Source organism: Calliopsis andreniformis, chromosome 6, assembly GCF_051401765.1.
Source record: "Calliopsis andreniformis isolate RMS-2024a chromosome 6, iyCalAndr_principal, whole genome shotgun sequence".
NCBI classification, from domain to species: domain Eukaryota; kingdom Metazoa; phylum Arthropoda; class Insecta; order Hymenoptera; family Andrenidae; genus Calliopsis; species Calliopsis andreniformis.
This window is the reverse complement of record NC_135067.1, coordinates 6,044,769-6,484,915: the sequence shown is the minus strand read 5'-3', so window position 1 is coordinate 6,484,915 and position 440,147 is coordinate 6,044,769. Positions and strand designations below refer to the sequence as shown.

The 440,147-nt window shown below is 33.6% G+C and overlaps 16 protein-coding genes across 29 annotated transcripts; 6 read left to right on the top strand and 10 right to left on the bottom strand.

Moving 5' to 3' along the window:
• Positions 1–1,606: 1,606 nt before the first annotated feature.
• LOC143180352 (speckle targeted PIP5K1A-regulated poly(A) polymerase) lies at positions 1,607–5,715 on the bottom strand. Its single transcript, XM_076380022.1, has 4 exons — positions 4,647–5,715; positions 4,480–4,562; positions 3,914–4,213; positions 1,607–3,745 (listed from the first exon to the last, which is right to left on the bottom strand). The coding sequence occupies exons 1-4, from the start codon at positions 4,889–4,891 to the stop codon at positions 2,286–2,288; spliced, it is 2,088 nt and encodes a 695-aa protein (XP_076236137.1). The 5' UTR covers positions 4,892–5,715; the 3' UTR covers positions 1,607–2,285.
• A 94-nt stretch (positions 5,716–5,809) lies between these two features.
• Positions 5,810–9,954, bottom strand: LOC143180434 (uncharacterized). 3 transcript variants are annotated; one of them, XR_013002129.1, is made up of 2 exons: positions 7,446–9,954; positions 5,810–7,367 (listed from the first exon to the last, which is right to left on the bottom strand). XR_013002129.1 is itself a non-coding variant. In XM_076380159.1 (2 exons), exon 2 carries the CDS (start codon positions 8,961–8,963, stop codon positions 7,611–7,613), a length of 1,353 nt encoding a protein of 450 aa, XP_076236274.1. In that variant the 5' UTR covers positions 8,964–9,008; positions 9,065–9,954; the 3' UTR covers positions 5,810–7,610. The 3 variants fall into 3 exon arrangements, 2 of the variants coding, with proteins under 2 accessions (XP_076236274.1, XP_076236275.1); XM_076380159.1 differs by having other exon boundaries at positions 5,810–9,008; positions 9,065–9,954; XM_076380160.1 differs by having other exon boundaries at positions 5,810–8,997; positions 9,065–9,954.
• Positions 9,955–10,207: 253 nt separating this feature from the next.
• On the bottom strand, positions 10,208–14,120 carry Tert (telomerase reverse transcriptase). The gene is made up of 10 exons (XM_076380522.1): positions 13,774–14,120; positions 13,519–13,691; positions 12,805–13,367; positions 12,404–12,729; positions 12,134–12,324; positions 11,798–12,051; positions 11,473–11,666; positions 11,164–11,388; positions 10,847–11,097; positions 10,208–10,757 (listed from the first exon to the last, which is right to left on the bottom strand). Exons 1-10 carry the CDS (start codon positions 13,827–13,829, stop codon positions 10,621–10,623), a joined length of 2,370 nt encoding a protein of 789 aa, XP_076236637.1. The 5' UTR covers positions 13,830–14,120; the 3' UTR covers positions 10,208–10,620.
• A 1,157-nt stretch (positions 14,121–15,277) lies between these two features.
• LOC143180928 (uncharacterized) lies at positions 15,278–26,220 on the top strand. Its single transcript, XM_076380988.1, is given in 3 exon segments — positions 15,278–15,518; positions 15,551–17,096; positions 25,042–26,220. Coding segments are annotated over 2 exon segments (585 nt in total). The 3' UTR covers positions 15,895–17,096; positions 25,042–26,220.
• Positions 26,221–26,362: 142 nt separating this feature from the next.
• On the top strand, positions 26,363–56,654 carry Mnb (minibrain). Its single transcript, XM_076379975.1, has 8 exons — positions 26,363–26,522; positions 48,036–48,298; positions 51,010–51,178; positions 51,556–51,723; positions 51,806–52,092; positions 52,164–52,310; positions 53,074–53,506; positions 56,037–56,654. Exons 1-8 carry the CDS (start codon positions 26,363–26,365, stop codon positions 56,492–56,494), a joined length of 2,085 nt encoding a protein of 694 aa, XP_076236090.1. The 3' UTR covers positions 56,495–56,654.
• Positions 56,655–62,432: 5,778 nt separating this feature from the next.
• Pms2 (mismatch repair endonuclease PMS2) lies at positions 62,433–65,124 on the top strand. The gene is made up of 5 exons (XM_076379578.1): positions 62,433–62,519; positions 62,915–63,074; positions 63,168–64,390; positions 64,486–64,735; positions 64,799–65,124. Exons 1-5 carry the CDS (start codon positions 62,433–62,435, stop codon positions 65,122–65,124), a joined length of 2,046 nt encoding a protein of 681 aa, XP_076235693.1.
• A 4-nt stretch (positions 65,125–65,128) lies between these two features.
• L(2)09851 (WD repeat-containing protein 1 l(2)09851) lies at positions 65,129–67,577 on the bottom strand. 3 transcript variants are annotated; one of them, XM_076380486.1, is made up of 4 exons: positions 67,326–67,577; positions 66,570–67,115; positions 65,969–66,376; positions 65,129–65,847 (listed from the first exon to the last, which is right to left on the bottom strand). In XM_076380486.1, exons 2-4 carry the CDS (start codon positions 67,097–67,099, stop codon positions 65,358–65,360), a joined length of 1,428 nt encoding a protein of 475 aa, XP_076236601.1. In that variant the 5' UTR covers positions 67,100–67,115; positions 67,326–67,577; the 3' UTR covers positions 65,129–65,357. The 3 variants fall into 3 exon arrangements, with proteins under 3 accessions (XP_076236601.1, XP_076236602.1, XP_076236603.1); XM_076380487.1 differs by having other exon boundaries at positions 66,570–67,099; XM_076380488.1 differs by having other exon boundaries at positions 66,570–67,080; positions 67,326–67,575.
• Positions 67,578–67,887: 310 nt separating this feature from the next.
• Aps (diphosphoinositol polyphosphate phosphohydrolase 1 Aps) lies at positions 67,888–69,959 on the bottom strand. The gene is made up of 3 exons (XM_076380489.1): positions 69,487–69,959; positions 69,196–69,351; positions 67,888–68,794 (listed from the first exon to the last, which is right to left on the bottom strand). Exons 1-3 carry the CDS (start codon positions 69,583–69,585, stop codon positions 68,498–68,500), a joined length of 552 nt encoding a protein of 183 aa, XP_076236604.1. The 5' UTR covers positions 69,586–69,959; the 3' UTR covers positions 67,888–68,497.
• Positions 69,960–92,349: 22,390 nt separating this feature from the next.
• LOC143180389 (netrin-1) lies at positions 92,350–352,964 on the bottom strand. The gene is made up of 7 exons (XM_076380084.1): positions 351,722–352,964; positions 201,553–201,741; positions 133,692–133,841; positions 130,656–130,751; positions 96,048–96,116; positions 93,918–94,128; positions 92,350–92,833 (listed from the first exon to the last, which is right to left on the bottom strand). Exons 1-7 carry the CDS (start codon positions 352,962–352,964, stop codon positions 92,689–92,691), a joined length of 2,103 nt encoding a protein of 700 aa, XP_076236199.1. The 3' UTR covers positions 92,350–92,688.
• A 15,595-nt stretch (positions 352,965–368,559) lies between these two features.
• LOC143181217 (uncharacterized) lies at positions 368,560–381,520 on the bottom strand. Of its 5 annotated transcripts, none has more exons than XM_076381546.1 (12): positions 381,252–381,520; positions 377,999–380,454; positions 377,776–377,909; positions 377,533–377,668; positions 377,307–377,465; positions 376,236–376,374; positions 375,914–376,143; positions 374,624–374,946; positions 372,930–374,357; positions 372,688–372,847; positions 372,440–372,608; positions 368,560–371,561 (listed from the first exon to the last, which is right to left on the bottom strand). In XM_076381546.1, exons 2-12 carry the CDS (start codon positions 380,313–380,315, stop codon positions 371,375–371,377), a joined length of 5,382 nt encoding a protein of 1,793 aa, XP_076237661.1. In that variant the 5' UTR covers positions 380,316–380,454; positions 381,252–381,520; the 3' UTR covers positions 368,560–371,374. The 5 variants fall into 5 exon arrangements, with proteins under 5 accessions (XP_076237661.1, XP_076237663.1, XP_076237664.1 ...); XM_076381548.1 differs by having other exon boundaries at positions 374,624–374,940; XM_076381549.1 differs by having other exon boundaries at positions 375,914–376,131.
• A 214-nt stretch (positions 381,521–381,734) lies between these two features.
• On the bottom strand, positions 381,735–385,611 carry Cin (Molybdenum cofactor synthesis protein cinnamon). The gene is made up of 11 exons (XM_076381619.1): positions 385,352–385,611; positions 384,995–385,143; positions 384,730–384,917; positions 384,445–384,658; positions 384,089–384,373; positions 383,930–383,996; positions 383,736–383,850; positions 383,386–383,661; positions 383,169–383,308; positions 382,896–383,083; positions 381,735–382,800 (listed from the first exon to the last, which is right to left on the bottom strand). The coding sequence occupies exons 1-11, from the start codon at positions 385,380–385,382 to the stop codon at positions 382,561–382,563; spliced, it is 1,893 nt and encodes a 630-aa protein (XP_076237734.1). The 5' UTR covers positions 385,383–385,611; the 3' UTR covers positions 381,735–382,560.
• Positions 385,612–386,364: 753 nt separating this feature from the next.
• Positions 386,365–401,075, top strand: Whd (carnitine O-palmitoyltransferase whd). 3 transcript variants are annotated; one of them, XM_076381617.1, is made up of 14 exons: positions 386,365–386,564; positions 386,791–386,942; positions 394,484–394,647; positions 394,722–394,858; positions 394,947–395,223; positions 395,316–396,044; positions 396,115–396,222; positions 396,297–396,322; positions 396,747–396,812; positions 398,139–398,253; positions 398,333–398,602; positions 398,923–399,072; positions 399,143–399,352; positions 399,447–401,075. In XM_076381617.1, exons 3-14 carry the CDS (start codon positions 394,507–394,509, stop codon positions 399,549–399,551), a joined length of 2,334 nt encoding a protein of 777 aa, XP_076237732.1. In that variant the 5' UTR covers positions 386,365–386,564; positions 386,791–386,942; positions 394,484–394,506; the 3' UTR covers positions 399,552–401,075. The 3 variants fall into 3 exon arrangements, with proteins under 3 accessions (XP_076237732.1, XP_076237731.1, XP_076237733.1); XM_076381616.1 differs by lacking the exon at positions 386,791–386,942 and having other exon boundaries at positions 386,366–386,564; XM_076381618.1 differs by lacking the exons at positions 386,791–386,942; positions 396,747–396,812 and adding an exon at positions 397,418–397,480 and having other exon boundaries at positions 386,368–386,564; positions 399,447–401,073.
• Positions 401,076–401,931: 856 nt separating this feature from the next.
• On the top strand, positions 401,932–407,683 carry Set (NAP domain-containing protein SET). Of its 2 annotated transcripts, none has more exons than XM_076381623.1 (5): positions 401,932–402,247; positions 403,953–404,142; positions 404,404–404,600; positions 404,802–405,066; positions 405,160–407,683. In XM_076381623.1, exons 1-5 carry the CDS (start codon positions 401,990–401,992, stop codon positions 405,183–405,185), a joined length of 936 nt encoding a protein of 311 aa, XP_076237738.1. In that variant the 5' UTR covers positions 401,932–401,989; the 3' UTR covers positions 405,186–407,683. The 2 variants fall into 2 exon arrangements, with proteins under 2 accessions (XP_076237738.1, XP_076237735.1); XM_076381620.1 differs by having other exon boundaries at positions 404,395–404,600.
• A 2,600-nt stretch (positions 407,684–410,283) lies between these two features.
• Positions 410,284–413,550, top strand: LOC143180947 (transmembrane protein 26). The gene is made up of 6 exons (XM_076381010.1): positions 410,284–410,477; positions 411,211–411,388; positions 411,465–411,872; positions 412,013–412,368; positions 412,545–412,895; positions 413,285–413,550. The coding sequence occupies exons 1-6, from the start codon at positions 410,284–410,286 to the stop codon at positions 413,319–413,321; spliced, it is 1,524 nt and encodes a 507-aa protein (XP_076237125.1). The 3' UTR covers positions 413,322–413,550.
• A 664-nt stretch (positions 413,551–414,214) lies between these two features.
• LOC143180051 (uncharacterized) lies at positions 414,215–417,339 on the bottom strand. Its single transcript, XM_076379577.1, has 3 exons — positions 416,927–417,339; positions 416,136–416,433; positions 414,215–415,861 (listed from the first exon to the last, which is right to left on the bottom strand). Exons 1-3 carry the CDS (start codon positions 417,337–417,339, stop codon positions 414,215–414,217), a joined length of 2,358 nt encoding a protein of 785 aa, XP_076235692.1.
• A 1,708-nt stretch (positions 417,340–419,047) lies between these two features.
• LOC143180586 (uncharacterized) lies at positions 419,048–422,956 on the bottom strand. 3 transcript variants are annotated; one of them, XM_076380431.1, is made up of 5 exons: positions 422,600–422,956; positions 421,541–421,698; positions 420,497–420,608; positions 420,171–420,382; positions 419,048–419,420 (listed from the first exon to the last, which is right to left on the bottom strand). In XM_076380431.1, the coding sequence occupies exons 1-5, from the start codon at positions 422,701–422,703 to the stop codon at positions 419,314–419,316; spliced, it is 693 nt and encodes a 230-aa protein (XP_076236546.1). In that variant the 5' UTR covers positions 422,704–422,956; the 3' UTR covers positions 419,048–419,313. The 3 variants fall into 3 exon arrangements, with proteins under 3 accessions (XP_076236546.1, XP_076236548.1, XP_076236547.1); XM_076380433.1 differs by having other exon boundaries at positions 420,171–420,379; XM_076380432.1 differs by having other exon boundaries at positions 421,541–421,695.
• Between the last annotated feature and the right edge of the window lie 17,191 nt (positions 422,957–440,147).

Below are 440,147 nucleotides of genomic sequence, written 5' to 3'. Positions count from 1 at the left end.
ACTTTGAGATTCGATTTTTCTAAACAATAACAGTTAAAATATGTCAGTCAATCTTAAAATGTTTGCGAGTTTTCATGGATTTTGTTATTACCTAAATGTAGCGATCTCCAAGGATCCTCCCTTGAGAATCACTACCTGAATGGACAAAACAATTTTGACGCTTATTAGCCTTTCCCCTCTTGTCATCAAACTGTCTCTTTGATAGCCTTTCAAGGTTAGACGAAAGAAAGGGACAACATTCGTTCAGTGACACTTGAAGAGTTAAGACACTGCAGAGACTTCTTGAATATTAAAGTACGTGTCATTTACCTATTAATATGGTATTTTTAACAGTAGAACTCTCATTTATTTTCTATTATAATTTCTAGATAACCTTAATGAATTCTCGATTATAAATTTATTTGATATTTTAAAAAAAGTTTAACCTGTTTCTACGTCTACTCTGTTGTCCATTGTGTACTAATTAACAGTCCTTATAATCGAGTTATAATGTTTAAGAATATATCTCGGTTTCGATTGTTATTTAATCTTTATATATTTATATTTATTTAAGTATATTTGCTAAAATTCACATTTTTTATATTAGAGATTTTTGAATGAAGTCGTAGTGAAAGAAATTGGCGCCAAAGTAAAAATGTCGCCATGACACTTGAAGATCAATTCAAACTTTCAAACTTATTTTAACGAAAAAGTGGTCAAACTTAGTTTTGTAGTGTAATTTTTATTGTTCTTAAATGAAGTGAGTGAATTATGTTCTGTATACAAACTTTTGTCATAGTTATTGTCATTATCATTATTAACATTGTTCATTAGTTAAATTTTCAATCGCGTTGGTAGCCTTTAAAATTTTGTTCTTCTTTTCTTACTCATTAAAAGATGTCGATACATTTATCAATATGTAATCATTGAAAAACAGTACGAAGATTGATCGAAAGTTTGAATACTGAAACGTGAAGAACAATATATTTTATTTTACTAAAAATTTTAATGAACGTTAGAGACTATCATATTATACACCTTAAAGATTAGATCTTGGAATTTTTTAAATTTGGTAATTTCAAAATTGTTTCATTCGATTATTTGAATATTTGAAAATTGAAAAATTTTTTAAATAACTTTAGTATTAATAATTATTTATTTCGTTTAAGGCCCAGGGGACATCCGTAGATAATTTGTCGAACTGCCTCTATCCAGTAAGTGTTAAGATAACGCATGGTTTTGTTTCCTCCGATTACTCAAACATGTCGAAAAACGCAAAAGCAAAGACGACAGAGGTAACAGGCTGTTCTTGCAGGTTTGTTCTTCACATTCCTTCAATTAAAGTGATGATCACTGAATCCACGTGAAAGCATTTTTGTTCAATAAATTATAAAGACTCATTAAGAGAAAGAAGCACGTTCCAAAATTAAAATTTTTTTAAAATCTTTAATAAAAAAAACATTTTAAAAATAAATACAGCGCCTTTACTTGGCCTATTTCAGTAGTTTATTTTTTATATGAATTAACGTTTTTTCTAGTATTAAATTTTTTTTTAATACATCATGTTCGGTTGTTGGTATCTTAAAATTGAAAGAGTGATTCTGATCGATAATCAAGAATAATAAAATTGCGTTTAAACCTTCATTTATTAATTACAAACATTCAAAGAAAACAGTAATTGCTATAATCTCTGAGGTAAAAAAACACTAGTCCCATTCAACTACGATAAAATTTTATGATACTCGATCCTCGTCAGTGGCTGACTGCTAACTGTTATCCAGTGCGTAACGCCTGCCACAAGCTTCGCGCTAACAATGATGCCATCCGATTTGCTAAATTTCAGGTGGATTTTATCCATTTTATAATATCTATATTATAATTAAAAGCAAAGATTTAATCGCAATTTCATTATTTTTGCTTTTCTTCTGATTTTGACGTCTAGAATCACCCCTGAAATTTTCGCCCACTTGTAGCTGAACAATCTGCAACTAAAAATTGGGAATAGTGTTCTTTCACTAACAAAGAATAAAAAATTAATATACCCGTTTCTTCGTGTATGCTACTATAGTTTTTTTACTGAATATTACATTACATGTATATAAACAGGGATGTTTAGAATAAATGAATCAAAATAAATATATTTAAATAAGAATGTACGATATATTGGTTTAATATTTGCATAGAGAAATTATATTTTATTAGAGATAAAGTTGTAATTTTCACTCATTTCTAAAAATTACACATGCTGGTCCGTAAGTAAGTATGTATTATGCTTTCTTGGTATATGTACATTATACACATATAATTTAGTAACACTTGTCGAATTGTTGCATATATATCAATGTTTTTTCTGTTATCTTAACTATCGTCTGTCTAGCAAAGCGCGTGAATTCTTGGAAAATATACTCGTAACAATTTTGATTGGTTATAGTTAATATAACTCTTAATGGACGTGTTTTCTTTTCAAATGTACACATAAAATCTAAATTTGTTTTGTTTGCTGATTTTTGTTTACCCCAACTTTCTATCGTTTGATCCGACATAAAAGCTTCTTTTTGTAAGCAACTCAAACTTGGGTCCAATACAATGTTATTAATTTTTCTATTACGCCAAACACAATAAGATCCTGTACAATGAAATATGATCTTCTGATGTTTTTCTGTGTGAACATCTGACAATACTTCAATTTTCTGTTGTTTCGCTTCGACGTCAGCAGTAAGAACTTCAACTTCTACTTTGAAAACCTTTTCAAAAATATCCTTCACTATGTTAAAAACTGTAAAATACCAATCATTCTTTGCAAGTTTCGCTTTGTTTATAATGTCTATACCAATTTGCGAACTACTTGGCTCTTTAACATGTCGGAAATGATTTGCAGATATTGAAATTTCAAACGTTGATTTCCTTTTTAACACCATGGTAAATAATATTTTCATTAAATCTTTGTAATCGTTTTTACTTGTCATCGTGAAAATTTCAGCACTAAAAGCACAACACTGGACAAAGTATTCTAATCTACAAAGATGTGTGCTTGATGTAGTATTATGAGTAAGTTCTATAGGATCTTGGACACACATAGGTTTATTAATACTAAACTTCAAACTCTCATCTTCCTTCACGCATGCTTTATATCTATCCATACATTGTGGTAGACTGTCTATGTTTTCGAATTCTGAATCTGTATGTATCATTCCATCTATGGGACAGATAACATTCGATTTGAATTCAAAAGTTGAATAAAAAATGAAAAACCCATTTAGAAGTTGTGGAATACTACTCTTATTTGTCGTAGGCGGTAATACTAAATTCTCATCAAAATTAACTTGCCATCCATTTACAATTTGTGGCTGACAAGTTCTCTGCAATTCCATTAAAGGAGGAATGATCTTAACCGATGGTTGTTGAAGATAAAAAATAATTAATAGCATTAAGCCATAATTCGACATTTTCCCTGAACCCGATATCTTAAAATTCCTAGCCCAGTATTTAATAATCATCATTAACGGTTTTACTCTATTGTCTAGAGAAATACAATGTTTTATCCAATTACTTTTATATATGCCTAAACTGTTTTTAAATGAAATATCACAGGAAACATTTGTCCGAACATAACGAAACTTTATAATTGGTGTCTTAGCTTTTGGAATTGACACTATGTCAGAAAAAACACAGTTCATTCGATACATCACTCTTTTCACTTCTCTAAAGATCTTTTGTGTAGTCCATACATCTGACGGTGCATTATTAGTATCATGTATTGGCTCGCCTAAAATACAAGAAATATTTTCTATTATTACTGTTGTCTATTAACCCTTTGCACTTGACTGTCCCTTCTAAGGGGACAAAATGTATGGATAAATCATGACTTCCAAGTGCAAAGGGTGAATATAAGGTAAAAAAAGAGAAGTCTCTTAAAACAAATCCTAAATCTTACCAATATCCATGTATATATCTAAATCACACTCCTTAAAGCCCAATCCTGTTTGAGTGGAACCAAATTTGTACGTTTTACATTTGGGAAATATCACTTTAAATATCTTATCTAGTTGCGTACAAATAGATCCATATCTTGATTCAATTTCATCATCTGTTAGTTGTACAGCATCTAAGAATGCTGCTAATTGATCATCAAATGATGTGTTTTCTTCAAATATATGTTTTATATTATCATAACTTATTACACCTGTATTTTCCATGGGGCCATTTTGCTTCACTGCTTTTGGCTTCCCTACAACTTAAAATAAAAAATTTTTTAAGAAAATGCACTTTAATTGAAGAAATATACAAATTATTATTGTTTTCATAAAACTAATCAATATTCTACTTTAATCTTTTCCAAATGTTAATATAAGTAACTAGAAGTAAACAATTTCATTTAAAATAAGTTTTGTGTAGCAACTATTTTTTAAGATAATCATATGGAATGGTTAAACTAGAACACATAGCATAATGTTTAATAACTGTACTCTAATATTTTAGCACTTCAGTGTAGATACCTACCTCTATGTGGTATTCTCTTTTTTATATTCAACTTTACATTGTTTATCCAAACAGGCTTAGTTAATAAAGTCTCTGTAATGTTTCTATAACATCAAATATTTATGTTAATGGTTTAAAATGAAAAACAAAATCACAGAAATAACATAAAGTAGAATACGTTTGATTACCTGTCACAAAACTCAATAGTAAGATAATTCGGGCCTAATTTATGCCATTTTATCTCACCATATTGTTGAAAAAAATCAACAAGTCCATGTGGAGGAATAAATTTTGGCAATGGTGACACAACAATTGATCTTTCCATAACTTCGACATATTGAAGTTTTTTCATATGCCTTTTACCTGCAAGATGACCTTGCAAAGCATAATCATCCATAAAGTCTAATGAACATATATCGCAATGTTTAGACATTTTTAACTGTATATTAAAACTTTTATAATATACTTTAATATAAATTTATAAAAGTTTCATTTGTTCTTCTAATTAGTACTTATCAACAAAATTTCACAAGTTGCAAATATTCCTCTTCAATGAATCAAAACATCTCATATAGTTGTTAATTCCATTATTTCTCACCATAATTGGTTTAAGGAACAATATTATCTTCAATTTATAAAATATTAGACAGTGTTAATCCAGTCATTTTTACATATCACATAGACAGAAAATTAATTCTTTTTAGGATATTTCGTACATAAAATAAACAGTTTCTTCTTTCTCGTCACGTTTTATAATAAATATCATATCAAATTTTTAATTCAAACAATTAACCTTTGTGCTTAAATATCCTTGTCGTTATAATTTTATTATTCATTAAGCTATTTTTCAGCACACTTAGCAGCACAAATTGCTTGACCTAACATTTCAGTTCTTTCAAATAACTCATTACAATAAATGCATGTTTCTTCTTTAATGTCGCATTTTCTAAATTATGGGTTATATTATCATCACTATCTAGTAGAATAATTCAATTTTTTTAATTTATCACATGATAATTTTACGTTTTTACTAGAAGCATCAGTTTTACAAATTTGTCGCAAAATAAAAATAATTAAGTGTTAAAGTTATCAAATCATCTATAACAATCATAAAAACCACTATTTAAGCTTTTATGACAAATGTTGAGTGATTATGCGTTACCCCACTCTAACCTAAGATTTGTTTTCGTTGCTTACAATTCCTACGCTTCAATAAAAGACACATGTATTGCACATCAGTATCTTTCTACCATGCTCTACATTCTCAATGCTCAACTCTGCCGGAAGTGACATTTCTATAATTGCTTTCAGTTGCTTCTGTAACAATACCATAATTTTATTATATTTAATTTCTAAAAATTTTATTAAGTCATTATTACAATTTTATTTTATTTTGAAATAATAGTGAAAATTAATGGAGTGAAAGTATAATTAAAAAAAGTCTTAATAATTCATAGGAGCCGCATGTATTAAACAGGAATAAAAATACATGGAATAATCATTTTTTAAATTAAACATGTATTTTACAAATATTATTAAAACCTTACTTTTATGTATTATATAAACATTTAATATTAATAAATAAATCAGTTGCGATGCGTTATCGTGCATAAAAAGTCACCCATGTGAAGTTAGCTCACACCAGTAACCAAATTCAATAAAACATAGGTCAAAAAATTGCTCTTTAATTGCCCATAATAAAAAGTCGGTCATTCAAATTTAACGGAATTGATTATGGAATAAAAGAAATACAAGAGAACTACCTGAAGTGACAATTATTAATTTGATGTAAATCGACAGTTTTATCGAGTAGCCGAAAATATTCGACACATATTTTATTATTGGCTCTTATATTCGTGTTAAATGGGTGAAAAACGCCTCCAATATACAGTTCGCATTAGTTCGTACTCGGCCAAGTTTGGCCAAGCTATATTATCGAAAAGTGTTTATGTGAATGCAGTCCCATAAAAGTTTCTATCATTTGTAAATAATGAATGATAACGGAAATTGTTGTGTAAATTATTTTGGTGTACGTTTCAATTCAGGGAATGAATACAAGTGTAATTGTTATTGAAAATGCAAGCGTAATTTGTACTTTGAGTCTTTCGCACGCTCTGCAATGGAAACATGATCTTATCCGTCATATTTAGCTCTGCATTTTGTTTTAATATTTTATGAACAATTAATAACACAGAAAAAAACATAATGATTAAAATACGATAAAAATAATTCGATCCAAAACACAATTTCACGCAAAATATAAACAACGTACAAATATAGTTATTTTTATTCTAAAATATCTTTATTCAGTATTTTGATTTACTTATAATATTTACATGCAAATTTTCGAAAAAATTGATTAATATTTTTTCTAAAACGATATTATATTTTCTAAATAAATATATACTTTCAAAAAATATTTGTGGATTCGCCAATCAAAAATACGTAATCGTTTAATTTATAATTTTTCCGTACATTCAATAGTTTTCAAGATATTAGGCCAAATACATATGTTTTTCATCCTCAACTTTGGAGGCAATTTTCATGCTTTTAACATGGATAGAAATCAATAAAAAATATATATGTATCGAATATTATCGGCTACTTTACGGCTATTCAAAATCGGAAATAATTACTTGAGATAGTTCCCTTGTTAATAAATATGTACTAAATTTCAGTAATATGATTTTAATCAAAATACAAGTCAATTTACAAATGAGTCGAAAAAGTGTCTTCTACGAAAAAAAAATTTTTTGCATTGTATATTTTAACTTATTGTATTAAACTTATCTAATATTAATTCACTTAAATTATATAAAAACTTTAGACACATTCTGCTCTTAAGAACTATATAAAACTTTAAACAATCACTCAATCTTTACATTATGTATCATTGAAATGATATAAATCTAAAACATAAAATACACTGTATATAATAGTAATACATGTGGAAGAAAATACAGCTTCAGATATAACTTTCAACTTACAGTATAAGGTGAGGTATAATTTGTAGTACAACCAAAAAATTACATTCTTTATGTAATACTAAATAAAAAAATTTTGCTTAACATCTTTTATTAATTTTTATCTGAAAAGTCAGTCACTTTTGAAATGTACTATACATTATACACCACCATGTATAATTTTGTTTCCTAACTATCATCAGAACTGTCACTTGCAGTTGTACTTTCTCCAAGTTGCATTATCATTTGATCCAATCTTTCATCCATTATTTTATCATTCATAATGTATTCATCTTCAATCTTTTCTACATGTTTGCAACATGCTTTCCATTCTTCTATTGTAAATTCAGATACACAATGTTCAAAATATTTTTTCTTCTCTTCTAAAGTATTTGTCAGGCATACTCTATCCACCTTACCTTTAATATCACCCCATACCAATTCAATTGGGTTCAGATCTGGGTGGTAAGGTGGAATTCTTAACACTGTATAGCCATGTTGACAAAGAAAATCATCTAAAATATAATCTTTTGGAACTGACACTGAATTAATAATACCTAATAACTCTGCTTTTGATAATTCTGGGCTAAAACCTATGCCCAGTTTAGTTAACCAGTCGTACATCTCTTTCTTTAAAGAAACACTAGTGGGTTTTTTATTCTTCTCCATGCCTTGGAATGGAGCATTACCAATAACAATTACTGCATCATCTGGTAAATTTGGAATAAGCTGTTCCTGTGTCCATGTTTTAAGATTTACATTACTTGTATCTTCAGAATAATCCTCTATCTCTAATTTTCCATTACATATTAACATTACATCTTTTAGAAAACCCATACTTCCTCCTGCATGGATAATCGTTAATTTTGAACCCTTAGTAATTGGTACTGTTACTTCTACTTCTTCCTCTGATTTCCAAGATTTTCTTGTCGTATATCCAGCATACAAATAAGTCTCATCTAAATAAACAATGGATCGTTGTTCATTTCTCAATGTCTTTATTTGTTTTAAATATTCCATTCGACTGGCTACAATTTCTGGATTTTCAATCAGAAGTTTCCTATTGTTTTGACACTTCTTCCATTTAAATCCAAATTCATTCAGCTTTAGCCGAAGATATTCCCTTTTGCAGTGTAATATTCCATCTTCGTTTAAAAAATGTACAAGTTTATTAATTGTTGGCCATTCTTTTTTATCAATATAAAATTCATGAATTTTCCTTCTTATAGCTCTTTCGATAAAAGGGGTCAATTCAATTTTATTATGTCCACCTTGATTTGTTTTGGGCCTTGAAAATAATTGTCCTGTAATGCCTGCGGCTTCAGCTCTTTTTCCTTCTTCCAAAATTCTGTGTACTGTTCTAATTGATACACCAGTTGCTTCTGCAGTGCTTTTTATAAGACCCAATTGTAATTGATGTTTTGCTTTATGGTTTACTAAATACTTATGAACATTATAAATAACTTGCCTAACCGGGGACGGTAGGCGGCGAGTTGTTCGAATTGGACCGTATGGAGATAATTGTTTGTTGCTAGATGCCATAGTATCGGTATTGTTTATGATGCATTATATAAACCTAATAAAAATCTAAAAAATGAATTTATTGACAAAACGACCACGCAGATTTGGCAGAGTCAACTAACCTTATTCTGGTTGAGAGAAACTGAGAAACGTTCAATATCAATGTGTTAGTATATACACCCGTTCAATTATTTAGGTTCTCATTCACTTTTACTCATGATCAGTTAGTTGCCGCGATAAATTTTGTTCATTCAAAGGTAATTCCAGAAGCAATAATTATACGGAAAATTATATAAAATTGTCTCTTCTATAGTATTTAACACGTAACAGTATACATTTAAAACTTAATTTATCATAAATTTAACACTTTTGATCATGAGAATCCCTTTGCAGCAGATCTCTTTGAACATAAGTGGAGGGGGATCAATGGTTCCCCTGTACTCTTCAATTTTCGACTGCGCAAACGCGACTACTCTGCCAAATTTATGTAGGTAACAAAGTAACAATCTGTATTGAATTTCACTAACGAATTTCTTTAAACCTCTCTAAATTATAAACCCTACTGAATGTGATAATGTTGCTTTGAAATAACTGAAGCGCTAACCCTTTTCAATTAATTTTTCCTTACCTTTTTTCACACCGTAAAAAGTATTTTTTCAGAAGAGGATGCAGGATATGTTATAACTATTTAATAGGGTGAAAACAGGTATGTAAGAAGTTTTGTCATATTCTGAGTCTGATTTGTTAAAAAAATGTATTTTCACATTAATCATTACTTGATCTTTCAAAGTTTGATCAAGGAGAAGATAAACAGTTGCTGGTTCGCTTTTTCCAATATCATATAAGAAAACTTTTCCTAAAATCATATTATTTCTCTGCAAAAGAACGTTTCTAGACTGAATATACAACATGAAGCGGGGAAACTCAAAGTTTCTTAGCAAATGTGCGAATGAAGCGATTCTTTGCAGATTTTCAAAATTACGTTAAATTACAGATACACATTGTTAGCAATTTCGAAATCTATTGATATAGCGGTACTAATGAACTTACCTAATAATATTTAACACGTTGCGAAATAGTTGATCAATTAAAATCGAATTTAAATATTATTGATATTGTATGTTATCATTGACAAAGTATATGAAAAAGATTAGAATTAATATTTTCTTTTCGAAGATTTGGTGTCCGATGTGCTCAATAATTCCTGTATTATTTTCGTGTTACTCTCGACGTTACCGATTCAGTTTAAAACACGATTCAAATCATTGTTGAACTATCGTTGCTGATTTAAATTAACTATTTCTGGGAATATTTGAAGGATAGGTGATTTTGGTTTATAAGATTATGTATAACAAGAGTATTGAATAATTAATTTTATTAATCAATTTTTATAACAAAGTGGTTTTCGCTTATTTCTAGAAATTCTATAGAAAATACGAACAAAAATCGGACAAGCGATAAAAACAGTCTCGAAGTAGGCAATCACAAAGTTTTAAAAGTATAAAAAAAATGGAATTGTAACTTGGAACACGAAAAAATCTACTAATTCTAAAATTAATTGCACTTTCTGTATATTTATACAGTAATATAAAATTAATGTTTTCTTTAGCTATATCGTGTTCATAACATATTTCATGAGATCGAATTAACTAAATATTGACGATTGTCAATATGTTGATTAATGTTTATAAGTTTCTATAAAAATGTTTCGTAAAATCTTATCCTTTTTAAAAATGTTTTTGTAAAATCTCCAAAGCATACAAAGAATTCTGTTGTTCCATTTCCAAATATCAGATTGGCTCATATTTTCTTCAACTAAAACAAAGAATTGTTGTTACAATTATTTCACACTCTTCTGTATGATAGTAAATAATTATTTGTTATTATAAATAAATTAATATTACAATTTAAAATCCCTTTTATGATATGTTTCGCAACTTTTTTGTTATTATTCTTAATTATTTTACGTATGTCTGGAACAATCTTGTGTATATCAATAAATAATTCTTTTATTAATATATAAGCACGTTTTACTTGAAATAAACATGTCTTTTGCAATATGGTTTTAATTGTTGTTTTAGAATTAATAGTATTGTCCATGACAACTTTTGATACTTTTAAACATGTCATATTGTTAATTCTTTTCTTTAAAAGCCTATAAGAATTTATAAATTAAGCCCGTAAAAAATAACATGTACTTAGATATGATGGAACTACTTACTCTAACGGAGTGAGATTATTTTTTAATGAAAATGATATCAAATAACGCATATCTGTAGATAGATCTTTAGGTTCTATTTCTAAAGTATTAGAGTTAATTTTATAGCCAATGTAATTAATGCTTTTTGTAGTTTTACCCTCAATGTTAGAGATATTACTTTGTGTTTTTAATTCTTTAAACCAACAATTATATTTTGGTATACCTGTTTTTATTACTTGTAAAAATCTGTTATACAAATTATGTAAATTAATTAAATATAAATAATACTCATTTATACTTTGCAATGGAATAATAAAATTCATATCTTACTGTTTCGCAATTATTTCATTTTCAGTGATATACAAAATATCATCTGTATACCTTATAATCTCACCAGATTTGAGAAATATTGACATTTGTTCATTTAACACAAAATTATAGTAGATATCTGATAAAATAGGTGATAACATTCCACCCTGAATAATTCCTTTTCCTATAATATAGATCTTTTTGCGTATTTTTACCTATAAATTAAAGTACTTTATTTTAAATGTAACAATTTTACAATTTCAAGCAGGACCTCAATTCTGCTTTATATGTATGAATTATAAATTGTAAATAAATATCAATTAGACTTTTCCAATTTATTTCATACCCTTTGATAAAAGATGTATTTCCAAATTTTCTCCAGTAACCAACTTTTTTTTATTAATTGACAATTGTTCCTACTAGTACATGCATATAGTGTTCCAGGTGATAAAGGTAATTCTAAATTTTGATGACAAAAATACTGTTTGTAATGTAGACTATCAGAATCCACGCATTTTCCACTTTTAATTACATAGGTTCTAAGTGTTAAAGTTTCAGGAAGTTTATTGCAAAGTGATAGTATGAAATCATGTAAATGACCTAAATATAGAGTAAACAGTTTTTTATGCCTTCTTTGAATATATTTTTTAAATACAGAAGTTGATTAAAGTTCAAAATATACCCTGTATAATGGAACCAAATGCATCCATTACATCACAAGATATAAGACATAAGCTTTCAGTTTTTGATTTATATTTTTGAGTAATGGTTTTCCATCTTTTGTAAAAATCATTAAATCCATATTCTGTAATTTGCACTTGTCTTAGAAATTGAAATACTATATTTAAATCTTTCTTCTCATTTGGCTGATGTCTAGTGCATAAAATATAACAAATTAAAATTCTAATAAGTGTATATTTTCAATTTATGCGTATGAAGTTATATTACTTACTGAGACATAAATATGGGTCGTACATTAGAATGTTTGGCACGTAATTTATAGATACCTATTGGTGGACTCCATTCATTGTACTCAACATCTGGTTGCAAGGTATTTGAACGTATCTTTTGTTTAATAAATTTTTTTTGAATATAGCACCAATTTGGCCGTGTAATATATAATCTTTTATTATTAGTTGCAGAAAGTGATGTGATGTGAAATTGAGTACGTAATACTTTTATAAGGAATCCATTAAAAAACCATTTTATAAATTTTGCTAAGACAAGCCATTGTACTTCTACACTTTGTATATTTTGCAGCCATGCAATACAAGAGATCTAAGGTGCATTATTTCTATTATAAAAATTTGTTTACTTTATAATTCAGCTATATGTAATAATCATAATACATACATCTAGCTTTTCAATATATGGCAATAAATTAAAAGATTTCAAACGTGGTGTATCCAAAAGATCAAACATAGCTTTTTTCATTTTTTTTATATTTCTTAATTTTCCAAACAATTTTAAAGGAACTACTTTAGCAAATATCAGATTAAAAAATACTTTTAATTGTTTGAATGTAAGTTCATATTGGCACTTCAACTTATGATCAATTTCTTGCTTTTCGTACAAGTGCTTTATAATGCTAAAATAATGGAATTTTTTATGTTGCTTCTGTAATTGTGTTAACAAACAAGAAATTGATGGAATAGAAACTTCATAATCAATAATAACAGTCTCTTTCATTGTATTTTTAATAATGAAATCATATATTTCATTTCCGCTTTTGGCAGTATTTAAAATATAATCTGCTGGAATTGTATTAACTGTGTGACCAGGTAAAACTGCAGAAGTATCATATAAACAAATATTTAATTGTAGATTGGTAAGGTATAAATTAGTTGAAACATCTGCTGTTCCACTATGGGCCTTTTGACATTTTAGTGTATTCGTCTTATGTTGTCGTTTCGATCCTAAAATAATTAGTTTTATTGATAATTTTTAGGTATTTTTAACTTTGAAGATATTTTATTTTTACTTTACTGATATATATAATTTATTTAAAAACAGAGGCTATATCAAAAGGTATTATTTATAATGTATTTTGCCAGAGACGATTCTTACGTTTGGAAACATTTGAAGACTGTTTATATTTCTGTATTTCCTGTATTCTATCATTTACATTTAGTTTATATTTCTCAATGACATCTATGCATTCTTTTAAGACATTAACATTAGGTGCTTTAAAAGCACCATATTTATTTTCTTTCAGTACTATCGTATGTCGTGAACAATATCTTATTTTAAACAAAAAGGAAAAAATTTCAATCATTAAATTAAAATGTAAGTATAATAATGGAAAATAAAGAAGATACAAACTCTTGAAAATCTGTGCCAAATACTTCTTTAACACTTTTCGCGGTATAATCATCCATCGTGCACACTTTTTCGAAAAGCAGATAGTCGTATATTATTCACTTTAATTGTTTTTATCATTAACGTGTCTAATAACAGTAACTTTAATTGTTTTCATCATTAACACGTTATAGTAACATCACTTTTAAATACCGGTTCTGAAATTGAGGAGAGTGAATCGCTCGCGCATGTGTATTAATTTTTTATGCAGAGTTATCGAAATTCCCATAAAAATATATTTCTTATATAATATTCAACTTGTATGTAATATTGTTTATTGCTAGTTATTAAGCAGATTAAAATTATTACAAAGCAATAAAGTTAATCTTTTATATGTATATAACCAATATGTAAACACTTTTGTAAAACAATGAATTTCCACGTGTATCAAGTTTTTATGAAATATGAACATTTATAAATTATTCTTTGATAGTAGAAAATTATTTGTCCAATAAAATTGACGTAATTTTAAAATAAGTTTGCGAAACTTGAATGAAATAATTATTGTATGAAATATTTCATGCGTATATATACAAATATTTACATTCATAGCAATAAATTCAATATTTCTCCATAAATTGCATAGAATCAATAAAGAAAGAAAAATAGAAATTGTTTTATCGTAATTTTAAAATACCACAGTCTCTAACATAGTTACATTTTCACCAATTTTTCCCGAATACTTATTCCTACTACATGGCAATTTATGAATGAATAATAACCAACAACGAGACGCAAAAAACGAAGCAAAAGCAATAATTAACAAAACTCCTACAAAGTGACTCTTAAATCCCAGGAAACAAAATCCTAAGAAAAGACGAACTCGATAAAACCATCTGAAAATTTCAATCTAGCAACAGAAACAACAGGCGAACGAAAATTGCGTCCGCGTCAGTTCGAGTTCGAGCGCGCATATTACATTCGGCATTGGTAAGCCTGAAAATTTCCGAAGATCACATGTAAAAGACGAAAGCACAAAGGGGCAGAGGGGAACGTCAGATCGGTAGCGCCACGGCCCTAGAACGCGGCCGTTCCACAAACCACTCGGCATGGATCGAGCTCCATGTTCGCCCGTGAAAGTGATGCGGTATCTCCGCGATTAGGGGATACAAATCTTGTGTCTAGCGAAAGGACGTTAAACGTTTTGCATGCGTTACTTCAGAAGCCAGCGTTTGCCGTCGGTCGTACCGAGGGCGGTAATATCAATCGAGGGAAGTGCGGTCTTCACGCGTGTCGGGGAGTAGCGTGGCGAAGTGATACTTGGTATCGTCGCGCAGCACGAGCAGAAGTCCGCGAGGACGAAACTGGGCGGCACGGGGCAGGAAAATTCCGCTGTGGAGGCATATCGAGGGCCGTCGAGGCGGAAACGCCATTGAAGTCAGGGGCGAACGCAACAACGGCGAAAGCGGTGGCGACGGCTAGAGTGACGGCGACGACAACGGTGGCGCAAGGTGTGAGGACGAGGTGAATGCACGGCGGCCGCGGTGTGTGCCAGTGGTGTGCGCGCTCGTCACTCGTGGAAACCCGCCAAAACCCGCGGCCGCGAACAACCACCAGCAAGAGCAGCAGCAACAGCAACAACAACAGCAGTCGGAGGAAAAGGAGAAGGAGGAGAAGGCGAAGGAGGAGGAGAAGGTGGAACAGTGTTAACAGTAGTAGTAGTAGTAGTAGTGGTAGCAGCAGCGGCAGCAGCAGTGGCGGCGGCGGCAGCGGCAGCCCGACCAGGACATTGTTAACGTGTGACGTTGCGTCGTTCTGACGATTTTCCGCCGCGTCGGGGCGTCGCGCCGTTTTCCTCGCGGCGGCGGCGGCAACGGCTGAAACAACGACACCAGCAACAGCGACTCGCCTCGAGAAGGTCGCTCGCGGCGACGCTGCTGACCTCCCAGCCCGCACGACGACGCTGGTGGCGGCTGCGTTCTGTTATTATTTTGTCGCGGTGCTTTTGACCCTTCGAACCGGGCGAGTTCATTGCGACGCTTTCGCGGGGGTGTCAGCCAGTTTTATTACTCCGGCCTTCTCCGTCCGCAGCAGCAGCGCCGACGGCGCCAGAACACGATGTGGTGTGTGCAGCATGTCTGCTAGTGTACGTACCCGATCGCGCCGATAATCGGGCACACATCGAAACGGGCCGAAGGGCTGTGATCTCGGCGGCCTGTGGATCCCGAGTCGATCGGAGAGGAGCCGTGTGTCAGTGACGTCGCGAGATTGAGAAAGGACGCGACGAACCACGTGATATACCTGTCGTCGGACCGCGTCATGCGAAGCATGCTCTCGAGTCCCCGATGGCCATAACCTGAATCAAGCCGATTCGACCCGATTAAGCCCGACTCGGCGTGTTCTTACGCGAACGATCCAACCGAGCAGCGAATGAAGGAAAACAAACGGTAGCCATTGACATTTTTCCTATCGCTCGTGCTGCTTCTTGCGCGTTTTTGTAACCCGTGGTGCGTGCCGTTTCTGTGCTGCCCCGACCTGCCCCGTCGGGTAACGCGTCACTGTTTCCTCGCGTGGACGTGAACGTTCGCCCGCTGCCGCGTCGAGAGTGTGCCCGTGCCTCGATCGTGTCCGTCTAACGGGAGGAGATCGACGAAAATTGTCGTGGAAGGAGGATCGGCACGGCGGCTCGTAACAGGTGACTAGGCGGACAAATGGATGGATTGATCGTGACCACGCATGCTATTTCCCATTCTTTCGGCGTTTCCTTGGACCGGTGATCGCTCGGGAATAATCGTGGCCAGGCTCGAGGTGCACGCACGGTGTCATCGATACAGTGCCGCGTACAGTGTCAACCGTTGTCGTATGATTGTCTGAAGGTGGTGGCGTGGGAGTCCGACATTTTAACCGCTCGCGTTCACGAAAAGATACAAGTGTCCACGTGTGAAATACGGTCGGTACTTCAGGGGCGTGGGAATCGTGCGTTCAGTTCGGATTTTAACGGTGGTTCTTCGCTGCTGCACGCGAATTGGAATTTTATCATGCGCCACAGTTGATATTTCGTTTCATGGTCACGATCTGTTTGTTTTTCCATTATCGCGGCCACGCTGTTGATCGCCGAAGGAAAAGGTGTCAAGCACGTCTTGGTTCAGTGAAATCGCCGGATACTACGGAAGAGACGTGTGTTATGGGGATTGTGTGATTGAAGTTGAGTAAGGAGAGCGAAGGATTCTTTCGAAAGAAGTACATATTGACAGTTGCACAGTAGAGTTTCGGGGATATACGTGTTCTGTACATTTTCGTGGAGTGTTTGACAGTGTCCTCGGTTCCTCGACAATGAAAAATACCTGGTGAGTTTCTGTATTTTTCTATTTCATTTTTACAGGCGACCGTGGTCATTTGTTCTTGCGATACACGTATATTTTAAGCGGTTAGAGACAAAGAGAAGGAGAGAGAAAGGAAAGAAAACAGGACGGTAGAGGAGGGGGGTTTAGTAGATGAAAGAAGTATATTTTCCGTTTCACTATGAATTAGCGTTGTTAAGCTGAGATATTCGTGAATCGAATGAAAAGATTCTTTTTGTCTTCGCTTTTTCGAACAGGAAGTTAAATCTTTGAATCGGGAAATTATAACCCTGTTTACTCAGAACACACGTATTGCATCAAGAAGGTAAATGAATTGAAAACAGTGGATTTTTCGTAGGATAGTTTTTATTTCGCTTGCATTTATGTATTTGTTTGTATTAGAAATTCTCGTAATTCTTTTTTCTCTTTTTTCTTCCCTGGATTGTTTAAAAGTTCGCAATTTGCTAGCGCTACTGTTCATACGCGACATATTAATGTCTTTCTAGGTTAGGTTACTGATCGTTACTACTTAACCTCAAAAATTGTCGTGGTTTATTCTTTCTTTTCTTCTAGTTTTTTTTTTACATTCAGTACTTTTAGTTAATAATGCATGCTAATAAAGTAGAAGTGGAGTTTATTTTAATATAGACTTATTTGTTTTAACGAGTACACATTAGAGATTATAAAGAACGTTTATTTGAAATTTAAGCTTGAGAGGAGTGTAGACAATATTAAATGAGTAGATAATTCAATTGTTCCTTTGTTATCACTATACAAAGAGAACAATAATGTTCATATTAAAATATTAAATGTTATTATGATTTGTTGTAAAGTTCCAATTTTATGTATATATATGTAAATAATAAACAATTATTTATATTGAAGATATTCAAGGTCATTCTATAATCAAAATATAGATACTGTAATTTCTTTGTGAAAAGTAGAAGCATTTTTAATAATTGTATTGTTGAAAATATAAAAACTCATACAAAAATGTATTGCACATATATTAAATTGACTATAAAAAGTTAAAGTTTAATAATATAATATAATGAATGATAATAGTAGTAATAGTATCATAGTTGATATTCTTTATTAATTCCAATATGAAATTCTTAATATTTTATATACTTCTTAAAATTGATTGAATGTTGAAAACTGGGTACAGAATTTGTAAATAATACAGGGGTTCAAATTCTTGGTTTTAAAGCAAATTCCTAGCTTTGTATTAAAATAAGAAATAAATGAAAATAAAATTTATGCTTTGTGATTTAGTTCTATATTTGATATTAATGTTGATTAATTTTTTCATATTCTGTGGAAATCTTTTCCTTTATCATTATTTTAGTTAATATTGATTTAAATTAAAGCTTAAAATTTTTATATATATATATATATTGGCCAAACTGTCATAGTATGTATGTCTTAAAAATTTATATATATATGTGTGTATGCTATTAGGTAATATTTAATTAATGTAATAAAAAGAAGAGGTAATTATGAAACCATAACACAATAGATGAGGTATGTTTAGGGTTATGTTCATTCAAGTGCTATTGATATATTGTATCATTAAACCGTGTTTCGTAATATAATCAAATTTTTACTTTATCATTTATTTAATTATACTTTAACTACAGTACTAAAATAAAAATTAATATATAATTTTGCTATTAAAAGTAACATTTTTTAAGAATGTAATAATTCTTCAAGAAATGTTTAACTCAAACTTGTTCCATAAATTTTAAAATGATATGACTTGTTATAGTTTGATACGTATGATATAATATTAGTCATATCTAAATTTTATTGTTAGTTATTAAAACAATGTTTATAAATCTACCTAAAAATATAATATAGAAATTTTTCATCAGCAACATAACTGAATTACATATTGATATATGTATAATGACAAATGCATAAGAAGTTTATATTAAGCTATTGCAATATCGTAATTGATGCTTAATTAAAGATCAGTAGCAGTACATCTGAATCTTACTGTTGTGTTTAAAACTTTGAATTGAAAAAGGTCTTTATATATATTTACGTTTAATTAAGTATTATAAAGGAAACAATATACATACTGAGTTTTGTTTCACATCCTTAAAAAGTTGCAAAAGTAATTTCAAAAATTAAGTGTTCTCATTGTACATTAAGTATCACAATTTACATTGCATAATAAACGAAATAAAAAGTTGCATTTTACAACTAATTAATTAATGAAAGAGGGATTTAAAATTATAACTAAACATTATTACAAGTATGAACTGTTAATAAATTAACAATTAGTATAATTAACTCACAACATATATTTTTTATACTAATATTTTTATATCATAACCTTTATTTTTATTTATGTAAAAATTTATGTTTATGATAACAAAAATGTATTACTCTTTATCCAAGAATATTAAAGTTGTGACATAAAATGTGCAAAAAGAAGTAATTTAAGCATTTAAATAAAATGTTATTTTTATATTTGGAAATCAATCTCTTTTATACAAAATGAGTTTTTTTATTTGTGATTATAAATGAAATACAAAATAATGATAAGCGATGATATCACTTTGATCTAAATTCTTTAGTTTCTAAATTTTTGTATGTGATAGATTATAACATTTAAAAAACATATAGTTATTTTTTATATAATCATATATAATCTATGTTAATTGAAATATGTTTTGTAAGAATAATAATAAATCAATAATTCATTTTATATTAAGTGTTAAGTTTTCTTAGTTTAACATAAATTATAGTTAAACAAAGTGCTTCAATTCTTACTTTCATGTAATAATCTCTTATTATCATACAACTTACTTTATCTTAACCAAAGATAACATTTTATGTTAGAAAGTCTAATACTTTAATTTATGTCAAGCGATAATAACATATAACAATGTTGTGGTCATTCCAATAAATTCAATATGGTTCTAAAGTCCTTAGAACGCTTTTTCAACATCGTATTACACTTTATTTGACTAGAAGATCAGTGTTGCTAACTCCTACCTGGTTTGTGAATAACATCTCACAAAATAATACAATTTGGTAATAATGTTTCTTTTCACATTGTTTCTACACGTAGCGTTTCAATACTTTTTTTCACAATTAAAATAATATAATGTAAATTTCTAAAATTATAGATATAATATATAATATTTGAATTATTTCTATCAAGGCTGTATTTCATCATATGTTTAAGATAGACATGAATTTTCTTCGTAGTAATTTCTAATGTATAAAAATTAAGATTAACATTTACAAAATTACAGTACGTGTTAATAGTTTATTAGATTCTTATAGACCATCAGTACATATGTTCATATGAATACTGAAGTATAGATTCTATATTGAACAAAATAAAGATCTTTTATGATAATATGGTAATCTTAAACTATATTTTATGCAACTACGTAATTTTTATACAAGCATTTTTTTACAGAAAAATATATGATTTATTTTTATTTATACACTTACTTAGACACTTCCATTATCAGTTTATTATATATTGTTATATATTATTTTCTTATTTTAGATTTTTAATTATTGATTGATAAATTTCCTATGTTCATTATTTTCATATATAAATGATATTAGGTATCTAATTGTTAGAATTATTAGCAGTTTATAAATTTTATTTTTAAATATTTTCAAATAATATTTTAAAGAATATTACAAATTTTACATAATTTATAAATGACCACTAAGATTTAATGCAACTATTATATGCATACGTAAAACTAGAGGATAGCAATAATTTATTGTGAAGAGTTTTATGCTTATAGTTAAAGTTAAATCTCCATCTAGTAAGCATACTGAATATCTTTGTATCAAATATAAATTGTTTTATATAATCTACATTGTTACAGAATTTTCAAAAGTACTATCTAAATATTGTTTTATTTTGATGTAATCAAGTTTTGAAATCTTATATTTTAAAGGTTGTTAAACTGATATATTAGCTTCCGCATGTAGTAATATTCATTAATAAATTAATACATCAAGCTTTTGAGTCACTTTTAGTAACTAATTAACTTAATAATATTTAATGAATGCAAATGTTAGTATTAGTACTAAGTAACAATTAACTACGATCTTAAATTACTAACAGATTGCAGTAAAAGTAGCTATTTTATATCTTTTGAAGTCTTGCAATATAATTTACAAGCAATGCACAGCATAAATGCTGTTCATTATTTTGACTTTTACTTCGATTAAAATATTCTTTCTTTTTACATGAATAATTATTTGTACATTTAGCAGAAGATTTTTTTCTTAATCAACCTTCTCAAATGTATTTTTATAATTAGCTGTTTAAGTATGAAAAGAAATATACATGTATAATTTAATATAATGTAATATTATGACAGCAATTTGTTTCAAGATGAATGTGACTGAACATAAATGAAGATAACTACATGACTAGTTTGACACAAGTAATACGGACCTTCATAATTTTCTATTGAGTCCATTGTAAGAAGCAAGAGTTCGTAAACATACATACAATTGAAAGTTTAAGCAAAAGTCCCCGTCATTCGGACTACCACACTTTTCTTTTCACTAAATAAGTCTGTGTATAATGCATCCTACGTGCGCGTATGCGGAAACGACGCGTCTAATAATAGGCGACACGTTTACCGTCGACATTTATTGGGTAGCTTACGAGACATATTCCGAAAGTAATGAGCTTGACATGAGAACTACATATTTCGATGACTATTTAAAAAAAAAATTAGCAATTTACATGTTCAAATAATGTTTTACGCTTTTTATAATCCCATATGCTAAATTTCAAATTGCCGCCATTACTGTATCTTCCTTGCGGGGTCTCCCCACTTATAACCTTATGAATGGAAGAAATCATAACCTCTAAATAATCGAAGCACATAAATATTTTTTTTATCAATGAAGTTAACAGGAAATACAAATCTTTTTTTTTTTTTTTTATTATTTAATTTGTTGATAAAAGGGAAGTTTAAAAGCTAAAAAATAATAAAAATATTGTTTTACATGGAGCTGTGCAATCCCACAAGATAGATTAGTAATACTAATATGACAAATAAAATTTAGATTTAAAGTTGCTTTACATGTATAAAAGAGTATTAATGTTACATGTTTTTTATCTTACCACTTTAATCCTTTGCGCTCTTTTGTGTCATTTCGAGCTCGCGGTTCATTGATGACGAACTTATAACAAGAGATGCATACATTTTTTGAGGTTAACTTATGTTCATAGATCACATTTGTTTGATATCAAATGAATGACTAAGATTAAAGATTATCAGTGAGAAAGAAATTATTCTTATTTCTAGCAACTATTGAAGATAAAACTTTCTAGATTTTACATAATTGCATACAGCTTTAATCAAAAGAACATGTTATTATACATAAATGTTATTGCTACAAAAGAATTATGTTATTCCTAGATGCTATTGTAGCTGTTGATTTTTTAATAATTAGACTAGCAATAATGTTTTTTAAATCTTTTTCTTTTATAGTTAAACCCTATTAATTTACATATAAATTAAAATCTTCTTTATTTTCGGTAACAGTTCTTTATGTTTTTAAAATTCCATCAAAAGACAATAATTTATACATCTTAATATTTAATCTTTACCAGTTAGACCTAAGGGCCAATGTACGAAATGGCACTCAAAAAGTCAAAAATGAAAAATTTCATTATTCACACATTCCCATTCAAAACCGAAGTTTCAAGTTTATCAATTCCATATTTTCTAAGGAGCAATTATCGATGTTTACATTCGAAGCAACTAACCCATTTAGAATACTTGTTGCTCGTGCACTGTGCACCACGAATTTTTCTCGTCTCTTTCGGAGGTTCTTGTCACGCCGTAAGTCAAGTATGTATCCAGCTGACGTTGACTCGCGCCATTTCGCGAAATATTCGATTGATGTTGACTCGTGTCACTTATATACGATAAGGGCTGTGTATTATTGAAAGGAACACGAAAGTATTGTACAGATACTTGATAAGAGTATACGGTTGGATGTCGCTCGGATAGCGTGTACAGTTTCGGAGTACGTCACTAGTAATCCCGCGACCGTCTTGTAAGGGTTAGAGTTGGATGAGCGTGTAACAAATTTAGTAACAAGTTCGTCTTGGATTATAAGCACGCGCATCGGTTCCCAACTTGGTTTCCATGTATCAGTCGATTCATGAAATGTATTTACAGCATTTACTTGCTATAAGCTTGCAGCTCGAAGCAGACAATGAGTTTATGGAAAAGAAGATAAACATTTTTAAAATCATTGTCTATGAGCTTATTATTAACTTTGCTTTTATAAGCTGTTACTTCTGAGATAAAATAAATGTACAGAGTTTTAAGTTTGTACCTATTCTTCTTATTTCATAGAAACAGCTATTTTCTTATTTTCATATCTTCTTTTACCAACAATAAGTTCATAGCGAGTAAATATCACAAAATTTTAAATTTCCAGTTTTTGCTAATTTGTCACTTAACCCTTTGAAAACTGAAATTCAAGTTTTTGAATTGAATACAAGCATGATTTACCGATATCTATTAACCATATTCAATGCTTAAAAATGTTTAACGCACACTCAAAAGATTAATAAACTTAACTATCGTTTCGTATATTTAAGTTTTCTATTGTTTAAAAAATAAGCACAATGATATATATTTTATCGTTTTTTATCGAAAAAATTGCAATTTGACTGATATTATGATTGGCGTCTTCATAAAGTTACAGAGTTAAATGTATTTTACAATTGACTAACAATGGTTCTAGTTCAATCTCTCTCCAGAATCATTTGACAAATGATCTCTCAAAAATTGAAAAAATAGAACTACTAATTTGACACGAAATTATGCATCAATTCAATGGAATGTTATACTATTTACAACATTACATTTATATTTATAAAAAATACATTGCAGAACAAATGACCAAGGTCTGCTTATGCAGTTAATCGACTGAATAACAAATTATTAAAGAAACACAAGTTTTTATGTAAGTTGTTTATTGCTATCATAAAGATTATAAGGAAACATAAGTACTGCAAAATAGAAAACACAAATCCATTGAAAGTAATCTTTATGATAATAGAACTTAAATTTTTATATCTATAACTTAATCCTTAAATATATAGTATTACCATTTGGCAACACATATATTTTCTAATAATTATGATAATAATTAATAGTTTTTTCGTTAAATAAATTTTTAATTTGAACGAATTATACATTTAGGTGTTAAATCTTGGAAATCGAAAATATAACAATTTTCTTGTGGGTTCAGATTAGGAGCTGGGACTGTTCTTATAATCATTAAGTACTTGACTATTTGAATACAACCTGCAATCGTTTGAATATGTTATATGTAAATTGGATGTGTAATTTAAACTGTATTATTATCAAATGATGAATTTAAGAGAAACAGGATTTTTTTAAATATTTGAACAATACTCGTGTACTCAAATTTGAATATTATTCAACTTATATACTTAACTCTCTCATAACACGGTTTTAAATGACACAATATTTTACATAATATTTTTATAATAGAATTTCCACCAAAGTTGCATAAACGCAACACAACAGTAACACGAAGGAGCAAAATTCAGTGATGTAAATTTCCTAAAAAACATGGCGAATGAAATGTTGCGTTTACGCAACCGTTGGACCTTACTGGGTTAATAAGCTTAAACGATTCTCATATAACACGACATTCTTATAACACAATTACCATACAGCATGAAACGAATTAACCGTATTATAAGAGGGTTGCCTCTATTCGTCAAACAATCCAGCCTCTAAATCGCCAACTTCAAACATACAAGAGCAGAAAAATTTGATAAGTAGTCCCTGCTCTACTTCGTAGGCCCTAGGACCACGTGGTCCCCACGCTTCCTCCGTAATTCCCCATTTCCATCAATCGATCATCCAACTAAACGGTTCTTCTCTTCTGATTGCAGACACCAGTGACGGGGATCATGGACGTTGAATGTGAAATCGAGTGAGGGGATCCTTCTCTTGAGAAGAGGAATTCGCTAGGCGAGGAAGAGTGAGCTGGTAGCGTTAGACGAACGGGAAGAGAAAAAAAAAAAAGGGGGAAACAGGACATCGTCGTCGCGGGACGAGGAGACCACAGCGAGGAACTATCGCTGAAGGAACGGGAAGGAAGCGAGCAGCGAGTGGAACCTGCCAGGGTCTCGGGGATAGCCAGGGGAGCCTTGTGCACGCGTTCGTGGATCGCGCGATAAACAGGGGGAGAGAGAGAGTGAAAAAGAAACAGGACTCAGCGAAGAAGTGTCTGTAAATAAGAGTTATTTTTCGTATGAGAGAAAAGGTGATACATCCACGTCGGAACGAGGGGAAACGTGCGGGAAAACGTTTAGAAGTCCTTGAACGTAAGAAGGTTCGAAGGGCTTTCTTTCTTTCTCTCTCTCTCACTCTCTCTCTCTCTCCCTCTCCCTCTCTCTCTCTCTTAGAAGGGCGCACGGAAAGGACGGAGGACCCGACGACAACGGAACGAGGAAGGAAGCAGAAAAGGAGGATACGGTGTCGCGATTAATGGGTCCCGTTTCAGCGTTCTTTGTCCAAAGTCGATTGTGTTTCTTCCGCCTCTCTAAAAGGAATCTCAGTCGTGGCGAGTGATTAGCTTGGATTCGAAAGGACAATCTTCTTCGCGCGTAGCGAGCGAGGAAGAAGAAGAGAAAGGGGGAGAGAGAGAGAGAGAACAAGAGGCACGCACAAACGGGAATAATATATATATACATATAATACGTACACGTTATACGCATACACAACACACACGTACACGGGTACATACACACAAATCGTATATATATATATATATATATATCGAGGAAGAGGGGAGGATCGGCAAGCCGAAGAAACGAGGGGTGTAGTGATTGTGAGAAGAAAGGGCGAAGAAAGGGACCGTGAAAAAGAACACCTGGGGGAGAAAGGCCGAGGCGAAGGGAAGAAAGGAAGAAGGGAAGAAAGGAAACGGCAAGAAGAGGAAAAGGGAAGTGTGTGTGTGTGTGTGCTGTGTGTGTGTGTCGGTGTGTGCGTGGGTGCGTGCGTGCGGGCGGGCGTGTGGTAGTGAAGAAGGGAACGAAGGAAAAAGGGGGGAAAAGAGAGGGAAGAGGGTATAAGGGGGAGAGAGAAGGAGGGTGCGCGCTGTGAAGCGGTATTGAGAGGGCTGGCGTGCCCCATGTTGTGAGCGTCTGAAGACTGCCGGGGGCAGAAGTGAAAGGGTGGGAGGGAGGGAAGGGTAAGGGTGCCGCTGGTATGGAGTATGGAAGCGGCGGGGGCGGAGGCGGTGGGGGCCGTGGGGGTGTCCAACCACCCTCTGCAGCTGCGAGGGGTATGGCGGGGACAGATACTACCGATGCTGCATGGCACAAACACGAACAAATGATCCTTATGGAATCCAGGCATAAGCAACAGTGTGAGTATGCTACGACGCAATTATGATTCTTATTTTTTATCTAGCCTTGCGAGATCACCTTCGCGACAACCCCCCGCATGTTTATTTTTAGGTAAGACGGTGATTTCTCGCCCCGTCGTTACCCTTTACCTTTAAACTTTTCTGTATCCTTTTTTAAACATTCGAATGGTTAGATGACTAAGGGATACGTGTCTCGAACACCCATAAGCGGTGGTGAATAATTAATGGATATGGCAAAGGTATTTCTGCACGTGGTACAGGCATAGAGAACTCGAGGAAGCATTCTCATTTGGAGGTCTAATTATACAATGATTTAGGTGGAGGGGATGGGTATTTTTAAAATTTATGTAGTGATTTGTTTGTGTTTAAACGATATTCTCAGTTTTTTATTGATAATGTGGTATTATGATCAAGATATTTTAGTTTTTCTTAAAATATGACTTTCCACGTGGTTGCTGTAATTGTACTAATAATTTGATCTATAAATGAGAATGTTTCCTTAATTCTAGTGCTCAAAGAATTACCTAAATAGGTTTCTTTAAGGCTTACCAGAAGGCATAAAAATGCAATTGAGTCTCTTATATTAAATAATCTTAAACGTGGGAAGATATGAGGGGTTAAAATATATTTTCAAATTTACAGAAGCTTTTCTTTGCAACTAGGGAATCCTCTAAGTTCCCCACAACCAGTTGCGTAGGAAACGTGGTCAATGTAAAGTAAACGAATGCACGTACTATTTTTGTTTCTTGAACAGTTAAATGTATACGTTAATTGAGTTTGTCCTTAATTTCCACGCGTGGGATAATGACAATCTTTCAGTACGAAGTACGTCATGGTTGTTCTAAATTAGGCGTCGTTGATGTCAATATGACACGTATACATAACTAGGAATTTGTATAAATTTCAGAAGTTATTGAAAGATTCTTGCTGAAATAATGGATAGGTATATACATGTACATATTTTCGGAACGCACTTCATCATTATAAGCACTTCAATATCTAGGTTGTCTTAATCGATCGAGGAATCAGTTGAGGGACATTAAGTCTTGCGTTACTAAAATTAACTCCAATATTATATTTAAATAGCTACTGTCGATATTTTAGAAATACGTACCTACTCCAATGTCCAGAATACATTAATAGAAACGATTGATTTGAGTAAAACATCTAAATGTATATTTTATTCTTAATAGTAGCAATATTTTATTATTAATTCATTAGAACGTTAACATTTAACTTTAGCAGATCACAAATATTTAAAGATTTGTTATCCTTGCAAAAATGCATATTTGGATTATCAGAAATACAGAAATCTCGTACAGTTATTGCGAAAGCATAATTTTCAAGGTATATGAATAGATGCACGTGTATGTGTATCTGTGTTAATATATGGACACCTACGATACCATAACGGTAACAACCGTGTTAAACATCATTAATATCTCCATATGTATTTTGAATTTCGAATTCCCATGCGTATTTCGAACCGATTATATTTATCACGAATGTATATTCGATTGTGTTTAAAATTACTGAAACTTCCAGAAAAGATGATTCATAACGGATTGTTTGACATTGGTCATCGTAGTTTCCTGTGTCGATCGTTTGCCCAAACAAGGTGATTTTATACACTTTAAAACAGAACGACCCAAATCAGTCACACTCTACAGACGAATCTGGCATACTTGTTCAAAATTTTCTAAAATTTTGATTAACTATTCATTGTCACAATAACTTGTTAACTTTTTTTTCTTTGGAAAAAACGCTTTTCGCGTGTAGATTTTTAGAATAGTTCTAGTTACAGACATGCCACTATAAAATTAGAAAAAAATATTGTGTTAGTGAGCAGTAAATGTATTATTTGATAGTAATTATGCTATTAAAGCATATCGGAATTACCTCATTTATGGATATAGAGTCAATCACAAAATACTATTTAGACTCTAGATGTATCTTGAGCAATATGAAAGTAGGAAATATAATGTCATAAATATTAAAGATTTTACCAGTTAATGTTAGAACTTTAATTATCTAGAATTTAGTGGTTTATTATTCAATTATTAAAATAAATAAATATCAACTGAAACAAGCTGTGATATCATCGAGGTTGCCTAGAGGTGCATTAAAATTCATCTGATTTATTCTCATGAACATACAGTCAGTAATAAGCCTCTAGGTACACTTAAGTGATTTCTAGTATCTATGTATAATAGCTAATATAATACTTTCAATAATAGCAAATACGTTAATTAAACTATAAATATTTTGGCAAAATAACAATATCCTTTTAATTATAAGAAAATATCAGTAGACGTAAACTATCATGCTCTAAAGAACACTTTTGTATTTATAAATATTGGAAATTCACAAAATGTAGATACATATCACTTATAGATTTTTGTAACTGGCTATAATTAATTTTACAGTAAAACAATACACATAATCATGTTATATGAATACTGGTATTTACGTTTTGACGTGATTTCGGTTCTTCCACAAAATACTGCAACATATAATTAACCTATATAGGCAACATTACATAAAAATTTAGGCCAATCGAAATAATAAGAAATATTCAAAGTCAATAAAGTAGTAAAATTCGAAAACATAAGTATGACTTTCAAATTCAAATTTTTCGTCTTGATTTTCAACAAAAATACGTGAATATTAAAATATCGTAAAGACTCTAGTACATTTTAGAAAAAAATATTTAATAAATCAAATTGTATTTTACAAATGCATTAAATTTTAAGTCGATTCATCTCTTAGCTTCTTCAACAGTGCTTTAAATCAATAAAAAAGGTGTAGTTCCAAGAGTTTGTTTAGTCTGTAGTCGCAAGAATAGCCAAAAAAGTAGTAAAGCGCTAAAACGTCCACAGTTTTTTTTATTTTCGCAAGTTTCGTCGGAACGTTACACAAACATAATTCCAACACTCTAAGCAGCGAAAAAAATGCAAAAAAGAAAAGAATTATTTTTCGGAGTTCCACGTTGGAATTCCCTCTTAAGAACTACTGGCACTCACTTGCGGTCATCCCTCGGGGAGCCTTCAGAGGTCCCATGTGTGAACATTGCGGAGTTACAGGCTCGGAAAGCTTCAGAAATGATTGTGCAATGGAAAAGTACCGGTGGTGCCTGAAGGCACCCTCAGCGAACCTCGGCGGCTCTATACGGGCTCAAATTTGCGATGCGTGCGACTAACTGTTGATCATTTCGAGACACGATAAGCAACAGTTCACACAAGTGACCGTATAAAACAATTGCTTAATCGTAAATCAGCATCCATTGCTTTTGCAGATAGTGTAAAACGTAGTAACACAGTATCACAGTTTGCTTTAAACGCTTCGCGTTATAACAAATAAATTAATTCGAACACAACAAAATTATTCAGTACTATGCAGAAACGTAAATCTTATGGAATAAAATATAAATTCACGGTGGGCATTTTATTAATTTATTCGATTAATAATTCTTTTCGTTTCATAAACTATTGATACAAATTAATACAATATGCATTTCTTGTTAATAAGTTTTCATATAATTCTATTATCACTAAATTGTTTATAATATCTCAATTATGAAGACATAAATCATAAGGATCATTAGAAATTAGAGATTAGAAAAGAATAATAATTCTACATATTTTGCCATTGTGCAAGTTTGGACTATACTATTAAAATGTTAGAAATCAGTTTCGATTTTTGCTAGAAAAGATAGTCTATTATTAAGCTCGTTTGAATTTGAGACCAATAGCATAAATAAAGCGGGAAACAATGAGTCATAAAAGTGAATACATCACGATTGAGAGGTGAGAAAGTCCGATTTATAAGCAGCAAATTGGCCGTCGATAATAGCATACAGGCGGGATCCATTTTTGGACTGATGCCTGATCGGCGACTCTCGAAAAATTCAAAGACTTTAAGGCTGGACCGTTCGGTCGGCTACTGACTGATATGTATTTTCGACTTGGCAGTCTGTCCCCCTACCATCATCTCTTTGTCTTTCTCTTCCTCACAACTTCATTTCGTATCTCTCGGTTGAAGAACCGACACTGGCAGCCGTTGAACTTGTACGGAGAGAGGAACAATTGTGTTTCTTTTCGAGCTGGGAGCTTGCTTAAACGATGACGACAATATTTTTAGATTGGAAGCTGGAGGATATTTCTCGTGCCTTCATGCACAATCGTTGAGAATTTATATAAATCTTGAGTTAAAAAGCTTCAAAATTCACGAGCATATATTATTCACAAAAATATAGGATATTATTATTATAATTAATGGACATTGGGGTTTTCCATATTAGTATTTTTATTGTCATCTTTAATTATTCGAAGTCAGGTTTTCGTTTTAATTTTTTTAAGTTTGTTCTATCTTAATATTTAGAAAAACTATGAACTACTATTTTGTGGATATGCTATTACAAAGGTGGCCAAACCTTGTCATAACGGGAGTTACATTTTGTCTAACAGAATACTTGAAAGCCACGTCCTCTACTGGAACAGTATTTTTATATCTGAATATTAATGATTATAGAAAATAATATATTAATATTATGTTATATTAAGAATGCATAGCTTTGTGTAGATATGCAAAGGAAGCCTATCTAAAACATGTTTTCCTGAGAAAATAGCTTTATTATAAATTACTTAGGAGCCATAATTTGAACACCGTTACTTTGACAATTACAGATTTTTTCAGTAGCTTACTAGTAAAATATCTAGTAATCGTTTTCCTTTGTCTAGTATCCTCTAAAATGTCGTATATATAAAATCGAGTTAGGCAACGTACAGCTGAGTCATTTGAGGGTAACTGCTTCAGTTTCACCTGATTAACCATGGAACTTAGAAAAGAAAGATATTAACTTGTTGCAACATGGCCCAATCATTGCATTCGTTATCTGCCACGTGGAGCAAAAATAAAACTTCTTTATACATGCTGGTATTTACAAGCAGTTTATAATATTCCTTTCGCGCGAAAAGGATAAAGATTATCTTGCTCGAAGAAATGTTTATTTTACACACTTGTCGTGAACATGACAAAACAACTCGTGAAAGTTGTGCGTTTAAATAGAGAATTCAAGAGATGAAAGAAACACACTCGTTATACATAAAACACTCTTGTTGGGTCCTTTTCTCTGTACTGAAACGTACTTCAGATTATCTTGGCAAAATAACCAAGTATTCTTTTATAACTGAAATTTCTCAAGTTGCTCCGTGAATCGTTTGTAACGACGTTTTTAAGCACAACAGAATCATTGTTTCACGAAAAATATGTTATTTTGATGCGCGATGGTTGTGTAACGATCGTGCTCCTTGCATGTCGATGATGACATTAATTTGCTATGTTTTTTTGTCTACGCGTCTCCTCTAATAAAAATTAGAAACATATTCAGTGAATGTACGCTAATCAACTACTTTTCAATTCGCGATATTATTATAGCATTGTTGTTACGATGAAAAGGCACATGGAGAATATCTCTCTATTCATGGTGGCAACGTAGTTCCAACCTCTTGGCACATAAAAATATTTAACTTCATATTAAAATAGTAATTTTGTATCAAAGTTAGTTATTAGTCCACTTGTTTCCTGTGTGACTTAATACGCTTTGGTTCTGGGGTCCAGGTATAATTTTGAAATTATTTGAAAATGGCTGATTTTAGACTTGTTCTGTTCTACAACTCGCCAATTCAATTATTAACAATCTTTTTGTATAAAATTATAGTCTAATACTACGTCATCGTATTTCTCATTTCCAAAAAATAGATGCATAAATGCATCACCAGTTGGAGCGACACGATTGCTCGGACGAAACCTATACGATTGGTCCCACGCGTTTCTGATTGCGCGTAATTGATCAAATTGACAATGCATCTGTGGTAGTAGCGTAGGACACTTTTTGTGCGAAGTATCTTTATGATATATCAGCTGTGACCGTGACTGTCACGGGCATGTACATACGTTAAAGGGTTTAGGCTAGGTGTACTATACTACTACATTAATAGTTTCGTTATCCTTACGATAGTCGTGAGTGATTTGAATTTATAAGTGAAGTTATTTGAATTGTGCACGATTAGTTTCAAAGAAACTCGTAGATTTTTCGTGAAACGGGATAGCAATGAATATTGTAGATTTTGCTTACAGTTGAAGTTGATTTCCAACTGGTAATTAAACCTTTCTTGATTATGAAGTACGTCATATTTCTGTGTTGTAATTTCACGTTCCTGGAGTCTGAGTACACTCAGCATGGTCCTTACCTGGTTAAATAGAGAATGGAGAAAAAGGTTGTTCGGTTAATGAAAAAACATTGAAATAACATGTGTACTGCTGTCTCGTAGAATGAATGAATTCAGAATCGTATCGTATAAGATTAAAGAAATTTCGGTACTTAGGAAATTATTTCATTAGAAAACAGTCAGTTTTTTGTTTCATGCTGATTAAAATGCAGCTCGTATAAAGGTAAATTGATTTCAAGTTACTTAGCGATAGTTATCATTTGCTTATTTCCTGTGCTTTAACTTTTCCTAGATAAAAGAATCTCATTCATAACAATTGGAAATTTAATCAAAATTTATGTTAGTAAATTTGATATTTTTCAACTCTATTGATTTTTTTTTAAATCAATCTTTATGATTGACCTTCAATTACTTTATCGAATTAATTTAACCAATATTTAAATATTAATTAATATTACTACATTTAGATATAACAATAAAATAATATTCAATAATAGAATCGAAAATCGTAGGCCAATCGATAAGGAAATGTTCCTCGTGTAAAAATATCTTGAAAATTCCATGCAATAAAGGACGATACTCAAATTTATTGAAATAATATAAATTATCGAATCTTCTTGCATTACTTAAGCTTGCACTAGGTTGTGGTACTGCTTACAAACACGAACAGAGACAGTGGTGTGTAGTGAGATTCGTTGAGTCGAGTCTTATTGTTCGTCAAGTGCACGTGTCCCCGACGATTCAAACTCGATCTTCTCGGAAATGAAGTTTTGTATGAAAAAAATTTCATTCTACATTTTTGACTTCACTTTCCCACGAAGAGAGGAACTTTCCATTCAACCTACAGTTCTTAGGCAATTTTATATAGTACTGTTTATATGATAAATATATTCCTTGAAGAAGTTACATATATTATAAAAGTTCATATATTTGATAAAAGTTATGATAAAATTTGAATTTTATTTTTATAAGAAATTTTATTTTTACAAGAATGGTGAAGATAAAAGTTTAAAACTTGAAATTGTCTGTTTAACACTTAAGTTTTAACTAGATTATTATGAGCTTCTATTTTAAATCAAGGTGGAATGAAATACTCAACTGATATTTCGTAACGGGATCATAAACATGGTTCTTAAGTGCAACTCGCGAATTGACTTTATGCAGTGGCAGTGTCGGGCGATACCAAAGGAAACTTCCCTTAAGGAGGTTTAGAGTCGACATTCGCGTATAAATTTCAACGAACAGGATACTGTAACGAAACAAGGAAAATGAAAAAATATGTACAAATGAATATTCCCATGAGGCCATGCGAGGATAAACATGCTTTGAAACATTTGATACAAAACTGTTTCCTGTCTTCGTATTTTATTTCTAATTGAGTCATAAAGACAAGCCAGTTATAATGGGAATTCACGATAAATGTTTAGTAGGAGGAAAATAAAAATAAATTGTGATATTTTTTATAGGGATTTAATATATTATTATAGACAGACTCCATTATAAATTATGTAAATTACAGTTAGTTTTTTTTGTTCATTCAGATTTTACTTGAAGTAATTTGAATCTTTTTTTGTACACTCTAATATGATGTAATAATTTAATTTCAGTTTGAATTAATTGATTTATGTTATTGCAAAACTTTAATTTACATATAATTAGAAAAAGTATAATGAATTTACATAACTAGATTTTTAGTATTTATTATTTGCTTCTAACTTCAATAAATTTTTCCTAAAGAAATTAGGATCGTTAAAATTTTTAAAAATGTAGGTTTACAGTAAAATCAGTTCTAAATCTAATTTGGGTAATAAAATTATACATATTTATATATGACATGTATGAATATGTATAAAATTATATACAATTTTTCTTGAACAGTATGCTTTATCAAAATTCTTCTTAATCTAAAAATATTAAAGCTTCTATACCCAAGATTAAAGAGATAATTGCGATAAAAATATAATTATTGCAAACTCATGTACTCTTTCAATTTTCTGAATACAAATTCTTGAAAATCTGTATTTGAGCTCTAACTCTACTTTGAAATGATAAAGGTTAACAGAATTTTCCAAATAATTTTTCAGTAATTATAAAATGCGTAGAACTTATTCAACTTAGAAAACACAAGCATTCTAATGTCAGTTTGCATAGTGTTTCTGCGGGTGAAAATACTCTATCCTTGAGGGGTCATTACCCAATATTACAGACGGTTATCATTCACGTGGTGGTTACCATGCCAAACTATTTAATACTTCTTTAACGTGTTACAATTTCAAAGCTCCTTTACTAAATAACAAAACGAGGTGCATCGTTCACATCAGTTCCCCAAACTTGCCCCAAGAAGCATCGAACTCTCGGTCGATTATCAAACCAAAGCGACTCTTTCCCGCGTGCGTCGGCTGAAAGGGATGATCAGCCGGCCTTCGTCGAGACGCTCGAGCCGGCCGGCGTCTCGATACAAGCTCGATACTGCATTCACCTTTCCTTGAAACTATTCTTCCCCTTTACCTCGAGCCACCTTTAAATTCAATTTGAACAAATTCAAGTCACTTCTACCTAAACTCATCTCACAATACATGTTAAATTCAATTTGAACAAATTCAAGTCACTTCTACCTAAACTCATCTTAGAATACATGTCCACCTGTTTTTCGCAGGTGAGTGCAACTTTTTCAGAACACTCGCCTTCGAGAGTACTCTAAAATACAGTTTCATACTTGCAATTTATAATGATAGTTACTCCGCGAGTATTTTCAATTTTCTCAATCCCTTATTCAAATTTACCCCTCGAGAATGGTTTTCGATAGTTGTACAGTATTGTCTTGATATAAGCTTGCAACTTGAAGCCAGTTACAAGCTTAAGTATCCTCTACACGATAGAACTTACCTTGCTACATATCTCGAGGCAAGTGATGGGTTTGAGATCACTTGGAATTATTTTGAATCTCCTCTCCTCCGAGGATCGAATAAGCGTGAAGATGAATCGAAGCGATCTGGTTGCATCACTAGTCACGAGACGTGTCTCGACGCAAGTCTCATCGCGTAGAGGATACTCTAAGAGACATAAAAAATCTCTAAGATCAATTCTCGCACCAGCGACTTGACTCGAAATGTTCGAAGCCAAGGATCACGCGATGTAAAAGTGTAGTCCCAAGGAAACTCGAATCTACTTCGAGCTCCTATCGAGACACTTCTCTGAACCAGACTCGTGCCCTCAGAAACCCGTTTCCTACATTCTCTAAGCTCCTAACTGATTCCAAGTCCCAAGCTGGTAGCCAGACAATACTGTAATCGTTCCTTTTCTCCGTTCTCTCGGGGGATGCTGAGTCCCGCGAAAACGCCGCGTCAAAGGCTGTAGAATAGAGTAACCGGTATAAGTCGCGGTCACCTGATTTCAAGGCAACGTTCCCGTCTTCTCTCGCCCGTCCTCGATACTTTCTATTATAGCCTATGGTGTTGATATACAGACAGGAGGCCCTGTCCTCTCTCTCTCTCCCCTGTGCACAGTCGAAGGGTTACTCTCCTCTCGCATTCCCCGTCTCATTCTCTCGACGCAACTCGCGCCGGTATAGAAGACAGAGCAGCCAGTCGGTCGGCGGTTGCTCCACCCCCGTGCGACACGATCAATACGCGACTCTCCTCTTTTGCTATCGCGCTCTCACCCCCTATCTCATTCACACAGGGAGACACACAGTGGCGCGCGGGCGACCGGGCGTTCGCGGCACGCGCGCGCGCACACCCAACTCTGGTGTCTCTCTTGGCCTCTGGCTCGCTCCGCTCCTCTCCTCGTTCAGCCCACGGTCCGAGAGCCAGAGGCACGAGCTGCTCTCCCGTAGTCGGTAACGGTAACAGCGAGAGCGAGCAACACCACCGGCAACGGCACCAGAACCGCTCAACTGTTCGCTTCGAGGCTGTCTTTCTGTTGCTATGCTGCCTGCCCTTATCCTCTCTTCTGCTTCCTCTGCCCGCCTCTCCCGCGCTCCGTCTTCCTCCTGTCCTTCCTCGTTTTCGCGCGCTGTCGTCCTGCAGGACGGATCCTGCGTCGCGACGCGTCATTTTTTTCACCCAGACGCTCGTTACCGAACGATTACCCGAAATTTCTTTTTAGAGGCGCGCCGCGGTGGACACGGGCTTTCGAGCTTCTTTGACTCTTTTTCTTTTTTCTCTCTTTTTTTTGGTTTGTATTTTGAGTTGAAAATTGCGCTGGTGACGCGCTGGGTGATTGGATCTCTTGGGAGGAAGTTTATATCCTTGTCTTTCTTTTTTTGGAGAGTTTGAGGCTTTTTCTGTGTTGGAGGAATGTTTCCTTCTTCTGTGGGTTTGGAATTTTATTGCATAAAATGTTGGCTTTTGCTTTTTACTTTCTTCTTGCGGTTTTTTTTGGTCTTTGAAGTTGTTGAGGATTGCTTTGGTGACGCATTAGTTGATTGGGTTTCTTGGGAGGTTGATCTTTCTTTTTTGGGGTAATTAACGTTTCTTCGTGTTGGAGAAATAATTTGTTCTTTGAGGTTTTGGAATTTAATTCTTCTATGAAATAGGTCTAAGTCTCCTAGATTAGGACATCCATTCACTGTCTTAACTTGAACTTGAAGTACCCTTCTGACAGCGATTTTGCCCGACTATGGATAGAATTAGTATCTACTAAAACTATTTTATTACTATTAAGCACTAAAACCAGATATGGAATGTTCAAGATTATTCAATGATGCAAAAAACTCGACTTCACATTTTCCTCTTGTTACTGCCCTTTCCCATTGTTGGGCAATGCTTTTACCAATTTATAGACTATTATAAACTTGAAGTTCAAATCTCAATCAACGTTTTACTGTCCTCTCATTGCCATTACACCAAGTAAAAGTAACTTCGAATAAAAAGGACCTAGGGTCGTACTTAATTGAAGGTCCACAGTTTGTTTTTTGGGTTCCTCTGTCTTATGGCTATTTGTGAGCTTGTCGATCTTGGTGCTCACACAGGAAAATGTATGCACAGTATTTCAGAAGAAGTTATATGGCGTCCGTGCTGGCAATATTTCACTTTTGCGGTTTATGTTTAGTTAGTAACTATAGCTTTTAGAGGCTGATTAGTTGTACTGTGTAGAGTGGTCCTAGACGAAATAGCGGTATATCCACTATTTGTATTTGAATAGGACAGTCTATTCGCACGTTTTTAGGATGTGATGACTAATTATCCCTCTTTCACTGTATTTATCTGTCTGGTGGTCAAATATTTACAACAGACTCTAATTTAAAAGATTTGAAATTCTTCATCATAAATAATCTGTGTTTCGTCTCTTAGTAGCGTTTAAAATGCTTGAATGAAATGAATAGGGTAGAGTACTTGCTCGTTCCTTACTGTTTCAAAGTCTCAATCATTTTCTGACATTCATTCCTCTTTTTCTTGAATTTAACGTAAACAAATTTATTAAAGCTATATGAATGCATTATTAGGCTATCAGCCAGTTGCGATGACAAAATATGTACTCACGTGAGTTAGAGAAAAATTAAACAGTTACATCTGGCTGATAGTCACGAATTTATGTTTTATATTTTACGTAACTTCTACGTTTATACATATGTGCAGTATCATGCACAGATGCACATAGGGAAACGGTGCGCTAACGATACAATTATCTGTGCAGCAGTACCGTTTCTTCAGTATGTTTCGATATAGAAAACTTATTTCTGCGATAGTGTTACAGTATAATCTATTCTTGTTACGTTTACTGCAATGCTATAGTATGTGATTGCACTATATCAATCGCTATTAATATCTAGTTATACAATTTTTACATAATTGGGCAAGTTATCATGCAATTAAACCAAGTTCAAACAACTTGTTACAAGCGACACTTACACTTCAAAATCAAATATTTTACTTGACAGTCTTCGTTTAAATAAACTCATAAGTTTCAGTGAAATGTTATTCAAGATCACAATTTTTAGAATATTTTCAATAACATTTTTATACGTCTTTTTCCGACTTAATTTGTTATTCAAAGTGGACAAACAATTTTTTTGAGTCGCTTCAATATATCGCAATATATTTTCTTATCTTAAATTGATGCAACAATGGGCTGCCATTTTTAAATAATTTTGGATAGCTTGAGAGACCTGTATTGTAGCTTTTGTTTAGTTACATTTACATTTGTCGTTGATTAACATTGTTATACAGAATTACAAAAAGACATACGTTTTGATTGTTACTATTGAAAACTCACCATAAAATGAAGATATATCATATTTGTTACCAAGAATGTGCAAAACATTACAATTGGATCTTCTTTTACACCTCAACTAGAAAATATTAAATATTTTACCACTGCTAAATAAAATTGTTAACTAATAAAGTTAACAAAATGTTTACTAAATATACATATTTATTACTAAGAAATTTACTTTGTCAAGTGAATTTCCTAGCAGCACTATATTTATGAAGTTCATATAATTTAAAAAAAAAAAAAAAAGGAGAGCGAGAGAGAGAGAGAGAGAGAGAGAGAGAGAGAGAGAGAGAGAGAGAGAGAGAGAGAGAGAGAGAGAGAGAATTTTTAAATTGAAGGAATAATGAAATTATTTCTAAATTTATTATTCTTTTGGTCAAAACAATATTTTCTCACTTTATGTTTGTTACCATTGCAATACACCTATCATCCAATCTTCGAGGATCAGCTGTGAGACAGTTCACGTCCGCCTGATATCGAAACGGACGAAGGCGTTTGCAATAGATTGTCGCGTATTCTGAAACAATGATTCAATAAACAGGCAATGTCCGCTTCGTACACAAGTGTTACGTTCGTGAAAATGCGTACGTTAACCGGATGTACGTTCAATGAACATATATCTTTATGGTATCTCAACAACAGTATTGTGTACGTAATATCGAGTAGCTTGTACGTACATATAACTTTTGGTACTAAATTCAAGCATGTTGTCTATGATTCGATCAAAAATAACGATTTCCTGTTTCTCTGATTTATCGATTAATTCTATTTGCTACTTGATTCGAGAAATAAATATGATAGAATTGATTGTGAAATTCAAAGAAGATAAATAGGGATATTTAATATGAAATTTTTACAGGCCTTTAAATCTTTGCTTTGACTTATAAAATAAGCAGCCAGTTACAATGCAGGGAGCATAAAAATTGTTAAAGAGAAGTCTGTAGAATATTGTACGTTAAAGTATAATTACTACGAGTTGTTATTTATGAGATAATGTGTTGTGATGAACGATTTCACTTCGAACGTATATTCTGTTAATAATTGAGCACGTTCGAAGCAAAGAATCTACATCGACAAATTTAAATAGTTGCTTTTGGCTTGATAGTGAGTTTAAAACGTCTCGAATCACAGTGAGATTTTAGGTTTTCGATGGAGACTAGGACACTATTCGAGTTATAAAGATTTTATTAAATTCATAATGATTATCATTACAATATTTATCATTAAAATAAGTCATGTTAAATAATATTACGAACATAAATGATATTTTTTTAAACTGTCATAACGCGAGAAACTACTTGAATTTAAAATGAGAACTAGAGACAGTTAAAGACATCGAATTCATTTTCACACGTATTTCATTCACCGCAACTTTATACGGTTTTTTAATACAGAAAGTGCATTAGGATAAAACAAGAAAATAAATTTCCAAAATGATGCAGGAGGTGACAGTAAGAAGGCTTTATAAAGAGAAAATACTGTACAGTAGGACTTCCATTACAACTCGAATAACAATTTAATTTAATTTAAAAAAAAAAAACATGAAGAGGATTAATCAATTCTAAATCCACCATTAAGTGGAGTTCCTGCAGTATATCTTAAGACACATAGACAATGAGCTTACAGCGCATACTTATCTGATATCAGTCACATATTAGCTTTTCTCGTTGATCTCACGAAATCTTTGACTGAAAAATACATAAAAGCAAAGTTCGTTTGCTCCGAATAATTTCAAAATAGAATGAATTTGACAACAAGCTTATAACGAGGCACAACTGCGCACCATTTTAGTTCTGAGACAAAGTTCGATGGAAGTTTCACTTCTTGTAAATGTCGTGGGTCGTGGATGACCCACGTGGCATGGAACGTGCTAATATTTTGAAAACATGAAAAGATTAGGATCGAAGTAGGTTAAAGGTAGCACGTGCCCTCTTGACACTCGTACCAAGCAGTTGCACTAACCGCTGGTAACGCAGCCTCGCTTCGACCCCTGCGCGAACGGTTCTCAACCAGTGGAACCGAGCTAGATTTCCGAGATTTAATTGAGATCAATTATTGGGTCTGTGGGAAAGTTCCGTACTTTCCGCGTTCGCTCTTTATAATAGCCTAACATGAGCAAATAACAGAGACAATTACCATATAGGGTACTTGGCCATATTTCTGTGCCCGTACCTATTCTATGACTTTGGATTAAAATCATTTATAAGAAAGAGAACGTTTATACATAAACTGGAAGAATTATTTTTTTTATTTAAGTCTACTTATTAACGTGTAAGATTTAAGGAAGTATTATACTTTTAATAAAAGTTCGTTTTTTATAAATGATTTACACCCGAAGGCACAGAAATATGGATATATTTCTATTGGGTCTATTGAAAGACAGATAAATTAACTCAATAGAATAAAGAATAGGCGAAGTCAATAATGTTACAGATATGGTAAAGCTTATTTTCTAAATTTAGATAAGTAAGGAGTAAGTGAAATAATTAGGTTTGGTTTCTGAAATATTCATACATTGTTGCAGTCTTCGTTCGTTGTAGTCTCGTGATCTCTTATCAGTAATGAGCTTATAGGATGTTTGAAACACATTTCTGAGATTAATACATGTGTCAACGGTTCGCATTTATCTTATCAGGGGGGAGACTGAAAAAAATGAGAGTAGGTAATTGTAAGAGAAAGAATAGGGGTGATAGAGGTAGTCACAAGTTTACAGCGAATAAATAATGCACTTAGAACCATTTATCACTTTGTAAATGTTAAAATTCATTAATTTTTCTCATTTTATACTAAATGATTCAGGCATGTATTTTAAAATTTGTTTTTAATTACGAAACTGTTAATGTCGACACTTTTGTAAAGAGAAATTTTATTTCTAAGTTTGAAAATATCGTTTATAAATTAAGAAGCTGAAGCATGATGTAGTCCATGCAAAATTGGGGAAGATTTAAGTCATTGTTTTAAACTTATGTATTAATTTATCTTGCATTTTTGAATTTCTTAGTCTTAAATATCGTTTCATTAATATCTGTGTCACTAGTAACGGACCATTCTGTTTGCTAAGCTCTGTCGCGTCATACAGAGCATGACTTTCTCACATAGCTCAGACTTTGCCAATGTCCGATATAATATTTTCAATATTCCAATAAGTATACTTACTCTCCTCATAAATATTATATTTTGAAACAAAACATAATTGTGAATAAGTAATTTTTCATTCTGTCCCTTTTTATTTCTATTTCTCTTATATTTGATCTAGTAATAGAATTGGAAATTCTCAGATTAGAGTTGATATAATTGTTGCTATGACATGCGTTCGTCTTTTCTTCATTTTTAATTGGATCTTTTACTTGGCTATCCAAGCATGCGATTAGTATTTAACTTTTTGAAAGGTAAACGTTTTGCCTGTATGATCATATTTCTTACCATGATGTGACAGAGTTTTGTACGGCTTCAGAATAACGGTAAATATATTTCAAAAGCCATTCTGATTAACTCTGGCTCGCAGTTAGGATTTAACATTTCAGCAGACCAAATTGATGGATCAAATATAGCAACTTCGTGATATAATCAACAACGAAAACTTATGATATTGTAAATAATATTCTTTAAAAGTTAGTTTCAGATATATGAACGAATTGATATTTTACAGTGAATTGTTTAAAATGTGGAATTTGCATTATAAGATTTAAAAGAAAAAACATGAATATGTTAGAAGAAATTAATAATATTTTAACGAATTTTTTGTAATATTGTGGAGTTAATTTACTTAACAATTGAAGATGTACAAATCGCAAGAAAAATAAATACAGTGAAAACTCTTTGGAATAAAAATAAGAATTTTTAATTTCGATAGAATTTCGATAAAATGTATCATTTTAAAATATACCATTGAGAATACCAGCTGATAATGAAAATTACTGTAACGTATTTTTTCTTCTATCTGCTTCATTTTTAACATATTATATGATGAATGATATGACATTCATTTACCTGTAGACTATAAAACATTTTTAGAACTTAAACATACGAATTCAACTCTTTCGATTCTTATTAAAATAAACGACTATTAATTAAAGTAAACGAGTATATATTACTTACTGCTCATTAAATTAAAATAACGTAAACTATGACTAATTGACATGTTAGCGAGCGTATTATGCTCATCATTATACATTTCTCAAAGTACTCATGAAGAATTTCTATCTAGATGAAATAGATTCGAATCTATTAAAAATTAAAAAATATATATCGGATGGTCCAAGAGGGAACTGAATAACTATACTAGCATGTTTAGTAAACTATTCTTAATAAAAATGGTCGTATACGCCATTGGTCTTGATCCTTAGTCTGTCTTTAGATCATTATTAGAAGTGTATTAAAACACTGAATAAATTTATGAATTCAAATATTTTGAACATTCCCTACGAATAAAAAGAAGGCTAACAAATACATAGAAAATAAACTATTTTAGGTTTTAGCTACATACGATATAAAATCTTCAATTGAAATAAATCAATAATGAATGAACCAAAATAGATAATACATAGGTGTGATCTTTTTGAATTAAAATGATATCGAATAACTGTTAAAGTTATTTCATCCTAAAGCATTCTGTGTGAAAAACGACATAAGTTAAATTTTCAAGAAATTAAGTGTATTACGACTTAAGTGAAATTTACACAACAAAATTTATTTCTACCTTCTGACAAAAACAGATTAAATTAAAGGTACCTTTTTCTTAAAAAGCAACAGAACAATAGGATGTGAATCCATAATATAGAATTAAAATCCAAAACTTGAAACCTTGATATCTCAAAAATGAAAATATGCGACATAGGTCATTTTGCCATAAAACCACAAAATATCATCACTTCTCCCGATTTCACCGACTCGCCATCAGTTCGGTTTCTGGGGGGATCATCGTTCAGAACAAGAGATTTTCGCACGATGCGTATCACGCAGCGACTTCTTTGCCCAGACGATGTGTACCGGTGTCTGGTTGTAGCCACTTGAGAAAGACAAGCTGGTGTACATTTACAAATACTCTCCGGGGGCAGTTTTAGAGAATGGTTGTACATATATGGGTGAAAGTCAGTCTATATCAAGAATCATGAATGAACCGGAATGCGTGCTGGTTATCGCACAGCCAGCGTTAGTCTTCGTGACCTCGTTGCGTGGATTCTCAATCACATGCACGGTGGTAACGTCGTGCATACGTGCCACGTGTACACGCTGACTGAACAGCTTTTAACCCTTTCTTTTTCAAATTATTTAATGGCTGTAAAGCAATATTTGAATCGGTCAGTTGAAGAACAGTACAACATGGAAATTAACCATTTCCAAATGTAGCCATTTTGGAGTCATTTTAGTGCTCCGTGGGCACACTGGGTCTACTTTGTCTGCAAGGAATTCCGAGCTTTTTTGTAAACTTCGCTCGAATTTTTAGTTTTCCTAATTAATCCTGCGAACGTTTGACTCAAGTAACGATGGTATGTTAAAATAAAGACTTCAATAGGTGCCCCAGAATTTTTTCAGATTTTTTGAAAGATTAGAACGGTAAACAAATAATCGTAGGCAAAATGGACTCAGTGTGTTCAGGGAAGGTGAAGCTATATCTGGATCCTAGAGCCAAAGTGTATTGTATGACACAGAAAACAAGTGGACTTAATATACTCTAACTCTAGGATAAAAAATAGACCATCGGCTAAAGTATTTTTGACTTGAAGTTAATACTTTCAGTAATAGTCACAATATTCTTTATGTGAGTACAGTTGGAAGAATTCATACAATCAGTTATTATTACTTGAATTGTATTTAGTAAGGGAAGCTTGGATACTTTAATTTAAAAAGTGATTTCAAACTTCTGGTCAGTAATGTATCTAAAATACTCAGAATCACATTGTTGGAATCAAATACCTCAAAATGTGATTTTTGGACTTATACTGTTCTTTAACTCACAGATTCATTTTATATTTTAAATCTGGGAATTTACCATAAGATGTATTAGGAACAAGTTGAGACCATATTCTCTATGGGAACATACTTTAAAACTTTATTTCTTATAAACACCAACATAAGAAACAGTCTAGAGTAGTACAATTTCTTAAAATATATATATATCGTTGCCCTAGCTTCTTGATATGACAGATATGTTTATTTTAACTGAGCAATTTAATTATTACTTTCTTTTTAAATTGAAATTCTAATCGATTTATTTTTATACTTTTTTAAATATAAATATATAGATATATACCAAAGTTGTCATTCCTGTTTTCTTAAAACGAGTTATCATGCAAATGTTGATTTTAGTTTTCGATAAACTTATAAAAAAGCGTGCATAGATTTGATTAACTAAAATAGACGTGTTCTTTTGACACCTCATAGTAATATTGCGTCCAGGGTTTCGAAAATTATAAATGCAGCCCTGTTTCGAGTATTTTGCATGTCAAATATGTGCTGCATAAAAATATTCTAATACTTTTGAAACATTTAAGTTCTCATTCTAATCATTGTTATTTCTCAACAGTGATGAATAAAGAACTTAAATTAGATTTGATAGACCTATACTTTCCTTCCGTTTGAGGTTGATTATATTTCGACAATCTAAACCTTACAGGGATCCAAAGCCCCGAATTAATCATGGTTAAACCCTTAAGGAGCAGAGGCCGCACGGTATCCGCTGCAACAAGTTATTCGTGCGGCGATCGAAGTGGATGCATCCGTCTCCGCAGCTTATCTGCGTTACAATTAACGATTTGCCAATCGTCGGCGAACGATTTTAAATATAATCCGTGTTTGTCAGTGATTCGCGGAATTCTCAGTGAACGTCACATCTCGTTTCCTGTTTGATGGCTTGTCGAAAGAATGTAGACACGCGTTTCTTCATTGAACTTGGCGAAACTTAATCCTTACGTGAAACGATAGCAGTTACATTTATGCTAACTCAACGCTCTTTCTGAGATTTATGTTAGTCTCTTGTGTCTTCTTCTTTAATGCCTTATTTTAGATGTATTTAATATTTTATTACGAATTTTTGTCTGGTTTTAAGTTTTTTTAGAGTTGTTGTTATTCTGTTTGTATTAATGAGTTTTCATCTTTTAAATGTTGATAACAATAATAATAATAATTTGATATAAATAAAGTATGCTTAAAAGTCTAGTGGCACTTAAAAATCTTATTTCTCTGTAGTATTGATATGTAGTATCGATAGTGTAGAATATTAGTAGAATTATTACATTAATAGTTAACGTTAATATTCATTATTATTAATTAATGATTATTTTATAAACACTATTTATACTTAACATATACGTATTATTCGAACAATTTTCAAGTATTTGGAATATAAACTGCGCTAAAAAGTAACATTGCTATAATCCAAGACTTAAAGAATTAAAAGGCTGAAAAGTTCTGAATTTTTTCTATCATATTTCTGTATTATAATACTATTCAATGATATACTAGTACAAAATGCCCTATGGGTCCAACTTGCCGAAGTTTTACACAATAGCCTATCTACGTGATTTTTAAATATGTTACTAAGGGCGATATTTTAAGCAACTTTTTCTTTTGCATTAAAACCAGAATTACACAGTTATTTCAAATATTTTTTTTCAACCCATAATTCTTCTGTACAATGTATTAATATGCTCTCCTAAGGAATAAAAAGTATATCGAATTATTTACTGCGAAGTATGAGCATCCGTTAAACAGAAATGCGTAATTGTACTTTGGAACCATGCGAATATACGCAGGCGTATGGCAGAAAATAAATAGTAACTGATAACAGTAAATAAACATTGAATTAAGGCGATCAGATCTTATCTTATATGTTATTTCTGTGTATTAAATCATTTTAAAGATATAACTGATTTTACATGGTTTCTTGTGTAAAAATGAACAGAAAGTATAAAATTACAAAATTACGCATGAAATCGTGACACTGCTACTTAAACAAATTTAATGGTTAACTTTGCTGGGTGAAGTACTTTACATTCGCTGTGATTTAATATCTCATCAATGAAACAGAAAAGTGTATAATATTATCCATGCAATGCAATTGTAATACACACCTTCACAAAATTAAAGGATCACAAAATTTTAAGCGAAAAATTGTCAATCTTTGAACAGTTTTCACTTTGTGAATAGAAATGGTACAACAGTCTACCTGGACACATTTTAAAGAGTTGAATCTCCACTTACATGACCTATGATTGAATTTTTCCAAAGATTTTTTCTATATTAGAAAATAGAGTGTAGATCTGAGAGTGTTTTTATTGTAGAAAATTTTACAAAAATTACGACAAAAAATTATGTTAAATTTTAGCAGTCGATGTAAAGGGGAAGCTTCCTCCCTAAAAATTTATTGTATTGTAAGAAGAATCGCTGAAAAATTTATCAAAGTTCATGTAAACCTTTGAGTTTGTAATCTTTGAATCTGTAAAACCAAGAAGAAAACAGCATTAGTTCCCCATTCAATTTTTTAATGAAAAGAGATCTTTAAGAAAATTCAGTTCTAAGATGTAAAAATAGAATCTTCACCCTTTAAAATATATCCAGCTGGATTGTTGCATATTCTTTCTCATAAAATTACAACAGTGTAAAGATCGATAATTTATCGATCAAAATTTAGTGCCCTTTCAATTTTATAGATGAGTGTAATTACATAACTAACTATCCCCTCAATTACACATGTATCCTACATTTATTCCATTCTACTCTTTACTGAACACCTAATAATAATATCATATAATACCATATCATAATATCGTCCATTTGCTGTACTAATAACGTAACTAAAGAAACCATGGTTCTTAGGGAAATGACATAGCATCACCACTTAATGCAGAACCTGTTCTTTCTATGCTACCAGCTCATAAAGGACAAATTTTTGAGTTATGTCATTGCTGCAGCAAATGAACGATATAAAGTCTTGCGCCGTTTAATCGTCCCTAACGATCCGATTGTTCGTAGAAATTGGAAAGCCTGCACGTACATAAATCAGCGGAACACTATCGTATCGTAGGTCTTAACGATTACGACTAATTTTACGGTGTTTGATTTTCAGTAAGCGGGAGGGCGGGAACGGGCGGAGGCGGCGGCGGTGGTGGCGCACCCCTTTACGGTCGTCTGGTAGCTGAGGAGCCTCTGCCCCCCTCGGTATGCGGAGGTGCTGGAGCCGGCGGGGGTGCTGGCGGGGTGCCCCAAGAAACTCCCGCGGATATCCACGCCATGCAAGCAAGGATACCCCATAGGTTTCGTGATCCAGCGACAGCCCCCCTTAGGAAACTTAGTGTCGATCTCATCAAGACTTACAAACACATCAATGAGGTAAAGCACATTTAGCGAACCATGTATAGGCAACAGTTTACGTGGATTAGAAATGAAAAGAATTCGTTTGTGAAGAGTCAGAGTGTGTTGGAGGATTACATCTACTTAGAAACCCGAGAAAGCTATGTGAGTTCAGGAATTTCTTTTTTTAACTATGAATGGGAATGACGCAAATGTTTTTCTTCGAGAAGATACGTCTTTTAACTGTGTTATCCTAGATTGTCATGAAGATATGTTATTGAGTGAAGAAAATATTTCTTTAGCTGGAACGGTGCACGTGAAGACAAAAGGACGAATGGATATTTAAAGTAGATGAAATTTAGAAGTTCTTGATGATCTTCAAATTTTAAGTTTGTATTTTGTTACAAAATGGCGGCCGTGTAAAGTTGAACTATGGAATTTCGATGGAAAGGTTGTCTTTTTTTTAATTATTGAAAAATTGGAAATAAAATTTTTAAAAGATCATCAAGGACAGTGTAAGATTCCTGAGAATATCTCTTACAAATTTGAAGCGAATTGGTCAAGTGATTCTCGAGATTTGACGTCCACTGTATTTGAAAATTGCGATTCCGCGCGACCGTGTTGTTTGAAGCTGTATAACTTCATTCATGTTTGAGATATCGATATGAAATCTTCAGCACATATTCTTGAAATCTTAAGCTTTCCAAATATATAAAAAACGAAAAACAGATTTTTTTTTATCCATCGATGAAGGTAGATGTAACCCACTAAGACCATTTGTTTTCTGTGTAACTTAATATCAGTACAGTTTAACTCTGGGTTTCATATTTGAATCGGCGAGTTGAAGAACAATCCAAGTCCAAAAACCAAGTTTTGAGATATTTAATCTCAATGTGCAATTCTATGCATTTTACATATCTAGATCTTAGGGCTCGAGTGTATTAAGTCCACTTGTTTTCTGTGTGACTTTAATTCATTTTGGATCTGGGGGTTCTGAGATTATTTGAAAATGGCTAATTAGGACATGTACTGTTCTTCGACTCGTTGAGTCATTTATATGTATTCTTCACAACCAAGTATGCTTTTAAGGGCGGAATTTCTTTTTCTTGATAAAAATTCTTTTACATACTTTACTAATTATGATAAATTATTTTTCAGTCTGTCTATACATTTTTCCTACATTCAAGTAGGTACAATATTTTTTAGAGAAGATTCTATTACACTATATTTCTATATTTCTGCTGAACCACCATATCATTTTTTCTCAGTCAGAGATTGAAAAGAAATAAGAAGTATAATCTCAGAGGTGGTAGAAATGGTGGCAAATTTACAATAGAAAGACAGTAGAGTTTACAGTTATTATATTGGAAACTGTCATATATGAGCAGTTAATGAGCCAAAGTCATTAACTTCGCTTTTTTAATTTTTTTAAATTTTCGCGCCAAAGTAGTATTGATGCTCAACTTTTTATATTTGAAATAAATATAAATATTTTTGTTTTGTGGAGTTAATCGATTTGGCAAATGAGCGACTTAAATACGTAAATCCTGGAGCAGGTAGGATGTTATTATCGTTCCAAGAATTGTATGTAATTGGGATTGACAAATTCCTTGAAAAATGGTAAGAAGTTCTTAGTAATGACGACGGATATATTTTAAAGCCGATTTAAATCCTATGTACCGCATTTTATTGGCAAGTCAATTCTATTTGTATTATTTGTTTATTTTAAAAAACGGGACTCATTTATGACTTAATCCAGTACTTTATATTTCAAGTCAGCGTCTGTAAAAAAGGGCCTCATAACCGTGAGAGCCCCTGAACAGGTGGAGGGGCCTGATGGGCCTCTGCTGCCTGAGCATGCGCGATAGAAGTACATATCACGTTTGCTCGATCAAACTGTACCTACCTATTCCCTCACTTTTCCTCCTACCTATTTATCTCTTTGTTGAAGCATGAAGCTATAATTAGCGGCTTCACCGTTAGCCAATATTATATGGTTTTCATTGCTTTTCGATTTCTTGTATTATGTGTTCTTATAAATTGCAGTAGAACTACTATTATCCGAGATAATAGAGAGATATATCTGTTCAAATAACAGAACACTAAGTTTTATAGTGTTGATCACTTTGTACTTAATATAGATTAATATAAATTTGAGTAGGAAGATTGAGAAATGGAAGTAAAAAGTATTAAATATTCTGGAGCGAATGTAGTCAGAGTTTAAAGGACTGGAAGAGTCAAATAGTAAAAGAAGTTATACATATAAGTACCATTTTAATTAATGAATTAATACCTATTAAATACCTAATAAATTAATTAAATATCTAACCGTTTTTGAAGAAATGATTGGAAAAGAGAAGAGTACTAATATTATTTTGTAGTTTCTGTTCCTTTTCCTTCATCTTAAGCTTCATCTCCGCTTTTGTTATATTTTACATTTTACATTTTCTTGTTATATTTTTCGCTTCAATTTTCAATGTTTCTCTGCTATTTCTCTCCCTCTTTATTCCTTACTCAAGTGGTACATCCAATTCTCGTTTTGAATTCTAGCTATACATTTTAAAAAGCTACATGTGTACATTTGCAAGAAACTCTGTTTAATTTAAAAATATGGTTTATTTAATATTTTCTAATTTTTGTATGAAATTAAATTTGCCTCATACATGGCATAAGTTACATTTTCTTAAGTTTTTATATTGTATACATTACATGACTGTGCGACTAATTTATTTTGTATTATTTATTTTCAGGTTTATTATGCTAAGAAAAAGAGAAGGGCGCAACAGGTGCAAGGTGAAGATGGTTCCCATAAAAAGGAAAGAAAATTATACAACGATGGCTGGGATGACGATAATCATGATTATATTATCAAGCATGGGGAAAAGTTCCTCGATCGTTATGAGATCGATTCGTTAATAGGTAAAAGAATTATGTTTATATGACATTTATTAATTATATTGACTATTAAATACTGATATAATATTTCCTTAAAAGATCTGTACACTTAACACGGTAACTAATACAAATCGATGGTTTATGATATAATTAGAAATAATTAAAAGGTGGCTGTGCTATTAATTCAAGACTATTAATTTGAGATTGATCGATTATTGTATAATTAGAAATAATTCAAAGGTGGCTGTACTATTAATCCAATTACTTCTGTAATTTTACTTAGAATTCATTTCTTACTTTTATGATTACATATTACTAAATAATAAAATTGAACACAAATCATTAGATAAACAGATATGGTCAGGATTAGAAATTTCTGATTATTTCATTTGTATTTTCAGGTAAAGGCAGTTTCGGCCAAGTAGTAAAAGCGTTTGATCACGAAGAGCAAACGCAAGTGGCAATAAAAATTATCAAGAACAAAAAACCTTTTCTAAATCAGGCGCAAATCGAAGTGAGGCTATTGGAAATGATGAACAGGGCGGATACCGAGAACAAATATTATATAGGTTTGTTTTGCGTACATTAATCGTCTTAAGATTAATAATATGCTTAACAGGACTATATAACAGCTTCTTTTTTTATTTACAGTTAAGCTAAAGAGGCATTTTATGTGGCGAAATCACTTATGTCTGGTATTCGAACTATTATCGTATAATCTGTATGATCTACTTAGAAATACGAATTTTCGAGGAGTGTCGTTGAACTTAACAAGGAAGTTTGCACAGCAACTGTGTACTGCCCTTTTGTTCCTGTCTACACCGGAATTGAACATCATTCACTGTGATCTGAAACCCGAAAACATACTTTTGTGCAATCCCAAACGAAGTGCGATAAAAATAGTGGACTTCGGTAGTTCGTGTCAACTTGGACAAAGGGTGAGTGCACAACAATACTTAACCACTCTTTTAACGTTAATACAACTAATTTCTGTTTTTTCCATTTTCAGATATACCAGTATATTCAGTCCAGGTTTTACCGATCTCCTGAAGTCCTATTAGGAATACCTTACGACCTTGCGATAGACATGTGGAGTCTAGGATGTATTTTAGTTGAAATGCATACGGGAGAACCTCTATTCAGTGGGGCCAATGAGGTAAAAAATACCGTCGTCGTATATTTACAAATTTCTCTGTCTCTAAAACCAGCGGAGATCTTTTTAGTTACAGTACAACTTTGATTAACCAGTTTATCACGTGACTTAAACTTGAAGCACCCTTCTGAAGACAAAATTTCATTATTTTCTATGGACTACTGTTAAATTATATTTCAAATCTCAATCGATGTTCTATTGTGTTCTTATTGTCACTAGTAGACTGTGGATCTTTATGCATATATGGGAAATTTCAATATACAGAAAAGTTATATTTGCATATAATATGCAAAAATGTACAGAATATCGGAAGTTAAATATATTTTATAATATTTGAAGGCCGAAACACATCCTCATTATGGCTATGAAAAAAGTAATTTGCATGAACATCTGCAGTCTAGTTGTTACACCAAATAACAGTAACCCTGAATAAAAGGAACTGTAAATAATTAAGACCTGGTTAATGGAGTTAATGGAGTAAGACCTGGTTATTTGTTTGTAGTATATCGTAGTTGTACATGTAGTATAGTTTGTGGTATATAGAGTCATTCAATTGTATCTCACTGTGTTGATTACATGGAATGGCTTTTTATCGTATATTTAGACTTGTACAGACTAGGGCTACAATAATTGGAAGTTTTGTATATCGACTGTCTTCTTATTCATTAAATAGAAAAAGAAGAATTGTTGCCATTTACAGCGACTGTATCCCAGTCTGTATCAGCTTCTAAAAATGACACAATACTACTATTTTTCTTTCTCGTAGGTCGATCAAATGAATAAAATTGTAGAAGTACTAGGAATGCCACCGAAACATATATTGGACCAAGCGCACAAAGCGCGGAAATACTTTGACAAAGTCCCCACGGATGGCTCGTATGTGCTGAAAAAATCTAAGGATGGTAAAAAGTACAAACCTCCTGCCACGAGGCGCTTGCACGATATCTTGGGCGTCGAGAGCGGAGGACCTGGTGGTAGAAGGATAGGTGAACCTGGTCATTCAATTTCTGATTACCTCAAATTCAAAGACTTGATACTGCGGATGCTGGACTTTGATCCAAAAACAAGAGTGACGCCGTATTACGCGCTTCAGCACAATTTCTTTAAGCGAACAGCCGACGAGGGGACCAACACGAATATCGCTGCTGCCAACAGTGCTAACACGAGCCCGGCAGTAGTATCAATGAGCCAGGATCACGGTAAGCTGTCAGAGATTGTTTAATCTGTAGCGCACTTTTTACTTAATCATTTGACACGCATCGCAGGCTAATAGTACTGGGACTTTAACCTATTATTATTAATTCTTATTCGCAATTTATATGTTTCAAACGTACAAAGGCTATACAATAATATAAGAACAGTTTGCGACACTTTTATTAAAAATTAAATTGAATCGTATTGAATTAACATTTTTTGAATTAATATATTGTTGAATAAGTCGTTGGAAAGGGCGTCAGAAATAAAAGATAGGCAGTTGAAGATTTCATGTACAAATGCTATCTTTTTAAAGTATTGTACTAATTACATAACTAATGGATGTAAATAAACTGAAATCTGAAATTTACCTATCGCTTGGGTTTATGTGTTGTAGATTATATCATGATTTTCTGAATCAAAAATACGATAGATTTGTAATTGTCACTTGGTCATTTCATTACATAAAAACATGTATAAATATCTTCAATTTTATTATCGTCAGGCCTAAACGAATCCAAAAACATAAATCATTACTTTTATTACTTGTATTAATACCAAGTCAAAGTGACTATCAAGAAAGTGTTCAAAGAATTGCTCCATTGTATTGAAGATTTAGGCAGGCTTTAATTTGTGCAGAAAATAAGAAACTCTTTTCTATTATGATTTGTGAAAGGAAAGATCCTCATAACAGAACGTAAGAACATTGGCAATCGTTATTTTCACAAAACGTGTCTGTTCTCGTTTACAAATTATCTTCTCGGCCATGTAACGACACACGCGCAAGGACTTAATAAATAATTACTGTTAATAGCGTGGCTGTAAGATATAGTTTTTATTGACATCTTTTATTTTCTGCGCAAACTAAACGATACTTGTTGTTGCCCGTAGATATGATGGGGGGACAGTACGTGGCTCGATGACTGTCGTATCCGCGGGGCGGCGACGACCTGTCCTAGGCCCCAACCCTAATCTTACTTACTAACATAAGTAAGTTCTGTCTAACAAACAATCCTACAAGCTAAAAAACTAACAATGTCCCTGATAATCATATCCTGGCCTCGGATGTAACATGCGAAGCCTTGCTTGCTTGACCAAAAGAAACTCGCACTCGGCTCTTGAAGCGAGACACGGATTCACATTGATTGCCCGTGCCTCCGTATATTGATACAGTATCCTCCTACAGTTATTACAACTGTATTATAAGGCTATTAGTCACCTAAGAATGGTCCTTATCGATATGACGTACTATAATACAATTAAAGACCCGTAAATAGTGAATATCAACGCTGGAATATGTTCATTTACATGTGCGTCAGAAAAAGTATAAGAATAATTATTGTAGTACTCGTTTGGTTCTATGCACTTGCATAGAATAAGCTACTTATTAATCGAAGAACATATTCCAACAAATGGTATTTGAATTGCATATCTGTGTTAATCCTTTTTATTCTGTAGAGCGATTACTTTATTGTCTTGTAATTTCTTTCATGCATGTTTTAATTGCTTGCGTACAGCACGATTAGGAGGTAATACATGCGAGACATTAGATTTTGTCGTTACAGCGAACATTTCGCGTTTACCAATAGCGTGCACATCCGTCACTTTACTTTTCTTTAATGACTTTCTCTTACTTTATGCATTCTTATTTAGGAGTACAATGAATATACGATAAAAGATGCAAATGTTCGTCAAGAACATATAATATTCAATGTGCAAGTAATTATGATTCTGTATTTGCATACCAGGTGTGACGAAAATATTTTTGAATAATGATAAATATCAGAATACTATGCAAAACAATTTTGAAGTGTAATCTATATTACTTTTAGCATTTTTTAGAATATACGTCATGTTTTTTGTTACACCACACATTCAGTATTCTTTAGAATATGATTTTATTATCTTGATAATTAATTAATTTAGTATATATTAAAACTACATAATTACATGAACATGTATAGATGGCTTATCTCAAACTAAACGATATATCCTAAATATTCAAGTCTAGTTTTATGATAAGTGTTATAGTTATTATATATAACAATCATTTAATACTGAATTGTGTATAATACTCTTCAAAATCGTTTTTCAAAGTAATAACTTCATACGCATGAAATATAATTTTCATAAAATGTATCATCTCATATAAAACATTGTGATGGAATTTAGTTATACTTCAAGTTACTAAGAGATGAAAACAATTTGCAAGTTATTATTCATATTCTAGTAATTTATCACCCCATATATCTAAGTCACAAAGACATGGAAATGTGTAATATATACACAAATATGTACATGTCATTCGTTAAATGAATCTGAAAAAAAAATAAGAACAAAGCATTCAGAATCAAATTCAATGCCTGGAATGTGTCCCTGTAGTTTTTTTGAAATTGTTTTTATTTGTTTTGACTCTCCCATAGTGATGTTCTATCGTAAGAGCTAGTAATACCAATGAGATGATCTTTGGATTAGTGTGGAGATTCATACGAATCGTTTTCAGATGTTTAAAATTGTGTCTCTTTAATGTCTTAGGACTGGTAACGATGTCAGGACAGGGAAGCAGCAACAGTGGCAATCCGATGCAAGGATCAAGTCTCCCTAGTGGCTATCAGCCGATGGAGTGCGAATCCTCGCCCCGGCATTTGGCTAGTCGACGCGTTGTAACAACAAGCTATCCGTCAACTTCGGCCACTGGGGTTTCAGCATCCGGGCCAATGTCCATGCAGTCTGTAGACAGCTCCCTGATACAAAGCTCTCTTGGATCGTATAATAGCCTAATTCTCCCTGGAATATCCCATCTGCCTGCGATGATGACCTCACCAATGATTCAGCAGCCGAATTTCTACAATTACGGTTACCCGACGACTGATGCGCACGGGATAGTCAGACAACCGTCGACAGTCTCGACCGGCAAACAAAGAGATCCAGAAAGGGAGGACAGTCCTATGGTTGGAGTATGCGTCCAGCAGAGTCCAGTTGCTATTCACTGAACGAAAAGAGGAGCTAAAAGAAACTACGACGACGGTCGATGATATGATGTACTGTCGCCGCGACCGCGGTACCGTCAAAATATGTTAGGTGATTATACATATTGTATATACAATGTTCACACGACGATACCGCAAAAACTTAACGTACTGTTTATGAGAATTAAGAAAAGAAAAGAAGGAGGGCAATGAGAACGGGCAGTAGGAACTTTAAGGTCCTTCCCCGTTGCGTTGCTTTGCATTTCGTCGTTTTGTCAATCGCGAAAGATATATCGTAGTAAATAATGTTACGAGCATGATACTAACGTGGAAACGTGTTGAGAGGAGATCCACTGGCATTATTAAAAGCGTACTGCTTTATTTTGAAACGATGAATGAACGAAAGGCAAAATTAAATGAAATAACTCGCCTTAGAAAAAATTCGTTTTATTCGTTCGAATGAAAAAAAGGGCTTTAAAAAAGACACAAGCCTGTTTCCAGTATAAGAGGAATGAAAATAGGAAAGGGAAAATAAATTCGGGGGAGTATCACGAAGGAATGCAAAGGAAGACACGAGGGAAGTCTCTTGATTTCCGTTTAGTTTTTCTTTTCCTTCTTAGTTTTTTGTTTGTCCATCTTAAGAAGCCGACTGGTCTTACATTAAGCAACGGATACGCCGCGTTCGACACAGAAGCTTATAATACTTTGCTTATGAGCGCGGACAGACAAATATGGTCTAGTGAGGATGAACCCAGCTGGCCTCTCGGGTCCTGCCCGATTCTGCAAAACACTCCAAATGCTTTAGTCGCGTGCAACGTCGTTAACAAATTTCGGCACCCAAACTGTGTGGCCTAGAGAGCGAAAAAGTGATAATTACTATTATAAAATGCATAAAACAGGAAGAAAATGTAAGGATTACCAGTGTAAGCATATACTCCAATAGAGTTTTATACACAATGTCACGAATGTAAACGGTTTAGCAAGTAATTGCTAGTAAACAGTCGCGTCAAATGCTAGTTATTTGTACAATATACATAAAATAAATGATAAGAGTGCAGCTTTAGGATTTAGCTATTAAGTGTGAGAAGAGGACACTGACATTGTAAACTCGACTCTTTTATTTACTTTCGATGAATAGAGAAGAGGACGTTGCAAACGTCAGTTTGTTGCTGATAAAGGACTTTAAACAAACGAGGTTTGCATGATTTAACAACAATACATATTTATACAGAAAAAAAACAGTAATAAGAAAGTTAAAAAGCAGTATACACGTAAGATCGATCAAGAATGATATAATCATACAAAAACCTAGATACTTTATAATAAACGATACGCGCGTACTCATATACATATGTTTCCAATGGCAGTCGTAATTGATTTTTGCCGTTTCACTTCGATAATTGTAGCATTATTTAATACATTATATTGTTACATCTTCGGCGTAAGTTTATAATCGTTTTCTGGCATTCACACTCTTTGTTTCAAATTCCTATAATTATATATTTATATGACTGTATCGAAAAAAATGTTCTGTTTTTCTTAATATTTCTTTTTTTTTTCTTTTTTGATTACATTATAAAGCACAAGTGACTTGAACCATGAATCTTACTGCCAGGATACGAAACGATAAACAGGAATAAATTGTGTCGATAAAGTTATGATGATATAAAACGAGAAATGAATGATCTAAATTTGCGATACGTATTGACATCATGTACTGCAACAAATAATCATCCTTCGAAATATTTTGCAGGCTTCTGATCATTGTTGTAACACATGTACGAAAACAGTTTGACTTTTTAAAATTATTTTACGATATTTTATTGATCGTTTTGTATTATTTCATATGAAACGAAATATTACAATATATATATATATAAATATATATACATATATATTCGAATGATACTTAAACATTTTATTGTATACAGTATGTCAGCTTAATGTCGGCTTACTACGAAGCATGCGATAGTATAATTTTAGCATCAATTAAATTTTTAATATCCTTTTTTAATGGTATCGATTTTGGATTATTTCACATGTAATTTTACAATTTATATCGAAAGAGTTCAAGTGAAAAGAATGCGAAACCATTATAAGAATATTTTTGCGTAACATATTTTCTCGAGGGAAAAACTTTTCTTATTGTACACCTCGGGAAAAACCTCAAACTTGTATTAATCTTATTTTTTATTATATGAATCATGAATGAGAATAGAATATGTGAATGATACAAAGAATTGTTTTTTTAGATAGACTTCTTAGAATTTTGCATTTCTTTTTCTTTTAACGTTTTGCAACACGAAGACTCGCCGATGAACTTAAACAGCTCGCGAAACTCGCCCGAATTCAACACTGAATGCTCGAGTGACGAAACATTTGTGTTATCGATATTTTTACATCACCATCAATGTATGACGATCATCGTTTATGAGATTTCAAAAGAACATCAACGAGTTTCTGTTTGAATTGGAATAAATGGGAAATGATAGACGCAATGGTGTAAATTCGATCTGAAGTCACAATCACTGATAATTACGAAGCTGTTGAGGTCCTACGTCAAAGGAAAGAATTTTTTACATCGACAATCTCTCGTGATAACTTCGGAGAGTATTAACTTAAAACCCTATGGTTTCTTTTCGAACCGAAGACACGTTGTTTAGATAAGGCTTTTTTCGTGACAAATTTTGACATTTCGATGATCCTGTTGAACGGCAAAAATCAGTACACGCTCTATAAACGTAGACAAAACTGTGTGATAACTCACACGTGCCCTCTTCCGAATTCACGTTAATTACGCGTTGTGCTCATTAGTCTCTTGACGAACTGGAATTTTTGCTTCTTTTTCTTACTTATGTATTTTGGTACAAGAAATTTCGCTTTTTGATAAGATTCTAAAGTGAAGGAACTAAATAGAGAAGACATCGTCTTTTAAGTCTGCTTTCGACGAACGTGAACGAGAGAAGATTTAGAAAATCGACTGCTGGGCACAAGGCGGCCTTTTTCAACGCATCATCGAAGCATTTTCTCATCTGACGATTGTTGATTCTAACGGAACGATTATGATTGCGTTATTTATAAGTAGCGAAAGAACTGATCGGTATCGTGCAATTTTTAACGAATCTGACAACAGTCGCCGCTTAAAAAAAAACAACGATCGTCACATAAGGCTTTGTATTTAGAGAAACTTTACTGAAATTCCGACAGTAGGGAAAAAAGGGAAAATGTTTGAACGCAATTAGTGCAATTATTGCGGGAAAGATCTTGAAAAGTACTCGGAAGAGCGGCGGTTGATTATTGGAGGGGGAAAAAAAGAGGAATATGAAGTCGGATAATGAAAGGAGATTAAAAATCTTTTTAGTTAGAGAAAGAAATTCGTAATTATAAAGCAATAGATTGATTTCTAAACGCGCCAATTAATTTTTCATACAAGAACTTTTTACAGAGACTACGTTTCAACATATTTTCATATTTCTCCATTCGTAACGTATGCGTTTCTTATAGCTTTTGTACCCCGGGGAAATTTGTCCACTCAACAATTGTCGCAAAATGCAGAGTATTTATGCCAATTAGCAAACAACAGAGATGTATACATTTAAATAGCGTAAGAACCGGTCGCGACTTGTGTTTCAAATAATTTTCTTTAATATTAATATTCTTTTAGGAATTATGTACATCAGTTAAGACTTTATGCATCAGTTCGCAAGCAAATTTTTATCATTTTATAAATGTAGTAGAATATACTTTCTTGTGAATCTATTCTAAAAGTCTGTTCGCTCTAACAGAAGTATATAAAGACTTTTTGATTTTATATTTTTATTATATGAAACATTCAGATACATTGAGATAACTTTTAAGTCGTATTAACAAGATATTGGCAAAAATAATTCTGTGCTTGTACTTTGGATTTGAATTCTTTGGAACACATCGTGACTGGATTAAAATAACATAAGTTTCCTAACGTCATGTGTAAAAACATTGTGTTCAGAAAATATACTATAATACGACTGATGTATGCCTGTTACGCGAGATGCGAGCGTCTTTCGAGAATGAATGGTGAAGGAGGCGTCGTTGTCCTCGGCGTCTCGCTTGACGATCGCATACGCTGACCGACATGAAAATATAAGGAATGAATACAGAGAAACAAACTGAATAAGAAAACCGATTTATTAAGATGAAAATACTTAACAAACCTCCATGCAAGATGAAGAAGAAGTTGTATGTACCCTGTAAACATTTTCATATTATTATATTATATTATTATTACTACTACTACTACTATTATGATTATGATGATTCTTATTATTATTAGCATTATTATTTTTATTATTATTATTCCCCCGCTATTACGTCTATTGTTATTTTATTATTATTATGATTATAATTGATATTTTTATTACTTTTATTATAATTATTACCCTTATTCTTATCATTACCACTGCTACTGCTACTCCTACTACTACCACCACCACCACCACCACCACCACCACTACTACTACTACCACTACTACTACTACTACTACTACTATTACTACTACTACTACTACTACTACTACTACTACTACAACAACTACTACTACTACTACTACTACTACTACTACTACTACTACTACTACTACTACTACTACTACTACTACTACTACAACTACTACTACTACTACTACTACTACTACTACTACTACTACTACTACTACTACTACTACTACTACCACCACTATTACTACTACTACCACTACTACTACTACTACCACTACCACTACCACTACTACTACTACCACTACTACTATTACTACTACTACTATTACTACTACTACTACTACTACTACTACTACCACTACTACTACTACTATTACTACTACTACTACTACTACTACTACTACTACTCCTACTACTACTACTACTACTACTACTACTACTACTACTACTACTACTACTATTATTACTACTACTACTACTACTACTACTACTACTACTACTACTACTACTACTACTACTACTACTACTACTATTACTACTACTACAATTATAATTATTACGGTTATCACAATTATTGCGATTATTATAATTTTTATTTTTATTTTTATTATATATAATAATGTAATTGAAAATTTGAAACGATATTACATAAGGTTAATAATAAACAAACGCATCTTCATTTTTGTCGTTACATTTTTGTTAGCCTCCTGAAGCCCTACTTTGAATGAACATTTTGAATGCTCTTAGTCTTCGGTTGCATTTATGAAGGGAACTGTAACGATAATATATCAATTTTGACATTTGTTATATATTTGTGAATGAAAACACAAATACATATTGTTTATGGAAACTGGCTACTGAAAATATTGTAAGTACTATAAATTAAATTTGATTACATTCTAGTGAAAACGTAATCTTATCCTGTATTCCTTACTCCATGACAAAATTAGTAATTACAGAACAGTAATAGGGAAAATTAGTGTGATCGCAATTTACAGGACTTATTTTGTTTAACCGTAAACTTTATTTTTTATTTGTCATTATATAAGACAGAGATAATCTACATTTAGTAGTAAGTTCATAATATATTATTTTTGTAATATAAAATTATTACAGAATAAAATAAGTTTAAATACATCAACGTAATCTTCAGTCCTTAACGAATGTTACGGTAGAATTTTGAATTTTCGCGGTATATTATAATATGGTCATTCTGGAGTTCTGCTTCTCACGTTTGATGACCAATCATAGCTAACTATTTGGTAAACAAACTAGTTTAAAATAGTGAATGAGACTTTCTGATTTTTAGAAAAATGTTTTGCTTAAATAAATGAATTATGCTTAAATTTGTATCAGAATACTTGTAACACGAGATAGGTACTGTTAAATATATATACTTTTAAAGTGAATACACTTGTTGTGTATGCTATGTTTTAAAACGCAATAAGGTGACTCTTTTAATGTATTTTTGTAAAGAAAATTAATAATGACAGAACCAATTGCAACAACGGAAAAATCAAAGAAAATTAGTGCAATAAATAAACAAGCAATTCATCAAATTTGTTCCGGTCAGGTTAGTAAAATTTTCAAGGATTTTATTTGTAATATTTTTTCAAATATTTTAATGAATATTAAACTGATTAATATATTAATTACTTTTATAGGTCATAAATCAAATTACCATTATTTTCCTATATAAAATATAATTTACTTTTTAGCATATACTTCAAAAATTTAGAATAATAGGTCTGTTCATTTGTTTTAAAACTAATAAGTTATTCATTAATTTGTTATATTATTGTATACATAAAATTTAAAAGAATAAGCATGATTTTGATATATGTGTGGTAATAATTAATGTACATTGGTACACGTTTCTCACAAACAATATTGACACTTTTATTTTTCTCTTTTATCATTTATTTAAAGAATATGTGATACTAATATTAATACATAATATGTTTACAGGTAGTTCTTGATCTTGCCACTGCTGTAAAAGAACTTGTGGAAAATAGTTTGGATAGCGGTGCCACATTGATTGACATTAAATTGAAAGACTATGGCAAGACATGTATTAGCGTCAGTGACAATGGAAGTGGGGTTTTGGAACAAGATTTTGAAGGATTAGGTATAGTATAAAAGTATAATTGTAGTTAAAATAGAATTTAAAGTAAGAAATTTATTGAAAATGTTGAAATATATTTTATATTTGATTTATCAGGTTTGAAGCATCACACATCTAAACTTAAAGAATTCTCAGACTTAACACAAGTAAACACCTTTGGATTTCGTGGCGAAGCTCTCAGTTCACTTTGTTCCTTATCAGAATTAAGTATCGTTACAAGACATTTAACCAGTGAACATGGTTTCAAATTAGAATTTGATCATAATGGTGTACTACAGAAGAAAGAAGCTTGTGCAAGGGAAGTAGGAACAACTGTACATGTTAAAAATATATTTAAATGTCTTCCAGTGAGAGAGAAAGAATTTCAAAGGAATTTGAAAAAGGAATATACTCGTACTATACAAGTATTATACAGTTATTGTTTGGTCTCTACTGATACAAAGATAACATGTTCTAATTCAGTATCAGGTAAATCTTCTAATCTTGTAGTTAGTACTGCAAGTTCCAATGATATTTTGAGTAATATTAATACAGTATTTGGTAAAAAATCAATTAATGGGCTTATCAAACTTGAGTTACTGCCTCCTGATGAAACGACATTGCAAGAATATAATTTACCAAGTGATATAGTTGTGGATTTTGAATGGGATTGCTATATTAGTAGCTGTGACCATGAAGTTGGACGCTCCACTCCTGATAGACAATTTCTTTACGTGAATGGACGACCGTGTGACCTCATAAAAATCAGTAAATTAATAAATCACACATACCATAAGTACAATAACAAACAGTATCCATTTATTTTTCTGAACTTAAAATTAAACAAACGACTGACTGATATTAATGTAACTCCAAACAAAAGAACCATCTTTTGTACACAAGAACATCTGATATTAGCAACTTTAAAATTTAGTTTAACAACACTATGGGACAAGTTACAAGGGAACTTAACTGTGAAATCTATAACGGGGTTAAACACTGGAATAAAAAGAACAATTTCGCCTACAATTATGGATCGCCCTGCAAAAAGATTACAAAATTTACACACATCATCAAATGCAGAACACAGAGAAGAAAAGAATGTATTATATGATAACAATGAAATAGAAGATGATACAAGTCAGATTAAAAAATTAGACAATATGAAAATGTCAATTAGTATTTCTACAATAAAACAAAAACTTCAAGAAAAACAGAATATGGCATCAAAACGTGTAACTACAAGTACAAGAATTAAATATAAAGCACAACTGGAATCAAATCAAAATACTGCAGAAGATGAATTAAAAAGAGAATTAACAAAGGAATCTTTTCTTCAGGTTACATTATTTATGTTTTATTGAATTAAAGTTGTTTATATTTAATATTATGAATGATTGTATATCTATTAAACAAGAAAATGAATAACTTACAGATGGAGGTCATAGGTCAATTTAATCTTGGTTTTATAATAGCTCGATTAAAAGACGATTTGTTTATTATTGATCAACATGCGACAGATGAAAAATATCGTTTTGAAAAACTTAATAATGAAACACAGTTAAAAACCCAAAGATTAATTATTCCTAAACCGTTAAATCTGTCTTCATTAAATGAAACAATATTAATTGAACATCAGAAAACATTTGAAGATAATGGTTTTTCTTTCAAAATTAATCCTGAAGGTAAATATAATAAATTCAAACGTGAATTGCTAGTTTTGAATATTTAATTTTTGTTTATTTTAGCTGAATGTGGACATCGCGCAGAACTCATAGGCATGCCAGTTAGTGGTTCTTGGCAATTTGGACAAGAGGATATAGAAGAATTAATTTTTCTTATCAGAGAAGGAGGTGTAGAAAAGAAAGAAAACCACATCTTCCGTCCAAGTCGAGTAAGGCAAATGCTAGCATCAAGAGCTTGTCGTAGTGCTGTTATGATTGGTACAGCTCTTAATAATAATGAAATGCAAAAGTTAGTTAAACAAATGACACAAATGGAAAATCCATGGAGTTGTCCTCATGGTAGACCAACCATAAGACATTTACTATCCTTACAACTTGTCCATAAATAAACCATGTGTTTGACTTCTATATTTTGTATATTACGTAAAGAACATACATGAAGTATATTTATCACTTACATATAATGTAAAAATAAAATTATATATTACACAGAAGAAATATAATTTTCTATGTTTAACGTAAACAAACTTAAACTTAGATTAACTGAGAATGGTATGAAGAATTACAAATAAAATTACCATTATTTTTTCGTAAAATAGTTTATAAACGCTTTATTATTATATTATATACTAATTGTACGAAATATGTTAAAACCTGAATGTGCTGTCGATATCACAACACCAGGACACTGAGGATGCCAATGCAATTCTTTAATATCTGTTTGACCTTGATGTATAAACAGTAACTGTGGAGGCAAATCTTTCAGTTCTTTGCTTTCCACTTCTTCTGATTGATCAGCTTCCACTGATAAATCCCACTGAGCAATCTGATCATCAGCTCCACCAGAAGCAAAAACAGTGGCTTCTTCAGGATGCCACTCTACAGTTGTGACAGGCGCAGTGTGCTGCTTAAAAATTGCTATTGGACTAGACCCATTAGGGCCAAACTGCCGTAAATCCCACACACAAACCAAACCATCGTCGCCACCAGATACAAGAAACTGATTTTCTTTCCGATTCCATGAAATGACATTAATGTCAGCTGTATGAGCGCCAGATGCTGTTAACATACAGGCAGATTGTGGACTTACTCTTGTATCCCAGATTTTAATGCTGAAAAAAATTATGCAGCGTCATGAAATTGTAATATATTGTTACTTATTTATTTATGTTAAATTTCCAAGATATTTTTCTGAATAGGTTTGATGGCCGATCGAAACATACTAATAAATACCTTTTATCAACAGAGCATGAAGCCAGTACATGTCTTTCGTTGGGAGACCATTGAAGATCTTCTACACTGAATGGTGCATGAGAGTTATATGGTCTCTGATCTACATGCCACGTTGCAGAGCCATTATTGTCACTGATTTTCCAAACGTGAATGTTACCTTTACAGTCACCTGAAGCAAAGGTACCTAGTTCGGTTGAACACCAATCAAGAGCATATCCTTCCGACAGATGACCTTTGAATGTAAATAAAGGTTTGACACCTCCATCGCTTTTATCACACTTTTTACGATATGCACGAAGCAATTCATCATTATCAATTACTTTTAATTGTTCTTCCAAGTTCCAGATATGTACATTTCCCAATTCACTCCAGCTTGCTGCTAAAGGTGTCTCACCAATCTTTGCATATCTGTTAAAATTTATAAACAAGTTTTAATTAATAACAAAGACAATTTAACTTCAATAACAAAGAATGATTCCACATGTAGTATGTTTAAATTTTCTTTTAATACTTTACACTAAATAAAAATACTAAATTATAGTAGAATACTAAATTAAAATTATAAAAATTATTTAAAAGAATTTCAGAAATATATATTCACCTTACTCGATTAACGCATCCTTGATGCCTTATTGGTGCAACGGACATTACTGGAGTTTTACTATCTTCACTGTCTGAATCATCATCATCATCATCGTCATCAGACTCATCTTCAGAATCATCATCCTTCACATTGTGAAGATTTGTCATTTTCATAACAAGAAGATTATTTACATGCGTTTTAGCAGCTTGTGTACCAGCAACAAGGTACATAGTCAAAGGGTAATCCTCTCTGTTGTTACCTAAGTTGTCTAAAATAACATCGAAGCTAAGGCAAGGTGCACCAGATTGTGCATAATGTAGCATTTGATATGCTGTTTTGTCAACAACAAGTTCTTCTCCACTTTTTAATGGTTTGCCAGGAAGATACACAGATTTGTCTCCATTCTGTTCTTCATTTTCATCTTCATTCTCATTTTGTTCTTCTGTTTCTTCTACATTATCAGTTTCCATAGATTCTTCTTCCTCATCAATCTCACTATCACTGTCCTCCACTGGTTCGTAATCCATTTCTTTATAAAATATAGTCATCTTAATAAAAGTACATCTATAATTGAGAATAGTTTCAATAACAAAGCATGATTCGTATTTGATAAAGTAACCTAACCTAATACTAATGCTTGATTATTTTATATTAAAATTAGAAATATTTTATAAAATATGTACCAATGAAAAATGTTTATTTGTTAAACTTTGATTAAATGTGAAAGTATATTTACTAGTTTACTAGTATCACAAAAACCGTTTTAAAAATTACCTTTTAATAAAAGCGGCTGCACGTGGCTACAATCCCGTCAGATGTTCAACTGTTTCAACACAGCACTTAAAAGCACATGCATGGATCTAACTATCCATCCTACCGACATGTTCGCTAGCGTTTTCTCATTGTATGAACTTTATTGACAATTTCTTGTGCGAAATGAAATCATTTCAATTTGAAACGATACAAGTTAATAGCAAGGATAAAGATGAAATTACAGTAATGCTTGACTTCATGATATTTCAAGAAGTTATAGAAAATTTAAATACATAATTACAAAAAAAAAATGAAATCTACAAAATTCATGGTATACCCATGTATCTATATTTCATTTTACATTAAATAATTATCATACTAACTTTTTTTTAGTAGTTTATAAAGAGAAAAATCTTGCCCTTCTGAAATGTATATTCTAAACAATCCCTATTGCGTATTCTTTAAACAAATCAGTCTGTTCGCTACATACTGACCCGTAGTATACAAAAAGCTATAGTGATTACAGAAACAAATACAAAGCATTATCACATACCAAAAATCTCGTTCGAAAGAAATAAACTCATGAGGTATAGATATGTTTCATTATGACATTTGTAACATTCTTTAAGTATATGCAAACAACATGACAGAGGTATTTTAACTCTGGAATTATTTTGCATGAAATACCATCCACTTAACGTATGCAAATCATGTGACATACAAGTATTCACTTGCTTCTCTAATGAAATTGTGACAAAAATGAAAATTGAGCTGGCAAAACTGCTCCTTTGAGAAGCAATTTAACTGATCTGTACGAACAAACATAATGTTGGTGGTAGCAATGGCAATGCTGATGATAATAATAGTAATTGTGATAATAGTTACAACAGTGTTCATAGTAATAATTGTAGTATTGATAGTTGAGTAGGAATATTAATGGCAATAGTAATAGTAATAGTAATTGTGTAATAGTAATACTAGTAGTTATAATAACAATATTTGTAGTGATTGTATTACTAATAACAAAAAAAGAAAAAGAAGGAACAGGGGGGAAAGGAAAAGATACAAATAGTATCCTTCCAAACATAAAATAGAACTGTAGCAATTATTATAACTGTATGATAGGAAAAAGAGCAGCAACAAATATTCAACATTTGATGGCAATTGTTCACGCAAATGGATGGTATTTAATATTAGCTGTGTTTATTAAGATGGGGATTGTTACTAGAATTATTCATTAACTGAATAGACGTTACAGTAGTATGCGAATGGTGAGGTGGTGAGATATTGGGATTATGTCGAGGATTAGTATTGTGGAGGCTGTGTATGTAAGAACGCTGGACTGGTTTGTGCTGAGCAAGCTGAAGCAAGGCCTCTGGTATAGAGAACCACTTTCGCTTCCGACCAATAGCACGTGAATCTTCCCATTCTGGTAGTTCTTCAGTGACCCGCATAACCCAAACTTGTGTCCTATGTTTATGTTCCACGTTCTACAAAAAAAGGATTATTTCTATAATTTTTATTATTTTTTCTTCTTTAACTTTATTAATGATCCTACTACATTAAAGAAAATTAAACTGCTGCATAAGTTCTGTCTGCTAGAGTACACTTTCTAAAAATTCAATTTTTTACAACAATTTATGTATTAACATGTTGTATGCCAAGAGAATTTCATACAACTCTCTCTTGGGGCCAAAACAAGTTTTTGAAAATAACTTTTCTGAATGCTTGATCATCAAGCTAACAAAAATATCTTATGCCAGTCTTATTCAGATTCTAGAATCATTTTTTATATCAATAGTTTCACAGGAGCGATAAGACTTATCAACTGTTAATAAAACTTACATAGTAATCCAATATTAGAATAAATGAATAACATGTTTTATATTACCTCAAATATGCCTAGACATCGGCCCAATTGTCCTAAAACACCAGCTTCTTCTCTAACTTCTCGTAATGCAGTTACAGCAGGTTCCTCTTCTGGCTCCACACCTCCACCAGGTACTATCCAACTATCCGGTCTTCGACTGGATGTAACCAGAAGTACCTGTGTACCATAGAAGGTAAAAAAAATTTTAATAGAAATTAGTTTATGTATTATACAGTAATGTAACACTTCATTCTGAAACAAGAATGCAATTATATTAATGAAAAAAAGATTAACTGCCATCTGCTGGCTTACCTCATCCTCAAGATCGTTTTTGACGCAGATACATGCAGCTCTACGTCTATAACCTTCCGAATCGTAAATACGGATTGAATTTGGTTTCTCTTTGACCATGTTCGATTACAAAAATTACGAAGTTATACCAAAAATTCATATTTGTCAGACGGCCAAAAAGGCCAGTCTGTGCACTCGTATTGTTTTAACGTTATTTGGAGCTGACATGTCATCGACATAGAATTAACTCGTGAGCTTTTGTTGCTCACATAACAAATTTAATAGTTCGATCTTCCGTCCACGGAAAAGGACGATTTCTTGCTTAAATAATATAATATCACGAAAACACCACAAATGTTGTCCTTGCAGAAACTGGATATAACCTCAAAACTTTCAAAGTATTCACTAAGCAACTAACCCCCTCTGGAGAACACTTTATTACGGTATTAACATAATTGTAAATACTCAATGCAACATGTATATATTATAAATTTATAAAGAATATTCACACTGTGAATAATTTAGTTCAATAAAAAACTTATTTGCGATTAAAAATGATTACTGTTTAAGCATATTGGAAATGTAGTGATTGAAATAATAACTTTCCCCTAGGAAATTTATTATTTACTAGGGTTACTATTTTCGGTTTTTTATGCGCACATCGGATGCTAAAATGTATCAATGTATTTTTAAGTTCTTATGATGACATTGTTTATTCTTTTATGTATATATATACTTATATATATTTCTTTCATATACTTTATTTCCATATTTGTTTTTGTATACTGCGACTAAATCAGCCTACGTACATAATTCACTAAAATTAATTTATATAATCATTATATTTGTTTATGTAATCTTTTTTAATATTTAATACTACACATTTAATGCATTGAAATAGTGCAGCGATCAGTATACAACGATATACCAAATTACAAATAATTATTTAAGTGTTATTCTAAGAAATTTGTATTTCTTAGTAAAAATGGAAAACTAAAATAGACAGAAGAAAAAGTCCATTTCTTCAGAGCCATATTAATTATTTTCTCTACTACATTTAATTTTATTATATGTCCAAATTAAATTTCGCGTCCTAAAAGTATACATCACATGCAGTTATACCTACGACTTACGATAAATAATTTATTTGGGAAATTGACTATGTAATTTCACTTGCTTGCCTATACGCATGAGTATTTGCATTGTCAAATACCGTGAGTATGTTGTTCAGTACTGTACATATATGTTCTATCTCGTAATATGTAATAATACTATACAGCATTACAGTACAATCTATTCTATGTACAAATAATGTTACATAATGGCATTTTAGGTGAAAATGAATTACAGTAAAATCTCGATTAACTGAACCTTGATTATCAACAATTATTGTTATTTAGAGTTTTCACTACTTGATGTATTAACAACTATGGTATAGCAATAAGACTGAGAACTGAACTTTAGCCACGATTTGAAAATAGTGTAACGAAATTAAAAGAATTCGATATCTAATTTTAATAAATAATGGTACCACTGTATTTCATTTGAGAAATAAATGTACTACTTTTGTTTCTAAATAAGAATAGATAATTTAGTGGGACACCTTGTATGTTAGTTGGTAAAGTAGGAATATTTGCTCTTATTACCTTTACCATCATCAGTGATCATTGTGTGTTTCCTATATCCACCGCTTGGAAAGCGCAGAGGACGCTCGGAAACCAGTGATCTTTCCATGTAGTCAATATTGCAAAGCCGAAGACAATATTAAATTAGAAGACATTAGCAGTTCGCATTTGTTCGCACTTGTGAGATCATCATCAATAGTAATTTCACTGATGACTGTCAGACAATTCGGCTACTTTACAAACCGGTCAGTACTACGCTAAATATACGACTTAGAATTTAGCAACATCAACGGTTAACAATTGGAGACATTATAATAAAAATAGCGCTTGATATATTTTATGAGTTTCTTAATTTCTCATTCGATCATTTCTACAAAGACAATTTTAATTAAATGTGTAATACCTACTCATTTAAATTTTACATCTTAATAAATAAATATATATAAGAGAAGAGTTTTTTATAAATTATTTGAATTCGACAGTATGATTCCAATTAAAGGAACTGGACAAGTGATTTCGCTGACGTTTCTCGAAAACTACAAAATACTTTCTCTTATATTAGATTCTATTAATACTTATACCTAATTCCGCCAAAAGCCGAACAAAATATTAGTAAGTATTAAGAATTTGAAAGACCTCCTTCGGTATGATGTTCTCCTGATACTTACCTTTAATTTCGCGAAAAGCCAAAGTACATATTGGTAAGTATTATGAACTCGGGATACCTCTTTCGGTATCATGTTCTCCTGGTACATAACTTTAATTTCGCCAAAAGCCAAGTTACATATTGGTAAGTATTAAGAACTTCGGATACCTCTTTCAGTATGATGTTCTCCTGATACTTACCTTTAATTTCGCCAAAAACCGAGTTACATATTGGGTAAGTAATAGGAATTCGGGATACCTCTTTCGGTATCATGTTCTCCTGATACTTACCTTTAATTTCGCCAAAAGCCAAAGAACATATTGGTAAGTATTAAGAAATCGGGATACCTCTTTCGGTATCATGTTCTCCTGATACTTATCTTTCATTTCGCCAAAAGCCGAGCAATATATTAGTAAGTATTAAGAATTTGAAAGACCTCTTTCGGTATTATGTTCTCCTTATACTTATCTTTAATTTCGCGATAAGCGAAAGTACATATTGGTTAGTATTATGAATCCGGGATACCTCTTCCGGTATCATGTTCGCCTGGTACATAACCTTAATTTCGCCAAAAGCCAAAGTACATATTGGTAAGTATTAAGAAATCGGGATACCTCTTTCGGTATCATGTTCACCTGATACTTTCCTTTAATTTCGCCAAAAGCCAAAGAACATATTGGTAAGTATTAAGAACTTCGGATACCTCTTTCAGTATGATGTTCTCCTGATACTTACCTTTAATGTCGCCAAAAACCAAGTTACATATTGGTAAGTATTAAGAACTCGGGATACCTCTTTCGGTATCATATTCTCCTGATTCTTACCTTTAATTTGGCGAAAAGCCAAAGTACATATTGGTAAGTATTAAGTACTTCGGATACGTCTTTCGGTATCATGTTCTCCTGATACTTTCCTTTAATTTCGCCAACAACCAAGTTACATATTGGGTAAGTATTAAGAACTCGGGATACCTATTTCGGTATCATGTTCTCCTGATACTTACCTTTAATTTCGCGAAAAGCCAAAGTACATATTGGTAAGTATCAAGAACTCGGGATACCTCTTTCGGTATCATGTTCTCCTGATACTTACCTTTAATTTCGCCGATAGCCAAAGTACATATTGGTAAGTAATAAGAATTCGGGATACCTCTTTCGGTATCATGTTCTCCTGATACTTACCTTTAATTTCGCGAAAAGCCAAAGTACATATTGGTAAGTATCAAGAACTCGGGATACCTCTTTCGGTATCATGTTCTCCTGATACTTACCTTTAATTTCGCCGATAGCCAAAGTACATATTGGTAAGTAATAAGAATTCGGGAAACCTCTTTCGGTATCATGTTCTCCTGATACTTACCTTTAATTTCGCCGATAGCCAAAGTACATATTGGTAAGTAATAAGTATTCGGGATACCTCTTTCGGTATCATGTTCTCCTCATACTTACCTTTAATTTCGCCGATAGCCAAAGTACATATTGGTAAGTAATAAGAATTCGGGATACCTCTATCGGTATCATGTTCTCCTGATACTTACCTTTAATTTCGCCAAAAGCCAAAGAACATGTTGGTAAGTATTAAGAAATCGGGATACCTCTTTCGGTATCATGTTCTCCTGATACTTACCTTTAATTTCGCCAAAATCCAAAGTACATATTGGTAAGTATTATGAACTCGGGATACCTCTTTCGGTATCATGTTCTCCTGATACTTACCTTTAATTTCGCGAAAAGCCAAAGTACATATTGGTAAGTATCAAGAACTCGGGATACCTCTTTCGGTATCATGTTCTCCTGATACTTACCTTTAATTTCGCGAAAAGCCAAAGTACATATTGGTAAGTATCAAGAACTCGGGATACCTCTTTCGGTATCATGTTCTCCTGATACTTACCTTTAATTTCGCCGATAGCCAAAGTACATATTGGTAAGTAATAAGAATTCGGGATACCTCTTTCGGTATCATGTTCTCCTGATACTTACCTTTAATTTCGCCGATAGCCAAAGTACACATTGGTAAGTAATAAGAATTAGGGATACCTCTTTCGGTATCATGTTCTCCTGATACTTACCTTTAATTTCGCCAAAAGCCAAAGTACATATTGGTAAGTATTAAGAAATCGGGATACCTCTTTCGGTATCATGTTCACCTGATACTTACCTTTAACTTCGCCGATAGCCAAAGTACATATTGGTAAGTAATAAGAATTCGGGATACCTCTTTCGGTATCATGTTCACCTGATACTTACCTTTAACTTCGCCAAAAGCCAAAGTACATATTGGTAAGTATTATGAACTCGGGATACCTCTTACGGTATCATGTTCTCCTGATACTTACCTTTCATTTCGCGAAAAGCCAAAGTACATATTGGTAAGTATCAAGAACTCGGGATACCTCTTTCGGTATCATGTTCTCCTGATACTTACCTTTAATTTCGCGAAAAGCCAAAGTACATATTGGTAAGTATCAAGAACTCGGGATACCTCTTTCGGTATCATGTTCTCCTGATACTTACCTTTAATTTCGCCGATAGCCAAAGTACATATTGGTAAGTAATAAGAATTCGGGATACCTCTTTCGGTATCATGTTCTCCTGATACTTACCTTTAATTTCGCCGATAGCCAAAGTACATATTGGTAAGCAATAGGAATTCAGGATACCTCTATCGGTATCATGTTCTCCTGATGCTTACCTTTAATTTCGCCAAAAGCCAAAGAACATATTGGTAAGTATTAAGAAATCGGGATACCTCTTTCGGTATCATGTTCTCCTGATACTTACCTTTAATTTCGCCAAAATCCAAAGTACATATTGGTAAGTATTATGAACTCGGGATACCTCTTTCGGTATCATGTTCTCCTGATACTTACCTTTAATTTCGCGAAAAGCCAAAGTACATATTGGTAAGTATCAAGAACTCGGGATACCTCTTTCGGTATCATGTTCTCCTGATACTTACCTTTAATTTCGCGAAAAGCCAAAGTACATATTGGTAAGTATCAAGAACTCGGGATACCTCTTTCGGTATCATGTTCTCCTGATACTTACCTTTAATTTCGCCGATAGCCAAAGTACATATTGGTAAGTAATAAGAATTCGGGATACCTCTTTCGGTATCATGTTCTCCTGATACTTACCTTTAATTTCGCCGATAGCCAAAGTACATATTGGTAAGTAATAAGTATTCGGGATACCTCTTTCGGTATCATGTTCTCCTCATACTTACCTTTAATTTCGCCGATAGCCAAAGTACATATTGGTAAGTAATAAGAATTCGGGATACCTCTATCGGTATCATGTTCTCCTGATACTTACCTTTAATTTCGCCAAAAGCCAAAGAACATATTGGTAAGTATTAAGAAATCGGGATACCTCTTTCGGTATCATGTTCTCCTGATACTTACCTTTAATTTCGCCAAAATCCAAAGTACATATTGGTAAGTATTATGAACTCGGGATACCTCTTTCGGTATCATGTTCTCCTGATACTTACCTTTAATTTCGCGAAAAGCCAAAGTACATATTGGTAAGTATCAAGAACTCGGGATACCTCTTTCGGTATCATGTTCTCCTGATACTTACCTTTAATTTCGCGAAAAGCCAAAGTACATATTGGTAAGTATCAAGAACTCGGGATACCTCTTTCGGTATCATGTTCTCCTGATACTTACCTTTAATTTCGCCGATAGCCAAAGTACATATTGGTAAGTAATAAGAATTCGGGATACCTCTTTCGGTATCATGTTCTCCTGATACTTACCTTTAATTTCGCCGATAGCCAAAGTACATATTGGTAAGTAATAAGTATTCGGGATACCTCTTTCGGTATCATGTTCTCCTCATACTTACCTTTAATTTCGCCGATAGCCAAAGTACATATTGGTAAGTAATAAGAATTCGGGATACCTCTTTCGGTATCATGTTCTCCTGATACTTATCTTTCATTTCGCCAAAAGCCGAGCAATATATTAGTAAGTATTAAGAATTTGAAAGACCTCTTTCGGTATCATGTTCTCCGGATACTTACCTTTAATTTCGCGAAAAGCCAAAGTACATATTGGTAAGTAATAAGAATTCGGGATACCTCTTTCGGTATCATATTCTCCTGATACTTACCTTTAATTTCGCCGATAGCCAAAGTACATATTGGTAAGTAATAAGTATTCGGGATACCTCTTTCGGTATCATGTGCTCCTGATACTTTCCTTTAATTTCGCCAACAACCAAGTTACATATTGGGTAAGTATTAAGAACTCGGGATACCTATTTCGGTATCATGTTCTCCTGATACTTACCTTTAATTTCGCGAAAAGCCAAAGTACATATTGGTAAGTATCAAGAACTCGGGATACCTCTTTCGGTATCATGTTCTCCTGATACTTACCTTTAATTTCGCCGATAGCCAAAGTACATATTGGTAAGTAATAAGAATTCGGGATACCTCTTTCCGTATCATGTTCTCCTGATACTTACCTTTAATTTCGCGAAAAGCCAAAGTACATATTGGTAAGCAATAGGAATTCAGGATACCTCTTTCGGTATCATGTTCTCCTGATACTTACCTTTAATTTCGCGAAAAGCCAAAGTACATATTGGTAAGCAATAGGAATTCAGGATACCTCTTTCGGTATCATGTTCACCTGATACTTACCTTTAATTTCGCCGATAGCCAAAGTACACATTGGTAAGTAATAAGAATTAGGGATACCTCTTTCGGTATCATGTTCTCCTGATACTTACCTTTAATTTCGCCAAAAGCCAAAGTACATATTGGTAAGTATTGAGAAATCGGGATACCTCTTTCGGTATCATGTTCACCTGATACTTACCTTTAACTTCGCCGATAGCCAAAGTACATATTGGTAAGTAATAAGAATTCGGGATACCTCTTTCGGTATCATGTTCTCCTGATACTTACCTTTAATTTCGCGAAAAGCCAAAGTACATATTGGTAAGCAATAGGAATTCAGGATACCTCTATCGGTATCATGTTCTCCTGATACTTACCTTTAATTTCGCCAAAAGCCAAAGAACATATTGGTAAGTATTAAGAAATCGGGATACCTCTTTCGGTATCATGTTCTCCTGATACTTACCTTTAATTTCGCCAAAATCCAAAGTACATATTGGTAAGTATTATGAACTCGGGATACCTCTTTCGGTATCATGTTCTCCTGATACTTACCTTTAATTTCGCGAAAAGCCAAAGTACATATTGGTAAGTATCAAGAACTCGGGATACCTCTTTCGGTATCATGTTCTCCTGATACTTACCTTTAATTTCGCGAAAAGCCAAAGTACATATTGGTAAGTATCAAGAACTCGGGATACCTCTTTCGGTATCATGTTCTCCTGATACTTACCTTTAATTTCGCCGATAGCCAAAGTACATATTGGTAAGTAATAAGAATTCGGGATACCTCTTTCGGTATCATGTTCTCCTGATACTTACCTTTAATTTCGCCGATAGCCAAAGTACATATTGGTAAGTAATAAGTATTCGGGATACCTCTTTCGGTATCATGTTCTCCTCATACTTACCTTTAATTTCGCCGATAGCCAAAGTACATATTGGTAAGTAATAAGAATTCGGGATACCTCTTTCGGTATCATGTTCTCCTGATACTTATCTTTCATTTCGCCAAAAGCCGAGCAATATATTAGTAAGTATTAAGAATTTGAAAGACCTCTTTCGGTATCATGTTCTCCGGATACTTACCTTTAATTTCGCGAAAAGCCAAAGTACATATTGGTAAGTAATAAGAATTCGGGATACCTCTTTGGGTATCATGTTCTCCTGATACTTACCTTTAATTTCGCCGATAGCCAAAGTACATATTGGTAAGTAATAAGTATTCGGGATACCTCTTTCGGTATCATGTTCTCCTGATACTTTCCTTTAATTTCGCCAACAACCAAGTTACATATTGGGTAAGTATTAAGAACTCGGGATACCTATTTCGGTATCATGTTCTCCTGATACTTACCTTTAATTTCGCGAAAAGCCAAAGTACATATTGGTAAGTATCAAGAACTCGGGATACCTCTTTCGGTATCATGTTCTCCTGATACTTACCTTTAATTTCGCCGATAGCCAAAGTACATATTGGTAAGTAATAAGAATTCGGGATACCTCTTTCGGTATCATGTTCTCCTGATACTTACCTTTAATTTCGCGAAAAGCCAAAGTACATATTGGTAAGCAATAGGAATTCAGGATACCTCTTTCGGTATCATGTTCTCCTGATACTTACCTTTAATTTCGCGAAAAGCCAAAGTACATATTGGTAAGCAATAGGAATTCAGGATACCTCTTTCGGTATCATGTTCACCTGATACTTACCTTTAATTTCGCCGATAGCCAAAGTACACATTGGTAAGTAATAAGAATTAGGGATACCTCTTTCGGTATCATGTTCTCCTGATACTTACCTTTAATTTCGCCAAAAGCCAAAGTACATATTGGTAAGTATTAAGAAATCGGGATACCTCTTTCGGTATCATGTTCACCTGATACTTACCTTTAACTTCGCCGATAGCCAAAGTACATATTGGTAAGTAATAAGAATTCGGGATACCTCTTTCGGTATCATGTTCTCCTGATACTTACCTTTAATTTCGCGAAAAGCCAAAGTACATATTGGTAAGCAATAGGAATTCAGGATACCTCTATCGGTATCATGTTCTCCTGATACTTACCTTTAATTTCGCCAAAAGCCAAAGAACATATTGGTAAGTATTAAGAAATCGGGATACCTCTTTCGGTATCATGTTCTCCTGATACTTACCTTTAATTTCGCCAAAATCCAAAGTACATATTGGTAAGTATTATGAACTCGGGATACCTCTTTCGGTATCATGTTCTCCTGATACTTACCTTTAATTTCGCCGATAGCCAAAGTACATATTGGTAAGTAATAAGTATTCGGGATACCTCTTTCGGTATCATGTTCTCCTCATACTTACCTTTAATTTCGCCAACAACCAAGTTACATATTGGGTAAGTATTAAGAACTCGGGATACCTATTTCGGTATCATGTTCTCCTGATACTTACCTTTAATTTCGCGAAAAGCCAAAGTACATATTGGTAAGTATCAAGAACTCGGGATACCTCTTTCGGTATCATGTTCTCCTGATACTTACCTTTAATTTCGCCGATAGCCAAAGTACATATTGGTAAGTAATAAGAATTCGGGATACCTCTTTCGGTATCATGTTCTCCTGATACTTACCTTTAATTTCGCGAAAAGCCAAAGTACATATTGGTAAGCAATAGGAATTCAGGATACCTCTTTCGGTATCATGTTCTCCTGATACTTACCTTTAATTTCGCGAAAAGCCAAAGTACATATTGGTAAGCAATAGGAATTCAGGATACCTCTTTCGGTATCATGTTCACCTGATACTTACCTTTAATTTCGCCGATAGCCAAAGTACACATTGGTAAGTAATAAGAATTAGGGATACCTCTTTCGGTATCATGTTCTCCTGATACTTACCTTTAATTTCGCCAAAAGCCAAAGTACATATTGGTAAGTATTAAGAAATCGGGATACCTCTTTCGGTATCATGTTCACCTGATACTTACCTTTAACTTCGCCGATAGCCAAAGTACATATTGGTAAGTAATAAGAATTCGGGATACCTCTTTCGGTATCATGTTCTCCTGATACTTACCTTTAATTTCGCGAAAAGCCAAAGTACATATTGGTAAGCAATAGGAATTCAGGATACCTCTATCGGTATCATGTTCTCCTGATACTTACCTTTAATTTCGCCAAAAGCCAAAGAACATATTGGTAAGTATTAAGAAATCGGGATACCTCTTTCGGTATCATGTTCTCCTGATACTTACCTTTAATTTCGCCGATAGCCAAAGTACATATTGGTAAGTAATAAGAATTCGGGATACCTCTTTCGGTATCATGTTCTCCTGATACTTACCTTTAATTTCGCCGATAGCCAAAGTACATATTGGTAAGTAATAAGAATTCGGGATACCTCTTTCGGTATCATGTTCTCCTGATACTTACCTTTAATTTCGCCGATAGCCAAAGTACATATTGGTAAGTAATAAGTATTCGGGATACCTCTTTCGGTATCATGTTCACCTGATACTTACCTTTAACTTCGCCGATAGCCAAAGTACATATTGGTAAGTAATAAGAATTCGGGATACCTCTTTCGGTATCATGTTCTCCTGATACTTACCTTTAATTTCGCGAAAAGCCAAAGTACATATTGGTAAGCAATAGGAATTCAGGATACCTCTATCGGTATCATGTTCTCCTGATACTTACCTTTAATTTCGCCAAAAGCCAAAGAACATATTGGTAAGTATTAAGAAATCGGGATACCTCTTTCGGTATCATGTTCTCCTGATACTTACCTTTAATTTCGCGAAAAGCCAAAGTACATATTGGTAAGCAATAGGAATTCAGGATACCTCTTTCGGTATCATGTTCTCCTGATACTTACCTTTAATTTCGCGAAAAGCCAAAGTACATATTGGTAAGCAATAGGAATTCAGGATACCTCTTTCGGTATCATGTTCACCTGATACTTACCTTTAATTTCGCCGATAGCCAAAGTACACATTGGTAAGTAATAAGAATTAGGGATACCTCTTTCGGTATCATGTTCTCCTGATACTTACCTTTAATTTCGCCAAAAGCCAAAGTACATATTGGTAAGTATTAAGAAATCGGGATACCTCTTTCGGTATCATGTTCACCTGATACTTACCTTTAACTTCGCCGATAGCCAAAGTACATATTGGTAAGTAATAAGAATTCGGGATACCTCTTTCGGTATCATGTTCTCCTGATACTTACCTTTAATTTCGCGAAAAGCCAAAGTACATATTGGTAAGCAATAGGAATTCAGGATACCTCTATCGGTATCATGTTCTCCTGATACTTACCTTTAATTTCGCCAAAAGCCAAAGAACATATTGGTAAGTATTAAGAAATCGGGATACCTCTTTCGGTATCATGTTCTCCTGATACTTACCTTTAATTTCGCCAACAACCAAGTTACATATTGGGTAAGTATTAAGAACTCGGGATACCTATTTCGGTATCATGTTCTCCTGATACTTACCTTTAATTTCGCGAAAAGCCAAAGTACATATTGGTAAGTATCAAGAACTCGGGATACCTCTTTCGGTATCATGTTCTCCTGATACTTACCTTTAATTTCGCCGATAGCCAAAGTACATATTGGTAAGTAATAAGAATTCGGGATACCTCTTTCGGTATCATGTTCTCCTGATACTTACCTTTAATTTCGCGAAAAGCCAAAGTACATATTGGTAAGCAATAGGAATTCAGGATACCTCTTTCGGTATCATGTTCTCCTGATACTTACCTTTAATTTCGCGAAAAGCCAAAGTACATATTGGTAAGCAATAGGAATTCAGGATACCTCTTTCGGTATCATGTTCACCTGATACTTACCTTTAATTTCGCCGATAGCCAAAGTACACATTGGTAAGTAATAAGAATTAGGGATACCTCTTTCGGTATCATGTTCTCCTGATACTTACCTTTAATTTCGCCAAAAGCCAAAGTACATATTGGTAAGTATTAAGAAATCGGGATACCTCTTTCGGTATCATGTTCACCTGATACTTACCTTTAACTTCGCCGATAGCCAAAGTACATATTGGTAAGTAATAAGAATTCGGGATACCTCTTTCGGTATCATGTTCTCCTGATACTTACCTTTAATTTCGCGAAAAGCCAAAGTACATATTGGTAAGCAATAGGAATTCAGGATACCTCTATCGGTATCATGTTCTCCTGATACTTACCTTTAATTTCGCCAAAAGCCAAAGAACATATTGGTAAGTATTAAGAAATCGGGATACCTCTTTCGGTATCATGTTCTCCTGATACTTACCTTTAATTTCGCCAAAATCCAAAGTACATATTGGTAAGTATTATGAACTCGGGATACCTCTTTCGGTATCATGTTCTCCTGATACTTACCTTTAATTTCGCGAAAAGCCAAAGTACATATTGGTAAGTATCAAGAACTCGGGATACCTCTTTCGGTATCATGTTCTCCTGATACTTACCTTTAATTTCGCGAAAAGCCAAAGTACATATTGGTAAGTATCAAGAACTCGGGATACCTCTTTCGGTATCATGTTCTCCTGATACTTACCTTTAATTTCGCCGATAGCCAAAGTACATATTGGTAAGTAATAAGAATTCGGGATACCTCTTTCGGTATCATGTTCTCCTGATACTTACCTTTAATTTCGCCGATAGCCAAAGTACATATTGGTAAGTAATAAGTATTCGGGATACCTCTTTCGGTATCATGTTCTCCTCATACTTACCTTTAATTTCGCCGATAGCCAAAGTACATATTGGTAAGTAATAAGAATTCGGGATACCTCTTTCGGTATCATGTTCTCCTGATACTTATCTTTCATTTCGCCAAAAGCCGAGCAATATATTAGTAAGTATTAAGAATTTGAAAGACCTCTTTCGGTATCATGTTCTCCGGATACTTACCTTTAATTTCGCGAAAAGCCAAAGTACATATTGGTAAGTAATAAGAATTCGGGATACCTCTTTGGGTATCATGTTCTCCTGATACTTACCTTTAATTTCGCCGATAGCCAAAGTACATATTGGTAAGTAATAAGTATTCGGGATACCTCTTTCGGTATCATGTTCTCCTGATACTTTCCTTTAATTTCGCCAACAACCAAGTTACATATTGGGTAAGTATTAAGAACTCGGGATACCTATTTCGGTATCATGTTCTCCTGATACTTACCTTTAATTTCGCGAAAAGCCAAAGTACATATTGGTAAGTATCAAGAACTCGGGATACCTCTTTCGGTATCATGTTCTCCTGATACTTACCTTTAATTTCGCCGATAGCCAAAGTACATATTGGTAAGTAATAAGAATTCGGGATACCTCTTTCGGTATCATGTTCTCCTGATACTTACCTTTAATTTCGCGAAAAGCCAAAGTACATATTGGTAAGCAATAGGAATTCAGGATACCTCTTTCGGTATCATGTTCTCCTGATACTTACCTTTAATTTCGCGAAAAGCCAAAGTACATATTGGTAAGCAATAGGAATTCAGGATACCTCTTTCGGTATCATGTTCACCTGATACTTACCTTTAATTTCGCCGATAGCCAAAGTACATATTGGTAAGTAATAAGTATTCGGGATACCTCTTTGGGTATCATGTTCTCCTGATACTTACCTTTAATTTCGCCGATAGCCAAAGTACATATTGGTAAGTAATAAGAATTCGGGATACCTCTATCGGTATCATGTTCTCCTGATACTTACCTTTAATTTCGCCAAAAGCCAAAGAACATATTGGTAAGTATTAAGAAATCGGGATACCTCTTTCGGTATCATGTTCTCCTGATACTTACCTTTAATTTCGCCAAAATCCAAAGTACATATTGGTAAGTATTATGAACTCGGGATACCTCTTTCGGTATCATGTTCTCCTGATACTTACCTTTAATTTCGCGAAAAGCCAAAGTACATATTGGTAAGTAGCAAGAACTCGGGATACCTCTTTCGGTATCATGTTCTCCTGATACTTACCTTTAATTTCGCGAAAAGCCAAAGTACATATTGGTAAGTATCAAGAACTCGGGATACCTCTTTCGGTATCATGTTCTCCTGATACTTACCTTTAATTTCGCCGATAGCCAAAGTACATATTGGTAAGTAATAAGAATTCGGGATACCTCTTTCGGTATCATGTTCTCCTGATACTTACCTTTAATTTCGCCGATAGCCAAAGTACATATTGGTAAGTAATAAGTATTCGGGATACCTCTTTCGGTATCATGTTCTCCTCATACTTACCTTTAATTTCGCCGATAGCCAAAGTACATATTGGTAAGTAATAAGAATTCGGGATACCTCTTTCGGTATCATGTTCTCCTGATACTTATCTTTCATTTCGCCAAAAGCCGAGCAATATATTAGTAAGTATTAAGAATTTGAAAGACCTCTTTCGGTATCATGTTCTCCGGATACTTACCTTTAATTTCGCGAAAAGCCAAAGCACATATTGGTAAGCAATAGGAATTCAGGATACCTCTTTCGGTATCATGTTCTCCTGATACTTACCTTTAATGTCGCCAAAAACCAAGTTATATATTGGTAAGTATTAAGAACTCGGGATACCTCTTTCGGTATCATATTCTCCTGATTCTTACCTTTAATTTCGCCGATAGCCAAAGTACTTATTGGTAAGTAATAAGAATTCGGGATACCTCTTTCGGTATCATGTTCTCCTGATACTTACCTTTCTTTTCGCGAAAAGCCAAAGTACATATTGGTAAGTAATAAGAATTCGGGATACCTCTTTCGGTATCATGTTCTCCTGATACTTACCTTTAATTTCGCCAAAAGCCAAAGTACATATTGGTAAGTTTTAAGAACTCGGGATACCTCTTTCGGTATCATGTTCTCCTGATACTTATCTTTCATTTCGCCAAAAGCCGAGCAATATATTAGTAAGTATTAAATATTTGAAAGACCTCTTTCGGTATGATGTTCTCCTGATACTTACCTTTAATTTCGCCAAAAGCCAATGTACATATTGGTAAGTAATAAGAACTTCGGATACCTCTTTCAGTATCATGTTCTCCTGATACTTACCTTTAATTTCGCCAAAAGCCAAAGTACATATTGGTAAGTATTATGAACTCGGGATACCTCTTTCGGTATCATGTTCTCCTGATACTTACCTTTAATTTCGCGAAAAGCCAAAGTACATATTGGTAAGTATCAAGAACTCGGGATACCTCTTTCGGTATCATGTTCTCCTGATACTTACTTTAATTTCGCCGATAGCCAAAGTACATATTGGTAAGTAATAAGAATTCGGGATACCTCTTTCGGTATCATGTTCTCCTGATACTTACCTTTAATTTCGCCGATAGCCAAAGTACATATTGGTAAGTAATAAGAATTCGGGATACCTCTTTCGGTATCATGTTCTCCTGATACTTATCTTTCATTACGCCAGAAGCCGAGCAATATATTAGTAAGTATTAAGAATTTGAAAGCCCTCTTTCGGTATCATGTTCTCCTTATACTTATCTTTAATTTCGCGATAAGGGAAAGTACATATTGGTAAGTATTATGAACTCGGGATACCTCTTTCGGTATCATGCTCTCCGGATACTTACCTTTAATTTCGCGAAAAGCCAAAGTACATATTGGTAAGCAATAGGAATTCAGGATACCTCTTTCGGTATCATGTTCTCCTGATACTTTCCTTTAATTTCGCCAAAAGCCAAAGTACATATTGGTAAGTATTAAGAACTTCGGATACCTCTTTCAGTATCATGTTCTCCTGATACTTACCTTTAATTTCGCGATAAGCGAAAGTACATATTGGTAAGTATTATGAACTCGGGATACCTCTTTCGGTATCATGTTCTCCGGATACTTACCTTTAATTTCGCGAAAAGCCAAAGCACAGATTGGTAAGCAATAGGAATTCAGGATACCTCTTTCGGTATCATGTTCTCCTGATACTTACCTTTAATTTCGCCAAAAGCCAAAGAACATATTGGTAAGTATTAAGAAATCGGGATACCTCTTTCGGTATCATGTTCTCCTGATACTTACCTTTAATTTCGCGAAAAGCCAAAGTACATATTGGTAAGTATCAAGAACTCGGGATACCTCTTTCGGTATCATGTTCTCCTGATACTTACCTTTAATTTCGCGAAATGCCAAAGTACATATTGGTAAGTATCAAGAACTCGGGATACCTCTTTCGGTATCATGTTCTCCTGATACTTACCTTTAATTTCGCCGATAGCCAAAGTACATATTGGTAAGTAATAAGAATTCGGGATACCTCTTTCGGTATCATGTTCTCCTGATACTTACCTTTCTTTTCGCCAAAAGCCAAAGAACATATTGGTCAGTAATAAGAACTTCGGATACCTCTTTCGGTATCCTGTTCTCCGGATACTTACCTTTAATTTCGCCAAAAGCCAAAGAACCTATTGGTAAGTATTAAGAAATCGGGATACCTCTTTCGGTATCATGTTCTCCTGATACTTATCTTTCATTTCGCCAGAAGCCGAGCAATATATTAGTAAGTATTAAGAATTTGAAAGACCTCTTTTGGCATCATTTTCTCCTGATAGTTATCTTTAATTTTGACAAGTGCCGAATTATCTTTTGGGAAGTATTAAGAATTCGAGATACATCGTTCGTATACTTCGAACGTGAAACACGATAGTCCTTTAAATTTTAAATAATTATAAATTAATGTTAATTAAGTAAGTGGTAACTAGGGATTAATAAATCTTTTATTTTTTAAAATGATATGTTGCCTTTGATTTACTCTCTCTAATTGAATTATTGCTTACAAAGGTGAATGATATTAAATTAACAAGGTTCAAATCTATCTACTGTTTATCTTTAACGGGCTTAATTTCGCATATTTTATATTTTATCGCTAAATATATTTGTAACAAATTTGTCTTAACTGCAGTTCGACACAAATGAATTGAAAAAAATTGAAAAATTTTGAAATACTCTACCTTTTTACTGTACAAAGAGAAAATATGTTTGCATCTGTCCACAAAGCAGGGAAAACTTTCAATTTTGTGCCGAAGCACTAATAAACTTCTGTGAAGGTGGGAGAATTTTTATTAAAAGTGTAACTCTTATTTAATTTTACATGTAAATAAGTAAATTTACATTAAAAAAGTAATTCCTCAGTTTATGTATAAAAATTGTTTTTTCAAAAATGATTTTAATTCAAAAGCACAGAAATTGGTATGGGTACAGAAGTGTAGACAAGTGTTCTAGACATGTCTATTGTAATATTCGGGCGCTAAAAGGATTAAGCAAGGAAATAAATTATAAGAACAGACCGTGTCTTCTTTATGCATTGTATTTATTATTCATACAACTAATCACATTTATTACACCACAATACACAACGGTACACTTAATAATTTAATCGAATCTAAATCGTAATCATGGTACAACAGTAATCGATTAATAATGCGGAGGTATAAATAGCACACTTACTGTGACATCGTGTATATACTACGATATACAACTGGTCAAGGATTTCGTGAAATTCTTGAACCCGGCTATGGCATTTTTTTCATCTACAATCTTGCCGTCGCGCGATCAATTCTCGAATGAATAATACACTTTCGATTCTCGACACGCGCGAAAGGGACCGAATAACGCAACTAGGGTTGCTTCATATCGTAATAATAATAAAAAAAATTCAGTTTCCACCCGTTGATCTTTCGCAATCTGTTACGTTACTACAAAGCAGATGTTAATCAATTTCTTACTACACTTCTCTTTACCTCTTCACGACGACCAGAACATCTAATTTTCGTTTCACAAATATCATACTCTATCGCAAAAAAATTCGCCAAGCGATATGTACAGATGTGTTACCTTAAATCGACGCACGAACCATCGCAATTGAAACGGAAGATTTCAGAATGCAAAAGACAATGGCGTCGAGTCACAATTTCGAAGCTTCCTTTCATGAAAAACGCTGGAAGATGTATATCTACTCGAAAATCAGTTTCAAACGATAAAAGGAAACCAGGAAACGCTTGTCTTCGCGATGACGCTATAAAATTCCGTCGACGTTAACGACTTCATCGAAATAACAAGCCACGCAATATCGATCAATCCTCCCTCTATAATCTGCTCGAATATATGTACTAGTCTTGCGAGTAGCTGATATATCCTTTACTTATACTAAAGCTATCTTTTACGTTGGTACATTTTATACACGTAATTGTAGCATAGGCGACGGAGACAATGAACGTTGGGGGGATACTTCGCGACAATGATATGGGGACAATCGAAGCACGATTTCTCTTCTTTTACAAAAATTCCTTCCTTGTCGAAGAGGGACTTCGATTCGAGTATAGTCGTCACCTTAATTCTTGGTCACGTGGCCCTTCCAAGTCGAAGTCGTAAGAAATATGTAATTTATTTTTTCCTATGTTTTATATTCTAGACTCCATCGAAAGAGTCAGTAACGAAGACAAAAATGAATTAATTCAATTCAATTCTCTTGCTCGTCTTGTTTCTTGCTAACCATGAATTCTATCTGGCTTTTATAGTATTTTCTCGTTGTTATCTTCGATATACTTTAAAAGCATTCAGAGTGAAGAAGTTTTGTTATAATATATTGATATTCACGGATGGAGCATGAGTGAACCTTATAAACGTGTGCCTCGCTATAAACTCGTAAGTGAGCAGTGAATTTATATCGAGGAAACATTGTATTTCTGAAAGCACAGTATTGTCTTCATATAAGCTCGATCCATTAATGGAATCACTTTTTCACTTCAACTGGTCTTTTTCGTTCCAGCTTTGAGAAGATAAATTGAAGTTCCTAGAGTTATTAGTGATCCTAAAAATGAATTTCTTACAATTTTTAGACTTTTAAGTGGTTTCAAGTCACAAAGAGGTTTCGAGACAACACTGTGCATTCTGTTAGGTATTTGTTTAGACGAAGCTAGCGTCGACAGGTCGCGGAAGGGCCACGTAAACCAGTACTCAAGGTATAGAGTCATATGCCAGCTCTCTTCGCAATGTATGATTGCATGGCTCGCTGGTGCGATTGCATTCAACGCTCGCCACGTTCGATACTTGTAAATATTATAAGTACATAGATACATCGTTGATTACGGTACATGAAACAGTTTAATCGTCTTCGGTTGGAAAGAGAACGCAGACGTCGCTACAGCGAGCCAGGATCTTAAAAGTGAATTTGTAGACTTTTTTCAAAAAGATGAATTATCGCACATATATCGTACGTTATTTTGTTCTGTGCGATACAATGAATTCTTTAATATCTTTTTTGTAATGACGAATCACTGGTATTAATATACTACAACTGATATAGTGGAATTTGGTATATTGTCGAATGCAAGAAATGAGAAATGTTGAAGAATACTTTGGGAGTGATTTCGATAATTAATTAATAAATAGACTCTCCTCGTTTTTTTAAGTTTATCTTAGAGAATGTACTTAAAAAGAATTCACAAGGTAATCAATTGATCTGACTTTTAGTCTCACTTGAAAGATCTTGGCTTTAATGGATCGAATAAATTCGTGCTGCCGTATATCATTTGAAATATTAGAAATATATAAGATAATTCGAGTTCACTGAAGTTTCAATATATTTTTAATACTGGACTGAAGAGAAATAAATGTAGCTTGGAAAATGATATGTTTTACAACTGATAGAAATTGGTATATGCAGAGTATCTTGAAAATAATCTGTTAATGTGCTTTTATAATGCATGTTTCCAGTTTTTAACGACACTATCATTTGATATACACCATGTTCACAAAATTAAAGATAGTAAGGCAATAAAACAATCAGTTAAACAACAAATTTTGTAGTAGTTTTATGAAACACCCTGTATATAAGTACATTCAATACCTAAACTTATAGTCTGCCATATTGGTAAACTGTTTTACCTTCTCACATATTGTAAACTTTTATTAATTTCTTGAATATTCAAGATTTCAAAACATTAAAACTACTTAAGATTCCACTATTATTTAACATAATTTAGTAAAGGCAGTAAGCTTTTAATTTCTTTTGCTTTTGAATTAGTTTTCGATACATGTAGCCCTCGATTGGAGTTCCAAATAGATGAAGCTACGCAATACGAGTGTCCGTCACAATTAGGAACTTATTTCTCGAGTATGGCTTATTTGTTTAAAATTCGTCGATTTACTTGTATGTTAATTCACCGTGATTTCGCACGAGAGTTTCGTTACAAGTACAGTTTTGCTCGTAAAATTTCCACGATCGGGTCATCTTTATTGTCGAGTTCATACACGGATGGTACGTGGGTAAAACAAGTCTTAGATATCGGAAGAACGATTTATTCTATATTAAGTGGTCACGAACGAAAAACTTCTTTCCGCCGCAGAACTTTCTTATACAGAAATTTTACGATAAGGCGCAAGAGAAATGCGCGTCGACTAAAATAAATATCGTTTCCTCGTTCTCTCGATTTTCATGGATAAACAGCGACGTCGATAATTCGAAAGAATTATCGTAATCTCAGCACTTATTACGATAATGTTCTCTCACAATAAGTAGTAACCGTACGATATCGATGAATGATATATTTCGACACATTTCGGGCTTAGCCTCTATTTTCCTTCGAATAAGAACTACATCTATTGCTAATGCTACCGCTACCAATAATAATACTACTATTAATAATACCAACTAGAAAAAAATCTTAATAATTTATATAGAAAATGTACAAGAAAATCTACATTCAACGCGTATATCTTTATAAATGTGATCGATTCGCGATAACCGATTCAGAGGAGAATAAATAAATAAAAAAGTGTATGTATGTGTGTGTGCGTGTGTGTATGTTGTATACGTACGCGTGTACGCGCGCGTGTGTGGGTACGTGTACGTATGTATGAGAAAGATGGGAAGTACGAGGGTGGAGAAAAGATCGTACCTTTACAAATGCTTGTAAAGCTTTGTTCTAATGAATGGTACAGTTGCAATAAGAGAGACATGGGATCATTATATGTCTCCGTTCACTTTGTAATATATTTTTAATCAGAAACTAATGAAGATTTGGTAATCAAAATTTGTCTGCCCGATTCACTATGTTGCACAAATTATTACACTGTGGGTGTTTATGCAAATTCATATTTTCTAACATAATTAGAGAAATTAGTTTAATTAATGATTCGTTTCATCCGTCATATTTATGTTATAAAGTGCAATCAATTTTTAACATTTTTGCACACTTTTGCAATTGATATAAAAATATCGATTCTGTATTTTTTGCAGATTGAAATTTCTCGTAATTGCATAGCAATCTGCAGTCGACAAATTATGTTGTGCTGAATAAAATAGTAAAACTTGTTATTCGTAATGTTTGTAAAAGTCTAATATTCTTATTTTTTCATTATTTATTACGAAATACGTCAACCAAGTAATATAAGAACAGTGTAATGGAAATAAGAGAAAATAAATTTTATTGAAAAAATTGTAACATATAATACCAAATAATTTTTTTTAACTTCTTAATTACCCATAGTTAAGTTGTTTCCATAAGCTGAGATTGAAATGTTAACGTTTTCATATAATTTGAAAATCGGGCAAACAAATTGCTATTAAACATACACAGTTTGACACATACAATTTCATTTACTTTTATCTACTATTTTGATACTGCATAGAAATAAATTTTGTCTCTATTATTTTTGTACGATTTATATTGTGTAGTACCTTTTCTTAATACCTCCTCAATTAAAGCTTTCATTAAGAGAAATTATGTTATATCGTAGAATTATTTGTTGACTTGACGAGATATCAGCAGTAACAAACTATAAAAATTACACATTTGTACGAAAATTTGTACGGTACAACTGATATGCGATACAATTAATTCTAGTTCCCTATCGAATACTGCAGTTTGATGAAATATACTCTTATCAATTTTTTGTTTACATTTTGAGCAAACGGAGACTAAAAACGTTAAATTTATCAAAAATTAGAGTGAACGTTGGTGTTCGATTTGCAACACCATTTAATCGTGTACAAAAATCAATTTCTAGAATTATATTTTTATAAAACGGACGTTTCTGTATACAATTTAACGTAATCGCAATCCTTTTTGATTCGCATTGTTGGTTAATTATAAAGGATTATACAAATTGTAGATTTGTATATTAATGTAAATACTAAGTCTAATTTAGTACAAGATATTGCATTTTTGGTTCGATGAAATGCACGTGGGAAATCTATTTTTTTCTTTTTAGTTTTTAATTTAGAAAAATGTCTATCTTTTGTGTACCAGTGTAAAGTGTAAAAATTGTAGACATTATTAACAATATAAATATTGTACAATAAGATTCATTCACTTATTTTACATATTTAATTATACAAATCGTTGAGAAATTATTAGAAAATAAAGTGGCTAATTTTTTATTCAAATAATAAATATACAAGGTGTCTCTAGTTAAATGTTCCATGAAATGCTTGGCAATAAGAAACACAGAGAAATTATTTTTCAACATTTTTTCCAGAGAATAGGATACTGAAAATTTCTTTCTTGCTCCTTTAATGTTATCTCAATGTCACTTTATGTCTCTTAGTAAAATAATTTTTTAATAATAATTCCACTAAATTTACATCTTTTTGTGCCATCGTGCTATCAAAGTAAAGAATTATGATACTTCATTCAAAAACTTTAAAGTGATTTTAAGATAATCCACGAAAACAGAAAAAAATTCTACACTGATATTCTCAAAATCTGGAAAAAATGATTTACAATTTCATTATGTTTCTTTGCCACTAAAAGCTACCATTTCATTAATTAACATTTATCTACAGATCCATCAATAGGATTTATTTAAGTTTTAAATAAATATCACATAAAGTGTTACAAAATTATCTAAAGTTTCTAGGATATCCTATTACTTTAACACAAAAGGAATCTAAAACAGTGAAGAAAGAAGAAAGAAGAAAAAAAAAAGTTTTCCGTTTACACCAGTAAAGCCACCATGCAAACCATCAATTCAGTCCACTTTTAGATTCTCCCTCTGCTTTCAAGTTCTCACTTGCATTTCACTTTCGCTCGATGCTTATCATTAATCTTAGGACGTTGTCGAGTATTTCGTGCGAAATTGTAGGTAATGCGAAAGTACGTACATATATTGGCATTTATTGGCAGTTTGAAAATGAACGTGCACCTCTTTCTACGAATACGAGCAAAGGTATAACTTCTAGTTTTCTCTATCTCTCTTTTCTCGTCCTTACCCTACCTCCCTTTCCTCTCTTTCCCTCCCTTGCTCACCTTCTGCATTTCACTATCCCACACACTCTATCTTCCCCTCTTTCTCCGTCTATTTTCCTTGGTGTGACGCGAATTAGTTCAATGGCACGATCTCGCCCTTCGCTGGAAGCGTCGCATTCGGCGGTGCCATTCGTCGCGCCACTCGATGACAATCGACCTCTGCGTCACTGTCAGTCCACCTTGACCTCTGCCGTCGCTCTCTTGGCCAAGAATCAGATATGACCTGGAAAGAACAATCACCTTTTTAGGATTTTATAGTCATGCGTTGCACCTTGCCTGTTAAGATCACAGAAGCTAATAATGTATGCCATAGATGGTATTCCTCATAATTGAGTTAAGCTGTAGCTTGAATCCTTTGGGATCCTATGTTCAAGTCTGATTTGACATTGCATTTCGTTCTAGTCAGTTCTCTGTTCAGGTCAGCTTCATATGTATAAAAGTAATATCTTGTGTATAAGATACTGATTTTAAGAAATCACTAAGTTTTTAAAGAATAGGGGACAGGTGCAATGAATGGGAAATTGTAAATATCTCAAAATTGTTAAACTTCTTTATGATGCAATTATATTCGTTTTGAAGTCACAGTACATTTTCAACCATACTTAATCTGCAGCTGTTACCAGTTCATACATATATAACAGAAACAGGCGATCAACTTTTTCCTTTTTTCTGAATTTTATAGTTATTAAGATACTGTTACCTGTTATCCAAACTGAATTGTTTTTTTTTTAGTTCTGTTATTAATGTTTTGAGATGAAAGATTGTTTTTTATTAAAAGAATTATATGAAAACACTTTCATTATTTTGTGGCTTTGAATAATTAAAATCATTCATCGACACCTTGCCCTTACCTTACCACACCAAGTATTTAATTTCCAGACAGCGGACATTGAAGCAAATCTCTAAATGTTACATCTACATAAACTTCATATTAAAATGTCCATGATATGAGTACATTGTATAGTAAACATAGCGATCCATGTAACAATGATATTGCCATATTAATCTTTTTATGCACAACAAGTTTAACAAATTTTAAACTACGTTTAAATGTACTTGTATCTCATCCTAATTTCACACCTTTTTTATGCGTCTACGGTTGGGTTGCACAAGATTTTGAAAAAAGTAAATGTCTCTTTTCTAATTTCTGGTTTCTAGTTTTTGTAATTCATAAAGAAGCAAGAATTATTTTATGGTACTTCTTTCGTTTTGAACTGTTTCATATACGTGGCATAATTTTTTTACTTTTCTGAAGCTTTTTTTATTGATTATTATTATATCTATAGTACGTGGAGTAGACAACTTACTTATTCGGTTTAATTTTCGGGCACCTGCAGGCCAGGTCAGTCGAGTGGACATAGAGGAACACGTCACCACGTCGAATCCTCGAGTTAGGAGCCTTCTTGTAGATGAAATTAACGTTTAAGGTGAAACGTGTCCAAACTGAGCCGGATACGCTCGTTCCAGACGGGGATCCATCGTTCTTTTTGTGCCTGTCTGTTATTCTGCCAAGGATAGCTGAGGAAAAACGAAGATTATTTTAATTTTTGTTCTACTGTTTAAGATATTGTTTCTTCTGGACAACGAGGAATATACATATAGGGTGTTCATTGATAATACAATTCAGAGTTTCTTTAATTAATGAAGTAATTACACAGAGTGTTGAGTAATGGTTTCAGGATATAAAGTATACATAGAGATACGTATAAATATTTCTGACATATTGTAGTTTTTTTCTATACTTCTACTTTTCTATTAAATTTGTATTAATACATAGAAATTATGTATATAGATACATATGTAATGAAAATATATATTTCTATAAAAATGAATATTTTTCTTTAATCTATCTTAATATTATAGACTCATCTGTCTTTACAGTGATAAATGCACTGACATGCAACAAGTGTCAGAAATTTTCAACAGTGATTCTACTAGCTAGTAGAATGAAGATCAAGAACGACAATATTGAGTTTGTGGCTTTGTTTTTGAGTTATTAATTATTGAAGATACACTTAAGATGCGCTTGAAAGGTGTTAGACTTAAGTATCTATTTTACTTCCGGCGTACAGTAGGCAGATCACATACAGCGCTGTTAATAGAATAAGACAATAAAGTAGGTCTAGTCAGACATATTTCACAAGCACTTTAGATATTCTTTCAACGATTAATATTTTGAAAATGAAACTTCGAACACAGTTTTACTATTCTTCATTTTCCTCTTAATTTTGACATATAGAAACAGACTTTAAAATTTCTGACATCTATTATAGAATTTTCTATATAATTAATATAGGAAAGAGTTGCATAAATCGTACCACTTAAAATATTATAAGCTATATTTCCTATTTGGTACTAATTTGTTTGCAATAGGATCTACACGACCAATCCATTTATCTGCAAAATGTTGATTTAAAAATTGCCTAACCATTACAGTCTATGGAAAAAGAAGCTGAATATAGAGTTTATTTTACTTATAGAATTTATTATATCTCATAGATGAAGACAGATAGGACATGTGTTACAGGCATGTGGACAGGCATACAATCAATTCCTGAAGTGGGTCTCATATCTTATGAAACATCTTATGTATGATACACTTAGAACCCAAGTCGATGTAATTGACATTTTTTTGATATCGAGAAAACCAAATTTAAAATTTAGATGCGTTGAAAAAGTAATTTCACGCAAAGTTTTAATGAAAATGAATTTATATTTAATGCTCGACATAATATTAAAGAGCCATATACACAACTTTTGAGTGACGTTCATTTGTCATCTGTTGTTTTACTACGAATATTTTATAAACATAATTTTAAAATGAAAATTTATTAAAAATATTAACTCAATGATTTTTAAGGTCAACACAGGCTCTCAGTTTTTCTCTTAAATTCAATACGAGGACGCGAAAGAAATCGTTCCACTTGCGGTCGCTTCCACATCGAAGTAGTAGCCACTTATGGTGAAGGGAAGTTATGCCACAACCATACGCAGCCACTGCCACTTGTAGCCGTTTCACTAGCGATCGCGGTTCAAGAAGTAGTAATGCCATTAGTGGTCATACAGTGGATAAATCGCGAGGAAAGGCTCTGAGGAACAAATTATGTCGATTTTCCTGCGACCACAAGTGATACCATTGCAATGTCACAATTTCAATAGAGGCAACTTTTATGAATTTCTGCCCATAGAAGAGTAAAATGTCTGCAGTCATAATGTAACACGATAGGAGCTACATATTTTTATTTTTATTTTAAAATTGTGTCACACAAGAAAATATAGCGGAAAATAATAATAAAAAACACTAAATTAAAACACGAATTTACATGTTGCCAAAAGACAAAAATTTGTGAAAGAAAAACTTTGTGCAAGAAAAACTTGTCGATAATTTGTACTTCTCTCATAAATGTGAAGATTGCTAACAAATTATTAATACTCACCGTAATCTCGTTTGCAGTATTTGTTCAAGTTTAATCTTTTGGTGCTGGCACGACATTTTCCACATTGATCTGTAACAAACAGAGTACGAAATTAAAGCTACGACTGTTTAATTAAATTTGCTCGAAAGATACACTTATGCTATACAAGATCATTACAACTCAAATCCCTTTACGTACACGTTAAATTCCCTTTTCTTCTGTTAATGCTAAGCCAATAATTTCCCCTTTTGTGTCCACAAATAGAATTGAGCGTTTTTATTGGCTCCATCTCTTCTCATCTAATAAATTAAAACGCAGGGGAGCATTGTATGGGATCATTCTGATTTTCTACATGACTGACACACATTGCACGATGTTTAACCCTTCAATGACAAAGGTCACGACTCGCTGCCTTGTTCTCATGGGCGTAAAAGATTCATCAGTTTCAAAAAGATTGATATCAGATTATAGATGATAATAATAGTAAGCGTATAACAAATGTCTTAATAGTGACAAAGTTAGAGTCAAATTCAATTGTTTAAAAATCATATAATTAAACATGTGTTCAGAATTGTATACATAGAAGAATGAAGATGTGTGCTGCACAGAAAGATTGGATGAGATTGTCAACGAAGGGTTAAATGCTGTCAGTTATTACTCGTATCATGTATCGTGTTTGACGTCTTTTCACAAGAAATGGTTAGAGGATTAATTATTTTACAGCACGTGTATGAACATCTATTATTTCTCGCATTGATTGAGCAGTATTTTGTTTTGGAAATTATTAAGGTTTTAGGAAAGTTAGTGTAAGATTTTATTAAGAATTACTTAATCTCAGTTTCTGGAATAAGTTTATAAAGTATCAAGCCTATAGGGTTTATTTGTTAAATTAAATGCATTAAGAATAAGATATAAAATTATGTAGAATTTGTAACTCGAACAATATTCCACTATCTTAATTACGCAAACAAGACTTTTCATTCTTTTATGGATACACCTACTACTTTTTGGACTTAACATAATGATTTCAGTATTTTTGATTTCTATATTTTTATTTAATTTTGTTACTGTAAAGATAACTAGCATTTTTACTTTATTTCCAGCTAAACGACTTATTAATTTTCGTTTGGACATTTAAACTTCCATTATGTTGTTTCATAAAGTTTAATGGTATTTTATGCTAGTATGATTCTAATTTTCATTCAAAATATAGAAAACTTATTTGAGAATTTTTAATTATCTTTTGTATATATTTATATGCATACTTCAATTTTTAGAATAATTTGCAAAAAATATAAGTAAAGGAAAATTTAATGATACTTAAAGCAGTATCAAACGAAGTGATAATTACTAATTTAACCATTTAATAATAAATGCTCCAAATGGAACATTCACACATTATCAATAAAGTATGAAACTATCTCTAGCACATTCCTGTAGTCTTACAAGGAGAACCTGCAGGCGTGGAAATCGCTTTTAAAATAAAACTGGATATAATTTGTAATATACATCTACTGTAATAAAATCCTCGTACCGTTCGACAAAATGGGCTTTAATTCTTAATAAATTTCTCTTTAAAGTTTTATCATAAATATAGACCATGTTCAATATGAAACTTATAGTCGTATGAATCTATACTTCTGATGATCACATTTTGGTGCACGTAGAAAAAAGTTTCATGTAGGAAACATTTTTCAAAAATGTAAATCATGTTTGTTTTCCAAAATTAGGTGAAATTGGTGCATGTGACGAAAATTTAGTATTTTTAATGTGTACATGGTGTTTCGAGAATTTATGTTTTTCATGCTTTTATGAAAACCATCTGAATTCTCCAAGTATCTCTTCTTCAAAATATATATACATAATGTTATAACCACAGTATTTATGCACAACATTGCATACATTTATAATAAAATTTTAAAGTGAAACATCACAAGAATAAAATCTCATTTTAAAACATGGTATGAGATTCTTAACACACTATGTCTACACTACAAATTATACTCAGTTTTATCCTCAAAGCGATTTCCATGCCCATAAGCACTTCTTGTAATACAAGAAAATAAATCATCAATGTTTCACGTTTGACCATATATGTATATTCCCTACAATGTAAATAAACACAAAAATTCTGGCTATTCTTTAAATTGTGATGGCACTCAACGAACAAATGATGAATGAAAAAGATTGCAAAGTGAAAGATTACCAAATCTTCTAAACTCAAAAACTTGTAAAATTAAATCAGTGATTTTGAGTGACAGTAGGTTCACTGTACATGGCCACTGGCCGTTGTTCTCTTTTTCTTCTCTAGCACTTAATACAGTCCATTATCGGTGACAGCTGTGGGTGCATCTATCCATTTATTATGTGGCCAACGGTATCCATCTATTATCTCAAACGGCGTGGTCAGCGTATAACGCGTCCTCGACTCGAAGTCGTGCAATTAATTTTCTCTGGAAATACGTTTCGGTCCAGCAGTTCTTAACCTGGCCGTAACTAATAATCTTCGTGAGGGGGCCGCGCAACATATATTACTGCACAGTTATGCCAATTTGGTGGAAGTGGACTTTTAAAAATTGAAGAAACAGAAGACAAGTCATGGCTTCAGTTTTGTCACATTTTTATGTTTCATAAATAGATTTTACATTCATTGAGATACGAAACCGAATGTTAGGAGCTTGTTCAGTACCTACACAGGTTGGAGGTGAAAGTAGGTTTTTAATCGACTACTATTTTTTTGTAATTAACAGTCTTCATTGGACCTTTACAAAAGTAATTTTAACACTTTAATATGGATTCATAAGTATTATCAAAGTTTATTTAGATAATAATTACTGTGTGTTGATCGATTATTGTGCTCCCCTTTGATTGTAATTTAGGTATAACAAGATGTAGCACTATTAAACTAAAAATATTTTATTTTATTAAAGAAAAGAAAAAATGTTTACTTTAATATTGCTACACTTTGTTACATGTGAAGATAAAAGGAGGACACAATAATTGACCAGCATACACTAACTGACACTTTTACCATATGTGACATTTTTTAAGACTGTTTAAGAAAATGTTTGAGAAGAAATTTAATAGTAACCATCAACGTGGGACGTAGGACAGATTCCAGCGATAGAACTGTTCTGCTAAAAGTAGCTTCTATAATAACCCTAACTTTCTGTAGGGTGCTAAACCCCTAATATTTGGAATACTATTCCAAGATTGATTTTGACATAAGTCAAAACAATAATTTTTTAACAAAAAAACTCGACCATATTTTCTACTCTACGCGATAAGATATAAATTATTATGCAGAATATTTAGCAACATTAATAATCTGAGGCAAAGAAAACATAATCTGAGGAATGCAAGGATGGTTGCCAAGCTACAGGAGTTTTTAAGAATTTACTGAATATATGCCTCGTTGAAAACATTAAATATAATCAAATGTATACAATCTTTTCTCGATATAAACTCACTAGTCACTATTCACTGTTAATTTTATAGCGTGAGATATTCTTTCGAGGTCAATTCACTTTCATAATATCCCAGTTAGACCTCATCGAAAAATGTGAGTGACACTGTACGCATATAAAACTCTTTCACTGTAAATAATTTCAAATTAGGGAAATATTATAACAATGAGGCAACAACGAGAAAGTACTATACGCTACACAATATAATTTTCTCAAGCATCCTACTTGACTCGAAAGTGATCATCCCAGAATAGAGATAGATCACTGGCTCATTCGTAACTTTTTGAAATCAAACATATTGTTTCATCTGTTCACCATTATAGATAGAATCTTCGCTTTATCGCGGTGCATTTTTAAACTGGCCAAGCGTGAGACCGTAATGTCGGGCGTAAAATTAATCTCCAGCGTCGCGACAGTGTTTTCTTTGGCGGGCGGTGCGCGGTTCAAGAGCGAATTTCGTAAATTTCCACGAAGTTATAGCGGTTTTTTAGTCGCTAAAGAAAACAGTGGCCTTGTAATATGGATGTTACGCGTATATCCGCCTACAGCTTTTCATAAATTATGTTTTACATCACGACTTCGCGATCTGAGCTTCTTATGTTTTACGTTACAATTATGTGGACACGTGTTCCCCTTCTTTAGACCTTGAAAAAGTGAATCGCTGAAGAAAATGTCCTTGAAACGAATTTCCAAACAAGGTCTGAAGTTTTTTAATGTGATCGTCTTAAGAAATTCGATAAGAAAAAGCCATTTTTAGAAATGGTAAAATGTTAAAACAAATTTTGTTGCTTTCGGACACGTTAGAGTCAACCCTTTATATCCTAAATTATGTTACACTTATCTTTTATCGTTATCTTCAGTCTAGATACTTTAAGATTGTCCAAATAACATATACTAGGTATACATACTTTTTACAAAATAATTATTAATGTAAGATACTATAAGGAAGTAAGATTTTTAGGATTTGTTTAATTTGTGTTAAAAATACTTATCATATATCTAAAAAATTGAAAAATAAAAATTTTTTAAGTCTCACCAGGGTTCTAAGCATATTAGATTTATGAGGTAGTATTTTAATGTGAATTATATAGATTCCTGTAATATTATGTTCTTTTTCTTTATCGTACATAGCTTTAAGGCATAAAGCTGAATAATTTCATGAAAAAGCTGTCTCTTACAAACTTAAAAAAAATGTCTTTGCAGATGATACACGAGTCTGAAAAAGTTACTCGTCATCACTATTTGATATAATTTGTAGTTAGCCATTTGAAAAATTTGTTAAATAGACTCACAATCAGCTAGTAAAATTTTTACAATAAACAGAGGCGTGTTTACTAAATTGCTCCGTGGTTGTATCCCAAAAATTGCGGTTTTTCAATTATGCCATTTTTAAAATATAATTGCAATATGCCTACCGTAGGACAGTTTTTTGTTATAATAAGCACGTTAACAATGACCTGAATGCACTACTGGAAAATATTTTCTGCTTTTTGAAACTGCCACAAGCTACAGGAACCGATTTTATACAATTTCAATCAGAACATTTTGTTTTTTCAGTAATCAATACGAATAGTGTGCACAAGTAAAGTATTTCTGGTTAATTAACAGTTATAGATAACAATGTACAATTCTGTAGACTCTGTGAAAAATAAACGAAAAAATGAAACTTTTTCATTTTAACTATCCAAACACGAGCAGTGGTTTTAATTTTCGACAAACGCTGATCGTAGTTGAGCTTTCAGTGCGTTTCATAGTTGATAGGAAACATCTTCCTACTAGTAATTTTTATTAGAATTGTTTGTTAACCCGTTTGGGTAAAAGTAGGCACATCCTTCATTTTAATTCTTATTTGAAATTTCTATTTCTTGCAGAAAAAAGATAAGTCCTGCCACACTGGGCGACGGTTAATACATTTTAAAGAAAAAAGTTAATATAGTTGCGCAAACGGGTTAATACTATTCGTGATCATATAAATTAACTCTTTCATCGTAAAGAACGCGTGTATAAATATCCGCTATGAAGAAATAATTACTATGAGAACAAGGTATAAAAAAGCAGTACCGATTTATTTATTTAAACACTATCTATATGTAATCATATATTTCAGTTTTTATATCTAGACATTATATTTTCTATTTCTATTATAATAGATAACGTGAGATTATGAAAAAGTAGGTAGAGATACATTTTCGTCACAAACACATTCCAGCGTAAAGGTTAATTTTATTCATAATACTCTGCAACACAATTCTTTTAAATGAAATAATAGCTCCAATTCTGTATCAGGATTTCGTGAACTACGTAAAAATGATGAAAGAATGGAAGAAAATGTTGTCTACGTTCAGTACTATTAGAAGCTCAAAAGAAATAGAAAATTATAGTTTACTATTGGTCTATTTAATATTTTTTATTGTTCTTTAGTAGCAATAAATTGTGGTTTAATATTTACGAAAAGTGAGATAAACAACTTTATATTTGAAAGATAAAATTGTATTCGTTATTTTCTGCAATGAAATGCTTAAACGTATAATAGTATGAATTAATTTTAATTGTTTTTCCTTCTAGTTTGTATAAGATTTCCTTTAGTACTACAATTTGTGAATATAGACATATTTTAATAGTGTTCTGAGCCTGTAGATGTGTTTCTGCACATGTGTGTAAATGCAAAACATTTGATGAAAAATAGCAAGGAAGTGACACATCTAAGTTTTGAAGCTTATCAAATGAATAAAAAATTTGATCAACACAGGCAACAACAATATCAATTGTTTAGTAATGGCAACTGAAACACTTTAAATCGCTTCAGATCTATATATGTATGACGAAAAATTCGAATTACTTTGAACATGTTTCAAATCTTGGAACTCTTGAAAACTTTAATAAGTCTTAAATGTTGAATTTTTATGGATATCGAGTCTTCAAAGTTTTGTAAGTCTTAATGTCTTGAAACTCCTGATTCTCCTGAAACTCCTTAAAAATTCTGAGAGATTCAACAGGTCCTCGAGCTGAGTAATAATTCAATATCGTACAATTAGAAGCATTTCCAACATGTATTTTTGTCTAACAAACAGGACTTACTATTAATATAAAGTACTAAAAAATATTTTTAAAATTCGAGTTGCTTTTCAACACATTCTAAAATTTCAGAATTATGTTCGAACTGCTTCGAATTTTCATAATCTTGAAAGACTTCAGGTTGCTTCGAAACTGAGACTCGAACTCCCATCACTATTTAGATCCTTGTATCAGAAAATCAGACAGAAATTACTCGTATAATAGCATGAACAACCAATTACATTTGAACTAGACAGGTGTGGTAAATTGAGCCATCAAATGTAAGTGTCGTCTAACAGAAACAGACACTAAAAACAAAATGAGGGTTCTGCAAAAAGCTGAAGTCCTCATCTTCCAATATTCCTGTCACTTCCTTACGTATTTAGTGTCTCAAACATGTTCATTTTATCCTTTGATTAATTTTACAACCACGCTGTATTTTTAAAAAGTGCCAAATCGTCAGTGTCAAATGTTAACAGTGCTAACGATCCAAATGTCATCGAATTCTCGCTTAAAATCGGTCCCCAGAAAGCAACATTCATTTAGCGCAACAAAGTCCGTTAGCCCAGCCGCGTCAACGAGTAGCAATCAAATTACGCCATACGATACGGGCAAATTTGCTTTGCAGCGAACGCGGGGATCAATGGCCTGTTTGTAACACGATGCAACATGAGCACAGGCCTGCCATAAGAGTACAAGATATCGAGACGTCACAGACAACAGCTTCAAACCGGTCATCAAGGAGAGCATCGAAAAGACGAAGTGTGATCGCAGGAGAGCTTAGAGGAAAGAAAGGCATAAAGACAGAATTTGTAATTTTTGTTGAGGAAAATTGTTGTTGCAACATCAACATGTTGGCTTGTTGACAACCAGTCTTGTTTTATTAAGTAAAAATTAGGTGATTCTGTCAAAAAGCTGTCAGGCGATTCTTGTTTATCGTCTGCTAACTTTATTTATTAAAATGAAATGCATTTTATGTACTAACGTCAGTAGGGAAAACAAAGTTTCTTTCCTATAGTTATACAAATTTAATTTTTAATAAATTGGTAGGGCTGATCCGATTAGTACACACATATATACACATTTAAATAATATATAGACTGACTTTTAATATATTGGCAGGACTGATGCTGCATAATTTATCTTAAAACAAATTCATAGATTTGTAACAAAAAAATACTCCCTCCACAGGATGTAGCAAGTATAGCCTTCGATATTTTAAGGGGTGGAGCATAAAATATCCTATGATATAGTGTTAAATCTCTGTCTTCATTTTGCAATAATAATGCCTTAAAGTTAACATACATTAATTTACGATCTATTTCTTACAAGTTCTACAAAAATTAAATTGTAAGAGATACAGCAAAATGTATTAAGACCTTTTCACTCAATTTCAGCCTTTTAATGCATCTTTAAAAATAAGATACATAAAAAATAAGGATTTAAGAAGACACAAATCCATAAAACAGCATTGAACCTGAAAACTTGAAACGCCAATATCTCGAAAAGAAAAACATGTGACTTAGGTCATTTTGCCTCACATCCATAGGTATTTGTTGCACCCTCTAACCACGGGAGTACGAGATAGAAGGAAATAAGACAAATGGGACTGGAAACTCTATTGTTTGTATAGTTCCCTGGCATGTTTTAATGAACCGTGGCTGCAGGTCGATAATAGAATCCGTACAACACACCGAATCCCCCGAACTACGAATCCAAACTGCACGCAACCAGTGCACACAGCGCTCCGCTCCACTTCGTTTCTGCTCGTTCGTTGGCTAACCGAATTAAACGTAATTTGAATTTCGTTTGAAATTCAATCGATGCCCGGTTGGACCCTCGAGCGGCCGCGTTATCCGATAAAAAATAATGAAAATTCCGTGCTCGTGCTCCGGTGGTCACGTTCACTCATCGACGAGCCTGACCGAACTGTCAAAAATTTCGAATCCGTCATCGAGAAGCGAGGAAACGGGAAAACGATTCGTTCGAGGGTTTGTCGAACCCATGCTTCTGTTTTATGACCGTTCGCTGATTCTGTAACGCGTTTTTATTAACTGCGATAGTTCGCGATGCAGCTATGGTAGTGTGTCCCTGGAGCTTTTAAACGAGGAGTTTTTGATGAGAGATGCATTTCTGGAGATAAATTTGCGTGACCGTAGTTTCTAGTTTGTGGGAGTATACGTGATGAATATAAATGAAATTAAAGTTGAGGGCCATAGATGGTGACATGATAAAATAGTTGAAATAAGGAATAGAGGAAATGACCAGTTTGCAAGGTAACCTAAACATTGACTACAATTGATACCTGTTTCTACTTTCCCTGTTGTAGAGCTTCGATCTAATAATTTCCACATGATTGTATTGTCGAAAGCAGATGAGTTTTGATCTTATTCTATTGAGCAAGATATGAAATCTGAAAAACAGTATTTTTGTTGTCTGATATTTTAATGGTGTAGAGAAACACCTGTTATAGCAAACTTGAGGAAGTATTTTACTTGAATTACAGTACCCTTTCAGTTAAAATTTATCTGCTCTTAGCAAATTGAGTTCGCTGTTCTGAATCATTAACCCTTTGCACTTGGGGATTTATGATTTAGCTTTCATAAAGTCCCCTTAGAGGCGACAGTTGAGTGCAAGGGATTCATTTATGGCGAATGAATACTATATACATTTTATACTTTTGATTAATCAAATTTCATTTTCATTAATGTTTCGTCGACAGACTTTAGTTTTTTATTGTGATATCTGTATCTAATAACCAAACTACACTATCTAACAATAAGTCTATAATCCTAACTACTAGACTACGTTAAATTAGACTATCACTAGCAATGAGTTTAACTTTAATCTTAAATAGATTTTCTTAGTTTTCTCAATTTCAATGTTGATTCAGAAGATTTCAGTAAGATTCATATCCATCATATTTCGATTTCGGTAATAGCAGTGGCTCATCGGTTTTGTCACTGAAACATCCTGTGTGCTTCAGATAACAGTCAACTACACGTATACATATACATTTTTAAGACTACTGACACCCCAATGTTAGTATCTACATACTTTTAATCCATTGTTTCAAGAAATAATTAAATTAAAAATTAGTCTAAAGGAGAGATTTCTTAAAGTATTATACTCTACTAATATACATACATATTTAGAAAAGTGATAAAACTATGATTCAGTCTAATAATTTACGATATAAATTCACTTCTGTAGCTATTCACTGTAGACAGAATTATATTTAAGTTCAAATAATTGTTTGGCAATCTTTGTGGTTTATGGTTAAACCTATTAATTTTTTTTTAATAAGATTAGATAAAAATCCAAGAAAAATAATACTATAAAACCAATTATTGCATAATTTGTATATCTACGTATAATGAATCATTATGATTATTTAGAAAAGTTCTTTTTTAACTGGACAAAATTACAAATCCACTCACAAAAAACAATTTATTCATATTCAATCTCAAACTACAAAAAAACAATATTTAAAAATCAAATGCTAATTCATTACGGTTAATTGAAAAATTCTTATCACCATGCTGTTAGTTTGTTATTTCTATTAAATTTTGCTTACCAGCGGAAAAGGGACATGATAGTTGAGAAGAAATACACTCGGAATGTGTATCAGAATCTTCTGTAAAAAAATATTATAACTACTTGAACATACAATAAAAACATACAGAAAAACTGAAAATAATTTACGATATACATAGTTCGTTCAATAAAAAATCTTAAAAAGAATCAATTCCCTCGCGCAAAGAAACGAAATTCCCCCTTCAATTTCTTCCCAAGCATTTGCATAATTGCGCCATTTAATCCCAGAATGGATAACCGCATTATAATCCCGCGAATGGTTAGCAGCGATGCGTTCATCGAGTGCATCCCGGCGTTACAGAGAATCAACATTCCCACTCGACCCGAGTGCGACCGCAGCACCAAACTTCTGCCAAGCGCAATTCCAAAATTCTGCCCAACCGCGCGGGCAGCGACGTCTGACCTCTGCCATCGGGTTTAGGTGGTCAGCAGCGCGTTTGCGAGATGTCGCCGCGGCGGTTGCACCGAACAGGGCAAAACCAGTTCCGAGTCGCATCTATTCGATCGATCGGATCGGTCGATCGGAAAGGAGGCCTTACGACGTGGATACGTTCGATGGCAAAGCTATCGGTCGGTCGGTTGATGCGGATTGGCATGGGTTAATCGACACAAAGGACGTCTCGTTAGCCAGGAATTAAACGGATTATGGTCTGAGGTCTCTGCCATCGCGATCGATTCGTGGCAGCTAGGTCGACGTCTCCTCTGGCTCGCTTTCCTCTCGTATTTCCCATTTCGTAATTCGGTTAATTGATCCGACGGCATGCTTGACGAGGACCGACTACGAAATTTCTTTTTTTCGCCGCACACCCGCGGAATCGCGATTAACCGAGGCCCGCTGTTTGCTTTCGCCTGGCCCGCGTGACGAGTCGGCCGCGCGCGATAACACGGAAGGTAAAACAAAACGTTAAATCAAATCATCGGATTCTGTTATCGATTTGGGGGAATAAAACGGTAATGAACCTTCGTTAGCTGGGACCGCGCGATATATTCCCTTGATGCGATTTCACCGAGCGCAAGTCGTACAAGTACAGTGGAGCAGTAGCGTCCGAGGTGGGCACGGAGGGAACGGAGACCTCCGAGCAACGACGTCCAACTGATACGATTGGAGTTTGAGGGGACTTTGCGTACGTGTGAAGCATTGGAGAGTTGAAGATGTAATAGATAAAGGCATTAGATTCAGGTTACACTGGATATGATTTCTGACGAATGTTTGAACTGGATGTTTGATCTATTTTTTATACGAGCTAGACAAGTTCAGACACATTCGTCAGAACATCAGTTTATCAGGAAACGCATTCACTGTAATCGCAGCCTTAGTAGGAGACTAAACTGTCTTTGTTTCTTTATCAAATGTAACTTTTTAACCTGTTGAAAGAGACTGGCACATGCAAGGTGGTCTGTTTAACTAGAAACACTTTGTTGGCAGTATTTACTGTAAGTTCTGTAAGTGCTGCTAACACTTATTAGAGGGTTTCTAGTTAAACTGATCACTCACTTTCTAGTTTAACTGGAAACACTTTGTTGGCAGTATTTACTGCAAGTTCTGTTAGTATTGCAAGTGCTGCCAACACTCATTAGAGGGTTCCTAGTTAGACTGATCACCTTGTATGTGTACGTTTAATTATTCTTGTATTCATATATAATTACAGAAGATGTAATAAAAACTCTTGGGAGTATACATATATATTCTATCTAGAATATATCCTCTTATCTGCAGAATCTATATGTAGAATCCTTCTTATTTGAAATAAATCAATAATAAGTGAATCAGAACTGATAGTGTATCCTTTAGATTGTCCAAGTATGCTGGTAAAGTTATTCGATTTCCTCCTTGTTACTTGAATCTGTAGTATCCTTTTATTTGAAATAAATCGATAACGAATGAATGAAAATTGATTGCATATAAGATCTTTTAGATACTTCAAGTAAATTGGTAAAGTTATTCGATTTTCTCCTGAGGCACTTTATACAAGGTGTTTGACATCAGGTGTCGGAAATTTTAAGAGATGATTCTCCGTGCTAACATCAGACGAAAATGAATAATAATGTTTCCAAATTATTAATTATTGAGAAAACACTTAAAATAAATAGGTGTAAAATGTGTCTGACTTAGAATTTATTCTGCTAATTGGTGTGTCTAGCTTAATGTACGTGACCAGTAGAATAAATTCCAAGTAAGACAAGGCTTAACTTTTTATGCTTTTTTTAAACAATTAATAACTCTGATACAAAGCCCCAAATGCAATTTCGTCATTCTTAATTTTCGTCCTATTTTGAGATGTAGAAATACCTCTTAAAATTTCTAACACTTGTTGTCGAATACCCTATATGTTTCAGTAACGTTTTTATAAGCACCGATAATAACTGTATAATATATATTAAGTATTAAGCTAATTGATCTAGCAAGACGTAAATTATCTAAGCACTTGGAATACGAGATTGAGTACTCGAGAATGTACTCCTCTTAAGAATGCTATTTTAGATCTTAAATACAGTAGTTGTTCAGTATAGAGAGAATGACCAGAGTCGTTATAATATTAAATAAATAATTCTGATATTGTATAAATCTGTACTTTGGAATAGAATGTGTGGTAATGTGTAAGTTGTTTGAAACGAAACTGTTATAAAGCTACAGTTACAAATGAAGTGCCTAGTGATTGATAAAATATTATTAAGAAGTTGATCATTCAACATAAAATTTGGACTATGATTTATCAGCATCATGTCAGAAATAATAAAATTAGAAATCAACAACATGCTTCAGATTTGATTCTTATGTTATCTGAGGACCTACTATAGTTTCCATAATTAACTAATACAATGCCTAAGGTGTGGTAACATTGGAGGAAGAACTGAGAAGGTGTAGATTATTCCAGACAGAGGGAAAGTAAACGAAAAGGTAATATAATGGTTTAGAAAAGTGGGAAGAAAAACAATAGAACAAAAAGGATGAGGTAATAGTAATACAAGCAATAGGAATTGTATAAAAGAAAAAAGGTTTTTTAAATTTAGAAAGGAACATATAATAGACTAGAATAGAGTATATAATAGGATAAAAATCGGAGTAAATTATCGTTTTTGTGAGAAGGTGTAAATAAGAGAGTGGAAGCACGAATGGAATATTTTCATAAAACCAATTTCATTTTTCTGAGCCAGTGAGGCCAAACAGTTAAGTTTACTTACTTACCAATGCAATGCTGCACATAAATGAATCTCTAAGTCATTGTCAAAAAAGAATCAAGTTTATTTAAAGTTATAAACCAGAAAAGCTTCAGCGTTAAAAGTTAAAACGTGAACCCCAAGGAATCAGATAACCAAACAAGTCGACGAGATAACACGGCGCGCTGATTAAATTCACTCAAAGATTGCGTCGATGAAGCAACATCGTATCATTCTCTTTGTCAGTCTAGTCTCCTGCGACGTTTTTCCTAAGCATTTCAGCCTCTTTTAACGCCTGCGTAGAAGATGCACGGAAGATGTACTCAGGACCGTAATGTAACGTCTTAATTATGAAAGGGCCTCAGTGGCGCGGTGCATGCCTTACGAGGCACCCTAAGTATCTTATGGCGGCCGAGTGGGACTTTAATGGACGCGTGGGTGCTTGCCAGCCGTGACAGCGTAGAGAATCTACGGTTTTTCGGTGCGATTACCTTTTGCAGACGACCCCACCCTACGCGGAGGATAAACGGTTAATGCAAACCACTTCCCCGACGAAATTAAAGGATCGCGATTATAGTCTATCGTTTAGGAGAAATTTACAAGGCCATGCACCTGTCGCTGGGTTCCTTAATGAGACACCGTGACAGATTGGCTCGAAATTTTCGCCATTTGCATATTTCTGAAGCGGTGCGTGTTTTATGGGCGTTAGAGAAGATGTAATGGGTTTCCTTTTCGTTGTCTCGTGGAAGTCGCATGGTAGGGTTTCTTAAAGGTTTTGGTTCATGGCGACTCATGAGGAGAGCTTCCAAAACTCAAGGCTCAGTGTTTAATAAGTTTGTATTGGTTTGTAGAGTTCGTCAAGGCGAATTCGATAATAACTGGATTGAGGATTTTTATGCATTTATGAGGATCTTAAGTGTATAAAAGGTTATACGATAAAAATTATATGCAAAAATATGCAACATATAGAAAGTAAAGTGTAAATTATAGTATATGAAGGGTGAAAGAAATTTTTATTTAGGTTCTATTTCCATATCAATTTTTGAGAAAATATACATTTGCATAAAAATTCGCAGTCTAGTAATAACTTGTTTTGGGGGAATATTTAGTTTCTCCTATCTTATGCTCGTTTTCTGAATTTCTTTTTCGATTTTAATCCTCAACTAGAATAATATGTCACTATTAATAAATAGATAATAGTACCTATGTGGAAAATTCATAATATTTCAATAGTTTATAATGTTTTCAATTAGTAACTTAATTATGCATATTTTTCATAGCAATTATAAAAAGTTCAATTAGCGTAAACACTTTGATCTCAGGATAAAGGTTAATACAAGAAGCAAATTGTTTTCAGAATTTGAACATGTGCATTTAATAATCCTTCGTGTATAAATTTCTATATCAGTGTATCTGCTGCTGGAGAGTTTGCGTTCCAAATGAGTGCTGAATATTCTGATTCAGGAGAAATGAATATATTTGCCTAGTTTAGTGGATTTTGTTGCGAAATTGTGATTTTTTGGGCGATTACTCAGAGATAGCTGTGCAATACGTTTATGTTTCAGCTTACAGTTTGTTCCTGGAATGTATACCGAGTATATGCAGCGCCATTTAAATGTATGGGATTACCCATTGTTGTGAGAGGAATTTGCAAATTTTATCTCCACATTGTCAAGCAACGATACGAGAGATATAACGTATGTATCAAGAAATTCTCTTGACGATTTTTTGAGAATTCTATAAAATTTGTGAATGAAATATCTTTCAAATGTAGGAATTATTTTTGATAATTAATAATGAAAATATCGTTAATACTACTAATTATAAATTTTCGATGATATATTTTGTTTTCAACAATTCTGTAGCACCTAACTTTATGAGAAGCTTTCACATTTGCATTGAATTATTACGATGAAAAGAAATTAAAATAATCATTAACCTTTTGCCATTAAATGACACGACATGTATGTGTTCTTCATGATAAAAATTGTTTCTAGAGAAACATAAAACTATCCATGAACAATCTGTTAATTCATAAAATTATTTCAGTTTTAAAATTATACAAAGTGTTTTCCTTTTAATCAGCGTATAGATGGAAACTTGAAATAAATCAAATGATATTTGTATGGAAATTTTTTTAACTTAATCATGCGCGAGAAGGTTAAAGAAATACCATAGAAATATTGTGCAATATTTCCTGTTCCGTGTATTTATGCTGTTTAGACAATTGAACTTTCACTCCTTTTAGTCTTGCAACCAGCTATCACGTAGTAAACGACTTTATAAAGTGTTAGTGATCGTGGAAGTACTAGTTGATAAATGGGCATGTTTTCGCTAAAGTTTGGGAGATGAAGAAGAGTATTCGTTTCCACGTGATAAAACCGAAGATGAATTAAAAATATTTTGTATAAACAATGGGTATTAGTGAGAGAAAGCAACAGAGTGCATAATTACTCGTTATTTTCAAGATAAAATGTTGTATATACATATATACTATATGTTATATTATATACTATATATTATATCATTCTAATTTATTTTAAGAATTAAATTTTAAAATAATCTTTTTTGTAAACAAATTATGTGACTATAAAATGCATACAAAGATAATTAAGATAATTAAGCTTTTTTTAACGTCGACTTATGTGTCATCAATTTCTATTTACCTTATTGTATACAAGACTAAAAGAAAATGACGACAATTTTAAGAAAGTTGAAACGGTAGAAAGTGACGAGTTTATAACGAGTAAATATAAGTATACCCTAAGATAACAGAGATTCCGCTTTTACAATTTCATCGTCACAACTCGATGTTCCTTCATCGATATTCAGCTTAGAATTCATGGCAATATTGTATGCAAAGTAGCCAGAGTGGTTTAATATTAATTGCTCTTATTACCATTCGCCCACGGATTTTGCGGCAACGCACGGATGTAATGAGACAAGTTTAGGGAAAGTTTCACGTTACTAGAAGCCAAGGCGCGAGCCGCACGAGTAATGGGAGTAAGATCACGGCGGTAACGGAGGGAAGAGGAGGTCAATTAGCCTTGATTTAAATTAGCTACGGCGGCTGGTAATTAACTTTGGTTTAGGGCCCAACTGGCGAGCCTGTACCCGTAATAATGAAGATAATAATTATTATACAGGGAGACATCATACACCGGGTGGCAGGATTTTTCAAGGCTGGCCTAAATGTCTCAACAAGTGACGCACGTCGTATGTTACAACACGAGGAGCCCTTTTGAGCTGATGGATATTAAATTAAGATGTTAATGGAGTGTCGTCGATAGGATGTAGCGTTATGGCGATAGTAAAAGGTTTTGTGTTGTTTTATCGCTTGTAAGCTTGCGAATTGTTATATGTATCTACATTGTATATCTTAAGTCTTGAAGAAAACCACATCTTAATTCTATTTGTATGAAAAATTACCAAATTTTATGAACCACTTTATCTACGTTTTCTGAAATTATTAAAAGGATTTAAAATTTTTACTGAGTGTTCTATTCTTTTATTAATCTTTTCAGAGAAAAGGTTATATGATGCTTAATAAATTAAGTAAAAAGTGTTGATGGCCATATTTGTTCTTTAAAACTTCATTCTTTATAAATTCTACATTTTGTATCACTTATTTTAGTGGTGCGTAAGTATATAATTCGCGTCTGACCACAGCCGATCCTTTTCCCCTTATCCGACTGTATTGTATTTCTCCTTTAGTGTTACAGTCAATTATTGTATGATTTCATATTATAATCTTATATTACTGATATCATATTAACGTTATATAGCTCATTAAATTAAAAACAAATATCGACTGTAAGTTATTTTGGTTCCACAAGGTAATACAATAAACTTGCATTTATATAGTAATACTTTTCTTTACTTTTTTTACTTGTTCTTAAAAAATGTTTCAAATTATTCTTAGTACACAGTCAACATGAAATATTATATATATAACGAAATTATTAGAATAGTCTGCATAGCATTAAAAACAATCCATCATTTCTTTCTTAAACCAAGAAAAATACAGTATATCATTGTTCATTTTCTTTCTTTTAAAAAAGATTCTATTCTGTTTCTACTTGTGATATTTAATTTAAACCAGCCTTCTACTATATTTATGATAACGTTGGTAACTCTATATTCTCAAATATTCAAAAACGAAAACACGTTCCTCGATAAAAGACTTTGCTCAAACAGCTAGACATTCAATTAAACGATGTTTTAATAAATGAACCTTTTCTAACATTATAATAATTCTATGTCTGAGAGCCAGACTAATCCAAGTCCACTTTTTTCAAAATTGAGTTTTTGACAGGATCTTATTGCTGTTTCTTCATTTTATTAGAATAACAAGAATTTAGTTACGTTACGTCATTACGAAATTTAATAGTATAAATTACTTCAAATATTATGTCAAGAAATGGGTAATAGCATTTAGTTTTTAGCTCTCCTGAAAAATAAGAAAGTGGACTTGGGTCACGTTGGCTCTCAGGTACAGAATTAGTATGTTGGAGACCAACGAGTAATAAACTGTGGACCTATTAAATGGTAAAGGAAGATAACGATACATTCTTCATTTCATCAAGGGTTCCCCTTTGACCAAATGTGTGCTCAGCTTTAATAGCCCACGAAAAACAGATCGATTGCTCATCGTGAGTACGTCGCACCGACGAAGCGAAAGGTCATTTCCTTCGAAACTTTCTTCCCTTCGCTCGGGAACACCCCAACTGCGAAAATCTTTGCGTAAAAAGGTTGATGTAATAAAATGTAAATAACATTAAACCGTTTACCGGTATCTTATTTGTATTTTGATGGTAAGCATCGAATCAATCCCCATGGAATGATAAATATAAATGTAAAACAGGAAAATTGATTGCAAACGTAGCTAAACTGAATAAATAAGATTTTAATTATTGTAAATACGACGTAGTTATTTTGGTTATTTATAATTAAACAATCGGTTTAAAATTGCAGACACAATTGAACTTGGTAATGGTGAAATTTTGTTCATGTATATGTATGTATTGGTAATTCTGAAATTTTGTCCATGTATATGTATGTATTGATTTGAAATAATTGCATTGGCAGTAATTGTGGTATAGCATTGCAATTGTTGTTCAAATATCACTGTGTTAATATTAATATTTATCATTCTTTAGAATACCTATTCAATATGAATTGTTTCACGTTCTGAGAATATTGTAGATATTTGAAATTTCACAGTAGGTAAATGTGGTATCATTTTAAGATATTATTTCACGTATTCACATTTTGAAGTCATAATACTACTGTGTTTATATTACTTACTCACCGCGAAACTTTAAATATTTGCAATAATTTCGTAACGCTGTATATTTCATAATAAATGATGAATATTTTAAAGAACAATAAATATTAATATTTGAAATTTAATACATTACATATTTATAATATTTAATTATTCTTCAAATATGAAATATAATTTAAAATATAAAAATATGTTACATCTTTAGCTATAACATATACATTTTTTATTCTATGCATTCTCTATATTTATTACTCAATTCAAACGTTACTGAGCCATGATACTACCAAACTGACAGGTTAATAATTATTCACACTAGTAGAACAGATAGAAAAGAATAATGCAGTACTTCAAACAAATGCATGAAAAAGTTATCAAAGCATGTTAGCAATTGAAATGAGTGAAAAATAATAATTCAACAAATATAAATCTTGTGTCTACTATTTTTTCCATAATTGAAATATACATCATTCATTTAAGTTGCATCGTAATCTATACGCCATTAATAATTTATTATGCAGCAGTCACACAATAGCGACATTTATATTCCCAAGTGCATTTAAAAAAAAAATATTAGAAAAATGATAAGGCAGAAAGACAGAGAGTAATAATAATAGGCGTAACGCGGTGAGAACGTATTGGTACGAAAGAAGCAGAAATAAACGTGTTGTCTGGTTTACAAGGCGAGTTAATCTGCGGTTCGTTTACCGTACCGATGCGTGAACTTATTGCTTGTGCGTATGCGCTCGGATAAACGCCCACTAAGGGTCCTTCCATTTCAGGAAACATACCCCTGGTACTGTTTGCACACCACATCGATTCGTTCTCTTTCCCGTTTTCTTCCTTGTCCACAATCATAGATGCATTTTAAAGCGGCTTACCCTGTTTCCCCTCGTCGTGTATGGAGACAGAAACCGAATGAAAATTAACAGTGGAACCTGTTCGTTTCCTTTCAATAAAATAGTGCTTTACGTTACCTCTTTTTATCAATCAAAATTAAATTTTATCTCGTATTTTTGATACGTCGATTGTCACTCTGCGTGTATCAAAATTTCTAGGGAATTTTGTGTTAGATACAGTAGTTCTAATTTCAAATAAAATTGTTTTTAAATAATAATTTCAGTGATTTTATAATATTTGCAATGTTAAATTTTATAGTGTTAAAGGAGTGTTTTTGTACTTTGTGAATTTTTCAGTGTCAATTTTTCTACTTAGACAATTCTTTTGTAGCATGATTTATAATAATGCGTAAATATAACTTTATTTCGTTTCTTCACTCGAAATTGTCTTTAAAATCTATTGTGCAGGCGTCTGTGTTTCTCTTTGAATCGGTCACATAACAGTTTCTAAAACGAACATATTTAGCAGTTTCGATACCGACGGGCCGATATTGGAACCGATATTGAAATCGTAAAACCACATCGTACGAGAACCATTCCTTTCTACAACAGTTATAACGATACTTCAGTTTTCTCGTAACTGTTTCAGCAAGAATCTTTACACGTATAACCGTTTCCAACAATCACTTTTCTATCGATCTTCCACTTACTATTCCTGACACCGAACGAAATGGAGTTATTCAAACTTTCTGATGAAAAAAAATTCTAAAAAATTTACAAAATATTTATAAGACTTTCAATCTTTTCTGTAGTAACAATTTACTTTGTAATACAAAATAATACAGATTTTAATATCAATAAAATTGCAATTTCTTTTTATACACAGTAAGAATGGGTGATCAGCTTTTGTCTATATGTAAGATAAGAAACAGATTTATTAGTATTATGTTACAATCTTTTATACGATCTCGAGTTAGCATTTCTTCGTCTTGGGTTTCACTTTACGAATGTAAAATTTCATGTTGCTCGACGTCATCACTCATAAGCTTCTAGTGGCTCGTAATTACGCTCGTAAAACAGAATGTTCACGGGTACGGACAGTACTCGCAGCGTTTGTGCGCAAGCTAAGTTAACAGCACATTAGTCTAGTATGACAAACCAACTCTACAATGGGCTGGTACTTTAAGCTCTACGTTCAAATATACATTGTGTCATAACAGAAGCACTCCATTCATGTTGAAAAAGCCTTCAATGAAATGAACAAATAATGTAACATATTTTCTAAATAAAACATGTTGGCAATTCTTCTAATTTGGCAATTATTTTTTAATGAAAGATTCTTTTTAATTTTTCAGATTAAAACTTAAGGCAATTTGATGAACTGTACTTATTTTTATAATATGTAGTTCTTAAATGACTTGGTATTTTTTTGCTTATTTGTTTACAAATAAATAAATGAACCTAATCTATTATTATTTTGATTTTATTTTAAAATTCGATTAATATTGACAAGTAGTCACAGTACAGACTCATTCACATTAGTCAAGTTAGCTACGTGAACTCAAGTGGTTTGAATGCAAGTAATTTTGGACAACTGGATTAATGCGAACCTGTTATACATTTGACTTGAAATATTCTTTCAACAAGTTTCTATTTCGTCTAGGCACCTTTAGATTAGACAAGTTACTTGAATTCATAAGTAGACAAGTGAGAACGTGACAGTGAAGTAAGTAGAATAAGTCCTGAATCAGACGCATGTCACACGTCATTTAGAGATTTTCTCAATAATTAATAACTTAGAAATAAAACCTGAAATGTATTTTTCTTATCTTTATTTTCGTTTTATTTTAACACGTAGTATCACCTCTCAAAATTTCTGACACTTGTTGAACACTTTGTATGTCACTAAATTTTAAGGTTTTCCCTTTGCCCTAATTTTTCCTAAATAAATAGTAGAAATAAAAAAGGCTGTAAGGTAAACGTCCTAGTAGTTGACCATTTTCTGATATTTAAACACTAATGTTAGTTTTGCTTAAAACTAAGTTGAGCTTAAATTCTACTGTATTAGGTGTATCTAATTAAAAATAAAAACTAGTGTCATAAAATAGTATCCTCAGTCCCAGGGATCTGATAATTTAAGTATCAGGACGTACAGTTTTAAGGTGTTCACTTACTGGAACATTTGACATCTTAAGCGTTCAGGTATTGAAACATTTACTTTAAGTGCCATTTAGAAAAAAAGTTACTTTTGCTCCATGAAAAGGATGTTTATGTGAAGGCCAATATCAGTAAATTGCTTTCCTCGCAATTTTGATTTTGCCATTTACATCCTGTTCTATCTCCACTCTTCAAACAAAATCCTATTCTTAACCCTTGAACGGTGTTTGACGAGTACACTCGTCACGAGGAAACGATCACTTCTAGAGTAATAACGAGTCTACTCGTCACATGAAAAAATAAAATCTCATTTGTAATACATGCCATTTTATTATAATTTTATTCATTCAAATTCACAGCAAGTATATTTATTCTGTGTCTGACAAACATACTCATCATCCCTTGATCTTACCTACACAAACGTACACACTTTCAAAAGAAAATTCCACCGTTAAAAGGTTAAAAAGTCTCCTCCTCCCCCCTAATCTGACGCTTGCACAAAGTCCCAAGCTCGCAGCAAACAAAAACCGCCTCATAAAGAGCGTCAACCCCATCGAGCTTCTTTCCTCGCCTCGTCATCGATTTCACGATTTCACCCGAGTTTTTCGCAAATTTACGAGTGGCGGTCGTAACTCAGCCGCCAGCTGCCTCGATACGACGCACCAACATGTTATTACGTTCGGTTCCGCGCGAGGGGCCAGCGGAGAGCAGCATCGATAGCCATGGGGCGCATCCCCTTTTTAGCGACGCGCCGCGCACATTGTTCATAAGCGTTGCAAACTAGTAGCTGGAGGATACTCCTTCGCTCCTTCTCGGGGAGGAACAAGAGCGTCGTCTGCATCGCGTATGTGCCGCGCCAGCCCCGTCGCGGGAGTATGCATCCCGCGTCACGGATCGCATCTATATGTTAATGCTGAGTGCAGCCGCGCGCGTAATTCTCGTTGCACGCACCCACGCACCGCGCGTCCTGCTCGGCCAGTATCAACGGCCGGCTGAAACCCTTGCGCGATCTATTGTCGAGCGATGATTGGGATCGTTTACCCTGCGACAGATTGATACTAAAGCTTCTCGTTTACGTGGCAATTGGGACTCGCGATTGCGATGGTTAACGAAGGGAGGAGAAACTCGATTGGCCAAATTTTGTTTGGTCGAGGACGAAGATCTATGGTGAGGCTATAGAGGGTGTTTAAAAAAAGTGTTTTAAGACTTTAAGGACCTATAGTCAGGGATTGTATTCGGTTTCGGAGTCGAATTTTTTTGTGGCTTCGGGAACTTATTTATTTTGATACTGAATTAAGTGAAAGGTATGGATAAAATAGGGTTCTTGATATTAGGTAATTAAATTAGAAGTGAAATGAATTTTCGGTTCTATTTTTATTCTCATTAACCCCTTGCCGTACTTTGACGAGTCTGGCTCGTGTACTTTTTACAATATCTTCGCTGCCGATTACGCGGTAATGCATGATGAGGATTTTTCGCAAGTAACCGATCACGCACCATCGCGTGAGACGTCTATGGGAGCTTTACTGTTGGCACTTTAAGATAGTTACACGTTTCAGAGCGGCAGCAAAGGTGATAATATTACGAAAGAAAATTGTAAGGGAAAGGGTTAAGCAGATTAAATTTATTTTGGGTTTCTATGTGAGATCAAAATTATTATCAGGAATGATATTCGGTCTCGAAGGACCGTTTATGATAGGAGTTACATTGAAGGACTTGTGTCTATAGGAGTCTTAACACGGATCTTAAACCGAAAAGAATTTCGGTTTTTAAAATGAGGCTACTTTGTAAAACTAGTGAATAAGGTTTTTAAAATGGCATCGAGAAGAAAGACCGAATTAAATGTATTTGGAAAGGTACACTAAAGTCAAAATGAATTTCGGTTTTGGGATTAAAAACCATCTCTGTTTATAGTACTCAGCGAGAGGTGTAAAAAATGTCCAACCAACATAGAATATAAAATCAATCCTTTCGACGAAAAATTGACTGCTATTATTTTTGTATATTTAATACCGTGAATGAGTTTCTCCACAACGCATTGAATGTGAATAGAGGAATTGATTGAGAAGTATCTTCCAGGTTGTCAAATCAAGATTATTGAACTAGTATTAATAAAGATTATTTCATAGCTTCAAACGTAGTACAAATTTTCAGTTTTCATTTAGTATTAAGCATAGTTGTGAGCATACTAGTGAGCCTAGTAGTGAGCCTAGTAGATGTGAGCTTTGCATTGCAACAGAAGGAAGTCATATCGAACATTTACAATAACAAAGTAGATTTGTATTAAATTCGCATATATTTATGAACTAATCCTTCTTAATGCTAGTCTAATAATCTTGTATTGATAACCTTGAATGTACTTCTGAATCAATTTTTCTATTTATATTCAATGCGTCGCGGAGAAACTCACGTTACTGAATATTCTTAGATATTAAAAGTTGATTTTTCGTTGAAAGGATTGACTTTTGGACCTATGTTAATTACATATCTTTTACTCGTCTAGCTAAGTACTATAAGTTGTTAAAGTCTTGAAACACCCTGTAGTTATGTCTTGGGGGCCCTTTGTAAAGTTATTTTCAACGAGATGAGTAATTTTGTAGGTAGGAATTAGAATTTGGTAATTGGAGTAAATAAGAAGACTTGGAAAGTGTTGTCATTTAGATGTTTAAATAGTGGAATACGTGTTCGAAAGTTGGAAAATTGTTGTATGTATTTATGTAGATTTGAATATTTAAAGAGTCATAATTTGAGAAGTGAAATATTAGAATGTTTAGAAATTAGAACATTGAAATATTTAAAAATTGAAACACTGAAATATTCGAAGATTTGGGCATTAGAATTTTTGGATATTTAAAAAATTTAATATTGGAGTTTTTGAAAAGTTCGGTAATGGAATATTTGACAATTATAATGTTGGAATACTTGAGAACTGGAATTTTGGAATACTTGAAGATTTATATAGTAAGTGCAACTTTTTAAATATTTATAATTTTCATAGTAGCACATTTAAAAAATCAAATATTGAAATATTAAAATATTTGCAAATTGTAATATTCGATTACTTATCACACAAATATATCTGAGTATTAGAAAATTTGAAAATTCGAATTAGTTTGCGGTGACGTAACAAAGGAATGATGGGAGTGTCACACATAACTACAATTCATGGTGATCAATGTAACTATAACCGTATACCTTTGCATATAGTATTTACTCGTTATAATCTCGTGATTTATTACTTTGTAGTAACGAGTTTGCAGAACTAAGTTCTATTTCGTTGGAAATAAAACTGGAAAAAGATGTGACAATAATTCGAAGAAATATAGTATAGAATAGTCATGAATAACGAATAAACAGTGTGGTCTCGTGATTCATTACCAGTAATGAGTTTATAGAATATGAAAGACAAGCTCTCGAGATTTAATTACAGGTCAATGATTCGTATGCCTTATCAAAGATAGTGCGTTTAATATAAGATATCCAAATATACATACGCTGTCACTTACATCATTGATAAGACTAAACAGCCAGACCACCATGCAGTTAAGTTAATCTCAAGAACATAACCCTCGCCATAAACTCGTCAATAAACCATGTACCTACCGCGAGGATGCGCTGTATTAATTCATCCCGACGTTATCATCCATCAATATAGAATTTAATCAGTTCTTTAATTTCAATCACTAAGTGCACCAGGACTCTTCAAGCCAACACACATCTACACAAAACTCGAGCGATCTTTTCCAACAACCTCAAAGTAAGGGTTGAAAACAGTTATGATATTGGTTTTACTTGGTTCTTGAAACAGTTATGAAGAACCGAAATGATACCATAACTGTTATCGATGAAAAAGATTCTAGCTGATATCGATTCCGATTATGATTCCACAACCTGTTATTACATATAGTGGATCTGAAAACTTGAACCTTCTTTGAAGGTTCAAGAAGGTTCTATGTATTGGATCTGTATAAAAATGGAAATTTTCAAATTGACATATTTCTGTCGATTCTATTGTTGTTAATAAATTTTAAGAAATAGATTAGAAATAGATATTATAAGAAATAGAAGTCACGTTTCTCGCTAATTCAGTTTATTGTATATTAAGATAATAACAAGGCTCAGCGAATAAAGAAACTAACTCCTATTAATTGTTTGAATAGAAACGATGAATTTTACTCATATAATTAATTTATTCACTCATTCTACTGAAGTAAAATAGTTTTGATTTTATAGTAAATACATGTAATAAAGACTGAAGTATGTTGTTTTTATGTATAATAATTATATATACAAAACCGCGCTAAAATTAAATGGTTTGAGTGTCGATATAGGTACGTTCGCTTTAGAATAAATTCTCAATGGGTTAACTTAAATATGAATAAATAGAGAGAGACCTTTAATACAAGATTCTTAGAGTCTAATAAAGGAGAATGTTTGCTCAATACACCGAGTAGTGGAACGTGGTACAGATGAATCTAATAAAACCGATGTAAAACTGTTTCAAAACCAATGCAGAACCATTTCAGAGCTGATATAAAACCAATGTATTATAATAACAGGCTGTAAAGCCGTAAGCGAATCGACATCGACCAGAATCATTTTCGCCTATAATAACAGTTATCGTATCGTTTTGGTTTTTCATAACTGTTTCAGTTGAAATCTTAAATGAGTCATTCACAGGCCAAAAACTCCGATTTTTGTGGAGTTTTGAATTTTTTTAAATTTTAATTCCAAAGCACCTGATTGATGTTCAACTTTTTATATGCGAAATAAATATTAATATTTTCGTCTTATGGAGTTAATCGATCTAGGAAACAGGCAGCACATACATGCACATATAATAGCTCTTAAGAGTTACTTTTGAAACTTTTCTAACCCCCGTCTCAAACCAAAGAATACCCTTCAACAACGTCAAAGAACCACGTGCTAACAACCTCCTTCAACTTCTTTTCAGCAAATTCCTCTCCACCTAAGCTTTCGTGCCCAATATCGCATTAACTCGATTACAGCTTCTACAACTCCCTGCAAACGGTACATACTACTAGTACGTGGTATTCATATGCATACACAAGCAGCCAACCCGTGCTTCTTAAAGCGGTCGAGTGTTCATTGATAAAATTGATGGGAACGGCAAAGAAGATCGATTGTGAGGTGGCATTAGGAGTCGAAAACCAAGCACCGCGATTGTGGAACGGTACATAATTTACCTTTTAAGTACTGTGCTATCCCATACACAACTGTGCATATTAAATTCTGTGACGAAAAAGTACCTAGTAAAAATAGTATTTGATCGTTACGAATGAAGAAAAGATAACTAAAATATTTCAAATATAAGCAGAAAAACGCTCGTCAGCCGCGGGCCTAATGAAGTGAATTTAACCACTGGACTCATGTAAATGCTCCAGCTTTCATGTTTCATTTTCAGTGCAGACGAATCATCCGCGATGATCACCCAAAGTGAAAAGTCTAAATTCGGCTTTAAGAAGAGAATCGATACATACAGTTCTAGAGTCTCTCTAGTCTTTGATATTCTACAGTCTCTGAGTACCGACAAAGCTGTTCGCCGATTGGCGGTGGTGCTCGCCTGGGCTAAGTCTGTTAGTCCAAAAAATGGAACCTCTAACGAGAGATTTGCGAGCCACCACGCACCTCGTCATCGCGCAGAGTGCAATCCCGCTCGAGGGCAGGAAAGCAGTGGTGGCTCGGTGACGGTTTCGGGTGCTCGAGCATTCAGCTGCCCCGTCGAGAGTTTTCCTTTGCTCGGCGTTCCTCGTGCGCCGCGTCGGGGCCAAATAATTTGCGAATGGTCCTGGCGCGCGCGAGCGAGCGCGTGTTGCACCCGTCGAGGGCGGTGAAGGCGCGTGGAAGTAAACGTCGGTCTATTAAAGGGGCTCCCGCCAGGAATGCGTATCTGCGGCTAAATAATAATAACTCGACGAGGCGAACCCTCTTCGCGTCCTCCCTCTTGCGTTCGAGTGGAAGGAGGAGGAACGCGAGAAGGTTGGCGAGGACAAAGAGGGTGAGAGGGAGTTGGGATGGTTGGAGAAGGAAATAGGGGAAAAGGGAAAGTGAAAGAGAGAGAGAGTGGGGTGATAGGGCGGGGGTAACAATTGAAAGGGGAAGGAACTGGAGAAAGATGTATGGGGGGAGCATTAATTTTTGAGAGACGACCGAGGGGGGAGAAGGACCTTTGTGACGGAAGTACAATCTGAAGTTATATTTTAAACGGTGGGTTTAATGTCTTATTTGTTAGTGTTAATGTCGGTTGTTGATTAGACAGTTTTTGTGACTTGGTAGGGAATTTTTAAGACAATGTGTCGAATATGTTGGTTCTAAGGACCAGAGATATATAGAAGCAGAGAGTTTTGAAATGTCTATTAAACAGATGCGTGTACGTATGTACACGTATTCGTAATCTATTTGTGAAACCATATTTTCATCCTGTATATTGTTTCTGTAGATGAACTTGAATACATCTATTAAAATTATAAATTACACGAATCACAAAACCTCATTATCAAGGAACTTGTGAAAATAATACGTAGATTTAGATACATGTGAAATGAATTAAAATGATACATGTGTACCTATACAGTCTCCGATTTTAATCTATAATTATAAGTTATTCATAAATTACTTGCTGTATAAAAAAATGAAGCAGGAGAACAAATATGATGAATTCATTTAAATGTTCAATGATACTGTCATCTATTACACAAATTCTTTAATAAAATTACGCAAGAAATGATATGGTTGATTTCGTCTTATTGTCCTTTATCTTGCTGTAGATATTAATCCATTATCAAACCATTATCAATTCAGAAAATGAAGGTGTATCAGAACCATGCTCGTATCTGATTTTGTCACATCAAAATGTCTTCTAAATTAATAATTTTTCTACATAACAACTTAATATTCTTCTGTAGGAAATAAGGAGCTGCATCAATTGATACATTAGAAGATCCTTTTATTTTCTTCTCGATACCATTTCATTCTTTTCTGAACTACTTTTTCATGCAAATCATGTACAAGTAATTTGTAATTACAAATTAAAGTCGGATACTATATACTCATGAAATAATACACGGGGACCCGTGTTAAATTTTTATCGTATTTTAATGTTTCACATTATTTAATGTGTAGGCAATTACAAATATATGAAATTTGATAACGACACGACACGATAAATAATTAAAAATTGCAAACTAATAAATTGGAAATTCTTGAATCATGGAAACTACCTTAACACTACAATTTCTATGATCCATTGTCCCTGATAGTTAATATTATTCACAAGTGTGTCACTGTGCAAGGGATGAAGAAAGTAGTACGATCATTCTTCAAGGACAATGATTGTATTTGCTCTTACGGAGTTAAGCTCGGCTTATCTGCGAATTATTTCGTCGAGATAGTCATATGTAACAGTAGGAGTAACTGGAACCTCGCGGCAATGATATGATACTTGATCCAACTATTGAACATGTCCACAGACAGGATAATACTCCGTTATTTATAGTTGCTACAGCCAACCACGTTCCCCTTGATAACGATAAGCATAGTTTACATTTGTTATTGTTATGATAATGAAACTGAGTAAACACGAGTAGGATATCATGACAAATATCTTGTTCTGATGTCATTTTATAGCACATACTTCACGAAATTTTGGATTATCAGGAGATTACTGAGATTCTTTAGATTCTTGTGACCTTTTTCTAATGCTAAATATAGTTATTTCATGGTATTTTATTATAATTGTGGGAAATATTTTAAAATTGATTTGAGGATTCAGAAATTTTCAAAGTAAAAATACTCAAATTTTGAAATAGATGCAACTTAAATTATTTACATCTCGTAAACTATTGAGTATATACCCCTAAAAAGAAGCATTGGCGTATTAAGTTTGATGAGTTCTACCAAATGCCAGTAACTAAACACAGAATAAGCGTTAGAAGCTGTTTTCAATAGTTCTGTATTTAAATTTTAATTTTTTGTTAATCGTTACAAATTAAAAATATCTATTGATATACAGGAATTTTTATTTAACAAAATTTTTTATTCATGATTTCCTAGATACCACTATATTTTACCTTCTGGATCACGTAACCAGAGAGTTATATTATACCATTAATTTTCTAATAACTCCCATATGCAAACTAACTGTACCCCTCTATTAGTACAGGTAATTGAGGCTATCTTGTCTCCAGTGAGTTACGATTCGACTGTACTATGATGACAATTCAAACTTTTCGGTCCTAGTTAGTTCGCAAACACTTCGATCAACAAACAAGAACTAGAATATTGCCCAAGCAACTCTTCCAAATATCACCGCTAAACCTTTCCATACGTCGTAAAATAATAACATAATCGCTAGTCCCCATAAAAAAATTGCCTCATTTAGTAACAATTCAGACGGTTACGAAGTTCTAAAAAGCTGACGTTGAAGGCACTAAAACGGCAGATAGCTGCGAGCGCCAAGCAATAACAAGGGTAGTCTGGTTCGATGGCACGATTTATTGCCGCCTGTGCAGGTCTCTAAATAATAATAATAAAAAGGGACCGTAAACTTTATGCTCATATGGTTGTACAAGTAGGCCGCTGGGAACTTCGAGCAAATGGGCAAGCCGCAAGTGACGGTAGTTTTAATTAAGCCATTAGGGGTGGCTGAGAGGCTGCGACCAAGCGGCTAGACATTCCAACCCTCTATTCCCTCCTTTCCTCCCCAGTCCCTCGCTCGCTCGCTCTTCCTTCTCGTCCTTCTCACTCGCTGCCTGCCAAATTAATATTGTGCTTACATTCCATACGGCCACGTGGCAAGGGAGTTTGTATCCGAATAAACTTCCTACCTTCCCCGCATTTTCCCGTCCCATACGCGTGCTGTAAGCGTTTCTGCTTGTGGAAATATTATAACAGAAATTACGAATCGGCGGGATTCCACCCCCCCTCCCAGTTATGCGAAACACGCTTTCGCGTCCTTCGCGTGTTGTCGCGCGAGTTGCTCGGAGGTATTTCTATGTGCAATTTGCGTGATTAATAATTATAGCGATTATTTAATTTAGAAAAGGGGAAAGGCAGACTGTACATATTTCTGTGGTTGTAAGACAAGATAATCTAAGTTACATGTTTCTGCTTTGGAGATGGCGCTTAAGGGTCTCAAGTTATTTGAAGAGTCGAAGAATTGACTTTTTTTGTTTTCGTATTTTGAATGAGTAGATATTCAAAATTATTATCTCAAAATTGTGGAACGATATGTTGCTGTCGTGCACAGCGAGGTTGGCGTGAGTGGAAACTTTAAATGAGCTTTTCTCGAAATGGTATTTTTTAAATTTGCTAACAGTGTAGGGAATAATAGTTGAATGGATTGATAAACTTTTAACGAATCATTAAAAACATTTCTGCACATAGTATATGTTAGAAAATTTTTAATCATTTGTTTCAGTACATCTTTTTTAGAAAAAATGTAAAGGGAAACCTAAGAGAACCTAAGGGTAGAGCTTAGATAAACGTTAAAATTGAAGACTTTGATTAAATTTTAAGTAAACTTGATTTGGACTACTAGAAACCTTGGTGTAAAATATGGAATCGATTTACGATACAATTATTAAGAAATTATTCATAAAAGTTGATGCATTTTAACACAGTCACATGTGGCAGAAACTAAAAAAGGCTGCTTGTCGTTTATTTTTTTGGTGTGAAACAGGAAAATTATATTCAAGGATCTTACCAAAATTCAATACTGTTTTATGGGCTTGTGTCTTCTTGAACCCTTATTTTTAAGCAAACAAATTTTTTTAATGTTTTTTCTTCTTCGAGAAATATAAATTATATATTCTAGATTTCGATTAAGGCCTTAATTCGAACTTTTTGAAAATGTGATAAAGGTCGTTTTGCCTTATAAATTTGTAGAAAATTATAGTTTATGAAATGAAGTTGCATGGAATTTGGAGAGGATTCTTTCGTTCTCTAAATATTGTAATGTGTACTTTACTTTAGATGTTTTGTGTATTTTCACACATAATGTACATTCTATACTTTCGTATACAAAATGTTAGAAATTTTAAAGGGTAATTCTACATGCTAAAATAAAATGAAAGTGAAGACAGATAAAATTGCGCTCCAGGCTTCGTTCCTGAATTATTGATTGTTGAGAAAACGCCAAAAATAGGTACGCCTGAAATGTGTCTGACTCAGGATTTATTGTACTGACACCGCTGTGTCTGCATGCTGGCAGTGGAATAAGCCCCCAGTCAGACACATTTCACACGAATTTTAGACGTTTTTGTAACAATTAGTAACTCTAAAACGAAGTCCCAAACGCAATTTTGTCTTTCTTGGTTTTCGTCTTACTTTGACATTTAGAATCACCTTATAAAATTTCTCATATCTGTAGTCGAATACCCTTTATACAGGGTGATTTCAGTAAGTGGTACATATTATAACTCTATTCTAATTGAAGTTAAGAAAAAAGCCCTAAGGGAAAATTGTGCACTACTTAATAAACTACTATTCCACGATATAACTTTTTCACAGATATATCAGTTGCAGAGTAAATTTCTTTTGACGTAACTTGATTCCCCGTGTCATTTTGTGTAGAAAAAAATATAACATCAAGTTATTTAAAACTCAACACTTATGAAATATTTCATATTTTTTTCAAATATTTACAATAAATATGTTTCGCTCTTACGTTATTAACACTTTCTAACATTTTAATTATTGCTCATAATTGAGTTTGGGAATATCCATAAAAATAAGTTTCTCTAATTAATACCTACTCATAATTAAGAGAAAATGTCCAGTTTCGTATGCTTTCCCTTAAATATCTAAAACTCTCCAAGCATTCAACTTCCAACACTTATAGCAACACTCAACCTATCAATTACACTCTAAGCTACACGATAACTTCATTACAATCTACATCTCATTGCAACCAGCGAACCATTTGTCTCTACTACTAATCCCCTTGGAATTTGGCAACGCCTCATACTGGACACCCCTGTAACACTGTTCTAGATAACTGGACAAGCCAATGTTAATCTTGGCGCGATTAATAAAAGTCATTTTCCCCGATCGTGACTCTGTACTTTCCATGGAATGTTAAGTACCCAGTGAAAACATTTCAACGAAATAAGTATGTCACTATGTACTGCACCTTGCTGATAAGTTGTCTAGCGAGACTGCAGTGGAAAGGGGAATACTTCACAAATTTCATGTGGCCCTATCTACATACATACATATATCGTTTTTTTAAGAATTGGCGATGAATTTCTAATCTTATACCTAGGCACACGTACTTTAATAATGAAACAAAAGGACATACTGACATATTCCAAGTTAGAAAAGGTAAATTACAAGAAGATCATATTAGGTTGATGCATAAAAAAGTTTGAAATTGATACACTGATATGGTGCATTAAATATTGACTAATTGTAAATTTTTATGAATTATGTTAAAGAAGAAACTATTTGCTGTTATACATGTGTGCTGCATACTAACAAAATTTATTATAATTTATAGTATGGTTATTAAGTCCATATCGCATATTTGGCTTTAAGAATAAATATATTAAGAATAATCTATGCTTCAAACTGGCAAAATGTACTGTGAAAGTCGCAGAAAATAAAAAAAATTTAAGGTCATATATTTTTAAAACACACGTATCTTGAACATGAATTAAACATTAATAAAAAAAATTAAGAAGAATAATATGTATTTAGAAAAGAATAAATCTACAATGTAAAGTAATTTTTGGGAGTTTAATTATTATATTAGAAATTAAACATTCTATAATTGTGTTAACAATAACCTGCGAGTGCTCATTTTATTTGTTTTAATAACACGATTAGATACATGGTTAAATTTCGGATCGGTACGAAATTTCACTGTATAATAAGGAAATGCATACTCTAATATTAAATTATCGCATATACAGGGTGTTTCTTTTATTCTACACATTCAAATATCTTCGTTATGTTTGCTGATACGAAAAAATGTGTCAGAACTATGTTTGGTTCAAAGCGATTTTGTATGGTGCAGCATTGTAGTGCACATCAAGACGAATTTAATGACCCGTGAAACTATGACCATTAAATGACCTTAAGTGAAAAAATCACGCTAGTTTAAAAGCAATCAAAAGAATGAAAAAATTTTAGTTTTTCATATTTTTTATTACCACTTGAATATTCTCTTCTCTGGTAAACTTCTCTGATCATGCTGAGACAAGCAAGGCAATACTACTCACGTGATTGAAGATTATTGCCATGTTTATGATTTCGTCTATGATATATTATGAGGTCAAGCGTACGTTGATATCTAATGTAAATACAGATATTTCAAGTCAAGTTATTTTAATCAAAAATTGAGACAAAACGTTTAAATGCAGAAAGATATCTTGATCGTTAGTGTCCATCTCAATTACATTACCAAGGAACGATGTGATTTAAACACGATGAGTGTCTAGCCCATTATGTGAGGATCTAAAATTATTGAATTTTTCACTCAAGGTCATTTAAAACTCATAGTGTCATAGGTCGTTGAATTCGTCTTGATATGCACTACAATGCTGCATCATAAAAAATAGATGTTAACGTGCAAAAAATGGTGGCCTTCAAAACTCGAAAAAAATGACCTTGAGAGGAAAGACACATGAATTATAATATTCCTAGTTTTTATTTTATTAGTTCTGACACATCTTTTCGTACCAGTAAAAATAACGAAGATATTTGAATGTGCAGGACAAAAGAAACACCCTGTACATGTAAATCAGAAAGTCCAACAGACTGAATTCTTTTTCAACGTTGTTGAACGTGTTACATCTCTGCTAAGAAAATCTACGTACGAACATATTTTCAGAAATATTTGTACAGTAAATAAAATAGTTTCCTTATGTATAAAACGAATATTAAATATAATGACGAGTATTATTTGTACCAGTGTCCAATTACTGGGACATATCAAGGTATTAGATTTTTTTCTCCCATAACTCATGAAACCCGCATTCCTTCCACTAGTCAATTTACCAGCTTCGCATAGTACATACTACTTATTACGGATCAGTTGACATTTACTTACCAGCTCGTCCGTCGTACCCGCGCTCGTCGTCATCGTCTTCACGCTCCCCGCTCTCTTCGCCAGCGGTGCCCTGGGTCTGCACAACCCTTGGTATTTCTGTGGAGAAGGAAAAGAAACGCGCGATCACTCCATGAGAAATGCAGAGTCGATTTAAATATAGAGCCATATCTCTTCTGAGGAGCTACACGATTCTCTTTCTCGAATTCGCAAATTTTGCCTAATTGGACGTGCGATGAGGCGATAACACGAGCCGTTCGGTCGCGTGTTCCGTTCGATTGATCGATCGATCACTTGCAAAGTCAGGACGGCCTGGACCGAGGCGTTCATTTTTTGTTTTATTTCATTTTATGTTCTTTTTTCGATTTCTTCGGTCCTTTGGCATGGGATTTGTTAATGGGACCGGATGGCGAGCGTTTTATGAGATACTGTGTGTTTTAAAAATTAAGCTTCTTGGATGCTGCATAGCTCTAGCGAGTAGTTTTCTTTTTATGAGGGTGAATATAGGGATAATGGTCCTTGTGATCTTGTGAAAATGGAAAATTTGGTTTTTGACATGCCTTCTTGTGTTTAAAAATTTGGTGTGATTTGCCAGTTTTTTGGATTACTTTGGACTGACTTATAGGTAAATGAATATTTGTGTATTAAATAAAGTAACTAATGTAGTTAAGTAATTCCTAACTGAGTGGATAATTATTATACATTTTAAATGCAATTTATACATTTAATACTATTTTAACTGAAATCACACTGAGGTTGCACCTGAAGTAAGTAATTAAATAGTCTATTGTATTTTTAATTTATTATACCAAACTCTCCTCTATTATAGACCTTTTTTTTTATTTTGAATTTAAGAAAATTGGCAATGATTTTACTATTTTAATAAAATTGGAAGAAGAATATAATTGTTTCATATTGCGAAAATTTATCTCACATTTCGCAATTTACAAAGTGCTTCTACATTTGTAAAATTTATTACAATTTTAAATGTAGTGTATCTTCGTTTATGATCATGTTGCCAATTTTCTTGGTAAATAACGTAAAGAAAATAATGTTAAGGTGATATCAATTAATGAAATCGCTTGAGGACAATGCGTGAATAGATAATAGCGTTTCAGTGGAAATATATGTATGCATTTTGAAAAAGCAAATATGCCTTCTACTGACTGAAAGTCTATAGTAGTCTAAGAAAGTCTAAGTACATCAGTCATTACTTCCTTCGTCTGATCACGTATTCTCTCTTCAATGTTTTTTCAAAAGTTCCAACAGAGTTCCAAGTACTTTCAGTTATTCTTCATCGCTTAAATACGTTTCGTTTTCTCCCTAAATGCTAACTTTGTAGCACAGTAGAAAATTTCGTAGTAGAATTTTATTGCAATCATATTATTCCATTTAAAAATTGTTATGTCATATATTTATTGACATAAAATCACAAAATTCCTATCTTAGCTAAAACCGAAAGAAATTAGTAGGAAAAATGATTTAATTTATTCTTTCATTTTTTATTCTTTTTAAACTTATTTATTTTTCAAATTGTAGAATTGCTTTTATTAAATATTTTGCTTATAATTTCGTTAGGTATTTTAGATATAAAAATAATGAGAGTAGCTACTGCAATAGTAAATATTCCAGAAGATATATATTATATTACAAAATTAATTTGCTTGCACCCATATTAATTAATTTTGCATATCATTTCGGAAAGAGCTTAAAATGATTACGAGTTAAATATGAAATAAGTACAGAATTTCGAATTGCAGCTTTTGAACTAAAAAATTAAATTGCATTTTTTAATGGTTTCTCAAGCAATGATGAAAGAGTCAACTATTATCTCTTTAATTTTGTTATGTTATCTACAGCTATTCATTTCATTTTATTAATTTTATTATTATGTTCAAGAGAAAAATCCTTGATTTTAATCTTCCTACAAAAATATAAATTATTTAGTACTTATTACTTCATATTTGTACATCAAGATTTTTATTGCCAAATTGTCAACTATTTTCAAGTATTTCTTGAACACCCAGTGTATTGGAGCTTCAGGTTTAATGTACGTATCTATACGCATAAGTCAAGATACACTGTGCAGGAAAGGAGGTAGTGCGATATGCTGGAAATAATTACGTCTGTTAAGCGCGCCGCCAACTTTGCTTGTCAACATCGTGGGAACTCGATAATCAGTTATTGCGTGAGACGTCAACAAGATTTTGAACATGAATTAAACGTTTATTCAATAAGCACGAAAATTCGTTACGAACATAAAAACGGATCAAAGAAATTAAATGTTCATATTGTGGAAAGTAATTAAGAAGTACCAATAGCAATACTGATCGTTACCTTGAAAAGTTTGAACAACTTTTAAGGATAAATGAAGGTCCTTTTTGCAATACGAATTAATTAATCTGTATACTGATAATAATAGTATTATCAACATGCATAATGAAAAACTATTGTAAATGCAAAAAGCTTATTGGTGTTTCTGTTTACAAAAATAAAATTTGATATTACAGGATCTAATTAAAGATAAGAGTTTTAAATACACAGAAATTATTTCTTTTCATTATACAATCTCTATTGTATAACAAAATTTACACGATTGCAGTTCTTCTATTTATAAATTATAAGTAATATTTTAATTTTTAAACGTATTAGTTATGTAAAATTTCTTAATGTTTCTTTGTTGCTATTAATCAAATGCATTATTTTACACAATTGTGTGTACTATATAGTAAAGCTTACTATAAAAAATGCAAAGAAAAGAAATCTTTGTTAATTAATACTTATTATCTTCCATCACCAATCAAATTTCTGGTTATCTTAGTTTAACAAAATTGATAAATTTAATGGCACCTCGTTTATGAAACGCAAACATCAATTCTGAGCAACTGTTATTAAGTTAAAGCTAATTGTTACTAAGAATTTTAACAATTTTGGTGTCTACTAGGCATTAACTCCGAATTTGATACTGCATATTTTCTACTTTGTAGATAAAAAAAAAATAAAACATAAAAAGGAAAAGCGAAACGTATGTTTACTTACTGATACAAGGTGCAATGTGAGATCTACTCTGCTGGTAACCCCTGGCACATCTGTTACAAGTGGTACCGATTACACCGTCTTTACAAGGACATTGACCAGTGCTTTGGTTACAGGTTTTTCCAGAGGCTCCGATCGGGTGACAGTCACACGCTGTAACACACAACATGCGAAATTAGGAGTGGTTAGTCAAAAGACAGCACGGTTAATTATTATCTGCGTTTTCACTTTTAATAATTTATGCAATGGAATGTATGATTAATGGTTAAAAAATGAAAAATATTAATGCAAATTCTGCTTTTAACACCAGTCGATACCTTGAGTTTTCTGACAACACCTGCTGGTTAATGACATTACTGTGTTTATACGAGAAGCAGACTAATGGGATGGTAACAAGGGTCAAGAAGAGGGATGGTATGAAACCTGCTGCTCGATGACGTCACGAGGTAGAAAGGGAACTTTTCGAATGGGGTGGGAATTGCTTCACCAACCAGTGATTACTAGGAATTCTCATCCCATTCGAAAAGTTTCCTCTTTACTTGATGACGTCACCAAGCAGCAGGTTTCATACCATTCCTGGTTAGAAAGGGTTCGTCTAATCCAGGGGTGCCAGACGATCAGAATTTTCTGACGTCACTACAACAGGAGTAAGAGTGGGGGATAACGCAGACCAATCGTATTGAGCCTCCACACTCTCCCACTTCTACTTCTATTGTAGTAACGTCAGAACGTTTTGCTTGCTTGACATCCCTGGTCTAATCACACCTCTGACTACCATGTGTCTCGCTTTCAACACGATGCATTGTCGATTTTCGTCATTTCTTTCAGCCAATACGGACAATTGGGATTCGACAAAGGAGCGGGACTTAACCAATGTGCACTAAATATGGCGAAAAATAAAACTGCGTTACTAAAAAAGATACACATAATTGTCTTGAGTAACGTGAAAATGTTAATTAAAATAGAAAAAATTTATTCTTGAACGACGAAGTAAATCCTTCCCACAGAAATGTTATCGAAGGAAAACGTGTTCTCGATGCAGTGTTAATAATGTTTTTCTTTTATATCACTAGATGTCGTGGCGTTTATGTCGAATCCTAACGTTTGGTTGATGTGTAAAACTCCTGAACTGGAATGGGGATCTACACGCCAATCAGACCTGCATTCCTTTACCTAGCCTTCCTCTCACGTGGACATCATGTAAGTATGTATTGTGAAATGTCTTATACTCTGAAATAGAGTAGAAGAGTGGGGGTACTGTAGACAATGCAGTCAAATACCGTGTGGTACCCCACTCTTTTACTCGATTACGTCACTGGAAGACATTTTATCTTGATATATCGCAATTCTGCTTCAGGGTTAAGTGAGAACATCTTGTCAGTTTCCAAAAATTTTGGTAAAAGAATTGTTCAAAAGTGGAATAGTTGATGAAGCAACTGCATTGAAAAGAACTTAAAACTTTAAATACGTTCTTCTCGGCACTGCATTTTCTATCTGACACCCAGCATGTCTCTGATTACCTTTAAAGTCATAGACATTATTATATTATATTGTCCCACAAGTCCTTTTTGTACTTTACACGCTCAGCCTAGTAAAAAAAGGAAAAGAACTTATGGGACAGTCTAATATAAAATGTCTACAATATAACGTATGATTTTTTTTATCTTTCTCTTCACTGAAATGTTATGAATATTTACAATTGATATTTTTCAACGAAAAGAACAACCTTCTTTCTTCACAAAGCTGCAGTTTCCTTATTTTTTTAAATTATTCAAAAGTTGTTAGTTATTACATTTTAGGTCCGTTTATAAGGAACAGAGTCTTTACAATTAAAGTTAATTGAATAAATAATTTCAGAGATCTACAAAGTGTCAGCTGAGAAGGTCTTACCAAACATAACAGTCAACAACATAGCATTACTCTGCCACTTCGTCAAATTGCGAAATACAACCTGCACAAAAGTGAAGCTAAAACCTGCTTAACATGACCCAAAAAAGTCCCCATATTTTACTCTCTAACTGCCACAGAACAAACGCATAAAATTCACCAGTTTTTCTAGACCTTCAAGATGGCGCACGATCTTAAAATACGAATCGAGATAGTAACGTGGGGATGCTAAGAGCAGAGATCGAGGGAGAAACGTTCGCTCGGTGCAGCTAGAGCTTGACACGTTCCTTTTTGCCCACTTACTTATGCAAGCTCGTATTTTTCATGCGAGAGAGACACTGAAAAGCGGTTAATTACGATTGCACTTCGAGCCGAGCGCATCCCCGCGAAAATCTAGGAGGAGACCCTCGAAAGCTCTGTCGGTCGTTGCTCGTCTGCTTTCCCATTCCTCCTTCCTTCCCATCGCCCTCTCTTCGTTCCCTTGTCCCGTTTCTTTTTTCCCCAGCTGCCACTTATCTACGGCATTACTATTTCGCGGCAGAGCCGTTCTTGTATTTTTACGCGAACCCGCGAGCCACTTCAACAGCTTGTTGCACGTCCGTGTAACGGTTGGCAATTATCCTCCTCGTGAACATATCGCGCGAATTTAACGCTGGAAATTTCGGTATTTTATCCCAGCTACTCGCGCTTGCGACCGTTTTTCTACGAGCATCTCGTTTTTATGGTGGTAACGCGTGAAAAACGTGGTAGATTATATTTTAACAATATAATGTTTCGGTAATGTTTCTATAGGCATGGATTATAATCATATTTCCATTTAGAGGCTGAATAAATTTTCTTTTAACCCTTTGCGGTCGGCATATTTTTCTGAACAAATTCCAAATGTCGCCACTGTAATGGCATTCTGTTGCAGAGGGTTAATCACTTATATTTTTTCTTTTATCATATGAAGCGTAGAAAATGCAGTTTTTATTAGATCAGATGCGCAACATAATTCTGCATATTTTGCATCACAAGTATGGAGCCTTTCGATAATATTTTTTGTCACAGATTTTAACATTTCTGCTTTCAAAGTTTCGATTTTCTCATGTATATTATTCTTACGGTTTTGTACTACTTGTGAATCATTGGCATGCATAGTTAGTTCTTACAAAAGTGATATGTATAGAGAAAAATTGTCGTTGGTAATAAATAAAATTATAGTAAATGCATGCATTACTAGCCAAAAGTTTGAAATGATTTTCTAAATTCAAAAAAACAAAAATTACTTCATTTGACTTACAATTTAAATAACAGTAAACAATTGTATTAAATTTATTGAATCATACTGAAATAAAGAGTATATACATTGTTTCTTCAAATGAACTTTTTTGTTGTTTCTTCCTTCCCTTTTAACTACAGACAAGAAAGATAGAAAACTTAAATATCTTCTGAAATTAATTTACATCATTACATCTAAATTTATTAAAAATTGTTAATTTTTGTAAGATTGAAGTATACAATGATCCTTCCACGTAACAAAGTAATATAATTGTACCTTCAAAATAGATAATTATACCTACTTTAGAAAAAACTGGGTCATAGAAAACTTCAAGTATCTTCATTATCTTTTTCGGTAGACAACTTTGCAGATAATTCTCTTAAATAACATATTTTTCGTATAACAAATCGAGTATGTTAAATACTACGTATCTGCAGTACAGCAGCTTATTAAGATTTAAAATGGATTAAAATTCATACAAAAAAGGTGGAGACTGTTGAAATAGTTTAAATATTCACGTTTCACTTTTGCAAGAACAATTACCAAGTGAATATATAAAGAAAACGACTGCAGGATAGTAGGAAAAAAGAATAACGTGAAGGTGAGAATGAATTACGATGGTCAGAAGAGATAAGCGTACAGCCTCGACAACAGGAGTACGAAGTGATCATTTGCACTTCCGCGAAATGGATTAATCTTGAGGAGAATGCCGAAGGGACGAACAACCGGTTCACGCTCCTCCAGCGTTCGTACCATGGCCATGGAGGAAAATCTTCAACACGATCAAGTGGAATGAGGTTCGCGAGAATCTACTAACTAAGTTGTCGAAATTTATTAAAGAAATGTCTTGCTTCTGCCTACAAGAACATATTCTTGAAAATAAAATTGTTAAATTTGAGGATTGCTCTTATGAGTCTTTTAATTATTGTTATATATTTTTTTTGACTTATGAGTGTCCTGTATTCAAAGTAAGGCGCATTTGTAAAGTTAGCGAAGATATAAGTTTGTTGATTAAATTCATAGCTTAGTTACAAAACACTTTTAAAAGTTAGCGAAGTTTATGTACGTAAATCCTTATCAGAAGAGTGTTGAAAACTTAAAATTAAATTTTAAGCTAGATTGTACTTAAGAGTTTACAAGTTTTAAATACAATCTGATGTTCATTCTTAAAGGTTTACACAAAATTATTTTATTTTGTAAGAAAATTGTATTGAAGAATGTAGAATAATTACTGATTAATCAAATATTTAAAGTGCTTAGAATAGTTCAAAATTGTAGTATTACATTGAGTGTCCCAGAATTAGTGGTAAAAGTGGAGAGGTGTCTCAAATGTATTAAGTTTATTTATTAACATGTAAGACTAAAGAAAAAGTATTGTTTTTAATAAGAATTCTTTTTTTAAAAATAATTTTAATCTAAGGGCACAAGAATAGGTACAGATACAAAAATATGGGTAAGTACCTTACCTCTCTTTGTTTGATTAGTAACATTGAAACATTTTATACAAACTGTCTCAGAATGGGTAGTAACAAGCAGAGTAGGAGTGATTTAATAAGTCCCAAAAAATATGTTTGCGTATAAACTCGCTCTCTATCCACTTGTAGCATGCTTCCTGAAGCAACCTGTATACTTCAAAACTCTCCTATAATCAAATATTCATAAATTACAATATAATTTATTTCAAACGAACAATTTGTAAAATTTCCTTCTTATATTACTTTCTACTCATAACTAAGAGAAAAATTAGCTACAGAGCCTTTAAATCTAATTTCAGTTGGCATCGAAAGTCGGTTGTATTGCATACTCAAATTGAATTCTACTTATGAAGCCATAAACATAAAAAACTATTCCCCACATGTTTGCCTCACGAAAGAAAATATAATAAATAGCCCTCGCGATTTTTTAATAACATCATAACATTCTTCAACCTAGAGAAGAAAAAATTGACTAGAAAGTCTATAAATCCTAGTTCAATTGGTATCGAAAGTCGGCCATATTGCATACATAAATACAATTCCACTTATGAAGTTATAATCTTAAAGAATTATTCCTAACATGTTTACTCTCATAAAATAAAATATAATACATAACCCTCACGTTTTCTTAATAACATTCAAACATTCTTCAAACAATTTAAAGAAAAAAGATTGGTTGCAGAGCCTTTATATTCTATTTCAATTGGCATCGAAAGTCGACCATATTGCATAATCAAATACAATTCCACTTATGAAGTCATAAACCTAAAAAGATATTCCCCACATATTTGCCCTCACAAATCAAATTATAATAAACAAACCCCGCGATTTTTCAATAACATCACACCATTCTTCAATTAAGAGAAAAAAAAAACGACTATAGAATCTTCAAATCGTAGTTCAATTCGCATCGAAAGTTGGCCATATTGCCTAATAAAATACAGTTCCACTTATGAAACCATAAACCTAAAAAGTTATCCCCCACATATTTGCCCTCACAAAGCAAAATACAAAGCATAAACAACCCCCGCGATTTCTTAATAATACTTATTCAAGCGTTCCCCAAACAATTTAAAGGAAAAAAATATTAAACTCGTATCGTAAACATCGATCGTAACATGTAATCAAAAACTAACCTCAACGTTCTTTCAATCGAAGCCGGTCGTAAAACATCGATCCCCATCGCGCTTCCTAATCGAGCCGCTCATCCGACGTGCGGTCGTTTTTGAATCCGCGCTTTTTCACCGTTCGTCGTGTCGTATTACGTGACGTTACGAAACATCACGTGCGAAACGTGCTGCTCCGCGGCGTCGATCTCCAGGAAAACGGGCCGCAGTCGTGTCCCACATTTTTTCCCGCCGATCCTCTCAATTATCAAGCGGCCGTTTAACGTACGTGTTCCCCATGGATCGGTCGGTAACAAGGCGTAACGCGAGTAAAATGTAAAATGGCCGTGATTTACGGTCGGCGTGTATACTTTCTTTATCCTCGTGGGTGTCTCGGAGTCATGTTTATATTAGCTAGCAATAAGTGACACGACGGTATGCCTGCTCATTTTACAGGCGTAAACGTGAGTTACGGTGCTCCGTTGTGCTTCCTGAGCACGCTATGCGACCGATCGTTCCCCGTGACCCTTGCGAAACGCGCCAAGACAGGGTCTGCGTATCGTGCATCGGTCCTTCGGGACCTGCGCGCGCACGTGGTTCTTGGGACGCGTCACCCGCGGGAAACTATTCAAATATGACTTCAAGATTGGGGCGCGCTGCTAGGATTGAACACTTTTTATTTGAAATATAGGTTAATTATGAACTTATAATTACTTGAGTTGAGATGGAAGTTTATTCCAGCATAAAAATGTGTGAATATAAATTCTGAAATGTTGTTTTGATGAAGTAGTTTTGAATGAGTTATTGTATTTGGTAAATATTTCGAGGTTTCAGGTAATGTTAGAAACAAACAAATATTAGCGTTTGTTTTATATTACTGAGTATAAATTGAATAAATTGAATATAGTCGAATTTTAAAGTCCCTAAAGTGATAGTTTTTGTTCAATAAAAAAAGTTGTTTAAGAAATTGATCTATGTTTTAGTTATCTTTTATTGAATTTCCTTTTTGTCGCTAGTAATTATTATTTATAGGCAATTTGAACGTAGGTACGCATACGTTGTTTAAATTTTTACAAGCTTGAGCAATTTTTATATAAAATAAAAAATAATATTTTGAAATGAGTCATTTCAGCCTACAATTAGCTTATTATTCTTATTTTAGAAAAAATCTAGGAAGAATAACTTTATTTCATGTTTCATGTTTCTTGTGATAAGATTATTTAAAATACAACATAATAAAATATCAAAACGGATTATTTCATTTAATAATTAAACAATGAAAAAACAAAATAACACCTAACTAACTAAAATGATATAATTTATATAATCATTTTTCAACTATTTTATTTATTTCATTCCCAAGCTTGTTTGTTTTAACTTTCTTCCTGGCACGGTAACCAAGCAAATTTATTTTATTTGTACGGACTGTTGGAGATATTCTATTCCAGGGGAGTGTTCGAGTAGATTTATACATTGAGTGTTCTTGTTAGGTCACACATGTACGGACCTCTAACTTCAATCGGTATTACATACCTTTTATCCGAATGAAATCAATCATGTTTGCGTGCGACTATAGTAACTGACGTAGTCTACAACGGAAAGTTGTGGGAGAATGGAATGTTTCGTTTAAATTTCAGTCGAAAGGTTTTTTAACTTATTCGACATCTGCTAAGATAGTTTAGTCTTGATAGGTAATGTTACGTAAGTGAGAGTTATGTATTTGTTTAATGCAAACTGTTGATAAACTCATACAGAATATTCGACGACAGATATTAGCAATTTTAAGGGATGATTCTATATGATAAAGTAAGATGAAATTACGTTTCAGGCTTCTTTTTGGAGTTACAAATTTGTTAAGTAAATGCCAGAAATACGTGTGAAATGTACTTTTCTCGGGACCATATTCTACTGATTTTGTTTAAGGCAGTATTTAAGTGCTTTTTTAATAATTAATAACTTGGAAATGAAGCCCTAAATACAATTTCATCTTTTAAAACTTAAAAAAAACTACAAAAATTGTTGACATTTATTGTCAAATACCTCATATAATAAGCAAGTATAGGTATGTTATAAACGTTGTTGTAAGAAATTTTAATTTTAATATCTTTATATATTTACATGCAAAATGTAAATGTTGGTTTAATTAATTTGTTGGGAACTGTTAACAATATACATTATACGATTAACACATGCAAAATTGTTTTCAGTTATTTATTTTTTTATACGTATTAATGTTTTCTCATACAAAGAATAATCACACTCATATATAATAGTCATATTTAAACAGTACACAAAGATGAAAAATATATCAAAGCCAATTGAAGATAATGTTTGAGTCAACAATAAAAGAGGATCTATAAATAGATCGTCGTAGAGTGTTACTCAACCCCCAGAAAAAGCTGCTAATACAGTAGACTCATACAAGTCAGACGTGGAACAACAATCTAGCACAGTGGCCGCTGTTTATCGCACTTTCCCCTTCAACGTCACTGCACTTAATGATTCGACACTGGCTCGCATAATCCTTTAAAGCCCTTTTGTAAGTTTGTTGACGTGCTCAACTCGTTAATGAACCATAACTTTTTTAACGTCTTAAAAGGAACGGTGGAAATCGAGGGGACGCCGAGGAAGAAACCCTAGCAAGGTCAACTTGACCCTCCTCGGTAATCGGCTTAAAGCGCCTTAACAATTTCACGTGGATATACGGATATAAATACGCGCATACTTCTGTTAAAACTAGCCTGCTAAGTTGAATTTATGAACGCCCCTTCCAGTGGGCAACCACCATCTTCCTTCCTTTTTCCCTTCTCTGATGCGTTAAACGACCGTAATCGCGAGCCAACTGACGATCCGAGCCTTCCACTATTACAATTACATTTTCTTCCTTTCCATATACTTACGGCGCGTGTCGTGGGCCATAAAGGAGAGGGTTGTAATATGTGATGGGAAAGAAATACGAGACATCAAGATTTTGATTTATACAGGGCGTCCCAGAAGTGGTGGTACAAGTGCGAAAATAGTGATTTGATATGAAAAAATAAATAAAAAATATACTACCCCTGATAAAAAGTTTTTGGTCAAATGCAACAATATGAAGCTATTTATAAATATTGTTGTTTTTTAAATGTAAACTGCTACCGTATGAATATAAAACATATATGTGAAAATTGGATGAATTTGGTACGGTAGTAACAATATGAAGTTATTTATAAATATTGTAGTTTGTTAAATGTAAACTGCTACTATATGAATATAGAACATATGTGAAAATTGGATGAGTTTGGTGTGGTAGTATTTTACAATTTCAAGATTTACAATATTTTTAAATAACTTTTTATCCTTGCGTTTAGCTAAAAATTTTCTGCTAGAGGTAATAGGATAGAACTTTTTAATATCGTGCTTTGGTTTCAAGAAAACTGATTTTGAATTATAATCAGATACAAGTATAAAAAATACAGTTTTGAGTGCTTGAAGGGTACATAGAGTGAAGGGAACACTCACGGTCTGACTACTGTGTTTTTTCTACTGCAAGTTAGAAACATTCCCCTCTATTATTTTACCACTAAAATGTCTAAAACTGTACTTGGGAACTCTTGTACTCGGCTAAAATTCGAAGTCAATTTTCTTAAAAACGAAGCATGATATCCAAAAAATTTTATTTTGTATTTTTTTCATACAGAAGCATTATTTTTCCATTTGTACCACCAGTTCTAGATCACTCTGTACATATAACATCAGTTATTCGAGAATAAAATATTCTCGACATAAACTCACTGCTCAATGACAAGTTTGTAGTATATGGAATGTTTTTGGGATCAAGTCATATTTATAGTAGTCTACTTTGGTTTTATTAAAATCACGCAAGTAAAATTATTTTGCTCTAAATATTTTTAAGCTACATTCGATATTGTATCAATATGGGAGAAGATTATAACGATACTAAAAAGGAATTTACTTTGATTTATTTTCTGATTTTCGATGTAGGAAATATAATTCATTCTGTAATAGTTGCCATTTTAAAATATTGAAGAGCGTTCAAGGTATATTGGGTTTTGAAATGTGATATGGTGGCAAAAGTGAAATTGCAAATTCGTAGTAACATAGGATACTAATATTTTAGTATAATGATATTAAGAAAATAGTAATATTAAATTATATTAACCTTTAAAAATATATGCTTTATAATATTCGAAATATGAATAGACCTGAGAATATAGTTAAAAAATTGTTCTTTCTATAAAAATATACTTAATCCATTTTTTTATCATTATCAATCGTTTGAAAAAATTGTGTTGTTTAATTATTGATTAGAGTTAAAAGAAAATTTTGTTAAGAGATACATTAACTGTTACAAACGTTATCAAAATTTGTTTAAGGTAAACAAGTTTAAAAGAAATAAATTTTCAGCCGTGATATTATGAGTAATTTTCATCAAATTCGTGAAATTGCAACGTTAAAAAACAATTCCATGGAAAGTTAATGAGAAACTGTATCAATAATCGTCGTTGAAACTGGCGTAAAATCGTGGCGTGGTTTCTCGATTCTTTCAGGGAGGAAGACAGGATAAATCGGGCAACAAATTTGCATACTGAAATCGCCCACTTGTTTTTGCTCGCAGCAGGTAGCACGTGGGTCGTTTGATGGTTAACTCTCTACCTACGTCCTTCCTCAGCCTCGTAAGATCACAGCACCCTCCGTTTCGACAAACTGCCGTGTATCAACAACATCCGGTCCCAGATTTGGTATCCCTTGCACAGCCTTCGGCACATGAAAGCTCACGAAAATACGCTTCGACGAAGGAGTTTGTCAAAATAAAATATTTAAACTTTTCAGTAATACAAGTTTATTCAATTTCAAAAGAATAATTTTATTTCATAGATCAGGAAAATTAAATTACTTCTCTTGTGGTGTTTGTTGAAATTAATTTTGAATAAGAATCATCTATCCTAACATTTAAATGTCTGTTTACTAGCGTTACTAATCACTCAGATCTACAGATCTGATCTTAATCTGATCTGGTCTTAATCAAATAACCGATCAATTTTTCGTTTCCTACAAATTAGTTTCTGCTTTTGAAAATTGTCAATTTTTTTTATCAAATTTCACGAAAATAATTTTCTCCTTTTATTAAGTTCTATTTATACTACCATGTATTTCTGAAATTTAATTTTTATCCATTCTAGCCTAAGATATTACATGTATGACTAAACAACTTAGAGTGATCGATATTGCATAATTTTTCTTTATAAAAGTACCCTCAATAGTCATCTAAACGTTAGATTCTGAAGTATTGCAAAGCCTTCCATATTTCAATCTCCATGATTCAAATATTCTAATATGAAAATCTTCTATTATTTAAACAGTATGTTTTATAATAACCTTGTTTTTTATGTTATAAATATGTAGCATTTACGTTCAATACCTACATACTTTCCTGTATTCATAGTGCGTAATTTAACAAAGGTAAAATAACAAATGAAAGTGATGATGAAGATGTGCTTTCTAACCCCTTCTCATGTAGAAGTATTCCAGACGTTTGAAAAAGAGTTTCGACGTTTTGCGACACACAAACAATGGAACTCTATAGAATTATATACTGTAGACCTAAAAAATCTAAGCCACTTATGTCGGCAAAACTATGCATAGCTGGTACAAAAATATAGCGTGGTGAATTAACGTATCAAGTGGTGATATACCCCAAATCGTGATCCTGAAAGAGGTAAAACTCCTTATCTCTCAATATTTTTGTCACTTCGCTTATTTTAGTATCCGAAATATCATTATTTTAGCGGCTGACTGATATTACGAACACGTTGTATTTCTAAGATAACTATTAGCTTAACAATTAAAAAATTTCAGGGTTTCTAAATATTCTGAAAACTGTTATTTTCATCTATCGCTAATTTTTATTTAAATAAATGAAGTCTGATATCAGAAAAACGATTGTTCTATTATATAAAAACCCCTTCACGTTTCAACACTTTTGTCTCCCTATTACTTCAAACATAAAAGGCTCTCCTATAACTACAAATTCCACTATCCCCCGCTTCACTATCACATTAACTCATAAACTCGACCATTTTCCTCCACACTCAATTAACCGTCATCACTAACGTCACTTTATGTCAACCAATTTCTAAAACCCTCACAGACACAGCATCCGCAGAAATTTCACCGTCGCCTTAAACACCCCAACCTATAATCTGCAATACGCCTCGCCTTCACGCAGAGACACGCGAGCGTGGCTAATGGAAACCTTGACTCATTGAAAAAGATCGACGCCGTCCTCAGCGAATATATTTCCATTTTCGAGCGAAAAGACTTGCCCGCGACACGCGGCGATATGTGGCAATAAAAAGCAGGGCTCGTAAATTTCACAGGGTCGCGAGATTAAAGCGGCCGAGCGAGCGGAACGCGCACGCGGTTACCGCGAGAGCGATAAATGGATCGCGGAGAAAGATAGTCAATTAAATGGAGAACAACGATCGGTACACGCGGCGCGTGGATGCCAGCCAATTTATTAATCGGATTATCAGGCTGATTTCCCTCGAGTAAACCTGGGTGCGGGTTGCTCGATAATGTCGATCCATCGAAGCCCGAACAGTTCCCCCTCTGTCACCCCGATCCCTTGCTCCCTCCTTCCACCCTCTCAAGGTGGAAATTCTCGTCGCCTTTCGCTGCGAGGATTCTTTCCTTACTCCTCCATCGAGGTTGAACAAGGGAAAGGCTATGGGAAAGTCCAGGCATTGTGTTTTGATTAGCTGTGCTAGAAATTGTAATTTCCAGAAGAAAATCGTCAGCTAATATGTATATTATACAGGATGTTTCATAACATGTGGGACCTACTTCGACTCCTAGAGTGGGTTCCACATGATATGAAACACCCTGTATGAAAATTCCAGGCGAAAAACTTGATAAATCCATGTTTTTCGATCTTCTGTTTTGATGTCGTTTGGTAGGTATGATGGAGTATTTTAATTATCCAACGCGGAAGGGGAGAATTCCTCGCAGATTCCGAGATATAAGCATTATCTTAGAATGTGTACAGGGAAATCACTTTACAGGTCCGTGAGAAACAGGCGAATAACATAAGTCCACGAGAAATTTTAATTTGTAAGAAGAAGTTTGAAGGTTGATGAGATTTAAAAGTATTTTGTAAACCTAGTAACTAAAGACTTTTTCGAGAAGCTTAAATACAAAAAGAGTTTTACTATACAAACAATACTAATAGCACTAAATTTTATTATTATTATTTTCGCATTATAATATTACTATTTCCTTTCGTTACATGATTTTTGCCCGTTTTTATTTGATATTTTTAATGTAAAATATTTTATTTTAAATAGTAACTGTATTAAGTAGTAGTTTTATAAAAGATTATTAAAGTACCTACTGTATGAAGTTACGGCGTCAAATTTTCAATATGGCATTGATTTCGAACGTTTCGAACTTTAAAATCGGTCCTCTATAAAACTACGAGAATGTAACTTATAAAGTTCTTCCCCTGACGTCTTCATATGAAAATGTAGAAAGTAAAATTAAATCACTGTAGTAAATCCAGAAGTCGAGGAAAATTTCTCTATTCTGTATTTTCGTCTGATGTGATGTACAGACTGCCTCAAAAGTTACTATACACTAAAATATATTTACACATTCGCACAGGATTTTTTGAAATACTTTTTACCATTTTATTAACAAATATTCTTTCCCTCGTTCCCCCCTTCCACCCCTTCAGGATGGATATTCTCGTCGTCTTTCGCTGGGAGGATTCTTTCTTTCCCCCATCCACGAGGATAAACAAGGGGCTATGGAAAAATCCAGGCATTTTGGCTGCCGTTTGGATGAAGAACAGGTTTTTTTAGATTAATGGGATTTGATGTACAGAGGAAAGGGGTTTTGTTTAGTCTGGTGGTAAAGATCAAAGGCTGGCTTCTTATCAACTGGGGGAAAAAAGGGAAATTAGATTTGGTTTCGAAAAATTGAACTGGGCGGCGAGATGCCTTTTGAATGGTGAAAGTGGGTGTGTCTTTTGTTTTGTGAGAAACGAGAGCATACGATGAAGGGTTGGCAAATGGATCACTGTTGGGTTACTTTCTCACTGTGAATTGTATGGCAAGAAATAGAGAAAGCATGTAATTGGTTAACTGAAATAACAGATGAGTTTATTTGGAAATACATATGTACGTGAATAGATTGCAAAGTTTTATTTTGAGAAAGCAATTATTTCTAAATGTTCATTTATTAAGTACTTAATTATTTTCAGATTATTGAGCGTAACTAGAATAGCACTGCAATTTTTAATAAGTGAAGATGAGACTAGTCTGTGATTTTGAATTAGAATTTACATGCATCATGCACATAGGCATTGATTTTCTCGGTGAAATTAAATATTAAACAGCTAAATTCTAAATAAAATAACAACCATTAAAATAATTCATTTTTCAAATATATCATTACTCAGATAACATTAATAAAGATAAAGTGACCGAGCAACTAGCAAATAAAATACAAATTTCATTTCATTAATTATTTCAATACAAATTTATTTCGATATACTCAAATTGGAAAATTTTTTTTACTGTACTATAAAAATGTTTAATAATTTTGTAAATAATATTCTAAGTGAAAATAAATGTGAAAGATTTAAATAGAAAGCTGATCAACACGTAGACCAAGAAATTCTGCTTTCATTCTAATTTTAGACAGTTATATGGAATAGCTCGATTCAATTGACAGTGCTTTTATTATTCTATTAGACCACATTAGCAATTCCTATTAACGTGATTCATAATGTAAATCAATATTATTTATAATTATGCAAATAAGACTGTCACCTACATATAAATGACGTGGCACTCAAGCTGTCAATGTTACAACGAATTGTCATTATCGTTATCGTGATTCCAGCTCAAGTCCGCTGCCATTCGACGTAACAGATAAAACTATAATAATATTTCTCCAAGGCAGAGAAAGGGAATCCATTATGCGATTCTGTGAGTGCTTTTCATAACAGACATTTCAATTTCAGTTTCTCCTAAAAAAACATCGCCATTAAAGCAGAGATAGACATTGTTCGAACGAGTATTTATTCAAGATAATTATCTGCATTAGCACTTGTTAATCGAACGTTTCATTCGGATTACAATTTAAGGGCATATAATAAAAACGATCTTTACCCATTTTTGTCTTGTTTCAGGACAGTAAAAGTTACTCTGACACCTTTAGTTCTTGTTCAATATAATAAATTCTTATAACAAAGAATTCATCATGTGAAACAAATTACTTTTAATAGTAAAGGCTTTATTACGTTGTGAATTTTACTTCTAATTACTAGAATATATTATTACTAAAAAAAAGTATAAAATTGGAAATAAAATTGGAAAAAAAATTGGATTACTGACCTAAATCACTGAGATAAATCCTTATTTATTAAAAATTAATTCTTCATAGCAACTGAAAATATTTATTACTAATTATTCTAAAAAGGATGTATTAAAAATTTGATTATCTCGGCACATATAATTTGTGACATGTATAGGACGATTGCTGAATTTGCATATCGTCCTTCCAGTACGTGAGAAAACTGTCATAAATCAAGAATTTTGAATTTTCATTCAAACGTCTTTTTAAATGTAGAGTTATCTAAAATTAAAAATTAAGGTAATAAATTTTTAAATCAATTTTAGATAATATATGTTTCACAATACATGTATTCTAAGATTGCTTAAATTAACATACAAAATAGTGCATTAACATATAAAATAGATACCATTACAAAATTCGCGGTGCATCATATTTTAAGCAAAACAGAATCTGACAACCCTTACCAACAATGTAAAGGAAGAATCTACGCATTAATCCTTTCGTGACCAAAGAACTGAATTTGAGTATTCTTATTCCTATTCTTTTCGTTACCTAGGCTTCTAACGTCACTTTAGTTGCGATAGTAGAAAGAAGCAAATGTGATATATACCTCATTACTTACAAAAGGGTTAAAAGATTGACAATGATAAACAGAATTCCACGAAACCACTAACACCGAAAATTTCATCAAGTATCCTCCCCCAGCAGCAGTTTAAGAAAACCTCACGGACACTATGCATCCATTCCCGTCATGGAATCGAATTTCGAGCAAGGAATCTCGATGAGAGCGCGCTTTCGCGGCGACGTTGAATGGACCCTATGTACACGGAGGGATAACAATTTGCTGACTTGTACGCATCGGTTGGAGACGAAAAAAGGAGCTAGAGAGGAGGGAAAATAGCAGCCTGAATTATGAACCCGAATTTCTTCGGGGCTGATTACGGGGGTTGGAGGCGCAAGACGAGTCGAAGCTAGAGAAGACGCTCGGTTCTGTCGTGACGCGAATACATCAACTGTTCCTCGAGCGTGTTTCGAATTGGATTTAAAGATTTTCCACGTCCACGCCGCGAGGAGGCTCGACTTAAGTCGAAAGAAGAGGAACAAGCTGGTCCCGTTAGGAGCGACGAGCGCGAGACGTGTTCCCGTTCCTGACGAGCAGCTTCCCCTTGTGCCATTCCTACTGCCGCCGTTCCCTATTTATTGCCATCGTATTTTGGGACAAAGGAGCTTCAGAAAGTTTGGATTAATGGAAATATTCGTTTTAGGGCGGATCATTAGTAATGGAGTACCTAAGGGACTGCCTTGCTTTTGTTGTTGTTTGGATTCTAGCAGGACTACTTCAGGAATGTTAGTGGATTTATTGTGTTGCTTCCATAGATATGAGTAAATGTATTGTGGACCATGTTTTGTGAGATTTGAAAGGAATGAGAAGAGTTTCCTGTGTCTGATATTCACGTTTTAACCCATTCGAGACGAAAGATTTATTTAAAGACGAGGGGAGGGGATCGAAATTTTTTGTTTGGTTCATATTTTACATATATGGCATGTTATTCGTATTTTCAGCTAGGTACTGCATTACATACTTGGTGTCTTGAATGGGTTAATTAGTGATTTGGATAATATTCTTAATTTCCATATTTTTATATTTTCAAATCTTCAAATATTGAAATATTCAAATTTCAAAATATTTGAATATCCAAACTTTTAAATTGAAGTATATGTGTGATATGTATCTATAGGTATGTACATATATTGCATGAGAATGTAGAAAATGCAATATATATGAAACCAAAAATCCAAAAAAACTTCTATTCTCTGTCTTTAAGTTGCTATGTACTAAAATATAGTTTTCTGAACAAGAATTTTCTAAGCAATCTGTATCATTTTATTAACAATTGCGATGTATCTGCATCCTTCTTAAAAGACCCTCCACCAAAACCTCGCACTAAGACTATTATCTATTTCAATTCACACACTAATTACAAGGCACCACCTCACTAGCAATAAGTACCTACTTCCTCTATAAAACACCTAAATACCTACTAATTATCTTTCTTGTAAAATCGCTCAACGTACAAAAACAGAGACCACAAATCTCTGACGAAGCTGATAGCTGAAGTATTAATTAAGTTTATTAAATGACGCGCAGAAATAAATGAAAAAGCAATTTACGACAAGTTCATATGGTCCCCTGGTATAGTTAGTCTCCTCGTCCATAATTATCGTCGCAAGATATAAGGAGGACGCGTTAGTGGATGGGAAATTATTTTTCCATCATCTTGACGAGGCAGAGAGGCTATCAATGACATCGCTCGATCACTCCCCGATGACAGGCACGGGGAAATAACGAAGCAATTTCATAGGATGCTGTGGTGATTGCTTTATTCGATATTCGATATATCAACGAGCGAATAATGTGAATGCTTCATGGGTCGCGTCGAAATTTCGGAAAATTCGGCTGCCAAATGAGCTGTGAGTCCTGGAGGGCTGCTTCTATCGATCGAGAAAGAGTACGCGATTTACGAGGACATTAGGTTCGAGTTCGAGACAGCAATTCGAGGTTTTATGGAGCATGTAGTAGAGGATCGGTTTAGGACGAAATCCCAGATGAAGCTATTAAGTTGTTCGGTAGCGAGGAACGATGTGTACACACTCTAACGATAATTCGTTTTGTAATTACCTAATTATGCAGGCATTGGCTATGCTTCTTGTTTCTGTATCATAAAAACGACGAGATATGATATACCTAGTTTTAATGATTCATATCCTGTGGATTTTACTCATGATTAGTTATTCATTATGCAGCTTTAAGTTTTTCAATACTGCTGAAATATACATAGGTACAGAACCACAGAATATTAAAATTTTTAAATATTGGGTAAATACATACTTTCACTAGATAGCAACAAATTTTTACTGTTAATACATATTTGACTTTGATTTGATTAGATGAAATTTATATTGAAAAAGTTAACATACAGTCACTCACAAGATAATTATTATAAAATTGCTAAACTCCATGAAATTATGATACAGTTACTTTTAAATCATTGAAACGAATTTAATCAAATTTTGTCTGAATGTTCTACTAATAGTTTTAAATAAATACAATTCTTCTTATAAATCTCTTCGAATGAAATTACACAACACTTCATAAATTGCTTTAAAAAGTGATAAACACATAATTATTTTTTTCTCCAAATACAGGTATTATTTATCAAATTCCTTCGTACAAAATTTTAAACAATTACTTAGGATTCATTACAAAAAATTAATTCAATTTTGCTTTCTCAGAATCACTAATAAATGGAATTTACTAATTTTTTGTGACTGGATTATATACTTCATTTATTTTTCTTTTTTCAAAGTAAACTTTTAGTAATCTGTAAAAGACCAAGAGCGAAAAGATAAAGTGAGACATGTGTTCCCAATTACAAGAGGGTTAAAAAGTTGAAAAAATATGTTTTTGTTTTTTCAATTATACTCCTTCAATATTTATTATCTTTTTATCGCGTAATTTCATGGTAAATATGTATATATATCATGTTTTATTATATCTTCATTATGTCTTTCGCAATACTATATGAATTTATACATTTACACAAATACGTTTATACACATATGATAGTAGGCATAGAAAGTTTTTCTTCCTGTAAAATGCAGGTTCAGTTATCATAACTAATTAAGCTATACTTAGCAAGTTTTGCTTCTGTTTGCATTTTCAACGGGAGCTCTACAGTAGTGTTCGTCTTTAGCATCAGTATTACGCAAAATTGTGAAAGGGACTGTGCGCACAGCCTAATTGCTTCACAGCAGCTGTATTGTCAGATGACTGTATGCTCAGCCGACAAAAAGCTCTTCTCAAAAGTAATTTGCGTTATAATGCTCTCTTGTGAATAATTTGTAAAAACAATGAATAGATATGCAAATTTTGGTACAAAGCAAATATTTTAGTGATTCTGAAGTAAAGGCAGACCACTGGTTTTTCTTCACATTACTAGATTTTGTTCTTTTGACTGTTTTCAATACAGTCAATAGTTGAGCTCTTTTCTTCTCCATGAATTTTGCAATTCCGAGATGTTTAAAGGTGCCAAGGTGTACTTTCAATCGGTACGCCCCTATAGTATCTTTTACAAAGGTTTCTTCTACCTATTTATGTGTTTTCATTTTTACTTTCGATTTCGAAATGTATTATAACAATATGGTAGAAATTCTGAAATTACTGAGAGTATCTAAAATTATACTAGGTTTGTATCTGTCAATAAGTAACTTTAGTTGACATTATCTGATAATAATTAAACTCAGAATATTTATACAAATTTTGATTTTGATAAATACAGCTAAATTCATTTCACTCTACAAATATATCTACTGACTGTTTTCTTACTTTGAATTTCTTGTGCATTTTTATAGACCAGGTGTATTGTGTATCTTTCGATTTATTTTAATTTTGCATAAATTAACAGAAATATTCACAATCTAGTAATAATTTTGTATTGTCACAGAACCTTGAAATGTGCTTCTAAGTCAATTTTGTTTGCATTCAATGTTTCCTGAAGAGACACACTTACTATAGCGATCACTATTCGGTAGTAGAAATTGATTTTACATCTAAAGGATCTATGTCTATCGACTTTAGGATCTATGTTGATTAGACATATTTTACTGCCTAGCCTGTAAGTAAATATTTATTCTATAACTGCCTACGTATTATAAGTCTCTAAAATTCCACACCCTTTTTGTAACACCCTGTATGTATTCATACAAGAATACATTTCCTAGAACAAATTAGTTAAATAATTCATGGTTATACTTTCTACATAATAAGATGATATCTTAATATACCAACAAAACTGATAACCAGAATTAATGTACATACACTCACTAACAACCTTTACCTAAGTTATTTTTCATTTACATGGTACGAAATGAAAGAGCTAAGACACACGCACTTATATTTAGAAATAGAGTTATTAATTTGAGCAATAATAATAATCATAAGTTATACCCACTGCAGCCATTATGCAAATGAAAAATTATCCCTTAAAAAGCATAATGGAGTACATGACTGACACAGAGGACGATGGCGTGTATCAGTGATGGCGTACATAATAAACAGCGGATGAATTAAATTATAAAGGAATTTAAATCGCTCAAATAACTGCATGAATATATTACAACCATACCTCGAGTACTAAAAGCTTGTAACATTAGATTGGAACAAAGGACACTCGGAGCAATCAGATCCAAGACCTTGCGAAGGCAGTCACATAGTTGGTTATTGAATTTACCACAACCCTTTCTTGTAGTCTTCATGAGCCTTTTTAAGGGATCATTTTTAGGTAGAATTTTGAAAATTCAATCTCTTCTTTTCTTGCTTGATAGCAAGCTTCATATCTTAGGATATCCAAAATAAAAAATTTTGATGAAATGCATTAAGAATTAAGAATAACGAAGCCGTAAACATTTCACTGATTTACTTAACACTTTAAATACTAGAGTAAGAGTATGTTTATTGAAAATTCAATCTTATGAATGGTGATTTTAGTTTTAAATAAATTATTTTTTAAATTTATCTTCATCTTCATTTTATAGTGCTCCCTTCTTCTAGTAACTTTCCCTATAATTTTTTGTTACGTATGTGTGCTATAGCAAGTGTTAATTCTTAATCCTTAGTCGGTGGTCCATAATTTATAATGTTATCAAGGTCTAATACCTATGTAATGGCTTAAATGTAGCATTCAGTAAGGCACAAGCAAATAAAAAAATTTTTGAATTTGTGGTGTTTGGAATGGCCTTATTAAAATATTTATTCATTAAGGATTGTGTTGTTAAGATCTATCATCCTAGGAAAAAGAGAATAAAATATAACAATTATTGTATGCTTTATAATTTCTTATAAGCTGAAAACTTTAAAAACAAATTTTATAATTTTTATCATTGTCTTAATGACAGAAATCTGCGACAATTAGTCTTAAGACGCAATTCCACTAAAGCAACTCTAGACTTGTACCATGCCCTAATCTTTTTAAAATTAAATAGTATTTTAATTTTAATTTTTAGTATTTTCATATTTTACAATAATTGAATGATTATTTATTAATTTTTCAATTACTGTAAAATATGTAGATATGTACTATTTAAATTAAAAAAGTATTGTGACATGTTACAAATTGCCTCATGTTGTCTCAATGGAATTGTACTTTTAAAAAACTGGAAAAATTACCAGATGCGAATGTGGTAATATTTTAGGTGCCAAAGCTATTTAAATTTTAACCATTAATCTACTATTCTCCTTTTCTTCTACCTATAACCAAATATCCTCTATATGTATAATATTTTCCCCCTTTGCATATCCAATTTTTTTATAATTTTCTTTCCAAGAACTGTCTATTATTAGGTTGTCTAGACAATTTGTGCCGATTTTTAAATAACATAAGGATGTATATATTATAATATATTAAGTATTGGCTAAAAAATGTGACGCCTTTTGAGAAAATAGAATTTTCACATTATCCCACAGATAGCAAAAGAAAGTAGAAAAAAATGGTCCATACTTGCTTCAATAAAAATACAAATACATTAAAATGTAAGGCTACTTATTTTACTCAAAAATCAACAAGAAGTTTTCCTACAACCCAATATTTTAAGTCAACTTAAAAATGTCAAGTATGACTCGACATTTAGTACCTCGACATAGGAGCACCTGTGAAGAAACCAGATGTCGAGTCACACCCCACAGTACCGCAAATGTTTAAATCTCAGGCACATTCTAGTAAGCGTCTTACAAAGCACCAAGTACAAAGGCGCAACAGCCGAAGAGAACCGTTTCGCGCAATATCCTCATTCGATCTCTGAACGTACCGCTCCACATTCGATCAAAGTTCCCCGAGTGCTCGGAGCACGCTGCCTGCTGGGCTCCCTTGTTAATCGGCCAGGGTACAGAGCGAGGGAGAAGAGAGTCCGTTCAAAGATTTGCATGTAAAAGCGCAGAGAGCTGAAGGGGGTGGGCGCGCTTCGTATCCATCGCTACTTAGATCCCATTTTGTGCGTAATCCACAGTTGTGTGCATGGGAGCAGCGGTATGGGAGAGGATAGCCACCTGTGGCGGGAGAGCACGGAATAACGACGGGCCTGGCCCATCTTATGTAAACACGCTCGCGTGAGGAGAGCCTCTCAGCCGCCGCGGAGACCTGGCCAGACCCACGGCGCAACCGACGCATTATGCACTCGATTCTCTTCGCAAACTTACATCTAGGTACGCCGTGTGCGCCTCGTTATATCCACGGAATGCCCGCTCGCGTCTTTCCTACTCGGGGAGATCTCGCTCGGTCGCCATTTTTCCGAGAATGCGAAAACAATGCTCGCAACTGGGAACAACGACGGCCTAACAGCGTATTTTCACCCGGAGGAATTCCTTCGGTCTTTGCTCGGCTCTGCTTTGATCCGTGCGAGTTTCGCGCGGTGGGAAGTGCTTTGGAGCAAAAGCTCGGTTACGTGGACGTGCTTGAATTAAATAGGTTCGCGTGGTGAATGGATTGTATCGATAGGCGTTATTTCGACGCTTGGCGATTTTAGAGGTACTGTAACTGTGGGAGAAAGATTGGTCTAAGTTCATTCTTTCAAAATTGAGTTTTATGCGCCATCTTACTACTGCTTTCTGTTTATGTTACTATGATAATAGGAATTTATGTTACGTTGCAAATAAAGATGATTTAATACTATTAATTACTTTAAATGCAATATTTAGACATTTTTACGGTTGTTTTTCTACTTTTTTGAAGAGTAACGAAAGAGAGCTTGGGTCTGCTGACTCTCAAGCCACATATAAACTCAGATATAATTGCTGGAAATATAATCACGATTGTAAGGTAAATGACCCAAGTAGACGACCATATCCCAGTACCTGAACACTATCTTTAGTTTTATTTAAATTTAAGCTTAAATACTAAACAATGAGTAGTATCATAAAATAGTATATTTAGTTGCTGGAATGCAATTTAAGTGTCGGGACATGCATGCTTAGGTTGTCTACTTACTGGATCATGTGATATCTTAAGCGTCATTTACCTTATCCCAGTTTATTTCAGGGTGTGAAAATATTAATGGCCAAGACTTTCAAGAGTGAATCTACACCTCTGGAATGATGGAAATGTGCAAAAATACACATCTGTCAAATTGTTTATAACATTGAAACTTAATATTAACTTTTTTATTGCGTAAATGTATTGAGTTTGTTGAGTAGAGAAAATGTTTGGAAGGTACCATATGTTGCAAACGAACTGTTTAGTCTGGATAAATGGTTAAAAATTTGGCAGTGGTTTGACTGTGTAGAGTCACACATACAGGGTGATCAGTTTAACTGAAAACCCTCTAATGAGTGTTGCCAGCATTTACAATAAATGGTGCCAACTATTTGCACTCTGCTATGCAGCAACGTCTATCCTGAACAGCGAGATCCAGCACTGTGGTATGCATACTCCAACACAGGACTAGTAAAGTGTATTTACTTGATAGATCTAATTGTAGTAACTTTTCTTTCTTTCCAATATTTCGAATATAATATAACAAAACTAATAACCGTGAACTCTAGGATAATATACACAATAATATATTTGCTTACCAATTCGATGTTTCAATCTTTTATTTCCAGTTGTTTTATCCTACTTTTCGGAACACGTTCCATTCAGCACAAATTTAGTCTTAAATGAAATACATGTAACAATGAAAACTTATAACATTCACTAATAATGGAATCACTCCAAATAACACTCATAGTCAAACACTGATGATTAAGCACTGAAACACTAATAACAAATATCACTGCTCCACTGTAGTAGATTATAAAATAAAAACTTTAAATAAGACGTGAAGGAAATTAACGTTCACTTCGACATCCTTTCGGTGTCGTTGTTAAAACGATTCTGACCTGACTTGCGTTCTACAAGCCCCAACATCTGAATCTTAATAAACGCTGCCCCATTAAAGTCACGGTTACTTTCCCTATTGTCCTCTGTTTTTATTAAGAATGTCTCCTGAAGGACAAGCCAAATCGGTAATTGTTTACTGTCAACGAGTTCGAAATTTTCTACAAGTTCCGAAAAGTCAGAACCATTTTATTGTGAGACTCTACATAGTGAACCCAATGCCAAATTTTGATTCACCCTTGAAAGCTATATCCACTAGTATTTTTACACTCCATACAAAAAATCAGAAGGAAGTACAAGTTCATCCTCATTAAAGGTTGGCTTCGAATAAAAACCCCTGAAAAATGAACATCCACAGTATGATATCACCTCCGTCAAAGATATGCTTCTGATACGTTAATACAAGCGTAAATTTCATCGGTATTCGATTCACATTCACAAAGATACGCACCTATACATACGTATTATTAGACTAGATTGATGCAGACTCCTTTAGCGCTCTGTCATTTAACATTATCAGCTCGGAATTATTATATGACACGCATCAGCGATTACTGTCAATGTTTGACAAAGCCGGCTACTACTTAAGGCGGCATAATAAGGTCTGTCTAGGATATATTCTATACGACAGAAAAAGTTCTACTATCTTTTCAAGAGATCGCGCATACCATTTCGAGACATTCCAATGAATGTCGAGGTGAGTTTGTATAGGTAGTTAATTGTAATTTTTAAATTAAAAAAAAAGAACAGGAAAGTAAAGACTAGCTTCTTATGCTTCTTATGATGAAGAAAAGGTTTTTAAGAAATTCTGAATATTGTATTATTCTGATATCACTGCTTGACTTGGAAAAAATACAAAATTTGAACACTTTGTACTATTTAATTTTTTATGTAATTCAGTTTCTAAATTTTGAGGATTCTTATTTAGACAATTTTTTAGTGTAGTTATCTTAGTTTCTGGAACAGAAGTTGCTATTTGGATATGCTGGACTCAAAATGTCACCATCAACTTGTATCTTCGTGTTCTGTTTTTTGGTTTTTTATACAAATTAATTACTACTTTTAGCTAGCGTTTAAATAATTCAACTTTTAAGCTAGTGAACAGTCTGCAAGCTGTCTACAAAGTAGTATTGTCTATCATATAGCTTAAAATTATTTGCAGATCATATATGAACTGCACAGAACATTTGGCTAATCCTAGAAGAATTATTTTCAATTCTATTACCAGTACAATTTTTATTAGAAATAAAATGGTGTTGCGTATTCTACATCCACAATTAAATTTTCAGATAATTAAGGATTATTCTTCATTAGTAATCTTCACCTGAAATCTCTTAAAAATTCTCAATACTACATTTTCAAAGTAAGTAACATATGTAATATTTAGCATTATAGAATGCAAAATTTCAATTTTAGGATTTATGATATATTTTCAGAATCTTCTTTTTCTTAGATTAAATAATTCTTGTAATTAAATAGTTCTTCAATAATTAGCAAATATTTCAAACGATACTAAAGCGCCTTGCTCGCAATGATTTTCCATGTTCTGTAGATGAAATATAATTTTTTCGCAGCCAGAGAGAAGCATTTTCCTTGAATTACGGATACTTCATGGGGCACGAGTTTCAATTGCGAACGATTAAAATTCTAATCAGTCGCACCTAATCCGTGGATATTAAATACGCAGAGACACGCTAATAACCCGTAACGAGCCGCGTTATTTAAATTGAACTCGGAAACTCGTCGCGTAACCCGTCACGAGGCTATTGACTTCAACGCTGCTTGTTTCTTTCCTACTTTTGGGAAAGGACAAGACGAGAGAAATATGCGAAAGGTGAACCTGTGAGAACCTTACTTATTCCGATGATTAAATATATTCGTAGAAAGTGATCTCTTTCGTAATAGTTTACGACTAATTTCATTTTGAATCCATTAATATATAGCTTATTAACGGAGGTATTTGAAAGGAGTAAAAAGTTGATTATTTTAATGAACTTTTTTAGAATATAATGTTCTGAAAATGTTAGTTAGACAAAAAGACAAAATTATAATGATTTGGTGAATGTGATCAATAGATCACCAAGGCACGTACGTTTCTTAGTAAATATTCAAATTCAAATATCTATGTGTATACACTCACAGTATTCATCTAAAACAGTAAAACCAGAAACATTTATAATCTATATGAGTGTGGTTGTAGTCCCTATTAGATTAAAACAAAAAGTCTATTTTAGCAAAATTGCTGCTATGTAAGAAAAACTATTAGTTTTATTATGAAGCGATTTTAATGTTAGGTAAATCCACATGCTATGAATTTCCATCTTGCTTCTTTCTTAAACTCTATGATGTGCAGGTACCATTTTTTGCAAACTTATAAAATTTCATCTAAATGCAGTAGAAAAATAGGATAAACTCGGGTTAGTTCGTGGTATATATGTTACTTCGTGATATTGTTTAAATAATTTATAAAATAGAAACTGTGCAGACCTTTAACACTATTTGTTCCTGTTTTTCTCAATTAAATTGGGCGCATAGTTTCCGTTTCAGAAACGATTGAAAAAATATCACAGAGTGACCTGTATCATGACCTAAATTGAATTCACCCTACGTACAGTATCATTCATAACATATACAGTATCACTCATTAAACGGTGTCACATGTTGAGAAAAATACAGGTCTCTTTGTAGTAACTGATGTATATTCTTTACATTCGTTTCGTGTTTCTATTATATCTTAAAATTAAGTATACAATACTTACAGTAATTGTATCTTTAGCAGTAATTAGTAATTAGCCTGAACAATAAATATCAGTTGCTACCAATAAATCTGTAATTTTCTAAATTTATGAAATCGTTCGAATACTTATGACTGGCACTGTATCTTAATTTTAAGAAAGTAATATATTAGACTTGGTATCTAACTTACAGATTCAATAATAAAAAAAAAAAGAATTTACAGATTTAGTCACAAACCTCTGGGCGCCAGCTGTGCTACTTTTTTTATCGCAGACTAACCCATCAACATGCATGTTTCCTCTATAATTAGGGATATGTATCACGCAGAAGATATCTATTAGACGAGACTTGTTCCTCGATTGTTCGCCACAACGTGGACGAGTGATCAACCATTTTTTCATACGATCGGCTTCTTTGAACCAAAGACGAACGCCGGTAGAGAATGGAACGACACAGGAGGGGAAACAGATAGAACAGATTGCCCAAGGCTGCGTTTACGTTTGACATTTATCGGAAACGACATTTGCGTTTCATATTTTTTCTCGCGTCGAAGAGGTTAAGCTCCCAGTTGCTCAAGAAATAAGCCGTGTACAAATTGGAGGCCCGAGAGTAATGGAACGTCACCTGGAAAATGATCGGGGACGTCTGCGATACGGTGAAAGTGCAACGAATGATACGCTTCGTATTTAAATTCTGATTTGCATCAATGTCGCCGTATTTCAATCGCGCGGGGAAATCAGACGAAAGGGCTTCAAGATGTCGCCGATGATATTCGATCGCAATACGAGCGAAAAAGTTGTTGGCAATGTTGTCTACGTTAGATGTTATGACTTTATAAATGATCATTAGACGTTTATGATGATTATGGTAAGCAGATAAAATTGCAGCTGCGTTTGAAATTAACGAGTTTTTGTGATGCACAGGGACAGGCAAAGACAAGTTTAAAAAGATATATACGAAGGGGAAGTACATTACAATCTTATGGGAAGGAATTATAGAATATTTATGATATATGTAGTAAAGAGATATCACGGAATTGATGAGTATTAGCTGTATGACATAAAATACTTAGTATGAAAGCTGGTAATAGACTTGTACACTGGTTGTAGACTTGGAATCGTTTTCGTAGTTAAGAAAAACGCTAGTGACCTTGTCAAACGTGCAATCAAGTAATAGTAAATTATTATATGAATTCTTTTTCTGTGGCAAAATAACGTTTCATTATAGTAAAATCGGTAAAAAATATTTTGCTATATAACATAACTTCAAGAAGAGCTGTGGAAGACATTAATTATGAACAAGGTTCAAATTAAAAATTTAAAAAAATTGAATTTATCATTTATTTTGTACGTAAAATGCGTAATAAGTTTTATAGTTACTGACATATAATATAAATGACAATTTGAAATTTTCTTTTGCCCCCTATTATATGTATTGAACGACTATTTTTATGAATATAGAATAATGTTGACTATAATTATAATTGAGTATTTGTAAGCGTTCTATGTATGTTGTAGCTAATAATATTTTTGCTAAAACTGGTTTTTACATGACCAATTCAGTGAATGTTTAAGTAAAAGTAAAATGAAGTTAATTGTGACTTTCATTTGATATGGTAATTATTCTATATTCCATAATTGATGAATAATAATTATCCTGTATATTTTATGTATAACTTATAATTTTTTTGTTTAAGGTAGAGTTAACGACATGTTATGAAAATGATTATTACGAACTTTAATTATATACCTACTACTTATTTGCAAAGAACGTTAAACACATGCTTCAAATGAAACTGAAACATAAATAAATACCTATGTGCTATCTTTTTTAAATCTCATCTTTTTCCTGAAACACTTTTATTTTGACAATATGTATTAACAGAAACAGATATATTTATATGTGTATATCAATTATTGGTAGCTCTAGTATCAAGATCCATAACAATAAAAGTGACTATGACTATCACTAAAGATTATACAGTAATTATTCCATATGTACTTTACAATTGGCGATTGCCTTATTAGAATTAGTTTTTAAATATGCACTAGGTGTACTCTTTTTTTAAAATAGAAACAAAATAAAATTGACCGTGACTGTCAGTCAAACATGAGGTTTGAAACAGGTTTGAAATTCATCAATCTTTGTCAAGGATGTCATTTGTACGTGCACAGGGTCAATCGCGATTGTCAATCATATTTACGGACAATCCTGAATAATGATACACGATCACATCTAAATGATAAATGTGAAAGTACAAGGATTGTGTCAAGTTGTGAACGTGTTACAAAATGGACAGATATTTTTCAATTTCCCTTTTTCCCAATATTTTTAGGTATGCAATCAACTCCCGAGATGAGCCCCACATGTTATGAAATATTCTGCATAGAATCACACAGCCAAATTTCTGCCACATGTCGTCGAACACCTTGTGCATACTCGAAAGTATCGCTTCTGGTTTTCAAAGTACTCACGAAAGACTTGTAACTATCCAGCCCCAAATAGTAGATCACACCCCTAAATTATCATCTTCTTATCTTATACGTAGTAATACAGTATACGTAGTAAAATCCTAATCGCTCAAGCAAGACAATAGAAACGAAATGCAAGGTTACGCAACGTGGCACCTTGAATCTAATTGCGCACGCAATCGTGTTCAATCGTCTACAACTTAAGGGATCGACGACGACTAATAACTCGACGTACAACAAAGGGGTTGTCTGGTTTTTCATCGAACGATCGATCGAGGTCGAGAGAGCCCATTCGTCGAACACTGTCTATTGATTAAAAATCTCTGCGGAAGGAATTAACGCTTAGGGGTGTGCAAAGGTTACGGCTGGCTATTAGCGTAATAATATTTATCTGTCCCCCAGACACAAATGGCGTACGAGAAAGTGAGTCACCATAAACGGCCGTCGAATTAAGGCCAGTGCACGCATAAGCACGCGCCAGGACAATCGAACAATTGCAAGCGCGATACTCTGCGGGACTGGTCAATGCCCTTAAAAGTCCAGACCCGTCGTGTGCAATGACCTTTGCTTCTTCGTTACCTAGATTATCGTTTCCTATGAATTTAAGCATCGATACTCGTTACGTATGCAAAGTTCTTCCAACTGAGAAACTGGTCACACGCTCCATCCACGTCAACTGATTAGACATAGTGTTCTACATGACATTTTTAGAGTATGTCATTCATAATTGTTATCAAAAATAATTTAACCAGTTGAGTGAAAATTTTACTTAGATTCAACAAGAAATGACTGAGGAAACAATTTTCTATTACTTGGATACATTAGGATTGATTCAAAATGGATTCTACGTGAATGTAGTTTAGGTAAGGAAGAGCGACGATGTGAGGTGACTATATCGTTGTTCACGAGATTTGAGGGGTATTTGAGATGAAAAATGGATACAGATTGTATTAAGTGTCATCTTATCTAAACGAAGAAAATTGTGAATTTACTCTAGGGAACCAATGTGAAATTAAAGGTTTATAAAACCAAAAAACGGTTTTATTCTGCATTTGGTGGAATGTAGAGGGAGTAGTATAGTTAATTGAAGTAACATTAGTGTGGAAATAATTACAGATCTTATTTATATTCTAACAGGTAATTGACATTTCCACCACCCTATAAATACTAAGAATTACAAAATATTGATAAGAACGACTAATCACTTTAATGATGTACTTGGGAGATAAAAATCGTTCAGTCCTCAACTGACTGGCCATTTTCTGAGAAACTATGAAATAATTAATTCTTAAACTGTAAATGGAGAAATTAGTTCTTCGAGCAGAATAGTTATTACTAAGTAATTCAATCGGCTTGAATTCGAATAACTTTGAATTTTACGTTTTTTTAATTTAACCCACAATTATTCTACCTCGTGACATTAATATATTTTTTATTTTTAGTAACAGATTTGACATTTTAAGAGAACGCATTAAAGCCATAACTCAAGTAAAACTACTTCAACCTTAACTATTAAATTATGATTTAAAAGAAAATTCATTCTTTTCCTTCACTCACATCGGAGCTATCCATTATATTACAGCAAATTTCGAAATTAACAAATGCAAAATAAATATAAGATACAGAAAATAATTGTAGGTTTTTAACTTCATTTAAAAAAGGGAATAATCCACGTAGATTCATCTGAAAAAGCTAAATATCCTTTTTACGCGAATCACTTTTTTTATGGAGCTTCCATTATCTTATTTCCACTCTCCAGTTCACGTACATGTATGTACATGTACAAACGGTGTATGCATCCACGTATTACTCAATCGTCTAGCAACGAAAATTTGTACCTCGAGCAGGAACCAGTCACAGATAGCAAGACGTGATGAAAAATATTCCGAATTCGCGAATTCGATTCGGTGCAAGCAAATCCGTACACAATTTTCTAGCTGTTATAGCTGTCGCCGCGCTGTGACTCGGTCGAGGGATAGGGAAATCACGTAGGAAGAGAAGAGGATGGTAGGAATGAGGAATGATTGGAAATTCTGGTGCGCGTAGTCTGTGGAGGTAACTGCTGGTCGGAAGTGCTTGTTATGCTTTTCCTTCAGGAAAGTTACCTTTGAGGCATTCGCCTCGCTTCTTTTTTGCGTGCCCCGCGGAGTCTGTTGACCGAGTGGGTAATCATGAATTAGGGGCACAGATTGAGTCCTTAATCGCATCGAACGAAGTTAGTCTACTGGTTCTTGCGAGTATCTTCATGATGGGATTTCAAAACCTTGGAAAAGAGTATTCTACTGAAGAGGAGCTTCTGTCATCGATAAGACGATCATTAGTTTCCTTGTATTTCAATTACTGTTCATGGCTTTAGAATCATTCGGAATGTAATTTCAGAATATTACAGTATCTTTTAATTTTTATAGTTCCGTAACTATGCTGAATAAAAGAAAATGGTTTGAGTAAATGTTACTTAGTTTGATGAGAACTATTTCAACAACAAGAAATTAATACCAGCTCCTAGTCAAGAAATGTTAGGGACATCTCCTCCCTAGCAGACATTTCAAAACAGTTACTCTGTCCTATTTAATTTAAAAGCATGATGAAGTTGATATCTTCAGTAGATTCTAAAAAAAGTTTGTAACACTTTATTTGGCCCACCCTATATATCTAAAGGTTACTTAAGAATTTTTAATTATTTCAAGCAAAATATTCTTGTATTTTTTATAAATGTATTAAATTTTAAACCATTGATTTGTAATAATGACTTCTATACTTGTAATACAAATTATGTTTAAAATATTAGAGCAGACATTGCTGTATCCCTAATATAAGTTTAACAAAGAAGGTAAAATTATAGAATCTTCGAGTAACTGATTGGTTTGTTCACTTATATTATAATGATGGTTTATCTACTAATTATATAAGTATTTTCATTTTGTATAAATTAACTCTGATAAATATACTCAAAGAAAAATCACAGGGCAAGCAGTTAATCGTGAAACAGTGACATATACCAACAAAATAGAAAGTGAAATAGAATAATTATCTTGATCCATGGCTCCTAGCCCATCCTTCTGTGTACACCTGGTGAACTTTTCACAGGTTTGCTAAGAGAGTTGAATATGTACATGTACATTTAGTAAGTACATTCAGACCTCATTAATTCCATCTTTTTGGCATATAAATGTGTGACCAAGTTACGACATAAAATACTGCGACAGGCAGACGACCAAGTTAACATGTATTCTCCATTCGGCTCGATATGCATTGATTCAAAGTACACGAGTGCGAATCACTAGCGTGCAGACGCGAGTAAAGTGTGTAAAGTGGTTAGGGCTAAAAAGCCTTGCAGGATTTCCAAGATTAATGGTTTTCACGGGCATCGATATTTGCTTCCTTCTCTCTCTTTTATTGTCGTTTTTTAATTCTTCCTACTTTTCTCACGTGGTTTATAATGTCATACTTTTCTTGGTCGCATGGCATGTGAGTTGATAAATAATACATGTATTTTAGTACTACTTGCTTTATCACTCTAAACGTTCTTTTTTTAAACAGAGTAAATTTTTTTTTAATATTTGTGAAGTTTCTTTTTGTTACTTTGGAAACTTCTTTCCTTGTATAATAAATGTACACGATATCTACTCATACGAAAATTAATGACTTTTTAATAATAAGTCTAGTTTATTTATAATGGAATATTAACGCTGGAATTATTTGATAACACGAAATTACACAATTTTATAATAATCAATAATTCGAAATTTTCTTTTAATTTTGTATTGTAATATAAAGATGACTAATTCAATCAATTTATTTTCTGTTTCTTCTTTCCTTTCGAAAATTATGTAAATAGTATATCTAGGAATAATTACTGCTTGTGCTTGCAATATTTTCTTAAAGATTTACAATAAAAAACTTCAATAATTATCTACTCTGAATTAAAATGAATGTATCACTGGATTGTAAAATACTGTAGCTTTAAAACCCAACTATTTTACTTTTTTCTAAAAATAATTTTTAGAATAACCATTTTACTATTTGAAAATAATCAAATAATCAATAAAGTATTCTATACTGTACTAAAACCTTAAAAATTGAAATTATTTTGTATAAATACTTCGTATTTTTGTTTTGAATAAAAAGTAAGAAAATACTAAAATCAGTAATTAAATATTTAAGATCGCTCTCATTTCAAACAAGTGTAGTGCTCCATTTTTCCAGCAACACTTCCTTTCAAGTAAAATTTGCTCACTTCTGTAGACGCTTTCGAACATTTTCTCCTAGACATCGCCTGACATCGATCACGTATTCACGTCTACTCTCCAGAAGTCTGAAGGCGAAGCGATCGATTAATCTCTGCTTTTAAAGAACGTTTTTGCTCTTCGCAGGTACGTCCATCGGATCAGTGGTCACGTTATTTCTTTCAACGTGATCCAGAGGCATGAAGGCATCCTGGTTTATTAAACAGCTTAATTTGACGCGATCCTCCGATCGACGGCTAGCATTAAATCCGCCAGAAAAAGAAAAACGGGACGTTTTATGCTGGAATGCTAATTAACTCATTTCTCGACATTCGCAACACATTACTTTAGGTCTCATTACGCGATGATCGATCGACTGCCGACTGTCCGCAGGGATTGACCGACCTGGATAGTCCTCAGGGTTACACGGTTTTGCGAATTGCCTTTTGTCGCGAACAAATTACCTTTTCTCACTTAGGTCTTCCACTTAACGAGAGAAGAGAGTAACGAGGGTTTTTGGGTTTTTTAACCAAACTGAATAGTTAACCTTTTCAAGATTAATTTATTTTGGGTCACGAGGGGAATTTTTTTCGTGAGTTGTGGATGATGGAAGCTTACATAAGTTTTATGTAACATTTGATGAATCTGGATCATCGAGTTTAATGTTATTTGAAGATCAGTGACATGTATATGCATTTTGTTTGAAACAGAAATATGTAGTTGTAGTTTTGGATTAAAATACGATGTGCGATAGGATTAGTTATAGCTGTCAAACGATGATGCACGATGGTACAATAAAAAAATATTTGAAACGTAATAGTTCTAACATTTAAAGTAGAATAAATTATATTGAAAAATATAAAGTCTTTAATGACCTTATTCTATATCCTCTGAACACACAGTAACACAAGAAGCTAATTTATGCAAAAGAAAATCGTAGGGATCCATTCAAAAATAGATACAAAAGCACTTTGTAACTCCACCGATCATAGGCTAATACAGCTTATTAAACATTACAGAATTTTGTGTAATTTTTTGATTTAATTATAAGACTTACACTGTATAATATACGTTGAGTACAATTCTATCTACAAGAACCTTTCTAAAACATTTCTCAGTGATTGTAAAATGTGTATGTACATATCTACTATTCACCTTAGAAATAACAAGCTTTCTAATAACATAATTTTCATTTTTATTTCTTCTACTTTTGCAGCTCAACATGTTCTATCGCTGAAACTAACTTTAGAAAATTAGCCTTCAAAAGAGCACTTTAGCTTCGAATATAGTCTCAAGCCCTTAATAGAGATCCTATTGTATTTACCACAATCAGTTGCGATTCCATGACATGCTGTACAAAACGTCCCATCAATAATCGAACTTATTGGATAATGCCAATTAATCTACGGCATTAGCCTCCCCCATTTGTTCACGTTTACGAATAACTTCTCGCTCGCGTGCTTCTAGGCTTATGAATGATCGCTCAGCAAGTGGGATCCACCGACGATGGAAATTACAGTTCTGTTCGTAGGAAATAGCGCGTTTCTTGCGCGACACTGACCGCGTGTCTCGATAAACTCTTGATTATACACTGCCTCGAGCACGACACGTCTTTGAGGGCAACTGCAGGCGTTAAAGGTGTGGCAGTATTGCACAAACTCGTATAAGCTCATTTCTTTTTCAAAATTAAGTCAAAATTATGGAATATGTTCCTTTTTTCATAGGAAGCTTAACGTCATCATTCACTCGACATTAACAGTCAAGAGGCTGCTAATTACGTAAAATAATTAGTTCTTTGTATTGATCGGTTAAAACGCAAGCTTTTATTATTTAATAAACTTTTTTACTTTTATGTAGTACAATCCTGTGATTGTAAGGCAGAATGTCCTAAAGCCTTGTTCAGATTAGTCAAGTTACTGATATTTGAGAGACATTGGCGTTTAAATTTTTCAATGTCAATACTATTTTATGGACTTGTGTCTTCTTGATCCCTTATTCTTAAATGAACAAATTCTTTTAAGACTTTGTCTATCAAAGGAAATTTTTTTTCTATCAAAAAAACTAGAAACAAGAATATAATAAAACATTAGTCCATAATAAATACTCGAGTAAACTTCGAACGCCAATATCTCGAAACTAAGATTATATGATTTACACTGTTTTGCTTTACAACCACAGATATTTTACAGTTTCCTCGCTAGTCCACCATGGGAGGTGGCAATCTGGATCGAGAAGAGCCTGGACATCGTCAACACTCTTTTCCAAGGCGACAGGGACCGTAAACGATCGTCGATGAAGCACAGGATTCGGAAATACATGAAAGAATTTCGTCTGGGTGAGGTGGACAAAGCGCAGAATACTTAAAAGACTCGTGTCAGTTAACACTTTACACGCATCTTTTCACCCTTCAACGGTGGTGCACGCCAGCGTTCTCGGCGTCAAGTTACGTCTACACTTTCAACAGCGTTGCAGTTCTTTTTTCTTTTTTTTCGAGAAGAGTTTCCAGTCACTACGATCGACTTCTTTCAACAAATTCTGAAAGACGACGCTTTGGAGTTAGCTCTCTGCGAGCTATGGTTACGCGTGCTGAGAGATACCAGTGTTTGGGAGACAGGGATGCTGCGTTTGCTGCTGAAGCGCTGAAGATAAGATGGCTAATATGATTATACTCTTTGGAAACATTAAGTGTTGCAGTATAAAGTCGATTTTTTTGTCGAAAGGATTGACTTTTGGACTTATGTTAATTGAAGATTTTTTACTCCTCTCACTGAGTGCTATAAGTCTTTAAAGTCTTGCAACACTCTTTTTATGACACCCCTTATATGCTAAACTAATAATCAGAGGTTTTTACGAGATGTACGAGTTAGAAACTGTAAGGCAAAACGATATAAATCAAATTTTAACAAAATTTCATGTATAGCCTAATTTATATTCATGTAAGCAAGTATGAGAAAGCTGAAATAAGCAAATGTAAACAAAAAAAAACTAAATGTTCAAATTTAAAAATTATTTTAGAATTTTCAAAGTTTCAGAATATTCTATAGGCGTCTCATCGACTTGACTTTCAACCCCAGTGGAGTCAATGGAAGCCACATTAAAAATCTGGAAAAACCCACGAAAGGATCCAGCCTAGCTGCAGCGAAAGCTCCTATGTTAGAAGTGATACCTTTACTCCTGTGATAAAGTGTGACACCTTTCCCCGATTTTTCTACCACAATTATCCAGATACTTTTGGCCAGTAGTGTACACAAAGACACGAAGTTTCTCCAAAGGCACGATAATAATTGTAACCCAGTCAACGGCAAACCCCATCGAACTCTTTCCCCAGCGAGGCCATTATTTCACGCGTGTATAGGCGAGCGTGTCCCAGCAATCGAAGGAATCCAAAAAAAATCTCGAGTTACAATATCGCGACGATTTCCCTGGTAACGGCGTAATTTCACCAGTGTGCGGTTACCTTCTAAAGGGAGATACCAGCACAGAGAGGTCACGTGTACGGGAGGGTGGGGGGCAAAAAGTCCAAGAAACCGATAAAACACGCGAGCTCGCGCATGTACCGCATGCTGTAGCGACGCGCAACGAAACACGGGTCGAAACGCGCGCGGTTGTAAATCACTGGCTGGATCTAAACACAATGCCGCGGCGATTCCCGTGGATCGTTTCAAATCTCGCGAGACATGCGGGATCGAGTGCAAGCCCGTGTTCTTCTGGAAACGGACCACGTGGAGGAGCGCGCCTCGCGCATATAGAAACAAATGGACCGTGTATGTATTATGAAAGTGGCGTACGTTCAGTTTTCCTTGTGAGATACTTATTTAGCTCTATGGAGTCTTAGAGGAAAGAAAGATATAGAGGGACCATTTGGAATCTTTTCTGAGAAAAATTTGTACAAGATCTATGTGGCAGTTTCTTGACAGTTTCAGCCTTGTTTCAGTAAATAAATACAAGTGAGTCTTTTAAAAAACTGTTAGGTTGAATTGGCAGCATTGATAAAATTAGTATGCTTACATACTGTACAAATTTAAATTTGGGTAAGATCAACTTGGCGGTTTGTTGACAATTTCAACCTTGTTTCAATAAATAAGAACAAGGTGACTCAAAAGCCAGATCAAAAGCCAGGTCAAAAGCCAGGTCAAAAGCTTGGTCAAACAGATGTCAAATTAAATTGGCAGCACTAACTGTTTATGCGTACACATACCAGTACTGAACAAATTTAATTTTAATAAGTTGGCAGGACTGATCTTACACAGATTACCCTTAAAGAAATAGGTCAAAACAAGGAAATGTTCCTTCTATATCTGTCTTTCCTCTAAGTTTGTAACACGTAATTTTGGAAAATTAGAAGACCCATGTAGCATAAACAGTTTATTATTTATTTTGATTATTAGGGAATTGTGCTATAAGTAATTTTAGTTTTTCAAGGTGATATAAAAAATATTTCACTGTGCATATTTAGGTATTAAAAAGATGGGACAGTTTTAACTTTAACTTTAGCATATAGTAACTTATCAAATAGTGAAAAATGAATAGAAAATTTTTACTATTATATTTAAAACAGATGAAATCTTACTGTTTTTTTAAAAACTAATTACTACCCCTAGCAAACAGTTTTTGACCACACGTAACAACAAGAAGTTATTTAAAAATATTATTCGTAATTTTTGAAACATATATAGCTACATATGAACAGAAAACGTATGGGAATGTTAGATGGGTTTGACACGATAGCATTTTACATTTCAAAACCTACAATATTTTTAAATAATTTCGTATTGCTATATTTGGTCGAAAACATTTTGCCACGTGTAGTAAATCAATATTTTTGGGGGAGATATCAGTATTAACTTGAATTCTGCTAAAGATTACAACGTTAAATACCGCACGACTACACATATCCAACTTTTAACAAACTCCAAAGTGTTACTAAAAAAGTAAGATTTGATTTTCTGTGGATGTCCCTAAACCGAATGGCACCATTGTCAGCGGCAAGCTCATGTCAGAGATCAGCTCATAGAGAACATTTATAATATCATAGTCATGTCGAGATTGAGAGTCACAGAATCCCATCGCAGCTGCGTGAAAGGGGTGTTCTCTTACATCAGTGCCTATGATAGCCAGTACATTCTTCAATCCTTTTAATACGATTTTTGACCAATAAAGTTAGGTACACATACATATATAAATAGTAAAAATTTGTTGGATGCTATAAAGTAAAGATATTCCCATGTACGCAACGTTTATAAGTTCAGACATAACATATAGTCAACATTTATGTAGGTATAAATCCAAACGAGAGCTCAAACATAATTCCGTTATTCTCGATTTTCTTCTTATTTTGACGGTTAGAATCACCCCTTAAATTTTCGCCCACCTGCAGCCGAATACCCTGTAGAAACAAATAACGGTTCGCCGTTGACGGGAGGCTGCGAAAATATTTATAGATTGGTCCACGGTTGCTTTCGTATGTGCCACGCTACCCTCAGTGGCCCCTGGCCTGTGTCCCCGCGAATTCACGGGGAATCGGGCGCACACGGTCTCATCGCGCGCCGAAACAGTCTCTTCATCGATCATATTTAATTGAAACCCAACACCCGGCCGGATATCCCTCTATAAATCTAGCTTCACTCGCAGGTACATATTTTCATGGGCCTGTGGATACTGGGTGGGAAAAAAGTAGCTATTGGGAGGTTCGTGGATAAGCCAACGTGCGTTGAGCCTTGTTCAGGTTAGTCAAGTTACTTGAGTTCGAGTGGTTTGAATGCAAGTGATTTGGCGCATTTGACCAATGTGAACGTGTTGTCTTAGGTGATTTGAAGTATCCCTTCCAATTTCTATTTTGTCTAGGCACGTTCAGATTAGCCAAGTTACTTGAATTTAAGTGACTTGAATGCAAGTGATTTGGCGCATTTGATCAATGTGAATATGTTGTCTTAGGTGATTTGAAGTATCCCTTCAAATTTCTATTTTATCTAGGCATGTTCAGGTTAGCCAAGTTACTTGAATTTAAGTGACTTGAATGCAAGTGATTTGGCGCATTTGACCAATGTGAACGTGTTGTCTTAGGTGATTTGAAGTATCCCTTCCAATTTCTATTTTGTCTAGGCATGTTCAGATTAGCCAAGTTACTTGAATTTAAGTGGCATATTACTTTACTTGAAATATTCTTTCAAGGTTCAAGTGAAGTTCACGTCTTTTCAACTTTTCCTTGCCTTGAAACATATTGATTGATGTATGTCACGGTGTATAGTGTCCACACACGGCAAATTTTAAGCAAATCTATGAACATGTGAACGTCAAGGAAGCTGTCAACAGTGCATATCTTTTTTTAAAAATACATAACCAAATATAACCAGGATGCACCACTTCTTTCGACGCAATTTTTATTATTTTCGCCTGACAGCTTGAGTTCAAGTTACTTTTGAATTCAGACCACTTGAATTCAACTAACTTGACTTGTGTAAACACAATCTTGACATCGTGTTACTTGAATACAAGTGGCTTAAATTTAAGTAACTCGACTAATCTGAACAAGACTTTAGGAAAAGTAGCACGTCTTGCTTGTCTTACGAAAAGTAGTATACAGGGTGTTTTCAAATAAGTGGGACATTTTTTGAGAGTATATTCCAGACACGAAGGTAATGAAAAAACTTCATGTGCACATGTGTTCAGAAATACTTAGTTCTTTAATTATATGCTATTTTATGTTGCATACGCTATTTATTATATGCTATTTTATGGTGTGATATTTTCTTTGAGACCTATCACTGTTTGCCACTCATTCAAGGAGCCAGAATATTCTTGAGCCTAGTAAAACCTTAAAGAGGATAACACACCATGCAAGCAATAAATAGGCCAACATTTTACGCAATATAAAATAACACGTAACTAAAGAACTATGCGTTTACAGGCATATATGCTTTTGAACTTTTTCCACTATCTTTGTATTTAAAACCTATTTTCCAAAAGTGTCTCACGTTTTTTATATTTCTTAAGGGATTTAAGCCAACGTTTTACGGAACACAAAATAGTATATAAGTAAGAAACTAAGCATTTTCGAACATATGTTCATATGAATTGTGTTCACCATCTAAGTGTATGTAGAACTTATCCTCCAAGAATGTCCCACATATGTGGAAACACCCTATATGCTGGCTATCCAAGAAAAAGGAATAGGTGCACTTTATCTTTCCTTATGAGTAGTAACATATTTCTACTCATTACGTGTACATGTGTAAAGGAAACATATTTTGGATCTTCTTTTAAGACTATTCGAATGCATTATAGGATGAAAGGTTAAGCATTTAAAAAATCGACACACTTGAAAATTTGAATATCTGATAATTTGAAAATTGTATATCGAAATAGTTAGCCATTTTAAAGTTCGAATATTTCATAACTGAAGGTTTAAGATTTGAAATTCGAGAACTTGAAACTTGAATGTTTGTATATTACCTATGCATCTGTATATCGTATCTATCTGCAAAGATTGTAATCGTTACTTTTTGTACACCTTATATATCCGTGTGAACAACCCAAGAAAAAGGTCACGAGGGGATATAGTAGCGTTGGGCAGGTCTAACAAGAATTTCCCTTTTCCCTTTGATGACACTCCTTTTTTCGAGTTCACATTATGTTGAAATAGAAAAGAATTTTTTAGAAAGGAACATTTTTTACAGACTTCGAAAATTGTATACATATTTTGTCTAATAAATTGAGAATACTTTAAAATTGTTTCCCTATAAGATTTCGCTGAACTTTCTTATATTCTTATATTCTAAATATTCTAAGGATAAATTAAAATACAGTTGATTATTTTAGATGAAACTTAAAATCGAAAATTAAAGTCTGAAAATTAGTAACTGAAATTGAAAGAAAATTATAATATTCATGATAAATATTCATTTAATCTCTTAAAACAATAAAGTAATATTGTATCTTCTCTAAATCATGTAATTGTAATATTTTATATTATTACTAATAAAAATAATTCTTCAAAGAGCAAACAAAACTACACATTATATGATTTCTAAAATGAGAAACTCAGTATTAAAAGACATAAATATTCAAAAATTCATGCCTTAAAAGTTAACGTTATTTTCAAACAGAAGACAAATTAAAAGATCAAATTTCATAAATAATTCAAGATAAGTTCATAATGCATGGCAAGATACATAACACTGTAAGTTAAGCAACAGCGAAAACTGCAAGAACCACTGGTACATTGACAATGTGACATGAGCCTTGTCAATAAAACGAATGCAGTTGAGGGGTGAAATCGTTGCCCTTGTCGCGTGAAACAAACGTTTCATTCATCAAGGCATTGCGTAAGTGCAACTGCAATACTGGCCATGCAATGTCTCATGGGTATTTTCAGTGGACTCGCGTGTTTTAATTACACAAAATGATTCTCTTTAACGCTGGCAATTAAAATAAAATTCCAGACAATTACTTTCATAATTCGTTGTCAAAAGTAGTTACTTGTTTCTGTCTCCGAAATTTTGAATCATATTTGAAAACGATCCTGAGTGGTGTCTGATAATCGGAAACTAATTTCATCCGACGCGTGATAATTAATTGCCCCCAAATGGAAACACGTTGATATTGAACATATGACGCGAATCTATATCTGCTTAATGTCGAATCGAAGATGATCCCTGTAATTTAGCAGAAGCTTTGAACGTTGAATATGTGCAACGTAGATAACTGGATCTATTTCGTCAAATATAACCGTATCATATTTCAGCTATTAAATTGTTTGCAAAATGTAATTATAATCCTCAATGTTATAGAATTGATTTCTCATTGTCAGTTTGAAAAGAAAATTTCAGTTTGAAGAGCCACTCAGTTGAAAATTTATAAATGTAGCCCTCTTTCGAGGAAACTGAAAACTTCCATTAAAAATACATTATTTATTAAACGTATTATAGTATTAGTCTTTCATTATAGATTCTATTTATTATAGTATTAGCATTGATGAGAGGCTGAACGAGTTTCTTATTGAAAGTAGGATATAATAAAAAGTGATAAACATTAGCTTTGGAGTCAAGATTTAAACATATTATTCAATTACCAGTAAACTTTTTGTATTGTTTAAGTCTATATGATCTGAAACTTAATTTTACTTTTTTTATAAGAATTCAATGTACGATCAATGTAGAGCTAGCATGTTTTAACATATAATCAATGCTTTTTCTTTTATTCTGGATAAAAACAATTGACAGTTTTGTATCTTCCGAATATTAAACTCCAATCATGACAAATCAGAAATTAGTATAAGGTAGTTAACCCAATAGTCGCTTACATAGTAAGAAATGTCGATTTTTTTAATGAAAAAGTACGTTTAAACTAAAAAAAAAAAGGACTTTCTTTAGTAGTCAATTTACATTGCTTAGGTTAATAATATTTACTAATAAAGATGAACTTAGTAGCTATGTCGAAAGTATCCAGTCAACAACTGAGTAGTAACTAAAAACTAAGTCGATCACTTCAATAAATAATGATTTTAAAGGACCTATTTATTTATTTATTGTATGATATAATGAGATATCTAAGCTTATTGCGTGATCAATTTGAGAAAATTCAAATTGGAAAAACGCTAATTTGTTTATTGAAGTGATTGACTATGGGACACTGATCGAGTACCAGGTTAATGACCTTGTACAGAAATTTACTATAATTCCTCTTTTCTAGCTTACTTTCATGACATTATATGACAATAAAACATGACAGTTTACTACAATTTTTATTGAAAGGTCAGAACATACCAGTATTAGGTGGTTGTTATATTTTCTAAACAAACTATAATTACATTAATAAATGTATCAAACAATCGACCCCAGTAAGATTAGCATAATGCCCTAAAAATATTTCCTTATAATTCCTCTTATTTCGCAAAATAAATGGTAACTTCATGGACACCCCGTACATTTCCACAACTAACTGTCCATCGTTCCCCAATCTCAACACTCGTTCCTCCATTTCTTCCTCATATGGGCAACCGTAACGAAAACGAGGACAAGTGAAAAAACTGATTACAGAGAGGGGCGCCTCGATCCTCGCTCGACAAGTGGATAAATTTCCTCGCCGTTATTTTCAAGTTTTCGACCCTCGACCATTATGACAGCTCGCCACGCGACGCCATAGACACCGTGGTAGGTTCCTCCAGCGTGGCTATCGAGTTTCGCCCCATTACACCTTCCATGCATTTATTACAGGGATCCCTGGTCCCTCATCCCCTCCCTCTTTCGTCGTCCTCATTCTCCACAGTCCGGCAAGGAACAGAGGAGACAGGAGACCAGAGACCTCGATCCCTTCTCACTCGTCAACGTCTCGTGTTCCAGTCATTCTACGCTCGTCCAATCGAAACTATGCGACCGATGACGTCTTCATTCATAAGAGGCCCGAGATCCGAATCCCTCTCTTTTTACCTTTCTTTTTGCCTCGTGCTAATTGATCCAAAGTGGCTCTCTGAAACCTTCCTACCCTTTGATACCAACACGCGCTTAAAAGGAAATAAAGGTCCAGCCAATCCACCGACATCCGACAGCAGTTGTTGGTAACCGACGAGTGGCGTCGACGATTCAATGTGCTCGGTTTAATTAGAAGAAAATGCGAAAAGCTAACGCTGGGTCGTGGCTGGTTGATGTTTGTCGTGACTGTTGAAGGGACTTGTGTGACTTGTGTCGGTGATATTGATGAATATGTTTGTATAGTAGAATCTTCGTTATTTGAATAACTGTTCCACTCTACTGTTTTATTTTACGAGTTTCCCTCTCATTTGATTGTTATATTATTTGAATAGTACCTTTTTTTGCTAGAACTTTATATACATAGATGTAGAATGTAGATATATATATTTACACACTATTTGTTTGCCTTTATAAGATGAAATCTATTGTAGAGTGATTAGTATTCATTACAAATTGTAGAGCAGAAAGTAGGAATCTATTTTATTTTTTGAGGTAGGATGTTTCAGAATAATTGTAAATAAAAAATCAGATGAATAACTTCAAGAAATTTCATGTAGGTACAGTATTCAGTATGTAATTGACAGTGACCCAATTATCTACAGTTTTTACGAATTTAACGTAAAATTAAGGTCCTAGTTGAAAACTTAATGCATACATACTTTGAAATTGATAAGAGTCCATCAGAGGATGAAATATCAGACTGAGGCATTCTTATGCATTTATATAAAATTCAAGTGTGCAAAAAAAACAAAATGCACGTAATAAGTAAAAATATATAAAACTTCAGAATTAAGATACATGTTACCATTAAATATAACAACACGATCATAATTTACCTAATTATACAATAATAAAATATATAAATTTTACTCTGTGGACCTGTGCATATCATCATGGACTCATAATTAAGCTGTCCACAGGATAAAGTGATTGACTCCACTTTCTAAACCTTGTAAAATTTCAGTGTCAAAGTACTTAATTAATACCTAACTTTATATATCTAAAATGAATATAAATATTTTTGTTTTTTGGAGTAAATCGATTTGGCAAATCAGCAGCTCAGTTAACATAAGAAGCATTAAATCCATAGTTCATCCTTCAAATGAAAACTATCTTGATACAACTCCAATTTCTTTATTGAAATAATAAATAATTTGAAAGCAGAATTTATAAATCAATTAAGTTTGCATCACATCAGCGGCATAATAAGTCACCCGAAAGTTTTGTATTCGTGACTTTCATGCAGAGTTAAATTCGTTGTTCGCCCGTTTAAAGGGGTAACATACTTTCGTGTAGTACATACATCAAGTCTTTAACGTCTAAATGTGCTTAAACTGGGAGTAACGTAGGCTATTAAGAGGTTAACCCCAGCTGCTACATATTTGCATGCAGTATCGTTCCCTTAATTACTCCTGAATTACGACTGCGTGTCGCGTACAATAGTTTTGTAACAGGAACACTTAATCGGCGACACGTCGCGATTCTAAAGATCTCACGTCATGATGAATTGAAATTACGCGCCGCTGGATTGTTTATGTCAGAGAAGATATTTACGATGCGAAACCACGCCACTTACTTTTAAATTGTTTCGTGTTTAAAATTGAATAGTTACGCACTTTTTTCTGTAGACTTATCAAGGAGTATTTAATGATAATAATAATAGATAACAATTAACACAAAGTAGATTTTATAATATTTTAAAAGAGGAAAATATCCTTTCCGAGGACAATTTTATTTTAAAGAAAGTTTTATCAATAATGGAATATATCTTATTTTTTTATTTTGGCAGTACTAAAGAATGCAATAAATCATTATGGTCATGTAATCATTAATTGTTACAGAGGCACAATACAAAACTTTTCAAATATTGTAAAGTATATCAAACTTTTTATATTTTGCACATTTTTTACAAACTATCTATATGGATTCTATATTTTATTTTGTATATTAAAACTTTTCATAAATACATAAAAATTTATAGCTCAGTAATAAATAAACGTACAGAATTGCCAGGATTTGCTAGTTTGTAAAACACTTTCTGTTTTCCTTTAGCATGTATGATAACTACATCCATATTGATTACAAGTTTCTTTGATTTTTCTAAGTCACATGAATGCAACAGTACAACGTGAATAGTGGCAGCTATTCAACATTATACATTGCGAAAAACATGAAGTAAGGTAAATGTCCTAATACCTAAACACCTAAGATCTCAAATGCCCCAGTAAGTAGACAATCTAAAACTGTCTGTCCCAATATTTTCATTACGAGGTACCAGAAACTGAGGATTCTATTTCATGACACTAATTCTTATTCTTAATTAGATTACCCAATACATTAGAAATTAAGACTAGAATTTAAGCTGAATAAAATTAACAACAACGTTTAGGTATTAACACATGGACCACCACTGGGACATTTAAACTCCACTAACAATAAAGATAATTGTATGAAAATTACACAGTGTAATTTTGAAAAATGACAAAACATCTAAAAAAGATTTGAAAACTCTTCGCCTGTAACCACACAATAATTCTTTGCTTCAAAAATTGCCAAAAATCGACGACTCCAAGTGACAAGATCCCTCAAAGGCAACGAAACTGACGAGCGCAACATTCTCCCCATGTCTCGCGATCAGATAAATCTACCTCGCCGAAAAATTCGCCGAAGCGGCGGTGATTGTCATTACCATCTCAAAGGAGAGATTTTTCCATCGCGAGGAACGAACAGGTCCGCCTGGGGCCACCGAGCGGCGTCAGTTGCTCGCGTGGTGGCGGGCTATCAATTTAATCGTTTCTCGATGAATGGACGGATCGGTTTTCTTAAAGTGCCGGTTTCTCCCGCGGAGCCGCATTTCTTGACCCCCCTTTACCTGGTCGCGCAACGTACTCTCGGTCCGCGAGCTGCTCGCCGAGGCTCGTGCATTCGTGCCGCGGCGCGCCCTTAAATTATGCGCGCAATTACGCGTACCTGCATCGCGTAAGTGCACCTTCGTAGGCTGTTCACGAGCAGCGGAGGTGAAATAGCTGAGGAAGAGACTGAGGGAGCAGAGCCAGCGACAGGGGACAGCAGAATCGCGCTTATTCTCGATCATTTGTTCTGCAGAATGTCCCTGAAAGTTGGTGTCTGACTTTGGGGACGTGTAATGCTCGTCGAAACAAGTGAAGAAATCTTAAATCGCGGAAGGCGAATGGTTTTCGACGAACGCGGGAAAAGAATGCAGGGTCATCTTGACCTATAATAGAATTTTTAATGCAAACCAGTTTTGGAAAGGAATTATATAGAAAAACGTATTTTGAATATTATATACTTTACTGCTTCTTAGTTTTCTGTATACTAGACACATGAAATATTTGTATTTTTGTATGATTCTTACAAATCAGTTTACTGTACTTTTGACATCTTGTACTGTATTTAGGGTCAAAGTGACCCTACATTCGTCGTATGAGTTTTGAAATTAATATTAATATTAGTTTTGAAATTATTAGATACAAGGTGATTAGTTTCACTGAAAATCCTCGGAGTGTTGACAGTAGCAGCATTTATTGTAAATTCTATAGTATTGTAAGTGCTGCCAAGACTCATTAGAGGGTTTCTAGTTAAACTGATCACTCTGTACGTGATTCCAGAAGTGTGAATTTAATCGAGAAGCATGAAATAATATTTAAACACTACGTTTCATGAAAGGTGGATTGGTCGAGGGGAATTTATGGAATGACTGATCCGATTATCAGATCTAAATCTCCTGGAATCGTCACGTCTCGTCAAAGGACAGGGCACTCCAAAACCACACATGAACATGTACTCGAGAAGACAGAACCACCGTATTGCAATAGTTATCATAAGTCCATAATGATCCACCATTTCCTATACGAATGCAGAAGGTTTGAATTTCATGGGTGGAAAGATAGGATTAACCCAGATACTGTTTTAACTTCACAAGAGAACATGTAAAGAATATCAAATGTTTGATCGAATAAAACCTATTTCATAAAATCTGAACATATTTCAGAGTCCCAGAGTAGTTAATGATCAAGCTGTCAATGCAACGTTAAACTATCACAAACAAATGTTTTGAATTGTATTTATACAGGGTATTTCCAAACATGTAGGATATTTTTGAAAAACAGGTTCTAGACACGGAGACAATGAAAAAAATGCAAATGCACATACGAAATACATAGTTTTTAAGTTACATTTAGCTCTAGTTACAGTAACAATTTAATATTGCTTAAAACACTGGCCCATTACTTGCCTGCATGATGTGCTATCCTCTTTAAGATCCTACTAGATCTAGAGATATTCCGGCTTTTGAAATAAATGGCACACAGTTATGAACAGTAAACAAAGTATCACATCATATGCAATGTAAAATAGCATATAACTAAAAAGCTAAATGTCTCTGGACATATGTATACGAATATGAACTTTATTCATTGTCTTCGTGTCTAGAATCTATCCTCCAAAAATATCCCAAATGTTTGGAAACACCCTGCATAAATGTGATAATTTTTCGAACAATGCCAAGAGTTAAACATTCGAATACACACAGACAAATTGGACGAGTAGTCCCAGCCCTCTAGAATCTCGAAGAACACGTGACATCGTCGAGACTGCGAGCTCTCTTTCTCTGCGCACACCGTGCCCTCTTAATCCTTTTTTGCGATGTGTTAATGACTAGTCGAAGTGGCTGTATCAGTTCACCGAGTGCTCTCAAGTTAGCGCGATATACTTGTGCCAGGACGAGCGTGTCGACAAAACGCGCCACGAGACAAATTTCTGATAGCGAGGACGTGTCGTGCAGCCAGTAATGCGTTTCGAAACGTCGATGCTGATAGCTCGACATCGAGCTTCGGGGAAGCAGAGGAGCTAATCTTGCTAGGAGGATAGCTGGCAACGAATTAACTACTTTACCGACGCCCTATTAGAAATGTTGTTAGGGGATTTGCTGGAGGTTGTTGGGTGTCTGCGTTCCTTTCCGAGGGACGTACATATCTGATCAAAGTTTGGGATCATTTTCTACATCGACTTATTGACTGCCTTATTGAGATAATACTGGCGTAGTTGTGTGTCAGTTTAACTCTTATGTCAATATCTAGATACATTGGTATCTTTTGCATATTTTTACTTAAAATCTGTTATCATTTTCTTTGTAAAAAGAGAACTTTTAAGTTCGACGAGATCTTCGTTGTTTAGCGAATTTTCTACTGATATATGTTTCAACTGTAAAATTTGGTTGTATCCTAAGCCCTAGGGTGTCTCAAAATCGATGTCGCCCACCAATTTCCCTAAAAGAGTATTTTACCAAAGATCTAGACATGTCAACTCACTCCATGTGCTAGGGCATAACACTAATGATCTTAATGGATATACAAATGGATTTTTTTAGGTAGTATCTTTTAGAGGATACTTTAGTTTTAAGCTATTTCGTTTACATAGGGTGTTCCTGATATATGGATGCACTGATATATTTAGAGGCTAGGTGGAAAGGTTCAAGCGGGGCAGAAAATGTATAATACTAAGCTAGTTTCACTGTACGAAACAGATGTCTTAACCTGATGACTATTAGTATTATGGTACATACGCATGAAATATTTTTTAATATTCCTATAAAAGATGCTCCATAACATCAAACAATTAGTCAATAGATGAGACTATTTCCTAGATTTTACATTTTGATAGACAGAATCAGCTCAATACTAGTTTGCTCCTAACTTCTCTATTTTGTAGTAATAATACCATAATGTTTTACATATTTGCTCTTATCGTATCAAGAATCTATCTAATTCAATTTTCTAATTTAATTTAATCTAATATCAGTATAATATTAACATGCATTTTATATTCCGAAAATTTTCAATAATATGCTAATAAATATTTCTATAAATACGTATGAAGCATCTTTTCACGTAATTCCTAATTAATTAATATAAAAATCCAAAAATATAATTCTTAAAAGAACTGTTTCTCTTCTGTTAAGAGCAATTCATTTATACACTTTAAAGACTACCTTGTCGACAGTATTGGCTACTGTAGCAAAACATTTAAATGCTACGCAGTGCTATTATTGTTAGGATGCAAATGGACTGAAGCAACACAGTAGAGAGCCGACAAGTTTGAATCTGGAGAGTGACACGGGTGAGGGGAACGCTTCTTAGCTTTGATTGCAAAAGGTTACCACGTAACACGCCTCTATTAGTCAGCTGTACGCATAATACTAGATAACACATCTTGCATGCTGGATAATAGAACTAGTTCCAAATCCAACTACGTATAACTGTGTCGTAAAGTAATGGAAATGGTTCTTAGACTAATGTGAAATGCGTTTTTAACGAGTGGCAGATTAGCTAAGAAGTTAACATATGTATATGATATATGATATCATTATTCAAGATTTTATGTTACAGCCATCTATTGTATGTTAGCGAGGGCTATTTCCTTCCAAATCAATTCTTATCTGTTCTGAATCGAATAAGTTCTGAAAGTAGAAATAATCAATATTTATCAAACAGAAAATACAACATCTGAACTTTTACGACCTTCTAAAACGTGTTCACGTATTACCCACTGCGCCACACGATCTCTTTCTGACTCTAGGTCCAACGCTATCTCTGTGTAGCGCGATACTCATATACTGAAACAGATTTAATAGCTACACCTGGATACAGGTTGGAAACCAGGGTTCATAACTTTTATGGCAAATAGTACTCACCAAATGGAGCAAACAATCCTAATAAACATGCATCGAAAAATCAGTGTTTTCAAAGTTGGAAACAATTTATTTTCATTTAAGTGAGTGACATGCTCCTTTCAAGAGCTATCATATCTTATAGAAACCATTGACTATCTGTCTTTCTACTCTACACATGTATCATAACACAGGATAACCTTAATTATAACATTTTATAACCAGAAGAAGAAGAAGAAACGAACAAGGTAATTCATTATTCCCATACGACACAGTAGCTCTTGAAGCGAGCAAGTCGCTCACTTAAAGGACAACTAAAAATTGTTTGTAACTTCATAAATCTCATTTTTTGACCTATATTCATTACAACTTCTCTGCTCCATTTGTCAAGTACCTACAAAATAGGGACCTCTACTCTGAACACAAAGAAAACTGTTACAATTTATCCCATTCTTACTGCCTAAGGAACATTTAGGCATCAGTAACAGACTCAAATAGCTCTGAACTAGCGGCAAGGGGGAAAGAGCAGTCAAAGTCACCGATCAATGAACGTCTCGGCGGCAGCCTCTGGCCGACCAGTGGCTGGATGTCTGTCCTAGCTGTCTTGGCCTCTAAGATTTTCTTTTGAGGACGAAAATAGCCGGGGATACTTAGCCAGCCGCGGCCGAGAGGCGCTTTTCAGATAGAGCAGTATCCCTGACACCGGCTGTGCACCGTGCGTATAAATTTCAACATGCACAGAGGCGCACACATAAATCCCGCGTAACCCTCGGGGTACGCGCGTGAACACGCGCGCACACCAGGCTCGCAGGAACGTAGAAGCCGTGCATGGACAGCAGGAGGAAGGAGGGAAGCGAAGGAACTCGGAAGGCGAGACAAGAAGAAGGAAGAGGTCTGGCGAAGGGGAACAGAGAGGTAAGGAGGAAAAGAAAGAAACGCGAGTCCTGCGTGTTCAAACAAAGGTGAGTCCGCAAGTTGCACCTCGCGGCTGCAGGTACTCTGTGTACTCCTTACTCCTCCTTGTATCTGCCGCTGGCTTTCTCTTCTTTTTCTCGACCCCTCGCGCGACTCCACTCTATGATTTTATCTTCGTTTCGCTGATGTTACCACACCGCGAAGGTTACATCCGGCCGAATGGCTTGTTGCCAGGTGTAGAGGCGAGCCCTCTTCCGACTCCTCCTGCTCCTTTTCTACTCTGCTCTCTCGCCTCTGCCGCGGACGCTGTCCTTCCTCCGCGTTGCGCAATCGCCGCGGTATCGCCGCGGCTCCAGGAAAAGGAATCAAGGTGAAAGGTAGGTGCGTTCGAATTTAGAAGGTGCACGGGGAGGGCCTGACCCCGCGGTAGTGATAGATAGGGTTACATTACGGTGATTAAACAGAATGTTATCGCGCGCTGGCTGGCTTTGTATTAATCCTGCCGGGGCTCGTTTCAGTCAATCTATTCTCGAACTTCTCACTGTCGATTTTATCTTCCATCTTCCTGGCCGTTTCACGGCTCGTATTAATAATGGCTGTCGAAAAATGGGAAAACACGACGGCTGGGAATGATCGGCGATCGGTGTGTAAGTACGTGTTCAATGGTTGCGAGATTCTTCGATCGAGGGGGAAAGAAATCGCTGCTTTCAAAGCTTGGAAGAATCCTGTATGACAGACTGTGGTAATCCATTGGATAGAGCTGAATTTTATAATTATATTTCTATTTTTTAGAAAGTGCTGTTCTTTTTAGGTGGCATGTCTTAAATATCTACCATGTTATGAATTTTGAAAAATTGATAATTTCTTTATTTACTGTTTCTTTATAATTTCTTTATTTATTGTTTGTTTGGGTTCATATGAGTAGAATATTTTGGTAAACGAATTCTTTGAAGTTGGAATACTCGATGAGAATGCCACATTCAGAAAGACTGCATGCTATTAAAAACAATTTTGATAGCTATGCAATACAATTTATCTACATATATTTCTAGGCCCTCAAGGTAGTGCATCTTCTTAAGCCACTCGGTTAAATTCTCACAGACCAAGAAGTATAAAAAAATCATGCTTACTTATTAATAATTCTGATAATACGTCATCTTCAAGTACAATTCAGTAAAATTTTGCTTAATCCTAATTGTAAGCACGACAAGAGCATACATTTTTCTCTCGAAAACTGTCTCAATAATAATGAAGGTGGTTCAAGTAAAAAACCTAAAATTTGAATTTATCACTTATTTTGTATTACATCGATTTACATAATACTACAAGTGATAAATTTAATTGTTTAGACTGACATGGGACAAAACGAATGAATTACAGCTGCCTTTTCAGAAAAATGGGTCTTCCTATAAAATTATATTTTTCACTTATTCTGGCTCTGGAAAAGTAAATTTGGTGATATTTTTTAAATCAAGAAAAATTACTCAATACAGAAAATAAAGAATTTTGAAAACTTGTGCCATCATTTTTCAAAGAATTCATCAAGCATAATGTAAGTTCTCGTAAAAAAATTTAGAGATGAAATTTTGTAAAAACAATCAACATAAAGTTATTTACAAATTTCAACCAATAAATACCCCATTCCAGTCTACTGCACAGCGTGCAGTTGAGGATTCGATATTCCTTCAGGGTATGCAAAATTGGATCTCTCTTTTCTTCGAGATTATTTGGAAGGCATGCTCCCCTGAAATTGGTTCTAAGCTTCTTATTCAAATTCTAATTGAGTAGATAGTTTCTTCTTGGGTCTGTGATTATGCCAGATCTTGTATTCCGTCAGCGTATTTGGTATCGGGGTTCCCCTGTCGAGCCTGGATAATTGGTTCAATCTGATTAACGAAATCCTTTGGAGCCAGACCCCCCACGGTACTGAAAATGTTATTCTCGCATAATTCGTACAAATATTTACCGGGAACGGCTTTGCTTAATAGCTTTCTTATATTTGCTGAAATAAATTCGTTATCAGCCACTGGAAGTTGATGGATACTCAATGAGATCGTTAGATATCAAAAACTAGTAAAAACATGATTGTTTTCTACTATATCTGTCTCTAATTATATTTCTTCAATTATTGTCACTTTATGTGAGCTGACATTTACATTAAATATGAAATTAATGAGGTTTTTCGAAAATTCTACTTTGCAATCAATTTTAGCAAATCTTTTACGACAAGCTTTTATGAATATTTTACTTTCTTAATTGTTAACATGTTCTGATTCCTCCCGTTTTTAATACAACTATACTGCAACTAATAGTAGGTGGAAGGTAAGGTAATTATGTTTCCCTTGGAACTGTAAATAAGTACTATAGGCTTTATCATATTATTTTGATCTTTTTGTAATTTATTGACTTTTTCTAATCCACTCATTGCTAATTTATTGAAATCCAAAAGACTAAATAAATAATATTAGTAAATTTTATGTCTTCTTACTTAGCAAAACATAAAAGAACTTTCCTACCACTTTTCCTATTTTCCTTTTCTTTTCTACTAAAATGTAATTACAGATTACCTCGCATGTAATTACAGAACAATATCTTTCAAAGAAAAAATTGCAATAATATCTGTTTAAGAATAGACACAGTCTTTTTTATACAAATTTCCCCGAAAGAGTTTAAAATAAAACGTCTACAGATATTTTGTTGTAATATTTTTGAACGTAATAATCAAAGTACTTAATATCAGTCTAAGAATAGATATAAACTCTTTTTATACAAATTTCCCCGAAAGAGTTTAAAATAAAACGTCTACAGATATTTTGTTGTAATATTTTTGAACGTAATAATTAAAGTATGCAATATCTGTCTAAGAATAGATATAAATTCTTTTCATATTTTCCACGAAAGAGTTTAAAATAAAACATCTACAGACATTTTATTCTAATATTTTTGAATGTTTTGATGGACCGCATATCGATCGCGTTCAGTGAGTTTTCAACGAGTCTTAACTTAGAGTGGGACTCGTGTTCTAACCGAAAAAAAGCATTTCCAAGCTTATTGAGTGGTTTCAACAGCGTGGTTTCATACGCGAACCGAATTGATCGAACGTGCATGGGACTTAACGTTCTATAGAGGAAGCATTCAGCGCAGTTGTAGTACAGTTCTTAACACGGCTTCGACTGTCACGTCGATGATACGTGAGTGGCAATTCTATTCACGCAATTAAGAGGAATATTATATAAAATTCCTAATAAGAACTGATAGAATAAAAAAAGCTCCATAAAATAAACGTAATCAAAGAAACTCTACTTTACGACTGCTCAAAATTTTCGAGTCAGTAAAACATTCTTCTTCATAGATATAATCAGTGATTTTCACCATTTTTAACAAATTGACATTAAGATAGGTTATCGTCTTTGATCGAGCTAGTAATATAAGACTTTTTCACGTTTGGAATGTCTTGCTGCTATTGTATATTAATTTTTGATTAATTAAATCTTGCATAATAGAAATATCAAAATCCCAATGGAACGAGAACTTATTTTAGTTCAATTTTGTATGTTGTAATAATTAATTATTAATTTAATTTAATTTAATTCTTACGATTAATCGTAACATTTTCATTTTAATTTACTTGAGAATTACAGTGAAACTAGTTGGAACGATTGGAAAGTCAATGTAGGTATTTATAACACCTGGGGAAATTAATGAGCACGAAGTGTTAAATGTTTCAAAGGTAGGTAGCAATCAACTAATTACTGTGAACATATCGATGTGCGCCACAAAAAACAGGACGTTTCATTTTTTCATTACGTGTTTGCCGCCTATATAGAAAAATAAAACGTGCTGCTTCTCACAACGCACGTCATTATGATCATTTACATATTTAGTAACAGTTTATATAGCCAGAGAGAATTTACTATTAGTCACATAGTACTGTAGCTGTAAGTCTAAAATCGATAGTTCAGTACTACACAATATCCTAGTCAATCATATCCAGATTAAGGAGGCACACTCAATTTGTAGCTAATGGTCTGGGTTAGTAAGTCGATACAATGTAAATATTATTATAGACAAGAAATATTTAAAACATCTCTACTCGAAACAAGATTAATTATAGAATTATTGATCATATATCATATGGTTGATTTTCTACAAAAGTGACAAATTTCAAAATTGTATCAGTAAAATTATAGATATCTACAATTTAGCAAGAAGAATATCACAATTCAAAATAGAGTAGTCTTAATATTTTTTAATTGTTAACAATGTATTTAAACACTATTTTAATAGAGATTTTTAAAATTCAAAGACTACATAATAACTGAATTACATATAAGACGAATAAACTTTCTCATTGCTAAATTACTGCACATTATAGTTGCAAAGAATACTTTGTTTGAAATTAATACTTTCAATAGTACATACAATACCTATTCTGTGCTTCAGTATAATAGAAGAAATTCATACAACCGTTTATTGTTACCAAAATTCAGAATACGAGAGTGCGAATATTGCTGACAGAATTACTAGTAAAACAGAGTAATAGTCAATGCGTTAAATACTCGACTCTGCAACACTCAAATACTACCATTCATATTAATTTCTCTAACAATTGTGTACCTAAGGACCAAATTAACTCAAGACAATTTTACTTTCAAAATTGAATTATTTACATGTATCACTACATTCCCTTTATTTTATCAGAATAATAGGAACCTATTTAACTAAATAAAAAATGTAACTAATAAAACATTTAATAATATAAAGTTCTTGTATAAGTACAACGCTAAAACGTGCGTAATTACAATTATCTATCGCTTTGCCAAAAAAATTGTAAAAGAGGACTTGAATTAATCTGGTTCTAGGATATAGAATTAGCTAACGTTGCGTTATGTTTACTTTGATGAAATATAAAATTCTTGCTATCAATATATTTCATAAGTACAGTTCGTTTGAATTTTATCTTTGGCAAGAGGAAACGCTGTTACGTTCGACCGCAAAGGAAAGTGAAGCGTTTTAGCCGAGCGCGCGTAATTACATGCGTACCGTGTATTTATCTGAACAAAGGGTAACGAGGGCCGGCGAATTCGAGTGCACTTGATTTCTTTGTCTCGTTTCATGCCGTCTAGACGATCGATCATGCCTACTGCACGCCTCGCTCGTCTCTGCAAGAAGAAACAAGCTGACGGATGCGCGAAAGGAAACTAATCGGTGAAATGTGAGCAGGAAGCCAAATGATTTTCAATTTCGCAGTTAAATTGCTGCAAAGTAATTTGTACTTCTATGTTTAATTTAAATTTACTCGAACGACACGTAAAATACTTGTTAAGTGCACCTGTGATATTAATTATCTCTAGAAGTATTTCATGGGGTAAACTTAAAAATAAATTTTCTAATTCTAGAATATTGAAATATTTAATACTTCAAAATTCAAGTATGCAAAGTTTCAAGTACGAAAGTATTTAGATTTTCAAATATTTGAATTCTGAAATTTTCAAATATATCAAATATTAAGATTTTAAAATATCAGAATTGTTAAATACTCGAAGTTTCATATCTTTAAATATTTAAATGTTAAAGCACTGAGATTCTCAAATATTCAATTTTTAATTTTTTAACATTTTCAAGTTCGTATTTGAATTTCAAAACTTCACATCTTCAAATTTGTGAAAAAGTTAAAGCACTCAGAGTAACCTTAACTTTTATAGATATCATAATTGACAATTGATAACATACTTAACGAGTCCCAGAAGCTGACAAAGCTACATTAACAAATAAGCGCTACTCTTCTCCACAATTCTTTTCATTGCAACACCATTCAATTCAACAAACTCACGCGAATCTCCTTCACACTCAAAGGGCCACAAAAGAAACAGTAGTCCACCGTACTATAGACCCAAAGCAAACCCCATCCTATCATCCAAACACAACCAACCTCCTTTTAGCCAATAAAAAGACGGCTACAAAGTGTACACGTATATAGTTCTACACCGAATCTCAGAAGAAACAAAGGACAGACCTGAGAACACAAACGCACGAAAAGGTGACTTAAACGAGACCGGTGTCGCGTATAGAGAAGAAAGAAAGAAGGCGCGCGAAGAGGAAAGGAAAATAACCGCCAAGGTTCGCCAGGGGCGAGCAAGAAACCAGATGAAAGAAGCAGAAGTTGAGGAAACAGGGCAGGCTCGAGCCAAGTGAGCAAAGTATCAGTTGAAAAGGAGGAACGAGTATGGAGGGCAAGGGGTGTCCCGCGAGGGAGGCGGGAATGATAGCAGAAGGCGGTGAAGGACAGAGGGAAAAAGAAATATCTAAAGGGAGTGAATGGGGAAGAGGAAGAGGGCGCGTGAGAGACTAATAGTGCTGATCCCACCGCAAGCACCGCTGGTTTAAGGCCCGACTAAGTGGCGGATAATGAATATGCTAACGTGTGCCGAGTACGCGAGGAAAGCTTTGCACTTGGTATCGGGTTCAAGCACCTCCCGACTACTATACGTGTGCGGCTCTATACCTCTTTTCGCCTGTGTACCACCGCGGTTTTCACAAGCTTCGAGCTAAGACTGCCAACCGGCAACGAGACCGACGACGACAGCCTAGAGAGCCATGCCATCGAATCCAATTCTCGCACTGACACTCGATTAGAGTCGAATAATAGAACCGAGCAGGCTCGTTATAGCGCGTTCATCCTTCGAGTGACTTAAAAACAATCGGGGGAGTCGCTCGTGGGATGCTCGTGGGACTCCTTGTCTTATAACAGGGGTGGCTAAACTGCAATGTTCTGGTACGTTTACTCATATGAGAAATTTTAGAAACATTCTATTGAGGCGTGGCTGCCATGAACAATAAAATTATACAATATGGTTATATCTGGATGCAACAAGCTTAGTCTACTTGTAGCTCATGAACTGTCCTGAGAATATGAAGGGTCCTGAATGTCAGTTTCTTTCAGTGTTGCAATCTTTAACAGTTGTTCAAATGTTTACAATTTAAATGTGAACAATTTATTTCAGTGTTTTAAATTATGCCCTCATGTAGATGTTGAACAAATTGTACCAAAATTGGTTACTGTAAAAGAGATGAAAATTGATGATATCATGTATTAAGATTGTACATTTAAAGTAGCTTTTTAACATTAAACTATTTATATTAATACACTATTATATAATTTCCATAATGTTCTTAGTCTTACTACATTTTCTTGACTATCTATCCAGTTACGTACTTAGCATCTGTGACCAGTCAGTATGACTGTCAGCGATATAGGGGTGATGTGTCCACTGGGAACTTAACGTGTCACCTGAATTTAGGCGACATGACGTTCAACATGTTAGGCACTTACTGCAGCTCCTAGGTTCTCGCTGTCAGTATTGAAACTAATTCAAATAAAATTGTACATACTAAATCTATTTTGTTAAAAGATACTTGTTTACATACTAATAGTATAAATACTTTTTTAGTTACTAATAGTACACATATGCATTCTCTATCACGATAACATAACAATTAATATTAATGACTTTCCTTCTATTCGAAAAATACAAAAATATATATGATTATCTAGTTGAGGAAAGAATTAATTTTTTAGTATATCATTTACGTCTACTATAAAAAATTTAGTTTCAGCCATAAAAATGATCAAATGAATTGTTTCCAAATTTTTCACAAAAGACCTACTTTCGAGCGAAAATGTTAAAAAATATATAGATAATAAAATTCCATTACTATTTAATCCAACCAAGTAGATAATATTATACTCCAAGATTATTATATTTGTAAACAAATGAATATTTTAAATGCATAGTTTCATATCGCCTATAAGTATAGTAAAATAACTTGATAAATAGATATTGACAAAACATTAGGTTTCAGGTACACAGAACATCAGTTTTCGTCCACTTTTTTCATCGATACCAACAGAATACAATGGCGCATCATAAGAAAGAAAGGTATTCTTCCACATTGGAGAAATATTCCAGAAAATTTTGGTAGAAACGAGTGTTGGTGCGCTGACAAAGTGGTAGGACCAGTAAGATGGCCCGAAGGGAGACCACGAACGTCTCGGTGACCGATTCTGTTTGAGAGGCAACCCTTGCCATGGGGTGTCATCGGGGTTAAAGTAAACACGGGGTGAAGCTTTCGGGGTAGTATATAGTTGAAACGTATCGTTCCGGTATGACCACGCGTACTATACAAACAGGGGAAGCTTCTAATATTACCAGCCACTGTGTGCACATGCAGGCTGTTCCAAGGGGAGCGTAACAATTTGCCACTCAGCAATGTTAGAACTTTAAAACGAGATGCAGAATAATAGGAAATAGTACTAGAATTATGGAATAATTATTGGTAATTGTAATTGTAATTTTGTTTAATTATTAGCTTTCGACTAACATTTGAGATTTAGAAGACCTGATCCTGGTCCAAATTGAAACAGACTGCATACAAGAGATGTTCAATACAAGTTCTACACATAGTACAGCTTCCTCTTTTATACATGTTTTCACAGACTACAAAACCATGTAAACTGTGTTACTATTATATCCTATTTATAATGTCGAACTTTTTTAGTAATTCTCATTGAAAACCAACAACCACCTCCATAATCATCATTAGACAATTTCCTAGCATTGAGCATTCACGATCTATGCTATGGTTTCAAGTGTCCGAGTTTGAACTGTCTAACTGTAAAAAAGTGCAAACAGGGTAAAACTAATTATAGAATCATGTCAGCTGAGTGTCACTATTGAATCCTATGTACAGAATCAAATAATTATTTTAATTCTTTTTACTCAAAAGTAATAACCAGTTCAACAATCCTTATTAAAAGTCTTCCAAAGATCAAGGGTCTACCACTTCAGCAATCACGTCAAGTGCTGGACTTTCAGTCGTTCAAGCAGTGGAGTCTGCAAAATTTGATTGTAGAACTACTTATGCTGAACTAAATCCTACCTACAGAATCAAACAATTTTTTAAATCCTTATTACCAAAAACTAATAAGCAATTCAAGAATCCCCATTAAAAATCTCGCAAAGATCAAGGGTCTACCACTTAAAAGTAATCACTTCAAATGCTCAACTTTCAACTGCCCAAGTGACAAAGCCTACATTTACATAATTATAGAGGCACATAAGCCGAACTAGATCATATCCACAGAATCAAACTCTTTCAATCCTTCTCATTAAGAACCAACAATCCTCCAAGAGAAAGTATTAGCTACAATTCTAGTAGATCCATTTTTCCAACTACCTTCCATCAACGTCCACCGCCCAAGCCATCGCTCCAATTCTCCAAACTTCAACTCTCCAAGTGCTAAACACCACACCAATGTCACGACCAGTGGCGTACGTTCGGGGTACCTTATGATTTCGAAAGAGATACTGGTGCGTTCGCGCGACACGGCCTGGCATCCACGGGTCACCTCACAACGACATTAGACACGGCTGTTGGTTCGTTGACGAGGCAACAAATTTCCCGGGCAATTCACCACGGGTGCAGCGAAGGCAGAGGAGGGGGTGGCCAGGGTGTGCACGGAGGCAGGGCAGAAAGAGGTGAGGCGGGCAACGCTTGCACGGGAGGCAGAGACGGCGAGAAAGGGGGAGAGAGAAAGCGGGCGCGAGGCTCGTCGTTCGTCGCGGTGGAAATCTCGAAACGAGGCAGCGGTTGCCTGACCTGACAGTACCTAACAGCCGACAGGGCCGTACATTTTCCGTGCAGTGGAAACTCCGCGCGCGAAATTGAGAGGGCTCGCCGAGGGAGCCATTCGGAGTTCACTAACCGTGGAAATGGCACGAGCACTCGATGCAACGTTGCGACGCGACGCCAGCGAGCGCGGGAAAAGGGACGAGAGGAGGCCTTTCGGAGATGCATCTCCTCTTGACTGCACTTCATTCTTCCCTCTTTCGAAATACATTCTCTGCCAGGGACCGTCCGTTTTGCGTCCCCGAGTGCCAGCACTTTTTCCTTGCTCGCTGTTCACTCGCTACCTTCCGGCCATCCAGGCTCTGCTAATCTCTGCCCCGCGGGCGCTGGGATTGCGTGATGGAGAACGTCAATCTAAGTCTTATGATAAGGCTGTGTTTGCGTTGCAATTGTCTGCATGCTTGTGTCCTGGGAATTTTGGAGATGGATGGATGTGAGGCAAGCGGAATGAGTTAAAAATGTAATTTGAGGGAGATAAAGGTGATCTGTGTGGTTGGTGAGTTTGGGGAAAATAGGTATCTCCTCTTGATTTTATGAGAAATATACTGCGCTCCGCTGACAAGAGCTCCGGGACCAATAGATTTGCATTGCTGCTAGGGTTCTTTCTCTCAGCGGAGCACTATACTTGTCTGTAGTACCTTGTGAAACACTGATGGAAAAGCATAGAATATACATATTTCAAATGAATGTGGGTACATAAGATACTAATTGAGAATTCCGTAGTATAATAAATGATCTTTAACTCTTTGTGCAACATAGAATTGAGCAAGAAGCTCTCGCAGTGAAGCTCTGAAATATAAAAGCCTCTAGAGGAGATTGTTGATCCACTATCTAAGAGAAGTCACTACCCTAATGACGTTTAGTCCCAAAATATTGATTACTTATGTAGGAAAACTATTACAGTAGCACTTGGTCACTAAAAATTTTCAAAAGGGAAGTCACTATATTGCTGATATGAAAAAATGTGTTAGGACAAACTGCTTCGATTCAAAGTTAAGAATATTATCATCCATGTTTTTCCACCATACCAGAAAATATGAAGGAAAGAATTTTATACGCTTGCAATACCATTCCTTCGGTAATGATTGACTGTACAAGCAAAAGTTTTCCCGCGCTAGAAAATGTTTCGAAACCAATGGACATCATGTTTGATATTTATTATAAAAGTAAATTTAAAACAATACAATTTGTTACTGACAGAAAACCAAAAATGTAGAAGTTTTCAATCGCCTTTAAAACAGTTCAATTTTTTTCATTCAAAATCATTTAAAGGTTACAGTGTCACACTTCGCTGAATTCGTCTCGATGTGAACTCTAAAGCTGCATCATAAAAATACAAAAAAATACAAAACTCGAAAAAGCTGACCTTGAGAGAAAAAACATGGATCATAATATTCTTAGCTTCGAACTAAACAAAGTCCTGACACATTTCCTTTTTAGCAAAAATGACAAAGACATTACAATGAGCAATATAAAAGAAACACCTCGTATACCTAGGTACCTCGGGCACACGAAATCATTTTGACGTCAAGTACCCAGTTGTAAGCTCTTCCAAATTTGCATACGCGACCGCGACCCGATGAAAATCAATGCTGCCGAAATCGACTCGGCTCGCGGAATGCTTCGAAATGAACTGGCTCGTATTTTACGAAGATTAGGAGGCACGAAAAGACGCGCGTCGAGGGGTAGAGACCAGGCGTAATTAAACGCGTTCTGAGCTAACAACTCACGGCCCCAGATATGGTGCAATCGTGGTTTCCTAGCGCTCGGTTGCCAGTGTCTCTGAGCTCTCGCATATAAAACACAAGTGTCGTGGCGAGGGGGCTTGCGCGTGCTCTTGCCGCGAAGATAACGAACAGTCTGTATTCTCGTTAGCAGCCATGGCAGCCGTTAAGATAACAACGAGACACGACACTCACCGCGAGGCCCTCGGCACGGAAAGAAGATTTAAAGTCGTCTTAGGATAGTAGAGCTTTCATAAATTAGTACCTAGAGCGAAGAAGCCACCATCGACGCGGATTGCGTGGGACGCGGCGCGGCCGTTATTTCGTTCTTCCTTCTCCCACCGTTTTGCCAACCCCTGCGAAACGTAACCTCGGGGCCTTCGACGCGAATTAAATTCATCGAGGAACGACCAGAACCAACGCCTTTTAGAGGGTAATTAACGTCGCAGTAACTGGTTTAAAGTTCATTAAATTTTATAATGTTAGCGGAATGCGGTGTCCGACATGAGCGACACGGAACGTGATATCCCGATAGGAAGGTTGTAATTTGTAATCGTGATAAAAATCGCGGGGTCTGTCGAACACGTCGGTGCTCTTCTGCTTTGTAATTTCGATAAGGAGAAGTCTTTATCTTCTGTCTGTGAATTTTGTAACGAGTGAAGTTTCTTTTTTTCCTTTTGCGTTTTAACACTCCCTTTACGAAGGGAGTTGTTTTGACGCTTTTCGAATTTTATGAGGGAAATTACGTAAACTGTTTACAATTTTTTTTTTCTGACACTTAACTGAGTTTTATCCATTCAACGAGACAAACATGTATCCAAATTCATTTTGTCTAAAACCTTGTAGTTTTTAAATTCTCTGTGTAGTACACACAATATTAAAATAAGCATTGATGCTAGTAGATTGGCTTCACTCACTAAAGCATTACTGCAGTAATAAATCGAAATGTAACAAAAGAGTTAATTCTTCAAGAAAGTAACCGACAAAAGTGAAATAATGATACTTTGGTGGTACTTTGAGAACCCAATACCTCACATTTGATAGAAGAGACCTTGCAACACTCTTTCTCCATGAATACATAAAATCTATGGAACCTCGATTGAAAACGTATGACCTGTTAGAAATTTCTTTCATTTAGAATTACTGCTGTGTCATCGAACTTCATGACTCATGATTCGGTGTCATCGAACTTCATTTGAACTATTTTACCGAAATAGTCTACCGAAAATAATTAACTTTGCCATGAGAAGAATGCTCCAAGCTCAGATTTCGCGTAAAACTATTTTTCTTTAATCTTCGATCACCTTCTCTCATTTTCACAGATCTTTCCCATTTTAATCGAGGTCTTACTCTCTATAGATTACGTATGCACATTATACCCCCATAAGGAAGTTGTAATAAATCGAGAAGAAAATGTCTATTTGCAAAATTACATAAGTAGAGTATCATAAAGCATATGTTATTCTAGATTTATTAAAAAATCTACTATTTAAAACTAAACCTGGTGCTAAATCATCCATGAGATGAGGTTTAGGATTAGATTAGAAGATGCTTTATACATATGTATAAATGATATTTGAAAAATTTACTTCCTTGGGAGAATACAATATAGATATATATTTAAAATGACTTCAGAAAAATGAATATTCCTTATCTACTCTAAATTCGTTATACGCACTGAGTGGCGAGTTTATAGTGAGTGAATACTGCTAAATGGAAACAGACTGCATTTTTACCACGTTTGTGAAATGGCAAGACTTATACACTATTAAAAATTGGCAATTTATTTATTATTATTTGCCTGAAGATATTTATTAGAAAAAGTTTATCAAAAGAATTTTACTCAAGTCTACATGTATAAATGATGACGAAGCTAAAGTCACAACGGAGGGAACGTTTAGTGTTCATAGGTGGGCATTTGATAAGCCCGCATGTTGCTTCACAAATGAATTTTTAAGTGAGATGAAGTGCGAACGTCTGAATTGACATATGAGGACATTCAATTGTAAACCCTTATTTCTTCTCAGGCCATATAACATTAATAAAATACCTGTATCTATTAGTTAATACACGATGTGAATTTTGTAACCTTTAAATTTAAAGTTTGACTTCAAAAAATAGAAAGGAAAAATAAGTGAATATTACTTTGTCAATTATAGCTTAAAGAAACTTTACTTGCTGGAATATTACTGTTTTATTTTTTTTTTTTTTTTTTGTAATAAATAAATGGAAAATAGTGTAGAGTATTCAAGAAATAAAATAAATGATATCAAAAATTTGAATTAGTTGAAAGAGTATCTACTTATATGTACAGTAAAGTAGAAAATAAAAGAACAAAAAAGTAGTCTAAAAACCATGACTCAAAACAATGATACATTAAATATATTCACAAAAACTGACGCATGATCGTAATCATAATAAAATTAATAGCACAATAAAAATTAAATTTGAAAATATAGAGGATGACCAAAAAGCCATTGAATACATAATCACCTAAGATCCTAAGATTAAAATAACGATAATATCAAATACTGTCAAAAGAATCTCAAAGTCACTTAACATACAAACTTTGTCTAATTAAAGAAAAAGAAACTAATTCAAGTTACTAAACAATTAACCAAGGTGCATATTTCCCCTCATTTCGCTCGAAACTCACAGTCAACAGAACCCAATCGACTCTCTGCCCACCCCCTAGCTAACCACCAGCAAATCTCAAGGAGAAACTCATCCATACTTCACGTCTCCAACCCAGTGTCACCCTTAATGAGAGAAGGCCGAGGTGCAGTATGGGAAACTATGCGACTTCCTGTTCATGAATGGCCGTTGCGTCAACGGTCCCGTGTGTCCAGATCCACGAGTCGAATCGGGCGCACAGGCTCGTGGTTGACTGCTAATTTAGTAGGTGCGGGGGAGAGCTCACGCAGCCACGGTGACTAGACAACAAATCCACTGTGCTACGATCACACGAATGGAATGTAGTATACACGCACGAACACACACGCACGTATACTTGGCCATGGATGCAGCGATGCTGGCAGACACACGGTGTACCACCGCGCGAGCATGAATACTCTTGGACGTGCTTTCTCGCGCCAGGAGATCGTTATCCCCAGTGGTGGTTCCTGGCCCTAGACAATCCTACATAAATCGAATGTCTCGAGGCTGGAGGGGCAAGACCGTGCTCGGCTGGTAGCCACTTTGTAACAGGACCGGGAAACAGATGGAATTAATAGTAATAACGGCCGTAATAACTGGACACCATTTACTCCGCGAAAGGTGGATGTAAATTTCCATGACGATCAAGCGATCGCCTGGATAATGGGGAGACCATTGTCCTGACCTGGAATCTTCTTCCTGGGGACATGATGCAGGTGAAAGTATGTAATGCCAACTCGAATAAAGCTGAAGTTCTTTTTAGCGTTGTCATTGTATGGAGAAGTAAGTGTTGAAGAAAATGCGAAAGATTCTGGGATGACTTTGAGAGAGATTATGAGAAATGTTCCTTGTAGGGAATTGGGTAATGGAAATTTTTGTCTCATGGTTTGATTTGGAAGAGTAGAGTACAAGTGACTGATTATGGTTAGGATTTTTATTTTGGGTTGCAGTTACACGAGATATACTGTACCATTGTCTGTACCACTTTACTTTATTTCTCTAGGGTGAGGTAATATCTGATCTTTAAATTTTTAAATATTTTTAAATAAATTGTTAAATTTTTAATTTAAATACAATTTTAAAAATTATAGTTCAAATATTCAAGTTTCCAAATCGTAAATTAAAATATTCCAAATTTTTAATATACCAATATTCAAACATTCAAATTTGTTACCAATACTAAGGCATTAAAATTTTTTGATATTCAAATATTTAGTATAATACAGGAGGACATCGATTAAGATTTAAATAGCGAAATAATGGTAGTTTGCTAAAGAAAATAAAACTAGCTATTAAATAAATGCTTCAATGGTATATACTGTGGATAATCGAGGTTCTATTGAAATCCCACTCTCAAATATTCCAATATTCATATTTCGAAATACATACTTGGCCTACTTAAGTTTTCAAGTCCTTTAGTATTTAACATTTCAAATCTTTTTAATTTTCAAATTTTCAGCCACTTTTTTCGTTTCAGATTTTAATGTTTAGTACACGCATATTTCTTTCAATCAGTTTTATATATGAATTTAGGAACATAACTATAATTGGATATTTCTATAATTATGTACTAGAATCCAGCCATAAATGAGGAGAAAAATATGAGATGGCAGTAGCACTAGAAAGTGCGTAGTGACTAACGTATCTACATACATAAGGCGACTCTAAATAATTAGTTATTGTTTCTCAAAACAAGAAAACCTTTAAAATAGATATACGTTGAACAATCCTACTCCTTAAATATAATTTTTGGAACTTTCTTTTCGTTAGAAGATACAGTCAACCCTTCTGTAACTCTATTAATTCGTACCGCGTTATAAGAAACTCAGAATTAGTAAATCAAAATAATTCGTACCGTGTTAAATGGAAAAGAGGGGAATTCCCCATTAATTTCAACCGTAAAAATGTACATATTACAAAGACATCGTGTTTTAAGGCTACCGTGTTATATGAAAACTGCGTTTTAAGAGTACCGCGTTATAGGAGTATATACTTTCTAATTAGCCTCTTTTCAGAAATAAACTTATTTATATTGAAAAAAGTGGTATTTTTCATTATAAATTTCGTTAAAAAGATCATTAAAAAAGTTCATAAAAAAATTTCATCATTAATTTAAGGATGAAAAATGATAAAACATATTCACCCTGTACGCTAAACAATCGTGCAAAGAGCATGCAATCAATCCCGACGAGTGATTTCTAATTAATAGATCACTGAGAACACGCTGTATTCTAAATTAGCACTGATTAACGTCTGTCAGAGAGTACTTACGTTTACAAGCCCTACGATGCGTGATCGGCCTCGCTGGATCTCTGTAGTAACCTTCCTTACAATAATGACAGTGCCTTCCTGCCGTAGAATGCCGACACTGCAGACAAACGCCTCCGCTGACACGACCCGACAGCTTGTACAGTTCCATGTCGAATCTGCACTTTCTCGCGTGAAGATTGCAGTTGCATACTGAAATAGATACACGATGCTATTAATTCCATCAATCAGTTTCACTTCGTTCTTTATTCGTACAGGTAATGTGCAAACAATATTTTAAATTGCTATGATTCAATCTTATTGTCAACTTTCGCTTATTGTTTAGAATGAAGATTTTAACGTGGAGAATGTTTTATGAACTATTAATTAATATTGACTGGACACTAAATCTTATGATTAGAATTATACAGAATTTTGTGGAGCCAATAAGCTTTGCTTTAATGTGTATTACTCTGATATCGTTAATTAGACAAAAATGAACTGGAATTTCTGCTTAGCCTTTTTTTTCGTTTAAGGAAATGCCTGTGTTAGTACATACCTTAATTTAAAAAAATATATAATTCAAAAACTCTAACATTCATAACACGTATTGTCTATGTTTATGCAACTTTCTCATTCAAGTTATTCGTCTGCTTTTTTATTTACAGCTATCTCTATCAGATTTCCTCGATAAAAAAAATAAAGTGGTTATTCCATATTTCTACCCTCTTTTCCATACATACGTAAACGAATATAAAAATACGCACAAAAGTATCTGATGGGACGAAAAGTGGTCCATAGCGAGATTATATTATAGATACGCAAAACAAAAACATACAGAATATACTCAACGTGAAATACTTTTTCGAACCTCTTTCAAGACATTAAAACCTCTTCAAGAATGCATTAGTAGCAGACTAATAAAAATTGGACTGATCCTGAATTTATATTACTGAATATGTATTCGTATAAGGACACTTTGAAATCAAAGCCAAAATATTCAACAATTATTCATACTTTTATTTAAATAACTTTGCAATTATTATTAGAATATGTTATTCGAATAAATATTAATAGCTTACTCAAATATGTAAACAGAGAAAATAATTTGTCCCAAATAATGAATAATGATCATCAAATTAATATTACTTTAAAAAATATCACTTTAAAGTTTTATTTTAAATATTTACAATATTGTGCATGAACACACTGTGGTTATAACATTGTATACATATTTTTTGAAGAAAAGCTACTTGTACAATTCCATGCAACTATTGGGATAGTACATATCATAAAAACATAAAAAAATATAAATTTTCGGAACACCATGTGCACGTCAAATATGCTAAATTTTCGTCACGTTCACTAATTTTACGTAATTTTTGAAAACAAACTTGACTTATATTTTTGAAAGCCGATATGAAACTATTTTCTACGTGCTCCAAAGTGTTAAATGATTAAAAATTATTAAATGAGTTTCTTATATTGTGAATGAAAATTAGAATCATACTAACATAAAATATTATTAAATTTTATGAAACAACATAATGGAAGTTCAAACGAAAAAGCGAAAGTTATTAGGAAAGTCATTTAGCCAGAAATAAAGTAAAAATGCTAGTTATCTTTTTCTTTCTCTCAATCTTATTCTAAACACAATTTCTACACCCGTAAGCTCTCCTAATTAGACATTCAAAAACAAAAACGTAATACTGAAAATTACAGGTTTATGTGATTTACCAGCTAAAAGAATATGGAATCCTTAAATATTGAAATAAATGAATTCTGCTGAAATAAATGAATTTCGTTAATTTCTGCTCAAATAAATAAGATCCTATTATCCAGCCACTTTTGTCTCCCTATTAGTTTGGACACGGGAGTCTCTACAGTAATGTCCAACCCCGACTATAATCAACCAGACCGATATTCCTTCCGTTAATCAACTTTCTATCTCCGCGCACCAGCTTCCTAGAGCACTTTAATTCCAATCTTCCTTTCGTTCGCATTATCCTATCCTGCGTACAATTAACGACCCATTCGAGCATTCTCGCCGTATCCTTATCACGCTTCGAATTACGAGTGAACTCGTTAATCGAGAAGACAAAACACAGGCGCGCCACGGTTCCCTCTACGAAGCTAGACGGTCTTTCCCGCGGCCTCATTGCTTCCGCTTCGCCACCAGCCTTGTCTCTCCTTCTTTCCCCGATTTACCCCAAGAAACTCGCAGCGGCGTTGTGTGGAGCGCGGCCGTCCATTGAATTCTCGAGAACCGAAGGAGAAGTATCTCGAGAAGAATCGTGCCGTAACTTGCTCTACTCGAGCACGCTGCTCCGACGTTGTTCTTCGTGACTTCTTGAAAATAACGGAATAATTGAAAGGCACCGAGTGGGAGGGATCGAAAATCATCGGGGAAGGTTGCAATTTTAACGACCCCTCTCGATCGGGCTCGTATACAATCACTCGACCCAATAAACCGTGCGTCGAAGAGAGTCGAGCGTGCCTTATTTTCCGCATTCAGATGAGCCACTGATGATTCTTGCTTATAAGGGGAAAAGTCTGACGTGCACTGGTCACCTAGATCGTGCCGCGTCAATTGACCTTTTATTGTTTAGTAGACGCGAGACTTGTGCTAGGGGTGTTCGCGAGACTCCAGCGTTGTGTATTTTACAGTGCAGGGTGCTTCAGAAATACATGACAATACTTCAGAAGCTGAATTTAGGAACTAAAATGAGCAAAATATGTAAAATAAGCATATGAATGTATGTTTATGTACCTTACTACTCGAGTTATGGATGATTAAAGGAAATGTTCGAAATGTCCACCGCGTGTCTCAACACGCGCTACTATATGTCTTACAATTAGCATCAAGTTTCGCTCTGGTTCGAAAATATCAGGTGTTCCTTCGAGTAATGTGAAATCGATTTTATATCCTTTTTTGCAGTTCATGCACATTATTCACTTACATTGGATACTCAATAAATTTTAAATGGCCTCAAAGGTAAGTCTGATGGGTGATGGACACTTTCGAACATTTTTGTTAATCATTCATAACTAGAAAAGTAAAGTATGTATGAGATACGTTCATATAACATTCTTTACTTATTTTAGTGTATAGATTCAACTTCTGATATATTGACACGTATTTCTGAAACAGGCTGTATGTCATTATGCTAAACTAGAACTTTGGTTGATCATATGAAAATATTGAGAGTTAGAATCGTGTCATTCTGAAATTAGGAACATTGGCATTTAAATTTGATTTTTATACTGTTTAATATTTTCATTTTTCAAGTCTCAAAATAATAAAAATTTGTTTTTTAATTGAGTAATTTAATGATATACGGAAACATATAAAATTAGTGACTCTTATGAACCTAATCCTTTATTTATTGTTCAAGTCTAATCAGCATCTTGATAGACAGAATGTTCGCAGCAAACTTTGATTTCACGATTGCAAGTCCCACAAAGTCAATAATGACTACCTAAGATACAACCTCTGAATCATTATTTTTCATCCAACTTATTCAGTTTTCCTCTAAAACGTTCCTAACTCACATTACAAATAAATTAAAAAAATCAATCTTTATTAATCCCACTTATTCTCACTACTTTGTACACTTTTATGATGAAGTTTCTCTCCTTAGATAAAAGAAAGATATAAAGGGAACATTTACAATTTTTTCTGAGGACAATTTATACAAGATCAATATGGCAGTTTCTTAACAATTTCAGTCTTGTTAAAAAACTGGAAAGTGAAATTAACAGCACTGATCGATTCAGTATGTTTATACGTACACATACCAATACTATACAAATTTAATTTTAATAAGCTGATAGAACTAATCCTGCACAAATTACCCTCAAAAAAGAAAAGAAGGTCGAAACAAGAACATGTTCCGTCTATATCTTTCTTCTATGTTTTTCTCAGTTAGATAATTGTCTGAAAACATTGTAGATCTAACCGACTTCAATTGTCTCCGATCGAACACGACTTCTATCCAACGACGACCAACGTTTTCATAAATAATACATGAAATTCTACTCGGTTGTAGTGGCCCAAGAAGGAAATCGAGTTCGAAAAAAGTTGCAACAAAGACGCAGGGGCCAAAGGGGTATCCTGATCGTTGCAGCCCGAGAGCTTGTAAATCTTTTCCTCCAGGGTGCACGATAAATCTTAACGAGGCTGAAAGCGTAGAGGGCCTTCTCGAAGGGCGCAGGAAAATCCAGAAGAGGTAGAGCATCGATTACAGGACGGTTAATCGCTAATTACAGCGATTGCCTCTACGAAAACAACCCGAGGCCCAAGCGTGGCCAGCCACGGCTTAATAACAGGAATCGATCAAGAAATTTCAGACGGTGGCTGAACAAGGTTATTAACTATCGAGAGGCTATACGATCGATCTGACACGCTATATTCCGCTCGCGTTCGACAGCTACTCCGCGTCGAATCCCCTGTGTCTCGCGAGTAATGGGATCGTTTGTGTAAACCTTTGGATTTCAATTCTTCGTTGGACGTTGAACAGTCCGCCAAGTTGAAGAGTGTTACGAAGAAATAGGCAAGGGTGGTATCAATGCACTTTAATTTCACTGTAATTCCACTATTTACTAAAATCAAGGACGCCGTGTGGTTAATTGTTCATGATTTGAACTACCTTGAAATATGTTGACCAGACCAATGTACTGAGTAAGTTTATCTTTCAGATATATGGTGTTCTATTTTAACCTGTTACTGCAACCCTCGTAAAGTACTTGCTGTACGAGGAAATGGTTAAGGTGGGGTTGAACAGTTTTTAAGGGAACATCTATATTTTTCAATATATGTATCTTGCAACGCGTTGTGATAATTAAATTTTGAAAAATAAATGCATTGATAATCGTCACTTCACTTGCACATGGCGGGACAGTGATTATGGTACAATTCATCAGGAATGTGATTTTACAGGAGAAAATAAATGAAAAGTTGGTATTACATTCCTGCGTTTGGAACATCATTTTAAAGAAAATCGATTTTGATAATTGGTCAGATATGCAAGCAATTAACCGAATGAGTAATATTATACAGCAATGTCCTTTATATGATCCTGGAAGATTGAATAGGATTGATCAGCTATGCTCCAAAGATTAGATTAGACATAGACAAAGATGTCTTCCTTCTTTAACACCATTTATATCACCAATGATGATTATATTTAAATTCCTCAAAAAACAGAAGCTCTATTTGTAATCTCATTTTATTGTCTAATTACTAACTTTACCACCTGTTCCATGTACAATATCTTTATATGTATATTTCAAATTTCATATATGTCTAATATGCTTATCTACATTTATGTAAATCTTTGCTAATAATCCCATAAGGGGTTTCAACATAATAAAAAAGAACTAAATGAGTAGGTTTGAATATCCTGTTATTCTATTATCGGTTGCCTGTCCAAATTCATGAATGTTCATCAAATCTCACACCTTTTACTGTTTACTCATAATAGCACGTCAAACAAGCCTAAAAGATGTTGAAACAAAAGATTGTGGAATAATTTCAAGAACAATTTGAATAAATAAGAAACGTAGGTATGAATCTATAATAAATAAATCCTACAAATTTTTATAATTAAAATCATCAATTTAAATTCCCCAAAATCTCTTTCATGGGACACGTATTCCAACATTATTTTGAGACAACATTTCTCTCATTTCAGGAGCCTGCAGAATACAATAAAAACTGGTCTCGTGTAATTCAAGGGTTGCCAGCAGTAAATCAAAACGATCGACCCGTTTCTGATCAACGCTGCAGAAATTGGGCTTCAGCTTCGTAAATACGCACTCGACTACCAGCCCCGTTCGCAGATGCTCCCCCTCTTTCCCCACGCTTTTTAGTTACAATCTTCCTCGTATCTCGATAATCAAGCGGATCGACGTTACCAGATGCGCGATAATTATTGTATCGAAACGATAATTTCATTACGAAATTGCAGTGAGGTAATATGTAGGATGGAGTGCAACACGAACTTGCTACGGAGGAATCAGGCGTACACGTGACTTTAATCACGGCGAAATTATAAAACGCCTTACCGTTGGTTAACACATTCGAGGCTGGTTAAACTGCTCTCTTGTTTTTGCTCGCCCGATCGTTTCCTTTCGTCTTTCTTGTACGTTTTTTAAGCTGTTCGCCGCTACCCTTGTAATCCATATTTTTATGCAATGAAACTTTACACTAGAATGAGCATTATGTATACATCATGACTACAAGAGCTGTCGAAATGATTGATACAATTACACCTTGTACATGTTTCATTCTTTTCAAATGTTACTTCCTTTCAGTTAATGCTGAATGAAATTGAACGAATATATGTATCAACAAATAGACCATGTTTCTGGAAACGTATGTAATTTTTTGAAAACTTGTAATTTTGGTACACTGGTGGACATTAATAACTTTTATGCTATGTAATATATTTTACTTTATACTGGTAAAATTCATTTATTCTGGGACGTCTCCACCCTTCGTAGAACATAAATACTCCATAATTTCATTTTTTAATATTACTGTGCCTTTTCATTTCGTTTATTTTTCAAGTTTCTTTTTTCCAGTATTGTAAAATAACTTCCACGAATATTGAAAAGTAATAGTATATACTTCACTGCTGCGCTCCAAATTTGGAACATTAGCAAAACTAGCAACAAAAATGGTTGTTACACTGTTTATATTACTATAATGTAACTTACTGCTATATTGTTATAATTCTATACAATAATAGAAAATCTCATTAAGTTCTTAAAAGACAAGCCAAATTAATGTTCAAAGTAGTCTAAAATAATTTAATCGCTAATAACAAGAAGTTGATGGGACTTGAAGACAAGGAAAAAAGCCCTTACAAATGTTTGTAACACAAATTGTATCATTGATTTAACCACAATTTTGTAACACTGAATTTTTAAAAGAAAAAATATTAAAGATCAAATTTACTCAAACAAGTTTACAACAGAAACAGTTTAAATCACAGCCAATATAAAATATGAAAACTCACTATATCGTAGTATATATTAAATTCGAAAATACTGAACTATAATTACGTACACAATGTTACGTAATAATATAATCAGTATTAACACCTACTTGTAGTGGAGGTAAGAAGTAAAAAATTTGTGTATTAAAAAAATTTGTTTGATCCATTTCACTAATTATCCTTCGCTGTAAGCATTTTCTACTTTCAATGTTTAGACAGAAATACGTACAATCAGTTACTTCATTAAAGGGAAGATCTCTGAATTTGAATAAACCGCAGATAATGAAACAGACTCCAACTGTGCATCGTATTCTATAATGCTTCTGACTTGTTCAGTAGATAATGCGTTACAGTTAATAAGGGAGGCGGAAGTTCTGTCGCGACGCTGAGAAATCGTGGACAAATTGGTCCGTCCGGAGGGCGCGCTTAATTTTCCTCGTTTTCCTCGCGATCCGGGAGATTACTCTGAAATGTCGTAAAGGTCTGACCCCGAAGGCACTGCCTCTCCTACGTGGGTAGGATCATTTCTCCTGGTGGTCCGTTTGTACAACAAATTTCGTACAATTATGTTTTATATCATTCTTGGTAAGAATATTTCTCTTTCAAAAAAACTTGATATTCCAATGCATCCAATATTTTAATTTTAAACTTATCAAAGGTAACGTATGTGTATTTCAAACTTGTTCAAATTACATGTTTCTGAAAAAATATACGAGTTACAGTAATATCATTTATTTATCTATTTTTGTTTAGTTTTATTGAGTATTAAGTGAAGAAGTAACGTTGTTAGAAAAAAGAATATGTATAAGGAATAATTGTATGAATTATCGTAGTTTATTTCTACTTATGTATCATTAGAAAAGTTACCTGCAGTTAAGAAAAGTTGGAAAGTGTCTTTTCACTTAATCTGAATCTACGTGTGTTTAATATGATATGTTGATTAATAAAGTCGATTTAATAAAATAATAATAAGTGGAAGTGTACATAGCAGGGTAGTGAACGAAAAATTGCAAGAATTCGTACGAATTTCGACGAAGAAACACCTGCAGTGAAGTTGTGAGTTAATTTACGTTTCGCAGGGGAACGTCGGTATGCGTCTCTCGTAATCGTTGCTTGGCGAACTTCCGGGGTGAAAGGGCACGAAATTCCTGAAAATTGTTCGACTATTCATCGCGAATCCGACCCTAATTTTTGTTGACCACAATTGCGAAATAACTTTGCAAATCGCTGTACAAACTCAATCTTTGTAAAGTTAAAAACAAACGAACGTAACAAAACATATCGCGCGTGAATTTCAAAATTGATACAACTCAAAAGGGTATTCTTCCTTTTTGAAAAATAGGAAAAACGTTTGGGGGCTTAGAATACAAATTTATACTAGAGTAATAAAATTGGCAAAAAAGATAGAATTATCTATTAAAAGTTATGTTAATGATGATTTGTTATGATTTGTAGCTACATATTTAAAGAATTTTTTAAATAAATTCTCGGATTTCGGGGTTCAACTCATGCAACTTTTATGAAGAATAGTTAATAATATTATAATATTCTTTATGCTATATAATGTTCTATTTTATATTCAGTACTACTATATTTTAACGACTGAATAACTATATAAAATAAACGAATGAAACATGTTGTTTAAAAAACATACAGTGTTTGAAATAAAAACATGAATCCACATGAATTAAGATAAACTTCATTCATAGACAAGAGGAAAAAGTTCATCAGCAAAAGTACATTATCACGTAAGAGTAATTAGGAATGGACAGAAACATATGTACGTTTCTTTATATCATTAGGTCGAAAAGTATAATTTGCAAGCTGTTCACCAGAAAACTTTAACGAAGAGTTTCTTTGTCCTACAAAAAACAAAAAGCAAAGGCATAACCAGAACCAGCTGCAGTCGAAAGGTATTGTTAAATTTTGCTACGACTAATTAACTAATTATTATGTCGAAAATGAATAGAGAAAATTAAAGAGAATGATGAAGAACAAAAGAATTGGTAATGCAGTTGAATGAAATGTAGGTTGGAAGAGCACGTGCAGATGCTCTCATTAATATTCGCCAGAAAAACTGCATTTTAAAACTGAATTATACTAAAAATAGCAAAGTTATATTTTTCTATTTTATTATTGATCCTTTCTTTGATTTATGATAATTGTTTCACATTATTTTTTATATTACTCTTTTAGTGATTCTTTTTATATTCTTTTAAGTTACTCTATAATGAGAAAGCTAGACAAAAAATGCAAAAGTATTAAAAAATCTCTACAGGTGCACCATAGAAATGTCTACTAGATTAGATTCATTACTAGTCAACAAAGTGTCCTAGAAAAAAGGGAATCGCAATACCAAAAAAGCTTTCAAAAAATCCTGTATTCGTTAATTAATTAAAATTAAATTATTGAGAGAGCATGATTAGATTACAATTTAATAACGTCACAATTTAGCACTTTGAATGGTATATCATTCTTTTGTGAGTGACAATTTCCACGCAATTTGTATAAATAACGACAAGAAGAAATCCTGCCCACATTGAATTTGCTAAATTCATATAATTTTATTTAAAAAATTGTAAGAGATAATGAAACCAAATTTTTTAGATCTTCTTTATACTGATACACTAGCATTAAAAAATATATGCTCTTTGAAATCAAACACTATTTTTTAAAGAATATTTAACTTTTTTCTCTCACGTTACAGTAGAAAATATTGTAAATATTGAAAATATAATATTAAATATACAAAACTGTCAGAAATCAATTCCTACATTAATTAACAAATAATACATAAGTACCTAGATTAGCCATCATTGGCTTCCACTGTCTCTCACTATTTTTAAGAAAAAGATAAATACTTCTTCTGAAAAAGAAGACACAAAGCTGGCAAATGTAACACGATTCAAATACCCCTTTCCTCTATCCTTAATTTATCCCATTATAAACGATATTAACAAAAAAAGTATATTAGAAGCTCCTAAAGAAAGAGAAACCCAAATTCTTATAACCAAAATATAAAAACAAATTAAACACAATTTCATGGAGAACCTAAAGGTCACTGTGCCAATACCAGAAGCTTTAGCGAACAGAGAATGGCGCTCAAAAAGTTAAAAACATCACAGCAGACCAGGCTGCAGAGTGAAGGGATTAAAGCGCGTATTGACGTCTTCCGAGTGAAGATCTCGTTCGTCTTTATTGGCTTCACGGCACTGATCATGATAAGTGCACGTAGGCGCATATACGATTCTCGAAGCAAACGGTATTGTTCTTTGACGGGCGCCGCTTAAATTAGGTCAAACGGTGCATTGTTTCGCACTTAGATCAAGCGAGCACGGTTTGATGATTGCTTTTAGATGTCGGCGAAGCAGTAATTGCACCCATTCTCGACATGGAGGCCCTAAGGGAGGCCTCCATTGTCGCGCGAGACGTCGAGGACCACGCGGGGTTCTGTGAAATTTTAGTAATACGAGCTGGTCGCGTGCACTTAGTGACCTTAAACGAATTACATCCTCCACGCGTCTCGCTTTTGTCGAAATGAAGAAGAGACTGCGCGGAAATTGCCTAATGCAATCGAGTCTTTCGAGCGTGGCTGCGCGCACCGAAGGAGCGGGCGCATAAAATTTTCATTTTTAATGAGGAAGTGAGATGCATAGTGGCCAGAGCTGTCGAAGCAGGGAATGAGTGAGATGCAAGGGATATTTTTGTTTAAAACAGGGTAGGAGAAAAGATAAAGAATTGTTCTAGTTCTGTTTGGTAATAGGATAGAAAGGTAGGTTATCTGACTATGACGATACTGCCCAACTACCTATGGAGGAAGGCAGTAACTACAGAAAAGTGTGAAATTGAGTTTTTGCATTTTTGAATAATTTTGAACATTTTATGTCTTGTTTTAGTGTAAAATAAGAGTAAAATATTTTTAATAAGTACTGCTTTTCTCCATAGTTTGACAGAATACATAGTAATGAATTTCCCTCTATCTCTATCTTATATTGTTACTTTATATACAAATGTATTTTATTTGTTTCATAAATTGACTGTATTGAATGGGATATCGTCTACAAACTGTTTCTTTTATTATTCGTATTTTAAAAAATCCAATGAAATTCTTAAATACTCTCAAGTTTCTAGAATATCATCCAATAATTTTCATTATACTTGTATGTCACATCAAGTTTTTTAAACAAGGCAGAGGAAAATTCAAAATAAAAATAGTCTGAGTCGTAGACGACCCACGCTGCAGATACGCAACGTTAACTGTTCTTTCTATAGGTACTTATTAAGATTACAACATTTTCGTCCTTTTTCTTAATTTCTATAAACATGTATCACAGTATTTTCAAAGTATTTTTAAACAATTTTATATTAAGTTTACACAAAAGAATTTAATCGTGTAACTATAATTTTTAAAATGGCAGCAGCTTAAGATTAACTGCATTTAAGCATGTTTAGTGCTGTTAAAAAACAAATTATTTTCATTATGACAAGATTTCCCCTCTTTCGTATACAATCTTTTCAGATTAATTACAACGTCTCACTTAATACGTATCCCTTTCATCACACCTCTTCCCTACTTGAAATATTTAAGTATTTAAAATTCAAACGAAGTAAACCATATTCTGTGTACTTTAAGTCACAGTAATCAATTAAACATAAAATATTTTATTTTATGTTTATGTATAATTTTAAACTTTTATTTTATGTTTATGTTTAATTTTAAACATAAAATATTTTATGTTTAATAACCAAAAGATATAATTGAATAAAATAACAAAGATAACAGGAAGAAGATAGTGCATACTGAGATAAGCTTACAACATTCTCACTCCTCCGTCGATTAAAGTGAGGTTGTGTACGTGGCTTCGTAGTGCATGTATGAAAAGAGGAACAGGAGGACTCCATAGGAAGAGGAAGAATACGGAGCAAAGTGGCTAGCATAAGGAATTCAATTATCAGGTACGAGCTAAGTCACGCGAACAGATGCGAGCATTCTTAAGGCGTCACTATAAATTGCCTGTGATTTAAAGAGAGGAACAGGTGTTACGTGGGCCATTTTTTAAATGAATGTATAATTTGCTTACAGTACGATCCATCAAGTTTCATTCGTTAAGTACCTACCTACTAACTCTTTTTTCCGTTACGTCGATTGGTTTTAAGAAAACGAAACTAAATGAAAATGTCACGGGTCATAAATAGATTTGATGTTTCATCCTTAATAGCATACAAAAAGACACGTAATCTTCTGTGCGAATGATGGAATCACGAATTTTATTTGAGAAACACTATAAGGTCTCTGAATGACCTAAGCATATAACAAGTTAGCTGATGGTAAAAAAAAATTAGTCGATACCTGGATAATGATAATTTCGCAAGAATGTGAATATGAATAATATATTTAATTCAAATAAATAAAATATTTAACAGAAATTTTGATATATTATGCAATTATTTTGTTACGAAAAATGACCGTTTCTTTTATTTATAGGATATTTTAGTATACGAAGGAAATAAAAAAAGATTGTTTTAAAAGTGTTTAAACACGAAATAAGACATACAAATTTTTAACAAGATATTTCAAAATTATTTTAATATTTTCTTTAAGTACTGTACTTTTCCTATAATGATAACACTCGAAAAATGAAAAAGAAAGGCAAAATTCAAGTAGTAAGTAAAGAAAATATTAAAAACATATTCACAAATATTCGAATCAAACCAGTTCCTAAACTAGTCGAATGAAATTACCAGACTTTTCCTCCAAACCTTTTCAATGATCCTTATCTGATCATCAGATATCGCCAGACACTAAAAATTATCTCGTTTCTATCGACCACCATTTCTTCTCTGCCCTTCGAGCACTCACGCGCATATGTGTGTATAGTTGAATATACACACACGCGTGTACACTCGAGCATTTAAAAAAGAAACTAATTAATCGAATTACAGCGTCTTGTTTGAAGCAATAACGACACTCTAATGAACTAGGGAGGGATGCGTATCCTGATAAGGGAACGCACGATTCGATTCGATTCGAACTCGAAGCTCCTTCAAAATGACTCCACTTTTCCCCGTATAAAAGAAAATATTCACATTAAACGAAAGACCCGCCATTGTCGCTGATTAAGGATGGTCATAAGTTAGAGTATCGGGGAACGAAGTTTCTTCGATCAGTTCAGGATCAAACCATTTAAGATAACGTTCTGTTTTCCCTTGAAGAGATATAGGGGAACTTGTTTGAGGTTTTTCAATATCCAAATTATCAGCAAGATCGCTTTATCGCCTTGTTTCTTTTTAACGAAGCCTTAAGTTATTTGATCTTAGCAGTTGCATTCCTACTAATTATAAAAACTAATATTTCATCTTTTATTTGGACAGATAAAACATTAATAAGAGCAATATGGGTATTGTAATTTTGAAATTATATTTTTCAAATATAAATAGGGAAGATACTATTTAATATATTAGGTTTAACATTTTTTTTTTAAACAACAATTCTTTTGAGTAAAAAATTGTCATAAATCTGTAAGAAATTATTTTCTTTTAAATAAATACTTATGTAGCAATCTTTTCTTAATTCAAATATTTAGTGGATTTTAAAATTAAAACAAAAATTAGCATATTATTCCTGTAGTAGACAATAGTTTAAATAAATTTTTAAGTAGTTTAGAGCCTTTTAATACTAGACTTAACTACTGTTGTAATTTATGCGAAATTTCTACGTATTGCTCTAGTAAATGAAGTTACCATACCAAAAAGATATTTCTGAGAAAAACAGAGAATCAGAAGAAATAAATTCCAAAAATTTCGTCTACATAATGTATGTAAAGTAAAATATCGCCAAAACCTTACAACAGTACATATAATAATAAAACTGAACAATCATTATTAAAAAAAATTCTGTTACTAACAACACCTACATCATAAACAGTACATTCAAAGATAAACCTAGAAAGCCTAGAACCTAGTTCATTAAAAAAAGGTCCAAAGAAGACATTCTAATCTCCAATAGGTAAATTCACAGCTCCGTTCCTAATACATCACGAGCGGTACGTTCCAATACAGAGCAAAATAATATTCCGAAGTTTGAATTCCGAGGCTCCTTATCAAGTGGCAGTCCATAGCAATGCAATGCCTTCGTGGCTCGCCGTAAATCATTTCGCTATGTATACCTTCTTTCCTCGCGGCAAGTTTAATGTTCTCTCAGAAAGGGGGTTATATGGTTAAAATAAAACAAGCTAACGGTTCGGCTACGAAAGTTAGCATGAAACGGATCCGCGGAGCCCTGGCTACCGGGAGTGGATCGCGTAAAGTATCACGGCGGAGAGCCGAGGAGGGTTCGTGACCTTTCGCAGCCTTTGAAAACTCGAGTGTCTGTATCAGATCTTATCGATACAGCTGGCAATCAACGTTCAACTTCCCTGAAGCCGATGATACCTGGCCTAGGGTCGGCGGATCGCCTTTGAAAGCCAGAAGGATAGGCCTCCTTCCTAACGTTCCCGTGTTTAGCACCGTTTCTATGGAACACATGATGCATCATGTTGTCCAAGTCCACTAACGAGCTTAAACTTAATGGGAACCGTTCCGAACGCATAGTCGACAAAATTCTGTAACCCCATTTCAGTGAACTTCCGAGGGATCGAATTACCTGAACGTCAAATTAGGATTCTGTTGGCTACCGATGATGTTTCTCATCAAGGACTGTCTTCATTTAATATGTTGACTGTCATACTGAATTCACTTAGAATTCTATTATATTGGTCGTGATCCTGACGTAACAAAAATGATTTTTGATTCGGTTCTATGTTTATTCAATAGCGGTTTTCCTTGTTTTAGGAGTGTAAACGTCCCAGTAATCGACAATGTCCCTGTACCTGGATATTAACGCTAACTTCGTTTAATTTTGAGCTTGAATTATTATGTACTGAATAAAAAGCAATACCTATAGAATAAAAACAGTGTCATAAAATAAAATATTCAGTTACTGGAATGCAATTCACGTATTGGGATATACAGTTTTAGGTTTTTTACTTAATGGAAGATATATCTTAAACGTCTGGATGTGGAGACATTTATTTTAGCTGTTGCTACAATTTTTTGGTAATATCATTCATAGTTATGTAAATTAATGTTATTCATAATCATGCCAACATGTTCCTAAACATAGAAAATTTGTTCTGCATTTTTCTAAATTTGCTATGTGTACCTACTACATTTGTAGGGAAATGTGTTCAAAAATTAGAAAGCTTGATTTTTTCAACAAAAAAAGAAACTTTTTCAAAAGTCGTAGTTTTTCACCTTAATAAAATTATTTAAAAAGTATATATATCACTAGAGAAGATCTACGTTTATTTAAGCTCTCAGGAGAATTTTGCATATTCCCTGCCGCTAGCTCTTTCATTTTTTATATGTCAGCTGACAGAACCTGTCAGATATCACACTAGACAATGTTGCATAACTTTGCTATACTGTAACTTTAATTAATAAATAATGCATGAAAATCAAATTAAAACATTGCCTAACAATTCCTTGAAAAACTTCAATATTTTATCCCAGTTACATAAATGAAAACGTTTTAAATTAAAAATGCTCTTTCAACTTGATATTCGTGTGATAACTACACAATATGTAGGTATACAATAACACAGTATAAAATATATATAAAATATTCAGAGACTGAATGTGTAATACCTATAATACTTTTGTGAAATTTGAGTTTCCTGTATAAATACAGCACATTGCACATTGCTTTTTTTATACTAGAAAAATAGTAAAACAAAATATTAGATAACAATTGTATAAATAACTCATGAAATTCTACTTCTACTTTTTTCGTTTTTAAGAATACATCCTATTGATCAGAAGTATCTATTTTACGCGATATTTATTTAAAAAAGAGATGTTACTAAAAAGATTGAAACTTGTTTCTGGTCAAATTGTCACAAGCAGTGCACAAAGATTAATGCAAAAGTGCAAAAAGAGTAATCCTTAATCTTAGTTCACTACAAACTTAATACACATCCGTAACGTGACACCTTCACCCACAGAAGCTTTCAAAAATCTAACAGAACGTTATTTCTCTATTTCAGATACGCTTGGCTAACAAGAAAAGATCGGCATTAGTGACATTATCGGAAGAAAGAGATGAAATTGTAACTTTGTCGTAAGAGGATGACTCCCGTTTTCATTGCAGCCCGTAAAGATACAAAGATTAAACATTGGTTAGTCTTCGCAAAGCTGCGATAAGAAGAGCGTTAAGCGGTGTGTCCAGGATATAGTGGGTCTGTTTGCACGAACAAAACGAAATGGTTCTCGCTGAAGGCGACAACGGTAGCGGTTCGATTTTAATTCCCGTAATCCCATAAGTCCTGTAACGTGATTTCACGCTTTCAGATTTCACGCGAGCCCTGTCCCGGGATACGTGCTCCACTATCCAGTTAATAACTTCTCGTTCGATGTCAGTGCATTAAGAACAGAGTAAGTCTTTAAATTATCGCTCAAATCGCCTGCCAAGTAACAAGAGGATGGTCTTCGTAAAGAAACATAATCGAAAGGAAATTTTACATTTGCTATATTGCGTTCGACTTGATGGTAGTTCCTTATTAAATAAAAGGATTATTCAGTTGTTTCTCCTTTCACCGAAGCTCGGAAAGATTTAAATAAAATAAAAATAGAAGCTACTGAGGATTTATGTGTGTAGAATGATCAGGTTTATTGTTTAAAATGATTTTTCAATCTTTGTTTGGTCTCCTATGTCTCTATTAATCATTTTTCTGTTATTGATTTTGCTCAGTTGAAACAAGAGTCTAAGATGAAATAGAGTTGTAGGACTGCGAAATTGGATTAGGTACTGTTCTTGTCTTATGAGAAGTCCCCTGAAAGGTATCAGGAGCAATGCTTTCCAAGGAACTTCTCCTGAGATACAAATAATACACTCTTAACTTTAAACTCTGATTTCCTTCTTGTATTGATGTATATGTTAATTAATTAAATAATAATTATAATATACAACAGCATCACACGGCAGTGGTAACTATAATAAAAAAATAATAATAGCAAAAGCTGAAGCTAAATAATATCTACACACATGTAAAAGGAGATATGGTAAAAATATATTTTTCACTGTGAAATGTAATTAATTTCTATATTTAATATTGATTTATTGAATATAGAATAACTGGATTTGAAATGACATCAAAAATAAAATCTACTCAATTTAGGCTAAAAGATTTATAACATCTTTGCAATGGGGTCCACTTCACCCTATTCATCTGTTTGCGAAAATGTTACAAACCTTTTTGGTGTAAGAAGGAAATAAGGTGGAACACCATCACGCATGAATCATTTTTCTCTAATCGTCCATAACTCGACAAATGAGGCATATATTCATACGATGCTTTTTACTGATTTGGTGTGTGGATTCACCCTCTAAAGTGTTGATATGTATTTATGAATCGCCCTATATAATACTTATAGACAGGAAACGAACAATTAATTACTAATAAACTGATTACTCTATTCTTCTCGAGCGTTGGACAGTTACAGTTTAGAATGAGGGATTATTGCAACGAAATAAACAATCGATAAGTCCATTAGTAGAGATAAAACATGATCATCAATCGAGGATAACAAGCGATCATTAATCAAGAGAACACTGTTATTCGTTACAATAAATTACTACCAAGCCACTCCTTCAGAACCACTACAACACATACGTATTAATAAGCTCGGTTAAAAATCTCGATTTTTGTAAAAGAATCTTTTCTAGCACTAATATACAATCTTCACTCGCTATAGTTTCATAACTCGATATCAACAAAAAACCTATAAAAGGTTTAAGACACTTTTAATTATAAGATTACATCGTGTTTTAACGATTCATATTTAATTTATCGCAGTTAGGAAAGCAAAAAATGAAGGCAGGTACTTTCATAAGAAAAAAAAGAACCACAGAAATGAGCTTATAACGAATAAACACGGTATTCCCAGATTATATCGCACGTTCCACTCTATTTCATCCATCAGAGTCTAAGAGACTCTGCTTAATACATTTTTATTATTGCACCAAATTGGCCATGCAAGCCTTCATAATAAAACTTGGTAAAACAGAATGTCATTCGAAATTTCGCATGTAATTATCACTTCAAATATAACTGATTTTAAAAAATGCTTTAAATAGAACGTCCACCTGAAAAAACATTTGTGACCATCAAAACGTCTCCTTCGAAACATGGTAAATTTTACTGTAAACATTTTTTGAAACGTGATATAACGTAAGAGATAATTATGTGCGAAATTTCAACTGGGATACCTATGTTTAATACAGAGTGTTTCTAAACATGTGGGACATTTTTAAAGGACAGCTTCTACATAACTTTGACGATGAAAAAAGGTCACATAAACATATGTTATGTTAAACGTTGCCTCAAATCTCGTAAAAAGTAAGCAAACCATAGGACTCTAAAACCACTTTTAGAGGACAGGTTCTAAACACAAAGACAATAAAAAAAATTCACATGCACATACATAGTTATACCCGAAAACATAATTCTTTAGTTAAATCCTATTTCATATCGCCTAAAATGCTGGCCCATTTCTTGTCTGGTGTGTTACCCTCTTTAAAATCCAACTAGGCCCAGGAATATTCAATCCCTTGAATGAATGGCACACAGTTACGAACCGTAAACAAAGTATCACATCGTATGCAACATAAAATAGCTTATAACTAAAAAACATATCGTTTCTGGACATACTTGCACATGAACTCTTTCCATTGCCTTCGTCTCTAGAATCTACCCTCCAAGAATGTTCCACATATTTGGAAGCACCCTGTATAACGACAAAACGCCATATTAATCTCATAAATATTTAATAGCAATAAGTTTCAGTCGAAGTCTTCCTATTCTAAAATCCTGTGTCCAGAATCGAGAGTTAACTTTGGATCGACAAATCGGCCACGGAAGCTGCGTAGCTGTCCATCATCGAAAAGATTAGCCGCCGACAGATATAGTATATCGACGTCGAGTAAACACGCGGTTGTATCACGTGTATTCGGGAAAGCGTAAATTTACGAGCCAATAAATTATCAGGGCACCGCCTATCGTGACATCGCTCGCAAAACGCTAACAAGCCGTTAACGGCGCAAGGCGTCTCGAGCCTCGCGACGCTAATGAAGAACGGCACGCGTGAAAACGGGGCCTACTGACGTTTTGACGGTCAGACATGACGGGTAAATATAGGCTCGATTAAAATTTCGATATTTTAGAGGGCTCGTTGCTGGAGCGCGGAGATCACGCGAGAATGTATCGTGCTAGAGTATCACATCATGGGTTAATTCTAGAAGACGTTTGAGACTTCAAACGTGTAGTATTTCAGGATTATGGAATTTGTAGAATTTTTCACATGTTGAGATTCTAGTAGAATATTCTAAAGAAGGAATTTAGTAGTGAAAAATGAATATGTGTTGAGATTTAGTAAAGCTATCATTATATATTTGTTAGCGGAGCAAGAGGTTGCTATTATTGAAGAATTTCAAGCATTATGAATTGAACTTACAGTGCAAATAATAATTTAAGTCTTAGAAATTACAATCAGAGGAGGAATATCTTATTTAGTTAGGTGTATAGCAAAATATGTGAAAGAATTAATTTACTTTAAGACAAGACCGTAATTAGGATTTTAAATAAATATTGAAACAATTAGTGTTAACAATCGTTACGAATCTTCCAATAATACTAAAACAGGTTAACGTTATCAGTTACCTTTCTAATCACTTAGAAAGTGATTACACAAGTTAATGCCTTTTTAAAGAAAATACAAATTTTCTTTAAATCAGCACATATCTATTATTTAGCATTCAATCAAGTCATGTGGAATAACATATGTGTAAATGGCATTTTTTAAACTTGCAATAAAAAAATATTGCAATGCAAAATAGTTATGAAAAGTAGAAACAGATAAATCATAAGGCAACAAATTAGTTCACACATTTAACCACTTCGTTTCCATTACTTTGTAAATTTACTGTGGAAGTTATCTTTTATTTTTCAGGGAAGCGTTCTTATAACCCTATTTTTAAATTTGCTCGTTCATACGGTTTTCATTTAAAAATTTCCCGTGATATATGAAGGTTCGCTTAGAGGAATGCATGTTGCGAGATTCCTATAAATATCTCAAAGTAATGGCGAAACTTTTGGGAACGCTGGGGAACACTGTTCGCGAAAATTAAGTAACTTTTGAAAGTAACTCATAATCAAGGTTGCAACAGAAAAATCACCACTGTAATATTTAATATTCTTCCAATGAGCTAGCGCACTTTTTCTTTTAATTTAGGAAAACTTGGTCTTGGTATTTAATTAAAGGGCTATTTCACTTCAAAGCGAGCAGTTTCTCCAGTTAAGCAAGGAGATTAAATAAAAGTGAATGTTATACAAAATTTAAATAGAAAGAAGTAACGTGAATTTTTTCATATAGGCTGTTTTGACAAAAGTAAACAAAAATTATAAAGTGTAATGTAGAACATGATTAATGTTTTTTCTCTAGTTGAACCCTTGATTAAAAATTAAAAATTCGTCAAAATGGTTTTCGGTATTTGAATATCTCATGGCAGTAAATACAATTATGCAAGTATTTTAATTCTTGCAAAATTAACCACCAATCTCACATTAAAAATAAATTGACTAAAACTGGACTTAATGAGTTTGGCTTCTAAAAAAGCTCATCTGTAGATGTAAAAGAAAGTCTAACATAAATAAATTGTGACCTACATACATATTTCAAAAATTTTTAAGTGCTTTATAAAAGTTATAAAATCCTTTTTATGCTATACAGTTTATAATAAAAAACAATTTAAAGATGGAAATGAAAACATTTCAAGTAGATACTCAATGTGTACTTACTCACGGTTCACCAATAAAAGCGCCATCTCAGTTTTGAAAAATGGCGCCATCCCTCAGCTGCACTCAACCCCAAAAATACCACTTGCACTAACCTCCAATTTCAAGAACCAAACGTGACGAATACGCACTCTCACTTTTTCGAGCTCAGTCTCCGATATTAACTCATACCACGTTTCCTCGATACAGGCTCTTTGTTCCATTAACAACTGTATACTCTTAAACACGTTCTCAAGGTTAACTCATACTCACTCTATCCCACTTTGGTCTCAACAAACTCTAAATGATACTGCTCATAAATAAAACTACTTCACTTCAAATAACTTCAATTCATACCAAACTAGCTTTTACCCTCAACTTCACTTACGCGTATGTCATAGACTAACCAAAACTACGTAAAGATACAGAATCCTGAAACAATATAAAATACAGCAAAGTCACTTGACAGGCAACAACCTCTTAAACAGTGAAATAATTTTCCAAATCGGTTCAGTAATTTCAGAGCTTACCCTGAAATTCCAAAGCAACTCTACCCCTTTACATAATACGTATAATATATAAAAAGGTACAGATGTAACAACGAGGCTGTATCGAGGAAATTCTGTATACACGTGTGCACACGGGGAAGCAAGAAGTTTCGACGCGCGCGTGCTCGGTCAATTGAAGAGCGAGAGGAACGTCGCGACGTTCGGAACGGGAAATATACGACCGCGCGACTAAAGTATCGAGCAGACTGAAAATACAAGTCTGGAAGGTCGCTGGATAAAAGAAGGGAGTGAGTTACAACACTTGGCAGCGAGTTCTTTCGCGGCCGATTCGATAATGGACGGTGCGGGTAACGCTATAAACGGCCGCGGTGGGACGCGGTCGCCCGTTGTTCGCCATTCTCATTACAAATGGTCTCATCTCGGGACACGTGTTTGTTTATGTCGTCGTCAGTCGCGCACCGTCGTTGCTACTAGCTCCGAGCACTTACTGCAAATGTATTCCGCGCGAGAGGTATGCGAAGTGGAACGACTTTACTATCCCCCCTCCTAGCCATTATGGCTCTTCTCCGTGGACTTATATTACGTCAAGAAGTTGTTTATTCGACAGGGGCAAACACTTCGTGCACGGCGAAATATCGCCGGCGCGGACTGGCTGCGCAGTGGTCGACGAGGCGCGAGGGCGCTTTTCGCGTCTTTGATGCGTTTCGGATTTGAATGATGGTTTGTTTCTTGAATTCTTTAGAGTGCCCAAGTACGCTCGGTTTCAGCACGCACATTTCGTTATTTCTTTAGATCTTTAAAATAGAAAGAAACTGCTCGTGCGAAAGTTGTTTGGTTAAAACGGTGCAATTTAAGAGAATATATTGCACATGTATTTCGAAAGAGATACACCTTAAGAAATTATGTTTTTAAGAAAAAGCAAACTATGTATGAGCTTAGTGATATTATTTATTATAAATTATTTACATTTATAAAAGTCATTTTACTTGATGCAAGTTAGCTTATTTAGATAATTCGACTGAAAAATTGTTATGCGTTATTTGTGTTAAACGATTTTCTTGTCATTATTTAAATAATTTGTAATTTAAGTTTAACTGTATATTTTTGATGTTTAATTAGGAAAATTTGTATAATGAATAGAGTTATACCTGTTAAGTAATTCATACTTATATTCAGAAACTGTATTTTAGACTTGAATGTTCTATGAAGTTATTATTTATAATAATCTTTATACTTAGTTGCTGGCTTTTAATGGAGCTGTATTATTCAATGCATATTACTGTTATATTTGTACTAGTTTGAAGGAATACTTAGGGAATCGACACAGATTTTTTGACACTGACATCGAAACAATTTAATATGTACATACATTAAAAAGCATTCTATAATTCAGTATAACGTGAAATCCTTATATTCAGTCATCCTCTTAATAAAACGTTTAATCTTTTAAACTTTTAAAATGCTATTATAAAGGAGATATAGTCAAACTAGTTTTGAACAATCTTCAAACATGTAGAACACAAAATTATGGTTAAAAAATTAGGGTAACACAATTCAGTGCTTAAAGAGTTAATCTATATACAAAAACACATGAAAAAAATATTGTTACCTGGCACTTTTAAATCTATACAAGCGTTACATTTTTTTATAAATAAACAAAATAAATATTTTAAATATTCTAATTATTGTTAATAACTAAAAAATAACTAATATTACGTAAGAACGTTTTTGGCAAATTTTTTCTAAATAGTTTGAAAACCCAGCTTTTGTTATAATAAACACCCTATGCACTGATATTTTTTATATCAATACTGAAAATGAAACTATTTTTTAATGTCCTGAACAAGGTAAGTATCAATATAAGTAGTTTCATCTAGAAAATCGATACAATAAAATATCTAACACATATGAAGTGTAAATTAAACAACTGAGCCGTTAACAGACTAAAGTGATTAACTCCACTTTTTGAATTTTTTTTTAAATTTTAGTGCCACAGCGTTCGATTAATACTTAACTCTTTATATCTAAAATAAATATAAATATATTTTTGTACAATTAATCGATTTGACGAATGATTGGCTCAGTTCGTAATCGTGCAGCACTACATAATTATATACCTTAAATATGTCTACAATAAATGAAATCACATTAACTATAACTGTACAGTAACATGTAAAACGATGTATCTACTACTAAAAAATGCAATACAATTTACAACATCACTATAGAATTTATTACCTCTTCCCATCGTAATGGTTTCAATTTTTAATCAACTCGCTCAGTCACCCAGAAAACACCACAAAGCGAAATTATTTTTTCAAGCGATTAAATTAATATGTCCTTATTCCCAGGCTACAGTAATTTCACGTTTTCCCGAGAAGAAAATTTCATAAACTAATTTCCGCGCTTCCAAGCGACGCGACACTTTGTCGCGAAAACACTTTAATGTTTAATGTAACGTTAAACTGAACGCGACCGCGTGGATCATCAACGATTCCCTGGTTTTTATTCGTGCATCGGAAAATCTCCCCGCAGTATCGAAACGTCAGTGGCTTATCTGTCCCGAGATCGTAAATCCGTTACTTTATTTCTTCCCTTATCTCTGAAGATGGTGCAAAACTGGCGGGCCAGTAGTAAACCCCAAGGCACGTAGTAAAAAATAACAAGGTCATTCCACGGTACATCGACAGAAAGCGAGGGGGTGAATCGTCCCACGCTTTATCCTACCATTCTATGGGCTGGCCTTCACCGTATGATCCCGAAAAATCAGTCGGTTAAACGACCTGGAATCTCAAATTGGCCGATGCTCTTTACGGTACGAAGTCAACCTGCTCTGATTCAATTCCAGAAATCTCTGATTATTTCTTCGAGTAGATAAACCGAGTCTGACCATGTGACCTGATCGAGAACAGGAACTGCGATATTAATAACAGTGCAATGGTAATTTGTTGGCATGTATGATTATTTATTTAAGGCATACTCGATGCTATTAGAGTATATTGGGTGATTCTAGAAGTTCTCTGTAATTTGAACAAATTTTTTTCTATGGTGTTGTACAATCCTGTTGGTGATATTGGGTGATGAAAATATAGAGTTTATTGGTTATGAAGCTATGGTCCTATCTCTTATTTCTTGAATTTACTCTACTATATTTTCTTTTATCCTCACTGGTAATGACGTGAATATGTTATTATATAAAAAGGGACTTTAGAAAGGTACCTATTTCTTGTTCCTTAAAGGTCGTTGTTTGTATTAAGTTGTTAACTCATTATGAAGAAATATTATCGGTAAAAAATGTTCTCATATACCTCTTCCAACACTAAAAATATACTTAGGTAGTACACGACGTCTTGAAGACGTCTATTTTATGTTCACTTTACGCCTGAACATTTTACGACATAATTTGGACGTCTGAAAGACAGTGCTTTTAATTAAAAACGTTAAAGACAATGTGCCTTCTTAAAGACTTCCGAAATTTTTGTCCATAAGTCGTCTTAAATATATACTACATGGATGTTCTGAAGACTTACGTTCTTGGACGTCTTTAAGACATCCTAAAGACATACTGATTTGTAACTTTAGATGTTTCAAAATCGTCATTTGGATATTTTTGGGACTTTACTGGATGTCCTGAAAACGTTTTGAAGATGTCTATGTGCTACATAGACAAAATATTAAGTTCTCCTAATAAACTACTTCTCTCGTATTTAATCTTTATAACATTTTGGAATATTTAAATAGATATCCTCTTGCAAATTTTAATTTAAAATATTGTTAAAAGATTGTAAATGATTGTTAAATTCGATCAGACTGTCGTTACCTATTTGGCATATTCCCTATTGACAGTCTTTTCAAATTAAAAATTTTGTTAATAAAAATATTACTGAAATTAGCACATTAAACGATATTAACAATTTTGAGTACTGATATAAGAGTTAAAGCTGCGTATTTATCTAGAGAATCTTTTCACCGTCACCGTGTATATTACATGACAGAATAAAAGCCATTAAAACTACCTTTATTAAATTCATTAAAAATTCATTTATATGGTTCCATACATGCTAAACAGCAATTTCCTCGTCGCCATACGTGTCACATGGAGTAAAAAAGCATCCCAAACGAGAATACCAAGTGACACGTTAAATGAGATACCTACCAGTTGCCTCCACATACGACCCAAAGCACACATAAATTTAAAATTTCCTCCCGACTACCACTGCCCTTGCTATTATACCACATATCCATGAAAAGTACAAGCCTAACATTCTACTAAGAGCACAACGCACTTTCCTGTTGGGGCGTAATATTACGAGCCCGATAAAATAACATTTTACATAATATTGTAATTCTAATCATTTACATAGTAATACTGCAGCGTGCTTTCGCTCCACATTGCTAAACCAGTGACTCTGGCCGTCACTTAAGCCTGTTAAAAGTCTCTCAAAATATTCTATCGAAATTATCGTAAAACTTGCTTCCGCGTTACATGCGTCTGAACTTATGGAAACGACCGTAAAAAGCGTTGGCTGCGCGTTTATATTAAAATCAGTTCGAGTTATGTTGATACAATGCAATCGTATAGGTGCTTAAGCTTAAGAGGTTTGCAAGTACAACGAATAATCTGTTCAGAAAGCTAATTTTATGTTTACAGGAAACTGACAGTTCTATGAAATTTAAGATTCTGGGGGTTTATGCGTGTGTAATGAGGACATTAACTACTGTACAGGGTGTTACAAAAACGTGGAACATTTTCATAGGATCAGTAATATACGTTAACATGACAAAAACAATTCTTGTACCCATGTGTTTAGTAATGTTTAGTCTTTTTAGTTGCTAGGCGTGTAGGCTGATTCAGTGCCTTTAGGTTTACTCGTTCTTAATAGATACTTGCATAACTATTTGAAATTCAAATACTTTGAATTTCGTGAAATGTCATTTGCGTTTACATTGTTCCACATAACTAGTCGGTTGAACAATAAATATTAGGTAATCCATAAATAAAATTTGAATTTTTGTTTAGAAAATCAAGCAATTATTTTGCACACCTTATGTATGGTACATTATTTGTATCTTTTAAAATAGATACATACTAGCCTAAGTTAAAGATAGAAAGAGACAGAAATTAAATGATCAGTATTGGTCCCTTTATATATTTTACTTTAAGAACTAAGATATGATTTAATTATTATTTCGCACTTTTTTAAATAATAAATTGAAGATTCTAAACATAGATTTATGTGAATAACAGAAAATTTGTTGGATTTGGTTAATTTTTTCATGAATACGATAAGAAAAACCATACTTCTTACTCTTAAGTAATTAGAAACTGGGTCCTTATAATGGTACCTCTGTAAAATACAAAACTCTGTGGTTTACAACACGTCAATCGTTATTGAGTTAAGATACAAGTTGAGTTAAGATAAGATAGATTGAGTTATGATAGACAAATTTTGGACTCGTGATCCGAATTTAAATCCACAACAGAGAAAAAACACTGTTTGTTGAGAATCTCTCAAAGAGCTGATTTCAACCGTCTGTGTCATAACTTTCGATCTTAACATGAATATTGGATACATGGATTAGAACTCCGCTTATATGAACGAAATTCTAATTATTATCTAATGAACCAAACTTTAGCTAAGCTCCTATTATGTATATAAACCACTGCCGAGCGTTACTCCAGTTATATGAAAGTTTAACGATAAGATGTACAATGCACCTAAACAGTAGAGCCATACGTTATACACTTTACTTTTAAGCAGATAAAAGGCAAATTTTCTCTTAATGCATGTTATTATTCCCATTTTCATTTATTGTTTCAAAATATATATTTTATAATACATTAAAACTGTTTAAATTTTGTAAAATAAGTTATTTATCATTCAGTTCTCAATAAAGTATTGAATAACATTCATGTTAACGTGCTGCATCAATTGTCACATTTTATTCATTCGAAACTGTATCTTTTGTTACAAAGTAAATAAAGAATTCATTCATTAAGTATTACGTACATATGTTTGCAAATTCATTTTAAAATTTGTAAGGTGTAGAATATTATTATGTACAATATTTATAAATAAATTCACTAATGAAGAAATCTACTCATGAATATGAACGTGAGTTGCTATTTAGTGAACGAAAAATAGTAGCTAGTGGAGAGAACTAGGCATGTAATTGTAAATGGAGAGGAACTAAGGTTCATATAAACAAAGTTCTACCATAAGTATTCATTAAAATAGTTATCAATTAAACTTCATAGAAGAGAATATGAGAATGTTGAAAACTTGATTACCTAAATACGAAAGAATAGACATAACTATACATAAAATCAGGAGTACAAACAGAGACTTTTGCAACTTGAAATTATTAGATAGGGTAAGACACCCAATTCTCGTGCATCTCACAATTTCCGGATACTAAATTAATTTTTGTTATGTTGAGAAAAATATACAGAGTGTTTATATGGGACATACGTTTATATGACTTTTTTCATTGTTTCTAAACATACAATCAACTCCCAGAATGAGTCCCACATGTTGTGAAACTCCCTATATATATAAAAAGTATCTATATCTGTACCTATAGTTTTTTTATACACACATGTAAAGAAAATTTTTAATTTTATTGTAAAAAGCTAGAATAAGTTACTATTAAAAATATTATTATATACTATTAAAAATATAATAAATACTTCAATATTTCGTTCCAAATTTCTAAAAAATTAATTCAGTATTTGGAAACTAGGATCAGCACAGAAATTGGGTCCTTTACCCCAGTCAGTTTTACCACTTTATAGGTAAAAATTTCCCAAAAGAATCACGTACAATTTCGGTACCGTCCCTCCACCACTGCAAATATCAACGCTAACAACATTACCATCGAGAGCTCGTCGACTACCGGCACGATTACGGTTCACGGTCTCGACCGACGAGGATCACCTCGATCGGGTGCGCCGAGGATTTGTTTGGCATTGAGACTCGAAGACCGCTCTCGGCACGCTCGCCCACGTACGTCTCTCTCAGCCCAGGATCTTTGTTTTCTCTGTCAGCTCTCTAGAAATAGTCAAACACGCTTCCTTGGTGCACGGGAACCTAAGCACACATAGCGAAGTGACGTTTTACAGCGACAGTGCGCCGCGACCGCGGGTTGCGCCTCGCGTTTGGACGCCGCCCGAGAAGACCGTAGAGTGCCCTGCACGAGCACAGCCTCGATGCACTGTAACACAATCTGCGTGTTATAATTCGAGGGTAACGTGCTCTCGCCTAGGAATCCTCAATCGGGCAAGTGCTATCCCTTCGTGTGTATGCTTCGTGTGCGCTCGTGTGGGTCGTTGCACAGGCACAGGTCGACCGTGAACGTCCGCCTTTCCTCAGGGTAATATTTACCTGATTGAAAAACGTCGAGTGACTCACTCAACACATTCAATTTGGTACCATAAATTGGAGAGGAGTCCTGGTGGCGGAATTTTGCAGTTTTTTGCAGGGCGATACCCTCGTTAGGGGAGTCTAAGACAATTTGGGGAAACGTCACAGCGAGACTTTATTTTGAGTTGAGGCACAGAGAACTCTTTTGAATTTCTTATGGGGTTATTTTATTGTGACTCCCTCAGAACTAGTGAAAGCTTTAGAAGTCTGTTCTGGGAAAGCTACAAATGCAATTTTACTCGATTTTGGTAATTTTTTAACCCTGAATTACTGCATCTATTAAAATTTATGGAACTACTATTAGCGGTTTCATAAATCGCTAATGTTTATTGAGTTATTATTAACATAAAAATGGTAAATGAAAAATCAAAATTAATTGTTCTTGCTTTGCATATCAATGATAATAGTAGTTAAGGATTAATATACATAGTAATACTAGAATTACCAAACCTGTCAAAATGACTGGTACGATTATTCCTTATACACATTTTATCCTTTACAAACTTAATTTTGTATCTCAGTTAATGTTGAATAATACAATAGAAACACGAATAAACGTTATTTCTGTTTACATACCTTTTCATACATTTGTAATTGTGCCACATTGTTAAAAATAGATACAAATTAACCATGGTAGTTCTAGTGTCAATAAATATGCGATGACAATCTTATAAAAAAATATTACTAGTATTTGTTGAAGATATGTATTTTCATGTCACATTTAATTTTGTCATTTTTGTTGCTTTTGATATTTTACAAGGTTTTGCATAGAAAATTTGTTAATATTTGAAAAAAACATGAGGTAGACATTTATGTCAATCTACGTAAAGTAGGAAATCCTCGTACACGCATATTCGCGTCACCTACACTGAAGGGATTAACTCTTTCAGGGGCGAGTTTTTTAGGCTGTGAAAATAATTTATATTGCCATTTACTGCGAGTGATAATAGAAGCTTGAATATGCTGGTAATTATGAAAATGGTCTACGTAAAAAATTTTCAAAAGTCAAATTTATCACTTATGTTGTAACGTAAATTGATGTTGTCCTAACAAATGATGAATTCATCTTTTTTAGGTTTTTTATTTGTACACCACTCAAAATTACTGACACAAATAATCTTTATATAAAATATAATGATTCTATGTTTTTGTGTTGCATATAAGCAATTATCACACTAAAGATATACATCACAGATGTACTTCAAAAGTGACACAACTCAAAACACGTAACTTTTGAATTACAGCTATAAACCAGTTTTGTAAATGCACCTGTATTCATTATAAAAAGTTGACTACTTAAAGATCAAAATCATAGAATTTATTCAAAAACGTTTTCAAATGTAAATTACAAAGTACTTAAATAATAATAAGAAAATGATTTAATGCAAGTAACGCATAACTATTTTTTAGAGTAATTATTCAGGTGAGGTAACTTTCATTAAGTAAAACTACTCTTTATGTCAATATTATGTATTTAATAAATAATTTTCACTTAAATTGATAAATAGTTGTTTGCTTCCCCTCAAAAACATACCGTTTTCAATTGTGTCACTTTTGTAAGACATGTGCAATATGTATATTTATTGTTTAATTGTGTGAGATGAAACGTCGTATGTACGTCGAACGTGAAAAGGTTAAAGTATAAATGCTTGAGAAGCATACCATGTTAGAGTCTGCGAGGTTTTTTTGAAGCAAGCTAAAGAGGATGTCATTTACAAGAAAGAAGTAATAAAAACTTCGATTAGGCATCTTAATACCAGTGTCAACCTTGTAAGGCACTCTTGATAGCTAATTTTAAGCATTTAATAGACTACATACTATTAAATCACAAGTTCAAGTTTGCACCGTTAAGTACTTTTATTACTATTAAATCGTATAACACTAATCTTACTTGAAGAAGACTGCAAGTATGAGATTTCCTTTAATCGAGGTTCTACTGTATTTTCAAATTGCCAATATACTAGCATTCAACTTTCTAGTTGAGGTGTCTTGTGAACTACTTATTTACTGTGCTATCATATTATCAAACTCTTTTATGCGCTAATTGCCCAAGAAATCAATTTCCACAGGAAAAGAAGATAGGTACTGTTCCACTTAGAAAAAGGTGCAGTTGCATTTTGCAAATACATTAATGCACACGAATGCATAATAAGAGTGCAGAAGTTTAGAACATGTAACATCATTTAATTGTATCCTCTGACATTTTTTCTATGTCTTGTAATTTTAAAGATATGCCTTCACCCAGTTGCGTGAAACATCCTATATATTTTTTATCTCCAATTAGATTTCCACTGACTTATATCGATTGCTCTAAAACTAATTAATACACATTTCCAAAATATTATTGCATCCCCAAAACAAAACATTCTAAAATTCTCATCTCATATCTTCTCACATTATCATAACACTTTTTCATAATAGGTAATCACTATTACCTATAATTCTGAATGAAACAAAAGCGTTCAAATATTAAAACAAAGCCTCTCAGAAATGAAATTTCGATTTCTGATCAGTCACGAAACCCACAACCAAAACAAAACATTCTAAAATTCCCATCTCATATCTTCTCACATTATCATAACATCTTATCTACGGATGACGCCGTTTGGCGTCAAATTGAATACTGTAATCTGTTACGGATGACGCCGTTAGGCGTCATATGAATGTACAAAATAGCCGCGACCTTAGTTTCAGTTAAACTCTTAGCAAACGATGTTTAACTTAGTAAACATTGAAAATTGTTTTAATGCATATCATACTAAACAAAATTATTGATTTATCGATATGAAAGTTGTAATTTTATATGGAATAAATTTTTGTTTCTGCGGTTATATTGTGAAATATATGTACATATATCTATGTTTTATTTTTCATGAAATTTTTTATTTTTGATAGCTTCATGTAAGAAATCTTTATTTTTTTTATTAAATACAGACATTTATAAGAAATAAGCCTATATATGTTCTTCCCGTCTTAGCGGTAGGAAACCAACGTTCTGACCCCGTAGATAAGGTGATAATAACACTTTTTCAAAGTAGATAATCACCGCTACCTATAATTCTGAATGAAACAAAAGCGTTCAAATATTAAAACAAACCCTCTCAGAAATGAAATTTCGAATTCCGATCAGTCACGAAACCCACAGCCACCAAAAGGATATGCCCCCTCGAATCGTAAAATATTTGAGCAATAAAGATCTGACTACGCAAACACGGGCCAGGTTCACCGTTACCTCCTTTTTATGCATCCCCTTGCAACATCGCGCCAGCAAATATTTATCGAGGGCAATAGGAATCATAAGCCGTATCGTATCGTAGAAGATTCGCGGGAGCCCCGAAAATATCGATACAGATATCGCAGTCGAGGGCTCGGAGGATCGCGCAGCCAGTGTATGCGCTGGCCATTCGTTGATGCGGATAAGCTGGGAATCGAAACGATCAATCGAGAATTCTTGGCATCCGTCCATTTATCCTCCGGAATTGAATCAAGCAGCGGGCAGGAAAAAACAAATATGGGGAGCGAAAAGAATCGATAGCGACGATGCTTGAAGGGTAGAAGACAGAGGGGGCTCGATTTAGGCACGCTTACAAGCTTCTCCGATGGAAAGTAGACTCAAGGGAGCTTTAATTAAGCAACTAATTTCAGGGGGCCACACTTCGCTCCTGTCCCCTACCGCCTGCTGGCAGACACAGGAACCTGACTCGAACCTGCTGGAAATTTATTGGAGTGGGAGGGTTAAATCGAGCAGTCAGCTCGTACCTACGCTCTTCCTATATCGCGTCACTCGAATAATGGTGAACGCGGGGCGAGTTCGAAATCCTGTCGCGAAACTTCACACGGCGGTTTCAGTCCCGAAATTCTCGAAGTACCAATGCCCTCATTGTAAGCTCGTTGTCACGTTCGAGGTACTGTGGGAGAGCTGGAAAGAAGTTTCGAGGGAGGAGTGCTGGTCCGATTAGTTTTAAATACTGTGCAAAGGTAGTAAAATTGCACCTGAGACACATGTTGATATGATACTAATTTTCCGTATATAGGAGATACGTCGATTTAATTAATAGTTGTGACCACTTTAGGCCCACTGCAGTCGATCGTTTTTTTTTACCGCAGCGGTGTAAATACGCCAGATTTCATCTTTGATTTTCACTGTGGACGAATCATCTGCGATGATCACCCAAAGTAAAAAGCCTGAATTCGATTTTATTCAGATGTTTTATTCAGAATAGTTAAGTTACTTGAATTCAAGCTATTTGAATTCTGTAACGAGAAAATACTATATTATTCTCAATTATAGTTACCTTCTTGTGGGTTTCTACTCGAAATCATTCATGAGGAGATAGGCAATTTTGTTTCGAAAATTAGAATCCAGAAATTCAAAGTAGAATTTAGAAAATGTATAAGTAAAAACATTGGAAGTTAGGAGCAATTCTGCAATTCTAATAAACGTGGGTCTCAAGTGCTTATTTAATAATACCTGTGTACATTGTACAATTTATGAACGAATTTTTGCAACACAAATATAGGATGCACTTGAACTAAACACATGTAGGTACTACTAATTCTGCAAAATTGTGTTTATAATAGAAATTAAAAAGATACAATGCTTTTTTAGATCAATTTGGAAATTAGCACTATCTAAACATTACAAATATATTTAAAACACTAATGTCTTGTTGAGACTTCAAATATTAAACAAATTCACCCCTATTTCTAACAATTATCAAAAACCCCTATTCTAACTATACGTTACGCCCACCCCATAAAACGATCCTTGTATTTTATAACAGGATATTAGCCTTATGCCTCGTAATTATTCCCCACGACGTAATGATGACACTTGATCCACGTCTCTACTTAATTTTCGGTAACTTATCGACGAAGGGGTAATTAAAACGAGCCTTAAAAAGCCCATAAATGTATGCTTAAAATATGGGAGTAAATGAATATGTCGCTCGTCAATTACACGGATGGCTGTGTTTCATGGGAGCTATGTTTTTTCCCCATATGTATAGCGGGAATATTGCCCCGATATTGATACCTGCAGCTCGATGAAAAATAAATCTCAGCGGTGTTCCAGCCTACGCGACGCAATATTTGCAGCGACATTTGCGCAAATATGCTTTCGCAGTAATTGATTTATGTTCTAAATAGCTATGGTGTGTGTATATTGAAGGGTCTGCAGTATAGTATAACTGCATAAATGAGATGTTAAATGTTCCTGAAGGTAATTTTTGTGAACGAGTTGAAAAAGTGCTAGTGACAAATTTAGCATTTTTATCTAATTGGCGATAGAAACTTCATAAAACACTTTCTGAATTTCTATTTTTTTTTAGTCATAATGGTGTCAATTTTTTAAAATATCTAATTTCATCAATGAAGACAAAAAAAGGAAATTCTATTCATATTCGTTGCTTCTGACTCAACATTATGCATATTGTATTCGTCTGTAGAATTATGATATGAAAATAAAAAACTATAAAATATTTCTGCAGGATGTGGCTAAAAATTAGCCAGTAAATAGCTATTATTTATTAAAATAAGTATTATTTTCAAGAAAAAAGTAATTATGAATTTAAAAGAAAATTATTTACTGAAGAAATATTACTAATAAGAAGAATAGAATTATTTAACAAAAATTACGTTATTTGAATAATTCGTCTGAAGAATAATTACTCCTTATTTGTAATAAATGATTTCATCGACATTATCCGAATAATTTTCAGTTAATATTTGAAAAAATCTTTGAAAAAATTCTACAATTTTATTTCGAAATTCCATCAATAAAAGTTGTACAATAAACAAAAGTCTGTTTACTGAATTGCGGTTGTAATAAACAAACTACGTTTTCTAAGTTATGTCGCTTTTGAAATAAATACGCGATATAGTATACGGAATTCTGGCGACAGAAATTAGTTTAAAAAATAATATATTTCATAGAGTAATTTAATAATTTATTAAGTAGCATGTCTAAGCTATATTACATGAGTAATTAAATTGGCTTCGAAATGCAGATTATACTTCGACTTTCAACAAATTTTACTTCCAGAACTCTCATGACCTCTTTGATCTCCATTGTCAAGTATTTTGCTCTGCTTATCGAAATTCAAGATCTGCTACGCATATTCTTCCTGTCTGATCCTAAGAAGGACCCTTGGTAAGAAGATTGTAGGGAAATACGGTAAACTGGGGTGAATTTAAAGTTGAATTTAAAGTGCCACTCTAACCCCTGGGCCAATATATATTCTTTGAAAATTATTCATTGGAAAGCTATCTATCAGGTATACGTGACAGTACAACTTATAATATGCTGTGAGAATAATTATTATATAATTATAATTAGAATCTGAAACAACAAATTTTTTTAGATTTCTTTTCAAACATTATTTTAGGATTTGCAAATATTTCTGATCAATTATGATACCAAACTTGTACAAATTTGAGGTAAAATAGAGATAAAAAATGACAGTTTGAAATAATGAATTATTTAAATTATGTGACGGTTATTACTGAAAAAACTGCTTGAAAATGTAACATTATTTCAGGACACGCTCTCATAAATCATATTGAAATATTCTTTTATTTCATATTGTTTTCAATAAAGTAACAAGTGTCACGATGTGAATCTGTGAACGTAGGTTACTGTGAGTAATATCTATGACAAACGACCAAATATAATCCGAAATTTGTTAAATTATTACAAGAAAAGATTTAAATCTTTAAAAATCTGAGTATTGAAATATTTAAATATGCAAATTTTTCAATATTTAGACATTTTTTAATTCAGAGACCAGAAAAATGAAAACACCTACAATAAAAACTCGCAAGCGCAACTAATTTTCACGAAACCTCAGAAAAATCGTCAAATTCATCGTCCCATATTCCCCAAATACGAATCCCCTCAATCAAACCAATGACGTAATCCCCCTAATTTCGTCCAGGCCGCGTCGCGTCACATCTCATTCCGATCAGAACCCCACCGTCGACCGTAAAAAGCGATCACTTGACTCGCAGCAACTCACACGCAAAAACAATTTCCAACCCCTTCGATTTACACATCTCGTTCATTAACTTCTCCCCACCTCGAATCGCTCCACCGTCCACGATCCACCGATCACGACTTTAGATTTCATGCTCGACGCCCTTCCGTCGCGACGCGCGTATCGAATCCGCGCATCGGCTGCTGCGGAGCTGGGATCGCCTTCAGCGAAGCGGCGCGCGGGGGTGGAAAGCAAAAATCTCTCTCTCGCCGAGCTCCCGATGGTAGCTGCTCTTCCTATCCCCTGGGGGAGCCTCCTCGGCGAAGGGGAAACCGAAGGATGAAAAAAAAAGAGCAAGGGAGCCGAGGGAGAGGACGAAGGAAGAGGGAGCCAAGAAAGAAGGCGAAGGTAGAGAGAATCGAGAGAAAAGACGAAGGAACGAGGAAGAGAGAGAGAAGAGAGTGCATGATGGAATAAGGAAGAGAAAGCGAAGAGAAAAGACGAAGGAACGAGAGAGAGGCAACAGAGTGCATGAAGGAATAAGGAAAAGAGAGTCATACAGGAGGATGAAGGAAGAAAAAGAGAGCCGAGGGAGAGAATGAAGAAAGCGACAACTGAGGAAAAGGACGACGGAAAAGAGAGTTTAAAAAGAAAGAGGAAGAAAGAGCCTAGGAAGAGAACGAAGGTAGGGAGAGTTGAGAACCGAAACGAAGGAAGGAAATACTGAGGAGGATGAAAGAAGAGGAAGCTGAGGGAGAAGATGAAGAAAGAGAGGCCTGAAAAAGTAGACGAAGAAAGAAAGAGCTGAAGAAGAGAATGAAGAAAGAGAGACCTGAAAAAGTAGACGAAGAAAGAAAGAACCAAGAGAGAAGACAGATAAACAGGGAACTGAGAGAGAGGATGAAGAAAGAGAGACCAGAAAAAGTAGATGAAGGAAGAAAAAGCCGAGGGAGAAAACGAAAGAAGAGGAAGCTGAAGGAGAAGATGAAGAAAGAGAGACCTGAAAAAGTAGACGAAGAAAGAAAGAACCAAGAGAGAAGACAGATAAACAGGGAACTGAGGGAGAGGATGAAGAAAGAGAGACCTGAAAAAGTAGACGAAGAAAGAAAGAGCCGAGGGAGAAAATGAAAGAAGAGGAAGTTGAGGAAGAAGATGAAGAAAGAGAGACCTGAAAAAGTAGACGAAGAAAGAAAGAACCAAGAGAGAAGACAGATAAACAGGGAGCTGAGGGAGAGGATGAAGAAAGAGAGACCCAAAAAAGCGGCCGAAAGAAGAGAGAACCCAGAAAGAAGCTGGAGGAAGAATCATTCAAAAACCAGAACGAAGCAAGAAAGAGCGAAGGGAGAAGACGAAAGGAGAGGGAGTCGAGGAAGAAAATGAAAGATAGAGCCGAGAGCCAGGACGAAGGACGAGGCGAAAGAGAGAGAAGCGAACCGACCAGTGGTTATTTTAATGAGAGTTAAAGACCTTGAGTAAACGTCGAATAAATCATTTTGCCGGGGCGCTAAGTGCACGGCTGAGGGGAAGCGCATCGTTGGACACCTCTCTTTATCCGCGCGGATCGCGGCGGACAGGCGCGGTGTCGCGCGATGGCGCGCACGTTTCGCCCGTGCAGCACGCCTACGTGCGCCCCGCGCGCGGGCCCCATATACCAGGGCGCGGGGCCTACGTGCACACGTCCGCCTACTACACGCGTTCGTCCTCGCAATAAAATGTCGAACAACGGCCTACGAATATAAACGAAGCGATGCCCACCCGCGACACGGCCTACGAGCACGCCGAAACGGTCGTTCCGCACGCGTACGTGCGCCTATCAGTTTTATCGGCGTCCTAATTAATATGCGGCCACCGATGCGCCATTCATAATGTTCCCTGTCGGGACGCGTCGGGAAAAATTCCCGCGTCGATGAGAGACATGCTGCCTTGGAAAATGCACTTTGAAGGCGATCGAGGGGATCGCTGATGGGCGATGAGGGGTTGGAGGAGGGGTGATTAGGGTGACTGGAGACACTTGATTATAATTAGAATGAGTCATGGATTTGCGCAGGAGAGAGTCTTAGAATAGAATATTGAAAATGTAGAAATGTCCATTTTTGCATTAAGATTGGCCTCTTGAAGGGTAGTGATAGGGGTAGTGTATAAGGCAAGGTTGGGCATGTGTAATTTAATTTCAATAAGAAATGACGGATAATAGTAAAGAATACAATTAAATCGGTGAGTTGAAGAACAGTACAATAGCTCTTTTTTAATAAACTTAAAACTATATTTGGATCCCAGTGTCAAAGTATATTAAGTCATACAGGAAGCAGGTGGATTTAGTACACTGTGGATGTGGTGTCCAAATATGTATAATGTACAGAATTACATACACTTTGGGATTAAGTATTTCAAAATTGTTGGGCTGGTATTATTCATCAACTCACTGATTGAATTTTATACGTCAGTAATGAATAAGTGATCACTATCAGCCAAATAAGGGGTTTATCCAAGTACAAACATGTTCAAATTAGTAATTCATTCATATAAGAATTTTTTCTAATGAAATTTTATTTATACTATATCATACTACAGATAAACGAAGTAAGAATATGTACAAGGTGTCCCAGGTTTAAGGTGTCTTTATCAGCATGTATATTTTATCAGTATGTATACTTTATCAGTATGTATATTTTATAGGTTTAGATAAGAAAAAATATTATATGAACACATGTTGTTTAATGCTTTATTAAGAAGTTATAGACAGTAATACGAAATTCAAAGGCAACAGCAGCACACTCTATTTTTAGGTGAAACATTAGTTGTGTCTATAAATTTAGATAAAAATTAGTATTATATAATATAGCTGTAATAATGTAATAAGCTAAAATTGGTATTTAATGAGTGCTAATAGTAAACACAACTCGCATAAAACTGCATATTACTAAATCCTCAACTTTTTCCTTGGAACTTCGTACTTTTATTTATAACTTTTTAAGAAAGCACAATCTATATTCATGTAACGTTTCTTTCTTATCTAGACCCATAAAATACACTGACAAAGTCTGCCACCTTAAACCTAGGACACCATATGCATAAAATTTTAAAGTAAATGTGAATTGTATCGCTACATTACACTTATACTGTTTATTTAAATTTTCGGACGATTCTTGAAAATGATCAATTTTAGATGAAAAGGAAAGGTCTATCATTTTCAACTTTTTTTTACATTTCACAAATTAGCATCCAAAGTATGCATATTAGTATACATATCGCTATAAAAATGTCTCCTAGACTAAAGTCAAACTTTGCAACGAATGGAAATGTAGCAGCGTTCGACTATAATCCAACACGACAGCATAAGGGTCAAAGTACAGATCATTTAAGATTTCTTATTTCTATATAGTATTATTAAGAATCTACTTTTCATTATTCATTAAATGTTCTCATATATCCCAATTTTCTATCACACCCATGGCTACTGCAAACTAGTGCAAATCATACTCCCCTAACTTCATTGGAAAAAGTAACGCGCAAGTAGAAAGGTGTACGTACATAGGTATCGATGGGGTCGAAGGATCTCGAAAAGGAACGAGTCTAAACCGCAGTCAGGGTCTTCTAATAGGTTCTACCTACACAGAACGGTCAGTCTACTAGTTCTCGTTCAGCTAGATATACCTACTTCCAGGTAGACACGTGGCTACATACGCGATGGAGCACGTATTCAGGATAATAAATATCCTTCGCCCGAGTCAGCATCGGCTCGCCTTGATCTTTCATAGCCGCTCGTAAAGCCCGATGGGGTGGGCCGTAAAATTTGTCGGCCATCTGAAATGTCTGGGGTCCTCCCCCGAAAACTTCTCGCAGAATCTTCGCGTGATTTCCTACTCAAAAATATCGCCAGTGATTCTTGGCGGACTGCTTGTTCCTATCGAGGAGAACGCTCCTCGTGGGAATTTTGGTGAACGATACGAAAGAGCTTTCCGTCTGGGCGACCTGAGAAACCTCGCTCGAGGGTGAGACCAGTAAAATTCGTGTAATTGCCGGAGGAGTCTCTGGTTATCTGGGATTGAACCAAGATGTAATTTTCAATTAAGTGGGAAATGAAGGCGATTTTTGCTGGTTTGAAATTACTTACTGGAGCAATTGCAAGGAGGAATCTATTCGTGGAGATTTATATTTAATACATTTTTTAGTTCAGAGATAAGATTTATATTTGATAAAATTTGAGTAAATGAGGTTTGTTTTGGGATGAAAGGACATCCAAGAGGAAGGTTTTATTCTGCATGGGAAACTGGAGGTTATTTTAACTCTTCGTGGCTTAAGATATAAAAATAGAAAAATACAGTACGAATTCAAATTCTTCAATGTGTGATAAGAAACATATGGTAACAAGTTGCGAAAATATTGTTTTAGTTCGAAACCACTGGGTCATAAAGGGTTAAATGGCTTTAAAACTTAACAAATTTTTGTTCCATGTACCTGTCGTTGTCATTTTCAACGATTTGAAAATTAAACAATTTTTTAATTATCTAATATTTCAAGTTTTTAATTTGTAAAGATAAAAATGTTTTAATTTCCAAATATTTTAAACTGTAAAGTAATATTCAAATTTGCTTAATTTTTAAATATGCAAAATTGCGAACTTTCAAGTGATTAAGTGTTTCGAATTTTTAAGTGATTAAGAGTAGATATTAAAGTTTTCAAATAGTGGAACAACTAATTTTCAAACTCTCAAGTTATCAAACTTCCCACTGATTAAATCACATATGAAATGTTTAAATACACAAATTTTTTAATTTTTAATTTTTCAAATAAGTATACTAATGTTCAAATTCATAAATTATTAAATTCTTAAATATTCAAATATTTCAATTTTTAATTGGTCCAACAGTCAAATCTTCAGGTCCCCAAATAGTCCAAAAAGTTAAGATGCACGCAGCATCTTCACTTATCAAATAATATCTGATAAACTTAAATTATAAGAACTTAAGAAATATTACTTAAGTTCTTATATAACTTACTATAACTTAATAACTCATCATCATTTTCATTTTGCTAAGTTCTCTGAACTAACAGAAACTGATTAAAACATGAGCATTAGTTTTGAGAATTATCCTAAATAACTTCACTATAATCCCTAAAATAAATCTCACGCATTGAAAACAATACTTTTACTTCTATATTTTCAAATTACACTTCTATAAGATTTAAACGATATTCACATTAACTTTACAAAAACTGTTTACTTATAATTCAAAACAAACTATTTAGTAACAACGCCTCCATCAAACTTCCCGACATTTACAAAGTGATAATACCAGAATGAGACTCACACGTCACACATAAACCAACATATACGATACTGTACATGCATCTCCTATTACAACTTTATAGCCAATAAACAGAACAAGTACGAAACCCATAGAACAGATCAATGCTTTCGCACTCTTCCTTCCACATCTATCCCGTTCTCCATTCCTCCACCACCGCCAATTTGAAAGAAGTTTATCATACTCCACGTCCTCACAGAAAGTAACTTCCACAAGTTCCAAAGTAATTTCACGCAGATGCAGAGAATCCGCTCGAAATAGAGAGGAAATAATTCGGAAGCGACAGCTCCGCGAGCGCCCAGCTATTATTTATAAAAGTTAACAGTTTCGTTCGATCGTCGCGTCGGTAGCAAATGGGGAACACGCCTCTGATGGCGAGGAAACAGCCTGGCCTTATTATAGAATCTCCTTGGGAGTTGCCCAATACCAGCGCAGGATCTTTGAAAAGATTTCCCAGGACAACGGAGGCGAAGTTTTTCCAGTAACGAGGGAGAAGTTCGCCTCGACTGGTACCACCTCGAGGATCGGGCGACTCTTTCTTCGCGTCCTAACGAAATGTAGCCGCGGGGTTAAGTGGGTGATACTGGCTGATGTCTAGGGCTCGGTTGCCCAGGAAATTAGCGAAAACGCGTCTCTGCCAGTTGCCAGGGGGATGAGAATCTCCCAACGAGGGCACAGATTCCCCCTCGGGGCTTACTTATGCCGCGATCTCCCATGAGGAGGATCCTATGAAATTTCGACCCTAACGTCGCGCCAACTTGGCCCCCTCCTGCTTCACACTTGTTGTTCGCGGAGACGAGGGCTTCAGGGAATCTCGATAATCGCTGGACTAACGGATAGAAAGAGCTGCTTTCGTTGTGTATTGTTGAGGCTGATTCAATTACTGCTTTGAAAGTTTTAATCGGTTTAAGTATCGTTTATTATTCAGTTCTATGGAACTAAAATTGGAAGAAAAACTTGCTTATTTGGCGCAAGAAAATGAGGAGGTAATGGGGAATTGCTAACGAAGTTAAAAAATAACTGTTGTTTTAAAAGTTTGTAGGATAAGGGGATCTTTGTTTAAATTGAAAAGAGCGCTCACTAAATCACAATGAGATTTATATTTGTATGAGATGAGAAAGTGAAGTGACTTAAAAATATTATTTTTTATCATCAATAGTTAAAAACTTTTTGTTATTGCTAATGATAATCAATGACGAAAAGTTTTCTTAATTGCTTTCGATCATTGTCCATTATTATTAACATTACTGATAATAAGTATCAATACTTAGATTGATGAGGAAATAACATTATATTTTACTTAAAAATTTTCAAAACTTTTCTACTTGTTGAAACACACAACTTCTAACATTCATTTTACGTCTCTGGTATACACTACCTATCGATCATATTAATAAAAATTGATGATGGTCGAAAATAAAAAAATTCTACCTACTAAAAAAAGTTCTCATCATCGATAATGGTTACCCGTAGCAAAAACCAATTTCCATTACGAATAATTGTTACTGGTAACCAAAGTTATTTAAACACAGATATTCATCGTTATACTAGAAATTTTTTAATTTGGGTTATAACAATTACGATCTCTGGTTATTGATTATATTGAAGTAATAACGACAAAAACGTATGGTACGTGTATGTTTGGGGAGTTCCCCTTATAAGAACTATGCTCAGAATGAATAAATAATACTATATCTATGAACTTTTAGTTTACTATATTTTTTTTTAATAAACTATTAGTATGTAGATATAATACACTATTAGCTTTAAAAAAACTTTTTTGTTTTCTGTTATTTAGGCCACTATCATTGATACACCTATTTTTTCAGGTAACGTACAAGTATCAATTAGGTACCTTTAATGTCACCAATTTCAAAAATAGGTGGATACCAATTACGAAACATTGATACTTTCTGTCAAAGTAATTCGTGTATTATTTTTGGATATATTCTTATAGAAAACATTTGAAATATTTATACGTATATACTAGTAAAATTTAAAGAATGTCTTGAAATTTCGTGGTGACATTTACGTGGGGCATCCAGTACAGTAATTAAAAAGTAACACACTTAATCGAGTAGTATGTACCTTCAAAATGGAAGATATAGAAAGCTGCTTTTCTAAAGGATACGAAACACGAACTTGTTCCATCAAAGGAACTCTGCTTTTGAATGGAGTCTGTTACTTACGCTATATCAATTAGATTAAGACGGTACGCATGTACGAGTCTTTGATCCTTAAAGAATAATTCACTCTTACTAAATATGCATTTTCGTTTGAAGTCGCTTAAATGATAAAGAAACTGTCGACTGAAGTAACATTAGAAAATAAAATTTCGTAGATGTGAGTTGAGTTGCATATTCCTTTAATTTTTTAATTCCTTTAATATTTCTTTAATTTTTCTCTAATCTTTTTCCACGAATTATAAAGAGATTAAAAATAAAGTTAGTTTGAATTTACAATTTGTTAACCTTAGAGTGGTGATGTAATCTAAATTAACTGCTCACAAGTACTGTAGATGTTTATGTTTTCTTTCTAATTAATTTCTGTTCTGCCAATTATTAATTTCTATTGTTTTTTGTTGTACAAAATGTTGGATTAATTTTTATTATACCAATTATTAATCTTATATTAAAATGTATTGTTGTTATAATGTAAAATTCATTATTGCAATTGTATTAACAAAAAATATATTTCGTTTATGAAATGTTATAAATACAATAAAATTATCTATAGAATAACAAAACATGTACATCTGTTTAAGGATACGTCAAATTGCCATTATGTCACTACTAGGGATACGCTCAATTTGATGTCAAGTCATTAATATTGATAGGCAGTCAACTTGATATTAAGTCTCCACTAGTGATATTAAAACGATGGTCACCACTTGAAGGTTAATTATTATTACAAGTATCACAGAAAGTTACATGAATATTAATTTATAATATCTCTTTTGTTAGGAAAATAGATACAATGATATTAAAAACACATTTATATGAGAATTAGTAATAAGACTTTTGTAAAATTTTTAGAGTAACACAGGGTGAGTCACGCAGCTGTATCACTTGAATTTTCTTACAAACTATTTGTTGTATGAAAAATAATCCTTCAAACGAAAGTTATTTAGTATAATCAAGAGCATACCAAAGAAAATCGTACTCCAAAAATCAAACAACTTTCACTCGAAACATTTTCCATACAATAAATACTTCACAAGAAAATTTTGGCGTCTCACCGAGTATATGCTCAGCAAAATCATTTTCTTTCATCGTTCAAACAAATACCATAATACACGAATAACGTTCACACGATGTCTATTACAATAAACAGCAACAAAACGAGGGAATATCTCCTCTCTGAATAATATCTACGCATTTCACGTTCTCTCAACAGGTACCATAGCGAGCGCATAAATTTTCGCATTTCGCTAAGTCTGCTTATAGAACGTTAATCTCGCAAAATGGACATAGACCGTATCGAAAACACGCTCGTTAACGATAAGTACCATTCACACTGTTTGAACGGGATCACGTAGGAGCGGACGATATTAGGCAGCTCGAATATTTTGTTCGACCACCTTTGCATCCCCGTAATGGTCATTAAAACCAGTCGCGCGACGAGATTTCGATCGCCACGGTTGTTAATGGTGTAAAACGAAATAAACATGGCGATGCCTGACCACGCGGCATTAGCGATATTTTAATCGCGGTGTTAATTTAATGCGCTCCGTTTCCTCGCGATCCAAGATCGCTACGATTAAAATCCCGATTCCCGTTTTATCTGTGTTTTTGCGGAACACATTTCGCTGTTCTTTTTTTTTTTTTTTTCATCGGGAGATAAATCGCAATGACGAGATTGTTTATTGCAATTTCAGTACCTAATTACACGATTCTGATCGAACGAATAGGATCTACAAAGGCGACGCGATGCTCGCAAATATTTTTCTCTTCTCTTCTCTGGGAAAATATATGGGCTATAAAAAGGGATACGGACAGAACTTACGAAAACAAATTTACCTATGTCAATCGATTTGAAGTTTTCATTTTTTAATTCTGTTGTTTACGGTCGTACCAACATACTCGTATGAATTATTACTGATACAGTGATGAACAGTAGGTATACAAATCGGGTCAATAAGGATTGTACAGGGTGGACCACGATATGTGATCAGCTTAGACTATTCTGCTGTTGGTGGTTCAATCGATCATTTTTTGGGTAATTTATCAACGAGAGCTTTAATATGATTGAACCAAGTTTTTTATATCTATCCTTCTTTCTAAAATTTATAATTTTTTATACCTATCTCTTAGCGAATACTGAGATGAATTCAACAAACATCATACCAAATATTTTTCCTTTATCTAAACCGAAAAAACATTTTAAAAATATCATTTATCTTAATTGATGAGATGTTCAAACTGGTATCCACTAGCTGCAAATATCTACTGGCGTTGTTGGACGATTAATACTAATTCATTAACAGCTCTGGGAAGTGTACAACAGCGTGGCTTGCGCCTTCTCTTTACTAGAATCTTGCAAAATTCTTTCAACTATTAATTTTCTTTAGTCCTTATAGATTAAAAAAAATATTTGTTACAATGCTTGCTAAATTCGTCTCAATATCTGCAAAATGACGGGTATAGAAAAATTATAGGTTCACCTACAAAAACCTGAAGGTGGCCTTGAAAACTCTAGAAAAAAAGGGTTGACAAAAAACTTGTTACAGCCATCTTAGGATTTTCATTGAACCATGTTATAGTAACCAAAAAATTTCCAATCGAACCGCTAGCAGTAGAATAATCTAAGCTAATCACGTTTCGTGATCCACTCTGTATACTGTTTTAAATAACTCGTTGTTGGTTGTATTAAATAACGTTCTAAATGAAATATATTGCATTTAAAAAAACTCATCAAAGAGATGCCATTTAATTTTTTATATCTTTTATTTTATGAGATATCAAAGTTACTTTTAGTTTTCTCGAGGGCAATGCACTTTTTTAATGCTGGATTGTAGCCAGTAAAAAGAAGAATTTCATGACCTATAACAAAGTAATCTCTCCTTTTTTTATTGATCTCATTGTATGGGTAATATATAGATAATGTTAATTCTTATTTCAGTTATATCTATCTACTATTACATGTATATAACAAAGTCTAATCAGCTTGAAGTTATTATTTTTAATAATAATTACAACGTTTCTTACATCAGAAGAATGTAATAAATTAATACAACTGGCTGTAGCCAATAAAATTCTTTGCTTAATAAAATAATCTTTATTTTTCTTAATTTAGAAAATTATTTCAAACTTTTGATTGTTAGTACATATAAAAAGAAAAGATTCTTTATGATTTCGTGATCCATTATCAACAACAAGTTTATAATAAGAAACTAATTCATGTTGTCTTTCCTCTCCACATCATTACTTTATTTTTAAAGAAACTGTCATACAGAGAAAAGTCTCAGAAAAATAATCTGATAAATCATTAAATTTAAAAGCAAATTCAAATATAAAATAAAGTATTCGAATTTGGAAATCTCTTCAATTTTCTTATTTTTAATTTTATTATCATTTTTAAGTCTTATTAATTTCCAACTGTCTTGCAGTAACTTACGTATTAAATAATAAAAAAAACTTAAGTATTAAGAAGTATAATAATTTGCAGTGTGTAATTTTTTATTAGATTCTTTTTTAATGAATTTTAATTCCATCCTAATAATATCCAGATAATACTCCAGAATACAACAGTTGTGTCCATCCTTTTTTTACAGTCTTTATGTATTATCTGCTCAGTCTTATTACCGTGTAACAGAACAAATGTTAAGAGTACCAAAACTGTGTTACGAGTCCCTTTTTGTACACGACTTCCGGCCTTCCCTCGACATTTTCATGGATGCTTAGATGTTATCGCCATGTTACCTGCAGTTTCTTTATTCTCCATGCACAGCTTTTTCTTTTCGTGCTGAATACTACAAGACCCCTGCCTGATCGGAGATCTTTAGAAACGTTTGAAGGTTACATTGGTAATCATCAACGAACCAGTTTCGACATGTCCCAAATGTAAATTTTCGTTCAAGATCTTTTTCTTACTCACAGATAAGTATTTTTCTGAACAGTATTTAGCAATATTACGGTAACAATTATTATTTAAAATTGTATTGAATTCTAATGTTTATAATTTACTTGCTTCATGCTAAGCGCTTAAGACGCTTCAATTATGAGATCCCAGAAACTAAGGACACTATTTTCTGACACTAAGTTTTATTTTTAATAAAGTTTACCTAATACATTAGAATTTAAATTTAAAATTGAATAAAATTATGATTAATGTTTAGGTACTGAGACATGATTAACTACTGGAACATTTACCTTACATATTTCGTACTATCTAAATTGCAGTAATATAAGTACCTATTTATTATTTAATAGTTACTTACTTTTAATACTATTTACCTATTTAATAACGTTAAACTATGTTCATATAGTGGCTCGTGAAAACTCATGAAAGGTTCTTCAATTCAAATATCTAAATTCTGAAAATGTTATATCTCTGAATCTCTAATATAATATTAACAGTAATATTAATATTAGAACATCTAACTAAGAGTTGAATGCAGAAACTAATTTTCAAACAAATAAAAGAAAATGTACAGTGTGTTAGTTTTCAATTAAAAACTAAACGATGCTGTGACAACATATGAATGAACCTGTGGGTGTCTAAATATAATAATGTTTGATGTCGCTGATATGTATATTTGATCAGATAGATTCGGAGTGTAAAGAGTTAATTTCACTCTCGTTCAGTCCCATCCCTGATAAGACACACACGAATCATTTCTGCATGAATTTATTTCATAAACGTGTCCTCGCATTTTATAAACTCATTGCTGGTAACGAATCATATAACAGCGAATAAATAATCCAGGCTGGCTCTTATAGTCTTTCTATATGATTACTTTGCTATGTATCTGGTTTAGAAAAACATTTTATGAGCACATCTTTCTCCAGAGAGAATTTTGATTTGAAATATGCTTTTTCTCAATAAGAACTTAGAAATTTTCAGATGATCTAGTATTTAAATTTCTTAATTTTTACGTATTAAAATTTTCAAATTTTAAATTAGTTCCATATTTATATACTCAAATATATAAATTTTGACATATCCAAGTTTCTGAATGTTAACATTTTCGAAATTTCCGATGATTAAATATTAAATGTTTCAAATATATACTCAAATGTATAAATTTTCAAAGTTAAACAATTATCAAATACTATTCAAATTTTATACAGGCATCCTCCTCGAGAAAAAGTGAATTTCTTTTTAAACATTTTTTTTGACTGACGAAAATGCAGTTTGAAAGATAATTACGTGAAAGAATTATAATGGGACAGCTTTGTATATTTAAAGGCAGTGGAAAGTTCCTTGTTACAGAACAAATTAATTTTCAATCCTGCTACGTATTTCAGGTGATAAATGGACCGACACATTCATCCAAACCTTTTCGAAACGTGTAAGCAATGGGCCCAAGTTCTGCAATTACGTTTCTATCCTGCATTCGTTTTAACGGACAATGGCGCAGAAATTGATGGGCAGAAATATATTAAAGAATTCGATTAAAAATACTTCTCCAGGGCGAATCACGCTATAAATTCCGACTGCTTTCAACGGATTTAATTTAAATCTCGGAAATTATACAGACCGTCAGAAATATTTTACGAAACACGAATACGTCATATTTCATGTAAACTATATCAGAAGCTCGCGATTTTGTTCGAACAAATATTTGCAAGAGTATAAATCATTGCTATCGTTTCTAAAGGAATTCAGAGTAAATAGTTACTTGCCCAAATCGTTTCCATAAGTTATACAACCGAAACGATGAAAACGGTTCATACAAATAATTTGCAAATTTTTATGTATGTGTGAGGTATACGATATACATGTTAATGATTGTAAATATTATAAAATCTATTTTAAATTTAATTATATTCCTATATTCATTTACTTGACATTTAATTCTTTTATTATTTGAAATTTTGATCCAGTCTTAAATGAATGTACTTTTTCTTTTTTTTTTCTTTGTAAGAGTTTATGTATTGTATTTATGATATAATAATTTAAGCTAATTTATAAAATATTCTATATAAATATAGAATTCTATTACAAATTTTTATCATTTTTATTTCAAATATATTGATGTTTTAATGTACAGTCGTTCTATGTCGACTTTTGGTCAAGCGTGAGATTTTACACTATATTATTTGTATTTTTTTCTATTATATTATATTATAAGTAAATTGTATATTTTTAAAGATCAAACTTGGCCAAGAATGAACATATAACGTTTGTGAATTGATCCATCAATATATTAAAAATATTCTACATTCTATTATATAAATGCAAGCAATGCAGCAAAAACAGAAACCTTAAAATAATAATCCACTTCAATGAATCCAAATTCTTTGATGACGTATTGATATAAACAATTCTACCACAGTTCCATATTTCTCTATTTACTGTTCCTGTCACAAATAATCATTGCAAGCACTTGATGTCACATCAAAGTTCATTAAAACAAAAAATAAATAAAAATGTACCTTCCATTCTACTAAGAAGCAACTGCATTCGCAGGTGACTTACAACTCACTCCAAAATCCTTCTCATTCCTGAACAGAGACTGAAGAGAGACTGACCAGAAAAGGGTTCAAAAATAGAGAAAAGAAGGGTCGAGTTATCGTGAAAAACGATCACTTCGGTGGTCGGTATCCCTAATTGTGACAAATCTGCCGGCTGGTTCCGGTAGTTTCTTTCAACCCACGATTATTATCTCTAATTTCGCCAGGCCCTGGTATCTCGTTATAGCCGAGAATAAATCAGTACCAGTCGAATTCGTTTCCTCGTAGAATTCGGTGTCGTCGAACGTTTACCTGGTTTTTCCAATTTCACAGGTCGAAGGAGATTCCCGCCCGTGATCCCGCTCCCATCCCTAATCTTGCCCCAAAGAAACGAACACTTTCCTCGCTCGAAGACAAACTACCGACTCGGGATTTATGGGCAGGCGTATGTACCATCTTTTCATTGGGCTCGGGGAAAATACGACAAGGCAAGACGGCTACTATTGAGCGCGAACCCCAAGACGCTTCAGAATGTCGTCTTCTGTGTTGCTCTTGCCACAGAGACCATTAATCTTCCGCGAATAACAGCGAGGAATACTCTTGCAATTAACTCAAAAATCGTTTTCACTTTTTTTTTCCCCGCGTCGTAATTGGAAGACACTGGCCACGGGATGAGTTAAATTTTCCTTCTGGCGAGGGATGGGAGTGTTCGTGGCGTGGTTGTGAAAATAGAAAGAAATGCAGCATGCGCATTCTAGTCATTTTTAATACTTAATTGAGTGTATGATATAATGGTAAATACTTAATATGCGGGGAAGTTAATGAAATGGTTTGCAAATGTGCATCGTAATTGCGTCGAGATTTCGTTTTTATATTTATATTTATGTTTATGTGAATGTAAAGGATGCTGATATGTATTAGGCGGAGCAGAGTAATATTAATGTTCATAAGTTGCAGATGAACTGACTCAATATCTTGATCGTAATCTATACTTTAATAGCATAAGTAGTTTTACTTAATTATAGTTTCTCTGCTTGTTGACAGTACGTAATTTAATAATAAAAGACAAATAGGTATATAATATTAAAAATAATGAAGTTATATCACATAATATATTGTATACACATAATAACACATAAATATTATTTAATATCTTATACCGTTTAATCAAGCATTCAAATACCAAGAAATGTTTAAAAACCTAGAATATTTTATAACTAATGAAATTTCTTTCTGTGCACATACATCGTATATTTTAGTGTACGATTTTATTATTAATAAAAATGTACTTGATTAAAATAATATTGTTTTATTTACAAATAATTTAATTTATTTGTACGTTTAATTCAAATAATATTCGAAAGAGGATTTATTCGAAAATTCTGGTGAAGTGATTAGCGACTACAGATGGGAAGAAATTCAAAAAATATGTAATTCTCAATATCAAAACAAGACGAAAGTCAAGAATATCGAAATTACTATTTAGATTCTGTTTGTTACTTATAAGCATTTAAAAACTGGTCAAATCCGCTTGAAACTGGGCAAATCAAATAGCACAATTAGATATCAATTACCATAAGGAAGCTTGTTGCAGAGATCAATCCAGGGAGATCAGTGAACATCACAACCACTGTCTCAATCGAGAGTCATAGGATCCAATCGTAGTTTCAAAACCACTTATAATTATCAAACAAAGATACAAACGCAATTTCATTATTCATAACTTTCCTCTCATTTTGTTGTGTAAAATCCCACCCATAAATTTTCTCCCACCTGTAACTCAACATCCTATACATTCATCTATCTACTCAAATAAAATCTCATTTGAACAACGTCCAACTCTGAACATAATACTGCTGCAATTAACTTGCATTACATGTCTTCAATATACATCAAATATGTACTTACATACGTAACACTACCAACTGTAATAACCCTTGAAGTAAAACTCACCAAACTCTCCAGCGAAATGCGGAACTTGGTAGCGAAAGTGGACAGGGTTAAGCAGACTTTTTCGTGTTATGAAACTTGAGATGGATTTCGACCGCTAGGACACGCACTCGACAGGTTAGTTAATGGTTTTTGTCCTGTTAGGGACGGTCACGTGCCTCCGACTGGCACACTCTGCTTCCGCTCGAAATAGCTGCGCGCGCACCCCGCAAGATCTCCGTAATCCTCCTCTAAATGGCAATAAACGAGTGGGATAAATCGAATTGACATATCCCCGCTATTCTTACCAGCGGCTGATCGTAAATTTCGAACGAGCCACCCTGTTAGAGACGAAAATATTTTTTACAGGACTTACACGACGCGCATTCCTCGGACGGACACGTGGTCCACATTTGATCGGTCGATAGGGTACTATCGTCTATTTGTAAACACGACCCAGAGGAGCGCAGGAATCTCGTAAATTCATCGGCACGTTTGCGATGTAAATTTACACGGTAAACGCGTCTCCCCCGTAGCTATCGCCTCTTGAATCTCCAACGAGAAAACAAATTCGTCCCTCTAATCGTCACAATTATTGGCTCCCCTTTGATGATTTCGGGTTTCGAGGATACGAATTTTCCTGCTTTACGAATTTAATTCTATGGTTGTAAGAAGTGCTTATGTTATATTTTCAAAAAATTTGAGCTAAGGCTTTAATTGATATGTAGAATATAGAATCTATATTTTCAGAGAGAAAAAAGGGTATTAAAAAAATTTTTTCACCTAAAAATAAGGGTTCCAGAAGACATAAGTCTGTAAGATGGAACTAGAGCTGAAGACTTTAAATGCCAGTGTCTCGAGAACAGAAACAAGTGACTTGAGCCTTATTCAGATTAGTCAAGTTACTGGAATTCAAGTAGCTTGAATGTAAATGATTTGAAGCAATTTGATCAATGTGAACGTGTTGTATTACTTGACTTAAAATATGTTTTCAGTCTTTAAGTGAAGTTAAAGTCTTTTCAACTTTTCTTTGCCTTGAAATACACATTAATTGATGTATACCATGGTGCATACTGTACCATGCAGGGCAAAGTTCAAATAAATCGACAAACATGTGAACGTCAAGGAAACTGTCAAAAGTACATGTCTCGTTTAGAAAATACCCAACTAAATAACCAGCATCAATCACCTCTTTCGATGCCATTTTCATTATTTTTGCATGACAACTTGAATTCAAGTTACATTTCAATTCAAACCACTTGAATCTAAGTAACTTGACTTGTGTGAACACAAACTTGACATCAAGTTACTCGAATCCAAGAAGCTTGAACTCAAATAACTTGACTAATCTGAACAAGATTATTAACTTTAGATTATTTTACCTTAGAACTACAGAATTATGAAGAGTACTTAAAAACAGGTACTTTTTGAGTTTTAAATTGGAGTAGTGGAGTCTTTCATATCTGAAGCCTCATTATTCGATGTACTCTAATATCTAAATAGAGATTTATATTTGCAATTAGGTAATTTTAACCTACAGTTAAATGAGGATCTTGTAAGTTCAATGTAGGAAACAAAAGAAAATTTTAAATTATTACATTGTTATCAGAAAATAGTGAGTGGGTTTTGCTTGAAGTGTTGATTATACACTGGATATTTTACTTTCATCAGAATTTTTTCTACATCTCATGAAAAAGAAATCAGACAAGTTAATTATTATTAATTAAATTAATAGTACTTTAAAAATCTAGCCCAAAATAACAACTAATAGAGTATTTACTCGCTATAAATGTTGTATATTCAGCATAAATAATGTCACAAACTTATAAGAAGTCAGCAACATTTCAGAATTTTCCTTTCTACTTAAATAACTCACTTTTGTGTTTTCAAATATAAAAGTAAAAAAAATACTCACATTATTCCTATCTTCCTTAGTCGTCGCTAATAACCACAAGATACAGTTGATGCGACACAAAAATTCATAAAAAAGAAAAAAGAAGAAGAAAAAGAATGTAAAAATTAGAAAACTGAATTATATCTTACACTAATTACCTACACATATTTACTCCTTTTACAAAATTCAATAAATTATTTTTCACTAAATGAAACTGAGCTTTAAAAACGTACAAATTCATGGCTATATAATTAATAAGTTACGCAATAAGTTTCGTCTAGAATTCATTCGCTATCTTGCAAGAGTCTTTCTCAGCCAAAATCCTGGTAAGCTTAATCTTTTTTAAAATGTAGGTATACCACACGAGCGGAAAATTTCATTCCCCGTAAACTGTTCTCTTTTTCTTCGCGGCGCGATGCATTTTAATCAAAAAACCTCCGACCTTCCTTCGGATGTGGGCAAACGCGAAACTCGTTTTCGAGACGGAAAAGCGAAAGACGAATCGAGCGGGAGAATAATTCATTTTCTGGCGTTCGCGGAAATTGTGCGTCGGTAGAGTCCGAGAGACTCAACCCCGCGGCAGATTAATTCCAGCTATTCCGTGCGCTGAAAATATTAATTAAAAACGCTACGAATTCGTTCACGCCGAATATTGCCGTTCCTCGAACGTTCGAGTAGTATATCGTTGCTATGTACGAATGAAGAATTTCGTGCAATTTGAAATTCTAAGTAAAATAAGTAAACTGAGTTCTAAGAGGAAGCCTAAGACACTAACACTTTCCAAGTTGAAATTGAATATTTCTCTATTTAAGTTAATACAATCAGCAAATTATATTAACTCTAATACAAACCCTTTGTAAGTCAAATTTTCGTATATTAAACCTCTCTTGCTCGAAAACTTTGATAAATTGAAATCTCTATAACTCGAAGGTTTTAGCACTTCCCTTGGGATTCGAGCTATCAAGGTTCGATTGTATGCATATGCTTAAAAAATAAACGAAATGCTTATATTTACAGGTATCGTGATGAAAGAGATCTTAGGTGCTCTAAAATGATTGACATTCGTGAGTGAAGTTGATGCCATCAACAGCATCAAGGCACGTGGTGAAATGTACGTAAATGTGGGGGGTCGTATCTGACGTGACTCACAATCGGGAATGCAACCTTAAGCGCTTAAAATCTTTTGCATGTTCTACACTCATCAGTATCTCGTTACAGATAACTAATACGTCATATTTTATATTATGTTTGCAAACGTTTCTCGATACAGTAAAATGCCACTCGTGTCAGGCTTAAGCCATTGATAGCTGTGTTACGTACGATTATAACAAAATTACATGCTAGACGTTCACACATCGATCAAGCAGAAAAAGCAAGAAGAATATTTGATATTATAGAAGCTTACTAGATAAAGACTGTCCCACGCTACTTGAACATGCTGTATTTTTAAAATAGTAAGAGATGGACAAAAGTGTCATAATATTAAATTAAATGGTCAATCTCAATATTTTATACATTTTATAAAAATGTGGTATTGCACCTTCTTTCAAATGGAAGTTTATAATTTGTACTCGACTATTCAATGCAGTCTTTTAATTTGCACAAAGTAGGTATGTACCTACTAAGATGCTTAGGTATGCTCTAAACCTAATAGCTCGAAAGTTATTACAATAAAATTAAAAGTAGGCATGTTAAATTATTTGATCACACTTCCATATTTTCATTATGATATTTTGTGTTCTTACTCATTACTATGATGGAGGAGAGATGGAAATGCCATGCAAAGATGGAAGCACAAGACTATTGATCGATCGGTATTTGTTTCATAACGTTTGTCAAAACATTTCCCTCATACTTCCTCCTCAAAATTCGCAGCTTAACTTCTCTAAGACGCTAAAAGAAAAACAAGTAAAACTCATATCCTCCTTACGATCCACCATTTTCACAGGCCACTTCGCCCATCTCCTAAGAGTCTCAATAAACAAAAGCGTCTGCGCGTCCCCAGAAGCGTCGCGCTTCTTACTTCCCACTTTTCATTGGCGGGAACTGAATTATGAATTTAAAGCAGCGCCCCATGCGAGACGCATTAATCACGCGAAGAGGAACGTTTAACAGGGGTGAACAACGATCTCCAGGAGAGGCGATGCGTTATGTCATCGTCGGTCTCGGAAAGGTTAAAAACAATCAGAAAGAGTTAAGAATTATTCGCGATCGGGCCCGTTACGAGGGCTAAGACAGCTCGTAACGAGCGAGGCGCGCGCATGCGCCCCGTCCGCGTTTACACAGTAAATATATCAATGAATTTATGATCCTGGCTGATCCCTAATGGCCTCACAAACAGATCTTCGTCGGGGAATGCGCGGCCCGTGCTTTCGCTGCCGTCGGAAGGTGCATTAAAGCCCGAGCGCCGAGAAAACGGAGCGAGAGCCGCGAATAAACCATCCACAACGGAACACTTCGTCTTTTTTCCCCTCTCCGACGGAGCTCTACCTGCCGCTTAGACCCCTTCGAAACCCTTTTCGCGAATACACCGAGTTACGAGCGTTGGAATTACGTAACCTGACGCGATGAAACATAATCGTGCAGACGACGAGGACGTGTGTAATTGAGGGGTTCAAAAACGACTTTGCCAGAAACGACCCTTGTTAGTTTTTGGCTTTTTTTCAGGGGAGCAGAAAGGAAAATTATTCAAGGGATGACAATTTTTTAACTGAATTTTCGTTACATTACTTATTGGAAAATTTTTGTGTAAACTGGGGAACAGTGTGCTGGGAGAACATTGGTAGTTATGAGTTCATACAGAATCTACACATCATTTTTGTAAATTTAAATACTGAATAATTTATGAATGTCAATATTTGAATATTTGAAAATTTGAATTTTTGTATTTTTAAAGATTTGAAGATTAGAAAGATTGTAAGTTTGAATATTTAAATGTTTCAATTGTCGAGAACTTGTAAATTTGAATATTTAAATATTTGGAGGTTTAAAGGTTTGAAAATTTGAAGTCTTAATGACTTAAAGATGTGAATTTTAGTATAAGCATGACGTGTCTTTACTGAAGTTACTGAACTTACAATTCTGCAATTAGAGAAATTATACAGATATAAATATCGAGATTCTCAAGAGGACAATTGAATTGTACTAATTAAGATGTAAATGAATGAATAAAAGTTTAAATCCTAATAATAAGCCATTTTATATCGGTGATTACATTAGTAAACTAATGAAATAAAAAATAAACAAATGATTAAAATGAACTAAAAAAATGAATACATGAAAAGTAAATAGATTAGGCATTAAAAGAAACAAATTGAAATAACAATGTAATCTTTGAATGCTTCTGACTAAATTGTGCTCTTATACAAATTATGAAATTTAAAGTTCATAATAAGTCTTTTTCTTTTTGTTCCTCGTTTGAAATGTGACAACGCAATAGCAGAAATGTCAACAATACTAAAAGAAAGGTGGAGTTAAAATTAGAATTGAAAAGGTACACGTGTCTGTACGTGTCAAGGATATTTTCCATTGCAAATTTCATGTACGGAGTGACCTTATGAAATCCACTGACACGATTAAAACTCATCAGAATGTTTACAATTGCTGACACTCGAACAATATTCAAAGTGATTCATAACAGGACAATGGATGAATTGATTGAAAATTCACAAGAGAACAAACTGAACGCCCATTACTACCCATGAGGTAGCACGCATTAATTTCAATAGAAACTTAATGGCAGAGTTGGGCATTACTCGAACCAAGTTTTTAATGAAGCTATGAATACTTGATTCAATTCTGCTGAAATTTCCTCAGTTTGAGTAAGTGTAACAAGTATTATAAATAAAGTATACAATTATTACTGATAAACAATTAACAAAATACGTGAGTTCCATTGCCCTTTAAAAATTAGTATCTATGAAACTTGCACTTGTACTATGTTCCTCTTCACAATCATAATCTTTTTATACCTATAATTAAGTTACTTACAAGCCAAAGTAATTAACTCCACTTTTTAAACTCTTTGAAATTTTAGTGGCAAAGTACTTGATTTAACCTTTTATATTTAAATTAAATATGAATATTATTGTTTTATGGAGTTAACCAATTTATCAAATAAGTAGCTCACTAGCGAACAGCATATATTAAAAGAAAAACATAGCCCTCAGTACAAAGTCTTTCAACATTAGCTAATTAAGCTGCCAGAGTCCTCTTACACAGTGCACACAACACGTAACAGGTTCAGTAAATGCGCCAAATCGTCGTGACAATTTTTAGACAGCCGTTGCACTCATAAAGAGGCCAGACTTCGTCATAAACCAAGATTTTTATCGTTGCAACGTCGTTCAGGGGGTGCAAACCGAAATTATTCGAAATTGTTTCCGGCCGGAGGACCATGGAAACGCGATTTTATTTCGCGGAGTTTGTTCAGATGGGAACTCTGTTTGCAGACGAGGCTCGCGCGCGGAGGAAGCGAAAATGGGTGAAAAAGGGAGAAGAAGCGGGTGCAAAACCGGTGCCTGGCGACCATTAGCTTTTAGCACGGTGTACCGGGACAGGACGAAAAAGAGCGAAAAAACGAGCGAGAGAAGACGAAAAATCATTTGAAAATTACCATCTTTGAACCATTAGCCGGCCCGTGTCCTGGCTATCACAGAGGTTGCTACAGCTCGCTCATTCAACGACTTCTTCTTTCACGTCTCCCACAAAAACGCTTTGAAAGACTCTTCCCTCGCCTCTGTCTCTTAAAATTATTAAACTGAGTAATAACTTCGGTCGTCTCGAGGACGTACGTATTTCAAGGGGTTGGGAAAATAGCAATAATGATCCAGGAAAGTTCAGAATATACTACTCCAGATATTGCTATTTTGAATATATTTTAGAAATATGTTTCATTATACTTAAATAATTGTAAATTCATTTATATAGATGGATTTAAAACTACTTTAGGAACTGGTTGTGCACTTTTATGAGATTCTACAGTCTAAAAACTTAGACTCTCTGGCGAATTCTCTGTATTTCTAGCTGAACTAATCGCTACAAAACGAGTCATGAAACTTATTCTAAATTATAGCTGTAAATGACGTTCATTCAAACAACGACGTAATCCTTGATATTTAAGAATCTTATCAGAGAGTAATAGAAGCAAATTGATACATAGTCACTGTTTGGATATCCTCTCACATTGGAATACTTGGCAATGATGAAGCTGATAGAGCAGCGAGAAAAGCTACCTAATACAGTATTCTTCAAGAATTTTCAGCACTTCGGTAAATGATATGACAAAACAGAACCAACTGGGAGAATGAATAGAAAAGTATTGCATCGTCCCACATTTCGGAATTTCAAGACTGTTTCTTCAGCGAGAAGCCATACTGAAACCTCAAAAGAAGAGAAATGAGAGCCATCAACAGAATAAAAACTATTACCTACTAGCCAAATATGAACTCTCAAAATGTGAAGTCTGTAATATTTTAACCACCGTCAAATACGTGATCATAGCTTGCCCTAAAATTTTAATACTGCAAATACTATTCACAATTCAATTTGCTAAAAGCACCAATACAAAAAAATCACTACATGTAACTAGAAAAAAAGCATTTCAGCATTATATCTATATCTCAAGACCACACACTTGTTGAATAACATGACATACAATATTGCAATTCAGTTGGCGTACCTTATCAGACTTAATATATTTATCGAAGCTTGTCCAGAATAAAAACACAAAAAAAAATAAAATTGCATATAGGTATCCGTTTCTCTTTTAATAATAAAAGTGAACAATTGTATAGTAAAGAAATAAAGAAATAATGGAAAACTGGAGAAACTTCGTGAAAAAATATGTTAATTAAAATATATAACATAAGAAACTGTATAATATTTTTGCCTAGCTAAGTTATTACTAAAAATATTAATAGATACTTAATAATCTTATAAAGAACCACGTAAGAATCTATTTAAAATTGCAAATTATAATTGAATGTCTTAATAATACTGTTTTAAAGGCTGAGAAATATTAATGTATAATAACTCTCACAGTTGGAGCATATATCAATAATAAGTTTATAACGTGTATTTATGTTTCTAATTACGATTCAGAAATCGATAGCTCATTACTGTTTTACTTTGTGCATGAAAATGAAACTCATTTGCTCCAATTAGTTTCACAGAGAATGATGAAAATAATGATATAACAGTACTATGCATATCTTATATATCTTATGGATTAACTCAATGTATTTTTTGTGTGAAAAATAATTAAAAATAGATTTAATTACTTACAATAACATCATCAGTGCCATCATAAGTGCTTCTCTTACCTGAAACAGAAAAATGCATTACTGTTACGAAGTAACAAAAATAACTTGAAATTACTGATTACTATAAGGAAATGCGAACGAACCGATCACTTAATCTCATAATTTCTTTGCTTCATTACAGTCGCTTTATTAAATCGATAATTACTGCGGTTCGATGTGACAAATGGTTCGCATTATTTCTGCTTAATAATCTTCCAGTTTAAACTGTACGACGAAACTTACAAATAATTTTCGAACATTATCCATTAAATACGCTGCGAAGTACATTTTCAGTATCGACAAAGTGATCATAATTGGCTGGAACGTTTCACTGATGATCGTGCGAAAGCTAATTCCTATAGGAAATAATTAAAACAGGAACTCGTTATTTTTCACCCGTAATTTTGTTTTACGAATCATTTGATTCTGATGCCGCTTTACTGTTAGGCTTCTGATAAAGGATTTTTATTTGCAAAAAATTTTAAGAACCTAGCTTCATCAACATTTTCACGTGAGTCAGTGTTGCTTCAACGATAATTGGATAATTCGTATTCCAGTAAATTTGTATTACAGATACACATCTATAAAAAAAGAAAACGCGGTTAATTTTCTCGAATGAAACACGAAGCGTGGATATTGTTGCATTTTCACATTCAGGGAATGCTATTTGCCACGTATTTTGTAAAATATTGAAATTTGAGGGAGACGCCGCGTAAACGATGAGTCTGCGCGCTCTTGTACGTATCAGGGGATGCATAAACTACAATTATCGCGATGCGTGTTATTAACATCAACAAAAATACGCCGTGAAATTGCTTTCGGCCGCCATATTGCGATAACAAGGACCGCGAGCGTAGCTTTCGCGGTGTTCGTTGTAATTATTGTTTCCATATGCGCGATACAATAGCTGCATCTCAACAAATGATATTATGCTATTGATTTTTCATTTTCGTGTATCTGCTTCATGATTATTCTGAATATTTAATACGCGTGGAGAATCATTTTATGAGCGAAGAATTCTCCATACAAAAATGTGCTCGAAAATGGAAATTGATTGCTTTCTATCTTTAATTTAATTAAAATTCAATTATCGATCGTGGAATATTTAAATAATTAATTAAGATCGATTTCATCATATTTGGTTTTAGAACTAAAGATAATAATATTATTTTTTGTAATTTAAAAAATGTAATTGAAATGTAAATCTTGTTTCTTCCCTTGAATTCCTATACATATTTTTACAAATATAGAAAAACACTAAGAACGTGTCGTAGTATTGTATTTAACATTGCATTGTATTAAAATTGTTTTAATTAAAAATTTCTGTCTTCTTTCTTATTCTTTCTTCTTTCTCATTTTTTATTTTTTGGTTTACGTCTGTGTGTACCTATTCCTTCTTATTGTAGATAAATAATTAGTAATTAGAGTAATTGCTATTTATACCAAAGTATTATCTAACCTATTCATAATAATAAATAGCGTTATACAAAAAATACTAATTTCAGAACAACACAATATACATAGAACTCATTAAAAAGAAGAAATCTACGTAGCTACCTTTTTATGAAAAGCGAAAAGAAAAAGTTCTTGAAAAACAAATGGCACCAGTTCGTAGTTTACCTTAGTCTTAAGTACTTAGTTACTGTGCAGTTAGTATAATTAATCGAAGAAAAACGCTTAATAGTATTTGAGCAACCGTAAAACGTTTGGGGGAGAAAAATAGTAATGAGAATTAGTGTCGCTGCTAATAAGGGTGGTAATGTACTTAATATTGCGGAAATGTCATTAAACATGATTACAGTTATGGCAGGTCAAAGGTAGCACGTGTCCCCTTTCACGCTCACGCCAGGCAGTCGCGTTAACTGCCCGTAACAATCCCTCCACCCTCCTTTATTGAGCACTGATTTTTTCGCGTAGACCCGTGTGATGGAACTACATACCGTGTCACACGATCGATTTCACGTGCATTTAAATGAGAAACTAAAATTTCGATACATAATAAAACCCGGAGGAAAGAGAAAATTATGATAAGAAAAAATTATTTTAGTAGAAAAATACATTAAGGAAAAAGTACTTTCAAGACATTAAACTTACTGATGACACGATCATAAATAAAGTAATCTGTCATGTGGATAATGAAGATCTATGTGTCGAGTATTAACGTATTAACGTAATATGGAAAGTTAGTTATCGTTAACGAATTAACTCATCACGTAGGAACGTAAATATGTTTAGGGAAATTGTTCATGGGAAGATTTACGATAGATATGCTTGACGTGTTAACTCGTTACGCGTAGAGATATGTATTAATGTCAACTTAATTCGTTACGCGGATATTTACCTCATCATATGGACCACAAGGAACATCACTTTAGTGTCACCTTCCGATTTTTATGAAAAATATTCGACATATAATTTTTTAGCTATTAATATTTGTGTTTAAGTGGTGAAAACCAGTCCTAAAGGGGTGGAAAATACATTTTCGTAAATATTTTGAAAACTACTGCAGGTAGAAGAAAATGGTAAATACGCAAAATGCGTGGTTTTCTATAAGCAATAAGATGACATAAACGAAATTTGAAATATTTACGAAATTGTATTTTCCACCCCAACTTTGGGGGTGATTTTCAAATTCTAAACATAAATATCAGCAATTTAAAAAATGCGTGTCTAATAGTTTTCGATATTCTACTTGTAGCTAAAGTGATGTCTCTTGTTAGATAGGCTTATTTGACGACTTAACTCGTCAAGTGAAAATGTAGATATAATTAAGGAGTTAAGTCGTCAAGTGAAAATGTAGATATAATTAACGAGTTAACTTGTCAAGTGAAAATGTAAATATGATAGACAAGTTAACTCGTCACAACAAATTTATATGTCGGTTAAAACTTAATTTGAGTAGAAATTGAAATAAACAGAACGAGTTACTTCGTCACATTATGTTGTCAGATGAAAATGTACATGTATAGTTATAGTTACTCAAAAATTGATGAGTTAATCTTATTAATCTGTCACTCAATAACTTCCAATTAGGCACGCTTGACGAATTAACCCATCTCATATTATTGTTTATTTATCATTTTTTAATCACAAAGATACGTGCGTACTCTAAGAAATTGATAACATTAAAAAATTAATGTATTGAAAACTATAGCGTATCTGCTGAAGTTCACCATATGAAGAAGAATAAAATCATAACTATGAGAAAAATGTCCACTATACCTACCCATAAAAATGTTACAAATTGACTGAAGTCGTTGATATTCTACAAATTAGAATGTACTTTCAGATTTCAGATTTCTCAGCAAACTGTTAGTCCTGTACTATACATAGGTAAATAAACACTAGCATCATATTTCCTAGCGACCCTATCTTGCTTGCTCTTACATACATACACCTAAGTAAATAATGAACGTATAAACGTATTCAAAAAGTGACAAACAAAGGGAAGAAGCGTTCCAAAAAGTTCTGTCTGCAGTATCTCGAGTGAAGAAAAGCATCGGGACCTCCAGATAATGTGAAATTTACGAGGAGCTGAAATGGTTATAAGAGATATCAATAAATTACTGAAATTTCATGAAAACTTTATAGAATAGAGGTGTGAATCGTGATAACCTATTACCAACTAGGCTCCAAGATGAGATCGATCCCATTAAACGAGCACCGAAATCATGGTAAACGGGTGCAACATCCTATCTAACTGAGATAGAGAAGCGAAAATAAAGTGACGCTCTTAAGATACGAGAAATGGAACCATGACGTTGAGCTTATGAAATAATGAGAACTTGGAAACACTTTCACGCTCTAATCGGGATCGTAAATATGTACGTTTGCGGCATTAAGTGCCTCCTTTTTTTAATGTCACGATTGAGAAATTTCGCTCGACGGTTACCGAGAATTCTTATCCTTATCGATCAACCGAGTCCTTAGGCTTTTTCTATGCCGCTCTTCCGGGCAACATCTCAGGATTATAGAGGCATGATACTCGAGATCATGACAAACGAATCTTCTTTTCCGAGTCATTGGAGGTTCATCGCATGTGGAAGACGGTTCAGACATCGATGGTACCTTTCTTTGTGATCGACCACTTCAACTTATTGATTTCAGGACTCTATAAAAGGGTCGCTTTGATCGACGAAATTGACGTATGTACATATTATAGTGGATCATAGAAGTAGCCGACCAAGTTAGCTATTAATTTCTACCATTGTAATAACTGAAAGTTACGCGAGTAATACAAATTATGCTGCAAATATTAAAGACATTGTTAAACTTAACAAAGGGGGATAGCATGCCATTTTATTAACTAAATTATGAATTACTAATACAAATGTCTAATTAAAATTTGACATATTTTACTTTAAGAGTATTGTAATAGTTATAAATATGTGAGAATAAAATTCATAGAAAACTTTTGAGCAGATTATTTACATTGGAAGGAAGCAATTTCAAATACCAGAAAAAATAAAATTGAGAATTGTAGACAAATTGTGTAGTTTACCACAAAAAGGATTTAAACAATTATAGAAATTAATACTAAAGTGTTTAATTGGAGTTCTGCAGAAGAAAGGTGGATTTACAAAATATATACATATAAAGTATTTACTTCAGGCCTACATTTATATGACCTTTTTTCATCCTTAGGATGTGTAGAATATGACACCAAAGTTTGGTCACCTTTTCTATAACACTATGTATGGGATACGTTGCTTCAGTTGGTAGTTATGATTAGTTTAGCCAATAATACGCTACATCTGAAAGTGCCTGTGAAATCAGGCGATTCTATCTACTGTAACCATATGAATTCACATTTTTTCCAGGTGCAACTAACCAGCTCTATACAGTACTTACTTTCGTACAGGCACAAGCGTAACCAATGTCGGGAAATAGAATAAAAAGACTGACGAAACAGGGAAAGTTCGCGTGAAAAGAGCCAAATGTATCTCACATGTTGGTAGCTTGGAATTTCGATATTACCTGACATCCATCTGCGCGGGCTCTGTTTTGCCCTTCTTGGGCCGCGTATCGAGCCATTGTTGTCCGGGAATAACAGGCTTAATCTCCCCACAATTTACCGGATCGTCCCTTTGGCCTCTCCATCCCCCATCCTCTACCCCCTCGCCTCTTCCTCCCTTTTCGCCCTCTTTCTTTCTCTTTCTCAATGCTACTTCGCGTCCCTTCCTCGTTTCTCGCTCGGCGTGCACACACGCGGGTGTCTGAAATTACGAGAGCAGACGCGAGTGCGCTCGTCTAGAAAATTGCACCTTATTTTCGGCCGATCATCGAAGCCCGAGCGTTGTGTGCTTTCATTGGTACGTTTCGACACGGCGTTGCAGCCCTGACGAATCACTGAACCCCCTCCTGACAGACTGTAGCCAGAAGAGTATGCCTTTCGTTTCGTCTACCTAGGACGGCGGTTAGCGCCTTCGATAACGTTGCCTCTCGACCCTCTGTAATACCATGTTACATAAAAATATATGACACGTTTGAGGCAGTGAGGGCGTAAGCCACGTTTGAACAGAAATTGAGATATGTGTACACTTATGCAGACACATGCCCCAAGTGGTCGCACACCACTTAACAAAATTGTTATGAATTTTACTGAATCCTTGATTGATCCATTAAGGCTCAAGGTTATATAAATACAAGTACAAGTACAAGTACAAGCAGAAGTGCAAGTACAAATACAAGTACAAAACAAGTACAAGTACAAGTACAAAACAAGTACAAGTACAAAACAAGTACAAGTACAAATACAAGTACAAATACAAGTACAAATAAGATTATACAATCTCGATATGTGTCCCAAAATGTATATATATAATATTTTATACATTCCTTTTTTTTAAGTAAATCTACATTGCTGAATTTTGCTTCTTTGTGTCTCTGTTATGAAAGGAGATACCAATCAGCAATTTTCTGGAGGTCGTAGACCTTTTCGGTGGATTCTATTCACTTAGTGGACATCTATATTAGTATTCACTATTATAAAATGTTACTTTTGTATTGGTGAATAATATATATAAACGACGCATACATTTAATTTTATCATAATGTTGCTTATAATAAAGCAATATCATTGATTTTGGTACTAAAACCAATTTTAATACTGGGCCACATTGGGTTAAGAACTAAGAATTCATCAAAATTTCCTTTCGAGATGTCCTATATAACCTTATTTGTAAAGATATAACTGGATTGTGGATTTTTATGCAATTCTATATTTTTATGAACATAGTTAAACAAATGGAACCAAAATAAAAATTTGCTTCATCTTTCAAATACTATAGTTTACAGTTTACTTTTCATATTTTGTATATATTTTATATTAGATGAATTTTTGAATATTTCACAAGTTTCAAACTTCTATAAATGCATAGAAATTCGCAGGCTAGATATAACAATATACATTAAAAAAAAAAAACTGTAAATAAAACTGAAGCATCCTATTTAAAAAATAACAGGCAGTCACGTCGTTATAATTTATGAATCATAAAATAAACTTCTCTATATATCATGCAAGTTTAATATGAAAGAGTATTCACAGAACAATCGATTTCAAAGTAATTTAAGCTGGATTTAAATTGCACTGCTGGATTCAAAAAAAGTCTGAGAAACACTCTAACGCATTTTACATGAAATATATAAACAAATTTTCTATCCTTTTAGCAAAGAAGCAATGAAAAATTGCTCAAGCAATGGACATTGAAGACATCATCGAAGATGCAAAATGAGTTGAAATTATAAATTAGTATTTTTTTCAGTTATTTTCATCATACAGGTTATATTTTCTTTAATTATACAAATATTAAATAAACCATATAGAATAAATAACACTTTTCTGGGATGATCGTAACTGAAGTGGACACTCTTACTATACACTTCATTTAATAAAAACATACAGAAAAAATATTGAATTTTCAAACATTCCAGAATTTCAAACTAGCTTCACTACCTATAAGAAGCATTTAAATTCATAATATTTGGAGGCACCTCTTTCAAAATTCAGTTTTGGCAGGCCCTTCTTGCATCTAATGGTACATATGCACCCTGTATACATTATCCAGGATCGGTTATCGAAGTTAATGAACCGTACGTTCCGGTATTTAGATGCAGCAACGTGCAGAACCAGCGTCACGAGAGAAACAGAGGTGTGGCATCATCCAAGACGATACTAATTTGCCTTCTCGTTGGCCCTGTTTCCCTAGCGTTTCCTCTGCACGCTTGACAGGCACAAAAATCCCTATACGCCACGTACGATCATGCGGAATAATACAGTACTCTTACCGACGATCCACGGTCTACTCGAGATAATTGAAGAAAAATAATGTTTATCCCTCAAATAGGGGACACGAAATCCCAGGGATTCAGCGAGCATCCCCTTCCTCAGTATTATGTTTCCATTTATTCGATCAATGAACTGAAACGATCCTGCGAATGGCGACGTTACGCATTACTTGTGCAAACTTTTGTACTTTATGCTCCACATTTTCGTTATCCCTCATGAATACTTGCTGACTCTTCTGGGTTATATTCGCCATTATGTATAGTTAAATAAGTTAACTGTACAAGGGAAAGGTTATTTAGGGGTTACTGAATAATTCGGTTATTTTCAGGGATAATGAAAAAGGTTGAAATAAGTGTTATTAGGCTTCAAGGAAATTGAGAATTGATGCTAATTGTTTGTTTGTAAATGGAAATATTTTTTAAATGGAATTCTGTTATACTTTTGGTAATATTTAGGGGTTCACTTATACACATCCATCCAAAAGTTTGAAATGACTTTCTGTGTTAAAGAAGCAAAGGTTCCTATAATTTAAACACAAAATTCAAATAACAGTAAACAATTGTATGAATTTTTTTCACTGTAGGTACTTGGATAAAGAATACTGTAACTATTACTCAAAGTACTAATTTCAAGTAAAGAATAGTTTTCTATGAAGAGTAATTTTGATAAGAATTTGTAAACACTACTTAAGTTAGGATTTAAAAAATTCAATCTTGTAAAAATGTATAATTTTCAAATAGTTAGTAATGGAAATGCAGTTGATTATTCCTTTATTATTTTTTTAATAATGTAAGGTATATTATTGATTCAATATAATACAACACTCCAATTATACAGATTGAAGTGTACAACAGTAATGTTTTATTATTTACAATATATTATATGAGCAATTTATTATGAAAATGGGACAACTGCATTTTGGAACAAAATTGTAGCTTTTATTGAATCGTATGAATCACAAAAGCTTAAATACATATCTCATTGATGAAGAATGGAGTTACCCTATATTCTTAAATAAAAGACTCATATGTATTGTTTTCATTATACAGTTCAGCTTGCAACTTCTAATACCGTATATTCATAATAAAAGGCTCATATGTACTGTTTTAGTCACCCAGTTTAGCTTACAACTTCAATTCTAATAAAAGTTAACTTAAAGTGAGAGAATAATTGCAATAAACCATAAGTGTACCATCACGCTTATTCCACGAATGACATATACTAGCAGGTACTAATTAAGTTACAAGAACCAATAAACGAAACAAACAATTAACAATATTAAAATATACAGTAATATCTAATTAGTTACCAAGTTCCAATTTAACAATACTAATTTAATTAATGTATGTAATATCTCTATCTCCATTCACATTGTATTACTGCAAGTAATATTTGTAAAAATTTTTTATATATTATTATTGTATTCTATGTACTATTCATAACGTATTCGTTAATAGCTAAACAAACAAGAAGGTAAAAAATTAAAAATCAAAATAAAAAACTCAAGCTTACAACCAGACAACATTGTAATTCTTATATTCTCTTATCATTCCCTAAGAGATCTTTAATACTTTCAGGAAAAATAAATCTGAAACCCAGTATTTCCCCAAGCCTTTAAGGAGTTCCGAAAACTGGACGAAGTATACGCTCAGAAGATATAATGATACAGTAAACTGTAGCATACCTCTGGAATTTCACGGCACGGATATAAACGAAATTCGTGGGCCGCTCGACTGCGCCCCTTTTTCCAGTTATTATTATCTACTTCTGTTTTACGCATGAAAACGCGAGCCGGATGTGCGTAGACGTGCGCCCGAATACCTACGTGTGGCCCATCTCGACGAAGGACGGAGGAAGAGGGATCGTAATTCCTTCCACGACAATTCGACGCCTCTGTTCCTTCTGACGCCCACGCGGTAGCCGCACCGTGCATGCACTTTCATACGGCCCAGATTATACAGGCTGTTTCACGAAATGCACGCGAGCGACGGAGCCTCGATTAGAAACGACAGTAACTCTTCCCCAGTGACAAGTTTTACGGCTCGAGTGAAAATTGTGACGTTTCGCGGGAAATAAGGACGGTCGAATGGCGGGATATATAACTGCGTCTAGCGGGCGCTCAGCTGATAGACACGGTTAGTAATGGCTCGGATTATGGCCAGCCGACGTAGCTGTAGTACGCAGCCTAGCTATTGCTTGGCTGTCGTTAGCAGGTCCAGCTGAGACACATTGATTTGCATGAAGAGACCGTGGTGTATGTTCACAATACCTATTTGCATAGGGAAAAATGGTGGCTGAGAAAATGTGGTTGGGATTGGAGTTTTATTGAATTGTTATTTCTTATTTTTGGGAAACTCGAGGGGCATCGGAGGAATGTTTAGGAAATTGAGAATAATTTAGGAAAAGAAATTTCTGTAGGTCTCCAAGCATTTGCATAATGATTGTGAACAGTTGAATTAAGTAGGTTTATTCTATCTTTTGAAGTGGAGCTACTTTAAACCGTCCACCTGCTTGGGCTTCCCAGGGTTAACTAGGTAAAGATTAATGTTGGTTAGCATAACATTTCACTTACAATTTAGATGAGTCATTTTCTATTACCAAATTCTGTTTTTTGTTGCTCTTTTCCACGACACTTTGTTAGAAATAAACTACTGCTCAAAAATAGTAAAAATTAAACTGTTTGTTTACCAGGAAGTTGCTTGCAAATTAAATTATATAAAAAATATTATTTTCTTTTTTTTCCTATGTAATTATATAAAGAATAAATAATCTTGTAAAAAAATCGTATTTCACTGCTTAGTCCCCACTAAAATCTCAATATTCATAATTACAATTTGAATGAGGGCACTTGAGTAGTAATAAAAGATACTAATTCAAGTTGACATTTACAATTAGGTATTCACCCTTATTTGATGAGATACATAGTACTTATACTCAATATTTTTCATGAAAAATATTCATGAATAATTTACAAACATTTAATAAACTAACAAATAATACAACTAATTATTTAATAAAATTGAATTTATTTACTAAAATATAATCGAAACCATCGATAATGACCTAGATGTCGATGCGATGTTAAACTCGGAAAAAAATAAAGTCTCTTCTTAAAGACAACATCAATCCTATCTTTCTTCAATTTCAAATCAATATTCTGATCTTCAGCATTCTCAAATCTAAGCTGCAGTTACAGTGGATGCATTTTCTGACAAATATATCTGAATTTATCTCGCTTGTAAAATAAATAGTTCAGACATATTCCTCAGAAAACGTATCCACTGTAACCACATCCATACACGTCAATTCCGCCATCATTATTCAGAAATCCTAATTCACAAACACTGACACCGAACTAAAAACAACAAAGAAACAACTTTCAGGAGCATCTCAGAGGTCCATAAATAAATCCACTAACCAAGTAAACGATCAAGACTACAAATTCATCAAGGAACAGCTTCCGCCAGCAGCATCGCCCACTGTCCTAAACACACACCCCACCCTCGACAACGTTCCCATCCATCGAACATTGTCACTGCGGAAAGGTATCACACGCAGCGCGGAAAATTCAATTAAGCTACCAGTGCCAGTTAACCTTTCGCTGCGCTTCGCCTTCGGAAGGACACAGTCCCTGGCAGCGGAGCAAAGAACGAGGGAGAGCCAATTCGCCAGAATAAATCCAAGACGGAGCCCGAGAGTGGCGTTGTTCACCGAAATACTCGGAAAGTGTAAACAGTGCATTGCCGAGAACTGAAACAAGGTTTGCGAAAGATGAGAAGACACGGAGGGTGGACCGTGGGCGGGTGGAGGAGGGGGGGCACAGCAGAAGGTACGGAGCAGAGAGCGTACACGTGTCGAATACAAAGAGCGCTCGGAGGACGAGCAAGAATCGCCCCTGCCATGCCAGCAGCGGTAATCTAGTTTTGGCCCCCCAGGGGAAAAATGTGCCACTGACGTACACATTGGGTCATCGCCGGTAGACGAGTGCCCCTCGTTTGTCGAGGGTGCTGCCGACGCACGGCTGCTGCCCCAGCCACCCCCGTGGAACACCCTTCGCGGCTGACGAACCTCGGGCAACGTCAATCGGGACTAATCTCTCTCTAACTGTTTTACCTCCGTTGCTTTTGCCCTGACCGAGCTAGTTTCCTCTGTGCCTTGCTTACCGAAGGGCGGTGGAGGTTCGTGAATGACGGGGAATGGATAGCCTCCTTGGAAGGGTTGGTCAGAACAAGGGCGAGCTGTCAGGTGGGGATTGAGATCTGGAGTGATATCTATGCTTCTGAGGCAAAACGACCTGTCATGTTTACAAAGAGTTCGAGTTCGAGCCTTAATTGACATATGGAATATAGAATTTATATTTTCAGAAAGAAGAAAGAGCAATAAAAGAACTTTTTCAGCTAAAAATGAGGATTGAAGAAGACAGGTCTATAAGACAGTATTGAAATTGAAAACTTTAAACGGTAATGTATCTTGAAAATAAAAATATGTGACTTAGGCGATTGTGCCTTAGAGATATTTCTGTGGCTGCGGATAATGATATTTGTGGCTGTAAGGCAGGACTATGTCAGATTTTTAACTCTTTGAAGCATGATAAAGTTAAAAGTGTATCACCTTTTTATATTTTTTATACCACCTCGAGAAATTAAAATTACTTGAAGCATAATTCCCAAATAATAACTAAAATGAATCTATTTTGTCCAATTTTATAAGAGTAACATTACTATGCAACATAGATCTTTTATTTTTTTAAATTCCGTGCCTCAAAGAGTTAAAAAAATAGTGCTAAGGCCTCAATTGAGGTTTAGAATACAGAATTTATATTTGCAGAAAGAAGAAAAAGTATTAAAAAAATTTCTTTACTTGGAAATAAGGGTTGAAGGAGATACAAATTCGAGCGTACATTAGCCAGGCAACGCGCGACGCAGCGTAGGGTTACTCAGGTTTTTGTTTGCTATACTAGCCTAGCCTGCCTTCTAATTATGCGCGCTCTCTCATTACAAAAAGCTGCGCTGGCCTACGCTGCATCACCTGCGTGCCGATATGCGCTTGGTCTAAGAGAGTAGTAAAGTTGAAAACTTTAAACGCTAATAGCTCGAAAATAAAAACATGTGAGTTAGGTCATTTTGCCTTACAACCACATAATAATATAGTAGAATAATATAGTATAGTATAAGCTGTCAGGCCATTAACGACACTGTTGGTGATGTTGGGTTGGTCCCTCTGAGATAGATTTGGTGTCTATTCCATATTAATCCAGCTAAGAGCAGACATTCTTGCAGCCATGACTATATATGATTGTTAAATGATCTCTTTCGTGCTCATCCCAATGATTCTGGTATAGGATGAGAACTAATTCGTCCTTGTTTAGATTCTCAGCAATAGTTTATCACCCCAACACTGCCCAACTATAAAGAAATACAGTAACTATAGAAAAATGTGAATTTGAGTTGTTTGCATCTTTGAATAATTTTGAACATTTTGTCTCTTGTTTGTGTAAAATAACAGTAGAATATTTTTAGTAGATACTGTGTTTCTCCATAGTCGAGCAGAATACTTCTGGAATAGACAAAAGCCTCACCCATAAGAGCTGCACATGGTATATATGTATTATGGAAAGCTAACACTAAGGAACGAGACAATGACAATGGTGATATTTATTTAAATATCCAATAAGATACCGTAGTACTCAATAGAAAATGTCGAAAGTATCAGTGTTTTAAATACTTGGTACTAATTTTCGATATTGATACTTCTTAAAGCGATTCTAAAGCAATACTACACCGAATCAATAACAGTTTTATTCCCAACGATGCTATTGATACGAGTTTGATACTTAAGATATCCATTTGATAGTTTACAAAATTGTAGGTACTTACTTGATAATTTATTACAGTATTAATATGTGTCTGTATATCGCGTCTCACAACCATAGAACTACAAAAGTAGATATTTAAATTGTAGGTACATAAAAAATATCAAAACATTAAACTCTTAAAATATTATCAGATATTTAGTTCAATTTAATTTCAATGGTAAAAGCAAGAATTAAAAATTCTTAAATGGCTTTATAGTTATACAACTGAATCGCGTTACTTTAAACGGATTGCATCAAAGAAAACTTTTTTCTCGAAACCGTGCTTTTATAATTTTCAATTCATTATAACTTTTTTAAATGGAATGTTATTTATAAATAATACTTAGTAATTTAAAAATACTTTATAAGATATCTTGGTAATAATGTAACATTATCTATTAATAAACAAAGTATGGTATATATTTATCAGAATCTCAATCACATTTTACATATGTGATCCAATATCTATATTTTATAAAAATGGCTCCTACATTTTCATTGTTACATTCTATATCGGTACCAATAGTTTTTTAAAAGCATCAAACGGGTACCTATCAATATTTTGTAGAGATATCAAACAGTTATCAACATTTTCACAGAAATACCAAACAGCTGTCGATTCTTTCTTGTAGATAGCAAAGAAATATCGATAGGTACTTGGTGTCGACCATGTAGGTGTCGAAAAGATACCAATCGATTCTTTTCGATAGCTCGTTTGATACTCCTCGATATCAGATCTAAACGTATACACATAGACAGCTTTAAAATGGAACGAACATAAGTTATAGTTTTTAATACCTTCGTGATTTTGCATAAACAACACAGATCATGTTTAGCAATCTCACGTAATATAGGATTTTTGTAAATGAAAATAAAAAAGCATGAACACTGAGTTTCTAAACCGTCTTAGAATCCTGCAATTCAATATTGCGTCTATGGATACCAAATGAGTTTCATAACTTGTTGAATTACATACTCAACTCAAGCGAAAAGCCATAAATGCGCTATGAAATTGTGAACGTGCTAAAAATTCGAAAATATGACTTGATTTAAGTGTACAATACAACAATTTGTACTTATGATGAAAGGGGATTTAAATAAAGAGACATTTTAGAGCGTGGATAACGAAAAAGTAAATATAATTTATATCATTGTGCCTTATACCTACAGATTTACGGTAATTTTATTGCTTACAAAATTTTATTACCTTCGAGACTCAAAAGGAATATATCTCTACACAATTATTTACGTTGCAAAACCTATACATTTGGTAACCATAAAGATGTGGAATCCTTAAATATTACAAATATTGTCAATTTTATTGATTTCTATTTGAAAAACTGATGTTCAATATAATGATGCTTCCATTCAGATAAGTGAGTGGTCTATTACCCCAAAAATTTCTTATTCCAATACTTTTGTCTTCCCATCAATTCGAATACAGAAGGTTCTACTGGACTTCATAATATTTTCAGGTCATTTCATGCGAAATCGGACACTTTTCAGAGTAACATCTCAATGACATTGAAGTACTAAATACTAACAATTCTTTTTATTTTAAATACTAAAAGAATTTTTATTTAGTACTTCAGCGTCTTTACTATAAGCATGCATAAGCTGAGTCTCGTGCATTTATTAAATAAAATAAAATCAAAACAGCATCAATTGGCACAAATTTTTTCACAGCTATACAGGATGTTTCATAACATGTGGGACCCACTTCAGGAATTTATTGTATGCTTAGAAACATTTTCAATCCATGTTGCGTATACAATAGATTCTAAATGTCCCCACAAGTGAAAATCTAATGAATTCAAATCTAGAGAACGAGCAGGCCATGCAATAGAACCTCCACAACCAATTGATTTATTTGCAAAATGTTGATTTAAAAATTGCCTAGCTACTCAGCTAAAATGTGACGGAGCTTCATCATCCATAAACCACATACGAAGTCTAATATCAACTGGAACTTTCTCTAATATTTCGTGCAAACGTGTGCTCAAAGAATCAATGTACATTTTAAAAAATCAATTTATATGTTCTATCAAGAAAAAAGATCCAGTAACAAATCTTGCTCACGAACTATTGCAGTCTATGGAAAGAAAAGCTGTACAGAGAGTTTGCACTATTTATAAAATTCATTATATCTCATAAACGAACACAGGCAGGCCACGTGTTTGTATGACTTTTCTTCATTGTTTTTAAGCATACAATCAACTCCCTAAGTGGATCCCACATGTTATGAAACACCCTATACGTATAAAAGGAGAAAGAAGATCAACAAAGGAACCATCGTATTCTATTCATCGCGACACACTCGCGCGATTTGAAAGAGCCATGTATCTCGAATCGAATCGAAAAGACGATTGATTCCCGATAAGTCTGGTGTACAAGAATCATCAATCATCCTTTTGCCAGAGGGTAAAAACCAAGATCCCAAGACGATCTACCGTTTCAAGATCGACAGTGTCGACTTTCGCCTCCGTCGTTTCGCAGAAATCCCGCTCGCGGCTAGGCAAATAAGCTGTCCGCGCGCGGATTTACGGAAACCGCTGTAGCCTGCTCAGTTTCAAAAGACTCGGCTCGCCTTCGTTTGCACGTACTTCGCGGACGACTGTGATTCGAGCTTCCCGGAGATCCGATTTAAACTCGCGTATAATCACTTTAAATTTTTGCTCCCGACATTACGGTTTTATTATGAATGCAAACAATGAAGCTGGCCTCGTGAAATTCAGTTTTAAGGAAACGAGACGCCGCGGAACGTGGTCCTGGGATCTCCACTGTACAGTGTTAAACAGAAAATTCAAAGGGACGTGGCTTTTTAGAATGGTAAAATATCATGGTGAATAATAAGTTTGTTCGTTTGGACAGCGTACGCATTTCAGGAAGTGTTAATGTAATAGTACCATTAATGGAATGAAATTTGAGATTTATTAAGGGAGGTGAGGTAGTTGACCCAGTAGTCGATGACTTAGTAAAAGATGTTGATTCATCTCATGAGAAAATACGTTTAAACTGAAGAAACGGAAGGATATTTTATAATAATTAATTTACACCGTTTAAATTAATGATATTTATCGATAAGGAAGAATTTAGTAGCTGTATCTGAGGTAGTTGACTCGATACTCAATTAGTACCCAGTAGCCAATCACTACAATAAATAATGATTTCAAAGTACTTGTTTATTTATTTATTGTGTGATATAATGAGATATCTAAAGTTATTGTGTGATCAATTTATGAAAGTTCAAGTAACGCTATGTTATTATTTATCGAAGTGATCGACTACTGTGGACTGATCGAGTACCGAGTCAACTATCTTATTGTTAATGTCAACCTAAGTTAGTATGATGTGAATGTTATAATATAATATGGTAGAATCACGACAACTTCACTATAAAAAATAATTAACTATAGTATTGAGATAATTCACAGCTTCTCAGTTTACTATTATCTACAGCTAAGTAATTCATTGATATTTAACACAAGACATATTATAAGGAAAGTAGTATGAATAGTTGTGACTCCACCATACCAATTAAGAATTAAATGAATCATAGAAATCTGATTTATTAGATATTCCTATGTCAATTGGCAAATAAATATGTATGACATTTGTATAAAAAGAAATAGAATTTCAATTTGTGAGTCTTCATTAAAATGCTCTAATTAATTTCAGAAAATAATACCAATAATAGTGAAATTATAATAAGATAGCATTACATTCTGAATGATTTTAAAATGAATATTTTTTATACATATATTCTATGAATCAACGTAATGAATTTTCTACGTGGAAGACATTTAAAAATCTTTCTTTAAAAGATTTACTACTTACAATAACAGCTGTGACAGGTCAAGGATCTCACTTACCTAAAACAGAAAAAATGCATTATTTTTATAAAATAGTACATTGATAAAATACTATATTTATCATATATTAGGTAATGTATTAAATTATTATGCAAATAAAACTGCATATCTCTACATTCTCTTTAGACTGTCTTTTCACACTGCCTTACACAAAACAAATAAATAAACAATTTTCACGAACTCAAACCTGATGAAAACTATTATAAATGTAACAAAATTTTCTACACCCCTTATAATTCTAAACATTTGACAGGATTCAAATTTTAATTTTTTACGACGCAATTTGTCCACTGAATTAAAAATCTATTACATCGATACATCTACTCGCAGTTCAATTTCGACTCGACTTCATATGAAAAATATAACAATCGCGAGTAACTGATTCTCCAGGGCGAAACTCATTTGTCAAAATTACCCATGGACATTGCTCAGAATCCAATCACAGCGACTGGCGTATTTCTTTAACGCTTCACATGTCCTTCTCTCTCATTCACACCCCTCCGCCATGCTATTCAAAAGAATGTAACTTCACGCTGTCCATGAAGATACATATTGGTCATGTTACAGTAAATTGCGCTGTGTCGAGAATTTTTCACTAGAACTTCGTACACGGGAAACAACGCTCGATATTCATGATTTTCCGCTGCACATTTTTTGCGGGAAATTTAATTTTCTACGTCGGAAATGTGAACAAGCAGCAGAAGAGAGCGGCACAGACAAGGAGAGGAGAAAGATAGAGGAAGAGGATGAGCATAGCAGGTGGATGAAATCGGTTGCGAATAAACATTGGCAGACGGTTGCACCGTTATCTCTACAGGACACAGAACTCTGCCATTACTTTTATTAAATTTTTCGTGACCGAGCTGGCTAATTTTTGGGACAAGTAGTTCTCTACTGTGCTGGCAATTTGGACTCGTTTGTAGAGTTTCTATGTTCCTTGGGAATTTGAATAACACGGTGACACTTATCGAGGACAGCATATTGCTGACAGTAATGATAATAATTAGACTGCGGCTTTTTATGCAATTCCATACTCTCATAAACACAATTTAAAAAATAGGATCTAGATAAAAATTTGATTTATTTTTCAAATACTATAATTTGCACTTTATAGGTTAAAAATTTCCATAAATGCATAAACATCTGTAGTCTAATATTGTAATAATAATAAAGTGAGAATATAAAGCGCAGTAATTCTAACTTTGTAAATTTTTTTAAGCGTAATTTTAAAGCCACTTCAGACGATATGGTTTTTTAACTGTTTCAGTGATTCGGTATTCCATAATTTTGTCGATCAGTCAAAAACTGCATTTTCTAAACTAGCTGTTATTATTTTTTATTATTGTCCTATTTCGAGTCACAGAGTCTCTCTGAGCTCACCTGTACCACGATTTATGGCTGAAAGATAAACGTTCCAATACTTGAATAGTGAAGATATCAAATGTCCCAGTACGTGAAGGTCCCAAGTAGGTGAACAACCGAAACATGCATGTTTCGATACTTTTACATTGCGTTCCAGTACTTAAACATGTGTTATTTTATAGTGCTATTTTTTTTGTTTTACTTTCTGAACTGTTATATTATAGATAATATGGAACAGAGGGGAATCTATTGCTAATGATCAAATTTAAATCCCCCCCAAATTTGTTTCGTTTCTTGACTCTTTGAGGTCCTCCGAGTCGAGATATATCAAAAAACCAATGACTAAATTCACAAACAAAGTGTGTGTGTTATTAGTTACATTAGAATTTGAGCTTAAAATAAAATTAGTGAGGGCTTCATATACAATGCGACCAGGCTCGAGACTTATGAGTCGGTATCATTGAATCTTGAGAGACATGAGACCTCCTTTTCTTCTGTATTACCAAGTTAAAGATTTAATGATATATTAATAACATATTCACAATTCTCTGATACATTTTGACAGTCACATGAATACAAATTGATACGTCATCGATCACACGAATGAGATCTCGCCGTTGCAGTGCAGATATTGCAACCATTTTGCAACGACGAAATTGCATCGAGACGGATACCGAGACATGAATACAAATACTAATATAAAAAAAAGTTAAACACTTGTTCACCTATACTATTACATAAATTATATATATCAAAACGCTGAATTTAGCCTAGAAAGATAGAAAATGTTTAGTTTGTATAAATATTAGAAAATATTTAGCTTATATAAATATTAGAAAATATTTAGCTTATATAAATATTAGAAAATATTTATACAGAAGGAAGAGAGTCTCATGACTCCTAAAGCCTTGTTTAGATTAATCAAGTTATGTACGACCAACTCAAACGATTCTGGCCACGTCAACATTTTCTATCTCTCCCTCTTTCTCTTATTCAATGGCCTTCGTATAAAAAAGTGATAGATAATATCGATACGGCCAGATTCGTCTGAGGTGAGTGTACTTGAATTCAAGCGGTTTGACTATTTAAATGCACGTAATTTAAAACAACTTCTTATTTTACTTGACTTGGAACATCCCTTCAAGTTTCTACTATTATTATTATTTTTAAGAATTCTATTATTATTATTTTTGATTATTACTATTATTATTAATTTTGACAGCTTGAATTCAAGTTACTTTAGAATTCCAATCATTCGAATCCAAGTAACATGACCTGTATGAAGAAAAACTTAACATCAAGCTACAAAAATACAAGTGGCTTGAATTCAAGTAACTTGACTAATACGAACGAGACTTAAAACTCAATGATATCGACTCATGAGGCATGCTTCACGCCTAGTCACATTCCATGTGGAGCCCTTTAGTGTTCAAGTACCAGAACATGGACATAGGCTACTGGGGTATTTACTTTAAACCTTAGAAATCCAAATTATATCAGTGTTGAAACCAAAATACTAGTCCCTGTACTTTCTCGCCACTCCGACACACAGTCAAACGCCGTTTTAGCAGCAGTTTTCAATCAGTTCCAAAGGTAGACCATCAGATTCGCCATGACTCGCCTCGGCCGATTCTCGTTTCCTCGGTCTACCTGCTATCCATTCTCGGCTTCCTTTTTTCAGCAAGGGGCTACTATCCCGATACGTCTCCGTCGATGTAGCCGAGATTCGCTCGACGGGGCCGTTGGCTTTTATCTTCCTGATTCTTGTCCGACATTTTTACGCCCAGGGCGTTTCGAGTTACAGGGTAGGGGAAGAGAGGGGGGAGGAGAGGGTAATAATTTCAGGTTCAATTACCTCTTGCGCGTCGATACGCGTTATTTAAAATCCTGCACGCCTCCCTTCTCGGAGCCCGTGCCTGTGCAAATTCGAGCTGTTTGCACGCGTCAAATTAAAAGCTTCTACAACTCTCAGCCGCGCGCGCACGCCTCGCGAATGATATTTACATTTCGCGAACCCGTCGATCTCGCGAATTTTCTTTCCGTCATAACGTGCCAGCTCGAACGAACCGTCTGCCTCTACCCTGCGTGGCTTTGGGAAAAAATCGCTGCGAGTTGTTCTCGGCTCGCTTGAAAAATATTCAGATAGATTATTAAACAAACGTTGACAAGACGCTGCGTAAACACTGGGCAAATAGTGGCGTGTTTGAATGGTCGAGTAATAGCGAGGGAATTCTTGGGTGAACATGTCTGACATTGAACTTTGATGTGAGTACAGAGACGATGTTTGAGGATGATGGTATACGCGATGCGAAAAGTGAGGCACCGAATATGTGGCTCTCTGGTTTTGCCTTTGAGGAATGATGGATTGAAGTGGATTGAAATAGAAGCGGAAATAGGAGCGGGTTAATTGTACTCACATGTGTGACAATTTTGAAAATTAGAAATTCCGTTTATATGAATCTGCGTACTAGATTAGTCGTTCATGGAATAAAAGTCCACTTGTTGATGAAGAAAAGAAATAGGACTGTATTCTAATTAGTTTTTCAATATGACCATGCTTACTATAAGATTGCAGATATTTATTTAAAACAATTGCAAAAAAGTGCTTGAAGGAAACTATAAATTGGATCGTTTTTGTTTAGGATTTTAATGTTTTCATTGAAAATATATGAAAGTTCATTTATACAGAAGTAGTTCTTGGAAGTGTGTCTTCTTTTTTAAGGTAGTATGTACCTTCATAGTACAGAGTCCACAGATTGGAACTAAAGATTACTTTCACTTTTAGTTATTTTACCAATTGTGTCGAATTTGATAATTGATAGCAAGAAAAGATACATGTACAGTTATATGGCAGAACGTTAGAAATCTCATTTTCAAAAAAATTGAAATTTTCAACAAAATGGGATTTTAGTAGAGGAACTTTTCTTACCTCTTTGCTTTAGAACTACAGAGATATATTATGTGCAAAAGAAGAAAAAGAATTTTGTAATATTTCTTTAATTTATAGATTAAAATATGTATAATTGCCCTCCTATTCTTATTTTCATTAAAAGAGAACTTGCTAATTAGACAATATCCTCTTCATAGTACAATAACAAGTATAAACACATAAAATGGAAATTCTTCTTTCTTTTTTAATGGTTGTTTAAAGCAACAATTGTTTTAATAGCAACACAGTTTCTAATATCATAATTTACTAAAAATTTCAATATACTTTAGAAAATGTACAAACTAATTTTATTCATGAATTTTCTTCAATTATACATATTAGTGCATTCCTTCCTGAACAAAGATACTATTTAAGTAACTTATTTTTAACTTTTTTAGTAAGTACAAAGTTTAAGATAAGTATTCATATGCGTGAATAATATATCAAGTGCCTATGGCACGTGGCCAGTTTTCGATTAAAAGTACATTGTACAGGAAGTTCCAAGTCACGATCGACTTTTGATTATGCCAAATAATAACATCTTCTTTCGTGTTACAACCGATTGCAGATGAAACACGTTTAACAGCTTCCGGTTAATTAGACTCTGCAGATAGCAGCATCAATCGATGAGTCATTACGATAAATGTTTATTGATCATCGAGACATTTTCTAATTAAGCCATAACTAAACGTCGGACACATAAAATTCCTAAACGGATATCCCTAATCTTATGTATGCATGGATGAAGCCTGAAGAGCCCATTGCTGTACAGGATACAAGAAAAGGTGCTAACAGTTTTATTTATGTTTCACTTAATTAGTTATTGTCACGTTAATAGTACGTCGTTAATATCAGATTTACTAAAATAGGTATAATATGATTGCTACAACCGTTTATTATGTAAGAATTACATTAATTTTTTACGATGAATAAAATGTCTGCTAGAAATAAGTAAATATTATTTTTGCTGAGTTACGTATGCCTTTAAAAACTGTATTATTTGTATCAAGTCAATCATTGATGAAATTCAATAAAGACAAAAAATAAAAGTAACCATTAATTGTCCTTCTGAATATTAGTACATACACGACAAGAGTTCAACTACTTCATTTCCCATAAAATGATCTGGAATGGAAAAATCATAAAGCTTAGCATTAACTAAACCCTTTTTAACCAAATGTTACGCCTCGAAAATCTTTGAATCCCTTTTTATATCACCCCCTTGGCCATAATCATGCAAATCCCTCAATCAAACTGATTTTCATTCCCACCCAAAATACAATAACACATCCCCTATTCTAAACAGAGCACTCAGTCAAAAAACACTTTGTGCTCTAATACAAATACCTTCTACGATTAGTTAAATAGGCAATACAGTTATGTTAATGATGATTAAATATCTTAATACTAATAGTCCTAAATCCCTAGTTGATCGTCAGGAAATTCGAAGAGTTTCGATTTGAAATTCAAATAGAACTCTTTTCCTTTTTTTTTCACTCTTCTTTTTTCTATTGCTAATAATCACCGTGGACAGTTCATGCGACATTAAACATTAAATTTAAAAAGAAAAAAACAATGTGACCCCGAAGTACGTCATACAGAATTGTAAAATACATTTGTTTATTCATATAAGGTATTAACATCGCAATAAGGGAGAGTTGTACTCTTAATCCTTCATCAATAATATTTTTTCTTTTAATAACACTTGTAGCAATCTAGGTCGTTTATATTCACGAAAAATCCTAAAAACATTTTTCATGTTCTAAGCTTTTAAAAAATCTACGAAAATTCTATCTTACATCTTTATACCAATTCTATCTAGACCATTTCTTTTAGTTTCTTTTTAACTCTTTGCACTCGGTTGTCCCTTCTAAGGGGACAACATGAATGGAAAATAAGAACCTCCGAGTGCAAAGGGTTAATTTGCACAGAGACCTTCAAAAGAGTAACAAAACATGTGCCTCTCAAAAACAGTTTTGGTATCTTTATCAACTTCAGCCAAAATAAAGACAAATCTTATGTTAAACTGACTATTCAACAAGTCTACAATGAACTTCCCAGCACCAAGTAACCTTTCCAAGAACTGTACTTTGTTAATACGTACTACCCTTTTCTTCAAACAAGGATGCAGTAACTAATTCAATAACGAATCAAATAATCAGATTGCCGACGAATGCTTAACTTATTTCCTCACAAAACTCGATGTTCTCAATCCATCCCCTAGATCATTCAAACTAGCCACTATATGTTCACCATAAACAATCACCGCCTTCTCCTATTGTCCCTACAATTTCTCAACTCCCAACAAAGTCGATGTGGCATACTGATTACTTAACACCTTCGCGAACCTATCTTATCCGATAAGATCTCTTTGTACTTTATGCTAATTCGTTCGAAGCTCCTCGATCGAGTACGGAGCATAGGGACGCTATTAATCGCGAATAAGATCGAGCGTCTTCGTTTCGTTCGAATTACGGCGAGGAGAGATCTGCCAGTCGTAAACGACGGAAACGATTCTTTAATCCAGAGGCCTTCTTACAGTCTACCGTTCCATTAGTATTCACGATCGCATTTATTTCACACGGACGGCTACTGAGCGACTCGTTTATTTTCGCTAATTAATCCCAATTTATCGACGGCGATGTAGCAGCGGCATCGTGCTTGAATCTCCGAAGATTTTCTTACCGATTACCGCCTCTGCTACTAAATTTCTTTCCCACGATATTTCCCCCTCCAAACTTTCCCCTGCCCCTCTGTTTATCCCTGATCCCCCTGCTATGGCCAGTTTCCCGACGCAGCAGCCGAAATCTCTCTGGCTCTATTTATGCTGGCTCGTTTGTACTCTCGAATGCGACCGAATCCCATTGATTCGAGTATTTAAATTGAAAACTGTATTTTCATGGTGATGGGGATTTAGGGTGGAGGACGGTGTCCTTGAATGTGGGCGCTGTGTGCTTCTACAGGGCCTTGGGGCTGCTGTTCGAGAGATCCTGAGGTATTCGAGGCGATCGTCTCTTTGGATTGAGAGGCTCAATATTTTTGTTTGCCTTGGGGGTGAATGATGAGTGATTAGTCGAGGATCGGGATGGTGGCTCTGGTCGCGTCGCGAGGATCGACGTTTTAGTTTTGCGTGAGGTGTTTGGAGAACGGCGTGATGGAAGATTGTGGAGGACGAGAAGGAAAATAGAAGTTAATAAGCGATACAGTGTTTTTTGAGATGGCAGCTTTTCTGGAGTAGCGGAAATGTTTTGAGAACAGTGATTAAGGTTCTATGGAATCAATTCGGTATTGGAATGGAATAATATTATATTTCTAATATGAAAATATATCTAGAATTATTATTTGTCAAAGGTATACTTCTATTATTATGTATACTGCTATCTACTGCTGTCCATTATTATTTGTCAATTGCTAGAGTTGTCAGAATAACTGGTACAATTATTCCTTATACCTATAGGTACATATTTTATTTTTTTCCCTTATTTAATGAAAGATAAAGATAAATATTATTTTTATGAGTCATATATCTTTTGAAAACGTTGTCATTTTAGCACATTGTTAAAAACAGACATGATTAGCCTCACTGGTTCTAGTGTTTAGGTGATATCAGGTCTTGTCCCTGAATCTACCATAATAGTCAATATCATTAGTTAATAAAATTCTCAATCATTTTTACTGTGATATGTAGGTAACTAATTCTATTGGCATACCTTCTCCTTTTTCCCAAAGGAACATCTAACACAAATGTTAAAGACACTGAGATACACACGTAGATATAATTAAATGTGGAAACATACACGTTAATCGTCAATAATTCTACCACAAAACAACAATCTAAAAATATATAGGTACTTTTAAACATTTCAACACGTAGCTGCGATGGAAAATAAAAAGCAACTGAATGTATCTATATAAAATAAAAAAATATCAAATAATCCCCTTTGCTCTTTCTATATTAAACTTGTTACGTGTTAAACTTATTACCATAATTTTGTAATCCTCCAAGGAATTGGATAACGAGTGTTAAGTTGATAATTTGTGATATCGTTCTACCCTGGGGAAAGAATTTATTTAACTTCCTTTTCCTCTATCCTCTCGAACAAGCTGTAAATTTCATCGTAATGGCAGACACTATCCACGTATATTAGGAGCTCAAGGATTCTGATGTTAATACATTGTGTGCTGTTCAGAAAAATACTTGGAATTAAATATTCATGAGGTGCTTAGTGTACATACTGTGGGATTTATTGAGCGATACGAAGAACGTATTGGTTCACTTTCAAAAGTGTCTTCAAGCAGGTTTGTTAGCTTTGTGAGTTATACATATGCACCTTATTGTTCCATACCCTCATTTTTTAATAAACAGTAGTTTGCTGCCCATTTAAAGGAATCAGTTTCAATTATTAATGAGATACAATCAACTAAGGTAAGTGTCCCAATACCTGAACGCTTAAGATACATGTCCTAGTAAGTAAACAATCTAAAAATGCATGTCCCAATACTTGAATTTTACTTCAGTAGCTGAATATTCTATTTTATGATACCCTTTTTGTTCTGCAGGTATTCTTTTTTAGTAGATACACAAGAATTTTAACTCAAAATTAAATAAAATTAGCGTTAGTGACCAAGTACTAAGCCATAGTCGGCCACTGGGACATTTACCTTAATGAGCAAATGATTACGAATTTAAAAAAAGCAAACTATGATGACTTGCAAACGTTATCTATTGTTAAATGCATACGTTATTTTGTAGTTATACAAAAATGAAATAACTCAATTAATTGCACCTTTAAACATTAAAAAAAGTAGTCAACATGCAATGTATAACTGTGTTTAATCTCAAACACAAATTATTTCATTAATCTTCATATATTATGAAGATACGTTGTGTACATGTGAATCTTGTACAATAAGCTCATTTAATACTGGTTTCATAATTACCAATTTGACCAATCACATAATTCACATAATTAAAGGCATTTAGAATTGGTTCCAAGTGCTTTTATGTGTATATAATCAGTCAGGTTAATTATTACTTCATTGAATTTGTCAGAAACTATATTGTTAAAGTATAGCAGGCATTTAAATATGTAAAATTATGAAATGAAGAGAAGAACTATACGTATGTTTCCTGTATCTATTTTTTGTCTTATATTTAATAATTTGTTAGTAGTGAAATTAGAAACAATTCTGGTAGAAAATGTTATTCTACATTATGCATTAAGAAAAGCTTGGATAAATCAAAATCTTTTAGCATGGATAAAAAATGGCCCAGCGTCAGTCGATCTGTAGTAAAACATTCTTTTACTGTAAAATTCAACATTATATAAAGCTCGAACTTTGCAAAATACAGTTTTTGGCGTTTTTGAACTCTATTGTTAAAATAGTGTAGGAGAAAGTTATCGAAGTTGGACTGGCACTTAGGTTGGACCTCCAGTGTATCTTGTAATGTATAAACAATTTATGTCATATGCCAGGCAATGTGTTGTTCATATACTAAGTTAGTTAATGCGATGACCACTATCATACAGCACCATTTGATGTTTAAGTAAACAAATGCAGCCTGTTTTAATAACTAAAAATCTAATATTTTAGCATCCAACTGTAAACTCTCATTTTTTTCTAAAGTTAATAACTTGACTTTTAACAATATATTTATATAGAAAATACATCCACTAAAGTACAACTTACTGTATTCCCTTTTAAATTTTTACCTAAAATTACATAAAATTAAGGTTGCAATTATTTAGTCAAATTACTCAGACTACACCAAAAGTAGCTACTTGCATTGAACCACTTCAATATAGTTCAGTATCATTTTAAAGCGCAAAAAAATGATTTTGAGTGGTTTTGTACTTTGTGCGAAGAAATTAAAATTTTGCATTTGGCTTCATACATCTGTATGAGTGCAGATACAAAATTAAACAAATATTATTGCTTAGATTGTTAACTTTTACTATAAGATCTTGTACATTAGATATGTTGATATCTATGTAACATATTTTGCAAACTTGCTGTTAGGGAAACTTAATCATATTTACACTTAAATCCAGCACTCCAATTTAGGAAACCAAAGCTCTATCCTAGAAAACCAAAAAACTACTTGTCTAACTTTCTACGTTATATTTTATAAAAAGATCAATTACATTATCTTCAAGACATAAGTAGCAACATTTCTCCCCCTATCTCTTAGATATTCAAAACATTTTATTGCCAGCTCACAGTAGAAAACGTTACAGTGGTCCAATTTCGGCAACCCTCCCCTACCCCCTTAAACAACGTGACAGATATTTCCCCAAAAGAAGAAGAGGACGCAGTGTCCTTGAGTCCAGCTCCTTCAATGGCACCTCTCCCACGCGTGCACGTGTGTGCGCGGCCTGGGTGGCGTTCCACGGTTCTTCCAAGGGTGGACAAGAGGACAATAGATTAGTAGGGTGCCTTCGCACCTCAGAGTCGGTTCCCAGTCGATTCCACGGTCCATCCTCTCGCTGGAATTCCCTAAACGTCCCTTCCCATTCGAGGACAACCCCCACCCCCATCTGGGTGATCCCCATGAATCTGAAATACAACCGTGTCGCCTATAACACCCATAACTACCGAAGGATTTTCCGGCTAGGATTTTCGACGCGTGCAGATGCGAGAATACACCCAGATCCCGTGAACACGAAACGGAAACACACCTGCGCTTCGAAACGCCTCGACAAAGCTTTCCTTTTCTAATTTCAGACTACAGACGCCCACGTTTACCTCGTCGATCAATTTTCTTGACCCGCTGACACCTTCTGCGGGGTAGAGTATTTGGACCCTGTTCTGCGTTGGTGTGTTAACCCACGAAAAATCGAATTTCGAGTTACAAATGTAGTATTATTAAAAATAACGCTGAAGGTATCGATATACTGGTCCCTCACCGATTTTCATGATTTTCATGATTTTCAAATGTCATGAGGGAGGCAATTTTGAACAACTTTTTCCTTTGCACATACTAGGCGGCTAGTCTTAGTTTCCGAGGTATTTGCAAAAAAGTGTACTACACAGTTAAATTGTACTTCATATGTATACATTATCGACAGCGTATGCGTGAGCTCGACGCAGCTGTTTATCTATTATCTCTATAAAGACATGGTTGTCAGCAAGCAATATATGCAACGAGTGTTCAACTCCTTTGCCGAACGATACATCGTACCAAACAGTGGCAAACACATTGCCTTTGGGGAAGTTCAGAATTTTGGAAGCCCACCCCATAAGAGGACCTAACCCAGACCAACTCTGATCCCTCTTTTTTTTGAAGTAGGAGAATATTAATATGTATGAAAACATTATGAAAAATATGGGATGAATATTTCGTTGAAATTGGTCAAGTTTAATCTTTTATTTACTCGTTATATAAGTTGCCTGCCGTCTGTTGCGATGTGTTCGTAGAAACAGTACATAAATGGAGGCATCGAAGTCACGCATACGCTGACAATAACGTATACATATAGGATACAATTCGACTGTGTAATAAAATATACATTTTTTATATAAATATAAAAAATGCTGTCCTACAAACCTAGATAAAATAGAATATAGTGTCCTATTGTAAATTTAGTCCAGTACATCTTGCGCGTCTTCATCAATTTATTTCGGCTATTGCTTTTTTAGATCCAGTAGTATCAACGTTTACATAATATAAGCTCAGACAAAGTAGAATACGACAGTTTAATGCAATTTATCGAATCCAACATGGTTTTACGAGCTGCTCAATTATAATTGTAAAATGTGACAAAAAGCATGCGCAATATGCTTTTACGACGGATTCGAGAGGAAAAGATAGTGTTGCACCAAGATCTTCTGCAGTTTTACGAGGTGTCTGCATTTTGCGCTCATTCCAGCTTCCTATTAACCTATAAAACGCGATAGTAGCATACATTGGGCAATAAAATTGCATGATGAACATGAAAATGCAGAGACAGGTACGCTTTAATAAAAATTCTTTTGTGATAGTTTATGGCAATGCCATTTCTGTTACTTTGGGGTATTCTGAGTATCGGTTTGTGACTCTTTCATGCAGAGGATGTTTTATGCATTTATGCAAAAATAGATTTTAAGAGGTGGTGGTTTTTTATTCGTTTCAAGATTCTCGAAGCAAATGTGTATTACAGAGTGCTTCGAATATCTGGACATACAGTTAGATGTTAAAGGAAATAAGAGCTTTTCTTAGGAGAGTACAGCTGTAAAATCATTATAATGTCGCGGTTACTTCACTATAACGAGTTTATAGAGCGTAAGATACACCTACTAAAACGCAAGTATATTAGTAGGTCTCTATTTATGGTAGGAAAAAATAATTTCAGAAAGTAGTAGAAATCTAGGAAATATCAAGTTTACAGCAATTAAAAATAGTACAATTTGTTTAAAAAATTTTAAATAAATAAAATACGACTTTAACATTGTAATTACTTGATCTTTCTGTAAAAATTTTTTGAAAATTTTCATTTTAGAACTAAAATGTGAAGTGAATACTTGCTCAATGCAAGCTTCCTTAAATTTAATAAAAGTAAAGTAAATAAATTTAGTCAATCTTATGAACAAATTTTTACATATTTCCTATTTCTCTTGATATGTATAATCTCTACCACAAAATTTAATCAACGTAGATAGAAAATTGGTCGTTAATGACCTACCAGTAAATGTAACGTAAAAACTACAATTAAAAATGTATTTACATAAATTCTACACAAAATGTATCAATCTTCATAGTGTTGAGTGTTCAGAATAAACGTTCATAAAAATAAAATCCTTAAATGAATTCTTAAATCACATATCCATATTTCACTACCATTTATCAAACTCAAACATAGTGTTTACTGGTACCCACCACTTGGGTATATTTAACGAGACCTATTCATCATGTCAACCTTCTTGTGTCAACATTGTCATACTAGAACATAATTTGGTAAATTAGATCATTTGCAAAAGCGTACTACTCGTTTCATAGAAATAAATGGATAACAAGTTGACATGTGTTGTTTTCTCTAAGACTACTATTTCAGTAGTATTTTAGAAATTGAGGAAATACAGTTTTCAATCGTTGTAATCTTGGATTCTATTATAAGTAATGATCTCATAAAATTTAAAGGACAATCTTTTAAGATTGATTTACGTAGGTACCTATTAACACATTTAAGACCAGTGTATTTTGCCAAGACTGTCCTCAGCGGCCGACAAGAATCTTCTAAGTATAAAAATGACTCCAATGTCGCATTCTCGACTAATGAGGAGACCTATCATCTGACCCAATGAGTGGATCGTCAATCTCCAATGTGTTAATAAGGTATAGTTTTCTACAAAAAATAAAAGATAAAAAATGATATTAATGACAGCATCGCAAATATAATAGTGTAGGAGATCACACTTAGCTAGCAGAAAATAGTGTGTAAGTTTCCTATGACCATTTTTTTTATTTAAACACTATTATGTTAAATACTAAAATATCTAACTATTTGAATAATCCCAATTTATATATAGCAACGAGATCATAACTAGTGAATACTGTACACAGCAAACTTGAATTTAGATCACATCGAAAGTTTCCCTCAATTTAATCAATACTCAAGTAATTAATATCATATCGATGATCGATGTCACGAACTACAATCTTGAATGAAATAGGACACAGAAAGGAAGAAAAATTGTGAAAAAAGAATTGTAAAAAAATTCGATCGCGGAGACCACCAAGATCGTGGCTGGTGGACAGTTGCAGGACAGGCATTTGTCATGGAGATCTTACTTTCTAGCGTCGAGGCGAGGAAAAAGGAGAAAGAAAGGCGAGAAACGAATGAGGAAAGGAAGCCCTCTCCATTGATAGCAGTGGCCGGTAAGCCAGCTTCTCAAGAGACTGTCACTTTGATGGAGATTGCTAGATTATTCTTGAAACGCGCATCGTACTCTCACATACTACTCTCTCAATAAATCATGTTCGAAAAGCTGCTACAAAATATGATACAGAAGTACCGCTTCGAGGTCGTTCGATTTCAGAATGGTCTTCCTCAATCGGCCCAATATGTTGGATACTTATTTGTACAGGATTTGGAAAAGATGCTTTGAAGGAAGTTCAATTGGAACAATTGTTATATGTTATGGCATGTTGATTAAAGTGGAAGTTTCCTAAAAGTAATTTCGGATCAAACTTGTACACTAGAAATCAATTTTTTAATATATACATTTTTTAATATATATTTAAATTATTTATTTTAATAAATCACTTTTTTTTTACTCAAATTACAGTTGCTGTTTGATCTAAAACATTCAAATGTTTCTTAACCCTGAAATGCTATTGTATACTGATTTTATTTTAAAGTTACAATCATTATTTATGATGAGATCAAAATAAATTAATAGGTGCACATTTATAAGATCCAGTGATATTTTAAAAATGATTGATAATACAAAAAGGGAACATCTTAATGTAAAAGAATATAAGTAATTATGGACCACTATATTTCCCACCACTGTATTTATACTGTTCTAGGATTAAAAGATTCTTAAAAATATCTATTTTGTTAATTCGTAATAATATTACCATACTATCGTTCATATTACTATTGATATCATTTATAGTCAAATAAAAGAGAGCATTAAAATGTACATTATAAAACAGACAATGTGCACAATGTTTTGGTTGCTTTATTAGTCTCTTTACTACTTGAAATCTTAAATAATACGATAACAACTGAAATATTGCTCATAACGATAGAGGATAATATTTTTGCATACCATTTTGCTTGCTAGCACTGCATATTTAATATATAATAACTAACAGAATAATCTCGGTATTTTCATGATATTAAATGTTCAAATTATAACTAAATAAATAAGTAAGCTCCAATTTACATACTGAAACTATTTCTTTTTTGCAATCTTTCAAATTATTTCTTAGTTATATAAGATTACTAAATATCGGACGTGTATATCTAGGGATACAAATCTAAAACAATTTCGCAAACTTTCTAATTACATGTAAAATAGTTCTATGCAATGTTTTGTCAAAAACCATCTCCGAAAATAATTAGAAATGTATCTTTGGAAAATTCCCCATTCACCAAATCCCGATTTTTAATACATGTTACAAAATAGTTAAAACATTCTTAATTTTCGGAGCAATATTTTTGCATTTACCAGAAAGAAAAGATAACTGCATAATTTTGCGAAAATTAATATCAGCACAGCTTGGTTTGTGAAAACGTGGAAACTCATAAAATCTAGACTGCAAACTGTACCTAAAAATGTATTATAATAATATTAAAGAACCGAATGGATTCCTCGTTGAATTGTTCGATATGGACGCGGGTGGTCCGCGGTGGACACCCACGCAAGAACGCTCCCGATGCTCGGATGCTTTTTACATGCACGCCTCTACACGTTGCATCTGAATCCTCCCTAATTTCGTTGTGTTTATTTATTCCTGGTTGATTCCGCGTACGCGCCCCTCGGGACGCAAATCATAAGTTGTTAAGAGCAACACCCAAAACACTTAGCACCCTGAATACCACTTCATTTAGGCGCGAACAGCCACGCACTGTTGACTGACCACTGGTTAAACCAGTTATAAAAATCACAAAATATCATGGTATCGTGTTATCAATGAAAATTGCTTCGAGAGTCGTGTACGGTTCACGATTTCGTCTCGCGAATCTCGGGTTGTCACTCGCCAAGTTAATATTGAGTAACTGTTTCAAATTACTTCGGATAGACCTCGACGATAAAGTGTAATATGACTAAAGTTGAAGAGTCCGATTCGATGACTCGTTAGGTTAAAAATCGACAAGTCCGAACGATGACTTGCGATCCCCTGTCGTTACGTTAGAAATCAACTCGTCCGAATGCCGACGTGTTATCTTCTGTTTTGAAATCAACTAGTCCGAATGACGACGTTTGATCTTCTCGTTAGAAATCAACTAGTCCGAATGCCGACGTTTGATCTTCTGGTTAGAAATCAACTAGTCCGAATGACGACGTTTGATCTTCTGGCTTCGATTTTTTCGGAGTTCGCTCTTCATCCCCTTACAACCCCCAAAACGCCCGACTCTAAGGGCGTCACCGATTTTGCACGATGAACAAAAATCGATATTAATTGGCCTTCGACCGAAAGAAGGACGATCCTCCTTGTCACCCTGACGGGGCAAAGGAACCGCCCCCGATCTCCTCGCGATGAAGGTGGAGGAGACCTCGCCTTCATGTCGAAGGCCGCGAAGATTGGGGAGGAAGAACGAACCCCGGAATAACGTGGCTCGAGCGGGCCCACGCGCGTATTTTCCGAATCTTTTTATGGCCGTATTGTCCCGCTAGTCAGCTCCGATCCTACAAGTCCGAAAAGGATGAGCTGGCGAAGGCACCGATTGCGGGGCAATACGGCCTTCGATGGTTATTAGGGAGGAACACTCCGCTCGAAGAAAGCACGAAATTACTTTATTCGGCCAGATGTGGATTTTTAGAAATATGAATGAATAAGCAAGTCCTTAAAGAATTCGGATTTCCACATCTGGCAGCAATAAATGCGTTTGCCTCTTCGAACGGAACATGCTCCCCCCGTTGATCAATTAAGTTGATCAATACCTTACTCGATATTCTACAATAATTCGGAACTCGAACGGTCGTTCCGTTATGCAATGTTAAACGGCGTATAATACAAAAATATTATTAATATTACTTATCGCTAAAATATCAACTAATAATTGTCTTTATCCCGATGTCACATTGTGGATTGGAAGGGGTGCCAGACGTTTAACGTTTCGACGGTAAATTCCGGTTGACGTCTGGACGGTAACCGTACGAATGATGCCATCTTCGCCCGGATGGACCTCGATGATTCGCCCGAGATTCCATTGCAGCGGTGGCAGATGATCGTCCTTGAGAACGACAATGGTTCCCATTTTGATTTCGTGCGAACCCTTTGTCCACTTATGTCGAACGTTTAAGTGGTTAATGTATTCCTTTTACCACCTTGACCAAAAATCTTGTTTCACCTTTTGGATGTGCTGCCAATTTGACAGCCGATTCGTCGGTGTAGATGTGAAATCAGCTTCTGGCAAGCTCGTTAATGAAGCGCCGATCAAAAAATGTCCAGGAGTCAGAGCGACTGGATCGTTTGGGTCAGATGATAAAGGAGTTAAAGGACGGGAGTTCAGGATAGCCTCGATTTCTGTCACAAAAGTAGTAAATTGTTCGTACGTGAATAATTCTTCACCGACGACCCGCTTCAGGTGATGCTTAAACGATTTCACGGCTGCTTCCCATAACCCGCCGAAATGAGGTGACAAGGCTGGCATGAAATGCCAAGATATTTCTTTTTCATCAAGAAATCGACGCATCCCTTTGTCGTCGCGTAGGGTTTCGTGAAGCGCGGTCAATTCATTCTGAGCGCCAATAAAATTTGAGCCGTTGTCAGAATAGACATTACGGCAAATTCCTCGTCGTGCGATGAATCGTTTTAACGCGGCGAGAAAAGCTTCGGTCGTTAGATCGCTCACGACTTCTAAATGAATAGCCTTTGTAGCGAAACAAATAAATACCGCGACGTAAATCTTAATTCGCGTACGGTTTCGATAACGCTTTTCTTTCATGTAAAAAGGTCCACAATAATCGACACCGCAATTGTGGAACGGTCGAGTTTCGGTGATTCGATTAGCTGGCAGATTACCCATTACGTAATTTACCGTAGGTGGGTTGACGCGAAAACACTTGACGCAATGCCGGACGATTTTACGTGTAATGTTTTTACCATCGATAGGCCAATACTGCAGTCGTACGGTGTACAGTGTTGATGTTATGCCTGCGTGATAATTTTGTACATGTGCTCGACGAATAATTAATTCCGTGACATGATTATTTTTCGGCAATAGAATTGGATGTTTCTGAGAAAACGGTAAATTTGAATTTCGAAGTCGGCCTCCGACACGCAAAATTCCCTTATCATCTAGAAATGGATGCAACGATAAAAGCTTGCTCTTCGGATGTAATTCTGTATTGGCCTTTAAATTTTGAATGTCCGATGAAAATGTCGATGCTTGAACTGTGCGAATGATACAGTCGTTTGCATTTCGGATTTCATCGATTGTAAGAGGTCCGGTTTTCCGGTTACGAAATCTAAAACAATATGCGATTATCCGACGGAGTTTGACAATACAAGAAAACCGGTTAAAAATCTGATCGCTAGTTTCGGTGGATGTTGCTAAGCACGTGATTTTTCGCGATTCCGGAACGTCTAACGATGACTCGAACACAGATTCTGGCCAATCCGATTCAACGCTAGTGAGCCAATTAGGTCCGCAGTACCAAAGTTTGTTGGTCAAGAATCTTGATGCCGTGATCCCTCGCGATGATAAGTCGGCCGGGTTGTCATTAGATCGAATATGTCGCCAAATTGAAACCTCTGTTTTCGTTTGGATTTCTGCAACTCGATTTGCGACAAACGTTTTCAATGTACCCGGTGGCCTTTGTAACCAATTCAACACAATAGTTGAATCTGTCCACAGACATACGCGATCGATGTTGCAATTTAACGCTTCGCGGACCGATACATACAGTGACGTTAAGAGGGTAGCGCCGCATAATTCCAATCTTGCGAGACTGACAGTCTTCAAAGGTGCGACTCGCGATTTCGCACACAGCAGACTTGATTTTATATGACCTCGCTTATCGATGGATCGAACGAAAAAGCACGCGCTATATGCGCGTTCGCTAGCGTCGCAAAATCCGTGTAACTCGACTCGGTGACCCATGCGTTGCGCAACATGACGTTCGAATGTTACGTTATTTAATCGCTGAAGTTCCTCTTCGTAAGTTGTCCATTCCGTATGGAGGTTGGTCGGTAAAGACTCGTCCCAGTCGAGTTTCAGTTGCCAAAGTCGTTGCATGAAAATTTTTGCCGTGATGGTAATCGGTGCGAGCAAACCTAGAGGGTCAAAAATCTTCGCAATTGACGACAGTACGGTACGTTTCGTGTGTTTCTTCGACGATGGGAGATTAACCGAATAATTAATCGAATCTTGGCGTGCGTTCCACGTGATTCCAAGCGTTTTGATTCCATCGATTTCCCCGAAGAACTTGGGATGTATCTGATCTTCAGACAATCCTGATAGTAGGCGTGGGTCGTTCGATACCCATTGACGAATATTAAGGCCTCCACGTTGAAGGAGATCGATTATCTCGTTTCGTAATCCTAATGCTTCATCGTAGGATGATGCGCCGGTCAGAAGATCGTCCACGTATAGATCCTGCTTCAGGATACTGGCAGCCTTCGGACAGCTGTTTCTCTCATCGTCCGCGAGCTGATGTAAACATCGGATAGCGAGGAATGGAGCCGATGAAAGTCCGAAAGTGACAGTATTTAATTGATAGGTTGATATCTCGTTGCGATCGTTCCTCCACAAAATCCGTTGATAACGCCGATCTTCTGGTCGTACGATGAATTGTCGGTACATCTTCTCTATATCACCGGTTATCACGTATGCGTGTATACGAAACCGTAATAATAAAGAAAAAATATCGTCCTGGATGGTAGGACCCACGAGTTGCGTATCGTTTAATGATATTCCGGAGGTGGTTTTCGCTGAGCCGTCAAAAACTACCCGAATCTTCGTCGTTGAACTCGTGGGTTTCATGACCGCGTGGTGAGGCAGGTAGAACTCGGGTGCGTCAGGTGCGTCTACCTGGCTCATATGGCCAAGTGCAATATACTCTTGAATAACGGCTGAGTATTCTTGCATCAAATCAGGGTTGCGTAGAAACTTGCGTTCTAATGCTAAGAATCGATTCAACGCGTGCGATCGTGAATCTCCCAGATTCTCTTTATTTCCGTTGAACGGCAGTGCAACAACATAACGTCCTGTTAAGTCGCGTCGAACGTGGGTCGAAAAATGTTTTTCGCAAAGCTGTTCTTCCGTGGAGAAATGCCGCTGTCGTGGACCTTCTTCAATTTCCCAAAACTGTTTCAGGTCGAAGTTCACCGCGGTGACGAATGTCTTCCGAGTTGTCCGTGGTTGGATGGCTGGAACACTCCCCCCGATGATCCATCCCAGTTGCGTCTTTTGTAAGACGAGAACCTCGTCGCAATGTTGGTTGAGATGGATTTGCCCGATGCTTAGACAGGTTAAAGTCGGACCTGTGCCGATAAGCATGTCGATGGCTGCGGGTTTATGAAAATTCGGATCTGCCAACTTTATGTTAGCCGGGATCTGAATCGTCGTTCGATTAATTTGTACGTTTGGCAACTGACTCGAAATCCGCGGGATTACAAAAAAAGTCAGGCTGCGTTGATAATTCGATGTCCGTGACTTGATTGTTGCTTGAACGAGTTTGCTCGTGACGGTATTCAACTCGTTCAATGTTTCGATGGCCACGTTGAGCTTCTTTGTGGGAAGCCGTAATTTTGCCGCAAATTTTTCGGTGATAAAATTTGCGTTTGAGCACGTGTCCAACAGGGTCCTACCTTCGATTAACCGTTGGTCGCGATCGAAGACGGTAACGATGGCGGTAGGCATTACTCCGTGGGTCGATCCCTCGGCGCTAGACGTACTCTTGGACGCGAAAATTCGGGGACTGTTGATTGTTTGGTCTAGTCACGAGTGTTGCTGAGACGGGGATGCTGATCGCGACGCTGCATCATAATGCAATCGCGTGTTATGCATTTGGTTACAGACGCGACATTTGCCTGCTTTGCATTCCTCGGTCGTATGATCGTCCAGCAAGCAATTAAGACATAATCGAGCCTTTCGCGCTGCCTCAATACGTTTTTCGATTGGGAGGCTTACAAACATTTTACAATTAAATGTCGCATGCGGTCCATTGTTGCAGATTTTACAATTGTCTGTTGCTTGTGTTCCGAGTTTCTGCGATTGTGCAGCTCGCGTTTCTACACGTCGCAAATTTGACGGTTGTGAGTTCGCGGTGGTAACAAACGTCTGTTGGCGTTGATTTAATCGCGATGATGACGGTGGAGGATTACGCATGCGATTTGTTTTTACCGACGTTATCGGTGTTCGCTCGTGGTTCTTAAACGCGTCCGATTTAAAATTCGATGTGTGCTTCGCATACGACACAGATTCGTAATCCTTGCACTGATGCGACGTTATGTGCAAGAACTTAAAAATGTCCTCAATTTTGGGTACCTTAGTATCGGATAGCGTTCGCTCCCAGGTCTTGCGCGTTTCCTTCGACATCCGCGAAATTACGATACTCACGAGGATATCATTACCGATATCTGCCCACGAACGTCCCAAGGCTTGCAACGAACGCACGTGAAGTTGCATATAACTTGCGAGATCTCGAACCGATTCCGATGAATCGTCTGTCATCATGGGAGTATCGCGTAAGAGCGCGGCGTGACGCAGAACGAGAGCACGCTTGTTGTCGTATATCTCGACCAGATGTTTCCACGCGGCTTCGTAATTATCCTCGCTAATAGTAAATGCGCCGATAGCTATTTCGGCTCTTCCGGAAAGAGACAGTCGTAAATAATTTAGTTTTTGTATATTACTCAATCCGGGTTGCGAATGGATCATCGTATTGAATGCATCCTTAAACGTTACCCACTTTTCGATGCGGCCGTCGAACTTGGGTAAGTCGATTTTCGGTAGACGAACCGGTAAGGAAAACGATGAGCCGGACGGCGCTGGGGAATCACGTACGGATGAATATCGTTCCGGAATATTCGACGCATCTTGCAATGACCTTTGTAAAACGATCGCGGCTGCTAATGCATCATCGTATGCATTCATCACATCTTCGCGCTCGCTCTCTATTTCTTCGAAATTGTCTTCAAGCAGAACTAACTCGTCTATATTCGCATTGAACGCCGTAAACAAATTCCGTAATCGTTCGATCCGCTCTTGTAATTTTACACGTTCTTTCTCCGAATCCATGTATTTCTCGACAAAATTACTTAAGGACGTAACTTGTGCCTTGAAATACTTTCTTTTCTGTTTCAAGTCACGTATGCGTTTGGTGACTTGGTTAGCATTTGCCTCAAGGTTAGCGGTCGCCATGATTTAAGCAAAAATCGAGGTAAGGACAGAGGAAGGAATCAAAAACGAAAAGGTGTCGATCGGTACTTCGTGATTACGAGCCTACCTTGACGTAGTCTTGCCTGGTTGCACTGATGCCGAACGTTGGTGCAGACGATGACTCCAAGCGAATGGATGATTTAGCTTCCTCAATCCCAATGTCCAATAAGTCCGGTGGGTTGAACTCGATTGTCCGAAGTTGACTTCTCGAAAGCGTCCAAGTCGACTTGACTTTCAACCCAGTGATGTCCAGACAAATGTTCAATCACCTTTACACTTTAACTCGTTCACTGTGCACATCCAGCAGGTCGTATCCGGCTCGAAGGACCATAAAATGTACGGTTCACGATTTCGTCTCGCGAATCTCGGGTTGTCACTCGCCAAGTTAATATTGAGTAACTGTTTCAAATTACTTCGGATAGACCTCGACGATAAAGTGTAATATGACTAAAGTTGAAGAGTCCGATTCGATGACTCGTTAGGTTAAAAATCGACAAGTCCGAACGATGACTTGCGATCCCCTGTCGTTACGTTAGAAATCAACTCGTCCGAATGCCGACGTGTTATCTTCTGTTTTGAAATCAACTAGTCCGAATGACGACGTTTGATCTTCTCGTTAGAAATCAACTAGTCCGAATGCCGACGTTTGATCTTCTGGTTAGAAATCAACTAGTCCGAATGACGACGTTTGATCTTCTGGCTTCGATTTTTTCGGAGTTCGCTCTTCATCCCCTTACAACCCCCAAAACGCCCGACTCTAAGGGCGTCACCGATTTTGCACGATGAACAAAAATCGATATTAATTGGCCTTCGACCGAAAGAAGGACGATCCTCCTTGTCACCCTGACGGGGCAAAGGAACCGCCCCCGATCTCCTCGCGATGAAGGTGGAGGAGACCTCGCCTTCATGTCGAAGGCCGCGAAGATTGGGGAGGAAGAACGAACCCCGGAATAACGTGGCTCGAGCGGGCCCACGCGCGTATTTTCCGAATCTTTTTATGGCCGTATTGTCCCGCTAGTCAGCTCCGATCCTACAAGTCCGAAAAGGATGAGCTGGCGAAGGCACCGATTGCGGGGCAATACGGCCTTCGATGGTTATTAGGGAGGAACACTCCGCTCGAAGAAAGCACGAAATTACTTTATTCGGCCAGATGTGGATTTTTAGAAATATGAATGAATAAGCAAGTCCTTAAAGAATTCGGATTTCCACATCTGGCAGCAATAAATGCGTTTGCCTCTTCGAACGGAACAAGTCGAGAGGATTGAGTTAATATGTATACAGCATGTTTATTAATTGTATTAATTGTTTCCCCAAATATCGTGAATGTAGGATGCGAAAGTTGTTTCAGCTTAATCGTTTGTAGGTAAACCATCATTGGCGATACAAGCAAGATTGAATGTTTCCTAAACCTTCTTTATAGCTTTCTTTATGAAATACTTTTAAACGGTTGATTTTATGAACAATTTTAGAATATAGTAGAGACTTTGTAAGGTACCTAAATATCCTAGAATTTGTTTAGATTTCTGAAAACCAATAACATATACAGAACTTGAAGAATTGGAAATTAGAAATAGAATAGAAATAGACATAAATAAAAAAGCGTGATTTTTAAATTATAGTTATAAATCAATCAGTTTGGTAAATGCACCTCTACTCATAAAAGTTTACTAGTTGAAGATCAAAATTGTAGAATTTATTTAAAGAGTTCTTCAAATGTACATTATACATTATTTAAATAATAACAGAAAAATCATTTAATACACGTAACACATAACTATTTTTTAGGCCAATTATTCAAGTATTATAAAATAACTTTCATTAAGTAAAATTACTCTTTATATCAACATTATAATTTAATAAATAATTTTCTCTTAAACTCATAAATAGTTTCTTACTTCCCCTCAAAGGCATGCTTTTTTGAGTTGTGTCACTTTTGTCATACATGAGCGATATATATACATATAACAAAATTTTTAAAATTGGGAATTTGAACATTTAAATAAGTATTTGAATATTTGAATGTTTGAATGTTTGAATATTTGAATATTTGAAAATTTGGAAATACTGAATACTTATTAACTAAAATTACAAATACAACTGTATATACCTATACCTACAATACTGAACCCTTGAACAAGAAAATGAAAATAGAAATAACAAAAATATTTCCAGATGTCTTTAACATACTTCAGTCTTAGAATTTCTAGTATAAAAAATATGGCCGAAACTGCTGAAAGGAATTCAGACCATTCTGTCTGAGGAATGCAGAAGTTACTCTTCCCCTCACATTTTCCCTTTCTTGAGCGATTCGATTGCCAAATGAATACGCCCTCCTGCCAGATCGGTACGGCTCGCAAATCTCGCAGGATTGGAATGCAGTGAGCCAAAGTTGTCTTTGCCCACAAATGATAAAAATAGTATACGAACCAATGGTGCGTACTTTAACAACGCAGGAAGAGATATCCGTCTGTGGGCAAAATTATTTACATTCACAGTCTTATATGGTCCATGAAATTCCTCTCTTCGGAATTTCCTCCCCTTTGCTCTGAACCTTTAGACAAGTGCAACTATATCAAAAGGAAACGAATTTTCAACAGGAATGAATTCTCAAAAACTTCTAAAATTTTAGACGTCTTACTGATAATAATGTCAACTAGATTACCAAAGTTAAGGTGGGTATACTGATATCCAGTTTTAGAGGGATGACAAAATAAAGTTTTTGAAAAAATAGGAACATAATTAACAGAAAAAAAGGTTATCTATATATTGTTTAATTTCATTCAACAACAACAGAAAAATAACCCAGATAGCACACGACGTTCTGAAGACATCTATTTTATGTGCATTTTATACCTTAACATAATTTGGACGTCTTAAAAACATCCAACAGTGTACGGCTTCAATATTTGCGAAATTTGTCGTCCATAAGACGTCTTAAAGACACACTACATAGACGTTTTAAATACTTATGCTTTTAGATTTCTTAAAGATGTCTATTGTCTGAATGTCTTATAGACGTCATTTGAACGTTTTTAAGATGTCTTATGAATGTCTTTTAAGACGTCCTAAATACCTACTGATTTGTAACGCATTAAACATCTCAGAGACGTCTTTTGGACATTTTTAAGACTTTACTGGTTGTCTTTAAAACATTTTTAAAACGTCTTTGTGCTATATGGGAATATTTATAAAAAAAAGAAAAACAAATAAAATGTTTATTAGTAATTAATTATATTAAACTGCTCTAGTAATTCTAGTGTTACATACAAGACACTAAAAATGGCACAAAACAGCTGTATTTCAGAATTTTAGAACTTCACGTAAAATACAGAATTTCTAAATCTAAATTTATAATAAAACAAATTAAATTCCTGGAAAAATTAATGTTCCGACGAAGCTACACTCCACTTCTGAACCATCTTCCAAAAACACTCGAAGTACAATTTATTTTCCTAAGGATGCAAAAGGAGTCACAAATAAACGATATTTCCCCGAACTTCGTACATGCAAATAAAGATCGCGCCATTTTAATCATTCCCGTAAAAACAGATCCACGTTAATCATTAATATCTCCAACGTTAAACTCTCTAAACGCTTAGCCACCCATTCATTATTTTTCGCCGAGGCGTCCAGAACGATGCTCCCGTAATATGAATTCAATTCGCTCCCGTCGTGCTCCGGACAAGAGGGTCGTAACGCTGTAACATTATCATTTCGAACAACTGAAAGCGTACGGAGTAACCCGAGCATAGCAGGTAAATGTCCTGTAAGAACGGCAGCGGAGCCAATTTGGCGAGATAGGACGTCGAGGAAACTTGATAGATGATGAGACACAGCCGATACAACTCGCGTTCGCTTTCACAAGGGTGCACGGACGGCTTTATCATTATTATTGTCTCCGTAAATGCTACCCCGAACCCCTTTCCAGACACCAGCTTGTTTGGGAATCTCAAATACACGGAAACTTCAGTCAACATTGTCCACCGTCGCAACTGCTTCAGATTTTCAAGATTATTTGCTTTAGTTGGACAGACCTAGACTGATCCTTCTGGACGAAGAAAGGATACCAGCAAGGGTTCACTTTGCTTCATCAATTTTTAGGAGATGGCACAATGAGAATGCAGGTATGCAGCGAACGAGGGGTTCGAAGTTCTGGAGAATTTTAAGGAATTGCGACTGAAGACTAGAGAGAACTGGCGTTTTTGAAAATATTTGAAATTCGGAAGATGTTGAAACTTTGAAACTGAGACATTGCAATCAACGTGTGAGTTGCATGTTTTTTTTTTTAAATATGTATTGTGTGGGTGAGATACTTCTAGTTAATTTTGAATACATTTTGCTTATGATTCTATCTATTATATTTAGTGCAGTGGAATATGAAGAAATTATAGGTATATCATCTAGCGGAAGGTAAAGCTAATGTTTTCTATATTATAGATTGAAAAAATATAGGTATTTACTTTATACCGTATTATGAGATAATTAAATACTAGTATATAAAATGTACTCTATACTTAATAGTAGCTACATAAAAATCAATTTTATCATAAAGTGATTATAAAAGCTTGTGACAATAATTACAATTTTTATTCTAAGTTCTAATTACGTATATTTTTTTGCATTACCACGAATGATTATGAACGTTTAAATTTTCAAATTATTTATGCAATAAATATTCAAAAACTAATATTTCCAATACTCAATATCCAAACGTTTATCTATTTCAATAAATGCTTAAGTATCCAATATTAAATTTTTAAAACCATATTTACAAGTATTGCTATTTTCAATGATTACATATTAAAATTTTCAAATATTTCAATGCAGGTATAAATTTTCAAATACGTATTGTAATATTTCCATATTGAAACTTTATAATACTCCCAATATTAAATATTCAAATCTACAAATGTCCAAATTTTCAAGCAGGTATTTAAGTACTTAATTATTTAAATATTTAAGTATTCATGTATTCACATTTTCAAATATAATAATACAGCAACATTCAAAATTTTAACATCTTTTTATTTTCATTTCTTTCAATTTTTGAAATCTAATTCTAAAATAACATTTTTTGATGTATTGTTTCTTTCAATTTTTAAAATCTAATCCTAGAACAATGCCATCCAACTTCATACAAACAATTTCGTGAACAATCCCAACAAACATATCTCTATTCACCTCTGTAGCTCATTCTATAAATCTATAATATAATATTTACGAAATTCTTGATTCCTACATATCTAATAATTGTAAACAATCCTTAAAAGAAAAATAAACTAGGTATCACAAAACATCTTTTCAACACCCCATCTAAAAACGTAAAACAAGAAACATAAACCTTTACAAACACCTAACTATTATAAATTTAAACCACAATCATCATTCATCCACTACAATATGAATGATCAATAAAAATTTCTACAATTTCTGCGTATCAACTGTTCAGCCCATTCATCAAACCAAATTCAAGGCTCATTTAACGAAGTACATACCCTTTTATCGAACACTGCAATCTTCTACGTTTCTCTGTCCCCCGAACTAACAGGCTCGATATACATAACTGCAAAGGTACAGGGAGAAGCAAAACGAGGAAATAAAACGCACAAGCAGCGCATAACGTCCAGTCTAATCGAGATACGACAACGACACTTAAAATTTCGGTCCAACGATTAACGCGTTAAACGATCGAGAGGCGATTCGATTATTAATGACCGATAGCCAGTGGAATGCTGCAGCCTGATAATATCGCGTGCTCCATAACCTGCCACCTACACCGCACGAGTTTCTCTTATCGTGCTGTGTCACCGTCTTCCTGCAGGTACGAACCGAGCAGACACTTTTGTACCTACGTTCCGCCAATCAGATACGCGGGATCGACAGCTACGCGACGTATCGAATCACCCGTGCAAAACCGAGTCTATACTTTTCCATTACCCGCTGGTTTCATCTCGCGTCTGATTCTACTGTGGCTGTCTTTATTTAGGGGGAGATAAAAAGAATTTTTCATATTAATGGTCTTCAGTTGGAGAAGCTTACATGTACTACCTACACACTATCTTATAGCGACATTTATTATAATTGGATATTAAAATTTTGGAACGATATAAAACTTAAAAAAAGACTGGCAGGTGTTCCTTTTATTGTGTAACGTATTTCAAGTCTTTGTACATTAGTTTCTTTTTTTTAAATAATTAGTATTAAGACTACTTTAAGGCCACTGTTCTATTAGGTGTTTTTATCCTTCTTTGGAATTTAGAGTTGTGTTTTGATATAATAATATGTCGTACAAATTTTCAATGGAATTCAAGTAGGGGGTTGTAAAGGTAGTTTTATGATATGTTTTGTTTGGAAAAACTAAAGCATTAATTATTTCCTTTAATAATAAAATGAAGAGTTTTACAAAAATAGAATTGCCTAGTTTGGCCTGTAAAATATTTAATCAGTAGTTAGGAGTCCATAATATTTGCAAAGATTTGTGTTAGATATTATAAAAAAAATTCTCAACAAATTAAACTAAATTTCATACTCTTTTCACTTCCCACACATTTTTTGATTCAATAGTTTTTTAAAAAGACATACAAGTTTACAGCCACCCTTGAAATGTGTCACGAAATTGTCAATAATAAAAAAGAAATTGTACATGTTTGATATGCTGCATGTAAAAAAAAGGGTTTCCAGAAATGTTTTCCATCGCAATCAAAAAGTGTTCTTGAAAAAGCGGAATAGCGTCGGTGGTCAGGTTCAACCGCACTCGAACGCTCCGAGGTGAGAAAATAAACAGTGAACGCAACCGTTTCGAGGGCTACGCGACTCTGTTTATTTTTTTCTCTTCTGTGTGCTCTCTTGGGACCCCTCCATGTCCTAGGCTGCCAGGACCTGGAGGATGTAACGAAAGGAGAGGACTGTTTATCTATTCGGCAGCTGGACCGCATGCATCACTTATTCGCGGATCCAAGATATACAGAGTGTAAACAATATACGTGGTAACATTTTAATGTCCAATCTGCCTCCATCTTGTAATAATATGCCTTGAAGTTAATATTGTATATTCTAAATTAATAGTCAGGATATTCTGCAATTTTGCACGTACATTGAGGGGAAGAAATAGCGTAAAAAAGTTTAAATATATTTTGTTGTCTCTCCTTCGGTTTAATTGTTGTACAGCTTTAAAAATTTGAAATGTTTGTAGGGAGTAGATCTCAGATTTTTAAAGCTTTATAAGACTTTTTTGTTGTATTTCTTCATCTCAATTATGTGAAAAATTGCAGAATTCTCTGACTATTCGGTTAGAATATAGGTGTGTTAATTTTAAGGCATTATTATTGCAAAATGGAAGCAGATTGAACATTATGTCTTGGTACACTTTGTATTCTTTCAAATGTTAACAAGTATATTGTTTTTACACCCCGTTTGTGACGAATTGTCAATGTTGCATGGGTACTATCTCATATAAAAAATTCAATTGATAATATAAAACTTGTACGTTTATTATAAATTGTTGCAATTAGGATAATCATTATTATGACAATCTCGGAAATTTTAAAATACAGTCTAAATGAAAGTGCATACTATTTAAAAAAAAAAAAAAACAAATATTTCTTCCAAATTCTACGTTTTCATTTCAATACTTGGAGAAATTATGCACAATAAAATATTTCTTCTTGCCAAAAAACAATTTCACTATTCTTGCAAAATCGTCCACAGTATTGGAATTAAGTTCTAATTTGCATCAAATATGTCTTCTAAAATTTGAATAAGTAATGTACATACAAGTTTCTAAAGTATCATAAATAGTTCGATGCAATATAATAGAAAATTAATTAAACTTCATTTTACATTCCTACCATTTCTACCAGTAAACACAATGAATATAATAGATATATCTCGATGTAAAGCAAGAAAGCGAAACTTAAGTGCTTGAATGAAATTACTTGTTAATACGACAAGGCGCGATAAGTAAGTAAATAAAACGTTCTCAATTATTTATGGCGGACATATAAAACGTCTACCTTGATTTCAATAAATATTACCTGAACGTCTATTGTAGTAATAAAATTTGAAATCAGCGCGGTGCAAGTGAATGGTTGCGAGTGGGCTGTGATAGGTGTCAGAGTGAGTACGGTGAGTGAGTGATGAACAGGCACTGGCATTGCGCATAAATTAGAAGATAGAAAATGGAGTGTGCATCTACCACTATCCAAAGGAAATTGCTGCAGATTTAAACGCTCATTAAGAAAGACAAATTAAAATCTAAGACATCCTGTATCAACAAATGTACTTACAATATTTTTCTCACGTCTACTACTTCAGTTTACCATAAAGCTTCCCCTAACCAAAGTAATAAGAAGGCAAAAATCTTCGACTAAGGAATATTTTTGGATAATAAAATAATCACTTTTCTGATATTAAAATTGGCTTGTGTGCACAGGAATCAAGAAAATTGATAATATTTGCAATGTTTCAGGATTCTCTGTCTTTTTAGCTTTTAGCTTTAGTAAATATAGTTACATAGTACATATGTGTGTAAATACTAGATATTTCTGATAGAAAAAGGCAAGTTTGTTAAGAGACATTTTGTTCGAGTAAAACAGATTATCTGAACATTCTATTCGGATATTAAAGTATTTGAATAATGGAGGTTCAAATATGGGAGGCTCTATAGTAAGTATTTCTGTAAGTAGATAAAAATGTAAAAAAGGAGGAAATCGCAATAAAGTACTTACGCATTACAGTACATAAAATCAAATATGTCTATTAATAATTTTTGAAGCGAATTATTGCACGATTTATTAAATTATATTATTAGAGTGTCAAATACTCTTAAAAATTATTAAAAGTTTAAAATTTAACTTGTGGAATTACTATCTACATATGAAATGAAATGTAATTTTCCTCATACTCTTAAATCTTCAACTCTCAATCATTTTCCAGCCAGTATTTAACACCCTCATACCAAAAGAGATGAATATTAATTTCACCGTTTAAAATTCTATATCTACGAAGGTTGGACTCAATTTTTCAATCGCTAAATTAAGCTTAAAACAGAATGGAGTCATAAATAAAAGATGATACAGTCTCAACGAAACGGCAATTTAAGGCGATCTACGAGGGTAATCGAAACGAGTGCTCGCAAGAAAAAATGGTGCAGCTTGCACCGTTCAGTTAAAAGGTTAAAATGATGCTTTATATACGGCGTTAGTTAGCTGGCCACAGGAGAATTATACTTCACCGATCATTTGTACACTCGGAAGATCAACGATCAACAAGAATATACGTGATGGAACACTGGTTATTCCTCAGGCTATTATTTCTCCGGGTCTCTCAATGGCTCGCCTTAAGAGAATAAATCCTCTTCAAGAATGGATCCTCTCCGACAGTGGAAGTCTCGTGCGCCTTTGATCGTCCAGTTGGAGAGGAAAGTTCAGACAGCGTTCAACCGTACGCTACGCAATTAATTCTTGATTTTACCCCCTTCCTTTATTTCTTTATTAGCTGCGCTTTTATTTATTGCATACTATCAGCCACGTATGTTAATGTAATTTGTTATCAAGCGAGATGTTAGCGAAAAGAATGTCATAAGGGAGACTATACAATTTTACTTCCCTTATTTACCTCAACCCCTGTCTTGCGGGTACTTACTTTAAAATATTATATCTGAATATATACAGAAGATGCTCAGAATGACCAAAGCATTTGAAAATAAGCCTGCACTCGTCTTGTCATTGATATGATTACTCTATCATTTTCAGTTTTCTCGAATTTGTTGGAAGCTTTGCTTTATTCTATTTCGTAGTATTTCAGCACTTTCAATCGATGTTGCGTATACAATAGATTTTAAATGCCCCCACAAATGAAAATCCAATGGATTCAAATACGCAGAACCAACAGGCCATGCAATATGACCTCCACGACCAATTCATTTACTTGCAAAATGTTGAATTAAAAATTGCCTAGCTAATCGGTTAAAATGCAGCGGAACTCCATCACGTTCAAACCACATACGAAGTCTAATATCGACTAGAACTTCCTCCAATATTTCGTATAAACGCGTGCTCAAAAAATCAACGTACTTTGTGCCTATTAGTTTCCCACCAAGAAAAAAAGGTCCAATTAAAAATCTTGCTTACGAACTATTGCAGTCTATGAAAAGAGAGGCCAAAAAGAGAGTTTGCTCTCTTTATAACATTCATTGTATCTCATAAACGAAAACAGATAGAATATGTGTTTATATGACTCTTTTTCATTGTTTTTAGGTATACAATCAACTCCTGGAGTGGATTCCACATGTTATGAAAAATCCTGTAAAACTAGATTCGTCAAACTGCAAGTACCTTTTTCATTTTCAAGTTCATCAACAATCGAAATAAGCTCGTCGAGTAGGGAAAAGGAATACCTAACTTTTAGATACGTAGAATGCTCTGCTTTTCTCTGGGATCACAGTTTATGTATCTCGAACCGGGCTATCAAGGTGCGCTGGTTTACGCAGCCAGCTACCATTGTCGATTCCTCTTCTCGAACCGTGGCCATGTGATTAAGCGCTCAATCTACGCGAGACAATGCGACGTCCCACCCGGCCAATTTATCGAACACCCACGAGGATACTTCCACGTGGACGTGACTCGTGTAGAGATAAGAAATAACCGAAGGTCGGCCAGGTCGACGAAGCGAACCTTTTACCTTCCTCTGCAGCCCCTTTCAAACGGTCAGCCAGCCTTCGAGGATCGCCCAAATTTGGTTAACTTTAATCATGCCGATGCCACGTTACGCCTCGTTACAGCTCCCAGCATCCTTGCTCCTTTGCCATCGACGTTGAACTCTTTGCTCGTGACGTCGATTCGTGGCGTTCGACTTCCTTTATTTTTATCTCCTGCCGGAGCGCCTTTGTTATGGTCGAACTTCAGGTTGAAAAATTAGGAGTGTTGGCGTTTAAGTGCGGTACGGACCACAGCTAGGGGTCTCCTTTTGAACGACACTTATGCACGGTATGGATTCCTATTGCTTTTTGCATCGTTAAGTGTATATGAGTCGGAGAGTTGAAAAACGGGAGAAACCCAAAAATTACGTTTTGAGATATTTGATCTTGACGTACAATCCTGGGTATTTTTGCCCAGTATGGGCAATATTTTGTATCTGGATTCTAGAACCAGAGTGTGTTATAAGTAGACTGCGGATATTTATGCAAATTCTTGTTTTCGTAAATACAATTCAAAAAGTGAAACTTCAAATATTATAAAATGTATTTAACTTTTAATATCGTGTATAATATTGCACATTACATGGATTCTGTACGTTTTGGTATATTGAAAGTTCGTAGTCTAGTTATAAGTTCTCTTATTATTTGTGTGACTTAATACACTTTGGATCTATGATCCAGATATAATTCTGAGACTATTTGAAAATGACCAATTCTAGACCTGCTCTGTTCCTCAGCTCATCGATTTATATGGGATGCACCACGCCACTGCCTTATAGTAATTAAGAAAATTTTTGTAAATACTTCTTCAATAAATAATAGAATCGGGGAATTAAACAATGTTTAATAAGAATTTAATTATAAGTAATTAATATAATTAATTATCGTGACTTTATTGTACATGGTATATAAACCTTAGGTTCAAAGCATCAAATAAATATATAATAATAAAAAGAATGGGTGAGTTAAAGAACAGTACAACTCCAAAACCAACTATCTTCAAACAGTCTCAAAATTATGTCTTAAATGCATAGAACTACATATTGGGATCAAATGTCACAAAGTGTGGTTTATGGTCTTGTACTGTTCGATTCAATTGAATTCAATTATAGAATCGATTTGTACTATTTAGTTTAGAGATCACAAGCTTTCTCGTGATATTTTCATTTCTATTTGTACAGTGTTTCTGCAGGTGAAAAGGCAAATGAAAGTTTCTTGCGTACCATTTCACGTATATTTAAGTACTTACACGTTAATTATTTCACGTGTTATTAAGTACAAGTGTATTAACACATTCGTATTTTAACTCGTGCAATTTGTAATACATGAATACCTAAGTGTTAACGTTGAAAAGGGTACCAATTACTGCCTCCCTTCTTCCGTTTTATTTTCAAACTGAAAATATTTGATTTCATTAAAAAACAGATGTTTCCAACTTCATCTTGTTATATATTACAATGAGGAGGGGGGAAGAGGGAAGTAATTGATCAGTACCTAGTAATTGACACTCTTAGCCTATATTAATCGGCGCAATTTTGTTAAAAAAAATTGCCTTGGAAGTTGATACATATCGGTACCTTCATATTGGTTTACACCTGTAAAAAGTAGTTAGATGGGAGAATAAATGCATAGTGAAAGCATTGAAGCTAATAGTTATGAACGTCTGTAGAAGGTACGTTACTCGTAATAGGCGATCGATGAATAAATAACATCAACCGAAGTTAATCTAGACACAAAAGGTTACTTTCTAAAATAAGACTAGAGTTAGATTGATTGTGTACTAAAGAAAAGGAAACCTTTCTTGATATTTAAATAGTTCAACAATACTGGGCGGAACCATGTTTTCCTTCCATTCTCCTCCACCCTCTATTATTCTTTTCTGTTAAAAATCAAGAACGCCCTGCGGCTCTTTGAGCAACGCATCAGAAATTTCACATCGCTGTACACATATCCGCAAATCTAAATGGTATTGAAATAAATACACACTAGATGCTAGATTTGTATGTATAATATATAAATAAATACAGTGGTCTCTAAAAAAAACATTTCTTACTTCTTGTAAGGTAAGTTTAATAATTCTACACAATTTCGTGCTAAAAAATGACCAATATTCGACAGATATTAAATTTAAACATAAATATCAGAAATATAATTGAAAGCATTCCCAATGTGTTGCAAACCATAAAATTGAGACATTTCAAATTATTTTTCTACTCCATTTCTCGGTTAAAATTTTTTACGAGCCAGCTCATTTATGTTTTTAAATTTTCTCCTACCTTGTTTAGAAAAATTAAGGTAACGTATGATAAAAAAAACTACCGACTGATATTCTAATTTGGAGGAATATTTAAGAATTTTTAAAATACAAAAACAAAAAACTGCAGAGACCCAGCTTGCAGGCATCAGTAAAAATAAGTAAGTAAATATCACAGGGGGTTAATGAAAACTGTAAGTCTCCACAGTTCCGCGCTTCATCTTATTCACAGATATCTATGTCTCCTTACAATCTTAAGAAGTTTGTATATGACTCGAAGACTTTGACGAAACAATGAAAATAATTATCTTGAAAAAACAACGGAAGTAGACAAAAAATTGGAAATTTGTCGTTGTTCTACCTCTTCAAACAACTTTCTCAACTCGATTAAAATTTCAAGAGAATCTAGAGCGGTCGTCGAAAGTCAACGTTAACTTTTCCCCGTTAACTCAAGGCAGAGTTTCCAAACTGGGAATTCCCAAAGGTCCTAAAAAAGAAAAAGGTGGCCGGGGGAACCGCGAGAAATTCGTTCCCCGCAATTTTATTTCTTTCCTGAACGCATCCCTCGCCAGAACGCTATTACGTGTTAAGAGTTATTTTTCGGCGGTCAGAAAACCTAAGGTCTCCGCGTCTCCAGTAAAAATCCCCTAAACCGTACAGTTTCGAAACTTTTCTAGTTACCTTTTCTCTTCTTGTCTCCCGTGTTTTATTTTGCACAGGTCACACTACCCACCCACCCCTTCTCCTTCCTCTGCGCTACGTTCCCCTCCCGACAGAATAAAATAGCTTTCTGAACTCAGCCTATATTTTCCCTCGATTTGTATCCTTTCGGGAGTAAGATTTTACACTCGTGAAACTCGAGGAACCTATCGTCCATTCCGATAGTACTTCGTAGGGGAAAATAATTTGTTTAATGATAGATAAAACGAGCTTTTTTTAATTCTTTGTCTTTTTTGAAAGCTTTTAATCTTGGAACAAATTTACTTATAATTTATACTCGTTTCTAATTTGTGTATGCAGTTTTCTTTAATTAATTGTGTAACTGATGGGTAGCTTATTATACTATATTTTGCAACGTATAAGTTATCGAAATATTTTTAATTTATTTAAATCCCTTTCTCAGTATTCTTCACTGATCTTTTGTCGAACATATATTTTTAACGTTTTAAATTTCGCGCATAAAGAAAATTTTGTTCTTTGTACACTATAAAAATTCTGAAGTTAGGGATATATTTTTGCAGTATAACAATACATAGAATATCCCAGGATAGATTTTATATGAAAGAATAAATTGAGAGTGAAGAATAAAATTTTGTAACTTTTTAGTACGCAAGAAAACAAGGGGAATTCTTCTTATTTAATAAAGATAGTAGTTATTGGAGATTAGAGATGTTGTATCTTAGTACACTTGTATTCAGTTAAAATTCAGATTCAATTTTCTCGAAAATAAACTGCAATATTAAAATACCATCTTTCTATTAACAAACTTTTCTATTACTTTAAAGTAAATTTCCTTAAATGGAATACTGTAATATCACATGAAAACTTAATTTTAACCACATAAAATACATGAGCTTCCAAAAAATCACAAACAACAAAATGACTGTTACATAGAGAAAAAACGAAGCATAAACTTACCTCTTAAATTTACTTCCAACTTCTATAAACGTAACCACCACACATGTCCCAAACATAATCACCCAGTCACGTCACACAACAAACTCTCACAGCAATCCTAAAAGAAAATTTCAAAAGAACTGTTACCAAACGTCACAATTCTCATGCTCCTTAAAACAGTTAACGCTCTACACGTTCTAATGCTTGCCTATATACCCACCATAATCAATCCTCCTTAACCCCTTGCCCAGCACTCGAAACAACATTAATACAAACTCCACGAACAAAAAGGAAATCCCATGAAACTATACACCCCATTAACGTTCCCAAGATTGCATACGCACTAACGCACGGTTCGCGCGGTAATTACACTCATCATAAATCAAAATTACCTTCGCAACAATCCAAACAATAAAACGCATTCCGAGCGACCCCTGACGGGAAACGAGTCGCGAAGAGTCGGACAAGGGTTTAGTTTCTGTTGAGTCGACTCACGCAAGGGACTTATACACAGAATTAGCGGAAACCAGAAAACTTTTCTCGGCGTTTTAGCTTGCACACTGGCCAATTGATTAAAAGTTGCTGCCCGCGATTCCTGAGGCAAGTATCTGGTCTACCAATTATTTAAACATTGATTTGACATAGAGGGTGTCCCAGTTTTTTTCGCAAAATTTTACCAGCATATTCTACAAGTAAAAATAAGAAGAAAATATTGTGTGAACATATGTTTTTAAATGCTTTGTTAAAAAGTTACGACAAAAATTCGAAATTATAACGGACTGCTTTCTTGATCGATACTTTATGTTACAACTTCATTTGAAAATATCATCCGTTATTATGAATGCATAACTGACATATATGGAAAATTGATTCTGCTGTATTATTAATGTCTTCTTTATTTTCCTTCATTGCAGCAAATACGTCACAAAATGGTAACATCAATGTGATTGTACACTGTGTTGACGAAACACCAGTCTGTTATCATTTCATATTTTTATTATAACTTTTTAACAGAGCCAATGTTCATGTAACACTTTTTTCTTATTTTTATTTGTAGAATGTGCTGGTAGTTTTGTGGATAAAACTGGTACACCCTGTATATTGATCACTGTTTAAGGGAGTACACCAGCTTGACGGTGTCAGAAATTTTGTTACTATTCTATTAAATTTTATATGTAGAATAGTTTAGTAGAGATTTTTTCAAATTGGAATATTTAATTAAGTTACTGCGGTGAAAATTGTGTCATATTTAGAATGTGTAGTGTGAATTGTGAACATAAAACTTCGAATGTTTCCAGCAATTTAAGAATGGAAATAAAAAAGGCTGTAACGTGGCAAAATTGACATTGTGAAGAAAATAATTTACTGATATTAGACTTTACATAAATGGCGTTTTTATGAAGAACAAAATTTTTTGTTAAATGGCACCTACAGACTTTTTTACTCCCACTTTTCAATTCTTCAAGGCTACATTTTTGGACTTGGCACTTGGCACCAATAGATCGATAGAACAACTCATCCAAATAATTTCAAAATTGAAAACATTATTTTGCATAAAATTATCTGCACTGATACATATTTTGATTTGTAAAAATATTATGAACTTTCAAAGTTAATTTTTTTTAGCGAAGAAAGAAAATTTCTATTAAGTAGCCTGTAACAAACAGGAACTTTGTCAAGTTTTGTCTTCTTTTAGAAGAGCAAGAAATACTTTAACGTCTTTAATTTTCTTGTTTAATAGAAAAAGAATTTTATTTTCATCAATCAGTCTTGAAAATATTTCAGCGAATTGTTACAGAATTTTTTACATACTCAAATTGTGTAAAAATTCTGCTAAACTTGGAAGACCCAATGTGCAGTGTGGCAGTCTGAAAAACAGTGTGCCATTCCATGGTTAACTAATAAATTTTTCATAACGAATAGAAGAGCATTTACCAAACTGATTTATAGCTGTAATTAAAAAATCACGTTTTTAAGTTGTCTCACTTTTGAAGTATATCTGCTATATATAAATGCCTAAATGTTGTGTACCAAAATCGTATCCCACTATCCCAAACACGATGCACATTCTCAAACAATCGAGAACAGTCTCCGCACGGAGTGTCTTAAAATTCGATGACACGAAGTTCCAACAGATTTCAACAGAAGTTTCGCCGCTCTATAAGTCCCACGTGGTAATAGCCGAACCTGAATGGAACAGGCAGCCACCTACAGTTCTCTGGCTCTCCAAAAGGAGAGGCGAACCGCGTCACGTATACGCGATCGCGAATCGGCCTCACGTACGCGCCACGAACTTCTCGCTGAGGAACTATGCGCTGCGATTCTATTGGCGCGCAAAGAAATTGGGTCCTGGTTCCACGAGGCGCTGGGAGAGGACTAAACTTGTTCCCTTGGCGAATCAACCAACGAACGCTTCGCACCGAATACCGATTATAGAGCACGAGCACAGATAGAGCAACCAAAAAATCCTGCTTCCTCTTTCGCCACTTCCATCGCCGCTCCGCTTTATTCTCCCCTTCGTTTTCTTCTCGAGTCGATTGAATGGTGTTAAGGATCTGATGTTCGATTATTCGAGGCAACGTGAAATGCCTGATTCCTGGCGATTTCCTTTAAGGGGGAAATCTCAGATTTCGGTTGGCGGAGAAGTTTCACGCTGGCCTTGATACGATGGAGTGGGTTTTGTCAGCAGTGAGAATGGAAAGTGGATGAAGAGATGAATTGGGATTGTGGAAGATGGTGGATGGTTTTGATGCCTTTGGTTTCGTTTTAGGTTGTTGGGTTGGTGTATATGAAATGTGAAAGGAAATGTGTACGTATTGTATACTTGACTCTTACTTTAACTCTTGTTCCAATGCTTAAATAGTTTCATTAGATTATACATTTTTATGCTTGATAAATTTTCGTGAAGTTATAAGACGAAGTCAAATGCTTGAGATATCAAAAGTGCAGAGTTTTAGAAACTGAGAATCAGAAATAAAAACAAATATACAGGGTTTTTCATAACATGTAAGTCCCACGTTGGGAATCGATTGTATGCCTAAAAACAATGAAAACAAGTCATATAAACATGTCCTATCTGTCTTCGTTTATGAAATATAATGAACTTTCTATTTTAATTATTTTTGCAGAAGATGTAAACCCACATGTTATGAAACATCCTCTTGAAAACTGAACGAAATAAAAATTGAAAACATCCTGAAAAGTGAATTCATTCTTTGAAAGTTTAAAGTTATGAAACTTGAAAGAAATACCCATTAAAAAAATTTAAAGATTTAGAAATTTCAATTCTTTGTTTGAAAGCTTAGTTAGGAAATTTGAGAAACTGGAGTTTGAATATTAAAAAATGTAAAGATATGGTAATTTGGATACGTGCAATTTTAAGAGTTTTCGGAAAAAAGTTTAGGAAATTTGAAATTTGTATTTTAAATACTTGCAATTTTGTATTTAAAAATCTGAAATGATATTGGAAAATCTGAAGATATAAGATTCAATGAAGATTGTTTTAACGAACATATATAGTAATAATTGTATTATCTATGAGTCACGGAGTATTGTTCACATAACGTGATTCAGTAATTACGTACTTTGTATAGGATACTAGAGATACTAATATAAGCAGTAAGACGATACTTGTAACTTGTAACTGTCTAACCAGACCAAATTTAGACTCCTTGTACATATCGTACTTCCATAAAGTTGTTCTACATAGTCTAGAACGTCGGTTCTTCCAAGAAGTATCATTAACACCCCAGTTACCTTCCCAAGGGAAAGAAATTGAGGCGATACCCTTTCGTTATACCACACAACACAATCACGATAAATAAAATTATTATACAACAGAAGAACTATTTTACCTCATTTTTAACGTTAAATATTTATAATAGTCGAACAATACTCAAATTCTCAAATATTATAATCGAAATTTGAGTAACATTGAAACTCTCAAGTATTAAATTGAAACTTTATTTAAAACTGAACTTAACTAAACTAAGCTAAAATTTAAATATTTAAATCTTTTTCACAATTCAAATAATGAGAGCATGCAAGTAGGTAGGATACCCATAAATAATGAACTATTCAATTCACTTGTATTGTTCAAAATACTATAAGATACACTTTTATAAACTGATATAGACTTTAAATATTATATGTTATTAAAAATTCACGAGTTTTATAGAGATTCAATTCTTTTCAAGAAAGCTCTAAAAATTAAAATTAAGTTTCAGATCAAACTATCTTAAACAGTATACCAGGATTAAATATTATTCAAATATTCAAATTCTTGAGCAATACACATCTTTAAATAACATTTCCAGTATCTTTATTATCGACCATTTTAAATGCTCAATTATCTGAATATTCAAATAGCAACCAAAGTCTATTTTTTCTGGGCTCTAAAAAGCCTTGTTCAGATTAGTCAAGTTACTTGAACCTGTTATTTTACTTGACTTGGAACATGCCTTCAAGTTTCTATTTCGTCTAGGCACGTCAGATTAGTCAAATTATTTCAATTCAAATAACTTGATTGCAAGTGATCTGGACTAATTTAACCAATGTGAACGTGTTATTGTACTTGACTTGAGATATCCTTTCAAGCTTCAAGTAAAGTTGACATCCTTTCAACTTTTCCTCGTCTCGAAATACACATTGATTAATGCGTACTGTACCATGCAGGGCACATTTCAAGTAAATCGACAAACATGATTTAAAAAATGTATAACCAAATAACCCAGTACACATCACTTCTTGCGACACCATTTTTATTATCCTTATATCATAACTCAAACTCAAGTTATTTTTGAATTCAAATAACTCGACTTGCGTGTATTCAAATAACTGACATCAAGCTAGACAAATACAAATGGCTTAAATTCAAGTAACTTGACTAATCTGAACGAGGCTTTACGAACAGTAGACGATTGAAAAGTCCTCAAACACTTCCCAAGCCCCCACGTTATCTTTCTATTTCCACGATGTACCGTTAGATACGTCAAATCCAATTCCGGCACGCACAGACGCCTAACGAAAAGCGGCACACGTAGGAGGTTGTCGACAGTCAAGAATGGCATGCAAGTTGGAATCATAGATCGTAAATAGCGATTTATTCACGCGAGAGAAGCAAACAAATTCGATGACACTCCTACAGCCGTGAGATCGTGCCGCTTTCGAAGCCGCGGAGCTTTATCTAAATCGACAGGACGATATCGGGTGGTCCGTTGTCTTTCGATCGGTTCGACCCGAACGTAGCTCTCGCCTAGCGATTTCGATACTTTCTACCAGGCTCAGATGCGCTATCTTCGCGGCCGTAATCTCGCCTCGCCACGCTATAACGATCCCCTGCTACACGGATGATAAGTATATGATAAGCCGCGCTTTTTTATTGAATAATAAAATCCCCGAGGATTTTTTGCAGATTTTCACGCGATACTAGCGCGAATACCGTTCGGTCCAGGTATCGCGGCGGGAGATTGAAAAATCCTTTTGTCTTGCGCGAATGAAAAGCAACGCACCGCTGCTGCCGCAATTCCAGTTAGCCCTCTTCGAAGGACATAACGTTACTGTCAGGTTTTTGCCAGTTGATATTTCTTCGGTTATAAGGTGAAACGACATAGTTATGTTATATATATCTCTAGTTTTCTAGTTTATGTTTTGACCCTGCTGTGTTCCATGGATCTTTTCTGACCCAATCTTGGTTTCTGTTTTTTTGCAATAACTTGCCTAATTTTGAGAAAAATGTGAAATAGTTGTCAATATTTAGATTCTTTGTTTCTTTTTATTATATTGAAGGCCCGTTAGCTGTATTTATTAAAACGTGTTATGTAATAATAAATGAATACTGTTTCATAATGATTTGGTGGTGAGGCTTGAAAAGTTATTTATTAAACGTACTGAGCAATGAATATGAAGAATGCCTAATATCTACTTATATTTGAAGAATGAAAATGATCATTTTCTAGAGAAATAATCCTGTTTTTCTAAAAGATCAATAAACTATCTTTGCATTTAATTTATTTAGTATATTACTAACAGAAGAGCTACTCAATCAAGATTTGATTAAAACTACTTCGCTGGTTTGTGAGAAAGTCAATCATACAGTTCAGCAATTTTCCAGATGAATAGAGCTTGTCAGTTATGGCTAACAACTAGTGAATTCCCTTAATATCTGCAATTATTTTTACCAGTACCTGTAATTACCCATATTATTTCTGTACTATTCAGTGTTAACAGTATCATAACGTTTTTCCTTTTCTGTTAGTACTGCTTCAAGTATCGAATTACAGATATTATCCAATTAAACTAATAGTATCTATTAAATGGATGAATTACTCATTAATATTATCTATTAATATCCATTATGTTAGACATTAATTATACTGATATTCTCCTAATATTAGTATAATAAAGATGTTATTACGGTTACTGTTATTATAATTATTGATAGTTAATTTCATATAGATAGATAGATCTTCTAATTATACTGTATGAATTCAATTACGGTCTAAAAGTTGTTAATGTGATACCGAATTAATGATATAATAGGTCTATCAATTTAAAGCTTTATATCTCACTAAACCCTTTATTTTGTTCTGTTTTTATTATCTGTAGGTACAGATATTATTGTATTTGAAGATTATAAACATATCTTACTGGAATTACAGGTATCTACATGTTAAAAAAATTCTAAAATAAGTTGATACATGTTAACTTTAAATAATAAAAAAGTTAATTCATTTACTTCAGCAGAAACTAAATCCCAAAATTTTAATCAATTGCAGCACGTGGAAAATAGCATGTACCTAACAATACATAAATACTAATTGTAAACAACTAATCAATGTTTCCTTAACAACAACAATTTGTTACATTTTAACAGGTCGCACAATTTTAAGACACCCTGTACATCTACTTCGTAAAAAGGAGTTCTTAAGTCTGAATCGTGATTAAAAACGCAAACACTTGAGGCAACACTCTCTTCAACTCTCGAGTGATCGAAATAAACTCTCGACTTAATTGGAACTCACGAAAATGGGATTTTTATCGACCCGGGCGTAAAGTTAAGAAGAATTGATTAAAAGCTAATGGAACGTTATCGGACGATAACTTTAACTATCTGTGCTGCAATGGATTGCTTGAATAGATCCAGATAACACAAATTCCAGACGTGTTTCGTAGCAATGTTTGCACTGCCATTCACTAAATCAATCTGCTTTAGTAGGAACGATGACCATAAAACGATCATTGATTCCATTTCATTCAGAGACCAAATGAGATGGAGCAGCTATCTGCGAAAGAATTCGAAGCTTGCGCGCGAACTTTGCTTCGAAAGAATGCCATGAAACGTGACCACGAAACGAGTTTATGCATTTGGACATCTGCTTAATTGGCATAATTTCGTATATTAATTATTCACAGATCCAATAATATGTACATAAAATAGATTATTTATGACTAAGTTGACAGTATCAATTTTTACTATTTAGTTGTACTTGTTATTAATTAATTACGTATTTTTTAAGCAAATTACACAAGTAAGTTCAAAAGAAAATGAACAAAAAGTAGCAACGAATTTATTATAAATAAATAAATTCAATTAATTGTTTGAATCATGGATCAAAATGATTATACTTAATAACTCAAATATAATTTATATTTGATTTATGCTACAAACGATACCGAATGCTTCTAAAGACGCCATGGAAATGGGCAAAAACAATAAAAAAAGAAACAAAAGATCGATTTGTCTCTGTACATTTTGTCCATCCCAACAAATAACGCAAAAATGTATTTAAATTCTAAGTGGTATTCTTTTAACACTTCTAAACTATTTATTATTTAATAATTCCAACAAATATGTTAAGAATGTTCATCTTTTCAATACTGTATTTGAGGCAAACTTTTCTTCTGCTATAAATGGATTTTATGCCACATCAGCTGTGCATTATGGTTATTAATCACGACTATTAAAGTTTACTAGAGAGCAAAGAATATTCCAGGAATGAAATAACTTGGGATGTTTGCTTATCATTATTAGGATTATTGTGTAAGCTGTTTCTGATTGTGAGGAAGGTTTCCCAATACAAATACAGAAGAAAATTAATTGCAGTCGAGAGTAAAACAATAATTCAAGTAAAGGCAGAAATAAAATCGAGAAATATGTGCGTACATACGCATGTGTGAAGATACAAGAGCATTTCAGAGGAATTCGCTAGAAGGGATACGTTTTAGCGTTTCCTTGAACGTGCTATCTTCGTCGCCGCCGATGAACATCCCCGATAATAATGTGCCAACATTCGGTTTTCTCTGTAATTCCATCGGTCCATTGCAGACCACCTGCCTCGACAGTTAATTCTGATATTTCAATTCCCAGGGAACAGAGATTCCTGACCGGAAACAACTGTTCCTTTTCGTTCTAACCGATAAGAAGTACTATCGCTAAGGAAACTGCAACATCTGCGAGTTTGCAAGTTTTCCAACAATTAAATATCAGATAGTGGAAAGTATCACTGTTGAATTTGGACATAAACTATCAAATTTCGATTTGAAATATACCTAACTGAAACTGTGATTAAAAAGAAGATTGGAATATAAAACATTGGTCATCATCTTCGGTACAGATTATGCAATTTTTTATTAATTAAGTAACTTGTAAATCTGAATGAAGTATTTGTAGTACTTGTTACAGACTTGTAGCTATTTTTCTTATTTGTATTTTTTCCCTTATTTGTATATAAATAATAAAAATGAGCTTATTGATTCACTTGTACTTTTGATTTGTAATGTTACTAAAGAATTTTTTTATGACTTTTGTTAGGAGCCATGTTCCCCTTACATTTTGTACAAGTTCCTAGAATGATTTATTTTTATAATACGTATTAAATTTGATTAAATCGTTCTCCTTCTATTTTTACCTTTTATCATACAGAATTTTATTAACTTACCTACATTTTAAGCAAAAAATCGGAGCAGTTAAAATTACAAATCAGATTTTATGGAGAAATAAAAAATTGAGAAGTCACATTACCATCTCTTCTTGTACAGTATACACTGTTCTTTTACTTAGAATTTCTAAATAATTATTTAATAATTGTAAAAATCACACGTACTATATGTATAACTAAGAAAATGGAAAATATGTAACAATATAACGTTCACTTTTGCTTTCACAGTGTTTCTGTGAAATATTGACTATCCTTAAAGAGTTACCTAATACTTACACGGATTCTAGGTATTTTATCACTCATTTAAATTCCCCATAAACAAAAAAGAAACGCGCGATTTACTCACAACTATCACCCCTTGCGAAAACTATAAACACAGATACCACACAGGCGTGCCGCGCAACCCAAACCAAAACAAGCTCGGTGCAACTTCATCCGAGTGTAACCGATATACACTTTCACGGTCAGGGCGCTAGGGAAATTCCGCGGGCATCAATGTCCCGTCATCAATGAACTAGCCATATTGTAACGTAAACAGAGAGCGGCGTTAAACCGCAGGCGGTAAGGTAAGACGACGAGGGAGTCGAGCGCGACACGCGATTTCAAGATTGCGAAACTTCTCACGCTTCGCTATGAGTTAAGCAGCGTGCAATGAAGAAACTCCCTAGGGGAAACAAAGGCCGTTAGCAGGGAAAGAGGAGCGGCATCGATGAGGAGACAGAGAAAGGCCAAACGCGATGGATGGACGAAAAATATGTTCTGATGAGGAAGAGGGGAAGACAGAGACAGAGACAGAGATAAGACCTCAGATTAGTTAAGCTATTTGACTACAGTCGACTAGATTATCCAAAATAAAGTACTTGCCCATATTTCTCTGCCTTTGGATTAAAATCACTTATAAAGACAAATTTTTGCTAAAAAGTGTAATCCTTTTTTTAATCTTATATGTCAATAAGTAAACTCAAATAAAAAAGCTATTCCTCAATTTACCTATAAAAGTTCTTTCTTTGTAATTGATTTTAATCTGATGGTACAAAAATAACGATAGGTACAGAAATACATATGAACAAGTACTCTTACCAGGAGATACAAACCTGAAGTACCCTTTTGATAGTTAGTTTTGATGAGCTGAGGCAGACTATTGTTAAATTGTTTAAATGTTAAACAATGTCGTACTGAAGTTAATTTGAATAAGAGAAATTAGCTTGGTATCATGTTTGCGTTCACACAAGCCAAGCTACCTGAAGAGCTCGTTCAGATTAGTCAAGTTACTTCAATTGAAGCCACTTCTATTCAAATAGCTTATTATCAAGTTTGTGTCCACAGAAGTCTAGTCGCTTGAATTAAAGTGTGATATTTCAATAGTACTCATACATCAACGAATGTGAATTTCAAGACAAGGAAACGTTGAAGAGTATTTCAAATCAAGTAAATGACAGGTGCACATTGGCCATGTCATCTCAAATGACTTGCATCTAAGCCTCTTGAATTCAAGTAACTTGACTAAACGGGCCAGAAAACCAAATAAAAACTTGAAAGAATAAAGTAAATATCCCAGGAGCCAACTATGTCCCGACAGCTGGACACTAACGCTAATTTTATTTAGCATTAAGCTTCCATTCTAATATGAAACCAGTATTACCAGTATTAACGAAGAATATTATCCTAAAATAGTATGTTCAGTTACTGGGACGCAATTCAAGTATTAAGATATGTGCATTTTTCGATTCTCCACTTACTGAAACATTTAACACCTTAAGCATCTAGGTATCAAGATATCTACCTTATTTTATATCAACTGAACAACAGATTCCCGTTGGTCAAGTCGCCCAAAAATGACTTCCCCATGCGACTGAACTCACGTAACTTGCCTAATCTGAACGAGCCTGTAGGCTCAAGAGGCGAGGAAGAGGCGAGTGGAAGCAAAGCGACAAGAAAGTCGAAGCGCGGTGACGAGACAAGTTCCATCGAACGGTTTCTAAAAGGCGATGCCAACGAGAGGCCATTTAAGGGAATCCTGGCCAAAGGTGCCGGTGACCTCGTTGATCCTCCAACTGGTTCCGAACCTATCCGCGGAGGATCTTTTGTCGTTTTTCGCTTTGCAAATCGCCTCTCGACAAAGGGGTAACGAAGGAAGGAAGAAGGGAAGGAAGGAAGGAAAGGAGAGGCCTCGAGACGACTCTCAGCTTCGTCGTTGCCCCGATAAGAGGGACGAGAGACAGTTTAAGGTGCGCAAAAATAAAGAACAGAAAGCGGAGCAAGAATCCGAGCGGCGCGAGAGACGGGTGGAAAGGAGAAAGGGTAAATCGGTGGATGGGCAGCGTGCGCATGCGCGAGCGCGGGTATGCGGTCGCCGTTTATTTCGGGATGAGCGCGAACGCTCTTTCCTCCCTAAACGACCGCAACGCAACGTGTATCGTTATTGTTGTTATTGTCGTTGTCGCGGCACCGAACTGACTCGCTGTTACAACCGACCCTCCGCCAGTTTAACCGCACTCCAAACCTCTCCCTGTCCACTCCCTTATCACTTTTCCCTTCCTTTCTCTCTCCTCGGGAAGAGATCGTCTTGCACGAAATCGTCTTGTAAGCGATAACTCCTTTACGATCGAAGGCATTTCGAGTATCGAGTGTCGAGTGTCGATCCTCGCGAGCCCTGTTTGTTGAAGAATTTGGGGTAATTTGAGCGCGGTTTTCTTGGAAGAAGTAATCTTTGGGGAGTGAATAAGAGAGATTGTTTATGAAATGATTTCTGGTGAAAGTGGTTAGCACTGCGCTTCGTTGAACAAATTTTTATACAGCTTCGTATAGTTCAGAGAAGTATCTTTATATATGTAACAATATTGATTAAGGAAACAAGATATTTTTCTGTGTGAGGAGATATTGAAATAAATTTTTTTTTATTGAATTTAATAACGCATCCACTGCTTACAGTGGTTATTATTGGCAAAAAAAGAAACTATGTTACAGTTGAAGTTTAAAGTGAAAGAGATTCTTAATGCACATAATTTTAGGTTGTCAGGGACATCATTTCATGCCAAAAGGTTAATAATGGCTTTCAATGAAACATTTAACGATATTAAAAGTACTTTGATACTTTAATCTTTTAGCACAGTAATTACTAATCTTTCAAAATTTAATAAAATTGTGAAAAATAAAGATACACTTACGCTCAGAAATTTGGAGCACCCCTTGCTTTTTAAACAAAACAAAATTTTTAACTGATAGTTAGGTGTTACTCTTGTTTTTAATTATAACAAATTAAAGTTTCTATGATATAAAAGAATAATATTATAAATAAAATACTCGTTTACTTAAGGAAAATATTATTTCTTTTGAATCTTAACATGCTCCAAACTTATGAGCGGAAGTACACATAAAAAATATAGTTCTGTAATTTACACTTCGCTTTATTGAGCTCATAAAAAAGTAAGAAACCCCATTTCATAGTCAGTATATTCATAGTTATTCCTTTTTATCTTATCGCGAGCGAAAGTGAAGGAAAGTGAGACGATAATCCCTACTTATAACGAGAAAATACTGTAATCAAATTAACTGACAGTCAAACAATTAACACGAAGATATAAGAAGCTTTAAACTGAGAAACTATAAACAGCGCTTGCACAATTATTCAGTATTTCCACTTTCTCAAAAATTTCAACCAAACTCTGAATTCCAGAAAAACGAAGCCAAAAAAAAATCCACAGAATTCAACAAAAAAAGAAGATATCACACAAATCGAATGAAGTCATACACCAAGCCTATCAGTATCAAAAATTTATTTATTTATCCCTCGGTAAAATATGCGCCGAAAAGCCGCATTCCTTGTGGGATCACTGAATTCCATATTATTGAAAAAACTGGTTTCAGAACGTTTATGGAACACGCTTCGTCCGACGAAGGCGACATTGGCCGGAGTCTTGTTTTTATCGATTTATCGCAGATTTGCACATGTCTGTGCAGCACTCGTTTCGTGCATGCATAAAAAATGATAAGAAAGACCGTTCCCGAAAAGATCGTCGTTATGAATGAACGTAAATATTTCAACTTCAGTGTGCAGCTCCCAAGCGACAAATTAATCATGAGTTACATAATTTTATCGTCCTCGAGTAACGTTTTGACGCACTGTTACGTATTTATTAAGCGACTGCAGATCAAACGCTGGCTTGGTTGCTAATGGACGATGGACAATCGCGCTTTTTTCCGTTATGCAACGCTCTTTCGCGGCGATTGAGGAAAAAAAACATCGGACGAAAGCGAGAGTGGAGATTCGGCGGAGCTGTAAAACCCCTGCGCCCTTTTGAAACCGGTAGGGAGATGTAACCGCAATGGTGGCTGTGAATTCTGCAAAAAGTGGCGTGATTATCGTGCGCATGTTATTCTGGGGCTTTTGTATGTATAGTTCTGTTACTTTTTAGGGTCAAGTTTGAAGTTACGTGGAAAAAATGTTAAGCTGAATTTATTGGCCTCTTGTAGAATTGACGAAAGTATTTTAACAGGTACTTTAAGTTTTACAGAATCAGTAGGAGTCGACTTTGTGGATTTGACAATGCTTCTCTTACTGTAGTCAAGCTAGCTTTGTCAAATTTTCAAAGGTCTATAAGAGATTCTACAAAAGTCTACTTAGGAAACCTTTGCAAGATCTCTATGGCCATTTTTTCTTCATGTATTTTGGCAAGTTTTTGTCACTACTTTTGATGTAGTTGATGTACACGTGTAGCTTAGTTTAATGAATTTCTACGATCTTCTAGGAACTTCATAAGATTATTATAAGATTGTGGATCTTCTTAGGATTAGAGCCAAAATGGTTCACGAAAAGAATTATTAATTGGTAAGGTTATATTAATATTTAACTGATTTATGAAAAGTACGTGATTTTTAAAGAATAGAGCCTAAGTCAAGTGTATGTATAATGATTATGATTATCAGAAGCTGACTTGTATCAGAAGAACTGACTTCTAACACTATACAGTCATAACTTTCGATCTAGTCCATAAAATACTATATGTATTAATCAGAACGATTGTACTGAAAGATTCTACTATAGAGTCTTTACTTGCTATAGTCTCACGCGACTTATCACCTACAAACTTGCAAGGTAGGTACATATATCTAATAGATATGTTCCTGAGGTCACTGACTCATTGATGTCTCTTTTATTTATCCTGTCATAGGTGAAATTGACAGAAAATGAGATAATAAATCCAGGAACTAGTAACGATAGCAGTAGGATTAAAACAAGTGTATGACTAGGTTTCGAATGAGCTACTAATTTCTCTTTATATCCCTTTCAGGATAATAAAAATGTAAATGGTTAAATAGTAAAATTTAACTGAATTATTAAGTATAAGAATAATAATCGAATAATTTAATATCTATAAGACTCAAAACATCTGTAGCTACAATGTATGCAGAATTTTGTAACTGAATATACCTATGTATATTTATAAGATATTATATTAAAGATATATATTAAATACAAGTAATTGATTTATAAATAATATAAAATTTACGTACATGATACTTGAAAATCACAAAAGAAAACGTGAGAACACATATTTTCTATTTTTAATAGGAGTATATTAAAAATAAAGAATATGCAAAAATATATTACCAAAACTGTTTTTATTCAGTTTTGATATTATTAAATGTACATTTTTTTGTACATTATTAAATGTATATAATAAACGACTCAAAAATTAGAAACTCAACAAAAATCCCCTCATCACAATCTTCTCTCATACTCCTCCCTTATACAAAGAAAGAAATGTTAAACTGAAATTATTGAAGCCTCTTAAAAACTTTACAAAAGTACTCCAACAGGCCTGAGTTTAATCGAATCAGTAATAGTCGACTATATAGATTTAACAAAATTGCTCTTACTGTAGTCTAGCCACTTGCGTGAATTTTACAAAGACCTATAACAGATCTTACAAAAGTACCCTACTTAAACCTACCTAGGAGACTTTTACAAGATCTACATGACCATTTTTCCCTCAGAAAACCAAGAAGAACCCATTCATTACCAACTTCCTCGATTCAATAAACCATCCCCAACACAAAAATACTCGTTCCACAGGAAGCTCAACGATTTCCCCACCTTCACCCTTCCGCGACGCTGTGCAGCAGAGCACAACCAATAAATACGTGCAAATCTCGCTTAATTCGTCGGGGCAGTAGCAAGACGGAGCGAGGCGGCGATTAAGAGCGACGGCTGCGAGTCCTCGCGACACCGAGAATACCCGCAAATCGCGGAAGCACCTGTGCACCAAAGAAAACGTGCCCACCGAGTCGCAGAACGAGATCGTGAGGCGCAGAGCGAGGCGTGTGTGTGTGACTCACGCATACGGATGCGTAGACGCGCCGCTGGCTCGTGCGTGCGCGCAGACGGGAAGGGAGAGTGCGTGGTGCACTCTCGAGACACCGTGTTTCACGGCAGACCGCGTGGCAGCTCCTGGATTTATTTATACGTCTCGCGTACCTAGCCGCGTACGAACGAGCGAGCCAGTGCACGGCTGGTTCGCGCTCGGATAAACAGCCCGCGCCAACTATCGCGCGTGTTCGTATTTATGGACGGCGGGGCGAACCTTTCGATTTGGACAACTAACGCGAATTGAAATTTATGCGCGGCAGAATGACGCTAAGACCGAGGGATTACGAAAGATCGTTGCCACGGCTCTTCTCCCGCTTTGCCACTTTGAGTTTCTATATCGCACCGACCTGGCGAAATGTCCTGGCGACTTTTCTAGTTCTTAGGCTTTTAGAGTCTGGTCACGCAAACGTTGAGCTTTGTTCAGATTAGTCGAGTTGCTGGAATTCGAGCAGCTTGAATGTCAGTGAAGCAACTTGACCAATGTGAACCTGTTGTGTTACTTGATTTGAGACATTCCTTCAAGATTCTATTTCGTTTGGGTATATTCAGAGACTTTAAGTCTTGTTCGGGTTAGCCAAGTTACTTAATACTAGCCAAGTGATTTGAACAATGTGAAAATGTTATATTGCTTGACTTGAAATATCCCTTTCAAGCTTCAAGTGAAATTGACATCTTTTCAACTTTTTCTTGTATTGACATACTCGTTGATGGACGTGTATTGTACCATATAGAACAAATTTTAAGCAAATCAAGAAACATGTGAACGTCACGTAGATTGTTAGAAGTGCATGTTGTGTTTGAAAAATACATAACCAAACAACCAGCATACACCCCATCTCTTCTGACGCCATTTTTATTATTTTTGTATGAGAACTAAAGTTCAAGTTACTTTAGAATTGATATCATTTGAATTCAAGTAACTTGACTTGTGTGAACACTAACTTGACATCCAACTACCTGAATAAAAGTGGCTTAAATTCAAGTAAGTTCATTAATTTGGACGAGGATTTAATATAACACGATATATAATGATATTTAATATAATACGACTTACGTCGTATGTTTTTTCTAATTTTCTCAGTTGAAAGTAACAAAGACACGTATTCTTGGGAGCTCAGAAGTTGTCAGTGAGACGGCACAGAGGTAAGAGGCAAGAGTATAACCAGCGAGTAGAGTATAACCAGAGTACAACCAGATTATACAATCAGACGACAAAACGTACAAACTAAAGAAAAATTTGTTTGTATTGTGAATGGAAATAAGCAACAAACAGCCACATCACAGTAACAGAAACATAAAGAAATTACAGCAACAAAATGTTGCTCGTGGAGCCGCAAAATTTAACTATTCGAAGACATTTGTGCAACTACCATTTCCAGCCAAACACTACTTCTGCAAGTGAAAATGCTTTTTCGATAAAGAATTCAGCATTTCAGAACTGGAGAACTGAAAAATTCGAGACTGAAATTTTAAGTAATTTTTTATTACTTCAAAACTAAATATTTGGGAAATTGAAAAATTGTAAATCAGGAACTTTTAAAACGAAATCCATATTTGTCAACTTATTCTAAATAATTCAAATTTCAAATTTCAAATTTAGAAAAGGAGTAGACTATTTCTATATTAATAGCATAGTTTTCTTCTAAATAAAAATTGTAATGTTTACGGTTTCGTAATCTGCACCCATTCAAAGGGGCTATTAAATTCCTCTGCACATAAAACGAACGTAAGTTTCTAAATCGCGTCGTTTATTGCAGGAAATAACAGTACCCAAGACAATAATCTGATAGATCAATCTCTCTCCAGGATTTTTTCCCCCGATAGATTCTCAGAATCCACGAAAGTTCTAGCATAATCGCAGTCTCCTTACATAACCGTTGTGCAACGGCGTACATGTAGGACTGAAAAGAATTTGGAATGCCAAAGAGGTTGATGTTGCCGTAATTTCGTGGCTGCCTCGCCACAGACTGTATGCAGTCTACTCATTTTTACCTCTAACACCAAGGAAAACCTTTACCATGACTCAAGAATGTTCGCTTAATCCTTTCTGCTTCCTAAGCAGAATTAATATTCAAAGTTTCAAGAATTCGAATGGACAATACAATAGTAGATATCATATATAAAAACCGACAAATTGGCATGTTGCAAATGTAATTAAAAAACTGTGTTATAATCATTATTTGACAGTTTAATACTAGTGATTTAAGTTAGGTCAAACTTTGTCATAACTGTAATATGTAATTACAAAATTTTCTAATTTAATCAGTAATGATATTCACTTTTTAAACATCTAATTTTTCTGTGAAGATAATACTTTGAGTATCTTGGAGTGATATAAAAAAATGGACCCTTAAGATACTTAAGTTTCAGGTACATTAATAATTTCAAAAACAAAATGTAAGATTTTTATCAATCGACAGTAAAAGCACTTAACAAAACATTCTGAGAAGAATCTAATAATTTTATTTTAAAGTCCAAAAATTTCAGTGATAATCGTATTTGAGCATTTGTTAATGTCTTTTTTCCCTTATGCTTTAAATCGCACCAACTTCTGTATTATTAACGATTATAAACTATTTTAGACTATTTTAGAAATTAATTTGGATTGCTTCAAAAACTTAATCAAGTTTTCTGTGTTCCCTTTGTGAAAACTATCTTTTAGTAATAGTGTAATTTTTTTCTTCTTTTTTATAATATCTCCTTTATTAATTACACTTTATCTTTGGACATTAGAAGCTAATTGTGCTAGTCTATTACTGCACACGCTCACTCACACGAGAAATCATTAACCATTTAATTTCCTATTATAACTGTGTGGTTTCATTTAATTTTAAAGGAATTTCGATAATTATTCTACTTCGGGCACTGAAATAATATGTGTTCTACTGTAATTGTTGTTAAGAAACAGAAATACCTTTATCGAAGGAACGTTTCATTTTTTAGTTAGGGAGCAGTTTCGATTAACCATCACCACTGTTCGTCAACCACCGACCAAATTTCAAACATAGAAATTACAAGTTCAGTACAGTAATTATATCTAAGATATAACTTATAATAGATAATTTGCAAGTAACATTATTTTTTGTTTGTTTGGAGATTAAAGTCACATCTACCTACTAGGTTACTAGTGACCACAATGCTTCAACTTTTGGTGCACAGTTGAGTTGAGAATGATATTATATTAGACCATAAAGGTCTAATAAGATTTTTTACATGACTGTCCATTCTATAATACTCCCAATGAATTGGTAATATTGTGTTACCTTCTTTTATTGAAGTAACATTATTATTTTTCAGATATAATTACTATATTAAACCTGTCGTTTCTATGTTTGAAATTTGGTCTTTAGCTGTCGATCAATGGTGATGATTGAACGTGATGGCTCTGTTAATTGTATTGTTTCGTTCAATACGTATCCCTTTCATCCCTTCTCTCCCCTGCACTGCACAAGTCGAAAAGAAGCTTCTCGCTAACAATAAGAATACACGAATCTTTGAGCGAATTTCGTGCTCTCAGGACGAGATGTCGAGGTCGAGGCTAGCCTCTTCTTTGGAAGATGGCACGCGTCACATCGCCTCGATTTCCTCTTGTCTGCAATCCGAACTGATTCTTGAAGCATTTGAGTGGCTCCTATTGCAAGAATGTCGTCGACAAAGTGACTGGTGAAGCTATTCTTCAAGTCGTTCAAATGGTATGGAAATAGAAATACAAATGTGCTAGATTGATTCGAGGAAAGGTTTAATAGCTCGTGAATATTGTTAAACGTTGAAAACTTGTTTAGAGTTCAGTTCAGTTTAAAGTATGAACGTTTGACTACCTTTGGAATTTATAGTTTTGCTCATTCGTTATTAGTGTCTATAGACTATAGGCATTTAAATGATTAATGTGAACTGTGATTTGAGCACTAATAGGTTTAGTCAGAGAACATGGTCAGTAGATACGAAACATATAGGCTTTACACACATAACACAAGCAAAGTAGTTAATCTGTCGTACTTAAAAGATTAATTACTATGGCATTGCAGTCGTGCTAGACCTCAGCAAATTTTATTTGAAATGAAAATCAAGAATTTATTATTTTGAATAATATTAAAGGAAATATCGATTCATTTGAAACAATGAACTGCGATTCTCATTATTTTAAAACACAATAAAGAAATATTCGTCAAAATAATTTCAGTTCCTGTGGCAATTTTAATTATTATGTAGAATATTTAATTACTTAGTTATTTCAGAGAGCAACATAAAAAAACAAAAAGCGAAATATAAAATAAAATAATGAAACTTCAAAATTTAAAAAATTGGGATTTAGACAAGTGATGATGGTTAGACCAAAATGTCATTGCGATTTTGTATAAATAATTATCAAATAGAGTGACTGAAATTAGAAAGCCCAAACTAATGTTACACCTACATACTAATGAGCGAATAAAGTGTTTTCGTTCATTTTGCATAATCCTATCCTATCTTACAGTTTTCTCAAACTGCTGTTCCTTACAAAATCTATAATTTCAAATAATCTAGACTTGCACTGAAGTTATCAGGCTGATTACAATCCAAAATGTGGCTCACTAAAGAACCTCAATTGCACTCTAGCAATTTCACGCAAGTAGATAACCATATCCTAATTCCATTCACAAACATCCCAGACATCTCATAATATCTCCACAGAATATAGCCCAGCTACTTATCTCAAACGTCGCCTTAAAGCTTAAAACCACATTTGCTTTCATTCAGAAAATCATGAACCCTTAAACGAACTTGGCTCCCACATTTCTCTTTCCGACGCGGACAATCTCTACAATCCCCATTCTACAGAAGCAGAATCCCTGTTGACACTGTTTCACCCCGCGCTGACCCCTTTGAGTCCCCACAATTATCGCGACCATTCGCAACGAAACACTTCTGGCTGAAAAGGAAAAAAAAGGCAGAAAAAAAGAGAAAGAAGAAAAGAGCAGATATTTTCCAAACGAACTCGCGTCTACCAGCACACGGCGCGGAGGGTGAAAAAGAGACGAGCGAGGGGAGCACGGGGGTGGAGGAGGACCATTCATCTCAGAGGTCGCGACAACTCCCATTCATGCAAAGCGCGTCGGCTTCGCGTCGCGAAAAAGAATAATCGCTGCACGTCGGAAGACCGCGGGCAGAGAATAACATTTGTGTGGTTCCGAAACGTAACAGAGCAGGGGGATGGGGTAACGAAGAAAAAGAAGAAGAGACATCGAGGAATGAAAGCGATCCGTCATGTGGATCCCGTTTTGATTCTGTCGATGGAGAGAGAGAGAGGAGAGACTTTTTATCGTTGCATATTTACGAGTCAGCAGAACGAGCTTTGTCGAGCTAAACGAACGATTTGCGAACAGAACCGAGGCTCGATTGAGGCTGTAAACTTCGCTAACAGGGCCACGCGGAACTTTATTCTTCGTGTTACGAGAGCGAACTGTATGGGCAACGATACCGTGAACGACGGTCCCGCGCGAGCGTAAATATCGTTAATGGTTCTTCTTAGGAGATACGTGCTCGCGGTATTGAATATGCACCCCTGGGCTATGAAATGGGTGCTCGAGGGTGGCGGTGGGATCGGCGCTTGAATAATTATTGGCTTCTTTTTTGCCTGGACTTTCATTAAATGTTTTCTAATTATGGTTTCACTTGGGATCCTCTACCTCCTCTGCTAATTGGGTAGTGGAAAGGCAGGAATATGAGATAGAGTTTTGATTTATAATTCTGTAAACAAGACTAATGCCTTTAACACTAAATTATGAGAGCCGTTTAAATGGCGAGTACAATAATTGAAATTGATTTGCTAAATCGATTAACTCTACAAATTAGGGAATGTATATTTATTTTAAATATAAGAAGTTAAGCATTAATTAAGTGGTTTGGCACTTAAAATTTTAAATAATTCAGAAAGTTGAGTTAATCACTTTGGTCTGTCGACGACTTAATTATACTTTACGTACAGGTATCTGATTTTTTGCAAACGTTATTCTTTTCTCAGTTATTGTGGAATACAATTAAAAAACGTGTCAATGCCTAAATGTTGTTCTTATAAATTACGTACTTTCTCAAAAACCTACAATTTTAGCATATAATTAAAAATAAATATACAGGTAATCTGTGCTACTGCTAACACTTATTAGAAATTAAGTATTGTGAAGATTGTAACACCTCCCCTAACAGCTGCTATCGTTTATCGTTTTTTGACTTCATTGTTTTTATTTAGATAGTAATAAAAAGTTTTTGCATATTTATATTGAATTGAAATTTTCTATAACATATTCTCTTCACAGTTATGAGTTATATTCTCACTATTTTCATTTCTTCAACGCAACTAATTCACAAATATTTTAATTTTTAAATATTCAAATAATTAAATTTTCAAATCCTGAGATACAAATATTTTAAAATATTTAAGTATACAAATATTTCAAGTTTCGAGGTTTTAGATTTCCAAATTCATAAATTTCAGAAATTTGAACATTTTCAGGCTCTCAGTTTTAAACAGTGAACTTCCTTCATCCTCAGTCCCTCTTTATCTGTATCAATTTTTGGAACAAACTTACGCAAATGCTCACGAAGTTTCGCATCCACTAAACAGACTGGAAAATAACTATTATTAAATAAAGCAACACACCTAAAAAGTGCAGTGGTACTGCTTTTAATAATATAGTTAACAGTACTAATTTTCGCATGAACGAATTCTTCTGAAAATTTTATGTTTGAAACTACTGAAGTGTTTGAAAAGTGAATATTTCACCTTTAACAAATTATGCATATCCTGCTTTCACGAAGATACTGAAGCGTTCCATCATCACACAGGAAAGCGTTTATTAATATGTACGTATACTGACTACAAACACTTAAGGGTACAAGAATATTTTATATCCTCTAATCCCGTCGCTCGTAATCAGTTAAAGATAGGTACGTAATGACAGTGAAACGTCGAACTTATTACATAGTCATACAGCTACGTGTACTAATGGTGTATGTATATTACAAATAATGAACAAGTATAGCGTATTACTAATAACGCATGAATATTGATAAGAGACACTGTACGCACAAATACGTAGTCGAAGTATTTGAAAAACGATATCCTTTAGTGATTACGTATTAATTATGGTTATTGTGTAATTTCAAGCCTTATTGCATCAGCTGTTGTTCCTTTTATAGTTGATCGCAAAAGTATCCGGTCATGTTAATAATTAAGTAAATATTAGGTATGATGGAAGTATACATATTTACAATATCAGTAAGGAAATAGTTAACAAAAAGGTTTTATTAAATTACGAGATGCTATTTTTATATGTATGTATGTATCGTCAGGTAAATAGACGATAAATGGATGAAATTTCTTTTAGTGATTAGACGAAATCATATTTTTGTGGCTAATTATGCATGATGTAAAGAAAAATTGATATTTAAACGAAAAAGTAAACATGTGATAATTATAAAGGATGTAAATTTCTACTCTGATAGTTTCTTTCTATTCTGATACTTTCTTCATTTTTCATTGAGTGACATAGACATAAATATGGAATTTGTTAAATTAAAAGGCGTAGCTCTGAAACGACTGAAGTGTACCTTTTTAACCTTTTCCAAAGAAGAAAAGAATGAACAAAAATTTTGTGTTGAGATGAGTCTACACTATGTTGTATAACAAAATTATAGAACCTTTTAGAAATCAAAAAAGAGACATATGTATAACATCTCCCTTTTCTGTGTTCTAAAAAGTTACACAACTTTGTCATATAACATATAGTACAGACCCACCTTTATAAATGCTTCCAAGGTAAAAAAATGTTTATTAGTAGACTTAGGACCCTAAGTCTACTAATGATTTAAGTAAAAACACACATTAATAATGGCAAACTCACTAATAAAAACCAATACCCTACTCCCACAGATTTTCAGTAGCGCAACATTTGCTAAGCCTATGCTTCCTTCAACAATAGCCTTCGCGGCAAAGTACCATACAGTTGCGCAACGCAAAGCTCCCAAAGTGCGTGCTCAGCTTACCGCCACCAGAATCACCGAGAACCTGTCAAAGTGCCAAGACGCAGTCGAGAGTGGAACCCCAAGCGAAACGCGATTCGAGCAGCCCGCTGGCTCGCGACAGAGGGAAAAATCGGGGAAATCTGTCTGGGGCGAATTAAAATGCGAATTTAAAGGAAGGCTCGTCGAAAAAACGGGCCACTCGAGGGGAATAATTGCGTGCTGGCGCGAAGGGTGCGCTCGACTGGTTTTTAGGAGGGATCAGCGCGCGCAGGCGGCGCGCGTGTCGAGCTTTTTGAAAATCTCCGGGCGGGAGGGTCGGCTGCTCGCGGTTTTTGCCCAAAGGACGCGAGACAGCCTCGCCAGACGATGCCAGTCACCGTCGGAGGCCCTCAGGATCGCGGCAAGAAGTGTCCAATTTAAAATGTAAATTGCGCCGGATATTTGGCGTATCGCGGTGCTCGCTGCGAAATGGTCGCGAAATTAAAATGTAATTTAATTTCAGCCCTCCCCTCCACGCTCGTGGCCTCCTCCCTCTGAGTCCTGCTCTCCCCACTTCTTTGATACACCTCCAGCTCTCTTATCGCGTACAGCTGAGGCTGAACCGAAAGGCGTTTACTTTACTGAGCTCTACCAACTCCTACGTCGATCCTTCTTCACGCTTCGGTTTTTCACCCTCCCTTTTGTGAAAGGATTTTCAAACGTCAATTTTCTTCGTCGTTTTGTCGGGCTAAATGGCGGAAACACAAGCTGGGAATTTTTGGTTTTTGTAGCGGTGAAAGGCAAAGGGAATCTGGTGTTGACGGAAGGAGCGATCGTTGTTTTCGTTTGCGTCAAAGGAAAATCGCGGAATTTTTTATATTTTGAGGATGGAACAGGTGAAACAGGAGTGCTGAAGTTTCTTTGTGTTTGGAAAATATTGTTTGCTGAGCTCTGTGTTTCTGGGATTAATGTGTACACAGTTATCTATTTGTGAGAGGCTTGTGTAATTACAGGGACTGACGAATGTCTTCGTGAAATGATTCGTAAATTGTAACATTCAAACTTTTTTAAAATTATTTTAGCTTTTGGTTTGAGATTGGGGAAATCACTACGAATTTAAAATAAAATATGAAAATTAGAGAGATAGAAGACAAAATATACGTACAAGAGTTTTCGTAATAATTAAAATGTAGATCGATTTTAAGATACAAGCTATATAGTATATCTGTTTTATTTGAACTCAGTGGAATATTTTAGAAAAAATTAACGATATAAAATAAAAAGTTATTAAAGAAATTGTTTGATACCAATGGAAACATAATATTATATAAATATCTTTTGTATTGGTGAAAGATTGAGTAAGATTTCAGTGTCAACATTCATTTTAAAATATAAATCTATATTTTGTATTTCTGAATCCTATTCTACGTAAAAATACGAACAACATTTGCCTAAAATATTTGTTTGTACAACATTTGTTTTTAAGATATTTAAAGAAACTACAAAACTATGTATTGATTAAAGGAAAAATTGCTCCTTATAAAACTTTGAGAATTTTTTCATAATTTTTTATCAACCTAACGCTGCTTATCACTACTTAAACTGATACAATTTTTTAAAATAATCTTTTTACTTGTTCCCCATCTTCTTTTTGACAAAACACAAAAAATTGACACTACAGGAATCAAAAATGAAGTTCGAAAATGTACTATTCATGTCCCATGAGAGATCCCCTAAAACGCATTAGGAGCAATGCATTCTAGTGGACTTCTCATCAGACACAAACAGTACTTCTCTCTATTAGATTATTGCTTGTGTAATCTCGAGATTATACTGAGTTACGTTTACATTACATATATGTACCAAAAAGATTAATGCTTATAGAAACAACAACAGTTAATCTATAAATTGTAACGAACAGGAAAAATAATACTCATTCCACAAACCATCCAGATAATTAATACCACAATTATATTGCATTAATAATTTAAAACACTTTTCTTTGCTCAAAGTAACTATATACGTACTTTAATCCCAAAAAATCTAGCGAACACATCTCGTAATACATTCTAAAATTATAACTCAAAATAACCTCATATTATAAAAAAATAAAAATGATTAAGTTCGATGGTTATCAAGTGCCTTGATTATTAAACGCTTCTCAGTGAAATTACAATAAGCGAGCGAGAATCGCTACAAGCGAATCCGTGTTCCTAAGGACACCATAAGCACTCGTAAGCATCACCATAGCAACCGTTTAATTGGAAAAGGATCCCCGTAATAAAATCGTCGAGTGTTTCTGTTCTACGACGCGGAGCAAAACCAACCGTCGTCGGTCCCGTAATTGTCCGCGGAAGGGCGCGACGAATTTCGAGCTAAGCCACTTCATCGTTTTCTTCTTTGACTTTAATTTTTGTCGGAAGAACGACGAACCACAAGCTGATCCTTCTCATCATAATCTCTCTCCCTCTATCACCCTCTCTCTAATTCAATTTCTGATCGAGCCTAAAGCTGTACACTTGTCAGCTCAATGTTCACCGTAGAAACATCAGATTGGAATAAAAAGGAATATCACGCTTCCCATCTATCGCAGCGTTAGTCGAGGATTAATTTCTTTGAAAATACTGATGAGTACACTAGGGAATTACGAGATATTGATACACGTTTATCAGATTAATTAATATGTTAATGATAATTCTAAAATATAGGTGCTTAATAGAGATAGCGATATTTCCTAGCGAGAAAATACTACATTACTATAATATACTATGAAGAATGGATGCAAATAGCAATAAACTATAAATGAATGTTATAATGAAAACGTACAGTTAAGAGAATTATGGTCTTTCTTTCATTTTAATCAGTTCGTTCTTTAAACAATTTTAAGCTTAAATTGGAACTATAATTTGACTAGAAGATACTATTTTCACTTATCAACTTATTATCATAGCTTGTTAAGAACAGTGTATGTAAATAAAACTGAACAATTTAACCATGCATTTGCGACAAATATGCATCTATGATATAAAAAAGGTAGAAATATATTTAAAAATGTTGTCTGTATGTAGTTTCAAACGCTGATTATTTTTCGAATTTGTTGTTCGAAAAGTATGAAAAATCTAATAGAAATTTCTCTACTGCAAAGTGATCTCAGTTTATCTGGAAACACTCTGAGTGTTGGCAGCATTTATGGCAAATGCTGGCATTGTAAGAGTTGCCGCCAACACTCATTAGTGGGTTCTGGGTTTCCAGTTAAACCGATCTGGTATTTAATGTAGAATTTAATGCGAAGAAATTTCAGAAGAAAGCAATTAATTTCAGCGTTTCTCGATATGTAACGATCGCATTCCACAACCTGAAGAACGCTTTGTTGACTCAGGTGCAGCGATCTTCACACGTGGAAACTCGTGATCACAAATGAAACTATAAAGAAATTCAGATCAAAATAACCCCTCTAACACTAAACGAATCACAATCTATATTTCTTGCAATATCTTCATAAAAATCTTAGCAATGAATTTCTGACATCACATGTTATTAAACACATATGTATATACTGCAGTTGGACTATTTCTATTATCTTTAATACGTGAAAATAAATTTTAGAAAGTAGGTATAATCATGGACGATAATTTTTTCCAATTTTGAACTGTCAGCTGGGTAATTTATTAAGATCAATTGTTTATTTGCAAAATGTTGTTTCGTCTTTACAACATTTTACATAAAATGTATATCGCACATGCACTTCCAAACATTTGAATCAAAAACGACACAACTCAAAAAACGTGATTTTTGAATGATAGTTATAAATCAGTTTAACAAATGCGCTTTTATTCATTATAAAAAATTTGCTAGTTAAAGATCAAAATTACAGAATTTATTAAAAAAAGTCTTCAAATGTAACTTATAAATTATTTATATAATAACAAGAACATCATTTAATGCAAGTAACACAACTATTTTTTAGACTAATTATTCAAGTAAAGTAAGTTTCATTAAGTACCTAATACTAATAAATAATTTCCTTCTAAACTCATAAATAATTTTTTGCTTCCTCTCAAAATCATACTTTTTTGAGTTGTGCCACTTTTGTAATAAATGTGCGATATATATAATAAGAAATATAGAAATACACTAATACAATCACACCATGTAAAATTACGTAAAATCGCGTGAAAACAGTTAGATAAAAACCTATCTGTATTAAATAGTAATAATTATCTCTAGAACACGAGGTGGACCAGTTAAATGGAATCGCCCAAATACCTGCCTTATTTAAAATTTCTCAAAATACGATTGCACTATTTTAAGGAGCACGTGTGACAGTGAAAGAATTTTAACCTTCACACATATCTATTAACTTATAAACTAGCATGCAAAGCTATTGTTAACAATCAAAATTGTGAACATTACCATTAATCTAATTGACATGGCGTATCTGCATCTGCTTGCTTCAGGACCTCCTTCATTGTACATACAATAAATGACACTTCTCCAGGAAAACACACAAAACTGAAACACTAGAACTACAAAACTCAAAACTGTGCGAACACTTTCTGTTGAACTTTGTGTAAACAGTAAGGAAATGAACATTTGTTCTATGAAAAAGTAACTAAAAATCGGTAAACTATCCCAACGTCTGAACGAACGCGAAGAAAGTGGTAGAAGCGCGAGCGTGCATGCGCGGTAGCGATCATGTGACTATGCACATGCGCAGTAGTAATCACGTGACTGTTCACTTGCGCAGTAGCAATCACGTGATTGTTCACTTGCGCAGTAGCAATCACGTGATTATAGTTCAAATTTCTGTAAATACTTTAAAAAGAATACTTTTTAATTACAAACATGATTACGTAACGGCTATTAAAATCAATTATTTTTATTTATATCAGTTGCAAAATTATACCTACGTAAAAGTGTATGACATTCTACTGGAGAAAGCAAAGATTATCCTAAAATGTTGAGAAACATAACATTCATACAAATGGAATTGTGTTGTACAATATATCTTGAACTAAACATAATTTTCTGATTCAATACAAAATAACATAAATCACATATTTCTATTTTTGAGATATTGACGTCTGAAATTTCGAATTTCAATTCTGCACTGAGGATTTGTATCTTATTAATTCTTGTTTTTTTTTTTATGAAAAAAGTTTCTTTAGTTGAATCCTATTTTATTGAAAATAGAATTTTTAAAAAACTATAATATTAGAATATAACCACAGAATTTCTTTCATATATTTTTCATATATTTCTCTCTCATATATTTAATAGTACACACGTTTTCAGAAGTCTTTAAGACATCTTATGAACGTAAATTTCGGAAGTCCTTAAGACGTGCGCTATCAGATGTTTTCAAAGCGTTCAAATTATGTCGTTTGACGTTCAGACATAAAATAAACGTCTTCAAGACGTCGTGTGATACCTGGAATATTATAATAGCTACTAGAAAAAACAAGAGAATATTTCGCAAAATAAATGCATCGTTAGTAAATCATCACACGAGTTCATAATTTCATACCTGGCGAATGCTGCACAAGAAACAAACCAGGAGTAGGTTCACGGTGAACAGAAAAGTCGAGGGGAGAGAAGGTCGAAAGCAGTAAGGTCGAAAGACCGAACACGCGTGGGCAGGGGGAAAGGGAAGAGGAAACGAAGGAAAGTACGAAGCAAGAATCACGGTACGTACGCGTATAACTACGTGTCGTATAAACGGACCCTTGAGAACATAATTCATCGCCGTAAACAGCCGTACGCGTGCCGTCTCGAATTAACGGCGAGCCGCAACAACGAGAACCGCCCCGTTTGGCTTGCCCAGTCTGTTCGCCAACACCTAAACTCTTCCAGCCTCGTTTCCCTACTTTTCTCGACACTTTGCCGAAACCTTGGACACTGAATTTGTACAGGGTGATCAGTTTAACTGGAAATCTTTCAAGTGTTGGTAGCATTTACTGTAAATGCTGTTAGAATTGTAAGTGCTGCCAACACTCATTAGAGGGCTTCCTGTTAAATTGATCACCTTGTAGAAGTTCGCACAGTGGGGCAGAAGGCCCGAAAAGCTGGTCAAAAGTAAAAAAATGGAAATTCAAGAGCACAGAGAACAGATCTGGGATTGTAAGATAAAACACTTGAACCCTTATTTTTAGATGAAAAATTCTTTTAATGCTCTTTTTTCTTCCTAAAAATATAGTTTTTATATTCTAGATGTCAATTAAAACCTTAACTCGAATTTTCTGAAAATGTGATACCTGAAGAAATTTCTTCAGAGGAGCAATAATATACCAGTAAGACAAAACGTATCTGTGTGGATGTCTATATTAATAAAAGTTATAAGATTATATGAATACCGTTATCCTACATAATAATAAATTAATAGTAATATCTCTATTCAGTGATCGTATAATAATTTCGTCAAAGAAACAAAGCTATATAATTTATGCCAGGTTTTTTGTGCTCTTGCCCCACTGTGCGTCGAAATGAATTCAAAGACGTAACGAGGCGTAACGAGTTGAGTTCCATAATTTCTTGAGTGGAATAATGGACGAGCGGCAGCGTAATGCACACAAAAAAGATATTATGCGTACTATGCTATTAGTAGAACCGTGGTACTCTAATAAACCATGGGAAATCTGAAATCGATAGAGTTTCTTGCTAATGGTTTTAAATAAAATAATTTTGAAACTTTTTTTAAATACGAAGCTTAGAAATTTTTCGTTATTATTGTACAGAATTTGTTGAAAATTCTGTCAGGACATATCCAATCGGACAAAGGATATCTAATGTCTTAATGCAAATGCACTGTTGATAGATAATGTAACCTACGATTGATTCTATCCGTACCATTCAGGTCTATGACTAGATAACAATATTTTTGTCTCAAAATACGAGGTAGTTTCAGGTCTTCTTTTTTATTTTTTTCAAATACTATTTACAAACGTAGATATGAATTATACTGTCGGTTATGAGTGAGTTATGTGACAGAAAAGTATTCATTAAAAAGTGTTAGGAAATGAGAGGTCATAAAGTAGAAAAGTAAAAGTTGTTTATATTTTATGTAAGTGAACGTAAAAAGGAAAATTTTAAATAATTATGTGTATGTATGATATATTTATGTAATGAGCAACATAACTAAAATTATTTCTAGTATATAATAATATGAAAAATAATCGTAAATGCCTAGGTGAATAATTATTTTAGAAAAAATTTATTCAAACATATCTATACTGTATGATTAAAGTAGAACACATATAACCTACACTATTCAATTTCTTTTTATTACTTAGTTATATTTGTTCAAGATTTAAAGATCACAAGATCACTTCCCCTTTGTTAAATTACAGATATTGTTTTTTTTAAATCGAGGATAATATTGAAAAAAATTCAATTATAGGTTCTGACAATAAATATTTTTATGACTCTTAATTCTACACAAAAGTGCACTAAAAAGTAACATTAAAGTTTTTCAGTTTTATTGATTTATATTTGATTTCCTTTAAAGATCATTTCCGGAGTTATGATACTTCACATAATTAAATTATTTTGAATATTATTCAATCTACAATCTTTATTGCACAAACCAAATTTTGTACCACTTAAACTAAAAGTGACCTTTATATTTTATAAAATACAAATGACACAAGAAACCAAATACGAGATGAGTGTATTACAAGCAACTCCAACTTCAACAAATATCCAACTTCCCTCCAACAGACAAAATCATTTTTTTTCTTTAGAAAACCCTGAGGGGACACTCCTCTGCCCGAGCCTTCGTCGCGAAATAATCCCTTAAGTGACCATAAAATTGCCTTAATATTTAGGCACGAAGAGAATTTACGAGGTGGCAGAACCGACCAGGAAGCCCCAACTTGGAAATCCCTTATTTCCACGGCGTGCATCGTAAATCGCATGTGACGCTGGTGCCACTCAAAACGCGAAACCCTAGCATATGTTACCCGGCCGCTTAAACGTTGTTGGCTTATGTTGCAAGAACAAAACGGGACACAGTTCGGGAAACATTGAAAGCCACTGGAGATATACTTCATATCGCGGGGACACTCTGAGTAGGAAGGGCAGCAGACGGTGATCTCAATCCTGCCAACGAGCTCTATGGGCCACACTCGAGTATTAAATGACACTGCTACTTTTTTCGCACGGATTCGCGTACAATCCATTATTAAAACGTTGCTTACGTGTACATGACGTTTATGAATGCTACCCCTCGACGAGTACCTCGTATCTCACGAGGTATCCTCTCGTATTTTATACGGGCGTGGGTTAGAGCTTCCGATGAGGGTGTCTACAATTTAGTAACTTTCGGCAGGACCAAAATGGTGGCTGTGTGAAAGAGAAAATAAGGTGGTACGGAACTTCGAAGTTGTTGGTTGTAAACCTGTGTTGATCTTTTCGAAACTTCTAAGAATAATTTTGTTAGACTGTTCAGTTTAGTTATTGAATAGGGAAGAATTATTTACGTTATTTGTAATTATATATTTAGAATTTACTATATTTTTTGTGGAAGAATGTCAGTTGAGGCAATCATGCTATAACTCGAAAAATAACTGTCTTTGAATTATTAGTAATAAAAAACCAGTTCTTGCATAAAATAAAGTTATTACCACGTTTCTTTAAGAGTTATGATTTTTTAGTTATGTCATCGTTGCAGCAAATGAGCGATATTACTCGCAATTCTTTCGTATAAAAGTGTAAGTTACGTTTCGGCTAATTGAACACCGGTTTCAGATACACTAGGATCTCAATTAACTGAATTGTAATTACCCATAAAATTTGGTATCCAGTTTCTCAATCATTCATTTTATTAATGATGAGAGAAACAGTAGAACTGTGGTATGTTGCTCAAATTCAAATCATAATCCAATAATAGTATGCAGAAAGTAAAATAATTAACCATTAGGTGGTATTTCAATATTAACTATAGTCTTGAGTTGATTAGTCGAAGTCTTGCTCTAAGTTCATATTATCAAAATATTAGCTGCATATTGTCTATTTTTCTGAAATATATTTTGTAGGTAGAAATATGTATAAATTTCAAGTGATTAAATAACTAATAAAAACAATCATTTTGATCTTATAATTCTCATTTTATGTTTACGACAATACAAACTAATACACATTGAAAGAAAGATTATAGGTATCAAAATTTCAAGGTTCTTCTTTACAAATATGTGGTCAAATCCAAATCCAAAAATTAAATTTTTTCAAAAGTACACAGTTAATAAAAAAAACATACGTGAGAAAATAAAAATTAACAAATATTAGGATAAATAAAAATCATTGATATTAATTTTCAGTTCACGGAAGACAGAAATCGTCTATTTAAAAATCCAGTAAAAATCACTTAAGTCACCGTTTTAAATGGAAAACAAATTTTCAGAGACAGTAAAAATACTTCTATTTAAAAAAAGTGAAAAAAAAACAGATAAAACAAGATTTCAAAGAGTAATTCAACTCCATTAAATATCACAAGAAAGCCTGATATATTTTAAGTCTCTCAGCCAACTTCACAGACGTCCCCATTTAAACTAAATCAGAAGACAGCGCCCCGATTAATTACGATTACGCTTGTTTTGCCGTGATGATCCCTCTCTCGGCGCGGATCGCGGTTGTCGCGCGAAAAGGGCGTTCTTTATCGATTCGAAACGATTTTAGAGGGTGGTTTTGTCCCCGACGTTTTTGATTTGAGCATACATCCTCAATATACGAGTCTCGAGGCAACGCTTCGCCGCTTCGAATTAAGGGGTGAACCAAAAGGAGCGGCTGCCCTAACCCTGGGGTCGTTCCACGGGCAAAATGGAACAAGAGTAAGAGATGGAATCGCGAAGAGCAGAGTGGAGAATTGAGAACTGGGAACGAAGGACGCGAACTGGAGGATCAGCAAGCGGCAGAACGAAACAAAGTCAACGCGACTGTTCATTTTCCATCATATGCTCTGTACATATATGTAGGTATATATGACGAAGGATCTAGTTTCTTTTCAACGTGGCATCGCATCAACTGCATCTTGGTTATTAGCGACAATTACTGTAGATGGAATAATATGACTGTTAGATCTTATTACAGAGTGAGAAATATTTTAGGAGCGAAATAACATTAGATAATTGTTTTCTGTTGTTAAGATTGCTGTCTAAAATTTGGTGCAGGCTAGTTTACTATAGAATGGAATTGGAATTATTTGAATATTGTATAGAACAAGACAAAAGTCACTTATAGTCAGACTAGAAATATAGCGTGATCGTAAAATGAATCAAAGGGTAAAATAAACATGTTTGGGGCACTAAACAAGCGAAGTGACAGGAATACTAAAATATAATGTAATATAATATACTACTAAAAAAATTCTTCGATTTGATATTATGCATATACTGCAGTAGATATTTATACGATGAATGTCTTCATTCTATGCTAATACCTTTCGTTTACTCAGCAACAACGAATGTGAAGATTCGACGACAAACCATGAAAACAGGGATTGAAATATGATACCTACTAGTCAACACGGCAAGTTTAGAGTTTCGTAGTACATCATAAAAGTAATATGAATGAACTCCTGATATTTTTGAAAATGAAAATGACAGACGCAATGTACATTCAGATTTTATTTTTAACGTTACGAAAACGAGATAACGTGTAGATAGATGCTATAAATCATCTGTTTTCTTAATCTAGCTAAAGGTTGTCCGAATTATAAATTATAGCGTTTCGTATCATTTTGGTTGAAAAAATGCGGGGAATTTATTGGTACCATTTCTACGAAAATTTAAAAGGGAAATAAAAAAGTTAGTGTGTTAGATAGTAGATAGTCTATTTTGACCTTGTTTTTTATGGTTCTATTGTACTCCAGCGTCGAGCACTCGCTAGTGAGGGGTCGTTGCAGATGAGTAAGCAAAAAATGTAGCTAAGAGATCATGTTTCACATAAAGAAAGAAAAACTGAAAATCTCGCTTAAGGAAATATGCTACAAAAAGGAGAAAATTAGCAGTGTTTACTAGAATCTCAGTTTTCAGAGCTATGGATTATTTTTAACTCCCATGAAATAATACATTCATTCCAAAATCAAGTGTTTAAGTCAATCGAATCTGAAGAAGCTTCATGATATACTTCTTATAAAGTATAATTAAATTCAGCCATTAAAAAGATAATATCGTATGAAACTAAAAATTAAAATTGATGTAGACATGAAATTAAAGTAAAAGATAAATAATTAATATCTAAAACTATTTTTGCAGTTCTTCAATATAACTCGGAAGAAAATTTCAGTTATTTCATATAATTTTGTAATAAAAGACTAATTTCGAACTGATTGAAAATTAATCGTGTAAGTCGAACTTGCCTGCCTAAGTGATCAATAAAACACTACACGTAAACGTCAGATAAATGCACAGTGGAATGATATGGATCTTACACAGGTCGAGTGGTAAAAACTACGTACGTTAATAATTTACGACTTTCCACCATAAAAATAATTATTGCAGTGTTTTCTCAGACCATAAAACTTGATCTCCAAGCTAAAATTATTAAGCAAGTAAAGCCAGCCTTTCTATAGGGAAGTGGCTACTGGCTACAGTAGAATGTTATTAAAACTGCGTTAAAATCTGTTCAATGTTACTCTTCAAATACTAGTTCGTTTCGAACTATAAAACAATTCTTATTATTGAGCATGTCGTTATAGACAGTATTTCCTCACCATAAACTGTTCCCTGACATAATTCTTAGGATTACTGTCTAATTTTTTTTCACCCACTCCTGATAAGACAAGAATGAATTATTAATGCACAAATTGATGGACATTCCTTATTCTGTGTAAATGTGTTATACCAATTCGCAAGTTTATAACACATAAATGATATAATGAACTTTTACAAATTACAAATATGTTCCTTAATTATTTTTAAAACTATGTTTTTTATGAAATATTTTAGCTAGAATAAATAAATAAAGATATTATCCTTACTATGAATTTTATAACCTAAACTTAACTGGCATACTGCATGTCCAATTTAGATACACACGTTTAATTATTTGTTGAACTCTTCATAATATGAGGGAAAATTTAGAAGAAAGCTTAAATACTTTATAAAAGTAATATTGTAAAGATATCAGTATCAGACCTATTATTCGGAGCGAACCATATTCAGAGGAACTCGTTCCAGTACACTCATTTAATTGCACAGAATATCTTATAAAACGAACATTTATCGTCATTTAAAAATTTTAAGTAATAGATTTTTTAATAAATTTTAACTAACGTGTTGAAGATTTGTTTCTACTTTTTTTAAGATTTTGTGTTCTCGACTTGTAACAACTTTTCTGTAAAGATACGATAAGTCTATCTTTGATATTAACATTTCTTTCGAAACTGGAATACAACTGAATAATATCATAGAAAAGGTACTACAAGAACTAAAATCGACGTATGTTAATAAACTTGATACTGAAATCTGCAAATAATTTTTTATATAATATAAATATTATATAAAATATTAATAATTTGTTTCTATAGTGTCTCCTCAAGTTTTACAGAAAATTCCTTCATATTCCGAATAATTAAAAAATAAACAACCCTTATGTATTGATCAAATAACTATTACATATAAAAATGATTTAATTAGTTTCTATCTTATAAAATGGCATGAACTGTATTTTCACATCAGAAGACGTCTATCAAAAATCAACGAATTGTATAATAAACAAAATTCTTACTGAAAAAGCATTAAATATAAAAATTAAATTTCAATGATTAATAATGCATATATTTAAACAAAACACACTTTACCTAAATAAATCCCGAACTAAATCTGAACAAAACTAAAACTCTAAAATCATTATTCAACTACTCCCACTTTTTCAAAACTTTAACTTCCCACCCAAACAACACTTCCAATACAAAAATCAGATTCCAAGTCCCAGAACCCCAAGACTACACATTTCATAAGGAACCCCCATGAACAATCAATTAACTCAAAGACTCCTCACACTCTAAGATCCACACTCCCCTGGTGTCCCGCAGAGGCGACCTTACTCGCCCCCCACGCAACGTCAATATCCCCGATACCGAATGTCTCCTATCGAGACCAAATCCTATGAGCAGGACCAAAAAACAGGACCCACTCGAGAAAGGAAACGACCACAAGGAAACAAACCTTTGCATTCGTTGGCATCTCTAGCAGTAGCCCGTGCCCAGGGTCGATCGAAGTAGAACGGCCGACACCTCTCGCAGTCCCTGCCGGCGGTGTTGTGCCTGCACTCGCAAGCAAGCTCGCCGTCCTTGCCAGGGATGCACCTTGCCGCGTGGCCGTTGCACTTACACCTGCCGCCGACGGCGAAGTCCGAGACCGCGTAGTGGTGTGCCAGCGTGCCAGTGCCAATGTTGTTAGCCAGGGTGCTAGTAGTCGGCGTGGACACGGTGACAGCGGCGAAGCTCATATCGCTGACATCCAAGGCGTCGATCGACTGCATCTCCTGAGGCGCGATCACCTGGTGCACCGAGGGCAGCGCAGTGGCCAGAGTGTCCACCCCCCCGCGAAGCAGACTCTTCTGGCTCTTCAATCTCTCCTCCCTTTCGCGCTCCTTCTTCGCCAGCTCTTCGAGACCAAGGCCGTGGTCGTCAGGACCCAGCGGCGGGACCTGCTGCTCCGGGGTGGGCGCCTGGGGCATGTGTAGCCGGTTGAACACGACACGGATGTCGGTGGCGGTAACCCAATCCTGGAGCACCGGCGAGTTGTCGAAGTCCGAGGCCGAGGGCCTCCCCTCGAGGGTGCTGAACGCGATCCTGCCGACGGGACCAAGGCCATCCCCGCCAGTGTACCGATGGCTGTCCGTGCACCTCGCTTCCTGCTCGTTCTCCTTGGTGATGGTCGCCCGATTCGGCCGACCGTACACCCTGCGACACTGGGACGAGTAGAACTGGAACGGCTGCCAGGTCTTCCCGTAGTCCATCGACTTGTAGATCGCGATCGAGTCGGGCTTGGCCGCCTTCGGGCAGAACTGCAGGCTCACGTAGGTCAGCTCGTACTTCTTGCCCAGGGACAGGGTCAGGGTGACGTTGTCTGGCGGCGCGGAGAAGCTCTGCGAGGTGACGAGCGGCTCGCTGCGCCAGCAGGTCACGTTGTTGGGGTTGCTCAGGTCCGTGAGGTAGCTCGCGGGGAACCGGCGCCGCGGCGTGCTGTCGTCGCAGATGTGGCACTGACCTATGCCCGTGCTACCACCGGGCTGCTCGGTCACATCGCAGTACCTCGTCGGACCGCCGCTGCCGCAGGTCGACGAGGCCTCCACGGCCGCGCCGAACGCGGCGTTCACGAAGTCAGGTATGCAGCGCCGCGGACGATCCTCGTCGTAGCACGGGTCCGACGGGTGTTGCTGGCTGGAGAACATCTTCGCGAACATCTCGCCGCCCGCCAACGTGCTCCCGCGACGGAGGAGGCTGGCCGTGGCCAGCAAGACCAGAGTCCATGCCGCTTGGCTCCTCATCCTTGCGTGATCGAGATTGGATCGAGGCTTTCTGGAGTTCCTTGGGCCTTGAGCCTTGGATCTTGGGTATTCCTTGGGTATTGAGTGTTCTTGGTTCTTAAGTCTTGAATCTTAGGTATTCTTGCTTCTTGGATCTCTGAAGTCTTAGGTGTTCCTCGGTTCTTGGGTCTAATATCTTGGATGTTTCTCAATTCTTGGATCTGAAGTCTTGGATGTTCCTCAGTTTTGGGTCTTAGGACTGTTAGGTATTCCTTGGTTCTTGAGTCTCAAGAATATTCCTGCTAATATACCCCTTCCCCTTCCCCTGGAACCCTCCTACAAGGGAAGGTCACCTATGAGCAAAGTGTCCTTTTAATTTTTGTACCACAGTTGCTTCGCGTGAATAGCACTTTCTGGATTAGCGAAAAGCTGGTCAATCCTCGGTTTTCTTTCCTTTTATTGACTTTCAAAGTTGAAGTTAGGCTCCTCCAGTGGGTCTCATGTTGGAAGATCGACTCCTCGTGATCTCGTCCTCGACGCGCATCATGGGCTAGAAACAGAGAAGATCGCGTGCACCGTGTGTTGACTCTGAAGGATTCGAGCTTGGATCAAGTGTCTTCACAGTGAACACGGGCTCTCGATGATCCTTCGGTTAAGGTTCATCGAGTTTCTCCGACACATTCGATTTGCAAGAATTTCATTCCCGAGTGGGCGCGATTTTAACGAAGAATGCGCACGTGTGTGTTCAGCACAGGCGAGAACGGTCCCGACGACGCACGCTGCGCCCGAAGCGACGCGGAAAACCGACACAAACGACGACGCTCTCCCGACGGCGTCTCGCCGCTAACTGAATCACCGTCCTTGCACGGTGTGCATCCGAACTGTTCCGAGTCCCTCTCTGGCTCGCCGTCCTCCCCACCAGCGTGATTCTCGCGCTACAAGAGTCTCCCTCTCTGTTCGCTTTGACCGTCGGCTCGCACCCTCTCATCCGAGAGCGATCCCTCTTCGGCCAATCCGACCGCGCCACTACTCGCGTCGACCCCACTACTCGCGTTCCGCCACAGTGGATCGAGGATTCAGCAGCGGCGGTGCGCCACCGGAAACCGACCGACCGCTGGACCAGCGATGCCGATCCTTGCGACTCGGAAGACTGCTTGAGAGAATTCTTTGCGAGGTTGTACGAAATTTTGTGAGGTGTTTGAGGCGAATGCTATGAAGTTATTTAGGAAGACACTTTGGCGCTTTAACCCTTGCGTGTTGCTTAAAGTTTAGTGTAATTGAGATGAAACTTAATTTTACCTAATCTTTATTGCGATATTAATTAACCCTTTTAGTACTGTAAAATGGGATGAATAGAAACGTGACTTTAGATGACAGTAAAAGTTACGTATTTAAATAACATTTGCTATTATTAATGTTACTAAAATTTATTTAAATAGTAGGTATTTACTGTTTCTTAGAGTTATGTTTCTATTCACCCCATTTTATGATACGTCAGAGACGATATATCGGCTTTCCGTTTTTAATGCAATTTAAACACATATAATGACGCTTTATTTTTATAAAATAAGTTTCTATAATGGAAAATATGTTTATTGAATAGGAATGTGTGTGTTTTACCGAATTTAGAAAAATATGTTAAATTTAATTTATATTTCTCAAGGTATTTCTAAGCGATCCCTGGAAAACTTAGCCTTGTAATTATAAATATTTAATTATATATTAATCTTATAAGGTACTAAGAAGGTTAAAATCCAATTTATATGAAATTTGGTGACTTTTTATAATATAATAGAGTTGAATTATATTACTTGAAGAGTCCACGGGAAAAAGGAGGAATGTCAAATTTGAACATTCCTCAAAAAAAGAGAATTTAGTTTTCAATATAATGTCACAATTTCATATTTTCTCATATGTAAAAATAAAACGTCATTTTATTCCTCATTTTATTCTTCATTTTGTTCTACATTTTATTCTTCATATTAGTTTTCATTTTATCCTTCCTTTTTTCCTGTATCACATTCAACTTTGACTTAAGAAATGAAAACTACTTGCCTTGAATTTATAAGTACCTACCTATAGCTAAGACACCACTTTCCTCTTACAATTTTCTAAGTAAATTCTACACACTGTTAGCTTTGCTTAAACTTTGTCTGTGTGTAAAAATGATTTATTCGCAACTTTCTAAAAGTAAATTTTCAGTACTAACATTGTTGACAGTAACTTTTAATTTCACCTCGTTTTATATTTGCGTAGATAATTCTTTTAGATAAATTTTCAGATTTTAGTTAGATTACATATTTGATTTAGATTAGGTTTTTTTGAAGTCTTTGGACTTTGAGAATTTCCTGCCAACGAATGTTAACGTTATGATGGTTGAATTATCATTTTTTATTATTTTGTTTTTGTTTAGTCTTATGGAAATAACTTTTGATTCCACTGTTTCATGTCGAGTGTGAATCGATGCGTGGATGATTGATCGATGATTTGAGTCTGCGTGAGGTGATTTGAAAAGGAGGTTGACGAATTTAAGGACAAGCAGTGTTTGGTAGTATGCAATAAATGGTCCGTTAACTGGGATTATAAAAATTCCCCATTCTTAAATGTTTCACGAAAGCAATGTTGCAATTTTTCTAAAAAATGTTATAGAATGTTGAAATGCCAATGCAAGAGAAAAAAATGGCAATATCCAGTAATAAAGTCATGTAGAAATAATATTTTAATATTCATAAATCATAACTCGTACATTTTATAGCTTCTAGACCCGAAGAACTTCTAACTGTAAAAAATGTTAATATGCTTTAAAATGATAACTATATGCATAACAGGAATGTTGCTAAAATCTCACATAGAAATTTGAGACTAGACGTTTATGCTTTGTCATTTATTTACGTTCAGGATTAAGTACATGCATTCGAAATATTTAAATCGTATTTAAGTATTTAGAATCGTTATTGAACTTAAAAACCTAAATTTACGAGATTATTACTGTTGATGAATATAAAATATATTGAGAAAACGTAAACGTACAAAAGATAGTAAAACGCTTAATGAATACATTATAGATATTGAAAATCAAAGATAACTGTTGCATTTACTGAAGTTAATGTGTTGATTTTTTTTACAGAGAAAATTCATTCAGGAAATATACCTGCACTAATAAATATGTCAATAATTTAAAAAAGTACAAAGTGTAAAGATTATTATACATGATCAAAATAAAAACTGGAATGTACTGCTTTTCATATTGAACTAGGTATTTCAGAGCATGTGTCACATATTTGAGGCTATCATTTTGAACACTGTTTTATTCTGTGTGTATGCAAACTAATATAAGTATAATTTATTAAAATAAAACATTCTTCGCTAACCCACTTCGAATAATCTCAGATAATCTTGACTGCATACTGAACTCAAAATCAGTCTCCTGTTAGCAAACAAATAAAAAAATAAAATTCCATTTGGAAAAAAAGTAGTGACCTTGACACGTCCTACATTTCTACCTAAAGCAAAAAAGATAGCATTAAACTGAGTCCCCTTTGAAACCAAACAACTTCTACCTGAAACATTTCTGCTACCTCTAACTTCAAAGAAATTATTGAAACAATCCATTTAACTATCTAATTCTATGCGTTTATTTAAAACTTAATTAAAATTTTTTATTGTATTAAAAGACAATACATACAAAAAATGACAATATCTATATCTAAACTCTTACAAAATTTACCGTTATTATATTTGATAGAATATCTTTAACAATTTTACATGTTCAAATTGCTCCAAAGGAATGAATTTCAGGATTAAATGTATGAAGAATGAACGAATAGTAAGTTTAAGTTTATTATTTACCTTATTTATTTATGTATTTGAGAATTTTTATCTTTTTTTAGATTATGATTATAGGAATACAAGGATTATTTTTTAAACTCTCACAGCACTGATCAAAGACAATCTGCTAACAGTAGGCCCTAAAAAACAAAAAACTAACAACTACCTATCAGACACAAAGATTACTTAAAGATCGCAATACTCTACAACACATGCAAATTAAAACTGTTTCTCAGAACCATTATTCTGTCAGAATAGTATAAAACTATTTGTTGCCGCACATTATCTTTCCACTACAACAAAAAGACACCCGTTCCACAAACACGAACGAAAACCATTCTTTCATTCCATACACTACACGTGAACGCAAATAACAGATGATTGTTAATATCACGTTGATAATAACTACCATCAATTCTAATGGTAAGCGTAAAGGATGACAAGTGTATATTCGTCGATCCGCCAATCTATCATCTTTCGGTGAGGGCAACGGTGTGGCGATGGGAACAATCAGACGCTAGTTCAGATAACCCGAAATTAAGGAAAGAATCCGTGGAATTTAGCGCAGGGATCGTTTCGCAATGGTCGTGGCAGAAAGCGGACGAAGGTTCCTTTTCCGTCGATTCGATGAGAAGACAAGTCCTGATACATGCATGGATTATGGAGCGGGTTCTCTGAGGGTCTATTGGTCGAATTGGCGAGCGGAAAAAAAGCAGAACGGGAATGCAGGAGATACGACGTCGGAAAGCAGGAACGATGAGATGAAGAGGAACGCGGAGAGAGGAGGCCAGGGCTTCTGTGGGCATCGTCACGCGATCCACACCGATCGTCGAAGAAAGCCTCTCGTTAGTTTGTCCAATCGCTGTAAATTAAACAGACCCTAATTTTTTAATACGTGGTTCGTGCTACTCCGAGACGCGGTACACGCGAATTCGACGAAAATGCCGTTTTTTCTGTGTTCAGGTTTTCTTGCTTGATTTAGGGAACTTGGTTCGTTGTACTTTGGGAGATTCTATCGCTGGGTCCTCTCAGGGGAAGCATTCTAGGTTATTATTAGTTACTTTTAAAAATTTTATAATTATTTTTTTATATATCTTTACTTCTAGTAAAGATTAAATTATTAAATTATTAGCAGTAATTTTCATTAGTATTTAGAATCTAAACGCCTCTATGATTTTAATTTCTACATTCTAGGTTTCGAATAATTATGCAATGAGTAACAAAAATATGTTGCGCTACATTACAATAGAGTATCCATGCAGAATAGATATTGAAGAAGAAAGACAGTGTTGACTTGTTATATGCAACTGTTGTTACATATTTTAGAAAAAAATGGAGAACTGCGGTATCTAATCTTAGGTATACGAATATGCTTTCGAACATTTTATAAATTCAAGCGCCAGATTAAAATAATGATTTCTTTTGCAAGATATAACGATCTTTTTCGAATGAAGTGGACCATAGAATTCGAAAACAACGATAAACACCAAAGAAAAATTAAAAAATTATTAGGCAGGAAAATAACACTCGGCATTAGATATTTATGTACCTACCCATTGATTTTCTGGCAATCTAATCAATTAAGAAAATAAAAGTTCGCTATTTTTTGAGCTATTTATCAAATAAAGTAACTTTCAAAGATATCCTGTTATATTGTCTATATTAATTAAACAGTTATAATGTTTAAATGTCTTTCCAAACTTTAAAAATTGAGAATACTATACGAGTACCTCAGGTGGCACTGTTGTGTCAGGGCATTAAGCCAAAAACAGATGTTACAAACTTTGCTAACTTTAAAGGAAACTCGTAAGGAAATGTTCGAAAAGGATCGTTAATTAAAGTTCCTTAATACTACCTGATAAATTCTACCATTTCAGGAAAATATGTCTTTTCGAAAACTGTACCGATAATAAATATCTAGAATGTATGTTTTTCTAAATTAAAGTACTTATGTATTTTTTCAAATTTGTTTTCTTTATCAATGTTTGCAAAATATTATTCAAGTTCAATCATTCAGCTTCATATTTTACAAAATACTTCAGACTGTATTATATTTCAGAATTTTTATGACTTAAATATTAATTCATTGACAACTGTACTTAATTGGTAGATACTATAACAAACAAACCAGAATTATTTTATCTTATAATAAAAAATATAGTGTGTTTTCTTAATTATTGCAAATGCATTGACTAGTGTATCTTTAAACAAAACTAAGGTTCACAAAGAACTAGTACTTAAACAGAACTTCTCTTATTTTTCATTACAAAAAAATATGAGCAACTTTAGTCACTTCAAATAAATATTGGAAATATAGAAAATCATTGTTAAAAAGAGAATGAGTATTTTTAAACAACACACAATATTTTCCTCGAGCACAAAATCCGTGAAAGGTTTACTAGCTCTGACGATTTCACCAGATTCTAAAGAATTGAAAGACCGAAACGAATCGTCTCAGCAATCATTTCAAATATCGCTCAAAGATATCCCATTGGGCCGTTTAACACTTCCCTCTGAAGCTCTGTCGAATGCTTCAAAGAACTGTTCCTCGAGGAGTAAAATTCCTACCGAAAGGTGTTGGAAACATAATTATGGTATTCGGATCGGTCCCTCGAGGATGCCATTCAGTAGCAACCTTCCGCCTCTTTTCCAGTTTCTATTATAACGACATCCTTCATCTACTCGTAGAAAACGCGTTCGACTGATTTATTAATTTCCAAGCACGTTTGCTTGAAAAATGTTTCTGAGTCATTCAGTAAAATCTGTTAAATTAATCCGACGTTTCTCAAAATATTTTTACATTTATAATAACACTTTTTGGGAAAATAATATTGAAAGAACACAGAATGTTATCTAATTTCATCAGCACTCGATTACAATAAATTTTGAAGGTTGCTCAAGAGTCTGTGATTCATTACAAGCCTTAGGAATATAAAATGCAAATAACTGGAAGGATTATTCTCAGTGAAAAATAGATTAAAATAAATTAGATAATATTTTTTTATTTAGAGTCCCCTTTCTAACGAGAGATGCAACTGCCGATAAATCATTTAATTAGAAAATAAAATTAAAGGGGAATTCTCAACAAAACCTGACCATAGATGTGTGAAGCTAGAGGAAAGAAATTTTTTTACAATTAGCAATCATTTTTCATGATTAGAGGGAAGGAACTAGAGTGCAGGAATTTAAGCTATGAAAAGAAGACGTAATAAGAAGCTTCCAAGAATTGAACTTAAACAGTGATAGACAATTCTCTTGCAAGATATCAAGCAATGAAATTATTAGAGTATTTTTGTATATTTATAAACAAAAATTTCTTAATCTCAAAAATCTTGAAATATTATTAACTCTTTAAAATACAAATGTGTAGTTCATTAAAATTTTTATAAAAATAACATGAAATTATGAAACACTTAAAATAGGTACCTATATATTCTTTAAATATATGTAAAAACTAAAGAGTTAATATTTATCAAAACAAAAGTTGCTTTAGAAAATTGAATAGTTAGACATAACTAATATAAATTTTGAATATGCAATGTATCTTCCGAAAAATCAAGATTTTTAGGACTCCAACAACTTTCAAGATTTCAAATCTTCAAAAATTTTAACTTCGAATACTAAATACCTGAAGTGACACACGGTACATACTAATAAAAAAAGTTACAACCTTAAACAATAGTACAAATATTACAACCTGATAAGAAGCAACTAGTCCTCCATTTTCAGTCACCTCGAATTCAAAAAATCGCCAAAATAAATCAATAATGTCAATCTATCAAGCGAATTGTAGAATTAAACTTATCTCTATAAATTGTACAGCAAACATATCTATCTACTATAATATTACAAATACAATTAATCCCTTCATGTTCTGCCATCGAAAATTTTCCAAAATAAATCAGCACTATCAATCTGACAAATGCTATCTCAGATTAAAGTAGTTTAAACAGTAAAAATAATGTCCCATCGAAAGATGGATCGGCAAATCCATCACTAATTGCAAGATCGATGAAAAGTGATCATTACTCACCCATCTACCCAAAGATCTCGGGCGATTGGTAAGTTCGAGGTAAACGGCGCCTTGAGAGTCATCGAAAAAAATTCTCGTAGGATCCTGAGGTGGACGATAAGCGGCATTCGTTAATCGAATTAATGTAATCTGAAGGAATAGCTAGAGGAGCACGAGCGGGCGTGATGACGTCCTCGACTTTAGGCTTTTCGGCTTAGGCCTCCTGCTTCGGATTAAAACTTTAGAATGATCGAGCAAATGACCAATCCGAGGCCTCGAAATGCTTTTTGTTTAGCCACCTTTCCTCTTCCCGGACGTCTTTCAGCGTACTTCCGGCGCGCTAAATGTGACACCGCTATGATACTGTGCCCTTTTTGCTCTGTCTTCTAGCTGCTCCAGGAATACAGCGTGCCGATAAAATTAATGAAACGGTAAAATGAATATGTTTGGGGCACTAGGACAGGTGAAGTGTTATACCTAGTTCAGGCAATGCTGTTTTTCGACCGATTCGGTAATTCTGCAAAATTGGTAATAACCGAAGGCAGCGTTCGCACAGTAAATGATACAAATAAAAAAGGAAGTGGATACACGCGTAAAAGTTGAATTTTTGGTAAAGACACGGTATCATGTGAACGCTACCTTATTATCAATTCGGCAAAATTACCGAATCGGTCAGAAAACCATATTGCTTGAACTGTGTAGCTGTTATTAAGGCGTAATTTCATTGAGGCAACACTAAGTGACTTGTAACATGTCACAATATATTTTAAGTTAAATAGGATATACATATTTTACAGTAATTGAAAAATTATTTAGAAAACTGTGTCATGGTTCTGTTTAGGGGAATTTTTTTAAATAATATTTCAGTTATTGTAAAATGTATCTTTTTACAATAATCTTTTTTTTCTGTAAATAAGAATCAGATTGTGACACTGTCTTTTGTTATCATGTCCAAGAAAGAATGGAAAACGAATTCTTCGCAAATAAATATTATTTTAAATATTAAGATTTTTTGTGGGTCACTCGGAACCCCACAGTGTTACTTACGCCAAAAAATACAAGGGTGTCATTCCAGGGTTAAATGATTGTAGGATCACCATACTGCTTGCGTTTACTTCAACGTCTACAGAGAAAATGGCTTGAGTGGACGTTTCTGCATTTCACACTTTCAAGAACCGTCGCGTCGGTCTGTTTTATTATCACCAGGTCCTATCATAAAACTGTTATTGAACCCAAGCTCTAACCCGTGTGTGTTTGCATCGGCTATGCACTCTCTTCTCTGACAAGGAGAGTTCATGGGCATGGAAATCGCTTTTAGGATAAGAGTGGGTATAATTTGTAGTATAGACATAGTGTGTGCCACATTCTCATATCGTTCGTCAAAATGAGCTTTTGTTCTTGAGAAATTTCACTTTAAAGTTTTGTTGTAAATATAGGCAATATTGTGCATAAACACGGTGGTCATGTAACATTATGTATACAGTGTGTTTCTTTTATCAAACACATCCTAATATCTTTGTTATTTTTGCTGATAGAAAAAAATGTGTTAGGACAAATTTGTTTACTTCAAAGCTAAGAATATTATGATCCATATTTTTTCCACTTAAGGTCAGTTTTTCCAGTTTTGTAGACCATTGATATTTTTAAGCACATTAATATGTATTTTTTATGATGCAGCATTTATGACCTTTAAATGATCTTGAATGAAAAAATTAAATTTTTAAAAATTTAAAAAAAACTAAACTTTCGTCATAGTCACAAATTTTATTTCATTTTGGAAAATAAACTTGATTTATATTTTTGAAAGCTGACACGAAACTTTTTTCTAAGTACCTTAAAATGCAAACATCACCAGAAGTATACGACTAACAAAGTGTCTACGTTGAACATTGCTTATGTTTATGATAAAACTTTAAAGTGAAATTTCTCAAGAACAAAAACCCATTTTGACAATCGATATAACGATTTTATTACACTATGTGTATACTACAACTTATAGCCAGTCTTATTCTAAAAGCGATTTCCACGTCCGTGGGCTTTCTTTCTGAGTTGTTGTCTCTTGTGCTTGATTAAAGTTTTACCATTTTCAACGTTACCCTTCTTTTACAGAGGTGACAAAACTATTGAAAAATTGAGGCTTTAGTCTTTTGTAAGATCACAATTAATCGCTATTTGTTTATATTAGACGACACTTTTACTCGATGACTCAGTTTGTCACGCTATATTTCTAGGCAGACTGTACTCTTTTTGCATAAGGTTTCTTAAAAAATGTTGGTAGTTAAAAGATGATGCTATGAAATACCTACGTCGTGAATTACCACATTCAAGAAAAGTCGCCTCTAATATTTGGAACTCTATGAAAAAACTCATTTACATGGCAGAGAACAAACTGGGTAATTTACGACTCAAGTTTTTCTCCAATGAAAAAACTGCGTTTTTAGATGAGGATATTAATAATTTTGTACAAATGGATGAAGTAGTATTTTGTATTTGAACTTTCTATGTAAGACAGTTACTTACAATTAGCCGCTTTGTAGAATGATTCTTCGCACTTGTTATTATATTTATTACAGTGATTCAAATTTTTTTCTTACTCGTCCTTTAACTCAACAAAATTGTTAAAAACTAATAAATTATTCTAAATATTTTAGTTAAATGTAATTTCCAGATTAACACTTTATTTACCAGCTAATAAACCCAATAAACCTGTTAACAGGCTTCTGGTAAGTAATGTTTTAACTCTTAAGTAAATCAAAGATTCAGTACATTTGAATAAATGAATTTTTATAAGCAGTATTCAATATATCATTTTTATATTTCCACTATTTTTATTATACTATCGGCTGAATTACCAACAGCAGAACTGTTAAAGTCTAAAGTTTAAAGTCAATCAATCGTGTACTTCTATACACATAATCTTAAAATGAACTCAAGCATTTGTAATCAAATAATGCATGCTTTCTTATTTAATAAAAAAACGTATAAGTTACTTTTTCTGCAATTTTTATAATGTAGTATTATAAGTGCAAAACACAACTATAAATATTTTATCTAACAGTAATAGAAATAATTTGACCAACTTCAAGAATATTCTAATTATAAAATCATATTGTGATAGAGAGTTAAATTGTCACTTGCAACAGACAAGCCTCAAGTGCTATTAATTTTTAAAAGATTCCTCCGCGAAAAGAAAGCTCTGATCTTCTTAACCAAGTGAAATTGTCGTCCAAACTGGAATCGGTGAATTGAAAAGCAATGCAAGTCCAAAAGCCAAAAATCATATTTCGAGATATTTAATCCCAACGTGTAGTTCTATGTATTTACACACAGTTTTGATATTACTTGAAAATGGTTAATTTTGAACTTGTACTGTTCTTCAATCTTCAACTCACCGATTCAACTACAGCTGCACAAGAATTATCGTAAGGTGCTTTAAGTGGATAGGTATGTTGACATGCACTACGTTCCATTTTAAATATCTAATATTATGCAAGTAATTGATTGTCATTCAAAAATATTCAGAACTTTATTATTTGCAACCGGGAAGAAGTTTAGCAGGTAGTACACACATTACAATACGCAAACGTATACTTACCTTCCACTGTAATTTACATAAATTATCTGCACCCGTGTTTGTAACGCTATTAAAGGTATTGAGACTCAGATAGACACACCTTTAATTTTATCCCATTATCAGTTCATATTTAATTATTCGACTCTTACTATTAAATTAGGTATGATAATTATTAAAAAATACTTTGAAAAATCAAATTAATCGTTTACACGTTAAATTACTTTACCCCGAATAAAAGAATGAAATAATGGCATTAGCCGCTCGTTCATCGATAAACCTGCATCAATATAAAGATGCAGACAGCGACTGGATATCTTAAAGACGTCTATTTTTTGTCTGAACGCCTCAAAGACGTAATTTGGACATCTTAAAATGTCTTATCAATGTCTTTTAAGACGTCCTAAAGACATACTGATTTGTAACATCGAACGTCTCAGAGACATCTTTCGGACATTTTTAGGGCTTTATTGGATGTCTTTAAGACGTTTTCAAATAGCACAGAGACATCTTAAAAACGTCCTAAAAATGGCCAAAAGACGTGTCTAAGACGTCCGATGTTACAAATCAATATGTCTTTAGGACGTCTTAGGAAACATTTATAAGACGTTTTAAGGACGTCCAAATTACGTATATAAGACGTTCAGACAAAAATTAGACGTTTTTAAGACGTCCAAAAGCGTAAGTCTTTAGGACGTCCATGTAGTGTATCTTTAAGACGTTTTATAGACGTAAACTTTGCAAGCCTTTAAGATGTACGCTCTTGGATGTTTTTAAGACGTCTAAATTATGTCGTAAGACATTCAGGCATAAAATGAACATAAAATAGACGTCTTCAAGACGTCTTCAAAACTATCTAGCTTTAAGAAAATGTTTGATTTGGTGTTTTCTGATGTCTGTCATAAATGCTACACTGCCCGCCAATCATTGAATATGATTAAAAGACACAGTCTCCATTGAATACAAAGTTACAAAAAATGGACTAAAAAATATTTTTCGCACAGTTTAAGGATTTCTATGTCCCCAAAACTCTAGTACAATAGAGGTTTCAGTTCTCTCTCAAAAAATTCAAGAAAAACCATCTAATCTTAGCGTTGCTACACGAGAATCTCCCATTAAGACTATCCTTTCAAATTAATTTGTAGTTAGTAATCAAATTGTGTCGTCATTAAATAGCCTATGGGTAACACAAATGAACTGAAAGTATTTATAATATACACCCTCCCTCAAAAGTATTAGAACACTTGCTTGATCGCAACAAATACTTGACCAAAATTATAAAACCACTAACAAAATTTTACTAAATCTATAAAGAGACAGGTGTACTACCACGGTAACTCAGAACGTTGCAAACCAACTAAAATGTTAGAACAACATATTCGAAAACTCACCTAACAATAAGAATTCTCGACTGCCATGCAAATAGAAAATGCATACTTCTCTCATAGTTGTTCGAGGTAGCACGTCTAACACGAACTTCAGCCGAGACTTGCGCGAAGGAAACACAATCTTTGCGGCATAGAAGACATGAAAGACCTATACGTTTGCAGAATACAGATTCACAAATGGCTAAAAGCGACGAAGGCAATGTCATCACCAGACGTTCAAGCATCCTTGTTCTCGGTCGAGCAAAAATCTGCACCATTGAAAGTCTATCGAGTTAGTTGTTCGTGGACCGGAAGTTCTGTTTTCGCCAAACCAAAGATTTTGACGAAAGAACCGTGTGGAGCATTACGCACAGCTTTTAAGAAAAATCCGTAGGTGTGTAATTGAAGAATGAATACTTCTTTGTTTAACAAAGGGCAGATTTTGCATGGACATTTAAATAATTTATGATTTGTAGTTCATAGTGTTCTCGTGTGATGATTGCTGTTTATTTTAATCTAATTATGCAGATCTGTATTTGATACTTTTTGCTGTTACTTTTTTTAATTAGCGCACATTGTGTACGATTTGTAATCTGAATAAGTAGCTAATTTATAAGTGCAATAGATGATTTAATAGAAAATATTAAAAGGGGAATTTTTATTAGAGGGTAACTCACCCTTAGCTGCTGACTGCCCTGTTTTTCTCTTGATTTAGGTATACAGTATTTTCTTGATTTAAGTTCCTTGGGAATTTTACTATAAGTATTAAATAATCTTTCATTTCTTCTCGCTCTGTTTATAAGTAACTGAAAAGGAGCCTCTGAAGTGTAAAGTTAAAAATATGTTTTAAGCAAGAAAATACTTATTAGTATTGAAAATATTAAAAATATAGCTAGGTCTCTTTTTATATGGTATATTTGTACCGTCTAAAAAAAATGTGTAAAGAATGTCGTGTAAAACTGATTTGCAAGTTGTAAAATTCCAAGTTGCAACTTGTAAAAAAATCATGTGAAGAGAGTTCTCTAAGAATTGATTTACAAGTTGTAATTTGGTAAGTTGCAACTTGTAAATAAATTCTAGCACGATTTTTTTTTACACAATACAGATCCACCGTGTAAAAAGAAACCCAGATATTGAAAATATTGTGCAGTATTTCCTCGTCATAGACCCATGGATTACTGATCACAAACTTATAGCAAGGGACACGTTTCTGATGTCAACTCGTGAACAGATAATTCAATTTTCGTTTATCAAAGATGTAAGTTAAAATGTATCTATAAAAGCAAAACTTATTTACTTTGAGTAATTCCAAAATACGGTGAATATAATAACAAGCTTATAACGAGTGATACAGTATCTCGTTTCCATCTTCTACCTTTCCCGATTATAGATTACCTCATGAACCATCTACTAATCATCCAAAACACTCTCCAACAAACTTTGCATAAACATTCACTCTCTGCCACCGTGCTATCAAACGATATTTATTAATATTATTGAATACCTTGTAAATAAACTACGTACGAAATTTGCTTAAAATCTCTTGCGTAATACTTAAGAATTTCTCACTGTAAGCTTTGCACCCAAGGGTCGTAGGCCCACAGCCACTAGAGTAAGACTGCCAATTATTGTGTGCTGGCCAAATACTATGCCTTCCTTTTTATTTTCACATATAATAAGATACTGTACTATTCAACTGAAAATATTAGTTTTTTAATGAATTCAAATATTTTCAGCTTAAAATTGTTAGAATTTATTATATGTGGAAAAAGGGGGGATACGATTATTGATTTGGCATACAATAATTCTGTACCTGAGAGTCATACTAACCCAAATCTTTCTATTGTTCGTTAGGAAAGCAGGAAGACAAATGCGATCTCCCACTTCTTAACATAGTATTTAAAATAGTTTATACTATTCAATTTTCTTTACTTATAATTAGACTGCGGCAACTTATACAAATTTCTATTTCCATAAACAGAATTAAAAAAATGGTATCGAATTAAAGATTTGTTTCATCCTTCAAATATTATAAGTCTATTTAACTTTTATTTAAAGCCCGCGAAGCCTTCAATAAATTCAAATTTCTCTTACAGAAACGAGCTTGAAGCAGCACAGAATAAAAAGTTGGCAAAAACCCAGCAATAATAGCAAGAAAAGGCAAAAATATAAAAACAAAAAAAGAGGAAGGAGAAATGTCTCAGATAGCGAATCCTCAGATTCAAACACTGACTATTATGAATGACCATGATACGGCTATTCCAAATCATTTGCACCTGAGGCAAATCGTTACTTTCTGTCATTTTTCAGTTAGACTAAAATTTCAGACACTTTTTGTTTTTTATTATTACTCAGAGTTTGAAACATAAAAGTTTATTAGTTTCCCTATAATATCATATAATCTGATTTATATAATCCACTGCATTAACTTTTTATTCACCTTAAACAAACTGGTATTCCAAATATGCTGCACTACCTCTACACTTTTGCATATTGCGTAAATTCTGCAATTTTTACATATTGGAGTTTCCAAAAAATGCATATAGACCCACAGTCTACTTATAACGTAATTTACATAAATTCTCGTTATTCAACTAAAATAACGAGAAAGCATTAAGATGCCAGATAAAACTTAATTTCGAGAAAATGGAGATTTAGATTAATCTGACTCTCAGATACAGAATTGGTACCCTTATCCTAGACAATTCGATGAGAGTTAGTCGGTTTTGTAGAATGAACAGAGGATATGCAATGTTTTCTTTTGTGCAATGTTCCCTTGTTAACCATCGTTAAAGTATATTTCTGTATTTGTTTCGTTTGCGCTACGAAGGAAAGCCGTCACTTCGCTTTCCTCCCTGTCGAAGACGCGTCGCGGCTAGAAGCCGCGCTTAGAATTACACACAAATGCGTATTACACGATATATCTACAACGTCACGCGACATTCCTCTCGAACAATTTCGATCACTTTGATAAAATGCATCGGCGCATCGTAGTCGCACATACGCGACGCGATCCCTCTCACGTGATAAAAACGAATACAAAAATTAATTGTAAAAAATCGCAAGAATGCTATGCGAGGATCTACCATGCGTCGCGATCCCATTTTTCTGGGTATCATTATGTTTAGGCTCGATCATTGTCGATATGACAGAGGAGTCGAAGATAGACGCGCATCATCTTGCCTTTTTCTTTTTAATTCGTATGTGCGCGGCGCACGATGATACTCGTCACGCATACTTTTCTCGTTTACTGTGCACGTAGGTAAAATACTAATACGATTTCTTACGGGATGTATCGTTCATATATAATTGATCGTTATAGATAAATTAATAAATATAAAATATATTAAATCGCCAAGAAAGCATATTTTGAAAAATGAAAAGAGAAAATGTTTTGGTATTACAGATTTTTTTTTTTCTCTATCAAACATGTTCCTCGTCGTTTCGTATTTTCAATTGTTCGTTTTCTCGACGCTTTGCCCACATTATTTTTCGCATCGCACACACGCATATACAGACAGGAACAATCACGGGCGCTCTCTCCTTCTCCTATCTATGCTACATATAATATTTCATTCTATCGGAAATAACTTAGTGTCTATATCCAATATATTAGATATTAAATAATAATCGTATCATCAATATATTAATTTTAAATAATATAATTTCTAACAAAACACCCGCCACTCAACAAATAATCAAAAATATACGTCGACGTTATCTTATTTGGAATTTCAGTAAACATAATTACCTCCTAAGGTTTCTACTCATTATTATAAACTCTCGTGTAATATAATTATATTATTGGCTAACGCAAGGTTCCGTCATTCACGAATACGTTTTTTTTTCTTTTTTTTTTGGCATACTACGATGCGATACATTCACTATGCGCTAATGAATAATATGTGACTTGAAATAATGAAGATACAAGGGATTATTATACAACCACATTTTCCCTAATAGAATAGAGATCACGATTTTCAAAAAGTTAAATAAAGGAAATGTTTGTTACAAGAGATATACAAAGCGTGACGGGTTAAAACATAAATATTTCTAAGAATTCATTTTCTTGCGATTTCTACGACACAGTAAGAAAAATATTTCATTACGAAAGAATCGGGAAAGAATTCGTTCTTTCCGTGCGACGAATTTTCGTTACAAATACCTTGAATCGTATTTTTTAGTGATACAACTCGCTCTGTTCTGAATCGTAAGAAGAATAAATAAATGTCTATAATTTTTCAACCAAAGAAATGATTAAATATTTTCGGTGATATGGCAGTTCGGATAAATTCGAATTAGAATCTGTTAATTTCCAATAAAGTCTTGTTACTGTAATTCGAGTGGATGAAGCTTACTGTCCCAGTAAAATTTCAATCGAATCAATTCCATTTCGCGACTATCCATCGTTGACGGTCATTATTAAAAATGAAACTTACATCAGTTACGCGTATTAAAATAACACATGTGCATGGGTGGGCATGAACCACCGCGGTACAATGGAAGTGTTTTCTTTCATACTAGATCTGATTTCACTTCGCTTTCACTTCTCTTCTTATCCAAAGAGTACAGCGCATACATCACTATTTTCGCTAAATGGTCGAGTACCCCAGGCATTTGATTTCTACCTTGAAACTGTTCGAAGGTCCCCTCCAAGAAGGGCGCCATGATACATAGCATATAGGTATTTGTATCTCCAATGTGAAAAATATTCATTTAAGTGTTATAAATACTATCTCACAAAAAATATGATTCTCTCTATAAAATTGTCAAATTCTATTATCTCCCTAAAAACGTGTTGCGGTCGCAATAAAACAACCCGTATTAATGAAACAGTGATCGCATCATTTGCTTTTTTATAGATGTATGTATATTCGATTCATCTTGAAAGTCATTTTCTCTATCAAAGAATTTGTCAAAATTGCAAATTCTCTATTATTCACCTGGATAACGCCATTCTCTGTGCTATACAACGAACCCTAAAGTATTTTCATCCTATTTTCATTGTATCGATTTGGAGATATGAGTTTTTCAAAATGTTCTTTGTTACGATTAACCAAATGAGTCGTTAAAATGCTTATTATACCATAAGTTAGAAACGTAGAAAATCGGTTGAAGAAGCGATATCTATCTTATAAGGTTATCAGTTTAAAACGGTATTCTTATTATCTTTATACTTTAGCAAATTTAAAAATTCGATTTCCTGTGTTATATCCTACAAATCTAGTGATCTCTCGTATTAAATAAAAACTTTACTCGTGACAAAGTGTATATTCGGAAAAAAATCTCTTGTACAAAGCACAGACTAATCTGCAAACAAATTAATAATTCTGCTACAACTTGCTATCGTGACAAAAATAAACGTAAATCTATAAAATTCTATTCATATAAATATAAAGCTTTAAAATTCATTTAAAAAAGTGAATGTAAATTCATTAAGCTTGAAATAAAAATAAATCGGTTAACATGCATTTACGCTTGAAGGGAGACCTACGTCCAGTTTCAATTTATATTGCAAACATTGTGCATTCCATTGGTTCCTGTTCAAAGCGTTTTATAAAAAGTCGAGTCATCCAGGATTCTTAACAAGCTTTTTACCACGATAATCGTAAACGCGTCGACAAAACAAGACCATATCTGAGGGCACTGGAATTGGAGGCTGCCGATTTTCTCGTGGATATAAATGATCCCCCGGTGGAACTATTAATCCGGGACTCTCTAATCCCTCTTCAATTCTTCGCAAGTTTTTACGATATCTATAAATTATATTAACATTTCTATACTACGGTTTTCCAATCTACTTAATATTTCTTCATCTTAATTATAATTCAATTTTCATATACACTACTTGAACAAATTACGGCTTAACACTGAAATAAAGTTTTGGAAAAAAAATTGTCAACTTTAACTAATGATAACTCCGCGAACAATCATCATAAGCTTATGATTTTTCTTTTAAATTAAAGGCTGAAATCTTTGCTTTAAGATACTATATCTCAATTTTTAATTTAATGTACTCCTACCTCTATAACCTCTTGAATCTGAGGGTATGTTTGTTATATCAAAAATTGAAAAGTTTGACGGAATACACAGATATGTTAAAATTGTTTTCTGGCATGTCATTTATAGCTACATATAATTCAAACTTTCCTCTTTAATTTAAAATAAAAAGCAAAGTACTCCGATTTTTTTGCAAAATTACAGCACTTTAAAGTGACCCTTTCATTTTTGTCAAGCACCGTCGTCATTAGTGCTACCTAATATGCACCACGAGAAAATTCAAAGTACTGTAACTTTGTGAAAAATAATCGGAGCAACTTGTTTTTTCTTTAAAATTAAAGAGAAAAGTTCGAGCTATATCCAGCTGTAAAAGACACCTCTGAAAAAATTATAGCATATCTGTGCATTCCGTCGAATTGTGCATTTTTCAATGTGATAAGCATTAAACATAAAATCGACACGAAGTACCTTCAAGTAAAGATTTCTGCATTTAATTTAAAAAAAAAATCAAAATCCTACGATGACTCATCACAGAGTTATCATCAGTCAAAGCTGACTGACTTTCTTCCCAAAATTTTTTTGAGTGGTATGTTTAAAACTATATTTTTATATTATATAAAAAGCTTTAACTTACCGACAGTATTCATTAAATGTCAAAATATAACATTTGTCTTCTATACAAGCAACACTGTTCGCATCTCGGTGCCGCGAAGCGAACACTTCATCTTCAGTGTCATATTGAGTTCTACCTTGCTCAGTGTGTTCTGGTCTGTAGTACCACAACAAGGAAAACATCATTTCGCCTATAAAGAAAAAGAAATTTATAGTTACTCTATTTATATACGCTTACAGTATTATAAAAAATCGTATATAAGAATGTACCATCATCTGGATTTTCCCACAACGCAGCAATTTTTGCTACGAATGGTAAATCAGCTTTTCGTGGGCCACTCTTCAACAAAACGCAGTCGCGAGGTCTTAAAACATCACCACTTTCGTGTTTCATACTCGCATAACATCGGCGTATGGCCGATTCTTCATTCTAGAAGAGATAACATGAAGCAAAATTGAAAATATTCTATGTATTTTCATGTTGAAAAAAAATCTAATAATTCGACTCTTACCGTTAAATAAACTTTGGCTTCAAACGGATCACCTTCCCAGCTCCATCCATTACTCCACTTGGGTTTTAAGAATATTTTCCTAGTTAACGTCAAATTCTCACATCCTACTATGCAATCTTCAATTTTGGATACAGACTTTTTTATAGGCGCTTTTTTCACACTTTTCCGCTTCTTTTTAATCAAGGCTGGCTTCTTAATAGTCTCATTAGTATCCTTTACTTTAGACTTTGTTGTACTATCATGCTTTTTACCATTATCTTTTCCCTTTGTTTCAGTCATTTTGGATTTACCTTTCCCTTTTGACTTACTTTTGTCCTCCGTTCTTGACTTTGAACGTGGATCCATTTTATTTTTAGTCTGACTACTTTTCGCAATTGCCTTTGATAATTTTTCTGCCGCCAATTCTTTTACTAAATCTACTTTTTTTGCTACCTTTTTCACCGTCGATAATAAATTCACTTCTTTCTTTGTCTTTTCCGATTTTTCTACGTTCTTTCCCTTACGATCTTTTTTCTGTGTCATCTCTAGACTTTGTTGTATTACATTATTAATAGTTTCCATAATAGAGTTATCACTGGCAGCATTCTTAAGACAACTTGAAATAGTATTACTTGTACTCTGTTTAGAAGTTTTTGACTTTTTAATTACACTTTCGGAAGTATTTGAATTCTCTACTTTGCGTTTTTGATTCTGATTATCTTTCCTTGGTTGTTTTTTCTTTGAAACACACACATCGTTAGTAATATCAATCTGTTTAATTACAGATATTATAGGTACCGAAATTTTTGATGTAAAATCACTATTATTCAAATCCTGTGAAGAACCAACAGAAAGAGTCCTTTTACTCACTTTCCTCTTCTTCCTACTGTCAGATAAACTATCTAGAGATAACTTCCTTTTTGATACTTTTTGACATTTAAATTGTTCTTCCCCTATTTCTGTTGTTATCTCGCCATCTTTTTCTACAACTTCTTCGATAGCTTCTTGTACAGTTGGCTCATAGTCAGGCTTCTTCCAATTTTCATTGTCAACCACTACAACATCATTCAGTTCTTCTTTAACATCGGAATCTGCATCCAGTTTATCATCAAGCAATATACCCGAGTCTTTGTCAATCTCCATAATGGCCATTTGACCCTCTTTCATACATTGTTCACATTTCATTATGTCGCACTTGTAATCTGACTCACACTTAACGTTACAATTTGCAACACAAGATAAATTGTCACCCATTTCAACACTACAGGACTCGCACTTAACATTATTGTTTTCCAATTTAAAGTTGTGGAACTTGTTGCTTGGACAGGTACCCGCCGCTATCTTCTCTGAAGGCGAAAGACTTTCCATTTTAACTTCACAAGTTGATGTACAGGCACGTTTTGGACACCCATATTTCTGTAATTTATCATCCGTACATTCTTTTTCGTCCTGAAATCAGCAAATCATGAAATCTGGCTTTAATACATTTACAATTGCCACAGCTAAATATTTCAAGGCTTATAATAGACATGAATTTATAGATAGACTTATTGTAGAACGTTGCAAACTTCCAAACAAGATGTATTATCAAACATTTCATTCTAGTTTCCCATTTATCTTCTGGGAAACAGGCTAACTGATTAGATAATTATAAGACGAAGTTAAGACGTCATTGCTTAAGGTCTAAAAAGTCAGGAATGGAATATAATACAAACCTTGTCCTTGCAATCCGAATTTTGAGGGCGATTGTGTCCACCGACTAGATTATGAGACGGAGGGACCGAAGGTTGGTTCTGATTCAGGTTGCGATGAGTGTTAAGTTGGACGCGATCCGTATCCCAGGCGTTGGCACCGTGAGGAGGTGCTAGCCCGGCTAGCCCCCTCGCCGGCGAGGGCGGACCTACCAAAGCACTGGGCGGCAATGACAGACCGGGCCCCGATACCACTGGCGCTCCCTTACCATTACCAATAAGGGGCCCAGTATCCACGTTTTTTGGACAAGATTGCATCGGGCATGGGCAACCCTGGAAGGCTGCATCTAAGACAAATTAGTACAGATACTTACAAAATATTTTCTGTTATTACTTTAACTTTAGAAGCTTTAATTCATACTATATGTTTATTTATGAACCAAATATATTTCCTTGTTTTTTTCTGATTGTAATATTAAAAATTGTAGTTATCTTGCAAGGTACTTTAACTCTACAATGTGCAATTTTTTATTTTGAGATAAAATAACTTTTTTCCCCATCTAAAATGTATTAAAAAATGAGAGAAAAAGAATAAAAAACTTATTTTCTGTATTAAAAATATATTACGGTTTATATATGCATCACTGTGTACTGTAGGGTTTATAGACTAATCTGATATTAACGATTAAAATGAATTTAACAAACATGTGTTAATGCTAATAGTTTAAGTACAATTAGTAGCGATGGGTTTCTCGAAACATCGAAACCTCGAAATTTCTCGAAACCTCTTGAAACTTAAAACGGAGTTTTTTCAGGATTCGAAACATTCGATACCTAGGTATGGAAAAGGTATCCAAATTTAAAGGAACTGATTTTTCAATACATCCTGCTTCATAAAAAAAATAGATTAGATCGAGAAAGAGTTCGAATCATTGAATAAGAATCTAAATTAGGTATTTTTATTTGTTTGTTTCTGGCTTATTTAACTATGAGCAATAAAGATTTATGAAAAAATTTTGTTGGTACTTCAATTCAAAATTACATAATTTCGAGAGTTTCAAATTTCAAAATCTTACGAAGTTTCAGATTTAAGTTTCGAGAATTTGTGAATTAGGTTTTGACCCATCTCTAACTATTAGTAATGCTATGTATAAACATACTATGTACAATCTATGGTAGTGTAATGCTTTAACTTGCTTCGTTATTGAAACTCACTCCTTGAAGAATCGACGTGTATTCATAAAATAGTTTTGTATGTTGCAAAAATGTGTAATGTATAAAAATTGTAAACATTAAACAACTGTTGCTACTTACGATCTACGAAAGGTCTTCCTTGAGAATGTAAATAAGCTGGATTTGGTGGAGGTGGAGGTGGTGGAGGAGGTGGAGGATATGCTCCGTAATAAGGAGGTAGAGGGTATTCACCAGGAGGTGGTGGAGGTGGTTGGTAATCTACAACTGCTGGTCCTCCTGCAGTAGCTCCACTACCAGGTCCGCCGCCTCCACTAGATTCTTGATATCCATAATATTGCCTGAAAGTATATCTTTTTTACAGCATATTAGAAGAAAATACCAATTTTGGTTACTGCCTACACCGCTTAAGATTTCTTGAATGACCAAGTTGAGTTTACTTTACCTTCTATAAGTTGGTGGATATTTATAATAAGGTGGTGGATGAGCATGTGGATGAGAATATGCCGGTGGATAACATAAATCTGGATACTGCGGCGGTGTACCATAATATTGAGGACAATATGCCCTGTAAAATCCACCTCCTGAAAGAAATAATGAAATATCTACTTTAGATCACTGAAAGTTAGTCACTTGCGTCAATATAATTATACAAATATTTAAAAAAATACAAATGTATGTAAAAGTTGGTTGTATAAAAATATTTTGGAAGAAAAACAAGTACTAAATGGTTAAAACAATCTTCTGGACGCGAAAATATTTGGGATATTCTCAAATTAATTTTATTATTTTTTTAAATAAAGTATCATATAAAATTCAACTTATTTATGTAAATCACAAGAAAAATGTACTAAATGAATTTACAAAGTACTTGTTTTTCAGCTTTTTAGCTTTTTCAATAATGCAATAGCGTTTTGTATAATTATACATTCTACAGAATGACGTACTAGGAATTCACCGAGTATTTCATAAACAATAGATTTTCTTATGTATTAGTTCTATTTGCATTTTTAAAAATGCGGAAATTCACTATGAGCAGTTGCGACATTTGCAAGTAATTTATACAATTTATCGTGTCTTTTACGCGTAACATTTTTACTTTTTACTTTCTTTTAATATTCTAAATTAGTTTAAAATGACTTTTTTAAAGTAATATAATTTAATAGCATTGAAATCATTGGAAACTGATTGAAATTAATAATAATAATAAATAAATAAATTTCAAATTTCACGACAGTGCAGAACATGTTAAATGGAACATGTTAAATGGCATTTCTTTGTTTTATCTAAATTACATAATTCAGTTCATCATTAAATGAATAAAAATATAAGTTTAAGTAAGTTAATACTTTGTAAAATATTTGGCAATACAATAAATAAGAAGCTAGATATAGCTTGCAAAGGATACAAAAGTGTAAACAGTTGTTCTATTGTTGCAATGTGAATTACACATTCAAAACAAGATAGTACAAAAAAGTATTGTATTTCTATCTATCTTTATAAAATATGAACATACCTGTACTACTTGTTCCTCCAGAAGTCGTAGAAGTCGCAACTAAATCATCTGAACCTTCAGAATTTTGAGGAGGTGTAGGGGTAGGTTCTGGAGGAGGACCTTTTATAGGTGGCAAAGTTGGTGGGTGCTGTATCAGTGGTCCAGCCGGCTGATAATACCCTAATGACGAAATAAAAGAACATATATAGTACTTTTTGTCATGCCTTTCTGGTGCATGTTAACTTACCATGTTGATGTGGAGCAGAGAATGCAGAGTGTCTTCTAGGAGACATATTTGGATGAGTACCTTGACTACCTGGTGGTTGCATAGAAGATAATGCACCTAATGGTGTATATGATTTGCAAGGTTGCTCCAATTTTTGCTATTACAAAAAATATACATATACATTTAATAATTATATCCAGATACATATCTTTTACAGTGTTCATAGAGACCAGAAGCTTTTCTGAACAAATAAATGAAACTGACCTGATCATGAAGTTCAGTAGCAACTGCTGTAGCTGCAGTCTGAGTATGACTGGTTGAACTAATTCTGTACTGCATACCGGCAATATCAAAAAATCCTTCATGATGTGTGGATCGAGTTTGATTAACATAAACACCTTAAATCAAAATTCCGAATGTAGTAAATTGTAAAATGACATAAAAATAAATATATGAATAATATAGTAATATATGAACGATATAGTACCAGTAATAGTAACATCTGTATCTTGGTTCACAATAACAAGCTTGTTGGATGGCTTTAGTACTTCTTGCTCTGAATTTTGTCTCGATTTTCGTTTCTCTATGTCAGAATCATTTTGCTTTCGTTTTTTAATAATCTCCACTTCTGATTCACTAGAAGAATCAGAGCTGCTACCGCAACGATTCTTTTCATCTGAATAAGATGCAGCTAGAATTGCAGTAGCATTAAGACTTGCCATCCTTTTGCATACAACCATATCTTTTAAATCCATTACTTCCTCATTCTTTTTCCTTCGTTTAATTATTTTCTTTTTGTTGTGTTCTGTACTTTTTTCACGTTCACCATCATCGTCGGAAGAAGACGAGGACGAGGAACTTTCGAGCATATCCCAGTGCTTTCCTCGTAATCCTGGCACATTCCTGAGCTTTCTTTTGGGGGCATTTTCTTCCCCTTTACTTTCAACTTTCTTTTCTTTTTCTTTACGAACTTGCTCTTCTTTCTCCTCTTTTGCTTTTTTCTGTTTTTCCTGTTTTTCCTGCTTATCCTTCTCAGGTTTTGGTTTACAGAAACCTCCAAGATATACACCACCAGTTTCATTTTCATATAAGCAGTGAACTTTGGCTAATGCATTTAAGGAAGCTACTCTGTGCCGTTTTGGTCCACTCCAAAATCCAAAAAGTCTCATTCTCCTAACAGGTTCATCAGACGGTGAACTAGCTCGTTCTTTTTTCTTAACTTCCTTCTGTTTATTTTTCTTTACCTCATCATCATTTTCATCATCTGAATCTGATGAGAAAGTATTATCACCTGAGTTATCTCCATTAAATATTTCATCCTTCAAATTTGTCTCAACTACACTTTCACTATTAACTTGTTCTTGTTTAGAAGAAACACTATCATATGAATTATCTTCGCAATCTTTAATGTGTTTACCAGATTCCTCAGAAGATGTTTCCTCAGAAGAAGAAAGTATTTGATTAGTGCTCTCCATTTGTACTTTTACAACCTTCTTTTTCATTATTTTCTTACTAATTTTTGAATTATTTTTTATAGACTTTTTAATATCCTGTGATTTTGACTGTGATAATTCTTCTTTATTATTTTTATCAACATCCTTATCTTCTTCTACCTCATGTTTCACATTGCTTGTTTCTACTTCTTCTACTACTTCTTCTTTGCTAACAGCCTTCTTATTTTCATTCAAAGATTTTTCTATTTCCTTTGAATCCACTTTCTTTTTAGGTGCAACCTTTTCTATCAGTGTTTTAAGCTTATCATCTTTCTTTAATGCAGTGCTTATTTTATTATTTTTTGAAGGCAACTTAGCTTTCATCTGTTTTCTTAACTTTGATTTTTTCTCTTGCATAATTTTATTCTTAGAAATATTCACATTTTTCTTTTTCGTTTTCTTCATTGTTTCATCTTCTTCACTTATTGATGTATCTTCATCTTTTATCAAATGATTTAATTTAATTTTTTTATCAACCAGTTTTTGAACTGCTGATAAATGTGATTTTTTTGCTAAAACGGTCTTTCTAGATATACCTTTCTTTTGCACTGATTTTGTCTTAGAATTCTTTTTAGTCCGTGCTAAAGGATTTTTACTATTTATTGTACCTTTTTCAAGAAGCTTTTTGCGTTCTGTTTTTTTGTCTTTTATCACAGAAATTTTCATATTTTCCTTGATGTCTGACTTAATCAATTTTGTATCCTTCTTCTTCTCATCTTTACATTTTTTCTTAATAATAGAACAGGAGGCATCTAACTTTTCTTCATGCACTTCATATTCTTCTGTAATGTTTGAGACTTTTATCTGATCTTCTACAGTCTCATCATCCAGTTTTCCACTTTTCTTTTTATCTTCCATCTTCTCCAATTTTTTCTTGCTTTCCAAGCTTTGCTTTTCTAATTTTGCTTTCTCATCCATCTTTTGTACTTTCTTTTTTTCTGTGATATCATAAGCACACTCATCAGTGACTTTTTCATCTACTTTGTCTAATTTCTTTTCCTCCATCTTCTCCCACTTCTTTTCATGATCTTTCACACACTTTTTCTTTTCGTCAACTTTCTCAATCTTTTCTTTACGTTTCTCTTCAACCTTTTTCTTCTCTTCTACCTTCTTCTTCTCTTCTACCTTTTCTGATTTTTTCTTATCACTCTCTATCTTCTTCTTTACATCCTCCAACATTTCAAGCTTCTTAGGTTTCTTTTCTTTTCTCACATCAGATATAGTTTTCTCTAGGAATGAGCGACGTTTTTTAGCAATTGTTGGCATTTTGGTTGCCTTCCGGGCAACCGTTGCCTTTTTTTGCGACTTCATTATTATTGTATCCTTTACATTTTCAATTCAGCAAAAATGTGCTCAAACTTGATGAAAGTCCCGAGCGAATTGTCAAAACTACCTAACTGCCATTGTTAAATTTACTAAATACTGTAACTTCTGTAGAAGTTGATTGTGTCTGCAAAGAAATTCATATAAATAGAACATTACTATGCAGTTGAAATACAACATGTAAACATAAAATGAAGTACTTTAATGGACTACTTTTTCCAAAATCATAATCCTACCATAATTAGTGAGAAAATCTATGTTTCAAGTAGTGAACAGTTCAGTAATAGCAGAACAATTCTCTTTTATATTTTTTCTTGCAGAAACATTAAGTTGACAATCAACTGGCAATGATACTTTTTGGCATGAATCAAAACAAAATACACTTGTGAGCACTCGAAATATAAGTAAAACGATCGAAATTTCTGCTCCGTTATAAATCAGATTATCAAATGCTATTAGAACGAGCAAATGAAAATGAATTTCGATCGACAGTGCTGGATGCGCGCACTTTCATCGACTTGTTGACAAATCGATCCCTTTAAATCTCGCTGCCTCCATCATTTAACACACATTACGGTTACACGTTCCACGAGATTTCTCACGAAATTTTCTCGGTATTCCATGCAAAAGGATTACTCGAATTTCTACAAAACGCACAGTGTTCGCGTGTAAGTGGAGGATATTAAAAGGACAAGAACATCAGGATACTTTTTAAATGTATCCGTAGATGGCCACAAGTGGCTAACATAAACTTACTCCACTGATCGATGAATTTGTCACGTACGAGATTCTGCCAGGCTCGTACTCTATTACGAAAGCCTCTCGTGAGATAATTCTCAAAAGAAAGCGATTCAGACGATCGGGAATGCGAATGGGATCGAGCGATAAAGGGAAAATGTAGAGCAATGCATAATTTATGTTTACCTCTAGCGAGCCCTTTTGTTCCTACACACAGCCCGCGAACGCTTTTTTAAACGATAAATTAATCCACCGAAGCAGTTGACTAGCTTGAGAATTTTTACTCGAACACAACACCGAGGGAAGCAACGACGCGATTGTTGCAACAGTGGTTTCGGTCTGGTTTCACGAGATCTAACACGGATTTCGCATTTCTTTCTCCCGAAACACGTATCTCGTTCGACGTCCCTGCCCTTTTACCGTTGCCTTGTCGGCCATTTTCTTCCTCGCGCCGCTCCCCCACTTTTCCTCTTGCACATTATTACTGAATAGCAGATTCTCTCTTCCGTTTTCCCTGAGACATCCGCTAGATGGGATTGCTTCCCTCCTGCTGCGTGAGTAAAGATTTTCGACATTTCTTTAGAAATTGAAATGAAAACAGAATGCAGCAGATTGGAAACTGCAAAGTTGAAAAGGAAAGAATAAATAAACGACAATGAATTCATAATATAATAAACGATTTAATTGAATCAACATCGATAATTTTTAATGTACAATCTCATTATCGTATGTAACTTAAACATACAATAGAGAAACTGTTTTAGTAATTTGTCTTTTAAAATATCCAATGAGAATATCAAATATCCAGCTTATAAAAGATTGGATGAAAACCTTATTCCCTTATAGATGCTATATACAAATATATTTTCCATTTCTATTAGTAAAAATGTATAAAATTATAGAATGTTTAATACATTCTCTTTTTTCGTTTTATTCGTTCGCTATGTTCACTGTCACGCGCAAATTCTGATTTATATATTCTTACATTATTTATATATTACATTTGTGACAATAATAATTCTGTATCTTATAATCACAGGCACAAATGAAGTCATGTTTAAAAAATAGAAATTCAAAATTTCCTTGTACGAAAATACAAAAAACACGATATGATGTCGCACATGTATTTCGAAAGTGACATAACTTAAAAAAAGTATATGTTTTACTAAATAAGTATTAATAACATAAAGAGTAGTTTTACCTAAGGAAAGTTATCTTATTTGAATAATTCGTCTAAAGAATAGGTGATTTTTCTATCATCGTTCAAATACTTTGTGATTTTTGCTAGATCTTCGACTAAATTTTATAATTTCAAAGTTTAATTAACAAAATTTTTATAATGAATAGAGTAGTATTTACCAAACTAATTCACAATCGTAACTCGAAAAACGCATTTTTGGAGTTGTGTCACTTCTGAAATACATGCGCGATATGTTATAGAGTACTTTTCCCAAATTACTATGGTAGCGAACGTGTTAATATCCTTTTCATTCAATTATGCGTATTGTGACAATCCCAGTACCATTGCTGATACCACGTCTCCTTCACGTAATTGAGTTCTGTTCATTGTTCGTCCTGGTAACATTAATAATGCGTTCGCATCTTTGCAGCTAAGCAATTTACTACTGATTTGATTTCCAGTACTGTAGGCCAGAGGTAACGTATCGGTATTATTCCATTTTAAAATTGCTCTTGCGTATTCGGGGCGTGGATCCAAATTATAGGACGACGTTAACTATCAGTGAAATATATGTTAAATATTATGCAGAATATGAAGTGAAATGAATATGAAGTCAATTGAAATGAAGTGAATAAAAAAATATTACGTACTTTGGTTCTCACAATAGTGGGCGTAGTGTAGTCTTTACATAACACTTTCAATAAGGGTAATGCAAACAGGTGCATGGTGACTGTTGCAGAAACTGGATTACCCGGTAAACACAAGAAATATTTTTTTTTGTTTTCAAAAGTACATGTTGCAAACGTAGTTGGTTTTCCAGGCTTCATGTTCACACGCCCTAAAACGTTTATGTATCATTAATTTTTACATGTACATTTACTGCAGCTATTATTCTAGCCATATCACTTTTATAATAGTATTACCAAAATGTATTGTAGCATTAAAATGATGTTGTAAAATGGGTTTCAACATATCTCTATCACCCATTGACACAGATCCAGATGTTACAAGTACATCTACTTGTTTTAAAGCATGTTTAATTTTATGTACCATAGTCATCTCGCTACATAAAATACATATCAAATGTAAATGATTAACAAATAAAGTTATTTATATTTCGAAATTTATAAATACACTTACTCATCTAATGCAATACCCATATCCAGAGGATCAAAACCATTTTCTTTCAACAACGATAATAGTGTTACTTTGTTGCTATCGTATATACGGCCTGGCATTAAATCTGCACCAGGACATTGTAATTCATCTCCAGTAGATAATACACCGACAACTGGAAGATCAGTCACTGATACTTCGCTGTACCCACAGGCTGCGATAAGACCTAATTCTACGGCTCCGAGTTTAGTTCCTGACGTTAAAATTAATTCTCCTTTCTTAATGTCACAACCAATAGGTCTTAAAATAAATTAAAAAATAAAACTGTTATGTTGATATTCTTCAATACTATAGTACTATAAAATGTAAAATACCTAATATCCTGTCCATATTTTATTTCTGTCATTATTTCAATTTCCTTTTCTTCTGTATTGTCTGAAGTTCCTTGTAGAAGTTTGGTATCTTCAACTTGGATAACTGCAGTTGCATCTGTAATATAATAATAATAAAAAAAACAATAGTGATGAGTAAGGCAAAGGATAATGTATCAGGTATGTATTAAATTTACCATCTGGAACTGGAGCACCAGTATTTACTCGTACACAAGTGCCAGGTTGAAGTTTGATTGTAGTGATCTATAAATTTATAAATATGGAGCTTTGTAATACCACTATAATTATATAACTATATTTATAGTAATACATGTAGGAAGTGTAGTATTACTCACATTATCTCCTGCTTTTATACCACTTAAAACTTTTCGCTTGCCTGTACCATCACTTGCTATGACTGCATAGCCATCTTTAATAGATGCTCTAAATGGTGGTAAATTGTATTTAGAATATAAATCACCATCCAATATTCTTCCATGAGCATTTTCTATATTTATTACTGATTTATTGTTGTAATTTAATGGTTCTGTTTGTGTACCAATTATTTGTAAGGCCTCTTCCACAGAAATCATTGGATATGGTGATTCTCTATAGCGATCAACTACATTTCCTAAACACAACTACCGATATTTATTTATATATATTTCTATTATAAATAAATTATGTAAAGAAATTACAAAATAAATCTTACTGTAATGTTATCTTGACACATGTGTGAACAGCCTCCCATAGAAAAAGGAGTTTGCACTTTTTCATGAGTATCTTTTATATTTTTTCTATTATCTCTAATTAAATCTACTGCATGTGGTATAGCATTTCCAATTACACTCAAACATTCCTTTGCTGCTTTTGGTGATCCAGGTAAATTAATAATTAATGTCTTGTCTCGTATCCCACATACAGCTCTTAATAAAATTCATTAAAATTATTAATAATATGTAATTAAATTTTAATGATAATTTAAAGTATAAAATACCTAGATAACATAGCCATTGGAGTAATTTTTAAGCTTGCAGTTAACATGGCTATAGTTATGCCAGGAGCTTCTTTCTGAATAATTTGTTTTGTTGCTTCAGGTGTAACATCTCTTTTAGCAAATCCTGTTCCACCAATTGTAAGAATAACATCTATCTCTCTACTATCGCTCCAAGAAATTAAAGTTTCCTATATTACAATAAATCTAATATAATGTTAATATTTCAAAAATTTTCCATAAGAATAATTTTATAAAATATAAGTACCTTAATAGCATATTCTTCATCTGGCACAATTTCTTTACAGTATACTACACCATTAATTTTTCTACTTTCAGTTTGTTCATCATTAATATATTGTTCTATTGCAGGCCCACTTTTATCTTCACTCTTGTTCTTATAGCAGCTGTCACTGACTAAAAATAAAAAATCATCAATATATTAGCAAAAATCATTCCTATTTTAAAATAATATGAAATAAGAAATTCTAATATTAATTGACAGCAAATTAAAGCTTATTTAAAATTTAATATTCAATAACATATAGTTAAAAATTGTAGCATATTATAATTATAAGTAATTTATGAGTAACTTATAATTGCATATTAAAAATCAAATGTTTACCAGTTAATATTCCAAATCTTATTGAATTCATGCTTTTATATCAATAATTGTCTCTCTGGAAATCTCAAAGTACTTATTCTTCTGGTAATAGTACAATTAAGATAAGATCAAATTGCTGACATTCAACGCACACCCATATAACTAATTTATAATAATGTAATTAACATATCATTATAATTAAAAAATTCATTAAAAAAGTATAAAAATATTAAATCTAGGAGAAATAAGTGTATTATATACGTATTACGTATACATTTAAAGATATATATGTATAAATAATTTCTTTCAAAGTGAAGTCACGAGATTCTATTTGCAGTGCGGCCAACCTTTCGTATTGTTTCACTCTTGCATGAGCGCATGCTCTGTTGCGTAACAGATACTTATAATAATTAAAACATATCAAGATGTTAATTGTACCAAACGACACTATAATCAAAACCTACAACTTAAATGGTCAATATTTTTACTAAACAAATCGTGAGAAACAAGAAACAAATTCACATTTTACGTTTAACCAATAATATTTGCACAATGTCAAATACATATCGCTCAGTTGTTAGAAAATTAACATAAATATAATAAACAATTTTTTATTTCTTAATTGTTAGTGCAAAATAAAACGATTTCTTTAATTACGATATTCAAAAAATCATAATTTTAAAGTTATATCGGTGCATTAAATGGACAATATACGAAAAATATATATAATTAAATGAAAAAAAATAAAATCTAGTCGAATGTTTACAATATATATTCTCAACTAAGCTATCTACACACTAAGTATAACCATAAAATGTACACATAAAATGCTACGTAAACACAATTACAAATGTAGATTCTTTATTATAAATTTACAGCGTAGGAATGGCGATAGCGCATGCGCATTGACCAAATTATTTTTCACATATACAGTCAAGCGTAAAACAATTTGTGCAATAACTGTAGCATAGTGTACATAAATATTCAACGTAAGTGGTTAAAATTTCATAATTTAGTTCAGCCAACAAGTTGGTAGCTTGGTTGTTCGGTGCAATTCCGAATATAGGAGAGGGAGTTAAAAGCAGACTGAGTCGAGTGTTACGAAGTCGCAACGGCATCAGTGCAACAGGAGGTGTGTTGGGATTGAACGTTCAAAGATTCGACGACTGACCTGTGGGATATTTTCTTCATAAATTCATTTTTACGCGCACCAGAGGCCCGTCCAGTGATCGAGGTAATGATTTTCATAGTTTCATATTATATTTACTCATTGATGCAGTTGCACGTAAGGGAATAGCGTTCTATTAATAGCTAGATTATTTTGGCCTACTTGTGTGTTGAAATCCAAGATGGGAGGCTCGACCACACACACCCTTCGTTCTGACCAATCAGCGCGCAAGTTTTGGTTCTTAAGGCTAATAACCTTTGTCTTCCATTTTATTTACATGGACGCAACGTAGCGTAAATAGACGTTTCTCTTACGAGGAAGAATACGGATGTTACCTCGTGTCATAGGAAAACAGTGAATACAAAAAGGTGCACTGTGAATGCTGTACTTAATTTTTTAACGTATACGAAAATTCAACGTTTCAACGCTAAAGTTTAGGAGCATGTATGTATAAGCACACGATTGATACACGTGTTGAATTCTTTTTATAAACATTGGAATGTAGTCTAAATTATTGTTGCGCAGGTGTAAAATCAAATTAAATTTTAATTTTCTAGTTTTTAACGAATACAGTAAGAACTTTTTATTAAGAATATTTAAATACTTTTTTTGGTAGACCATATGGAACGTCGTTAAATGTGTTTACAATTTTTCGTGTTCATAGAAATCTATTATTGATCTATTATTGATCTGTTATTGATCTGTTATTGCGTTTCTTGTTGGTGTATTATAAACATTTGTTTACTATTTTTGTATTATTTATTTCAATAATTTCGCATTCTATGTATTATTACGTATTATTTATTACTCTTTCTTGAAAAATGGATTTCGTATTTATGAAAATTAATAGTACAGTAAATTTCGTATGTTTGATTTTGGAAATATCATTTATTTTTTATTATATTATTAGATTAGATTATATTATTATTAGATAACACATACAATTTTTCGTAATAAAATTTTAGTTTTTGTAAAAAGTATATATATTTAACTATATTTTATTTTTTGTAAAAACTATATATACTTAACTATATTTTAGTTTTTGTAAAAACTATAATTTTTTATGTTTTAATTTAATGATCTATTTACTCTTTTTTTACCACTTTCATGTTTACTACATTTTGTCCATGTAGATTATAATATTGAATGATATTCTTATTAAATATCTGTCTTTTAATTATTAGAACATTTTGATGTTTTTAGTTAGAAATTATTTAGGGACATATGAGGAAATTGTTTTTGTGTTTTCATTTTACATATTACTGTCTTATTTTATCACGAAATTAAATGAATTTAATTATAAGAACTATATAATACTCTACTAATAATAGAAGTACTATAATTATAGAAATTTCTACAAGAACATAAGAAATTTTTGTTTTCATTGAATATTAAAATACTCTCTGCATATTCTTGATCTCCTCAACTGTTGCATATTTATGTTACAATTGCCAATTAAGTCTGAATTTAAATAGTTTTTCCTATAAATTTACATTTAATGTGAACAAAGTAAAATATCCATAATATTTTCATAAAATTTTTATTTGAAATGTTTCTTCAACATCACAAAGTATCTAATTATTAAATATTAACATTATGTATTCAGAATTTATAGTACTAATATCTTAAAATAAAAATATTTTATTTAGTATAAAATAATGACGAGTTTTACACAAAAATTATTTTTATACCATTGTGTTTTTATTTAATGTAATATTAATTTACAAAATTATTTTTATAAACAATTGAAAATTGTACACTTTTCTAAAGAAGTAGAAGCTTACTTCTTTTATCACAAAAACAATGTTTCAAATATGTAGTAGGTCATTAAACTGCCTGATAATGATATCAGATATGAATTAAATTCCATTCATTTCCATCTTTATCAGTTTTTTTTTACTGATATCACCAATAGTACCTATATAGTGTGTGATCCTGAACTTTCATTGATGAAAATAAGCTTATACATGTATTATCATTATTAACAAGTTAAAATAAAAAAATCAAGATAGTTTATCTATATTAGTTGATTGTTACAAACATCTAAACAAGATACTTTTAACCAACTACATCTTTTTATAAATTTGAATTTGGCACTTAGAATAAGTCATAAATGTTGTTCTATTAGTAATAACTACTTTGTTTGATTAAATAATTGATAATATATTATTATTTTGCTAATCATTTCATAAAAAATAATTAGAGAATTTTTTTACAAGATCTTCTAGTTACTGGAACTAATTTTTATGAAATTGCCAATTATTTAATAGTGTATATTAAACTTGATTCTGTTGTTGTAAGTTCTAAAAAATCGTAATTATCCTATTAAAGTATCTAGTAAATGTCCTATTAAAGTATCCTTTATTCTGTAGTCTAACCTTCTCTTTCCACAAATGGCGGTAACCTTCAAATCGCTGTCGATTTTAGGTATTATGTGGAAACAAAAAACTATTTCGTGAGTCATGTTTTTACATTTAATGTCGTCATTTGCATTCTTAATTCAGAACGTAGGTTTCTGTGATTAATTATCATAACTTTGACAAATGGCAACAATGAGCAATCCAAATCAATTAACGCGAGAACTTTTGTGGTAGAAATAATTTTTTATAAAAGATATAATACATTTATTAATATGTTATTTGAATACAGCATTGTAACTGTATATCAAGGATTACTATCATTAATGCACGAAAACATTTGTATTTTATAAACTATGCGTTTTGAAAATTTACAACTTTCACTCAGATACTTTTAAATTTAAACAGTAGTCTTATAATGAAATATTTTACAAGGAAAAATATACAAAATGATTTCTCTGCGCGTTTCGTAGGAACTTTCATCTGGACAAATATTCGACAAAATAAAAAATAAAATTAAATTGTCATTTTTGAAAAACACGTAAGCTTTAGTAGGTTCCACTTCATAAACTGGATTTTGCATAAAAGTATTAAAAGATATAAGAACAAACTTATCAAGAAATGTAAATATTTCAAATATTTTCTGTCTTTGTACTAATACACAATTCTTCTTTATAATTATAATCCTAGACTTTCATCAAAACTGTAGATGTAAATATATGTATAATGTAACACATATAACACATGTATATATTTTACGAATCGTTCTTAACTTTGCTTAAAATATGTTCTTTCACGTATTTATGTAAAATAATTGTCCTTCTCTAATAAATTATGATTTCAACTGCTTATATTAATTCGCTAACTTAAATATGTAATTATGATTAATAAAAAAGTACTTATTGTATCATTAATTAACAAATTATATTCATGTAAACGTTTTGTCAATTAATAATTGTTTACATTGGAATTCGAGAAAAAATTAAGAACAAAAATTATGCAGATTATAGTCAATCACGAACGTATTAGTAATTTACAAAAATTACCTTAAAACTTATATCTTAAACGATTGAAAAAGTTAGCATGAAAGTATTAATAACTAACAAACAAAGATTTTCTTATTTTAATGTTTGTTTAAAAATAATATTGTTTCACATATTTAACGTAAATTATTTTAAATTAATTAATATTTAGAATTGGCCAATTACATAAAGTATTTATATTTCAGTTATTTAAATTTCAGTTTGCATTTTTGTGCTATCAGCAAAAAGCAATCATTATGCAATCGGATGTGCTTAGAATTGGTCCTATTTTGAATGCCTGTAATTCGATAGATTAGTGGTCCATTTGCGGTACATATCAAAACATTGTTTTCGATTGGTCGAACATATACAGGGGATCTCAGAAATAAGTAACCGAATTTCAAGCGTGTATGTTTTAAACCTTCAAAATAAAGAAAGGTCAAACGGCTACATTGTTTATTATACTTTTTTTTTACTTTTTTGTGGACTTTTTTCTTCTGATGGAATTCTACAGGAAAAACCTGAACCGGTTATAGATACAACTATAAGTGTTATTTTCGTTGTTAATATTAAACAGTTACTTATTTCTTTTTATCAGAATGAATTAATGGTTTGAATTATATTAAATTATCAGGAAGATACTATTTATTAGAATAGTGACTGATTTTAATTTTAAGTGGACAGCATCTATTAGGTATACTTAAGTGCAGGAAGTGTTTGCAGACATGCACATGCATGTGTTCATAAATCAGGGTTTTCTTACATTCTTAAAATTCACGGAAATATGTAGTTCTTAAAACATGACAGTTTATTTCTGAAACATACCTAATCTGCATTTTAAGATTTGCACATAATAAAACAAAAATTTGTTCCTAAATTTTGGAATATTTATTTAAGGAAACATTTCCTTGCTTTTATAATATAACCATTATTGACATTCTGCATAGTTACAAATCAGGAAAAAGGTATCTTCCGTTGTTGGGTAATTAAATGATAACGTGTAATTATGAAATACTCTCCATTTCAAAATAATTTATTATTTTTTATTTAAAAATGTAATTAATACATTTCAACCGAAGGGTAATAGTATATAAAAGAAAATTTCATGAAAATTAACAAAATTTATTTTTTGTGTGCTTGAAAATTTAAGTATTTTGTTTCGCAGTGTACATAATTCATATTTTTGCCAGTTAATTAGAATTTTTTACTCCTGCTAAAGCTAGATGTATATCCATCCAAACGCATAGTGCACATGGACACCTGTAAATCGATAGGTCAATCAATAAAAAGGTATCGTTGTACTTTACAACGCGTGTAGGCTGCATCACTGCAAACGGTGAGAACGAAATTGTAGAGCAAGAGGAAATAGGCCAGTTGACCTTACTTAAGAAGCCGCAATTGCGGCCTGTACACGTTGATACGTGAATACTATCATTACGATATGTTGCAAATAGGGGTGTCACTTACCGATACAAAAGCAAATCTTACTAAAAAAGAAGTTTAGTTACTTCGATAGGTCATAAATGACAAAATTGGCCACTGGTAAATAAAGTACCGATACTTGGACAAACAGACAAAATTTATTAAGTAAATTTTTATAAAGTATACCTTTTGTAAAGTAAAAGTAGTTAGCTATATTTATCTAGGTATACGCAAATGATATTCGGCTATTGTACACTGTACAGTAGACAGTTGTTATCAGCCTGTTATTTTGTTTTTTTCATAGAACTAGAGCCATATTTTTCAATCTTAACTCTGATAAATCGACGCATAGATTAATCTAGGAAGCGTGATATTTGCATTCTATTGTAAGCTTGATGATGCAATAGTATACTGTGTAAGAACTGCATTTTCAGGTCATTTATACGGTGTGTTCCAGACCAACTGATGGTACAAGTGGAAAGGGGGTGATTCTACATGAAAAAATAAAATGAAAATGTGGAATACAAATTTTTCATAGCACGCTTCGTTTTCGAGAAAATTGACTTTGAATTTTGACCGAGTATAAGTGTACCGAATTACAGTTTTAGTAGTTTGAGGGGCAAACGGGAAAAGGAAAATGTTCCTAAGGTACCGTAGAAAGATAGTCAGTAGTTGGACTGATAATGAGTGTTCCCTGTACCTAGTGTACCTTTTAAACACTCAAAACTATACTTTTGTACGCTTGTACCCGACCATAATTCCAACTCAGTTTTCTCGAAAATGAACCACGATATCAAAAAGTGTATTGTATATTTTCGACTTATTTTTTCATGTAAAATCATCTCCTTCTCGCTTGTATCGTCAATTCTGAAATGCCCTGTATAATATACGCATTCGGGCAAAAGTTTGGAATCATTTTCTATATTAAAGAAATTTTTAGTACCATATGTATAACAGAAATAAAATTTTACAGGATGTTATTTGTCCATATTTTTGTGCTTTCTGATTGAAATCATTAAAAAAGAAAGAAAGAATTTTTATTGAAAGGGAATATTATTTTTTAATCTTACATGTTAATAAGTAAACTTGAACAAAAAAGATAATTTCTCACTTTATGTATGAAAATTTTGTTTCTATACGTGATTTTAATCTAAAGACATACAAATATGAACAAGTACCCTAACAGAAAAATTGATTATTTCGATCTAGTTTTATAATTTATATAATTACACAGTCTTATAAATTTATAATTTTTATGATTATTTCTCATTCATAGTATTAGTACACAAACGAATTAATTATCTCATATGTGGTATTAGAATGAGAGTATCAATATACATATGTATTTTAGTATTATTATTGTTTGAATTTCTAGAAAAGAGAAAACGACGTTCGCTCATGTAACTGATAAAACTTGTGTAATTAAAGTACACGGAAATTGATTATAAAGCGTAAAGATTTAACCTTGGCTGTAGTAAATCGTCGGGAACACAATCAATTACGATACTGATAAATTTTGCAATGTAGTAGATTTATTCAAAGCGAAGCAAATAACAAAAATGATATTTCCCCCTTGCGTCATTTATTTATGTGTATAGTTTATCAGTGACAAATGATTACGCCTTTTTACTATTATAAAATGTTTATGACGTTTGAACTACTTATTACGTATGTACGATATTTTATTATATAACTTTATTGTGAGATTCTTTTTATTTAGAAGAATTTAGTATATTTATAGTTTATATTATTACGAATTACAGGGCTTTTACTGGTCTACTTTAGTCTCGATAGAAACTCGTTCCTATATTCGGTACTTAGAACCGTAAAAACGAAGGAAAGTGGTTTATCAAATCAGTTTACGCACTAACAATTTAAGTTTGCCTTCTTAAAAGCAATGACTAAATAAACTGAAAAACTATCTAGTTCCAAGAAAACTAAATGACTCATCGAATCTAAATTCAAGAGAACTTTCATATTGCACATTTGCTTCAAAAGTGGCACACTTTAAGAAATGTGATTTTCACATTACGACCATAAGATAGTTTTATATACAATATATTTTGATAAACATAATTCGTTAGATTGTGTCATTTTTGAAGCAACATTAGACCAAGAGTCCAAGAGATATTATTGATGGAAATGAGTACACACATAAATAGTTAACATGAATATGAATTTAGAATTTATAATAGTCACTATGTCAGACTGTGAATATAATAGACAAACAGGCTTAGAATGTACAGCGAGATCAAGTAATTGTTTGTTAAAATTGTTGCCACTCTTCCAGCCAGACGAACGTCGTCCAAAGTCCAAGGTTACATAAGAGAAACGCACAAGCGGTAATTCAGTCCTAGCCGCGGGTGATGTCCCTTGCACACTTTTGCCTTCCTTTATGCATCCTATTGTACGCGCTTATATCGTGATTATGTCACACGCAACTATACATTCAAAACATACTGTACAATAGCATTTGTGCCAGCAAAGTTCTTAGGAACCGCAGAATTTCGAGTACTATTTGTTGGAAACTGATTTTTATTTTTTAATTTTTGTTTTTGTTCGATGTTTTTGTATTTGTCTAGTTTTAATCAAATTTGATAAATTCCACTTTATCTAATTCTTTTGTTCTAAATTTTTTGTATAGCTGAAAATTTGTTTTTGTTTTGCAAGAAATGCATAATGTATGACTCATACCAATCTGTAATTTTCAGTTCGTTAGTCAGCGCGTGTTTTAAATAGAAGCGTTTCTGTTCATTAATTTTAGCGACGATAAATGATCCAATATTAAACATACTCAAACTTTTTTCGTAAAATGTGATTGTATTATTTTTTAAACAAATCAATTTGTCCAGCAGCACTCATTTTCAATCATTTTTTAACTCGTCTTCATCAATACTGTAACGCGTTAAAAACTAAATATATTAAAAAACAATAAAACCAATAATTAATCATCAATGGATATTCATATAATTGTCTTATATTATAATTAATTTTGGGTATTTAAAACTTGCTATTCACGCTTCAAATATATTAACGAAATTTAAATAAAAGTTTAAAACAGCATCATAGAAACAACTTTGTCTAAAAAATTATAATTATTTAATGTTATATAAAATTTTTCTTACTTTTTTATGATATTTATACTTAGAATTGTCTATTGTTAATATGATATTTTCAATTTCAGATTTGTAATAAATAACAAATGCCATGGCGGAAGCTCATGCAGCTGTAGCATTTAGTTTTTCTATCACTCATGAAGGATGGGATGTTAATTTCGATAGAGAAGTTTTAAATTTAGTCTGGCAGTCAGGTGTTCGTTCTTGGAAAAAAAGGTTTTTTAGATCTCTTGTAAGTATAAAAAACATTATATTAATACCATTTCAAAACAAAAATCTAACATAACACAATTACATTAATTTCAGAACAATTTAAGGAGTGGCATATACCCAGCTTCCTTAGCAAGCTTATGGCTAACTATAGCAATAGTAACTGCAGTACATCTTGCAGGGTACAAGGTACCATATGACCTTGTTGGCAAAACAGCACCATATCTTTCAGGGTAAATTTAATTATATTACACTCCTCCTGCATAAATCTACTTTATAGTTGCACATTTATTGGTTACTAATTACTTTTTAAATTAATAGGACTGAAATAGTGGCACATGTAACTGGGTGCTTTGTAATTGGACTTCTTTTATGGTTGTTGACAATATATGCAATTCGATATACTTTAAAATTACTGCTTATCTACAAAGGATGGATGTATGAATCGAGAGGAAAGGGGTCTAGTGTTTCACGAGTAACAAGAATCTGGACCACATTAGTAAAATTATTTTTCGGTTGGCAAAAACCAATGCTGTACAGTTTTCAAGGGTCCTTACCACGACTTCCATTACCTTCAGTAAAAGATACAATGAAACGGGTTAGAATATGAAATACTTTATAATTCTATGCTACTTATAAGTAAACATTCACCTTTTCGTCTGATACTTAAAAGTATATTTATTTATGCAGTACCTGCGAAGTGTTCGACCACTGCTAGACGACGAAAACTATGTTCGCATGGAAAAGCTAGCTAAAGAATTTGAAAACGGCATTGCTGTGAAACTTCAGCGTTACTTAATTTTGAAATCTTGGTGGGCAACTAATTACGTTTCTGATTGGTGGGAGGAATACGTTTACTTGCGTGGACGATCTCCAATTATGGTGAATTCAAATTTTTATGGTATTGATGCTATCCTTATGCATCCCACTACTGTGCAATCTGCCCGTGCTGCAAGTGTTATTTATGCGTGCCTTCAATACAGACGCCTAATTGAGCGACAAGAATTAGAACCAATATTGATCCAAGGTTTGGTACCTTTGTGTTCATGGCAGTATGAAAGATTATTTAATACTACGAGAATACCGGGTCATGATACAGACAAACTTGTACATTATCAGGACTCTAAGCACATTGTTGTATATCATAAAGGCAGATATTTCAAAGTTCCTATTTATCATAAAAATAGAATTCTGCTACCTTGTGAAATTGAAATTCAAATGGAACAAATTTTAAACGATAAATCAGAACCTTCAGAAGGAGAAGAGAAGTTGGCTGCATTAACAGCTGGTGAAAGACCAACATGGGCGAAAGCCAGAGAAGAATTCTTTGCAAAAGGAGTAAACAAGGCGTCCTTAGATCTCATTGAAAAAGCAGCATTTGTAGTTGCATTAGACGATATTCCATATATATATGATCCAGTAAGTCATATCATTGAAATAAATCCTGTTCTCAAATCTACAGTATTATCGTAATATTTTACGTTATTAGGCAAAACCAGAAAAGTTAGATGAATATGGTCGAATTCTATTACATGGTAAAGGATATGACAGATGGTTTGATAAATCATTTACTTTGTGCGTCGGGAGCAATGGTAGAGTAAGTAACATTATTTAAACACTAACTAAATATAATATACAAACATAATAAATATTAATATTTCCATTTTACAGACTGGTTTCAATGCTGAACACTCGTGGTAAGTTTTTCTGAGAAAAAAACATATTAAAGAAACTAAAATAGACCATTTTTATTTAATTTTATATTTATATAAGACAAGAAGATGGTTGAAAAAGTTGTTTCGCAATAAACTTAATTTATAAGTAAACATTATATGTCATATATTTATCAATGACTTATTCATAATTTGTACTGATAAAACAACATGTATTCTTTGCAACAAATATGCGAAACATCTTTATTACATTAGATTTTATAGTTCTTCATACATGTAGAAATTTACTACTGATCTTGATTATTGACATTAAAAACATAAAAATATTCTCATTTCATTTATCTAAATATATTCACGCATTAAAATATATATGTATTATTAAAAATTGGTATTATAATGCTGTACTGCATTATATTGAAATCTATACATAATAAAAAGTAATGAGCAGGGCAGATGCTGCAATAATGTCACATTTATGGGAGTACGTGATGTCTCAGGAAACCTGCAGCAGACAGTAAGAATCTTTCATAGTTTTTGGTGTATCATTCTTCACTATTTCTTTTGCTTCTCATGACTTTTCTCTGATCTTTCAGAAGGTTCAACGTAACACAACTAATAACAGATATTATTCATTAAGAACTTCAAAGATTTTATTTAATTAAAAATGAATACGCTAAAAGTTATTATTTACAATTTTCCTTAAATTCCATGCACTTACAATACAAAAAAAGTCATATTTAATATTCTATATATGTGTATAATTATTTATTTTATATGTAATAATACAATTATTATAGTTGTTGATATAGTAGAGTATTAGAGCATGCTTAATGAAAATTGAATATTTTTTCTACTCAATTGAAAATTGAATAGAGTAAGTTTTATTGAAAATATTTTTCCTAAAAGGAAAATAATTAAAATGGAATACTTTTTGCATAAAGTATACTGTATCTTTGAGGATCTATATAAATTCTGCCATCTCTTTGTTTTATCTTTATCTATGTCATTGGTGGTTTTAATAATTGGTGGAGTATAAATAATTTTACGTGCATTTATTATGCATTTATTATTGCATTTATTAATTATAATTTAAACAATTTTATTTACAATGGTTATTAGGGCTGATGCTCCTATTATGGCATCTCTATGGGAATATGTTATCGCTAATGAGGTGGAAATGCGGTAATTTTTTTTTCTTTTCACTTTTTCGTTTTAACGTTTTTCTAACATTTTCCTTTTTTATATTTAATTTTTAAAAACTAACCAATATATTGATGCAACTAATTTTTCTCTAAGTTTAACTTAGCACCCATTTATATGTGCTAATCTCTGTTAAGCAATGTTTATGTGTGCATATATAGTTGAATTAATATATGTATATATAAATAATCACTTAAAATTTATAAAACGAAAATGAACACAAATATTCTAGTCTACATATACAAAAAACGTAAAAGTTTATTTAAATAGTATAAAGCTATAAAAGGTAATATAATTTTTTTTTATCACAATTTTCCAATTTTCTTTTTCTTTTTAATGAATTTTTTTACATCGCATCATATCTTTTAACATAATAAGAAAGGAAATATGAAAGTCTTATCCATTCATTTTTAAATTTGAATATAACACATAAAAATTTATTTTATAAGTTTTCTTATAAAATGTTTACTTTCTATGTGATTCTGTTACTAATATCGTTTGTGTTCATATATTACATTCATAACAATGTTTTTTACTTTTACACAAGCTTTTTTATATTCTCCCCTAAGTACACACGCAAAACAATATTATTTTACATCAAAATATTCATTATAAAGTATTTATTCTGAATATATTTCAGATATGGAAAAGATGGACACATTGAAGGTACATCAGAGCTTGTACCTCCATCTCCTACTCGGCTCCAATGGGACTTGAATACAAACTGCATAACTGCTATTGAAGAATCATATCAAGTAAAATATTTTGTAAATTAAAACTATTTCGTTAATACCTTTCCTCTACTTAGAAAAACTTCTTATTTGTTTTGTAAAGATTGCAAAGAATTTGTTGAATGACGTTGAATTACGCATTTACGTACACAATGCATACGGGAAAGGATTCATGAAAGTCAATTCTATGTCACCTGACGCATATCTACAAATGGCTCTTCAGTTAGCATACTATCGTGACGCTGGCAAATTTAATTTGACTTATGAAGCTTCTATGACCAGATTATTCAAAGAGGGAAGAACTGAAACAGTAAGACCATGTACAATTGAATCTACAGAGTGGGTGAAAGCAATGGAGGATAAGGAAGCTTCTGTAAGTTTTAGACTTAAATGTGCTGGTAATTATAAAACTATTCTAAGCAACAAATCTGAAAGAGTTAAATTTATCACTTATTTTGTACTGATACAACTAGTTTCTAATGTCTAAAGACAAAATGTAACTAATAAAGGAGATTATAAAAAAAATATTTATTTTGTAACGTAAATCGAGGCAATACGAAACAAGTAACGAATTCAATTTTTTAATATCATTGACTTAGACTATTTGCGTAATTATCAGTACAAATATTCTTATAAACTATAAATAGTATGTGTTTACTTTACATCATTTTCTTACATATCATTTCATTACAGATAGAACATAAGCATAAGTTGTTAATGGCTGCAGCAAAACAACATCAAAGAGGCTATCAAGACGCTATGTGTGGTAAAGGAATAGATAGACACCTATTTTGTTTATACGTAGTATCTAAATATTTAGAAGTGGACTCTCCTTTCTTGAAGGTGATATTATTTGACGATATACGGTAATTAAATTACCCCAGAAACATTTTTAAAATTGTTTCCTTTATAGGAGGTCCTAAGTGAACCATGGAGACTATCTACTTCGCAGACCCCACATGGTCAAACGTCGTTAATAGATATGAAAAAATATCCAAATTGTATTTCTGCGGGAGGAGGTTTCGGTCCTGTCGCGGATGATGGTTATGGTGTTTCTTATATTATTGCTGGAGAAGATCTGATATTTTTCCATATTTCTTGCAAACTTAGTTCTCCACAAACAGTAAGGATATAAAATGAATATGTACATTTTTAAGCAAGTATCGTTATTTATGAAATACAACTAATTCCATTTTTTATTTTATTTTCCTGTTTAGAATGCTGACAGATTTGCAAAACAAATAGAAAAGGCACTGGCAGATATGAAAGATTTGTTCCTTGAAAACAAGAAGTTACAAGCCCAAAAAAATGGAGCTATGTAATTAGTTTACAAGAAAGAAGAATCATTGTGTATAATTAAGAACTTATGACATTGAATACTTTTTTATAGAAATTTGAAGACAGCTCAATTTCATAATTACAGAAGATAACTTAAAAAAATGACAAACGAACACAATCAAGTATGATGCGTCAGAAACAAATTATCATTACATTTCAGACTGCGTATCAAAGGAAAGAATGAACAGAATTTTTTCATACTTATTTTTATAATGAATATTTTTATAGTAGTTATATAAACTATACTTAGCAAATATTTTCTAGCTTAACATTTTAGAAGTTACACAGAGAAAAGTACTCTGTACGAAGCATATAGAACATGCTAAAATTTTTAGTAAACTGTAGTTTAAATATTAAAGTTCTTTACTTTGAGGTTGAAAAACGTGGATGTGGAGTTATAGTAATCGCTAAAGATATAATAAAACATTACTAATCGAAGAAACTGTATGATGCGAGGCATATTTTGCGAGTCTAATTTGGGTAACAGCGTATTTTTAGTACTTTCCATCTATTAATATAATACAACAAGATATTGGGGTGAAGTATTCAAAGTTCTAAGTTCATTTCATCAAGCATAGATGATTTCTTTCAACCAATTCCTTAAAACAATTTAATCTTTCTTTTTAAATTCAATAATTCAATATGCTTAAATGTTATATTAATATTTAAGGTAATACTCATTTCTTGTTTTATATATCAAATACTATGTTTATAGAAAATTATACACCATTAGTGCAATTGTGGATCCTTACATTAATGGTTAGTTTCTATTTGAATTTATGAGAAATTTTATATATTCATGACCCAACATTTTCAATGCAATGTGATCATGTTAGTATTTAACGTGTAGGTATGTGAAATATTATGCCATAAATTTATATCTGCAACCTATCAATGCAAATTTTTAATGTTATAAGTAGATAGTTTTATATATATATAATGTATAATTCTTTTTACATCTTTGTTAAAATTGTACATGTAGGTAATGGTGCTTTTACGGTTTTGTTAATGGTATTTTAGAATCTTACGATTTATATATTAACTTTATTTGATGTAAACACAAAAGGAGACTATGATTAAATAAACATCAATGCAATATACTTACATAACGTGAATTTATAAAAACGTGTAAATATTTATATAACTTGCAACAATTGTATACTTCATTAAAAGGAAAAAGAAAAAAAAAGAAAATACATTAGAAGTAAGCAAAATTTATATGCTCAAAAATGCCAGAATTCTTAAATATAAGATTTATTACTATTAAAAATTTATGTAAGTTATATTTTTAATCCTTAAACCTATGCTAACAAATGTTAGAACTTATGATCTGGCAGGTAAAAGGGTATTATGTATCCTTTACAAAAATATATGAATAACTAAGGTGAATACATGTTGCTAACAATGAATTATTATATAGAATGAATTTTGAATGAATTTCTATTAGTGATATTTATTTATTTTACCAAAATTAATAATGAGGCTGAAAAAAAACGGTACTAATTTTTCAAAGAAAAGTACAGCAAAGACAGCAACTAACTTATAGTGAGTCAATATTGTATTCTGATACAAAAGAAATTTGCCGATTTACAAACTTTTATTTGTTACTTTTTAATAAATCGTAGATTTTTATTTAAAATTTACTGATTTGTTAATTATTTCAATAAAGTTTGAAAATATGTAATTTTTCATTTTCGAACTGCAATTTAAATATCTTTATCTCATTTATTTTCATATTTTAGAACGAATGAATAAACATGAAATAACATTTCAACCTCAAGATGCAAAAGAATTAAGAAAGAAAATTTAAATACTAGGAACAGTTGGAAACAATGTGTTCCTAAAAGTATTTGATTTACGCACAGAAGTTTTAAGTTTTCGTTTTGATGTTAAAAGAACAAATGATAGTTGAAATCTCTTGAGTCTCTTCCCACACATTACATTTAATAATACAATTCTAATACAGTATGATACTCTCTTATAAAGTATACTCACAATCAGACTCAAAAATGTAATCGAAGTTTGAATTACGAGTATTTTGAGTATTCAGATATTCGGATAGTAAGAGCTCTAACAGTTGTATCGAGAAATTCGAATCTAAATCAAGCGAGTTTATTTCATAACAAATCGTACAAGTATGTTTTTCTTTGCAAAAAAAAAAATAAAACGAGATATTTTGAATGAAATCGAACACAAATGTGCTCTTTTTTCGTAACACATATCGATAAAGCTCGTCAATGAACGGTGAGCCTATATCGAAGAAACATTGCACAGTGTCCAATCTAGGTAAACCATGAAGTTCGTGGCGTTAGTTTAGCTTGCTTACGCGCCGCGAATTCGCGACACGAGCGTGACGAACGCGGTGTGAGTGCGTACTGAAAATAAACAGTAGTGGAGTGGTGACAAGAGCGCGGGTTGAACGATGGCTTCGCCAAACAAAAAGAGCAAGGAATTAGAGGATCCAGGTTCGGGTGAGGGTGTCGAGTCGCGGGATTACGACATCGAAATACAGAAGACACTCGAGGAGATTGACGGATGTCAGAATCAAATCGATGGCCTCAATGAGAAGGCCAGCGACGAAATCCTAGAAGTCGAGAAGAAGTATAATAAGTTGCGTAAGCCCTATTTCCAGAAACGGAATGACATTATCAAGAGGATACCAAATTTTTGGGTCACCGCTGTATCCTTTCACACGATGACATTACGTTCTCGTTGATAATAATTAGTAATGTGCCTTTGACGTTTCTCGGCAATGCCGGCGTCCACCGGCGCTGGGCGCCATCTTACTTACTTGTATATCTACATAAGCATGTATAACTACATGCGGTCACGCGGAATATGGTATAAATTTATTATCGTAAAAATTACGTGTCAGGAACCCCACAGCAATCCTATGAATTATTGTTTTCTCAGTACATGCATTTCATTTCTACTTTACACCGCCTTTTCGCTACTTGCTGCGACTCGTTGTGCACTTCACTTATTAACAACACGATGTTTTTCTGTTCGATAAAGCCCTTTTCTTCGTTTATAATCCTAATTTGTTGGAACATTAGCATGCTACGTTTCCTTTTCTTTTGTTTTCGATTGTTTAACATTCTCTTTCAACGCTTGTTACCGTTTCTTCTACATACAGAATCTTACTCTGAACTATTAGGTCATTGTTGAGTAATATCTCGTTCAGCGTGTATTTAATGTGTAAATATGGAAAAGTTCGCGTATATGATTCAACTTTCTTTTTATTTGGAATTTCTTTAGTTAAAGTTTTCTCATTTTTCTTTTGATACTCTAAATTTTGTTGTACCAGGCTTTGTCGTTACATCCTGTTTTAGAAAAGACTGAATCGCAGTAAATTATAGCATATTTTTACGGAAATGAATTTTCTATAGGTGACAAAATAAATAATATTTAAAATGAATAACAGTTAATGATAAAACATCTTCAATTTTATCTTGGAGTAATATGACTCAGTACATTGAAGATGTATTTGAAAATAAATATGTTTGTACTGCTTTGTAGATATACAAATACAAACTTGGAATTCACTTAATTTCTCAGTTACAGGCTTAGTATGCCACGTGGATTCTTATTCTTTCATACATCATTATAAAATAAATATATTATGCATTATATCATGATTCTGGTTAGAAGAACCTTTTTTAAACAGTTTCTGAATAGTTGTAAAATATATATGAATCATTTAATTCAGAAAATACAAGCTTTCTAATGATATAATTTTCAGTTCCTTTCGCACAATATTTTTGTACTTAAAAAAGCAATGTCATTAAAAGAGTTAAATCATATCTAAAGGTCTAAATCAGACCTGTTCATGAGTGGTCCTCTTTAGTGTTCTATAGTCTCATACAGTAGTATTGAACTTTGTTCGTTACTCATGTTGAAAACAAATTGATGAGCTATTGTTTTTCTAGTAGGATATACAATCTGTATAGATGTAAAGTGATAAGATTAGGGTGAAGAAAAGGCATAGCCAAAGCGCACTGTGTCATTTATTACAGACTTATAATTATTTGGACACATTTTTTCTTTAATTTTGTTTATAATTAAAGTTTAATATTGCATCAACTGCTTATTGCCTCCGGAACATTCAGAACAATCCCAATTTTGAGTTTTAAAAGAAACTAATGAATCTCCTTTAAAGTTTATGACTAATTTAGTATTGCTTAGGTTTAACATTATATTATTTATTTATAAAAATTAGCACTTTTAGTAAATGTACATAGGAGGAGTTTGTCTCCTGGAAGCTAAATTTAAACTTAAATATTATTATAATGGAATTAATCTTTTACACATAAAATACTATAGTATAAGTAAGTTATGAGAGATACATTTTAGATGGCCATGTAATTTCCTTATTATATATATAGTTTGTAAACAATAAAGAAATAGCAGAAATTTTGGAAGAAGATGAGGAAGATGCACTTCGATTTTTAAACAAACTAGAAGTTGAAGAATTTGAAGATATTAAATCCGGTTACAGAATTAATTTTTATTTTGATGAAAATCCATATTTTGAGAATGATGTTCTTACAAAGGAATTTCATTTAGGATCTTCTGGTGAGCAGATTCTTAATCTAAACCTTACTTTTAAGTCTGTTTTTATTATATTGTTCTTCATAAACATTCGATTAAAATCAGTCATGTTACCTTAAAATCATATGTATATAATTTCTTACAGTATTTAAACTTATTTAAAACAGGAAACGTTTAACTATTAATTTAATATTAATAATTTTTAAATTATTTACAAGTGAAGACAAAATCTATTTGAATATTCATAGTTTTAATGTATCTCCTGCTTCTTTGCAGGAGATCCAGCATCCCAAAGTACACCTATTCGTTGGAAAGAAGGTGCAGATTTAACAAAAAGAGCAAAAACCAAAGCCCCACTAAAGGGTCGCAAAAGGCCACTAAAACACAGATCATTTTTTGAATGGTTTACGGATCATGGAGACCCCAGTTCAGATGAAATAGCAGAATTAATTAAAGACGATATGTGGCCTAATCCATTGCAGGTAAAAGTACCTCTATGTCAGGCTTGAATAATGAGAACGAGTATCTAGAAAAAAGTTACTACATTATCTGTATATCCATAACACTTTAGTGCTATATGTTTATTTTGATTTGTTTTTAAAATGTGAAACTTGTCAAATAGTATAGTTTATAAAAAATTTTAAATATATGGCGAATATTGAACATAATATATTTATTTTCAGTATTATTTGGCACCAGACATGGACGTTGAAAATGGTATCGAAGGAGATGGTGAAGATTGTGATACGGAAGAAGAGGAAGAAGAAGAAGACGGCGGTGCAGATGATGGTGATGACGCAGGCGAGGGCGAGGAAGGGGATGATAGTATAGTTGTTGTCGAAGACGATGTGGATGAAGATGAAGAGGAAGAAGAGGCTGTGAATGATGAAGATGACGGTGTAAATGAGGATGATGAGCTCTTAGTTGACGATGATGTGGATCGTGAAGGTATAATATAATATATACGCTGCAGAATGTATTCTACAGTGTTTAAATAGGAAGTAAAATGTTATCTTTTTTTTTTTCTTTTTTACATTACAGAAGGTGAAGGAGAGGAACCAGAATAGAATTCAATGTTAATTTTTCGCACTATCGATTACAGTCATAGACATTGAGAAGGAATCACTGAAAATACACGTCAGATTGGTTGAAAATAGATGATGTTTGCAGGACTGAAAATATTGAGCCATATGAATAAATCTTAAAACAACTTTGGGAAAACAAAGTAGAAAACAGAGTTTAGCAGACTGAACCTTGTTCGGCGCAAAAAGATATCGTGTGTATAAAATACAATATTTGCTCTATTGTGCCGAAGGTAACTAAAGAAAGGACGGTCTGAATTAAATTAGATAGGTTTCACTTTGCACTTTGTTCTAAAGCAGTGCCGGAATACAGTACGAATGTCTTAGTTATATTCATATGGCCTAGTCATTCTTTATCATAGTAGGCATACGATGAAGAACACCTGCTCAGCTTCGTTATGTCATAATTACACTAAAAAGGAAATAAATTATACAGTTTGACGAGATAGTGGACAGGTGTTCCTTTCATCTTGTTTTGTCACTAAAATTTATTCCATCGCATTACTTCCAGAACGAGGTGTTTTAGATATTTTTGAGGGTGACAATACTGTAGTTACACTTCAAGATACACAGGATTCATAACATACTTTATTTTTAAACTTGCGAAAGTAGGTATTTATAAAAAGATTAAGTTATTACTAGATTACATTTATACACGTACAGTCATAATTTGTTTAATATTGTAGCAATATAAAAGAAAAGAAAAACGATTTTATGTATTCTCAATAATTTAATGTACTTTGAAAGTCAATTGAGAACATATCGCAGGGAATTACCATTTTATTAATACCGTAATTTATTTATACAAACGTGGATATGTATAAGAATGTATGAAACGTAAATATGATTAATGCTTTTTATAACTATTTTAATATGATTTTATTCTTTATGTAATGTAACACGTTCTTACACCCGTTGTAAATGTAAAACAGTTTCATACAGACATTTTTCATTACACATTTACTTATATTCTATATTTTTCCGTACGATATCTATGCTGTCTACAAAAATTTACAAACATTCGTTTATAAATACAAAGTAAACTGCAAAAACATCTTCAATTTAATTAACTGTTTATACATTCCGTGAGCAGCTAAAATGTAAAAAGTACATGTCATATTAACATTTATTATTACTTTAAGCATCATATTTTATTTTTCTGATGTTACGTGCTACAACAATGCGTATTTTAATGTATTAAATATTCAAGCCAAGGAGAATGTTTGATTTGAATTAATATCGGGCGTCTGATCAGTGGATAAAGAATAAAATAATTACTTTTAACTGATATCTATCATTTATCATCTTATTTACAGGTTTTCTATTACGTCTGTTAGTAAAAAGTTTGTCGAAATAGGAATTCAACTTTGTCACACTCAAAATGTAAATGAATTTGAGAAATTCACCTCGTTCTCATTCTTCCAGATTTTACATTGTAAACTTTTCACTCTCGCGAAAAGGAAATATATCGCAATCGTTTTCACGTGTAAATTCGACACGTTACTTCTAATTCTAAAAGCACCTTTTCAAATTAACTGTTACGACCCAAAGGTGAAGTTAGAATCAGAAGCCATCATGATCCTGTTATATCTCCCGCGGTGTGCCAATGAAGAACACATTGCGATTGATTTTAGACTTCGGTGCAAATGTAAAGGTTCTATTGAAAGGTTCTGATCAGCGTTTCCTCTGGGATCTAGGAAAAATCAAATAATTACGTCGCTCAAAATAGATAACTTATATCTGATTTAATTACCCAAAACTATCAAATGGGCATGTTTTTAAAACGATACCTGTTTATATTAGGTCTTGGATAAAACAGTTTCGTATACATAAGGGACGATCTTTCGATTACATGAAATTACTACGATGTTAAAAATCTCTTAGAATAAGATTCCTATTTTTCTACTGAACGTTGAACGTTAGCAAAGTAAGCAATTATTTGATTCCTCCTAGAAAGCGATAAGGTGCGCTCTTCTAATTCTGTCATGAAACTCTTAACAACAACTGTCCTAAAATGTTCAGCGTACAAAATAAAGATACGTATTTAAAAGCGACGTAAAAGAGTCCTGCGTCGAGCTGGCATACGTGGTCGCACAAAGGATATTTGTGTCTAAAATGAGTGAACGAGAAATATACAGAGGATAATTGAACAGTTTGGGTGTAAGCATTTCTTCGAATCAATCGACGTAACTCGTGTCACGCAATCATACAGTAAATGAACGAAATAAATTTGTGAATTTGAGATAGGAATGAGTTTTTATATTTAAAACTTCTTATAAGATAACGAACACGCGGATGTAAGATTTTAATATAAGAATCGATCGAATGTTTTATCCCTGAAAATTTTGTTTTACACGCTATTGCTCGAAACGAATTGAATGTCGTCGCATCAATTTCTACGTATTGTCTTAACACGAATTGATTTTTCTGAGCTTTGTTGTATATCTCCCCCATTTGTCGATAAAGATTACTTTCTGGAGGCATCGCCGTTTTTCTTTCACCATTACCAATCTCCTCGAAAGAAATCCATTCCTTTTCAGTAGTTTATAATTTTGATACATACGATTGTTTGTATAAAATAGTTAACAATTTTCAGGCTGAAAAGATTTATTTTCTATATTATTATATTTTTAATAACCTACAAAAGATTTGAAGATACTGTTGTGATGAAGAATAAGATGAGAATAATAATTCATAACTTATATTTTAAGTTCGTCATACATGTACAATATTTTTTATGTAGTAAATTATATGTAGTAATTACGAGTTAAATGCGTGTTTATAAAGAATAATCAATGTAGCAAGTAAAACAAAATTTTTAATGGAAATATAATTTTCAGTTACATTTAACAATTATTTTCATTAATATTCATTTTATGAATGTAATTACATCGATATTGTTAATTATGTAACATTACTATAAAGTTTAAGATTTCTATTTTCGAAAATAGTACTTATAATTATGATATGTCTTACAAATTAAATTGTATATATTAAATTATCTATATTGAAAACTAAATTTATAACAAAATTAAATTAATCATATTATGTCAACAAGTTTTATATCAGCATAAAATATAGTATAAAGATATCATATTTTACTCTAAAATTTTTTAAATATTTAATGTTTTTTATTTTTACTGTTGAAAGAGCGGGTGTTCAAAATTTTTTAATTTAATTGTACCTATAAATTCACATTTCTGTAACTCGACGATAAGTGGCCAAATCGCGGTTCTTTGAAATACTTATAATAGCTCCTTGGTTCTCAATTGTTACTATGAAAATTAAAATTAAAGCAAACCTATTTTTCCAAAAAGATATTTTAGATACCTCTTTTTTATACACTTAGGTAAATGTACTTTTAATCTAAAAGTGATATTTACTGAAATATTTTAATTGTATACAAAAATATTGTTTCAATAAAGAATACAGCTCTTCACTATTTCTAATAGACAAAATATGCCTCCTATCATGATGTTTGACCACCACTGGTCTATGCTTTTAGTAATCAGAGCGCCCTCTATAATCAGATTTTCGCGATATTCAAAATAGCGGGAAGATGTTGCACTGATTCGGAGACTAATTAAGTATAGTTAATAATCAAAATGAAAGGTAAACTATTAATGTATTGTACAATAATTGTAAAGCTATTTAGTCATAGCACATGCTTTTTAGAAAATATAACATACATCGAAATTGTATGATACATTAGAATCCAATGTTCATAGGTAGAATCATAGATGTTACAATCTAGACAACAGTAGAAAAATTGTATATTGATTACTTGTAGTCAAACAAGTTAGCTTTAAAATATTTGTGCGTTTTTATAATCTAAGTTGAGAAATATGAAATTTCACATGCTAGAAGTCAAAATGATTACATGTGCTCGGAATTTTCTTAAAGTCATAAATTTCGCCGGTTTGCTTCCTCCCGCCATCTAGCAACTACATCTTACATATTTCATTAGTGTTTTAAATTATGATGAAAGAGCGTCAGTTGTATGGTGACAGCCGGAGAGTGCGGACGATTTACAAATTTTGTTACTATTAAGGTGTGTGTCATTTACTTATTAGTTAATAATCATTTGAAACACTATTAGTGCTTTCATTTACTTTCTATTATTTTTTTATCATTTAATATTAATGAAATTTTGATTGGGAATTTAATTGATATTTTAAGAAAAGTTGAAACCGGGTTCTGCGTTTTTTTTTGTTGTCTATTGCATTAATTTATACTTTTTACATCGAATTATGATTTTTTTACATTTTTTGTTACATTTATTATGTAACAGATTTATTGCATTATTTTTGAAATTGTATGTATAGTAATTTACTTTAACCTTTGGATGGAGAATGATTTTCGACGGACGCGGGAGATGAATGCAAGCTCATTTTGACCCATGATATAATTCCTATTGCAATCTAGTTTTGGGAAGGAATTATATAGAAAAACGCATTTTGAATATTATATACTTTAAACTGAACATTATATGCTTTACTCCTTTTTAGTTTTCTGTACATCTGATACATGAAGTAAGTGTACATTTTATATGATCCTTGCAAATAAATTTATTATACTTTTGACATCCTGTACTGTATTTAGGGTCAAAGTGACCGTGCATTCGTCGTACGAGGGTTAAAACAATGTTACTTATAACTCTAATAAGTTGTTGGAAAGCTACGCAGAAGAATATTTACGGCGCAAACGCATTAGCACTGCGCGGCGCTGTTTGAAATCCGAACCCCTGGTATCGCTATAGTTTTATATGAGTCTTGGTGTGGTGAGGTGCAGTTAAGCAGTCTTTCTATACACACAATAATCTAAAAAATATGAAGTCGTGTATTTATAAAAAAGAACAAAGTTTTACCAACCAAGATTCTGTTACGAGAGAAATTTGTTTAAGCAAAGTTTAAACATACACACTACTACTTTTATAATTTTAACGTCATTAGATTTATTTATATAGTCAGTGAGTTTCCTTAAGTGAATTTTAGTGTAAGCAATAATAGAAGAGTGAAATGTGTTGAAATATTTTAAAAATTAGAAAAAGAAGCTTAGTGAATTAAAAAATAGATCGGCAACAATGGCAAGATTTCTAGCCACAATAAAAGCAATAATCACAAGACTGGTTTTCGCGTCTCATGGTTTTATAGCGATTTGGCAGGTCACAACGTTTAAACGAAATCCTCTCTTTTGGTACCTGAGCTGTCCAATCTTACTTTTATTCTTTGAAGGTCTTTTCACGCTCACAATAAAAGAAAACCAAGAGTGGAAGTGGTAAGCAATAAATACAAAGTAGAAGTAAAATTAAAAAGTTTCATGAAATTGAGATCTGCATTAACTTTGCTTCTGTTTATGTTGGCATTGAATTAAAAAGACACTTGTTTTTTATTATTACCAAGTTCATACCTAAACTTTTGTTACTTATTTCTTCCAAAATCTGAAATTGAGCAAAAAATATATTGAAGTAAATGTGTCAAGGAACAGACTATCCTCGTAGAACAAATTTCACGATAAAACAAACGTACTTTCTCAGCAAGAAAAGAAGGGTGTGTTTTTGTGTGGAACCGTCTCAGTGTGACAGCCGGAAATTAGAGCATTAGTAACAGAAGCGGGACGAGACACAATCCACTCTATACACGTCGAAGCAGGTCGAAAATTATTGACACAGTGGAAAGAGCCACGTAACAGTGACCCTATTTTCCTAATATCCTTTCCCTATTCAAATCTTGTGATTGATCCAGCTGAAGATTCAGCAGATACTCCTAAACGAAAATTAATGTATTAGGTGATGAATTTTTGAAATCTGAACTTTTATCAACGATGATATTTCTAAATTAAGTTATGAAATTATTTTAGCATTTTAATATTTGTTTACTAAGTTGACTAACATCATTTTTCTTCTAATTTATGTCGTATTTCGTTTCTCCAAATTTTCGATAGTATGAAGTTCTAATGAAGTCAATTCAGGAAGATAGATTTTATAGTAAATAAATTTATTCCTGGACAGGTTTTGTCCCTCAGTTTTTTTGTATCTGAGCAGCGTGGTGCCAGCGATATGGCTTTTAGAACTGGATAAGGTCGACAGAAGATTGAAAGCGTTCGAATCGAACGTCAACATATCGGAGAATTTCGACTTGACAAATTTAGCAGCAGAAGATTTGAAACACTTAGAGAAAGCCTTGGGTGTGGGTAATCATTTAAGAAGAAACTCAACTGATCTGAAGTATTTTCAGAAAATTTAAATAGTACATTACTATTCAGGTAAACATCCACTTACCCGACATTCAGATATCTACAGAAACCTGGGTCACCCTAATCGAGCAATTTCTTATGCTAATTTTAATCATTGGACGATGGATGCTGCCAAAGGGAGACTTAACTCGCGACCAATTAAGCCAGTTATTACTGGTTTACATAGGAACAGCAGCAGATATCATAGAATTTTTCGACTCGTTCAAGGAAGACCGCATAGCTCGCGAACCTGTACTAGTTTACTTAACTCTGGGAATTTGGGCATGGTCCTTGATGCAATTCACAGTCGTCTTAACGGCCACCAAGTCCAGAAAATCACGATTATCCTCTGGAAGCGCTGTGAAGAAAAGAGTACAAGCTGAAACCACCTGCTGCAGCATAGACGTTTGGGGAATCGCTTTGAACATGGTATTGCAGGTAGCTCACATTTAATGAAGTCTGTTCTTTTCACTGGTATTAAGATATTTTGCATCGAAATTTTATTCGTCTCTAAAGTTGAGGATTTGATCCAGGAAAATAAGAAACTTCAAATTTTAATTTTTGAAAAAATATCACAGGATGGTCCGTTCTTGGCGTTCCGACTGATCCTCATCGTTCACTATCGTATTGTCAGCTATATGAATATTTTCTTCACGTGCAAGAACACACTGGTGATACTTCTGCAACTGTATCGATTATATGTTGTACAAACTGAGAATAAAAGTAAGAAGAGGAAGAAACCTGAATTGTCCAGGATCAGCATCATTTCACATGGGGATATGTATGCAGATGTTAGGAGTAGAAGGATTTGCGATGAGAAGAAAAAAAGAAGAAGAAACAAAGACGTAGAGGCTAATTACTCTGAGAGTGAAGAATCTACAGAAGAAGTTGATAAGTTTAATTCTTCTCCTAGAAATACTGGCCATTTTAAACGGTACATATTTTGTAATATTCTCTTTCAAATCTAAAGAATATAACTAGAATGTTAGAAATAGTTCTCTGCGAGTCAGTATCAAATTTAAATGAATTCATTTTTAATAGTTGTTATAGAATATTCTACTTGAAACTTAAATACGTTGTAAGGATAAATTTTTTGTTAAAAATCCATAGAAAAACTCGGCAAGATACTGGATACTCTACATCAAGTTCTCGCAACTCTGGAAAGCGTAGCAAATCGAAGTATACTGAAAACAGAAGAAAATCGTCACGTAAAGAGGAATCTAAACTTGAGATTTCTTCTGAAGACGAGAAATGTAGAAGAAAAATTGATAGAAAATCATCGGAAAAGGGAGATAAGAAATTTTCAGAAAGTAGCAAAACAAAATCTAAGAACGATGACTCCAGTAAAAGTTCTAGTAAAAGTCGAAAGTGTAAGGCCGAGAGTGAAGATGAGTCGACGACTGAAGAAATAGCTGACAAAACTGTTAGCGAAGAAAGTGAGTCCGAATCTGAAAGGAAAAGGTAAACATAGATGGGAACTTAAAATAATATTGAATTTCATATACTTAATTTATTTTATCTTTATTTTATATAAAAGTTAAAGAGGACTTATAGCCCCTATGTGGTTAAACAATTTAATTATTAATACTGTCAAACAGAATATCGGATAAATAAATAAAGATATTTTTATACATATATTAATATGTATCAATTATAAGAACAGCATGTTAGCTAATTCTTCGCTAAGTAAAAAGTCTAACGCTTCAATAGAATTTTATTAAATAGAAACTACTAAATGAAACTTTTAATAGAAATCATTTTTATAAAATTTGCTATTTCTTTGATCAAAAATTCTATAATCATTCAATCTGTTAAATAAAAATTAGTAGTTTCTAAATATCTTTTTACAGGTACACCCATCGGAAACGACGACAGAATAGAGACTGACAACGAAATCTAGGTATCGTTGCGTTGCTCTTCGTTTATGCTGCGATTCTTGTCGTTTGTATACTCTTCATACACGCCGGAATCAACGACGGCATGATATTAACTAGAAGAGTAAAACAAACGTTTCGTACAGATTAATTTTTTGAACACCGTTAGTTTTGCGCAAGCAAGAGGGAAACTTCATTCCACTTTTTATTGTTTGTGTCATAAGTGCCTAAATATATCTGAAGTAAAATAAAAGAATATAACACAAAATATTATTTACGTTAAAATGACAATGCTTGCGCTGCACACTTGAAGTACAAAGAGTTAATATTTTTATTATACTCTAGAATTGTACTATTATTTGTAAGTTCTACTAAAAAGATTTAACCAAATAATCGAATATCTATAAAGATTAAGACACTATTTTAATATAGTTACTATAGTTTATAATATGTTAAATCATCGTTTCAATAATGCAGCTTTATACAATACGTAACGGTGTATAAGCGATAAAAATAATCTTTAATCGAAGAGCTTTTACTATCAAATTAATATTAAAGAAAAGAGAAGTGTCCCATAGATTTTTCACTACTCAATTCAACTAAAATATCAGATTTATCGATCGCTACAAAATATAAGTTTAAAATTAAATAGCTTTTTCATTATAATTTGTAGAATAAATTAGTTGATAAGACTTCTATTAAATTCTACATAGACGATAAAGCAAAGCAACTTTACTAACTTTTACATATTAATGATAATGTAATAAAAAAACTACTAATTGAAATAAACTATATAAGAACCTATTATTTTCATTTTTCAAAATCTTATAAAAATTCCTAACTCAACATTTATGAGATCTTTCTTTTAAAGCTATTATCTCATTGCTATTACTAATCAACAATTGCTCATACAATCAAGTTTTTACTTGTTTCAAGCCATTGTATACTTTGCACAGCATCCAGGCTATCAATATAATTTGCTAAATCTTCTTGATGGGTGCCAGTAGCAGCACAATAAAGCATTGCTGTGTTCTCCAATAATTCCTGTAAAGATTGTGTCTTCACTGCTCCTGCATCCATATTATTATTCACTGAATTATTCTCTTTTCTTTCCAAGTTCATTGTACTTGACTGTCCTCTTTGAAATGGTGAATGTCCCCTCTTCAAATATTTGGGAACATCAGTCTTTCTCTCTGATGTAGTATCCATAGTCATTTGATCAGTTTTGAACGTAGATTGTCTATTTCGCACTCCACAAGGAAGTTTCTTTTCACTACCATCTTTTAAATCCTTTAGCTTTTCTACTGTTAAATGAAATCGTCTCCACTTTCCTTGAGGAAATTTTATGCTTACATTTCTATCAGAAGAAATTTCTTGAACACTTTGCTTTGCATTTTCCTCTTTGTTGATTTCCTTAACTTTTGCATTCTTCACAGAAGCACAAAATGTTTGGTTTTCTATAGCAGGCTTTTTTAAACTGCTTTTATTATACTCTGAAAGGATTTTTGCAATTTCTGATGTTTCATTGGCACACCAAGTTTTGGTTAAACCATTAGATACCGCTGTTATATTTAGTTCTTTGTTTGAAGTTTCATAGCACAACTTTTTCTCACTGACATTTGCCTCCTTTCCTATTTGAACCTTATTATCAACCATATATTTTGTTACTGTGAACTCTACTTTGTTACTACGTCTTGTGGGCGTTTGTTTCAAAGCCATCACTTTAGAATTTTCTGTTGCCTCGTTATTAGGAATCATTGTCCTGTACACTAAAGGTTCTTCATTGACAGTTGTGTCATCTAACTTTACCATGTTTATATTATTGGGTACTGATTTCAAGACCTGAGCATTCTTTATTTCTGAAGGATTGACTAGAATTACAGGATTTTTGGAAGATTGAAGAACTTCTTGGATTTTTACCTGTCCTCCTTGAAGAGCTTTTAAATTTGTAAAAGCAATAGACTTCTGTGGGTTGGCGACATACATTTTGTGCCCTGAAAATAATCGTGTTTTTAACACTTGATTAAAACTCTTCATATTTTGTGTTGTCATGGTAACAGTATAATTATCTGACAACTTGTTTCCTTCTACTAGTTTCTGTATATTTTCTTTAGAATTGCCAGAAGGTTCAGTTTTAGAAGTATGTGCTGCAATGTTTGTTGTTGAAGCTTGCTTTTCCACCTCTTTGACAACATTGGATGAACTTTTACTCTCATTCAATCTACTTAGCTTTCCTTCTACATTGGTTTTATAACCAGGAGTCAGCACTTGTGAGCAATACCCAAGAACACAATGAAAACTCTCATGCATACAGGATTGAAAGGATGCACTTTTTTCAACTGATTTTGAAGATATTTTATTATTCTTAGCATTCAAGGAACCTCTATTAGTCCTTGTTTTCTTATTTCGTTTCTTTTCAGCCGAACAAGGAAGAAAGTCAGAGTGAGGGTCAACGGAGACCACTTCTATTTCAGGAAAATCTAAGATTTCCTGATAAGAAACTCCATCTATGCTAGTGAAATAGCGACCCAAATATTCTGCAGCCAAGCCAACCTAAAATAAATATTTGCTAATCTTAGAGAACAATAATCTAATTAAGACGAATGGGTAACAGAAAATATAGAAACTAATCACTAGACTGTGGACTTTTACGCAAATTCATATTTTTATAAACACAAAGAAATGGAATTTTCTGAACTTTTTTGTACATTTGAGTTTCCTATAAATGCATAAACTACTGCTAATTAATCACACTACTGCTTCAAGTATTATTTTCAATAAACGAAAATATTCTTGTATTCAAAAGCTGGGTAAATAAAAAGTTTACCTGAGGATGGTACACAGGCCTTTCATGCATTCCATGTACTGGCCATTCTTTCCATTCTGTTTCATCTCTTATTGTAGGTGCCTGATAAGTTGCACCTACATTGTACATTTTTCGAGTAACAGATCGCGTATTCATATATGGCATTGTAGAGGACTTTCCTCGTTTAATAGGTTCCGAATTAAGAAGCATTTCCTTTCTTTTGGCAGAAAGCAATCGTTGCCTTGATCGCGGAAAATCTTTATCAGGATCCTTCTTTGTTACGCGTAGTGGATTTCGACGAATCTCGACTGTTCCTCGACTGCAAGAAAGTTTTTTAGTTCTGTATAGAATATATTTTATGTTCCAAAATTTATAAATATATTTTAAATTCACTTTTTACTGAAAAGCTGTCGACTTTTTAAATTTCAAAATAAGCAGTACCTTAAAATACACCTTAGAATAGATATTAAGAGAGAGAGTATGTAGTTTGACATACATTAAAAAATGATCACTAGATAAAAAAAATAATTCAGAGTAAAATTTTCTTATTGGTTTATTTTAGTACAAAATACTAAACATTTTTTATGAGTGAATGGAATAATTTATTCTTTTTGTCTTTTATTTTATTGAACAGACCAAACCAATATAAATTGTATTAAAAACTAAATGGTTACAAATAACTTAATAACTTCCCATAAATAACTTTTTTATTTTCTTCTGAATTTTTATATTTCACAGTTAAATAAGACAAAGAAATAAAAATTCCCCTACACCTCTCACCTCGAAAAAAAAGTTCCCAAAAATGCACTTACTTCTTCCTAGCAGCTCGGTGAACTCTTCTAACTTTCGCAGCTCCGCTACCGGAAGTCGACCCTCCGCTACTCGTTTCCGTAGAATCACGCACGTAATCGCTGTCCTCTTTATACTTCTTGTCTTGTTTAATCACGATCGTCCCTGGAGGAAGCTTCTGCAAAATCTCCATATCCTTGTAATCGTCGTTCCCATTATCCCTCTCAGTCGACAACGATTCCATCTCCAGTCGCTTTCGAAGTATCATTTTAGACCGCTCGTCGCTCAGCTCTATCACTCGTCGATCCTCTTGTCTCTTGCTGGTCTGCATCGAGAACCGATCGTTTTCTTTTCCGATTACCGCGATCACGCTCATATCATTGTATTCCTTGTCAGAAGGGTTCCGATGTGACCCTGACCTCCTCGTCTCTTCCATTTACCTTTCGATACAAATAATACAAATTTTTCTGAAAATTCATGTACATATGAAATGAAATATCACTGATCTCGCAGACTAGATATTCACGATACTATGTACACGTGGATGGTAGAGTTAATAAATATAAAATTATTGAAATCTTCTGTTCAAGGAGTTTATAAAGTTGACAGGATGTAGGGTTTTCAAGATTGTTTGGAAAACACTTGTTCATTAATTGAAGCAGTTTTTGCTTGGTTGTAAATGATATGTTTAAACATAACCCAAGATATACTAGCTTTCGGGGATGTGACTGGCCTCGTGCTTTTGTTTTCTAGCGATCGAATGAGGGAACAACGGTGTCATCTAGCTATCAGTAAATTAGGTTTCGAAGTAAAATATCGTCCTGTAACCTGTAATCAGTCGAGTACTCGAGAGTGCGCTGTGTTGACGTGTGTGACAACTCGTGGAATGTTATTTTCACAATTGAATTATCAGTTTGAAAAAATATTAATGTGTTACTTGATTTCAAGGATTAACAAGTTTCACTCAGTTTTCGTTGTTCCTCTCTTTCATAAATGCTCAAGTAAGTTCATTAAGGTTGTAATCACTCAAAATTAAAGTTTGAAAATATATTTATATATTTAAAATGATTTATATATTTATATATTTTAAAATATAGTATCGGTGTTTTTAAAATGTGATAATGGGTGTAGGATTTTAGTCCAAATAATTACGTCATTGTTATCATTCGAATATTGAAAAATTCGATCTCTATACGTTTCTATTTGGAAGTATTTGTAGAAAAAGACTGTTTTACGTATTTGTGACGAATTAAATACAAAGGTGCGTTATTAGAGAAATGCGTATCATTAACCCTAGAGAATCCAAGCAGGATAAAAAAATATTCACGAAGTTTGAAATTTTTATTTTTTCCATAAAATAAAACATATATCTATGTGATCAGTAATTTACGCTAGGAAATAATTATATTTAATGATTGATTTCGACACATCCAATAACTTGGACTTCCTAGGGTTAACAATATATTTCATTTATTATATTGAATTCTCTTAAAAAGGAATGAAAACCATTAAAAAAGTAATTTGTCTCGATATAAGCTGATGATTTAAAATCAATTAAGGATTTATAAAATGTCACTAACTTGTTTTGAAGATCAGTTTATATGTTAGCTATTTCTATATTTTTTATATTTTGTATCAAAGCTGAGAACAAGATAAAGTAAAAAAAATAGTTCCGAGAAAGCGTGAGTGATCGAGCTTGTATCAAAACAATACTGTAATATCACGAGACTATTTTATCTTTTCCTTTAGTTTTCTATTTTTTTTTATCTTTCTATTTATCTACTCTGTTATTATTAACAACGTTTCAATTCCACCAAACAAATTCACATAAAGTAGAAAAGGAAAGGTTTTAAAACTAATGAAAATTAAGATACCGAATCAAAAACGTAAGTTTATTTAAGATTTAAAATAATAAATAAATATAAAACATACGAGAGAGAAAATGTATACTGAAGTGAGAAATTATTCGTAATAGAAATCCATTAAACATTCACTAGAATAACAGTAGTAAATGATAAGAATTCGAGGTTAGTAATTACAAAACACAGGATTTAAGAAATCGGACCAAAAACATAAGCCCATCATTACCAACAAAATAGGACTTGAATTAGAAGAAAGGACAGTCATAATGAAATTCGACACAGTTTTAGCTCTTCGCACGAGCGCTGCTCTCATTTTATTCGAAAACGAAATACTAAAACTAGTATATCAGCTATCCCTTTTACATATACACGCGTGTATTGCATATATGTGTATGTATAGAAATACGAAATATAATATCATCGCTCGTATTGCACGTACAGAGATAAAGAGACTAGAACTGAAATGTACACATTCATATGTATAGTGGTAACGTTCTCTGGCACTCTATTCCGTTTGGATTTATTTACAAAGAAAAGGGAACGACCTCTCAGTTCATATTGTCCGTAGTTAGGGCTAAGGTGGTGAGGACCGATCGTCTGTTTGGATTCACCCCAAGATTCTCCCAGTTTATCCACGATAAGCGTGCCGTCAGATCTATAAAAAAACGTTCTTACGTCAGGACTAAATTTGAGAAATGTTTCTATTACATGTGGACTGAATATACATTTGTTAGATCTGAAAACTATATTTGTGCTTAGCTTTCAAGTGCTTTCGATTAGTTTGAACTTACTTTTAAATATATTAATTAGAATTAAAATAGGCTAGATATGTTAGATTTAGCTAGCATTATGATATATAGTATTTGTTTTTATTTTTCGATCAGAATAGAGCGAATAGGTCTATGCTACTTGTAATAGCAAATAAGTGATTACAATTGCCAAAAGTGTAGGATTTCAGCTTAGTAAAAGTATCGACATTACTTATTAATAAACTAATTTATATACAATTAAAGAACAATGATAAAAAGGCCATAATATTAAATGCAGATATTCTCTGCATTAAATGCAGAGACAACAAAATTGCTGTATAATTAGTCCATAATAGCGACTTAACAGCATAAAATATTGCTCATTTGCTGCAACAATGACATAACTAAAAACTTTGCTCTTTTTAAGTTATTAATGTAGAAAGAATGGTTCTTTTTCATTTCTCTGAAAATCATGATTTCTTAGTTATGCTATTGTTGCAGTAACTAAGCGATATGATAAGAATTCAAGTGATCCCATGCTTTTGGCCAGTAGTGTACGTTCAAGTTTAATAGATTTATGGCTCAATATTTTTTTACACTGATATTATTTCGTTAATCCATTGATTTACAGGATTGAAATAGATTTGTATACTAACCACTTGTATTCCACTCAGCACGTTCACCGTTTATTTCTCCTCTAAGGCACCTCTCGACATAAGTCAGTGGATCGAGTCTCGCAGCCAGTACCTCTCGAAGTAGAGCAATGTACGCTATGGCCAGACGCAGAGTGTCGATCTTCGACAACCTCTTCTCGTATGGAAACGTTGGTACGTGAACTCGGAGCTCGTCGAAAGCCGAGTTGATGCTGCTAAAAATCGCAATCACACTGACAATCTGCTAACTCTTACGTTAGAAACCATATCACTCGCTATTTGCTTTCTAGGAAATGTTTAATGAGTTTCTATTGCGAATAATTTCTCACCTCAGCATACGTTTTCTCTCCCTTATGTTGGCAGCGTGTCTCTGGATTCTGTAGGGGCTACCATTTGGATAGTAGCCCTCCTCTACTCCGTTCATCTCTGGGTCATTGTGATCTGATATGCAAATGAATTTAATTTAGAGCTATTCGACCAGTTTTTTTAAATTTTAGAAAGGAAGAGAATTATATTTGCTAGTTTGAGTTTGATGTTTTCTCCCTTATTACGTCTTCATTGATTGAGAGATTTTTATATTTTTGAAATATGATTTCTGAATATTTAAAATGTATTAAACTGTTAATTAACAGTTCTAATTGATTTAAAAATGCTTAAAATATTTACTATTATGACTAAATTCTGAATAAATTAACAACTAATAATGGACATACAATTTAGAAATTGTACAGCAATATTTTCGTGATATTAAATCTTTCAGAAGTCAGACCAATTAACTTTATGAAACAGAATGTAGAAAAAATTTAAATTATGAATTTATAAGTGATTGTGACTACAAATTTGTATATTTTATTTCAATTAATACAACTGCGATTATAAATACAAATAATTAGTATGATAATTAAAAATATTTATATAAAATAATAACATAAATTGGTAGAGATACTATTTATAAATATTAATCGATAAATCTTTTTTAAAATTTAGTACGAAAACGAAGGAACAAGTTTGATTAATTAGTTTGGCTTCTAATAGTTTTAATTATAATCTGATATAAGGAGTTCAAATATCTCAATTATTCCTTTCTTTGGAACATTATAAACTTCCTAAAAAATGATTTACATTCTTCAAAGCAAAATCTTCAAGGGGATTCCATATTTCATATTGTGCATTACATTAGACATTAATTTTATTAAGTTTTTGAATATTTAGCATATAGTTAGTACTGATATATTATAAATATTTATTTAATATTAAGTATTTCGATATTTGAATGCTACATCATTTAAGTTAATTTGGATACGTTAGCCTTCGGTGTAATCAATAGACTACGTAAAATTAAAAACTAATGTTTAATATTTCATTTTCATTACCAGGTGTAGAGACAGGCATGTGATAGTGCAAAGGCGAATGGGTGTGTGAAGAAGTGTGTGCAACATGTTGAGCGGATCTGCCTGCATAAACGCAGGAAGGCAATTCGGCTAGGTCCTCTTCGCTGATGTCACTGCTAGGGGCCACGTAATACTGACTACTGGAATTGAATAATAGATATGCAGGTATGTTTCAAAGAATTCTAAATTTTGGAGACCATTAAATAGAATTATATCTGTCAGAACATTCGAAAAGTTCGAGAGCATTTTTTAAAATGAAATTTGATATGACATAGTTTGTCCACTGCTTATTTTAATTAAGAATGTAGTTTCACTAGTTCATACCATAACTTTTTATTATTTTGTTATACATTTATTTATATCATTAAAATATATATTTTTAGACTGAAACGTAGCAAAAGGCTAAGAACTTTTCGAATAACTTAATGTAATGGCGAATTATTTATTTGATAATTTCGAACTCTCATAGAAGACTTTAGTGTTGCATATTCTACATGTCTATACAAACTGGTAAATCTAAAGAAATCTTTAAACTTTTGTTTGTAGGATAGTTAAATGATAGGAAACTGTTAAAAAAACGTTATGTTAACTTTTCTATTTATCATCATTGAATTTTGTGAATATTGTAACTTTACATTAGTTATTTTGGTTTACTTAATAATTTAGTGAAGTCTGAACATTCTCTTCAAAACTTAAATCCTGTTATAAACCTATGAATAGGATTACAATAGGTAAAGCGTTAAATGGCTTTATTGTTTTTCAAAAATAGAGAAACGTATAAAAATTACGTAGCAGTAAAACACAGCATTAAATTATGTTTAAAAGAAAACGCTAAAGAAGTATATTCTTCTAAATTAAACAAGAATACCAGAAAATAAGCCTTCGAAGAAAAACCTTTCAAAGTACCGTATAAAACAATATTCTTTCAAAAGAGAAAACTTTCCAAGAAAAAAAATATTTTGAACAATCAGAACCACAAAACAACCAAAATGCCCTAAAAGAGGAATCCAAAATCAGCAAACGAAGTAGACTGAGCCTCACCTAGTACAGGCCACCGTGGAATCCGCAGCTCTCGAAGTAGCCCCGACCCTATGTCGCATCCTCTGCCCCCTGTCCTCGTATTCGTACGCGGAATGATTCGCCATCGCCTCTTCCTCCTCTTTACCAGCTCATTAATCACTTCACTAGCCACGCCGAAAAGCAGCAACCCTCAAAGAGGATCCTCCTTCAATCGTCTCTTAAATACTGAAGATTCTCTTCTCCAGCTCCCGAGTATCCTTCAAGTTAGAATTTCTCCGATTCACTCAACCGCCAGCAGGAAAAGCGTCAAAAAGCCAACTTCTTCAGGGGGTCTTTTCAAAATCACTTCACGTTCCTGGAGAGACACGAAAATCGAGGATCCACGAGGCGGTAAGGGTCCAGACTATCAGTCCTGTCCCTGGGGAGGCTGCCTTATATAGCAGAGGCGAGTGGCGAGCAAAGGGGATGATCGATACAACCCCTGGGCGGAGATTCCATCCAATCGGGGCTGTTCCAGGGTGAGAACGACTAGCAGACCTTCCTACGATTGGTGGGCAGGGTTAATAGCTGACATTTTATACCCCGAGGTCCTGCGGTTCATTGTTACTGCCGAGCTGAAATTTTATTTCCATCGTTTTCCACCCCTGTCCCCTCGCGTCCCTCCCTCTGCGACTGTTTTCGGAGGGTGAGTTTCAATTTCGGTGACGGATGGACCAACGAGACGACGCAGAGTTCTTTCCATCGACTTCCTCACAAATGGACGCTCCTTGAATCTGGAAACTCGAGAGGGTGGAGTCAGTTGGGATCACTCGAGCTGTAAAAGAGGGTGGAGGAAGGTGGTGGTCGAAGATAGTATTTTTGTGAAAGGATGATCGATGAGTTTGTTGCAGTTTTGTGACACTGGCAGATTTTGTCGAGTTTCTTGCTTGTCTGCGCTTTGGATTTTCTCTATTTTGGGAATTTTGTGCGGTTGCCTTCGCTTGAGGTTGCAATTTTGGTTGGCGTTGATTGCGTAGGATTTATTCGTTTATCGATTACATAATTAAATTGCTTCAAGTGGCTGCTAAGTTAAAGTGTTATTGAAAGTTTATAGAATATAAACTTCGTGTTTAGAATATAAATGTTAAGTTTTATAAATAATGTGTATTGCTGGACATTACTTATGATTGTTATATTTTCCAATTTAATTCCAATTTTAAAAATCCAATAATTTAATAAAACTTAAGTTTTAGTTAATTACAGATAATCAAAGTTTTGTGTTGCTCTCTTTCATGACAAAGTAACTTTGTTCTGTTTTTAACAGAATAAATTTTGGAATATATGAAAAATTAATGTTTTGGAATTTTCTGTACACATTTATTTTGCAACGTTGATATCCGTCGTAATAACAATACTTGGCGATACGTATTGACACGTTAATAACTTCCTTTTTAACATAATTTTAGTGACTTACAAAAGAAAGGGAAATATAAATTTTATTCTAGTAAAGCATCTCAATATTTTCAATGTAAATTAATTTATGCTTTGTTCCCCTTAAGTTATAAATCACAATTAATAGGTTTTTTAAATATTGGTGAAATTCATGGAACAGCTTGAAAATTCTTCAATGTCTGTCAATCACTTTAACATCGATTAATGAAAAAATTGTTCGTGTCAAGGGTAACTATAATAGTTAGTGTCCGTGTTAGATTTATAGCCGTTCTTTTTAGTGGCAATTTTTTTAAGTCGTTCAAATTCGTTTTCAATTGGAAATTACTTTCGAAACTAGCATGCTCTAAAAAAATATTATAATACTGTTGTCAAGCACAAATATAATACTAATAGTATTATCTTAATTAATAAATTAAATTAATTTATTGTCAATTAATGTAAGTAATACATTTTCGAATAAAATTACGTTAAATTTTGTATCAACTTTAGAAGACAAAATTAAATATAAGAAGTGGAAAAGAAACGAGAAAAGAATTCAAGAAGAGGACGTAAAAGTTGAAAAATTCTGACTTTTTAAAATTATGGAACTTATGGCAAACTAGAATTGTATTTGAAGCTTGAAGTCTTCTGGAAATAAAAAAATCTCTTTGTTTGATTAACATAACTACATAACACAGACTATAGAAGTACCTATACTTATATCTAAACAAATCCTGAGTGTAAAAATCCTGAGTAAAAAAATTCTTGGAGTTAACAGAATAAGACTCATATGTGAGACACTTGTATGCCTGTCATTATACTTTTCTTCAAGAACATCGTATTCCCATTTTCCTACAGAAAAAACTCAAAAACATCGCGGAATAACTGATTTCATCCAATTAAAAAATCGTTGAATATACAAACGATTAATATCGAATTCATTCCATTAGTTGAGCGAAATAGCGCGTGGTCGAGAGGAAACTGACAGCCTGAGAAAAGAGTTCGGCAGCGATCGGAAGAGGAATTCCCCTTTATCAACGATCGAGCTTCCCATAGAAGATCTGAATGGACCAATATTCAAATGAGACGTGTTTAGCGGCCACACAATGAGAAACGCGGCGGCGTCGGTGTCGACGCAATTATGCAAGGTGTTAATACGATCACAATGCTGGTTCGGTAGGGTTGTACCTGGCAAACTGGCAAAGTTTTGCCGCAGCTCCCCTTGGAAAACGAATGTCTAGTCCTCGGGGACGGGAGTACAACTTCGACAGAATTATTATTGTCAGTGTCAGCGATACCATTCGCGCCCATAATTGGGATTAGCCGTGGATCCTATGAGAACACGCTTCAGACGGAGGAATTGAACTAGCTTTCACGATCAATTTGCATATTTTGATGTTATCCGCGGGGTGGGATTTAATTTGTACCCAGAGCTTCTTGCGGGGAGATAGATCTCTGTGGAGATGGAAATAGAATTGTAACTTTTTAACTTTTTTCATTGTTCGTAAGGACGTTGCTATGAAATAGGAATTTGCATAAACATCAGCAGTCCATAAATAAGATATATTCTATTACTAATTAAGCTTTATTTAAAAATATGTACATATTGTTGTAGTCAGCTGGCAAAACCTAATATGTCACTGCTCTTTTTCAAAATGAAAAAGATTGGACAAGAAGATGCCTATATAATATCACATAGTTTAAGAAAAATACAAGATGGCAATCCATGACAAATGGATTTTTCTATTGGTTTACATAACTTTAAGGCCCGATGCACATGAGCGATATTTTGACGTACAATCTCATTGCCATCATATGTCTGTCTTCGTTGTTTGTAATTGGGAAAACAAAGAAACACATATTATCGTAACGAAATTGTGCGTCAGTATATCGCTCATGTGCATTGACCCTAAAATCTATTTATAAAAAAAAGTATATTTATACAAATTTCTATTTTTACTAACACAATTAGAAAAGTGATAGCTAGTTAAAGACTTGTTTTGTTCTCCAAATATTATAAACTGTATTTAATTTTCAATATTTTGTATATTTTTGCATAGTGCATAGATTCTGCAGTGTTTTGAATATTGAAAATTTTCGTAAATACATAAAAATTCGCAGTCAGATCATAACATATCAGGTTTTGCCATCTCACTTGTTTTCAAAATTATGGATTTTACAGCCTAGTGAACTTTCTTTAAAAATTCATAATTCTTGAACTAATAAACATATGCAAATCAGCTTATGCGTGCTTTCAGCGAAAATAATAAGGTACTGCATAAAAATTATTTCATTTACAAAAAATTGTCTTTAACTATTTTTTTAGTACTTTAGTATTTTCGTTAAAAGCAGCCAAAAGCTGATTTTCATGTATTTATTAGTTCAAGCGTTATGAATTTTTAAAAAAGTGTTAACGCTACACTTCTATAAAATCAAGAATCTTGAAAATTTTTAAGAACTCTTTCAGATACATTTAAACATCGGTAAAGACTACAACATATCCTACTTTTAACAAGATCCGAGATGTTACTACAAAAAGTGTTCGTTTTCGCATGGAACCTATCTACATTTTTATATTTCCGTTTAAAGATTCAAATAGATAATCTGTATTATTTTTTTGCTATAGATTTTTTTTATTTCTACTGTCTTTGTTAACAATCCTTAGTACATGACTTAATATTAAAAATGTGTTCTTTACACGTTTCTGCCAGCTTCAAGTTGTCAACTTATAACGAGAAACGATTATAAGATCATACTTGTATTTTTCCCTTTTTTGCTATTCGAACGTTTTCATTACAGTTTAAGGTAAAAAGAATCTCAAAAAATAAAGTTGTCATAGATTTTTTAACTGTAGTATTGGTTCTTTGTGAAGAAAAAAGAAGACTAAGAGATAACACTTATCCGCAGAGTATTGACAGAGATCTCGAAGCATCTCTTTTCTGAAAAGAGGATGCAGAACCAGATGCAACTTGAGTGTATCGGTTTTACGAGTATCGGTTAGCGAGCGTTCCAGGAGCGTGCCGTTTCGAGTATCACCGTGGCAAATTTCAAGTGAGTATTGTGTCCCCACAAACGATTATTTATCTCAATTTGTCACGTACCACCGAGAGGGGAGAAGGTTGGGTAACCAAGATCGGGTTGGAGCATCCCCATGGTATTGTTCAGACTCTCCATTTGTCTTGAAAATTATTGAAACAATTAAATAACACAAAAAACTTTTTTAGACAGATATTTTAGGATTTCATTTCACTTTGAAATGAAATTTAACACTAATATTCAATTATCAATTTTATTAATATTTCTATTGATTTTTAATTATTGACATTGAATTTAATTTAAGTATTTAAAGAAACATATATACTGTTGTAATCAAAATTAAACATATGTAGGTATGTATTTTTCTATAATTCATAGATATTTGTTTTATATCAGAGATATGTAAAAGATCAAGCTATTATGGAAGAAAAATGGCAAGAAAATTTTGTGGTGATCACGGCTGTCAAGGTATTTAATGCTAAAATACTGAAATACCTATACAACATTCACCTGCCTGCCTTGTCAATTGCAACTAGGTAGTGCCTGTGATATTGCAGTTGACAAAGGATTACTGCACATTGCTATTGCATAACGATAACATCTAAAATTAGTGCAACAATTTCGCTATACTTAAATATATTTTAATATTATTTTCTTACAAATAAAATTCACATAATTTATATTTCCTATTTAAGGACTACACAGTGAAATATTACGACGTAAAATATCTAGTGTGGAATAGTATTACACATAAGACGATTTGTTCTTTACAAAACTGTTATAAAAATAATTATAGGACATTCATCATAACAAGCTTTTAAATGGTAGTTCAATTTGTGACAAAATTTCATAATAAACAAGAAGAAACAGAATCCAATAATACAATTTCTCAGAAATTATTTGCAAATGTAATGTTGCATTAATATTATATTAGCCCTTAGTTAGTGTAGTTAAGAAATATTATAGTACATAATAGATTCAGCAGCAAGTAAAAGAAATTAAGAAATAAAAATAAAGTATTATCTCCTGTACGTATTTTCAGTTGCGTTGTTACGATCGTTTAGATTCTAGTAGGTATTTGTACTGTAGCTATATTGTTCATACTTATAACCCTACATATAGATAATGCCTCTTCAAAATCAACTGTAGGGTCACTTCGATTGACGCTTTAATTCAAGATTTTATCAAATTTACGTGAGCAGAATTTACATCTACGAATATAAAATAATTTAATTAATAGGTATAAAATAACCATTTTTTCTTAGTAATAATTAATAATTATCAAATGTAAATTAAAATACCATGGTAAATGATACAACATAAAAATAATTTCATTTATTGTATATCGATAGTTAATATTGAATATCTACCCAAACAAGAGTATTATAATAAATAATTTATTATAAGTAACAATAAACAAAATAATCGTAATTCATTCTAACATTCATAATTTATTGTCACAGTAAACTAAGAATTTCAGAAGTGTTCCTTCAGTTTCAAAATTTTTACTATAAACCAAATTTTCTTCACGATACTGATATTTTCTTTGTTATGTTGTAGTCGAGAAAGTAAAACAGCAAGAAAGAAAATAAGAAATACCTACGAAAATTAACTTCCGAGAAAAATAAAACTTTCTGTTCTCCTTCCCCGGAATTAATTAAAAAATGCTTCTCACAAAATTTCTATTTACTCAAAGAAAACAAAAAACGATCCAATGAACCTCCCACAGTGACGCAACCCCTAAAACAGAAATCAGAACAAGAGATCCACCGCAAAATTTCTCCGGTTTGCTTTTCCCAAACCCGCACGTCAAACAGATCCGCGGCGCAAAAGGCGCCAGAACATGCAGTGAACCTTCAGCGTCGGCATATTTGACCAATAAATAATTTAGCAAACAAATTGATCCCCAGGGACTATAAACAGATACTTAGAGGCACGCGTCTCTCCCCGCTCGACAGCCAGGGAATCTATTGCCCTAAACTCTTCACTGAGCATTCGATCATTCGATTGGACAATACTTGACCGTCTAGGTCCGAGACCCCTACTGTGAGAACCGAAGTGGGGCCCGCGGCGTGAAATCTCTATTATCGAGGGGTCGGCATGGTACCCCGTTGTTCGGTCCCGTTTGTACGTGTATCTGGGCGAACTGGTGCTGACAAGGGGGTTCTTCGCCCCTTCGAAACAGTGTAATCGCGAATTAAATGTTTGCTCGGATATCCGCGATCCCCTGCTACTCCTTCAGACTCGCGCGGGTTGAGGGAATCCTCGATTTCCTGTGAAGCATGTACTGGAATGACTAAATTGGACAACGATGCTGAGGAAATAGTGGAGAATAGGATCTAGGGCTTAGAGTGTCGCATTAGTTCATTAAGGAGGTATTCTGGTCTGAACGCTCTTTCTTTAACCCTTTGCACTCCTATGTCGAGTGTGAGTCGATATCAGTTTTTTTCACAGGTACTCTTATATTTTTAAATTGTCTTGGAATAATAGGCTATTGGATAGACAAACAAAAATTGAAAGAGCAAACAGACAAAATAATAGGGGATTGTTGGAAAGAAAATATAAAAAGAATTAGGTGATCAAAGGGCTTAGGCTTTTTTGGGGATTTTTTTAAAGAAATTAGTAGATTGTCTTGTACTGAGGTCTTGCGCATTTATTTACTGATATTTAAAGGATACAAATTAGTTTTCTTGAGTGAAAATAATCAGAATTATACGATCTATGTGACGTTGTGATAATGTCCCTGTATCTTACTGGTTGACAGTAATAAAATGAAGTAAAAATTTTAAAAATTAAACAAATGGTGGCACTTCAAAGCTTAAGTTACGATTTTATAGACGTTTTTGGCGAGTTTAGCATGTTAAAAAGATTACAAAAAATTCAGATTTTGTGCAAATTTTAGACCACAATATTCTCTAAGGTCTAAAGTTGGGTAAACACAACATTTCAATTATTATCTTTTTTAATGAAGTTATATTATTGAATTCTATTTTTTCATGTTACTATTATGAATGGGGATCCTAGAGATTAGTATAATATTTTTTTCCACTACTATCTTTCCTTTCTAATTTAGATTTTACAACGCTTTTAAAAATTGAAAAAATTGAAGTATTTATGTCACTGAAACTTTACACCACTGATTTTCAGTTCCTCAAATATTAATTTAATTACATTCCATATAGCCGAATCTAAACCAAACTGAATTGTTGATTTACATATGAACCTAATTTAGAAAAAAGTATTACTTATTTGTTTTCGCCTTGGGTATTATCATTAGAATTCGTTTAAGCGTCAATAGACGCGGGTTAGGTCCAGAATGAAATATGCGGAGCAATGCAATTGACGTTCACCGTCGCAAACTGTGTGCAACGACGCGACACTGAATTGCGGCCAATCGACGGTCTGACGTTGAAAAGAGACCACCCTGGGTCGAGACAGAAAGAACCTCTGGACAAAGATAGCACTGGCAGGGTTTATAGGGGGGATGGAAATTGGGAAGGGAAAACAAGGAAATGGTAAATGTGAAAAGAAAAATAGGAGAGGCGAAGAAAGTGAAGAGATAATTTTCTGAAGACTAACTGTGCTAACAAGTAAACAGAAGTACCAATAAATTAAAAACAGGATCAATTACAGATCAACCTGAAATGGGAGGAAGTTAAAGTAAAATACACTTTGAAATGTAAATTTAGGTGTAACTTGAGTCAAATTTAAGTTTGGTTTATATTTTTCTTAAATTTAGATGAGAAAATGTTGAGAAATTTTTTTAAAAATGTACCTAAATAGAAATTTACTTAAATACATACCTAAAGTTATTTAAATCTATATTTCTTTAAATAAAAAAGCACACTTACTATAAATAAATACATTTTATTTTAAAATGGCTAAAAAGATACATAGTAGAATAATAGTAAGATAATTAAATCTATAGTTTATGATAGTAGGTAGTAGAATAGATAAAAGATAGTAGAAGAAGTGTATTTTTTAATTGGCAGGTTATTTTTAGCGTATACAATCTATCTGAGAACAAAAGATCGAATGAAATGTAACAAATAAATTGATAATTAAAAAATTATCATTTGAAAAATAAGTATAAAAGTTCCATCGTAAAATTTTCTATAAAGTAATTAAAATTAAAATTTTAGCAAAAGATAATCTTCAAGTACTTTTATTTCTACTTTATTTTTTAAATCTTTCGATTTTCTGTCTTCATATATCAGCAGATATTTTATATTATAAAATATTTATGAAGATCTACTACATTTCAGAAAAAAAGAGTTTGATTAAAATTCCTCTCACAATTATGAGAAAGAATATTTCTTACGCCATTCACCTCCAGATTAACTCTTTTCTTTGTAAACTCTATTTACACATTCAACACAAAATAATTCTACATTGTAAGGTAATACCTGTGGATATTAAAAACATTGACTACCTTTATTAAAACAGTCATCTTCATATAAGGTCCCCGAATCAATAAGTGTAGGAAACAGATAACGAAATCAAAGTGTCATAAAAAAAGAACACTAAACTTCAGCAAGTAACCCCGCGCCTTTTCTCGCGCCTCTAGTTACATGTAACCCTTTAAAACCCAAAATCTGCTAAATCGAGGTTTCATTCCAATAACCCTCCGTTATTCGGGCAACCAGCTGGAAACAATTTCGCTAACTCCGCTTCGAAAGCAGCATCCGAGTCTACCACAGCCACACAATGTTACCTGTAGCTCGGTGCGTGTTACCCATTCAATTTCCGCCCCGTCTTTGATCCTTCCAATCGGGCAGAGTTCAAGAACCGCATGCTTCATTGTGCCCCGGTGACGGTCACGTCGGTGGTCCGCGGCAAACAGGCTTTGGGCCACCAAGCCTATTTGCTACACGTGTCCTTGCACGTCGAAATCTCGCCGATCCTCCCCCTCCTCGGGGTCGAAGGAGAGGCCGAGGTCGTGACAAAAGGTCCGCACGCGACGGCACGTGGCGACTTCGGGGCACCCGTAAGCGCCAGAGAGCGAAAGGGGGCGCAGAAGTCTCCTCCCTGGACCCAGCGCGACCCTCTTTCAGGCCTTTCAGCTCTTGCAGCATCTCCTCCCCGAAGGAACCACCGTTTGTTTTTACCAATGAAGCGGAAGGGGATTGACACGTTGACTATCTCGAACATAGCTCGTTCTGGAAATTTTCTTGTCCTTGGTTCTCGATAATGTCTGAATTGAGCCTTTTATTGCCAGTTCCAAATCCGTATCGTAGACTTTTGTATGATACGTTAGACTGCTAGTTTCTAGCTGCGAGACGTCTGAATTTTTGTGTACGAATTTTGGTACATAGTTTAAAGCACATGCGTCGCGAAAAGGGCGAAAGAACTATAATATAGAAAAAATATTATAAAGAGTTCTATGGTATAGAAGTATTATGAATAAATATAGAAATTTGTTTTTATAATACATGCTATGTACCTGTAGGTATCTACATGCATGTTTTCGTCACGCATGCGTTAATTTAGTATACACTTTCTGGGTACATTTGGTCTGCAATTATACATAGGGAGTTTAGTCTAGTGTATTATGTATACAATAGAAGTCTGTAATATACATATATGTGAAAAATGGGACGTATTCTACTGACTTCGCTGGGTCTGGTCTGGTCTGACTACTGTACATGTTGGGCAGTAGAATAAGTCCCAAATCAAACATATTTCACGCGTAAATTAGGCTTTTCTCAACAATTAATAACTTGAAAACAAAGCTTAAAACGCAATTCGTCTATCGCTATTTTCATCTTATTTTAACATGTATGTAAAATCATCCCTTATAATTTCATCAAACATCCTGTATACCTTTATACATACATATTTAGTGTCAACAAATGTATACAGGATGATCTATTTGAATAAAGCTACTTAAATATCTCTTCCAATTGTAATGGTCTACAAAATATTTTATGTACAATTTAAATAATACCTTGAAAATTTTAAAAAACTGACTTTGATAAAGAAACATTTTTTGTAGTATATCCCTCTACACCATGCAAATAGCATCTAAAATGTTTGTTGTGCTTTCACAATTAAAAGAGATATTTAGCTGATCTTATTTAAGTAGACCACCTTGAATAATAAATAATAAATATAATACATTTTATACATTATATTGCATAAGTAATTGTTATATGATCTCCGTCCAGGGTTCGTAATCCATAAAAGACATTTTTTATTATAATACAATATCTATTATCCTTATAAATTTATCACTCAAATTTATCGTCATCATTCATAAGAATGTCCATTTCAGTTCAGTGTCAATCTTACTTTTAGAAGCACTAGATAATCAACAAAACATGAATATTATTGGTCTCATAACCCTTCTCGTCACTGGAAACGAGTAAACACACCATTCTTCTTTCTTCATCATTTGAAATCCGTTTCTTCTAAAATGATTTAGAGATCCCAGAAAATCTGTAAACCCACACACCAGTAATTCGACGACAATTGAATCGATTACTTAGTCTCTGATTTATATTCGTCTCTAAAAAATTTCACCCTCGCCGCGTGAACGTTTAGGGGGGGATGAATCTGTCGAGCGGAAACGTCGATTTCCACGGCGAAGATTATCGACGTTGACCTTCGGCGATGGAGGGCCGTTGATTGGCACGAAAGGTATTCGTTTCGTCGCGGTATAGACTGTGTCGGGAAAAAAGGAAAATGGAGGTTGGTGTCAGGTGGACGGCAGAGTGTGAAAGGCAGGCGCGCGCGTCAGCGAAGAAACGAGAATCGGTAACAGAGATGAACCGATTGGGCTTCATTGCTCGGTGAGTTTCACTCTGCCTGCGGAAAAGCGTATTTCTGCCGCGGACAGGAGTAGAAAAATGAAAATTAGAGGGAAGAAATGAGAAAATAGGGTAGAAGAGTTTTGTCAGAAATGGAGATTAACTGTTATGAAATACTTAATATCCCTTAATATTACTGTTACTACTGTTTGGAAAATGAAATATTCTACGTTACTAGAAAGAAATGGTTTCTTTATCTCATGTTATATAATATTCATTTCTTTATACATATCTGAATATCTGTTTAATTTATTGGAATAGGTGTAAGTTTAATTAACAGTTTGTTTTCTTCATATTAGATTGTTTACTCATAGAACTAACAAATTATTTAATCTTTTGTATTTTAACTTTTGCTACAATTTATTGGATCAAATATAGATTATGTTTAAAGGAAATATGTATATTTTTTTATTTTTTCAGATCTAAAGTGAAGTCTAGATTTTATATGTAGTAAGTTTTTTCATTTGTATTTCTTTTTCGTAGTCTTTTTAACAATTTTTTTGTTTTTACTTTGATCTGACTAGTGGTTAGATTTTCTCCTGACATAAGAATTCTCTATCAAGCTTAGTTATGTTTTAAATATTGGCTATATCTGATTGAAATGACGTAATTAAAAAGAGTTAAAAGATTACAAACATGAATTACTATAACGTTGCAGAAAAACTACATTCTCTATTTAGAGTAACATAAGCTTATAAAATTTTCAAAAGTAAGTTAGTAAATTATTTTAAATTTTCAGAAAACGTGAAATATTTCAACATATAATGAATTTTCAGTAATTTTGTTTTATCTTTTATTCGACACGAACACTTTTTCACAAGAGAAATCAAACTATATAAAGAAAATCGTTAGCTTCCATTTAAAACAAAGTGCAAATGCAGTTTGCAACTGCTTCAATGCATCTATGATAAAAATTAGGTATACAGTAAAATAATAGACTTCTACTTACTTCTATTCTTTTTCTAATTGCAATTACAATAGAGCTATAGTTCCTTTATTAGAACCACTCTGCATATTTTTTCTCTTCATGTAAGCCCAAAAGGATGTTATTTAATTTATTATTTATTTATTTATTAAGCCCAAAAATTATGTGGTATTACATGAGTTTCTGCACAAAATTGTGATTTGCTTTCAGACCATGGGCTAATACAGCACAATTATTACTAATAATGTAAAGCATTTAAAACGTTTACAGCAAATTTTCAAATTTGCAAATCACTCTGCATATAATATTTCGAAACGAGAAGTTTTTAACTTTTAAACAATGTAGTGTCCTTAAAATCATAAACTACTTCCTATCGTTCTCTTCCTTTCTTCAGTGTCCAAAATAATTTGAAAACGAGCGCCCATAGATGAAACCGAATGCAAAACGAGGGGTTTGATAGAGAGAAAAAAAGGTTCGTCGACCAAAGCGAACCAAAGCATGGAGGACTGCAATTGTCACGGAAAATTGGCCGTGCAAACGCGCGGTGCACGCTTGCTAACGCAGCCGATATAAACATACACGTCGGAATTAATGATACACCGTTTAGTTACGCGTCAGTTGATTTTCCCAGGGCACCGCTTTTGTGCTTAATAGCGGGTCTGAGGGGGGGCAGCCCGGCCACGCACTCTTCAATATGTCACTGTGGCTAATTTGAGGGGCCAACTATCGACCACCGGCGACAAAGTCGATTCTCTTTCATCGGGTTCACGTCCTGTCATCGTTCCTGATCGGCTTGATCTGTGGCCCAGATCTCCGTGACAGCCTCTTGAGAACCCTGTCATGGGAAATCCTATTTTCAGGATAATTTACGGTCGTGTCTGAAACGAAAGAAGAACCGAGGGTTAAAATATTTGGTCGAGTTTTCCTGGTTTTTAGGGATGTCTTTCACGTGAGTTTGGGGAGGGTGGAGTATCTTTTTTTTATGTAGATAGATTCACTTGTACGAGGAAGCATTCAATGCACGAAGGCTAATTTTAATTGATGGTTTAGATTGTTGAGTGAGAAAAGAATTTATTGATATAGTAGGACTATTGATTTGGAAACTTGTATCCTTTTATGCGAAGTATAGGGTCAATTAAGCAGAGAACTTTTTAATTACTGTGTTTGCTGTTCTATAGATATAACTGAATGAATGGTTTGATTTGTGAACAAATAAAAAATTGATTGATGTAGTTCATTCGTTGATTTAGAGATTCATACTCTTTTTTGTGAACTGTGGAGTCCTTTGATAGGGAAATTTTTTAATTAATGTCTTTGCAGTACAATAGAGAACAATAGATTGATGGCCCAATTTAGTGGTTAATGAGAATATGCATTAATATTTGAGTTTGCTCTTTGTGTGAATTAGAGATTCATTTAAACACAGTAATTTTGAATAAAAATATTAATTTTCAAATACAGGGAAATAAATTAGTAGTTTTATATTTTCGGTTCATTTCTTTTGATAGTATTTTTATGTTTAATGTTTTTATTAGAGAATAGAAAGAAGATGAAAGCTGTTACTTTTGGACTATATGAATGTTTATATTTAGTTTTCACGTGTGAATATTTTCAAATTTGGTATCCCCTAGGTACTTCAATCCTGAAAATCGATATCACCTTTTGTCATTTATTATCTCTTCCCCTCCATACCTTGTAACGAGATTGCAACGATACCCCTGGAGTGAGATAATTAACTGAACTGACAATTATGTAACGTATTGACTCGTTCACATTTGGACGTTTCATTGTTATTTGGCATCACTTTGGAAGTGATTGTTCTTGATTCGAATCAAATTTGAAAATTTCGATGGAATTCTATTTAATACGAATACACGTATAAGTGCCTATATAAATAAAGGGAAAAAATATAAGAAATGTTTGTCTCATAAGATAACTGCTCTATATATTAATTAATATATAAGAACATCGAAAACAAGTTTTCTTTTCTTATTTGAACATTAAAAAAATTCTATCATTTTAAGGGAAATGGTAGACAATTTACTTCCCTATGCTGTCAATTCTGTTTGTTCAGTTTTTTATGTATACTTTTTAAGATAAAATAGTCAAATATTTGATAAGAGTAACACATCCATCTATGGTCACATAAAGAATTAAGGAGATACAAAGAATGAAAACTAAAAAAGTTTTTAATTATATGTACATATTACTAATTATATGTATTATATAAGAACAAATATATGAATATATAATTTATTAATAAATATGTATTTATAATTATAGATAAAGTATATATAACTATGTTATTAATTATATATATGTAAATTGTTAAATAATATAAATCGTCTATATATTAAATTTTTAAGTTTATTCATTTCAAAAATACTTTGGGTACCGAAATATAAGGAAATACATACAATTGAAAGAAAAATCAATTTAGATAAATGTCAGCTCATATGTCACATAGGAAAAAAAATTGTAATAATTAAACTATTAATACCCCTGGCAAAAAGTTTTCAGTTACGCTGAAAAATATGAAGTTGTTTAAAAATATTTGTGTGTTTGATCGAAAACTTCTTACCAGGAGTAGTATAGTAATAAAATCCGAAAGAAATAAAAACAGAAAAAGCATTTCACCTAAAAATAAAGGGTTCTTAAACAATGTAAAAATCTTTAAAAATTATTTTCCTACCTCTCTTTGCCTACCATTTACCCCTAATTAAAACCTCAGCCCTTTAATATCCTCTCACAAGTTTACCATAACGATCGATATCTAATGCCAATAGTCTCCTCGAGCAGGTTTGCTCTATCGAGGAGGAATGCTGCCGAGTCGGGGGCAATTAATTAGCGAAGATGAACGGTAATTAACAGTAACTGGGACTGGATAACGTTCGTAGCGGCGCGGTTGATACCGAATATACGAGCGCACCGCCTGTAGCTGACTCTTTATGGTGGGGTGTGCTCGTGACGTGAATTATTAGCCCTTCGGGCTTCTGCAGAGAGGGACCCTACGGGGGTAGGTTTGTGCGCAGGGCGTGGCTTAACCAGGGTGGCAGGCGTGGCCCTCGAAGCCACCCTCGGAAAACCACTCGCCACCCTCTTCTCCGAGGATACACGGAGAATTGATTCCTCGACCAGATTCCATTCCTTACACGTCTGGGTGTCCTCTTCGCGAAGGGGTGAGAAAGGACATCCTGCAGAGGATGATCCTTCGTGACGTTATGCTACAACCTCTGAAAAGAAATGAGAGATCAGATGACGAGGTCTGAAACTGATCAGTTATTAGAATTTATTTTAAGCACATTTAACCTGTTCCTGACGTGTCTTTCTCTGCGAGGGGTTGATGAAGTCGCACGAGGCATAGCGTCACGTTGTATTCTCTGAAGATGTGTGGAACTCTTTAGACAAGTTTGAAAGACAATTTGATGAATTTTGTTGAGGTGTGAGGCTTGTAAACAAAGACTTTTTTAAAATCCGAAATGGATTGTGGAGTTGAGGGAAGGATTGATCTGAAGATATTTGGGGACTACTGAAAACCTTCGACTATTCTTAGAGGATCTTCACTTTATAGGAGAAAACAGAAATTAAAATTAGAAGAGTGACAAATATCCTGGGACCTAACTCTCCATCTTCGTTAAACTTAGAAATCACCTAGAATACAGGGTGATCAGTTTATCTGGATGAACTGATTACCCTGCATAAAAGAACAATGTTTTAGGTAACTCTTGAATATTTGAAACATTGTAAAAAAGAATTTGTTTTCTTTCCAAAGGATTACTCTAGTGTATACTATTCAACTATGGAAAAATGTAGTAATTTTTAAAAGAGTAATATGAGTTTTTCTGTACGTCTGAATGGTTATAAACATTTTGTAATCTCAATGTTATGTGAATTTAATGCAAAAAAGTCATAAAATATTGTACCTACTGTGTTAAGAAAGGACAACAAGAATACCATTTTCAGACAAAAAATATAATAAACGGAAGTGAGAGTAGCTGCGAATAGTTATTTAACAAATACTGCCTTTCTCTAAAGTTAGTTAGTATGGTGTTAGTTTTTAGTAAGATAGGTTGTTCCAATAATATTCTTGGACATTAATAAATCTACCTTCGATTAATTTTTATAAAGCGCGTTTATTATCTTTATCAAGCTTCAAACTAATCTTAACTATTCAAAGTCTTATACTAAGGCTAAACTTGCCCTGTGAACTTTGGTTCAGCAACTGTTTTCAAATTAGGACATTAGGATTCTAAGGTCAACTTATGTACATGACAGCCACTTGGTTCCATCAAAGATGAGAGCGATAGTATATGCAAGTACAATTTATTAGCTCGAAATAATTTCTAACAGAAATGTAATACTGCATTTTCATACAGACTACTGAATTCTATCTGAGACAAAAAAATACAGGATGGTGATTCATATGTCGTTTATCATCTAAAATATATTTTAAAATTATTATTTCAGAGTTTGAAAGCTTGTTTTGTAGAAATCGATTGTAGCTAAATTCACAATTAATTGAATTTCATTTTCAAAATTAGTGAATATTTTTACTGTTTTAACGCAGAGAGATAGATATGGAACACTGAGAATTCAAATTGCTGAAAACGTTCAGTTAAGTGACGTATTGTTGGTTTTGTGAGTGGACTTTTATCAGGAAAACTGATAAATTCAATGATTTTTAGTCGCTTTTATAAGCAAACTATTTTTATGCAATTGTTATATATAACATTGAAATTTTGAGAATTAATTTTCAAAATTTGGAATAAAAATTGTTAAACATAAATAAAAAAAGAGAGAGGTTTTTAATTTTTAAGTAGTAAAAGGACTTATGGGTTAAGCAGTTGACCAATTATCTAGCCTGATAATGATTTTTAGATCTCTCAAATACAGTAGAACATCCATTAATCGGCTTAAAATGAAGTTCAAATGCGAATATCCATTCTAATAACAAATAATTAGTCATTTTTATTTTCAGTAGATTTCTATTAAGGTACAATCTAAGTCTCAACCGATGTACTCATTCAAATTAAACAAGTTTGGCGGTGGACATTTCGAACATTTTCGTTAATCATAACTCAAGTAGTATACGACAGTGGCAGATCTGTTATGACTAATAAGTTTTGCAGAAGGGTTTCTTCCAACCTGCTCGATAGACGCATGCCTATTAAAACCCCTTGTTACACTTCTACGTACGATTTTTGAATACTTAAAAAAAAAATAACCCACTTATGTAATTACATAATCTATATTATACAATTTAGTTATAGTATTAATTATATCATAATATTCAGCCTTAACTCTTTGCTACTTTTATGTCTTTGCTCTCAGTTTATGTATTGTACTGTACTATATTGTATTGTTTGTAACGTATTCTATATATACTACC

What these genes read in the sequence shown, in the direction of transcription:
- LOC143180352 (XM_076380022.1), bottom strand. Translation starts at nt 4,891, where the DNA reads ATGTCTAAACATTGCGATATATGTTCATTAGACTTTATGGATGATTAT. An exon ending in ACTATTGAGTTTTGTGACAG is followed by an intron (nt 4,563 to 4,646) that starts GTAATCAAACGT and finishes TTGATGTTATAG; the next exon opens with AAACATTACAGAGACTTTAT. An exon ending in AGATATATACATGGATATTG is followed by an intron (nt 3,746 to 3,913) that starts GTAAGATTTAGG and finishes CTTGTATTTTAG; the next exon opens with GCGAGCCAATACATGATACT.
- LOC143180434 (XM_076380159.1), bottom strand. Translation starts at nt 8,963, where the DNA reads ATGGCATCTAGCAACAAACAATTATCTCCATACGGTCCAATTCGAACA.
- Tert (XM_076380522.1), bottom strand. Translation starts at nt 13,829, where the DNA reads ATGGATGATTATACCGCGAAAAGTGTTAAAGAAGTATTTGGCACAGAT. An exon ending in TTTGGCACAGATTTTCAAGA is followed by an intron (nt 13,692 to 13,773) that starts GTTTGTATCTTC and finishes GTTTAAAATAAG; the next exon opens with ATATTGTTCACGACATACGA. An exon ending in ATTTGGTTCCATTATACAGG is followed by an intron (nt 12,052 to 12,133) that starts GTATATTTTGAA and finishes CTCTATATTTAG; the next exon opens with GTCATTTACATGATTTCATA.
- Mnb (XM_076379975.1), top strand. Translation starts at nt 26,363, where the DNA reads ATGGAGTATGGAAGCGGCGGGGGCGGAGGCGGTGGGGGCCGTGGGGGT. An exon ending in CGAGAACAAATATTATATAG is followed by an intron (nt 51,724 to 51,805) that starts GTTTGTTTTGCG and finishes TTTTATTTACAG; the next exon opens with TTAAGCTAAAGAGGCATTTT. An exon ending in CGTGTCAACTTGGACAAAGG is followed by an intron (nt 52,093 to 52,163) that starts GTGAGTGCACAA and finishes TTCCATTTTCAG; the next exon opens with ATATACCAGTATATTCAGTC.
- Pms2 (XM_076379578.1), top strand. Translation starts at nt 62,433, where the DNA reads ATGACAGAACCAATTGCAACAACGGAAAAATCAAAGAAAATTAGTGCA. An exon ending in CAAAGGAATCTTTTCTTCAG is followed by an intron (nt 64,391 to 64,485) that starts GTTACATTATTT and finishes AATAACTTACAG; the next exon opens with ATGGAGGTCATAGGTCAATT. An exon ending in TTTCAAAATTAATCCTGAAG is followed by an intron (nt 64,736 to 64,798) that starts GTAAATATAATA and finishes TGTTTATTTTAG; the next exon opens with CTGAATGTGGACATCGCGCA.
- Aps (XM_076380489.1), bottom strand. Translation starts at nt 69,585, where the DNA reads ATGGTCAAAGAGAAACCAAATTCAATCCGTATTTACGATTCGGAAGGT. An exon ending in AAAACGATCTTGAGGATGAG is followed by an intron (nt 69,352 to 69,486) that starts GTAAGCCAGCAG and finishes TATGGTACACAG; the next exon opens with GTACTTCTGGTTACATCCAG. An exon ending in GATGTCTAGGCATATTTGAG is followed by an intron (nt 68,795 to 69,195) that starts GTAATATAAAAC and finishes CTTTTTTTGTAG; the next exon opens with AACGTGGAACATAAACATAG.
- LOC143180389 (XM_076380084.1), bottom strand. Translation starts at nt 352,964, where the DNA reads ATGTTCGCGAAGATGTTCTCCAGCCAGCAACACCCGTCGGACCCGTGC. An exon ending in GCATCGTAGGGCTTGTAAAC is followed by an intron (nt 133,842 to 201,552) that starts GTAAGTACTCTC and finishes TGTGTGTTACAG; the next exon opens with CGTGTGACTGTCACCCGATC. An exon ending in TCACATTGCACCTTGTATCA is followed by an intron (nt 130,752 to 133,691) that starts GTAAGTAAACAT and finishes CCTTCTCCACAG; the next exon opens with AAATACCAAGGGTTGTGCAG.
- LOC143181217 (XM_076381546.1), bottom strand. Translation starts at nt 380,315, where the DNA reads ATGAAGTCGCAAAAAAAGGCAACGGTTGCCCGGAAGGCAACCAAAATG. An exon ending in CTCTGCTCCACATCAACATG is followed by an intron (nt 377,466 to 377,532) that starts GTAAGTTAACAT and finishes TTTCGTCATTAG; the next exon opens with GGTATTATCAGCCGGCTGGA. An exon ending in ATTCGGATTGCAAGGACAAG is followed by an intron (nt 374,358 to 374,623) that starts GTTTGTATTATA and finishes TGCTGATTTCAG; the next exon opens with GACGAAAAAGAATGTACGGA.
- Cin (XM_076381619.1), bottom strand. Translation starts at nt 385,382, where the DNA reads ATGAATTCAATAAGATTTGGAATATTAACTG. An exon ending in GTATAAAAGCAGGAGATAAT is followed by an intron (nt 383,997 to 384,088) that starts GTGAGTAATACT and finishes ATAAATTTATAG; the next exon opens with ATCACTACAATCAAACTTCA. An exon ending in CCACTATTGTGAGAACCAAA is followed by an intron (nt 382,801 to 382,895) that starts GTACGTAATATT and finishes TTTCACTGATAG; the next exon opens with TTAACGTCGTCCTATAATTT.
- Whd (XM_076381617.1), top strand. Translation starts at nt 394,507, where the DNA reads ATGGCGGAAGCTCATGCAGCTGTAGCATTTAGTTTTTCTATCACTCAT. An exon ending in TGGACTCTCCTTTCTTGAAG is followed by an intron (nt 399,073 to 399,142) that starts GTGATATTATTT and finishes TTTCCTTTATAG; the next exon opens with GAGGTCCTAAGTGAACCATG. An exon ending in AACTTAGTTCTCCACAAACA is followed by an intron (nt 399,353 to 399,446) that starts GTAAGGATATAA and finishes TTTCCTGTTTAG; the next exon opens with AATGCTGACAGATTTGCAAA.
- Set (XM_076381620.1), top strand. Translation starts at nt 401,990, where the DNA reads ATGGCTTCGCCAAACAAAAAGAGCAAGGAATTAGAGGATCCAGGTTCG. An exon ending in CAAATTTTTGGGTCACCGCT is followed by an intron (nt 402,248 to 403,952) that starts GTATCCTTTCAC and finishes TTATATATATAG; the next exon opens with TTTGTAAACAATAAAGAAAT. An exon ending in ATTTCATTTAGGATCTTCTG is followed by an intron (nt 404,143 to 404,394) that starts GTGAGCAGATTC and finishes GCTTCTTTGCAG; the next exon opens with GAGATCCAGCATCCCAAAGT.
- LOC143180947 (XM_076381010.1), top strand. Translation starts at nt 410,284, where the DNA reads ATGGCAAGATTTCTAGCCACAATAAAAGCAATAATCACAAGACTGGTT. An exon ending in GAAAACCAAGAGTGGAAGTG is followed by an intron (nt 410,478 to 411,210) that starts GTAAGCAATAAA and finishes ATTCCTGGACAG; the next exon opens with GTTTTGTCCCTCAGTTTTTT. An exon ending in AATACTGGCCATTTTAAACG is followed by an intron (nt 412,369 to 412,544) that starts GTACATATTTTG and finishes AAAAATCCATAG; the next exon opens with AAAAACTCGGCAAGATACTG.
- LOC143180051 (XM_076379577.1), bottom strand. Translation starts at nt 417,339, where the DNA reads ATGGAAGAGACGAGGAGGTCAGGGTCACATCGGAACCCTTCTGACAAG. An exon ending in CACCGAGCTGCTAGGAAGAA is followed by an intron (nt 416,434 to 416,926) that starts GTAAGTGCATTT and finishes ACTTTCTTGCAG; the next exon opens with TCGAGGAACAGTCGAGATTC. An exon ending in GGCCTGTGTACCATCCTCAG is followed by an intron (nt 415,862 to 416,135) that starts GTAAACTTTTTA and finishes TATTTATTTTAG; the next exon opens with GTTGGCTTGGCTGCAGAATA.
- LOC143180586 (XM_076380431.1), bottom strand. Translation starts at nt 422,703, where the DNA reads ATGGCGAATCATTCCGCGTACGAATACGAGGACAGGGGGCAGAGGATG. An exon ending in CATGCCTGTCTCTACACCTG is followed by an intron (nt 420,609 to 421,540) that starts GTAATGAAAATG and finishes TTTGCATATCAG; the next exon opens with ATCACAATGACCCAGAGATG. An exon ending in GAGAGAAAACGTATGCTGAG is followed by an intron (nt 420,383 to 420,496) that starts GTGAGAAATTAT and finishes TGCGATTTTTAG; the next exon opens with CAGCATCAACTCGGCTTTCG.